This window comes from Rhea pennata, chromosome 19 (genome assembly GCF_028389875.1).
Source record: "Rhea pennata isolate bPtePen1 chromosome 19, bPtePen1.pri, whole genome shotgun sequence".
In the NCBI taxonomy this organism is placed as follows: Eukaryota; Metazoa; Chordata; class Aves; order Rheiformes; family Rheidae; genus Rhea; species Rhea pennata.
Window position 1 is genome coordinate 13,251,826 of NC_084681.1, and position 501,149 is coordinate 13,752,974.

At 39.0% G+C, this 501,149-nt stretch overlaps 11 protein-coding genes, 3 long non-coding RNA genes and 4 other non-coding genes across 36 annotated transcripts; 10 read left to right on the plus strand and 8 right to left on the minus strand.

Moving 5' to 3' along the window:
- Positions 1-2,196: 2,196 nt before the first annotated feature.
- METRNL (meteorin like, glial cell differentiation regulator) lies at positions 2,197-26,319 on the minus strand. Its single transcript, XM_062591639.1, has 4 exons — positions 26,021-26,319; positions 20,118-20,506; positions 3,886-3,945; positions 2,197-3,164 (listed from the first exon to the last, which is right to left on the minus strand). Exons 1-4 carry the CDS (start codon positions 26,146-26,148, stop codon positions 2,848-2,850), a joined length of 894 nt encoding a protein of 297 aa, XP_062447623.1. The 5' UTR covers positions 26,149-26,319; the 3' UTR covers positions 2,197-2,847.
- Positions 26,320-26,532: 213 nt separating this feature from the next.
- On the plus strand, positions 26,533-37,100 carry LOC134148988 (uncharacterized). The gene is made up of 2 exons (XR_009960325.1): positions 26,533-26,724; positions 35,481-37,100. It is a non-coding gene; the product is annotated as an uncharacterized LOC134148988 (long non-coding RNA).
- A 5,230-nt stretch (positions 37,101-42,330) lies between these two features.
- On the plus strand, positions 42,331-172,213 carry B3GNTL1 (UDP-GlcNAc:betaGal beta-1,3-N-acetylglucosaminyltransferase like 1). Of its 4 annotated transcripts, none has more exons than XM_062592074.1 (11): positions 42,331-42,385; positions 51,251-51,315; positions 62,062-62,127; positions 77,300-77,395; positions 134,775-134,870; positions 143,241-143,365; positions 153,890-154,025; positions 162,869-162,937; positions 164,744-164,818; positions 170,283-170,371; positions 171,877-172,213. In XM_062592074.1, the coding sequence occupies exons 2-10, from the start codon at positions 51,277-51,279 to the stop codon at positions 170,361-170,363; spliced, it is 783 nt and encodes a 260-aa protein (XP_062448058.1). In that variant the 5' UTR covers positions 42,331-42,385; positions 51,251-51,276; the 3' UTR covers positions 170,364-170,371; positions 171,877-172,213. The 4 variants fall into 4 exon arrangements, with proteins under 4 accessions (XP_062448058.1, XP_062448055.1, XP_062448056.1 ...); XM_062592071.1 differs by lacking the exons at positions 42,331-42,385; positions 162,869-162,937 and adding exons at positions 46,499-46,611; positions 46,721-46,820; XM_062592072.1 differs by lacking the exon at positions 42,331-42,385 and adding an exon at positions 46,565-46,611.
- Positions 171,598-301,252, minus strand: TBCD (tubulin folding cofactor D). Of its 2 annotated transcripts, XM_062592069.1 has the most exons (40): positions 301,187-301,252; positions 300,662-300,891; positions 296,350-296,400; positions 296,046-296,143; positions 295,050-295,151; positions 293,095-293,241; positions 292,217-292,272; positions 288,307-288,439; positions 278,100-278,145; positions 275,443-275,575; positions 274,192-274,331; positions 273,276-273,336; positions 271,294-271,368; positions 267,989-268,083; positions 242,769-242,925; positions 234,506-234,563; positions 229,364-229,393; positions 226,833-226,918; positions 222,811-222,891; positions 221,735-221,808; positions 220,868-220,985; positions 219,437-219,497; positions 217,816-217,838; positions 211,159-211,190; positions 208,927-208,989; positions 208,417-208,493; positions 205,946-206,027; positions 202,756-202,874; positions 202,218-202,309; positions 201,338-201,478; positions 196,547-196,630; positions 195,187-195,345; positions 194,545-194,683; positions 187,168-187,289; positions 186,203-186,280; positions 181,308-181,397; positions 180,211-180,298; positions 177,134-177,243; positions 173,867-173,951; positions 171,598-172,015 (listed from the first exon to the last, which is right to left on the minus strand). In XM_062592069.1, the coding sequence occupies exons 2-40, from the start codon at positions 300,864-300,866 to the stop codon at positions 172,004-172,006; spliced, it is 3,603 nt and encodes a 1,200-aa protein (XP_062448053.1). In that variant the 5' UTR covers positions 300,867-300,891; positions 301,187-301,252; the 3' UTR covers positions 171,598-172,003. The 2 variants fall into 2 exon arrangements, with proteins under 2 accessions (XP_062448053.1, XP_062448054.1); XM_062592070.1 differs by lacking the exon at positions 201,338-201,478.
- On the plus strand, positions 262,284-264,853 carry ZNF750 (zinc finger protein 750). The gene is made up of 2 exons (XM_062591864.1): positions 262,284-263,710; positions 264,130-264,853. Exons 1-2 carry the CDS (start codon positions 262,284-262,286, stop codon positions 264,851-264,853), a joined length of 2,151 nt encoding a protein of 716 aa, XP_062447848.1.
- A 297-nt stretch (positions 301,253-301,549) lies between the features above and the next one.
- FN3K (fructosamine 3 kinase) lies at positions 301,550-309,416 on the minus strand. The gene is made up of 6 exons (XM_062591572.1): positions 309,057-309,416; positions 307,839-307,990; positions 306,424-306,515; positions 305,138-305,220; positions 304,208-304,330; positions 301,550-303,545 (listed from the first exon to the last, which is right to left on the minus strand). Exons 1-6 carry the CDS (start codon positions 309,195-309,197, stop codon positions 303,207-303,209), a joined length of 930 nt encoding a protein of 309 aa, XP_062447556.1. The 5' UTR covers positions 309,198-309,416; the 3' UTR covers positions 301,550-303,206.
- Positions 309,417-314,181: 4,765 nt separating this feature from the next.
- FN3KRP (fructosamine 3 kinase related protein) lies at positions 314,182-322,244 on the minus strand. The gene is made up of 6 exons (XM_062591532.1): positions 322,055-322,244; positions 319,785-319,936; positions 318,024-318,115; positions 317,441-317,523; positions 316,931-317,053; positions 314,182-316,100 (listed from the first exon to the last, which is right to left on the minus strand). Exons 1-6 carry the CDS (start codon positions 322,193-322,195, stop codon positions 315,762-315,764), a joined length of 930 nt encoding a protein of 309 aa, XP_062447516.1. The 5' UTR covers positions 322,196-322,244; the 3' UTR covers positions 314,182-315,761.
- Positions 322,245-329,692: 7,448 nt separating this feature from the next.
- On the plus strand, positions 329,693-360,787 carry RAB40B (RAB40B, member RAS oncogene family). 2 transcript variants are annotated; one of them, XM_062591402.1, is made up of 7 exons: positions 329,948-330,010; positions 347,856-348,559; positions 355,096-355,156; positions 356,947-357,007; positions 357,865-357,942; positions 358,432-358,654; positions 359,670-360,787. In XM_062591402.1, the coding sequence occupies exons 2-7, from the start codon at positions 348,463-348,465 to the stop codon at positions 359,939-359,941; spliced, it is 792 nt and encodes a 263-aa protein (XP_062447386.1). In that variant the 5' UTR covers positions 329,948-330,010; positions 347,856-348,462; the 3' UTR covers positions 359,942-360,787. The 2 variants fall into 2 exon arrangements, with proteins under 2 accessions (XP_062447385.1, XP_062447386.1); XM_062591401.1 differs by lacking the exon at positions 347,856-348,559 and having other exon boundaries at positions 329,693-330,010.
- On the minus strand, positions 345,117-363,116 carry LOC134148864 (uncharacterized). Of its 2 annotated transcripts, XR_009960294.1 has the most exons (3): positions 362,879-363,116; positions 361,895-362,423; positions 345,117-345,564 (listed from the first exon to the last, which is right to left on the minus strand). It is a non-coding gene; the product is annotated as an uncharacterized LOC134148864 (long non-coding RNA). The 2 variants fall into 2 exon arrangements; XR_009960293.1 differs by having other exon boundaries at positions 361,895-363,116.
- A 114-nt stretch (positions 363,117-363,230) lies between these two features.
- WDR45B (WD repeat domain 45B) lies at positions 363,231-380,486 on the plus strand. Its single transcript, XM_062591575.1, has 10 exons — positions 363,231-363,429; positions 368,033-368,107; positions 371,555-371,656; positions 372,338-372,425; positions 372,901-372,995; positions 374,816-375,006; positions 375,875-375,960; positions 376,873-376,974; positions 377,536-377,657; positions 378,066-380,486. The coding sequence occupies exons 1-10, from the start codon at positions 363,363-363,365 to the stop codon at positions 378,170-378,172; spliced, it is 1,035 nt and encodes a 344-aa protein (XP_062447559.1). The 5' UTR covers positions 363,231-363,362; the 3' UTR covers positions 378,173-380,486.
- Positions 380,487-385,055: 4,569 nt separating this feature from the next.
- Positions 385,056-431,719, minus strand: FOXK2 (forkhead box K2). 3 transcript variants are annotated; one of them, XM_062591574.1, is made up of 9 exons: positions 413,604-413,700; positions 399,423-399,617; positions 396,347-396,494; positions 395,758-395,904; positions 392,607-392,800; positions 391,623-391,798; positions 390,311-390,607; positions 389,828-390,037; positions 385,056-386,574 (listed from the first exon to the last, which is right to left on the minus strand). In XM_062591574.1, the coding sequence occupies exons 1-9, from the start codon at positions 413,672-413,674 to the stop codon at positions 386,378-386,380; spliced, it is 1,635 nt and encodes a 544-aa protein (XP_062447558.1). In that variant the 5' UTR covers positions 413,675-413,700; the 3' UTR covers positions 385,056-386,377. The 3 variants fall into 3 exon arrangements, 2 of the variants coding, with proteins under 2 accessions (XP_062447558.1, XP_062447557.1); XR_009960305.1 differs by lacking the exons at positions 385,056-386,574; positions 413,604-413,700 and adding exons at positions 387,794-388,961; positions 431,273-431,719 and having other exon boundaries at positions 389,197-390,037; XM_062591573.1 differs by lacking the exons at positions 385,056-386,574; positions 413,604-413,700 and adding an exon at positions 431,273-431,719 and having other exon boundaries at positions 387,794-390,037.
- A 652-nt stretch (positions 431,720-432,371) lies between these two features.
- LOC134149045 (uncharacterized) lies at positions 432,372-436,979 on the plus strand. Its single transcript, XR_009960349.1, has 2 exons — positions 432,372-432,549; positions 435,901-436,979. It is a non-coding gene; the product is annotated as an uncharacterized LOC134149045 (long non-coding RNA).
- Positions 436,980-459,500: 22,521 nt separating this feature from the next.
- Positions 459,501-459,607, minus strand: LOC134149221 (U6 spliceosomal RNA). Its single transcript, XR_009960379.1, has one exon. It is a non-coding gene; the product is annotated as a U6 spliceosomal RNA (small nuclear RNA).
- A 626-nt stretch (positions 459,608-460,233) lies between these two features.
- On the plus strand, positions 460,234-460,305 carry TRNAM-CAU (transfer RNA methionine (anticodon CAU)). The gene has a single exon. It is a non-coding gene; the product is annotated as a tRNA-Met (tRNA).
- A 615-nt stretch (positions 460,306-460,920) lies between these two features.
- Positions 460,921-460,992, plus strand: TRNAQ-CUG (transfer RNA glutamine (anticodon CUG)). Its single transcript has one exon. It is a non-coding gene; the product is annotated as a tRNA-Gln (tRNA).
- A 692-nt stretch (positions 460,993-461,684) lies between these two features.
- Positions 461,685-461,756, plus strand: TRNAQ-UUG (transfer RNA glutamine (anticodon UUG)). Its single transcript has one exon. It is a non-coding gene; the product is annotated as a tRNA-Gln (tRNA).
- A 1,517-nt stretch (positions 461,757-463,273) lies between these two features.
- Positions 463,274-489,109, minus strand: NARF (nuclear prelamin A recognition factor). 8 transcript variants are annotated; one of them, XM_062591732.1, is made up of 12 exons: positions 489,028-489,109; positions 486,953-487,061; positions 483,465-483,545; positions 482,236-482,335; positions 480,341-480,473; positions 478,000-478,134; positions 472,619-472,737; positions 471,578-471,707; positions 470,809-470,881; positions 468,081-468,218; positions 467,562-467,719; positions 463,274-466,921 (listed from the first exon to the last, which is right to left on the minus strand). In XM_062591732.1, exons 3-12 carry the CDS (start codon positions 483,479-483,481, stop codon positions 466,680-466,682), a joined length of 1,245 nt encoding a protein of 414 aa, XP_062447716.1. In that variant the 5' UTR covers positions 483,482-483,545; positions 486,953-487,061; positions 489,028-489,109; the 3' UTR covers positions 463,274-466,679. The 8 variants fall into 8 exon arrangements, with proteins under 8 accessions (XP_062447716.1, XP_062447713.1, XP_062447712.1 ...); XM_062591729.1 differs by having other exon boundaries at positions 482,236-482,379; XM_062591728.1 differs by lacking the exon at positions 486,953-487,061 and adding an exon at positions 484,285-484,384 and having other exon boundaries at positions 482,236-482,379; positions 489,028-489,043.
- Positions 489,110-489,262: 153 nt separating this feature from the next.
- LOC134148889 (cytochrome b-245 chaperone 1) lies at positions 489,263-498,725 on the plus strand. 4 transcript variants are annotated; one of them, XM_062591494.1, is made up of 8 exons: positions 489,334-489,369; positions 490,189-490,308; positions 491,801-491,923; positions 493,132-493,173; positions 494,570-494,643; positions 495,431-495,527; positions 496,423-496,567; positions 497,895-498,725. In XM_062591494.1, exons 2-8 carry the CDS (start codon positions 490,296-490,298, stop codon positions 498,022-498,024), a joined length of 624 nt encoding a protein of 207 aa, XP_062447478.1. In that variant the 5' UTR covers positions 489,334-489,369; positions 490,189-490,295; the 3' UTR covers positions 498,025-498,725. The 4 variants fall into 4 exon arrangements, with proteins under 4 accessions (XP_062447479.1, XP_062447477.1, XP_062447480.1 ...); XM_062591495.1 differs by lacking the exon at positions 490,189-490,308 and having other exon boundaries at positions 489,263-489,369; positions 491,805-491,923; positions 496,423-496,613; positions 497,895-497,957; XM_062591493.1 differs by lacking the exon at positions 490,189-490,308 and having other exon boundaries at positions 489,268-489,369; positions 491,805-491,923.
- The last annotated feature ends 2,424 nt before the right edge of the window (positions 498,726-501,149 follow it).

The following is a 501,149-nucleotide window of genomic DNA, read 5'->3' on the forward strand; positions in this document are numbered from 1 at the left end:
GATTTGCCAGGGATGATGCACATCAGTCAACCTGCAATGCTGCAGCAACCACAGCTCAAGCCAAGGACAAGGCAGGGAGTGGGGGAAGAAAATGTTGCAGAGTGAGATCTTAATGCCACTTCGATTAAAGAACTAGGCTCTGAACCAAGTTATTGCTCATGCAGCTGCTCCCTCCAGAGCTCTGTAATTTCTTTTATGCAAGCACCATTAGCATGATGGACACGCAACAACTACAGAGGGATCTAATACTACAGCTCAGCAGTTTGTTTCAGAGCTGAGGCAGAGCAAAAATAGGCAGTGCAATACTTCCTCGCTTGCCAAGAATTTGCAGTGAGCTCACAGGATGCAGGCAGCTTCTCAAGGGAGAGCGATTCAGCAGCAATGGGGCCAAGACCATGGGAGGTGAGGGAAGGCACAGCCCCACTCCTCCTTCTTAGACAGGCCAACAAGACACTAGAGTAAAGCAATCTATCAATTCAGTGCTCGGCTCCAAGCTTGGTTCAAAGGGTATTAACAAAAGAAAAATTCTACAAACAAGTTAAACGCCCATAAAGATTAAACTACAGCCAAAGCCTGAACTCCAGTGGCAGAGCTGCCCTGGCTGTTTCTGTTTGGCTAGCACTGTCCTCACAAATACTGGCTGAACATTTAATTCAGCCTCCTCCCCTCTCTCCCATGGTGTCACATAGGAAGAGGAGAGTGGGCAGGTTGGAGACAATTCCAGGAACATGTTGTTCTCCCCTCCGCATCCTGCCAACAGTCACTCTGTGCTGGAAAAAGCTTATAAAACAGAACAGCAGAGAGGTTAGATTTGGGGTTTCTGAAATACCCTCTTAGATTTACTCAGGAGTTACCTCAATACTAAATCACAAAATCATTTTTAGTAGCCTACAGCAAGGCTGGGTCAGATCCCCAAACTGGTAGAGAGCCCAGCTGTATAGGGATCCTGTGCAGTGGAAGCAACCCAGCAGGAGACAAGTTGGGGCAGACTGAAGACAAAGAACTAATAAATCCCTCCCACCCGCCCCCAATCTACCAATGCTGACCCATTTCTCTTAAAAGCCAAAGTAGAACAGAGAAAACCTAGAAAGGTGCAGAATAAGACATTATTTTTACGGGAGGTTGCAAGGCAGCCAGGGTCAAAGCGCTGATGGTGTACTTTCCAGGAATCAGATAGACCAGTGCTAAATATTACCAGGTTTAGAGGCTTTTGCACAAGAAGTCATGGTCCTCTGAAGTCTCTTAGGAGCTTCTTAGCACGGGCCAAAAGAAACTCCACTTCTCCAATAGGCCCATAGAAAAAGCCTTGCTGGCAGAAGTCTACATAAACAGCTTCAGAAGAATTTCTGTCTCACACCAGGTCAATATTTTGACAGGACTCTGTTTATTTAACCCCTAATCTCACAGTCCATCTCTGTCCCATCCTATTTAGACCTTCTTGCACCCACACAAGATTGGTCTCCAAGTCACTACAGACCAGCTTCACCAAGAAATACAGAACTGACACCCCCTCCCCAAGCTTCAGAAACAAAAATTACGTAAGGGAGACTTGGGTGATGAGGCTGAAAAAGGTCACTGAGTAGAAAAAAAATTCTTTAAAGAAACAGATGCCCTATGTAAAAGTTGGGGGCAGTGCTATGTGCTGAAGAAGAAACATGAGCAACTGTTCAGAAATCCTGGTAGCACCAGGAAGGTGTAATTGAAGTAATATATTGCAGTTTAGAAGGAATGATGGGACTGAACAAGGTGGGACAGCTCCTGTACCTCCCATGGGACACTGCCTGCAAAAGCCTCCCCTCATTTTTCACACACAGTGGGCTGGGACTGAGCCTGGCCTGCCTCAGGACCCACCAGCAGGTAGGAACATCCACCTCCCACGGAGCTGTTAGCCAGCACAAATAAAAGCTTCAAGCTAAATATGAAGGGGTAGCCTGTTTTTTGGAGCTGTTCTCCAAATAACTCCATAGGCATCTGAGAGGAGAACACTTACAGCCTTGCCCGGACACGTGTCTAAAGATCTCCAAAAATCTTCCCCTTTGAAAAATATTGTGGTTCCCAATGCCTCACAGGAACTCAGTTCCTGCTCGGAGAAGCCACAAAATAAGCAAGCAGCCCAGAAGTGATCTATGGGCACATCTGGACTAGGAGAGATAGGCTTTAAAGAGAAGGCAAAATAAAGATTTTAAACAGCATATGTCAAATCTAGGGACCTTTATTTCTCTGGAATGGAGAGAATTTTCCAGCCTGGACAAAAAACTGCAGGCAGCGATTGTACATTCTTTCAAATAAAAAAAGAACACACACACAAGAGTTTGGATCCATAAATTTCTGTCATAAGAAACAACTTTGAATTGTACACCAAGCTTTTTACAAAGCATCAATGTTCAGATGGTTTACCGTGTTCTATCACATTCTCGGCCATTTATACAGAATACACCATACCAAATGCTACATCAGCTTAAGACATTTTTTAAAAATTAGTATTAAAAAGATACAAAGGCATGTTGGCTTTCATTTGGGTTTTTTTTTTTTACTAAAACATGGGAATTTTCTTTGTTTGTTTTCCTAAGGAAGACACTAAAAAAATATAATAACTTAATTCATAAGGACAAGATTGGTTAAAAATCCAGCCTTGCTTGCTTGGCAGCCTTCTGAGCTCGTACCTCTGTTGCTTCCATTAGTATAACAGCACCGCAGGCTCCAGATGTGTCCTGCAGGGTTTCAGTCTGCACTCCAGACCTGTCCGTGCTTTCAGTTACCATTTTTGTTCAGAGTGTTCAGCAAGGCCAGGAAAAGGAAATATTCCTGGCCAAATGCTGAAAGTGATCCTCAGCCAAACAGGGGGCTTCAATCTGGGCCAATTTCGCATGGGTTTAGCCCTTTGTCTTTTGCCTCTTTATACATCCTTTGGAAGTCTTTAAAACGAGGGGCACAGCCTAACCTGGCTTCCCCAAAGTGCATGCGTCCTGTGAAGAGGAAATCTCCATCTCCTGGTCTCACCCCACACTCCAACAGGGTCTTTATTTGTCCTCGCCAGTTCCCACTTTCCCCTGTGAGCTGAAAGACTTTGCTCTTCTGCCTGTAAAGTTTGTTCACACCAACGTGTATTATGGATTCTTGCTCTTCTTCCTCATTGGTCACATCTCGAATAGAGCCTCTGATAACTGGAAATGGAGAAAGGACGTAAGAAAGGGTTACCCAAAACCATGCTGGAAGGGCTGGGTCCAAACTCAGCCCTACGTAACCAGGAAGCTTGAAGGGGAAGAGACATCCCTTCAACAGCCCCTCCTCTGGTCCCTGGTAATTTCTAGGCGTAGGCTGTTATTTGCAGCCTCCAGCACGAACCCAGCAATCTGTGCTCACATATTAAAATTAAACTCCAAAATAACTGCATCAGAAAACAGCACCACAGAGAGTGATAATAATGATACATGCTTAGAGTACGTCTCTGACAACGTACTTTCTGTTCTGCAGCCGTTATCAAGACCAGCTAGTATTAATTTCCCCTTCAAAAAGGGAAGTACAGAGAACTATTTGAACTTTTGATCTTTTGTCAACAGTCCATTTTAAGGCAGCAAGTAAAGGCCTCTCCTAGATGCCCCCAAGAAGTCTTTGACCTCCTGCTTCCATCATGGTTGCTGGGTCATTTGTTGTCCACCCCAGGGAAGTGCCAGCTGAGCACACAGTATTGAGGTCCTTCACGCTCTGTCCCATAAAGCAGTTCTCTTCCCTATCCCATGCACACATCCTCTTTAGGCAGCATTTACTGCTGGTGGAATTTGCCAAGCGTAAGTAGGCATCTAACACTGTTTATAGAGATTTGGCAGCAAGGCCACAGGCAAGAGAGGCAACATTTGGGGGTAGGGGGAAAGAGAAACAACTCACCAAAATCACTAGTGCAGACAGCCAAGAGGACTTCTGTGTCACTGCATGGTCGGCAGGGGGCTGCAAAGAAAGGGTCAGTTAGCAAGGGACCAGATTAACATGGTTAAAAAAGTAGCTTACATTTAAATTGACCAAAGACATGAATAATACCACAAGCAGCTGACATTAACCCCAGCCCCTGAGAGATTTTTGTAATTAAGTAGGAACACGGCTGTCTTCGGTGCTCCTGCTGGGATATTTTATACAGCAAACACCCCCAACGTTCACCATGCGTAATGCAAAATATGTCTGGATACGGGGCACACTCGCAGTGCAATATGCTGTAAAGTCAAAGCCCTCAAAAAAGCTTTGAAGATCTGTGTGCCTTTTAAACTCTGGCGGCAGAGATTCTTTCTTTACAATTTCTATTAAGCGTTGCTGGGCTGTTTCGCAAGCCCTCGAGTCTATCGCTACATCAAAGATCCAGGAGGTTACAGAGTGGGGAGGTGAGGTGAGGGGGACGGAAACCAGCCCATGTGTTTGAGGGCGTCAAGGCAAAGCGGAAATTCGAGCCTGTATCTGTTAGAGCTCAAGCAGTACAAAGACCATTTCCTGTACTGCTGGAAACACTTGGATATCTGCACTAATCTAATCAATGCAAGAATGTGGCTCTCTTTGTACTCAGCCAGCTCCTTCAGAGGAGAAGGTACTGTAGTTGCAGTACAGATGTTTCTATAATACCCTATTGAGTTCAGGAATTTGCTTACTATCAGGGTCTGCTCTGCCCGGTGATGCTAATTAAGTCTGTCCACTGGAGGCTGGAGGCTCAGCGCCCACTTCTTTCCCTGGAAGCTGCGCTCGCCCATCAGTCAGAAAAATGAAAACCTAGCAAGCATGCTATTCTGCTTGGATGAACACCGCCGCCGGCTCTTACAGCAAAGCCGAGCTCAGGCTGGAGACAAGGCTAAGCATTAGAGCTGCAGCTTATTTGATCAGACTGTCCGTGATAAACCCAAAATTGAAGTTATCCCCAGTCCTGCCAGCTCAAAAAATAAATATTCTTTTTAATCTTAACATCTGAAAATACTTAATTACCAGATTCCCAAATAGCCACACCCTTCTTCCTCTTACCCCCAACCGCTTCCCAGAGAAGTTTATCCATTGCACTAAGGAGCACATTTAAACTAGTCTAAACAAAGCTGAGCTGGTTCCTGCGACATTCGGCTATCAGCCTTCCCCTGTTAGACAGCACAAGCCATTCCTTAGCATGAGACACCGCGAATCTCTTCTGTTTTCTAAGGTGCCAGAAAGGCAGTGATCCAGAAGGAAGGATTATTGAACCAAATCCCACCAGATTTGCTCCAGTCAGATGGAGCAGTGTAACACGCTGTTTAATAGGATTAAAGAGAATGCAAAACGCACATTTCTGGGCAGAGGCACTTGAAGGAATAATTCAAGAAGTCTAAAAAGCTCTAGGAGAAGAGATGAGGACCAGACAAAATAGTTTTGCTAAAGCATCTGATCAGCTGGGCATTTCTCTTTAGCCAAGCCTGAATGCCTCTACGGCCTTTAGGAATAAGTCATCCTTCACTGCGCTTCTTTCTCCTCTATACCATTTCACCTCTGTTTTGGGGGAAAACTGGGAAACCATATAATATCATGAGAAATACAGAGCCAGCCAAAGCCAGAACATAACTGGAGTACTACAAGAAAATCAGTCTAAAAATCTGTTAATTTTTAGATGCAAGAAATGGGGATTAGTAACTGCAACAAATATGCAAGCTTCCTCTAACAGAGAAAGCTATATTAGCTACATGATATCCTACTGGGAATCGTTTCGCCCATGACACTCATCAAATTCATCCAGGACATATTCCCACCCTTCCCTCTGATCACCTCAGGACCCGAGTTAGATCAGCTAAAGGATGAGATTGGAGGTAACCTACATATCTACAGGAGCTCCACTCAGTTTTCATGTGGACAGCCCAAAAGTTAAGCACAATTGTTGGACGGCAATGAAATCCATAATCCTAGACCCTGAATTTCACATATTTTGTTCTGCAAAAATCTGGTAATAAAAAGGCATCCTGGCCTTTTTAAGTCTGAGTAAAAACAATTTTGGCTTGGACTAGGCATCTCTGTAGTTCTTCCAACCCAATCAGAAAACTGCAAAACGGCATGACTAAGCCATTTCTGTTCTCAGAAGGAGTGCAATACAAGCACCAGTGTCCAAGATGAAAAACAAAATAATTCAAGTGGTTCCTTCATTTTAAACAGGCTAACGCTATAATACATCAAATGAACAAACGTCCATAGGCACATGGAATCAAACCATTTTAATTGCGGACTCTGGACAAAATCCTACATCCTTTTTTAAATGCAAAAGGAAATTAAAGGTGCTCAGTATTGCTCACTTTAGATCATTACTTAAGATCTCCTTCGGATCCATGCTGACTCACAGCAGTGTTGTGGCATGCAAGCTTATTTAGCAAGCCTTTGACACCCATCACACGGCAACACCAGCCGTAGGAAGAGCAGAAACCCTCTTGTGTGGAACAACTCCCACATCTGCCTTCTCAGAGGATCAAATATATCTGGCAAGTAGCAAAAACAGGGTAAGTGAGCCCAGATGAAGAGCAGCTTGTGAAAGATTGCTGCCAAAGTAAATGGACCATTAAAAAAGCAAATGGCAATTACTCACTCCACCTGAAGCTTCGTTCCTACACAGTCTCATAAAAGAAACAAAATCCAAAGGAGTAGTCAATGCCCACGCTTTGTTCTAAATTACAGCCATAAACAAATCTGGCTGTTTATGCCACAAGTAAGTAATTGAGCAGTTCAGCACTAATTCACTCTGGAGATTGGGAGGCAGATGTTTTCTCCATCAGAAAGCCAAAATGACATGCACTCCAACTATGAAATGGAGACCATCCTTACTCATACCAAAGTTGCAAGAAACCCGTTTCGCACACGCATGGACGGCTAGGAAGCCCATTTTCAGAGGAAACGTGCACAGTTACTGAATGAGTCCGCCTCACTGGCGGGAGGGCACCAGGCGCCCCGCTCGTTGGCGATGTCTCGAGGGTTGTCTGGGCTCTCCTGTCCAACAGCAAGGCACACAGCTCGCGCCAACAATGTCAACGTCAGCTGCTCTAATTCCTTTAAACTCGATAAGCCAATGAGCCTTAATTCATAGAGCAGCAGGGGAGGGGAAAGAAAAAAAAAGAAAGAGAAAGGAGACTTTTTATTGAAGCCCTCTAAAGCCCAGATGCCTACAACTCAACTACACGGCTCGTGGCATAATGTCTGCATTGTGAACCTTGGCTGCCGACCCTCCTGGGAATGACTTTGATGGATTTTGACAGTATCCTGACCTGAAGTAACCTGAGGCAGCTCCCTCCTGTCACCCCCCCACAACCCAGGGCCTCTCTTTCCACCTCCCTGCAGAGGGAGATGTAATTACATCATTCCTCACAAGCTAGCAGTCATGTCCCAGCTGCTTTGAGCGATTTGCCCTCTGAACCTGATGTTACTGAGGAGGACACGGCGATACTAACAATAGACTGCACTTGTTGGCCAACAGCTTTGTGCACCCCGTTGCTGGTCCCCTCCGCAGGGAGGCAGAAACGTGCAGGAGAAGCAAGGGACATGTGCTGAGGAACCATCAAGGGGAAACAGAAGCTGCCATGAGTTCCAGGAGGTCCCCAACTTGGCCACCAAGAAGGAGTATCCAATATTCTTCCAGTATCAGAGATGGATTAAGTGCAATTTCAACGCTGCAATTTAGCACAACGCTCCTCACCACATAGAGAGCGGTAGGTAGGTGTACATATACCTCAGTGCACACACAAACACAGCTCCAGTGCTTTCTACTCTGGTGTGCTGCACTTTCTATGCAACCCTTCTGCCTTCTGGAAGCTGGAGAGGGCAGCTATTTGTAAGGCTGAAGTCATGGTTTAAGAGGACAGTTCCCTGCAGGACACATTAAAAACCACCACGCTAGCTCTGACTGTAGACATCATAGAAACCAGTCAAATGGGCCTGATCCTCCTCTGCCTTCCCCTGAAACATTTGTGTTTCTGCAGGTTTTACACAACTCCAATGAGCTACACAAGGGTCCAGCTTACCTCACCCCAGAACCAACTTGCAACATCTGGGTAAGAAAAATCCCCAGTCTGTCCTGCATTTTGCTCAACATGCTCCCCATAGCTATGAAGAGGACTAGATGAATCGGGATGTGTGAGTCCTTACTCACCATATCAAGGCTCCATTTACTGAGACAAAACAACCTTCTCCCTCTGCCTTACAGCTCTGGGTAGGCTGTGCTGAATTTATAACATCACCGCTCTGAGAGCAGAGACAAGAAGAGAGACACCCTTGAAGCAGAAGTGAAAATGTTTAACACAAAGTAATTGCAGAAAACCACTTTACCGAGGAATACCCTTTGGTTTTATTAAGAAGCTTGCGTGCATATGTGCGGTGTGGTAGAAGTGCAGATAGCGGGGGAGTGCACCTTACGGCTGGTTTATTTGTGCTTCTAGCTTCCTGTAGCTTCCTGTCACCCACACGTTATTATTTCTGAATAATTCTTTGAAGAGCAATCAGACATCTTCAGTATTGAAAGTTACTCGTGAGGCCCAAGTAGGGTTGGAGCATTTTCTGTTAGTCACAGGTTTTAATCAGTCGTTTAAAATGACTAGCCCTTCCTTGTCAGCAGCTCAGGAGAAGACATTCGAATGGGTACTTGTCCCAGAGCAGTCAATATTGCAACACCTCAAGCTGTACCAACGTGGGGACACAATAGACCTCAGTTTCCAGGATAAAAGCTTCTGGCCTGACGTCAGCATTAGTTCATATGGGGGAGGGGGGGAAAAAAAGAGAGAGAGAGAGAGAGAGAGAGAGAAAGCCAAAAACAAACAAACAGAACAGAAAAATAAACAATAAAAAAAGCCATTTGAATTCTTGTTAGCAGGTCTGTAATTACAACCGTACTGGAAAGGGCATCACAGGATGAGTCTCCTTCCTGGAAATGCAAAGCATTGACTTCCGAGAGCAGCTTATAAAAAGAGAGATGTGGTTTCTCCAATGATTGTGCATTTCTCAGTCCTTTTTCTTCCCTTCCCTTTTTTTTATTTTTTTTTTAGTCCTAAGTAGAAACTCAATTGATTACTGGTTACTGAATCATGATCTAGCTAGGGGACATGGGGACATGGATTTACGGACAATTATATGAGCAAGAAAAAAAAAAAAAAAAAAACTTGCCCTTATCTTGCTTCCACTAATTAAGTAGTGGAATAAACTCTTGTTATTGTTTCACATTGAGTTTGCCCAGGCCTCCTTTTTAAAGGAGGTGACACTTCTGCCATGAAACTAACCTCTTACAGCTCATAACCTAAACAAAAACCTGCTACTTTGCCATGAGGGTGAGCAAGAACTTGACAACCATTCTGGTTTACTAGGCTTTAGCTATTCATCCTTATTCTAGATACACTTTCAACTCTTCTCACTTCTTCAGAGCTCTTCCTGAGGAAGCCAAAAAAATTCAGCCTTAAAACATGCACAGCCCCCACAATGAAATGCACAGCCCCCCACCCCCCATTGAAACACCACCTAAAACTACATCAAGGCATCTGCATGCCAATGCATCTCAAGTTTAAAATGAATATATTAGCTGTGAGCTTATGTCAACGAAGCTGCATGCAGAACACCTGTGTTTAACATAATACCTGCAGCCACGCAAATGGGGAAAACATGGCCAGATGAAACAGAGCATCTCCACAGCTGGGGTGGAAGTTAATGACACCTAGTCACAACACACAGAGGAGCTCTCTCATCGCTCTTTTGTTTTACAAGGTTTTCCTGTCTTTGGATGGGATAGGATTACATGGCTTTCTGCAAACACTGCAGTTTTCCTAGCATGTCAGTAGGAAAACGCCAAGTTAGAAAGCAAACCCAGCGGTGCAGCTAGTGCTGTTCCTAAGCCCTTGGCTCAATAACCCTCAGACACGGCTTCAGAGGGAGCATGCATCTTAGACCAATCTGAGATTAATGCTGGGAATAACATACTGACATAGTTTAGTGCTCTTCTGAAGGCAGAAGAATTCATCCTCATCTTTGCTAGAAAGTTAACCCGAGCCCCTGCGCTGGTTGAAAAGAGGCAGCTGCGAACAATCTGATCGCAAACAAGGATACAAAACTCAAGACTCCCTCCTTCTATAGCCAAAAGACACCCAATATTTGGTGCAGGACAAGATAGTGATTCAACAGTGGTACCAAAATCAGGATGCTGCAGCGGAGACTCTCCCTGCCTATTTACTTGACACAAGGATACTAGTGATCCGATATCTATCGAAAAGGAAGCATCACTTCCAATTCTTTGTCTTAACTCATTTTTAACGTTCACTTCAACTTGCACATATACAAATTTTCAGAAGTGATTTGGAAAATACAGACTATCCAGCCAATAACAATATAAACCTGCAAATAAGTTTAATGAAATGCAGACTTTTATACGCTGTGGCATGGACTGTGCCAAGAGAATAGAGTTAATACCACTTCCTTCCTGCAACTGAAAGAATAAAAAAATATATGCTGTAAGCCTCACCATTAGAGATGTGATGACCTTTGCATTCTGAGAAACATTAAAACAAGAGACCATAAACCAGAAATTTATCTTTTCACAGAAACTTCTTCCAAGACAGTATTAAAGTCCTAAGTACCAAAGACGACTGTTTATGTGAACAGTTTGAGGAAAAGATTCGGTACTAGGCAAGCTCCATTTGCAACAGCTTTCAAAATGAAACTTGGCTGAGCAGCTCTGGAGCCCGTAAGGATCTGCTGGGGTTGTAGAGTCGATGCCTTTTTGCTGTTCCAAGACGCAGCCCCCATTCTAACAAACGAGCTGGAAGGTCAGCTAGCAACACAAACAGCTATTTGTTTAAAAGGAAAAAGCAGAGGAGCTTTTATTCAAGTGGCATTAGACAGTACGATAGCACACCTCCAGGCCCATGCAGAATTTGTGCCAAGCCAGGAAAAATCCTGAAAAGCATCTTATCTTTGAGCCACCTGTTAGTCAGCCATGCTCAGGAACGCTTCTTGCTCCGTTAGGAAAAAATAAAGTCCCTTTTCAAACACCTTGTCCCTTCCCTTCCGTGCCTCCCACAGGCTCGGCCAGTCGCGGGTGCTCTGCCCCTCTCTTCTGGGCTGCGCTTGGAGAGCGGCAGCAGGCTGTGGGCTCCCACGGCAAACCACAGCCCAGGCCTTGCTGAGGTGGGCAGCAACGTAAGGGTGAGGAGTCCCGTGCCAACCACCATCAGAGCTGCTGCGTTTAGCCGGTAAAACGCCGCTCCTGCAAAAATGCTCCCTTGCAGCAAGCCTGCCACGGATCATGCCCAAAAGGCCTACTGAGCAGGCCAGACTCTCAGCTAAGCTCCTTCTGCATGGATTGCGCCAGAAAAGGGAGAGCTTAGCAAGCAAAAAGAGCCTCTCTGCAAGCACATATTCCCATACACCAATAAAAAAAAATGTTTATCCCACACAGGACGCCTCTCTCCTTCCTCCAACTTACTGTTGCCTCTGCACAAGATTAATGTGCTCAAGCAGATGCCAGACAGGGGGCATTTATTGCTTGCCTCATCCCCGGCTAAAATTCACTCGGAAAAGATTTCTTTCTTGTCGTAAGGAAGACATCATGGAGGGTGATAAAGTAATAGAGAAGGTTTTGCTACGCAGCTAATACAGCGCTCAGCTGAGCTGGTATGCAATGTCAGCAGGGCAGAAAATGGAAAAGGAGCTGGGTTGGACCCCTGCGTGCTGGGGAAGTCGTGCAGTCCGGCTGGCTCCAGCCCCAGCATTTCCCTGTGCGCCTGCTGCCGCCACAGCACGGGGCTGGAGCTGGCCCCGACGGCCAGGCTGGCAAGACACCGTGCGGAGACCCTTCCTCCCTCCCTCCTCACTGCCACCTCCTCAGCCCGTCCGCACGGCCCATGACGGAGCTGACGCGCTAGAATTAAGTAACTAGTGGCAGGTTAAAGTTAAACCCTCAAGAGCAGAGTAGCGAAAGATCAGAGATTAAGTGAGTCTTAAACAAAACAAACCAAAAGCAGCGCATTTGCACGTGCATCCACACAGGCCCTTCTCCTTTCTGCCTCTAGAAATCAAATTACTCTGGGGATGTGGGAGACCTCTGAAGGAACAAGGGCAGTCTTCATTTATTTAAACCATTTTTATACGATCAACCACCTCTTGAAGAGGCTTGTGGAAAGGCTAAATCTAACCCAGTGAGCTATTCGATGCATTTTTTTTTTTGCCTTAACCTTCTCACCGGTGTAAAGCTACCAAGAACAGAGGTTCATGCTGTACAAACGGAAGCGACGCTGGAGGTGTTAAGGCAATGGCAAACCACGTGTGTATCCCTGCATTAATGACCGTTACCGAGTTTCCTGGCAGCACAGCTTTGCTCCAGAAAGGGCAAAGACAACTGTATTTCTGCCCCTCACTGCAGAGTTGATGCCAGTTGCAGAGAAGTCAACGTGGGGCAGGAAGATACCCCAAAAAAGCCCAATTCAGAGAAACCACAAAACAAAGCAGAACAAATCCTTGAACAACTTAGAATCAGCAACTGATTGGATCAGAGCTGCGTGCAGCCTTTTTTTGACCCAGTATTAAGCATCCCAACATCAGATGTAACGGATCACTGAACAGCAGCCTCAAATCCAGCGTGCCCTCCCAAGCACCTGTGCAACATTACAGCATGCCTCTTCTGGCTTCAATAACAGATTAAGGCTAGAGAGATCTGCTGCACATCAAGACCTAACACAGGACAGCTCTGGCCCACACTTCAGTAGGTTTCTTATCCCTCTTGGAAGGGGGGGGGGGGAGAAAGGGGGCAAGAGGACGAATGCCATCCCCCGCCTCCCCCCCCCCCAGCCCCTTCTTTAATTCTAGGCTCAGGAATGAGCAAACTGAACAGTTTTGCCGCGTAAGCACAGAGCATTACTAAAGCCTGCCAAGTAACTCAGCTGGATCGCAGATCTGCTGGTGGGACCATCTTCCGCTCTACAAAAAGGTCAGCGCAAAGCAGAACCCAGCTGCCGGGACAATACACCTGACTGCTTACAGCCTTCGACTGCCCACTGAGTTGAGAAATAAGCTAACAGCTTTCGTGGCCAGTCTAGCAAAAATAAGCTATTTTCTTACACCCTCTCCGCTGCAGCTGTGTATTTATCCTTATGGCTCCATTGTCACCTCGTCCACTCTCTGCAAAACTGGACTATCGGCCCCGCGGCAGCAGAGGACCACCAGGGCGAGAGGGACAGCCATCCAACTCATTCTGGGGGGAGAAAAGAGAGATTTATCTAGTGCATCCTGCTCCATTTCATTCTTTTTAGCAGATGGCTTCTCCGTTCAACATTTTTGACCCAACTGAGCCTCCTATTCCTGAAAACGTCACCCCCACTCAATTTAAGAACATGTATGAAGGGCACATGTGTAACCAGTGCATGCAAAGTGCACAGTGAAATCATTTCAACCCAGGCAGAAACCCCAAAAGCTCTGTTTTCAAAATTCCTCCCCCCCCCTCATTCAATCATTTGCTGCAAATCTGGGTCCACTTTGGGCACAGGAATAACAAGAAATGGTTCCTAGAGCCTCAAAATGAATCCCACTCCACAGCCTACTACAGTAGCCAGCTCCATCAATTATATGCTGGCCCATGACACCCAGTTCAATGATATCCCTCAAAAACCAGCTGCTTAAAATGTGCTTTTTTAAACACATATAGGGTTAGGGCTGTTTATTCATTTGTATGTAGTTTTATAGCATTTTTACATATCAGGAAAAAGAGAAGAAAGTGATGCTAAGAAAACTCTTCCTGCGGAGAGGATGAGCAAACAAAAAACTTTCAGAAAATAAGGTACCCTAGAGCACTAGTGTCAGAATGGTCCCTCATAAGGCCAGTAATTGCAGGTGGTGTATTTTGAGCAACTGCATTAAAAGCTGTTTTCTGGCAAGTTGGTTTAAACCTTGCTGTTGACCTTTAAGGAAAAAAAAAAAAAAAAAAAAAAAAGGGGCAGAAAAATCAACAGCAAACTTTTTAGCTGCACCGGAAAGCCTACCTTACATGCCTCCCAGACAGCATTAACTCCCCCTTGAAGAATAGATCCCATGTGTTGCTTTGCGGCTCGTTAAGCATTTCACAATTGGTTGGAACAGTGCTACATAAATTCTGCCTTTCTGTGCAAATCAAAACAGACCACACTCAGATTTTTTTCCCTCTCTCCCTCATAACATAATTTAATCTCAAGAGGCACGAGAGTTTTATCCAGTGCGGAAAACTGGAAAGGGATATCAACTCAATCATTTTCCTCATATCGTGGAGAGAATACATATCCTGGACAACCATTAAAAGTGCAGAGTTTGCACAAAACACGCAAAGGTGCTCCCCCCCCCCCCCCCAAGCTCTGCAACCACGAAGATCTCAGATGGTTGCAATGACTCAAGCAGAACCTGGCCTAAACATAAAGGTCTCAGAGACTTTCAGTTTAAGTATTTCAAGAGCCTCTTTCCATCACCTCTTGTGCTGACACTGGTGATAAGCTCACAGGGGACCCAACCACAATTTCCATATTGCAAATACCTTGGCAAATAGGAGGTGTGCCAGCCATGATTTCCTGCTCCCTAGGAAAAGCAAAGTTGCTTCAGCAAGAAGAGCAAATAAATACCCCACCACATCTGCTGCTTTGGACTACAAAGATTAGCAGCACATTCAACTCCTGAGCAAAACAAAGCCAAGCTGGACTTCTGGGAGCAACCAAAGGGAAGCATAACATTAAGAGCAAAGGGGCTGGGGTGACACCCCATTCAGAGACAATATCAAACAGAGATAAGAGTGATTGCTGCCCCGCCTCTGCCAAACCCAAACCCCATAAAGGAAGGACCAGCAGTTAGAAGAGGTGCTTCTGAAGAAAGCCATTTGGGGGCAGAAACATTTTTTCTGAAGAAAGCCATTTGGGGGCAGAAACACCGGCACAGCCCACATACTTAGGGGCTTTCTTTCCAATCTGAATTTCCAGTCTGAGCTTTCTCAGGCCAGTGAATTAACAGCATAAAGGAAATAGCTGGATACTGTTTTTAATTAGTTAACTGGATTTTTCCAGTTTTGCTTTATTTTTCAGATAGCCACTTGAGCGCTGTACCTCCTATCTATAAATAGGCTCAGCCAGGTACCCAGCATTAATAAGGAAAACTTAGAAAACAGTTACTAGAACCTGCACTAAGTGATTAGATTCCATCAAGATAAAGGGACATTTTTGTTAAAATTTTACTTCTTTACCGAGCAAGAGCAGGTGGACAAGGAAAGTGCTTTGAATTTAGCTCCTGAGCTCTCACACCCACCTTATAGACATCCACATGAGCATACAATGGGAAAGGCAAACTGTAGAGTTCACACAAAGCTAGATCCACCGCTGAGATTCCACATTCCTTAAACACAGACGTTAGGTAGCAAAATAAAGTGTTTTTTAGGGAGTGGGGTGCAGGATTTACCTTCCTTTCCAAAAACTGAGGTCAGACTTACAGATTTTTGTTTCAGAGTAGTTTAGCAGAAGTTGAAGTTCTGGACAAACAAACCACTCTCAACAGACCTTCATACTTTTCACGGCAATTTAATATGAGCTTGTGAGAGCCGACCCACCCGCTCCCCACTCTGCTGCCAGGACTGGAAGAGCTATAGCAGCAGGTTCCCTAGCTCACGTGGGTCATTGCATGTGGAAAACTTTTAGGAGCTATATGGCCAAACAAACCTCTTGCCAAAACCTCTGCTGATTTGCCAGTATGAGATCCAAGGTATTTTATTCCAGCACAAGCAGAAAAGATTAACATCAACAGAATTCACCAACCTAAACAAGTTCTGCTGCTTCTCGAATAGCCTTTGGCCAAAATGTCACAGTGCCTCAGTTCTTCAGTTGGGCAAACACCAAGGCTTCAGAGCCTTACCAAAAACATGAACTGAAGTTAATGGACCATCAGCATAGATGGGAAATATACAGGGGCTGAATCCAAACCCTAATCTAAAATCAAAAGCACTTTCAGTCCCCCATTGCTTTGGGCAAGCAGAGGAGACCGAACCCATCAAGATGCCTGCATTTCCAAGGTGACCCTTACTGCAGTCAGCTAGCTTGCATAAAACAGAGACAGCTGCGGTAGCCCTCTTGTCTTTGCTGCTGTTCCCAGTTTAAGAAACTGCAACACGCAGCAGCATGCATCCAGCTCCACTGGAGCATCAGGAACCTGCAGCCGCCACCAGCTGCACCCAAATCCGTTGGTCCCGACACGTGGCGCTGGGCAGCATGGGCCTCATTTCACTCACCATGACACTGTGCAAGGTGGTAGAAGACCCCTCTAGCAGGGCAACACATACCTCAGCAAAATGAGATAGATTTAGAATTACCTCTCTCATTAGACACCTGTTTCCCACTATTGAGAAGTACAAATTTCCCCCAAATGGTGGGAGAATAGTAGCCAGCAAAACAATACATTTTGCTCTCAAAACCATTCGGCGCCAAATGTTAATCTGGGTTAAAACATCAGGGCACAACATGTACTTACTACCACTTGGGAAACCTTTAAAAAGGGGTGAGTAATGCTGACTTGGCGCCAAGAAAAGGTTAACCCCCCCCCCAAATTGGAAAATCATAAGCGCGCGCTGTGTCAGTCCACCTTCCGGAGAAGGGGGAAAGGCCTATTCAGAACCTGTGCATGTTTTCCCCTGAATCATTTGCTAGACTCTGATTAAGTGGGAAAGAATGACTGTAAACTAATAAAACTTGAGGTTTTCTAATTAAACCACAGGCACCCCACCAAGCATTGCTGATTTGTTGATGCACCCTGCCATGTCAGGGCTCTGAGGACACAACAGGTCATTAAAGTATTAAACAGATGACTGATACTCTTTAATCAGAGCTGGGGTGCCAGGTTGGGGAGCGCGAGCAAACGCAGGGGCAGAGTGCAATAATTATCACCAGGAAGCAAACGCACTGTTTAGGGAAACTCGAGCAAAATTGGTAGTGATTGCTGGAGCAGTTATTGCACAGGGAAAGGAGTGCACTGAGCCCCACACCTGCGTCTTTCATGATAGACTTCTCCCCTTCACTATAGTCTTAAAAAAAATGCAATGCAATATTTGTGACTTTTAGTCCTTTGATATCAGACGTGCTGCAGCATGAACGAAGCCCTGGAAGCACGCCAGCTTGCTCTGCCCAGTTCTGCCCTGAACTCCAGCAGCATCTCACAGCTTTCTCAGCTCTTCACACATGCGCTCAGACACACTGAGCTCTGTCAAACTGCAAGTAGGAGATGATCAGGCTCACTCTTCTGTTTGCAACAGCCAAAAAAACATAAGCCAAAGTTGCAACCAAAGAACAGAAGTATTCTTGGACCTTACAGAACCTGTAAGGTTCTGTCCAAACAAGACACTTGGAGCACAGAGGAGATGATAACCTACCACATTGTTTTATAAGACAGCACCAAAATTCAACTAGTGTCTGTTACAGCTGAAAATACAGCAGTCATAGAAAAATCCAGTTTTCACCCCCTTTAGGGTCAGCATTTGCTTCTGGCTCGAGGCTCCTCTCCAATGAAGAAGCCACCAGTGATTTCAGTCAATTGATTGTGAACTTCCTGTCCAAATGAACAGCTCAATAAAGGGCATTTATTTGGAGGTTTTGCAGAAAAACTAGAAGCAACTACAGAAGAACAGAGGCCCAGGAACTACAAAGAGCCCCAAATATATTGCTCTCTAGAAGTCTCACAAGGCAGCTATTTGGCAGTTTCCCCAGACATATAGATATTTATAGGAGAATAAAAGTGCTCATTTGACTGAAGAGTGGAAAGAGGCATGTATGGCATTTTCATCACATTTTCACCCCCCTTCTCTGCCCTCCCAGAGTCGGGGGTTCCAAAAACCGGCAACAGAAATAATTTAAAATACAGTAGAGAACCTTAGTAGTTGACTCTGAAGGGTCTGCTGGTGAGCTCCTAAAAAGCTGCTTCTGTCCAAACAAGACACTTGGAGCACAGAGGAGATGATAACCTACTACATTGTTTTATAAGACAGCACCAAAATTCAACTAGTGTCTGTTAAAGCTGAAAATACAGCAGTCACAGAAAAAGTGATTTAATGTGCCTACCAAAGAGGAAGGCTATAATTAGATTCAGTCCTCAGTTTCTTCTGCAAAGTCTCTAAAGAAAACTCCCATCAGCTTTTAAAAATCTCCAAGATTTTATGTGAAATGAAGTGGACTTAGTGAAAACACAGCAGTTTGTGCTGGGCTGTGATCTTCAGTTCGCCAGCAGTGAGCCCTACCGATTAACAGAGCTCAAGAGAAACCACATCGATTTGCAAATTAAAAACAGCACTGATGGGCGTTACTTCTCACATATTATTTTTACCTCTAGGTAAAAGCACATTCAACTTTCAAGAAAAAACTACAGGACTTTTCTTGCTCAGTTTAAGTGACTTGCTCATCACTAGCCTGCCAATGTCTCGCATCTTCACAGCCGATCAAAGAAAGAAGCACTGAATCTGGGAATGTTCTCCAACGACTGATTAAACAATGTATTTAATGGCTTCTGCAGTGGAATTTCACTGCCTAGCTGCCATGTCACACAGTGTCTTTGCCGAAATTATCTTGCTGCAAAAACGGCTCTGCAGCAGGTACACAGCTTCTTCTGCAGTTCTTGTGTTGTTCAGAATCAGAGAAATCCACTTAAAATGCAGAACGCTGGATACTAAGTTACAAGTTGCATACATGGCATGGGCAAAGAAGGCAACTTAAATAGTTGTGTTTATAGATTTTTTGGTTTAAATGGCAAACACGCCACCTATCAGTTATTGGGCTTACTGCATCAGCCCTCAGCCAACTCCGGCCTCACTAAGCTAAGAGGCAAATCAACATCTGAATAAAAATATGCCTCATTTGGATCGGTGTGCCGGCATCCCAATGCTAGCTAGCAGGCGAGCAATGCCTCGAAAATCCCAATGCAGTTTAATAAGCTGTATGACTGCTTATAAAGCAATATCTCATTCAAAGCATCAGTGCCACAGGATCTAGATGGCCAGCACACTGCCTCTCAAGCTCAGCCCAGGCTCAGTTTTACTCTGGGCAAAGTCATTTCTACTGTGCTATGGAGACCCTTTCCCCCTTGCTGTGACACTGCCTTCACTCGATACCATTTCAAAAGACAAGTCTGGCTGCCACCACGGCCTTCTCTCTTAAGATAACTAAACTTTAAAACCTCACTAGTCATCTGGGACATGCTATCCTAGATCTGCTGTTCCTCAGGCCATAGTGAAGACAGGTTTGGGGGATAAAAGCTACCAGCAATCCTTTAGGACAAGAAGCATCCATTGGGTACAGCCCTCTAAAAATGGCCCATTCCTGCCCATCAACTGCCACAAACACTGGTTATTCTTCTCCTCAAACTGTCTAATTGATTAGCATAATTAGATTACACATAGAGCATTTGTGCCCAAAAGGTATTTAGCTTGCTATTTAGCATGCGACTTTCCAGGCTTCTAAGCTCTCTTTCAGCTTATCTGTTCTCCCTTCCTACAAACTCTTAGCTGGTTTAAAAGTCCTCCCTACAAAACTTGCTTTTTATAATAGTTGCAGGAGCAGACAACACCAGTACTATAAAAGCACTGTCGTGGTGTTGAAGAGTTCGGCCATAGCACAGTAACGTGCAGTCAGCAGAGCTGAGGAAGGAACACACCATTTTCCTTGTTAAGAAAAAAAAAGGAAAAAGAAACAATAATTAGGTCAACAAGTAGCTGTACTTGCAGAGGAGGAAAAAAAAACATACAAAAGGAGTCTCTCCTTGTTTAGATGTTTATTATTCAAAACATGCAGCGGGGTCTTAAAAAGTGATTTAAAAAGTAGTTAGAAAACTGTTACAGCAGGGCTTGGGAGCCCAGTTCATGCTGGAGTTCACTGCAGGGTAAAGGCAGTTCCTGCGATCCCCCTTGTAAGGGGAGAACTACTCACAGTGTCGCCCTTAGCAAATCATTTGGAATTCAGCCTATGTTACCAGCATCCAAAAAAAAAAAATCAATTCTTCCGCAATAGCTTGTTTATAAAACATGTCCTTAAAAGCACATGAAATTCAGACCCAACCACTTTCCCACTCACTCACTCTGCCATCTGTTATGGATCCAATACAGTACATGAAAATATGTCCAATATCCTCAAACTCACCAGAAACTGTGTGCAAATCGGATGCTATCCCCTTGTTCATCAGTTCGTACTGGAAGCCTGTGATCTTCCTGCTAATGTCCTGCTGAGGAGTAGCCTCAACAAACAGGCCCCCTTGATCATAGCCATAGCAATAGACTTTATTGGGGCTGCGATCTCCATCTCGGACCAAGAGTTTCAGTTCTCCAGTTTTTTCCAAATAAATATTTGCTCCTGCAGAGTCCTTGAAGGGCTTTATGCAAACAGTCAAATGTTTGTAAGAGGCAGGTGAAGTATTGGGTCGCAGATTGACGATAAGCGCTCCCGTGGGATACATCCACTCGATGGATCCTTCTGAACAGCGGAGGTAGACCTGTTCAACGTCCTTCTTGTGCGACTCATGAGTTAAGCCACTGGGGAAAGAAAGAAAAGAGAAGTTAAAGAATGCCCAAACTATCTAAAAGTGATTGCCATAACCTCAAACCTTCAAAGGCCAGATTAGCAAACACAGAAAAAATATAACATTGAGCATCAGTCCAGTGAGTATGGCAGCGGTCAGAAGTGCTTGTTCTCTTGCAAGACTGCAGTCTTAATATTATGGGACAATTTTAAATTGTCTCCAAAAAGAAAAAAGTTAAACCACTAGTAATTAACTTCAAAATTAAATAGGATATAAGCACATGATCAAAAGCAATTAAATTACTACAGCCTCAGTTGCTGCCCATCAGCTGAGCTGTGGTGAATGACTTGGCACACAGTAAGACATGTATGGTTTGAACTCCCTTCCTGGTGGCTTAAACCAGCATCTTCTCTAGCTTCGCAGATGGGACTCCACCTTTCCCAAGTACTTTGTTCCCCTTCCAAGTCTATATATAATCCCAGTGTTTCTGAAACTGGGAGGGATGCCGAACTCAGCCCATGGACTGGTGCAAACGGGATGCTCTGGACACGGTTCCCAGCCCGACATACTCTTGCTAGGCAGGGTAGGAAGCCCAGCTGGGCAGCCCTGATCTCCAGACTGGGGGGAGCAAGAGAAGACACTGCCCTCCCTAGCCAGAGGTGGGGAAGCACTGAATGGATGTCCCATGTTCTCCTGTCTCTCCCCAATATGAGGTTGAAAGCGAGCTAATAATTTCACTCCCCAGCTCTGATGGGCTAAGAGCAGGCACACAGCGAAAGCAGACACGTGGCCAGTTACTATGGCACTTCTGCAACTGCACAAGCCACCACCTTTCAGGGTCACCTTTGGTCTCATGTCCTCATCCATAAAAGCTGGCATCAGCAAAAAAATAACACCTTGACAGCCATTTCAAGGACTGGTGATCACAGAGATGGGACAGGAGAGCAACACCAAGAAGCCAGGATCAACAGGAAACAAACTGCCATGCCCAAGCCGTACAACTGGTAAAACCCCACAACTACCTTGCCCATAGCCTACACTGAGGACAACTCTAAACACCACTTGCTACATGTCTCTGATGCTGGACCCAACCCGCGGGTTCTTTTACGCAGAACAAACTTAAAGCATTAGTATGACACTGAATGCTGAAAGCACTTAAGTCAAAAGAAGGAGTTGTGGGAAGCCTGGCTTATTGGTTCGGGTATTTAGACCATTAGTCAAAATCTTTTGGTTCTGTCAGAAACCTCTTAGGGGAGTGAAAGCAAATCACTTCACCACCAAGCTTGTTTCTCCTCCTCCTCCTCCTCCTCCTCCTCCAGGCTCGGTGTCCTCTGTTTCAAACCGTGAGCATCTTTTATTCTACACCTGTAGAGCACCACCCAACCTGACACCCTCTCACCCAGCTTACAGGTCTGCTCTGCAGCACTTCAGACATGCTTCACAGCATTCCCATTTAGGCACAGAGGAAGCAAGACAGGGAAAAAAAATCTAAAACGGATTAAGTGACTTGTCTAAGGTTACACAGGAAATCTGTGGCAAAGACAGAACATATTTTAGTGCAGTGCAAGTAATGACATCAAGCTCTGGTTTCTCAGCAGAAACCTCCAAACACACAATTCCCCACCTCAAAGATATATTCAGGTGCTGAACAGGTTTTAAATCCAAGTCAGCATTTAGAAAGTAACAAGAAGCCATGTGCAAGAGAAGAAAAAGAAAACCCAAACCAACATATGGTTTGCATTTACTGTTGATGTGACTCATTATTGTGAGTGTCAGTGTGACCCACTTGATGGAGGTTACACAAGGAAGCTCAGGAAAAAAGAAAAAAGTCATATTTAATAATAATAGTGCCTGCAAACATATGCTTTTGAATAATCTTGAAAGCCACATCAAGAACACAGATGCAGGGAAAAGAGGGACAAGTTTTTGACCTCTAGTCTCTTGGCCTCAAATTCAGTAGTACTTGACACGTTCAGGAAACTTAACTTTCAGCGGGATATTTCAAGTTGACTGTAAATCTACATCTGCTTCACAAAATCAGCTTTCACTGCAGCGCGCACACGATGCCACTCACCAGAAAACGGAGCAGACGTCTGTTTACTTGCAAGTTGCGAGTCAGTTAATATTGAAGTGCGTAAAGCTTATTCCTCTGCAATCGGGGCAAAAACCAACCCATGCCCATCGCTTGGTCCTACTCAGGGCATCCAACTGAGCAGCATGGGCTAGAGGAAAAGCCTTAGCATTCATTTTTTTCAAACATTCACATTGCTAAAACAAAAATAAAAGAAAGAAAACACAGGGCGGACTCTGATACTATCTTCTGACAGCGAGTTAAATCCCACAGGCAAGGAGCAATGCCATTAGACAGACACATCGAACACAAGTACCTGGGCGCATTAAACCTTATAATGAAGGATGACTCAAAAGGTTAGGCAGATTTCAAAATACAGCCTAGCGTTGCTTAAGAGCAACCACCATCATCCAGCAGAACCTGTCACTTCACTTTCTGTCAAAATGAAATCTGTCACCACAACGAAAGGTTGTTTAATGACATGATTAATTCTCGCTAGCTCGTCAGAACACACACTATGTCTACATAATAAGGAAGGTCAAAGCTCGTTTTTTTCTTTTTTGCAATATCATTTGAGTTTTTATATATATATATATATATATATATATATATGGCAAAGAGACAGATCAGCCTTTTTTATGGTTACATTGATGGATGAGCCATCTTTCCAGCCCTCAAATCTGTGCTGTTTATTGGGACTTATATCTCAAACAAGTACTACTTCCTCATTCCAGTCTCTGAGAACATCCTGAATCACCACACCGGGCTCTCACTGTTCTCCGTTTCCAGTTTCAGAAGCAATGATTGGTGTCTCCCTTGGAAAAACTACTGCTATACTTGTGAAGGAAGCTGCTACACTGCAATATGCAACAAGTGCTATTCAAAAAGGAAAAAGACGACGCAGTGGGTGTAGGGAGCAATGGTCCTCTTATCTACCTGAGCTATTATTCCAAATGCTCTGAAAAGCCCTAGAAGCACCTTTCTCTCCTCAGGTCCCCTCAATGAACATGGGAACTTCAGCTCCTAATCTGGGGTATCTAATTAAGGATGACTATCTAGAGAGCAACCAACACCTCCCTGGACTGCTGCAGAGGGCAAGAGCAGTGGATGTGATCAGCCACAACAGAGCTGAATTGCCCTCTGCTACTCTCACAGCAACTTAGGAGACAGGAAGAAAACAGAGAAGGAAAGGAGCACTTTCTCCAAATTATAGTTGGGCAAGCAGAGGGACAACATGATCCATGCAAGATCACAGTCAGCCTACGGCAGATCCAGAGGAGAAGCCATGGGTTCTCACTCCTACAGCCTGTACCAAAAAGGCAAGACCAACATTGTCAGCATCTTGCAGAAGACCTTCTGCTCAAAGCATTGAGAGGTCACTGCAATACAAAAACCTGAAGTTACAGCAAGAGTAATAACCAGACATATACCACAGTGAGGTTTCTGCTTTCTTCTGGACATGCTTTTCTGGAAGTTCTCTCTCAAGCTATTTATTGAGGTGCTGCTCTAGCCTAGTGAGTGTGCTCCAGCTGCAGGTGTCAAGCTGGGCATTTCATCAGCTTCCCCAGAAAGGACGAGTGATACTCATAGGAATTCTAGTGAAGTTCTTCATACCAGTAAGGGATGGGAGTTGGGCATTTCTGCACAAGCTAATGGGGAGAGAAAAAAAAAGTTGATACCCAGAATATTTTACTGGGTTCATTGCGTTTAATATAGACATGTATACAAAGGTGAGAAAGCACCTTCAGGCCTACTATGGGAGCTCACTAGACTCTCAAATCTGCCTGCACGTGGCAACTTAGAACTTATTTGTGGGGGGAAAAAGACTTAAATTTTGGCATCTAATTTCACTGGATTTTCGAGCAGTTAGGATAAAAAATACTACATGACTTCAAAACATTACATTTCACATCAAAATACCTTTTGAACCATGTAGCCACTAATATCCACACTTGAATATTCAATTAGATGGTATTTTGTTGGTACATAGAAGTACCTTTTTTCTTCTTCCTCTTAAGGCCAAAGTCAGCCTGCTTTGCTTTATCCTCTCCCAAAACTCACGTCCACTTGAGCTCCAGAATGAACCACATCACCCAAGCGAAACCACCCAGGCAGAGCAGCGCCCGGCACAAGGCAGCTCTTCCTCTCCTGCGCCTCCGCCAGCATCACCCCGAGCCGCCACTGTCAGCTCGGGCTCAGCAGAGCAGCGGCAGGCAGCTGAGTCCACGCTTGCTTGCGTCACCGGTTCGCCCCAAATTCAGTTACAGGAAGTGATTATTTCACTTTCTTTTTTTTTTTTTTTTTTTTGGTCGAAAATCGTCCCTTTGGTCAGTACTCAAGGCATTGCTTGTGCCAGCCCTGCTCAGGTGACAAGAAGGTCACTGCTTACTCTGAGAAAACAGGACACCAACTAAGAACCCGACCAGACAATATTACAGCACTTTGACAGCTTTGTTTTAACCAAAAACAAAAAAAAGAAACCCACAAGACCATGTAGTAAGGCTCGAGTAGATGCAATGCTTGGGGATGGCATGGCAGGTACCAGTCCAAAGTGCAGCTTTCATGGGGGGGGGGGGGGGTTTGCTCAGAGCTAATGGGCTTGGTCCGTATGAAACGGACTCACCTCCGAGCGGAGTCCCGGGGATTAACCACGCAGGAATCGTCAAGAGTCAGAAAAAGTTCAGAAAAAAGTAAACTCCAAGCATCTGTGTTTCAGGCTGTCACAGATAGGAAATTATTATGCTGAAAGTCAATCCAGCTGTTTCTCCGCTTTGAGTTTTCCCTACTCTAAAATATCCTGCTGTTCCAAGTTAGCCCAACTTCTACGTTAAAGAAATTCAGATTTGACCGGAATGGCGTCAAAAAACGTTGACTCTGGAAGTAATTATTTTTAAGCCAGCAGAAAGCCTGATGCAGTCACGCTTGCTTGTTCGCAGAGCAGCTTCGTCCAACCACGAGCGCTGCAAGCGGCCACAGACCCAAACGCGCACGCTAAGCTTACTGCGAGCAATTAAAGGAGAGATAGCTGGGGCGATAAAACTCTTGAGACCTGGGAGGGAATAAAGCGGGAGCGAAGGCGCTGGGCCAGACCCTGCTCGCAGGCAGCAGCTTCCCCGGCCCCGAGAGGAGGAGGAGGAAGAGGAGGAAGAAGGGGGGTGATAGCGGAGGGCGGTATCCCTGCAGCACAAGCGGTCCCGAAAGGCCAGGGGGTGGGGGGAGAGGCGCCGAAGGGGCTGCGCAGGGGGCAGCGGGCCCGCAGGTGCAGCGGGGCCGCGGGGAAGATGGTCGCGGGCAGAAACTTCGCAGCGCGCCGGCCGACACGGCACCGCCCTCCGCCTCCTCCTCTGGCTCCAGCTCCGGCTCCGCGGCCCCCCGAGCCAAGCCGAGCGGCTGCGGCGCGGGGCCGCCCCGGGCGCGCACCGCACCGCGGCGCTCCGCGGGCTCCTCTCGCCTTACCTCCCCTTCCAGTTGCACAGGTCGCTGGAGTACTGCGCCGCGGCGCCGCCGCCCAGCAGCAGCCGCAGCCCCAGCAGCAGCCGCAGCCCCAGCAACAGCAGCCGCCCGGCGGCCGCGGCGCCCCGCATGGTGCCGCCGCCGCCCCCCGGCGCGCTGCGAGCGCGGTGCAGGCGGCGCGGAGCGATGCGCGGCGCCTCGCCTACATGGTGGGGAGCGGAGCAGGGGCGGAGCGGCTACCCCATGCCCGGCTCCGCGCGGCGCCGCTCCGGCTCGGCTCTGAAGTTCGCAGCAGCTCGCTGCGGGCTCCCAGCTGAGGGGCGGGGAGCGGCCCTGCCTCCCCGAGCCGCCCGCAAAGAGCCGCCTCCTCCCTCCCCCCGCCTACCTCCCTCCCTCCTTCCCTCCCTCTCTCCTTCCTTCCCTCCTTCCCTCCCTCCCGGAGCGCGGCCGGCACTTGCTGCGCGAGCAAAACGCGGCGCCGGCTCGCGAACGGCCGCTGCGCCTGCCCCGGGGTCCCAGTCCCGGCCCTGCCCCGGGGTCCCGGCCCTGCCCCGGGGTCCCGGCCCCGGCCCCGCGCCACCTGCTGCCCTCGGCCCGCGCGTCCCCACGCCGGCAGCAGGGCTGCGCTGCAGAGGCGGCACCGCGGTGCGTGAGCCGCCCGCTGCAGCATCCCCACCAGCGCCAGTGTCCCGTGTGGACGTGGGCAGGTAATTCTGCTGGCATCTTCTCACTGTCTCTGCTTACTAGGAAGTACTTAGAGCTCGATCAGATTTGTAGAACTCTCCCGCACTTAATGAGTAACTCGGGATAACTCCTTGTCTTGTTTAATGTCCTTGTTTAGCACAGACTGACTTTGGATGGTTAACCCTTTGGGGCAGAGACCCTTCTACAAGAGGCAAAGAAATGCTTTCCAGGGTCTGAGAAAACTGCAGGAGGGGAACAAGCCCTAAGAGCAAAGCATCTGGGCCAAGATAAAGCGAGGAAACCTCTAGATGCATGTAAATCCAGCTGCACCCAGACTGCTCTCCGTACACCAGGCGGCACATCCTCCTCTCAAAGCAACAAGCAGCTGGAGGCCGATAGTGCACATCCACAGATAGGAGAGGGGTTAAAATATTTCCAGATCACTGAGTTGCTTAGTCTGCTGCTGTTCTTGCAAGCAGCTGTGGCGCCGCTTTGTGAAGGGCAATGTGTGGCTTTTTCTAGGTGTGATGATGAGCATTAAACATCAGCAGCCTGCCCGCAGGCTGGTGCGTTACCCTCGCCGATACCTTGCAAGGTGCCCCAGTGCTATCTGAGCGGATTCGACAGATAAAGCAGAATATTCGGGTCCCAAGCGCTTCCTGCCTGCTTCTGCACAGAGGATTAAATCCTTAGCCTTGCATCCCCTTCCATTCATGGGTTTAGCTTTTCATTTAGGTTTTGTTTTATAAATTACAGGCACTGTTCTGTTGCTTATGAAGTATTAACCTAATTGCAGTAATTATGACAAATGATGCAATGCATGTAAATATGTAATTAGCATGTGGGGACAACACTGAGCAAAGTGATGACAACATGCAGTAATGCAAAATGCCTTCTTCTCTTGGTCATGGGCAGCGAAAGGGCTTTAAAGCTCAATGCCTTGATTATTTCTTTAGAAGGAGGTTTTGTCAGACTGTTTTGCTTCCTTGCATGCTGCTCTAAAGAAAAGCATACAACCCTCCCACCGTATTGCCCGATTCTTCTGCATGTTTATATGTACAGCCCTCCCTATGCCCCCCAATACGCTTATCTGATTTCCTCTGTCATATTCTGACTCACTGTTTTTGATAAAACAAACAAATGCCCAGGCAGCCGGTCACATCACACTTTGGCACTTTTGAAACTGCCTGAAAATTGGGAACTTTGAAGAAACTGGAACAGAGTGGACTGTCTCGCAATGGTTACCACCTCTGGCTTTCCTTCTTTTAATTCAGACAAGGCAGCAGCATTTCATTCTGGGGGACCCAGGGAAGAATAAACAGCTTTGAAAGCCCCTCCTGCCTCCATGTCTTCATGATGCTGGCATAGTTCTTCATCAGCCCAAAGCTGGTGGGCTTTACAAACGAGCAAAGCCCTGGCTTGAGGCTGCGGGGCCGGGGGCCGTGGCTGCGAGAGGGAGCTAGGCTAAGCCTGCACCAGTGCCAGAGTGAGGGGCAGAAGGAGATAGAGAACCTCTGCAGCGCAGGGGGCTGTTTCTTTGCTCATTTGCATCTCAATCCCCACAACGCTCTTCCGGCTACTCACAGCTATTCCATAGTAGTGCTCTTGGCTGAGATCTGGGAACACGCTCAAAGGGTGAGGCAGCTTTTGGATGCACTGAGCTGTTTTCTGTTTGAGCTGTGAAAAGCAAACATCTTTTCAAGAGAGAACACTCGGAACAGTAATTTTTTGCATTTACCATTCAGAAATGGCAAAACTTCACTGAAATCTGTGAGGAAAATATTGTATCATGTCAAAAGGAAACTAATCCTCTGCAAGGAAGGCTTCACCCTACACAGAAAACAAGTTACTGAGTTACTACACTGGCCTAATGTTGCAGGACTGGAGATAGAGGTTCTGGAATAGCTTCATGCACTCAAACACTCGAACCCCAATAAAGCTCCGTTGCCTTCCTCAAGGAGCAACTCAAAGGATGAGGACCTACACGAACACTTTCTTCTAAAATCGCTTTGAGTATTTGTGTCTCATGGCTATGTACACAGGCACAAAAGGTGGCGATGTTGAAGACTGTGAGAGCAGGGGGCTGCAGAACCCTCTCAAGCAGAGACGAGTAGGTTGCTTCACACTCAAACGTGCAGGTCTGCAGAAAGCAAAATCAAGCGGTGATTAGAGATGGGCTCAAGCTCAGGTCTGGATTTAAGTTTCCCCTCAAAACACGACTGTGTTTAGATCCTAAGTATTAGGGACAAAACTCTCCTGCCAAGTCAGGATCCAAGCCAGAAGCCATCATAATGGCGCTTTCAAATGCAGGGTTTGGGGTTAAGCACATCCCAGATGAATGTGCAAAGCTGGTCGAAACTGTGCGGCGGAGCTCATCCGCTGAAGGTCAGCCTTGCTGTCCCAAAGGGAACATGCCTGGCAGAAAAACTCCTTGCCAGGCTGGCTGCTCATTGCCCAGCTCATGTGTTGGTTTCAACATGTGTCCCGCGTGTGCTGCAGCTCCCAGCCAGCTCCCTCTCAGCTGATTTATTTTCACGCTACCCAGCTTGGAGGGATGAAGGAGGGAGCTTGGAGGAGATGAATAAGGCCCGGTGGTAACAGAGCAGCCCCTGCCCACCACCAGCACAAGGAGTGCAGCCCCTCACTGGCAGATAGGAAGGGAAATCTGAAACTTTAAAGGAGGAGGGGGAAGGAGGAGAAGGAGGGTGTTTTCTGGAAAAGCAAAGCCAGAGCAAAACAGCATGCATGGCAAAGCCAGAGGGAGAGGAGAGTGGCAGAAGGGTGCAAACAAGCCATAGAGATGGTGGTAGAAAACTAATTCAAAAGAGCAATATTAAATAAACAGAATTTACTAGGTATATCCAGTGGGCTGACAGCAGTAAGCAGGAAAAAAAAAAAAGAAAAAAGAAAAAAAAGAACAGGGAGAGGTTCAGTAGCTGAACGGACAGCAGGAAATCTTTGTGGGAAGGGGAACTGCGTTTTTTAATCTTACAAAATTAAAATTAGTAATGAAAATATGCTCATCCACAATTGCACCCTTCTGCTTATTGCTGCTTACTTCTATTAGTACTAATATCTCTGAGCATAGTTCCTATTACTCCTAAATCACTGCTATTCACATCTCGCTTTTCCTGTTCTTTCTTTTTAGAATAAAAACTTTTGGCCTTCAGAATAAAACAGAAAATGACAGGCATTTAAAGGGAAAAGAAAGCAAGCGAATCTTTCCTTGAAAAAGCTACCACCAACTGCGTGCCTGAGATCAGACAGCAGAACGATATGGTTTCGGATGGAAAAGTGTCCATTCGGAGACCGCATTTTCCAGAGCGAGGGCGCCTTCGGGAAGTGTTGAAAGTGGGGGCGGGGGAGCGCGGCGAGCGGCACTGCCCCTCGCCCCCGGACACACAGGCAGCCTTCAGAGACGAGCAGCTCCCCACTGAGCTGGCAGCTCTCGCCGCCAGCACAGTCGAGCTTCCGCCTCTGGATGTTTGCGTTAGGATCCCGAGCAGCTCCCACCCGAATCGATAGATTTGGCTGTAGGCACAGAAGTGAGACTTAGGTGTTTTCAGCCTCTAGTTGTCTGATAAACAGAAAACCTCTGGGAGAAGGGGGAAGAAAATTGTTATTTGGACAAGTTAATTGCAAGAGGGAACACACCAAAATAAGTAAATAAAGACGTGGAGATGCCCAGGCTTGTGATGTGGCCAGACCAGTAGGCGTACCTGAAGTTACACCTATCAGCTCTCAGCCATATGAGGGAATGTGAAAACGGTGATACCACATCTGCCTGCAGTGAAGCTCCTTTACCCTGAATGCATAAGGACAACTAAGGCGAATTAATAGTTTGGCCAGTATATGTGTATTTTATTTTTAAAAGTCCTGCACTCCCAGATGCTGGCAACAAACGACCCTTTCTCCACGTATTGCTGTCTCAGATAAGGAGCAAAACAAGGCACAGGACTAACTCCAGCCTTTGAGCACAAAAGTTAGGAGTGTTGCCCTCCCTTGTGTCCTCCTTTGTCAGTGGAGAGAGGCAAGATGGGTCACTCAGCCCACCTGGATTCCCAAATCCCCTTCTGCGAGGGCCTGACGGAGACTGTACTCGTGGCTCCAGTGCTCTTAAATCAGGCACCTCAGCTAGCTAAGACACATGCAGATCAGAGAAGCCAAATGCTGCATATTCTTGGCCAAAGAGCCTGAGATAAAGTAAGGATTTGAACCTACACTCTGTGGTAGTACCAAAACTGTAGTTTTAGAACCACAGGACCTCCTTTCAAGACTACACAGTTTGGTTTTCATCAGGCCAAGGGTGACAAAATCATGGAAGAAATGGTTCCTGTGCTTCTCTCTCACCATTTCCCCCCGCCCTCCAAAAAACCCTTAAACTGTTACGCCCATGCAGACAGGAATTTGTGTTCTGCTCTTTGCACATCAAACTGAAAAGTAATGAAGAGAATAGTGGCCAGACCCAAGCAGGCTATTGAAAGGATCAAAAAGGTAACACAAAGCACAAAGGATGCCTAAGAAACATAGATTACTCACTGTCCCACGCAGCAACACCGCCTCAGGACCTGGGGACCAGGGCAGAAGATTTAGTGCCTAAGCCTACAGTCTCCTCTGGGTCGCAGGAATTAACTCACGCTTGCATGCCTAAGACTGCATACAGTTGAAGTCAAACAGAAAAGGCCTCAGTATATTGTTGTTTGGGGGACAGTCCTTTGCATTTCATCTGCAAGAATTAGTGTTTTCATTTCACAATAACCTAGGTATTTCAAATGTCTGCCAAAAAGTACTTAGAAACCCAGCATTTAATCTGAGGACTTTTGAAGAGGACCAGTTGTTTATTTCTACCATCTAATGAACATTAATTTCCTGTTTGAGAAAACGTAATTTATGCCACTGGTGAAGCTGATATTTATCTTGATGCATATCCTCTTGGCTGGCTTAGGTTTTTCATTTTCTCCAGTTCCTCTAGCTTGCCTGCACTCTGCAACCTGTGGGCAGGCCATGCAATCAATAATACTTGAAAAGTATTCAGAAGTTTCAGACACACAGGGGAAGAATTTGATAGCAGAGGACACAGGTCCAAATCCATCTGTAGTCACTTCTCGTAACAAAAACAAAGCTGAAAAGAGTATTTGTAACAGTGATCTGAAAACAAGAATATATTTTCCTTTCTGCTTCAGAACTTAGACAAAACTAATGCAACACTACACTAAACAAATCCAGCCCTTGCCAGGATAAACAAACATTTGCAGCATTGTTTGCTACATGCCTGTCATGAAATAAAGACACTGACATGCATTTTAATGTAACTCTGCTACAAATTGTGAAAAAATAATTGTGCGCTGTGTATTTGTTGCTAGGTTACTAGAAAGGAAGAGAATATTTTTTGCAGCCTTGATGAACTAACAAGGTAAATAAGTCAACTTAATCATTTGCAACTTTCACACTTCGATTTGAACAGCCAGTCTTTCAGAGCCCGGATCAGCCTCTGATCTGATGACAAGGATTTTTTAGAGCAAGGTTGGCCAGCTCCTGTGAGCCAGATTTGGCCCATGGAGTAGTTTTGTCTCTTCTCCTCCTCTCCTCACCCTCGACCAGGAACACTTTGCACTGACGAATATATCATGCACATGCTAAGCAATTTGGTGAGGAGGGTGTTGGTAGGGGAGGCAGCTAAACAAATTAAAGGTGCTGCTGGAAGAAGAAAATAATAAACTATGAGGCTGAAAGTATAAGATAGATTGCAGGTGGGATATATAGTCAACAAGAAGGTAAGAAAGTATCAGGGTGCAGGTGAGGAAGAGAAGGATGAAGAGATATCTCGGGTAGGACATTTGCAATGGAAATTATTGTACAGTTATCCTTCCATTCTTGACTGGACCATGAACAGCATGCAAGTTGAAAAATGCCATCCAAGTATGAAATTGGCTGGTCCTGAACTTGAGCAACTCAACCAAGGCAAAAGAAATAACTCTGGGTCTACATCAGTATTACTGATTACATTTACTGATTATTATCAGTAAAATGAAAATTTCACTCTTCCAAGTAGCTGGAGAGCTTACAGATGCAGATAGCTGAGGAAATATCATGCTTTAAGGAAAATCTGTTAAATGGAACAGATATTGTATTATTGTAATTACTAACACGAGTAATTACCCCTTTACTAAACAAGCTATGTTTGCCCAGTGACTCAAATGCACATAAACAGACTTTTTTAAGTTTTGTATGACAAACTTCCCTCTGAATACACTGGAAGTTTTGCTACAGAAAGTGCAACAAAGTTTGCCCTATTCTTACCAACTGAATTTTCATTTCTTCTTAAACTTACTCATTTACCAAATGAGTGACCCTTAGCAAACACTGCAGCATTAACAGACAAAAAATTAAAATATCCATCCGTACATATCCAATCTGAGCACACAGAACTCCAATCAGTGACATTCTGGGAGGTGTACCACTAACTGATTAAAGCAGCTCTAGAAGTGGAATGCCCAAGGATTGTCTAACTAATCCACAAATTCTGAGATTATTGCATATTTGCCTAAGAGAAAACAATGATCAGATCATGAAATAAGATACACTCTGCTCCATAAAGTAGGGTCCTTTGTGCTGTTTGTGGCAGTATTTGCAGGGCAGATGTATCTGAAGGAAGGGCTGAAGGGCCATGCATCCCTTCATCCCTTTCAGCATCACCTAGCAGCAAGAAGATTCCTCTGAAGGGTCTTGAGACTGAGAGAGGAATATTTTTATTTTGCAAAATTTCAAGATGACAGGCAAAACATCTGCTGGAAAAGATTCTGATTGCTTTTGCTTTGGTTCAGAGCTTGTTTTGTCTACAGTGGCTTTATTAGGTCAGATTACATTCTCATTTAGGTGCCTAAAAATCTAACCACAGAAATAGTCCACTGATTAAGTAGGGGACTGAGAACAAAGCAAATTAGGTTCTCTATCAAAGTCTCCACTCAGTTCCTTGCATGACCTTCTGAAAGTCGTTATCTATGTGACGATGCTGTGTTTAGTTGCTGAGGTGACACAAATTTATGTGCTCTACCAATTTACTATTGTGAGAGCAGTGGCAGAGACAAAACAATATGAAAGCTTGAAGGTATGATAACAGGCCTTGTTAAGGCTAAAAGATCTTCATTTGAAATGTCCCAAGGACAATGACAAAGTTAGAAACTTTAAGGAAAACTGACAAGGAACAACTAGCAAATTAGAAAGTATCTTTACTCAGAAACAACATGAAGCCAGAATTAATTTTAATATTTTAGAAGATGCTTTTGTCATCCAAACTTCCTTTCTTTTAATGCTTTGGGGAGAAGTCTTTGGAGCAGTACTTAAGTATCGATTCTGAAGTTTCCTATTTTAATAATTTTAGACAGGAACACTCAAAGCACATAAAAATGGCAGAGAGGGAAAAAAATGATACGTCCGTGTATCTTCTGCTTTCTCAGATAGGACTCTGGCTGAAAATCTGATCAAATTCACTTAGGGGCAAGAAGTCTAGCATAAGATTTGGAAGGAAGAAGAATCTTCCCTCTTGTTGATTGAGATACTTGTGCTCCCACAAAACGCTGGAAGAACTCTCATGTTATATATCAAACTTTCTCACTGTTCTCACTCATGCCGATTAGACTGAATGGGGCTTTATAGGGACCCAGATAATCTTGACAATTATTATGTCTTTCCATGTACAGTCATCAATCTCGTGCTAGTTAACAAGTCCTCTAAGCAGAACTCTGAAGATCTCATTGATCACTTGGATCAAGTGCTTTTAAAAAAAATCCTTGTTTTAGATTGTGAGAATGAGATTACTTTCTCTTGCATTGGAAGATTTCTCTGTCACCAATTTACAGTCATCTTTTTACCCTAAAATGACGAACTATTCCAAGACAGAAAAAAAAAAGCAGAACTAACCGAATGGTTGATTATCTTTATATCTTTATTCTATTTCATTTCACACTTCCCTCACTTCACAGCACTACAACCTTTTTGAATTGCCCTCTGTGATATCCACTCCTTCGCTGTTGACCATTACTCACTTATTCATTGCTTGTTGGATCAGCTGGGCACTCTCACAATGAAGCCTTTGTTATGCTTTCAGACAAGCTGCAAGTCACAATATTGAAGTAGCACAAGGACTGTTTCCTCTGCTGGTATTCTCTTTCCATCATATCTAGGAAGACAGCAGCCTAAATACATGAAAATACACATAAAGTAATTATGACAACAGTTCCTACAACAACTCTCACTTAACTGGCTACGCAATGCTCTTTTTCCTTTAATTGCTGTAACAGTGGAATACCCAGAACTTCAAAGAGTTTTTGCAAGTTAGTCAACTGATAAACAGGAATTTGCCTCTTTGAACAGTGCACCAGAGCTCAGGTTTACTTAATGAATCATTAGATGATGGCTGGCAATACGCAGTTAGCAGGGATCCTAGAACTCTCCCTCCATCCAGTTAATTGGCCCAAACAAAATGGAATGTAGTTTCCTAACTAATAAGCACTGACAGTAATGTAGAGCAACTGTGGGGATGGTGGGAAGATAGAGGAATGCACATACCAATGATCTACAACAGCCTGAAATGTCAGAGTTCAAGTTTACGTGCATAATAACCACAACTGGCACATGAGTTGCTGGCTGAGAACTCAAGATGAGAACATTAGCAAATACAACTTTATACAGTTGGAGGCTTTAAAACAAAATGAAACCTCTTGTATGCCTGTACAGATACCCCAGTATTTAAATATCTCTGTGATTTTTTTTTGTTTAGATTAACAAGTCTCTGTTAATTAAAATTGCTGAGCCTTCTGGACCAGACCTTCAATCAAGGCCATGGCATCAATGGAGCTGAGCACTTCTCCAAACACTGTCTCCATAGGCAGAGTGCTGGACATACAACAAGAAGCAACTTAAGCATGATGTTATTTTTAGTTTATTTCACTTGAAGTCAAAATGCAGATCTCGGCTTCTCAGATGGAGAAATTAAATCTCTCTCTTGCTATAGAAAAAAAAAAGTACCTTATTTGGGAAAGGAAAGTTTAGATGAAGTTGAGTAGTCGGACTGATTATGGAAAGAATAAGAGTATTCAGAAGTAGATGAGCAAGGAGTTTGTCGCAGGGAGGGAGAAGCAAAGTCTTTTGTGTATGGTGGTTTATTGCAGGCTCTAACGGCATCAGGATGATGTTACCAGGGAGCCTCTACACAGTGAAATAATTTACTGTCATCTTTTATATCCTGCTAGCACAATGATGTAGTCTCCATAGACCTACTCCGAAAACCACTTTGTTAGCCAAATTTCAATCTGTAGTGTTATGTCATGTAAGATATCATAATGCTGCAAAAAAGTAATGAAATAATTGCCAGTTATTCACATAAAATTATTGTGAATTGATAATATCTTTCCCTTTCTTTCCTACATGTCTCAATGCTGGCAGCTCCCACAGACCTTAATACTGCATTGGGCATGGCTCCTTCCCAGCTCCTCCGAAGCCAGGGAAAAGCTGCAGAGTTGGGCAGTGCCAAAAGCCTGGGTGCCATCATTCACTGCTCCCTGTGGCAGCCTGCGCTCCCAGTGGGCTCACTGGCCAATGTGAGGATATGTCCCTCGTATTTGTGATACATCACAAATCTGGATCTGAGGGATGATCTCACAGCGGGGCTGGGCATCCCTCCCTCCCTCTATCCCGCAACCCGGGAGCCACGTGCACTGTTGGGTAAGGTAACAACAAGCCATCACAGATAGCCAGATTTGCACAGCTTGTTGGCCAGTTACATTCAGAAGAGAAGGTATATAAAAATGGAATAACAGCTTTTCACCAAAAGAGAACACTTTCCTGTCTCTGTTCTGCTCACATCTGGTCATTTTTCTGCAAGAAATACATCTTTACAGCTCTTTTACAAGACAGAGCCAATACAGCTGTAAGGGAGTAAGCTGCTCACTATACCAGCCTTTTTATTATCAGCAGAATTATAAACTTAAGTGAAGCTGTGAAATCTGTTTTACCGAAGATGCAGGAACCTGAAAGAACTTTGACTTCCACAGCCCAGGAGGAGTTGGAAGAACTGCCACTTATATTTAGCCTTTGCTTGAAAATTGAACAAAATGGGCACGGAATCAGTCACAGTAAACCATATTTAAGCCTCACTTTTCAGTGTAGAGTAGCACTTTAAGAATAATAAAAACGCTACGTCTTTCATAAGGTAGCATAAAGGTTCAAAGAATTTACTGATTTTTTTTTTCAATGAAGATGCATTAAGCAAATATTGCCTTCTTCTCTAGGGCCAGACAATTCTTGCAGTCTTTTCTTCAGAGGCCTTTGGCTAATGTGTCATTCAAAAGGTTATTCACTTCCCTTCCTGTCTGTATGTCATATAAAGATGTGCATTCAATACACCGTCTCATGGATCTCTGTATATTGTACACGTCCCAGTTCTTGTTATGTATACACTCCTTTGCACAAATATGATTTATTTCTTTAAGCACTTTCCCATCTTACAATGTCAGATGCTTCCTGTGCTTGTATACAGAGACATTTAACCTCCCAAAGATACTAAAGTTCAGCAAAATTCTGACTGTAGACTGTACAAAATTACCAATGATCTTTGGGAAATATTTGATTCCACCTACTTTGCTCAGCTCTCTAGCATAATTTTATTTTAGGAGTGTTCCATGCATCAGTCATCAAGAAGATTAAACAGAGGTATGGTTTTGAAAACTGGAGAATCTAAACTGAACTTTCTAAAGGTTTGCTCTTCTTCAAGTAGAAGCTTTGATTCTCAAGGGTCATCACTTGTGGTGCACAGGAACTTGTCAAGATTAGGAAAACAGGATTTCAAGGCTAACTTTTATCTATTTCCACTATCTGAGTGTTGCTATCTTTTGTAAATAACATTTTTTCTCCAAATAACTCACTTATAAAGCTTTGGGGTAAGTACAGAAAACACCATTATTACTTTACTAGGTTTCAGATTGGTTACTTAATAACAAAACCAAACTGCATTAACTCAGGTTGTTATACCCTAATCACTTGCCTATCACTAACCTCTCTAGACTGGCAGATTTCACCAGCTAAAAATAAAGAGCTTTCTTCTATTTTGCAGAAAAAATAAATTAAAAAATTGCACTATATAGAAACATTCCTATTAGAAGAGATTGCCAAGCTACTAAAAAAAAAGGCTAAATTTGCCTAAAATTGATCAGTTATTGAAGCTGTGGACAAAGAAAAAGCTGTGCTGGTCTTGTTCAATTCTGTCAAAGACCTATGCCCCTGCCTTGCCACTGGGCCTTATCTCCTGCCCTGCGAGGAGTTAAAACAACTCCTCTCCTAATACCATAAAAATCCACAAAATCAAAAAGTATACTCAACCACCTAGACTACAGCAGCTAAGAGAAGAGCTCAAGCAGAACAGTAGAAACCTGCACAACATTTCAGTGCAGCCCAGCAGACTGATGAGAGGGCAAGTAATGAAAGCGTGCAAGGACTGGAATGACTGGGGATGGGTCAAGAAGAGTTTGCATATGGAGGTGTGGACCGGTACTGAAATGAATGGGATCTTTCTAGTTCCCCCACAAAGGCATGTAAGTCCAGTACTCCCGTTAACAGAATATTTGTGACATTTGCCAGCTCATACAAACAACCGCAGTCTTCATCAGATTGACTCATTTTTTTTAAAAAAAACATGCAGCAGCAATATCCTTTATAACGATAGCTAATGTTTCAAATACATAAACATGCCAAATAACAGCCCTTCTCTGAAGAGTGAGAGAATTTTCAGTGAGGTCTTTCAAATGCAATATGCCTAAATTATAAGACATTTTCTTTAGAGCAATTAGCCCAGCAACTCCAGGCTAGCATTTGAAGTCTTGAGTACACAGGGAAATTAACCCAAATAGCCCTTACCTACTAGTCCCCACTAGTAATAAAGGCTCTGAAGGCCAAAACAAGGCATTAGTAACAGTTGCACAACTCCCTTAATAGGGTGTCCACATGTAACTAATTGGAAACCAGTAAACAATTCTGGTATTGAAGCACAAAGCAGATAATCTCACTCACACTACTTTAGTCATTTTCTTCTCATGCGTCTGACTGGAATAAAACTGCTAAAATACTGTTTCCCTCATGCAGAAAAATATCTAGGGGTATAATAGATCACAAGCTGATTAGGAGTCAACAGTGTCAAGCCATTGTGAAAAAGGCAAACACTGCACTAAGCTGTGCAAACAGGAGCATGGCTCACAAGACATGTGAAGTAATCCTCCTGCCCCGATCGGCAGCACTGGCGCGGCCCCAGCGGGAAGACGAGGTCCAGCTTTGGGTGTCATTCTCCACAGGAGAAATGAAGTAACCAGAGAGAGTCCAGAAGAGAGCAATGAGAATAAACAGAGGTCACAAACATGACCACTGACAAAACACTGAATGAATCAGATGCTCTTAGCCTAAACCAGAGAGTGTGGGGAAATGTAACGATTTTCAAATCCAGAAAGGGTGGCTGCGAGGAGGAAGGGAGCAGCTCGTGTGCTTTGTGCATGGCGGACAGGGAGCAACAGATTTGGGATGGAGTTCGCAAGCCCTGTCAGGCAAAGAAAGGGTTAACGTAGGCATTAGCAGGAAAGCAGCTGAGAAGGCACACAGCTGCAGGGGATCAAAACACTCAGGAGAGGGTTAGCAGAGGACCCTTGTAAGGAAGGGGCTGGCTGAGCCTCTTAGGGGAGAGATAGAGACTTAAAGGATGTTGGGCTGTCTCCTTTAGTGGTGGAGCTGGTTTGAGAGGCTTGTGACTTCTCCTTTGCAGGTTAATGCCTCCTCATCTTATCTCTACTCATCTGGTGTGTCTGGTTATGAAATAGGTTTTTTTTTTGTTTGTTTGTTTTTTAGGACTTCAAAAAAAGCAGAGGAGCAAACTAAAGTTTTACTTAAAAAAAAAAAAAAAAGAAGAAGAAGAAGAAGAAGAAGAAGCGGAGCAGAACACTTCACAGGTCTTTTCTAAATTGTGGTCAAAGGGCTGAATCAAATAAAGGAGAGGGAAAGGAGGCTAATCTCTGGCTAAGGAAAGCTATTTAAACTCTTACTACTGACAAAAGACTTAAACTGTGGAACTGCGCTATGGGAGCTGAAGACCTTGGCCTGTGAAGGAAAAGATGTATCAAGAAATTTCTGTATGAAAAACTAGTCAACAGGTTCAGGCTCAATAGCTCTAAAACTGGGAGGGAACAGGTGTCAGGGTCCTTTTACCACTGGAGAAAAGATCTTAGCTCACCAAAGATGAAGGGGCATATATCACAGCAAGGAACATCTAGGTTAGGGAATTAGGAATTCTTTCTAAGGGCAAAGATAGCGAGGTATGGGAATAAGTTGTCTGAGGATGTTACAAAGCCTCTGTTGTTAGAGGAAGGCCTTTAAGAACAAGCTAGTAAACACCTGTCAGGAATGTGAAAGTAAAGTTCATCCTGCTTCAGGACTACTAGGGGTACTTTTAAAATCTCACTTTGCCCTCCAGTACTATAAGCAGTAATATTGCACTTCTTTTCTTGCCACTCAACTGTGATGCTTTATGAAAATAACTGTGAACATATTTGGAAGCTCAAAATATTCTTTGAATAGAAGTAGTTTCAAAACTTGCTCTAAGCTGAATATTTTACCTACTTAATGAATGGTCCTTTCAACACGTGCCCTGGAAATACTAGTATTGAAGCTTGTAAATTTGGAGGTAAATGTTAAAAGAAATGTTAAAGAAATATTAAAAGAAAACTCTATAATTGCTCATTCTGTCCTTCCAATAAATCTAAGTTTCTCACACACATCCACAACACCAAAAAATACATCTGTTTTTACTCCCTTGGTCACACTTTGATCCTTTCAGAAAGAAGATTAAGCCCAAGACTACTTGGCCTAAATGATCACAGTTTCTGCCCTAAATGAACAGTCCATTTTTACCTTTCTAAACTTCCAGTGAAATCAGTCGAGATCTGCCTTCACAACTCAGTAGGTCTAAGTCATCTGAACTATAACCAGATTGTGTCATTTTTGAGATGACAGAGTTGAGTGTAAAGAAAAGAAAATAACTTTCCAGATAGTATGATTTTCCACCGAGATCAGGAAGTCTTTTTTTTGGCAGCTAAAGCATCCAGAATTTGCAACTTTTAAGTGCATGGTAAAGATCTTCTGAAGGTTTTTTTTTTTTTTTTAATCAGAAATACAAGCTGAAAACCAGTATGATGAGACATGTCTTAGACACTGTAGTGCTTTTAGCTCTAACAGCTGCTTTGTGTGCTCTGTTTCCTACCACTGCTAAAAATCTTGAAAGCAATTAAAAGTACAAGCAAGATCAAACTATTTGTGCTTGTTTCTAAATGACTTTGTCATTACAGAATTATGAGATCTTTTTCCATTCTCACCCACATAAAAGAAGAATAAGCCCTGAAACAAAGGACTATATTTAAAATACCATTTAGTTGCCCAAGAATAGAGGGAGGCCTGCTAGATTTTCAAAAGCCAGTATTTATAAACTCTCCCAGTGGAAGTTAGAGGCATCGGTTGCACTGAAAATCCCACTACATGCTTTTTGCATGTTTATGGACCTTTACAAGTCTATCCAAAATTCCCCAAAATGAAAATCACATTTTTAATTAAATGTTTGTATTTAATTACCCTCTGTGGCCTGCTGTGGAATAACTTAGAAAACATTTCTGCTGGGTTTGATCGGTTGTCCATTTTCCTTGGGGAAGGAAGCATGGTTTTTCTCCGTAGCATAATGAGGCACTGGTCTCCGAGCAGGACTCTTGTGTGGTACGTGAGTAAAGCAATACTCTCTGTGCTTTCCTAGATAAAGCCAGGCACGCAGGCAATGTCAAAGTGTTAGCAGTCATCGCTGCCACGAAGAGAAATGATCACATTTACTAGTGCTGTTCGCAGAGAGAGTAAACTGAGGGTGGATGGGAGAAGCTGTGCAGATAATCTGGAAGAGCTTCCTCGGGTGAATTACTGCTTGGCTGTCTTCCTCACCTCCTGAACTCTCAGACTGGTGTGCCAACAAACATTTTAAGGTAACTCCACTCTGTTTGCTCCCTGAATTGTCTGGCTGCTTAACGGGCGCTTCAGAGGAGCGGCTTTGCCAAACAGAGATCGCTTTGGGCGAGATTTTCAAAGTTCTGAAGCGGTTGTTGTGCAGGGCCTAATGCTGCGATCACTTTTAGCTGGGGGTAAGCTGTCGCACCATCATAGTTTTTATTAAGTAAGTGATCAGTAACGATTACGAGCAGCAAACGCTACCGCCCTCCTCCAGCCCGCGGGGTTATCTCAAACCCGCGGGAAGCCCTGAACACCCTCCTCCAGCCCGCGGGGAGGCCTGCCGCCCCCGCCCCCCCCCCAGCCCTAGACTGTCGCGCGACGCTGCAGCAGCACTTCCGGCCTCTCTACACTCGCGTCATCTATCGTTGCTCCTCCGGCCGGGGCGGGGCGTTGGGGCTTCCCCGGGCGGGAGCGAGAAGCGCGGGGGGGGGGGGGAACGGCGGGGGGGGGGGGGTCCGGATGCGGCGCCCGTCGCTGAGGAAAAGCGGGGCCCGGCCGCGCCCCTTCGCCGCTCAGGGCGGCCCGGGGCCCTCCCCGGGGGCGGCCGTGGCGGAGGCGCCGAGGGTCCGCGGCCCCGCGGCCGGGCGGCGCCGCGCCGCGCAGGTGGTACGTGTGGGGCCGGCGCTCGGAGCCGCTGCCGTGCGCGCCGAGGAGCCGGGGGGGCCGCGGTTGGGGCGAAGCACAAAGCCCCTGAAGCGGCTGGCGGCCCCCGCTCGCCTCAGGGCGGCGGTCGGGCCGTGCTTGCTCGGAGGAAGGCGGCAGGGCCTGCTCGCGCGGCCGTGCGGGCCCTGCAGGGTGACCCCTGAGCACACGGGGCTTGGCGGAGCGGGAAGAGGCAGTTTTAAAACTTTATTACAGTCATCGACGTTTTTGTTATTCTCTGCAACGATATTTTTTGCTAGATTTTGCTTTTGCAAGAGCAGCATACAGATAAGAGCTGGTTTAGTGGCAGTGGTTTAGTGAGGCAAACGTACTTCTGAATAGCAAAAAAGAAAAAAAAAAATCACTGTGATAAGGGAAAATCATGGTCGTCCCGGCGTCTCAAATCCTAAAGGCAGGTCAATGTTTGTGGCCCGAAAATCTTTCTAGGTTCCCTTAAAGCATCCTTTCAATGAGGTTTCACAGAACTAGTAAGTTATGGCCAACGTTAATGAGCTTTCAAATAACTTAGCGTAATGGTTTTTACAAGAAAACTTCATCTAAAACGTAACAGTTTCTGACTTGTGTAAAAATAGCAGTGTTAAAATGATTTTGGAATTTATTCTTTGCATTCAAATGTGATGGAGGCAGGTAGGAGCCAACTTGAACTGAATTCTACTGAAACTGAAAATAGCATTTCATTTTAGAGTTGTTTACTATATTTTTTGACCTCAAAAGAGGAGAGAAGAGAATTCTTGGATGCAAAATACAAAACATTTAGTTGCACAGTTTATAGCACTTTTTGTTTTTTAACCCAGACTTCATCTCTTGAATCTTGTGATTGATGTATTGTTTTTTCAGTAGCCTAGCTGAGGGAGGAAGAGAATTTTTTTGGTCGAGTGATGCATTTGTAGAAGACAAGAGTGGCTACCTGTTAACTGTTTATCATTCTGTCGTTTTTGTTATGCATCAAATGAATCATTATCTTCAGTTTAATGATGGCAAAACTGCATTACTAAAAGTTCCTAAAATCACTTCAGGTCTCATTTCGGAACTTGTTAAGTTCAGGGGAAAAAGCGTCAGAGTGCTCAAAGCTGTAAAGCAATGGGCAGAGCTGAAAAAGAAATCTCTATCTCCTGGTTCATCGTTTTGTACCTTCGATATTGTACTCCACTTATAGGCCATGAAAATACTCTTCTGTTGGATTTTGTTAAAAAGTCACAACTAATGAGAAGATAAGATTAATTCTATGTCGCTCAGGTGATTCTGTAAGGGCAAAAACTGATTAACTATTTGTAATTTATGTCCATGTGTTGAGTAAGTTACTTTGAAAGAGTGGTATGCGTATTTTTGTAGTACACTGTTAATGTTAGCGGTTGTCAAACATATAAAAGGCTGCTGCAAAGAGAACTAGATCAGTGATCTGTTCAGGGAATGGGAGGCAGTAGTTGGCATAAACAGCAGTGAAAGGACTTTATAATTAGGAAAACTGTATTCCAGTTCTCCCTTGTACCTACTTTTAGAGATTTCCTTAGCAAGATTGGTGCTTCTGTCATTGGAGACTGTGGTTTGTCAGGAATGACATAGATCCTGTCCATTTCTTTTGGCCTAAGACAGGCTTAACTGCAGGTATCAGCTGATTTTTTTCTCTGGTTTTGCACCTGTGAATGAAATTTAGTATCCTGGAGTTTATTTCTCTTTAAATGAACCAAGGAGATTTGAAGTATTCTGAGAGTCACAGAATGGTACAAGCCAATTTACAGCCCTATAGAAAATACCCACTTCAGAGTAAGTGCCAGCTTCAGCTTTTAAGCCAGGCTACAGATGTGGAAATGAACAAGAGAAAAATGAAAGTTTAGCTCTGTGACATTTTTGACTTCTCTCTGGCCTCTGGAAAGGGGGGGGGGGAGATAGATGCAGAAAAACAGCAAACTGAATAAGAATAGTAGAACTTAAAAAAATTGTTTCAGTATACTACATTAGCAGTACTCTGATATTTTACTCATATTCATGTGTGCAGTCATTCTTATGGATTTGTCACCTTTTTCAGGTTTTGCACAGAAATGACACCAGCAATTTGATTCTGCCTTATTTTTGCAGGCATCTAGATCATCATTGTTGTGGTAGTTTTGTGGAGGTAGAACCTGCATGCAGTAATAGGTTTAACAGCATAGTAATATATTATGGATTGTTTACGTAGAGTTCAGAGCACGTTAGCAACATCAGATGGATTGCTTTATCTGTACTGCCATTGAATTACTGCCTTTGCCATTTTAAGTTCAAACTAAAGAGGAAGGTCCTAACAATCTTGATATTTTGCACTTTTGGTCTCACTGTGAAAAAAGGAGTTCTAGTTATGTAGTATTCAAGCTAGTTCGTGACTGCACAGTCAAGTTTTTGCTGAGATTAATTAATTAGAAAAAAAACTCTGCTTTTTCTGGATGTGCAAAATTGCAGCATGTTAATATTACCATTGGAAGAACTCAGGAACCCTTTTCTTTCTGAATAAATGTGTTACACTGATCTGCAGCAACATCTGAAGTCTTATTTTAATTGGTATCTAGATATAAGATATATTAAAATCCTGAATAAATTTGATTTATTGATTCAGAATCTCAGATTTCTGCTTATTTTTTTGAGGTCTCGAGCTAACGTAAGTCAAAGCTCTGTAGTATCGTTTTTGTATGTATTGCTGTTGTGATTTTTTTTTCATTGTATTTGGTGTGATGTTTTTATTTCTCCAAAACAGAGGGCAAAGTGTTGCTTTGTTTAAAATTTTAAAAAGCTTTCCTTCTACTTTTAAATACCCCTTTTGTCTGTTAAAGCATCCTGCCAAAATGAGGAGGTACATTCATTTTAGACTCGTATAGCTTTTTATTTTCCTCTGAAATGCTATTAAGTTTCTTTTTTGTTAATTGTTGTACCATGCATCATACTCCGTAACACCTAAAGAATAGGCACTCCTTAGTGTGCACAGAATATATCTGCTCACTGGTGTATGTATTTGCATGTACATGCCCAGCATATATAAGCCCATGTATGCACTAAATCTTGAATAATTCCATTCCAATGCTCTTCTAGTCTCTTGTTTTCTGATTCTGGCATAGTCACAATAGGACCTGATCCTCTTTAAGCTAGGTGCTTATGGTTACACAGTAGGATAAGGAATTTGGGTTGTTTCTGGGAACTTCTTAAAACGTCTCATGAGACTTTGTACAAGTTACTTAGACTCTTTGCCCCAAGTTCCTCGTCAGTAAGCAATCTTAATAGAGTCTGATTTGAGCTCTTCCTTTACAAACATAGCCAGTGTATTACAGTGGTAATTTCTTAGGACTTGCATACTGTGAATGGAATGTATTTTTTTGTTTTAAGTAGAAAGTGTGTTTTTGAGTTGTTGCCTTTTGAGGGGTTAAGATAATGAGAACACTGATGAGAAACTAAATGGAGAAATCCATCATGTGTGTTTAAAAAAAAAAAAAAAGATAAATTTTCATGTTTTGCATGTATGTTGCTGAAACAATCAAGAGAGGCTAGGATAGGAAAGCCTGTGTTTGAATTTGTGGATGAAGGAACTGTGTCATATGCCATCTTTTAATGTGCTTAATAGCAGTTTTAGATAAAAAGGTTTTTATATGGCTGAAGCACAAGGCTGCAGGTTGCATAGTTAGGTATCTTCAATTTTTAGTAAGGTTAAATAAAAATTGATGCAAAAGATATGTTAATTGCAACCAGAAGTAAAGTGAGGCTTAAGAGATGCTGGAATACTAGAAACAGGTTAATAGTGTTTTAAAAAGGTAACTGGTGTTATAGATGCGTTGTTAGCATTTTTGGTTCAGTAGTCACTTGACTGCATGAAGATCTACCAAACTCCATCTTGCAGAATTCAAAAATTATGAAGTTTGACAGAAAAGAAATTAAAGCATATATTTATAATGAAAATAGAGGTAATTTGCCTACTTTTATCCTTAAGATCTGTTTTCTGTGAAAGTTTGTTTCAGAAGGATTCTGGCACTTCCCTTTTTTCATGAATATTAATAACACCAAATGACATGTTTGTTTGTTTGTTTTTCTTGAAGTCTATCATTCTGCCTGTTCACAACAGTGAATGCTGGTTAGATGAATGCTTGGAGTCAGTTTTGGAGCAAGATTTTAAAGAAACAATGGAGCTATCAGTTTTTAATGATGCAAGTGAGGTATGTTTCAGACCTTATTTTAAATATTATCCAAGTAAATACTGTCTCTGATAAGAACCTTTGTTTTTGGACTGTGTTTGGCTTAGCATTTGTGCCATTATTTTTCCAGGACAGTTCTACTGAAATCATTGAAAAATGGAAGGTCAAGTTAGAAGATGCTGGTATACCAGTTATCATAGGTAGTAATGATTCATGTCATCCTCGAGGAGGTATGTAGCTTAGTAGTGATTTCTTTTTGAGAGTTACACATTTACAGCAGGCATCTTTTGTTTTTTAGTTTGAAAAGTATCTTTGTAGCCAGCTGTATTGCAGTGGAAAAAAAATCACATAGTTTTTCAGAGCTCCATTTAAAAAAAATTATTCCAATTTAGAATTTGGCCCTGTTGTTTTTGGCTCTGTAGTATTTGTTTATACATACAGGGAAGAAGAACTTGGCTTAATATTTGTGCTCTACTCAGCAGAAGAATTTTGTTTAATTATAATATATACAATGTTGTTAATGCTTATAGTCTTGCTGTGAGTTTCTGATATCTGATTTATCTTCAGTAGGTTGGATTTAAAGAAAAAAAAATCCCAAGATTTCTTACGTAAGCATATAAAAAGCAAATGCATATCCCTTGCTATTGTAGAAATAATGAAAGAAGTGACCCCCCCCAAAGCAAAAGTAATATTAAAAGACTATTTTCTTCCTAAATCTTAATCTTGATTTTTAATCAGCTGAACAGTTCCTCCCCTTCCCAAATTATGTTCCTGGGAATAAAGCCCATCATCATAAACAGTGCAATTGAATTAAAGGTCACAGATTTTTTTTGTTGTTTTTCTTTTAATGTCTGTGGGAAAGGAATATTACGGCCATGATGCAGAAAAGTGAAAGATTTTAGGTTTTTTATTGATATTGATTTTATTGATTGCAAAATTCTGTTGGTTTTAAATAGGGTTAAATCTGTGATCCAAGCCAAATATGAAGAAGTGTTTTTAGAGTTTTGTAATCGGCCAGTAAATGACAGAATCAAGCTGAATAACAAAGTATGCTGCTGTGGAATGAAGATACAAATGGTGGGATATGAACTGTAAAACTTCTATGTTTTGAATTTTAAACCTTACTTTCTTTTTGTAAGGTATGGAAGGAAAGCCAGTGCTTGATTTCATTAAAGGGAGAGAGACCTGATGTGAAACAGAACAAAACATGTTTTCAGTACCTCTTTCAAAACCTCTGTTTTGATCTGAATATTAAGGAGTTTTGATGAGTGAGCTAAGACAATAAACTACTGAAGTAGTTCACTGAACGTACATTTTAGTGCCTAATGTAAATACTGATAGGTTTGCAGTGTGATTTCCCCACTGATTTGCATGCTAATGCAAATTATATTTCCCCTTTGAGGGAGATAATGAACAAATCTCATTGGCAGTTTTTGTTTTGATCATTTTGCTTATTTTGTATTTGGGGTTTTTAGCTTGCTAAAATGTAAAGTACAAGTAAAAGTTTGTTGCTTTTTGAAGAAGCTGATGTCAAACAGCATTAAACAGTCAGAAGGTCACATCTATGTTCTGAAGGAGAACAACCCCAGGACAAAGAAAGCAGAACAGTGTGCTTGTATTTTGTATGAAGGCTGTATAAATAATGTTCCTGTCATTCTGGCTTATGTGAAAATGAATAGACAGGTAGGAATTGGTATAAACCTGATTCCAAATTTATATTGTCAATGTACCATTCACTTCATAACAGAAAAGTCAAAGAATAATACCAAAACATTGTCAATTATAATACTTAGGAGAGTTGACTAGTAATCTCTTTATCATCTTCTTATATGTGTTATGTTTTTTATAAAACACTTATCTATGTATTAAGTCTTGTTCCTGCTGCAGAGTTGTATTGATAATGTGTGTAAATCCATTTTTAGTTTGCAAGAACGCACAGGTGCAATGGCTTGGCAATAATATATGATAATACTCTGAAGTCAGTTTACCTTTGCACTCTAGGAAACTGAAACAAATTTCAAGAATTGTGTACTACAGTGAATATCTTGTGCCATTAAAGAGAGATGTCAGATTAATTATCATTTTAACATATATTTATCCATTTTAGTATAGTAGAAACCTGAGAAAGTCATTAAAATATTGGGCAGGAGGAGTGAGTGTTATTTTAAATAATAGTGTAAAATGCATTCTTAAAATGCAAAATAAAAGCTTATTCATGAGGAAGTCACTCCCAGGTCACCATTAAAATGAGGACAATTTTTTCTTCATGGTTGTTACATTTTAGGAGCTGGTTGCTTGAAATACGTCGTATTTGTTTGCTTTCAGTGATTTACTTTCATTATGTAAAGGACTAGTTCCAACTATAAGGAATCCTTCCTGTAAAAGAAGATGCTTTAATACAGAAACAATGTAGTGGTCAGGCTTCACATCTTCAACTATTTACACAAGATTAGGATTTATTTCTGATTCTTCTCTAACATGTAAAAGAAAGAGGGGGGAGACCTAGAAAAAAGAAAGGGTCACTTGCGTAAAGAAAGAAAACCTTTTTCTTTCCAAGAGTGAGGAATGTTAATATCTCAGTGAGGCTTAAGTTTTTACGGTTGTAACCATGGTAACAGGCTCTTTTCACCAAGTAAGCAGGCCTTACAAAACTGAGAGAGCTGGCACAAACATTTGGTTTTCTTTAGTACAGTAATATTTAAGAAAGCTTTTTATTCTTACCAAACATAATTCATTGTGGGGGAACAGTTCTTTAATATCTAGTTTCTACTGAGTGTTATATCTCTCTTTATTAGTGTTTAAAATACATGTGTTTTCCCTTCTACCTCTAAAACACTACTGGTGTAAGAAAAGCTTCAGGAAGTTTTCAGTCTCAATAAGAAGTATTTTCCAACTTCCTGTCATAACGAATATTTAATGCTTCACGCTTTTCCTTAAAATGTTTCATTTGCAAATAAGATCCAAAATATTTCAGAAAGCTCTTACAGTAATTGAATCATCATCTTGTCGTTGCCTTTGACTCTCCTTCACTTCTTTTTCTTCATTATTGGTTTCCTTGAACTTTATTATTCTATATTAAAGATCGTTGCAATATTGGGGTATAATGATGACAGCAATGAAATGTAAATACAGGCTGGTTCACAGCTGATACTGATAGATCTGGAGATCGATTTGATTGATCAAAAGTTACTTCTGTACTTTTTCCTCTTGTTTTAGTAGGGAGCCCTTTGATATTAGGGTTTTGCTTGTTCGGCGTGTCCAGACCTGCTAACTAGCATTAGTTGTTTCCCTCTAAAACTGCTCATGCCAGGATTCAGTTCTACTTTTGTGCTAACCACTGACTTTGCCAGCTCTTTTTTTTTTTTGCTGCCTGTAGGAAGGAGAATGGGACTAACTTATAAAGTTAGTAATACTAAGATTAGATATTCAAACACTTATAATATGTAAATATATTGTAAGATAGTATAACAGAGTCCAAAAAATGCATGATGGAGAAAAGAAGTTAAGGTGACTCAAAGACACCTGCAAGGTGAGGATTAAAATATTCAAAATATACGAGGAAGAGCCTATTATTACTGTTTTGTTGGTAGTTGACGTGAGGATTAAAATATTCGAAATATGTAAGGAAGAGCCTGTATTATAACTCTTCTGTTGGTGGTTGACATAGTGTTCCTTTCAGCTGGTAAGAAATTCGGTCATAAGCCTTTTATTTTATTTGGAACAGCGAGCAAATGACCAAGGAGCATGAGCATTGAACTAAATGAGCCTTTGAGCCCAGTTAAATTTGTTTCCTGAGCAAACTTAAACCTGTACCACATAAAAAGAATAGAGAATTCCAGAAGACTGCTTTTTCAAAGGCAAAATCAGGAAATCCAGGGCTAATACTGTTTAAAATAATCCTGCTTTACTTAATTGTGAGGGTTGTTGCTTTTGCATTCCCAGTTTCCTGGTAAAGAATAATAATAAAAAAAATAGTACTGCTTATCTTCACGTCATGTGGTTTGCATATCAGAGCAATCTTTTGCTAGATTTCCTGATTTGGGTCTATAAATACTTTAGACAAGGCTTAAATGGCACAGATACTGCCAAGTGGGCTTCATATAAGGCTTTTCAGATTAACACTGGATAATGTAGTCTTCCCTTATAATGCTGCCTGTAAGAAGAGTGCAAAGACCAGACTCTTCTAGGGTAGCTCATGTCTACATAAAAAAAGAAGATCCTAGATTAACTGGTTTAGGCTTGTACTTTGCGGATGTGTTTCAGTGGTAGACTAAGCTCGTCTCATTGCTGGTTGCTGCAGTCCCATCCATCATATATAGCCAAGGGCATTCAGCATCTGAGGTTCTGGGTCTGGGACCTAGATAGCTGGACTCTTCAAGATATGCATTAGATAGCATGTTTTGGTGGAAGGGGGCTAGCAAAAGTTCTGCTGAATGGTAGAATTTTGACACATGCAGCTGATGCCCACTCAGAGAGCAATATTGAGATGGACATGCAATTTAAATATTTAAAAGCTTCCCGTTTTCAGATATTGAAAATAATGTATTTTATCTGATACTGATTTTTGTATTTCCTTTCATCTATTCTTGACTGTAGTAAACTTTAAAAAAAATGCAAAGGTGGAAAACGCTACATAATTTTAACTTTATTTTCTTAACAGTTGGATTTGCTAAGAATCAAGCAGTGATGCAGAGCTCAGGAATCTATCTCTGTTTTCTGGATTCTGTAAGTTAATGTTTTGTTTAATTCAGTTTTGTCAATAAAATTCTTTTTTTTTTTTTTTTTTTTTTAATGCAGTGGTTGGTTTGCCTTAAAGTCGGGCAGTATGAACATGTTTGGGTGTTAATCACATGCTGGATCCTCTTTATAGCCCTATAGTTGTCCTCCAACTTGTAGAAAACCCAGCAGAAACTAAGAGATAATCTACTGGCTCTTTGCTAAATAGGAGGTGTCTCAGCTCTCATCTTGCATTTGTTCTGTCCTTTGCAGGATACCTTCTGTGAACTCATTTGGCTCACTATCCAGCAGAAAACTATATGACTTTCTGCGGCTTAGTATGCAGTGACGGTTTTACAAATGTGCATTGCTGATCTACGTAATGGTGGCTAGGAGCAGGCAAGCAGAGCCAGACCTTTAAGGCTCACTGATCTCACATAATTTCAGCTGAAGATTCATTCTTTCCTTTGAGTTGGAACTGAACTGTAGTTTAGAGTAGTATTAGGAGGACTCTGGCTGCTAGAAGTGCAGGTTTTCAGATAAGTAGTATAACTTAATAACACACTTTTTGTGCTCATTAGAAAGTATCACAACATTTTCATGAGTGCGGGAATGCAAATGCTACAGCCTTATAATCCTACAGGTTTTACGTTGGATAATTTTTCCATCCCTAAACTTCATTTGTTGTATTAAGTGGATAGAAGGGGTTTTATGTTTGTATGTTAAATTTTTATGAATTAATCAATGCACTGTTGCAAAATACGCTTAAGTGTTGGTGTATTTCTTTTCACTGATGGCAGTCTGGCAGAGGTTTTTTTGTCTTTCTATTTAACAAATTAAATTTTGCAGGTGATTTTCTTGGACTTTGTTTTTACTAATACAATGTATTACTATATTAGCAACACAGCTTGCTTTTTTAAATGAGTTTTTATATAAATTAGTTCTACTTTCTCATTAACAATTTTTTCTTGCATGTATGCAACATACTTCTTTAAATGTAAGTTTATGGAGGATGAAGCTTTGAAATACTGTATTTGATACATACATACAAGTATGTATATGGATATTCTAAAAACAAAATTTTGAACATTCATTGAACACATGGAACTCTCAGTCACATTACAAATGAATGGGTATTTGGACAGGTTGCTTTCTTGCACACCAGAGAAATGTTTGCTTCATATTCAGCTATAATGCACTGTGTTTAAGTATCCATTTTATAAACAGATTTTTTTGAGAAAGTACGAGCACAAAATTTCCTGTTCTGATTTTGAGCATCACATTACACGGTTTTATTTTAAAACTGTAGGTATTGTAAATTATGACATAAGGTGACAGAAATTGATGGCGATTTTGTTGATATGAATGAACTTAAGATCCAGATCTTCTTGCATTTCTATAGGTAGACACACACCCAGGTATCAGTTTAATTCATATGAACAATTCCATGAATTTGAGTGTCTCTTGTGAGTTAGTGATGCTGTTTACCTATGCCAAATGAGAAAAATTGCAAACTGTAGGTTAGAATAGATCTAAAGTCAGATATTTCAGACTTGGACAGGTAACGTATTGGATGAGGTATTCTAGGCAGTATGTGGGATGAATTATGTGCATATATTTGTTGGCTGAAGTTAGCTGGAGCTCATATATGCATGAGTGAAAAGTGGACATACTGTTCTCTTTTCCCATGGAGCTTCATCTTTCTCAAAGCTGTGTAGAATAATTTGCTGAGGTAAGTTTTGTATTATTGTTTCTTTTCACTCCAGACAGATCTAGTCATTTGTAAATCATTAGCAATAAACTGGAAAATTAGATGAAATTAATTTCTCTTAGAGGTATCTTTTCAAAATTCTTAATTTGTTATTTAATGTCTGATGGTTATACAGTATGTATCTACCTGCTGCAAAGTTTTCTCCTTTTACTCACTAAGAAAATGTCAGGGCAACAGTTTACCGCTCCGTGGGAATCTAGGTGAGGATTTTGGACTTCTTCCACATTATCATTAACATGACTTTATATTTCTTGACATACTTAAGACCTAGTCAAAGTGATTTGGATGAGATTTTTTTGAATTACAGTGTGGATGAGTTTGGAAGAAGCTACCAAGAATTCCTGTTCTGCACATTCTTATTCCTACCACTGAGCTAGATGCTTCAAAATAGAAGTCATTCTGAATGATCCGAAGCCTAAACTTGATATAAAAGAAATATAATATGTTTTGTATTACTAAATAAACTTTCTACTATCTGTTTTTCTTCTACCATTGTTAGCTGAAAACAGATTGGAGGAAATAAAATAAATGTGGAAGCTCCTACAAATCTGAAAATTGCTCACTATTTTAGTAGTTAATAAACTGCTGTATGATAGCTCAAATACAGATGTTGCCAGCTGTGTAACAACTCCGCTTCTATATGCCACTTACCTTCTTAGTTTCAGTCACCAATCCAGTATCAAGCTCTCTAGGAAGGAATGTTGATATCAGCCCTGTGGAATGTGCTGCAGAATTGCCAAGAAATTGACCTTCAGAAGTGCAGTCATCATTGCAGGTTTGCTATAGGTGGATGTGGAGGGAAATGGGGCTGGCTCAGTAGCTCGTATGCCTTTTGTATAGGTGGAGAAATATACTGTTGCTTCTTTTACATTCCTTTCACGTACGCATCTCTGGAAATATTGGCTCCAGAGAGAACTGTTTTGCTTGATGTTCCAGCTGGAGTCAAGCTGCTTGCGTTATGTCTCTCAACACAGATAGGTTTTTGAGGACAACAAATTGGGAATAAACGTGGAAAAAAATATTACAGAGCTCAGAGCTGTCAGAATTTGATCAGCCTATTCTTGTGTATGAAGTGGCAGCTGTTTGACTAATAGCTGTTATGAGTCTTTTTTGCTGTGGCTGTTGTCAACAGACTCCTCCCCTGAGCTACTGAGGCATTTTTCCCACCAGCAAAGCGAACAGAAAATTCAAAGATCCATAACGAATTGTTCATATTTAACATTTGTACCCTCAGAAAATCTTTGTCATAATGACAGTAGAATTCACTAATCTATGCAAAATACGCTTCACCATTACCTTTACTTCAAACTGCCTGCAGATACGACTTTATTTAGCAGTTACATTTTATTATAATGTTAGTTTGTCAGTTCCCTGGAGTAGTTTATTGTCTTTGTTACAGTCGTTTGCACAGTTTCAGCACAACAGAACTCTGATACTAAAAATTCCCTTTTCTGCTTCAAACTGCTGTTTTCATTGACATTCACTCGTATTTACCTATACTTACATCAAAATTACATTTCTCTGAAAATGAGTCTCCTTTCATTTCATTATACTAATCTGTGGAGTTTCCTATTATTTAATATATAATGAATGTATCTCTTGGAGAGTTCCTGACTGTTAAGAAAGAGAAATAAAAATGTGTCCTGTTGTGAGCTACAGTTAGGTGTCTTTAGCCCCATCACATGTACTTGCATAGAGTACTTGACAGACTTGTTTTAGTCCTTTGAAAGGCTGAGTTGGCAATGTATTATACTATTTTTAGGATTCTTAGTTCAAAGAATTGAGACTGAATTCTATTTTCACAGGGTCACTACTTGTTAATAGTCGAAAATGGCATAGGGAAACAGTTGCATTTTATTCACCAAACGTGAGGGCACATCACAGGAATCATCATTTCCATGTTCTGATCAGCAGCTGCTGGCCTGTACTTTCCTGTGTATGAGATTTGCTTGGGTGATTTAAGCTGGAGAATGTAAATTCTCAGTTACTGGGAAATTGCATAAATGTTTTTCTTGAGTTTCAAGATCAAAAACGCTTCATTGAGGGTATTGTCTTTAAAGGTCTTTGGAAGAGGTTGTTAGACCTTAGCTAGCCACACTTGATAGATGGTTTGGGATCTTCAGCCTTCAAGGTTGTTTTCAGTCATGACTGTAGCTGCTTGATTTTTACATTTTCCATATACTTGCTGTTCATGGAAAGATGTATTTCTTGTTAGTTGTCGCTGTAAGTGACTTGGTTTCTAGTAATAAGTTAGTGTTATGAGTATTAATAAGCTTCTGAAATATTTTTCCTTTCTTTCAAGTTAACATCTGCATGGCTTTGGAAAACAAGTAACGATCAGATTTCATAAGCACACCATAAGCACAAAGCTACACACGCCTTCATCGGTTTTTTGGTTAAGTGGGTGTTTGGAATTGACGGTGAGAATGTTGCTCTAGTCTGTTTACTGACTTTGCTGGTTACCACTCTGCAAATTACTTGTTTTCGTAGTCCACACTCGCACACATGTTTAACTTTTTTTTTCTATGGCCCAAATGTGAGAAAGATCCGAGATGATCTCCAGTGATTTCGGAACTGTTAGGTATGAAATAGCATATACCTACATTTGATAAACAAATGCACCAAGGTTGGAACTGGCTTGACAGTAAAAAAAAAAAAAAAAAAAAAAAAAAATCCTGGCCAGTTGAAAGCAATGCCGATATAAAAGATTGCTTAGAAAAATTGTCATTAATTTTGTTTATGAAATGTACTAGTTGTTTGGGACGTAAGATCACCAAACAGTTCCACATACGGGCCTTCATCTTGCACTGCTCAAGAAAAGGTGAAGGTGCTCAATGAAGTGGGCTTTATTGTCTCCTTTCTAAATTTAATTTAGAATTAATTCAGAAATAGAAGCAGAAAAGTGGTGTTTTTGTCTTATAACCTTGCAAGATTATTAGGGTATGTTCTGTTCAGGTGACTTGTCAGCGGGCACTAACGTGCAGTTCTAATGTGTTTGCTAGTGTGGGCCTTCTTAGAAAGCTGTCTGCTGCACAGTTGCCTGTGATCTGTGTATTTGCTTTGGTAGTGCTGTTTCTAGGCCAGTTATGAGATTTTTGGAGGTTCCAGGCCTTTTACCTCCCTGATTCAATGAGCTGTGCTAAATAATAGCAAAGACTTTAACTAGGGTCTGAGCAGGTGTAGGATAAATAAATGTATGTTTGATAGATTGAAAGACTTTGGAGATGCTATGTTGTGTCTCAGTGAGTCAAACATTCCTCCTACTGTTGCCACAGGTTGTATTTTATGTCTAGTAGTTACAATGGAAAGAACGTGCTGTTATTGTCAGGATAGAGTGTGTCAGCTGTTTTTATGAGCAGCCAAATGCAAAGGAATTTACCAAAACAAACAATGCTGTGCTTACTGCTTGGCCTTCAGAAATTGCTTTAACACTGAGCTGTAATACTATACTGCTTTATGTTAACTCGTCCTTGGTGTTAAAAAGGAAATGTGTATTGTACACTAAGTTGTATGTCTTGTATTACTTTTTGAAGTGGAAAAAGAATTAAACTTTTAAGGCAAAATCTTCAAATTGTCAGCCCAGAGCGCAGTAGGGTGCAGACAGATTGGTTGAAGAGGCCGGTGAATGCTTGTCATTTGAATTTACTCAGACTTATTTAAGAAACCCATACCGAAACAACAAGAGCTTTAAATAACATCCTTAGGTGCAGACTAGTGATTTAGTTTTCCTTTTCTTCCATTCCACTAAACATCTGAGTTAAGTGAAACAGAACAAAATTAGCTCAGTATAAATTGTGTGTGTGTTTTTAAAGAACATGGGTTGGAAGAAAAGCAGCCCAACTGATAGCTATATAAGTAGCTTTTCTGATTTGGCAGCATCTTTAAGTGCTGGGGAAGTTGACAGGAGCAAGCCAGCTTTCTGCGGAAGGGCTGTATTTGATACGAAGACAAGTAGGCAAAATGCCTCTCTGACTGAAAGGTGATGGAGATCACGGGCCCCCCACTGGCAGAAGCACATCTGGGCTTGTTTAGAAATCCCCACTGGCTTTTCACGTGAAATAAAGTCCTTTTCATTCTCCCATCTTTCAGCAAATTGTTTCCCTACTCAGAGTGGATACTGGAGAACAGGAAGCATGTTTGTAATCAACAAAACTTCTGTAAATTCTGGGTTATTTTGAGTGCCTAATGTAAAATTCCACTTAAGTTGCTCTTTTTTTTTCTTTTTTTTTTTTGCTGTTTAATTCTTTTTTAGTGTTGTTTGCATTGTATATATGTACATATTTAACTACAGTAAACCCGACTATTACCTGAGATTTTTCTCAATTTCTCTGCTAAGTTTGTTTAATGGGATTACATGGAAATAGATTTACTTACAGATTATTTTTAGTTTAACTATCCTTTTGAAAATACCTACTAAGTGAAGGCATACATTTATCTAACATTTATGAAATCTTGTCTTTTGCCAGTCTTTTAGTGCTGACTGGATAATCTCTCTTCATCCCGTCTGCCTTATATCTGCCAAGGGACAACCTTTAAAGGCTTTCACATTTACAGGGAAAATAGAATTTCAGTGGAAACTTGCATTAAAACTTGATGGTTGATAGATTTTCTTGCTGTACTACTATACTTCTTCTGCAACTTTTTTTTTTAATGTTGATTTAAAGACTAACAGAATGAATTTTAATATTCATGAATACTGGGGTTTTTTGTTTCTTGTTTTTTTTATCTAATTTTATTTAGTGCTAGTCTCTGTATCTTCCCAACTTTCACCATAGAAACAGAGTAAGTTTTACTTTTCTTTTTGATATAGTAGCTAGATTCAAATGTGTGCTTTTTTTTTCCTGGAAAGCATTTGTCTAGTTATTGGGATTGCATTCTTAGTTTTAAACAACAAAAACTCCTCTACTGATTGTAGAAATCAAAGTTTAGCATCACAGTTATTGAATTCTTTATCATAAATACAACATTTTGATAGAAAGTTTGTGACTACGTGAAGTACGCTTAAAACAAAGTAATTGGATAAAGTACATGAACATCTTAGTTGTCTAATAGTTGCTGAAACTCCATTAAGTCTTTTATCTATACAGTGTGTGTTTCGGTGTCTTATTATTGACCTGTGAAATTGAGAACTCATCTTTAAAGTGCTCCTATTCTGTGGTATAATCTTTATGCTTTTACTCATTAGTTTTTAAACACTCACTGATATATAATGCAATAACATTACTTAAGAATATTTCTATATTAATATATTTTCTTTTCCCTTTGCAGTTACCTGCACAATCATCATTAGTATAGATCTACAAAATGTTGAAATTTAGCATTGCAGTTAGCTTTCTTTTATAGTTGCCAGACTGAGTCTAAAAAGCTAAATGGTTGAAGTCACTCAAACGGGATTTCTGTTTTGTCCTAATCTTCATCATTGTTTTGCTTTCGTGTGCCCAGAGAGTATCACAGAACTGAATAGCAGTGCATCACATATGAAAAACAATCAAAAAAAAAAAAAAAAAAAAAAAAAAAGAAAAGAAAAGAAAGAAAAGAAAAGGAAAGAAAGGAAAAGACAAAATGCTTTTTTTTGTTTAACGTTGTTCAGGAAAAGAGTTTTTTTTTTTTTTTTTTTTTTTTGTTTTTTTTTTTTTTTTTTTTTTTTTTAACCTTTTGTGGAAAGTGTCAGCTTTTCCAGCATTAGAGACCAAAAAGTATTGAGAAAAAATGTAATTTGAAGTTCTTGTATTGATAGTGCCCCCTTTTAAGTTAAATAGTGCAGAATATCAATGATCTTGATGATAGCCCCAAACCCTAATCTGTAACCTTATTAGTTTTGCCGATAGGATGAAAATGGCACGTTGTTTTGTTAGGGGGAGCCTGACCTTTGTTGTCAAGTTGTCTTGCTGTAAAAATGTAACATTGACTTATCTGGTAAATAGTATATTTGAATTTGGTCTGAAAGCTTCGTACCCTATATTTAACATTTTGGAATCATATTTTTTATTTTTAATCTTTCTGAGTGTATCATTTTTAAATATATCTCCATTTTGCTGGATTGGAAACACTGGAATCTTTTAGTGCAAGAATGTGTGTTTCATACTGCATAAGATAATAGTAACATTGTTACAAGCATTGGAATTCCTCGCTTTTTGATGGATTTCTCTTTTTTTATTTTTCTTTTTTGGGGAATTTAACAAGAGGACATCTACTGAGAATCCTGTATAATTCTTAAAGGAAGTTAACAAAGCATAGTGAGAACATAATGCCTATAGTGTATATGAAAGTCACATTTCAAAAATTAACTATGTGCTTGGCACACAACGAAAAAATGATTGTAGCTCTTCAGCAGATAAAATGAACAATTAACTGAACAATGGCTTCTGTTTTATTTTTCAGATAGCTTTTTGATTTATCAGTCTTACCTATATTTAATTTTTTATTCTGTTTTTCCTGCAAGGTGTGTTTTTTGTTTGGGAGTAGGATGTTCTGTTTTTTTAAAGTTTTTTATCAGAGTGATAGGATAAATGTTTTCCTAGAACATATGACTGTTACAATACCTGGATTTATGGCCTAATTGATAAGCTGGATTAGATGGTAAACAATATTGTCATACTTTTGAAATAACTTCGAGGTACAGACTTTATTCTCTATGTTATAAAGGTTAAAAAATCAAAAGATTTTTTTCACATTTGCTTTGAAAAATCAGTAACGTTTCTTATGTTTATTACAAAATACACCCTAAATAATAAAAACAGAAGAGTGCTTTTGACAATATATCCTTTACATCTTTTGTAAGTTTGCATGTGGTGAGGACTAGCTTTATTATTTCATTGTTTTATCTTCAACCTTGAATGGTATTAAGTATTTGGATCTACTTCTAAAGCTTTTTTATTTATTCCCCCCCCCTTTTTTTTTTGAAAAAAAGTGTAGTGTCACCCTCAAGGTCATTCAGCTCTTTAAGCACTAAAAGTTGTGAAGAGCTGTTAAAAGAATGGATATGGAGCAGGAATTCTGGGCTCGTTTGAATTAAGCTTGACTGATAAGCTGGAACCATTTGTAAATACTCTGAGAGGAAATACGGCGTATTAGCTTTACCAGTATATAAGAAAGACTGAATTAATGCTGTAAGAGGTATATGATATATGCCATAAGAGATATATGGGACTGAAACGGAAATGAGTATGGAAGAAAACATTGATAGGCTACAAGTAGGGAGAAAATTTGAGCTGAAGTTGAGTATTTGGCTGTATTGACTGTACTCTGCATGTTTTGTTATACAGTCTGTACTTCAGTTTTTATCTTTTTTCCCCCACAAATTCTATTTTTTGTGTTTCTAAAACATGATAGAACTCAAGACTGAAGGCTTTACCTTATCAATGAAAGAAGGTACAGCCAGGCAGCAAAGAACACCTCGCCATATTTCCAGCGTACATGAATGTCATGCCCAAACGCATAAGAAGTTAGTTCCGTGTCCGTGCCAATACTACCATTAGAGTTTTTGTTTGAAGAGTTGGTGGTTATCTTTAGAAATGTAAAATACGTGGATTTCCATAAGAAATATGTTGAGATCACAACACAGTTGTCAGATAGTAGTTTTGGACACTTACAGTTTGAACAGAATTGAGTTAAATCCACTAAAAGTGTAAAGTCTCAAGTGTCATTATCAGTTTTTTTCATGGACTATCTTTACCATGTTATGAGTTCTGCAGGATTAAAGCTTTCTGACCTCTTCATTTTTTTTATACTTGATCTGAATTAGATTGTTTTAGAGTTCTAGAATATCCTTTATTTGATTTATTTTATTTTATTTTTTTAATTGTAGGCAGTTTGTATTTCTGTCACTGATGTGCAGGATGCATTGGACTTGCATTGAGCTTGTAATTTCTTTTGATAAGTGCATGTTTCCTGTAGTACTAGCTCATAAATCATTGAGAAACCAGACCGTTATGTCTCCAATAATAAGAAAGCAGAAGTCTTGTTCTTTTGTATCTTATTACCAGCAATTCTTAGCTTGCTTGTGATTGATATGCCTTGTGAAAAAATAGTAGAACTAGATTTTGTGGTGGGCTTTGAACTCATGTCTTCAAGTATTACCTAAAAATACCCCAGGTAACTTTGAAGTATGGAGTTTAATAGTCTTTGATCTTGAATAAAGTTCAAGAACTTAAAAGATCTTTAAGCAGCTATATTGCTTGCTGAAGATGCTGATGATTCAAGTAATGTACAATAATAATGCAGCCTTTCATCTCCCATTGTCTTTGCTATGGGGTGACAAATAACTGCAAGGTCATTTAATCACCTTTAGCTTTACTCTAAATTTGTGGGCTCTTATCAAGCATGATTGATAGTTTAGTGTACTCTAGCAGGTACTCTAGACTGCTTTACCTTTGTTTCCTTATTCTGTAATTTTATTTACCCATCTATATACAGAAATATTCTCAGTGCCTTTATTTGGTGAGCAAGGTTGTGGGCTTTGAATGAGAATATATCAGAAAGTGAGTATCCCAGATTGCTCATAACAAGAAGGCTTTTAAATGAAGAACTTCTTGAAATGATAATTTTATAATTTCTCACTGTTTTATTGGTATGTATGCCTTCTATATAGTTTTAGTGGCATGCATATATACACTCACTTTCTATTTTTTAAAGAAGGCACAAAAGCTTCCTTAAAGAAGCTTTAGGGGAATAGTTTTCAGTTTATTTTAATCTTTTGAGATTGGAGCAGAATAGCAGTGCAAGTGTATTTTAAAAGCGCTAAGTGTCATTTTTAGCTGCACTCACTCACAGGTTTTGGTGAAGTTAGGTTTTTTTTAAATGTACTACTTTCATCCATTTGGAAGAAACCAAGCAATGATCATAGTGGCTTCAATATTGGCTCCATTTGTATTTTTGACTGCAAGCCAGTAAAATGATGTGAATTTAACAGCATATTCTAATGTGTGTCCAAGTACTGTACTGTGACCTTTTTATGTTCAGTAACAGTGTGCTATTTATTCCAGGATGATGTGATGATGCCACAGCGGGTTAGACTGCAGCATGAAGCTGCCATTCAGCATCCAAACAGTGTGAGTACTTCTTCCTTGTTTGTAATTGTATATTTTTCTTTTATAGAGTGCCGGATATATCTTTAAAAGGATATGAAAATTTCACAGTAGGGCTTGTGGTGGCAAATCAAACCCAGTATATTCTTTTCCTTCATTTTTAAACTTTACACTGAAGAGTAGCTTTGATTGAGCTTCTTTTATTCTGCTTATTTTCTGTTCAGTAAAACAAATCTCATTTTGACAGTGATATTCTTTTTTTCAAATACATATACAAGTTTCTCTATCATATATGACTTAAACTAGAATGTCTTTTTTGTGTAGCCTAATTTGGTGATCTGAAAAGCTACTTAAGGATCGGTTGCAGCTATGATTTTACTGTGGTTAATGTTTAAGAAACTGTAAACAGTAAGGAACACCTGGGTTGTTTTCATTCATATACTAGCTTACAGTTAAGCTGATGTTTCTCCTTATGACTGGATGCAAAAGAAATTGTTATCAGCCAGAATAGCATTCTTTATTCTTATGAAATAAATTATCAGAAGTGTTTTGTGAGGTAATTGTTTTATGAGCTATATGATTTTGATGTTAAATGAATTTCTATGATTAGAGCCATTATCCTTTGAAGATAGGATAATTTGTGTATCCGTTCTTCTAAGCTGAAGATAGTTTTTGTAACAAATTATTCTTGTTTATTTTATTTGTCCAAAATATTGACATAGATTTTTCTTCATGAACTTGAAAACTAAGTTCATGTAACCATCAACAATACTCTACAAGAATGGTCTTAAGGAAATAAATTTCTTAAAAGAAAATGTCAGACATATGGAAGCAGAATGCAAGAGATTTCTGAAAACAAAAGGTCAATTGACTTCCAGCAAGAGATCTGGGAACAAAACAGACAGTTTTAAGATTATCATTCTCTGAGAGTTAAACACCTTTGGAACTCTTTCTCCTGAACACACATACTCCAAATCAGAGATTATTGCTGTCATTTCAACTAAGGAATGTCTCCAAACAACCTGCTGTTTAGTGGCGGGTTGTGTATCTGCTCATCACTATACCTTATTAGCTCCCATGAAATATGATATTCCTTACGGTGTAATTTATGACATTATGGTTTTAGTTGTAACTGAGAGTAATTAACCAAGTTCATGCTATGAACATACATGGAAAGTTGTTTTTGATCTGAAATGAATTAGTTAATGTAATTCCATAGTAAAATGCCAAAAAACTTGAGAAGCAGGTTTATCCAGTAAATTTTGTTTGATGGAAACTAATTTTAAGAGCTATTATATTTCTTTCTTGTTTGACTTCTACTTCTGTGTATTAAGTTTTTCTTTTTAATTAGACTAATTGCAGCTAAACAGTTTGTAGTCTATTTAGAAAACACTTTAACTCTGTTTTGTTTATATTCTGTTCTATTATAGTGCCTAGCAGCATTCAATATGAACTATTTAATGGCAATCAAATAAATCATAGTTAGTTCCTGTATAGACCAAAGGGTGTCTTCATGATGTATTACAAGTAACACAGACTTGTTCTTCCCATGCTCTAACCTATTCTAAAGTTGTGGTCCTACTTTAGTGCGGTGCTACTTCTCTTTTTGCAAAGCTTAACTTAGGCTTGGTGCTTCACTAAATAAAATTAGCTAAAATCAGTCTGATTTAGCATAGAAAGTAAAGAGTTTCCACCTTCAGCTATCTGACATGCATGTGCTGGAAATCTTTAGTTTATGGAAGTGTCACAATTCTTAGAAATTAGTGGAGAGGAAGGCACCATGATTCTCCTTTGATTGTTTTGATGCACCTTCTCACTGAAAATGTAATCCTGTCCAGAGACTGGAGGCCTGAGATATTCAACCTTAAGAAAAATGATAGAGATCTATGTATGCTTCTCATATGGCATAGGTGTAGTACATGTGGGAAAAACCTGTCTTATGCCATCATTTTCTCTCAGCTTTCTGCTGAATCAGAGGATTTCCTTGCCCTTTTTGGGCAGTGATCTTAGTTTTCAATTTTTCTTTAAACTTTTATTGTATTTTTTTTATTTTCTGTTAATTCCTTTTTTTGGCAATTATTTTTATATGAAGTTGTCTATTTATATTTGGAAGAATGATTTTCCCTCTCTGTGTTTTTGAGAACCCTAAGAAGGAAAGAATTAATCTGTGTTTGACTTGCATGGGACATCTTTTCCTATCTAACAGAAATAGAAAATGTTTGTGATGCTTGTGTCTGCTTTCTGGAATAATGTAGTATCTTCCAGAGCTTCAGTTTAAAGGCTTGAAAGGAGGAATGGGAACATCTTCAGCTGTTTCTTATGAACAACTATATCAGCTCTGTCCCTGTTCAGAGAGCCTCAGTAGTTCTGACACAACTTTAGTCACTTTGAGAAAAGGAAAGATGGCCTTCTGACCACAAATGTGCTGTCCAGTATTAGGATGAACTGAGGTTCTTAAGAGAATGATTTCTCTCCTGTGTTCAGAATCATCATGCCTTTCAACTTGCTATTTTTGGAAGACAGCTGTAGAGGTTTGGGTAAGCTTCAGTTTGGTAACTGAAGTTCTGATACGGATTTCGGGCAATATGGTCAACCAGAGTAGGTGAAGAAAAAGCAGAAGCTGGAGAAACGCCTGTGAAGCAGTCAGCTTTTTTGTTTAGTTCCTGAAATTCTAATTTGCAGACTTGGACTTTCCACTGTTTTGCAACTCCACTTGACCTGGATTTAAAGTTTAATATTGACTTATGGTAGTCTCGATGTTCATTTAGAATCTTTCTTCCTAGTCTCAGCTGTGTAAGTTGCTATTGAGAGCAAGATTTGGAGACTAGCAGTCTACTGAGCTCTAATATTGGAGGTTTCAGTTTACTATCATTACTGCTGTCATTACTACTACATTACTCCTACAGATCTCAGACTGGAAAAGTCTCCAGCTTTTTCCACCAAGAGAAATCTTCTCCCAGATCATAACTAGTCTCTGAGGCTGTTCCTCTTTGATATTCTTAAATGCAGAGTGCCTTACCCTGACTTGCAGCCCGGTTACTAAATGGTGGCATCAAAGATACCAGGTTCCTTTAGAATAGTACAACTTTTGGTACCAGCTGTTCTTCAAAGAAAGTGGTGTCTATATTTTTGAAAAGGCGGTAGGCTTCCCCTGCATTCAAATGTTTGAATTAAATTACTATTGTAGCCTTCTAGGTTTATCAGTCTCTTTTCCTCTGTCATGGGCTACTTCATTGTGCTTTTATAAAGAGCAAGAACAAATTTTTCTCTATTCTCTTTAGCTATTCTTGAAGAACTTTAAAGAAAATCTTGAAGGATGGGGCTGTCCTGTCCATAATATTTATAGTGGAGGGTTTGGGATCTGAAAAGACAATTTGCTAATACGTTACAATTTTATTGAATACGGCCTTAGAACCACAGTCATGCTGTCCCGTGGTGAACATACTGTATTATGCCCAAGTCCTGTTGACAGGAATCCTAAAAACAGGACATTCTCAGAGGACACAAGTTTTTGGGACTTAATATTTTCATACCACAATTTGTTAAGCTCCTATGGTGCAGTATAAATATTTGCTTTTAGCAGTTTGACGCCTTAGGGATGTTCTCTCTGTTGGTAATGTAGGTACCAATCCTTTGATGCTAACTGATTAGGGGTATGCACTTACACTGCATACAAGTGTGCCTTCAAATTGCTTATGCTCTTGTTAGATAATAATGACTGTGTTACTGAAAGTTCTCACACTATTTTTTGTTTATCCCTAGAAGCAGCATATATCTGCCATATTTCTGTCTGTCAAGTATCTGCCAGGGTGCTGAATATTTACCTACTACAAGTCATGAATGCTTTATTGGCTGCTCATGAGTGGCAATAGCCAAGATCACATTTCCCTTAATTCTGAAAAAATCAGACCTTAATGTATTATTTTTCTTATACCTGTGTCTCCTGTGTACTTATATCGCCTGGACCATGTCTGACTTTGTATACATACTAGTGTTCTATTGAAGAAGGCTTCTGAGTTTTGGGTAGCCTAGAAGACCTTCCAATATCTTTTCCCAAACTGCACATAACATATATATATATATATATATATAAATATTTGTGTATAATATAAATACATATGCCTGCATGTAGGGATGATGTAGCCTTTCACACCTACATGCCACATTTATTCAGTTGTTTTATTTGAACAGAGGACTACTGTTCAGGAACTCCCAGGGCTTTTTGTTTCAAGGGCAGATAAGGTGGTTAGCTGTATTTGTTTCCATGTTATTTTATTATGGAGTACTTGCATCAGGACCTGCTGTGGGCAGGCTTAGGTGAAATCACTGGATATGGTTTGGATATGCTCCTTGAGAGCTGACACAGCGCTAGAGAGCTTCGCTGAGAAGTGCCTCATCCCTGAAATGCCTAGGTACCCAGCGACTCTTTGCCAAGCCACTGGGCTGTTATGGAGGTTTCCAAGAATGGTGTGGTGCTCAGCAGAGTACTTTTTCAGTTTTTTCTTTTTCCTAAGGATTTCAAGATCTTTCTTCAAGAAATCGGTATAGATGGGAAGAGGACACACTGCTTGGAGTTCACGGCAGTATGAATGTTAATATAGATAGATACTGAAAGGAAGGGTGCTTAAATGAAATGAGAGGCAGTGGGTTGTGAAAGTGAACAGCATACCTGTCTTAAAGATATCCTGAAAAATTTTTGTACTTTGGATGGTCTAGGACTTATTCCACCCAATTGCACCATTTTATTTGCTAGGTGTGAAAAGTGAGGTATTACTGTACTCTTCACCCCCTTGCCCCCCCCACTGTTAAAAACTCTTAAATTTTTATTTTGTGTGTGTGTGTGACCCCACAGTATGACCATGCACATAAATAGCATGTCAGTTCCAGTTTTTAGATCTCATTCTTTCTTTCTGTGGAATTGCTTAGAAAATAACTAAGCTCTTCCTCAGTCTTTCACCTGTTTGCCCCAGCTGAAATCAAAATTTGGGCAAGCGAAATAAAAAAGAACCTTATTTCCTTTGTTTTTCTCTCGCTGAATAAGAGATGCAAATCTTTACTAATGTCAGAGAGAGCACTTTTCTTTTTGTTGTTGAATTACTTGCCTCTCCCTCAAACATATGCTAGAATACTGAGGCATGTGGTGGAACATGGTGTGTTACCATTTTCATTTCTTCAGTGAGAATTTTTAACTGTTTTGCATTTTCAAAGTAAATTTTTGGCTTATGCTATAGCTTGTACTTAGGCCAAGAGTTGTAATACCTAAGGCCATTTTAATCCATTAGTATTTCATTATCTGAATGTGTTAACCAACCAAATAAATTGTACTTGAACATATCTTTGATAGTACATGTGACCTTTAAGTGGCATTGTGTGAAGTAGAATAATGCGTGACACACTGCTAATGCACGGACCTGTTCTTCTGCTTCTGGGAAAGCTGTAAACAAATGCTGTGCAGTTAACAAATAACTCAGACAAATGAACAAATTGGTAAAATAGCTGAGCTTAATCCTTTCTTTAAGGCACAACTCTAGGCCACAGCGTTGTCCTCCCTGCCCTGTTCCTCCACCACCCACCCTCCTCCACCACCCCCCTGCGTTGGGAATAACTGAATAACTGAAAACAAATAACTGAACTTTAGAAATGAAGCTATATGTTTTGTTTTGTTTTTTCATTTGGTCTGGGCACACTTTAACACATACATTTCTTGATATTGAAAGTTATTTTGTAAAATTTCTTCTATTATTACTTTACCCTATGACATTCTACTTGCCTGGAACTGTTGCACATTTTTGTTGCATACTAGAAAGATACAGAAAAAGATTTTCTTCTCATTTACTTTCCTTACCTGTTGGTTATTTAGCACTGTACACCTATTTAGAGGTGGTTAGCTTCTCTGCTGCAGGGACACCCGTTTCGTTCTTTTGTGACTAAAATGATCTGATTCCATTGCTTATGTCAGTTCTTTTAGCTTCCAGCTTACTTATTTGAAACAATAGTTGAAACTGTAAGTAAAGGTTTTTAAGTACCAATAGAAAGAATATAAATTGAGGTCCTCTCTTGCAGGTAGAATTAATACCAAAATTTTCAATGGTATGTGAAGGAGAACTTTAAAGATCAACATTCTGATTAATTGTATGGCTGTCATGATAGTAAGATCTGATTCCCTTTCAAAATTGCCAAAGGATGATGATGATTCAACTATTTTTATATAGTCAAGAGACAGTGTTTTTATATGAGTTAATCCAGGAGAACAGTATTGTAGGAAAGGCTTAAAAAATAATGAGCTTTGTTTTGTTCCAAATGGAAAAAGATTAATAGATGTTCTTATATCATCTGTCAGCAAGCTCCAGATTTTAGATCCAGCTCTTGTCATTAGAGGGAGGGATGTACTTTTAGGTAGTCTAGTCTAGTTTCCACATACACTATCTTATAAATCAGAGCAGTTCTTTAAAGTGGAGTCTGCACTGATTCTTTTGTATACAGAGAGCACTGTACATAAATAACGTGTTCCGAGTGACCCGTTTTGCTGAACAGTTAAGCTGCCACATTCTGAACAAAGGCAGCCAGAGAACTGTGTTTCTCTCCTCCTCACAGGTGTGCATCCACCCATTTAGATAAACTTTGATATGCAGCATCACATACTGTAATTCTGGCTTGCACAGCAGAAACTTGTCAGTGTTGCTTTTTACTGAGCAGCTGTGACATATCAAATTAATGGATTTTTTTGTTCCTGTTATTATAATGAGTTTGGAATTAAGACAGGAGGTTGTTTTATCTGCCTTGTGCCAGGCCAGGCTGCTTCGTGATGAAAGGGAGTATGGAAAGAAGCATAAAAATGGGAAGAAAAAATGAAGAGGGAGGCCACCTTATACATTGGTATAAGTTGACAGTAGCAGTTTGGGAATATTGGCAGTCCTCAACATGTAGTGATTGCTTTCCACATACCAACTGAGTTGGGTCACCCCGAAAGATCTTAAAGCCTTTTGTTTGCTATATCTTCTTCTTAGTCTAATGTCAGAGTACTACTGTAAATACAGATTACTTTTCAGACTACATCCTGTGCCTCATCTTTGTACTTTATCTTCGGAGTGAAAACTGTTACTATGTAGTCTGGTAATTACATTGCACTTAGACATGGGTTTACTTTAACCATCCTCTTAACAAGGTAGCCTTGGTTGTGCAGCTAAAGCTGATAAAATTGAGATGATGTGCATCTCCTATACCTGTGACTTGTACTATAGTCTTTTGCCACCTTGTACTAACTGGAATCGAGAAACTTTAAAACTTGTATGGATTTTCATTTATTCACACCTGCTGCTTTTTTTCTAGCTGGAAAACATGTAAAGAAATTGTTTTAGTGGAATTGAAGGTCTTAAGTAAACTTACCAAGAATCATTGGTGCCCTGATAAACTATTCAGTATATTCGGATCACAGTATAACATGATACAGTGAAAAAATATATGGTATATTAGGGGTATATCTTTGGTCGAGCCAGGGAGGGAAGTTGGATGTCGCAGACAATCTTCCTTCATTTTCCAGTTGTTGCATATAGATTAGCACATTATTCTTTAATAAATGCTTTTGTTTTGTACATGAACTTGATTAAAATCTTCATGGTGTAAATCTTAGATAATTTCTGTTTCTTAGTTTCTTAGTTAATTTGCATCAGCTTTCTCCCTTATTCAGCATGTTTGAGACAGATCAGTGTGTGTTGCCTAGGCATGTCCTGGCAAGCAGTGGTTTTAGAGTTAAACCTTAATATAAGCATTAATTCATATAATAGCTATTGAATAGAAGTGAATTGGGTACAGGTATGACTTGGAGGATAGGTGAGTAGAGGAGGCTGAATTTATTTCCTTAGTCATATTAGTAAGAATTTCTCCCAGTAAATGGGTGAAGCAGAGCTGAGGAGGTGCTGGTCCGTCTTTGGAGAGGTGATTATCCACAGTTGTCAATGATCAAAAGCCTTTTTATTTGTCATCCAGAAGAAAAGTCTCCTGATAAATGTTTTCAGGTAAGTACTATCATCATTAGAATTTTAATATTGCATGCTCACTTCCAGTATACTACATGTCATAAGAAAAACTATTTTCACCAGCCCATGGAAAATATGGCCCTAAATTGAAGGTATCCAGTTGAAATATTATACATACATAAGTACGTACATATATATAAATATAATTTATATTTATAATTTTTTATATTCTTGAAATATATATATATATAAAATGTGTGTGTGGTGTATGACTTCAAATTGTTACTAGAGATTTTTTAATATTGTCTGTAATATTTCAGTAGTCTGCTTACAGCGTGGAGGTTAGTTGTGTAAGGGTTTTGCTCTGAATTGGTAACAGAGTGGAGTAAGTGCAAAAGAAGAAAGTGTGATTCCTCTTCTTTTTATATACTGAAGAATATGAAAATTCTTCCATTGACAATGAGAGTACTATGCTTATAATGGTTTCTTTTAATTAGGTCTTTTCATGTAAATGACCCAGATATGCTGGAATTCAGCTATGTCTTGGCTTTTTCTTAGACAGTTTCTTGTAAGATTTTCTTTAATTTTCTATTTCTGAAAAACTACAGGGGATTTTCAAAGTCACAGTGTCAGTTTGTCTGTTCTACATTTAATCATATATCCCAAATGAGAAACAGCTCAACTTACACCACTTTGTAATTTAATTTGTGTTTAATATGGCTTCCGCATGACAATAACACCATCAAACAATTGCTCTGCTAGTTCAGTTTGTTATCCATGAGTATCTGATTGTCATACAGATATTCAGTATGTTCTGTTTTTAAAAGTATGGCTGAAGTGTGAAGTATATGAAAATCAAGTTCCCTCCTCCTGGTGTGTTAGTTGTTTTGCCATGATATTAACTATTATTAGCTACCAAACATATTATTTGATTAGCTATTATTAGCCCAAACATATTTTGGGGAGCTACAGACACAAGAGAAATCAATTTACTGTTTCAAAACTGGAACTGTGCTAACATCCTGCTCTTCTTGAGTGTTCTGAAGCTTTATGCGAAGGAGTGGTTGTATGAGCATCTTGCCAGGAGACAATGAGTTTACTTGATCTGCATCAAATTGAGATTCCACTCACTTTTAATACAGAGATTGTACTCTTAGGTCATGTTAATTCCAGGATGGCAGGTTCTGGATGAGGGCTTCTCAGACCTGGTACTTTTTCATACCTAAGCTAGTTATCAAAATACTGAGGTTTACTCATTTTTTTCGTTTTTGTTTTACCTTCAGAAAGTACTTGTGAAACTCATTTAATTTGCATTCTGTGATGATTTAATGTGATTTGAATTCTCATACTTCCCTATTTAGACTTGCAGTAGTATCTCTTCAGTGATGCTTACTTGAAGTTAATACCAGCAACACAACATTGTGTTCCTACTTCATGATTTCTTATGTATGACAACATTTTTTTAAAATATGATTGTAGTCTGATGTTTTACTGTGCACATTCTAATTAAAACTCCTTGACTTCCTGTTTTTTATGTAAATTCACTGGAACTAATTCACTTTTGTTTGTTTGTTAATGCACTGAAAATAAACATGGGCAATTAAAAACTATGTACAAACTCTACTTCCTAAGTGTACTTCAAAAGAAATCCTGGCTACTCTCTATCGGTTAATTATTCTTTTTGCTGTAAATTTCTGCTTCACGATTCCAGTAAAACATACTTGGGACGTTGCTGATCCATAATCGTAGTAGTCTGTGTTTGGCTTTGGGTCTGGCCTTTGGAAGTACTGCACCAATATATAAAGCTTTGTTGATCTTTTAGGCAAACATACATACACAAGAACAAATCAAAAGCTTTTATAGAAATTTTTACAACCAAATAATATTTAAATTATACTATAAATGAAAGCCAGATAAATCATGTGAAGCTTCCGAGTTACAAAAGTAGAGAGGTTCAGGTGCCTATACCCAGACATATAATGCCATTTTGACACCTTAAGGTAACTGAGACCATCTAGATAAGACTCGCAGATATGACCAAAGACTGGTCCTTCTACAGTTGTAGCTGAAGGTGAGGCAGAACCATGGGTGCTGAATGCTTATATTTAGCCATCGCCTAAAACTTTAATTATTTGAAGCTATTTGCATGTCAAAAATTTTCTGGTATGGCTTTTCAGAGTATGCATTTGTTGATAGTTAAAATAGAACTAGATTTACTGTTTTATATTCTTGAAATTTCTTACCTATTGCTGTTTCCTGCTACCATCAATTATATATATATTTATTTCTTCAGTGGTCATTATAATTAAGCAAATAACTAAATAAAAAAGTTGTAAGTTGCATTTAGTACACAGTTTACAAAATGGCTGTCTGTCTAGAAAATGAATTACCTCATTTGGTACAGCAGCAGAAAGGATTCTTATGGTTTTCCCTCCCCATGAACAGCCCTAGTGCTTTGCTACCAGCCAGGAAAAAAAGTTTTTATTTCAGTTACTGCTTTTTATACAAGTAATGTTAGTATTGCACTACAGCAGGTTTTCACTTGGAATCTGAAATGTATTGCGTTTGTTGTGTATGTTTGTTATGTAGTTTAATCTAGGTATATGCCAATATATAGCTAGCATTTGTAAAAATAGAAGCAACTTGCCTAATCAGATCAAAATGTTGAAAACATGGATGAACTCAATTTTTACATGGAAACAGGTATTAAAAAAAAAAAAGAAAAGACTGTTCGTAATATTGAGATTTTCTTTTACTTTCTGGAAGTCTGAATGGGTATAAAATAGGTCAAAAGGAATATCATCAAAGGTATTTTAAAACTTATGAAAGAAGCAACAAATAAGGAAATACTCAGTGAAATAAATACAAAAGAGCTCTGTGAGACATGGCGGAAATGGGAACCAGCATGTAGTTGCTTTTGACGCCCCATCTTAAACTCAGGAACTAAAGGAAGCTGTTTGTACTATAAATCTGATTTTGAATGAAAGAAGCTGGTTAAATGTGCAGTGCCTTACAGGCATTGTATCAAAGGCTGAGGTAGAGTTATGCTGTGTTGGTAGTGTTTGTCTTGCACCACGTACATCAAGAATCACACTCATGGGTTAGAGCCTCATTGAGAGATGAGTGGTACAACCAAAGAGCAGAAGAGTTTGGGATTTTTTTGGCTGAGGATCCAGGTATAAATTTGACTGCATAGTAGTAATTTTAAGATCTATGCCTGTAAAACATATATCTTAAGATGTTGCTGAAAGCAGTCTTGAGTGATACTGGCTCAGAAAATGAGATGAAAGCCGGAAGTCTGTGTGCTGTGCAAAGCATTTCTCTGTTGTGTTAGGGTACAGGGAAGTGTGAACATCTCACTTCTTACAAAATGCAAACGTTATTGCGCATTTGTAATTATTGTCCTGCTGTGTTGCAAGATCGGAAAACAGCTGTTCTCAACAGCATGCATTTATATTGTTAAGTGTGTTTTGTTATGGTATCATTATAATTGAAGAACGTAATTAAATGATGTTTTACAATACTATCTTCTGCAGGAGGGAGACGCTTGTTTTTATGTGGCCTTCTCAAGGGTTTGGTACATCTTTAGAAGTCTTACGAAAGGCCACTGTTTTATTTGTTTTTAAAGAAAGGAATTATACTTACTTGGGGTTGGGAGATTTTGTTGGTGGAGGGGGGAATAGAGACAACAATTCAATATGCTTGTGGAAGGATGGGCTTTAGAAATAATGAGAAAACCTGCTGGAAAGAAAAAATATTTGTTTTATGTATAGAGAGTACATTTAAGAAATTTTAGGACAAAGCAAACTGAAAACCACTATTTTGGAGGACGTTTTACTGAAGTTCTGAAGTATATTCATCTTTCTCCCTTTCCTGGGCTCTGTCTTCCTCTGCTTCCATATTTGGGAAAAATACAGGCTTGCTAAATATGTATTATGATGCTTTATTATCTAGATGATGATCCTATTCAGTGGGTCCAGAAGAAGGAATTATGGTTGAAATTATTAACCTCATACTTGTATTAACTTCATTGAAGCATTTCTCAATAATGACCCCTTCTAGAGTTCGTGAAGGAGTCTGTCACGTATTGAAAGAAAAGAGAAGTGAGAAGGTTTGTAGGCATATGGAGTCTTGTAGTTGGAGAATACTTTTGTTTTTCTTAGTTACATTTTGAATAGTTTTCCAGTTTTTCCATCAACCAGATTTTCGACATAAATAAGTAAAGCCTATTACTCTTTGCTGTATTTTCTTAACATTTATTTATTTTTTCTAGCTTAATGCATTTTACTGCTTTTACAGTTGTTCTAAACATTAGATTGAGCTTCGCTATAGGAAACAAAATTACTGCCTAGAGTAATTTATTTTTAGTTGCGTGAAATCTAGTGTTTGTAGGTAAGGCTCTAGATTGTTAGAGCCCTCACTCTCATTTGCTATTATGCATGTCTGTAGATGAAGGAGTTTGGAAAGTCAGTTCCTGGAGATTTTCTGCCAAATTATACTTTAGCCCATTAGTTTCTCTGTTGCAGACTTAGGCCATTGTACTAACAGTAATTGTATGTGTTTACTTGAGTATAGCAGATTTTTTTTCATTACTCTGCTTTTTGTTCGAAAGAGCTCAAAGTATTCTAAGACGTACATTCAGCAAGTACAGAGTCGTCATTACAAGCCAATGCTTAGACAAATAGTGGAGAGAGCTATGGAATTTTTTACATGGCTCTGTATAGAAAGAAAGGGGAATTTTGGCTAAGGATCTAAGCTAATTCTAGAAATTATGAGAAGTAATGCATGATACAGAAAAGAGCTATCAGGATCCCATTTAATAACCATTATTCTATCTGCCTTCATCTCTTCTTGAATACATATAGAGATAATTGATCAAACCCATTTCACTTTCTTTGGAAGAATAAGGAGTTGAGAGGAGAGTTGTTCTTTTACTGAGCACCTGAATTCAACAATTTTTTAGATTGTTAAAACTATTCTACAGCATTTATGAAAATGATTGGACTAGGCAAAAATGAATATAGTAAAAATATGAAACTCCATCCTCTGCTCTCATTTAAATTTCAGGTTGAATAAAAGAGATGAGTGCATTTGCTTACTTGGCTCTAATCGGAAACCCAGTTTTCAGGAAACAAATCTGAGATTCTCCTACGTATCTCTTTGTGAAAGCTATCCAGGATTTTGTGTTTGTTGAGCCTGGGCTAGGATTATTTGAGGAGAGAAACTAAGCTTCTATATCGTGTTGTTATACAGTGCCTCTCAAAAAAAAAAAGTACTTCATGATTTTTCCATTTTCTTGAGTTTCACACATAGTTCTTACAAAGTGTCTAAGGCTAACTTTTAAAGTCCCAAGATGTGCAAGAGAACTTGTCTTGGTTAATGAATAGTAGTAAGAGTTCTGTTAATAGTTCTCTTGACTAAAAATCCTGCCTATAGAAAACAAAATATGTACCTTGGATCAACTATGGTAAAATTTTTGTATCTGTGGATTGTCCATTCTAAAAATACATCTCTGAATGCTTTTAATTGATACTAGGTTTAAAAGAGTTTTGGATTAACATTATGAAAATGTCTCAGTATTCTTTCCTTAATTGTGTTTCAGGAGAAACCTAACACAAAGTTTGAAGTTGTCATAGTAATTCATAGCTGTCATTAAGTAAAATAATAATAATTAAAAAATTAAATCACAGTTCAGAGAAATTATGTTTTATTCCAGTGGGATAAGCCAATCATGATTTCTTGAGGATTTTCTAATGATTGTTGTTTGAAATGTGTTTACTGCATACTCTGAATTGTGTTAAGTGATGATTCATTGTCAGAAGTCCTTCTGCAAGGTTTTTTGAGGGGAAAGGGGGTATTTGTTTTCTATTTGTTTGGGTTTTTTTGTTTTTTTCCCCCCAGTAAGACTGTTGATTGGCTAGATACGTCTCTTGGTGCTGTTTTTGTTCCCTAATCAAAAGTATTCATAACTGGATGTGCTAGAGTTCTGACTCTAGCCTACAGCTTACATCTCTGCAGGGTTTAAAGCTCTGTAAATAGAGCTTTGATAGGGCTCACAGTATACACTGACATTTCTTATGGATGCTTCGTCTGGGAAAAAAAAAAAAAAACAAACAATTCCTACGCTGTCCTTAGAACAGAACTAAGTCTCAGATTAGTATTTTAGTATTTAGAAATGCTAGTACCTACACTTTGGTGTTAATCCTCAGGGGATGAACACAGCTTCAACAGCAACTACATACCAAAATCTGGATAAGAAATAGATGGTGGTTACAGCATGTCAGTAGTGCAGTAGTTGGTATAAACCTCTTCAGGCTACTTTGTGTTCAGAATTGATTATTTCTTGTTGTACCCTGAAGGTTTGCGGTAGACCGCAGACCATCCTGGGTAGCAAGCAGTAGAGATCTGTATAGTCACCCTCCTCCTCAGGGGCCATGAGACTTCTGAATTTTCTTGGTTTCTTCATTGTCAGACCACAGATTTGTTGAGTGGATGATTTGATGTTCACATGAAATGGCATGAATGTGTATCTGTGCATTTACAAATGATAAGAAATGCCTCTACTATTCTGTGTGTTTGTGTATTGGAAACTATTTATTTTGATTGTAGATGTTCAGAATATTAAAATCCATATTTAACTATAAAAATACAGAAGAGTAGAGAAAAAGATGTTGCTCTAATGGCAATATTATATATAGTGAAGTTTTATATCAAAATCCAATGTCTAGATAATTCCACAATATGCATTTAAGGAGATGAATTAGAATACTTTGTTATTTTATATCACTCATAAGTAGCACAATGGTAGACAGGCAATAGCACTATTGGTAAGATTATCTCTCTAAGTTCTAATTTTCTTTTGCCAAAGTCATACTATTTTAGTTGAAATTTTGCATTCTAGAGGTCTGCTTCTGGATGATATTTTTGTAAAATTTCAACCAATATGGTTCAAACTTCTCAAGAATGATGCTATAGAAAAGACTCTTGTCTCTGTTAAGTTTTCTAGGGACCTTAGAACATCTGCAACTCTCTTATGTTTAAGCAGAGTAACTGTGGCATATCTTATTACGACCACAGAAGGGGCCTAGAAAAGAATGTGTAGATAATTTTTTGTTCTTGGGCTTCCAATGCTTTGCATGCTTGTTTTATGATGTTCTTGTTTTGCTGCTGTGAGATTATACAGCAGTTTACAGTATGTGATTTATCTTCTCATGCTTTAGATTATTGGTTGCCAAATCAGAAGAGAGCCGTTGGAGTCCACTGAACGGTATACTCGTTGGATCAACAGTCTAACTGAAGAACAACTTCTTACACAGGTATTCTCATTTCAGCTGTGACCGAAATTGTGGCAGAAAGTTGCACTTTCCATTAAAAATAGTTGATTATTTGCCAAAGTTACCAGATATTTATTTTGTAAAGCTAGTCTTTTCAGTAGGAGAGAAGTTTGCAATGCACATAATAACTATGTAATGATGACCTGACACTGAGAGAGATTCAAGCTTTTGAATTTAGATTCATAGTAAGCCTTGTATTTCTGTCTGCTGTCTGTAGTTAAATGCATACACTTTCATGTTTTAATAATTAAATTGGGGTTTTCTTTTAAAAGATGTATTTAAATACACAAGGAAAATATAGTCTTTCTTGGGAAGGAATTTTCTTCCCATGAGGTTAGGTACTGATTGCTTCCGTATCTGGTTGTCTTACTAGAAATCATTTAAAAATAATTCTTAAAGAATTAAACATGGGGCCCGTTATTCGTGTTTTTAAGAAAGATGCATCTTGTGCAACTGAAGATGACAGTTTTGGCATAAAGAAAGGTTGTTTCATTAGGCAGGCAGCCAGTGCTGAGCTAAAAGAGACTTTGGCAAAAACAAGTTAAACTGTGGAAGAAATGAGTTCAGCTTGAGTAAGAATGTGTGTGCTGAGTATTGCAAGAAATCTAATGCATGGTTAACAGGAAACAACCTAGCATGCATTAAGATGCAAGTACTTGGGGTTAGTTTTTGTGATGTTATGGTAGAAAGACATTTGCTTTTGATTTTCCTGGATTTAAATGGTTGAAAAGATTAACATACTCTTGTTTTTAAGACTTCATTATAAATTGCATTGTGTTCCTCATTATCATAATCCCCAAAGACATACTTACAGGCTCTGGTATGGTAATTGTAACACAAAAAGTACATATCTTCTCTTAAAATCAGCAGTGGTACTATGGTTTTCTATAATTTACCAACTGAAAGTAGTTACAGAAAAACACAGAATATTTGGATTTGCCTTTCAGTTTGGCATTACCAAAGTTTTATAGATTGAAAATAGTAAATTTGTCTGATGACAATATCTGGATACACAGTGATACCACTTTCTTATGTTGCTAAAGAAAAGAGAAGGAAAAACCTGAAGATGTAAAACCTTGTCCTAAATTTCTTGAAGTGCTGCATTTATCTTCAGGTGGCCACTTTGCCAACCTTTAATGAGTTAGAGTATTTCTTCTAATTTCCACTCTAACTTTGAGATTATTTAAGGTCTGGTCAGTTGGGAGGTGCATGCAAAAAGATAACTGATTTTAAGATGGAGCTTTGAGTATTCTGGAAGAGACTATATGATACAGTGCTTCTGACAGTAAGATGTAGATACCAGGACCTGGGAATTCTCATGCATTTGTGTGTGCCTATGAATGTATCTGGAAAGCCTTGATCAAGCAGCATGTGCAGTCCGTTATATTAACACATGATTTAGTTTCACGCATTTTACAACTAGATGAGAAATACTGGGAAAGGAACTGAAAGGTTGCATGATGGAACTTGTGCTACTTTTAGATTTTCTTAACGAGATGAGATTTATACAATCATGCTATGTAGATGTTCCTAATTAGCTTTTGAAGTTGTTACCTATTCTTCACCAAATTTAACGTATGTACAAAAGTTCCTCAAAGACACAAATTTCTGAAACTTTTATGGAAGTGTGAAGCTGGGTAGAAAAGACTATACCAGCTACTACTTACGCTGTTAGGCATGATAGAGTCCACTTTGGACAGAGATCACAGAATGGTTGAGGTTACAAAGGGACTTCTGGAGATCATCTAGTCCAACCCCTCTGCTCAAGCAGGGTCACCTAGAGCATGTTAGACAGGGTTGCATCCAGGTGGGCTTGAATATCTCCAGAGAAGGAGACTCCACAACCTCTCTGGGAGCAAGCTGCTCCAGTGCTCTGTCACTCTCACAGTGAAGAAATTTCCCCTCATATTCAGGCCGAACTTCCTGTGGTTCAGTTTTTGCCCATTGCCTCTTGTCCTTTCACTGGGCACCACTGAAGAATCCAGCCCCATCCTCTTGACACCCTCCCTTCGGGTACTTATACGCATTGATAAGATTCCCCCCCCTCAGTCTTCTCTTCTCCAGGCTAAACAGGCCGAGCTCTTGCAGCCGTTCCTCAGAGGTCAGGTGCTCCAGCCCTCTGATCATCTTCCTAGTCCTACGCTGGACTCTCTGCAGTAGCTCTGTGTCTCTCTTGTAGTGAGGAGCCCAGAGCTGGACACAGTACTCGAGATGAGGCCTCCCCAGGGCTGAATAGAGGAGCAGGATCACCTCGCTCTACCTGCTGGCAACACTCTTCCTAATGTACCCCAGGATACCTTTGGCCTTCCTGACCACAAGGGCCCATTGCAGGCTCATGGTTAACTTGTCCACCAGCACTCCCAGGTCCTTCTCTGCAGAGCTGCTCTCCAGCAGCTCAGCCCCCAGCCTGTACTGGTGCATGCAGTTATTCCTCCCTAGGTGCAGGACCCTGTGCTTGTCCTTGTTGAACCTCAGGAGGTTCCTCTCTGCCCAGCTCTCCAGCCTGTCCAGGTCTCTCTGAATGGCAGCACAGATCTCTGGGGTATCAGCCGCTTGTTTTAGATGAGATCTTAGGTGCCTAGTTGTAAGAAAAGCTTCAGCTGGAACCTATGGTCAGCTGTGACACAGAAGACTTCAGAAAGCTTGGCTTTTCTAATTCTGGTGGTATTTAAAAATAAATAAATACATAAAAATAACTGCCTGATTTTTGGTGCAGTACATATTAGGATATGTCACCTCTCCTTCCTCAATATCCATATTTATCATCATAATTTCAGCTAGGGAGGTAAATTATTTTGCTTTTTCTTGACTTTATATTAAAGTACAGGTAGGAGAAGGTAGTGAGAGGAGAAACCAACCCAGCTGTTACATAATAATCAGGGTATGAGTCTGTAATCTAAAGTTAGACTTGATTTCTCCCTCAGTACATGTTGTATTTTATTCTGGGTGCATGATTGCTAGTTCTTCTCAGTAGATAAGTCCCAAGAAAACTACAGTTCTAGTGATGAGCCTTTTCTAATGGATTTGCAGAATCTCTAGGAGGAGCAATCCTTCAGGGATTTGAGGAAGATTGGCCTTAATTTACAGCATATTGTCTCTAGCAGTTCCCTGTAGGGAAAGAATGATCAGCTTTTTTTAGCTGTCTCTGTAGCTTTCTTTGTAGTCAGTGCCTAGCTTTTTTTTCCATTTACTTTTGTTGCATTTCTGTATCATGCATATTCAAATTCTTTGTGCCATGATTTGAAAAACTGAAGCACAAATTACAAAAGAAAAGTTGTCGAGAACATGTAATTTCCTGTAATAATATTTATGTTTTAAATCAAATAATTTCTTAAAGTATTTGCTTTGCTAGGCAGTGACCAGAATCCAGTTCGAAAGAGATAGGTGGTTGCCAATGTTTTGTTAAGTGGTTGGATGGCTTCATATGCTTCAGTGTGGGCTGTTCATTTTGTATCACTTGAGTCAACAGCAGATTTCTGGATTGAGTGTCCATCCTCTATCCTCATGCTGAGAGGATCATTCAAAATGCTTCCAGCATTTTAACTTTTGCTTTCCCTTAGGGATGGCCTCCTGATGCTTACTCATCCATTAAATGTTTCTGTAAATAATTATACTGTGACATTCCAAAGATACTTTTTGGTATGTGTGAAATTAGAGAATATGTACTTCAGAGAGTCTGTGGGGAATAAGAGAGTACAATGAGACTGTAGTAATGTAAAAACTACCTTTTAAAAATCAATATTAGCTTGCTTAAGGTTATCTGCTGTGTAAGTTCAGAGTGATTAAAACATGCTTTTACAGGTAAACTAATGTAAGCGTTAAAATATGTATATATGGGGGGTTGCTATCTTTTTATTAAATAGTAAAAAAAAAAAAGTCATTTTAACTGTTTAGTTACAGAGCACAATGGCAGAAGGGAAGAAAATGAGCAAACAAATTTACAATTAAAAGAACTGATCGTTTTGATGTTGGAATAAGTGGAAAAAAATTAAAACTAATTTTACTATAGGATATTTGAATCTGAATTGTGCTTGAAATTTGATTGAAGCTTGATCATACAGCACTTTTTGTACACTGGAAATTTTACTGTAACGTTTAAGTAAAAATGTCTGAAGGATTTTAAGGTTGGATTATTATACAAATATTTATGCAAGAATTTTTTAAGGATTGTCTCCTGACTGTAAGTAACATAGTTGAGCTCGTGTCCATGTCTACTGAATCACTATTCAGGTTAGTTTAGGCTCATGGACAGCTTGTGCAGTATTATATTCAGCCTGCAGTATAATTCCATGTGGCCTGCTGTTTTTTCCTCCCTGCCAAAGACAAGAAACTTTTCTGCTTTCATATGGCTGTTCACTTGGAAAAGTGGACTGTGAGCTTAGAGTGATGCGTGAGGACAGCCTTGCAAGTAGGACTGGGCTCTGTGGTTGGTGAGGTTGGACTGTCCTAGTTAGAAAAATCTGACTAAACAGAATATTATGATTTCTTAAGTCTGTTGCACGCTGAGATGTGTTTATGTTGCTTCCTGATACATAGTGTACTTTGCAGATTATCTCAGGACTCTTTATGTTGGATAGATCTTGAAATTTTCACAGGTGATTTGTAGTTCTTATCAATATTTTCTCTGGATTATTGGGTAGAAGAGTAATGTTTAACATACTAGAAATCCATACTATTCAGTTTTCTATGCTTACAGATACCTGTTAAATTTAGCTGATAGGTTTAAAAGCTGTTCTTCTCTACTTAAAAGTCTTTCTATATTCCTCTATATATTGTACAAGACTTTTAATTAAAATACTAGACAAAAGTTTATATGACAAATCAGCATCTACTACGGGTATTCAGTTTGGAAACTGATTCAGCCTTTTGTTTGAGTGGATCAAGTAGCTTATTTTAAAGGCAAGAAGGACTATGTATCATGAGCTTTTTCTGATGATGTGACCAGACCTTTTCCATATATTCAATATAGTCAGTATTGCATTGTCTTAATGCATCCAAATAGGCAGCTCCTCTACCGTTTCTGAGGATAGAGGGCAGCCAGGGTCGGTTGAGGTTACCTAAAATAGTCATACAGCTTGCTCTTACCTGTCTGCCCCTGGGAAAAAGAGTCTGAGGGAGCAAACTGCATGGGTTAGTGTGCTTGCCATTTTCTCTGGTGTGTGTGTGTGTATGTGCTGTGTGATATATGTGCAGTAAGCCCAGAGTAGTAGGGAAGGAGCTGAGAAACACTACAGCTGAATGCAAGTTGACACACGGAATCACAGAATGATTGAGGTTAGAAAGGACCTCTGGAGATCATCTAATTCAACCTCCCCTGCTCAGGCAAGGTCAGCTAGTGGATATTGCACAGGATCATGTCCAGGTGGGTTTTGAGCATCTCCAGAGATGGAGACTCCATAACCGGTGCTCTGTTGCTCTCACATTAAAGAAATTTCCCCTCATATTCAGATGGAACTTCTTGTGTTTCTGTTTGTGCCCGTAGCTTTTTCTCCTGTTGCTAGGCGCCACCGAAAGTAGTCTGGCCCCATCCTCTTGACACCCTCCCTTGAAGGTGTTTGTAGACTAAGATAAGATCACTCTTCAGTCTTCTCTTCTCAAGGCTAAACAGGCCCAGCTCTCACAGCTGTTCCTCAGAGGGCAGGTGCTTCCAGCCCTCTGATCATCTTTGTAGTCCTATGCTGGACTCTCTCCAGTAGCTCCATATCTCTGTTGTACTGAGGAGCCCAGAACTGGACACAGTACTCAAGATGTGGCCTCCCCAGGGCTGAGCAGAAGGGGAGGATCGCCTCCCTCAACCTGCTGGCAACACTCTTCCTAATGTACCCCAGGATACCTTTGGCCTTCCTGACCACAAGGGCCCATTGCGGGCTCATGGTTAACTTGTCCATCAGCACTCCCAGGTCCTTCTCTGCAGAGCTGCTCTCCAGCAGCTCAGCCCCCAGCCTGTACTGGTGCATGCAGTTATTCCTCCCTAGGTGCAGGACCCTGTGCTTGCCCTTGTTGAAACTCAGGAGGTTCCTCTCTGCCCAGCTCTCCAGCCTGTCCTGGTCTCTCTGAATGGCAGCACAGCCCTCAGATGTATCAGCCGCTCCTCCCAGCTTGTTGTAATCAGCAAACTTGCTCTGTCCCTTAGTCCAGGTCATTGATGAAGAAGTTGAACAGGATGAGACCCAGTACTGAGCCCTGGGGGACTGCACTAGCCACAGGCCTCCAACTGGACTCTACGCCACTGATGACAACCCTCTGAGCTCTGCCATTCAGCCTGTTCTCAATCCACCTCACTGTCCACCCATCTAACCCACACTTCCTGAGCTTGCCTATGAGCCTTGTATGGGAGACAGTGTGAAAAGCCTTGCTGAAGTCAAGGTACACAACGTCCACTGCTCTTCCCTCATCTACCCAGCCAGTCATTCCATCATGGAAGGCTATCAGATTGGTTAAACAAGATTTCCCCTTGGTGAATCCATGCTGACTACTCAGGATTAGCTTCTTTTCCTCCAGATGCCTGGAGATGACATCCAGAATGAGCTGTTGCATCACCTTTCTAGGGGTGGAGGTGAGGCTGACCAGTCTATAGTTTCCTAGGTCATCCTTCTTGCCCTTTTTGAAGACTAGAGTGATACTGGCTTCTTCCAGTTCTCAGGCACCTCTCCAGTTCTCCAGGACCTTTCAAAGGTGATGGAGAGTGGCCTACGAACAATATCCACCAGCTCCCTCAGTACCCGAGGGTGCATTCCATCAGGACCCATGGATTTCTGGGTGTCAGATTTGCCTAAGTGATCTCTAACCTGATCCTCCTTGACCAAGGGATAGTCTTCATTTCTCCAGATTTTCTCTCATGTCTCTAGGGTCTGGAATTCCTGAGGGCTGGCCTTAGCTAAGACTGAAGCAAAAAAGGCATTCAATAGCTCTTCCTGCTCTGTATCTTTTGTCACCAGGGCACCCACTCCATTCAGCAGCAGGCCCACATCTTCCCTAGTCGTCCTTTTGCTGCTGATGTATTTTAAGAAGCCCTTCTTGTTGTACTTGACATCCCTTGCCAGATAAAATTCCAAGAGGGCCTTAGCCTTCCTGATTGCATCCCTGCATACACTGACAGCATTCCTATATTCCTTTCAAACAGTTTGTCCTCTTTTCCACAATCTGTATATTTCCTTCTTCTGTTAGAGTTTTGCCAGGAGCTCCTTGCTCATCCATGCAGGCCTCCTGCCCCCTTTGCTTGACTTCTTACTCATTGGGCTGCACCACTTTTGAGCTTGGAGGAAGTGATGCTTGAAGATGAACTAATAACTCCCTTAGACCCCTCCCCTTCCTTCTAGGATGCTAACCCATGGGATTCCTTCAAATAGGTCCCTGAAGAGGCCAAAGTTTGTTCTCCTGAAGTCCAGGGTTGTGATCCTACTTCTTACCTCTGAGGATCGTGAACTTCACCATCTCATGGTCACTGCAGCCAAAGTTGCCCTCAGCCTTCACATCTTCAACAAGTCCTTCTTTGCTTGTTAGTAAAAAGTCCAGCAGCACACCTCTTCTTGTTGGCTCTTCCACCACCTGTGTCAAAAAATTATCATTAGTGCTCTGTAGGAGCCTCCTGGACTGTTTGTTCCTAGCTGTGTTGTCTTTCCAGTAGATACCAGGGTGGTTGAAGTCTCTCATGAGAACTAGGGCCTGTGAACACAAGGTTACTTCCTGCTGTCTGTCTGAAGGGCCTCATCGACAACATCTTCCTGATCAGGTGGTCTGTAGTAAACACCCACAACAGTGTTACCCATGTTAGCCTGCCCTTTAATCCCTCCTCATAAGGTCTCAACTTTCTCTTCATCCAGCCCTAGGCAGAGCTTGATACATTCTAGTTGCTCTCTCACATAAAGAGCAACTCCACCACCTTGCCTTCCTGGCCTGTCTTTTCTAGCCATCCATGATGTCGTTCCAGTCATGCAAGGTATCCCACCGTGTCTCTGACCAATGCACTTGGTCTGCAGCATGCTCCCAGAGAGCCCAGAGAAAGCTGGGAGGAGTAGGCTCCAGGCAACGTGAATTTTCCAGGCAAGCCACAGACCAAGTGTCTAGAGCATCTATTTTAACTAGCTGCAGTTGAGAATATTCTGACTGTACAAATACCAGAGGTTGATTGTCAGTACTTTTATAACCAGAAGTGAAATAATTGAGGTGGCAATATGAAAGTGGATGTGTAAGTACTTGCAATGCATGATGTCCTGTTACATTAGTAAAGGCTGAAGCTAGATGGAGAATAAGTCTTTCTTACTTGAGAATGAATATAACATGAAAAGGCTGATTGATTTTTTTTTCTCCCTTCCTCTCCCAACTTCTTTGATCTTTGCCACTAATAATAGCGTACTTGTATTTGTTGTCTTTTTATCAGAAGCTATCTCAATGCTTTATAGGGCTTTTTTTGGTCACTGTTTCTTCTTCCTTCACTACAATATCTAAAAACTTTGTAGTAAATAATGAAGTCCTGTTGTTTGTCTGCTAAGGAGATACAAGCAAAGTGACAAACTAATTAAAAGAAATGGATTCTATTAAGCTGGATGGGAATAACCGTAGAAGAAGAAGAAGAAGAAGAAGAAGAAGAAAAGGCTTCTTCATTTTGTGGGGAGTTTTACACCACCTTCCAGAGCAGAACGAAATAAAATGGCACAAGATAGTTGATGTTTATATTTACTTTTGAAAATGCATGTCAAAGGAGTTCAGAATTCTAGAAAACTTAATGGAAAGTGGCTTACCCACATCTGTAAAGTCAAAGCATAATTAGAACTTCCTAATGAGGCTTTCTGTAAAAACATCAAGGGTCAAATATTCTTGGACTTTAAGAAACAGGTTTCCATTAGCTCAAAATGCATACAGGGTTTGCTTTGTCTTTTCACAATTTTGCATAAACTTAGAGGTTCATAGAGGAAAGAGTATTAAAAAGCTTAGATTTTTTTTTTCATATCTTGTTTGATGATTTGTATGCTAAAACAAGGCTCAAAGGTGGTTCTTAATATGTGGTAGTATTTAAATGCAATAGGAACATTGTAATGTAACATAAAGACAACTTGGAATAGAGTTAAGTTTGGTTTCATTCCAAGAATGAAATAGTCCTGATTAGTTCCTTAAGAATACTATCTAACAGCATGGTGGATACTTATATGGCAGAAAAAATATAGTATGCATCTGTTGGAAATTCGAATTAAGCAAGTGCAAATTGGTTTATCTCTACTCAAATGTATAGAGCTATGATTCGTTCCAGCTGTTGATCTTTCCTTATATGTTAAGTATTTGATCATACCACTATGAAATGCAAGGTGTATGCATCTAAAAAAGCATTTTTCATAGGACATTTGGTATAAGAGATGGACAAGTAATGCTAAATGTAAAGGCAAATAGTCAAGGATTCAGTTTTCAGAAATGCGTAACTTTTTTCCCAAACTATTGTTGGTGTCTGTCTTTTCAGTATTTCTTAAAATTACTTTGAAAAACAATGCAACCAGTTAAATATTATGAGGACTTAGTTTTTAACTTATTTCTGGATACAGGGACATGGACAGAGCTAAGTAATATCTCCCAGTTTCTGAAATATTAAAATATTTTTTTCTAAATGCCCCATTTAGCCTTGTTTGATCTTTCATAGTTATCTTAAGTTACCTGAAAAATAAACAGCCTTTAAATGTCACTTTGGGCTCTTACCTTATTGCCTTTTGTAGCTTAAAGAATTATTGAATTAAAGGAACTTTACTTTGGTCTAACAAATGAGGAACAAACATAGTTTTGGTCTTAACCAGAAAGGTGAAATATTAAATTGGCTGTAACTCCCCTTCCAACCCCCTCCCCGAAGAGAGAAAAAAAAAAAAATCCAACTCATTTAATGATGTTTAGTTTTCAGTCAGTTCTCCATATATGAGAGCATAGGGCAGATACACCCATAACTTCCTGTAATTTTCTTTCTTTGTGAGTTTGAAAATTAAAATGCTGATGCCACAAAAATAGAAATATTTTTACTGTGGCTTTTAGTGTAATAAAAATTGTTGATTTTTTTAAGCATATTTTCACTTCAAGGCAGCTCTCTATTATAGCCTTATATATAGGAAAAATGTTACTTTGTGTTGCAGCCAGACACTGAACACTTCTTTACATTTTAAAACTCGTATATAAGCATGTGAGTTAAGTGCCCCTTACTTATTATTGAAAAATAACTTGCTTGTTCAGTTTCAGCTTTTAAAGATGAAAGTACTGGACTGGATATTCAGAAGAGCTCAATAGTTTCTGGAGTAGTTGAAGTGGCTTGCTGTGCGAGTGTGAAAGCATCAATTTCCCATATTGGTCAAAAGGCCAGTTTACTCTATTAAAATTGATGTTTTGTTTCTTACTGTTCTTTATACTGGCCTCACTCTGCCAGGTTTAATGTTTGTCTCTACAGTAGTTCTTGCTTTTTTGATTTTTTGACTAGTTAAGGAAGCTAAATTTTAAAATATTTACATGTATGTTTTCCTTTCTTAAGTGTATGTGTTGTACTGTTATGTAAGCAGGCGTTTTCTTTCTGTGTTGTAAAGAAAGCAGATTCTGGTCCAATCTATCAACTCTTGAGCATAAGAATCCAGTTTTAATAATTTTCTCAATTCCTAGATTATTTTGTTAGTGCCAGTGCGGCAAGTATGGACCCAAACTGGGACACAGGATTTTTATTATCTATTTGTACAGCCTTGGCCAAAGGGATGGTGATTAGAAGTTCTTGAGCTGAAGTTATGCAAATATTAAAAACTAATAGCTAGCTTTGCAGAGGGCTAGCATTGATCATTTTAGTTGTGAACAATGTGCTCTTTTTCATATGGGATAGATATTTATCTATTTATTTATTGCAATTACATGATCTTGAGGATGACTAGCATGTATCTAGTTCCTCTAGAAGTAGAGCTTGTGTATGCAGCTCACATTTTGAGAACTAGAATGATCACATGCAGAGGAGGTGGAGTAGGCATGTGCTTTGTGGTTAGCAGAAGGATAGTCAAGCCGTGGCCCGAACGGAAATCTGAGCAGTTGCAATGCATGGGGTGTATAACAAGGAAGGAAATGGCCTTGCATCTGGTTTCTAGTGTAACTGTTGGTCCTTTGCCACCTCTCTGGATGAGTTGGTTTCTGTGATGTGGGCGGATTTAACCTTTTGCATCATACACAATGACTGCTTCCCCAGCACAGAAAAAGGGAGAGGGGAGAAATGTAAGCTGTAAGTCTTACAGCCTTTGTTTTAAAAACATAATGCCTTATTGAAATTGTAAATTCTGATGTTGGTAAGCAAAGAACCACATCTTAGTAACTGCTACAAATTATAATTATTTGCAGAGTTACCCAACTTGAAAAAGCAAATATTACCAGATATTTTTATTAGACAAATCTGAAGTATTTTGCATGAATTCACATGCCTTTATGCTCTTGAACCTTCCTAGAGAAGATGCTTAGTATACCCATCAATATAAAGGATAAGTGATCAGAATTTTTTGTACAATACAAACTTTATTATTTCCATGGCTGTAATTTCTCAGCACACCAGTGGTACTCTATTTAATTTGCATTTTAATTTGCATAATTCTTTGAGTACCTGTAGTAGTGTTATATTGAAATGTATAGTAATGAACATATTATGGTTGAAATTATGAATATTTTATAAATCACTAAACTCAAGATAAGCCCTTGCTGTTCAAGTAATTGTTAAAATCTTACATAAACTTTTCTTTTTTTTTTTTTAATTTGTGTGACTTTGGAGGTTTTTTTCTGCCATTAAAGATGGAGTTAAGTATGCTGTCTATAATCTAGCCTATTTTATTTGTTAGCTTACAAAAATTGTTCTGGAATATATGTATCCAATTGGGGATTTGATATTAGAATAATGTTATTAATAAAAGCCCTTATGTGGGTTCACATTACAAGCGATTTGTATCAACAGCTACATCTTTTGTAAGTTACATCTTAGGTACTTATGATGTGACTGAAATAGTATCTTTTTTACAGATATAGGTACGTATTTCCTGGAGAGTTGCAGTGCTGTGATTATACTAAACTATGGATAACAAAAGTTCTATAGTGCAGGCGTTGTTATGCGGAAGTCTTGTGCCTTCTGTGGCCTGTTGGATTGATACTTCAGTAGGGTGAGCTTTTGGGGGAGATCTTTTTAAAATTTTTGTTGTTGTTTCCTTTGTACTCATAATTTATAAGATACTAAGACAAAATAATGTGACTGGTGGGAATTCAGATTCTAAACAGAGCATGGCAACTATCAAAATGCACTCTTTTTCATCTGAATAAAGACTGTTGCACAAAACCTCCTTCCATGGCCCTTTAGTGCAGTCTTCTGTGGGTTTGCATGATGCGTTGCTCTCCTGATTTTTGCTTTATTGCATTTCCTTCTATATTCTGTCATCTCGTATTCCTTTTAAGCACATTTGGAGCAAAATTATAAATTCTCTAGTGCAAAAGCCATCTTTGTTCTATATGTTAATAGTAGGTAGTAAAATGGGGTCCACGTTTGTGTTTGATATTGTGTAATAGTGATATCCATCATTTTCACATCTTAATTTACTAGATGAGCAGTGGGAAATATCCTAGTTAATTTAAAAACTAACTTTTTTACATCCTACTTGAATTTTACTCTGAGCTTATATGCCAGACACTTTAATTTCTCAGAGACTCATCTCTCTGACTCTCATTCTGGGGGCTTTTGGAACTGTTTGGCCAAGTTTCATCCTATTTGTTTTCTGGCCCTTTTCACTGTTTTCCACTGCAGAGTTTTGGAATTGGTTGTCATGGCTGTGACAACATTCAACAGCTTTCACTTTTCCTTGTTGGTTCTCAGTTTCATCTCATCTCTCAAAGGGTTGCATCTTTCCCTGATGCTTCACAAAAGAGCCACAAGTTCACCACATGCTGAATTGCCCATTCATTTTGCAAGGAGCAAATTACTTAGTAGCTTCTAATAAAGAACTCTTAGATGTAGCCACCCATGAGTGAAGTTGCAGATTTAATTATTATCTCCATATTCAGGAAAAAAACAGTACTGTATCTATGACCTTATCACATTTCCTTAGGTATGTCAGAGTTTCTGGAAAATGAAGTAAATTGATTATTGGGTTGGCAATTACATTTAAACAGAACTAGGCATTTTAGAAAGAAACTAGATTGCAAATTTCTCCATGCAGAAGATGGATCTCTGCTGAACTTAAACGTTTTCATACACTTTGACATACTTCATTTAGTATGCTTCCAAGCCAGAAAAGTAATATTGAACCCAGGCTAGCAAGAAACAGACTTACTGCAGCAGCATTTACCTCTGGGAAATCACAGAGGGGAAATTTTTATCTTTTTATAATAGAAACAAGAGCAGTTGGTAAATAAGCCGTTACAGTGGACCTGAATACAGTGCACACTTCAGCAAAACACTGAAAGGGCCCTGTTTAATCTTAAGCCTTCCATTGTTGTCTTGTGAGCTTCCTGGGCCATGTCACATTATGTTGCAGACCTGGAAACCCATGTCAGAGAATTATACTGGCGAGTACTCACTCCCCTTGTGATTTATTCTTTAATTATTTCTGTCTGCTCTTTTGCTTCTACTAATCATGAAGAGCAGCACTACCAGTGAATATTCTAGACAGCCAAATGGCAATACATCCATGGATCTCCATTTTTTTTCTACACTTGTTTTACTTTTTATTCAGACGTGGTGCTAATTTCCAATTGTAGTGTGGCCGAGTCCCTGTAGGTTTATCCACATCTTTCCTCATGGCACTCTTTTATGCAATAGAAACCATGAGAGTCAAACATTCGACCTTTGTACAGCACATGACGACTTGCTTGGAAACAGAAGGAAAGGTTGAGAGTTTTCAAGTGGCAGTCCTGGTAGGCTGCCTTCAAATGTACTTTTTTCTTTAACTAAAACTCAAGTAGTATTGAATGTTGGTATTTCTGCATCCTCACCCTTCAGGAGTAAGATGTTCGAGCTGAGCTTTGTTGTAGCTGATATGAATCAATTAGGCAACTGGAGGAACTGCAGCTACCTCTTGCCTACTCTGGAGCCCACCGCAGCGGACTGTTCCTCCTTCGTACTTACAGTATTTGAAAACAATGTATGTGCTCAGCTGGCGACATTTTTCCAGCCACCTGATTTTTAAACACCGGCAGCCAACAAGACAGCTTTCCCAACCTGAATTCCATTTTAATGCCATCTTTCAGAAGAATGTGAATCTTAACCCGTGGGCAAAACAGGCTCTCTCTTAATGTCAGTGTCAGATTACACATATGTTTTCTTAAAAGAAAAAAAAAAAAGGCTTTGGAGTCAGTAGGAGAGAGATTTTTTTTGTGTGTGTCATAAAATTATTCATAGCTCTGCAGAGCAGATGTGGACAATTACAAAGAGAACAGAGGCCGGTCTGTGGGCAGCCAGCAAGCTCCATTTCACGTGGGTAGATCAAGGCTCAAGGCAACAACTATTTCCTGTCAGCACGCTGGGCATCAGTGATAGCAGTTTTTGTGGGCCATAGCCCAGTTAAATTATACAAAGTCACTTTTGTGAAGCCTTGGTTCTGTTTCTTGGCTGAAAAGTAATGGTGCTGCAAGGTTCAGTATTCCATTTTATAAGGTCTGTAACTACTGAAACAAAATTGGGAGTTAAAAACTTATACTTTATGCAGTTTATGTTTCTTTGTATGATATTTGCCTTGTTATTTTAGAAAGCGTGGAAGAGCTGGAGAAGCTCTTCAGAAAGAGCTGACCTATTCATTTGGTGTATTAAAATTGCCAGTGTGTCACTTCAGATTTTAACTTGAACCATATTTAAAGCACAATCCCCCGCTGCCTCCTCAAAAATTTTTTTAATGTATTTTCATGCAACAACTTAGTGATAGCTATTTCCTGCAAATTAAAAATGGTAATTTGATATCTTTGTGCATTCAGAGCAGTTTAAAAATTCTCAAGATTTCAGGTAATCTGGTGCATCTCCTCTGTTGTAGTGCTCCTTGGCATGCTGGTATAAAGAAGCATTTCCCAGTAATTAGAAGAATTTTAACTGTCTCCATTTTTTTTCTCAGACTGAGTGGAGTTATTGAAGGAGTGATGATGATAGTATGTCTAATGACTTCCCACTTAGCCTCTTTTGGTAGAGCTGAATAAGTAAGGGTGTCAGTGAGAAAAGTTAACAAAATTTCTTGTGCAAATGAATCAGTTTGATTTTTCAAGTTTAACAAGTATGAGTAGTGATGGAGACCATGGGCAGAGGAAAATGAACAGAAATGTGGCTTAGTGGATGGAAAGCAGAGGGCTCGTGTGGACCCAATGGGTATTCAGGGTCAGAAAGATGGTTTCTACAGCTGGAAACCAAAGCAATGTTCTGATGTTCTACTATATTTTAAATTAGTTTTTGTCTTGGCTTTTATAACAAAGTCCTTGCTGTGGAATGTGAGAGCAAGAATATCAGTTTGTAATCACCAGATCTGTCACCTTGCAGGTTTGTACAATAGAGGATGTTACTGAGCGTAAGTGAGAGCTTTGATAAAATGACAAATGCAAAATATAAAAATATTTCTCAAATAGTTGAAACAATATTTGTAGTAAATAGGGGTTTTTTTCATTGTTCAGAATCAAAAGAGATCATATATTTTGTATCCCACAGACACACATTGTGGTCTTCAGTGAGAAACGAGTGCCCGTGATAAAGATCTGCCATGTTCTGTGTGATGCATAAACCCTACGTGGCTTGGGCTTTTTTTCGTCAGCTGGGTAACGTGAATAATTTTAGAATAAAGAGGAAGGAAGAAATTACATGCCTCAATAGCAAGCGTGTTTTCCTTTGCGCTTTAGTTTCAAGTTCCGTATTAGAGATAGGTGACATCCAAAGTCTCCTTTCATAGTAGGATACCAGATGCAAGCACCTGTGTTCTAGACGCAGAACAGGATTTACTTTTCCTTCTACTGGAAGTGATAGTGTGGCTTGAGTCTCGATGGCAAACCACTGCTGTTGTAACAGTGCTAATTGGATAGGAATAAAACATAAACAGTGTTACTATATATAAATTTTTACTATAAAAGTGCAACTGCTACGTGAGTGGAAGGGCTGTACAGCGATGTGACTACAGTTGGGTCACATACCAGTGAGCAAGAACCTCACCGATCTGTACTAAGATAATAATGTTCTCAACCGTCCTACTTTTATAAGGTTATGTATGAGTAATGACAGTTTTCTCTAACTCCGCTCTATAGATACAAAGATGTTTGTGCAAGACTATGTGATTAGAACATGTCAGGTGGAGGTATTTACCCATAAATATTCTGAAAACTGTCTATTGTTCCATATGGTAATGCGTAGATGACTAAATGTTAGGCCAGATCGTATAATGTAATATCTGAAAGAAGCATAAATGCTGCAGTGAGTAAAGAAATGAAGGCAAAATTTAGCCCTGGTATTTGCCTACAAAGTCCATGTTTGTTGAACATGTTAGCTTTTACTTTTTGTTACAGCATGCTGTGAAACTACAATATCACCTCTTCAGTCTAGATTAATTTCTGAGTTGCTCCATTTAGAATATTATGCTGACTAACTATTAATTGGAAGGGAGTGTAGTAGGAAGTCTGTATGGGGAAGTAGAGGGAGTTGTTTTTTGCTTTTCTATTAGGAGAAGAAAGCAAACTAATGGAGACTTAAAAATAGGGTCTAAGATTCTCCTTTTTTTTTTTTTCCTTCCTTAATTCAGGCTACTGAATTTTTGTAATTGCTAGTAATTTTTTAACTTCCATTTTAAACAATTTTGAGTGTCCCATTTAGCTGAGGCCGGCTTTTTTTGAATTACATTATTGCGATTTGGATTCTCAGGTTAGTAGATTAAATACCGTATTTTTTCCTCCATCTCAGGAGCTGTTGCAGTTAGTAAACTAAGTTATAATATTGATGCCTATATTTCATAATACAGACTGTGCATTTCCTTGCATTAAAAGCTCTGAATGAAGGTGAACTGTTTTATAGTTACTTAGCATTATTTGTGCTAGCCCAGAAGTTAACATAAAGATTCCAAAAATGAACATTTGGTGTATAGTGGTGGTGGTTGTCACACTTCCTAGAAATTAAATAATAGAACTGTTAAGGGTCTGGGGCAGTTGGTTATTGGTTTAAGTGATTAGGTTTAAAGTTTTTAGGAAGAGGAAAAGAATTTGTTTTTCTGTGGCTTCCCCCCCCCCCTTTTTTTTTAATGTTGGCTAAAGGATGCAGATTTATGGTCAAGTAAGAACCTTTCCAAAGTTAAAAGTGAAGCTAAAATTTTCATTTTGTTTTGTAGGAGGCAGACTGATGCTCAGTCTTTGATACTGGACTTTTCATTGTTGTTCGTAGAATTTTTGATGAATAGCCTAAAGTGCAATATTTTCTCCATGGTTTTTACCATTTACCAAGGGGTTCTAAAAATTCCTTGGTAAAAAGTAACACATATAATAAATTCTGTGGAGAAATAATCTTCTTTTTAAAACCATTATGCAATTCTGCTCGTGTTTCACATATTCTGAAGGTTGTTTGAATTTCCATTCAGTATTTGAGATATCTGTTTAATTGTTCTTTGATTTTTTTTTTTTTTTTTTAGGGAGTTGGATAGTTGTAAAAATTCTGTCACCAACATCAGTAAACCAAATGTTTCTTGGTAATATTTTACTGTCTGTTTATGGTGATAATGAAAAGAATAGTTTGTCTTCTACATGCCCTTTTATAACTTCAGCCACACCTTTTTTTCAAGGCAAAAAGACATTTGTATGTTGTATATGTGAAAATTCAAAGACTGCTTCACTACCTATGCATTATTATGTGCAAGTGACTGAAAAAGAAAGATAACCTATCTACCTACTGCAAGAATAGACTCTTACTCAGGTGTAGTTTCGGTATTTATCTTTTAAAACTTATTTTCACTCTGCCTGTCTGAATTTGAGATATTTTCATCAAGGAATTATGCCACCGGTCCTTCAATAAACTATAACTGTTATCAGCTGAAAAAATCAGAATACTGACAAGACTATGTTACAGGTAAGAACTTGAGCTTTTAAAAAAGAGTTGTACAGAAAAGTCTGAAAACATAAAGGAAAAAAAATTTTTTGATGTTATTTTGTCTTCCTATAGCCCTAAAGGCATGAATTGCCTCATTCATCTTAGTGTAGAAGGGTTTTGTGGGGGGCAGTCGTTAAACTACTTGGAGATACTCTTCCAGCGCTGCTGAAAGCAGTGGAATAGCCCTGGGCCTTTAACTGTAGCTGTGACTATGCCTAAGAATTGCCTTAACCATCTCTTTTGAACAAATGTGTATTTCTGCTATATGACATTAAATACATACTTTTATTTCAGGAATTTAGAAATGATGAGAGCTCTGGATTACATACGTATGTCCAGATACAGCCTATGTTCACGCAGTACCATCTTGTTGTAGTCTTCTTACTTAGGTGTAACATGAACTGTTTCATCCTTGGGTTTCCTTTGACCAGACGTTTACATTCATTTTAAAATATTGCAGTTATCAAAAATGTTTGCTCTTAATAATGATTTCAGGTATTATTACAGGGCTAGTACATATTAATTTCAAGTACAGTCTAGATACGTGCTCATATTATCTAAAAAAAACCAAACACAATTTTTTCCTCTTAAAAGAGAAAAGTAAATACCACTTTTGTACCTTGTTTCTGTAATTTATCTCAAGATCTGCTACCTGCACTGTCCTGCTTCCCTTCCTGCTTTAACAGATTTGAATCTTCCAAATCCAGTACTTTAAGCAGGTATGTGCAGATTTTTAGGGAAATTTGTATGTCCACAGCTGCTAGGAAATAAGAGAGTGTGCCTCTGAAGGATAGGCAATTGCCAAATAAGCCTACCAAACTGAGATGTAGAAAAAATAGGATTTTCAAGCAGTCTAGCGGTTTATCAGAGAGGAGAAAAAAGCAAGTTAGCTGGAGTACTTTGCACAGCTGTTTCAAGTGAAATATTTTATCCGTGGAATACTATATAATAATTTTGTGCCAAAAGTAATACATAAACATTTTTTTATTTTGAATTAGTGGCACACACAAAATTGGTTTCATATGGTCAAAAGCTTCTGCAGTTCGAAACAAAATAACCAAAACCTTGTCTCACTGAGCATTTGCAAAATCTTGCAGCTAAGTAGCAAATACATTTTCCAAATCGTGCAGTAAACATGAGGCTTCTCAGATCATAAATCAGAAGTACTGGCACTTTGCAGTCTTTCTAATTCCATGTAATATTTTTTTTTCCTGAAGATGTAGGTGGTGATCTTAGATTGAAGATAGAAAGACGATGATAGTAGATTTTTCTTTTCACAAATTAACTAGTGGTATTAAATGAAAATGTATTTTCTTGGGCATTGGTAAGCGCATGCCTGTAGATTTCTGGTTCTGGACTTTCATGGACAGAAATGCGTGAAGGACGCTCAGTACCACATAAAATGCTGGTACGCCGATGGGCTGGATGCTTGTAGTCCAGTTAATGTGTCTGGGGAAATCTTATTACAAAAAGAGAATGAGTTCACTAGGTAGAAGTGTGGCAGATGCCAAACAGCTGTGAATCATCTGTATTCTGTTATGGAAGAAGTGAGAACCTTTAAGCCTGAACTGAAGGAAGATTATTATTAATTTTTTTTTTCGTTAGCACAAAACTTATTTTTTAACCCTTTCCCTCCACTCCTAGTTGCATTTGTTTAGCTTGTTACCCCTACGTCAGAAATAATATAAGCGGCTTAAGTAATATGCATTGCTCGTGCAGATACAGTGCCGCTGTTATTTTTAGACCTTTGCTATCCCAGAGGTGTCCTGTTATTATTCAGGTCCTTTCATTTTCTTGATCAAGAAGCCCCTGTTGCTGCCCCTTTTTTCCAATATTTGCCATCCATTCTATCTGTTGTTTTTCCTCCTGTAGCAGCTGATTGTTTAGTATCCCCTTGATTCATCCAGTCTTACTCTGCTGTCTGTGCTCCATCAATAAAGGCATAATTTGGAGTATAGTTAAACGATAAAATGCCTCTTTCTCCTTAGCCTTTCATTATTTTTCGTTATTTTTATATAAAGGGTGCTTTATACCTAAGGATTTCTACCTCTCTTGTCAGACTTAAATGGCTTTCCCTCTCTCATCCCGATAGCTTTTTTTTATGCAGTTGCAAGGTCTAGCAATCTTTTTGCTGAACTCAGCATGTTGTTCCAAATCTAATGCACAAGTGCTCTCCACAGACACACAGGGCTTTCTTAGATGCTTGCTGTGAAACCCTCAGAGCGTATCACAATTTAATAGAATGGTTTCCTATGTCCAGTGGATGGCAAAGACTACTAGATGCCAGGAACAGGATAAGAAATGCTGTGCACATTTTTTTTTTTTTTTCCCCCAGAGAATCAGTGGAAAGGAAAAGCTTGGGAAGTTATTAAGCACTGTAAATTTGACTGTTGTCTTGAGAAATATGGAAGAAAAGAATCTTCCTCAGGTGATTAAAAAGGAGTTCAAGAAAGGTAAATTGTCTGCAAAAGACCGAGAGAAGACAACATTAATAATACAGGTTTATCTGCCTTGACAACTGAAATTGCCAAATCTCTTCCAACAGTTTGGAGTTGATTTTTCTCTAGGTTATTAGAACTTGGTGATATAGCACAAGAGCTGTATTAATACTGTTAAAATGTTATGTAATAAATGGCAGTTCTCCGGACAAAAATGTCAATTGTTACTGGAACAAAATAACGAACTGTGGAACTGTTTCTAGATTATCCTCTTCCTTAGCAAGTCTGACATTAAAACTGCTGTTCTGTCTTTTGTGAATTGAAGCATGAAGATTTAGCGAGTGTGTTTGGGCATGAGCTTCTTGGGTATTTGCATCAAAGAGGCTCCTGCATAAAAGACTTGCTGGCTTATGATTGCTACTCCAGTTTGTGGATGAACGCAGCTTTGGAATTTTGTATATGCAACATAGCAATTAACTTACTGACTTTGAACAAAGGATTTTTATATAAATGTATGTATTTATTTATTTATAAAATACATTTGTTTATAGACATCCAAGCCAATGTTTTGTGAGGTTCTGTGTATGTGAAAGTTTATAAACAATGATGGTTAGTGTTTTGCCTGGTTCTTAGGGTTTTCTTCCTTTAAGTCACAAATTAGCGTTCTCTCTCTCCTCATTGCAGAATCAATCTTTGCCTCATGCTGTCATGGAAGAACTGATTTTTTTTTCTTCTTCTTTTCTTTTAAAACATATATTTTTATTAGGCAGTATATTTACACAAGATGCTTGAAGATTAAAGATTTTATTATGTGGTTTAATTAAACTAGGAGCCAACAGTTTTAGGTTTTATTTGACGTTTTCCTTGCTGACATGGCAGTTTCAGCAATGTGGTTGTGTTTTAGGGAACGCTGTGTTACTGCTTGCTAATTTATTTTTGATTTTAAACAAGTTGTAACATCTTTAAACATCTAAAAAGTAGCATGCTTTCTTGAATGTTTTAAATCTGTTATAGGGCTGCATATAAAGGATTTCTTTGGGGGTTTTGTATATCAGAATGGGAGAAAATACATACTGCTACAGTGATACAACAATTCTGTTTGTTATTTGACGGAACTTTAGAGAAAAAAACTCCACAATTTAAGATGGCTGTAGTATGACAGCAGCTAAAAGTGTCTGTTTCCTGATGATATAATAAAATAATCAAAGCATCACCTTTTGGCTTATGCAGTACGATAGTCTTTAAAAACCTGCAAGTCTAGTATCATTATTGTCCAAGTAGACAGAGAAAAACACCTCAAGGAAGCCTTGAGGTTGTACTGCAAAAAAAGTACATATTGCATAAGTAAATTAATGAAGGAGTCCAACAAATTCAACCTACAGGTGAAAACAGAAGTATTTCTAAAATATTACTATTTCTAGAAACGGCCAAGTAGCCTCCTGACTTTTGTGAGGAAATTTCACTGTACTATTCCCCTTCACCTGCTGATGTTTTTTCAGCCATACTTGGTCAGAGTCCATACTTTACAGCTGTTTTAAAATGTTTTTCACTAAGATACTTCTGAACCTTATTTGAACCGATACTTTTTTTCTCTTGGAGTGGAGTTCTGGTTTCATTGAAATAGATGTTCCTATTTCCACAGACTCTGGGGCACCATGATTTTACTTCTGGCCTTCTCATAGTAGACGTCATCATCACCTGCATTGAGAGGTTATAATTCGGCTTTTTTTAGAGACAGAGGGGAAAAAAAGAAGGTGCTTGTGCCTTATATGGGGCCAAGATACATTCTGCTGATTGCTTGTGGTCTTTAGAGACTCGCACACAGTTCAGAGTATTTCTGGGTCAATGGTTTCTCTATTTTGACAGTGGAGGTGGATAGACATACGCTCCGCTGCTTTTATATTGTGTTTCCTTCCGTCTCTTAAAAGCCTTTGAGAGGGAAGAGAGATGTTTGGGCAGAAGGCTGCAACTTTTGTGTAGAGTTAACATAGTTAGGGGACTATAATAATGGCAACTTGTGAAAATGGAAATGAAAACAATGTTTCTGAAATAACACAGTGTGTATTTCCAGAAGAATTAAGCGAGACCGTGTAGAAGATGAGGTCACCACGGGTGAATTTGTTTCTGCCTTTTTGTCTGTGGGCTTTTTGGTCACATCTATTATCTTTAAACAAAAATGGCAAAAGTAGAACATGTTTCTATTTCTCTGCCTCTTCCCCATCAGGAAACATCCATGAATTTTGATTTGTACTGTGCATGTTGCGTCTTTGAAGTTTGATTTAAAGTGTATAATTTCTAGGCATTTTGTGTAGGCTTTTTTTTGGGGGGAGGGGGTGAGATAGATCAGTTATCACTGCATCACAAGAGGCCTCTAACATGCTCCGATCTCTCCTCAGTGACCCCCTGCATATTCTTTCCCCCATTTCTGGCTTTTGATTTCTGATTTCTGCCCTCCTTCCTCATACAAGACATAAAGAAGATGGAGAAATGTCCGATTCATTTGCTAATAACTTTGATCCTGTTCAGGTGTCTTAGTTTTTGAAAGGCACACAGAATTTCTAATTTTAAGAAACTTTAATGCAAGAAAGAGACTTAAAATTGAGGGAAAATATGACCAGAACTTAAGTGTATAAAAAGCAAAGCAAATTTGTCAGATAGAATTCAAGAATGCAGTATCTGATGAAAAAATAGCTACTATGAACTAAGACTGCCAGTCACTGAAAGAAATTCTTTTGTAGAAGAACAAGAACCTGGGGCAATACAAAGGAAAAACAGAACTCAAAGTACAGGCATAGTAAAAGAAAAACTGAATTTCCAACAAGTTGGTGAACGCCAACAAACACAAAATTTTGGAGGATGTTGTAAACAGCTTTTTTACCAATAGAAAGATATGCCTCATGACCAAAAATAAAATTTGGACAGGCAAATGTGCTCCAAGGAAACTTCACTCTGTATGGTGAAGGGTGGCACATGTAATTTACGAAGCCCTCCTATAATTTCATATGAAAAATGATAAATGGATTCTGATTTATTATTTATAGAAAGAATGGTATTGCAGAAGGTATAAAATCTTGTTCATAGAAGTGGTTACAGTGGTTATACATTTCCGATCTCTAAAAATGACAGCATATCGCTATTTGATTGTTATGAGTTGAAATGTTTTCAGTGGTATGTTTTAATTCATGATACTTCTAATATCTGTCATATAATATTCTTGTGAAACTGAAAGGACTAAATAATGCTTAAAGGAACACTAAAGTTAAATCAGACCTCTACTGGGTATTACTAAATTACAACATGGTGAAGAACTTGGAAACTGAGACTCTTACCTCCAGAAATGCTGTTTAATGAAAAAGGAGAAAAAAATTTTTTGAGTCAGACCACCTGTCATTGGGTAACGGTAAAAAAAATATGAAAATTTGATATTGGGAATTCTTGAAAAGGTATGAAAAACTCACGCAGGGCTTATATTTCTACGTTCAGAAAAGATTACAAGTTAAAATCCATGCAGCCACATTATGGGGTGAATATGTAATGGCAAAGCATAACACAAGAGAAGACGTGAATTTATATCAGGTGAATACATACACATACATGTGTTTGTGAATACATACACACGCAAACTCGCACATATGTATGTATGTATATGATAGCACCTGAGCTTTAGACAATACAACTATGTCATCATTCCTGGGTGGAAAGTATCAACAAAATGGGATGAATTTTGGATAAGATTACTCAAAACAGGTGAGCAAGAGTTCCAGTTTCACTTTAGAGTGAATAATAACCTGGAATTCCGTAACAGTTTGAATTGCAAAATGCCTGTTTTCTATTGCAGATCAGAATAGGATAATACGCCTAGTGATTGGAGAAGATAAAAATATTGTGGTTCTCAGCATTTTTTTTTTACCTTACATTATTGATTTAAGTTATGACCATCAGCAGGTCACTTAATGTTTCCAGATACTCAGCTCTCATACAGATCATGATTCCTGCTTTTGTGTGTGTGTGTGTATTTGTGTGTGTGTATGGGTATTTATAGAAATACCAGTTCAACAGCTTAAGTGTGTCTAGTGGTTTTGTTTAAGTAATGACGGTATTACTACTTCTGTCACTATAATGTGTTGTTTGTAATTTGATCTGATAGCAGCAAATGACTTTTCTTTTGGAAGCAAATGTGAGTTATTGTGGAATCCATGAAATTCTTCTTTCAGTTCCCTTAAAGGTTTTCAGAAGCTTGTTTTCATCTTAAGGTATTTAGAACAAATTAGCATAATTCTGTAGTTGTAAGACTGTAAAGTCTGACATGCAGTTTCATTGAACCTTTTGCCTTCCATGTACAGAACCTTTCTTAGGCATGCATAGTTGGAAATATCTATTGTTGGTATAGGAATGTTTTTCCATTTGGAACTGATATATGCTAAGAGAAAAACAGAGGCCTTTGAACATAATCTATCTGTGGTTTTATCAAACTTCTGTTAAAGAAAGCCTTTTCCTAAAAAAAAAAAAAAAAAGAAAAAGAAAAAAGAGTATTTAAAAAGAAAATGGATCTTACTCATATTCCCATGTTGAAGTTAGGATTACCGACTAGTGACAAGTGAAATCTAGTGCTGATAATTTGCTGTTAAATCTTTTTTTATAATAAGTATCCATGCTAGCAATCCTGGACATGATGAAAGAAATGCCTTGTTTAGGCTTCGCACCCAATATTGTAGCAACAAAATGTACAAAACTGCTTTTAGGTACTTGTATCAAAATCCTATTCTAGTTTCAATCACTACTCAAACTTACAGTAAGTTTATCGGTGCGTGCTAAGAGCTTTATATAACGATGACATCTTCCATTGGATTCTCATGTGTGTTGTCTCAGTTTTCCTCCTAGGCAGACAGATGAATAGGAATTTAACTACATAGGAAAACCTACCGACAGAATCCTTTTTCCTGCTGTCCTTAGAAAAATCTAAGAAAACAAGGATTGCTCCCAGTTTTGATGATCCGCCTGAGCTCTATTCCTCCATCTCATGATTCTGCAGATCCACATATGTTCCATGCAAGTCTGTGTTTTTCCAGGTTTCCTTCATGTCAAGCATACTCGCCCAGAGCTTTTGAATGACACCGTTGGAAGACACAGGCCCTCTCTTTGCAGTCAAGCTCACTCCAAGATTTCTCAGTGTGTAGTACCTATCAGCTTGATGCTTTGGCAGCTGTCCTTTCTCCCTTGAATGTTTTCTGCTCTTTTTAGTAACAGTGTTTCTTGCTACTTTGAGATACCAGAGCTGCATTTGACTTAACACTTAATTTAAGAAATATTCTAAACTCATTTTCTTACAGATCATTCCATTCTTTATCAGACATAATCTAGCTAGGGAAAAGGCAAGTCTTGGGATTCTTGACATTAAATGGCCAAAATTCAGAAAAAGTGAACTAGGACAACTAGAATGCACTTTCAGTTAAAAAGTGCCTGTAGATGCTGGCAGAAAAATTGCCCAAAAGCTCAGGATTCTCCATTACTCTTTCTCGCAAGAAAGTGGCCTAAAGGCACATGCACATCTTCCTTATTATACTCTGGGTTATTTACCTGCTGAATTCAATTTAATTAAACTCAATTAAACTCAGTTTAAACCAATCTTGTCCAGATAATTAAAGGGTTTTAGAAGCTAGAAAGTTTGCAAGCTTGCAAGTCTGGAAATATTAAAGTAAATATCATCACCATCAACTTAATGCCCCTTACAGTGCCATTTAAAGTTGCAGAGCCTGTAGCTGCTCCAAGCTTTGAACCAGATTGTGGTGGTCTTCTGCAGACTATACAGTCACTATCCAAATAGGCTGAAGAGCACTGTAGTGTAGTTGTCCAAGGACATGATTACAGCAGTAGGTGTGGAGGACCTACATTGCTCCTCTGTGCCCAAGGAAGACACCGCAGTGGGATAATCTGTGCCTGTTATGATGGCCAGGGCCTGTGTGATGATGATAAAGGGCTTTGACTGTGAAGAACTCTGTTATATTATTAAAAATATGAATAATATATGTTAACATAATCATTAAATTATTTTGATTCTCTCTGCTCTGAGATTGGAGTTACATATGTGGTTGAAGTGAGCCAAAAAAGAGGCCTTGGTTAATATCAATTAGAAGGGATTTGCAGAGATTTAATTTGGGTTTGAAAAAAATGTAATTTCAGGAGTAAATAAAAGGGCAATGCCAAATGAACAAGGCAGGGTTCAGTATGAAATTTTGGTAAGCCTACGTTGTTTCGGTGAGGTTATATGGTAGCAGTAACTTTATCACCACAGCATACATGATGTGGAAAATGTTATCTAATGTTTCAGAGCCTTAAAAACAAAAGAGTGAGTTTTGAATGAAATCTCGTAGTGTACTGATTCCTCAACTACTTACTTGCAAATGTTGCTGGAATACTAATAAATTCCTTCACAAGTCATCTTTAGATGAGATGAAAGGAGGAAACAAAGAGGAAGGATTGATTTTGTATTGTCTAGTATCAACCAGAGATGATAGGGCTATGATTTGTATGTGAAATGAGTTCTCAAGGGTCTGTACTACAGGGTCCTTTGCAGAGCTTGGTATATTTATGTTGTTTTATTTCTATTTTGGTGAGAAAAATATTTAAACATAAATGAAATTATATCCTTTCCTGTAAGGATTTTTTTTTCTGGTTTTGAAACAAAAAGGGATGGTGAAATTTGCCATGTTGAGGGTAGGAGAGTATTTGGTCACATGATTAAAAGTATATGATCAAGTTACTTGGTCTCTAGAAATAAATGCTTTTTATGAACATCATCAATTAAAAGGTAATCTGAATTAATCATATGCTAAAGAGAACCTTTTTTTCTTCAATTTGGCTATTGTATAATTGAGAATGTTGTTCTCAGGAGGTGGGATCCTACCCTTTAGCAGGACAAGGAAAGAATAGTGCTTACAATGGGATAGTTATATAAATATTCACCATGCATCTTTTTATTCTTTTTATTTGGCTTTCTTTTGACAGATCTGGCTTTTCAGTGTCAAAGAAGCGTTAACAAATGTCAGCTATGTTCCATTGTATGGCTGATTTATATTTCACATCATGGCCAAAGGAAAGAGTGAATTGAAACCAGAATCCAGTGCCACCTAGACTTTGGATGTGGTTCTCAGATTGGGGATCTGTGTTGTGGAGGAAAAAAAAGGAATCTTGCAATAAATTAAAAAACACACTCTATAATTCACTAGCTATTGTGTGATTATACAGAAGCTGGCTGGACACTTCTAGTGGGGAAAAAAACAACAAGAAATTTCCTTGTGAGATCTTTCCAAATGTTTCTTTTCAGCTGCTGCTGTGACAATAAATAAACACAAGACAATAAAAACAAGGGTAAAATGATGGGCCCTAGATCCCTTAATTAAAAGATTTGTATAACCAGGTAAGCCTGGTCAGATGAGAAGGGTCATTTAAAAAGTGAGCCTCTTTTAGTAGAAGTGCTGTATAATGTATACAGTTTTGGAAATAATGAAATGTAATCACTTACTGAGAAATATATGTGATAAATCTTCAGAAAATAGTAAGCTACTGTACATAGGAAGAGTACAGTCTGTGCTTTCAGGACATTTCCCAAGATAAATTTACCTCATGAATAAGGCCTTTAGTCCTTACTTGTTGAAAGGAGTCTAAAAGAGAAGGCACATAGGTTTTTCCAAGTTGAAGACTACACCAGGGAGTTCATTATTATGCAAGAACATAAGATCAGCTGCTCGAAGGGTTGGTACTTGTGTCAGCATTTTGCATATAGTAATGTTTATTCTTAATTCTGCCAGCTACATAAACTCAAAGCAAATCTAAAATGTGGAGTATTTTAAGACCGCGGGGAAATGGTTCTCTTAGGAGTTTAGGTAAACTGGATGGTCAGCCTTATTTTTACAGCTTTTCAGAAAAAGAATAAAACAAAGCAACCTAGATAAATTCAGTTATCAGCAGCAGATGTTGGACAACTTTTGATAATAGCAGTAATTATGAAACAGATTAAGATTTCATTTCTGATATTGACAACCTAACAGTTACTGTCCAATATACAGTGCATCAGGATATGTGTGTAAGAGTTTCATTTGAAGATCTTCTGTTCTTTACTTTCTGACAGAAAACAGGTGCAGTCAGTTGAAAAATGGTTACGTGACTTATATAAAGAAAAAAAAGTCCATGACTATAAGGCTTTCTTGACTTTGAACAGAAGTGACTGAATTTAACCATATTTTAATTTCGTACACTGTAAAGTAGCTGGTATTTCACTACTTTTGGCTCCAAGAGAAAAGGGAAGAACACATGTGATTTGTGAGTAAAATACTTCTTTGTGTAATTGGGAAATAATAGAAGATGTTTTCAGCTCATTGTCAAAACCCCTGTCTGGCATAAACTTTTAAAAAATATTCATTGTTTTTAATTGAAAACCCTTATTATTCTCATCTTAAAACTGTGAACGGTGGTTTTATTCTTGGAGCCACCAGCTGCTGCTTATTTTTCTAATTATTACTTGTGTTACAAATAGCCAGTCAAGAGAGATACGGACTGTATTCTTTAGCTTCTCTGTTCTCTGTCCACTAGTAAATTTAGGTGCTGTATGGATTCACAGATTTTACCACCTTTGTGAGCTTAGCTTAACTGGATTGATTTTAATGATTTTATCAACAGAAATGGGAAACTACACTCTCAATCCTGATACAAAAGTGTATAGCTTAAATCCATACAGGACATATTTGTAATGATATCCAAAAACAGCGGGAATTAAATTCAAGGAAGATTCTTGATAATGATTGACAACTTCTTGTTATACAATCAGTATTGTCAAGTCTGGTTCACTGATTTCCAAGAACACTGGGATAAACAAGGCTTTTGTGATACCGTGTTGATTTAATGGAGTTCATGGAATGAAACAGGCACGTATCCACCGATGAAGAGCATAGTAAGGTTTCTGTGCATCTTTCTCTATTTGGGCTGAAGTGTTTGCATCATTTGCCTGAATTTAGAGACAAAGAACCTGAATAAGCAGCATCTTACATAAGGCAATATGGCTTACTCATTTTCATAGGTATTAGGATAGATACTTCAAGCCCTTGAATAGTATGTGGAAAGTCACCTTTGTACCATTACGTTAAATACAATGTATAGGTTTATAGAAGAAACCTCATAGCTACATTTTTCAAAGTTTTATTGTGTTAGATTTCCAGTACTAAGTATCTGAAATTTTTGAGAACTTGCTTGTTTTCAGGAGAAATGAAAATTGTGAAGCGATTTACAGTGAAAGCAAAAATGATATTAGAAGGAAGACCCTTGCTTTGTCTGGTTGGTTGACGTTATCTGTGGGATTAAAAATATAGTATAATCGGTCTGAGCTGGGCTTGACTATTATATAATTGCCAGAAAAGCCCTACTGTTTACTTTAAATAATCAGTATCCAGCTGTACTTGGAAATTTGAAGTCAGAAGTGTGTGATCAGCAAGTCTTGTGCTGTTTTTAGCTGGTCCAAATGCAACTTCGATGTACAGGCTTTTTTCACGCTATAAATCGGGATTTTAGTGAGAACTGTCCTTACTGTGGAAGCTGTCTTCTCAGAAGTTGTGGCTTCCTGAAAGCACGTAATATTTAATGTCATCAGAAAATAGGTGGCTATTCCCCATGTATAAATAACATTGCTGTGCCTCCATGGGAGAGGGCAGGAGCCTGGCAGTTGCTGACCAACTTAGTTTGGGATAAACCAGTGCAGAACCTCAGCCGAAGGGTTTGCTAAGCTGGTCTAGGAACTCATTAGCACCCAAAAGCCCTGCTGCCAGGAGGGAAGTCCCTCCAGCACCTTTTGGCCTGGTTAGCAAGCTGAAATGACTTGCTGAGGGGATCGGACAAAGAGCGAAGCTGAAGCAAGGGAAATAATGGGGGATGTGTGGCCAGGAGGGAAAGAGCAGCAGACCCTCTTCATAACCACAGTGGCGAGCGATTAAGTCAGTCCAGCAGGTTTTGCAGAGCTTTGTGTCCAAGGTGCAGCAGAGCAGATCTCCTGGCTCCCTGCCACCAAAAAGCTCAGCTGAGCTCCATCCTTTCTCCTTCTCTCACTCCTGTTTTTTCCTCTCATTTGTCCTTTTTTGCCAGGTTAGCAAGCTGAGTGAGCCAAAAACCAACCCTGAGAAGGGGATGGATATTTGAGGCTAGGGGAGGGGGTCTGGGCATGGGGAAAACAAGGGAAAATCTTCCCCTTTTAGCAGCTGATGAGCTCAGTTGAACTCATGGTGCAGCATTCCCAGTCAGAAGGGAGGCTGGAACTAATCTGACAAAAGCTACTGATTTATCCAAATTTGGCTCCCCTTTTTCGTGATGACTAATCAGACGGTCTTAGCACCTCTTCACTGCCTTAATACTCTCATGTCGTCAGTCCAGTCACTCTTATCCTCTAACATGGTTTTCACTAGAATTTACACTTGCACTAAATGTACCTCTAGGAACAGGATATATAAGCCAAGTTTGTTTGGATAATTCTGCTTGATTATTGCAGTTGATATTCAGTTTTGTTTAAACGTACTGCTTCAAGCAAAAAAATGACTAAGAAAATTAAATGTTTGATTCATAGACTTATGAGTATATGAAAGTTTTGCTTTTTTAGTGTTGGATTATTGATGTGAGAGTGGAGTAACTGAGTGAAGGGGTAATAAAGCATAAATGGTAGCTATGTGTATGAGCTCATGTCCAGTCTTAGGTGGTGTCCTTGGGATTTTTTTTTTTTTTTTTTTTCATCCTGTGACTGACTTTCAGAATAAATGCTGTTAGGGTGTTAAAGTACAGTATTTAGAAATTGTGTTTGTTATTTTTCTCAATTAAACAATTGTCATGATTCAGAAGACACTAAATTTAGTCTGTAATTAACATCCAGTACCAGAACTACAACTTCTTCTTGGTTTTGTGGCTGTCTGGCATGCCATCTTTCTGCCTTTTGTTAAGATGTCAATACAGTAAAAGCTAAGAAGTCTCTTCCAGAAAATTTGTGAAAGATTTTTCAAGCCTTATAAAACAGAGTACTTGTCCTATATGATTTTGGGTTTACAAACCTGAATAGTGTCCTCTGAAAGGTATCTCCACTCTGATGGTTGGGTAAAAGGATTTTGTAAAATGTAGTAAAAGAATTGCAGTTTGGCTCCTGAGCAGCCCTTTCTCAGTGACTCTAGGAGGTTTCTACCCATCCACCGAAAATACAGGTTTGTAAATTTGATACTAAATCTACCAAGCTAACAAAAAGTATGACCATGACTTGCAGCCAGGTTGCAAAAATTCAAAAAGGATATGCAGACAAATGTTTGCCTTTTTTTTTTTTTTTTTTTTTTTTATGAGCTGGTATTATCTTGATCTTAGCTGTAACCCAGAATTCTGATCATCTTTTACTAGAAAGCGTGAAGAAAACACCTCTAAAATGATACCTCTTTATTAATTGGTAGCAAAGGTTGCTGATGATACAGAGGAAGTATATATTTTCTTACAGAACACAAACAATCTCCACCTTACAAAATTATTGTTAGATGTCACATGTGGTCATTTTATTGGTTTATTCACAGATCATACAAATGCATTTTTTAATGCATTTTTTTTTAACTTTAGTTTCATAGAATCATAGAGTGGTAAGGTTGGAAGGGACCTCTGGAGATCATCTAGTCCAACCCCCAGCATAGTCCCATACAGGGATTGAACCCACAACCTTGGCATTAGCAGCACCATGCTCTGACCAACTGAGCTAAACCTGTTTCAACCTATTCTCTTTATTTTCTGCCAGTTTCTAACCCTCATGCATATCTGGCACTGGAGAACTAAGCTGCTGTTTGTTAGAAATCAGTAATAAGATCTGGAAATTGTAGCAATTGCTGTGATTTTTTTTTTTCCTTTGAAAAACAAATCACAGTTCAACTTAAGGTTTGTTAGGGAGGATAGAACAGTATGTGCACTGTGCTGTGCTTGCTGAAACAAAATTGCCTGATTTTGAGAAGCTACTTAGGGAACTTGTGGAGTTAATTTGAAGTAAGTATTTTGAAAAATGAAGAGAAAATGTGTCATGCAATGTAAAGTAGTCTTATCTAATAGAATGCACTATCAGAAAATAGAAGTTGGGGACCAAACTGTAGTGAATGGAAACGATCCATCTTGCTTTCCTAGTGTATGGAATTTTAATTTGCTTGTTTGAAAAGCGTAACAAGGGTTATAAAAGCATACATTTAAAAGCACTTTAAAGACACCAAGGCATCTAAGGAATGTGAGACACCTGTAGATGCTGAATAATACTAATTGGTATTTGCGAAGACTTTATGAAGTCCATACAAAAGATAAGATCTTGAGTAGCTTAAGCCTTTATTTACAATTCAGTACTGACAAGTAGTTGCTGAAGGTTTCCTGCTCCCTTCAATCTCTCCCCTTTAAATACTGAATTGCACAACTGGATGGAAATATATCAATCAATTATATGTTGCTCTAAGTTTAAAAGGCACTAACAAAGGTTGGGCATATGCACTAAAATTCAGTTAGAAGAATGCATCTAACTTTATTGGAGCTGTTCAAAAATTGAAAATGAATTAATTCTCTACTTGTATCCTGGGAAGTACCAAGCCCAGAGTAAGATAAAACATAAAAACTGGCTGTAGGAAATGTGATTTTTGCATCTGGCACATTGGGGATCTTTGTGTGCTACGTGAACATTCAGCATTTGAGTTGAAAAATGAGGATAGGATGTATTTATGAGTAGTACTAGGAAAACAAGCATTCATAATGTTCTCGTTTGGCTGGGATAGTGTAAAAGTTAGAAAAGACATAGCAAAGTTATGCAGTATCAGAGGTGAAATAATGTTATTAAAGCCCTGAGTCAAATATTGACAAGGATGAATTTCAGCTAACCTCATCTCTTGTAGAAGCTATAAACATTCACACTGTGTGTTTTCTCTTGAGCCCTCGTTATTGGTAAACAGCCTTTCTTTTTGTAGTATGTTGGTCATGCTGCTGACAGTATGCGAAACAGTGCCTTTTCCTTGTGTGTGTGTGAGATGTGTGTTTAGGACAGAAGTCAAAGATGCATGTGCCGATACGAGCTTCTTGTTTGCTGTCTTTCCAACAGCAATAAATCCTTCTTCTGGTTACTTTGTACTGACAGCAGAATGTCAAAATTGTCTGCCATGTTTCTTCCACTACAGAAACCTTGCGTTGCTCTAGTAAATTTTTCTCCGTGATTTTTATATGTGTCAGCTCTTGTTACTTCTGTGCTTTTTGCTGCGCAGGATTCAAAACCAGGTCTTAAGAACCTGGCTTTTCGACATTCGACTGTGCTGCCTGTGCTTCATTCCCATGAGAAGGAAGATAGCTCCTAGCTTGCTGTCCGTAAAACGTTGCAGTTGTTGATATGACATAGCTAGTCTGGGTTGTTAACATGAATGCTGGAATGAATGACTATGTTAGCTTTCACTGGCCAGTTTAGGAAAGTTCTGTATGGGTTTCAAAATAGTAATTCATCTTGTAATACCCTTGAGTCATCTTTGACAGTTTGTTGTTTAAATCCTTTCGTCTGGGGAATTTGTCCTTACATGAGTTTTCCTGCAAACTTTTTTTCCTTGCTGGATGGCTGTGGCTGCTTTAACATCATTACAGCTCACAATGCTTCATTCAGTAATCCCTGTATTTAAAAGGTTAATAACTTCCTGAAAATGCGTTACTCTGCTTTATGCATCAGATTTTTAACCTGAGCGAACTTTTTCAATTTAATACTGGGTAAGACAGTGGAGCCAAATCTGTTTTTCTTCCACTAAACTGTGACAGAAAAATGGAGAGGATACTTTCTCATCCTCCAGGGCTCCCTTTTTTGGGAATGTAGAGAAAATAAAGGGTAGATTAAGGCAAGATCCATCAGTGCAGACCCTGATCGGGTGAGAAATCTGAGGATTTGCTGTTGGGGAATGTGGCAACTGCCATAGGAGTCAAGGAAAGAAAATGACTTTGAGAGTCAGTGATGGCTGTTACGGGCTACCTGAGATTGATTTAGGCTGTCTCTCCTGGTAACCAGGGCTCATGCTGCTTCCTGCTGATTCAACAGGCGCAAAAATGCTACTAACGTTTCTGTAGCAAGTTCGGAGAGCTGTCAGATGGAAACATGTTGCATTTTCAGCTGGTAACGTTGTGTGTAATTGCTTAGATGCACCAAAAATGCGCTCTACTGAGAAACACAGCTGAGCAGATGAGCGCGCTGTGCAATCCAATTGAATTGAGCTGTGCTTTTGGTTGGCTCAGGCAGGCCTTAGATGCAGACAAAGAGTGGCCTCATGCAGGCACCCCCTTATTATTTCAAATAGTTTATCCAAATTTTCAGGTGGATGAAGCTGATTATTTGTTGTTGACAGAAGGACTGCATAGGGAACTTGTCCTAACAAGCAGTAATTGTGTGATTAGGAGAGTTTAATGAAGTAAAGGAATTAGAACTCATTCATTGTATTTGGTTTGTTGACAGTTAATGTCATCCTCATTGAATGAAATCTATCAGTAACACTTATTTTTTCAAGCTATTTGGAAGTGCTGATATTCTGAAGCTTTGTTGTTTGCATCTAAGACCAAAGTTAAGATCTTTAACAGTCAGAATATAGTCTTCAAAAAACTGGGAAGCTAGTAGCATTAATTTTTGTTTCAACAATTAATCAAGGATTTTTTAATTCTATTTTTCGTATGATGTGCTCTGTATTCAATTAGAATAAGTTAAATTTAAAAGTGACAAAGACTTGCTTGTAATTTTTGCTTAGGTGTGGTATTAAGATCAAATGCCTAATGTTTCCTGGCCTAATGTTGTAGTTCATGTTACTGTGGAATTTCCTCCAGAATTATTAATTGACTTAAAAGTGTATGGGAAGGAAAACGTCTGTATGAACATTTTTCTTGGGTATTACTTTGAAACAGGAAGGATGATAAACAACTGAATTGATGTATAATTTTCCTGAGAGATGAAGAGGGTTTCTAGGATGCTGTAGAGAGATCAAGCAGGTGAAAAAAGCCTCAAAGTACTGACAGCATTTGCTGATAGTATATTGGGTACTTAGTAAGAGAGGTTCTACTTGCAGAGAGAGGAGGTACAAGATCCGGGCTCTGGAAATGGCTTAACTATTCCTATTGATTTCTTCAGAAGAGTTCATTCTTTGTAGCAGAAGCTCTTCCAATGAAAGCAGTAAAACAGGTGCAAGTAGAGGGTGAATCAGATACACAAATCTTTCACTTTTTTTTTTTTAACTAGAAATAAAACTCATGTGTTGTTAGTTCTCCATCATTTGGATTGTTTTGCTGCTGAGAGCTGTTTTCCATTAGCAGCTCTCTGTGTGCACATTCAGATTGAGGTGTACCAGATCCAAGCACAGAGATGCACAGAAATATTTGGCCAAAGCAGTAAAGGCGCAAGGAACAGTAGTAGAACAAGCCGCCATGGTGTTTCCCATGCCTTAAATCCTTCTGGACCCCTCAGCTGATGTAGTGGAGTTTCTTTTTTCTTTCCTTTGGGTTTTGAATATGCATAGATTCAGTGTAATTGTATTCAACATATAGTTATACTAAAATGCTGTGATTTGTATATGCCTCAATTCTTTTTTTATTAGTTTAGAACATAACATTAAGCTTTGTGAAGAAAAGCTGTGATAATGGCTTTCTTTTATGTGAGGGTTTTGCGTGGGATAGTAAGTAAACCATGTGAATGCCGGGCTGCATTCCTCTTTCTCTTCTTACAAATCGTATTTGAAGCAGGGCTATTCAACAGTATCTATTTTGAGCTGAGATTTCTGAAGAAGTGTATTTCTTGCATGTTTGCTGAGTGGAATTTCCAGAACTCATGTTCATAGGTATATAACAAATGCAGTTCATTTTATTCATGCGTTACTTTTCTGTCTCTTCAGAGGGAATGTTGGCAGAGCCCCAGAAATCTGCTGTATGGGAAAGGAGCAATACAGGTTTCTAGACAAAGGCAAATTGGTAATATGTAGTATTTCTCTCCCAAATAAAAAAGTTTCTACGAGAAGAATTGAGTTTACTTGAAGCTCAAAGCTGCTACAATAAGTATTCTAGGTTTCATGGCGGGGGGGGGGGAAGTAAAAATTTGCTAAGGTATGGATGTAAGCAATACAGATGTGGTTAGTACTCTCTCATCTTTACAATTTTTAGCTATGTGAAACCATTCTTCCCACATTGACAAATAGTTTTCTTCTGATCCAGATAGTATAAAACAACTTTGCAAAAATTGAGTATTTTCATTTTGAGAAGGAATGATTTTTGTTGTAGAATGAAACTTAATTTACAATATAAATACATGATGAATCAGACATTGTAATACAGATGACTTGATGTCCTTGTACGCTTTCTGAAGTTTGGAATTGATTACTGGTTCATAAAAGTTCTTACTTAAAAGGGGAGGGGAGGGACAGGGCTGCAGAAAAATTCCCACAGCTCAAAAATATTTCTAAAGCTCCATAACAAAGCGACTTTAACTCTCCATATAAAGCTTTCTCTAAGCAACTTGGTAGGTCTGGCATAAATATCAACTTTGAACACGATTTTCATTTCTAATCTCTTTTCCTGTCTCAATACGGAATTATGTTCAGAGCTTTCGGATCATGCTTGCAGCAGTGTGACACAGGGAAGCTGCCAAAGTCTACAGCCTACAATCATAACTCTCTGGATTGATTACTGAGGTGAGGCATTCTTCTGACCAGCATGGAGTTGTGTAGGAACCATTTATTTCACAGTTTTGTAGTGAAGGTAAAACATTTACCTTATTTCTTGAAGTGATACTGCGTTTTAAAGATAGAGTATGTGTTTCAAGCTGACAGGCCACAGTGGAAAAAATAAGTTCTGCTCTTAGTCTTAAGTGTTCTAAGTCTCTTTTTTGGCCTTACTCTCATATCATAAACTTCTGTGATGGGATTGGAAAAGCATGGAGATGAATACAGATGCAGAAAATGGAAATCAGATTTTTGGAACCATGATGTACATGCTTTTATTATGGAATTTTGATCTTCTTTTTCTGTTACCAGTCTATTCATTGAATGTTTATTATAAAATCAACAAATAAGCACCTGTCTAAAGGTCAGTAATATTGCTCATGAATAAAAATAATTACTCATGGACACCACATTGTTAAAATTTAAAAATTTAGTGGTGCCACCAAAGAATAAAATTGCAACAGTTCTCTCTTAGGCATACAGGTGTATTCATACACAAAGTCATGTGACTTTGTGTATGTCCTGAGTCCTCCAAATCAGGAACTCTGAAAATGTAGTATGTGTCCTCTGTGGTGTTAATCTGCATGTGGACTTTTTTTCTTCTGCGGAAAGACTCTTTGGCTCAGTTACATGTGAGTATGTTTTGAGTTCAAGGCTCTTGTTACAGAAGATCTTCATGTCACAGGGAACTGTGTTTAGGAGCACAAAATGCTTCATGCACAGCTGGTCTATATGGAATAATTGACAGTTCTATAGGCCAATTGTTACATTACCGTTTCCTGGAAGAGACAGATTTAGTTCACCAGCTTAATCCTCAAACATGTGGTCTGTATTCGAATATGAAATGAGGCGTAACTGTGAACAAGCTTTATGTTTGGTTGGATTTATTTTATTTTATGCCGAATATGTGTTCCATGGTAGAGTATCCCCTGGGTTCTCTTAGTAAGTTGCTACTGTGACCCTCTCTGTCAGATCAGTATCATCAGTCCCTCTTAATATGTTATATACTGGACTGAACCTTAATGTTTGAAGGGATTTGATTGAGAGGCAATGTTTATGAAAAACACTTTTTGGCTGTTTTCATTACTCATACATTGTTTCTGCTTTCTGTGAATCTGGTCTCAGTTCTGGAAATTAAATATATTAGAAACTTCTATGCAATACACTCTTCTGGAAGGCTATCTCCAGTCCATCATTTTTTTTCTGTGTCTAGTTTAGTGATCATGGAACCGCAGAGTAGCTGGGGTTGGAAAAGACTTCTGGAGATATCTGGTCCAAGTCCACTGCTCAGATAGGGTCAGCTAAAGCAGGTTACCCAGGACCACACACAGTCAGGTTTTGAATATCTCCAAGGATGGAGACTCCATGAGCTCTCTAGCCAACCTGTTTTGGTGTTCAACCACCCTTACAGTAAAGAAGTGTTTTCTTATGCTCAAGCAGAATTTCTGGTGGAATTTCAGGTTGTGCCTGTTGCCTCTTGTCCTGTCACTGGGCACCACTGAGCAGTCTGGCCACATTCCCTGTATACATTGGTAATATCACAGAATGGGTAAGGTTGGAAGGGACCTCTGGAGATCATCTAGTCCAACCCTCAGCAGGGTCACCTGGAGCATGTTAGATGGGATTGCATCCAGGTGGGCTTTGAATATCTCCAGAGAAGGAGACTCCACAACCTCTCTGGGCAACCTCTTCCAGCGCTCTGTCACTCTCACAGTGAAGAAATTCCCCCTCACGTTCATGTGGATCTTCCTGTGGTTCAGTTTGTGCCCGTTGCTTCTTGTCCTTTTGCTGGGCACTACTGAGAAGAATCCAGCCTCATCTAAGTACCCTAGACACCCTCCCTTCAGGTACTTATCCACATTGATGAGATTCCCCCCTCAGGCTTCTCTTCTCCAGGCTAAACAGGCCCAGCACTCAGAGCCGTTCTTCAGAGGGCACATGCTCCAGCCCTCTGATCATCTTCCTAGCCCTACACTGGACTCTCTGCAGTAGCTCCATGTCTCTCTTGTCCCGGGGAGCCCAGAACTGGACGCAGTACTCGAGATGAGGCCTCCCCAAGGCTGAGGAGAGGGGCAGCATCGCCTCCCTCAACCTGCTGGCAACATTCTTCCTAATGCACCCCAGGATACCTTTGGCCTTCCTGGCCACAAGGGCCCATTGGTGGCTCATAGTCAACTTGTCCACCAGCACTCCCAGGTCCTTCTCTGCAGAGCTGCTCTCCAGCAGGTCAGCCCCCAGCCTGTACTGGTGCATGGAGTTATTTCTGCCTAGGTGCAGGACCCTGCACTTGCCCTTGTTGAACCTCAGGAGGTTCCTCTCTGCCCAGCTTTCCAACCTGTCCCGGTCTCTGAATGGCAGCACAGCCCTCAGGTGAATCAGCCGCTCCTCCCAGCTTGGTATCATCAGCAAACTTGCTGAGGAGGTACTCTGTCCCTTCATCCATGTCGCTGATGAAGAAGTTGAACATTCCCTGAAGGCATCTCTTCTCCAGGCTGGACAGTCCCACATCTCAGCCTCTCCTCGTATGAGGGAGGCTCCAGTCCCTTAAATCATCTTTGTGGCGCTTTGCTAGACTCACTTCCAGTGCATCCACATCTGTCTCATACTGAGAAGCCTAGATTTGGACTTCTTTCTAATATTTGGTTTATTTGCTCAGCCCTTCTGCATGTGCAGCTGCTTCACAAATCTGACCGACTGGTTTGCTTAGACCTCAACCAACTAGAGGTTGCTAGACCTCAGAGCTCATTCAGATATGCTCAAATAGATATATTTGCATTTGACTTTAACCTTGTCTGTTGTTTCTTGAGCTAAGCAGAAGGCTTACAACAGCACAGTAAAACTGGATCTGATACTGATGTAATTACAAATATGCTCCTTTTCTGATATGACTTTATGGTGATTTTTGTTATTTGTGGAAATAATGATCACATATTACTACAAATAGGTGGTAAGAAATCTACTGACAAATAAGGGTGGTAAGAAGGAAAAAGAATAAGGAAGGGGAAACATGAGAAGAACTTTGTGTGCAGGGAAAAGATAGCAGAAGATGGGAAAATAGATGGGGAGTTAGAGGAGAACTATTGAATGAGGCAGAAGAAAGACAAGACAAATACCAGAAAATGTAGGAAAAAGAATTGTATGGAAATTTGTTGGACTGGAGAAGAAAGTGAAATTAGTAGGGAAGAGTAGGAAGGGGAAAGGGGCAAATCTAAAATGACATATTCAAAAGAGCAATACGCAAGCAAAGCATGTATGAAAGGAAGAAGAATCACGAAGAAAGAAAGGATAGCAAAAAGATGAGTAGGGAAAAGTAAGGATGTAGAAAAATATTGCTGGAAGAGAGGGAATGAGTTCTGAATTTATTAGCTTCACCTCAACTGATACTTCAGACTGTCGGTGTGGATGTTCATGGTTAAGGCCCTTTGCTCTCCTCACAGATGCACTATAGCATGTCACAGCACCAGAAGATTGCTTTTGGGCCTTCCATCAGCCCCTGCTGGCAACCTCCTGCTGCTGCTCATCCCCTTTCCAAACAAGTGTGTGTGCTCTCTCCTGTCCTGCTCCTTAACTTTGGGGGAACTCTCTCCCTATAAATATCCCCAACAGTGGCTTATGATCACTTTTTACTGCTTCCTGAACTACTCTCTTTTGCCAGGCTTGAACCATTGCCTATCCCAAATAAGCATAATTTGTAGTGTTACTTCTTTGTGTCTTGAATGTCATTTGCATTCCATTATATATATATATATGTATGTGTACACATATGTATCTACATATTACAAACAAAGTGATTATTATGAAAGGAAGCACTGAAAGGTAACGATGATGCTTCCATTTGTCATAGGAACTATGTCAAAATACTTCTAATTTTATGATATAAATGGCTAACAGTTGCCCAAAAGATAAATTCAGTTCTTCAGCATTTATGCAAACAAAATATTCTAAAGAAATACTGTTACTAAGCTACTAGGGCAATGCTGTAGATGTGAAAGTGCAGATTAATGAACACAGTAAATATAATCTGAATTAGGCCCATCACAATTCTTCCAATGCTGACTCAGTTATTCAGAACTGTTTGGGTCAAAACTGTGTTTTCCAGTTAATAACATTTTTCTGCTTTGCTCACTAGCTCTTCAAAACTTACATAATGAAGAATTTTCAGAAAGAAAAAGTAAATGTTAATGGCAAGGAATTTTTTTTTTTTTTTTTTTAAGAAATAGTTGAAATGATTCTCTTCTTGCTCCATGTAGCATATAAAAATCTCTAAAAGATTTTATGGAATATTCTGATAGCCTTACAGATCAACAAAGGGTGAGAAAAACTTATGAAAATGAGTTTACATTTACCTGTTTGATGTAGGGTGATTTAGGGAGCTCATCAGTAAAACTGTGTAGATTAAAATCAAATCCACATGCTTTGGTCTGTAAAAGCAGACATACATAAAATAAATTGGTGTATCATGTTACTTTTGTTTTTCTTTAAGATGACTGCATGTGGATTTAAAGCAACTGCAGAGTTATGAGAAGTTCTGGGACATGTTGAAAGGTATTAGCCTTATACCCACCAGCATCTCTTTCGAGCCGAGAGGACTGACAGTGTATGGGGCCTTGTGAACAGTTTCTGTTAGGGGAGAGACCGATGAAAGAAGCAGGTATTTGTTGTCATAGTCCAGGATTTTTCTACAAGCGCTTGTAATTGCTATCTGCAGCTTTTGGGTTCTGCCAAAGGTACTTCTGCAGAGTTGTTTTATTTCCACTACCCTCCCCTCTCCGTTTCTCTCCTTTCCTCCCTCCTATTGCTTCACTCACTAATTCCATACTGAAACTTTAAAATATAGTTCGTATTTTTGGTGAATACAGGTCAGCTATTACAGTTTTTGACCTGAGAGATTTCACCAGTCTGCATTTGAAAAGTATCCGGGCATTTTTAATGTGGAACATCTGCATTGAAGGGTGACAGCATATCTAGAGGCAGTGCTGTGTTTTAATCTTCCTTTATCTCAAATCTTTCTTCCGTAATTCAGATTGCGATCATTCTTTTTTTTCCAGAGGTCATTGATATTCTACCTTTTCAAAAAAAAAAAAAAAAAAAAAAAAAAAAAAAAAAGTGCATTCTGTGTTCTAGTGACACTCCCTGATTAGGAGATTGGTTTAACAGTTTCTCCCTTAATTTTAAGACTAAGAAAGGAATGCCCAAGAGTGACATAAATTGTCTATAGCTCTAAGAACCTTTTAAGTAAAGAATTTTCTCCTTACAGGAATGAAACTTGTGATCTGTCATCAGATCTTTAGTTATTTGAGATTTAAACACCACATCCTGCCTTTCTCTGAATGCAGGGGAAACTATTTTCTTCTTTTAACTGAAGTTTAAATTTAACCTGGCTTTTGATTTTTAATTCCATGTTTAAATGCCTGATGTTTTTGCTCATGTCTTATCAACTACTAACAAAGCAACTTTGATTATTGGCAAATATTTGGAATCATGTTTGTTGTTATCTTGTTTAGGAAAAGCAACAATGCATAAGCAATATGCTATAGAAATCTCATACTTTGTTGAAAGTGAATAAAGTAGGGGCCTACATAGTTGCATGTAATATATTTCTATCTGTTTCCATTATTAGTTTAAATTTGCAGGGTTCATTTGCAGTCTGAGCTCTCAGTTAGGAGCAATGCAGTGTGGACTGCGTTGGCTGAAGCTAGTTGGGAAACTTCGTGCTCAGTAAGCGCTTCACATGTACTGCATAGAAGTTCATGCATCTTGCATGAGAAACAGCCTTGCTTTCACGTTTTTGTCGATGAAGTGGTTTATTTTAACTAAAAAAAAAAAAAAGAAAGAAAGAAAAAATTAAAACATAAAGGACATTCCTGAAAAGATTACAGTTTTTAATATGGAATGAATTTTGGATTTGAACTTCTGTTGCTAAATATTGATGCTTAAAATTGTTGTATTTGCTAAGCAGCTGCAGCGCTAAGAATTATTTCTGGTCACATCTGGCTAATGAGAAATTATGTTTAATTGGAAAATACCGACTATTTGCCTTAGAACAGGTCCACGTTAAAAAAAAAATTGTTTAGAATTATTTAAAGTATGAGACTATTGTGATAGCAGGTGATGTTAGTGAAACATTAAGATTCTGTCAATGTTATGTATAGCTTGCTTTAAACAAACAGAACGTTGAACCAGTCCTTTTTTTTTTTTTTTTCCCCATGAAAGAAATAAAATGCATGGAATATACTTTAAAAACAAACTGTTGCATTAGTATTCATCATGGAAAAAGCCTCACTGAAGATTTAGAAAGTTGCCGCCCTATGAAAACAACATCTGTTAGAAGGCAGTAACCTGAGAGGAGCCTGATTCTGTGTATCTGTTCTTTCCTGGTACTTCTGATTCAGGATATTTATGTTAGTACAATAAGCAAAAGTTTATCTGAGATGTGTTTTTAGTAAATGATTACTGAAGCTAGACTAATTTGCAGTTTTTGTAACGTGTCATCATTAGGAAGTACGTGTGGTTTGTAGACAGAAAGCATGGTGTCTTTAGCAAGCTGATCTGAAGCACTGATAGCTATCCTTGTAATGTTTTGGGTAACCAGAAAGACAAAATAACCCCTCAAGTTACATGTCTTTTTTTTTTTTTTTTTTTTGAAAATAAAAACTTGTTAACTGACTCTGTGACATTATAGCTTGCATTAGTATACTTTTGCCAAAAACCCTTGGATCATAAATATGCTGTTGTGCTTGAGCTACAGTGAATGTTATCAAAAGATACAATTAACTTTCTGAAATTCGACAAGATTTGAATCATTTATTGTAGCAGTGATCTGAAATGTGTTTTCATTTACTTATTTAAATTCCTGTGATGAGATAAATAACAGAACCAAGCAGCACTCATTGCTTTAGCAGAAATGAGATAATTCAGTCTGATAGTTGTAGAGCATGCATGTGACATTATTTTGATAGATAAATAAATTTTAAAAAATTAAACAGAATGCAAGAACCTGACCAGCTGGGACAGCCTTAGTAGTTTCGAGTTTTGTTTCATTTGTTTTTTTCCCCTTGAAGACCTTGTTATTTTCCTAGACTTTTCCTTAAAATGACAGCTTATTTGTTTTGTGTTCCCTAAAGTAAAACTGAAAGACGTGCCCTTCCTTCACTTAAAGTTGCAAGCCTGAAAAGGAGTACTTGAACGTGATCTGAAAGGCAAACTACCGCCTGCTGCCATCGCTGCCGGGTTGCTGTGGAGGGAGGCATTTGAGAGGCGGTGGGGTAGGGCCAGTGGGTGCCCGCTGAGTTATCAGGGCAAATACAAAGGGCAGCAACCTGCGGGAATTCTGTTGCACTGACAGCTTAGTGCTTGGAAGCTTTCAGACTTGGAAGTAGAAGATAAAAAAAAAAAAAATCTAAAGTAACATGATAAGATTGAGTGAAACTTGTCCAAATGTCTTCTGGTGGCGATCAGAAGAAAGTAGTGCCACCTCTTTTGTGATGTTTGTGTGTGAAATGGAGGGTTCCTTAACTGCAGCCAAGCTTTAAAATACTTGCACTTTCTTAAACTCAGGTGTACTCTCGATGTCCAAATAACCTGTCGTTTGGACAGGCCACTCTAGAAGGCGTCATGAATCAGAGAAGATGCCTTTATTGCTGGGCACATTGATGCATCCTTCTGAACGCAGGTGAAGGTCTGAACAGCCAGGAATTCGCTGTGCTGACTCATGGATCCAGCTGGTAGTTGGGTGTCCATGCGTGGCATGGTGCTTACTGAAACTAGTGTACTTCCTCTCTCGGAGAGAGCTTATATCTGCTTGCAAAGGATCTTGCAGACATGTCAGCAGTGTATTATGGCTCAGGCAGTATAAACACTACACGCAGTTATACTCCTGCTGCCGTAATTCTGCTGAAGTCCACGAAGATAGTCTGTATTTTCACTGATATAAGTGAAAACAGAAACATCTTCCATTTTAAATCACTGTACAGCAACTTGGTGTAATTTTTTAACTTTATGTTTTGCAGATACTGTGTAGAAACCTGGTTTATATCTTTTCTGAGTGACAGATTTTATAAACATAGTCTCATTGCATAGAATGAAACATGTGAGAAGTTCCCCTTGGAAATGAAGGGAAGAAGTTATTAGAAACAACCTAATTCAAAATTAAAGGGCCTCAAGTGTCATACTTGCTTCAACACTAAAAAGCTGCCATACCCAGCACAAGGAAGCAGCTGAAGTATGTGCATGGCTTAAAATAAGTGTGCTTCACTGATTTCCTCTGGTACTTCTATTAAATGAAGATTTTTCTCAGTGGGTTTTCCTTGTCCTACATGACGATCTTACAGCGCAAACAGCAGCACCATACATTACAGTACATACCCACAGTACTATATTCTCTACTTCTCCTTAAAATGAAGGTTTCTCATGTTGCAGTGAAGTAGGAGAATGGATGGGAATTTTGCCTGAACAGCTCGTCTTTTCCACAAGCTTTGAAGTGGGCTTTCCTACATGGTGCCACAGTGACCCGCTTTGGAGCTAGCACAGGCCGCCTTGCACAGTTCCGGCATCGCTGGCATTTTTCACAAGGTGTTGGCTGAAGTATGCCAGAATAACCAAGTCCTGAAGCTATTATACCTCATTAGTTTTATGGTCTTTTTGTAAGTATTTGAAGGGTTGGGTTTGGTTTGTTTGTTTGTTTTTTGTAAGGGGAAGAACATGTTTATTATAGTGGATCTGAGTGCACGGCTAAAACGCTTCAGCTGGTTTTGGCCCGTCACAATTTGCAGTTGTACCTGGGATTTAAAATTAGCAAAGACAACTTGTTGCCAGTAGAGAAGATGCAAGTTAACCTTGTAACGTAAAGGTAGCTTTTACAGATGAATTGGCATTGAAAAGCCTTTTTTTTCCTCTCTCTTTCCTTAATCAAATGGCCTTTTTCTCCTTCCAAACTTGAATCAAACTCTCCAGTGGATTTTGCTAGGGCAAAAATAACATGTGTATGTGTGAAAAATTGCTGTTCATAGCTGTCCCAAGCTAGCTAAATATTTAAACATATGCAGCTGCCCAAGTATATGCTGCTAAAGCAATGGTTTCCTGAATGAGGATTTAACAGATTATTCCTGAGGTTACGCTATTTTTGGAACTCCAGACTCTGTTATTGCAATACAGAAGTCCTTCTGGTCCTATAATGTATTTTTATATAGGATTCCCCTGTGGAGCAGTGCTGTTTGAAAAGGCAACAATCCCCACTTCCAAAAGGCAGTTACAGTGCTCGTGTTCAGCAATGTTAAACCAAACGTGGGAGCCCAGTGCCTGAAGTGTTGGATTAGATGAGCTCCTTATGCAGTGCAGCAGTGGCTGTAGGTGTTTCTGAAATGGATTCAGAACATTACGTTGTTAAATTGAAGTTCAATTTTTCATAGATTTTCAGTGGATGCCTGTATTCAAAATAGTAGTTAGAAATCATACTTAGTGCAGCAAATATGAAAAAGGGAATATTTCATTAAATTATAATTACGTATTGAGTTAGTGATTGTGTTTATTATTAAATCAGATAAAACCCTAATGGTTGATCTGATTAATGATGTCATTGTCTTTATGTTTTTGTTATGCTGGCATCGTGCTTGAACTTCAGAGTTACAGCTCTCTGTCCCTGTTCAGTGCAGCAAGACTAGTTGGCTTAGTTCATAACCCCGAAAGCTGCATTCAGGTCAGCGAAGAGATTGCCATTCCCTATACAGGTGTCTGAAGTTCCTTTACTGTAGGAAGGGCTGGACCAACCTTCGTAGTAATTTGCATCAGCCGCTATTAGGGGAAAAAATAATAATAGAAAACTTTGCATAATGTTCCTCCTGAATTGCTGTGTTTTGGAAAAAAGTATCTAAAATGTTGTCTAAATTTAACAAAGTAGTCATAAGGAAATTAAGATTTTATTACATAATTTAACACTGCAGATTCCTAAAATAGGTTGTCATTGTGCTTTTATTTTACATTTTTTTTGAGCATTTGTCATTTGGAAATTTGAAACTTCATTTAAATATTAACCATTTTTAGCAGAATGCTTGCGCCAAGCTTTGATGTTGTGGTCTGTGACACAAAGGTGTTTATGTTGAGTGATCCATGAAACTTTCAAAGATGCTGATCCCACGAACTACTTAGTCTATCCTTCTCAGCTGGTGCTGCAACTCTATGTGATTTTTTAGTATAGCTAAAACTTCTACTCTGTTTTCAAAATTAAAATTACATGGTTAAGAATAATTCTAGCATACATTTCCTCTGCTGATTTTCAGCTTTTTGGCAGCTGAAAAATCAGTTTCAGTGAGCTTTCTTTAGATAGTTATTAATACTTTTTCTTTGTATTTTCTTTGAAATTTAAATTATTACACCTTTTGTTTGCTTCCATGTTTGTACAACACTGTAAGATTTACCCACGGTATATGTTGAGTGCCAGTAGTAGGTATTTACTTCCTTTTGTGAAGTGTATGTATTTCTGCAGGACAGGATAAGACAGCGGTCTTGAAGAATGAAAAAAATCTTTCATGTGTGTAGCAGAATAGACTTCCTCTTAATTCTTTGAACTTTTTTAGCTGTACTTAACGTATTATCCAGTTTCACGTAGCATATTGTAGCAGTTTTTTAGAGGTGGCTTCTTACTCATTCATTTACTTAATTTGAGGATAAGTATTGTAGTCTAATTCCCTGAATGTATGGAGACGTGAGGTTAGGCAGAGATTTGGCCTGTTTAAAGCTAGGGGCCTGCCAAAACCAGTTATTGTAAAAGCCTCATCTGCCCGTGGGCTCCATCGTACTCATTAGAGAGGGCAGCAGATGAGATGAACCTTAGATGAGATGAGCAGCAACACAAAGGTGATTCCCTGTTACCAGGAGGACCCGTATTGATTGGGCTACTGGCCTAGAAATCTCCGATCTAGATGGGACGATTTTGGGCCCTAACGCTGGCTGAGTTGCTTCCTCAACTGTAATGGTCCAGTTGGAGCACAGGTCCCGTACAGCTAATCCTCACCAGCCCCTAGCAGGAAGATCTTAAGTTTTTCATGACCTTCCTCCTTATCATTGAATTCTTGAGACTTTTAAAATATTTTAACATGCTGGATTGATTGTCTGCCTGATGGAGTAGTGACTAATTCAAACCAGTGATCGGGAATGACACGTTCAAGACCAAACTTAAAGCCAGAATAAATGTCGGTGGTATTGCATACTTAGAGCCCAGGCTCGGAGAGGTGAGACTATCTACAGACTGCCTCACACTCTGGGAGTTTTGGTGGTAGACTAAGCAAATACTCTCTTTGGTTGAAGAGTCACAAATAAAAGGAAATGTTGATCAAATTGTTGGCCAGGAGGCAGCAGAAGGACCTACAGAAGCAAATCCCACATATAAACCCATCAACAAGTTATTAGGGAGGCTGAAGCAAGAGCATATGGAAAGGAGGGAAAAGCTCTGTACTGCTCTCAGCTCTGTTTTTTCTCAGACTTTTACAAATTAATGAGTACTTAATATTTATTTCTGTGTGTTCTCAGAATTGCTTGAGGCCTTTCAAGTTTTGTCTTCTCCACTGTGGAAAAACAAACTGGTGTAATGGATCGCTGAGTTCTGGACACACATTAGGTCCCTTTTATTATCAAAAATGTGCATGTACATAAAAACTTTTGCTGAGGTACTGATTTTTTTCCCCCCAGTGAGGATACATCATTACAAGAATGAGTTCTGTGGAGTAAAAAATTTGAAGTAATCTGCAGAACATTATTATTTGGCCATTTTTATAAAACAGAGCTCTAAGGATTTTCTTTTTTTTTCATTCACCGAATAAAATCTGTTATATGACATTTTTTTTGCACTAACAGTGAAATTTATTTTTCTAAAATAATTAAATACCAGATTTTCAGTCTTTTCTTTCGTTCTCCTATTCACAGTTTTGAAGTGCCCTCGTGGGGCACAGGAATGCACTCAGTGCTTTGATAGGCTCCAAAGACTTGTGATATGATGAGAAGACATGAGAGAAAGATTTAGAGTAAAGTTGGCTTTGATATCGTAAAGAAAACATTCTACTGTTGTGGTTGCTAATCAAATACTTTGAATTTGTACTCTAAAATCTTCCTTTTTTTTCGTAATATATTCTAACTGTTAAGCACTTAAACCAAAGGAAATACTATGTGTATTGAAATAAATAGAACTCAGTTTACATAAATATTTAATATTTCTTCTATGGATCTTTTGCATGTATATTACCACACAACTGGACTTTTCAAATTTGGAAGCGATCTCTTTAGCTATATTTCTCTGCTTGTTTAGAAGATGTCTGTATTACATTTGTTCAACTGAGCTTCCTGTCTCCCCCCACTCCCAAGGTGCATGCAACTTTTATAACACTAAAATTCATTTAAAAGGGAGAAGCAGTGAGCATTAGTATCTGGGATTTATCATGCTTTTGGATAAACTTGACTACAGTGTCTCAAAAATATTTAAACTTTATAATGTTTCCTTCTCAGAATAGCTGTATTACAGAGTTCACTGAAGTTGAAATTTGCCAGGGGATTTGCTCATATATCAGTTGATTATTAATTTTGGATGATAGTGTGTAGGCAAGTTGCATGTGTTACTTTTGAATATGATTTCTGCTTTGTTTGTCGTTCTTTTCATAATGTGAAATTATAGATTTGACAAAGAGATACAATTGTACTCAAAGAATTTTTTTGGTCTCTATTCTAACGTTTTATTTAATAATCACAACTTTGCTACAATAAAGCTGTGAATATTTTTATTGTTGTATATTCATTACATTTGTAAAGCTATTTGTGTCTTGTCAACTTATCATCCTTATGTATGATTAAACAAAATGATAAAATGACACAACTATCTCCAAAATTAGTCATACAGTTTTTTTGCTTATAGCCCTTTGCAGGGCTGGCATGGTTATCTATTGCTGTATATATTGTTACATATCAATTAATATTTAATAAGCTACAAGTATAGCTGATTTTTTATGAACAGTAAATTAATTATTATTTATGAACAGCAATCTAGTTGCTTTGTAATCATTTTCTGAGCACTAAAGATCTCAAAACTTTTTGTAAGGGTAGAGTTGTCCTTGTAATCCCCAGAGCTGGCATGTCTGTCATTCCAAATGGGACATTTGCATCCGCTTTTGTTTTTCAGAAATCCTTGAGGTGAAAATTTCTGTATAAATATAAACTTCGTTGTAGTAACTTAGAATTTCTACTTCCATTATATATTTTCTAATTTGGAGACTGTCTCAAAATGTAAAAGATCTAGTCTTCATTTTGCAAAAATACTTAATGGCATGATCAGCTCTTTAAAAAGAAAAAGTCAAGTAGAAACAGCACTTTCGAGATGTATTACGTGAGCATTCATCATAGTAGTATTTTTACAATTTCTGATTTGTTCTAATCATGATTTACTATTTACTAATAAGATTTTAAGCAGATTATCTTCTTTCTTTCATGGTAAAAACTCAGCATAAACAGGAAGCCTTTTAAAATTAAAGTAGGCAACGTCTTGATATGGAACGCTTCATTTTACTGGATGGAGTAATTCTTCCATTGTAAGTACTTGACTCTTTAAATACTGGAAACTCTCCAAGAATTAGAGACTTGTAAAGGTATGGATGTTGCAAGACCACTTTCAGCAGCTTACAGACAAGAAAAAAGATGCATGACGTGCCAGAATCATACAGGGTATTCTCTGAGCCTGTATCTATTCTTTTGATTTCAGCAGTAGGTTAATTCATCATCGTTAGATGATAAAAGGGCTAGAAGAATGGCATTTGCTCTTGGGTTTTGTCGGGAGCATTCAACTAAGAAAGAGATATTCAGTGGTATAGTCAGCTCTCAATTATCCAGTGCAATGGGGTTGGCACGGGCTAGCTCACAAAAAACAAAGACACAGCTAATTCAGAATGTATGTATTAGACTATAAAACCGTACTTAATATATTTACCTTTGGAAGATTTGTAAGCAGATTTCTTCTCAGCTGCAGATTGAAAGGCGGGGAGGGGGAAGGAAAAAAAAATGGTGGGTGAAACATAGCCTAGTATAAGAAGTCTTTACCCTGCCTGACAGTCCTTGTGGCACTGTTGTAGCCTGAGGTGTTGGGAGGAAGTGAGGACATGTTAACACGCAATCTAGATAATACATCCACAAAAGAAATAAGTCTGCTATACTATATTCCTCCAGCTGACTCATTTCAGAAGGTGAGTTCATATCCCACACTGTAGAGGCCCACTATCACATTTTTGTATCTGTATAGGGAATTTTATTTGAAGAGAATTTTACCATCCAGTATAATAATCAAATCACCACAAAAAGGACCATCATAATTTTCATAAAGCGAATAACCTGATTTAAAGCACTAAGAATGTAATAAGCTATGAGAGACAAGGAAGTTTGTTAAACCAATTTAGACAAGTTGAGCATTTCCCTCCCAGGGCTCCTGCCCTCCCAGCTTCTCCCCTTTACATCGCGAGAACTGGAAGTGTGGGTGTGTAGGAGGAGTGGGGAACAGGGATTTATATAAGTAATTCACGCAACATGTTCCTCAAGATTTAGATATGCTTTAAAAAGTGTTAAAATATACCCTAAATGTTGTAGTGATCATTATTTCGTACTAATTTGCACATTAATAAAAGCAGCTATCAGCATTGTATCATACATTCCTGTCTTGGTTAACCTTACAGACTTTAAAGAAAGTAGTCCATGTATAAAAACAAGTAAATCCATCTTTTGCTTCAAAGTGTTATTATTTGGCTGATCGACCAAGGTTTGAGTCACTTTGAATGTAGACTCTTGTTTGGTGCGTTTTTTTTTTAATATTAGTGTGTATTCCTGGCACTTCATAAGTCAGCAATGACAGTAATACTTTGCTGCATAAGTATTCTATGCTAAAGTGTTTGATGGCTGCATCTTTGAATAGGCTTGAGACATTTTATATAAAATTCAAAAAAAAAAAAAAAAAAAAACGGCAGTCATACAGCTTGTACACAGCATTGTTTGTTTGGTTCATATTTATGTGGAAGATCGACCAAAGAGAGATTGTTTTATTTTATATAACCGATTTTTTGAAAATACTGTCTTTTAATTTGAACTAGAATAAGTTTTTAAATGTTGGAACCTCCTTAGAGGTTTAAGAAAAAAATCCCTGCAGTGCAGGCCTCAACAGCTAAATCCAGAAACGGCAACTACTTGCATAATCTAGGTAGTTGTTATAGAAAACAACCAAAGTAGGTCTCTTCACGCAATCATTTTATTTAGTGGCAGAAATATTAGATAGAGAAACAGATACAGCAAGTGAGAAGGCAGCATCTTGCAGCTGCTCGCATTAGTTCTGTTCTTGTACAGAGCGCGCGCATTTCTTGCAAACTGTGAAACATTTCAGCTTTCATTAAGACTTCAAATCCTGAAGAAGTTACAGGGAGCTGTGGGTTGTAATTTTCCAGCAGAACTGGAATACTTTCTCAGAGGTGCTGAATGCTCTTTGCTTTCACTGGTTTTAGCAATTACCAGGATGCCTGAATTTAATATTTTTGTTATATTAATTTTGTTGCCGACTGTAGTTTGGGATTGTGAAGGATAGGTAATGCTGATTTTTAATCAAGCCTGTATCAGAATTACTGGTTATGTTGTAAGCTTTCAGTATGGAAGGCTATGACAGGTTTTATCTCTAAAGTGCACTTTTTACTATGCCAGGTCTTGGCTTCTTTAAGGATTTTCAGCTAGTATTAAAGAGTGCAATGATTAGGCAATTATTTATATAGGCATAGGAAAGGTTTAAACAGTTCAGTATAATATAAATTAACTCAATATAATCCATACCAGATTGAGTGTTTAGGTTCCTTAAAGCTTAGTAAAATGTGTTGTAACTCTCATTTTGAAATCTCATTTGCCTAATAATTTTTTTGAAGTAGGATAAGAAATCCCTGCTTCTGTTCTCTGCCTCCACGTCTCTTCTGTCGCATGCATACACACCCTGATCTTGGGTGTCAAACCTACTCTTTGGGAATGAGTAACTCACTGCTAAATTAATGCACTAGCCTCTTAGCACATCATTTTATCTACATCAGGAGCATTGATCCTTTGGTCATAGTCTGGATACAACTGACACGTGATGCTTGTTTATTTGTTTCCTTTTTCACCTTCTAACTGGATAACTTGAAGTTGTGTGTTAGTGTATGATCCAGAGTATTAAAAAGCTTTATTCATCCTCACGAAGGAGATTGTTTCCAATCCTGTGTGCACCTGTGTGCATATAGTTACCATAAATACTCCAGCGTAGTGTGTTTTGGAGAATTAACTTGGTACTTTGGAGAGCAGTCTGGGGCCTAGGTTAAATATGGTGCTCTTGCAAGCTGCCTAGTTTCCTCTCTATGTTCTGCATGACAAAATATGTCGAGGTTATCTCGCATATGCATGTATTCTTTTGGCACATTGCTGTTAGATTTGGGGTTTTTCGTTCAGGAAATAGAACTTTGCTTGAATGGTCTCTGTAAACACCCAATGCCTGCCGTTCTCCTGGAATTTCAGTTTCTTATTGGATGCTGGTGTGATGTGAAGTGAACAACGGTGAGGACAAGAATCCTGTGTGCTTGTTTATGGCTTTGAAACAAAGCGAATGAAAACTGCTTTTTCAACTCCTTTTATTTCTTAGATTTCTTTCCCTGAGATTCTTTATAAAACTTGAATGTAATTTGATAGCCAAACAGTTAGCAAGACCAAAATCAGTTCCAATTACTTGCTGCTTGAGCCTTGGAGCAAAACCAGATGACAGAAAAATTCTAAATAATTTAACAAATATGTTGCTGAAATAGCAGCCTGGGTGCGTCACCTGGAAGCTGATGAAGATGAATCCCAATATAATTATGATAAGATGCTGTGTTCTTTAGGAATTCTAAATCGGGACATATTTATACCTCATCTGTCAGCTCATCTATTTTTTTTTCCCCTGACAAGTTGTTTTCATTTCTCTAGACTATATTTAGATAATCCTTACAGCTTATAGTGTAGTGTAAGTAACAACAGATTTACCTATAGTTGAGGATTAATCTTCCAAGACAGCTGTATGTGAAGAAATCCATATTGCTTTCCAGTATAATGAATTAAGTCCCCAGTAGATCTCATACAGGTGTACAGGATTTGCTAGTAATTAGTGAAAGAAGAGGACCAAAGAAGGTTCTGAGATGATACAAAACATTTCATGGACAGAGCTGGGGAATGTTTACAAGAAAACTTAACACAGCGGTTATAGAGCAGCATCATAAATTGTACTCGATTTTTAGATTTCTGAGGCCAGCATGTCTTGTTCCAACCCGCACAGTCTAAAACCTTTGTAGCTAAAATCTCAAGTGGCAATGTCGCAAAGCGACAGGTTTTTATCAGTGCCTTCTAATCTTTTCCACCATTTTTTAATACTTTGGGAAGTGTGCATGACAACAGAGTAAGGAGGAAAAAAAAAAAAATCCAGAGGAGACCTTCCCATCTGACTAAGCTGACATCTAGAATTTCCCAAATGCAGAAGGTTGTGGTTGTTTTCCTTGTACTGAAGCTGAAATTGCTTTCAAAAGTTTGGCAGATGCTGCAGTGTTTCGATATACTGGTTGGGAGTTTAATGTTTTTTCTGAGCCAGCTCTCCTCCCGTCACTGTACGCATTCACAGGCAGAGGGTGCAGTTTTGTATTTCGGCTGGACTGATTAACTGTGGCCATGACCGAAAAGGGAGGTCTTGTTTTCTTCTCCAGAACGTTTTCCTTCCCCTCTCCAGTATGTCAGCAGTATTGCTAGTTTGACCCCACAGTGAACCTCTTCAGAGAATGAAGGCTATGGAAAGCTAGCTAAAAAAAAAAAAGCAGTGTTTTCCTACTGGCTTAGTGCTCTGCTCCAGCTGCCCGGGGGGTCAGGTGAGTGCTGGTGCCGCTGGCAGTGACAGCGGTGCGTAGCCGGAGCAGAATGGGTGAGGGAGATGTTAAATTAATTCAGGCATCCTGCAAAAATAGAATTGAGCATATATTTTCTCCTATCAATTTAAAGATTACGTGCGGATTATCTGTATAGCTGCTGAAGAGAACGGGCTTGCTCTCCTGTCTCTTTGGTGCCCGGTTTTCCTCCTTGCTCCTCTGTGTTAGTGCACTCCCTGATCCACGTACACCACAGTGACACCTGCTAGTGTCACTGTGATGTTCGTGTGGTTAGTGGGATCAGGGAGCATACCCGGCTGAAAACGAAGCTAGCAAAATAACTAAAATCTTGGCTGGCCCCACAGCTTCACTAACACTGTTTCACCATAGCAAGGGACAAGGTAGGATGAGTTTGCCTTTTGCAGCAGCAGCGCAGGTTTAGATCTGCTTAAACTTATTTTGACATTAGGCTGCAAATGTTCAGACATTCCTGTGAAGAAAGGTTTTTTACCATTTCTTTGGCTCTCAGCTGGTGTACTGCTCCAGGTTCAAGGACTACTTTGAAGGGTAAGAACGAGAAATCATATGTAGCAACTCCTCCATCTCACCATCAATGAGTGTGTGTGATTATCTTCTCCGAAATGATCAGAGCTGTAGAGCAGCTTTTGATTTAGGAAAGCCATCTGTATGTGCAGTGTGTCATGGGCAATTGCCCTTATAATTAATCAGTGTGGCACTAATAACCATGTACTGACTAGTCATGTCTACTCTGATTTTCTGGGATTGTTTTGAGTCTTTCAGCTCCACTGATTTTAGGGAGGAGTTCTTAACAGTTAGCCAGAGTATCCCTGTTAGGAACAAACCATTAATGTGTTAAACCATATAGTTATTAGGTGGTGGGTATTACTCTGACTCAATAGGATTGCCTAACATGTAAGCATCTAAGCAAATCACCCTAGGCTCCCCTTTTGACAGTGGAAATCTATCATTGTGCCCCGGGAGTCCAGAACGCAGCGCATTTCACCCAAAAGCGGGTGCCTGCCTTTGGTCAGATGGTTCATGCTGTGAAAAAACTGGGACTAGATCATCTATGGGCTTTTGGTTAGACTTCTGCACTAAGTGCCTGTGGAGAACTGGGTGCATAAAATCTGGCTTCTAAATCTCTTTTTCTCCATGGAAATGGAAGCATCCAGACAGGACAAGAATTTGAGGAAATCCATCTCAGGTTGAAATCAGGAAGAGGACAGTTATTTAGCACCTTTAGCACTTTTTCTTCTTCCTTTCTTTCTTCTCACTGTGTAAATCGAGCTGTACTTTGTCGCCTGCAGAGTTTTTGGAGCACAGTACAGGACGCTGCCTTAACTTTGCCAGACAAGTTCAGTCTATTGTTCGGCTGGATGCTTCATCTTGTCATAGAAGAAAGGATCATTTTTACTTTCCGTAATCCAGATTCTGGTTTATTTCATAGCTGTGTTCACGACAGGTTTGTTTAAAGTTGCAAAGACTGATCTGTATAGTTCTTGGCTGTCACTGTTCAAGAGGAGGAAATTAATAGCCACTCCCTTTTCATTCCCTAAAGCATTTTCTTTCCGACAACCTTTTAAGGTAGGTACCGCTGAGGTAGCAAAACCATAGTGCTCTAGTAATGTTTAAAACCAAATTGTATTATGCTTGTGCAAGTTTGATATTTTAATTGTCTTTATCAGAAATAAAAGTTCAGTGGAAGTGCCTACTTAACATATTTATAAGGGATAAAAAAATGCCAAATCACTGTGCAATTCTAGAGTTAAGTTTAAGAACTTTGTTTAAGATTTTTTCAATTTTTTCCCTTCACTCTCAATGTTGGCATTTTTAACAGAACTACCATTTCCAGTATATTTATCAAAACTGGAAATACAGTTCCAAGTACCCCATGTTTGTTTGTAACTGATGATAGAACAGAGCATCATGGAATCCGAAGCAGGAAATACATGGATTGATCTTTGTGGCTGTGACCCCTCAGAGATGCTAGTATACACCACACTTCAAGTGTTAAGCACATGTTGCATTTTAAGCGAGTGAATATTTCAGTGGAGCTTTTCTGTGCTGAAGGTTAAATATAAGTAGGTGTTTGCAGGTTTTTAGGTGAATGTGTAAGATCTACCTTGTTTCACAGTAGATGCTGTTTTTGACATTGTATTAATTAGCCTTTTTCCCCCACCACCACCTCTTTCCTAGGTGTTTACCTCACATGGCCCAACTGTCATCATGCCAACCTGGTTCTGTTCCCGGGAATGGTTTTATCACGTGGGCAAATTTGATGAGGGTGGAAAGGTGAGTGCTGTGGATGAATATGCAGACCAGGAACCATCTGGTCTCACTTCCAGGGAATTTGTTGCATCTACTATATTTCCTGTTGACTAACAGCCTCTGAAAGCCTGAAAACTATTTTAAGAAACACTGGGCAAAGGAATATAGGTCAAAATGAGGTCCAGTAAATCTAGGCTGTCAAGTATACATCATTCTTGATTTCACTTTTGTGGAAAGCAGTACTTAATCAAATGCAGGTGGTTAGATGCAACACTGATGGCTTAAGGACACAACCAAAATGGGATTTGCAAGGAAATCTGACACACACAGTTAGATGTGTCAGCATACCTGGAAAAATAAAACAAGATTTCAGAAACTCAAGCTCTTCCTCAGGCCTGAAATAGAAGCAGCAGATATGAAAGCTAAATAAAAGTCAGGATGAAGTGTTTGTAGTATTGTGGATCATCTCTGAAAGATAAGGCAGATTTTTCTACCTGGGTGCTTCATCTTGAAAGATGAAAAAAGATTTATATCCATATCCTGAAGGAAGAAGGGAGAAGGGAACATTACAATGTGCCATAAGACTACTATCACTATATCTGTGTTTTCCTGTATCAAGTTGTGAATGCTAGTTCTCAAGCTTGTCTTTGGAAGATGCTAAGTAAGGTTGAGGTGGATTGAGAACTGGCTGAAAGACAGAGCTCAGAGGATTGTGATCATGTCTAGTTGGAGGCCTGTAGCTAGTGCAGTTCCCCAGGGCTGAGTACTGGGTCCAGTCTTGTTCGCCTTACTCATCAGTGACCTGGATGAAGGGACAGAGTGCCTCATCAGCAAGTTTGCTGATGATACCAAGCTGGGATGAGTGGCTGGTACACCAGAAGGCTGTGCTGCCATTGAGAGAGACCTGGACAGGCTGGAGAAGACTGAGAGGGGATCTCATCAATGTGGATAAGTACCTGAAGGGAGGGTGTCAAGGGGATGGGGACAAACTCTTTTCAGCTGTCCCATGCGACAGGACAAGAGGCAACGGGCTCAAACTGAACCACAGGAAGTTCCGTCTGAACGTGAGGAGGAATTTCTTCACTGTGAGAGTGACAGAGCACTGGAGCAGGTTGCCCAGAGAGGTTGCAGAGTCCCCTTCTCTGGAGATATTCAAAGCCCGCCTGGATGCAACCCTGTCTAGCATGCTCTAGGTGACCCTGCTTGAGCAGTGGGGTTGGACTAGATGATTTCCAGAGGCCCCTTCCAACCTTACTGGCTCTGTAATTCCCTCGAGGATGAGGACTGAGAGGTTACAAATTAAATGACTTTTTTCTGAGAAGTGTTCCTCCGCTGATAGCTAAGTCGTTTTTTGTTGTTGTTTTTGTAGATTGTGTGTATGTGTTCATTTTGGTTGCTTTAGGGTCATCTGCATGTTTATCATGAGAATATGTGGATCACTGCATAAATTATATTGGGATATGGGTGGGCAGGTTTCAGGTGATATTTAGTACAGTAGTAGTGGAAACATGTTAGCCAATTTTATCATTCTAATTTAGAGTCATTTGGGTCCATTCAGTGTGTTTTGGACTTCAGGGGGTTTGCTTGTAAGGATGTTAGTGAAATTTTAGAGCTAGCTTAGGTCATTCTGGTTTTTTTTGGGGGGGTGGAGGGAAGGAGAGCCTTCATTTAACAATACTGTAAAAAAAATATTCTGCTAGGGCTATTTCTTATTTTATTGTGTAAGCTACAGCATATTATTATTATTATTTTTATAGTCTCTAAAAGAGGCCCTGTTATGCTACACAGTGTATGTATGTATATATATATATACATATGTGGGAGTGGATGTCAGTATATGAGGATATACAGATATATTCTCCAAGCTGCCAAAAAAAATTATAATTTAAAGAGACGATGAACAGAGAACAGCAGAAGTGTTCAGAGTGGTGAAAACATTAGGCTTTAATAGATTTGCTTTTAATTACACAGTGAGTGAGTGGCAGACCTGGGAATGGAGCCTGGCTCCATTGCAGTCTACATTTGTTGATCTGCACTCTTTGTTTCTTCTTTTAATTATTGTTCCTTATCATTGTATTTTCATTCTCTGAAGAATGTTTGATGTAATTTCTTGAACATCATTGGTGATTTCAAGAACAAAAAATTAAAATATAGTAAGAGCAATAGAACAGCAAATCTAATGATAAAGTTAAGTTAAACAGACTATTTCTCTGCAAAAAGAAATCAAGAAATTACAGACAATTTCTCTGCTCTTTTTGCTTTTCTTTCCACTTCTCTCTTTTTTGTTGTTATTATAATTAGGTAGGAACTGTGCCACTTGATGTGAAGGTGTAATACACTAACAATCTTAATGATTTTAAGTAACAATGCATGATACATCCTTCTAATCTTGTTAAGTATGCTGCCTTGGCTGACACAGAGGACCTTCAACAAAAATACCATGCTAACAGGGCAAGAGATCTGAATGAAGCAATGACTATAAGCAGTGAGGTCTAACCTTTATCCTGCGTGAGTCTAGCATCAGGTCCTATATCTTTTAGCATTTGGTGCTGTAAAGTATTTAGTACTGGTCTAATTCTTTTCCACTCGAAAAGAATTAATTTGAGGCAAAGAAGGATTTTCTCTGTGCATCAGTAGAGCAGTTAAAAATTAGCACTGAGCCCTCCCGAGGATCTTATGCATGTGTGTGCGTGTGCTGACCTGACCTGTGATCCAGCTATGTTAATCTGATCGCTTCCCTCTCCTTTTTTTGAGTTAGTGTTTTACAGTGCAACCTGTAAGTGTCATATTGCTGCCAGTAAACACAGAAAAATGTCCAGATTTCAGTGTTTTCCATTTGCTAAACTGTTTCCATGCCAAAAAGCTGCATTTCTCATTTGGAATTAAATCTGAACACCTGTTCTTCATATTTCAGTGCTTAGAACAAATGGAGAGAGTTCTTCCATGGAAGGAATGCAATTTGATGTTTTAAATTAATAGTATGGGTGGACTGATAGAATATAAATATATAACCACTGATGTAGTTATCTTTTTTATTAGAGATAGATATGCATGTATCTGTCTGTCCATCCAGGCTTTATTTTTTAAATAATTTACAAAATGTTTTTACAAACAAAATTCCTTCTGGTCAAAATCTGCAATCACTGGAAATTTATTCCCTGTGTGTTTTCAGTGTGGCAATATCCAAACAGAATTCTGAATAGCTTCCTCAGAAATGGTTTCTAAGAACCTTGACAAGTATGTTTTTTTGTGCTACCTAAATAAAATGATAGTGGTGCTATTAATGCAACCGCTGATATATGATGGTCATAATGAGAGCCCAAGTTTGAAATATTTTCAGCATGAAACTTCATGTTATCAAGCAAAGCCAAAGGGATCCCCAATGTTAAAAATAAATAAATAAATAAAGCAGAAGTTCTTGAAAGCAGTTGATTTTAGCAAATTCTTTCTTCATGGTGTGCAGAGACTGAGATAATCTAATAGAAAGGATCACTTCCCCCCCCCCCCCAATATCCACTGTTAGGAGGAGGGTCACATGAGCCATATTTCTGACTTAATTTTTCAGGAAACTCAAGGGAAATAATCTTCCTGAAAGTTACCCAAACCATACAAAGAGTGCAGTACTTCATTACTGAAAGAAGCCGTGAGACTTTCCTGAATCCTTCAGAACTCACATTATTGCCATGATTTTTTTTTTGCTCCTATACTTTTTGGCATCTTCTGATAGCTAGCAGTGTTGATGAAAAGTCATAACTGTGTTCAGAAGCATCTCATAAAGCTGCACCGAGAAAGAACTTACAGGCCCTTGTGCAATAAGAAGAGCAGATTTCCAAGCTGTGTGAACCATTAACGTTGGTGACTTATAAAGCCATGCACAGTGCTAGACAACGGTATCTGTTAGGAGCTATGCCGATTATTACTACCTGCAGTTGAGAGTGCGCTTCTGTGTCCACATCAACATTTGTAGATAGCTGTCCTCCTGCGTTTCTACCAAAATTTATTCTTCTGGACTCCAACTTTCACCTGTCCAAACGCAGATCTCTGGGAAGACGTACTACTTGTTTCTTTAGCCACCTCGTACGTTTGTTCTAGTCACGGGCACTAAACTAAAATAATCCAGTTTATTGCTTTACGTAAACGCTTTAAGAAACCTAGGAAACAGTAAGAACAGTATGAACGAGCGTTATTAGCCTGCCGCCCCCACTCCATGCAAATGCAGCAAACTGCAGAGTCACAGCTTGATCCAAGCCGTAGTATTCTTGACGTCAAGACAATAACGCACCATTCTTGTTTTTCTCTCTTGTGTTTTTACCAAAACTTCGTCTCCTATTTCCAAGGTAAAGCATGTAGAAAACTTTCTTTCTTTCTTTTTTTTTAAAACAGAGCACCTCACCCCTGCCTTTAACCTTCCTTTTAAGTGTATGCAGACTAAAAATGGCACGTCTGACTTAAAGCTCTAACCTAATCTAAGTGTGTAAACAGGGGGGAATTATTTGCATTGAACCTCAGATAGAACAAACAGCATATGATAAGCCACTGACCTTTCTGAATACAAACTGCACTTCAGAGCAAAGTGGCTAGAACTCGGTTATGATCTATTTTTGTGACAAAAGGTCACAGAAAGCGTGAAGGTGATGTCAAGGTGTGCTTTGGTGAAGAGGAGATGGCAGCACGTACTATACTGCTCCAAGAGAACTTTGGAGTCTTTCAGAGACTAACTAATGCATTTTTCCGTTTTTCTCTGCCAAAGCACACAAATGTCATTCCCTCCAGAAAGGCAGACAGTTACAATAAGGCCTGGAAGGTAAAAGGCTAAGTAGAAATTTGGATTTTTGGAACGTGAATTAAAATACTGTCAGTCTGTCAAATAACCTATCAAGGTGCTCTAGGGAAAAATCTGGATAAAACACAGGCACTGGTATTTTTGGCTTGGTATAGTTGCAGCTGAACAGAGATCAGTATTTGATCTAAAAAGGAAAGAAAGTGGTGGAACCAAAGATAAATGACTTTTTTAAAGTTATTTGAAAACTCGCCTCATCTCCCACATCTAGTGATTATTTTTTTTGCTAGTGTATTATTAGATACCATTTAGAATTTACTATATCCCCCCCTTTGAATGAAAGAAATTTTGTAGAGATTTTCTAAACATTGAAGTAAATTTAACATTGATATAGGCATCATGTTCTATAATCAAACCAAAATGATTTACAGATATGATTTGGATATGGACTTTCAGATCAGCACAGGAGAGAGACCTAAAGAGAATCTTGGATTTTTCTGAAGACGAGCTTCAGGACTTTTGTCATCCTGCAGTTCTGCAGTAGTTGATTGTCCTGGGTCTACAACACTGTCTTCCACCACATGTTGCCTGTTACAGGAACTGAGCAACAGCACAGCATGGAGGGCAACTCTTTTATTAAAAGTCTTCCAAAAATTGCCATCAGTATCCTCACCGTCCATATTCTCATTCTGCTTTAGGTAAGCGTGTAAGGTGGGCATGAGGTACTAATTACCAATGCTGAAGCTGCAAAAATTGTAACTGAAATTGCTTGTTGCAGTGGTAGCTGGCTTGCAGCTTGCCAAATATGTATGTTGAGAACTGCAGTACCTATAATGAGAAGCACTGCTTTGTGCATAGTGATCTGCTAGGAGTGGGAAACCTCCCTAGCAGTAAGGAGGTGGCACAAAAGACTTGTCAAATATTTAGAGCTCAGTCTCTGAACAAGGAACGTGCTTAGTTGAAGCTAGGTTGTTTGACATCCCATGGTTTATGCAGAACCATCTCCTCATCCATACAGCCAAGCATCAGCACAGTCAAATGATACGTGCCCAAAACACTGGATTTAGAAGCAATAAGCTGAAGTGACCTATTAATTTGAATATAGTGCAAGCTGCTTAGGACAGGGCAGATGCCAATTACATTTTTCCCTGGGAGTTGTCATCTGCAGCTGATCAGCATAACCCATGCTAGTGAGGCAGGATGATGAGTTTATCCAGTAGGGCATAGCCTGTAGTGCAGTGGAGCACAGAGCTGGGTTTTGCCTATGACGTGGGAAAACCTTTATGTAGAACAGTAACATGTATACTGTGCAACTTAAGTAATTTTCAGCCTGAATAAATATAATTATGTGGTGGCCTATTGACTGAATTACTGGATTATTAATTGATATTTTTAGCTGTAGCTGTTAATTTTCCAAAAATACTTCCAAGTACCCTGTCGTGGTTAAGCAGCTTCCCCCCTGAAAGTTCAGTTGTTCAGCAAACATTTCTGGTGTTCAAAATGCCATCTGGATCCAATAAGAAGAAACTCTTGTATTGCAACAACCTTACACGCTCGGGAGCCATAGGAAGTCCCATCCCTGCAGGATCTATAACACAGTCAACATCTTTCCTCCCCTGAAAAATGTGCAGCAGTGCTGCTGCTTTGAAATGCGAGAAGGCACTGCTGAGCAATACAAGGCACCTGCTCGTTCCTGTGGGGAGCGGACTTGTTGCAGAAATGCATCTGCCAGTTAAAGCGAAGCAAAGAAGCGCTGCAGAACCCAGCAGCAGCCTGAAAGATTCTTTCACTTCTGTAGTAACTCTCTTTTTTTTTTACCACACCTTTTAATGATCCTGATGAGTAATGTAAATGCAGGTCTGAAATAAAATGAGCTGCGAGTAGGTATGTGATCTAATGATATCTGTGAATCAAAATATGTCTACTGCAGTAAGCTGATACATGCCATAAATTCGTGCCCAGCCTAATAGTCTAGTGTGTGACTGGAAAATAGTCTTACGGTTTAAACTTTACTGTTGACTCTCAGTCTTTCCATTGAAATTGAGAATAAGGAAAGAGTAAAAATGGCTGCATGATAAATGGAAAGAATTTGAGTTTACATGCTTTTCTTTTGCTTTCCTGCTGATTGTGGCTGCTGTCTTTTCCTGCAACCTCCCACAAATTCCTTTTGTGATTATCAAAGTAGGTTCTTCTAAAGCATGAATTTTACAAAGTTGTGTAGAAGTGTTCTTCTGCATCTGAGCTCTTGAACTAGAAACCAGACAAATAACTACAAAGAAAAACATTAATTACAGATGAGCTGCCCTTGCCAAGCAATCAGATAAGAATCTGTCTTACTTCAGAATTTGGGAGTGTGGTCAAATTCAGTGACTTAAGTCAATCTATTGTGAAGTCTGGAGATGCAAAGTACAGAGCTTGGTTTGATTCTGGTTCCTATGTTCAATTGAGTGCTTTTAAGTGCTTTCCAGGTTCAAAGCTTTTTTTTGTCTCTTCCACCCCTGCTCCTGCCCCACTGCTCAGTCCACACTGTGTCCGAGATGAACACTAAGTGTGATGGGTGGGGATGAAAAACAGACCCTGAACTGTACTGATGTTGTAACTAAAAGGCCAGAAGAAACCACAGAACAATTTTGTGTCCCACACTTTAATTAGAGAATCTTCTTTTCTTAATTATAGAAAAAACCCAAAAGCTGTAGTAATGGGGAAAAACTTTGAGTAATTTCTTTTTTTTTTTTTTTTTTTTAATTTAGCTTGCACTTTCATTATTTCTCTATGTCAAAACAGAATACCTACAGATGAGGTGGAGGTTTATGCCCCTGTTCACATTTGTGTATGTGATAATTGCCTACAGAACTAAATACATTTCTGTGACTTGCCCTTCTTTTATTTTTCTTTCTCGAGCGTATATAATTATAATGTTATCATATTACCTTTCAGCTTTTTATTGATGCTACACTTAAATATTTTAGCTGGCACACCTGACTTCTTACATCAAAGATTTTTAGCCTGGTAAAGTCTTACGACTTTTTAAACAGGGGATTCAAGGAAAGAAGAATCCATATTCAAGCATTTGAAAATTGAATGTTCTAGCCACATTTTAATTTTTCAAGTAGTTGGACCATTGCAAAATGTAAATAGGTGCTGCTTTTCACTTTCAGTGTAGGACAGTATCTTTAGAAGTGGATTTATACTGTGATAATGTATGACATGTAATTGAATACTATATGCCATATGATTGCCCTTTTGGCACTGCATCTCTGGCAAGATGACTCTATGACTTAGATTGGAAATGTTCGTATATGCTCGTGAGATTTTTAATGTTTCCTGGGGCTTACCATTAGGAAGAGCGTTGCATAGAAATAAGTGGCAAGATAAAAAAAAGTTTTATTTGCAGACCTTGAACCATTCTAAGGCTTTTTATTAAGGTTCATACTCTTATTTTAGGGCCTGTTGGGTAAGTTCATGGCATGACATACAAAGAATTTGAATAAAATGATGTTAAACCTTATTCAGTTTGTCGAAAAGTAATTCAGATTGCAGGTTAAATCAGATGCTATCTGTTGAACTATGAATGGTGATCGCTTCTTGGTTTGAAATATCTGCTTCTCTTCCAGGGCGTTCCAGAAGATTTGCTGTTCTTTTATAAGCATATCGAAAAGGGCGGTGAAGTCTTTCGAGTTGACTGTTGCCTCCTGCTGTACCGTTACCATCCCCAGGCTGCAACTCATTCTGTACTAGAGTAAGCTGCATATTTTTGTAGTGCATAAAAATTAGCTTCACCTTGGATGATTGGCAGCAAAGATGAGATGCTTAATCTCTTTTCAGACATCAGGCAGTAGAATTCCTAGTTATGTTTTATTGTATTAAAAAAAAAAAGAAAAAAATACCGAAAAATAAGCATATCATGTGCTGGTAGTAACCTATTTTGATGATGGAAAGTTAGCTTTCTGGAGTTTTTTTTCCCCTGTAATCTACTTTTGAGGAACATACTGTAATGGATGAATTTGTCTTGCCTGTATGCTCAGAGCCTTGCGGGATATACTAAGCACAGAACTGATGTGGTGAGAGGTATTTCCCTCCTGATCAAACCAAAATCGCATGCCAGGTCACCATCCAAAGTGCTCCACTTGCAACGTGGATGCAAGGTCCTCCAGCCATTAGCTCACTATCCATGCGTGGTGGGATGCCCAGGGCTGACAAATGGCACAAATGTCTTTACCAGTAAGGCATCAAGTGGATGTACAATTATGGAGCTGTAACATACCACATTGTTTGGTTTTTGCAACTATTCTTGAAATAATTTCATGATAGGTATTGTAAAAGGATGCTGAGCATGGTGAAAGCAAGCAGCAGAGCAGTAACTTCTTCAGCACTTTGAAGGCAGTTCTACAGCATGTCTAAAATATACCCAGTGGTGAAATTTTGCTGGGGTATTTGCATTACAAGGTTTTTAATATATGAGGTTTTACTTCACGTATTTTCTTGCCATGTGGATCACAATATAAGGAAATATATTTATTAATTTTAAAGTTTAGTTTCAAAAAGAGCAATCTTTTTTAGTTTTTAAAAAGTAAACACTCTTTTGTAATACTGACAAGTCTACTTTAGAAAAATTAATAAAAACTAAACCTCTCATCTGATAATTTGCCACACTTATATGTTTTATTTGCCTATTTTGAAAGGTTTAAATCATTTAAATCAGATAAGTTTGAAAAGTACCTGTGGATGATTAGGAGTAATTATCTGAGACGCTTCTGCGTGAGTCATTGCCTACTGCTTTTACAGTGCTGTTTTATCCTAAAATAAAGTGTTGTTAAATCACTAAAAAGTGATTCCTCTGCTTGTCTTAGCCATCAAAGATGCTTTTCCTGATCACAAATCTTGCAAGCTTAGCCTAAGTCATAACAATAAAACTGGTTATTTCTCTTCCTGTGTGTTATTACTGAAGAGTTCTGTAAGTCGTACTGCACCAGAATCACAGTGGTAACAAAGTAAACCATTTTTTTTTATTAATTAACAAGATAAATACACTTTTCAATCAGTCCTGCTTGTATGGCTCTTGAGAAGTGATTAGTAAAACTAATCATATTTTTATGGGCAAATTTTAGTTATAAATTATATTACTGTGTTACTGTAAATATTGTAGTATACTAGCTATGCATCATTCTCATGGTTAAAGTCACTATAGATCTTTATTACTTATATATATATATACACGTAGAGTATATATGTGTATATATATATGTCTACATACATAAAGTCATTCAACTTTGGAACATTCATCCAAAGCAAAGAGAAGATACTCTTTGGATTTTGTAAACAAATAGGAGGTAAATTATTTTCCTTTTATTGGTATTTAAACGCAAATTCTTGTTCCTATTTTTGTGCATGAGTGTTCTGGCACTTGGTTGCAAACTTTTCAGCCAGGCATCATGGGATGCTAGAAGGCTTGGAAGATTGCTGCTTGTATCTGTGGGAAAACATTTTATTCTTGGAAATGAGTTTGTTCTGAATTTACTGCAAGCTGTTGCTTATTCAGCTCTCCAAGGTCGTGGGGCTCAAGCACCCTGAATTGTAACACACTGTGAGAATGTGGAAATACTGTAAACTGTTTCAGATGTGCGGTTTGCGTGTCCAAATTGGCGCCTGTCTGGTCTCGTTGTAAGAAGTCAGGCTAGCCGTTCTTCCTGTTGGCTTTCTGTCGGTGGTGCTGTTTTGTGTGAACTTGCAAGTGCACAGTTGTGCAATCGCGCTCGGTGTTGGCTTGATCCCCTGTTTGTTGCCCAGGTCGTAAAGGCCTGGCCGTCGTTTGTCCCGACCGACCTCAGGCTGCTGGGTTGTGGAAAGAGCAAAGGGAGGTTAATGGACAACGGTGCAAGTTTAAAACTGAAATTAAGGAAGCTGTCCAGGTTTGTCTCCTGGTCACCCCGGCTTATCTGATGTGTGTTCTGCCTTTTCTAGACACCTTTTTTATGGTGTGTTTTGTTTAGGCAGTTTTCCGTGGCATTTTGACAATGGCCTATGTTGTCTTTGAATTCTCTCGGTTAGCCTAGACCTAGCTCTGGCAGCGGTAACCTGCCAGGTTAGTATCTTGGCTGAAAGCAAGATGATGCTTATAAGAAAGTTAGGTTGTTTTTTTACAGTTCCTGCCCAATTTCAGTCTTTAAAAAGTGAAATAAGTTTTCAATAAGCTGAATAATAGGACTTGATGATTGAGGCTTGATTTCGCATTTTCAGACATGCTGAAATATGTATAGATGTATATATGTATATATAAATATAAATATTTGGCAAGCCATGTGGAGTTCTTTGGTGATATAGAATTGTAAACTTTTTTTTTTGTTTGTTTGTTTGCTAGATTAGTATCCTTCTGGAACAAATACAGAGAGGCAAAAGCATCTGTGAAACAGGAAACAAAAACTTATTTGCCTCCTCCCATACCCTGGAGGCATCAGACTACGTTATTAAATGTTTGGAGCATGTGACAGCATCTGAATGAAGTACAGTCTATATTTAGATTTCAGCAGGGGCATACAGATAAATAAATGTTCTCAGTGTAATTTTATATAAAGTCTACAATGGATACATGCTAAATGTGAATGAGCAATACAGGTTTTTAGAAACTTCTCTCCAGTATGGGATTTGCAACACAAAATCCCCCACCTTGCATCTCTTGGATCTAATCATTTTCCCTCACGTTAGTTTGTATCCGATGGCTGTGTGCGCTTTGTGCTACAAAGCTACGTTACGCTGATCTGATACAATATCAGAGCTGACTTTATAGTGAGAAATACTGTAGTAAGAAAGTTCAGTGTATAATAAAAACATTGTAAAATTCCTAGATTTTTATCTTGCCAAAGGGAGAGAAAAGGGACTGTGTATAAAACAATGTGCTGCACTGTGAGATGAAAGTCAGCGTGGTACAAGATGAGCAATATAAAGTTGTATTTGTCTTTGTGTACTGTTGCTCATGAAGGCAGGCAGCTGGTGTAGATTGCCAGTCTTTGTAACAGTTTACAAACCTTTGCTCAAGAGAAATTTCATATATGCAAAAAATAAGGATTTTTTTTTAGTTCCTCTGAGATTCAGGCAATTCTCTCTTATGCGGAAAATGTGAAGCATACTTAAATAGTTTACAGTAATTTCATATGCTGTGTATCCAGAATGAAAATAATATCATAAGAGCTTGTTTTGCTGAAATAACCAAAATTACATAATCTATTACAACCATCTGGTTTCAGGCACTAGGAGCTTCCAGCGCTCTCTAAGCAAAGAGGACCAGGCATTTACTGTGAGCAGCACATGGGGTCGTTTCAGAGGTAGTGGGAGCCCTGGGTCTCCTGTCACTGCAGAGCGCAGGAATGCCTGCTTCATTTCCTGCAAAGCCACGTTCATCCAAAAACAAAGCAGCAGAGAGAAATAGCGTGACGTATTGCCCTACAGCTGAAACAGAGAGGAGGTCGCCTGCGTTTCTATCTTCTGTGCCTGCTTTTGGCACTTCAATTAAACGTAGGAACTAATGACCTCATTAGATTCTTGAAAAGCAAATGGCGTTAACATTGATAGTCTCTATCTGTCTTAATAAACCTTTCATGAAAAATAGGGCACGATGCAAACCATGCCTCGGTTAATGACCCACGACCTGAGGATGAACTCGGACATTAATAGAACCTATTAACAGTGTAGATGTAATAACTCAGTGGGACGATATAGTCTAGCAATTAATAAGTTCACATGAAGTTCAGCAGAACAACTCCCGCAAAAAAGAAAACATTCAGTTTATTCCCCAGTATGATCAAGGTTCAAATGAGAACCTTGAGTTCTGAAGCTCCTGTGGCTCTTAAGGACCCTGGATTCTGCCCGCAAAACTCACTATAAAAAAAAATCCTGTTCTTTCAGTGATTTAATAAGTTCTCTATTTGGCCATCTCTGGATTCCCAACCTGATGGTCTTCACTTACAATATAAAACTCAATTAGGAAAGGGCAGATCTACAGCTTTACACCGTTACTGTGGACGATAATCAGTGGCTACAGTTTCAGGTCTGTGTATCATGCTGGGCTTGTGTTTTCACGTTTCCCAAGCCCTTGCTGTACCTCTGTCCTTGCGCTGCTCATCCGCTTGGGCAGCCTTATGGGGGCAAAGGGAGTTGAGCAGCATGGAGACGTTTAACAGCGCTCCACCAGTAAATCACATAGCTTTCATTGCCACACTAGCTTTCATTTTCGAAATGGGAGCGGAGCAGATGTTTCTTGACGCCTGTGTTCATTCCGGAGGTCAGCGCGCACTTTAACAGAGGTCCCTTGTTGGGTTGCTAGGGTGGATGGTACGGTCATAACTGCTCGGGCCGGAGGCGCAGCAGCTTTCTGTAGCTGTTTTCACCTGCTGCGCGAGTACTCCTGCAGAAGTTTGGCTCCTCTTCTCCCTCCCAGGCTCTGCACAACAGATGAGTACTGAGGGCCCGTGGCAAGAGAGAGCTTAGGGAGATTCTGAAAGGCTTGGGAATGATTTTCCAAAGAGAAAAATGTATGCTTCAAATACTTCTTTCAGAAAGCTCGAAAGCGAACAAGGAAACGAAAGGCATGGGAAAACGGTGTGCTTCAAGAATTTGGCTCGAGGAGTTTCAGGAGGGCAGGTATCAACTTCCACAGTCAGAATTTGTATCCCGGCTTCTGGCAGAGGAAAAAATCTCGTTAACTAAATACAGGCTAGGAAAGGATACAGAAGGCTACTGAGAAAGTGCAGCTTTAATCCTTTCTGACATGGCTAGGAAAAAGCAGGCCTGATATGGGATAAGGCAGGGTATTAATGCCTTCTAGTTGTTGCTCATGGCTAGGAATATGAAATCACGTGAAATCCGAAAATAACTGTGAAAAACTTTTGGGAGAAGTGCCATGTACAACCTCAAGGTTATTTCGGGTGCTTTCTTTAATCATCCTTTGCACGTTGCTACAGTTGGCATCTGCTGCACCTGCACGGGCTCCTGAAGGATGGGGAAATGGCATTCCCTTATCCCTCAAGGCAGGAATCCGGCTTATCTGCTCTGGAAGGATCCAAAAATGGGGCAAATTAGGTGAACGGGAAGCCTGAAGGGGATAACTGAAATTCTCTCTTTTGACACACTGTAAACTACCCTTGGCTTCAACATGCAAGAGATATATGTGTAGAGCAAGTTTTCACAGTGATCGAGCCTGCAGTTGTCACTCCAATTAAAGCTCCGTCTCCGGGACCTTCCTGTTAGAAGAGCTTCAAGGTTGCACCTCAAGACCTCAGCGTGTCTGATATACCTTAAAATTTTTATACCAATGGGCACACAGAATCTGGAGAGGTGATTTTAAGATTGTTTTTTGCTTAGGATTATAGCAGACATGATTCAATCATGTATTTGAAGAATTTCATGTAATTGGTGATTTAAGCAATGAATCAAAAGTGCTGCGCGTGTCGGCTTCATTTGCAGAACCTAAAATACAGCTTCCTTGTCTTGCTGCCTGATTTTGTTTGTGTATTGAAGGCAGCTTAATTAAAGTTGCATGGGGGGTGTAATTTGATGTTGCTTAATTTTCAGTACTCAGTTTACAGTCTGAATGATCAGTTGATGGTTTTTGTTTCATTACGGGGGGGGGGGGGGGGGGGGGGGAGAGGTTGGCCTGCATGTGTGCATGTATCTTGTAATCCAGCATATGCAGTTTTTAATAACTCACCTTCATGAGAGTTTTTTTTTGCTTTTTTTATAATCTTATTTTTCTGTACTCAAAATTAAGCTGCATAATGCAGTTTTCTACAGTATTAAACTGGACAGATAAGTAATATACAGGTTGCTTTATGATCATTTTTTCAATCTTTTGCAGTTTTATGTATTCTGTTTTGCTTCAGAAATGGAAAATAATTGATAGGTGAATATCACATCATTGCACAACTTATTTGTAGTCTGTGAAGACTTTGAAGCATAACAATTAGTTTCTAGTTTTGAGATATATGTGATTTGCTTATGTCAGAGGTTGTGGGTTATTTAAAATATCGTCACTGCGTCATAACTGCCGATTTTCTGGGCAGTCATCACAGCCTTGTAATTTCGATTCAACTTAAAAAAAAAAAAAAGAAAGAAAGAAAAAAGAACAATGGTTTATTTTGGATTATAACTGTTATTCCTTACTAACTTGAGGGTGATATGACAAGAGCTAGTGCACAGAGACATCTAATTTTAGGCTTCTTCCCAACATCCTTGCTGTTGCTCCTGCTGCTGACTGCAGAGCCTTGGCAAATCAGTCAGCAGGCCTCTCCTGGACCTGAGCTCCTAGTTAAAATTCAAAAATATTTTAAGGGATTTTTTTTTTCTTTTTCTTGACTTGTAGCCACACAGTGTTTAGAAAGATGAGTGTCGTGCTGGGTTTTTTGCTGATCATTGCTCTACTGCTAATCACCCTGTGAACCCGGCTCACCTCTGCATTAGCTCCATTTCCAGGTTTCACTACAGCTACACATTAGTTAACGATTCTTTTTATGCCTTATAATTTTGCCTGATTCTTCCTTAGCTTTCTTGGCTTTGTAGAGTCAAGAAGAAAAGAAACTTGACTGTGTCATTCAAGTTAACAGAACAGATTTTGGAGTCCTCGGAAGTACCTGTGGAATATAATACAGCGTTGTTCTTCTAAAGTCACATTTCAAAGTAAAATGAGTTTTAAAAACTTTCCATAGAATCATAGAATCGGTCAGGTTGGAAGGGACCTCTGGAAATCATCTAGTCCAACTTCCCTGCTCAGGCAGGGTCACCTAGAGCATGTTGGACAGGGTTGCATCCAGGTAGGCTTTGAATATCTCCAGAGAAGGAGACTCCACAACCTCTCTGGGCAACCTGCTCCAGTGCTCTGTCACTCTCACAGTGAAGAAATTCCCCCTCACGTTCAGACGGAACTTCCTGTGATTCAATTTCTGCCCATTGCCTCTTGTCCTGTCGCATGGGACAGCTGAAAAGAGTTTGTCCCCATCCCCTTGACACCCTCCCTTCAGGTACTTATCCACATTGATGAGATCCCCCCCTCAGGCTTCTCTTCTCCAGGCTAAACAGGCCCAGCACTCACAGCCATTCCTCATAGGGCAGATGCTCCAGCCCTCTGATCATCCTCATAGCTCTACGCTGGACTCTTTCCAGTAGCTCCATGTCTCTCTTGTCCTGAGGAGCCCAGAGCTGGACACAGTACTCGAGATGAGGCCTCCCCAAGGCTGAGGAGAGGGGCAGGATCATCTCCCTCAACCTGCTGACAACACTCTTCCTAATGCACCTCAGGATGCCATTGGCCTTCCTGGCCACAAGGGCCCATTGCTGGCTCATGGTAAACTTGTCATCCACCAGCACTCCCAGGTCCTTCTCTGCAGAGCTGAGAAGCTCTGCAGAGCTCCAGCATGTCAGCCCCAGCTTGTACTGGTGCATGGTGTTATTTCTGCCTAGGTGCAGGACCCTGCACTTGCCCTTGTTGAACCTCAGGAGGTTCCTCTCTGCCCAGCTCTCCAACCTGTCCCGGTCTCTCTGAATGGCAGCACAGCCCTCAGGTATATCAGCCGCTCCTCCCAGCTTGGTATCATCAGCAAACTTGCTGAGGAGGTCCTCGGCCCATTCATCCTGTTGAACAAGACTGGACCCAGTACTGAGCCCTGGGGGACTGCACTAGCCACAGGCCTCCAAATGGACCCTGCGTCACTGATGATGACCCTCTGAGCTCTGCCTTTCAGCCAGTTCTCAATCCACCTCACTGTCCACTTGTCTAACCCACACTTCCTGAGCTTATCTAGGAGGATTTTATGGGAGACAGTGTCCAAAGCCTTGCTGAAATCAAGGTACACAACGTCCACTGCTCTTCCCTCATCTACCCAGCCAGTCATCCATTTATGTGTAAAGTACTAATCTTCCTTTTTAGAAGCCAGTAGAAGCTCTAAAATTCCCAGGAACATAATCCTAGAAAAATACTTGACCTTCATATTTCCTTCCTTTACCTTTCCTTCTGGGAATGTAGTGTGCTGTAGTGAACAGGGAGAGAGGCAAGCATCAAAGGACACCAGCAGCAGCTAAAGCTTTGCAGCAGAATTGCAGTTTGTGGTTTCATTAGAAAAGATCTGCAGTCAAATCCGAGGGTCTTTTCCATTAGTTGAAGTGCTGGTGTACAGTCTTCAAAACACTGCTTAAGCTTTATAAGGCGTAGCTATTCTTCTTGGGTGCCTTTATTTGTCTGTGAAGTTCTTTCCAAGTTATCACACCCCAATCAGTGATGAAGTACTAAGCAGCCATGTAAGGATCGGGCTGTGCTCAAAAATCTCATGCTAAAGTGAAGTGGGCTCTCTGGAGCTGTTAATCGTGTCAAGAATCCATACGTTTCAGTGCTGTGATGGCTTAATATTTTTCAAACCGTAACTCAGGTCTATGAAGGAACAGCACAAATAACACAAATTTCCTTGCATTAAGATTTATAAAAGTTTTTTAACAGAACAGTTCCTATTCGTGACTACCTTCCCACCTGTTGTTGATGGGCACTTGATCTGCATAATATCAAGGAAACTTGAAAACATTTTGATTTTTTTTCTATAAAATGACAAGCCACACTTGGAGAGGAGAAGGCCGGCACCTAGCCACATGGGCAACTGAGGCTGGCACCACTGTGGCTGTCCTAAGGCGACCTTGCTGACTAAGGGACCCTGATTTGAAGCAGAAGAAATGACATACATACCACGTAACATTCGAAGAGTAACATTCGTACCCACTTAATATAGTCAGAAAACTGTGGAGCTTAAAGCTGAATTGTGAAGAACATATAGTGGTAAGAAAAATAGCTGCTTCCCAAGATGTAGAAAACCATAGGCAGCTTTAGGATCTGACAAGAAAATAACTTTTTTTTTCCCCCATTAATAACTTTGAACTGAATTCAGAGAATGAACAGACATTCATAAAAGCATAATCCAATCATGAGGGATTTTTTGTGATACATCTTGGATCATAAGATGTATTACAGTTTATCGAATAATTGGTAACGAATGTTATGAGAGATACTGCTTTCTGCTGTGATGAAGCACATGGAAAAACCTGTCTGAAGGAATGTTTTCAGATATGGCAGAAAATTGTCTCTCTCTCAGAATTTCACGCAAACTAAATTGAATTTTCAACTCAAGATATCTTGTTCGAGAGATGTAGGTTAGGGAGGTTAGTCAGTCAATCCATAAAGAGAGGAAATCATTTCATTGTATCTAGAAAATTGTTTATTCTTAACTATGAGAGAGGTTCCTGGTTAATGACTCTTGTATGAATTTTGAACATTAAATACATATTTTTAACAGCAGGCAATTGCAAGTACTGCATTAGATGGTGGGACTAACTATTTTAAAAATATATGTTCTTGATCATGATAGGAAATGTGCACAAAAGAGGACAAATGTTGAAAGTGTCAAAGAGAATTAATTCAGCCAACTGGGATGAATGGCCCATGAACAAAATGTTTTTCTTGAAGTTGTCTTCTCTTTCCGAGCACACACTTTGAACTTGTTGATAATCCAAAGTCTTCAGCGTTCAACGATGTTGGGTGTCCCCCTGATGCTGGTTCCAAAGCCACATGGGTCATCATTTAGTATTAGTGTAACAGTTGTTTACCTCCGTGGCTTGCTTAACCTGTGCTGTGAAACCTATTTCAAATGTGAAGATATAAAGGTATAATTGGACACAGACCAGAAAGAGCCAACTTGCTCTTTTTTAAAGCACATTTCAAGTCATTTTATCAAGCATACAGCTTTTTTTCACAAAATAATAATTGTTCCAGCTCCTGAATAATACTTTGAAGACTTCAAAATTAAAGTAGTCCTTAATTTTGATCCACGTATATGCATGTGCAGGCACAAGTGTTGAGTCGTGTATAGGTGCTGGCTGTTTCAGTGTTGTATAATTTTGGAGTTTAGTGATGATGGACTTGCTGCAGACGTGAGCTGGACACCATGATGTAAACTGCCTTTCATTCCAGCATTGGGCCGTATGCCTGGGGAGGTCAGAGTACTTGGGTTTAGGAGCTAGCTTGCCAGGATGTACCACGAGGCAACCGAGCAGGTCGCGTGCTGGCTGCAGATAGGTGTGAAGAGAGTCTTTAGTGGGCAGCTGGAATCATCAGTGTTGAACATATTGATGTGATTTTTCTGTAAAGTTTCTTGAAAATAACAGTTCAACTACAACTTTGAATCTGTCCAACGATTTTTGTTTGAGGGGGTCAAACTCCATCGTGTTTGTAATTGTCCAGGGGAACCATCTGGAACCACCGGGTCAGCTTTCTTCAAGACCAAGTCCTCAGCTACTGGACATCGTTCACCATCTGGAACGCTGGCAAACAGGGCAAGAAACTCTACAGAAGCTTGTCGCCAGCTAATCAAAAAAAGGTGAGCTATTAAGAGTGGATAAAGTTGATATAGAAGTGCTTTCTCTCCCCTCTGCCTCATTGCTTCTTGTTGCATGGCATAGTCAAGTTCTTGTATGATATGGTATGCCCACAGAGGTGTTAGATGAAGGTAAATCTAAATTGGGAATATTCTGAATATTTTGCCTAATGATTTCCTTTGTTTTTTATACTAAGCTGCCTTCTCTATGAATGAGTCACACGTATGCAGTATTTGCCCGAATCCTAAGAGGATACTGGAGGGTCCTTCTAGGATGCCCAGCAGCATGGTCCTTAGGCTGAGGAGTTGCATTATAAATCCCTATTGAAAAGCTTGAGCCTTTTTTTAAAAAAGGGGGGAGGGGAGGTGAAGGAGAAGAGGCAAGGAGAGATTATTGTACATAGATATCGAATTCAATGTACAATTAATTTATTTGAAAATGTGGAAGTTAGGTTTGGCAAAGACGGCTTTTTCTCAAGAGAGGTTTGTCTGAGAGTTTAAATAACCTCATGTTTATAGCGTATTCTTTCATGTAATAACTTTTTGTTAGATAAAGGCTTTAGGGCTAATTTCAGATGGCTGTTTCTTATAAACAGTCACGTAACATTTGTTTTATTACCGAGTGTTTTTTCTCTTCAGAAGAAGTATGGGTGGGAAGACAGAATGACAAATACACATATACATGAACCTAATTAACGTAGCGGCCCTCAGACCACACGCGTGTACAAAGAAGTGAAGCATGTAAACTGATAGCGGAGACCACTGAACGGAAACGGCGGCCGCTCACGTGGGAAGCGAGCGACACCAGTACCGCTGCTCGCCGCTGCGGTGCTGCACAAGAGGGAGGGCGGTGTGCCTCCGGTGAGCACCCACGCTCACGGCAGGCAGAGCGGGCTGTCGCGCGTGCCGAGGGGCGTTCTCTGGAAACGTTCTTTTCCGTCAGTGTTTTGCAGAAATCTTTGTGAAGTCCCCTAAGTTGCCAGTGTCCAGTGCGCTCTGCTGTCTGTGCAGCTGTGAGGGGTAGGAGACCGGTTGCCAGCGGAAGGGCTGCAGGCTGTCTGCTACCACTCTGTAGGGGTCTCCACAGCCAGCACAATAATCTGACAGTGCCACTGCAGAGAGGATAAAAAGGGCAAGAGAAAAAAAAATAGTGGCTTTTATGCTATTTTGTGACTGAAGAACTCCAGTTTACCTCTGCTTCAGTAAGGAACAACCTTAATTCCCAGCTTCACCGACTGTGCGGTTCCAATTAACTGGGATCTTGACGTTCTTTCCAGCTGACCTCTGCATAACGTTTGCTTTGGCAGTGTTGCAGGCTGTGATATTATTTTGCTTCTGTCAAGGTTATAATTATACGTATTCCAGCATGCTTTAGATTGATATTGAAATATTGCGTTGAACATTAACCCATTAAATGCTGAATACTGTACCAGGGGCATTGAGCAAGTGTATGTGACAAAGATAGTTGTGTCTGCCAAGTATCTGCTCTGGCATGGTTCCTTTTGCCAGTGCTGTGTAGAAAGCAATTGCTAAAATGCAGCTGCAGCGTGGTTCTTGGTGTCTTACGTACCGTAACACACCTTCATCCATTTAAAAGTTTAGCATCTTAGCCAAAGTATTCAGAGGCTTTCTCAATAACCAGCAATCATCAACAGCTTTGGAAAGTGACTTCTGTCATGCTAAGAGAGATTAGAGGCCGAACTTTTCTAGATAGCTAATTTCAGAAGAAATTAGGGTTGTTTGTAGATGTTGAGAAGTTTTGTCTAGTTCAGCAGTTTAGGATTGCCATCATACCTTCCTGGCCCTTCTGAAAGCACAATCCCTAAGTGCAAAGCCTGAGTGACTTCGGGATGTCTGCTAGCAAGGCAGCGGCCAAAGGCTGTCGAAATAATTAAAACATCTCAAGTCTTCCAAGTGCTAATCAAAGGATTATGTTGCAGGCGTTTGAGGAAATCAATTCATGGAATTTGCAGTAGGTTATTATGGCAGGTTTTTCTTTTTTCTTTCCTCTAAAACAGGCTAGTTAAACTCAGCGTTACACCTTTCCTCAAAAATCCTTCAGGTATTCTGTGACTATTTTCAGCTCTTGCCAAGGACATAAATCCCATATGAGCAAAGGTTGTAAATACTTGTTGCCTCATCTTTTCCAGCCCTGAAGAACAATAAAATACTATTCCTGCCTCATCCTTAAAAAGACTATCTTAACCAAATTTACACCTTCAGATATTTTGCTAATTACCAGAATGCTGGAGAATGGGTGGTGTTTTAAATCTACAAATAATCTTGTGCTGCCAGTGGAGGCCCTGGGGTATGAATGCATCAGTTCTGTAATAGCTTTAAAAAAATACCTTTAAAATAGCTTTAAAATAACTTTACAAAATAATTCCACCAGCGTCTTCAGACCAAATGCATTGTATTGTGCTGATACAATTACCATTTTGTTCTCTGAAGACCCAGCGGCATTAAACAGTGTGGTCTTAAAAAGTTTAATACACTTTTAAATGCAAGTAGGATTGTTAAAAGAAGCTGTATGACTTAAAAGCCTAAATTTCGTTTCAGTCCACTTGATATTTTAAGTTGGTTTAGACTCTTGAAAAATGTCACCTTTGCTCTGCGTCAGTGCTGCTGCCTCCTCTTGATGAGCTTTGAGCTCTGCTGGGAAGTCAGGAGCCTGGTTTCTGCCGCAGAGTGGAGTTGCTGAATCGACACTGGGTAACCTGGAGACGGTATGGGGGACACACTCCCCAAACACAGAATAAAACCTGTAAAAAATGAAAATGATACATACCAACTTGTATTATTTGGAATTATGGAGAAACCTAAGTTCTACTAAACTTTCTACAGGAGAATTAATTAGTTTGAACTGCCAAGCTTAGAGAACGTAAGAGAATATCTCGTTCAAAAATGCATGTTTCTGGTATTTTTACATACCTGACAAACAGAGCAGTTACATTTCTTATACTGACTAGGCTGTTGCAGGATATTTCAAAAATATAAATAAGTTACATGCTTAAAAACATGGTTTCTTAGAAAACAAAATTTTGGCAGTTCCAGGAAGCAGCAGTCTTTGTTCACATTCACTAACAAATTATTATTTTAGTATGTTTGGAAAACAGTCCGAATTTGAATTATGGCTGTATTAAAAGAGAAAAGGACACCTAAGTAATGTGCTCTCTCTTCCCACAGACATCTGCATGGTGAAGAAAAAAAATAACGCTTTGTCTCCCGAGAATTCAGGCAAAACTCCAAGGCTCAGTATTTTTGCTAAACAGGGAAAAAATTATTCAACTACTATATATTTTTTCTTTTATGAATTAATTACCACAGGATCTCAGTATTCTTAGGGAAATTCTCTTTCCTGGCTGTCCACTTCTTGATTCACATAGTTGACAGTGGTTCAGTATTAGCATTTCTGCAAGAGTGAAGCCAGACAGACCTTGTTTTGTTTAAAACACATCCGTCTTGTCTATAATTTGCAGCTGAAGATGGAAACCAAATGTTTTTGGGATGCTGCATATGCCTAGAGGGTTTCTGAGCTGTCTTGTCTGCTCTTTTATTCTGCATCAAACTTTAGCTAAAAGGAGAACTTCAGCATTAATGTTCCAGTGTCATTTCCGAGAGCTGAAAATAGTGCTCAAGTAGCTTAACAGAAAAGGAGGGGAAAAGGACAAAATAAGCATCAGCCACATAATTAGTGGCATGGAAACAGTGCTGGTACACATCCAGCCCAGGAGGTTTCTGTATGGCCCCCCTATACACCAGGGACAAATTTACAAGCTGCAAGGAAGTGTTTTGTACCTCCCTTTTTCCTAGCTCATTAACCATTTACAAGCATCAATATTGTCTCCTATTCATTCCTCTTCACCTTTTTTCTGCTTTATCCAGAGCTGCATCACTAAAGCATGGACTTCATCTGTGATCCTTCAGCTGGCTCGCAAGAGCAAGAAATGTTTCATTTTTGTAGCATTTTAAATACTCTTAAAATATGTGACAGGCAACAATATGTGGGGGCAAGCAAAAGCAGAGAAACCCAAAGAAAGAGAAGAATATTACAGCCACCTTTCCGTGGAGAAAAAGATAGGACGCAGGTGCAGAGGCAACGTAGGAGAGAGCTCAGAGAACAGAAAGAGGGAGATGGAAGTTCAAAGCTTCAGTTAAAATTCCAGTGTAAAGCATCCTAAAGTAAAGCCTCTCTGTTTTGCCAGTTTTCATTTTGAACTGTAGAAAATACTTAAGTACAGCAGCGAAATCTCTCCGGAGCTGCAAGAGGCACTTTTTGGATCTTCTCTTCTGTCAGCACTGATTGCGAGGCGTGCATGCTTGAAAAATTCTTGGTGTAACTGATTTAGTTGTCTGTCCTAGAGAAATGAGTGTGTTGCAGGTAGTTCCCACACTGCTTTGCATAAAGGCAGTCGCATGTTGTGTTTAATAAGGGAATTTTGTATATGCAGTATTCTGAGGCTATTTTTATGTGCTGCCTATATGGGATTCTGGCATTAAGATTTTTCTTGAGCACCGTTACAGGTACATGTCAAGGAGGAAGCTCACGCTGCCTTTAGCGGGGTAGAGCATTAAAACTGCTCCGTGAAATGCATGCTTGCAATTTAGAGATACCTGGAGCTGCTGTGGTGGCTGTAGTGCCGCTCAGGAGGAAGGAGAGCAGCACGCTGATGCCGAAGAGCTCTCAGCTCCTGCTGGAGAGCGGGTCTGCGTATTGGTTTCGTCACTGCGCTTGCAGCGTGCTGGAAGGCATTTGTGCCCCTGCTCGTGCTTTGTGCTCTCTGGCGTTATCCGTAGCTATCTGAACTTGCATTATAACGCTTTTAATTGCTTGCTTTCAACAGGAAAGGCTAAAATTGATTTAACTTTTGCAGAGGTGTGTATTAACGTACTTTCCAGGCTTTAAACCAGTTCGAACGAAAGAATTGTGAAGGACTGCGTGAGCATAAGCATAAGATCTCCATTCAGCATGCTATAGTAGGGAAGATCCTCTTATATAGGATTTTGTGGAGTTGGCCAGCTTGGAGATCATCTTCCTTACTTTTATGTAATCAGGAAGGAGAGGAGACAGTGTGCAAGTTGTCTTGTATCGAAAGGATTTTTCTTTTTTTCCTTTTTTCTCTTTTTCTTCTCACGTGCTCTGCGAAGGTGTTTACTCTCTGCGCTGCAGAACTTGCCGCTCATGTCCTCCCACCTGGGGCGAAGAGGGGATGTCCCCGCCATCCACTGCCACTGGGCCTCCCCGCGTCTCCTAGGCGGTCATTAAAGCGCATCGCTGGTGAAAGTAAGATGAGCAAATAAGGTACCGGGAAGCTCATTCACCAGAAGCGGATGTTTTTAGGCTGCTGAAAGCTCCCAGTTCTCCCGCTGGAAAAACTGAGCGGAAGGGAGGTGCAGCCAGGCAGCAAGCCCGTCAAGTGCGACACAAACTGTTAGTTTTCATATAATAACTAAGTAACTGCAGCTGCGCTCCAGGCTGACTCTCGGTTGTTCCTTCGGTTGTGCATTTATTTGAGGTAGGGTGAATCTCCTGCCCATTAACCTCCTCTTAACGCGTGGAGGTCTGATGTACCAAATCTGAGAGTGGCGGAGAAGTGCTTTTATCTGCCCCCAAAGCATCTTCCCCACCAGAGTTTTCTTCTCTTTTTGAGTAAATATCTTATCTCTTGAGCTGTATAAGCTTTCTCTTATGAGGGAGGGAACTATTTCTTCTTTTCTCCATTTATTCCTTACACTGTTGCTTATGTATGTTGCAGTCCATCTTTGTAACAGTTGCATGTACTAACTGTATAGCTTGTATAGAGCCGATATCTAGCCATCTCTTCCAATTGTTAGCTGAGATAAATTTCAGTCTTTTTTTGAGGGGAGGGATTGTACAGGTTTTCATACAAGTGAGGTTCAAAACAAAAATATTTAGTCATTTATATATTTCTTTAAAACTGAAGCATGATCTGTGGCCTCAGGCTACAGTGATGTTATATTGTTAATTGCTGTGTGAGGCAGCAGAAAGCAAAATAGTAAGATTTATAATGTATTTTGCATAGCATTCAATGTGTTTTCTGGGTAAAGAAAAAGCTTGAGAATCCCATATAGATTTATAGCACATAAGCTGCTTCCTAGGAGACACTAGTTTATGTGTGGCTAGATGGTCTTCAGAAAAGATTCAAGATAGGAGCCCATTAATGCAGGAAAATAAATAGATAACTCTGGGTTAAGCCTAATATTTTAAAGTAAATAGCTCATTTAAGCTTGATGCCTTGAATTCTCCTGACCGGATAAACAACTGTGTGCAAGCCCTGTACTTAGTCTCCAGACACACATTTCCTTTAATTGGAAAATAAATAGTGTGTGGCAGAAAAATAGTTGACTTATGTTTTGGCCACCCACATGGTGCATAGTCTGGCAGCAAAATCACCCATTCAAGTCCGACCTGTTCTGTGACATTGTAGATATCAGATTTAAGCTGGCTGAGTCTGTTGAAGATTATACATGCAAATACCTGAGCAGTAACTCAAAAACTGGTCAAGAGTCAGATCCACCTCCCAAGAGGATTTTGTCATGGACTTACCAGTCGATCTTGAGGCGTTTTTGCACACTGCTGCTGCTCCCAGCAACTTCATGGGCTGGTTAATTTGAGGTCGGGCGGTTTGTATGTCGAAGACGCTAGGTGTAATTTCCTACGCATAATGGCATGAGTTATGGTGTAGGACACGAGAAGGTAACATGATTACTGCTAACCCAACGCTGCGGGACTGCTACTGGGGCCTCCAACACCATTCGCGTTGAGAAGAAATCCATAATCAAGGTCTGATGTCAGCTTAATTACAACATGCTGAAGTTGAAGGTGAACAGAGTGTGATGGTTTCCAGCATGGACCATACAGCTGGACCATCCATTCCTAGCATTGAAGTGTAGCTGGAATTTCCCTTCACCTTATGTGAAAAGTTAAAAAAAACAAAACAAAACAAAACAAAAAACTACTCCAGGTATGAGCAGCTGAAAAAATAGCATGAATTACTGGAAGAAAAGTCAATGTTTTGGACTTTTTTATTGCCCAGACTCTTTTCTGTTGCCAGTAAAGAGCTGCTTTTAGAGCTGCTGAATTTTGTTTTATACTTATCCCAGCTTCTAGGACAGTGAGACGTTAGTGGCCGAGCTGAAGTCTTGCAGGACATTGGCAAATTTTAAAGGTGGTTAACACAGAATGAGAAGTATAACTAAAGCAGCTAAGCAGCGTGTCCTTCCACAGCAGCTTTCGCTTGCTGGCCTTCATATATATATGTATATGTATGTGTGTATATATATATATATCATATATATGTATGTATGTATATGAACATATATGTGTGCATAAAGACATAGAAGTAAGATGAGTACAGGAAATTCTGAACTGTAGTCTGATGTGCTCAGCGCTTGCTCCAGTGGAAATGGAGAATGCTTCACTGGCTAGTGGGAACATCTCCAAAGTATTTTTGATCTAGAGATGTCTTTTATATTGCAAGGGAATGAAGCTCAATCTGGCCATTGCCTGAAACCATAGGGAACTTGGTTCTGCTGTCTTCGGCTTTGGGCTGTGAAGATGGCACCGTGTTTGAGAACAAAGTACCAAAAAAGAACTCACAAGTTCTCTGGTGAGACACCAACCTGCTCGTGTCATTGGCCTCCTCAGCTCGGAGTGAGGTCACTTTAGGTAAAAGAAAATCATCGTCTTAATCAAAGGAGGGAAAAGTGAGAGCAATGTTTGTACATCCAGAAAATAAGCCAGGCTTTTGCAGCCTTATGTAACTTAAGAAATTAATAAACAGCTGTCTGGCTTTTCAGATTTTCTCAATATTAAGTGTTTTAATCAATTTTTAATGCAATAATTGAAAGAGAGGAAAGCTGCTTTCCAGCCTTCCCCAGAATGATTGATTTCTGCCAGACTTTAACTACCTTAACTGTTCTGCTTCAGTGCAAGAGTTCTGTGGGGATAACATGAATAGAGCGAATGGAAATCAGGGGAAAACATACCTAAATTTATTTTTAAAGGTCTTCTGAAATGTTAGTGGCAACCTAATGGTTCAAAAATAAAGCCACCATATATTTTGGATTACAGTCATATTTATGAGGAATGCAAATAAACATCTCAGATATTTGGCAGCTGGGGCTTTAAGTAAAGCTTGCATATCTACAATAAGAATAAGCAAAAAAAAATGTGTTTAAGCAAAAAAAATGTGTTTAAACATCACATCTGCAGAGCTTTTCAGTTAAACTCCAAAAGTGTGCATGCCGTTACGGATGTTTACAAATACGTAGCGCTCATTCAAATTTATTGAATTCTACTGCTCCAGAGGTGAAAATGGGAATTCCCAAATTTGGCCTGATGAGATCTAGGTGTGAGGCTGGTGTTACTGGAGCGTCTTTAGCAATGTTGCAGTATTGCTGTACTGAGGTATTTGCTGGTATATGATATGCTCGGGGTGGGCAGAAAGAGGAGGGTTTGTATCACCAAATCTTGGGTATGAAACCGAACAGTCACAGTCACGTGGCTGGTCTCCACAGGCTGTTTTTAATGTACCCATCATCTCACTGAGGATGAAGTCAAAGGTCTCATAGGTGTCTTCTCTTCCACCATCAGTAACCTTAGATCACCGTAGTATGCTCATGGCCAACTACAGAAATTGCGCATCTCATTAAGATTTACACAGAAAGGATTTAATGTATTTTTAAGCTCCATAGGGGGACCCAGTTGCGTTGCCCTGGTTCTGTGTTCATGCCTGTAAGATTATTTACAGAAATACAATGCAGGTGGAGGATCTGCTGGTAGCAAGGAATGGTACAGAAGTGTTCTGCTTTTGTTTTGCCAGGTAACTGCATTTTGTGATGTTGATGAAAAGAAAATAATGAAAGGATTTTACACTTACGAAGAATCTGAGGTTAGTTTTAACTACTGCTGCATTTGTTACTGTGATCTGAAACTGTTGTAGGATGCTCGAACCTCCTCAGATAGCCAACAAAAGAAAATACCACCGATTTTAAATACTGTATAGCAGCTAATGCCAGTAAGGAGGCCATGTCAGGATATCAGATAGCTGGGGACTCGGACTGGAACATGAACCGCGGAGCCAGAGTTTGTCCCAGCGCGGCTCAAGGTGGTGAGACCACCAGCTCAGCTGGGTAGCAAGAGAAAAGCTTGTCTTGAGTACTGCTCCTTCAGCATGAAGTGTTATTTTTTAGGAACAAAGAGAGATTCTCCTCTTCCATGGATGTGTCTTTAACCCCAAGATAAAGAACATTGTGGTTAGAGAAGGGCTTACGGAACCAAAAATGTTGCCCTAATGAAGAAAAAATAGAAGGAAGAAGGGGGAGTTTTGTGATGTGGTATTTTCAAAGCCAGTAAATTGTACTAATAAAAAGCACATCGGCAGCAAACCTTTCTGAAAGAGAGGTCGCTTCCAGGTCTAAGCAGAAAGACAAGAGCACATCTTACTGACTGGAGTCAGTCTAGAAAGACAAAAAATGTATATTCTGAAAGGATTCTGCTGATGGGGTCAAACTTGGCCTTCACTGACAGTTTTTCTTTTAAGTGGAAGTAGAATTTGGCTCATGTTGCACTAAAAGTTACATGTCTGGTTAAAAGAAAGCAAGTGTCAGCGATTAACTGTAACCTATCTGTATACTTATAATCGCACTGTATCTGAGTAAGACTTTAATTGATAGGTTCCTCTGGAGCCTAAAAATTGTAGGCAGCAGCATTTCATTCCCTGAAGAATGAAAGCTGATATTTAGGTGGCAATAAACAAACCATAGAGGCCAAAAGAAAAGAAAGGGAGGAAAAAAAACCCAGCTTTTTGCAGTATGAATTTCATGGGAGCAATTAGCTCAGGATGTGGAGTAGAGTTTCATCCAGCCTCAGTCCCTTCGAAGCCGGTGCAAAGCCAGTCCTCGGCCTGCCCAGGCTTTGGGGCAGTGCTGGAGGGTGCAGCTTGCCTGGAGGGCTCGTGGCAGTGCTGCTGCAGCCTCCTTTGCGCTGGCACTGCCATCTCATGGCTAAAGGATGCCCTGATTGAGTTAGCTGAGCTGGCAGAAAAGTAGCCCTCAAAATAACAAGTTTTCCACCAAGTTAGCTTGTGAATCCAGTTACCCGGAGGTTGCATGGTCCTCATATCTGCCCGCAGGAGGGCTGCACGGGGTATGCAGGCAGAGGAGCAGCCCCTGCTCAGATGCAGCTTGCGATTAGACTGGGGCACTTGCAAAATTGGGTCCTCTCCTGGGAAGCTAGTGAGTGCTCTCTGCTGCATGAAAGCACTTGGAAGTTGAGAATTTTTAGCTGGCACCTTGAGGACTCGCTACCTACCACCGCTGCGGTGGTGTTACTAGCGTAATTGGTACAGGACAGCTTAACCTTGCAATCGGATCAGGGAAAAGGGGGAGTTGCTTGGGGAGAGGGCTAGAAGCTGGGGACAGGATGAAGCAGGGCAGGAGAGGAGTGAATGCTCCTCCCGTGTGGTGCAGTGTGCAACTTCATCCAGAGAAACACCACTGCGTTGAAAGCTTACGGTAAGAAACTAACTGGCTGTTGAAAAGATGGGGAAAATTATGAGTATTTGAACAGAGGAGCTATTTAATATGAGATCTTAAAATCAGGGTTTTCCCACTTTATGTTTAATAGCTCCTTGAAGAAAGCTCACAAGTAACCCTGTATGCCCCTTTTAACCAAATTTCACTCTTATTTCCTGCAGGAGAGGCCCAAACCAAAAATTCCTATATGTCACTTCCGAGAGGCAACTCCACCTTTCATTATCTGCGTGAAGCTGGTGAGTACAGAGTTAGCGAGACATGCAAAATCAGTATTTGCTCCATGTGAATTTGTATTTACTGTAAATAGCTTTTCGCAGAAGCTTTTAATATGGAATGGCCTTCCTATCAAATTGATTGTGCAGAATATTTGAGAGATTTAAAACCATATTAAGAAATATAAGTGACATTAAGAATAGCAAAAGCTATAGCTTTTGGAGTTTGGATATGTTTTACCTTCTCATCCAGCAACATTATATGTACAAATGAGGCTATTCTTTGCCATATGTAGGGTTGGAATATTTTAGGAACATAAAAGGCTTCATTTTTTTAAACCAGACATTTTGCAGCTCTTCCGTCTTTGCCCGACTGCAGTGATTCTCATTTGACCAGGTTGAATTGACTTAGTGACATAACGCAGAGGTGATAACCAGCAGCTGTTATATTTGAAATAAAAAAGTGCAATGGAACTAGATGAAACACAAGCTTTAAAACACATAGCAAACACATAAACACTAAGTCTCTAAAAGTAACCAAAATCTGTAGCTGCATGTATGTTCTAAAGCTGCTTTATATCTGTTCCAAGATTGATTGGCTGAATCTCATCTCACACAGTCCCTTCTTAAAACTTCGCACTCCCAACTTTACGATCAACTCTGAGATTGTAACTTAGAGCTGTGAAGCCAGTCTGAAAGTACCGTAGGGCATTACCACATAGTGTTGTTCAATAAACTGTTGGATAAGCTTGGAATATTACAACTAATTTAATTTTTCATACTCCATGTAATGGTGGGTGGAAGTCCCTCGACAAAACAGCTGTGCAACCTGTTATAAAAGCACATGAAATTTCTGAAGCCCTTACAGTGAGACTATTACGCAGCATCTTATCTGAAAACCTGTGATTTCAGGTTTTTCCATGGAGTGTATTCCACTTGCTGATCACATAACACAGCAGACCATATCTTTTAAGGAAAAGGCTCTAGTTTTTGGATACACAGTATGACCTACTTGAATTAGTTGCAGACTTTGTGAAATTGCTTCTAAAACCTGTCTGTGAAGCAGCTCGCTTTTTAGGAGAACTCAAGAATGCCAGTAGCCGTTTGTGTCATGCCACATCTCTCGAAGCTGTAGGCAGGTGATGCCTTTGCCTTCTCACTTTGTGATTCAATTAATTCAATTGTATAGTTGGCTGCTGTTGTTGCTCTAAGAATTGATAGCAAAAATAGCCTAGTGCAGTAAGAAAAAAAACAATGCCCTTGGCTTTCCAGCACTATTACAGACTGGGAAAGCAAAATAGTGGCTGGATGGACAAAGACGCTACTGAGAACAAACTTGCGTAATATCCCAGTCCATTTTGGAGCTTGTCTTTCTGCAGATTTTAAATATATTTAATAACCTGAACCTCACAAGATAACTCTTGTGCAATTATTTTAATGTTACGGACACAGAGGATGATGTTGTTGGAAGGACGAAGAAATCTATAACAAAACAAAGAACTGGAATCAAATTGTTGTTAGTTATGCCTGAACACCCTCTTACTAATCATGGAAAAAATAAGAAAGAACTGGAAACACAGATACTGTATCTGTACGAAAATGTAGGAAGTGTTTAAAACCCAGTAGAGAGCGAGAAGGGATCAGATCTGCTGAATCCCTCTCCAGAACTGGTCTGCCGGACCCTTTTTTCTTCCCTATCACTACGTTTTGCAGCTGATCGTCAGGGAGAGCTTTTCGCAACCTCTTTGAGCCACGGCCACCCTCGCTGTGTTTTATTACTGTTTGTTAGAAGCCTTGGTGGAGGCTGTCAGAAGCTGTGAAATTCATTTCTTTTTACTTGCAGGGTGGTGGCTGGACTGAAATAGCCACACTTCTCACTAGCAATTTTGTCATGGAAAGTGGTCTTCTACCAAAACAAAACAAACTCGTCTAAGTGTCTGTGGTTTGAAATGTTCAGGTATCCTGTCTGCAGCGGATCTCTAACTTTAGGCCTGGCTGCTAAAGGAAATGGTTTCTAAATGGACTGAGAAGAGCAGAGAGTTGAACTTGCAGTCATCTGTGCTGATGCTGTGCAGGCCAAGTGTAACGCCGGGGTTAGGCTTGGCTGTGTTTATAGACTGTTTGGCTTTGCCTTGCTTTCTGTGCAGGCCACATTGGAAAGAAGAGCTGAATAGCAAAACTTCCCAGCTTTTATTTAATCACCTTTCCCCTCCCAACACACTTTGTAAGTAGGAGCATAAGAAAAGGTAGGATAAGAGGATAAATATATATATTTTTTATTTAATTCAGTTGTAATATCTGTATGATGTCCTCTTTTGTGATAGCTCTTTCCTTGTCTGTGATGCTGTTCACCTAGATTTATCAAATGAAACCGCAAAAAATGTTGCTGTTATGAGTCCAAGTCCATGTTACTGCATCTGAGACAGGAAATTCTTCTGGAGGCAGAAAAAAAATGGACATTATCCTTGTGCATGCCATGTGCAGGTGGAGAAAAAAATTCCTATGTTTGAGAGGCTACAAGTGACTTGCCTTTTCAAACTATTAAGGGCAAGTTATTTTTACCCATTTTACCCAAGTTGCTGTTTCCAGTCATGGAGCCACAAGCAAAGAGAAAGGAAACCCTAAGTGTCAGGACAGCGTTTCTTGTGCAGTTAGTTACCAGTGCAACAAATACGACCCTGCTGAATGTGCCCCCTTGGATCTGGTTACATGTTATGTGAAGTTGTGGTGAGGCAGAATTAGCTGCAGAGCTGCTTAGCTAATTTCTTAAACAAAAGTCATTAGCAAGTTCCTAAACACCCTGGACAGCCAAATCCAACATCATCATACTAATATAACTTCAACGACATCCTTCATTGGTCTGATATGCATTTTAAGCCTCTTAAGCATAGCTAATCTTCAAAAATACAGATTAAAAACTGCATGCATTTATTAAAGGGATTGTTTGCAAGCTTTTTCCCATGCATTGTCTTCCTTTCTGGCTTTGGAATTACTTTGTCACCGTATTAAAAAAAAAATGTTTAAAAAAAAAAAAAAGTTATCCTATTTGGTCTTTGCTCAGCTTGTAAGCAGCTTTTTTTTTTTTTTTTTTTTTTTTTTTTTTTTAAAAAAGGGCCATAGCTGAACTTCTGCTGTGAGGAAGGAGCATGAGTGCGCGCGTGTGCATGTGTTACAGTTTTTACTGAGAGACTAAAATCGTGGCTTTAGCTTATCGAAACTGTCTTGCAGCCTACAGGCTCACGTCGTCTAAGGGGGCTGCAGTGTGCATTTTCCTCTCGTTTTATTGGGGCAAAAGCAAACGACTTACTTACTTACTTAGAAATCACTTCTTGTGCCCTGTCTTGGCACAGATTGCAAGCGCTTGAAATGAAAGGGATTTTCTACGTTCTGTCTCAGTAATTAAACTGGTTTGATTGTACAAAGGTCAGTAAATCTACTGTTAGCCCACTTGTTGTAAAGTGCTGCCTTGTTCTGTCACCTCGCTCGTCTGTTCTGGGAATGAAAGATTTGTTTTTAACTAGCCAGCGTAATTCAGCCTCTGGGCTCTCTGTTTGTTTTGGTTTGGTTCTTAACCCCTCTTTAGAGCTACGCGCTCAGTAGTGGCGATGCGCTCGGCCTGTACGGTGGAGCAGACTGCCCTGCCGAGGTGAGCGGCAAGTTTTGTGGATGGAGCAATGAGTTTGTGATCTTAACCGAATTGCAAAATCAGGACCCACTTCTTCAAAGTACTAAATACTGTCAAGTATCCTTGAATTCAAGAAGTCTTCTTTTAAAAAAAAAAAAAAAACAAACCCACAGCATCTTTCACAATTGGCGGCCTGATCACTCACATAAGCGGGGGCTTTGCTTATCTTTGGTAATCAGTCATCTACATTTGAGTGCCATGGGAGCTTTCCTGCCCTTTTCCAAATTATTCGTTGGTTATTATTGTATTGGCCTCAGGATCAGTAAATATCAGAGCTCAAATACTAATCCTAGGCCTCATAGTGATGCTTTTTGTTGGCGTTCTGGATCTGGCTGTTGTCATGGGGTTTGTTTGTTTTTTGGGGAGTTTTTTGGCCTTGCCAGGGAAGACGGAAGAACATAGGTGAGAGTGGCACAGGAGAAAGGGATTAGCCTGTGGTCTCGAGGCAATGGCTGTGGTCAACAGTTCCTTTCGCATATAAATTCAAGCAGGAGAAAAAAGAGGCAGCTTGGGGCGGGGGGCGGTGACAGGCTGGTTTGTTCTGCAATTTGAGTAACTTGTTTTCTGAGAGCCACTGCTTCGTGAGCGGAGAGTAATGAAGCTGCGTTTCCCCCCATGCAGTGGAGATCCGGATCGTGGGTCTGATCCTGCTGCTGCATCCAAACACAGCACAGGACAAGTACTGAGGTGGCCTTGTTCTCTGCCAGGAAACACCCAAATACTGCGAGCACGGTTACAAGCAGTTCAGGTTATGGGATGAGCGGGATGCGCACAGTCCTCCGTGTGAGACACGAACCTGAGTTTGTGCACTCTGGTTTATTAAAGATCCCATAGAACTTTCTTAATCCAGTTATTCCAGCCAAAACGTAACACTCCACCTTCTTTAATTCCACAGCTTTCGTGTGGCTCTGTTTTTGCCATGTCTTGTCCCAAATATTTACAGGACTGTTGTGCATTGCTAAAACTTCAATGCAGCTGCCCAGTTCCAACCAAAAGAGCACTCGGGCATCTTTTTCTTTCACTCATCTCTTCTAGCATTGCGAGGGTTAATTGAAGATCAGTAGAATTAAAGAGTCCAGGCAGAACAAAGTAGAAATGCTCCGAAATGCTGAAGTTGGCATGTTTTCTTAATGACATCACGGGTGTGTCACTGCCTTCAAAGATTGCTTGTGTCGCGGACCTGCCACGGTCCCGTCACGACAACGTAAATAAGGCTGGAAAGGAAACGCCTTTAATGCGGCATGATACGCTGGTGGCTTGATGAAGGGTCTGTTTCCTCAGCCAAGCTGATCGTTGCACAGAATCCACAGAAATTGCTATTTTCCTAAAAGCCCAGGTGTGCGCTTGAGAAAACGACCCACCCCGCTGCTGCGTACTGGCGTATTTGCAGCGCTGCTCTCAGGAGATGGCTGCAGCACCGCCGCAGGCGGCCTTCAGTCCAAAAGCCTGAAAAGGGGCCGCGGTCGAGGGCCAGCAGAGCAGTTTTACCAGCATGATGAGCCAGACACTGAGAAAACAAGACTTAGGAGCTCAGAAAAATAAATTATGGTGCGATTTTTCAGAGTTTTCTGAACTAATTTGAAATGAACTTGCTAAACATTTTAATTTGAAAAGTAATTTCTCAAAATACACTTGAATTTTGGATGGAAATATTGCTGAGCTTTCTTTTATTTACATTTAGCGCTGCAAATAGGACTTTTTTTTGTGAAGAGGCAAATTAGTGGAACCTGCTAATGACCTGAAAGGAGTTTGTCTGCTTGATCTAATGCTCTTCTCTCTCTCCAATACCCCCCCCCCCCATAGGATTTGACAGGTGGAGCATTTGAAGAAAACTTAAAAACTCTGAACTTGAAGGAAGGGCTGGATTATTACCACTTCAGCTAGAAACTGAGGTAGGGCAATGACCATGAAGCTACATGTTACCGTGTGTCTGTGTGTCTGTGTCAGATGACCAAAGTATTCAGAGGTTTGGACATCTTTTAGTAATTTGTGCTTCACTAAATTAATCTTTGTTCTGATTAACCCCTTTCTAAAAGGGAGGACTTGTTACACCACTGCTAATGATATTTGCCCTCAGTAACATTACGTGACTCGTTTACTAAATTCAACTCAGTTTGTTTGTTAGGTTGTATTTCTGATTTACATAACTACCAAATATAGTCCTTCAGATCCAGGAGGCCTGTTACTACCAGGAAGCATTAAAAACACATCAAGCAAGGCCTGAAGCCAGTGGAAGTGTAAAGAGATGTGACCCGAGTGCTATTTTTCCCTTTATGTGCATAATTTTACACTGATCTACACTGAATTTCATTTCCCAGGCCAGGCTGCAAGACAAGAAAGGTTGAATAATGTAAGTTAGTTAAGTGTATAGTCTCTTGAAAAGAAAAAAGAATCTCAGCAGTAGGACAGGTTATAGTTTTGGAAATGAACATCTACATTAGAAGGCTGTAGGTGACCCTGCTTGAGCAGGTGGGTTGGACTAGATGATCTCCAGAGGTCCCTTCCAACCTTACCGATTCTGTAATCCTGTGATTGTGTGAAGACAACTGCAGGCTGTAGCATTCAGCAGCCCAGCTGCCTCACAGAAACTGGTTCATTTATAGCTCTTCCATCTGATTTTTCCCTTTCTTTCAAATGTACGTATACACAACTGTATGTATACGTATGTACAACTGCTGTTCTTTATGGAATGCTTGGAGAGTGAGATTAAATTAAACCATCAAGTAACAAGGTATAATTACAGTATCGTCTCACCTGCACGTTTGTCCTAAGCTATGAGCACTACAGCTATAGCCATTTTCTTTTATACTCCAAAAGGAATGACCTAAATTCCTAGCAGTTGCTTAAAGAGCTGCTTCATCACCCCTGTAGTCTTCAAAGGGGGAAAAAATGAAGCTTGAGTCTCTAAAGCTAGTTTACCACACAGACATTTGCTTAAATGGGTTGCATAAAGAGCTATTATGAGAGGCTTTGACTTCTGATGAATTGAAGCCTGGATATTTTTATCTGACCTAAGAATGACAGATTTAGGCAGAGAGATGCTTCATCTTCAGGAAGATTTCATAATCACTAAGTGTTGCCACTTTTACCTCTGGAAAAAATGATTCTTTTAAGAGGATAAGGAAGCATGTCAGGTTTAATACTTTATGTGTATACAGCAATGGTGCTACATTTAGGCACGCGCAGGTTGAATGGCTCCATTCAGAGCTGTAGAAGTGAAAATCATTGACATCAAAAAAGCAGGTCAGTTGTGCCAGAAGTATGAAGACAAACTGCCATCTTGTGGCTACAGATAACGAATTTAAAAACAAAAACATAATGAATCTTTGTTGCCTTCCTTTGGCCTATCTGCACAACATTCTAAAACATATTTTCTGCCTCCTTTTTTGTTGAACAGTGCATATCGCAGCTCCTGCTGACAATCCAGTTTGTCAAGATGCCGCTGCGCAAACTCTTTCAGTTCTTGATGGCACCTGAACCAAGAGCTTCCGTGCACAAAGCAACAGCCAGTCCCAGCAACTTTATTACGCTGAACTCTACAAAAGAGAAAGAAAAAAAGAAGTGGTCACGGGGAGTAGAGAATATCACTATTTAACAATATTACAATCATGTAATAAAATGAACTGAATGGAGATGAAAATGTAAAAATATGAAGTTATGTTTACAGTCTTTATGACCCCTCCCCTTTGTTTTTCCTACTCTTGAATAAATTCTATTTGTGCAAGTTTTTTAAAGGAATTTTGTAAGTGTTGATTTCAGCCGAAACGAATGTTATTTACCTTTTCATAATGTTAGGCTTGGCCCTCTCTAAACTGTTGTTTCTCCTCTGTTCTCAGGCTATGTGAGCTCGTGAAAAAAAGTAGAGTGCTGTGCACTCTTGTATGAGCCCGAAGTGGCTGCTACTAGGGGTGTCTGCTGCTGGCTCAGCCAGCCATGAAAAAAAGTCCTTCAAGTTTAGTGAGTATCACTCGCCAGAGTGAACTCCAGCAGGTCTCAGGGCAGGTGAAGGCTTACTCTCTCCTTAAATATTTTAGTTACTATTTGCTTATGCTGAGAGAGGAGGAGAAGGTCAAGTACCAACTTCGGCCACATAAGTTCTCAGATTTCACACTGTATTATTTGTAACAACTCCATCTGAAATACCTGTACGTCTATTAGGGTATATTATATACACACACCCTAATATATATAACTTTTCTAATTTTCTTTTCTTGTCAGTCTTTTCTCAGCCTCTATTTCAGCATTAAGGCGAAAGGAGTTTTTGAGATCAGTGAGTTGTTAATCTTGTAACATCTTCATTTTGAACATCACATTTCTATTTATTAGTTGTCTAAAAAAAACTAGCCGTAAAATTAAGTTTTATTAATTTGAATAGGAATGCTTAGGTCAATTTTTACTCTAAATGAGAATGCTTTGTATGGGTGAGAGGTTAAGATCCGTATTTTTTAGAATTACAAAAGTGTTGGTCATAGGGTTTTTTTTTAATTGAACTAAAACCAGAAAACTGGAAAGGACCCTGTAAGAATTGGGAAGACAGGTAAAGAAACTGCTATGAGGACAACAGATTGTCTTTGATGATTATTCAGTGATTCCTTAAATACTATATTTTTTTTATAGCCATGACAACTCAAAACATAGGATTTACTTACATTAGGAAACATCTTTAGTGTAAAGGATTATCAGAATATTAATATAAAAGAGGAAGAACTGGCCAACCTTAGAGACTGATGTGATGTAATACCAAAGAGAGCTAGTTCATACGTACTAAGTGCTCAAGAGATGAATGGGGCAAAATCTATTTATTTTCCTTCAGTGTTATTTATCTTGCTTACTGAGCATTCCCATCTTTGAATAGAGGGGAAGGGAACCTCTCACAGACTGAGGAATTCTTACCAAAGCAGAAAATTCTGTGTATTTTTAAAGAAAAAATAATATAGATGATGGGCAATTCTTAAATACTTGCATTAAAAGAAAAAAAGGATCAATTTATGGATATATTGCCTTTCTTCTCAAGTGTAGTAGCTTTTAGAATATATTTTTGCTCTTAGGTAGTGTTAGGTGGTGTCTGCTCAAAAAGGCAGACAAATGGTTATTGAAACATCTGTGTTATATTATTTGATTCTTGCATTTTGTCTGAGTAAGATGTCACACCACAAGTCTGGAATGTTTTCAAGAAAAAAGACTGGAAAGGCTTAAGAGCATAGTCTTCAGCAATTCCATATATCCTGTAGTTAGCTTTGTGGACATTTCTCTAGGTACACATTTATATTTTCATGAACCAGTGAAGAACAGCATCTGTTGTGCAGAAGTATATAGTGCATTTGGTGGAACAACTGAGCATTACAATGTTTCTTTAAAAAATTCAGGAGCACAATCCCATAGTTTACCTTGGATACTAGTTGTGGTCTGGGCACTTTCAGGAGATCACAGAGACAGTTGCGTTTCTCTCTTACTAGCATTAATTCAGCTTCCCTGCACGAGGAGGTATTTTCCAGTTAATTCAAAAATAACAACTTGAAGTTGGCCACATACATACAAAGGTATGTGTCTATACTTCCATGTACATTTCAAACCATTAAAGTTTTTGTTGTGACAAATTTTAAGAATATCGTAACATTTTTGCAACATGTTAAACCAGATAAACCATGAATACACAGCAGGTCTCCCAGAAGTGACAGTGACTAATAAAATAACACTATATTTTTAGATCTTTGTATTCTAAAAACTGACACATTTTCATACATACCTTTTGAGTAGAAGTTTACTAATTTACTCTTTGAACTTACAGCTCCTTTTTTGCTTTAGAAAAGATCACATCAAGAACTTAAATGTCAGTAGATCTGGAGAACATTCTACTATCTAGAGAAGCTTTATGCTGAATTTTTTTAAAAAAAAATCCAGACTTAAATCTTATGAGTCTTTTTGAAAGCTGCTGAAATAGCGTTATGTTGTTGAGATAACTTCCTCAACAACTGTCAATGACAGTTGGATACAAAAAATTCAAAAAAGGCAAAAATCCAATCACAAGAGCATTCTTCCACATGCTGCAAATATCTACCACTAACTGAAATGCTGTGCTCTCTCCCACACTGCTAATTCAGTAATCTTGGGTTTGGAGGTTTGTTTTTTTTTTTTTTTCCAATAACAACTGTAAATAGGTTCTTGCACATAAACTGATTCCAAAACTACAGAGAAAAAGTATAAAGTGCAAGGTAATTACAAATAACCTTTCCTTTTTAAACACATGAGACAAATTGTCAGGTTTAATACTGGAAACTTTCCTTTGGCTAAACAAATGTTATTATTTATAGTGTAATTTGTTTACATTCTAAATTGCACAATCGTATGATAAACTCTCTGTAGTTCCAAAATGCAGAAGGTTTCAAATATGTGTATCCCAGTAATTGTCATCTGCCCCAAATATTTAAATTTCATTTGGCTTCCTGATGGTAATGCTTATTTTAATTCAGAATGTACTATGATTGTTGTAGCACTGAGCGCGCTTGGGAATTGTAAGAGGCTCTCTCTCATACTCAGCAATGACTTCAAAAAATCTTCTTTTGTAAACGGTTGAAGTCTCCCAAGATAAAACAATTAAGCTTTAAGTAAACTGGCCCTTATCTTTAATCTCAGCGCACTGGACACGCTGCAACTGGCAACTTAGAGCAAGCCCTGGATGAAGAGGGAATGAAACAGGCAGCTAATCACAGCTTTAAAAGGACAAGGTGAAAACATAGTATTTATATTATTTTTCTATAGTGTTTTCTTTATGAGTAGACCTGTACTACCACTGCTTTTTCTGTAGCGATTTGGTGTTTTCCACTTTTTACTTGGTGTATTGCCGGTACCCTTTTTTTGGTGACAGTAGTAATCTAATACTGCTCCATTTTTTCGGTTATCGGTCTGTAATTAGGTTTATTTCTGAATGCTTATGTAGAACAGTAGGAAATGTCTCCTTCAGAATTATGAAAAAAATCCATTTTAAGATAGCAGAGCAAATTCTAACTTTTCAGTAAGCTTGCTGTTAACTCATATTTAATGAGCAAATACTGACTAATACTAAACACAATACTAAAACATCAATTTGTAGTTGAGCAAGTAGTTTTAACCACAATCAGAAGAGTTTTTAATAACCATTCTCCAAATCTGAGATGGTTATTCTACTTTTGTACTGTAAGATGAAGAAAAACAAGAGCAGCCACCCCTTACAATAACAAAACTTATTTTCTTTTCTCAAATGTAAAGTTATTTAAGCTCATGACCAGAAATCAACTAGAAATTAAATAAGACTTAAATAATGTGAGCACACAGCAGTCCAAAAATATGTAAAGTATCATCATAAAGGTATACTTGTTCTATGAAATTTCAATGAACAACAAAAAGCCATTTAAGATAACTATTAAATAGCACTAATATATTTTTTACTGTATCTGTCTATCCTTAAACTCCTACTGAAGCATTAAATTTGGCTTTGGTCTGAGGCAAGGTGTTGGGCTAGCGGAACCACAACCCAGTACATCCTTATGCAATAATGAAGAAAGTTTTAAAAGGCAGCCAAACTAATAAACTAATTGGTATCTTAAACCTCTTAGTGCTTCAAATATCTCAGGCATGCAGACTTTTATAAACATTTCCAGGTAATTAAAGTACGCAATGCTAAAATCTGTGGAAAACAACAAAACTACTGCCAAAAGTCTGGTGAGTAGTCCCTTCTCCTGTCACTTGACAGTTCTATTTAATTACTTTCTTTGATGCAAAAAGTCTGCTCTAAAATAAACAAATAAAGAATTATTCCCGTTCTGACTGCTAGTGAACTTCAAAGCTGCTGCCAGAATGAGTTCCTACTGCCTCAACAGGCGCTTCGCTGCCTCGCTGATCTATATCCCGCTGGACTGCGATCGACACTCGAGCGTTGCTTTGAGAGGTGAAGAAACAGCGCAAATCTGACACACAGCTGAAGTACATCCAAAGTACATTAACACAGTAATAGTCGTGAAGAACGGGAATGTTTCCTCCTGCCCTTAGAAGAAGCTAAAGCTAGAGATAACTAAGTTTTACAAAAATAAAAATTATAATTATTAAGATAAAAGTGGTTGTTTAATTGATACAGTTGTAGGCTCAGGAAATGTCTAAACTGTTCCAAACCATAACATTTATCTGAATACAAAGATTGTAGCATTTTTGAGCCATTACTTTTCAGAGGAAATTTGAGCTGTTCTGCTAATTCTGTTGTCTTCCAGCTTGCAGAGATCCTTCCTTTTTCCAGAACCCTGCCAGTGCTCATAAATGCCAAGAAAGTGTCTGTGTGGTTGAAGTTTGTCTGTTTGCACAGCTCAGTCCCTGTGTTTCATGGAGAATTTCCAAGATCTCCTCCCTTTTTATGTTGTTAGAAAAATAGGGGTATTTTACTTTATTCAGTGGTGTTTTTGTAGCTTCATACCACTTTTAGTGGGACAAAAAAATACACAGTTCTTGAGAACAGAAGGGTTCTTTTCAGCAATGCCTTCTTGGCCTCTACGTAATAAATAACTAAAACTAAGGTAGCATTCCTTACAATTTCCTTGCCATCATTTTTCCAAGCTACAGACCTTTTACTTAACGTCAGTAGTATAAAAATTATTTGAACTCCCGTTACTATTTGACAACACACTCACCAGTTGGTATCGCTGAGTATGGTCATAACCTCATCCATAATGGCAGGATCAACTATGTCACTGTAGGTTATCAACATTTCGTAAACTTGACTGGATGTCGTTTTCCTTATCTGCAAGGAAGAGGCAGAGGAAGTTTTACTGAAGTATTGGGAGTCCTGTACGGAAGAGCCCAGTGCTGTTAGTGGTTCCTCATACTGATACCATCATTTTACAGAGGAGACGCTGCTCAGCCCTCCTGCAGACTATTCTTACCACTGCGCTACAATACTACCACTTACTTACTTACAATAACTTAAGATATCCTTCAGTAGATCTGTAATTTTATTTACACTGAAATAATCATACTTTCTTCTAACATGCTCTCTGACTGAGTCACTATTGTAGCGACAGTACGAATACAATCAGAGCACCGGTAAAGACTAAGCATCACTGTTTGACTCTCAGTGCTCAATATGTACAAGCAGACTAGATGAAACCCTATTAAGTTACCTGCTTGCAAATTTAAAATCATCTCTGAATATGAACTAGTATTTGTCAAAGTTTTTTTTTATCGTTGGATAATAGTCATTGTACATGTACTAGTCATAGTACATGTTACCTTGCAGCTACTTTTCTGCCTTTACAACAAAGTTTGTACTTCTTACTCAGGAAGCAAAACCACTAAATTATATAATTATTGTCTATAAAAATACATGACTGTGCATTCTTCATGTGGAGAATTGGGCATTATTAATTTAAAACATTAATATTTTAATTTGAAGCTCAGTCGAAAAACACAAAAACCGCACTTGAATCAAGATGAATCTCAAATACACTGAAAACAAAACCCGTTAAAAGTTTATCAAAATAAGTAGTGAACAAAAATAGTGATTTTTGTTACTAGGAATAATATTAGTTACTCTACTTACAGTATTATTCATTGTTATTAAACAGAGTTGGAGACCAAAAATGCTTTATGAATTCCTGCTTAGCATGAAGAAAGTAGCTAAAAAGGTACTTTAAGAAAGTTGTTGTGATCCTGGAGAGAATATGAGAGTGAAACTACTGTCATCTTCATGCAACTTTAAGCAACGCAGCTGAAGTTCTACTGCGGGATAAAGCACTGCTAATGTCTTTCCCTGGCTGTGTTAAGGCTATCTAAACGACAAGCAGTATTACAGTATTACCAATTTGCTTCTCCAACCCACTCTGCATAAAAGAGAGCTGCAGGCCTAGCCTTACAGTCTCTAGAAACAGAAAGAGTATAGATGAAATTTAATGCATCATGGCTTATAAAAAAAATAAAAAAAGAAAAAAGAAAAAAGAAATAGTTATGGCTTCAGAAGTGTGAGCCTGTGCTACTTGTAGGCACTTTCATTTACATTTGCATTGGCATCAGACTGCGGAAGAAGGGGATGAGGGTAAGAAAAGCACCTTTTTCAAAACATTTGCTTTTCAGATCTGTCCCTCACAACAAATGAATTAAAATGTTTGAGAATAGCGTAACAGGAGGAGCATTCCTTTTCTCAAAATGATTCACTGGGGCAACATCTGGCTCTAACTTTGGGTGCTGTAGGCCTACAAAAGAGAGAAGTACTCCCACTCTGGAGAGTGGAGGCATCAGCAAAACTTAAAATGTGTTGGGAGATGGACAATGATGTGAATAAAATTAGTTTTCTGGACCCGGTGTCCAGAAGCAGTTAACTTGCAAGTATTTTTCCCTAGTGACGTTGGTGCGTGTACAGAGAAAGCAAACTAGGCTCGTTTCTGAAGTATAATGCATAAAAAGATACTAAATGGAAGACAGCAAAATTACAACAAAAACAAATTCTCATCTCAGTTTTTCAAGAAAGTCTGATGATAACCAAAGGAAGATAAAGAAATCAGAAGGTTATCTCTGGAGTAGTAGTGACATTGTTAACTTGACTCATCTCTAAAAAACAATATATATCTATCGTGTGAAACACCAATAAAGCATAAAATTGAAATAAAAGCTGCAGTTTTTAAACTGTACTATCTTTTGCGCTTCCTGCAAAATACTCTTCGTGTAGTTAGTAAACACAACATGAAAATGTTTGGACCCAAAATCGTTAAGTCTCAAACCTTGCTGAGTAGCATAAGATTTTAACCTTAATTCAAAAGCTGTTAGCACTAACAATATTGATCTGTACTGGCCAGAGACACAACCAGGCTATCCCATGTCTTATCAAAACGCTCACTGGCTTTTCATAACACACCCGTGCTGTTACTTCTGACTGCCTTTGCTTTCTCCTACACCATTGACTACATAGGCCCAGAGCAGAGCAGATGACAGTGCCCACGTATTCAGCAGGGCGTCCACGGCCCTTCCAAGATGAGCTCCTTGTACGGGGCACAAAGGCCACACTTGCTCGGCACATTCGGCCACCGAAGCAGATGTCAAACTGCACTCCCAGTTTTTGGAAGGCAGCTAGTTTTTTTACAGTCAACACAATCTTTACAAAGATTTTTTGTCTCTTGAAAATCTTGCCAAGTGAACACAAATTTTACAGAATTGCAAAATTGCTATTCTAAATAGCTGTTTCTCTTATACATTTATGGTCAGCAGTCATGACTTAGTTGTAGTGCCTTGTTTCAGCTACATGAAAAAGGTAAACTTGTGATAAACTTCTCTGACAAACTGGACAAATACATTTTTCACAAACCAGAACTACTTGTGTATTGCTACTATCAGACAGTAATTTATCTAATGGGAGCCTTCAAGCCCTAAGTGGTGCACAGATCCTCACTGAGCTGAATGTTGTATAAAAGAAACAGATTATTTACCTAAATAATTTCTAATTATAAACAGCAGGGAAAGAAGGTGTAAGAACAATATGCAGAACAGCCAGGTATTTTCTCAGTATGCAGCAACCTGTTTCAGGTGGCAGCCTGGCAAGTAGACAATTTCAAGTGGCCAATCCTTAAGAAAAAAAACCAAACCACTATTGTATACAATAATATGTGATAAAAAGAATGCTATTTTAATATACTTCGAATTATTTTTTCATTTTAGAGGATTTTAAATAATACATTTTGGTAATCCAGCAAGTCTGCTAGGCAATATATCCAATACTTACTAAAGGAAAGGGATGGCAAAGAAGGAGAAACAACTGAAATAAAACTTTCTCTCTCATGTCTCCTTGAAACTGAATCAGGCCACAAAACCTAGGAAGAAACAAGAAGACACAGGTCTTAAGTGCTTTTTGGTCATAACTGCGTAAGTACACTTTGAGGCTCAAAATAATAAAAAAAAAAAAAATACAATAAAAGGCTGGGGGGGGGTGAGCGCTTTACTGCCCCCAGGAAGTCTCAGTTTATATTTTAAGTGCTGTGGGAAAGCAAACACTGACGCAAGCACAGTGCAATCTTTAAGGGTTATTCAAGTATACTGAGATGCCACACATCTGTGCCAAATACAAATATAGTGTTAAAACTACTGACAGGCAGCACCAAGGGCTATGAGCTGAAAATCACATGTGAAGCAAGTTGACATACAGACAAAGGCATAGTGTAGGCTTTTATGTGATGCAGTTAAGACTGAAGGGCAGATCAGAAATGTGAGATAGCCTTCATTTTAGGCTTTCTTGAACTCAAACTATTGCCAAAAAAAGAAAGGAGGTTTAAGCCACAAGAGTTATACCTGAATATTTTTGCCTTCTACATACAGCACTTTCTGCCTATGAACCGTCATTCAGATTTCTGTCTCTTATTCCCATCCAGTATTATATTTCCATACATTTCTGTTTTGATTTCTCTGCTTTCTGAACTGAAAGTTTTTCCCTAAAGCCACTGGCTTTTCCCTAAAGCCAGTGCTTTCAGCTCTTTCTACTGCACATGTAAGAGCTAATCAATTCTATATATTCTTTGGGGGCACCAGTTGAGTCAAGCTCTCCAGAAGCAAACCGCGAATGACACTGTGCATCACTGAGAATGCCAACAACACTACAGAAGTAATTAAAACTTCATGAAAGCTTTCACAAGATTTCACCCCCTCACCACCCAGAAGAAGTGCATAAGGCTCACACAACCTTATATTACATGTATTTTTATGTACTTTCCACTTGTATTTCACATCACAAGGACCTAGCTGTTTTATCTGGGCTGTACCAATATTAAATTTGCTTCACTCCTTACAAGCAGATGCAAGATTACTCTATTTATTTTATCAACTCACACTCCGATGCTGGAGCGAAGTTTCCGTATGTCTTTGGATTTTTTGATTTCTTCTTTACAAAGCATAAATAACTTCATTGGAAATGGATGGCTGAAAAAGAGAAAGGGGGGGGGGGAAAGAAAGAAAGATTTCAGCAGACTTTCAAACACAGTTAACGATTATAGAAGCTGCCAGATTCTCATTCAAAACAGGAACGACGCAACCCAGAGCAGTACCAAGCCTTCTCCCTCCCCTCCCCTCCGGCACACGCTGCTTCAGCCAGGCCTTGGTTCCCTATGGTTTTCAACCAAACTTCATATAAATGAAGATGGATGTTGCTCTTTAAACGCGTTACTGTCTCACAGCCCTGATTCTTTTAGTGATTCCAGACAACATAATTAAACCCAGGGCTTATGGTGCTGGTAAGTGTACGAGTCATGAAGCCATCTTTAGATACATTTATCCTTCCCCATCCAAGTCTGGGAAACGTGAGTCTTGCAGCTCTTTCCCAGACACTCATACAAACAAAAGTATTGTTAATATAGTCCAAGGATCAAGGATCCATTAAAGAGAACTAAAGAGAAAATATTACTTTTATTTCAGTACCAATTATTTAATCTTTTACTCAATACACATGAAGTAGGCAATCTGAAGTGCCATAGATGCAAATGAAACTATTCCATATTTGTTTAGTAAGCAGTTACTTCCACACTGCATATTTTAGAACCTCACTGAATTGTGTATGTAAAGCAGAACATAAAAAAAATCCTAACATTTATTTTCTGCTACGATTCAAAAAAATGCCGCACAGTGTAATCTGTTGAAAAACAAAACATTTAAAACAAGAAATTAAGATGTTTATAGGAGGAACAAGATGCTTTGTTCAGTTAATGCACCTTGTTACATATTTTTTCAGACAGCAGTTAGGGTTTTTTTTAATTACTTAAAAAAAAAAAAAAACTCTTAGCAAAATACTAGCTTGGTTAAGACACTGAACAATGAACCACGGATCCATCAAGCTAATGAATGTTGTCTGCTGCTCTCCAGGCATTGCCCAGAAAAAACACAAGACGAGTGAAATCACCAACTTTTCACGGTCAATATCGAGGCTTTATAAGAAAATTTTCAGAGCTGACAGAGGCTTTCAGGACCGAAGGGCCATGGTAGAGCACCTCCATCCGATGCTGCAGGAGCAGAGTCCTCACCTCTGTTGCCTGCAGCCCCATCAGCAGGGTCTCCACATTTGGAGGAGCAGGACCCAGGTGGGAAGCGGGCACTTGTTACCCAAAGCTATTTTGTAGACACTTAATTACAATACCTGCAATGCGTGCCAGGCTTTCAGCACAGCGCAACAGTGATATGGTGACTTAAGTAAGACTTTAAATTGGTCGAGTGGTACAGCCAAAGTACAGCAACAAAGAGGCCAACTGCAGCAAGAGCATCTGGAGCAAATTCTGTGCATGGAACCTTACGTGCAGCATTTTGTGTTTAAACCAGCCCCACTTTCCTTTCTGTCATTTGCCAATTGCATGTTTGCAGTAACTAAAGCTAACCTACGTGTAATCTCGACCAGCTCAAATAGCCTAGCCTCTCTAAAGGAAATTGAGAAAATTCCTTCCCCTGCGTGGGCACGATGCCAGCGGAAACAGCATCAGTGGCTAGGGAAAAGGGATCAGGCGAAAGGCTTGCCCTTATTTAAATTGGACACACGTGTTGCTGCAGAAGGGTTTCCCTCCGTCCCCCTGCCTCCTGCCGGCTCTTTAACCCAAACTGCATTTCGACACGATCAACCCTGACATCACCTGGGGTGGTCCTGAAATCAGAAGACAGCTGTCGTGGTGCTCTTTAACATGATGGGGAATGAAGGACTCACGCTGGAACTACTTAAAAGAATCAGCAGAAGCATGCAGTGCGTAGAAATGATTAGTGTGAGACCAGTAGGTACACACACATAGTTTAGGACACTTTATATAACTTTCAGAAAACTCTTAGACCTGTACAACGCAGGAACGCTTCTGCTGAATATCTGACATATACAGACCCAAGAAGAGAAACACCACTCGTGCTCGCAACAACGCGCGTTATATCCTGAATTATCATTCAAAGGCGATTCTGTTCATGTGTACGTGGCACCGCTATTAGGCCAGTCTTGGTGCACTTTCTCAGCAAGTAGCAATGTATCTAAGCTCCGGGTGGACTCAGCGTCCGCAGGGATTATCCACTCCTGCAAGGCGGACCTACAGCTTCAGCAGCGTGACTCCTACACCCGAGCGAGCCATGAGCAGAAAGGCAACGACTGGCAGCCTGTTTTGCCAGTGCCTTCGGTTCGCCCTCCCTTAGTCTCCCTGCCCGCTGTACCTCTACGAATCGGGTGCTGCCAGGTAGCAGCCAGCTCAGCACCAGTGGGAAATGGCAAGCTCAGCAGAGCCCTTGCAGGAGAAATCAACCAAGCACCGTGAACTAGTGTCACTTTGAGCACGAGCGAGCAAGGGAGGCAAGACCTCCAACAGTCCTCTTGCCCTCCTGTACGCAGACTGCCACACACCTGACTCTGAGGGTTGCCCAAGCACTGACATTCATCTGCAGAACTGTGCAAGAAATAGAAAGGCGTTCAAAACTTGGCTTTAGGAGCTACAGCACTGAAGAGGCAGGAAAATGCCCCACCAATTACACGGCGGTGGGGCAGGGGTGACCCCCGGTGGCAATCTGCATTAACTAACCCCCAGCTCTCAACAAGCATCAGACTCATGCAGTCAAGAGCCATTAATCCTGGTTAAATTAACCTTTTTAGGATATTATCTGCTCTGGATAACTGGTGTTTTATTAGAAAAAGAAGTCCAGTATAGTGCACAATATCCATTTTAAACTTCAAAATTCCTTTGCAAGTATTATTTTTTATAACGTTAACAGTTAACTATAAGCAACGGGCATAGGCATAGTAGCAGTGTTGGAAATGCTGCAGCCCAAGTTCCCTTTCTAAAATGCCATGTAGCACAATACATAAAAATAAAAAGAGGGAGAGAGAAGAAATGGGAGCCAAACACCTTAAGGAATGCTAGCACTTCATTCCCAGCTTCTTGGAAAAAGCTTTTCATTTGCTATATGACAAAAACTGAACTGCAGAAAGGAAGCAACAGGAAATTTGTTCACCAGCAGTAAGACTGTCTATTTTCTGAAGCACCCATCCACCCATCCTGCTTATTACAGGCGCACTTTACAGAAATGTAGCTGTAACTGCAAGCACGTACGGCTTCCTCATGCTCCAAAGCAAAGTGCCACAATTTTCTGGGCCATTCCACATTGTGTTTCTACGTTTTTAAGGCACAGTTCTTCGAAAAGGGAGGAAACGATCCCACTCAAGAAACCAGGCCCAAAAGTCACACGCGCCCCATTCCTCTAAGCAAAAACATATAGACGTCACCCAGCCGTGCAGTCTAGCAGCTCTCTCAGCCAGGATCAGTTTTTGACCATCTCTTAGCTACACCCAAAACAAGAAAACGCAAGTTTTGCGCTAAGCATATTCCTGGGCTCACCCATGCAGATGCTGCGCTGCGTTCGGCTGGGCAGCACGGAGGCTCCTGCAGCGTGGCAAACCCAGCGGTCCGGGTACACTCGGCCCTGAGGGACTTCAAAATCTTTACTACTCTGCTCACCTTTACAGAATAGAACAATTTTCCCTCCATCCACAATTTTACATTATGCCTTTTTTGATAAAACATTACCATGGCACTGCAGGACTGTGCTTGAGTCTCACTTAGGGAGCAAATGGGTCTGCAGTAACGCTCCCGCATGCCTTCTGTTCAGTCACCCATGATGTGGGAGACACAGACTCCACCCGGGATTTGCATCCATCCTCTCTCAAATTCTCCAGCAGTAACACTGGAGCCTATGTCCTGGATCACAGCCACAAGTACCAAAAAAAGTCACACTCGTTCTATTGATTAGTATTTAATAACTAATTTTAAAATCCCATTCAAAAAGGGACTGCCAAGGTTGATCTAGGAGAGATTATCTAAATACACACTTGACAGCAAGAGTAGAATCGGTTAAAACTTTTAGACTGATAAAAAATGTTGCAAATGCACCTGCTGTGAGCAATTTTAGAATTAACAGATTCCAAATCCGCTATCTCTGCCGGCAGAATACATGCTGTACAGTTCTGCGAATATTTGTACATGTGCCAAGATGCTGCTTGTGAGACTTTATGGAACACACTTTCAGCTTACTGAAATTAAATCATTCTCTTCTGAAACATCTGCAAAAAAGCACTATTTCACACTGGAATATTTTATTTACATCTATTCATTCCTGAACTAAATGCTTTCCAGAATAAGGAACTTGGAAAAGCTGAGACATGTCTTTTTTATTATTCTTAATAGAATCTTAACTAACTTCTTTGGAGATAATTCACATTAACAAAAGCAGTAAGATTTTGGAACCAGTAGCTTACAGGCATACATTTTGCAGTGTTACAACAGGATACTGCCATTGAAAAAGGCTCACAGTACAATAAAGAATATACTCAAAAGGTACATATTTAGGAAGCTAATAGTAGACAACAGCTAAACAGATCTGAACACGGCCCAAGTCCACCAGGTGAAACATATGAGTTGAATTTAACTCATTTACTAGTCCTTAAGCCATGAACCAATAACCAACTACTACACTGAGATGAGAGTCAAAAGATTTTGTCAAGACATTTTCAAGGCTACCGGGTCCAGAATTTATCTTGGCTGTCCCACTGAATTGTTGCAACTTCAGGAAAATTAAAACAAAATTTTATATCCACATGCACAAATACTTACCATAGAATCTTTTGCACCCGCTTCTATAGCAATATTCAGCAGCACTCAGTGTAAGATTTAAGAGGCCTGTTGCACATTGGAAAATAAACAAATCAACTTCCAGCAACTTACTTCCCCCGTGTGGTAAAGATATCAAAACAGCCATTGGCCAGCATTTGGTCCAGCATCGTCAGGAGAGGTACAGACACCCTGACGAAAGCAAACAATTGAACAACGTAAATAAGCTTTTAGCATATATGTATACATTATTTTTAATTGGATGCAACAAAAGAAACTTCCTTTCTACCTACATATATTTAGATCAGAGCTCTAATTTACACAGAGGAGGGTTGCTCGTAACTTCTGTGCATTGGCTAAATCACCCTAGTTGGCTGAGAGGGGGACATACAGTTACAGCCAAAAGGAAAAAACCTAATTAACAGCATCCTGGTTTAAACTTGTAGCGTCCTGAAAACACAGTTAAAAGTGGTAGAAAATATGAATTTATTTTCTAAAATCTGAGCAACATATTCCACTAAATTCATCAGAAGTCGCAAAACCTCATTGCAGATAATTACCAAATGAGCTAACACACAAAGTGGCAGCTGTTTTCTACTTCAAAGGCTGAGTCAAAGGACAAAGTTTATATAAATAAAATTGAAATTCTGTTAACAGTTTCTTCTTCCCCCTGAGATATATTTTCTATTTTATGCATGTTTGATAAGCGAGGCTTAGAGAAATTATGCAAAATGAGTCACCTTTAAAGAAGGACATTCAAAGGAGAATTAGACATGAAGCATCTATGAAGAAGCATTATCTAAATTAAATGCAGACTGGACAACACTGAGAAGTGTCCAGTAATAGGTAAAGACTCAGTACTGGTGCTTATCACATTGTGTCCAATGTTAAGCTATAGTAAATAGGAAATATTCTACCAGTTTCTACCATCGTTCCTTTTTTATTCAAAACCCTTTATTAAAGCAAGGGTGCATGCTTCAGGCATACTTTGGCTTGGCATATCAAGAAAGACCTGTTGCATATATCTAACTTTAAATTGTCCCTCTATTAAAGAAACAAAAGCAAAACAAAAATATTACCGGTCATTCCGCAAGTTGTCCTCAAAGACCTTCAGTAAGGTCTCACAAAAACTCTCCATAGCACTGGAATCGCTCTGGATTTTCTTCATATAGTCAAAAAGGCTCTGGGCAGAGTATCTGAGCTGCAACAGAAGGAAGCCAGATGAAGGCACAGGCAGGGCACCCGGCAGAGCTCCCATGCACACAAACACCCCCAAACCACACTCAGGTACACTCGTCCCACGCTGCCTGAGCTGCACACCGTCACTAGGCAAAGATACGCTTCCAACGGCAGCTGAGTGTACACAATCGGTATCAACATTTGACAGGAAAATTGCTATTTTACTTTCCACTTCAAAGTGTTTTTTTCAAGGAGATTTTTTTTTCCCAAGTTTTGCCACTGTAGCAAAAAAAAAGACCGCATTAAAAATTCATTACGTTCTTTCTTTCAAAATAAAACAACCTCAAACCTCTATTAGCATTCTGCTTTGCTTTAAATAATAACATTGTTATGGCTGTGATAGTTAAAAAGTATAAAAGAAGTTCAAGCTGTAATATTTCTTTAAAAAGCTGATATAATTGCACAATGCAAGCAAGACTCAGGCTGAAAGTTAGAAATGCCTCAGCAATAATGACTCTTGGTTTAACATTATTATGTTAGTCAGCTACTTTAAGAAAGATGTCCGAAGCAGCTTTAGCGCCCATGTTCCAGCTGCAGCTGGAAGCAGCCCATTTGGGCCAAGTTAGCTGATGCATAGCCCCAACAGCAGCCTTCCGCACTGCTGCTGCCCTGGTTTTCCAGAAGCATGTGAGGTGCAGATGGGGCAAATAAATTTTTAAGCATCAGCTTCTTTTAGTGCTGGTTGCAAGTGTCTAGTAATTTCCTGTAAAGTCAGGAGAGGGTCGTAAGCAATAAGTAAGCCGACGCCGTTAGTGGAGGCTTTCTTTTTGAAGTTCACAGGTGGCATTTTAACAGCTCAGTCAAAGATGCAATCAATCCCCTCTGAATTCCCTTTTAACATAAATGAAAGCTTAGATTGGTAAAACAAGTCTCACAAATGTCTTCCTCAAAGAAAATACAGAGGAATCTCAGCTTTAATATTTTGCCTAATATAAACTTTGTATCAGCAGCGTTTATGGGTGCAATGAGCAACGAGCACATTAGCCTTCAATCAAGACATAAAATTAGTTTTCAAAAGCTTTAGCCTACTTGCAAATACCACTTCACAGTAATTCATTCTACGTGGTTAAGTAGCATGGTATGTTATCTTAACAGTTTGTTCTATACTGAAACATACTGGGCAAAGCAGGAGCAAAAACTTCTTTTAACAGTCCAGCAGTTTAAATAAATTGTTTGGATATTCTTCATTTCAAAACAATAGTCAAGCCTTAGTAAAATCCATTTGAACATTTGTATATGCCAGCTGTGCTAGAATGAAATACTGATTTGAAGTAAGTGTGGTTCTTTCACGTGCCAAAAGTAATTTGGATGTCTCTGTATGCTGAACATGACCTGTATCCTTACACTTAAAGGTCTTCATAAGAGATATGATTAAAAGAATGAGAGATCAAGTATTTAATGCTTACTTATGCTTAATTATTTTATACTATCTTTTAAAATAACATTTGCATTTAAGATCATTACAAATAACAAAGAAATATTTTGTCTTAATACCAGCACAGATCAATTATAAACAGAAGATTACACCCACATCAAATCTCAGGAAAAGCCTTTAAAATGTTTATGTTATACATCTTTCTGTCCCATTTCTCCCGACTTTTACACTCATTTGCAGTTCTCATACCATTTTCTGAAGAAGGTTTAATTCCTCCATGCTTTTCCTGCAGATTCAAGTGATTAAAAAGGCAAAAACAGGCAGAAAAGGAACAGGCGCGCATATGTCTCATTCTACACACAGGATATACTCCAAAGCAAGCTGTGCAAAAGCAGACGAAGTAGCAAGATAATGGGAAAAAATACATAACAAAGAGAACATTTCCTCATTAGCAAGTAACAAGACTAGATTGAAGTAACCTAGTGATGTGAATCTTACTGGGCTTCATACCATAAAAATCTGGAGCTTTATCATAAGATTGGGCACGAAAAGAGAATGTGTGAAAATCTCTTACCGCTGTGCTACTGTCTCCCAACTCCTAGCTCATCTATCAATAAAAATTGCAGCAATTAGAGCTTTCTAGTAATACTGATGGCATGTGGGGCAAAAGTGTTGTAAAAAAAAATCAAATAATCTTTATGACTGTAAGATAAAGAATCTTCTGTGCCCTACGATACATACGGGATTCCACTTTGCTTCTTCTACTTGGAGAAGCAGAAGTAGTCTTATGAACTTTAAAAAACAGCCTTACCCAAGAAAGTAGCCAAACTGGAAGACTGTACCAGAGAACAGTGTCATTTATTGAGGTGGACCCACATAGTTGCTCTGCAGATTTAAAACCAGGACATTTTTCGAACAGCCAGCACAGACCCTATGAACGTTACAGGAACAAACTCTAACACAACAAGATAACACAGGATAAACAGGTTAAATCCATGCTACTTCTTCAGGTGAACACTCCATTTTCTCCCAAATAATGTATGAGGATAGTATCCAAGCTACAACCTTCAACCACTCACGAGTATTTGCAGAGAAGAACATTTCCAAATTTTTCTCCATCTATGCAAGAACACAGAATTCACACTTTATCAAATGTGTGACATTTACCTTTCCCTGGGGCTGCATGAGGACTGAGAAAGGAAATTAGGAGGTTAATGGGTTGGAACTCAGACAGCTTTGGATAAGAATTTGAGAGGAGGCCGTAGAATGACCTTGGTCTTATTGAACAGTTAAAATGGAGTTTGTCAAGGCCTGAATCACTTAAGTTGATAGTAGGTATTCAGTGACAGGCAATATACGGTATAGGGAACAGCATTCAAAGGGACCATGAATCTGATGACAAAATTATAAAATCCTAAGGATTGAACCTCCTGAATCAGGAGAAAAACATGAATGAGACCCTTAAGAAGTGCAGCAAGGAGTGATTGCAATTATATCTCCAGATGGGTGCATAGTATATAAATAAGGTGTCTAAACAAACCTTCATAAAATTAATTCCTAGTCAATGTTGTAAAAGCTGAAGTACAATACTGCTATAATACATTCAGATACAAGTCTCCAGGTAAGCATTGGTACTGATATGCCCAAAAGAAAATTAGTTTAGGCATCCGATTTGGAACACGAGCATTCAAAACTTCTGCTACCTGTAAGCTTTAAAGATGTTCAGTCCACACAGAGACTCCAAATCTTGCTTTGCAATACTATTTTGCTCAGACTTGATAAAAAAAAATGAGCGAGGCAAGACGGGAAAGGAAGAGACTGTATTGGAGATGGTCAGTAGATCAATGTAGCCTGATGGTCATCAGTCTTGCATCTAAGCAGAGTCTCCTCAGAGCCCTTGGTATCTTAAGGACCAATGGAAACATGCATCAACTCCAGAATGCAAAGAAGGAAATGAACATTTGCCAAGAAGCAAAAAGCAAGGATCTGAAGAGAAGGAACAGAAGCTCTGCTACTCTGTGGGAATAATCATTTGCTGACCTGGAAAGTCACACTACCAAAGTTTAGCGATATCTATACTCTAAATTGGAGAAAGTCCACAGGGCTGGGTTTCCATCATTGCAAGGCCCAGAATAGGAAAGAGCTCTTAATTAAGTCAGTCACCTTCCGAAGTGATCTGATTGAAATCAAGGAAGTTCTGAGAAATAACCAGATGAAATAAATAGACTGTTACTAGAGTAGTGTTCAGAGAAGCCTGCAGACACTGCCAGCGTCCCTTCTCTCTGACATGGACAGTGCAAAGGGACTGACCCACTCCACCCTTCGTGCCCCAAGCTGCAGGATTCACACAGACATCGTTGCTCAAAAACACTCCAGCCTTCAGCACCTACTGCACCATAAACAGAAGTCCAATGAGTAACTATCGGAAAAAGTCTAAACAAAATGAGTGTTTTTACATACAGATAATTACTAAGGGTCCCAGTTTTCACAGAAGGCATTTCAACAGAGAAAAACCTACTCGCAAAACTGCAACATTCAAATAATGTGCAGGAAAAAAAGCACATTAAGGTTATGCTACGCTCAATAAAGAACACTGGTTTTGAATCATTTCAAATCCTGACAAATTTACAGCACTGGAGTGGCAGCAGGCTATCTTCCCAATAACTTTAAAAATTGCATATAGTTTAAGTTTTAGCACAAGTGAAACCACGTTGTCTCTGTTCTACTCACAACACTCCTTTTAAGGTCAAATCTTTGGAGGCCTGTAACTCTAGGTTTCAAGTCAGTGATATTTTATGTAAAGTAGGAATATAGTTTACATTACTTCTTTTTTAAAGAAGGATGCCAAAAATTATTCTCACATGTATTTTGCTTACAAACTTGTCAACTGAGATGGTGGGCTTGTTCCTTCAAACCAAATATGCATTAATTTGCATACAGTTAGTCACAGGAACTGGATGTTGTAGAACTTTATATTCTTTTAATTTTTCACATTATCTACAAAAGCTCAAACGTTTTGATTTATAAGAATTAGTGCAACTGTTCAAAAATCGGGACTTTCTCCAAGCAGTACAGAAAGTCACAAGAGTATCTGGCAAATGGTAAGTCAGTTTTGAGGAAGGTAAAGCGTAATTTATGTATCATCCATTTTGCACCTAGATGATGTATGCCATAGACAGGCTTTAATTTTTGTCATGTGATTAACACATGCATTGGACACATCTGGAACTGGCTACTACAAATTGTTACAGTTCTTTGGCTTATCATTCTGGAATGATTTTATAGGCCTGGACAAGCCATTAATTTTCAAAATAGGAGGTTTTCTAAGATTGTACTTAAAATTTCTATAACATTTTAAATGTAATTTTCTCTCTTGATGGAGGGGGAGGAAGATCACAGGACATCCTGTGATTTAACAAAATTTTAATTGTAATCCAGTTGAACAATTGTGAAATTATACTGAATAATTTGCTTGAACCTACAGGGCTTGTGTACTACAAAAAGAACCACTTTATAGTCTTGATTTCTGAATACTGAGAGGATTTTTTTTTTAATGCAGCTGTAAAAAATGTGCATCACTACAGACCGGTTTTATCATTAGAAGATTTTTTTATACAAAGAAAGTCCCCTTTGAACCAAAGGAATGTTGCAGAATGCCAAATCCCGAAGTGAATGACATCTTCTGTTTTTCCAAGATTACTTGCAATGCTCAAGCTCGGATTCATTCAGCAGCCAATCTGCCACCAAAATGTTTCCGAGACACTCCACACAGCTCATTTCTGCAAATCTCTTTAAAAAGCAAAACAAAGGAATATTTTTGCTAAATATAGTGCTGAAGAATTTTAACTATGGAAGAAAAGCCATCACCACAGAATTACAATATAGCCTTTCTCCTGCGGATGCCCCTAGATGATTTAAAGACAAACCAACATCTGCACTCAGATCCTCTTGCAGTACATGAGAATCTTCTAACTTCTACTTGTATGTAGACTTAAGTGGACACAGTTTTTAAGAGATAAAGAGAAGAAAGGAAAGATCAGAAAATATACAGTTTTTACTGCAAGAAGACATTTGAACCATCTTTTTCCTTTACCCAAGTCTTAAAAATATGCTTCTTTCATACAGACTTAATAGGAAGGGTTCTTAAAATTTTCAAATAGTATTTTAAATCAGTCCCTGCAGATTCAGCAAAGCATGCTACAGGCTTTGTTAGAATAGTTTAAAACATAAATCATTATAATGAGACATCAATTCTAATTTAAATATCACATTTTAAACATTAAATTTAATTTGTCACATACGGTATAATCCCAAGTGTAAGAACCCATACTATGAGCCTCTCTTGCACTTCTATTTGGCTCAAAAGAGAATTAGGTCACTTTCTTTTTAAAGCCAAATCCCTTGAGAATATTTTAAGTGGAATAAGCTTTTAGCATTAAAGAAAAATGCAGGGTCGCAAAAAGTTAACATTTCAAAATCATACTTTGAAAACAATGCAGAAGGTTTTCCTTAAATACGCTGGCAGAAGGTAACAAGGCAAGGGAGCTAGAAGCAACTGAACTGTTCACACTTTTCAAAACCAAGGACAACCAACACTTTAACAAATTGATATGAAAATGCTGAAGAAGACTTTTTCTGTGACATCAGTTAGCCGTCAGAGTGTCTGTTCCTCCACAACTTTCCTCCCCTTTCATGCTTATGAGGATAACTTGCTTTGGGGGAGCTGTTTGACTAAAACTTGAATTTCATCTGCACGCCTGCTATTAAAAAAAAAAAAGCCTGCAAGAATTGCATCATCTATACAACATTTACTGTCACAAAGCAATATGTTTTCAAACACTTAAAATGTTTTTTGCTATACCACTACTTGTCAATTTAGAAACATTAATTGGGGAAAACAAGTCCCCAAATTGATTTAAATATATGAGATTGCATAGAAGCCAAATCCACAGCAACACGAAATCAAAAGGCATGTGGAACTATTTCGGATCACAGGTGCAGAACCTATGGCACCAAACCCAAGAAGGCATTTGGACATATTCTGAACAGCAGACAGTAAGACTGAAAATGGGAGACAAACTCTGAATGATTTACCTCCTTCCTTCTGCGATTTGTTATAGCTCCAAAAAAGCTGTATTTCCTACCACATTTCCACCAGCATTCTTAATCTTAATTAGAGACAGAAATCCTAACTAGAAACACCCTTAAACACTCTTGGGGTGCTGACTTATCTTTCAGACCATCATATTCTGTTACAGGACCTTAGCAATCTGAAAATTTAAGTGACAGTCCAGAATATTCTGTTACTCGTCTGATATTTCTCTGCAGTATCGTATCAAACTATGTCCTTATCCCAGTTGTTTTCATACATAATACATCTTTGGCTACATCAAATTAACAAAATTCTTAGAAGCCAAACATCTTGAAATCAAGAATTCTAAAAATAACAAGACAAGCTGAAAAAGAAGGATAAGTTAAACTAAATAAAGCCTCAAAGATATTGAGCAGCAGAACAGACTACCACAAACAGTGACAAAGAAACTGTACATGTACAGAAGAATGAAATAAAGATTGCAAAGCTCAAAACATTCAGACAACTGAATGGTAGTTTTTTGTAATGTAACTTTTGACACTTCTTAGCTACTTTTTAAAGAAGTCATATCAGTAGCTCTCAATTAGAACAAAATCAGAAATTTCAAATCGTACTGTTAACATGTGTTTAACAAGAAAGAAATAACAATTTGGATCTGTTGGGAAAAAAAGAAAAGTAAGTATTTAGTCAAGAATTTTAACAGGTAAGTGCACTCTCCTACCAAACAGGAAAGGCGCTCTGCTTTCTTACCGTTGTTTCTGTTAATCCACCAACAGACACTGTGAGACCCAAAAGCACATGGTACTGGTATGCTGGCAAACCCAAAAGCTGGGTTATTCGAGGAAAAGCTTCTGATGAGGCATTCCAGTTTAGGGTCTCTGATTCTGACCTGGAGGAAAGAGGAGATGAAAAAATTCTAAGTGTGTGTGCCTGCATACCTCTCCGGAGAGCCCTAGGACAGCTCCTGATCCGAAGCAGCCTATCAGTGAATAAAGTCTCTAAATTACCTAAACATCAAATTCATCAGTGCTCTTTAAGCTTTAAGAGGAAAATGCAAATCAAAACTTCAGCCATTGCCAGTAAAGTAAAGTAGTCTTTAAGTCCCTATCCTTAATCAGGCCAATCATCTCTACGCTGAAACAACAAGTTCTCCATCCAGTAGTCCAGGCCTAGCTGTCTCTCACCCACAGCTGGTCAATAGCTGATGCAATAGCTGATTTACTGGACTCCCATGAAATTCAAGCTCTCACATTTCGAGAAGAAAATGAGATTATAAACTAGACATTTCATAAAGTTTCCTCAACAAGTATGGCTGAAATTGGCCAATGGGGCCAACTCAGAGAAAGATTTTTTTGTTTTCACTAGTTTAGGATATCTTCTTTAACAGATTACCTTGGGAATATCCTCTCTAGCTCTTCTCGATGAGGTATGTGTGGAACTGGTGGATGGTCAAAATGTAAGAGAGTAAGGAACACAGATCCTGCATGAGCTCGAAATTTATCAATTTTTTCTGCTGCTTGTTGGGCCAACCAGCACATAATCTGTCTGCAGCTATGAAGAAGAAACAAGGCATCACATAATATAATAAATAGAATACATACTTAAATTTAAATTTTTGGAATGATAAAACTACCAGAAATATCCTGCTATGAAACTATCCTATGGTTTAACTCTTTCTAATGCATGTGCACATAATATAAGGCATCAACATGGTGACAGTATCTTTAGGATTTTGACTTCCATAGGTCCAACAAAAAAAGTCATGACATTAATATTACATAGTATTTGACATGCACTTGCCACCTTTCATCAGAAAAGATATAAAAGTTCTTAATAGATTGGATAAACTACTATATTTAAGATGGATATACTGCAGGACCTTGAGAAAAGCATATTTTCAAATAGAAAACTGTGCACATACCAGTGGCAAAGATCCATCCCAAATGAGTCAGTCCTCCACCTTTTGCCAGTTTTTCAACCATTCCTTGTTTTGCTCACTCTCATATCTAAATTCTCAGTTGTAAAATACCTGTTCAACAAGGCGCTTTAAACAGATCCTTCTGACAGGGCAAGTAATAATAGCAGTAATTGTTAGAATTCCTTCAGTTAGAGCAAGATCCAGAATAATCAGCAAATGTGATCCTCTGTCTTTTGATCCAGTCAGTAGGAATCCTGTTCTAAGTCTCACTTGACTAGTCTATCTCTGCAAGAGCCCACCAGGAACAAGCCCCTGGACAACAGGCCCCTGGGCAAGAAGTGACTTCCTACTGACACCAGTATTTTCCTTCCAAGTGTCTCATTCAAGAACGATCATTCATTCATTCGTATTTAGCAGAAAGGTTGTTTAACAACCCCACAAAATAAGACAGAAATGAATACAAACATCCCTTTCCACATTTTATCGCATTCCAAGTTATTGATGCAATGCTTCGAAGGAGTGAGCAGGTTTGCTTTCTATTTAAGCAAACAGTACTGGAAAGCTCCAAGGAGGAGGGAAGTATGGACCAAATCTCACAGAAGCCCTGTGTTAGAAAGGTGAGACTGCCACCTACTTTCTCTCAATCAGTAACATTAGTCTCTCTAAGAAACAGATGCAACATTCTCAGCATCTCTGTGGGGGTAAGTTTGATGCATTTCTGTCAAAAACTCTATCATACCCAATTAAGGATTAAGTATACAGCATGTAAGAAACGCTTTCTTGTACAGACTGGCATGCAATTACAAGAGATGAAGCGCAAAAACAGTAACGTACATGTTGGCATTAATTAACTCTGCTTCTTCCTGAACCAGCAAAAGGGTCACCTCCATTAAACTTGTCATAGCAGCTTCACGTACCCTGTCAAAGCAGACGTACAGTGTCAGAGTAGTGACATCAGTATGTATGTGAGTAAATGTATCAGGACTCAGGTTAAACAGGCACTGGTAAAAAATTCAAACAAAGTGCAGAACCCTGCAAGCACTGAACATTGAAAGCACCTAGGTGCTTTATCTGCCTCAAACCATCTTCTGAAAAGTCTAACCTACATTTTGACATTAAGATATTTAAGCATTGTTAAAAATGGCATATTCTTGTAAATTTTCAAGCTTAATACTTGCAACATTATAAAATTTGTGATTTAAAATGGTTTAAATCCATACACTAAATAATATCTAAGTCAGAGTTTTATGAAAAAGATTTAGCTGAAGTAACACTACTGTTGTGCTTGCAGCGCATCTTAACTATACCATGAAGATTTTCAGCCTTTGAAATGTCTAAAAGAAATGAAGATGAAGAGTGTAATTTCAATTTGAAAAATAAAGTCAATACACATGTTTTAAACCAAAAGCCTTGTCAATGTACGAGTTGCCAAAAAAAAGCTGCTTTTTAACACATGGGCAATACTATGGCAGATCCTCAGTTGGTTACATGGCTCCATAGAAGATTTGTACCAACATATTCATTAGAATAGTCACTTATAAAAAATCATGCTTTCTCAGTAATAATTAAAAATCTTACCAAAATATTTAAATAGGTACACCTGTCTACTGTGAAAAGATAATACTGCTGTTTCTGTACAATTTCCAAAATAAACTGAATCCAATTGTCTATGCAATCTAAAACTAGGTGGAACATTTATTAAAATGGTAAAAAAGTCAAATTACATCATTTTTCCTAAGTAGTTCAATACAAGTTTCAGTCTTTCATAAATGATATTTTTCTACTTCTACATACAGTATCTGCCTATTAGATATTCATGTCTAACACCTGTAGATAGATTGGACAAGTCCCAGCAAATAATCTGTCATAAGAAATGTGAAGTTTGCATACAGAAAGTAAAGTTGGTTAAATTTTCCCACAATTCCATTAGAGAAAGGCAAAAATCACACACCAGAGGAAAGATCTCTCCAGAGAAATGGCAATTCTCCCCATATCTTTCCATCTCAGTCAATGGTTTGAAAGACACAGAATGAGAAAGCATTCATATTTCAGAGGCCACAGAAGTACTTAGCAGCCAACAGTTTGCTCTGAGAAAAGCTGCCCCTTCCTCCTTTAATTTACATGTTTTGGGACTGTTGATTTTGGCTGGCACTACCAAAGCAGCCTTAAAAGAATTTAGTGTTCAAAGCACATTTGGATTTTAATGGCTGTTAGGAATTTCATTTCCTTGGGATTTCTTAGATAAACGTTCTCTTCTGTAGAGTTTCATTTTGTTTCTAAATTAAGAAATATACAGAAGGATGAAAAACAGGTATGGGGAACATAAGTGAAGACTATTAACATGAGGAAGTTACCGTGAATAACTAGTCTATACTTCACCAAGTTCTTCCTTATCTACTTCAGTATCTAACCCAATTTTGGAGGCAAAGCTTAGTACCTTTCTTTTTTCTGACTCACCACCCTACGTGATTGCTCTTATGTCTCCTTTAACTATACTTGTGTCACACTTGCGTTACTACTTGAGACTCGTTCACTGCACTCCTGCTTCTTTGAAGGTGGAGGAAGGAGGAGAGGGGAGGCCAAGTATCTTCTTCCCTTGCCCTTGCTAGAACGAGCTGTTCATGACCCTTTCCTAGAGTTTGCCTGCTTGTTTTTCCTTCCAGGCTTTGAGGAATCAGACACACCTATTTTTCTCTGGTTTCTTGCCCTGTATTATTTCCCTCCTCCCTAACATTTCTTTTGTGTTTCCACCTCCACTGTGTACCTCACTTCCCACACAGCTGTGCTGTCGGATGACAAATTTGACAACGGCTACTGCAGGCGGAGTAGCAGGGTATCATTAAAAAAAAAGAACAAAAAATACAAATACGCAAAAATTAACTTGGTTGGAAAGAGTATCTTAGATTATTTTCCCTGTGCACTTTCCCAACACGTTCATAAACACTGCAGCAAAGTACCTAACAAATCACCTACTAGTCACTTGAACTGGTAAGGATAAGTAAGTGAAAGTCAAAGGCCAGGAGGACAGAATTCTGAAACACTGAAATAACCAGAAACTTGAGCCTAAATGTGAGGTTCCCAAACTCGCACCCTGCATACTTGGCATCGTGTGTTATAACTGGATTTGCACAGAGATCAGCATGCTACGCATGGCTGCAGAAGCTGAATGGAGCAATTGCTTCAGAACCGGATTGTTTTGCTTGCAGCAGGGAGGAGGAAGCAAGTGACAGACTGCTTTGGCCACAAGGAAAAAAAAAAAAAAAAAAAAAAGGAAAAAAAAAAAGCAAGAAGAGGCAAGGCACAGCTAACTTCTTGTCTATCATAGCTTCCCAAGTCAGCTGTTACCATGCAACCATCATCTGTAAGCTCTCCCAGCCTCGCTGTGGCCTCAGCAAACCTCATTTGGAGCCTTTGCTTCAGTATTCCTCTGTCCCCCTCCTCACCTGATGAGTCTCAGCTGCAAGCTACAACACAGTAGCTGCCACCCAACACTATTAAAAGGAAATGTTTCATGTTCGGAGTTGAAAACAGCAGATCATGCCTGAAAATTTTTCCCAGAATGATACTTCATACGCTTTAAAGGACAAGGTTGAAATTGCACACCAAAGCTCTCCAGCTGTTCGGAAAGAGCTTCTTCAATCAACTGGGAAAATAAGGAAATCTTTCCAACCAATGAAATAATTCCGTAACAGTATTTTTCAGCCCTCCCTTTCCTGCCTGGAATGTAATACATACATGACCAGACATTATTTCTAAATAATCAACAGGTGGTTAATTTACAATCCTGCATATGCATCTCCAAACCCTTAGATGCTTCATATAGCTGCCACACAGGCATGTGTTTCTGCACTAGCTTTAATCTGGCTAATGGAGACACTAGCCAAAATGTGATGGCTTAGATTTGAGTACAGAAGGAGCCTAAGCTCACCATAATGTAGTCTTACATCGCAGTCCCTGCCGCCGCATCTTTGCCGCTATTATTTACTGCCCGCACAAAGTACAGCGACACTATTTGAGCACTGCTTCCCCGTGACGCAGCCATCTAATTGCTACAGATTCCAGTTTCGCAGATGTGCTAGAAACCACTACTCCCATGCTGAGCTTGTCTTTTGGAGGTCTAGTGTTTACTCAGAAAAAAGAAAATGGAACATCAGAGAAACAGAGTTCATACATCAACTACGTATCACCACACCATCACTACTCCATACAAATAGGACTCACGATACTGCTAAAGAAGGTTGATACCACACATACGTAGAACCATCTCTACAAGCAACACATATTCACTTATTATCAAATTAAAATGAAGGATTAAGACAATAAAATTAAGAAGATTTTGTCAAAAAAAATGCATTTTACTCATAATCAGCTTCCAATAAGTAATAGATAAAGAAAAATTAGGTCATCACATTCATTTATTTCATATATAGCTTCTCTATTCAAATATTATCATTCTGATCCTTCTACATAGTAGCAAAGGCCTTCAATACTGGAAATCAGCAGATGTCAGATTTATTCCTGAATTCTGTTAATTTATTATTAATGAATATTACTTTAGGCCAGGCATACTTGTGCTCATAAATACATGCAGAAATGCAATCTGACAACAGAGCTTGCCTGTTTGCTTAGTATGCCCTCATCCTCCAAGATCCGCAATTTACCCAGTTTTCTCACCCAGTAACTACCTTCTGGCATTCTGCTGGATGAAGTGAATAACGTGAAACCTTCATGGCTGTTCTGCCTACCACCTTCAAAGATGGCGGGAATTTCCAATCAGTAAGTGATGTTACATCTCCAATTACAGCTTCCTTTGAAATTAAACACAAACTCAAAGGAGGACAAAGGCCTTTAGAGTGCCTTGGTCATCAATTCAGAGATTGCATTTCCAGTTCCATGTTACTGAAAGAATACAGGACGTTCTGATTAATGTAGTCTTCTATATAGGGAATCGTCTTTATATTTTAAGGAAATTGTGAATATTGAAGCGCATTGCAAAACTATGATTGCTACATACTTGTAATAATCTTGTATCTGTTACTCTAGATGTAGTAATAATAGATATATTTCTACAGACTCATAATTTACTTACTATTGCAATACAATAACTGAAATCATTGAACCCAAAAACTCACAAAAGAGTCAATAAAGTTACTGTACAATTTTTAAAACATTCATCTGTCTCAGTTAAAGAGCAGTCACTAGCAAATTATGCAAGTGCTCCCTCTCCTGGCAAAACAAAAAGAACATATAAGAGCTCAGTAAGTAGGAACAAACTTATTATTTCAAAGAAACTAGAAGTAATGGTTTAAATCACTATACTTTTCATGACTAGATTTATTCCTGATATTCATTAGGAGAAAAGAATGATATCCACCCATCAGAATAAGGCTGAACTTTATTGTAAAACATGATAGACCACATCTTTCTTCTAAGGCAAGGCACAAATTCTTGTCAGCTTTTCCCTTCCCTTTCCACTCCTCTCCCGCCAGCTATGTTCAGTCCTGCAAAAGCCTGGAGTCATCTATTCATTTCTAACAGTGTTTGAAAAGAGATCAGTTTTTCATTAGACATCAAAAATAGGAGCTAAACTTAGCACAACTTAGCTCCAATTGCAAGGCATCTTACCATCCTCCAACATCTCCTCGGCTGTCTGTGGTATAGTCAGTCACACCACTAAGTAGTGTAGCATAAATCTGATTAACATTATCTTTGCAGACATATTCTTCCTGGGATCCCTCTCCCTTCACACCTACAGTCTGGCAAACCCTTTAGAAAGAGAAATTGGAGAGGGGAGAGAAAAGATAATGCTAACAAGGAGAGACTAAGATCATAACTTTTTTTTTGTTGTTGTTTAACAAACTTTATCGGGCATATAGTATTCTAAAAGTCTAAAAGTCTACAGTATCTGCCATAAAGTGTACAGCATATTCCAGAGACTACTGCATTACATTATCCAGATTTCTTATCCGTGTTCCATCTGTAAAGAAACACTGTCAAGGCTTGAAATGAATATGAATTTCATATTAACCATCTTCTTGTTGTGAGACAATGTTAAAACGGGAAGGAATGACTTTTCTGCATTATAACAATTTAAGAGCATAGATACTATTATACTCTTAACAGTAACTGCATTGTGGCATGGCAATACTGAAAATATTCCTGTATAATTTTTTAAACAAGTTCAACCTTCTCATCAGATTAGGAAAGTAAAAAAAAAAAAGTATATTCATCCTCCTTCATATATGCTTAACTGAGCTCATGAGAAAGGAGAACTTTCAAACATACTCTAGGTGTTCATTTAACTGTTAAAAGAAAAATAATGCTCAGAACCAAACACATATTGAATAATGGAGATGCACACAGTCCTGCACTAAAACCGTGTAGGTCATACTGTGACTGCCTTTAGGAAGCATGCTCCCAGCTCACACTATAAAGCAGCAAGAATACTAGAAAATATCTAGAGAAAGAATTAAAAATCAGACAAAAATAAAGATGACAGACATACTTTGCAATTGCTATTAGGGCATCTCTTCTGGCTTCTGCAAAGCTCGTGTCTGCGTGGGAAATTACAGTAACCTTTTTCAAACCTTCCAAAACCTGAAAAAATACAAAAATTGGATATTTAAAACTAATATAACATTTACGATAAATTCCTGCTAAATTTAGGTACAGTATAAAAATACGATGAAACACATATGAGAACCAAGCAGTCAAACAGTGGTCGTTTCCTCACCCTCACCTGTCAATATGCCTCACTTTTTCTCTTGAACAAAGCTTCCATACCGAGGGGAACATCTACACACTGTTGTTATTCAATCTCTGGCTTTTCCAAAAAGATTACTAAAGTAAAACTCAATTTTAATTATCTGAATCTACAATGCGCTAAACTCATGATGATCTTCTGGAGTTACTGTACATCACAATCCAAAACCCCTTCACAAAGAACTTTAGTTATGGTCATTATTATTTGTTTGATTATGATCTTAGGTTTCATTCAAAATACCTGATACCCTCTTCTCATTACAATGATCGTATTTTCTCACCTGTTGGAGCCTGCCCTTTAGCAGAAATCTTGGAAGGGACCCAAGAGCTAGTGAAAAGCCACAACGAATCATTTGGTCTGTGTTTTGAAGTTCTGAAATATACTGTGTCACCAGCTTATCTAGAAAAAACACAGTTGCAGATTGAAAAGCAGCCACCACATCATTATTACATAATTCGCTAACCAAAAAGAAAAAAATACACAAACAGAAAAGCTACAGAATGTTATGATTCATTAAGCTAAAATACAGAATGCCTGAAATACCAATCATTGAGAAAAGAATAAAAAACGTAAAATACTCCTGGTTCCATAAATGAATTCTCATTTTCTCAGTGCAAGCTTGGATTTTTAGATAGACTAACCCTAGTCTATCAGAGAAAGAAAATACAAAATTCTCAGCCTTAAAAATGCTATCATTTTTAAAAGACCAAACAGTAAGTCTAAGCATTAATTTCAGTGCAAACACAGGCAAACAAATGCTCTCATGTTTGCAGGTCACCAGGTCCTATAATGAGACAAGTTAGGAGAGAAACGCCTCTGGATTTGTGAGGGTCAGTTATTCAACCTGTTTCTTCCCCCTCAAAAATCTTAATTAGACTGAGGATTTACATACAGAGACATGCACACACACACACACACACAAATCATACCTAAGCAATGAGATCAGTTCATGTTACTTTTTATAGAGAGACAAGTATAAAGTTGTGCTTTTTACAGAAGGCAGTTCAAAAAGTACTATTCTTTATATAAACATTATATACTATTTCTGAGCGTCTATCGTACGCTCAGATCCTCTGAATTGCTACATGACAAAACAGGGACAATGGCTCTAGGAACAGCAGCACAGGCGAAAGGAACACGAAGCAACTGAACTGTACAAGTAGAAAAAAAGAGGATCAAGGATGGGCCAACGCAATATTAAGAACAAAATGAGGTTGAATTAAAAAAAATTAAGAGTCGGGAATCTTTTTATCTCCGTATTTCTACTGCCTTTTGTTCAAACTAAGAGGAATACTATGAAATACTAAGAGGAAAGAAGCTTTGTGTGTCAAAAGTATATTCCTTACTTTATCACACACTTAACAGATGATTCTTCATTTACCAGATTTTTCAGCTACTGTACTAAAACCTTAAATGCACAGAAATCCAGAGAAACTTGTAATAACTAAGATAACTGCAGTAAACACAACTCCAGAGCAAAAAAGGAAAAGGTTATCTTAATAACTAGCTTTACTAAATATGCACTTTTTAATCCTTAAAAGGAACAAAGGAATCAGAGAGACTATGAAGGTTACGTAATTGTGCCACTGCTTACTGTCATCTAAGATTTACACAATTAAGTAATATTTGCTAGAGGAAGAAAGATTAGTTACTGTAAGAAACTACACTTTAACCATAATTCATTACTTTCTTTTTTTTTTAATCCCTATGCAATCAACAGGCCTCAACTAGTTCCTCAGACATCAGAGAACTAGTATCTTGTCCAGAGTTTAGCAATACCTTCATACAACCACATCTGTTATTTAGAAACTTCCAAACCACTGGAGCGCAAGATAGAGTCTTGAGGCCACGGAAAGATGCAGCACTTGCTCAGACAGTAAGACCGCTGCAGTGTTTCCATAATTGATGGAAGCTTAAGATTGAAATTTCAGAAAAATGTCAGAAATTTGAGACGTGATAGTGAGTAAACAAGCAGTTCAAATGATAACCGCTTATTAATTACGCTACCTGGGGTAATGCAAATGTTTCCTGTAGCCTATGAAGCCTACAGTATTAATTCAACACAATCAGAAAGAATATTAGAAGAAAGTCATCAAAAGTCAAAGTGGAAGAAAGAAGAACAGAGGCAAACGAAGTGATTTGACAGAACTGCAGCCCAATGTGGACATATTCAGAATTCTGAATCATTAAATTATTTTTGTTTTGTGTTTTCATTTTGATGTACCAGAATATTTTATCAAAAACTTGGGGTGTTTAAGATTTGTTTTGATTGTGTTAGATTATGATTAACTGTGTTTTTCTAAATAAGTCAGTTAAAATTGAGAGGACTATGGCACCTGTATGTTCACTGAATCTCTTGTGCAATATAAATTTCACACATACGTGCACACATCAGTCATAATGGGGATGTTTTTCAGTGGTAGATTTCAAACCTATAACATATAAATTTTATTGGTCATGAAATATAGGGCTTTTACTGGTGCAGAGACCAAAATACTCCTTTTTTTTTTTCTTTTAAAAGGTGTTGGTATTTATGGTGGAATTTTTATTTGGAAGAGGCTTTAGAAAATTAAAAAGCCAAATAAAGCTGACTAGAGATTTTTAGAACAGAAAATTATCCAATTCATTATTACACTATCCAAATCATATCAGTAAATCTCATGAAAAAAAGTTGCCTGTATATTTATGTCCCTAGACCATCATGGTTGTATGGCTACAGTCTAATTCCTTCCATCACAAGTCAGGTGAAAAGTTAACCTGTAATCCAAGATAAAGCTAGGCCTCATACGCATCTAAAGGAGTCAGCATCAAAACAGACGCATCTATCTAGCTCATGTTACTGCAATATATCCTCTCTACCTCTTGGTTTTGACACCTGGCCGAGTCTTCTGCTCCACTCCTCATTTATAGAAGCTTGAAATGTCATGCTTACATACAATATGTCCCATTAATCTTTCAACTCCCTACTGTTGGTCTTCTTTCTTTGACTTTATTAGACATTAAGCAATATAAGAACTTAAATATTTTTCATCTTAAAATATTTAATTTACGTAATCCTGTAATCTGTCTCTGATGGATACTATACAATCTGGTAACTGAAAGAAAGGAAAGTACAAGAAAGCCAGTATAAAACAGATGTTAATTCATCTGCCCCTAAATTTAACTCTACTCTTTTAACACTGATGTAAATCCAGTTGATGAGTCTTCATACCTAAATTTACATGAACTCTCTGTATCCTTGCTATCTTTCAGATATCCCTCACCTGTCAATCTTCAGGTCAATCATGATCTCTGGCATACAGATCTACAGTCTCTTTAAACATTGCATGAAAGTCTCTCACTTCATTAAAATTTAGAATTTACCACCAGCACATTTGCTTTGTTCAGTGATATCCGTGTTTCTCTCGTCCCCATTCTATCCCCCATACTGCAGGTTAGGTCCAGCCCATGACTCAAACATGAATCATTACCTTGTAGAGCTGGATCAGCTTCTCCCTGCTCATTGATGTAATATTCATTACACAGTGCAGCCAGCGCAGAGACTGCAGAATCCTAAAAGAAAGGCAAAACTATGAACTTGGCATATTTTCTGAGATCATACTTCATGGCAACTGTGCTCAGAGTTGGGAACAACAAAAAGGTTAAGAAAAAAAAGAGGGTTTTCTTAACCATTCTCTTCATCAGTTTTTTCCTAATACTGATTTAAGAAAGGTTGAACAGAAAGCCTACCTAAGAAAAAAACAGATTCTACTCTTATTCTTTAAAAAGTACAAATAACCAAATTAATATTTAAGGCACTACTAATAACTTATCAGCTGTACTCTCAGTTTAACTGAAAGATGTCCAGGATGACATTGGATTATGAAATACAGAAGTCATTATTTCATCTTCAGTATACTGATAACAGTTACAAAACAAAAAATAAATTGCATTTTTCCAGCAAGCTATGTAAAACAAACACAGAAGAAATGCATGGACTGAAAGTTATGAACAAAACCCCAAAACATCCAGCATCACAGTACTAGTGTCTCAGTCCTGATCAGTTTAGAGAAGAATCAACGGCTGTCTGATATTCCTGAACCTCCTAATCTTTAGACTGGTTTCTGTCACCAGTCTAGAGCATAAAATAATACCATCTATTTTGGGAAGCATGTAACAAGTTTTCTGATAAAACTAATGATTGAATTATACTTTTCAGCTGATAATATAATGCTGACCAGACCTATAATAAGCTTGAAAGCACACAAAAAAAACCCTATGCCCTGTTCACTCCACACGAACAACGACACTTCTTAATCCTCATGTTCTTAGGGCACAAGAAATCTTAACTGATAACACAGGAGTCTGGTTCAGTATCTTAATTCTGCCCTCAAAGAGTTCTCAGACTACTTGTTCTCTATGCAAAATCAGAGACTTGAAAGAAAATCAGTATTCATTTAAATAACATTCTATCTACCATGGGCATTGTAGTAGCAAAACATATGGAATTATCTAAACGCTGTAGATTCTTCACTAAAGAGAATGGTTTTCACCTTAAATACATGAAGCTTTATTATATGAAAAGAGTTTACGCTATGTCTGAAAAACAGGCCTTTTCAATGCCTCAAGCACTGCCTTTAAAACTCTCTCTCTCTAAAATAGATATGAATCAAGCGAGAATTGACATTTACTAAACATATCTTGCTTATTAATGTTATCCAAACAGGTCAAAGTTCTCTAAAGTCTATAATTAATTTTCCTAAGCTACGTTTAGAAGTTCCAGCTATAAGAAATACAAACTCTTTGGACAAATCTCTAATAATCATGGATATTTCCAAGCATTCAAATTTCAACTTTTAAGTGTTCCTCAGTACTTTGGATACATTCTTGTCTTCTCCATCTCTGAAGGAAAGTTTTAAGAGATGAGCTACCAGATACTTACAATGGCTTTTTATCTTATGCTAAGAAGCAAACAAAATACAGCATATTATATTCAAATGGTCTCTGTGAGAGCTATAAGCTCTAACAGGGCAGGCAAAAATCATCTTTCTAGCTTGGGACAGACTTCAAGAGTGCAGAATCACACTTACATGGTATTACTCAGGAAAACTAAGGCAAATAACTGGAGCTGTTGAGACCATGCACATAAATAACATGGGAAAGTATTCATAAGCGGATTTAATATTCCAAATTACAGTAGCTTGAGATCACAGTAAAAGGATTAAGCATTTGCCACAGATTTCAATGGAAAGATATTTAAGCACGCTGTCATTGTAACTCTGATTCACACCAATTTTCTCACTGTTGCAGAGTAAACACACCTGCAATACATCAGGCCTGAGGGTATCATCCAGAGATTTTTTTTTAATTCTTCTCACAAAAATTCTCTTAAACCACTTAAACATACAAAATCAACATACTTTATACACGTTACAAATACCTATACAATATTACACTCGACTTCCTTAATAATAATAATAAATAAAATAATAATAAAATAAAATAATAATAAAAATAATAAAAATTATTGGAATTACAGTAGTATATCAGGCAAGCCAAAATTACAGACCAAAATACAAGAAAAATATCATATCAATATAACCATATGGGAGAGAGTGAGTGGTTTTCAGCTTCAAGCAACCATTGGCATTTACCACTGCCAGTCCCTTGCCAGAGCCAGTGACTGTCAGTTACTGTGTCCAAATACACGTACAAACATTACCTTGATGATATAAAATGTTTAAGTATTATACAAAAAGATCCATTTGAATTTTGGAAGATTCAAGGTTTTTAAAAAAGGGAAAATTAGAAAAAGAAAAAAAATCCTTCTTACCACTCTAAGCATTCAAAAATTAGACTCCATAGGAAAAAAAAAAAAACTATCAACAGAAACCAAAAATATCTCTAATTCTGTATACTCTGTATTTAATATGATTACATATAGAAGGAAGAAGTACTGTACCTTTATGTGCTGTCGTACAGTGCTTGAAATGAGAGGGAGACTTCTAAGACTGTCATTTATTAACCACTGCCAGCCACCTGAAATAGTGAGGAATAGGCTTGGTTTTATCTTTATTACTTTCTAAGCTTTGTCATTCTCTCTTTTATTTTACAATGATGAGCAGTAACACATATTTACCTATTTCCTTTTTTTCCTCAAAACAAAATCATGAATCTCAACCAGCACAGCTAATATGCTTCTATTTATACAGCACCTGTCCGAAAACACTGAGTCTGGCAATGCTGAAAACTTCACAGGATAAAAAACCCCCCAGCAGTTTAATAAGCTACTACAAAACAAATCTTCAAATAACATTACGATCTGCTTCAGTATTTGCGCATCTTTTTGACAGCTGTCAGACTATCCAACCTTGTTAACCTTTACTGTTTCTTTGAAAAACATAATTAGTTAATATTTTATCTTAATAAATAACTATTAAGATAATGGAAGGTTATTTAAAATATTACATACCGATTATTGGATCTCCTCTAAATGGCATTTTTGATAGTGACAGCTTTTCAATTAAAACGCAGACTGTAAGAAAATAAATTTGATAACTGGATAAATACAGAAAATGACAAGTTGCAGCAATTTTGAAGACAGATACATCAAACAATATTAGTATTAGTTTGAAACCAAAGAAAACGTTGCAAATAGAAGTCCAAAAAAAGTGAAAGAAGAAATTAAAACACAATTACACTTGTAATTCTTATATCCAAAAAAGCTACCTGGCTGTAACTGTTCTCTGACACGAACTAGTCCCATCATTCATGCAAACCCTTTGGTCGGTGGTATTTTTCCCCCCCAGAAAGGTGCACATGTACCCAGTGGTCATGCTTCTGTCCCTACACTAGTCTGTAAAAGGTGACGGTTTACAATCTCTGATACTGCAGCTTAGCCAATGTCAATGCTACAGCTACTAAGAAACTACTGCGGTATTTGGAAGATTTTCCTACTTCTTATCAGCATTTCTTGGACCTTCAAGGAGTGCCATCTGTTCACTGCACACAGTCAAGAGCTATGTAACTAGATGCAGCTTTATTTCATTTGATGCTCAGAAAATGTCTTTATTATTTTAAACTTACAATTTATAAATGAGTTCTAAGCTTATAAAGCACTTTCAGAATAGTTTTTTTGGAAGTGTTTCAAGGTTGTTTGGGGGAATAGATCTTAACATAATAAACACTGCAAACTTTCCCTATATTCTTCTATTCAATCTTGATTGAATGCTCTGATCAAATGAAAACTTAGCGTGGAGGGAATACGCTCTCTTTCACTTACTCATGACCAGTTCAAACAAAACACACACACACATCCTCGCTTTTTGATGGCTTCGCTGTTTGAGAAGGAAGTCGGAAGGGAGAGGCAGAGGACAGAACAAGCTACTCCACAACGCCATCTTTCTGTTTTCCTCTCCTCCCACAGCCTAATCTCCAAATCCTTCTCCAGGCTCTGTACACAGTTCCTTTTCTTCTTCATTTACAGTCAACTTACTGGCCTCCAAACCTACTCTTGAATTCAGTCCTCGCTATGGTAATGTCACACAGTCAAGCTCCCTGTGCTCCAGTGCAATCACAGTGCAATAGTCTATGCCAGCCTCTTCATTCTGGTATTTCTTCACAGATGGTTAAGTACAACGTGACTAAAAACAAGTTTCTTAGGTTTCCTCCTTAGTTCCTTACGCTCCTTGTATGCTCTGTTGTGGTTGGGAACATTACCTTCATTAGACATGCACGCAATTTGTGGAACCTACTCAGTTCTTCTCTTACTCTGCCTACACACCTGTAACATGCTGTCATTTTTACTTCTCCAGTACTATGAAGCATTCAGCTGCTTAACAGCTAAAAAAGGAATGTGCAGTTGCCATTGCCTATTATTTCTGCCTACATTCCCATTTCACGTGTTTGTAAACTCGTTCAAAGATGGCAGACTCCTCCTTGCCAGCTCCCATGTGCCATTTGATCACCTTGTCATCTTGGTACTGAAATTCCTCTGCCCTCTAAGTTTGGATGACTTGCTTCACATCTGCAAAGTCAGTATCTAGCACCTCTTTCACTCCATGCTCAGCACTTCCTTTATTGAACCCGCAAGCAGGAAGCTAAAGTCATCATCATTTCCTTATTCAGCCAGCCTACATACTTCTCCTTTTGATTCCCTTTTCCTTCTTGTAGTGCTTCTCTTTGTAATGATCTTCTAAAACCAGATGAACAACCCATCATCCTTTTGGTCATGCATCCCCCTCCACAAACAATTACCACTGATTACATGGCCTTAATTATTCAACTTGTGCATATGTGCATAAGGATAAAATCACTATTTATATGATCAGGTCTGTCTTAGCAGATAGATTGTATCTCTTCTGGAGAGGAACTAGAGTAAATCAATGAAGAAGGCCAATTCAACTCTAATGAAAGCTCATTCTGAGCACTAAATGAAGGAAAGAACATGTGACATAAAAAACAAGAACTATTTGCAAATGCTAACGCAAGCTAGGTAGATTGCAACTGAGCTGGCAACCAACATCCTAGCATTCCTGACTTTTGTGTAGCTTTCAAACTTTGTATTCTTTTAATTACTGTGCATATACTCTATTCATGCATTCAATACAATGTATTCAAAACAAACTAAAAAAAAAAAAGCAAACAGAGCAATTCATTACGGCAGGCAGCTTTGTTGCTTTCATACCACAGTTGTGCTACTCACCTGCTGGTCTCATTAGTTCTCCACCTAAACCCCTGCAAAGCAGAAACAGAGCTTTCAGAGAATAAGCTACCACATGCAATCCGAGTGGATTGCCTACTGGGGAAAAAGACCTAAACATTTTAAAATTAAAGCAGACCACAGAAGATAGTCAATGCCTTTGGTTTTATATTTGACCAATGCTAAAATACTTACCCTTAAATCAACTTTTCTATTGACTTTAGCAAGACCTTTCCAGTCCTTTAACTTTCTTCTTCCAAAGAATGCAGACACAATCTTTCTAATATTTATGTGAAAAATAAAAGACCATCAAGTCCATTCTTGCTTTCATTTGTCCTGCTTTAGAAGCACCCCAGATGCAATGTCTTAAAAAAATCTTCATGACTGTGATGTTTAACGGAAACTTTGCTTACCAGGTCTCATTTTCACAAATGAGAACTGGTTTATTTTTCTGGTGAAGCTCCCCAACCTTGTCCTTTTACCTTCTCCTCTCTTGTTAGGAGAGGATGATGAATACCACCTGAGGATATTTGGTATTCATCAGCACAAGGAAAGGAGTGAAAAGTGCCAACACATCAGAACAGGGACAAAAACAAGTGGCTTAAGATGGTAAAGACCTTCCTGAAATGAATGTGCATTACACAGAAACAATCTCAACAGCTCCAGCCCAGAATCCTCTTTGAATACAGAGCTGGCGCCACAGAGCATTAGGAGGAAGCAGCTTGAACTGGGCAGGACACAGGGAGAAGGACCTTGGAAATTACAGGGCCTGTTTGCCTTCCTTATCCTCTCATGTCTCTGGGCAGAGAGAGGTCTTCTTAGCAATGTCCACCGGTGCTGGGGACATCACCAGGGTGCACTGAGTGCTGCTTGGGGTGTTCTGCTCAATGTCACCCTCCACTGGCATTAATTTTCCCACTTCTGAACCTTTGACCCCTGTCCTTCCTTTGGGTATTTCCTCCCTTACTCCTGTCTCCCTTCACTTCTGCTGGAACATTTCCTCCCTAAGGTGTGCCAAACCCTGATTCACCTGTTTGTATGGCCAGGTTCTGGCAGAAACTCCCAGCTACAAGGAGGAACAACAAAGGCTTTTTTGTTTATATGCTTGGGGCTTTTTAAACCTTTCCTTCTCTCCTTCCCCACAGTCAAATTAGTAGTTGCGCTCACAGGGTGAAGTTAGCAAACCTCACAACTCTGAGAACTTGGTTCTCCAATTTATCCTTTTGCATGAGCTTCAAAAGCCTAAACATTTTAAACAAGCTTTTCCTTCCATACAAGTAGGTGCCTCCTCTTACACACACTGGGTTTTTGGCTTCCCAAGGTTTTCACTATTAACACAGATGTCAGCTCCCCTATATTCTGCCATGGATCAGCAGCTCCTCTAACTGGGAAACTTTAGCTTTTGACAGTCACTGTATTAAGCTGTGCAATAATTGACATCCACAGTTTCTCGTCATAAGTAGTAAGCACAGATTCCACATCCTTGTGCTGATAAGCAATTCGTATCATCTGCCTCACCTTCCTGCCAGCTTGCCTGCTCTCCAGTTTCTAAAAATTTAAATTAGAAAACAAAGAAGTGATGCAAGAAGTCGAGACAGTGGCAAAAATAGACAAGTCATGTGGCAAGGCTTGCTTCCTCCTCAACATTTCTTTCATTTTGTCCTCACCCATTTCTTGCCTTTCCTCTGTTGTCTTATTGTAAATGAGTTTAAAATAATGATCTCACGAATCTATTTGGTGTCCAGACTCTGCTGATGCAAGGGCTCAGATATGGACTTCTGTTCAAACTACAAAGCCAGAACTGAGTCATAAAGGCTTCTCTTCTCCACTGCTTCACGCTGCCAATAAGGAAGTCAGGCCACTTAAAGCTACTCTTATGTTAATAATTTGACAGCTATCCCCTCCTTTGGCAGTACATCAACTCAAATTAATTTCAGAGTTTAGAGCTGCTCTCCAGACTGTTGTCCCAGTGCAAGAATGAAGACTGGTGACAGTGGTTTGCACAGTAAGATTTCTACATAATGCTAAAAGTGTAATAAGCCTTTCTTTCAACGCACTGTGATACTGTGTATTCTTACTCTACAAACCTTTTCAGGTTAGCTCTTGCCTAGGTATCACAGTATGTTTGTTGATATAACTCAATTTTTTCCCCTTTCTGCAGCGCATACATATTTCAATTGTAAGAACTGAAAATTGTATCATAGCTCTTGATCTTTCCTCAGTCTATGTTTAGTTTCTCAAACACGATGCACGTCTTTCTATCAACTTCATCTCGCTCTGCTGTATTTCTCTAAATTAAAAGATACGGATCTACCTAATTCAGAGATTCTGAATTTTGCTGTACAGTCAGAATTCTCACTTTTTTCTTCCAAAGACATATCCACAGGTTACATCACATTCTCAGATGTACCTATTTCAAAGGTTAATTATTAATTCAATCTGCAAATCGACTGATGCAGTGCCCAGGTTCCAGTAGCTCCTAGCTCTCCTCTCTGTGTGCACTTCTGCAGCAATGCTCTCTTCTCTTAGCAGCTTCTTAGGATGAGTTACTCTTATTTGTGGAAGATACAATTAGCATACATAAACCACTGCAGAACAGATCGATTACAATGGCAGAACTAAGAATATGAGCATCGATTTTGAAATTATGTAAGCCTGAATTAGAAGCAGCTACAGCGCTGTCTTCAGTTCATGTAAGAGTTCAAGGTACTTTCATAGTTTTTTTGTTTGGTTGGTATTTTTATTTCAATTCTGATTTTTGGAAGATGTGCAGAGTTCATCTTTAAGATTATAAAAATTACATCCATTGAAGCAGTTTAAAATTGAATAACATCCATGTTTTCACAAACATCTGAATAGCGAAGTTAAAACTACTGGAATATCTAAAAAGATTCAATGGCATATATTCACCTTCAAGAAAACTAAGAACACTGGCTGAAGAAGTTATCATCTCCATATGCACAGTAACCAAATAGTTTCCATGGGAACTTTTGACCCACATTGAATCGGACTATCTTAAAGGGCTGGTTTATACACCAGAAGGCTTTGTAGTACCAAGTACAAAATGGCTTAATCGCGAGGGACACAGAGGTAGCCAAAGATACTTTTGAGCAAAGACAGAAAAAGCTGTGGATTTAATAAAGCTGTTAGGGTCATTCCTTAAAGATGCAGAGAACAAACAATGCTAAGCGGACAAGGAGCTATTATTCACAGCCACAGTTCACATGCAGGCCTTGCACATTTTTTATTATATTTTACCAAGAGAAGACTACAAGTAAATTGTGGGTCCTATGGAGGTAAGTGACTCAATAGTGACTTCAATAGCAACAGAATTTCACCTTAAAGATCTTTCAGGTACATGAAAATATACCACAAAGCATTACTTTGGAATAAAGCTGAGCGATGCCTCATTCACAAAACTGTAGTACAGGCTTCATAGTAATCTCTTTATAAATCATCTTCCTTCCCCAACCCAAAAGATTTCAGTACTCTGTTCAAAGTACCTTTAAAGTTGCTATAAATATAAAATACAGCACCACCATCCAAATGTCAGTTAAAAAAAAAAAGACAAAAAAACACAAAACTGACAGCTGTATGATATTCAGAGCAAATTCTTTAGAACATATTTCAGCAGAGATCACCAGTGTTACTGGATGCAAATACTAATTTTCATTTGGAAAAACCATGAAGATGGACTTGTTGCAAGGCTGGAATTATTAGCTGATCAAGTTTACAGGCCTAAAAAATTCTCTTACCTAGGGGACTGCCAGGAAACACATTTGCCCTGAAACCATTAAGATTTGTTGCAACCTTAAAGGTCTTTGAAATGAGACAAGCTTACTCTTTGCCTAGTACCTACACAGGCTGCCTTACTCTTTTGGAAAAGTTGAAACTCAGAAGACGACAGTCCAATTTAAATTAGCTACTGTACTACAAATATAAAATTGCTCTTCACATAGCTGACCATGTATTACATGCAGCCAGTCTCTCCATACATTACAAGAATGAGATTTGAGCAAAACACTATCTTAAATGTATTACAGAAATATAACTACTACAAAAAAAAAAAACAAAAACAAAAAAAACAAAAACAAAAAAAACCAGATACCAACTGCACTGCTTTAGTGGAAGCACAGCATAAATCAGGCTGACCACTGTCACTGTGTTCAAATCAGCCTGATTTCTTATCCCAAGTAAGACAGCTCATGGCAACAGATGCCACATATGTTTTGTCTTAAGTTTTTATATGTAAAAGGAATGTTTAAAGTAGATAAAAAATAGCTCAATTTTTATAATTCCGTAAAATTCTACAGAAAGAATAATGGCCAAATACTCTGTGCAAGTGGCACAGCTTCACTGACTTACAATTAGTGACCAGTTAATATAGAAAATCAGGCCCTCATTACAACATTTAGCTACAAGTGCACATGCAAATGGTTCAGCAAACCAACTCCTCAAGACAAACTAGTTGTCCAGCATGTCAGAATCAGAACTAATGAAAGGAAGTACATGTTGGATGTGCCTGGACTTGCATGCTCCTTTTCTCAGCACCCAGAAGACAGAAAACTACTAACTTTTTTTAAAAACTGTTAATATAGTAGAGGACAGGAGTCTCTATGATTAGCATAGACAAATTTGATTGCTGGAAATATACCCAAAACTGAGAGACTGCAACTCAACACTTTGACTGCATACTGCCTAAAGGATAATTCACATCCGTCACTCAAAATAAGGTTAAAGATAGATGAACGGGAGCTGCTACACAAAGCAAGATAGTTAAATGAAGGTCTCCACTAAAGCATTACGGATTTTCCCTTTTGATTTTATACACTTAGTTATTTAAAGGAATCCTAAGAGTTTCGCAACTAAGAAGTTCACAGCTTAAAAACTATAAATTAAGATTTCTAAAAAAAAAAGAAAAATCACAGAATTTTTCTACTTTACTTCCACTTCCCTTTCTAGAGGCCAAGCAATTTACGAAAAGAGCTTGATCAACATATTAAAATCCATTTGCTTCAGAAAAAAGATAGCTATTTTGTTGCCAGAAGTGAAAGCAAAATATCTAATAAACCTTTGAGATACATGGCCAGAAGCCTTTTTATTTCAGTAGTTAGAAACAAAAATAGAACACACAGATTTTCAACACTCCTATAAGATTTTGTTAGACTGAAAATTCCCGGTAGCAATTTCTCAAATGGAAATCTTTGGAATATTATGTGCAGTAATTACTCATCATGAAACAAGTTTGGCTTGTTTCACTAAGTGCTTGCCCAGCAATACTCAAATTGTAGGCTTGTTTTTATAACCTAGTTTATTTTTCCTGTCCAATTTTAAAGTATTTATGCATATCAACATTTTAAAATAATGATTAGACACCTCTGTCTCAGCGTAAGTATTAAATACCACTGAATCAGTTTTGCTTGGAGTTGAAGTTGAAGTCTTATCTAGGACGAAAACAATTCTGTAGGCATCTTATAAATACCATTAAGTGCAAGAAGTGCACATTACAACAAAAACAAATTACACCCCAGCTCCACCCTGACATTAAAGAATTTATGGGAGCCAAGGCAGCCACCCACAAAGACACTAATATACAATATCAGCATTAAAGCCATGTATCAGTAGAAGCTAACTTTCAAACTGAAGTTCTGTATCAGCAGGTACAATTCCTGAAAACCCTGGAATTTTTTTCAAAAGGCTTCAGGATACAAAAACTCACATAAAAATTTTTGAAGAATAATTAAAAATTAACAAAACACTCTAAGATTGTACTGCTAGGCAATGTGCAAAGAAGTCAACCAGATAACTACCTAAAAGCCCTAACAGTTGGTCAATTAGAGAAAAAACACTCATGCACATACATAGTCGTTTAGGAATACAAGTCATTAATTATGCTTTGATTTCCTTAAATTTAGGAACAAACCCTGCAGTCACATACCAGTTTTAATTCACATTTACTGAACAGTTACTCAAGGCAAGCTCCCTTTATTTCCTGGAAGCTTCAATAAACAGAAAATGAATAACAACTCAGGAAAAGCTCATTTACATTTTCTTTGGCTGTAGAATTGAAAAACTGTACTGAACTACTTGTAATACTTCTGGCCTAATCATTACAAAGGATGAAGAAAGTAATTATATCATTTAGCTAGAAGCTCTTTTTTTCTTTTTTTTTTTTCTTTTTTCTTTTCTCTCTCTCTCTCTCTTTTTAATTTTTGGACCCACTAACTTATTACAGATCATTTCTTTAGACCAATCTGAACCATACAACTACTACAGTACAAGTGAATAATGGAAAAGAAATCCATGGCGTGTTACTCAAGTTATGGATTAGCCAGTATATTCTATTTCAAATTTATTCCTTTCTTTAACTGTTTCTATCACAATAATGAGATCAGTATTTATCATTTTCTTATTAATCTAACGTGCCTGTTAGTCCCACTCTCTAAACGCCACAACCACTCTCAGACAACATCAGTTTCTGCACTAGATGGGCAAAGCCAAAGGAACGCATGTGCTTCCACTGTGATGGTCTGTGCAAGACTGGAAGTCTATGGTAGGCTTAACTAATATGTACAAAGAACTCCCCAGATGCCTACTGTTTTCATTACTTCTACCAGATTCTTTCCATTTGGAAAGGAATTTTTGAGTCCGTTTCCTTACCTGTACAACTGACGACCGCAAAGCTGTAAAAACAAAACAAAACAAAACACGAAAAACTAAAATTAGTCTTTTTTTTTTTTTTTAAGTATTTTCATTTTCCTCCTCAGATGCAATGTTTATATACTGTGTGCTATTCAGCAAACAGGATTATTTTAAAAATAGTAAAATTTCTCAAAGGAGAAAACTTTTTAAATAGTACACTGTTCTGTTAATCAATTAGTTCCAATAAAATATAAAAACTCTATATATCCATTTGGATTTTATCCTCAAAGCACACTATAAAACACATTCATAATGCAGTCATTTTCTTTATTCTAAAGCCTAACTGTTCCTGCATGTACACTAGAAGCTAGTTCTGCTTTTTAAAATACATTTGCTTTCCCTAGTTGACCTTCTTTAAAAGATAATAAACTGCATGAATTGAGAACTGAAAAAAAAAACACTGTTCGCTACAGACTAAATGGAAAAAACATCAACAAAAGTTCAAATGTGACTGAACAACACTACCTCATTACGGTATACCATCTTTAAAATCACAGATTATAGAAATTCACTATAGTAAACACTGCAAAAAGATTTTCTTTAAAAAAGAGTTTACATCAAAACTTTGCAAATTAAATAGAAAATAGCAGAAACTGGACGGGATCATAAGAAATTAGAGTAACTGTAACAGTACAGATACTGCTGATCAAGCTTTTGGACTTTACAACATAAAGAAATTTAAACAAGGATAAAGACGCTTTTTCAACTTGTAGCAGCAGCTTTTACCTGCGCAGAGAATTAAGCAAGAACATACACACTTTCAAACACAGTGGGTGAACGGAGAAGCATTAGCTAAACAGAAATGGGTTTGAGGGACCACAGGTACTACATAAAATGAGTAAGAGTCTCAACACGGAAGTAAAATCTATTCAATATGGTGAAGAAACAGGAGCCAGAACAAAAAGGAAATAAATAAATGAATAAAACATAGGATGACTTGATTAGAATGACAAGTCAGGCAAAATAATCTCTATAGAAGCATTTCAAATTGCTAAGAGCAAGACAAGACTCCATTTCTCCTGCCTAGAGAGAAAGAGAATGCATTAATTGAAAGACACAGTATCAAATTAAAGCTCTATAAACAGGTAAATTATGGATGCAAGGATTTAGCAATGAGATCACACTAAAAGAAGAAAAAAAGAGTAGAAAGACAGAGGGTGAAGGGACTCCACAGGAGCTCTTTCTTGAACCTGGTCACTTTAAGATAATAACCACACATCTATCTGCAAGGCCAATACATGCTTATGTATGTGCAGAAAGGAAGAAGAAAAAGAAGGGACAACCAAAAATAATTAAAAAAACATGCAATACTTCAGAGGTGTAAGAGACAGCATCAGAGACAGTGGCTTAGCTAAGAAGCTGCAGAACAGAAAAGGCACAAATACAAACCTAGAGTGGAGTAAGACCCATGGTCAAGGACATGTATCAGACATTCTGCTGCAGTGTGCGAACAAATCCGTATTTGTAAGACTGTCTACCTTTTGGGGCGGTGGGAAGGAGGACGGTGGGAAATAACAACGCTACTTTTTTAAAAATACAGCATACCAAGCTACATAATACATTTACACTTGATACAAACCTCTTGATGGATTTGCTTAAGTCCCTTCAGTGATTTGTCATTGAAATAGTGTGTAATAGATCTGTAAAGGTATGCAAAATTTGTTAGACCAGTTTCCTAATAACTTTCTACACTTCCTACAGATAGTTTTTCTCCATTAATTTATTGTACTTTCAAACAGAAAAATAGCTATTTGACTCCAGATTATTCTCAATAGAAATATGCAATATTTAATTTTTAAAAGTTCAGAAAACATAACACCAACAAGTTTTCTCCATAGTATCTAGCAAAAAGAAAAACACAAATTCTTTTGATAGACACTGCTGGTAAATACATTTCCTATTTCTGATTAATGAAAGACATAAAAATCAGTATGTGCATGTGATATTTATTATTTGAATTCACCTCCATACTTTCAACTTGCATGAGAAATGACAAAACTAAATTTGATGTGACCATTTCAGATTTTTTTGAGCAACTGCATTAGAATGTTCTCCAAAGTAAAACAAAACAAGGCTACTCAAGAAGTAGCCTTCCAAGTTTTAGAAGAAAAACGACCCTGTTAAGTTTGATTTTTTAAAAATTGATTTGTTTAGTGCGTGTATATAAACAATACATATATCTGTATGTGCGTAGCTATATATGTACGTATGTAAATATACAGAGAGAATCCTGCTGAACTTTTTTTTTTTTTAACTGTCAGTGAAGGTTGCACTCTAGGATCTCACTTTCCACTGCCTTGCCCCTAAACAGCTACTCACCTCTATGCATATCAGGCCAGTATGGAATTCTACTGCTAATTTAACCTTCAAATTCTAATTTAGTAATAAGGATTTTCAACTATTTTTCACAGATGTAAGGATCACTCACAAGGAGCAAGGGGCAAACAACTCATTTCTTTAACTGGAACATAAACAAAGATACTTCTAAATAATTTTGTCAATCACTCTGCATACATCACCCAAATGTAATACCTACATACATATATACACACATATACATATATATACACACACATACACATCTATATATACAGGAACACACCCATATATACATTTGTGTGTATATGTATTTATACACACAAATATACATGCGTATAGATCTCTGGATCAGAATTCAACAGTATTAAATGCATCAGTCCAACCTCACAAGCTACACAAGGAACTGTTCCTCCTAGATTGATTGAGAAAGACTGTTCCCTCCCCAGAAAGACAGCATACTATTTGGGGCTTGAGTATGGCAGCAAATGACCTCACTTTCCTGATGACTCAAATTGAGACCTGAAGCATGCAATATTACCAAGTAAAATTGGAAATGTTGGCACTGCTGATCAAAACCAAACAAAAATTCAATGGAAAAGAAGTTCAGTAAGATGGAGATTATATTAAGGAAGCTTTCAATAGATCACACATGGAAGGAAAATATATAGTTGAGATAATCTTGCATTTATACCTGTTATTCTCTTCTGCTAGTTTACACAATGCATGGGCGATCTCAGCACAGGCAAGAATTGCCCCATGGCGTGTGTGCAGATCAGTGCCCACTGATAAAGGTAGCAGCCTTGGCAAAACTGGAAGAGATTAAACATATTTATTTTTTAAACAAACCATACTGACAGATCACACTTCTAAACGTAAACATGCCTGCCTAAAAACAAGAGAAAACCATTTTTAGAAAGTCAGCTTTCTCAATGTTACCTTAGAGGGATGTACAGCAGTAATATATCCACATCATCATCTGAAAACGCAGTTTTAAAAATACAAGCAAATCCTGTCAAAACATACTAAATCAAAGCAAGATTTTTTTTTGTTCTCACAAATAGTTCTCTGTTTGGAGTAAACAAAATAGCAGGCTTGCTAGCAGCTTGCTAATAGTGCTAATAGGATCTAAATTTATATTAGGAAACATTTGACTATCCACAGAACAGTCAAAAAGGAATTCTTCTGAAGATGTCAGACTGGACAAGACAAACAGGTCCCCACCATTACCACATCAATGTCACATCAACCAAAGCCAGGAATCTGAGGGCTAGCATCACTGAATTGTTGCAACAGAATGACGCCCATTTATTCTTATCACAGTCGGTAGGACCTAGTGTAGCAAGTTAACTATCAGTCCTCAGAGAAATACACGTGGTGCTATGTTTATCACATTGCACAAAATATGAACACTGATAAAACTACCGATCTTGCTGCGTTGTTAGGTTGTGGGGGAGTCAATCATGGCGCACGTTTATGTCTTCTTTCTTAAAACACCTTCATAACCTAAGTTAGAATTCTTGATATGGCATGCTATGCAGAACATGTATTTGTCACCTACCCACATTCGCCATGTATTCAGGAGCCTGCGGAGTAAGGTTATGCAGAGCCTTAGTTGAAAGTTCTCGAATAACACTGAAAATGTAAAAGACATTTTTCGATTTTTCTGTTTAATAAATTTAGAATTATAGTAGAACAAATGTATTAAAAATATAACATCAGGAAAGGACTATCGTCCACAATGAGAATAAAGACCCCAGTATTATGAAAGAATACAGCATTCTCTGCCCATCCTGCCTCTCTCCCTCAAAAAAAAGCCAACAAAACCAAACAGGAGACCAAAGAGCCTATGCTTAGCTTTTGGCTATATGAATAGAACTTATTGCTGAAAGAGACAAAAAAAAAAAAAAAAAAAAAAAAAAAAAGTGTGGATGGTAGAACCTGAGGGCTCATTCTATGCATTGGCAGGGCCACTACAGTAAACTACTAACAGTTTGCATCATGAGAAATAATATCAGCATTGATATAATCTTGCTTGTATTAGATATGCACATTTTAATCTTCATGAGCACTGAATATGAGTAAGCTCTATCTCTGTGCATGAAATCTACTTTAATTATGATAATTATATGGTGATGATGTTTACACCTCGCATACACTATGTTGTATATAAATGTGTTTTTTTTAATCTCTTAACAGATTAATAAAGGTCATCGCAAAAAGACAAAATTCACAAACATGTTTTAAGTAACAATATGTTAGGAGAAATGGATGGCATCAATTCCTACTTATCCAGTTTCCTTCATAATAAATACTATTCCTTTTCTAATATACTAACAATTCATTTTAAAGTGTTATCTTTTGTGGAAAACAATCATCCCAATTTTAAGAAAATTATTCCATATACAGTATGGAATCATTCTAAAATTACATGAGTTAGTGTCTAAGAACAATGTATCAAGTAGTGTTCATCTAGCTGCTATGCCTGAATTAACACCTTTAGTTGCTACAGTGACAGAAATACATTATAGCAAATGTATTTTTAAGTAAAATTTACCAAAAAAATAAATCTAGGAAAGCATTACATGCAAACAGTCTATTCCTAGATATTGATGTAATTAGACTACACCAACTTACCTATCCCAGTGGTTAATCTTCATATTAACTAAATGGTCAATCATTGGTTGCGTATACTCAGGAAAACCAGCAATATACACACTGAAAAAGAAGCATTCATGTGTATGCGTGTATAATACATATGGAAAGAGAGAAAGAGAATGAAAGAGAGAACAGGACCAACATCTCTGTGCATTTTAACACAAGCCACTCTTCTCCTTTTTAAAGTAACAAAAATATACCTTCTAGGAAATGAGATGTACCTGACTGTCATAACGCAAGAGAAAATGTTTTACATTTACTGTTGAAAATTTAAATCACCTTTCTAAAACACTTTCAGATTCTCTGTAAAAATTACTACATATACATATATATTGACAATAAAAGCAAAAGTATTTTAAATCATGAATTCCTATTATTAAATTCTAGAAAAATGTGGAAGGGTATATTCACATACATATTTTAGATTGGAGAAGTATGTTAATACCGTAATTCACAGTACACAGAAAAAGTAAATTACAGATGTGTGCCTCATCTTTCTCAATATGATGTTCCAAAATTAAATAGGGGTTTTCAATTTGTTCTTTTGAAAAATCAAATACTTACAAAAAGTCTATTACGATAAAAATACTAAAGCTACCAAGTCAAGCCCTCAGAAGTGAGAGAACACCAGAAGTAACTGGCTAGACAACCTGCATCATTACCTAACTTCACAGCCACAAGACTGCTCTCCAGTCTTCAGAAGTATCAACTACTGAAAGCTAAGGTCAACAAAAGTCAAATGCTAACCAATTGTTAGACCGTGTTTACATCAAAACGACATGCACAAAAGAAGGAAACTAGGGACACGCACATTACCTTAATTTCACCTTTTCATATCTTTTCAGTGATTAAATTTGCAGCCATAATAATGTTCCAATAATATATGTGTATGTAATTAGAAATGAAACAAAGACAAAACTCAAATACTGCTGCATGCTAACATCTTAATATCTACGTAATTCATCAGAACCGTAGGAACTCCTAAATCTACAGCACAGACCTCAGTCACTAGAGCCAGCAGCAGAGCTGCTAGAGCACCATTAGCTGCTCTGAGCCCTAGAGGGTTTTTACTTATTGTTGCTGCCAGCACAGTAATGCTAAAATCCATTAATCTTGGTTCCAGTCCCAGGACTGGAGAACTTACATACATTAACGCACACACTTTTCTCTGCCTGTGTTCGAGTTCCTCTCCTCTCCCTGGTTGCTCCGTGGGTCTTACTTTTAGTAGTCATCTTTCTTCCAAATCATTTTAATCTGAACCTCCTTGCCCAGCCAATTTAAAATGATCTCTTCATCCATGTGTCTAGTCCAATGCACTTTCTGTTTTAGTTTATAGCTATCTTTAACTATAGACCTATTCTTTCAACTCCTCCTGGGTGTTTCATACAAGTCTAGCCTTCCTGATAACGCTCCTGATAGGATTTTTGTCCCTCACCCTGTTTAGATTAAGAACCTTTTTCCTTAACCCTACTTGTATCCAACCCAGGAGTTCTGACAAGTCTCTTTTTTCTCAGTTCATACAAAATAGGTTTCTTCTACTTTCATCCTCAGAAATAGGTTGAGATGTTTGAGCTGAATTTTCCAAAGCGTGTCCAGCAAAATGTTTCAAAAGGACAGCCAGCATGGAAAGCTTCCATCAAAATATTTACTTTTGGAAGGATATAACCTACGGATAACATGATATTACAATGAGAACAAGTAGAAAACTATTTCTAACAAAACTTAATAATATAATTTTGGATTATAGCAATACCTAGATCACTTCTTTTGTGTGCATATGTGTGCACACATGCATAAGTGCATGTATGCATATATATATATATATATATGTAAAGTGCCTCTTTAAAGGAGCATGTCATCATTCATTAACCAACAAAATATTCAAGTGTAGAAACTGATACGTTTATTGGAATCTACTAGTACATACTTTCACACTTGCACAGCTTCCACTCATGCAGTGGCTTTATGCTGGCACACCAAGTGTCCCAGAGTTGTTTGATTTGGATGGGGGTAAAGGACAAAGAGTGTTAAAGGTTCCAGATCTGGAATACAAACCCCATGTAGCTTTTTCCAGCTACATAACCGATTATAGTACCTTAAGGCATATCTATCACAACAGTCCATTCTTCCTTCCACATCATAATGATGCATGTCTTCTGGGCAGCTACATACAAGCTTATGCACTTCTGCTTTGATGTTACTCAGACAAAAATAAGGAAATAATTACGTATTGACCCAAACAATTATACTGTGTTGGAGAAGATTCTAAAAGTAACATAACAAGTGGGATGACTACTACATTACAAAGAAGAGTTTGATTAACAACACTGAATATGGTTTCAAGGAATCACACTATTCAACAAATAAAACTGATAAAGAATTCACAAATTAAAATTGATGTTTTTTTCTTAGTTTACATTATTCTTTCTTAGATAAGTAACATTCCCACATGAACTCTGGAAATGACAACAAAAGGAGTTAACAAATGAAAGCAAGAATTTGATTTAAAAAAAGAATTCAAAAATTCAGTTCTCAAAAAGGAGAATATACTTAACCTCCAAACCAAAATTAAAGAACAGAAAATAAAAGCCATTTGTGTCAATTTGAATATTTTCAATTTTCTATTAGTATAAACAGCAGAGTTTCAAAAATTCCCTTGAAGCTATACCAATCTAAAAGAGCAGCAAACATCAAGCCATTATGTTTGCCCATTTCTGCTCAGCAGGCAGGAGCCCTGGTGAAGAGCGGGGGAGGAAGGTGTGGATCATGGAAGGAAAGGCAGTAGGTGGAACGTGAAGATAAGCAGCACAGTCTGAAAGCACTATGCACAAAAGGGACATTATGGAGGTGGACTGACTTAAAAAAAAAAAAAAAAAAAAAAAGGAATACACAGCTGTAGTGAAAACTCTCTCAGAAGATTGTTTGTGGAAAGTTATAAAGCTGGTAAGGGAGTACAGACCCTATACCTGCTTGCTATTTCTATCCTCCCAAGAATCTAATCTCTTTGAATCTTTATAACCTTTTGGGTTCCAAAAGCAACATGCAACCCCACAGGGCAGTTCATCTCACCTATCTTAAAATGGGCTGAATCACCTTCTGTAGGTGCCTGTCTCTTTGCACTGACTACTGAGAGAAGCTAGACAACTAGGCTAGACTGTGTACCTAAAACAGAAGGCTGAGGTCTGAATCCAGCCCTCAGTCTTCTTCATCTTCTCAAGAGGAAGTGCAATCTGACACTCATTTTAATCAGCTGATGCACCCAGAATGTCTCCAAGTTCCCTCTCCTTCAGCGTTATTGCATTTTCAGCTGGTTGACCAGAACAGAACACAGTATGATTCCAAGGTACAGCACTGAGCCATAATAGCACACCAGTTTCAGTATTTTCCATTAAATTCTTTGAAGAGTCCACAGTGCAATGACTGGTTTTTAGTTTAGTTTATTTTTTTCCCCCAAAAAAAGACATATTACTCCATATTGTGGTCACATTTTCATTGAGCTATCTATGAAAAATAAAAGGACTCAGGTTAAGGGTCTATGCTCAGGCAAAAAATTCAAGAGCATATTCAACTTGTACAAAGTATTCCTTTAACTGAGCATTAATTCATATTTTACCCACGTAAGAGTCGATCTGCCATCATAACACCCTTGCCTTTCTGCTATGTCCCTTAAAAATCCCTTAATCTTCTCTAAGCTTGACAAGCGCAGACAGTTCTGCACTACCCAGAAATACCGTCTCTTTCTCGCTCTCTCCAGTTTCACTACGTATATTAATCATCAGACCACAAACACAAGTTTGAAAAACACCACCACCACATTTCACCATGTCTTACCCATAATTAGTAGTTTGATGCAGAAATCTACCTTTCATTTATTCAAAACCAAGAACAATAAACATAAGTTTATTGTTAGCATAAATTCAGTAAGGTGAAACAATCAGACAAATTCTGTATAAGTAAAAGAGGACCTTCAAGTTTACAAAAAGTAATGCTTGGGAACTCACCTTATAGTAAGGTAACAATTAGCTCTGTTACCCACAGCAAAATAATCCGCTGCAGTTAGGATGTCTATGCCATGGGGAAAAGTGCCCTACAAACATAAGGGGGTTGGGAGGGGGAAGAAAAGAAAATATTATAAAACACACAAAAAATATTTTCAGAATAAGCAGTATTATTGAAAATAATCATCTATACTGTCTAAACTCATTAAAATATTCTTTAATTTCTAATTTATAGTAAAATCACCTGTTGAAAAAATACATAGAGTATGGGATATATAAACAGCAAAGTATCTGACTTGACTTATGAGTCAATGATAAGAAATCAAAGTAAACAACAGTAGACAATAAACTGCACAATTTATTTTAATATATTCAAGTCATATCCAAATATGCTTTTGAAGAACGCATGATTATATATGTACACCAAAAAAACTATTCTGTGATTCAGTGTGAACTCTAGCTACTAGATGGACCTTAATATACTACTTGCCTGTAAATGTGCCAGCTTGCTCTCTCACTGTAGGTCATACTAGCACAGTGCATGTCCTTGAGACAGTAAAATTCCTGAAACTACGTTCAGGAATACAGATTTCATGGCCAATGGGAGACAAAATTTCACTGTGTCTACTCTGCCAAAGCACTTAAAACTCACTCTATAAAATTTTGTCTCATTAGAAGTGCATTTATCATGATTTACACTAAAAAAATCCTGTGCATTTTTCAACAAGGCTTTCATTTGCCTAGAGTTTAAGCTACAATAGCTTATTTTTCTGTGCCCATAAAAGCAAGCTCTCAGATTCAGGACATGGTGAATCGCAAAGGTGAAGCAGACAGGCATCAGGAAGCAGGTGAGTTTTTTCTCCACCTACTTAACATCAGCAGATGAGAATATCTATTGCAACACATTATATCCAGGTAATAAACTACACAGGGTGTATCTATCAATCAAGTAACCGTGCTTCCTAGGCAGTAAGCAATGGTTCAGCAAGTAACACTGTATTTCTACAGGAACCAAGTCAAAGACAGACACTGTACTTCGTGCCATGATTACTACACAATTGCGCCATTTCACTGCAAAGTCCTCCTTCACGTGACAACATACATGCTAAAATTGTGTGTTCTATCAGCTTTAACAAATTTGAATCATGAGCTGAAGCAGAATCAATAAGGAAACTTTCCAGCTTTAAGCTAACCTAGAACTGAACTCCTCTGACTGACCTATAAAAAACTCTACAAAACTTCTGCTAAACGAAAGCATATGCAAATCTACAGCACCCAGGAGCCCTATTTCACCCGGACCTGAAGTGACAGCAAGGAGGTTACTTCATTCAGTACTTCATAACGTGGCATCAGTGTGAAATGCTTTGAGATGACTAACTTCCCTCGAGCAGTAACTATAAACTCAGGGAAGAATCAACCCAGCTTCTACTTATCACAGCCCTAGTTGGGTCAGGTCACCATAAATACTTACTCTCTTCCTCTTAGTCTTCTTGCATCCTTTCCTTGGCTATTAATCTAATTCTATCTAGAAATAGGCACACTAGTTTAAGACACACTATGCCATAGCTCTAAGGGAATAAAATCCCAGCTCATAAATTGGAGAACTTCAGGAATTGTATCAGGGAAAGCCAGACACAGCATCTTGCGCCTTAAAGCTTTGTTAAGCCTTACGAAGACCCCTTAAAGAATTGCTATTGAAGACGTAACATTTGTTTGTACCATTAAGTTAACTCCACATGGCTTGCTTTGCCACAAGAATTCATAAACTGAACCATTTTCCCCATGTTTTTCTGTTTCATGTTGCACAGTCAGCTTGCTTAATCTAGATGAGAAACCAGGAAAAGAAATCCTTTGAAATCAAAGTCTTCACCCTATCTGTTCATTCCACAAGGTTGCAAGTCAAAGTCATATAGGAAATACAAGCCTTTTAACTGCTTAACTGTTCCCAAGCTACATAGGAACCAAGCACATTACTTCCCATTCAAACATCTTGGGCATCTCCAGAATTAAGAGATTTCTCAAAAAGATTTAGCAGGTAGTACTGTGATACAGGAGATAAAGTCCAAACATGTTGATGGCTCTTGAGCCTAGTTCACTGTTATATGACCAAACCACAGCAAGGATTGTACAGCACTCTTACACTGTTCAACCTCTCTCCACCAAAAACAAGAAAGTCAATGAAGCAAAAGAATAAGCAAAAACTGCATTTTCCTATCTTTATCAGCACTGTAATTTATAATGATGGCTGCTACACATGCTGATTTTGCTTTTGGGGATGACTTAACCTTACCAGAAAGCTCACCTTCCTCCAAAACTGGAGCACTAATGTCAAACTCACATCTCAGAAAACTATACCACAAGAATCTATTTCCAGATATCGAAAATAAATATCCTGTGACAGAGGTCTTCAAGATTTGTATATCCTTTTATTCCATTCCTCTGAAGCCAGAGCGTCTAATATTGATTGTAGGTATTGCACGTTTACAGTAATCTACAAACCACTAATGAACAAGGCTTCAGGAAAGTTACCCTACCTGTCTCCCGACATTCTCCTGGAAGGCAGCCTGAAGAACAGAGAACAAACATACCAAAATGAGTCAGGTTTGCTTTTTGATAAACACCAGATGATGAATTCAACACACACAACAATATAAATGACCCATGGCTTCTCTTTTTAAAATAAAGTAAGCTTTGTTAGTAGAACAAGCCCACAGGGCTTTTTTGTTTCTGCTTCTCTACATTCTAGCGCTCTTAAAGCTCTATGGTGCATGGCAGCAGTTTAAGAACGCAAGTTTGTGAAGCTTGTCACACCCACAAGAGTGTGCTTTTGAGCAGCAACATGGGGCTTCACATTAGCAATGAAAGTCAATACCTGTAGACAACAGAAATTGGGACAGCTTACTTCATCCAGCTACTTCAAGAAAATTTGCTTATGGTAGACGAAGCTTGAATCTTTGTGGATCAAGTCTTCAGACAAGCAATACTGAGAACCAAATACTTACTTGAAAGATACAGAAGTGAAAATATGTTGAAATATTGAAGTTGTAAAACCTGAAGACAAAATTACTGTATGTTTCTTATGTCTTAGATTAAGTAAATCACAAAATCCTGCCAAATGCAACAAACAAGGCCATAAGGTTAACCTCTCCACTTACATGATATGCAGGGTAAAATTGACTCCCTCATTCTCAAGTCCCTACTAGTCCTTGGAATTGCTCTCTCAGAAAAGGATTTTTTTTTCTCGAAGTGTATACAAACATAAATAAATATTAATAAAAAACTCTGTATTTTATTTGCTTTCAGAGAGAAGAGATCATAATTATCTGGTTACTTCCCTTATGTAATGTCCCTGTATATACACAGCCAAGTGTCCAGGAACAGACAGCATTTGCCAACTGATGTTTAAAATATTGGGGGGGGGCAAGTCCCAAACTTAAAAGAAAATGCCACAGGAACTTTGACAGGCAGCACTTCTGCATTCAATACTGAAATACAATCCACCTGTAAAAACAGTCAGGTAGGTTAGCTCAACCAAGATCCCACGATCTGCATATGGAGCAAGCACTCCCAGCACACAGCTGAAGCAAGGCGAAGCCGGAGGCTCGGCGTGCATTTCCGAGCTTGCGTCCATTCAGGTTAACGACTGCCATTCCTGGGGACTTGCCCGGGCTAGTTGAGCTCCTGCGAGCAGTGCATCCCTTGCAGGACACCCAGCAAAGGCTCAGGCACCCCCTCGGCAGCTCTGGGTGCCCACTCTGAGCGGCGTCCTGATGCAGCTACCTAGGCTCCCCCAGGCCACCTAGCCTTCGGTCACCCGCGGTGGAGCTGCTCCTTGGCAGTGCAGAAACACCCTGGAGCAACGTGAAACGCAGCCTTCCAGAACAGCAACGGGCACTGCAGCAGGAATTGCAGGGGGGTTTTTCCCCACTCCTTGCCTCTCTGTCGACATTTGGCAGAGCACCCTTACGTGCCACTCTGCCTCCTTTCAGTCCTTCCTGCACAGATGTAGCTTTAGGTCTCCTTTTACGTTACTTAGACCCTTCTGCTCAGCACAAAAGGGTTTCGGCAAGGATGACGCTCTCAATTCTCATATCCAAGGGATTTAAAAAAGATTAATCACTGCATTTCTTTAAAATGCATTCTCCTCAGAGAAGTGCCTTACTGATAAAAAGCAACACACAGCCAATTCTGGTTTAATCAGAAATTTTTGATATCCAAGCAATATAATTCAGGTTTCAAATCAGCCAAAGTTTTGTTCTACTTATCATGTATTTGTAGACCCAGGCCTGAAATATTCTGTGGCAATATCATTAATCAGTCTTTACTGTACACCTCTTTCCAGGGGGCAATAGACTCCTCTGAAGCAAAACAGCTGCCGTACACAGAACTTTCACATAGTATGTTTCTTTTAATGTAGCAATTTTACATTTTTAATGTAGGAAAGTCTTCCTTAATGTAGGATTTTTTTAAGGGTAGGTAGGTGCAGAAAATTTGTATGAATCACCACAAACTTCTTCAAGCTTCAGCATTGTTGGTGCCTATTTGTGACAATCAGGTTTCACCAAATTATGAGAAATGTTACAATGACAGACAAATTAAACAAAAAGAAAAAAAGTCCTCAAAGGAATGTAAAAACTGAAGCCTACAGTGTTTAGAGCTACATTTGAAAAACGTCACCAGTGATTTAGGAAGGCTTCCTAGACACTGCACATTCCACTGCCCTGACAATTAAAACACGTTAATTGTTCTGGGAGAATGGCATCTCATCTCCATTTCAACAGCAAAATTGCCAGATAAAAAAAAATGTGATATTGTACATTATTTTTCCTGGGTGTGAAGGAGTACCTTGTACAGAAAAAGTTACAAGGAAAAAAAAAAAAAACAATAGTATTTTGTATAAAGTTTCTTGAGAGAAAATAAGATCTAAATATGAAAAGAATTAAGTATACTGTTCATCCAAGTGAGAAGCCAATTTTCCATAGCTCATTTAATGCTGACAGAATTCCCTCCTTGTTCCTTTAATATTTTTTATTGTTTCACAATTCTTATTATAATACTTAAAAAAAAATTAATCACTGAAAATGTCACTAACAATTTCAATCATATCTTCCTATTACAACTAGAACTGCAAATTTCTACAGGATCCTATTATTTCAAGTATGTAATAGTAATTTTTCATTTTTCATATCACCCCCATTCTAGAGATGGAAGAAATCAGATGTAAAGATCTAAGTTAAAGATGCAATGATATCAGGGCCAAGATAACCAACTAGCCTTCTGAACGAATATTATACTCTAATCTGAATACTTCGCTGTTCCTACAAAAAGCTAAAAAAATACTAGACTATTCTCCAAGTGAATCAAAGAGAAGAAAGCCTCCTCTCTTTAACCTGTCAGACCACAGTGAAGCCCAAACCAAGGTCGCTTATCCATGTGATTATCCTTTGTAATGATTATTCAATTCATGGAAGAGTTGCAAAAGTAGGCTGAGAATGTTTTTAGAGCTTCAAATGAACAGTGTTGGTTTATTCTCCCTGACCTCAGGGTTCAGAATATCTCTCTGTGTACCTGTTCTATTGGTACTATACTATGACATACTGTAATAGATGGAAAAATCTAATAAAATATGTTGTTTGTTTAAACATATATTTAACTGTAGTAATGATTGGGAATAATTACGACTAAATACGAATTACGACTAATTACGAATAAAATACGACTATACGTGGTAAACATAAAATATTTCTTTGCCTGCCTTCCTAAAATAGGAAATAAAGGTTTTAGTATATTAATAATGATCCATTAAAAAACAAACAAAACAGCTGTTTTGAATTTTTTACCAGTCCTAAATAGAATTGCTAATGAATTGACTGGAGTTAATGAAATTGCAGAACACTTGATAGCATATATAAAGTGAGAAGAAAATAATGCACTACATTTTGTACTAATTTGAAATATGGAAGCACAATCTACACTAAGTGCACTGCATTAGTAAATATATCTGTTTTAGTATTATATTTCACAGTCAAACTATCAGTTTATGTTAAAACATAAAATCATAATAAAGATTACAAAGTACAAGTAGAACATCACTAGAAGTAAGCAGTAGTCTTTCAGTGGCAATCACATTAAAAATAATATTTTTCTTGATCCACATTATCACTGATTCCTAGGACAATTTCTACAATTACCTTATCAAATAAACAATTCAGTTTTGACCAGTTATACTCGCTTATCATTTGTACAGTTTTCAAGAAAGCAAAGGTCCATTTATTTTCATCTAAGAACATCACTCAACTAACGTGACTTAAATTAGCCAAGAACTGAAAATTCTATAGTTTCCAAACTGTAGGTGCTTTAGTTTGAAGGGAACAGCATTGCTGTTATTCATTAGTTGTACATCATGCAAAGAACATCTTATATCAGTACTCAGCGATCTACAGCATCTTAGCTTCCACGCTTTGGTTTTAACCTATTTAGACAAAGCAATCTGCAACATGGTTACACAAGTAACTGACTCACCTCCCTAGCAATTACACCACAGCTTCATTAAACAGCTTAAACTCTAAGCAGAGGTGTGGCTAAAAGAAATAGAGATGCTGTCCAGGTTTCCCTGAGAAATCTTCCTTACCTTTAAATGTATTAGCTTTCAAAACTTCAATCAAAACATAAGATCCCGAACTGTTACTTTTTTTTTTTTTTTCAGGCATTCAGAGGGATGTTTGTTCTTAGAAATAGGGACACACAGCTCTCTTGACAAGTACTGCTTGGTCTTGTGTTTGATTAATATAAATAGCTATTAACAGAGTTAAAGATGTTTTTTAATTTGCATGAGATAACTTATTTTATCTGTTGAAAAAACACGTAACTTGCCTCTTGCCTTTTATTTATTCATATTTTTTAATAAAAAGCAAGTGCATTCTATCAAAGCCGTGCAGGAATTACAACACACTGACTTCTAGCCTCAAAGGTAAGATGTCCATCCTTTCTTGCTCTCAACTTCGACAACCTCTCCTTCATAAATGCCCTTCTCTTAACAACAATCCAGGGTTCTTTTTAATTTTCAGCAGCATAGACAAATTCTGCACAACGGCTCCACAGAACATACTTTTGGTGCGTCGGTCCTATTAACAAGACAGCAGTATCTGCATAATGGGTGTATCACTTTCTTTAAAATAATAAATAAATAACAATCCCTGTCCTACGGAAGACGTTCCATAAAATAACTGAAGACATTTGAAAGATGAGGATTACCCTAGACTGCTTCAATTAACTTTCTGCAATTATAGAACAGTTGATGAATAACTAAAAAAATATTAATTTCAAAAAACTTATCACTCTGGTACCTTTTTTAAGATCTAGTCTGTTTATTAGCTATGATCATTTTGTGTTTTATACTGTCACTACAAACTGCTAAATAGCTCTTTCTTAGATACTTTATCTTGTCCAATATGACAACAATAGAGCAGACTGTGAACTGTGGCCACGAATCAAGATGTGGATCTGGGAAGTATATTATTCAAATCTACTTTCATATCATACCTCTAAGGATTTTTAAAAACTTGCTTTTGCTCACAGGACAATATTTTGCTTATATACTGTAAATTTAGTCATCTGACACTACAAATTATTAAATTAAAATAAAAATAACATGAGTTTAGAATGTGACAACTTACAGAGGCAGCTCTTCTGCAGTTAACATCACGATCAAACACTGCAGCGATAACCAGTGCGCTGAGAAGAGAAAAAAGAGAGTAAGTTATGAAAACAGAAGAAATGTGCAACGACATCATTTCACTGTTTAGACCTCTAAGCTCAACACTCAGGATTTCAGTATTTCCTTCAAAGAGTTTATTATTTATAAACTTTCATTTGCAAGTCTAAACCAAATTTGGGTTGAAATACTGCACACTTGCTCCTTTCTCTCATTTGCCATGGACTTTCCACAGCAAACACAGACAACTGCTGTCCTACTGTAGCAAAGCTAATTTAAGAGTATACAAGTACATTTAACTGCATAACAAGGTTTTATATTCTAAACATTGCAGAGTTCTAAATCTTCGACAAAACCCGTATCTCTATATATGAGATCCAAACAGCATGATTTAAATCAAAACTTGGAAATACAGTTTCTCAGTAGCCAGACTCACAGCAAGTCTTACACAGACCTTAGCAAAACTAGAAGTTAAGCAATGAGAAATATCAGCTATCTGTACAAGAATGCTCATATCCTGTAAGTAACAAAAAATCAGAAAACAATATGTAAATCTCGCTAAAAAAGTGGCAGTTCAAGAGGAACTGCAGAGAAGTTTGTTAAAAGGTGACATGGAGATCCCAAGGCACGATTATCCAAAAATATTTCGTTGCATGTGAAGTTGGATAACCTGCAAGTTCAGCTCCTTTTTACCTCAACAGAACATGTTTTTAAAATGCACCACACAACTGAAGAGAAAGAATATATCCCAGGACACAAATTCTACAGCTCTAGAAATCTACCTCCAGCATTCAATTAACTTCAGTGACAAATAAACGTCACTTCAGGAGAATCATTTAAGCAGAAAATTATTCCTTTCAAACCTCGAAACTCTTCATTACGTTACTTATTGACTCCAGGCAAAACAGAAAATAAATACTGACTGAAAAGTAAATCCGAGATAGCTTTGCTTTAGCATAAAGATATTAATTGCACTGACTATATCAAACCTCCCTGGACAATAGCAATTAGTTTCCTGCAGTGCAGAAGACCGTGCTGTTAAAATTCACCGAAATGCACAATCAATATCTCCTCTGTAACTGCAGTTTATTCCCATCTCAGGAAATCAAGAGGCAGAAAGTAAGACTGAAACGGAAAAACGAAAACCCACCAATTTAATATTTTAACAAACAGGTAAAAACTGCTCTAAAGGCAGTTAATGCTTTCCTAGTGTTACCTGCACAAGCAACTTCTATCCTTGCCATATACTACGTAATTATAAGACAGAGGAAGGTAAGGCATACGATAGTGACTGCAAGAGCAAATATTTAGGAAGGAACATATAGGAAGCAGCTTACATCGCTGTTTCACAACCTGTGCCGGGACAGAAAAAGTGTGTCTTGTTACCTCAGTGCAACCCCCCCATCTTTAATATATTGTGCCTCAACATAAGCACTGGGGCATTTCTGCTTTTTCTGCCCTTAATGGTAGAATTTCTACTTAAAGGAAGACCTGCAAAACAATTTCTAAAAAAAAAAAAAAAAAAAAAAAAAAAATCATGTATCATGTATCCTGATATACAGGTAACTTCTCTAATCTTCTGCTTTAAAAGGTTGTATATGCCTTTTCCAATTGCAAATGTTAAAGGGCTGTCACCAGAAAAGCAGGTCTGCTCTTTCCGCTTCCTATTCAGGCTTAAACTTTGGTTAATTTAATAAAACACATAACAGCTTCAGGTTGTTGTGCACAGCAAGAGCTCCTGGATGATGCTTGAGCTTTTAATCAAATTGTACTTTCCCATCTTTTGTCCTTCTGCAAGACAGAGCTATGTAGGTAAAATCAGCAAAACAACATACTGTCTAGGTGATATCACCCAAGTTACACAGCGCTTCAGCTCAGTGCTATGCTAAAAAACAAGAAAAAGTAAAAAGGAATTTTGTTGTCTCCCCACACCCCATTATATTCTTAAATCAAACTATGGCCATAGTTTTATGCTAAGCCTTTTCATAAAAGCATTTTCAACTTATCAATCTACATTAATTTTTTTTCCCCCCTCAAGTTAATTTAATCTTTTTAAAAGCTGGCACGGAGGGCCCCAAGGCACAGACCAGCGCGGAGAGCAGTCTGCCTAAGACAGGACACATCCGAGGTGCTTTCATCTGCTGACTTCTGCAGGGCAATGCTCCACCAGGATTTCCTAACGCGAAGGAATCATTTGCGTCAAACCACACGGGATTTTTTTTTTTTTCTCCCTGTAAGACGTGCCATGACGTGCTGACAGCACAGCACAGCTCTCGCCCCCGGGGCGCCTCAGAGCAGCTCTGCTCGGGGCAAACGCTGAAAGGGACATTCGAAAAGGAGCCACCACGCGAGGGGGCCACAAGCCGCTCCTGCCACCTCTCCAGTCCCGTGGCCCTGGAAGCCAACCGCAGAGGCCCCAAGAGCGGCGGTCGCCCTCCCCTTCTAAGAAGGCCAACCTGAACCTCGCCGCCTGCTCAGAGCCGATCCTTCTCGGCTCAAGGACGCCAGCCGCAGGCGGCCAGCAGCTTCGCCTGTCACTGACCTCCGAGAACTGACTGCCACGATTTCACCCGTACCAGCCCAAAGGTGTGGGAAGGAGAAAATTAAGTCTCAGACCTGCTGCCAACTTGGCACAGCCCCAAAGTTTCCTTCCTGAGTCCCAAAGAAGGGCAGAGGCTGGCTGCCTGCAGGAGGGAAGCTCCCAGCCCCGTGGCAAGGGAAGGCCTCACGGCTGCAGGGCAGCCAGAGGGTTTGGTCTCCCCTGGCGCTCAGACAGGCGAGCCAAGACGCGGGGCCAAGGAAAAGATGCGGCACTGCTGCAGTCTCCCAGCTTTAGCCAAGAGCCACGCAGACATCGGGGTGCTGGGGACCAGAAGCGCTCTTCTCAGGGTTTCACCATGGCACGAGATGTAGCTCAGAGCGACGCTTCGGGCTGCCCCCGGTCCCACAGGACGCTTGTCCCCTGGTGCAAGCCACGGCCTTTCCGCTTCGTAACCCGAGGCAGCACCTTCGGCAGGGCGGGCAAAGCTGCCCGCTGCCATCCCGCGCCCCAGTCGCGCAGCGCTCGCCGGCGCGGCGGCCCCAGAGGTGTGCGCGGCCTCCTGTATCGATTACCTGCCCCGGCAAACAGCGCGCAGAACAAAACTGCCCCTTCCCACTGGTTTCTTATAATTAAGGTGGCAAGCGACAATTTAATCACGCTAATTGCCTAATAGAGCAGAAGTATGTTTTCCTTTTTGTTTGCTGTTTAGGTTTTAAACCAAGCATCTCCGCTTCTCTTTTGGCGCTTGCCGCACTGGCAGATAAATTTCTGCACCCAAGGGAACGGAAATCAAGCTTTCCATATTTTCAAGGTATTAAATTACATTTAACTTTCCCCACAGGTAAGCTTAAACAGAGCACGTGCACATGGAGAGCGGGAGAGAACAAATCCCTGTCAAGTAGCGTTATGAAAATATGCCTGAGTGGGAACTTCAGCACACACAAAGAGTTCAGGCCATAGCAAGGCTACACTACAACGAAAGCCATGTTTCCCCCTCTTTGCCAGGAATTTCCTCCTTGTAGTCCTGTAGTTTGAAACACAACAGGGAATGTTTTAGAAACTAGTTTAACAGGACCTCAAAAAATATTTACGTTGCCTGCCCACAGAAGGAGATCGCCCCACTGTCACATGCTGAGAGTGCATGATGGTTTTACTCCCCTTTTTGGCAGTGGGTTAGAAAGAGCTGGTTCTCCCAATTACTGTACAAGTCCATATAGCTTTGCAGGCGTGATATGGAAGAGGGAAAAAACAAAAAACACCCCCCCACACACACAATCAAAATACCCCGCTGTTTTAATCTGTAACCGCCGCAGCACAATCTGAAGCGGTTGTGGGGCAGGACTCGGTTTTTACCACACTTCTGCAATGTTCTATATGCTAGGGAGCTTCCTGGACAAGATCCACCACTGTGCGCCAAAAGTGGTGGCACAAAGGAGATCATTATTTAACTATACACCCACTCAACAGCTTTTAGTTACCACGAGGTCTCCAGGGCGCTTACTCTACCATCATCACCACCTTGCCCTTCGAGTCCTTGCACTTATGAAGCAACCTGGTGCTTACGCTCCCCGGGTTCAGCAATATCCGAGCTCCTCCTGCCAGCTAAACAGCTCCGTTAAAGGTGGTGAAGGATAAACCATTTCCAAGTCCTAACACCAGGGCAACAAGTACAGCTGAGGATCTCAATCACTCACTGCTTTTTTTTTTTTTTTTTTTTTTTTTTTTTTTTTAAGAGATAGTAGCTTTCCTTTGAGGTGAACAGTTTACAATTTCTCCTTGCATGAATTCTAATAGTTCGTATTCTTGTACAGACAGATGTTTCTGGTGTGCAATTCAGCTGACAGTGAGCATCCTGCGCTTTGTTTCAAGATGCTGAGTTCTGCATTTTTTTTTTCTTAAGGCAGCAACAATTTGCTTGCGGCTAGAAGTATGACTCTTCTTTAAGTAAAACAGTGACACACCTAAGGCTAGATTAAAAAAAAAAAAAAGCTGTATGTAATTATCAGCTTGCTGACACACTAGGTGAAACTGTGTGTCATACTGTATTTGAATAGTTTCCCCCCCGCCATTTCTCTCTACAAGAGCTGTTTATATTCAGAGAAGTTATGGCCAACGTAAGAATTTAAGTAGAGCCTTACTGCAGCATTGATTCTAGCTACAACATTGTGTAGCTTTGCTAGAAAATTGAGTATATACATAGCAGAACACCTTACAACTAAGTATGTGGAATTCTCAGCTTCCTCCCCACCTCATGTTTCTCCCCTCTCCACCTACTTATTCCAGATTAGTGAAGTTGGCATAGCTGGCATAACCGCAGTGTGAACTGGTATTACTACTATAGGTGGAAGATATCAACTATTTGCATCTGGTATTTTCCTAAAAAGAGAAGTGGAATTCATTTCCAAACAACTGAAAGCTGAAAGTCAGGAGCTTTTTCGGAAATGCAGACATAACTGTCCACGAATTCTAATAGCTTCATGACATTCAAACAAAGTACAACAGATCAGATAAAATCAAAATGGTAAGCTTACATCTAATATACAAAGAGTGACATTATTTTGCAGCACAGAATGAAAAAAGAATGGGTAAGAGAAATATATTGCACAAAGCATCACAAACAGAAGAAAAATTCTGATAAAAAGATGCCTTACAAGCTCAGACTTCAAGCATTTTTTTTAGGTTTCACTTAAGGAACAAGCTTGTTAGCCCTGAAAAGAAACCTCAAAGCTGTTTATTTAAAGTCAGAGGACGGAAGCAGCAGATTTACTCTCATGAGGCTACTGACCAAATCTACAAAAAATATCAGTTTTGAACCAGACCTTAAGCATTTGTATGGCTACTCTCATCTTGAAGACATGCTGGCAGCATGAGTACAAATCAATTCATGCCAGTTTAAAGATTGTACACAACTCAGCCCAGTTGGCAACAGCCTGTTGGAAACACTTGGTATCATTCTGGTCATGGGTGTCACTGTCCTCATTGCTACCATTACCCATACTGGTCAGATTAAAAATAGCCCAGGAATACAACCCAGGATGCAATCACACTTTAGTTCTACCATTCAAGCACATCTTTAGGTACCTTTATCTTGAAAAGTTCATAGTATACACGATTCACAATGAACTCAGCTAGAAGACAACTTAAATGCAGCTCTTCAAATTAAAATATTTCCTTAAAAACTTACTATGGGAAATATTGCCATCCATGGCATGCTTAACTTAAGCAGGTCCTTTCTGCAGTACCACATTCTCTTTCTGGAAGCCATTCAGGAGCACTGGATGGTCTCATCTTCTAACATACCTTGTTGTTATGAGACAGCTCTCCTTTAGTTTCTTGTGAATGAAACATGATCAGAACAACATGAAACCGCCTTATCAGAGACACAAGGCTAAGATGTCTTTTTTGTCTTCTCAGTTTGAATAAAGAAAAGACATGAAAACTAAACAGATAAATAAATAAATAAATAAAAGGTTGGCCTCAAGAAATTTGACAGTGGATTCTTAGACAGAAAGATTTTATCAAAGTCCCATCCGTCCATCCCGCTCAAAAAATAGCCCTGCAGCAGGTGCCTCACACATATGAGATACTGTCATGCGACCCTACATGCGACCCCCTTTCCAGCACTGGAAAGTGAGGCTACGAGGACAGAGAGCAGCAAAGACCAGGAAGTGCAGAATGCACTGGGCTCAAGGAATAAAAATGGGCATGCAGGGATTACAGACCGTCTCAAAGAACTTTAAAATGAGATTTTAAAGAAGAAAGAACTAGTCATATTTTCTGTGTGTACCTGCTGAGCTAAATAAGTAATCCTATCTTTCTTTGCTAGACAGTTCCTTCCCCCCTCCCCCCGCCTCCTTTAAAAGATACTGCTAAACGCCTGTGGATCAAAAAACCTCCAGTGGAGACAAGAGTTGCTGCCATCAGTGGGTGTACTAAAAGCCTGCCAACAAACTGTTAGAAGTTACCTCTTTGTATTTACAGAGCTGCTAAAGACACTGTGAAGTATCAGCAAGTGTGCAGCCAACAAAAGCCTAAATGCCAAAGAGAGAATCCCATAAGGCTGGTAAATAGAAGAAAAAGAAAGGATTTAAAAAAAAAAAATGTAGCTGCAGAAGCAGCCCTAGTCTAATGGAAAAGAGGTAGCTGCAGAAAAAGCCCCAGTATAAGAGAAAAGCTGCACCAAGTGCTAGTCCATCATCACAATCTGACCGATATTGATTTGGACATCTTTTGAAAGTTTGACTTCCGTAAGCCTTTTGAAGCAGACATTACTGATTGAAAAAGTGGTACTTGCATACCTGCCCTTTCAGCTGTAGGTATGGTTTAACACAGTGGTACTCTAAGAAAACAAAATGAATCAAAAATGAAAAAGTTTATCTCTTTTTTTAATCTTTAACTAACTCCCTCTGCTAATTACAATAAAATCTGTTTACTTTTCAAAAGTGACATTACTAAGAATTCAAGAGCACAGCACAAAGCTCAGTTCTTAACACTTTTAGAAATACAAAGTGATTTTATTTTTAAAATGTAACTGAATGTAATGATACATAAAGAGCCCATTATAAAATTTTTACTTTTTCCAGTTTCAATTAAACAAGAATAAAATTTCCTCCAGAGGAAGCCTGTATTTCAATCAGCTCATTTAGCAAATTTTCAGACATGAACTAAAACTTATGAACTAAGACTGGTTTAAAGAGTCTGGTTTAAGAAACCTGTATAATTAGCTCTTACACAACTCAAAAGAATTGGGTATAGGAATCTTTGAATCAGAACACTTGGAAAGGAAAATTAAGAGATTGCACATAAAAAGCAGTAGGCTCTGAAATGGCTCTTTTGAGAAGAGCTGATGTCCAGCTTAGTCTTTTAGACCTAACCTGCTCAACCGTGCCATCTGTTCAAGCACCAAAATTCCCAGTGTGCATCTGAAAACGTAAGAAGTGCCTTGCTCCTTAAGCATTCTCTTCTCCTACTATTTCCAACTCAGGATGGCTCCATAAAGCAGCTGCCAGGTTTAGAGCAGTTTGTTATTTTCTCCTCTACTGCACTAAGCAGCCAAATCTTAACTTCCTGAATCTATACCACAGAGTTGATCAGGTGGCAAGCAAATGAAAGAGGACCCCTCCAACAAGAAACTCACTGATTTCTCTGAATCCTTTTACTGTGGATTTCTTTAGATTTCTCTTTGGTTTTGCTGTGACAGATAAAGAGAAGGAAGTGAAGTCACCACACATGAGAAGGAAGTATTTAGATACATTTCAATCCAAAAAGGTTAACCACATCGTAGTGCAACAAGAAAATTTAGAATTCAACAATTACATGGAAAGACAATTTGACTATTGTACTCGCCTCCTCACCCCGCCAGCATATTCAACTCTTTCTGACTCCAAAGATAATCAGCATATCTGGTAATTTTTAATAATATCCTTTGAATGATGTCATTTCAGAGAAACCAAAATTTCTGTTCCATTGAGAACAACATTCAGAGCTGAACTAATTTCATCCTCACTATATGGGACACAGAAGCTACTTCTTAAGTGTACCCCTAAATGGATGCATCACTGTTGGCCAATATCTAATTTTAAATGTTTTAAAGATAGAGCCTTAGAATATTAATTATTAGTCTAGCTCCTTTCTACTTTTGAACAGATTTTTAAAATGAACTGTAAGTAGCTCAGCAACTTACCTTGAAATCTGATTAATAAATGGTATCAGTTCTGACGGATCATAAGCACGAGCAAAGGCCCAGCACACGTAGCATGCTGCATCTCTCACATTGGAACCCACACTGCATGCCCCTCTTTTTTCATCATACGTTAATGCTTTCAAAATGACGGGAATGACTGTGAAATAAAAAGGGGCAGAAAAGCAACAATTAGAAGCATACAGCAAACCGAAAGGTATAAGGACATTTAGTACTCATTAGAGAAAACGCACAGTGTGAGGTATGTGCGTTTTAAGAAGGAAAAGAGGGCATAACTCAATACTCACTAGCTGAAATCTTGAATGAGGAAGAAGGGATTTGGATTTTTGCATTGTATTTTGATTCTTTGACAGTAATAGATTTTTTTGTTTATTCTCTTCATGTATAATTAAATGAGGATTGAAGCAAGGGGGCTACGTAAGCACATCTTAATTTAGCAGAATACTGTTCAGAAAAGCTAGGAATTATATCAGAAGGTTACTACAGTGATAACATCTTGAAGTTCTTTAGTCTTGACACACCGCTAAAGACAAAATGCAAGAAAGGCGTGAGAAGTTTTAAGGGTTTGTTTCATTTTCCCCTCTCAACTGAATGGGGCATTGATTAGCTGACCTCAAGCTTGACAGAGAATGGATTTAGCAACAGTCTTGCACTTCGGAACTTTACTTAGAAGACCTAAAGTATCTTCTCTGTATTTTTAACATAAGTTTAAAAAGAAATTATATAAGGAATATGGATACCAAGCCCTCTTCACTCACAACTACACTGTGTTTTATCTATCTATTCCCATTTGCCTGCAGAAGGACTTGTCTAAGCAAAGTTACTAAATATCTAAAATTTGCATTTTGAAGCTCCTCTTACGAAACAGATCATTTTTGGCCCACTAGACTTCAAGCGTATCTTAATTTATTTAAGGAAGGCTTATATAACTCATTCCTTATTGGTACATGTTCACAAATCAAAGCAATTTTAAAGTACAATTTAAGTAGTACTGGACCATAAATACTGCAGCTTACTGAAACAGCAGCAGCTGTCATTACACAAAAATATTTCTTAAGAAATAGTCTTGTAACTAGCATAAAATAAAGTATTAGAATTCATCTCTAAGCATTTATCACACCACAAGTCCTAACACGGCCAATACTTCTTAATTAACAACAGCTGTGAATCAAACAACACCAAACCTGAAAAGGACTTGAGTGAGTACAGTCTTGCAAACCCTTGAAGCACAGCCACACGTTCAACATGATTCTTATGTTAAGAAAGTGAGCTGCTATAGTCATATCACCTAAAGCTGTTATTTTGAGCAACTTCAATGCTGTGTTTTAAGTCTGAACCTATCAGCACTGCCAAAATTGTGCAGATCATAGAGACAGAACGTGCATGAAACTGTAATATAACCTAGAAATGCAAACAGGTGAATGAGTTTACTCTCATTTCTGCTTAGACATCCAAAACAATTGCAAAGACTACAAGATTTAATGCAAGAGCAGAAGCCTTTGATACAGAAAAAGAGTTTACCAAAAAAAAAAAAAACTTTCAACATCTCACTTTCCTATCAACTGTCATACTGAATTCACCAACATACCAATTTTTGTCAAACAGTGAGAAAATAAGAGATATTTTCAATTTAAACAGCAATATGGAATCACGTACTGTTCTTCATAATATACTTATGATGCATTTAAATTGACTGTAAACCCCAGATCTGCGAGTGCTGTCTCCTGAGGCCTGGAAGAGAGACCCAAGACAAAAGCAACCAAGAGCCATCCGCGGAAGCTGCCTTTTCTTTCTCTGTTAGGTTTATCCTGGATTGTAGGGGCAGAGAGACGCACTAAAACACAGGACAACATTTAATGGAAACTAGACTTCAGCAACAGGTTTTTTTATTTATTCTTTTTAGTAGGAACAGATCAAATGACAAACTGAGCATGACTTCTTTCATGATAAGCAAGTATTTTCTATTTTTATTATCACAAATTATTAAAGATATACATGATGACTCCACTCAGTTACAGGAACTGGGGAAAAAAAAGTCAGCAGAAGAAATAAACTCTGTTTCTGAATGGAAATACTATATTGTGTATTCCTGAAAATATGCTTAGCCTATTTCCCCTTACTGACTTAGAGAATCATCCTCAACTGACACTGGCAGGATGTCTCTAGTAACATATGCATATGCAACATCTAAACTCAGAGCTTCATTCTGTGACAAGAGCGGCTTTAACTGTGCTCATGAAGCAAATCACAACCCAAAACTCTGCTGATACTTGAATGGCATACCCTGAAGCACGACAGCAACAGACTCGTACTGAGGAAGACGGAGCAAGCAAAGGAGTAAAACAGGAGTAAAGGCTAACAAAAAGCATATATCTGTCATTACAATGAAGTGACCAAAAAAAGGTCAAGAAAGCAAGTAGATAAAAATGTCAGCTTTAGTACTTATGTCCCCGTGAAAAATGGAGAAGTTGAACAGTTTTCCACAAGTAAGAGATCCAAAAACTTAAAGAAGAATTCTCCTGCACAGCTCTAGCAATACACTGCCACAGTTTAACAAATACCGCATGTAAAGCTCCCTGGAGGGCTTCCTTTTGGCATCTGCAAACCCAGAAATGTAATTTGAATACAACTCTCTCTAGATGGCATATCTTTAATAAATGAATAACGCCTGCAGAAACAGCCTCTACAAAAAGCAAATAGTCTCTCAAAAATGTCTCCTTACTGCATCAAATTTATCAAACACATCTTTTTTCCCTTAGAAAATACTTGTCAAAAGATGAGCCCATTGAAGAACTGTATTTCTTCAGCAACTGTGACTTGCTAAAGACACATACTTGGATGAAGGGAATAATCACTAAATAATTAAAATGCAATGTTCAGTTCAGTCCTTGTATGACTGCTACCTTAAAGAAAACAAAATATGCTTCATACATGGAGAAGTGTTAAACTGCCATTTAAATTACTTTAAACCCACTAAAGAAAAGAAAGCAGTAATCAGAGCAATAGGCAAGATGCAGCTCTCTGCATCACAGGCACTACATGGAAAGAAAAATACAACTCCCGTTTGGGAACAATGATATAGCAAAGATGGATGGGTATTTTGGCACCTTCCAGTTCTGAAAGAAACTGCAATAAAAATCTTCAAAAATGTCGACCAGCTTGTTTTGAAAAATGCTACATCAACTGATGGAAAAAAAAAAAAAAAAAAAAAAAAAAAAAAGGAGTTAGCTGGTTCTACAGGAACACTAAAACAGCCGCCAAAGGCAATTTTGCAAAGCTGCTGCAGATTTCCTTCAGTGCAATGTGATTACTCCAGCTACTTGAGACAGCTGTAAGCATGCTCTCATCCCTCTGCATGCTGAACAAAAACAGGGTGGGAGGGGGAAATGCACAGAAATATCTGTAGAAATGCCTGCAGAAATCATGTGCGTAAGCAGCCTGTCACATTTTAATTGTCTGTACAAAAGGAAAAACAGGTGGGTTTTAATTTAGGGTAGTAATTTCCCAAATGGTAGCACCAACAGCAGCTGGCACAGGACTTACCAGGGTGAGTCTCTAAGACACAGATGATGCTGCCAGGGATCTTGTAACAGAAAATTATGGAAATGTAAATTACTGATCATGGGGTGATTGGTTAAAGTTTTCGTGCCATCAGTGGTAGAATACTTGCCGGTAAATCATGGACTACGGGAAATGCTATATAAAGACTGCTGATAAATATTTCCGTTTGGGAAAAAAAAAAAAAGTGTGGGGGGGAATTCACCACCAGCATTATATTTCCTGCTGGCATTTAAGAGTTATAACAACAAAAGAAATCCTACCAAAAATTTCAGTTCTCACTTTATTCTTTACCCTAAATTTCTTCAAAGATGACCCAGGTTTCTTCTGTTCTAGCTTCCTGCAGTGATGCAGGAGCATGTCTGAAGTCAAGAAGGAGTAATACAGGCAAAATATCTGCAGTGTCTAACCTCCTGTAATTGAAGTATCTTAAAAAGACCTTCCTAACCCATAGCTCGATAGAGGCTCTTTACATTACCACATACATACAACTTTCTGTCTTCAGTCTAAACACAAAACACAGAGTTAAATTTTATTTAACCTTTTCCTCAGATCTAAACTGTTCAGGTTCATACTCTTCCAGAGTTGTGTTTTATACACAAAGTAGCAATGAAGTTCAAGGCCTTGCAGTCAGTCTCTGCATTTTATATCTGTAACATAATTTCTACTCAACACAACAACCAATTCCCCAGTAGTCAGTGCAGTCAGAGTGTTGTACTGTGCTGGTCTACACTGTTTTTCAGATGTAAAATGATGTCTAATTCATACCCCAAATCAATTCCTCCAAAGAAAAAAACACAAGTGGGAAAAAAAAAAAAAAAGAAAGAAAAGAAAAGAAAGCAAAAATCATTTGGAAGGGTAGAGACGAGCCCTTTTTATTTTGGAGATTAGAAATATGCCATTTCCTCCTTGAAACAGAGGGAGAGTAGATGACAAGAAGGGCTGAAGCGTCACTTCATTTTAAAAGTTACCATTTCTGCCAAGAGTTCTACATTAAAAGTTTGCCCTTAAAACAGACAATAAGCAGCATCCACTCCCAGCCCAATTCTGAAATCAATATCCACCTGTTGAGCTCTATGAACATTCAAGAGACTACAGTCACCTTTACCTGTAGCCTAGAGGTATTAATAAGCACCTGCTGCACTCCACCCTGCCTTACCTAACAGCATAACTGCAGGTTGCAACACGGCCCTGCGCTCCAGCCTCGAGAAAAGGCAGAGGCAACGTCGGCCTCCAGAGCTTTGCAAACAAGAGATCTGCTCTCACCTCGGTGACAGGTTGCACAGCCGTTTGGCTTTTCTAAACCCGGATTTCAAACCCTCCCACGGCCTTTCAGTTGCAGGTGATCAGCACAAGCGACACTGATAAAACTGATGAAGCACGCGGTAGCCTTAACTAAATGAGAAATGCTTCATACTAGTCTTAAAAAAAAAACATGGTTTTATGAACATACCGTACACAAACCTAGCCTACAACACATGCATGAGAAGTCATGTGTTACTTCATATTGCTGTGTATTTTTTATTTATTGCAATGTTTATCACAAAAAACATACAAATACAGTAATTAAACAAACAAACAACAAAAAGCCTGTTTCTTTGCCTTAGGTCTTGTCTGCATGAGAAAATTGCAAAATTCCATGTTAACTCTATTTCATTTAAAATAGATTTATTCAGTGGATCTCAAGTTAATTAAAAATTGTTCTACATTTATTTTAAGACTAAAGTATGCCACTCCTAGAACAAGTCAGAATTGTCTTTTAGGTAAGTCTCGGATTTTGCTATGAACTGTTTGAGAAGCTTTCTTAATACAATTAAATAGTGGTTGGTTACCATTACTGAAGTATTGTGCACAATGCCACTAAAAGGATATCTAGCAACATTACAGTTATTAGGGAATTATGGAGCTTAATCACAATTCTAAGCATAAATACCAAGAACGAGTTTTGAAAAATAATTTTATTTTTTTAAATTGTTCTTGAATAAAACTAACTCATTGCAGAAGTGTCCTTTGCTGGGTTCATCCTCTTTGTGAGCCACAGGCATAAGAAAATAGGTAGACAGGCATATCTACAATAAGCAAACTTCCCGTGTTTTTAATAGCCTACCTCTCACTATCATTCCTATGCCCAAAAAAGAACTCTCTTCGCATTGCGAAGAGTTTCAGATTTGAGACCATATGTTTTTATACTGCACTCCATCCTCTTTTAGAAAAAGAGGTAGGCTCTAACTGTAGCTTCATTCAGGCTCTTATACCAGTATTTAATATATCAACACAGATGCAAACATAGATAATTCTAGATTAGGCCGATTATCAGGAATAAATATTTGTTTACAGCTCTGCCAAACATTTACGATTTGCTCTCGTGTTTTCTAAACAAGCTGTCTACTTCAGAACGTACTCTCAAAAGAGTATTTCATCCACAACAATAATTACAGCCACGAGGAAAAGAAAACGCGTGTAGTGCTTTGTCTGTTGGAAAACATTCCAGAGTGCTTCTCTGAAACGCTCTGCTCTTGCATCCGGTGGGGTAAGCGTCTGAGCATGGTCCACAGGCGGTCTCTCATTCCTGCACCCGGGCTTGACCTAGTTAGGAGTTTGCAAGGCAGGAAGGGAAGAGTATCGCAATTCATACGTGCTCAGAAGCTCTGCTAGAATTTAACAGCTGAAGCCTCCTCAGCTGCCTCTGAAGCTGCCCTAAGCTTGTCACGTTTAACACTGATCCACGTATACAAGGCTGCATATATGCATACCCACAGACCCAACAAGCATTTTGAAACCCGTGACTAGGAAGGACTGTGTCTGTCTGGTTGCAATCTCAGTTCAGTCTCTCACTACTTAATGAATCAAGAGAGTCTTTAATTACATGATCACGTGATATTTTTTTCCATGGACCTATCTCAGCCAGCACACAGGAAAGACCTGCTCCAGCAATGAATCACAGCTGGGCAGCAAAGGAGATGGCTGTCTGCCTTGCTGTTGAGGGTGGAAAATACGTGATGCAAAGCCTGGCTGTTGGGCAGGGTGAGAAGGGGTTGCTGGTGAAGCCGGATGTTGCCCTAACAAACTGCAATTCTAACTATCTCTCTGCCAAAGACTTACTGTTTGATACCAATCACATTACTTAAACACACCATTTAAACAGCTGGATGTGAGCTTTCATTCCCCAGGTATCTGCTTCAGTGAACTAATGGCAGGCTTGCAGAAGTGCTACAGCACTGAAGCTAGGGTCAGTTTTGGAGGATGGCAAGAGGCCAACAAGGAAGCCAACTAAGAGCTGTATTTTGGCAAGGCAATCTTAACCTCATTATGTAATGCAGCCATCAAAATTCAGTATCATCAAGCACCCCTACCTGACTGCACTAAAAAGGCTAGAGCTGACCGAAGACGTGATTGATGTACCTCCCCTTTCATGCTGAAATAGAGTGCTAAACAATGTTAGGGATTAACCTACCCACTCATGCCAAAGGCAATATGAGCACTGAACAGAGGCCTTCGTACAGCTAACAGAGCTCTTCCTTTAAATTAAGCAGTAGTAAACTGCAGTTTAAGGACATGAAGAAACAGGCTTATGAAGGAATCCTACTATGCAAATACATGACTTATTCTGAAGGATTATAAAAATTTTGTAAATTTCTAACAGTAGGTGTCAGGGAAGAAAAATCACCAAAGAAACTCCAACCTTAGGCTAAGGTTGTGCAATAACAGGATAAACCTTACAGCGAAAAAACTAGAAGCAATTTATTGCCATTTATTCTCTGCTAAGTATTTATATCACTTCCCAGTTGCACCAGCAGTGAAGTAGGGGAAGCTTCGGCTCATTTCTTCTTGCTTAGCCCTGCTGGCTAGTAAAAAAATATTTCTATGCTACTTATAACGTTTCCTTGCTAATCTGAAAACTAACATGACAAAATATGCATTGTGAATTTAAAAAAAATATATATTATTTTCAAGACCATATATTATTTTTTAAAGTTCACCTGGGAGTTAGAGAAAAGAAATTCTTCTATAACCAGCCTTTCAGGTTTGGGTGTTCTCCATTTTCTAAGAGTCTTTTCCATTTCTTCCTGTATCTATGATGAAAAGTACCTGGAGACTTGCCAAAAGCCTCACAATTAACTACCATAATAAAATACACTAACATATTTCAGAAGCCTAACTTCTTATTGCATCTTCCAAAAACCCAGGCAGCTGCAAATCAGTATCAAGCTACTTATTCTGGAATACAAAAACACAAAAAAAAAAATCATGAAAAACAGAGTTTGCAAACAAGTTTATAGAATGGATTTCTGTAAGACTATTTAAACTTCAGTCTGCCTCTCACCCTATCTTGCCCTCCCTTCTCCATTCTGCTCTTATTATCTTGGTTCAGTCACATCAAATACACACCATTAAAATAAAGCGGAGTTAAAAGCACAAGTGAGAACAGAATCATGTAATAGGAACTGTCAAGCAAACATCATTGGTACTATCAGATCTACCTCCAATTTATGCTCTATCATGTAAACATGAAACAGCTCTGTACTTACAAAAGACCATCTATAAGTTAACAACAGATGTTTAGAAAGATCAATCTTTTTATGTATCAAAATTCAGTGGTTTCTCAAACCACAAGGGTGCTCTTCCCAGAATACCCTTGAAACCAGAACCGGCAGGAGGGCTGAGGGAATAGTTTAAACTTGTCTTCTACAGTTTTCAGAAGTAAGCCTGGGCCTTTCCAAGCTTTCTAGATGCCAACAAAGATCACATTCATATTCAGATTAATATTATAGTCAACAGAGAAGTTCATAAAGTAATTTTTCAGAGGTCTATTTTTATTCTTCAAACCTAAAACAGATTACCAAATGTCAAACGCAAAGCTACCCCCTAGTACTTCAAATAATCATGTGTAATTTGTGAACCAGTCTAGAAACTGCCATCACTGCTCAGTCAAATGTTCCCCTTTAGCTTTCCAGAAGGTTGCTGACTCATGTAAATCTCTCCAAACTCAACCACAAGAGACAAAAAGTACAAGACCATGGGACAAATTTTTTAAATACAGAAGAAATGTCAACTGAAACAACCAGTCTGTTTCCTATCTAAACAAAGTGCTTACTATTCAACAGGAACAATATACAAGTATTTCCCTAAGTCAGGATCTTGGATACGTGTAGCGATGTGTCCTACCTCTTTGTCTGCAAGGCAAAAAGCAAACACCCCACGGATGCACAAAGACCTTCCGAACTACTTTCCCATCCAAGTCAAGAAAAAGTGTGAATGAATAAGGTTTTAACCCACTCTTACAGACATGCTCAGGAAATTGATGAAGTCTCATGGAGCTCCTTCTCTTAGGAGCACTGCATCAACAGAAATAAAAGCTGGCCCTCTCCAAATCAGAGCAAGACAGAGGAGTTTGATAAAGTATCCCAAAAGCAGAACTTCTGCAATTCTTAAGTGACTGATTTTCACATTGAATCCCAAGACATCATAACCTAACAAGCCCATCACCTGATGTCTCAAATTTAACACAGCTCCCTCACTAACGGTATCCTTTGATAGCAGCCTTCAAATGCTCCCTTTCTTCTTTACACTCTTTCGTTTCTCTCTTTATTCTGAAGGTAACTTATAAACAAAAGAAAGAAAGCTGTTTCCTCAAAAGTCGAGTTTTTTTCCCCACCCTATTTATTATCCACTTAGTGTTCCCAGTTATTAATATTCTGAAGATAGGAAATCAAATCCAAGATCTGGATCACCCACATCAACCCACCAGTGTTAGGCTTCTGAGTTATCCACATTTTATTTGTATATCTCTTCAACATCATTGCCTTCAATTCAAAATTTGCTTTCCTTTTTGGCACAGTTAAATAAGGAATGGAGGACCGCTTCAATCCATTCACTGCAAATGAGTAAGGGAATATAAGCATATAGGCGGATCAAGAATAACATCTTCCTGGCTGGAATCCCACCAAAGAAAGCACCAATCCATTGAAAGTTTAACCAGGCACTTCTTCTAAACTACTTCCCTTCCTCTTCTTACTCCAGAGATGCAAATGCTTCCAATCTTACTTTAAGCATAAATATATTGCGTATTTTTATAGCAAAACCAGGATCAACCACATAATGTACAACAATCAAAAAAAAAGTTATCTTTGACCATGAAACATTATATTACTATATATGAATACTATATTACTCTGACATGCTACGAACATCTAGGAAGTTTCATGTTCCTATATATGTTGTTTCCTATATAGAAAGTTTCTCCTATGCATGACACACCTTATTAGCTAGAAAGTTTATATTGTGCTGTCATCAGGAGAAATTTTAATAATGTCCTTTCACAAGCAAACCAGAAATTCAAGTAAATTAGGATTCTCTTGTTTGTTTAGTATTTATCCCCACCCAATTAAATAAAAAACCCTATAAATAACAGTCTGAAGCCTACAAAACCACAAATATAGCACAAGACAAAAGATGTACTGAAACCACACTAAAATACAAGTTTTTGGCCCTGACATATGCTGCGCAGTAAGCAATGTTTCTTTTAAGAGTGCTGCAATTCTAAACGTAGAAATTCACAGAAATTCTTCATTGGTAGTTCCTCAGATCCTAAGCTTTTAAACAACTTCTAGACATTTTGCTTAGCAGAATGTTTTCCCTACATGTAATTTTAGCGGCATAATTCATATTAAATACAATCAAAACTTTACAGCTGCAAGGTAACCCATAACTTGGTTCAAGAACTGCAGCATTTGAAATCCTTCTTTCAGGAATAGAACAAAATACCAGATTTCACTTGCTGCCTTACATTCCTTGCTTTAAAAAATGTATTTAAGTATGTATTTTAACATATATTAATCATATAAATCTTTACAAAATAAATTTGACATATTTTAAAGAATAACTGAAAGCCAAAATCATGTCTTGAGTCAAGGAATATTCATTATGAATCAGATTGTTCTCTTCTTCACAACCCTGGCATCACAGCAGCACCTAGTCACTGATAACTCAAGTAAAATGTGAGGGACTACTCTTTCATATATTAGAACTGGACATGGCATAATTCAGATCCATACTATTGGATTCTATAAGAAAAGCTTTGTATAACATAGGCGATAGAACCATCTCAATCTCTGGCGTAAGTTTTGAAAACAAAGTAAAAATGAACACATACTGCATGAAAATCATTTTAATAAAATAAATTTTAAAAGTGAATATATAAGCTGAACATCAAGCAGAAATTCAATAAAGACATATTTATCTGTTGGAATGACTAGTAATGAAAAGAATGATTATTAAAAACCCTTTCTCATAAGCAGTTTATAGTTTTGCCTACAGTCTCAATTTCTGATGTTACCTACTTCCCCCAAGATGTTTCACTGCCCAAGGGAGAGGATGGGCACCAGAAGGAAGATCATTCCTAGTTCCAGGCCAAACACTAACAACACAGGCCACAATAAATATCTAAAAATACAATCTACAGTTGCTATTAACTACTGAACTTTTATTCTTTTCCCAAAGAAATAATTTGCGCTAGTAATCATGAACAAGTGGCTCACAAACATCAGCAAGGTAATCTGCCCAGACATATCTCCAAAGTCAGGGACTGGAATCATTATGAAAAACAAAGGCACTTTCAAAGGTGTTATTTGAAAAGTATTAAGACTGATAACTATTCATATGGGATAGAAGAAAATAGTTAAGAGAATATTGTACAAGAATCACATAATGTTTTGGGGCATAGCACGAGTTATACCAATTGTATTCAAATCATCTGCTCTGTTCTGCAACTGGTAAAGAATAGCCTAATGCAAACATGCTAACACAGAGTAAAATTCGTCAACAACTTAAGTTCAAGTTATCAGAGAAGAAGGAAAATCAGACTTCCTTGAACTATTAGCTCAAATAGAGCTATGTCATCTACATACGGAACCAAGGTGACAAAGACAGAAGTGCCAGTCATGCAGTTTAAAGACACTTCTATAAATCCAAGCTCTAAGCTTCACTAGCTGCAAGCCTGCCAGTGTCCACCTCTGTGAATTTATTCCTATTTATCTTTGATCATACCTCTCTTCTGTAATAACTAGCTCATGAATTTGTAAGATGTCTCTAGAAAGACCTGGAAATACTCTTGATGACTGACAATCAATGGACACCCTCTGAATGCCTGTATCAGAGTCCCGACGGAGATGAGGAAAGGTCAAAACAAGAACCAGTCCACTGGCCGGGTCATACTTGGCTTTTGTGCAGAAAGTTAATAATTACCTGACAAATGGAGTGGTGGATAACTGACCAGAGCAATGCTAGGCACCACTTCATACATCTTGGGAACTGAACTGTGAGGTGCAAGATGAAAATAAAAATCAGATAAAGCAGTTTTATCAAGAACAGGTTAAGTTCCTCCTGTGCCTATGTATTGTTTCTGCTACTGACATTTTGTTTTCTCTTTAAAACCAATGACGAGCCTAAGAATTTAAACAAAAATATAAAGAGGGAGTTTAATAGCATTTTAAAAATTGCAGTCTTATGCTACAGTAATAAAATCTGTGACATTCAACTACATTTACTTGATAATATTGGGAGACTGAATTTTAAGTAGTTTAGAAGAAAGCAGTATATTCTATACAAGAAGAAGCTATAAAACTACAACTACTGCCCTCCAGAGATATAAAATAATCACAATAAAAAAGGAACTTGGGGGGGGGAAATATCAATAGCACAAGTGTTATGATGGCAATCCTGGTGTTCTCCTCCAATAAGCTGATTGTTGTGCTCAAGTAAGCTAAAACAGGTGTTACCAACAGGTGACTGGGACCAGTTTATCTAATACTCATGCAAAATGCAAGCATAATTGGTTAACAAAATTAGGTGATGAAATACTATCACTGCAATCGGGATTTATTACTTCTAGGAGCACACACAAACAGGAGCTATCATGTTCCTTTTATGGGGTCCACTGAGGAATCTTTTCTCCCAGAAGTGGCTTTTCAACACCATCCAAGTGCCAATAAACCCCCCATTTCCCTTGCTTTTTCTTTTTGCAGTTTCACTTTGTTCAGCAGCTGATTTCTGCTGACCTGCCTAACAATTGCAATTTCCAGGGAGTAGCTAAATTTATAAAGTTGATTCCATCTTTTACCTGGATCGAGGCAGCGGGGAGACATCCCATATCTCCTTCACACAACAGATGATGGGAGGGGAGGGAGGGATCAAAATTTTTGAATAGGGTCTGCCTCTTACCCCAATTCAGTCATCTATATTAAAAGTGTCCTTCAAGAGCTTCCTCTAGGTGTCAGAAATTGCAATGCTTTTTCAAAACAAATATGTGATTTGACCCTATTCAAGGAAATCTTACTTCTGCTTCTTAAAAACTATCATACCCACCACAGACAGAAAAAGAAACCTGATGGTACTTTCCCTGTGCTACAGAAAACGTAAAATGATCCACATTTGTAGAAGAAAAAAAGAGGACAGTTATGCAGGTTGATATACAAACAAACCTGTTAACATGAAAGAAAAGTTCTTTTCTGGCAGGTGAGGACTACTGATAAAGCAAAGGACTTCTCTCAGGTCTTTTCAGACTGACATTACAAGAACTTTCTCTGCAGCTCAAATCTTCCCAATATACTACTTGATATTTCTTCAAAACTTTGTATAACTAAATGGAAGAATAAGGGACTACAAATATCCTCATTATTACAGCCAAAGCCGAAAGACTGGCAAACCACTAGCAGTAATATGACATCTTTTTACACTGTTAAGCTGCGTTACAGAAAAATGAAAACAAAACAAGACCTGTCTTTTTACCTTAAAGTTAGTGATTGCTTTTATTAAGAATAATTTCTGATAAAGATACACTGGCATAGCAAAGGAAAGGATGGTGATCTGCATCCACAGATAGGAAAGTAGATGTCCGTAACTCATTCCATCAAGCCATATTAAAATGATTTTTAAGACACTACTTTAGAAACTAATTTTGAAAGAACTTTTACCCACTGCCCAAATAGGCTTTATAGTGTCAAATTTCCTTAATTATCATTCAAGAAATTGCTGAAACTTTCACATACGGAAGTATGGTGAATTTTCTACTTTGAAAAGTAACAGTCTCCAACTGTAGCAGCTATAGAGGAGTGTGGGAGACAAGGGAAGGCTATCCTGTTCAACAGGCTGAATTTAATAGTTTTTAATGTCTCAGTAACATTAGAAATAGTAGTTAAAAAAACAGTTTTTAAATACAGTATCAAGAATTTATTTTAGAAGCAGCTAGAACTATCAAAAGATTCTCCCTTTAAAGCACCGGTATGCAAGAGGTTATTCTTTCACTTAACAGCTTTGAGATGTCATTAAATAACTGGTAAATACACTAATGTATTTGCCATTTATGAACTCTAACTAAAAGCAAGTGCTAGCACTAATCGATGGATGATCATTCAACTTTCTCCTTTCACCACGCAGGTTTACAGCTCCCGAGTAAACATATAGACATGATAATCAGATCCTTGCTGAGGGGACTCCTTCCCATTTACAGGATCTGTGCATTTGACTGTTTATTATAGGCAAGCTTTGGCAGGTTCCTGCACCAAGCAAGCTTGGAGTTAGTTCAGTCCCGCCTTTAGAGCGGAGATTCATGAAGGACAAGAAAATTTAAATAAAAGTTGTGGGGGGGGTCACAAGGATACGAAAGGTACAAAAGCATTCAAGCAAAAAAATAGCTATTTAAAAACACCAAATGGTTATTTTTAAGCTTTACTACCCCCTGCATACAGTTGGTTCTGCTGTTCCCAAGTCATTTTTACTGCAGTTACACTTGTGAAGAGCTCAGTGCATCACCCAAGCCATTCCGGACCCTGCTCTGCAGATGACTACTCAGAGCGACAGGCATGGCCGCTCAGAGCCAAACTCGGTCGTTGGAGGGTGCAGAAGTGGCAAGCGCTCCCTTCGACAGCTCAGGAGCTGAGGTAATGCCGAATGAAAGCCGAAAGCCGGGGACGCAAACAAATGAATTGTAGCTTCAGGCTGGAGTAATATCAGGTGCATCTCTACACCCCGCGGGCTCAACTCCTACACTTCTTAAGTCCCTCCCCCTGAAACAGCCTCCTGCAGTTTCACTTAGCCAGCCAGCCAAGAACAGGTACTTCTCTCCCAGCAGTGACAGCTCCAGCTCACCACCGCCGGGCGCGCCGGAGCTTTCTGACATCTATGCATCTGGTAAGCACCTTTCTGGGCTTTTTCTTTTCTTTTCTTCTCCTTTTTTTTTTTTTTTTTTAAGGGAAATGTTCAAACAAACCGTGCTCACGTTACCACGGGAAAAGGCAGGCGGAGGCGTTCGTTTTGCAGCTGCCGTTTTGCAGAAGCCCCGGTTGCTCCTAGCAGGTGCACTTAGGGCACAGCTTAAGACTTCAGCAGAAAGTTTTGACGGGAGAAGGAGGTATTTTAGTCTGTGAGAAGAAAGTGACTTGTGCAGCTCTTTCCAATAATTAACTCTGGTTGGTAAAAAGCATTTAAGCCCCTCTTTTCATGCAGAAAACTTAATGTATTATGTAGAAATACGGCAAAACCTGTAAGACATCAGATGCTGCTCAAAATTGCTATGTTTTCTCTGCCAACTATTCTTTATATAATTGTACCAGGTTAATCCGAAACTTTGTATGAAAATAAGGCATTCAACCGCAGTTTTGATTTATTAGTTTTCCAGCTTCTGGGAAAATAGTATAGCAAATTGAATTGTTTTGATTTTTCCACGCTCTAGTCAGTCCAAGCATAATACAATTTGGAGTTTTTCACCTAATATTAGCAAGGATTTTCATGTCTTACTCGCTCTGCCTAACTTCTTTAATTGGCGGTGCTGCACTTCCCCACGCCCGCACGCGGGCTCGCAGCCTGGCACACACACTCTCCTCGTTGCTCTGCACCTTGGATACGCATGCACGCTCCTTTGCCATCACCGCCAACCCACCGCTTGCGCCCCAGTTTCCTCCTAATTAACAAACAGGGGCGTTAAAAATCTATCTTTCAGCTTAAAGGACCTGGAAGTTTAAAGGGAGTGGTAGTTAATCAGGAGAAAATCTCAGCTAGAATGGAACTCACAAATCTCGTTCTTGCAACACACTAGGTAGGTGACAATGGCATGTCCTTGAGTTATGCAATAACGCCACATCACAATATTTTAATTATAGCGTGTCCTTCAAAATGTTCCACCCCAGTGAGTACTCCTGGTCAGAGAGATCAACATCACCGAAAGGATCCTGCAATAATAATGAAGTGTGCATGACAAACTGTTACGGAGGTTGCTATAGCAGTATCCGAAAAAGAAATATAATTACTACTCCTGCTCTTAATAAAGGACATTTTGAAATTTCCCCTTTGATCAGCTGAACACCTTAAATAATTTAGACTACTTAAAAACAAAGAAACGACAAGCATACACACATATACAAGTGTGCGTGTATATATATGTGTGTGTGTGTGTGTGTGTGTACACAAACATATACTTTTATTTATATATATATATATATATTTACACACACACACACAACATTAAACAATATTCTTATTTTGTGGACTTAACAGATTATAAAAGCCAGGAGATAACAATAACATGTACTTTTAAAAATGGAATGAAGAAAACTTGCAACTAGCTGAATCTCAAGCTGGAATGGGCTATCGTCGAGACAACTAAGGATGTATACCATTGACAAGAAACATATTCGCAACTAAGTACCTCAAGTTTAACCAATACTGTCTGAAAATCTGGTTTTAGTGAAAATAGAAATAAACAAACTAGTCCAGCTCAAAATTAGCAAGACAAATTTAGAATAATATATAACTACTTTAACTTCTAAAATCAGGTATCCAGGAAATAATTTTCTTTTTTTTTTCTTTTCTTTTTTTAATTACCTGAAAATTATGAGCCTGCTAGTGAAGATTTTTTTCCCCTTTTTAAAAGGATATCACAAGTTTTTGTATTCAAATTTAAAGAAAAAGCAACGCTTATTTTGACTTTTTCTTTGTAATATTAAATTTTAATTTCTTTAGTACAAAATATACATTGTACAATTATAACTGATTTTTCTATAGAGTTTCAAGAGGTTGCACTTATTTTAAACCATTAATGTTTATGCTTATGTGCAAATAGTTTTTTTTAATTATGAAATATGCATCTCTGCCAGATACTCCAGCGCTTTACTTGAGAAGGGAAATTATCCTTTTTGACTGGATTGAGAAATATTTTTCTAACTGCATTTTTAAGCCATAAGAAAAAAAGGGATTAAATAATAAAAGAGAGAAATAGAACATTCAGCTGGTTGACACTAGCCTAAGTTCACTGCGGGGGAAACACCCTTCAAAACCAGCGGCTCGGGCTCCTTCTCGCAAGTAAGGACAGCAGCTTCTGGGAGCACCGCTGCATATAGGCTGAGCATGCACCAAAACAAATGAAAAGAAAGAAAGGAAAAAAACAACACTCTTGTAACTCTCTCCTATTATAGACATTGCAAAAACGCTGTCAATGCACTAGATTTCTAACATTAAAACTGCAACAATGCATTTTATCGTATTGAGAAACAGGAATAACCTGAATCAAAGTGAAATACCAAGTACAAATTTGGGGGGAGAGCATGGTAAACAGGACACACAGGAATTTGTATTATTAAGCAAAGGAAAGCTAGCAGAACAAGAAAATCTAATTAACATCTCTTTATTATAAAGTGCTGCACCTGAATGCTAATTCGGACTGTTATCGTAAATGGCTAAACTAAGAATGCAATGGAGTTTTGACAACAATATCTTTTTTCAAGAATAGTTAGTACAAGTACTTCCAAGAAGATGCAAAGAACAACAGGAACAAACTGACTTGACCAAGTCCATTACAGACTGTCCATGTTAGTTATACATCATTAGTCAAAAATAATTGCAGCAAACTTACTTAAGGCAAAAACAAGGACCAGCTACCTATCTGGATGTCCCCTTCTATGCCTCAGATACTCTTCTTCATTTCCTTTGATGCAAAACTATTATTCTTGCTCTTTCACAGAAATTCTATCATTTAAAAATTTTTTTTATTTACTGAACTATAATTTTAATCAGACTCCAATTACAAGGTTTTAACATGCTGCTGCATATTTTAAGTAATCTTATATCACTGTTATATTATCAGTTTCCAACTCAAACCATTTAAAAAAATAGTTTTGCTAAAAGCTGAGAAATATAAAGCTACTCGTCTACATAATGTTTCTAGTTGTTTAGCCTGTTGTATGTTTAATCATTCATTAATTTTAAGAAAAAGCGTGTTAGTCTTTTCTATTCATAGGAGCTTTGCATTTTTCAAGGTGTCTTCATGATTACTATTTTAACAAAATTAATATTTCTATGACATCAGAAACTATATGTAATATATTTTGCTAGAATCACTGTACCTGATAAAACAAGCAGCAATTCTGTAGCTTTCCCTTCAGCTTTCAAAATGTGTGGCGTGTCATTTTCTATTAAATAAAAATCTCTAATTTAAGAAATGCAAAACATCTCTACTTCAACCAAAATCTCACAGCAGGTAATTACCAGCAATTCTTTTCACAAACTTGATATTTTAATACTCCTGATTCAAACTTCTATGCAAAAAGCATTTTAAAAAGAAAACGAGCTATACTAGTCACTCGTACAATTAGTATTCCTGCAGTTTCGGGTAACACAATAGATACAGTACGTGGTTTTGCAAGAGTCATCATTTTGATAATGATGCTTATAGTTCATGATGAAATCATCAGTTTTTAGATCTCTGCCATAACACATCCTATAAAATCATGAGAACTTGACTCCGAGAGTTTCTCACGCCTTCAGAATCAGCGAACATAATGGAACAAGCTGCTACAAGCCCTCCTGACTTATCTACTGAGCAAATCATTAGGCTGTATAAAGTATCCGCAACCTCCGTTTTTCTGAAGACAGATAGATCATTCCTCTATAAATCAATTGTTGTCAGATACTTCTAACCTGAATTAATACACTCGCATGTAGGTGCTAACTCTGTGCAGCATGTAAAATGCCACACAGCAGAAGAATGCTAAATGTGTTTATCAAGGAGAAGACTGTATTAGTCAGATATTGCAGGACTCATTTCTCTTAATTGAATTAGGAAGAGGAAGAAAATTGGTGTGGTTTTAACCTTCGAGAGATTGGCCACTTTTGAGGTATCCATTGAGATTAGGCTGTTAGGAAACACCACACCAGTTAAAAGGCGGGGGGGAAGGTTGGTCAGTCTCTGGAAGAGCCAAGTCAGCTCCCCTAGTGCAACCAATTCACTCCACCCTCATTTCACCAAGCAGGAAATTCCCTCCTCTCTTTTCCCAACCGGCCGGACAGGCTTGCCCCATATCCAGCTGCTGCCAAGACCTGCCTCCTCTCATCTTACCCACCTTCACTTCTCTCTCAACAGCTCCACCTAGACTTCTACTTTCATCTTCTGATTGAACGTTCCCTCAGTTTTCAGAGAAAACTCCTTGAAGCCCTATCACATTTGCAGGTGATTGGCGCTGCTGAATATTAGCCGATTTCTGTGAATATATGTAGGTGCTGAAAGATGAAGAAGTTAAATGCATGTCTATCTCAAATCAGGCATCTAGTATTTCTATTATAAAAAAGAAAAAAAAATAATTAAAAAATATCAAATGAAGGGGAATACAACTGAAAGATTGTATTAGTTTTTATTTATTTCCAGTGTTCCAGTACAGCTAATTTTAACCTTTTTGTTACAGTTCCTGTGCTACCAGTTGCAGAAGTGTTGTCTTCCGGTACCCCCTACTCTCCTGAGACAGCACAGGAGCTGGCATCCTCTTTTCACCTGGGAAAAAGGATTCTAGAAACCTGAAAAACTGGAAACCTCAAGTGGCTAAAACTGAGGAAAGCTAATTGCAAGAAAGTTTTTATATAGAATCGTTATATTTAATCATTTAAAGCAGAAAAAAAATGAGTCTCCTCAAAGAACGTAAGCCAAAGAAACCTCATTACATCCCAAGACCGCCAGGAAAGCCATTTAAATATAAGTGCTTTCAGTGTCCCTTCACTTGCAATGAGAAATCTCACCTTTTTAACCATATGAAGTATGGTCTGTGCAAAAACTCAATTACTTTAGTATCAGAACAGGATCGCATTATCAAGTGTCCAAAGACCAGTTCCTTGGAGTCCAAGCAGATCAATCAGCTAGAATCTACAGTCAAACCAACTTCTTCTAAATCCATCACAAACGGACTGTCAAATCTTGATTCAAAGCCTCAACATCCTTTTGCAAAAGAAGATGCCAAGGAAAATGCTGAGTTACAAAACCAGGCAACAAACACATCGATTCAAGGACAAAAACCTGCAATTCAGAAGGAATTAACTCTTGCCAGTACTGCAACAGAAAGTGCCATCAGCATGCAGCCCCTTTTGGACAGCATTGTAAGGCCCTCAGCTTTTGTTCCTGTAGGAGAACACAGGGATAGTAAAGGCCCAGAAGCAAATGAGGTATCTGAAATTATATCCCTCTCTAACAAAAGTTCACCTTTTCCCATTAAATCTGCATTTCATGCACCAAATCACCCATGGAAAGCAGGTTCTCCTTTTCTCCCAGAGTTTCCACATAAAGTTGCTCCCACAAAAGGTTTTGCTTCCATTTCACCTTATATGCAACCAATGATTCCAGAGTACTCTCCCCATTTTTATGAGCATAGGCTGGCTATCTATGCACCTTATTTGCTTCCAAGTAATTCAGAGTGTGAAAGCTCTGCTCTATCTGTCTATGGCACACAAGATCAAAGACACTTCCTTCCCCATGCTGGACCACTTCCAAAACCAATAAATCCATCAGCATATGAACACTATCGATTGTTCCAACAGTATCACTCCACTCCTCCAATACCATATGGATTTTGTAGGCCAACAGACCCTCCATTTTACAGATTTTCACATGTAGCTGGTATCAGCAGAGATCAAAGTTCTCATCTAATGGAAGAAACTAGCTTGCTCTATCCTGCTTCTTTAAGTCCATCCCAACAATATCCTCTAAGCTCACATAAAAAACAAACAGATTATGAAAAAGAAATGACATTGTTGAATGCGAAAAGTCACTCCAAAGATGACCAAAACGAAAGAGAGAATGCAAAAATGAGCCCTCTTGCAGGAAGTGCGGCAACAGGCTCCCCTGGTAGACCTAGCCCGACCAACTTTACCCAGACAAGCCATGCTTGTGAAGGTTTATTTGACCTCTCTAACAAGTCGTCTTCCACATTGCTTGGCAAATATGATCAACCAGAAGAAAATTTCACAGCTTTCAGACCTGTGAGAAAAAGCACCAATCAACCAACTCTACTTCAAAGTGCACAGACTCAGCAAGATAGAGGAGATTCACCTACCAGGTAAAATAATAATAAAATCACTTCACAAGTTCTTGTCCAATTTACTAAGGAAACAAAGATAACAAATGTACATCTCACGTAATGGCTGTAAAATACATTTAAATTCACTGCATTGAGAAAAGTTATCCTATGTGATATGTCTATGTAAAATAGAGTACAACTCAATCACCATAGTGGACCACTCATTCTCCTTAGGTGTGTGACACATCTCTAACATCATTACTATGCATGTATCTGCATACTTCAGCAAATTACCTGTATCAGAGTGATACGCATGGCGAAAGGGGCTTGGGGGAGGGAAGGAGAAACAACATTATCAGACTTCTAGCCAGAATTCTTTATTTTCTTCTGTCTACTTCTTCAGCCCCAACTGATTAGAGTAATTGATAGTAAATTCTTTTTCTCTCCATTTCTTTCAGCGTTAATGTCACTGATGAAGATTCATATGTACCAAACGAATGCTGTAACAATGAGGGTTCGCGGTCCAATACTGAAGACGACGCAGGGGTAGCACCCCTTAATCTTTCAAAGAAGTCTGACACAAACACAGGGCCTGTTCATGAGCATGCATACAAAAACACTTCCAAAGCAGAAAGCCAAAACTTTCTAGAATTGCAAGACATGCCTCTGAATCTCTCAGTAAAAGACTCCTGTAACACAGGAAGCCTGAAAACTGCATTCCACAGTCCAGCTCATGACAACGGTGCTGCTACTTCTCCAAAACCCGAAAATGAAAATGCTGCTGCAGCAGACACGTGTAACCCCCAAAACCCTATTAGCAGTGCCAGTGACAAATCTTCCTTCACAGTGCACCATAATGAAGCTCAAGACTTGAGAATAATTGACAGTTGTGATGAACAGAAGCAAACAGCAGCAGTAGCTCTCTGCCAGCTAGCTGCATACAGTCCTAGCAAAGTCAGAGCGGGCAATGAAGGGCAGAGTCCTCAGGACTGTAAGGCTTCATGTGCAGAAGCTACTCTTAATTCTTCTGATACTCATGTTACTCAGAGCAATCACAAAGTAAAAGGACAAAAAAGGACAAATCAGAAAGAATCAACAAAATCGCAGCAAGGCACTAAAAGAGTAAGGCCAAATGACTGTAGCAGAGTCTTCACTTTAAGGAAGAGAACAAGAGTATCATAATAGTTCACTTTCCAATGAGTTTCTAGTCACAAAGTTAGTTACCAGTTACATCAGAAAATGTCGACATTCCATCTCTTATTAGGTTTGGTCCATGAGAAGATATATTCAACTACTAACATGTATATAGAAAATGTTCATAATTTTATATTAATATTTTTAAGTAATTGAACTTCCCGTGCATAAGCTCAGATTTTGATGAGTTAAATTTTGCATTCATTACTAAAGCCAAAGTTCACAAAATGAATCTTCAAGGTTTTTTGCAATTGTGTTATTGTAAAATAACGTTTACGCGTTCTTTTCTTACAAGATGTTTAAGCTCTAGAAACAATGATGTTCAATAGCATATTGTCATAGTAGTTTTCAGGTTTAATTTCATTTAATATGGTTTTTTTCCTTGAAAAACTATTTTTATTTCACTGTTCAGTAGTTTAATAAGCTTAATATTAAACCTAGCTACTTAAATTTACTGTTAACTGTTTGGCATATGAATGCACTTCGCCATTATGCCACAATGCAAAACAGATTAAATTTTGCCACTCAGAGGCAGACACCAGTTTAAACAAAACTTTGTAAAAGCAAGTTTTTCTTACATTAGCTAAGAACAAGATTCAATTTAAACCAAAATAAGCCTTCCAAGCTGAAGTAGAACTAGCCATATCAATCTGCACCAATTAAAAAAAAAAAAAAAGGTTTATGTTTACGTTTACCTGAACCACCATGAAAATAATGTTGAAAATTTCAAAATCTAAATGATTTAGGTGCCTAATCCTCTGAAGCTAGACACTGGGCAAACTTGAAACTCCAAGCCTAAAAGGATATTTATATAATAATTTATTTCAGCTGAAGAAAACTCTCCTGGTGAAGGTTTTATTCCAGTAAGCATGTATCACTAATTATCAGTTTCAGTGTACTTCTATATATGTCCTAAAACTATTTTCTGCTTCTACAACTGTGTAAATAAACTTGTAATTTTTCAAATAAATCTGTGACCTGTACTTAAAATATATGGGAAGTCATTAATGAACACAAATACATTCACTACCCTATGTGTCATTTTAAAGAGGAAAATAGTAAAGAAATTGCTAGCTAAAAGCTCAGTTCACAAGTAGAATTTGAAACGGTGTACCAATCAACTCTGAAAACGAAGTTCACGAAGCAGAGGAATTAATCTGTACATGAGATCCATATGAAAAACCCCAGGAATGCCCTCTGCCATAAAACTGCTGAACAGGCAAATTTCATAAAATGTTTAACCAAAATAAAACTGTTTGTTGCCTAAATGTCTTGCTTAAACTGGCACAGTGTGCACTCTCAGTCTCAGAAACAAGAGTAACAGCATCGATCTTCACTCTATCATAGAGAAAAGGTTTTCACAGATTGTCAGAAGACAAAAATATGAATCTGAGATTGAACAAAGGGAACATGGTAACAAAAAGTTATCTCAAATACAGATATTCCAGCACGGCAGCAAGAAAGTATGAGGTATCATGATACATCAGTCTGCGATGAAAGGAACATCTATCTATTTAGGCCAACTTTAAGGCTTTCAGCTTAAGGACAAATGTTACTGAATTCACAATTTCTGAACATGAAATTATAGAGTCTAGTGTTGCTGTTGTTCCTGTTTTTACCTATGTTAAGCTATTTGTATCACTAATCTCCTAAAGCAGAAAGTTGCACAGTTCCTTTTATCCATAATTTTCAAAAATCTCATATATCTCTTTTCTTGTTAATTTTAATTTAATAGAATAAACTTGAGCACTTGTGGTTTTCATACAATTATAGATTTTATTTTTCACTTCCTCTATACAAATCCTGTTCATACAATATGCTCTAAAGGTGAAGTCTACCTCATCAACATGCCTTAAAATTGTTAAAAACTGGGCTGAAGGGAACATTAAAAGTCAACTATTCAAGCTACTTTCCATACCTATGATTAGCTCCACTGTCAGGCAGCTAACTCCATGTCCATAAACAAATTATTCCAGAGCTTCAATTTATTTAGAATAAGAAATTCTATCTTGTAACATCTGTCTAACTACTGTCTTGTTGCATCTTATACCCTTTATCTGTAGTCTTGTTCTAGTAACAGAAGACAATTGTCATAAGGAAAAGTTTTCCTTTAAGGGAAGATAATAAAGTCAGCTTTCTCTTCTTTCAACCACAAAACCTTATTTCTTTCAGTCTGTTGTCTAAAACAGAGTAGCATGAGTCATAATTTTAGTATCAAGTAGGATGGAAGGATTACCACACTCTGTTTATGACTTCTTTTTCACCATCACGTTCTACTGAGATAAATGAAATGGATTGATTCATGTGGGTGACCCACATGAACTCTTAAATCTGTTCCTAAGTAACGGCTGCCTAGACAGTCACTCCCCTTATCTTGAATTGTGTAGTCACTTGCTCCCAGCTAGCAACAGCACTTAGCATTGGCCTAATTTCTTAGATCACTTTGTAAGGACAATTGGAACATAATTCTGCCTTGCAAAGTACAGCACAGTCCATCTTAACGTCACTGTGTTAGCTTCTCTTCCAAGTATCAGAACTCCTTTCTTTGTCTTTCTCCAAGTCAGTATAATCAACTCTGGGTTTCTGCAACAAAGAAACAAGCCCTTCTGTCCTGTTATTAATTTCTTTCCATCCTGATACCTCACAAACCTATGAATGACTTAGAGTTCACTATATAAATTACTTCAAACTAGCCTCTAAAATTTATTCAGAAACAAATAGCATAAACTACTAGGTTTAAAGTGAAAGTTAGTCATGAATTATTTAATATATTCTATGTAGATGAGGACACTGACACAATATAGTAACATATAGAACTATTTTGTACTGCTGCACAAAGAAACAGGGGAGGGCAGAGGAAAAAAAAAAAAAACCCGAAGAAACTAATTTCATTTCGGAAAGCAAAATTTATTAAGTATAAAAAGGACACACCCAAGACAATGCTTTTGACATTAAGTACCTTAAATATCCCCATAGGCATATTTTTTCCTCTAGAATTCAATACTATAGTCATTATTCAGCCCTCTCACATCAGCAAATTCCAGTCTATTGCCATATGTTAAATCCTTAATATTATAAAACGTTAATTCATAAACTTACTAACATTCAACAACAATAACTCACCATCTGGAATTCGGGAAGGGAGTAACAATCCTCTTCTGCCTAATTCAGCCAGGGCCAGGCATCCACCATGCCATGCATTGTCCGTTTCCTGGAAACTAATTTTAGAATAAAAATAAGTTTGGTTAAGACTGTCATTTTTCATAGTGAATTCCTAACATTTTGAAAGATGCATAATCCAAATCAGCACACATTTATCATGTCACCACTTCTGTCAGACTTTAAAATACAGGCATGACTGGTTGAACCTGTTTTCTCTCTCATTTTTTGCAACATTAATATTGCTACAAAAATGATCAAATAAGCAATGATTCAAAAAACTCTCTCATTACAGAAGAGTGCACTACAAGAAAATCACCCAGAAAAAAGAGAATAACCTTCTAGTACACTAGCAAAAGATGCAAATTTACAGAACATTCCCAAATAATGAATGAATTTAATGTCAAACAGTCCTGAATGAGTTAAAGATGTACAAGGGAGATTTTACAGTAAGAAAATTATCTAAGTTTGTGCATTTCCAATTAGTAGTGGTGTCTGCATGCCTTTTTTTTTAAAAAAAAAAGAACAAAAAAAAAAGGAAACAAAAGAGTGACTTGTAGTGAGCACAGCAAAAATTAACCAGAAACAGTACACATTTTTGGAGGAATGGCAGATGAAAGAGAGAAAAGGGGACGCATGACTATACACACAAAAAGTTCATTTTGTATTAAACTAGCAAAAGGAATCTAAGAATAAAACATCAAACAACCAAACTAGGTCACACCTAAGGTTCCCCTTTCTCAGTATCCTGTTCCTGACATGGACCAACGGCAGATGCTTAGCAAAGACGAAGCATAAAGGATCGGATCCTTCCCTTCGCAGCCTCTTCCCAGCTTCAGCAATCAACAGTTGAGGGATTTCCCAAGCCAGAGGTTAGAGGCAAAATGTCATGTTTAATAACCACTGCCTGGACTCTCTTCCATTAACTTGTATAATCCCTTTTTGAACTCCCTTTACACTTTTGCCTTCCATAACATCCTGTGGCAATGACTTCCACAGTTTAATTACAATGGTGTGAAAGCATACTTCCTGATCCTTTCTGCTTCTCATATTAGAAGAGCAAATAGTAAACAATTCTTTGCTGTCCTCTCTTTTTTTCATGTTTGTTATTTTACACATCTCCATTATATCATTCAATTTTTTTCTTTCCAACTAGAAGAATCCTCATTAGTGAAATCACTGCTCTTACAAAAGATATTCAGTGCTTATCATCATCCTGTCACACCTCTGCACTTTCACTAGTTTTAGTGCATCTTTTCTGCAATGAAGCAGCTCAACCACTCACAGCATTCACGTGGGAACATCTGAGAATTACACATTAACACAATAAGCATTTCAGTTTCAGGACTGATTCTCTCCCTAATAATATCTAATGCTACATTTACCTGCTTTTTTTTCTGACAGCCATGGAGAGCTGGACTGACATTTTCACAGAACGATCAATAGTGACTTCAAGATCTTTTTCCTGAGCAGTAATAGCCGCTTTATAGTTAGCTGCATTTTCCTCCAAGTGATTTACTTTGCACTCAATGGACATTTTACTTCTTACATCACTTATAGCCTACTTACTTAACTTAGACTTACATGACATTCTCTTTTCAGTCACCCTTAGCTTTCACTGTATTAGCTAACTTTAGATCATCTAATTTCCTCACCCCATTGTTCACCTTTATTCCTGGATCATTTATGACCATCTTGAATAGCGTAAGCCTCATACAGATCTCTGTGGGACCATGTCGACAACCTCTCTGCATGCCAAAAAATGATCGCTTATTCATTCCCTGTTTCCTTGTAGTCTTTCTACTTATTAAAAATCATGAGTGACTGACTTATTTTTATTTTGTTCATCAGATACTTAGTGCAAAAAACACAGAAGATAATCCCTCTGTCCTTGTCTACATTTGCTCCCAGGTGTTTCTGACGAAAGAAGGTCACTAAATTATTAGTTGGATTACTCATCCCCATGACTTGAAAAACAAGGAAAGAAAACACAGGGAGTACAGGCCTTTGAAGTTCCAGGGATAATTGAGACCAGCAGTGCCTCTAAAATTAATGACAGCAGCACAGTGGAAGTATCAAGGCTAAGTAGATACTTTCATGGCAAGTTTTTAAGACTTCATAGTTTCTTTTTTTAATGTCTTATCCTTTGAGTTGATATTTTTAATTTGTACTCTCAACCACGAGAACATTTTTGAAAACTGAAGTACATTTGAGTGGCAAACTGAATACTGCCAATATTTTTTGCAAATTAAGAAATTATGCTTTTGTTTATTAGCTTAATCAAAAATCAGATGTTTCTTCGCAAGCTAGGGATGGTTTAGATCTTAAAGTTCAACTCCTTAACAAGAACTCGATGACTAACTTGATGTAAAATAAGCATACTGTACTTTTTTAATACTTTACTCCTTTACATGCTCTACATGGGTGCAGAAGCAACACATTCAACAATGCATGCCAAAAAAACATCCTAGCAACTATACCTGCTCAGACCAAAGATTCAGCTAGCCCAAAAACCTCTCTCTGACATAGGCCAACAGCAGGTGCCTATGGTATAATTCAAGAACAAGGCAAGCATACAGCACTGCTCTCCAAAACACTTCCAATCTCCAGCAATTTGTGGACAAATTCACAGAACAGAAACCATTTTTGAGCATGCATATACTCTTAGCATCCGTAACATCCTGTGGCAAGGACTTTTTATAGTTTAACCATGCGCTGTGTGAATAACCTACCACCTTACTTAAGTTTGTTTCTTATAAAATCCAGATGGCAATAATCTCCATGCCATTCATGATTTCATAAACTTCTGTTACTCCTCTGATTCATCACTCTTCCCAGCTGTTTCAGTCTCCCCTCACGTAAGGACTGTTTCTTATGTCTGATGATCCTCAGCACCTTTTTGAATATCATTTCCAGTTCTACTATGCTTTCGAAAATGAAGGTGTCAGAACTGCACACAAAATTCAAGCCATAAGCACAGTAAGAATTTTAAAGCAGCAAGTTGATGAGTACATTTTTTTTTTTTTTTTTTTTTTTGCAAGATTCATGTTTGGTCCTTCTGCATTATTTTAGAATGGGGCAAAATGAAGGATTAGGAATAGTTTCTTCAATGAACACCCTTAGCATATCCACATCTTCGAAGATTCTGAAATCTGCCAGGAGGCCAAAAAAATTTACCAAATTTCAGACCTGTCTTCCTAACTGTGGTCTTCTTATTCCAGAAGCAAACATGTTACAGATGCATGTAAAATTTGAAGTAAGATTTTTACCTAAAACAGTCCAACAGAGACCCGACCACATCATCTGCTAATTCTTTTGGAAGTCTTCCAGTTACTCTACCAATTCTACAAAAGTTAAAAAAATAAATAAATAAAAACAAATAGTGATTAGTATTGTATTTCATGAATAAGTCAAATAAAAAACTTAGTTACTGGAAATTTACAATAAGAGGGCTGAATTCGAGATAATAATGCACTTAATAATCTTAACACCACTACCCTAAAACACCAATCCCAAACTGGAGCAAAAGCTACACAACAGCAAACTTAACATAGAAATAAAAATTTTAAAGGAGAAGAGACAAAATATTTCAAAGAAATGCTACCTGACACCTTTCAGTTCAAGTCTTATCCAGAATGTTTATTCCCAAATGTAACTGAAATTTTCCTAAAGACTACCCTAAAGCCAGTGTCACTCCAGTCTTCAAAAAGGGCAAGAAGGAGGACCCAGGCAACTATAGGCTGGTCAGCCTCACCTCCATCCCTGCAAAGGTGATGGAACAGCTCATTCTGGATGTCATCTCCAAGCACATGGAGGAAAAGAAGGTGACCAGGAGCAGCCAGCATGGATTCACCAAGGGGAAATCCTGCTTAACCAATCTGATAGCCTTCTACGATGGAATGACTGGCTGGGTAGATGAGGGCAGAGCAGTGGACGTTGTGTACCTTGACTTCAGCAAGGCTTTGGACACTGTCTCCCACAACATCCTCCTAGATAAGCTCAGGAAGTGTGGGTTAGACAAGTGGACAGTGAGGTGGATTGAGAACTGGCTGAAAGGCAGAAACCGCTCAGAGGGTTGTCATAAGTGGTTTGGAGTCCAGTTGGAGGCCTGTGGCTAGTGGCATCCCCCAGGGCTCAGTACCGCAATCCCATCCTGTTCAACTTTTTCATCAATGACCTGGACTAAGGGACAGAGGACCTCCTCAGCAAGGTTGCTGATGATACCAAGCTGGGAGGAGCGGCTGATGCACCTGAGGGCTGTGCTGCCATTCAGAGAGACCGGGACAGGCTGGAGAGCTGGGCGGAGAAGAACCTCCTGAAGTTCGACAAGGGCAAGTGCAGAGTCCTGCACCTAGGCAGAAATAACTCCATGCACCAGTACAGGCTGGGGGCTGACCTGCTGGAGAGCAGCTCTGCAGAGAAGGACCTGGGAGTGCTGGTGGATGACAAATTGACCAGGAGCCAGCAATGGGCCCTTTTGGCCAGGAAGGCCAATGGCATCCTGGGGTACATTAGGAAGAGTGTTGCCAGCAGGTCGAGGGAGATGATCCTGCCCCTCTCCTCAGCCCTGGGGAGGCCTCATCTCAAGTACTGCGTCCAGCTCCGGGCTTTCCAGGACAAGAGAGACATGGAGCTACTGCAGAGAGTGCAGCGTAGGGCTACGAAGATGATCAGAGGGCTGGAGCATCTGCCCTGTGAGGAATAGCTGCGAGAGCTGGGCCTGTTTAGCCTGGAGAAGAGAAGACTAAGGGGGGATCTCATCAATGTGGATAAGTACCTGAAGGGAGGGTGTCAGGGGGACAAACTCTTTTCAGCTGTCCCATTGACAGGACAAGAAGCAACGGTCAAAAACTGAACCACAGGAAGTTCCGCCTGAACATGAGGGGGAGTTTCTTCACTGTGAGAGTGACAGAGCACTGGGACAGGTTGCCCAGAGAGGTTGTAGAGTCTCCTTCTCAAGTCTCCTTCAAGGCCCACCTGGATGTAACCCTGTCTAACATGCTCTAGGTGATTCTGCTTGAGCAGGGGAGTTGGACTAGATCTCCAGAGGTCCCTTCCAACCTTACTGATTCTATGATTCATATACACCCAGGCAATCACGGCTCAATACCATCAGCTGTGCTGAAGCCATTTGAAATAACTGCAAATATTGAGAAGACACATAATTCATCAATCAGGGCATACATCAGACTGTTATTCTAACTTATTTGTTTTAGTTTATTAGTTTTAGAGTAACCACAAAAGAACCTACCCTTTCGCTGCAGACCATCTGACAATAGTGTCTTTGTCTTTCAGTCCAACCAACAATTGCTCTGCAGATAATGTAATTTAAACAAAACAGATTACTCTCATTTCTGTAACAGAAAGACTTCTTAAAATGTCCAAAGTTCACTTCCCTCTTAATATAAGTGCCTCCTAGTTTAAACAACATGCATATTCAGATTTCTTATATTTGTAACACAAGTATGTTTTGAAATCAAAGAAACAATAGAGACATTAAAATTGTTTTCTAAAGGAGGCACTGATTTGATATTTTAAATACCATGGGAGATTCAACATGGAGCATGGTGATTTTTTCTGTTGTTCAATAGATTACTCCGTTATAAAAGTTTTCTGATATAATTTATATCTATTTATTTACAGCATATCCACCAGTAAGCCAGCAGAGGATCTGCTGTACAACTGCATACTAGTAGAAAATGCTATTCCTTTGATACAACTTAAATTTTCAACTTTTTTTTCAACTTTTCCAAAGCTTTTTCAAATCATTTTCAACTAATGCTTTAGCTTTCATGTAATACAATTTATTTCATTGTTCATTACTTTCAATTCATCTTTCCATATGCCAAAGGCTCAAGAGATTTATTTCCTGTTACTGGACAAAATTGGTCACATGTATTTCAATAACTCCAACCCTTCCCCCCCCCCCCCAAACCAAAGAAACCGTTATGGAGCATTACATTTTTTCTTGACGTGCTGAAATGCAAAACATTTGACAGAATACAGTAACTAATTTTAACCAGTTGCATATATTCCAATTCTAGAGTCTTTTAAATTCTTCACACTAGTGCAGATCATTATGATTTTCTGAACATTAAGCAGGTTATTTTCCAATGTATATTTAGTTAGTACACACTACAATAATTTCTGTCTAATTTTAAACACACCTACAACATTTTCAATCTCTGTTGGAATATCATATTCCTCTTCATCATCAGCTTCAACAGCAACAGTTGTCTTTTGATTCTGCACAACTGAACCCTGAGCTTGCAAACTGGCAGCCAGAGACCGACAGCCACGCTGGTATCTGCACAAGAAACAGGCACAGTTAATTTATTGTTCTGATTTAAGTTTCATCTGAAATAGGTGTACGCTGCCATAAAGCCTTCTTGACAACCTACTGCAGCCACAACATACACCTTTCCAGTTACTTAGTAATTGTTGCATAGAAAGGGGAAGGCATTCCATTCTCCTTCCTCCTGACCGAGTTGTCTCTTTGCCAGGAGACCGAGGTGGTTGCTGTGCAAAACTGTTTAATACTTTTCATCATCTCTCTCTCCTTCCTGTTTCAATATAACCCCCTTTTCCACTGCTGACAGTAAAAGGCAAAATTCTCACCTCCCAAAAGCCCTCCAAGAATGAAAAAAATATATATACTAAAAATTGTTTTAAAAATGTTAAAGCTAGTTCAGTATTTCTACACAAGTGTACTCAGATATTTAGCTTGTGCTGTAGATATATTCTTACAAAAGACATACTTTACATGCTAAACTGACTTTTGCCATTGGGCAAGGTACATTCTCCACCTCAAAAGAATTTGCTATGCCTAAGGACATTCTCAAAAGTTGGAAAAAGAAATACAATAAAAAATAGTCACCAATGGAGCCTGCAATTTTAAAATATCAGTGCGAGAAATCTGAAGAAGAGTTTTCCCTGTGGCAATAAGTAAAACCAGACACCAGAACCTGACTAATATGCAAAACTAAAGTGGGATTGCAAACCACTTTTCCCCTGTGAACCTTCTATCGAATCAGAGTAGAACAATGTAATGGGAAAGTATGTTCACTCTTACAGAATTTAACTGAATCAATTTCAGTAACAAAGGTCACCATCTTCCCATCTTAACCAAGTTATATGTTATATAGGGACAGGCTTCTGCTTGTATAATGTGCAACATAAAATGTCAAGAGACTTGGCTTGTCACATTATTGGTTTACCATACCAAAATTTAAAAGAAAATACAGGAAACTAAATACAACAGAACTCTCCTCTTTCCCCAAGAATTCAAATGAAGGAGGGGCCAGAGGGGTGGTAGTCAAAGGGATAGCGCTAAAGTTTTAAAACTTTTTTTTTAATGCTTTGGATTATTTTTTCTTTTTTTTTTTCTGTTTTTAATTCTGTTTCAGCCTTAAACTAACCTCCATTTTGCTACTTTCGGTTTCACAAACGTCAGTCCAAGTCGTTGAACAAGTTTCATCCCTAGCTTGCGAAGAACCATCTGATTACTTTCTGACAGCTTGCAGTTATCCAGACACTCAAGTACAGTAGCAGCTGTAAAAGAAAATAAACAACTTATCTTTGGTAATCTAACAGCTTGGAGAGTCAGCAAACCTAATTCAGTTACTCTGCAGCCGCTCTCTGTATACTGCACAGATGTCCACTTTCCTCATTTATAATTTTCAGGCAGCTCCAACACAACTCCTCTGACCACAAAGTTTTATGAGGATGAATGTCCATTAACATTTAGAGTGAGAAATACTGTGTATGTGTAAACAATCAGCAAGAAAACCTTTCACTTGAAAACACCAAAGGCAACAAAATTATTTTTCAGCACAGTAGAAAATATGGACTAACGGAGAGGCTTGGATTAAAGAGTATAAAATTGCAGAATTCAATGTTTTCACAAGGAACACATTCCTGCTATAAATAAAATAGCCTGTTTATATTTGCAGCCTGAAGCAATTACTGACTATTTCAAAGAATGAGCCTAAGGTTGATCAGCAGTGAATATGGATGAGCAGTTCAGGCTCTGAAAGAACTATCATTCTTACTATAAGCAATGCAATTATGAGATTATAATAGCAAAAAAAGTTTTGTAACCTCTCATTTTAGTCTCATATCAGAACTTTCAAATATATCATGAAATGAAAGATTTAACAGTCATTTTGAAGTCTAAGAAATAACAGGGCATGTGACTTTAAAATCTTCCCAACTTAAAAAGAATAAAAAGAAAAAAATCTGACGATTAGACCTGACATATTGAGAGATTTAAAAAATAAACATAAATAGCCAAAAAAAATAAAGCCAGCAATGATTATTTCAATATCTTCCAGTACTTGGATTTTTTTTTTTTTTTTTTTTGTAATGGTTAATGCTAGAGACTAATGCTTTAAAAGGATGAGACTGCAGAAACAATAATATTTAGTGATAGAAAAATTTTAAGAATATTTAAATATAAACCTCTTCCAAATCCTGCCAGCTCCTGAATCACTAGAATACATATAGTCCCATGCAAATGGTTTCAGGATTAGTGCTTATTTTTTCCTCTAGTTCTATAATGCAAAAGATGGCTTTACAAACAGGATCTTCTTTTGACGTTCTTCTATTTTTTTCCCCATTTGATCCTCAGAACTATCATAAACTTGTAATAATTAACCATCTTTGGTATTTTTTGTCTCCCCCATTTTCTCTTTCTCATCAGTTTCCATTTTAACATTTGCTTCTAAGTGGCGAGGATTCTGTCCTTTCTGTAATAAACTCATTCACAATATGCCTGTGACTCTCTCACGTTACCAGATTTGTAACTGCTTAGTAGTCTTTGTAGATGCCACAGACCAAGACATCTAATTTTACCAACAGGGTTAATGTCATTAGCCAAAATTTCTGCCTTTTGTATCAATTAAAACAATATCTTGTTGTACAGATGCGACCTTTTAAATTATAGTTTTGTATTTCACTACGTTTTATCTAGTCTGTTTATAATTCTAGGTATTTGCCATATTGTTACTGCTCTTTAAATTTCCACCCTGCTCCCTGCTATGCCTATGCAATGACATTTCTCAATATCTTCTATTTGTTTGGGATCAGCCTGTATAGTACATCTGTCATTCTTTTCTGTTTGTCTTCACTGTCTTATCTCCACCTTCACCTGTACCTCAGGCATTTTGTAAGACAGCACTGGCATGTCACACTGAGGAACTGGAAGAATTACACCCTTCCCAACTCTAGAGCTACAGAGTTTCTTCTCTTAAATCAAAGCAATTCCCTAACTATCTCCTTCAGGCGTTTTTTTCTAAGTCAATTCATAATCATTCCAAAGTGAGTTTATATCATTGCTTGATTCCTATAAATAACATAAATCACACTTCTAGTGCTTTGGTAAAAACTGACAGAGTCTTTCGTATCGTTCTGTACAGACCATCACTCTTCCTTACCTCTCTTTATGGCTATCAAAGGCTATAAAAAATAAACTGGTATTTTGTTCTCCCAATCATATTCTAAGATTCATCACAAGATGAGCATAATTCCACTGCCCTTTCCAGAAACCTGTATGTCCTCTTTTCAGGTGCCAGTCTATCCCTAATTGTATGCATCATAATCTCTTTCCACTGTAAGTTTTTTCTCATTCCAAGAGTACCATTCAAGTATCATTCCAGCTGGGTCCTGTACATAGCAGGTTCTTTAAACTTGGGATTTCCTAACTCCTCAACTCAAGGGATTTCCTAACTCAAGTTAAAACTTGAAGGTTTTTTGCAAACTCTTTGCGAACAGCAGTAGTAAGTATAACACCAGAATATGTTTATTGAGTTTCTTTAAAATATTTGTCACATCTTATAGTTTTTATGTTCTGTGTTCAGCCCTTGTATTACGGTAGTGATCAACTTGTCAAATCTTTAATAGTCTGATGAGATGTTCCAATACAATATTCCTCAGTTGCGCCCTCTGCTCCCTTAACTTTGTCATCTCTTCTTCTTTTTATTTTTTCTTATTTTCCATGTTTTATAACTTTCCTATTGATTTCACCGTTTATGTCACCTTTGCTTTAAAAACAAAAATCAGGATTTCAGAGACTTACCATATGGTAAACAATCTTCTCTTTTGCCATGTTTAAATAACTGTGCCTACAAACAAAACAAGGAAAAGGAATGTGATGCTATATAAATTCTAAAGCACAACATACACCAAGCATATGGTTCTAAAATACTTTCTTATGTTCCTGCAATAATATGTAGCATTCATAAACTTATACTGCATAAAAGGAAGACAGTGTCAGGGTGTAGTCCTGCTTCCTTGTAAGTTGATAGAAGCCAAGGCTACTCAGCCCAGCTCTTCCCTCCCTTCTACACAATCATGCAGTCAGTCAACTCAGGGAGCTGAGTTAACCAAAAATCAAACACTCAAGAGAAAAAGCGAAAAAAAAAAAAAAAATCCACTAGTTTTCAGCCAGCTCAGCTCCCTGAAACATCCAGCTCAGTGCCTGATCACACAAGCTAAATGCAGGTGCAACCATAGCAGCCATTATCTCAAGCAGTTTGTGTTGCTTCGAACTTCTAAAAAGTGAAGGAGAATTTGTGGAACATGAATAAAGGCAGATGAATTGGGAGAACTCTATATCCTTGTGACCTTCTGGACAAGCCTGACATCCACAAATCCATGGGCGCAGATGGGATGCACCCAGGGTACTGAGGGAGCTGGCGGATGTTGTTGCCAGGCCGCTCCATCATCTTTGAAAAGTCATGGAACACTGGAGAGGTGCCTGAGGACTGGAAGAAAGCCAGTGTCACTCCAGTCTTCAAAAAGGGCAAGAAGGAGGACCCAGGCAACTATAGGCTGGTCAGCCTCACCTCCATCCCTGCAAAGGTGATGGAACAGCTCATTCTGGATGTCATCTCCAAGCACATGGAGGAAAAGAAGGTGACCAGGAGCGGCCAGCATGGATTCACCAAGGGGAAATCCTGCTTAACCAATCTGATAACCTTCTACGATGGAATGACTGGCTGGGTAGATGAGGGCAGAGCAGTGGACGTTGTATACCTTGACTTCAGCAAGGCTTTGGACACTGTCTCCCACAACATCCTCCTAGATAAGCTCAGGAAGTGTGGGTTAGACAAGTGGACAGTGAGGTGGATTGAGAACTGGCTGAAAGGCAGAAACCGCTCAGAGGGTTGTCATAAGTGGTTTGGAGTCCAGTTGGAGGCCTGTGGCTAGTGGCATCCCCCAGGGCTCAGTACCGCAATCCCATCCTGTTCAACTTTTTCATCAATGACCTGGACTAAGGGACAGAGGACCTCCTCAGCAAGGTTGCTGATGATACCAAGCTGGGAGGAGCGGCTGATGCACCTGAGGGCTGTGCTGCCATTCAGAGAGACCGGGACAGGCTGGAGAGCTGGGCGGAGAAGAACCTCCTGAAGTTCGACAAGGGCAAGTGCAGAGTCCTGCACCTAGGCAGAAATAACTCCATGCACCAGTACAGGCTGGGGGCTGACCTGCTGGAGAGCAGCTCTGCAGAGAAGGACCTGGAAGTGCTGGTGGATGACAAATTGACCAGGAGCCAGCAATGGGCCCTTTTGGCCAGGAAGGCCAATGGCATCCTGGGGTACATTAGGAAGAGTGTTGCCAGCAGGTCGAGGGAGATGATCCTGCCCCTCTCCTCAGCCCTGGGGAGGCCTCATCTCAAGTACTGCGTCCAGCTCCGGGCTTTCCAGGACAAGAGAGACATGGAGCTACTGCAGAGAGTGCAGCGTAGGGCTACGAAGATGATCAGAGGGCTGGAGCATCTGCCCTGTGAGGAATAGCTGCGAGAGCTGGGCCTGTTTAGCCTGGAGAAGAGAAGACCGAGGGGGGGGGGATCTCATCAATGTGGATAAGTACCTGAAGGGAGGGTGTCAGGGGGACAAACTCTTTTCAGCTGTCCCATGTGACAGGACAAGAAGCAACGGTCAAAAACTGAACCACAGGAAGTTCCGCCTGAACATGAGGGGGAGTTTCTTCACTGTGATAGTGACAGGGCACTGGGACAGGTTGCCCAGAGAGGTTGTGGAGTCTCTTTCTCTGCAGATATTCAAAGCCTGCTGGATGCAACCCTGTCTAACATGCTCTAGGTGATCCTGCTTGAGCAGGGAGGTTGCACTAGATGATCTCCAGAGGTCCCTTCCGACCTTACTGACTCTATGATGCTGAATGGCTCTAGAAACTGAGTCAGCCTTCCTCATAGTTTAGACAGATGCACGCAGAACACATGAGCACTCACTGCTGAGAAGCAAGACACTTGGACACACACGAACGAGCTTTGTTATAAGTAGCAATCAAACTTGCAACACAGGCTACACAGCCTATAAGTATTTTACCCTCTTTTTCTAACAGCTTTTGAAAATTCCATGTTAAGCTGGATAAAACTAGCCTACTTGGGTACTAAGAGTAGCAAAACAGTGCTAAATATGGCTACATGCACCTGCAGTGACAGCAATGACTGAAGCCTAGACACATTTCAAGTTACATTATTCAGTGCAAGCTACAGAGTCCTCCAGGACTGCAAGCCCACTACAACTACACCTCCATCAGGCATATTTTAATTCCTGTGCCAAGGGATTGAAAGAAGAGTTCAAGCATTTAATCCCGCACAGGGCTTCCATAATAATTTTTATAATTTCAGTTAAAAATCCCAGTAAGATGAAGCCTCAGTACTCCAGTAAGATGGACTATTAATATCAGACAAAAACACATTATATAGTTAAAGTTGCCTCACTTCTCTTAGCATGCATCAAAATTACTGTGTTCAGTTACTTATTTTTCCTTTAACTTTGTCATTCATGAGAAGAAAATCTTCCTCAGTAAGCTTGCCTAGGATTTAAACAAGAACTACACCTTACCTTAAAAATATGTTCTTTCTCACAAGTACCAACTACACATACGCCTCCTATACTGCAGGTGTGGTTAAAAGCAACAAAGGCAATAAAAACACCTTTAGGCTATGTACCTATTTTATTTTATTTTGTTACTGAATTGCATTTTAGGAGGCTAAATTAGCACTTCTGCTAGCTGCACTACAAGCTGGATAGTGGAATTTGGTGATAGATATTGAATTATTTAAGATTTTTAACACTTTCTATCAGTAACTAAGGCAGACTTTGAAAAACTACATTTACAAAGCAGAAATGCTACAGAACTACTTCAGGTCTCTAAAAACAGTTAGTAGAAATAAGTACCAACACAAAAAGTATAAATACACCATAGCTTTTATCAAGATACTGTGTCAGTAAAGATACTAAATTCCCCCCCCCCTTCCTCAATACAATGGAAAACTCTGCTTGTACTAAAATAGCCCAACAAAGAAAAGCAAGGCTAAAAATCTGCACGTTAGGCATAACTGACAGATCTAGAGCGCCTCTGAAGTTTTTTAGCTTTGTAATGAAATGTGCTTAAGCTCGTTTCTTTGTCACTTTGTAGTCACGTTCTGCTTTAAAGACCTCTCAGATGGCTTCTTCACAAGGTTAGGAAGCTTGCAGCGGGTGCCAAGAGATACCACAGCATTTCAGCAGCACCTTGTCTTCACAACTACTCCTCCTCTCTGTATAATGATGCAAGTAAGAGCAAACATTGTTCTCAAGGTGTGCGCAGTCCACCTCAGAATTATCAGGATTATGTTCAAGCATAGTCAAACAAAACACAGTACAATTTCTCAAGTGTTCATAAGGCAGAAGCAGCTTTTTAATGCAGCTCTGGGAACATTCCTCGAGTAATGCATTTAGGGGCCTACTCACACATTTATCTTCTCAACAGACTGCCTGGGAGCTCCTGCAAAGAAGGAATACAATCCTGAAAACATCTAAGCATTCATTTAGTGTTTTGTAGTTCCCCAGTTCTGGCATCTTCCTACAGTTTCTCCATTTGCCTTTAGTTTTCCCATCCTCAAGGCAAACTTTAGTTTTGACTCCTCTGGGAAAGCACAACTAGGAGGTGTCACCTCCTAAACCAGATGTGGGAAGAAATTCCCTAACACACCTACAGGAAATGAAGAAAAGAAGTCTTTAAGTATTTTTTAAATATTTTTAGACATTTTAGAAAGGCTTTTCCAAAGAAAAATAGGAAAGCAAACTCCATCACCCACTGATTAATTTAGAAGAGTGAAGCTGGCAGATTCCCTTCCACATGTTTCTCTGTCTTATTTTCTGAATTAAGAAAAAAAAAAAAAAGTGAAATGTACTTTTTTTTCCCCCTACAAGAGTTTTACTACATAAACTGTCTTCATACCTGATTTTCAATAGAGACCAACCACTCAAACAAGAGATCAATTATTTCTAATGTATTTTTGGATGCTAAAATCATCACAGCAATGTAACACAATTAAGATTACATTGAAAAAAAAAAATGAGTTGCTTATTTCCTTAGAAAACAAAGCAGGTTAGAAAAGATCACTGCAAACTGTAAGCCTGTTTCTACTGACACACTGCAGTTGTTGAGTAAGAAGAGACTAACCGATTCTAAAAACTCTGACAACTTTCAGAAGACAACTTTGAAGGCCTACATAAGACAATCTCTAGTAAAGATATTACATAACTTGAGAGGTCAAGATAGATAGAATGCTATATTTAATTAAGAATATACTTTCTGTATCTGTCTATACGAGCTTTTCTCCATAGAAAAAATATAAAATATATGAATGTTTCAAATATCCAAAAGTTACAGCTATACAAATTACAGTAATTCACTCCTTTATTTGACAAGTTTAGTACATGATTCAGACGTACTCCCTTACTCCTGAACATGGATTAAGGGATTTTATTCTAACAATGCAAGTTTTTAAGGGAAGTGCAAATCAACTGAAGAACACTGTAGTAAATGTGTTATTAATTAATAGCTAAACATAAAAGATTGGCAGCTAATATTTAAATGTTTTTGTTCAATGAAATATCTTCAACCTACTGATTTTGGAATAAACACAGCTGAAAATAGAGAACATCTTAAAGGAAAAATGTTGTGTTCACAACCACTGAGGTACAAGGGAGGTCAAACATCATCTACCAGTTTATCAGTGTCTCGTAAGTGATATACTAGGTATTTCTTCATCTCAGATGAAGGTTTAATAGCCACTATTAACAAAAAAAGAAAAATACTTATAGAAGTAAGCGGGTAATAAGCAAACTGAAAACTACTCTTTAGAGTAGCAAGAAATCCAGCTTTTATGATCTTCTGCTTTTTTAGTGTAGAAATGTCAAGCCTTGTTGACTTTACTGCAAGTCAAAGCAGCACGCAAAAATGTTCACCATCCCTAATTACCAAGCTTTTGAGTTTACTAGATGTATTTTCCAAGGGAACTAAAAGGAACATTTTAACTGATGTTGGCCTCCAAAAACAAGTCAGGTATTTTCTCCTGGCACTCATGCATGTCAGGTAAAGCTACTGTCTGAGAAAAAATCCTGCAATCCTGTAGCACACAGAGGTTATTCTAAAAATCAAGGTGCACATGTGCATCACTACAAATGAAGAGAAAACAAAAAATAAAAGGAAAAAAAGGATAAATCAGCATTAGATTATTTATGATTAAGTTTAAACTTCCTGCCTCGAAGGAAGAAAAACATCTGAGGTACATAATTTCAGAAAAATCTGATACAAACAAAATAATTAATTAAGCTTGGTTTGCCTCCTGTATAGACATTTTAGTGTCAGCAACTACTAAGATTGAAAGTAAGGAGTCTGTCTAGTGGAGTATCCAAGCAATCAAGTTATGCCTTGGTCTTTCCACTCTAACGAGGACACACAGCACACAGCAACTTACCCAACCTGTTGAAAAGTATGTAACTCCCTCTCTTATAAATAATTATGCCACCTACAAATTAGAGAAAATCAGCAGTGTGCAAGCAATGACGACTGTCAAGTCTAGTTTTGCTTTAGAAATAGCATGGTGCGAGGAAAACAAAACCTAGTTTCTTAGTAATCATAGAAGAAATGCACCACACCTTCCAATTGTCGACACAACCCACTTTAAGCCCGACCTTAATGAGCTGCATCAATCAGGAACATCTTTGGGACATGCTCCCCAAGCTATACGAATCACCATCACAGGCAGCCTGACTCTTTGGTAGCAAGTCTGTCTTCCTGCCGAGCAGGAGACACAAGTCTGAACCCCTACCCTCTGGTTGGAACCAGTCGAGTCAAGGAAAGGGGAGGATAAATCCAGCCTCTATGGGAAGAGAGGAGAACAGTATCTTTCATTACTCTGGAGCACCCCCTAGTAGTCACAAAGCCATCCAGGCCCAGCAAAAGCTGCCAACATTCCCGCCTGCAGGCTAGACATGGAAATGTAAGCAAGGTGAGCAAGGACGTGCAGGCGGAACAACAAACTCACCTGAAAGCAGCAGAAGATGTTTAATGCGCTGTATGTGCAACTAATGGCAAAACAGAGTAGTTAAGGCTCCTTGTTCTTATTAAATATTCAACACAAATTGGACTCCTAAAGATTGTGCTATTTGTCAAGCTATTGATAACATGACGGTGGACGTGAAAATTAAACCGACATACTTCAAGTACAGTGGCATAAGAAGTTAAATTTTCATTTGATCTTCAGTATTAACTGACTGAAATCCTGAGAAGTTTGCACTAGCTCAGGGAGAGCTAACAGAATAGCTCCTGTCCATCTTAACAGGAGGCCTGCTGAAATGCACCAGCTTGAAACGTTTCAAAGAAAAGAAATCAGCAGCCTGAGACAGTGCTATATCCCGGGAAAAGAAAGTACCAGGCTAATGATAACTGAAGCTCTGAACCTTGAAATAACCAGGGCAGGTTTTGGTGAGAAGGAAAAAACTTGCAAGGACGAGACAAAAGGTAAAGTCAGATAACTCATTCAGAAAGAGAGAAGATAGTGTTACCAGAAAAAAGGCACTGCCCCAGCCCTCTTTAGCAGTTAGAGAAAAAAACTGCTTTCTTCTCCTTACATCTGCACTGCTTTTTGTACAACCTTTATCACCAAACCATTAAGCGATAGCATCTTTTTTAAAAAATAACACCAATGGACAGTCCTAGCATCAATAATTCTTTGAGAATGCCAAAAAGACAGAGACTTGGGAAGCACTTGATTTGGAAACAGTCTGTTTCTGCGCCCCTGGGTCTGAAGGAACAGCGTTGGAGAGTTCTTTCTTCCCTGGAGCAAAATTCACATAAGTACACAGCTATTGCTAAATAATCTCTGCATTAGAGACAGCTCAGGGAAATGCCCTGTTCTTAAGGCTCTCGAGTTTCATCAGATCACTGTGCAGGGCGTTTTATTTTTTTAATTATTACTCACACTTGTATACTGAATCACTTATAAAACAAATAAGGTTTAATAAGTTTCAATGCCCCAGGCTACCCCAACATGATGACATCTCTGTCACGCAAGAACTGGGAGTGCTGCACCCTGCAGCAATAACTAAAAAGCTGCTTGATATAATGGCAGGTTTAAAAGCAAACCTCCAGACCAAGAGAATTTAAAATGCAGATTCTTGGAACAGGCTAGATGTTTCCTTCCCGTAAACAAATCTTATAAAAGAAAAAAAGTTAGCAATTTCTTAGTAATCAAGCATTTGCAGCCTTCTAATTACAAACTATCCAAGTGCATAAGTAAATTTAAGTTAATGCTACAATTTCAGTTTCAAAAAAGGAAAAAGCAGTTTGAAAAAGTGAATTTGAAATGCTGCAAGCGAAGATTCCTGCTGGTGCACACCTGTTGTGCAATGATACAATACTGACGACAGGTGTAAAGAAAGAAAAAAAAAAGAAAGAAAAAAGCATCAGCGGAATTAAAATGTGTAATGCAGGCCGCATGTTTCAACAAGAATCACAAAACAGTACTACTTGCTCTACACATGCTGCGTTAGATTAAACAGTAGCATACCTAATCACTGAGACTTCAGGCCACGAAGAGGCAGATCAAAGCGTGGCAATGTAGAACTGCTCGCTGCATACCTAACTTGCAGTTTCAGTTCATTGAAATGCAAGAGTTTTGTGCCATTTTACAACAGTTTTGCCATTCCAGTCTCACAGTGAGCGATTTCCTACCTGCAGACTTCAAATATTATATCATAATCCTACTGAAACCCACTCTAGCAGGGGTAGCCCCAAACTGATCCAATGAGGAGAGGGGAAGTCTTTTTTCCCCCTCCCCCCTACTCAAAACAGTATTACACCCCCAAAACCTGCCCTGCTCTACCGACCAGGTACTAAAAAACGGTTGTGTGCCCCCCGCATTCAGAGGGAAATGCCCAGGTAGGACTACAGCTTTACTCTTAAAATGAAAAATTATTGGAGGGATTAGAGAGCTTGTTGACACCAGTTTTAGTCGTCCCTGACGAGGATGCCTTCTAATTTACAGATTTAGCAATGATTTACTTAGTTTCTCCATGGACTGTTAGATTCCTATATGTTTAAGGGAAAAGGTTTCCTTATTGTAAATATTGCTTTTATTTTTGGTTAATACTTCTGGTTTAACAACATGCTACTGTTAAAAGCATTTTATGAAATTCTTCTTATTAAAACTCTTGAAGTAAGTATTTCCTACTCCACTTAAGCATGGCTATGTACACACATACCTGCATACGTATTTTTCCAAAAGCCTCTATTTCCTAATAATATAATTTGTGCTTGCATTGTACTAAGTAAAATTAAAAATTCAAGACTAATGCAAGAACAGGCTTTAAAAATTCAGCCTGCTCATCCCTACCAACTGGAACAGGAGATACGAGCACTAGGACACAAGTGAAACTGGTCTGATAAATAACTTCTCCTATCTGACAAGGGGTGAAGGGGGAAGAAAAAAAATCATACTAATGCAAGAAGGCAAGCTTCTGCTTCCAGGTATATTGTATCACATTCTAGTTTCGATTCTACTTGTTAAGTACTCACCTGTTTCGCTTAGTATGCACTAATGAACAGGTGGATAGAGCCAAAGTCAAAGGAATTATGACAAAACACTAATGTATTATACATCCTACAGGTCTCATCATGCACCTAGAATGGCAAACAGTCTCCTTTCCAGATCTAACAATAAAATGATGAAACATCATTCTGTCTTTTGAAACATACTGCAATGCATACAAATAATGCTTCCTCTTGCTTGAACAGCAGGTTCTAAGTTATTCTAAATATAGATCATTTCTTCTATCTTCTGATTTGGAAGAGCTGCTGAACAAAAATACACTCAAACACACACACTTATCCCAGAACTTTGCTTTGGTGTTTAGTAACATACTGCATAGAAATCCTCATAGCAATTATTTAAAAAGAGCTACAGATTCATACAAATTACAGAAACTCACACAAATGCCAGCAAATCCTTAAACCTGTAAGGCTGTAAAAGAGCATGCTATCTGACAGCACTTGCACTACGTTGAGTTTGGTCAACAACAAAAACAACAAGAAGAAACAACTCCCCTCCTTCTCCCCCACTCACGTACACCCCCATTACTCTGCCCCAAAATATTCGGACAGTAAAATCAAAACCGAAGGCAGAACTGTTATTGAAGTACATCAAAATGTACACAGACCCTTTTAAGGGCAACAAACTACAAACACAGACTAAGCTTTTATAAAAATGTATTTTTGGAATGTAGGAGTGTGATCATATTACTATATGATCATGTAGTTCATGTATTAAAGATTTTTTCCTATGCATAGTATATTAATTTTAAAACACAAACTAAGGATTTAGCTCTTGAATCATGAACACTTTTGGTGAAGAGCATTAAACAAAGCACTTGTTCAGATTAGCAAGGAAAAACACAGAAAACAGTAAGTTTTTTCAGCCTACTCAAAGCCACTGTGTAAGTTTAGTATGTCTGGGAACAAATGTTTTAGGTGGAAAAGAATGACATCGCTCACATTTTGACTATTTGTTCTGCTAAGTCAAGGATGGACCACTACAGTATGAAAAGCCCAGCCTTTACCATTTGTACAGTTCCAATTAAGTTTTCAAAGGTTTTGTACAAAGCCAGAAAAAAAAAATGAACTATGAAATGACTACTATGTATATAATTAGATATTGAAAGTTTATTTTGAGAGTTGTTTATCAATATATATACTGATAATTTCATTTGTTGATGACAAGCGTGCTTTAAGACAAAATACATATCTGGAGGTTACATCTTCATAAGCGTTTTAGAGGAAATTCAAGCTTTATATTACCTTATTATTTTTTCATAACAAGGAGCCTCTCAATGCATTTGCTATTAAAGGGCTACTATAGCAATATCCTATGGAAAAAATTACCATAAATACAATCACCTATCTTTTAAAGAAAAAATAGTATTTACCAGGGCCTGGAGCATGCCATTCACAACAACGGTCCCCTCCATGGTCTGAAAGGAGGATTTAGATAACATTGAAAGTGTCCAGTCCAGGAAAACTGGCATCCTTTTTTGCCTGACATCAGGGCGGGTAATAAATCTGTCACACACACAAAAAAAAACAGAACACTGCATTTACTAACTTTATAATTCTCAGTGAAAATCTAATTTTTCCTGCTATCTAAACTGGTTGCACCTCCCAAAGGCAATTCTCTAGCAGACATTTTCCTGAACCACTGTGATTGGGAACATCTCAAACATTAGCTGTTTAGCCCTTCTGTTTGTGAGCAAGGCTCTGACCCAAAATCTGACTTACAAATATACCAACCTGTTGAGAAATCTTTAGGATTCTAGTTATTGTATTTGTAAAGCAACAAACTTTACAAAGTTCCTATATAAAATTACTTTCATTAGAATTAGTGAAAAGCTGAAATGAATACAATAATTCAACAGGAACAGCTATTCTGCAAATCTGAAAATTTGCTCAAATAAACAGCAGATCCATACTGCACATGTATCAGACAAATCTGTTTCCAAGGCTGTAAAGAGCAATCATCCAAGCATCTGTAAAGAGCAGGGTTTTTTTTTCAGATTTTTTTCCACTTATAATTTATCACACATGATGGGTCAGGAGACACATTTTTATCCATTCTACAGAGGACCAAAAAGGTTCACGATGGTTATGCTACCTCCCTAAATGTATAAATTCAGTCATCACCAGTGTCAGCCAAGCTATAGTTAGGGCACTCACTTTAGGCATCTAATTCATTCTTTGCACCTAAAAATTATGTCCAGCAGAGGGATTTAGACTAAACTAAAAAATTTTGATCTCAGTATAATTAAAAAAAACAAGAAGGTATACGTCAAAGCCCACAAAACACAATCTACAGCACTTAAAAGTAGGATATGCAGAGAGTCCGCATCTGATTAGCCTGTGCACCTACTGATTGAATAGTGAACTACACTAAGAGCTAAGTAATAGGGAATATTAAATACAGAGAAAGCAGGAAATATTGAATAAACGTGCGATCACTGATTCAAAGACGATGATTTCTTCTGCTCAGCAACAGAACAATGCGGGAGGAGGGACTGGTTAAGGGGTGCTTTTTTTTTTTTTTTTTTTCCTGTAAGAGACAGCAAGTGCAAAGCCTTCTTTTGCACAATAGCCTAGCAGTAACAGAAGCAGCCTGCAAAGCAGGTGAGCTGGTTCCTAGATCCCTTCTCAAGCTGGAAGAGTTTAAATCTTCATCTCCCAGAGGAGGTGCCCTAGCCTTCAGACTAGGAGCAAGATAGAGACGAGCCTAACCTGCTCCTACTGCAGGCAGGTCACTAAGCAGTCAGAAGAGAGAATTCACGGAATAAACTCCAGTTCCTTTGCCTTATGAAATGGGAATGACTTGGAAAAAGGAAAATCTTGAATCTTGATGTTTCTGAATTTTACTCCCAAATTCATAGACTCCTTAGAGCAGGAACTAGAACCTTGCCAGACTTTCCCTTTGTCTTCTCTTTCTCTCTCTCCCCAGAGTTTCCTGCTCAATGGGCTACAGTTAGAATTCTGCATCTTCTCTCTCTATGGGAACTAGGACTTTGGCATTCAAATCCGTATCAACTCTACATCCTGCTTATCAGGGAATTTTTCTGGGATACAAGAGCAGTGGATTCAAGCGCACTCAGGCCAAAGGCCTAGGTCTAGCACCCAGCGAAGTGTTTTAAGCATTAGGCTACTTTGAAAATGGTGTTTTCATAACTAAATAACTAAATCTAAACTAAATCCCAGTTTTGCTCATATTATAGTTTTAAACACCTTGATCCAGCTAGTACCAGAAGATATTCTTAATATTTCTTAATGTATTCGATCACCTTATTTATTATGAGTCTATATTATTAATAAAAAACTAATTCAGCAAATAAAGTGGAGAAGGGAATGCAAGATAACTGATAACAACGTGTCTGCACAGTATTCTACATGGGGATTCAAGGCACTTACGAAATCGTCCTCAAATCCAGTTTTGAGCACTGCATTAACACAAAATTTTGCTGAATGCTGTAATCAATCACATTACTATATATGCGTTTCCAGAAGTAACCTATTTTACAGATACCTTGGAGTGTAAATGAAGTACAAATTCAATTAGCCTAAGGTGGCGAAAGAATTTTTTTGAATTACTGTCATCTTTACTTGAGAAGAATTCAGGGTAGTCACCAAAAACAGGAAATTCTTCAAGATGTTTGGTATGTTTTGTGATTTGCAGGTTTGGGGGGAAGCAAAGAGGAGAAAGGGCACATTCAAGCACATGTCTGCCCAAGAATAACTCGCTGTATCACACTTTCTCCTGACATCCTATGCTGCTGTCACCCTGTGATAAGACAGGTTACAAGTGATGATAACACAAAACAAGGCAGGTAACCGATGCTGATACTCTGGATTCCATTACCAACTCCTTCATTAATTTTCCACGTGACACTGTTACTCCAAAACCAAGTTTTTGTTTTGTCATCAGATTCACAGCTTTAGCATTATACTTGATACATACAAATTTCTAAAGCATTTTGGGTCATGTAACAAAAGTTCAAAGTAAATTTAAAGTTAGTACACAGGCAGTTATTTCCCCAAAAGATGGTTAGGATCTTCCCTACTAAAAAAGTTGTATCTGACAACAATTTTGATACAGTTAAGCCTATAATTTTGTGCCTCTTTCAACCTAAACACATGTTCTATTATTCAGACTAGCTACCTACATCCACTCTCAGCATTTAATCTTTTTTTCATCCTACAGAGTCTCTGCTCCTACAGCTACACTGGCAAAACTTTGCTAGCAGAGCCCCCTAGTGTAGATACAGTATATGCTAGTATAGATATGGGACATGCTAGCATAAAGATTTGGGGGGGGGGGGGTTTAAAAAAATAATAATAAAAAAAGGAAATCACAAACTGATTTGATTGAAGATCTTTTCTGATAATTATGTTGGAATAAGATATGTATACTACCACGCTTTAGCTCCTTTATCATTTACTTTTGTATGAATCACAAATGAAAAAAATACATCCCTTAGAAAAATTATACACTGTACTAAGTCATAGTTTGTGATCACTATGAGATGCAATGCCTGGTCCTCTACTGCTTTACAACTCATTTTCTCATTTATGCAAAAGGCATAAGCTAACAAATTGTCATGGTAATAGTTTAATATGTAATCTATTCCTATAGAATAGGAATTCCTGTATTTTCCAAAACACATTAATTCCAATCTGCAGTAAAATGTTAGCAGAGGAGAGAAGACATACAGAAGTTGGTTATTTCAAAATTGTAACAACTCTAGCAACATAATTACTGAAATGATGGAAAAAAAAAAAAAAAAACTCAGAACAACTGCACCTCTGCTGCAGGGAAATTGCTTGGTTCCTGAACACACAACTGAATAACTTTAGAGAAGCTGTCATGTCTCCATCTTTGGCAATATTCAAAAGCAATCTGGACACAGTCCTGGGCAACATGCTCTAGGTGTCACTGCTTGAGCAAAAGGGTTGGACTAGATGATCTCCACAATGTCCCTTCCAAACTCAACTATGCATCGACATCGATCTGTGATCTTTTTTAAGTCCCTAGAAACCAGAGAAAGCACTCTGAACAGTATTCTGATGGCAGTAAAGAACTGCAAGTATCACTTGCAATAGATATTTGTTTCGTTGGTAATCTAAGAAGAAACATTTCCAACAATAAGTATGCTATTTGCAAGTTTAGCATCTCATATACAATTGTCAAACTTTCAGTCCTCCCAATGCCATCATTAGTAATACTGTCAGACTGAAAAATGGCAGGAGAAAAGAGAGACGGTGTTTTTTCCTTTCTTGCCAAGAAGCACAAAAGAGACTTACTTTGAAACCAGTACAGCAGCTGCATCTCGAGCCTTATCACTGACAACCAAGTAACACTGAAAGTAAAAGAAAACTAACTGTGAAAGAGTTCACACATTTAGATTTAATAATGCAACTACAGAACAACTTTGTACATAAAGCACTTACAAACATTATACTGAGCCTAAAACAGTAAGAAAATAAATATTCTATTTAACAAACCATATCCCAGACAACAGTCTCCCTTCTAGTGTCTTTCAAAGCCGGTTTATATTTACTGAAACCTTAAATTACAGTGGTACTTTTGCTATCACATGTCTGCAAGTGATAAGTCACTGAGAGCTGCTACTGTCGGAACCAGAAGTGGTTGAGGTATGTGTGTTGTGGGATGTTTATTTTTAATCTTAAAGGGATTACAAGTTAGCCATTTCTGTTTATGCTCACTGAAAGTTTAGTATCTTCATTGAAAATTTTTCATGCAGTCATAGCTTCTCAGAGATATGCTATTCATTCTGATCAAATGGTAATTTCCTCCATAAATCATCAAATTTGGCTTTCAGGAAAACAAGCTAGTATTTTCAAATTTTAGAAGCTTATATAGTAAAAGCTTATACAGTAAAAAGCATACATCCATACCATATAGTCATAAGATAAAATAGTTTATTACTTTAGGAAAAAAAAAGGAACAGTGTCCTGGGACATTAAAGGACCAAAAAACATATTGAAGATTCTAAAACTACAGAGAAATTTTGTACAGATTAGATACAGACAATTTTGCCTTAAATAATATTTGAAAAAAATCAGAATTCACTATATATTGAAAGATCAAACCTAAAAAAAAAAGAAAGAAAATACAGGTTTGAATGTATTGCAAGATCTGTAAGATTTATTATACTTACTTTTGCTATATTAAGTATGCGATCCATTGTTGGCATTCGAGCATGCCCTTCTTCAGAAAGAGTATTTCCATCAAAACGGGCCAGATCAAAAGGAATCAAGCATATCATGGAGAGCCATAACAAAAGCATATAACGAGTCTCCCAAGTCTGGAAAAGAACGGTAAAATAAAACATGCACTCCACGTCCTAGAACATATTCTAACAAAATGGTCTGGAGCACAGACTAGCCACTAGCTCCAAGGAGTTTTTAAACCAAGAAGAAAAAACTCTAAACCTCAATGTTCTGAAACACCAAAGGAGATAGAAGTACAAGAAATCCCAAACAGGCATACTGTAACAAAGTTAAAGGGCCCTCCCCTCCGAACCTGTAATCTAGAGATGTTTATTTCTTTCTGAAAGCAAAGCTGCATGTGGCTATTTTCCTGTTTCCTCCTTCCCTCAGCATCAGCATCTCAAACAAGCAAAAAACAACTATAGATTAATAGGAAAAGTCACTCCCTATCTGTAGATAGGGAAAGGAGAGGAAGAGAAAGAACATTTATATTCCCGAAGCATGACAAAAGAAAAAGACTTAGAAATACATTGGTTTTTTTCATCTCTTACTACTTTCATGAACTTATTAAAGCAAATTTAGCTACAATAAAAAGAGACAGACAGAGCGACAGACAGACAGAGCGACATAAAAGAAGCAACTTTTACGGAGCTTCTAAGGTAAACCTTCACCATAAAAGCTAATGCATCTTAAATCTATGTTCTGAGTGCATAAAAAGAATACTTATCTGTGAATAGTTGTTAGAGAAAAAGATGACCTTAGTTTTGCGGAAATTGCTCTTTAAGAACCAAAAGCTGTACAAACACATCAACAACAAATGGCAAAGTACTCAGAAGCAATAAAGCATATTAATAACTGTTTTGAATTTAGAGTAGAGAATTTATTTCTGAGATTTTTAAATAATTTAATTTTGCTCCTTAGAATAGATGATCAATATAAATAGAGGCTTAATAAGCCTCTGGGAATTTTCATTTTTTCTAATATTAAGAGTATGAAATATGATACCTCACTCCACGCCTAAAAATACTTTGCTTAAATATTTTTCCAATCATAATTCTTGCTCTGAACACTCTCACCCAAATGAAACTTAAATCAGAAAGGTAGCTAATGAAATGGTGTTGCACTGTTTTTGAAATTACAGACAGGTGGTAGGAAAATGTAAAATTCTACGTTATTTCTCCATACCCAAGTATACATTACAAAAGGCAAAAATTCATGCCAAATCTATTCAATTTTCCCCATCTTCACCTCCCTCCTTTCAGAAGGAAAGGAAAAAAGAAAAAGCCCCTCATATCTGAAGATAGATACTGGAGTGGAGGGGACAAATTTGGAAACTGAAGAAAGAAAAGAAATCATCATTTCCTACACACGTTTACTCCTCAAAACAGATCTCATATCAAATATCAGTGTTTTCAAAAGCTTGTCTTTCTAATATCAAAAAATAGGAATAAAGACCTCAAAACTAAAGTGCTCCTCTTCCTGTGATCTTACTTTCATGACTTCAAGCTAAATTAACATGACCAATTAATGATCTGCACAGCAGGAAGACAACTTTTCAGTTGCACCTTCTAGAAGTTCATTATCTTTCACTGTCTTTCCTTTTACTGTTGTTTATACTAATTTTACTTTTACTTACTTTTACTGTTTATACTTATTTCTTCTCTCACAGGAGTGGTTAAGTTTTACTGGCACCTCAACTTCTTTGTTTCTAAGCTGTAGAACACATCCAATAAAGGAAAAATACAAGGCCTCTCCCTCAATAACACAGTATTTCTTTTCTGACACAGTGACTTCAATATTAAAACTATTCAGTTAACACTTTTTTTTTTTTTTTTTTTTGCAAAATTTTGCAGAATTAAGAGTTAAACAGAAGAGTTAAACAGAAAGCATGGCAAGCTCTCACCTCGCAGTCTTTTGGATTCTGGTCTACAAGCATATCCAAAACAGGCTGTAGATCACCTACTTCATGAGGAAACAGCGGGAGGAAAGGTTTGTACCCTCTCACCTACAAAAGAAACAGTTTCACAATTTAGTAAGGCATCTGCCATCTTCAAGTATTGAAGAAAAAGAAAAGAGCCTTTAAGAACCACAAGAATACGAATTCATTTCTTAAGTACTTCAGAGTTTGGGGGTTTTTACACACCTACTAAGAATAAGAACAAAAGGAAGGATAATTCTTTAACTTTAAAACAAACTCCTAAGAACTGGCTCAAGAGATGATCAGTTCCTGCTCAGTGCATATTTACATTTCCTTTTGACACAGACTGCTGAAAATCTTCACTGAACCACTATATAATTGTACAGTCCATCTAAATTTTCATCGTAATTTCCTTTTCTTTTTAATGTCATTTTATCATCCAGTATCCCCATGTCTGCAACGATTTTTTTCAGATCTTGCTCTTTGCTACTCTAGATTATTAAATATCATCAGCTAATTGTATCACCACTCTGTCCTCCCCTTTTTACCTATCACTTAGAAATATAATCAAATAACACAGCTCCCAGCAAAGACAGCTATGGCAGCCCACTGATACCTATCTATTTTCCAACCTTTTAGCCAGTTTAAAACAAATTGCTTTAATATCATAGAAGCTTATTTTCTTTAACAGTATTGGACAGCAGGTCTTACAGAATGCCCTTTCAAAATTCAATCTGCTCCAATAACCAAGACATTTTCATGACCCCAGAAAAGTGTTGACTCTCTAAAGATGTGGGTGAACACATTAAAAAAAAAGGAAACAAACAAACAAAACTTAACTGTATTTTGTTTCATTGCAGTACTCAAAAATACTTTTTTAATATATTAAAAAAGTAAAACATTTAAATTATTTAAACAACAAATAAAATATAGAAAACTCACATACTTTCAATTACAGAATATTAAATTCCATTTTTTTACCTTTGTAATGATGTAAAGAAACTTAAAAGCCAGGTGAACTAGCAGGGGAGGAGATCCACTGTCCCGTATTACATCTAACAATGAATTCATCATCCACTCTAATGAAGGGAGAGGGAAAAAAAAGTGAAACTACATGTAGTAGCTCTGAATTTCTCATATTTTTAATAAAGAGGGAGGTAACAGTCATATATGTAATACTAACTACAACAAATTTGCAATGCAAGCATGGATTTTCTAGCTTAACAGATATTCAAGTACATACACACACACACAAAAAAAAATTTTTTTAAGATGACATTTCTACCTAAGTGTCGGTCCAGCAAGTGAGGTTGCTCCTGGTACTTGTCCATTATAACTGAAAAGGAAAAGATATCTGTGAAAAGCTATTCAAATGAGAGGCCATTAACAGCATTAATTGCAATATACCTCTGATTCCAGACAATTTTAGAGTAAGATTTCAATATCCTGGAGCTAAATGTAGTGTAAATTACACCTGTAAATGAGGTCAAGAAGTAGGAAGACTACAGAGAAGTTACTATAACCATATAGTCTGTCCACTTCTAAAACACAAACATTTACCTATACTGCATCATAAATTCCCTTCCTGAAGTCTCTCCCACTACTATCGACAAACTTCATAGCTAGATAAAACAAGCAAGCACTCAGCTTGTTGCTCTCATTCCCTGTGGAACTCCTTGTGGCTCTCCTTTCCCAAGAGCAACTTCTCAGCACACCATTTCTGATGGAACTCGGCAAGTGGAGGACAGCATTAAACCAGAACAGACTGCAGCTGCTGCAGGTAAAGCAGGTTTACACTGCACTCCTACCCAGGCAGCCTCAGAAACCTGCTTTACACCTTCCTGCCTCGCTGTTCACATCTTCTCCCTGCACATCCCATATTCCACTTACTTCTATGCACTGTTCTACTGGTTGCCACATCAAGTTACTAACTCTTCAAAAAATACACACACAACAGTACCGAAACATCAAGAAGTGCAGTAGCATAAAGAGACTTTCTCAATCCTGGGGTTAATATAGCCAGGAGAGAATTCTCCCTGGATACACGGGGTTCCATCACAAGGATATCTTCCTTCCTATGCTTAGAACATATTTAAGGGTCTGCACTGATGAAACAGGATATAGGAGCTGTGATATTTTTTTCTCTTTGTTTTAAGCTTCCTGGGCACAGAAGAGAAAAATACAGCATCACTTTGCATCGGAATGTGCTTATCACAGTTCTCAGAGCTGGAATAATTTCTTTTGAATTTTGAAAATATTCAGCAAAGAATAAATGTTCCTGACATAATTAAACAGCTCTGTCATTAACCACCTGGAAAAATACAAACTGTAGCTACTACAAAACCCCTAAATCTTGTGTTCCTCAAAAATTTTCATATTTCTTGCTTCATCTTGCTATCAGCAATACATTTTCTTTCTTTAGGCAAAACAGTCTGTTATGTGCATTTTAATATTGAAAATACTAAGAACAGGTTGCCATAATTTGTAGAAACAGAAGTATTTCCATTTACATCTGAAAACAATGCAAAGCAGCTACAAAAATGAAAGTTAGTTTTCAGAAGAGGTTATAAAACAATGTAATATTGCACTGATGATTACCTGGATCCTTGTAGATATTTGGTCAGAAAATGTCTTTTTTACCTAAAACTAAAGTATATCATTAACCCTTCATTTTCCCGTATTTGTTTCTCCCAACAATTTTGCTCTCTAATCCTTTTACCCTTCTCCTCTTGGTCATATCAATGGTTAGATTTAAAATGTAATAAAAGTTCAACAGAGCTATGCTTGACCACTGGATGACAATGCCAAGACACTAGCCAGTCCAACACTAACTCCTACAATTCTGTTGGGATACCAAAGAGTTGTTTATTATCAGATGAGCCTGAGTTTCTAATTAACACTAATTTCCCATTGGAATTAATGACATCTTAAACTGCACACAAACAATGGAACTAGCAAATGCAAGAAGAGCCACCAACACTCACAGCAATAGCTTACAATCAGAAATGGAATTTAACTGCAATTCCTTATCCTGCTAAATTGGTTTCCCATAGAACAGTCTAGCAAGGTAAAATAAAAGCCCAAATTGAAATGTTGACTGAAGAGAAATAAACTAAATAGAAGTTTTTTTTTGCAATAATAACGTTATAAAAGATCATCCTAAATTTTCCTACAAAACTATATGAGTAGATTAAAAAGTTGAACACCACACATTTTTGTGAATGCTCGAAGATCTGTGTTAAAATCTCCCATAACTGGTCATCACTGAATAATCTGCACATAGATTAAACTACTCCCTAACCTTCAACATTATATCAATATACTCAGTTAATCTGTTAGCATATTTGGGACATCCCTCTTTTGCTCATGAAGCATCAAATAATGCCTTATGACACTAAATCTTAGATACTGAACAATATGTACTGTGCCTATCAAAGTATATTTTTATATATAAATATTTTATTTATCTATTTACTATGCAATGACATGTTCTTCTGATCAGGGTTACAATGCCATACCCTTCCCCACCAATTTTCAAAGGAAATGCTCCCAGGAAGTACAAAAGTTAGTATTTCAGTGGATAGCCAAGCAATTTTTCTCATTAATGTGATAGAGGACAGATGCACACAGGTAGATCAGAAATACAAACAATGTAAATACCCAGAGACAGTATATATGACACAAAGAACTGTGAGGCACAGCAGGATTATCAACTCCAGAAGCAGATAACTTTTCAGAGATTGACATTTTTCAGAACGTCTTTAGCTATACCATGAAATTCTGCCTTTTCACCTATCATACCAAACAATCAACATAAATACGAGTGTTCTTGTCACTTCTTTCTGAGCAGTTACATGTTTACCATTAACTTCCTTGGATGACTCATGATTTGTTAAATCAACCAAGGATGCACAACAGATTAATAACAGTCACAAGTCAGTGGAGCACAATGTTAAATAATCAGCAACACAACTCCAAAACCATGGACACAAAAGTGACAGTGGGAGAGCTATCATAACTGCCACAATATACTGATCAGATGCTTCTATTGTAACATTTACATTGCTGGCTGCCTCTTTTCCTCACACCTACAAATAATTTAGAATCTAACGGTGTGTATGATTATAACTTTTGTACCTTTTTTCCTTGAAAAGGGCAGGAGAAACAGAATTAGCTTAACACTGGATCACAGGCAGCATAAGTAACAACTTTTCGTACTGGCTTCCTTATTCCAGTATTCTGTCCATGAACTGTTCTACATCTTGAGCCAATTGAACTACAGAGTCCATTTCCTGCCATAATTTTTAATTCTACTGAATAACTTCTCCAAGGCCAGATTTCTAAATGTGGCGTATTTTGGTTTATTGTTGCCTACCCAGCTTCTTTTGGGTGAAAACAGACACTATAGCAGTATTTTCTTTTTGATAGCAAGTTTCTGTAACTTCACAATTTTTGCAACAGTATTTGCAAAATGCTAATCCATTCAAAATAATTTGTTTTGTAAAAACACAAAACTCTGAATTAGCTATTGCAAATTATCTGGCCAGGATATCGTATCCATTCCACAGTTGAGCAGTCTAACAGGCTAACTACCTAGGACACTTACATGAACATGATAACACTACCAGTTATTCAGCCGAGGTCTAGGGCTTGCACAGTTTTCATTATATGGCACAGAACTAGGGCTACTAAGTCAGATCTGAGTTGCCTCCACTCAGAAATAACTGGGCAGTCCTTACGCAGTCAGCTGACTTTTTCACTTGTGTTAATCTACCTTTTATATTTTCTGTGAAACGTAAAATTCAAAATATGAAATAACAATCTGAAACAAAAAATACCTATTTCTAGTAAGTAGTTAGATATTAAAACAATTTTTGATAAAGACATACAAATAACAACTAAACAAAACCTACCCTTTTCCTCCTCTATTCACACCATTTTAACACTTGCCATACCAAAATATGCCCTTTATAGTATTTTTACTGACCTGCATGTGTCTCAGATAGTTTGGTCCCCTCTCACAACTGCAGCTTTTGGCAGCTGATAAATGTCTTGTTTGGTTCCAGCAACCATTACACATAGCCCTGCCTCTGTGACAGCTCCTAAATCCGGCTATCGGATCACTGAACAAACTGCTTGGTTCTCAGAAACACTGTATGGCTATATTTACAGTCAAAATCCAAGCAAGCTGCAGATTACAAACTATTATTGAAAATAAGACGGCAGGCCTCCTGCCTGCCAAACTATTTGCCTGCAATCTGCACACACTGCTGAAAATTTTTAACAGAATTACTGCCTGCCCTTGCACAGGAAGCAGGTGGCTAAGCAAGGTTCAAAATTCAGATTTCTTAAACCCAAGGCATGGGTTTTATCTACTGAGTCAGAACAGAATATATATCTAAAAGACAAAATGAGTTTAATATGTATTTATATATATATATTTTTATATATATATATATATGTATATATGTATATGTATGTATATATATATATGTTAGTAAAGTCTAAACGTTGTTTCCTGTTTGGAACTAACGCTCGGCCCTTTTCTCTATTAGCGTCACTTCAGCAAGGTCCCCCCCCTTGGATGCTGTACTTACCTACGAATTTTTCAATCGTCATCTCGCGAGTCACCAGGTCCGCAAACACCGCCCGGAGGCTTCCGATGAGCGCCCTGACTTCCTGGCTCTCCGTGAAGCTCTCCAGAATGTTTCCCCGGGCGATGACATCCGCCTCCAGGCTCTTGCTCTCCTCCTGCTCGGAGCCATCGCCCTCGCCCTCGCCCGGCGTCTCGCCCAGCGCCATGCCCGAGGCGGCCCGTCAGCGCTCCCTGGCAGCAGCACGGCGGAAAGGCGGCGGCGGTCACGGGAGCGCCGGGCGAGGCCGGGCCACCCCCTCCCCGCCGCCGCTCCCTCTGCGGCCACCGCCCCGGGCCCGGCGCCGCCCGCCGCCGCCATGCAGCCCGCCGCAGCCCGGCCCGGCCCTCCCCCGCCCTCCTGCACGGCCGGCGGCTCCTGAGGGGGCGGCGGGGGCGGGGGGAAACGCCGGGGCGGCCCCGGGGCCCGCGCGCCACCCCCCCCCCCCCCATTCGCCCCCCGTTCGCCGCCAGCTCCCGCGCGCATTACCCCGGCAACCGCCGCCGCGCTCCCCGCGCTGGCCCGCGCGGAGCCACCCTCTACGGGGTGCTGCACGGGCCGAAAGGCTGCAGAGACGGCTGCGCGCGGCTCCGCCCCCGGCAGCGCAGCGGGCGGGAGCCTGAGGGGAAGCGCGGCCCCGGCCCCGGCGGCGGCGGCGCCCTCCCTCGCCGGGCTCCTCCTTCAGCCCCGCACCATCACCCAGTGCTTCCCATTCCCTCCATTGATTATAAAGGCAGTTCGGGGAGACGGGTAATATCCAGCACCTCCGGCCATGCCCAAGTGTCTGTCTTCAGGCTCAAATTCTTTAACGCAAACCACAATCGCGAGATGCAGAGACACTCAATATCTAGCTTTTGCAAGGCAAGTATTTTATTTGACAAGGAAAAGATCTTACGTTCACATGTGTTTTTGTTAACATTAATAAATACTAGTTCTCGTGCACTTTGCAGTTTTCCCAGGCCTGGATCTTCCAGCTATCAGCTACAATTTCAGCTGAATTCTAACATCACCCATTCCACTTTTCCCTATTATAAATGTATCAAGTGTTAGAAACAGTGTGACAAATTCACCTCATCGTAGCCCAAATTCAAGTAAGTAAAAAGTTTAAACTATTCGTATTATGTTTACGTAGAATAAATTCAAATTACTTAATGTTCTAAAATCCAACTTTAAGCTTTAAAAGAAATCTTTTAGCATAGTAAACATAAGAAAAAATATTGTTTCAGTGTCTGCTATATTCTACAGAATAACGTTATTTTCAAGATACTATTTATCATAGCAGTACCATGTAAAGCTGAAAAATGATCTAAACATATTTGAGCATTTTGAATATAACTTTTTAGGTATCAGGCATTACAACATCCAAAGCTTAAAGACATAGATTCAGTTTGTCTAATTTGGATTTTCCAATTCACATAAGCCTTCGTGGGATTGCACTTTTATTTACTTTCTTTACCCCTCCTTCCTTCCATTAAAAAGGGTTGACTTGTTAACATATTCTTGCTAATATTCTATGCCAGTATATTTGTTGCATGCTTTTCCTCCCCAAATTCTCATTGCCTATTTTTTCTGTAAAAATAAAGCAAATAGGAATACTGAAAAATATTTTTAAACCATCCATTTTTACACTGTTCCTTCAATAAGCAAGCAGTGATGGAACAGACTACTTTTGCCCAACATAAATTATTTTCTAGAACTGAAAAAAATCAAGTCCAAATCAGCATTGCAGCAATAATAGATGCTTTCTTATCATCAAATAGCTAAGTCTCCCTCCTGATACATTTTTACAGTTATTTAAATATACATCACTATCATAGCATAACATACTAACATGTCTTACTATAGCTAAAAAGAAAATCCTGTCAAATTAAATACCAAAAATACAAGAAATGCTATTATACATGCTCGCAAAGTGCAGTCTAAAGGGCCCAATCTACTCTTCTTCAGATAAAGTGAAGGTTTTAATTTCTAGATTCATAGAATCTGAATTAAATTTTGGATCAGAACTCTTACAAGGGGAAGGAAAGAAAACACAGAAACATAAATGGGAAAAGGGATGGAAGCAGACAGAAGAGAAAAGAAAAACCCAACAAAAAAAAAAAAAAAAAAAAAAAGGAGAGGTAAGGAACCAGTGATTACTTCAGCACCACAATCCCAGTAGCTCTCAATAATGAACTGGTGGTAGAACAGCAGAAGTGACAAGATGCACAAGAGCATGGAAATGCAGCAACTGACAAGCAGGACAGTCTACACACAGTAATGTTAGCCTGACTGTCATGCTACTTTTGCAGCCTAGTGAAGTTTTCACAAACCATGTAGTCCTTTTCTTCAGTGTAGTACGAATCTGTGGTAGTAAACTAGTATATAGAGTTAATTAACACAATCACTCCTAACATTTAGTGAGGCTCTAAAGGTACATCTGCCATGTGTTTCATCATCAACATTAATTTCTAGATTGTGTTACTTCTGATAAGCAGGGACTATGTCAGAATTTCTCAAATGTTTTTGTTTACTTTAAAAGCTTTCTCATTACATTTAGGGTAGAGCCCCTATACCCTGTCCCAAAATGGTTCCAGTGGTTTATATAATTAAAGAGCTGATACAATTTGTTTCGTTTCTCAAATCCTGGAGCTTTGGGTATTTTACTGTGATAGGCAGAGAAAAAAGAGCTGCTAAACCCACCAAACATTCCAGCAATCGCCAGTTCAAATTCTGAATGGCCATAAAAGGAAGCAGGGTCAAAGACAATTGGCCCGGAGTCATCCTCAGCCACATTTCCTGCCCACAGGTCCCCATGCAGGAGAGCAGGAACAATTTCTATGTCACAGAACATTTCAGGAATCTTTAGCTGAAAGAGCATGAAGAAACACATAACAGTTCATGAGCCTTGAACAACATATTAAATAAGCAGAGTACTATAGAGTATAAGAGAAAAATGATCAAATACTGCCTCTTTTCAGTCCTCATGGAGCGCTTTTGAAGTGATGGCTACAAGTGTAAACCTAAACTACAAGTCGGTAAAGAATATTCTTACTTATTCTTGACAGTGTTTAACAAATCATTTATTTCACACCCTACTATCAACATCTAGTATTAATGTATTGTTTCATACATGGACACTATGGGCTGTCACAAGAAATATAAAATAAGTTTCATTTAAAAGAAATGGTTGAGTGGCAAAGATGATCACAACACCCTCTGGTTCTTCCTGAGCTACTATCATGGAGACATTCAGTTTTTATGGAACTTAATTCTTAGACACAACTTCCTATTCTATCATTATTAGCTATATTCTAAGAAATAAATTTCAGTGCTTAGAGATTTATTTTTAATATGCATTAAAAAAACTGAAAGAGCAACATGAATTCTTTTCAACTGACTGACATTAGACCAGCAGTGAAGTTATTCCTGTTCGCCCAAAGCCATGTAAATTTGCTATAAAACATTTAAAATTCCACTAGTGTATATTTTCTAACTTCACAAATAACAAATTTACAGTATGGTTTGTACCTTTAGCTGTGACCACAGTTCTCTTGCTTCTCTGTCTCCATAATCCTTTTCAATCAAATCCAATTGAGCCTGAAGTCGGTGACATACAAAGAAAGAAGGCCAATCATTCTGCCATTCATTCACCTTAAAAATATGATATAGAAGTTTATTATAAACAATTTTAATGTAAGCATAGTCAGTATTAGCAATGTTAATATGGCCTGAACAATGTTACTAGAAATTTGGTTGATTGTTCACTTGGGAGTGGTATCTTCTTCCATGCTGGAATGGGGCTGTCTTTAACATGAGATGTAAGTTAAGGTTCTGGCTATTTTCATTCATTCAGTTTTCTTAACAGTATATTTTAAAGGGAAACTCTCTAGTAAGCCTATTTCAGTTCTTCCATATATATTCCAAAATCTTTCTGGAAATTTAAGAAAACAGTTCATTTTTATTAGGTAATGCATTCCTAATTTGGTCAAAAGCTGTACTCAGCAAAGAGTTTCAGATATTGAAAGTTCATTTAGTTAAATAGTTGAATGAAATTCTGCCATATGCAAAGTCAAAAATGGCTGGTTTATCCCTGAGAGTCTATTCCAATGTTTTATATGAGGTTTTATATACTGAGGCCTTCTAAAAAACAATGAATTTTGCCATGAGACTTATGTAGTAGAGGCTTAGAGGAAACAAAAACAGAGACATGGCTTATGAAGGAATAATTATTTTGTTAAGTATCACCAAGCTGAAGAATCACCACATAATTTTAACTTCTTGTCCAAACCACTGCACTTGCATGCCACTGAATGGCCATCACAGTCATTTCACCACTAGATCAAAATGAAGCACAGAAAACAAAGTGATCATAAAGCTGAACGCAATAAAACAAGCTTTTGTGTACAGAATTTACAAAACTGTATGAGTACCTACTAACTTCACAGATATGGAACATACCTGGGGTATATAGCCACAGCAGGTGGCTGTATGGAATCCAAACTTATCCACATACTGAGACTCAGACTGGCCTGCACCTTTACCTAAGAAATGAAATAAACATAGCAAGTTTAAAGATCATTACACAGAAAAGTGTGCAAATGTAGAATTAAATTTATCCAATAAGCCTAACAAATAATTTTAAATATGGATATTTGGATATTTCTAAGTAACACTTATTTCATAGTCACAGTCCTCTCTAAAAATAGTAAGAGCTATCTTAACCTCAAATATATTGGACAGAGAGGCACAATTAGTGACTTATTTGGATAACTGAGTTACACATTCAGGAACAGAGTCTAGCTCTCCAATTTGTAAGACACTGTTCTGTAACTGTCTTGTAAGACACTGGAACATGTTACCACTAAACATGGCTTATTTTTGATTCATGAATTATTTGCGACTTGCCAGTAATCTGGCTTTCTCTCAAAAATAATAGAATGTAATATGTATATCACTACAAGTCAAATTCTATCCATTCCTGGAGTCATGGGAAACATGCAGAAACAAAATTGGGCATCAGATTTTAATACTAACCATTCTATAAGAAATGGAATTCCTTATATGGTTTCCCATTTTGTTCTTTTTTGTTTTAATCCACTTTCCAAAGAATGATGGAAGGTACTTCCATTGATGTCAGTGAAAAATGAATCATACCTTTACAATGATGAATTATTATTGCCTTCAAGAAGCAACAATTATTATATATTATTTTATATATTTTAGTTCAAAAATCCCCAATATATTTAAAGGGGAATTTCATTGTGAATTTACTAAGTGGTACGTATTTTGTAGTAAGTTAATCAGTTGAATTAACAGGGGAAAAAAGTAAAAAAGAGAATGTCTGTAACATCAAAAGATTGATAGGCTGAGAGTTTTACCTAATACTGAAGGAGACATCTAGCCCAAATCTTTAGTTTGGTTTAAGAAATGTTGAAAGCTATAAATATCAGCTATTAGCATTATTTCCTACTAAATTCCAGTATCAGCATATTTTTATATAACAAAGCATGTACAAAATGAAGATTTAAAAATATATTCACTGAGTATTGTATTAAAAGGATAGAATTTGTTTTATGTATTTAATAGCAATTACAGTTACTCTGTATATTGTGTACTTTTGAGAAGTTTGGCATAGGGACAGTAGGCATCTTATGAGACACATCATTAAAATTATAATGCAATAATGTGTCACAGCCAAATTAATTATTTCATTTATGTTTGAGTACATGGTATCTATACTCTACCAATTGTGTGTTCCTCCTTTCTCAGTTTCTCTCCAAGCTTCTGGTTATAAAGATGAAGTTCAGCTATCTGCTCTCCAAGCTTTGAAGAATATCTGCAAGTTCAAAAAAACAAACCAAAAAAAAAATTAGATAGATTAATGAAACATTGCGGAAAAAAATCTTAATTCAGCATGAACAAGTACAGGGTTCTACATTTGCCAGGAATATTCAGCTGCACGAATATATAATAGGGAGCAAATGGCTAGACAGCAACTCCATAGAAATGGTTTATAACAGATAATAAAATGAACATTAGTCAATAATATGCTCTTGCAAAAAGAGCATACATAACACAAGGTTGTATAAATAGGAGCACAGTGTGAAATCTATTAAGTAATCCTTCTGGTCCACTCTACATTAATAAGGAGAAAACAAAACGTAGTATCTAATTTTGAGCCTCACAGCTCATGATCAGTTGGACAGAAATAAGAAGGAGTCTAAAAAGAAGCCATGAGAAAAATTTTAATTAACTGAGGTTGCTTAACCTAGAAAAAAGACTGAAGAAAAAGTTTCTGTGCAGAGATACCTAACAGCAGCTGCGAGAGAGGCAACAATTTCTTCTTAGTGTCTAGAATGAGTAGAAAAGAAATCATGGGTTTAAAATTGCAACAAAGATGATTCACGTTAGACTTTAGAAAACCTTTCTTAATCTTAGGAATAGTAAACAACTGTCATGGACTGTTAGCAGAGGCTGTGCAATTGCCATTATTTTCACAATAAGCTGTCAAACAACTGCCAGAGCCACATAGGCATCACTACATTCCCTTAGAGCAGGGGAACGAAGGTGATCACTCTTGAAAGCCTAATTACTTTTTCAGCTTTGTTTACTGAGGAAACAATACTTATACAGTCATACTATCTATCTGTTTATTTCTATGGAAAATTTTAATCTCATGTCTATGCTCTAGTGCCTTTGAGCTTTTTGGCTGGCTTCAACTGTATTTGATATGGGACCAGAGATCTCAAAAACATAAGTAGTGTGTAAATTTAATAAAAACTGATAAGCTGGGAAAAAGAAACCCAAATTAATAATCTCATGGGAGGAAGACAGGCAAAACTGAGCCATTTTCCCTTTCACTTCAGTAACATCTGACTGATCAGCACATGTGAACTGGTCTGCCAACCATCACATACAGCTCCGGACTAGCCAGAGTGTGCCATTTCTATGGCAGACAGGTCAGAGAAGAGCAAAATAGGGGGAGGGAGTGTACACATATATTTATGTATATGTATTTTAATTGAGATCTCGACAAATTCAAACTCTATTGGTAAGAGAACAGAGATGTTCTTTTCAGGAATCTCTCTGAGCAGACATATAAGAAAATACACTGAAAAAAATGCAGTAGAAAGAAAAACAGAGAAAAGCGCAGACATACTTGTTGAGATGCTTCATCTTTAGATATTCCATGACAAACATCGCTCCTCCTCCAGGAAGGTCAATCACTTTAATAGGCTGAGGCACTCTCACAGTATTGGTTTTCTGAATAGCTTCCAAACTTGCCATTTCCCCTTCAAACATCTTTCTAGCCTGTTAAGGAATAAGAACATCCTATGGACACTTGCAAAAAATACATTGAGAAATAGTCTTGTTTTCAAATGTAACAGTTAACTCCTCCTGATAAAAGAATATAGCTGCAGTGAGGTTTCAGTCTTTGCTTAGTCCTCCCTCTCCTTAGGGAGACTTGTTTGATCACCTCAGCTGGATTTTAATCTTTCTTTTCCCCAAATTCATAGTAGGATAGAAAAAAATTTACCTTCAATTCCCATTATTTATCAAACTACTGAGATGTAACAGTTTTCTCTGAGGATAATACCATGAGGATAATACAGATGATCATTACTAAATGAAGTAAAAGATTGCATCCTTAAACTGGTTCTTTCTTTCCATAAAGGTCAACGGCCACCAGATGGAGTTTACAGTACAAACATTAAACCTGTACTCTGTACTTCTAATATAAAGATGCTGTTCTTCATAGCAGCTTTGGGTTGTTTTAGATATTGATAAGCAATTTCTAATGCACTGGGTTACAAAAGACAATTTATTATGCATTTATTTAGTAATAGAAAAGCCAAGAGCTCAGCCTGAAAAATTGCGATAATCTTACTACTAGAAACTCAGAAAACAATGGGGAAGCTTGAAAAACATGTAGCTTTCAAGAAATGCACGAGTTTCAGCATTGGCACCCTTTGTTTTCTTCCTCTTTCTCCTTTCCCTCCTACTATTCTATCCTCCTACTCGAAATATGAAGAAGAATGCAGTAAATGCAAATTGAGCTTTAGGCTTTTCCAAACTATAAGTACTACAAAAACAACTGTGCACTTGGTCTTTTTTTTTTCTTCTATACAGCAATGCTAGTTCCTGTTGTTGAGGGTTACCATACTGCATTACACTACATGCAGCATTAACCAAACCCATTTACTAGCTGATGTAAAATATACTACAGCTTTCAAAAGAAAATTGAAAGAAAAGCTTAAGTAATTCAGAGCTTGAAAATACTCAAATTCCATCATTTACAAACAACTGCTAAGTTCAAAAAGAGATATTGCTCTCTATATACAATAATATTAGTAGTTAAATATCTGCTAGCATTAACCTGAGACTTATGGTTGATCTTAATAAATACTCGTCCACTGTCTGTTTCATAGGCTTGGCCTTGGCTGATGTATCCTCCTCCCGAGCTTCCAAATGCCTTCAGAATGGAAGTTTTCAATTCTGTTTTCAGTATCTTTTCCATGGCAATTTCCAGGCTGTTGTAGCTCTCTCCTGCTAAATCCACTGCAAAACAAGATTAAAGGTCTGGGTCCTTCTCTCACTGTCACTCTGCTATGAGGTAGAAAGGGCCACCCACCAAATCAAAAAATAGCAGCTAAAACAAAAAGCAAATCCAGAGATAATGTTTAGAAATGCTTTGGTTTTGCATGGGCTTTTATAGCTTTAGACGAAAAATAAAAGTCTTTAGCAAATATTTGCTAGAATAAGATTGAGAGGTGTGGCCTGGGGTCCTTTTTCAACTATGCTGAGAGCTGCTGGTATTTGTAGTTTGGACCCGTTCTTCTATTTTAAGCTCTGCGTTCACATTGGTAGAAGAAGTCATTTTTAAACAAAGCCACTAGAGGGAGTCTAAAGGCAATAATACAAATGGTGCACATTTATTGCATTAGTCATTACTGAGATAGTAAAATAAAACGTTGCAGTCCATCGAATGCATTTTAATCATGCCGCTGACTGTGTATCAGTCAACAGAAATAGGAGAAAAGTACTGTTTTCCCCCCTGCTCATAACCATTTTGTGTGGATTAGAGACCTGTTGTGGTCAATGAGATCTTTAGAACTCTTCCTGCCTCAGGATGTAACCTTGCCTCTAGTAGATTAGTGAAAAGGTTTTTATTGCCTGAAACTGCCCTCAAGTCAGCAAGACAGTAAGGTGTTCATGGCTGGGCATTATCAAGTGAAAATTCATGGTAACAAAAACAGGAAGGTGATAAGTAAATTTAGAGTTCTATTTCTGTGTGCTTCTCCTGGTCTAATATGCAATCTTTAGGAAGTCCTTTCACTTTTTTCCTTCACATAGAAAAAGGTTCCCTTGGATACTGCTGGATTTAATGACTTTGTACTGACCAAGCATACTGATACACTCAGGTATAAAGTACAACATGTTATAATCCTGATCCTATTTTGTTAAAAAATACTATCTGTATAAAGATAACATATTTGGTTCCATGAATAAAGCTGGGTCCTAGTGTATCATAACCTGTGCAGAAGACTGGAGGTCTTGTTCCCACGTGGAGCAGAAATGTCATCCATCTCTCCAGTGACTTTCTGGATTCTGTGCCATTACTTGACTCGCACTTTCATGCATTTCTCTCACTTTCCTATATCGTTAGCTTATAATGCCAAAACCAAGCAGCTTATATGAATCAAAGGACTGAATGATTACAAATCCTGGCTTCATTTAGGTAGGCTCCTCACTACATTCCCAAATGTTTCTAGTCAAACATTGACTGGAATAAATTGGTATAGTACAGGTGATTTCTTAAACAAGTGATTTCTCAAAACATAGACAGCTTCTTAGAGTACACAGAGGAACTGGAATATAGCTGACCTCAAAGGGACAAGTTCCCCTAAGGAGGAACCTTTCTAACATGCAGATATATTTGAGCAGGACACTGTTTACAGAGTAAGAGCACAAGCCATCAAAGCGAAGTTCAACAAATGCAACCTGGAATCACAAACACTGATTCAAACACTGAGGAATACACAAGAATAGCGAGAAGCCACTTTTCAGGTTACCTTGGTTGGTGCATGTAAAGTAACCAGTGACTGTTTTTGCAACCCTTCTACGAAGAACAGCTGTAATTATCGTAGCAATCCAGTGTTGCTGACACACTAAGTGTAAAATATATCATTCACAAAATAAAGCCATAGAAGATGGTGTTAGGGAAAGGTGGATAGTCAACACTTGTCATAGGAGCCATAAGTAGCCAGTCCATACACCATCATGGAGCATCTGTGCCCAGAAAGGGGGCCATAGCTGCCAAAAAAAATGACAACACCCATATCAAAGAAAGCTTAAAAGCATAAGAGCTCAGCATGTAGGTTGAAGCACAGTAAACCAGGGTACATGAACCCAAAACAACTTGATCACAACTGTGATCTTGGACTGTTTGGGGCATTCAGATCACATGATTCTGATTTATAGTAAGTGTAAATGCCAAACAATTTGAGTTTCAGGAGGTGTCCTGAATAGCACTGCTGTTGTATCAATGGTCTCCAACTGCTGGAGGGAGGGGACCCTACAAATACACTACTTGGGAAAAGGAATGCCGTTATGGCAATAAAACAGACACTAAGGGCACTTAATTCTGCTTAATGAAAAGTGCCGTAATTCATTCTTCTATTTACTTGTGAAGGACAAAGGACAAAGACACAAGGAGAGAGGACCTTCATCCAGTTTTACTGCTGAACTGGAAATTTCTACATCCAGTAAGCCATGGACTTCTCTCCTATGATTTCCAGTGAGGATGCCAATAGTTACCAACTCCAATTTCCTTGAGCATCCTGGCATTTTGTTTGTAGTTAAATCAGAAACAGGACTGTATTAATTCAAGTATATTGTATCACTTATTGATTAGCCAAGAGATAGCAAAAGACTTGATTTACTTCCATTTTGGATCAATATTGAACTAGCTAACTATAGGTGAAAGGCCTAATTTCCTAACATTTTGCTTCTCATTGCTTCCAGTCAAGCAGCTTCAAACATCCTGTGTTCAAACACTAGAAATACAATTCAGAAGAGTCCTAAATAGGCTTTAAGTAATAGAAATGCTTAAAAAAGCTCACTAGTACATAAATGAAATCTTGCAACAAAAACAATTCAGCACCATGGCCAGATCACCAAATAAAAATATTAATTGCTTAGTAATGAAATGTGAGAAGATGGCAAGGAATTATAAAAGACTATTTATGTGAGTATTGTTGGGCTCTTTGACTGAGACCCAGTTTCATGATTACGCTTGTAGTGGACTTCTTTATTTTCCTGGCTCTTTTTTCTTGTTCTGCTCACAACTGCTTCTATCATCTGTTACAATATTATCTTACAAAGAAAAAAAAAAAAAAAAAAAAAAAGCATTCTGATTCTGCTGTTGTTAATAGTTACCAGAATACATAAGTGTACTTTCTCCTTAAGTCTTTTGTCACAAACAGTATCTACAAGACAAGCTAATTAAATTACCACTTCCCACTCTTTTTTATTTCTGCTATTAACAGGCTAGTACCAGTTAAAATCACCAGATCTGTTTTGAAAAAACAGTGAAGATGAAAAACAGGAAGAAAACAAACTAGATATTAATATTCGTATCTTCAGGCAGTTGTTGCAGTTGCAATGAGGGCAACAGTCTACAAGAATTAAAACAATAAATCACACTGATACATAGGGTATATATGAACTAAAAGCACACACTATTTCAGCAAACAGGTGGGCTCCATGCAGAGCTGAAGGAATGACATTTCTATTTCTTTTGGCTGAAGTTTTTCAAATGTGCATAGCACTGACTTAACTATACTTCAGTTTTCAGCAGGCATAGTCTGAAGCTAATGCTGTTTTAAAATTCCATCTTTAGACAAAAAGGGTAAAATATCACTGAAAAATACTATGAAACTATCTACACCATAGGACTTTTGTTTTCACTTCCCATAGATGTTTGTCCAAGTCATTAAAAGACTTCACATTGCAGATACATGAAGACACTGACAAGGTGTCTCAGTCTGATATACTAAACCTTCATACATATATATAAACAGATACTATAAAATTCTCCTCCCAGTCATGCTCTGCACATTGCATCATTTCACTTTTCATTTGCATATTGAAATAAAAACCTTTAACAGTAGAAGGATAAATTCTGGAAGCCTAAAAAAATGGTGTTGGTCAGACCTGGCAAGTCTTGATAATACTTGTTTGTTTTGATTAACTATGTTAAAACAAGGATAATCAAGTATGCTGATAACAGCTGTGGGGTTTTTTTTTTCCTCCTAACACTAAACATGCACACAGAAAGTAGACTATTGGCATTAAAATAGTAAAATATATATATATATTACTATGTGTATGTGTGTGTGTATATATATATATATATATATACACACATAGACAGGCATGTGAGAGCTTGGTATTTCCCCCCCCTTAGTTGTCTGTTTCCATCTGTTGTCCCATCTCATTACTCTGAATATGTAAGGCATGTGCAGAGCACAGAATGCAATAAAGGAGTTAACAAGAAGAATCAGGAGTGTGGTGCAGAATTAGATGTTATAGAAGAAAACATTACCTTACAGAACTGCAGCAATTTCTTCATAAGAATCAGCCAGGAGTTTGCCTTCAGAAGATCTTATCCTATCCTCTTCTCCGTTGTCCAATTCAATTGTTATTTATGAGAACTCAAAACCAAAGGATCCATGATACAGTAAAGTTGGCCATTTGTATTCTTTACTTGCTTTCCATTTTTAATTGTAGCACAACATGGCTTAAAACAATGAGCCTAATGTCCCTAAAATTAAAGCCCTAAATACAGCTGTTCCTATTTTTATAACCTGCATACAACACAATCACAAAAATATTTTGATTCTTGTCTGTTGGGAAAAGGTGAGCTCTGAAGACTTACCATTTATCAGTCAACAATTAATAGAAAAATCCACCTTCATTTCACTTTTCATCTTCTGATAATAAGTGTATATAATAATTAGTGCATTTTAGTACACTAAAGACATCAATTTATTGAAGATTTGTAAACAAAATAACTTTATTAAATAACTTCTAACTTTATTATAAGGGCATATGGATATGAACAATAGAGGAACCTATCCAAATCGACTGCTCACCACAGCATTTCTTCTATCAGTTACACTAAGCAATGTTAAGTTTGGGTGAATGTGATAGGACAAGGACATAACATCTCATCTACAATATCCTAATAGCTGGTATCATACATAAAGTTTGAAAGGACAGAGAGGATCTCAAATGATATTGAAATTGAACAGCATGTTGTATATTTTCTTCAGTGACACACTGCTCCAGATTAAAAACTATGACCAAGTTCCCACCAACACCTTTGCTAACCATGACTATCTAATGAACTAGGTATCTTTAACAGGCTGAGGCAAGTAGCTTCTTATTAATGAAAGCGAGCTGAAAGGTTTTAATTCAGAAAACACAGACAACAATAATCAACTGGGAAACTTTTTATTTAAGCAACAAGTAAAAGCTATTCTGTGGAGCAAAGCTTTAGAATTTTTTGTAGCCAAAAGTTAAACAGCCAGTTAAAAGACTAATAGAGTTACGGGTAGAAAGTTTTATCAAGTGACAGTCTTCTCTAGAATTGCTAACAATTCTTCCAAATAACTGCAAAACTAGCAACTAAAAAAACCTCAGTAATACGCCAATATTCATGGGGGGGGGACATTCTCAAACATTTAAAATTCATGTTAGAAATCATGCATCTCTCTCACCTACCTGGCACACTTGCACTGAAATACCATTACCAGTCTATACCAAAAACAAGAGAGTTACAGTTTTAGTAGTATTGTCTTGCAAGGATAAGAAATAGTTAGTCTGCAACTTTGTGCTTGAAATCTTTTAAGTATTTCTATGACCTGGGTGGAGAGTGGCTGTTCTGTTAGCTACATTTTAACCTCCTTTGGTTTCATGTTTCTTATCCCAAGAGCTAGAAAATGCACTTCCTGGGGATCTAAGAAAAATAAATCAGCTTATAGCATCTGTACTCTGAATTATAGAAAATTTATGTGAAGCCCATACCATGATCTGATGGCATTATCCTGTGAACAACAATGGCAGTCAAAAAGTGCATCTTTTGCTCATATTAGTGAGTAAGTACATCTTCACAGGATGTATGCATGCAGAGTGTCTTACCTGAAAGTCTGCATCCTATTGGACAAAAACATAATCCAGAAAAGAAAATGGGGCTAGCTCTGGTGAAAACAAAATTGCTCCTGATGGAAGTCAGCTGACGGACAAATACAGAGCAGCCTACAACAATGCCATGAAGCACCAAAATACATATGCCCGGAACAATTTACAAGCATTCTCACACTGCTTTGTAACAGAACAGGAAGCAGTCTCCATCTCATAAAACCTCATTAACAAAATGTAATGTCCAAATCACTTTTTATAGATCCTCTTACAAAATTTTCTTGTTGACTTTCAGAATATTTTGTTAACATTGTTTTCATGCACAGAACTGCAAAGGAAGAGACCAGAATGATTCTGAGCAATCCATCAAGAACAAGGGGAAAAAACAGGAAACTATGAGCAACTTGTTTAGCCATCTGCTCAATAACTCAGAAAGACAATCTTCCATTTCACAAACACTTCTCCATTGGTGGTTTTCATTAGAGTGGGAATGCAAATCCTTAGCTAGTATTTCTCTACTCTGAAGCACAATTGGTCCCTAACAGAGAGCTTCTTTCAAATTATTTACCCTTGACTTGATTTGAATCAACTTACCTAATCTCAAGTGTACAATGCCTTCTTGACACCAATGGATGTTTTATGTAACTGAATAAACCCTTTGTTTGGATATTTCCCTCTTTAAAAATTATCTCCAACTATCCTAAAAAGGGATGAATACACCATGCTTGGTATTCAGCAGGATTCATTGATTCTAGATCTTTAGCTATGCAACAAGGTCAAGAGTTTAGTAACTATCTTAAAATTACACGCCTGTAGTTGCATCACCAAGCATAGAATTTTTTAAGCAATATGGGAAGTATTCTGCTTAAGCAGAAAGTCATTTTACCAGGTTTCTCATAATGTTTAGGGAAGATCCTCTATACCCTGTACCAAAATGGTTCCAATGATTCATGTAGTGAAAGAGCTGATAAAGCTTTAAGCGTTTTTCAAACCCTGGAGCTTTAGGAATTTTACTGTGATAAGCAGAGTAAAAAGAACTACTAAAGCCACCGAACATCCCAGCTATTGCAAGTTCATACTCTGAATGGCCGTAGAAAGAAGCGGGATCGAAGATAATTGGACCAGAATCATCCTCAGCCACATTTCCTCCCCAGAGATCCCCGTGCAGGAGAGCTGGAACAATTTCTGTATCACAGAACAAGCTGGGTATCTTCAGCTGCAGAAGGGGGGAAATGAGGTATACCAGTAACACAATTTAAAGTGAGTGACTATAGCATTTTATCCATGTACATGCAAAGGTTACAGAGCATTAATTCAAATTCTTAAAAGCCAGTTAACAAAAAAATGCAATTTGAAACAGTATAAGACTTGATCAATAGAGATGCTGAGATGATCTACTTTAACATAACTAGTCATCCAGTCATTGCCCATCCCATTGCCAAGCCTAATGTGCGGAAATTACGCAATTAGAGATTCCATCTTGTACTAACCAACTATGTTTTATATTTTTTCCTCAATAGCAGTAAGTTCCACTGCTCTTTGTCATTAAAAAATGAAAATATAAAAATGCATTCAGTGCTGCAATATTAATCAGTTTTAAAAATAAAAGTAATAAAAATTGGAAATCCCTTATCAACCTTGAAGTGATTCCTATGAAGTAGTAACCAAACAGGTAAGGCTGCAGTCACTTAGTTAGAGGCAAATATTACCCGAACAGATGATACGAAGGACACTATTTTTAATAAATTCTTCTCATCATGCACACATTCTAGGGAGTAAGAAATGTGAACTTGATCCAGTATTTCCCATGTAGGAAAGCAAAGTGCTATTTGGCATTCATTCACTTTGGAGTATTAGCATAGGTGGTGTAGCAAAAATCAGTATACCTTAGAATAAAAGGTGTTTTAAACCCTGAAAGTTGGAGTCTCTTATCAAAGAACCTGCAGTATACCAACAAAAAGACAGAAATTCTGTTTTAATGAAAGAAATGTTAAACAATTGATACCCAGCTATCACTATAATGAGAAGTGAGTGAAATTCTCCTACCTGAAGCTTTGCCCAAAGTTCTCTTGCCTCCCTGTCTCCCGAATTCTTTTCAATCATGTCCATCTGGGGCTGGATTCTTTGTCTGGCAAAGAAAGTCACCCAGTCATTCTGCCAGTCATTCACCTGAAGGAACAGGATCACAGAGTAGATATTAGTTCTATACCACACAAAAGAAAGATTTTCTTCTTTTCCAAATAAAACTTAGGAGGATAATACAACCTTTGTATTGATAGTATCCAGGACAGTAAATGTTTCTATCTTTTAATGGAAAGATACCTTAAAAAATTAAGTTAGGGAAAAACTAGTATTCTCAGTAACAAAAACAGGAAAGAAGATATATACGGATACCCAGCACAGCCGTGTCCTTAGCAGGCTGAACAATACTTTTTGTTGTTATAACTCCATAGAAATAAATGAATTTGCATTATGGAATATTTTGGCCCTTTGTGTCACTCAAAGCAAAGTAACATAATCCTAAAACTTTAATCAGTCTGATGAAGTACAACCTACCTGTGGAAGATAGCCACAGCAGGTAACTGTATGAAAACCAAATTGATCCACAAACTGGACTTCCATTTGCCCTTGACCTTTACCTTTCAAATCAAAGACAAAAATCCAACACTAAAAACAAGATTCTACATATCTGCAATGCAAATGGACCTTAAAAATTATGGAATGGAATACTTTCTTTTTTTTTGCTAATAAAAGAACTGCACCTCAGTGTTCTTTTTATTACAGAACTTGTTGCTGCTGTTTTGTAATTTTAAAACTTGATATAAAGTTACATTATAATTTTCTGAGGTACCACATTCTGAGGTAGTATACCTCCTCTTTTATCAGATCCTTGCAGAAATATTAGCTCAGGATCCCAAGAGTCCCAAATCAAACAAACAGTTTACATACAGGGATCCAAACTGAACAAACAAAAGCAAATAAGACAACCCTCTGCCTAGGTCTTTCCTCCAAATCTATTTTCATGACATCTCCACTGGAATAAGACAAACTTATTCTGAAATAACAAAAGCTATTTGAACTGACTGCTTTGCAGGCTATTATTAACTAAGTTAAATTTGCAAACAGCTGTGTACTGTACCAACTGTGCTCTCCTCTTTCTTCAGCTTCTCTCCAAGCTGCTGGTTGTGAAGGTGGAGATCAGCCAGTTGTGTTCCAAGCTTTCCTGAATGTCTAAGAAACAAAAGTATTCTTAGCAACACCAATAGGTGAATGAATCCAGTTCTTGATACACAAGGAATTACTTGGACACATTTATCAAGCATGCGAAAGAAGTTCCACATCTGTAACAAGGTAAATTTTCAAGCCATTAAGGTCAGAGACACCTCTTCTTCCTGTAAAGACTATGTATTAGCAGAGAACAAAGTGTTCTTACAGAGCTACTTCTGAAAACACTAATTCAAAGTGACAGCAAACAGCGATGCTAAATTCAAAAGCAATGAGACACTAGTGATTCTAATTTCTGTGTGATACTCATTCTATACGAACTTTCAGCAAGATATCTGTAAGAAAACAACGTGCAGTACATAATGCACTTTTCCTTGACAAACTGACTTGATGAGACAGAGCCAAGCAGGATTTATCCTTTTCTTTCTCTCTCTCTTCTCCCCCTCTCCCTAGAAACTTCCATTAACCTTTTAGCTACCTCAGTTTCTAGCTTTCTACAGTCTCCCCTCTCTAAATGTCAGGTGCCTAGAAGATGGAAGAGAAAACACATTTGCACTTACTCTCTGCCAGAACAAAGTCACAAAGTTCCTGTTACTTCTCCAGCAGCTTCCTATCTCCAAAGACAGTTGAAATTTACCCCCTCACATTTTAAGAGCTTATACACTTCTTGTACTTGATCTCATGTCCAGCTCTTCTCAAAATCACTAACTCAGATGGCCCTCATTTATTTCTTTATAATAAAAGATAACTTTCTATACAGTTCAGAAAAGTCTTGCAATAATTACAAGTAACTCTTGCAGCCAGCAGCTTCCCATGTACACTCCTTTTCCTGTCTCTGACCTTTAATATCTTTCTCTGCCCTAAAGGCACTGGGATATAAGGCAAAGTTATTTCTTCATTTTGCTTCTGTTAACCATAGATCCATAGAACCATAGATAACCAAGATCATAGCCATCCCCTGAAATTTGTATGTCAAGGGTTGCATTTGCACACTTTTCCTTTCAATCAGCACAAATACAACAGGATTTCTGCCCTTTCTCCTGGATTTCAGTGAGAGCTCTTCATGAGTCACAGACTCTGCAAGTGGGCAGGATAAGGAATAGATCTTTAAGCCAGTTGCTGAAGTCCTGAGATTGGGATGAAAAATTGGACATGCCCACCTCCATAATGAAATTGGGGAGAAGTCTTCATCACATTTAATCTTCCCAAGAATTTGCCACAGAGAAGGGAAAAATAGGCCAAATGTTTTAAACTATCAAAATCAACATGAGAATTATTAAAAATATTAAAAACAGAATGTATTCTCTTTGGAAAGTGCCTCTGCATGCTTATGCCAAGAAATATTAAGAAATGGTTCTTGCACCAAACCAAAATGGTTTGGTCAAGCAGGTCAGCAGGTCATTTTCCAGTCCCAATTCTCAAGAACCTTACTGTGAAAATCAGTAATTCCTCACCACAAAAAAAGAAAAAAAAATCCCTCAATGTAAGACTTATTTGCTAGGTGAAGTATTGGGATGTATTTTATACAGTTCTCTGCTGTGTAACTTCCCAAATCTATTCTGATTTGCTTAAAAGAATACATCAAAATTGATTTTCATTTTGAAAATTAGTGATTTAATTGCCCTAACAGTCAAACTTTCTTGCTGAAGTAAGCAATGATAATACTGTTTTTTACCTGTTTAAGCCTCTCATTTCCAAATGCTCCATCACAAACAGAGTAGTGCCTTCAGAGAGGTCCACAACTTTGATGGGTTTAGGCACTTTTATTGTCTGCGTTTTCAAGATGGCTTCCAAACTTGCCATTTCTCCCTCAAACATTCGTCTAGCCTGCCAAATATTAAAGGAAAGCATCAGTCTCTATGAACAGTAGCAACAGTTAAACAAGCTCCCTTACAAAACCAATCAAGGCTGTAAATTTTAAACAAAAAAGTAGGAGCAAGTGAGTTACAGTATGTATGAGATATAGGTAGATCCACACCTCCAGACTTGACAGCCACTTCTGAATTACAGGAATCTCACTTCATAAACTTACTATATAGAAATGACTTAGTTTCTAACATTCTCTGTATTCATAGAAATAACTCAGAGAATCTGCTTACAATACAAAGAGTGCAAACTGCATGTATATAAAATGTAGGCAATAATTTTATTAATGGATTATGTAGCAAATGACTAGGAAGATAAGCACAATGATGTATAATCCAGTTAAAAGATGGATGGTACCGGTCTTCGTGTTCTTCATGTCTTTCCTAACAGAAATTGCTTAGTAACACAGCAAAACTAACTGCTGCCAATCTTCAAGACAGCCCAATATGCAGTCCACAGAATGATATTCTCTGGCCTACTTCCTTTGCCTCACCTGAGAAAAAGAATATCAGTGATAGTAACCAAATGCCCCTTACTGCACTCACACACAGAAGCCTTTAGAACCCAAGCTACTACCAAAGGCATTCACTTTGAGGACATGCTGAATTTAGGATCTATTTCTGCAGCTGTTATTCATGTTGAACAAAATCTGTTCTCTGAGTTGCTCCATTAACCTCAGTGGCACGAGTCATATGAAAAAACACTACCCAAGAAGACTGAGAAGAGGTGGCAGAGGAGGGCATGTGGGAAATCTAAAATATCTGCTAAAAGCAAAAGCAAGAAAATACAGCCATCAAAATAGAAATAAAGTACCACTATTTTAGCACTAATATAGTTAAAGAACTATTTGCAATTAACATTGGATTAACACAGGATTCCTATAGTCTATAGGAGATCAAGAATAAATAACTGCTGAATTACTGAGATATGTGATACCTTTGTTCGGAGGAAATCAGTAAATATTCCTCATACTAGGTTAAAGTCAGTTGTTAACTTTAGTTTAAAAAAAAATGTGTTTTCTAAAGAAAATGCTGATACATATCCACTGCTGCACACACAGCACAGTATTATAATACAGTCTAGAAAAGTTTGCTTTAATCAGCATTCAGAATCCACAAGCACAGGCAAAAGCATAGAAAACTAAATGACTGCTGAATAGAAGAGCTATCCAGATCTTTTTTCTAAGTTCCATCTTGTATCTAGCTGGACTGTATACCCAAACACACACTTTTAAAAGGCTTAAGCAAAATTGTTACGTTGCTACCAATTTAAACTATTTTCAGCCTAATGTAAAGCAGAATAACATTTCAGGACTTGTGTTATCATCTCAGCGCACTTTATTTTCCATCTAGGTCCCTGATATGATCAGAAAGTACAGTTGCACACATCCTTTTAAAAACATTCCTTTGCTACTAAAGGTGTATACGAGTTCTGCCCTTTCTCCTTCCAGTGATACCATTCCCTTGACAGACACCAGTATTAACTGCTTTCAAAGTAAATTCCACCTGAGCTCTCCTTTTGTCAACAGGGATGCCATACTTTTTTTTGTATTTTGCATTTTATTTATCTCTATCAACTGCACTTATTTGTAGCAGTTATCTGCTATCAGTAGCTGGCATCCCACACTGAAAGAACAAGGCAAAAAATCTTAGTTATGGAAAATACCATTTATTGAGAAAAGCTAGTTATATGCCAGAAATCGCCGGGTCTGTTAAAACGAGAAAAGATGCAGCTCATCAGTGGATAAGTTTACATCTCCCGCTTGCACCAGAGCCCTTCCCAAGGCAGGTGGCCTGGTACAGGCGTGTCACTGCGGACCTCCCCGGGGAGCTAACACCGAGAGCGATGCCACCGGGCGCCAGAATCGCCGCTCCCAGCCCAGGATGGAGAGATGCGCCCGCAGCAGCGCCCGCCACGCGTTCCCGGGCGGAAGCCGCCCCACAACGGCCGCCCCTCCCGGCGGCGGCAGCCGCAGCGTCAGCGCCCCAGGGCGGTCGGCAGGCCCCGCCGCCGCCCGGCTCCCCAGCGCGGCGCCCACGGCCCCTGCGCGCCCGCCACCACACGGCCCCTGCCCCCCACCTCCGGCCTGGAGTTGCTCTTCACATACACGCGGCCGCGGTCCGTGTCGTAACTCTGGCCCTGGCTGATGCAGCCGCCCCCCGAGTGCCCCGCAGGCCGCAGCACGGATGTGCCCAGCTCCCGCCTCAGCGCGTCCTCCATGCCGCCTGCGGGATCAGCGCGACGCCACCGCCGCCACTGCGCCTGCGAGTGGGGGGGAGGGGCACTGCGCCTGCGCGGGGCGGGGAGAGGCGGGGCACGGCTCCAGCCTGGGGCGGGGTGGGGGCACTACGCCTGCGCGGCGGGCGGGGGCGGTGAAATGGCGGCTGAGGCGGAGAGAGCGAGGTTAGCTAGGGTCAGGAGTCTGCCGTGGGGGGAGCTGGTGGCAGAAAGCGGCCGAGGGCTTGGCTGTATGGCCGGGGCGCGGGAGGAGTCGCTGCTCTTCGCCTGCGCGAGGGCGAAGCGGGAAATTCCTCTCTGGAGCCGCAGAGCGGGGGGCGCAGAGGCCGTGGCGCTGCTTCGAGGCGGCGAGCGTGGAGCCGCTGCGGCCCTGACCGAGGTGTAGAGGCCTCCCTGGCCCTCTAGGGCAGGGCAGGATGCTGAATATTGCTCGTAAAAGCCGTGCTTCTCTTGGAGCATGTTTTGGTCTACGGAGAGACTGTAAATACTTCTTTGTTTTTCCCCTCTGGAGGAGTGTGGTGAATTATTTCCAACTGTAAATGCAGAGGATGCACATGTCAGAATGAGAGAATGCTGCAGTAGGACAATATCTCTAACAATGGGCAGTAATTTTAAAGTATTGCGACTGAGTGGGCTTTCTGGCCATAGTGAAGGTACATGCTCAAATTCATTCTGTTCCTCAACAGTAATGAGAGCAAACTGCTATTACTGAACAGTGGCCCTGAAGTGAATTGCTGCAATTTCTTCCTATTAAAACTCTCTTATTCAGTAGGTAACTCGTTTATTGTTATTTGTAATTCTTAAAATACGTTTTTTCAAGTGTAGGAGCTGGAAGAGTGCCTTCTCATCATTTATTCATCTCTAGTATTTCCTTAAATGTGTGTAGTGATCTTCTTCTCACTGGTTACAATCACAAAATTCATCTTGATTTATGACTACTTTTATTTTTCTAGGGAAAGTATTTCATTATTCTTGATTAGATTTCTATTCGCTACACTGATGTGTTTTGATTTTTTTTCCTCTTCTTAGCAGTTCAGACACCTATGAATATATGTCTGTTGCTGTACTGTAGTTTAGACAGAGAGCAATTACGATTAATTTTGAGTTGTTCATGTGCATTTTCAAATTTTAAAATGGATTTGGTTTTGGAAATTTTATTTTTTTCAGGTTTAGTGTAGGAGGATTAGAGCTCAAAGTCCTCTGATAGTGCCTATTCAGTAGCAAAATAGCAAGTGGTAAAAAAGGGCTTTTTGTTTTTTGGTTTTTTTTCTGCAAAAGTCTCTGAGCTTTTCTTTTTTAAGGGTTCCCAAACTTTTTTTTTTTTTTGTAATCTTGAAACTTTGCCAACTTTTGCATTTGACAGGAGTTTTAGATATACAAGAGCCCAGATAGATTTATCATGAATATTTTTGCTAGAATTGTATGTTTTTGGCTATTTTTGCAGTACTTGTGCCAGTCATCCATATGTTTGACTCAAGTCCAAAAGTTAGACTCCTGAGATGTACTGCAGCATCATTGTGTTTGTATGCAATATGTTTACTTTTTTAGAAAACACTTGATGAATGATCATACTGTCAGGAGTAATGAACTGCACATTTTGTGCACAAGAAATTTGACATCTCAAAAATGCCAGATTTATTGCATATACTCAGACTACTTGTATAACAGGTATGTGACAGAACCAGTGTTTTTTTGGAAGCATACACTGATTTCCTAGACTGATAGATGACAGCTTCATGTTGGACTTTCTGTCCACTCCATGTATATTGTAAGCGTATTAAGTCTTTTCTTCTGGAAGGTTGATTAGATGATATATGTTATTTTGCATGAGATTTTGTGTAGCAGAGCAAGTTCACTTAAGTGAACCTTGAGTGTTGGCTGTACAGCAAGTTACCATTACTGATGTGTCAGTGATTGTTTAAAGCCCAGGAAGCTGTGGCTTAATTGGAACCAAGGATAAATTAGTACCACAAGTGCATGGGAAGAGAAATTAGAAATTTTTTGTACGCTGAAATCTGTTTTCTGCCACATAGTAGCCCTCCTGCCTCTTCTCATAAAATTACTGTTAAGCTAGTCTTTTGCAAAAGTTAGATTCAGCAGTCTGTAGTGACTGGTGAGGAATGATTGTGATTAAGCAGAAGGAATCTTAATTCTACTGGAGCTTAGGAATCAGCAGCAGGTGCTATGGAAAAAGATGCTGTGAGTTATCTTTGCACTTCTTATTCAGAGAGTAAAGGAGTAACAACCATTCTGAGGTCAACAAGATTCACTTTCTCATTCTGTAGTTCTTAAGGAACTATGAGATTAGGAAAGATTCAAATCTCAGTTTTTATTAAATGAGACTTCCACAATTCTCTGAAAAATCCTAGGGTTTTTTTTTCCCTTTTGTTTTTGACAAAGCAATTGAAAATGAATTAAAACTTAAGTTAGAATAGATTTAGTGGAGTTAAAATAGAATGAAATGTGTGCTTTGGTCTTCAAATACAAAGCTGTAATAGAATATACTGTCAGTAAAGAAGTTTGTCAGACTGTACTAAAGAACAGCATAGTGAATGCTCTGGGAGTAGAGACCAATTGCTCTTAATTTCCTAGAATTTAATTGGATTGCACTTTGGTTGCATCCGATCAGCTAGGATGTAACAGAAATTTGGCCAAAATTGTAATGTCATGCTCATTAATTACATGGTGGACGTAATCCAAAGGAGGAGCTGGCAGCTTGCTTTGTAAATTGGAGGTTAATTGTTCAGAAGGAAACTCAGCAGGACCGACAAGACACTGCATTCCTAAATATGCTCCAGGGCATCTGTTTGCAGGAGGCATGGGCTCCCAAATCCTCCATATGTTGGAACTTGGTGAGAACCAGGATTTGGGAGCTGCTGCCAAATAGATTTTCTTTTCGGTGTGCTGTGAGTACTAGCTCCAAGCCGTTAGTAATCCTGCTGCTTGCCATCTTTGGCCTCTGTGCTGTAAATTACTGCTCTCCATTTGAAATAAACTATTGAGTCATGCCCAAATGCACTTCCAGAGGATTATTAAAAAAAAAAAAAAAAAAAAAAAAAAAAAAAAAAAGCATAGTCATATGCTGAAGTTGTTTGTGCAGTGCAGGTCTTGCCTGCTGATATGAAGGCAGCGTATACTACAAAAGGCTGCAGAGTGAGTGCACTCTGGCAGAGTGGGTTGATTTTGCAATAATCATTTCTTCCCCATCTCCGTTCCTTTCCTCCATGTATCATTTGTTCCTATTTGTGTATTTTAAAAAATGTTTGCAATATGCTTTTGGGACCATCCCCTTCCCTCTGTGCTGATGGGGTTCACCAAGCATGCGGCTTGCCTGCAGCATCCACATTGGTTGACTTCTTGTTTAAAATAGTGTTTCTTTCTGTGGAGGAGCCAACTTGCATGCTGGGCTGCAAATTATTTGGTGAGTCATCAGTTGATACACACCTCCTGAATAAAAAAGCACTGCAGCTGCTAATTTCTGTTTACTGCTTGACAGTATGTACAAGAAAAGAAAATGTAATTGGTATGTGCAGCCTTTTATGGTTTGGTTTATATACATAAATGGCAAATGTGCATTAGGGCTTTTCAGGCTCCCAGCTTCTATTTGTGTGAACATCTGACAAATGTGCTGTGGACTCCTTTCCCCCTGTATCCTTGGATAGGCTTAGAGGGTGGTTCAGGAAGGATGTAGGATTTCCATTACAGAAGAAGATGATTTATAAGACAGTCATGGAGACTTGTTGTTACTGCTTGTTTTTCTCTTAAACATAACTCATCCTAAGGGAGAGAAATGTGTTTTTTAAAAAATCCTTCACATCAGCTGTGTGAGCAGATAGTTCTGTCATCAAAACAACAGAGGCAGGCCTTAAGAGCAGAGTTTAGCCATTTGTCTGATGATGCAAAGACATTGAGATCAGTCATTGATGTCTGTTTACTTGCAGAGTTTATGCCTTTGTGGATTAGTTTTTCACTGTAAACTTATTGATTCCAGGGGCAGAATTTGGAGCAGAATCTAAATGAAAGTGAAACCGAAGTCTGAGGACCTGTTCTACCTAATTTGGTAGAGAAAGAAATCAGATTTTTTTTTTCCGGGGGTGTTTGGGCTTTGTCTACCTCTCTTTTAGATACAAAGTATACAATATTACTGCTGGATTTCTTCAGCATAAAGCTCTGGGAAGATGCTCATTTTAATAATGAGAAGAAAATGTTAGTTGCGAGGGATTAAAAAAAAGTGTTTTTCCAATAAATATAGTTGCCACTTTGGATGCAACAATTTGAGAGATTTTTTTAATCCTGATGAAGAAATTGTTGTTTTATTTATGTATGTATTTATTTTTCAACACTGAGTTATGTTTAGCTTAGTTCTGTTTGGTACAGTAAAAGAATAATATGTATATCATTATTTCTTAGTCTTTAAAAAACAAGTACTTTCAGCCTGCCTCTCACAGGGATATCTTAACACTTGGAAGTGGGTTAGCAAATTAATATTCTGTGATTATTCAGACAGGTAATGGGTTAAAGATTTGTGGGTGTATTCTAGCTCACTAGTTCCTATATAAAGTATAACTGTGAACTGCCCTCAGAATAAACCGGGGCTTGGCACAGATTTGTATTCTAAACATGATTACACATAATTGTCAGATAAATGGAAATATTCAGGAAAATAGAAACATTCCAGAGTTCCAGTACTCTACAGCATCAAAACAGACATCTCAAAAAGCATTATTTCTACATTTTTTTTAACAGTTGACAAGCAAGTAGCTCTTCAGATTAACAACAACCACCCCTTCTAATTATGAAGTTTGTTGTTATGAAAGTGCTTGGGTTTTTTTCCTCTCTTCCTTGGTGAACTATTGGAAAAATCAAATAAATACAGTTTCAGTAAAGCAAGATACAATGATTAGTTTGTACTTCATTTTTCTGGTGACAGCTCAAAGTACTCAGCTGAAATTTGTGGTTTAAATCCTGTGACACTCTTTTGCATTATATAGCTTATAGCAAATAGCTTTGATAAAATTGGAAAGCTGAGGTATAAAGAATTTGAGTAAGTTGCCCAGTTTCATAGGGGAAGTCTGTGTTAGAATCGGGTTAGAGCGCTGGTTTCCTGATGCCTGGGGCTGCACTACCACTTCTATGGTAAAAGTATGAATGACTTCTATAGCTGCATCAGCTTATCTACAATTAAAAATTGAAATACAAGCTCTGACAGATGAAGCATCTGGAAGAAAAGCAGGCTTCCCCCCCCCCCCCCCCCCGTGTGTGTGTAGCAGTTCAAGCAGTATTCTGTTGCATGCTAACTTCTACAGTAAAGCACTGGAGCCCATGAAACTGTACTTTATTGCTGCAAATTTATCTTCTCAACCTCCAAGAGGACTTTGGTTCCCTAAAGTAGCAACTAGATTATAAGGAGGTGTAACTATTGGATGCATGAGTGTTCTAGAAAGCAAATTGCCTCTCTGAAACTGTGTGTGTGGTATTTTGGTGTCTGTAGGGGAACACTACAGGATATTTTGTATGTATTCTTCAGGTTGCGCTATGTTAAAAATACCAAGGAATGATGCAGCAGTATTCATGAGCTTACTGCTTTATTTGCAATCCCGAAATAGGCGTGTTAAGACTTTTTTTTTTTTTTCCTGAGAGATCAGTAGACCAGTATTGCATCATACCCATACAAATAACTTTATTAGTCAATGACTTGTTTTTCTTTTATTTTGAGTAGAAATGTAACACATAGGTGTAGATTCTATTTTAATTTAGAGTTTACATTTGGCTGCAGATAATCCAGAGTAAGCTCTGTGTATGTGATGATTCTTCTGACTTGTTCTGACTCTTTATGCTTTGGCGAAGTGGAGTGGATTTTTTTTTCCAATAAAACAACAGCATAAAGACCTTTCATGAAGCTGTAATTTTGTGTGTACTGATGCTTTGTGCATACAACTCTATTTTGATTGTTTCTTTCTGCCTGTCTTTTTGAAAACTTGCTTTGCACCAATTTGACTATTGCTATTTGGGAATTACTGAGGGTTAACAAGATCTAACTCAAGAAAATTTTTAAATTATATTTGCCAAGAGATAGGCCACAAGGTCATAAAAGGCTTAGCACAGAGTTTGGGCAGTGAAGGTCTGCATTATGGTAAGTTTTTTGTTTATTTATTAGATTTTTCTGTAAACTGTTGTTCAGCTGCTTGTGGTTTTGTTTTTCTACTGGCCTAACACCTGGGTTTGGATGTGATGCACTGATGCAGCTCGTTCCAGAAACTCGCTGCATTTATTTTACTGTTAATAGCATGTGAAGGGTGAGCACTTACTCCAAAGATGACCCCTCTCCTCCAGCTCCCTGTGTGCTGCTTTTAATATGTGCTTTGCAGTATTGTCAAGGAAGGCAATAGGCTTTTGTTCTCATGTGCATGTGTTACGAGGCTGGATTGCAGGACTTGGAGGAAAGCTCAGGCTGGCTGGTGCTCCATTCCAGTCTCATCCTCGTGGATTTCTTCGTGAATATTTGAATGAGGATGGGGAGAGGGCAAGGCAAGCTATCACTGAAGTAGATCTGAGGGTGAAAGTACGTGTCTCTTCAGGCTGGAAATATAAAAGGAAGACTAAAGTCTGCAGAATGAATGACTTCCAAGGCCTTGTGCCTTGTGAGGGGCACTGTGGTACCTTGGGGGGAGGGGGAGGATGCAAGTGCAAAGTGAGAAATGACTGTGGTCCCTAACCTGCCACTACTTCACAGAGCTTTCCACCACCATTACACTGCCGCTATACTCGAGTCCCAAACTCGGGCGTTTATTTGCATGCATGCTCGGTAGTTACTGCAAACCTGTGGGCGAGTGGCCAGCTCTACTGCGGGCGGCAGCACTGCAATTGCCGCCAGTCCCCGCTGGAGGGTGGACTGGGGCTCGAACGTGCGGCCTCCCGGCTCTGTCAGCGAGCCCCAGCGCTACCCACGCGACTGCCGCGTAAACACGCTGCGGGTAAACAGGTCGCTTCCCGCGGGGAGGCGAGACTAAATGTGATTGACGAACGAGGGAGCCAATGGCGAGCTTGGAGCCACCTAGCAACTGAGCCGCCGTGTCCCGCTGGGAACATGAGGAGGGGGGCGGTCGAGGTCTGCCCCCCTCCAATGGAAGCTGGGGGACGGGGCTAGTTCGTTTTTGGTACACCAATAAGAGGAAATGGTGGGAGAGCAGCCCCCCTCGAAGCTTGTAGGGGCGGGGGTAGTGCCTCGGGGCACCAATAAAGGTTGGAGAGGGCGGGAGCGCCAGCTAGCCGGCCAATAGCAGGGCGAGAGGGCGGGGCTCGACGCCTGTCACAGCACCGTGGCCGGAGGCAGGCTGCGCGCTGCTCGGTCGGCTGAGGGCAGCGCGAGGCGGCGGCGACGGGCGGCGCTGACTGAGCCCCCGCTGCCCCCTCCGCCGCCTCCCCGGGCCGCGCCGCGCCGCGCCGCGCCGAGCCGAGCCGAGCCGAGCCGAGCCGTCCCCGGGGCGGGGGGGGGGGGGTCGGACCCCCTGACCGGGGGCGCCGCTCGCTGCGTGGCGGCATGACGCGCGCTGCCGCCCTTCGCCGCTGACACGGCGGGATCCCGCGCCGGGCATGCCGCTGCCTGCCCCCGCCGGGCCCGGGCATGGGCGGCGGGAGCTGAGCCCGCGGCGAGGATGAGCCGCCTGGGAAGCCCGGTGAAAGCCTACGATTTCCTGCTGAAGTTCCTGCTGGTGGGCGACAGCGACGTAGGCAAGGGCGAGATCCTGGCCAGCCTGCAGGACGGCGCCGCCGAGTCGCCCTACGGCTACCACATGGGTGAGGGAGGCGCGGGAAGAGCCGCCTCCGCCGCTTGCCGCGCGGCGCCCCGGGCGCCGGCGAAGCGGGGCCAGCGGGCGGCGGGCGGTAGCTCGCGTTGAGGGCACCTGCGCCCCGTTTGGGTCTCGAGTGCTGCGCTGGTGGCGTCGTCTCACGGACGGGTTTCCTGCATGCAGACGTTTCTCTCAAACGTGTTGCTTAAGGAATTATCGTCTCGCTAAGCAAGCAGTTAGCTGTTGTTGTCAGTAAGCGAAGAGAAAAACTAATAGAACATCTTTTTTTCTACTAAAGGATCTTTGTTAAACAGCGAAGGTATATCCTGTGAAATGGCTTTCACTGGAATAGTAGAAAAGAAGAATTTCTCTCTTTCTCTCTTTTCCTTAATTCTCATATTTTTCATATCGAAGGGTGGCCCTTTAAGATCAAGGTTCGTATTTGTAGCCTGTTCTTTCACTAACACCTTTTAAAGGGCAGGACCGACAAGCTGCGTCCGTGGCAGATACCTTCTGTCTCCAAGATGCAGGGCTGGGAACGTTGCAGGCCAGCTTAAAACTCGGCTAGCAGCTTGGGGAAAGGGGGATTTCTATAATCCTTTTCCCCCTTCCCCCCCTTTTTTTTACTCCCTCCATGTCATTTTCCTAGAATACAACCTCTTGCACTTTATTTTGTGCAGATTTATAATGCAGCCTATTGAAAGGCAAGTTATCCTGTAAAGTTACATGTTTCTTTAAATTATTGGCAGTAAAAGTGTCTAGTTAGTTCACTGGAAGGCTTTACAGTGGCTTAGGCTCTGTACAGATTCAAGGCAAAAAACTCACGAGGGGAGTATTCTTTGTATGAACTCTTATGAGTCAGACAGTATCATGAAGGTATCGATGTGTTTTTTAGGATGTTTGCTTAATAGTTTTGCTGAATTATTCCTTGGGATGTAGCAGCCTATTTACTCTTCCTGCTGGGCCATCATGAAGTGGGAGAAAAGGGAAGGAAGGCTTGGGGAGAGTGTGCCTAGTCTGGCTCTGTTCTGCATGCACAGCATGGTTTATAAATTCTTACGTCGAAAGAACACTTTAGTCTCCAATGTGTCTTGACGTAACTGAGTGAGAATGTTAGAGCAGCTCCCAGGCTCATCAGTCGTACTTCAGACACTTGCATGTAAACCTTGTGATGCTTGTGTATTGCTCTTAAATGTTGTTTAAGTTGTGTGGCTAACACTGTGTCTGTTAATAGATTTCTTGACAGCAAAGAAATAGAAAGGTTCTTTTGGAACTTCTTTTGCAAGAATGTAACATACAGCTTGGAAATTCTTTATCACTATGAGTAACTAAACTAAAATGTACAGAGTAGTAAAAAAAAATTACAAAGTAGTAAGTAAACTGTGCAATGCAAAGCTCATTGTTTCACAGAGAGTGAAGGGAGTTGTTAACCATGAGAAGATGAGCATGTTCCACGCGAGGGTTATAAAGAAATGTGTTAAAAGAGAAAGACAGTCCTGAAGACCTCAAGCTACAAAGCCTTGAACTTGCAGTTAACTGACTGCATATGCCCTGCTGAGCTGCTTTGACAGACTATCTGATACTCCTCTGCCCATAGCCTCTCAGCATCTTCCACATCATTTGAATGTGGCTGCATAGGATGCAGTTGTGGGGAGTCTGTGCAAGCTTGTGTGAAAATCAGGAAGTGCAGGGAGAGGGATAGAACTAAACATCTTGTTGGTTTAATGACTCACTTTCTGATTTAATTTGACAGCTTGGTAGACACTACTTTTTTTGACTTCTGTCACTATCATAATGCCAATTAGGTCTCTGAATAGGGAAAAGAAAAGATAGTGGTGTGATAGATACAGTCAAAATGTGCCACATGTATGAGCTTTGAAGTGACAAAACTTTGTTGCAGAGCTTGATGAATGGGAATGCTTTGGGGAACTCGGTGAAAGAGAGGACATGACAGGAAAGGAGATGAGAGCATCTGAGAAGAGAGAGGCAGACTTCTGAAGAGCCTTGAAAATGAGAACAAACAAGTTAACATGGTGAAGCAAGGAAATTCTGACAGTTACTTGTTTAAATTAGTATGTGTAAGAGAGACAGAATTTGACACCTATACCAACAGGAAGGAGACTAATTCTAGCTGCTGACATTAAGTAGATTGAAGGTGGGAATACGAGTGGTGAGAAGGTTGGAAAGAATGCGCTGCAAAGGGTGGTCATAATGATGGAAAGATGAGGCCTTTGATAAGGGCTGTAGATGTTCGGAGAGAAAAGGTTATTGTTACCAATTCTGTGGATAGAATGGAAAGATGATCCTAAAGTTACAGGGCTGGGTTTCCGGAAGGGCAGCAGTGTCACTAGAGTTGAGGAAGAAGAGTTAGAATTCAGCTTTGGTAGTGTTAGCATTCCTTCCTGTGCTAAACAACAGGAGGCAGCAGGAAGAGGCTCTGTCAGTGCCTTGAAAAGGGACAGAGCATTTGTAGAGGAAATATAGGGAAGGTTGAGGTATTTGTCTCCTTTAAGAAGGAGAATCTAAACAAACCCCATAGAATATGGAGAGACAGAAGAAAGGCTGAGTGAGGACAGACTCATCAGCAAATATATCAAGGGCTTTGTTTGTTTGTTCGTTATCTTCAGCAGGGTCAAAGATAGTTGAGAAGGTAAAGAGGATGAACATAAAGCAAAACCTGAAGTTGACTAGAACAGGTTTTTAAAAAGAAAAAAAAACATCTGAAGGCCTTGTGTATAGCAGTATTACTGTCTCATCTCAAGTGTATGGACTCAAGTTTTAGTTGTGTAAATCACAAATTAATTTTTCACAGGCACTTTTTTTTAACTTATCAGAAATCATTTTGCCATCTCATTCCTGGGAAACTACTGCAAGGATGTATCTTACTTTTTATTTATTTATTTATTTATTTATTTATTTTAATGGGTACACAATAATGCTATAGAATCTGGGAGGTAGGCAGGAAAGCCAGCATCATGTGATCAGTTGAGACCCAACAAGCTACCACTGGTCCACAAGTCATGGTATGAAAGTATTTGGTATAATTCAGCTCTTAAGAAACAGCACAGTCTCTTGATCTCTGAATCTTCTTAATGGCTCTGGTTTGGAAAGAAGAAAGGAAGAAGCTTTAATAAAGCAGTAAAGCAAGGTCTGACTTGGAAGATCCATGTCTTCCCTCATGAGGTGGGTACATGTGAGTGTAATCTATAATTTAGGAAGTGCTTGTCCTGGAGATGGGCAAGTAGGCAGTAAGGTTAGTTGCTTGGGAAACCTGCCTTTATAGGTTTCGTACATCTTCTTTAAAACTGGAATTGCAGTAAGTGAGACAAACTTGGTCTCATCTAGTAAGAACTACACAAAGCTGATCTTAGAGAGAGCAAGTAGAACTTTGCTTCTAAGCATTGTTAAATTATCTATCTGAAAAAATTCAGAGGAAATTATTGCTTCTAGGCTAGAACATAAAACTCTAGATGTGCTGTCACTGAGTAGAAAAATATTTTGATGTTTTGCATTAGTAGATTTTTTTTTTCTATTCACCTGTATTTCACTACTGCTTTTGTACTGGAATAGAGAAAATTGTGCTTGCAATGTGACTGCCTAATGCAGAGACTCAAAGGAATGATTGCTCAAACCTGTGTACTCTTACTCCTTTCCTTGCAGGAACATCATATTTTAAACTAACAAATTGTCTTTAGTCCTTTCTCACTTGGCTTTTTTGTTAATCCCCTTAAATTCATATCACAGTTGTTTGTCTTCCATAATTTCTATATGTCCTTAGATTGAGAACATCTTTGAGTACGGACTGTCTTATCTGAATATTTGATTAGATCCTGGTGTGTAAGAATCGGTGGCTTTTATAAACCGTTGATTTGATCACTGAGCAGTTAAAGCATGGATGTCCCAACCTCAAACAGGCCTTAATGGAGAGAACCAGATTATTCTTATACTTTGGGAGCATTTAAACTGGGATAGTTGTCCACTGTTTGCATCTCAGCAGACAGACTGGACTAAGGTTATAGTTCGTGTTGGCTCTCACCAATCACTTGCAAATTTGTAATAGATGAAAGCCATTTTGTAGCGTAAAGCTGGTCATAGAGGAAGGAAAGGGCTCTAGCTAAAATAAGGAACCAAAAGGCAGTATTATTAACATCAAAAATGAAGAGGCTCAGATTTGTGAGCGGAGCTGTGGGTGCCTTCCCCATGCCAAGACTAGATGAATACAGAACTAAGGGAAAGAAGTCTTCCCTCCCAAATCTGCTTTAAAAAATACAGTTTTGTGAAGACAGATCAGAGAAACTTTAAAAATGTTCCTTGACTGAAAGGAAGGGGGAATAAAGTTTTATTTTCTACTAGTATAATGATAAGTATAATTGCTGACTTGTCCCTGACTTGCTCTGAATCCATTACATTATTGTAAACACATCATTATCTAAAGATTGAAATAGAAACTAATGGCAACACCACTGCATTTCTGTTTCTTTGCATGTATTACCAACTTTGGGAACAACCTTTAGACCATTCTGTAGCAGAAGAGTCATTCCAAGGGGGTGAGCATCAGTGCGGGTGGATATATAAACATCTTTTGAGGTTAATTATACTTGCCTATAAGGTAGACTGGGCTTTATCTTGCAGCACAAGGAAAGCAAAAATTGGACACTGTTAGCTGTTGTGAAGTAACTTTTCTAAAGTGTTGAATAGACAGGGATTTTTTTTCCCCTTAAATTTTATTAAAATTCAATTTGTATGCACATTGACCTCAGCTAAAAAGGATTTAAACTTCTTTCTTGTGTAAGAAAGGGCAGATAAGGTTTGATTTCATACGTTGAGTTTAAGCCCCTAGAAGACACATAGTGTCTAATCTTGTCACTGCAGGCTTCTGTTGCATTAGTGGAGAGAAATAAGCACCTCAAATAGAGCACGTAACCTATTTTTGGATGAGACTGTAAAGCAGTAATGGATCCTGCCCCAAGTATGTTACGATTACCCCTTCAGTGTGTTATCTCACTGGAGCTGTGCTTGCTGCTAAAAGGCTTTATTAATTTTAAATTGTATTATACAGTGAGAAGAAAGTTCAGTAAACAGAACTAACTATTTGCTCAGTATTTGCTCTTTCCTTTCTGGTGTTTTTAAGGGAAAAGTGGAAAGGGTGGCTCCTTTTCTACCACCTGTAACTGCTTTTTTGTCTCCTCCAGCTGATAGCACTGGAGGGCTGCAATTCTGCTTAATAAGCAGTTAACTATGAGAGATCCATGTTAACTGAGAAACCTGCAGCTTGTGCCGGCCTAAGGGAATCCCAAGCTGAGCTAATTCCCTTTGTTCTTGTCTTAATTCTCATAGATACTTTCCAGTCTTAAAATATAAGCATGCTTATAATCTAATTCAGATTGGTTTTGTCCTTGAGTTTCATTCGTGTGCACCCATCCTTCCCTGGCCCCCCTCGCGTTTTGAAGTTTAGAGGCTTGAGTTAACTCTTCTGTTAATTTGTCATGCTGAGAGCTGTCTTCCTCCTGAGACCAGTGCATCAAGTTTTCTTCCCTGATACATGGCAATGTACTTGACACAGCTTTTCTTTTTTTCTTTCCAAATTCTTCTTAAACAATATGGTAAAGGGTACTCTAGCTGATTCTCAGATCAATCAGTGTTGTTGGTTTATTTATACTTGTTAGCTGCTCTTGCATATCTATTGAAACAGTATTCACCTTGCTTGAGCAATAGTAATCTGAGGCTTGCTTAGCAGGGTTTATGTTTCTTCCAGCCTTTCATAAAATTATTTTTTCTGTTGCTTTATTACACATCATCTGCTTAGCCAGCTTTCTTTGGCTTAATATAACTCAACTCAGGTGTTGTGGCACTTGTTCTTTTATCTATGACATGGATGATACTGTCTTATAACTTCATCATGTTGTTCAGAAGTTGCTTTACAGTGAGTCTTGGAAACCTAATTAAGCACTAGGCTTAGATTCACTTTTTTCCTGGCTCTTTCCACACCCCACCGTTTCAAGGGATTTTTTTTTAATGGAGAAAAATCCGTTTTCTCTATTTCTCCAAACTGAGCAGTCAAACCCAGCCAGACCAGGTATTTGTCTAACTCGTTCTTTATCAATAGCTGGCCTCCTTGTTTCTTAGCAAGGCCAATTTAAGAACAAATGACCAAACAACCCCCATGATTATTGGTCAAGTATATTACTGCGTTGTACAGTCTCAAAAGGAAGAAACTTTAAAATCTTAACACCATGCAGATGGTTTTCATGCTGCTGGCTAAAACCCACCTGCACACGCTTGTCTGAATTTGGTATTTGCTATTGCTGCAAGTAGCACTCTACGTTACTGCAGCCAAAGGGACTATAGCAAGAGTCTTTCTCATCTTTCTCACGCACATTCAGTAGCTCTGTATACTGTCTGTCTCGGTTTCCCTTGGGCTACTCTCCCCCCTACATGTATGTACACACACTTTTTCCACAGGTGTGAGGGAGTGGGAAAGTTACTGTTAAAACAAAATTACCACGAGATTCCGAGACAGGTGTGCAACATGAAAGGAAAAGCTCAGGTTGTTTTGAGAAGTGGTTGGACTTTAAGAGAATCAAGTCCTTTTAAACTGTTTTGACCTAGACCTAACCAATTTTTTTTTTTCTGTCTTGGGTTTAAGTTTTATCCAATATGTTGATTAAATTATGTTTACATATTGCTGTAAATTCGTTTTGTTCTGAGAGCTAAATGAGAATAGAAAATGAGATTAGAAATAGAAATTGTCTAATTTTTAAAAAATTTGTGTTATATTTATTCAGCTATTCCTTTTTTTTTGCTTAATGTGAAAATGTAAACTATGAAAAACTAAGCCAGTATTTACACAAAATATTAACAGTATTGGCTGGCGTGTGTTATGCCAGTTTTATTTAAGGATCATCACAAACGTAACACAGCAAACAAGTTTGCTTTGAGTTTGCTATGCTGTTTTTCATCAGTATCTAGATCTGTTGATACAGTGAAACATAGCTGTATAAATAACTATTCCTTTCTTTTAAATTTTCATCTACTGTAATATAGAAGTATAAACTATGTAAGTTGATTTAAGTTGTCAAATACTCCAGTTAGAGCTGCAGTTTCATCAGGTTAGTGAAGCTGTTGCCTGTTCTGTTAGCGTTACTACTTTTCTTTCAGATAATCCTTAGACATGATTGCATATTCTGCATGTAACAAGAGATCAAACACTGACTTACTAACATATAGCATACGTTTAGTGTCCAGCCTTCTTGAAAGGTAAAATAAAATAATCTGATGATATTGAGTATAACCTAGTACTTACCCAGGGCAAAGTCAAGAAAAATACTGATATTCACAATAGCTACTTAGGTGTCTAAAGTGTCACTCAAATCAGTGGGAAATTAGAAAGCTAATTACCGGGAAGTTAGGATATTCTCTTAGCTGCCACAAGCTACTGTAAAGATGTGAACAATGCTAGTTTCTGGACTTTTAAATTCCCTCCATTCCTGGGCAGAAATGAGAACCTATTTCAGCTGGGTGGGATAAGAAGAAAAGAGAAAGTATCATCAGTAACAAGCCATGACAAAGTATGTTGAGGAGCAGCTGCCTTGAGTCTTTAATACAGCGCATACCTGCTCTTGGTATGATTACATTCTTGTTTGATATGGTAAGTAGACTGTTAATCTGTTTGCATATTGGTGAGAGGAATACACTTGCTGTGTTCAGTTGAGACTTGCTGGATCTTACTGGCAATTCTTTACAGGAGGTGTATTTTTCAAACCCTGAAGGATGCTCACTTCCAGGGAGGTGAAACACTTACCAGTTCATAAAACGCGCATATAGGCTGAACCAAATCTCTGAAATATGCCCAAGGCAAGATGAGAATCCTACATAGGACAAGAAAAGTAAGGCTTCTTCAACTGTGGAAGGATAAATAGGACCTAGCAATGAAAACACTCTTATGTACTTACAGAAACACTTTTGCCAAGTCAAAATTTGTGACTGTTGCAGAAATATATAAATAGCTGTTTATAGAAGGGCTCTTACTCTGAAGTTATCTTGAATTTCAGAATGTTGTGAATATTGTATTTCCAAGTAGGAACTGATAGATTAATATTCAGAGGTGGAGTGAGTGCAATGAAAAATTCTGGGATGGGTAATAACTGCGTATGATTTAAAAGGTATTTTATTTTTAAGTGAAGAGCATACAAAGTGTTCTCTTGAGTCCCTTTAGCCTAGCATTATGTAGCGTCTTTGTTACTGTTGTTAGTAGCCAGGCTTGCCCATTCTTCCTCTCTGAAGTCTGTTCCCCTCAGGTGCCTTCCTATTTTCCTAATCCAATATTTAGGGAGGGAAGAAAATCTTTTTCTTGCGTTTACAGAGAACTTGTTTTTTTTAAATGGAATTTAGAGTTCTTCACAACTATTTCTTCTATGAAAATGGGTAATCTGAGTGGGTTTTTTAGTTAAAAAAATTATACTTAGTCAGGAAAAAGGCATAGAAAGTTATATATTAAAAAAAAATCGTATGTTAAAATAAGTGGGATTCTGTGACTGAAACATTCAATACTGATTAGTGTAAGACCATCTCTGGACTGTCATGAACACAGTAAAGAGTGTAGCAGTAAGATAAGATGTTGAATCAAAATAGCCAAAGTTTCTCCCTAGTAAATTATTTTTGTGTCTCCGTGTTCATATAGCATAAACTCCAGTGCCATAAATACCTGCTTTAACTGAGCTTGTTTCTTAAAAAAAAAAAAAAAATCCATATTCTTCAAGCGTGCTTCAGTACACATAACTGTGTGGAGAGAAATGTATTTTATAAACATTGTTTACCTTGGGTCAGGAGAAGGTAATATGTTTAAAAAGTCCCATTTATTCTTAATGCATGGCCAGTTAAACTGCTCCATGTGTTTGGAGATGTAGAGGAGGTTGAACATGCGACTTTTGCAGGTGAGCTGCACTCCAGCAGTGGTACGTTTGCCTCAGATGAGTTGCAGCTATCTTTCACACGTTCAAATGCAGCCTGATCACTTGTGCTTGATTGCCATAATAATTTGTTTACCGCATGATGTGTTCCAGGCTTATGATTCAGACTTTACCTCTTTATTTTCCTGGGTTTGTTATGTATGTTCAGCACCTCTTGGTAGTTAGTGACTCACTGTTACGCTCCTGCCGTTGCTCTCGCTGCTTCTCCGAGTTGAGACTGCATGCAGAGCCATGCCTCCACAATAACATGTTAATATAACTCCTGTGCCCTTATACTTTATTTGCAAGATCATATTATGCAGTGCCTTAAAATGAGATATTTAAGTACTTGAAATATGAAACTGCTGTCTGGAAAACGCAGAGGAGACCCAGCAGGTCTGGCAGCCGTTTTAATACTCTAGGCTGAGGAAAGGAGTGTCACGTAGCTGATATATTCAGTGGAATAACTGAGTATAAGGAGAGTCTTGTGAAGTGGCTATCTTTACATGGATATCTGGATACAAGCCCTTTCTTTTCTTTTTTAGGAAGATAGTGCTACCTCCTATGCACAGCACATGATCTTAATCAGTCAGGACTCTATTCTCCTAATCTTTGTGTATGTTTTCTTCAGTAGAGATGCCAAATGCAGTTTGCAGACACCACTACCTTGGCTTTTCAAATCGTCCCTGAACTGGTAGTTTGTAGTTTAATTGAATGCACATTCAGGGGAGAAAAATCTTTTTTTTTTTTTTAATTCATAACCTATAAACTTTTAAATTGATTTCCTTTCCAGTTCAGACCAGAAACACAGTTCCTTTCAGGATGATGTTAGTCTTAGAGCAAGAAGATTCTAGAGCCCAAGAACACATGTGGTATAGTAATATTTCCCTTAAACTTTCATCTTTGTCTCCAAACAGGAGTTTAATCTAGTAGTGTTTGAGAAGTATAGTTTTATAGATTCACTCTCCTGTTTCAATCTACGTTGCGTTTGTCGTCAACATCTGTCAGGCAGACTAGGTCAGTGCAGAAGACTGCATGGAAAGTAATTCCATAGTTTGAGTGAAGAAAAGTCTGCTGTTCTAACAACTTAAATGAAATTTAGTTGCATAGTAACAAGTCACCTCTCTGGAGAAGAGAAGGCTTTGAGGGTACCTAATAGCAGCCTTCCAATACCTATGAGGAGCTCATCAAGGGTCGGAGCCAGGCGGTTCACAGTAGTGTGTCACGGGATGATGAGCAGCAAGAGGCAAAGGTTGAAACAAGAAAAGTTCAGAGTGACTATAAGGAAAACCTTTTTTAACTATGGCATGAGGACTGCCGTGGAACATGTTGCCCAGGGATATGTGCAGTCTCCATCCATGCAGGTTTTCAGGACCGGACTGGATAAAGCCCTGAGTAACCTCGGTTGACCTCACAGCTGATCCTGCTCTGAGCAGGAGGTTGGACTAAGTGACTTCCTCAGGTCCCTCCAGCCTTTTTTTCTGTGATTCTGTTCAACTGAAATAAATAAATAAATAAATAAATATATATATATATATGTATGTATATTTTTTTTTTACTTGTGTAGAAAACTGAAGGCAACTAAATGATGAATGGGACAAGACATTTCTATAACTAATGTATAGTCTGTCTTTCTCCTTTAAATCTAGAAGAGAGGTATGTTTCTTTTATAGTGAGAAGTTTTTGCTCCTTTAAGGGCAGTACAGGTGGCAGAAAAAAAACATTTAGGCTGTTTTCCTCAGTCTGGGCCCTCTTTGCTCTCTATGGATCTGATAGTAGATGTTGCTATTCAGGCATTTATCTGTTTGAAAGGGTAGTTTGATTTTTGTTTGAAAATTCTTTCCAGGCTTTCGTGTGTTGTCAGCCTTTTTCTGTAACTGAAGTTACAGAAAAGTAAGAAGTTGAGGTAGATTTGCTTTCTCATTCTAGCACTATTCAGTTATCTGTTAATGTTGAATTCCTGCTCATAGAATCTGTTAATACCTGTCAGTAATGAAAAAACACCAAGCTTTCTGCCACTCCATTACATTTCAGTTCTTACTGTCCAATGTGGGATCTGACTTGTACAGTAATTGTTTGTCACCAAAGACCTGGTGTGGATGGATACTTGTGGATGTCGTGAATGATATATAGGGTGTTAAAATAGACTGCCTTTCTCAAATTACCGTAGAAGTCAAAGGTAGTGCAATGATAACCATATACACTTTTTTTCCTTCTAATTTCTAAAGGTTCTTGTCATTCTCTAAAGGAATGAACTCAAGCTGTAATCAGATATGTCTTGATGACATCAATGTTTTGTTCCAAGTTAGAAAAGCAGTATTGGTGCTGTTGACACACAGTATAGAAAGGATATAGCCGTAGGGTTTAGTATGTAGGTATAGTGTGGTATGTCGGTAAATACAAGGTATATGGCTTTGTTTAAAGTATCTCTCTTTACTGTGTAGCCTGTTCAGGCTGTGGACTTTAGGGTCGTCTTAAGTGGCACAGCTTCTAGTTGGAGGCCTGTGGCTAGTGGCATCCCCCAGGGCTCAGTACTGGGTCCCATCCTGTTCAACTTCTTCATCAATGACCTGGACTAAGGGACAGAGTGCATCCTCAGCAAGTTGCTGATGCTACCAAGCTGGGAGGAGCGGCTGATACACCTGAGGGCTGTGCTGCTATCCAGAGAGACCTGGACAGGCTGGAGAGCTGGGCAGAGAGGAACCTCCTGAGGTTCAACAAGGGCAAGTGCAGGGTCCTCCACCTAGGCAGAAATAACTCCATGCACCAATACAAGCTGGGGGCTGAGCTGCTGGAGAGCAGCTCTGCAGAGAAGGACCTGGGAGTGCTGGTGGATAACAAGTTGACTCTAAGCCAGCAATGTGCTCTTGTGGCCAGGAAGGCCTATGGCATCCTGGGGTGCATTAGGAAGAGTGTTGTCAGCAGGTTGAGGGAGATGATTCTGTCCCTCTCCTCAGCCATGGGGAGGCCTCATCTCGAGTACTGCATCCAGTTCTGGGCTCCTCAGTACAAGAGAGACATGGAGCTACTGCAGAGAGTCCAGCATAGGGCTACGAAGATGATCGGAGGGCTGGAGCATCTGCCCTGTGAGGAATGGCTCCGAGAGCTGGGCCTGTTCAGCCTGGAGAAGACTGAGGGGGGATCTCATCAGTGTGGGTAAGTACCTGAAGGGAGGGTGTCAGGGGGATGGGGCCAAACTCTTTCCAGTTATCCCATGCAATGGGACAAGCAGCAAAGGGCACGAACCGAACCACAGGAAGCTCTGCCTGAACGTGAGGGGGAATTTCTTCACTGTGAGAGTGACAGGGCACTGGACCAGGTTGCCTGGAAAGGTTGTGGAGTCTCCTTCTCTGGAGATATTCAAAGCCTGCCTGGATGCAACCCTGTCTAGCATGCTCTAGGTGACCCTGCTTGAGCAGGGGGGTTGGACTGGATGATCTCCAGAGGTCCCTTCCAACCTGATTCTGTGACTATAACCTTAGAGGCAAATTGCTGCAAGGAGTGCACTAAATACTCTTGGTCTCTGCTGACTTGTGAACCGTTTAGTACTGATATGCTTGTTTATAGGTCGTGAGGAAGACTCAAATAGTGTATTACTCCCGCTAGTTCATATTGCTGTGTGTATAGCCATTCCCTACAGTGTGGTGCTTCCTGTATGTGTCATTTCTACCCATGTTGTCCCCAAGGGAAAACTCATACCTTCTTGTGCTCTACTGTTACCCACCGGTAGCTTCTTTAAGCCATAGGCTAAGACCTGCAGACTGAATTTTGATTTCAGTGTAGATTCAGTGCAGATACTCAACTTTGACATTGACATTTATAGAATATATAGTTGTCTACCTTGTAACAAACTTGTTTTGTGGGAAACAGAGGCTTATCACAGTAATTTTTCAACAAGGGTATGAATTTTGCTGTCTAGTTTCTTTAAAGCAAGATGATTGCACCTGCTAGTTCTAACTTTGATCTTCAGTTTATCATAGCAACAGAATTTTGTTACTGTTTGCCTTAAAGAATTATTTTTTGAAGTCTTCCTCCTCCCCCCCCACCCCCACCCCCGCCCTTGAACATTCAGTGCTTCTTTGCACTGGCAGTGGGAATTACCTTCTTTTACTCTACCTGTACTTTGGATCCTCTCTTTTTCTTTTGAAACTTATTGCTTGGGGGCAAATACTGCTGTGATCTCTGGGAGTGCTGATGGCATCCAGGTGTAGATTTGGGATGGAGGAGGGAAGGGGAACCTTGGTTATATCTTGTTCTATATCCTACGTATTATTTAGAATTTCTTAACATATAAGGATATGCTTATGAAACAGAATATTGATCTTTTTTTCAGTCATAATATCCTGATCTACTTAACAGATAATGTTCTTCTAATCTTTAGAAGCATTTGTTTGAGACTTGATTTGAAGCATGGTGAAGTTACTGGAGAGGTTTGCAGTGGTTCTCAGTGAGCTGTTAGTTAGACCAGTAACTCAGAATAATGATTGCTTGATGTTCTTGTAATTCTTCTCATGCCAAGTATTTTTGAACTGGTTTGCTGCTAATGAAGTGTCAAGACATAAAAGGTCATTGTTCTCCTTTGGATTATGTTGTAAAATGTGAAATATTGCATTTGCATTTAATACAGTAGTTTTGACACTATTCCTCCTTCTAGATTCTGGCCATATTTCAAACGTAGTGTTTAAGACTTGAGTAAAGGCAGGCTCTGAGTGACTGCTTCCCCCTCCTTTCCTGGTTTGTAGAATTTGTAAAGAGTATGTATCCTGCCTTCTGGTCTCTTCCTCATACACCAGAACGATTGGTCCCAACTTTTAAACTTAATGATAAACTGTTACACCAGAAGAAGATATCTATGAGCACTGGGAATTTTGGACACTCCTCTATTAATTTTTTTTTCCTCCTGTTCTGATGGTTGGTTATCTAAGCCCGGCCAAGCCTCTCTGCACTGGATCGTTTTCCCTGGATATGCATGCAGAGCACCTCACCATATGCTGTTGCTTGAGCTGACATTTGTGTGGGAATGCAGGAGTATATCATAAAGGTGAAACAAGATACAGTTTTTGAAGCTGTATTTAATTGTCAGAAGATTAAGGGGACTAGTTAACAGTGTGCCTGACACATGCTGGGAGACTTCTCTGGTGTACTAAGCAACTCTTACTTATAAGAATTGATAAATGGTAGTAGTGAGAAGATGATATAATGGAGGGTTTTGTTTGTTTTTTAGATGATAATGCAGGTTAATTTCTAAACCATGATTACCAGTGCTAAGTTATGATCATCTTTACTTGGATATTAAATGGACTAAATGTTGAGGGCGACTTTGTTATAAAATGCAAATCTTAATTGGAAAAGAGCTATTTTAAAATACTGTTGCTATTTTAGAAATAACAATGACTGTAACTGGGAATTTCCTGCTTTTTTGTTTTGGTTTTTTTTGTGCTGAGTTATTACCTCTGCAGAGAGTTTGGAAAGAGGGGAAATTGTAAAGCTAAAAGCACTCATGCTAATTGTCTTCTGCCAAGAGTGTGTTGCTTGTCCCAATGGAGGAGAGTGAACGATCAACAAACTGTAAGCTGAAATTTTCAACTTTACGTAAGGAAAATAAAGAACTTTGGCTGCCAGTGAATAACAATCTTATCTCAGCTCCATCTTCAATACTGTCTAGCAGACCAACTCAGTTGTTTGGTAAAAGTTATGTTGAGCCAAGGTCCCCAGATCATATTTTGGGGCTTGTAGAGGCATGATGCTAGGGAATTTTTGTGTTCTGATTGACAGCCTGACATGCGTGAAAGATAATTTAGAGACAAAGAACCTGAAATCAGTTTGATTATTTTAAATTGGCCTAGAAGAAAACTGTTTTATAACAAAAGCATAACAAAATAGGATAAAACCAATTAGATGCATCTATTCCTTTTTGCTATATGGAATTCCTAGTGATGCTGTAATGCTTACCTTTTTCCAAGTGTGTTTGCAGTCTGTGCCTTATTTAACCTTTTTCTGTACAAATTCCTTTTGGGCAGGAATAAATTTTGGTAGTTTGTGTACCTGACAAACTGTGGTTTTGGTTAAATGGTTATTTTTGGCAGAAAAGCTTTAGTGTCTCATGCATTTAAAGCCATTATCAATAGTTGCTAGTTGCATTCAAATAATCTGTTTCTGCTTAGGTTTTTTCCTTACCAAATATTTAATATTGTTCTAACTTGTGACAGTTTGAACTAAGTGGAAGATGGGGCTTGACTGGCTGGAGCGATAGTATCAGGGTGATGGCTTCAGCACGTGGGCCGGCACTATTCTCTTGGGGGTGCCCTGGTCCAGTCTCTTCTTGGGTGTCATGTCCCTGTTTTATTTCTGACTCCAGCCTTACTGATTTTATCAGGTCTCCGACTACTTTGTTGATTCTCATTCTTTTCTCCAGCTAGTAACAACTATTCCCAGTCTATTCGGTAGTTCTGCAGGCCTTGTCTTTTCAGATGAATTTTCCAGACAGAAGAGAGTGGAGTGTCTTCGACAAGCAGCTGGATCAAGGTGCAGGAGAATACAGATCTTTTCAGGCACTAGAGGTGTTTTGTGATCCTGACCGCTGCAGCCTCCCTTTTTGCTTATTCCTTTGCGTCTATGGAAGAAAGAAGAGTCAATTATGAGCTTTCTGGGATTCATACAATAATCTCTTTTCACTTCTTTCAAAGTTATGAATAAAGTGTGCTGAAATACAGGAAGAACTTCTTTCCTGATAATGCTAATAATAACAGTCTCTTTTCCGGACATGCTACTATTTATATACAATAACATGTTTATATATAGTAGCTTTCATCTGAGGATGTTAGCTGAAATTTGTAGTAAACATTTTAGTTAAAAAGTTTACTGTATGCCTTCAATATCCTTTTCTTTTGGAGGAGTGGAAGAAAGGAAAATTAAAACTGAAGCTTGGAGTTGCTGCTGTGTTCTGAACTAGGAAATGGGGACCCTTCTCTCCCTTCTTGTAAAGTACATTTCTAAGGTCTTATAGATTTTTAAAAAGGCAATTTCATTATTCACTAGGAAATAGTAAGAGAGAAAAGAATGAATAAGGCCTCAGGACCTTTACTTCCTTCCTTCTTAAAATGAATAGAAATGAATCATGCATTTATTTTGGTTAAAAGTTGATTTATTAGCTGATGACAGATAGTGTTTTATTCTTTCCAAACAGTTGTTTTTTTTTTTTTCTTCTGTGCTTAGTTTTTGCTTATCCATCTTAGCAGCAATACTGCAAACTAAGGCACAATTTAGAAAGAAAAGTCATGTACTTCAAACGGATTGTTTGCATGTTCCTTTTTGCAAGAGTGAATTTACCATGCACAGTTCTGGCTTGTTTAACTACTAATGCTGAGAGTAAGAGGACAGCGAACAAAAACATACGCAGGTATTGATTTTGTAAATGAACAGTCTAGTTAGGGGGATTTTTGGCTTAAATAAGGTTTGGAGTGGTTCAGTTGTTAATTTTGTTTTCAAATTAATATTGGAGGTATGCCATGAGGTTGCAACGCATTTCTTGCTTCCCATACCATTTGATCTGGTTCTGCAGGTGGCAGTCTGGATTAAAGCTAACTGAAAGTGCTCTGAAATCTTCAGATTTTAACCTGACTCACTAAAAAAATGTACCTATGAAGAGCTTCTGTGTACCTAATGTACATTCATTTTTTTAATGATAGATCTTTTGTAAATTTAATTCCTTTAAACAGTTGTAAATTTAATTCCTTTAAACTTCAAACAGTTTATTCCTTTTAACAGGATAGACTGTGATATTGGTGTATGCCTATGACCATAAACGAAACTAAACAAGAAGTCTGGCTTTCTGATATAAATCTTTCTCCTAAATGGGAAAATTGTCATGTCCTTGAAATGAGTGAATTATGCAGAAGACTCCTTAATTGTAGTTTATGACTTGGTTAATGAGTTGAAGAATACAGTCTAGATGTAAAAATTTAGAATGCCTCTATTTCAATCTGAATAGGCAATCTCTGCTTTTCAAGCAGATGGCTTTTACTGCAGTAATTAAGTATGGTGGAAAAGACTGGAATTTGGAAAACGATTACTTTGAAAAGGCAAGCAGAAGGCAAATACTGCTGACATGTAACCTGACCTTTGTGCTGATAAACTAAAAGATTTTGTCCAATTTTATTGCAGAGAGTTCACTGCAGAATGATGCTCTGAAACATTAGGCTTAGTTTTTAAAGTTTAATTAGATTTTGAATCAAAAGCATGTTGTAGGTCCATTTTCTTGGGAGTTGGGAAGCATGTCACTTGTCAAATATATTTGAAACAGTTGCAAAGACATTCTTAGGAGAAATGTTAGACTGTAATTTTAATGTGTATGTGAAAACCCAGAAATCTTAGGAAGCTTGCAATGGGAAATTACGTGACTGCTGAATTCTCATCATGCCTGTTATTTATAGACACTTAATATCTAATTATTGACCAAGAAACACACAGTGAGAAAGAGACATTAATACCTTTTTGAGACAACTATTACTAAATGATTCATATGGACAAACCAATGGAGAGAATTGCTGGAGAAGGTGCTTAACCCACTGAAATCCCTGAAGTTGGTCAGGTTGTGGGGACGGGGATGTGCAGCCCAGGGGATGGTGGGTTGGTTTGGTTTTTGGTTTGGAGGTTTATTTTTCTTAACCTTTTGAGGTTGTTTGGTTCCATTTTAATTAAGTTTGAAAATGGCTAATCTGCTAACCGTTTATCTGTAAGGAACACCACACTTTAAAGGAAGAATCAAGACACGCAAGAGGTAGAATCAATGTAACTACAGTATTTATAAATGAAAATGTAAGGGTATACCCAGTGCGAAGATGAAAAATCCTGTGTTCTATACTTTCTCATATACACAAAGTTGTTTTTTTGTTTTTCTTTTAGGGTGATACTAAGACAAATGTGCCATTGAGTGACATCTTTCCCTGATGATAGACCAGAGCTCTAAGGAATCCAATCTTAAAGTCACAACTCTTTCTTTTTTCCTGCTACTCTCCTATAACTTATCTCAAGTCAAACACAGATCTAAAGCAAATGCAGAACAAGGTCTAAACCATTAACATCTAGTTTCTGTGGGAAAATTCTTGGGGTTAAGTCTGGGTTTTATTCTCTCTCTGTCATATTATCAAAATGTGACCAGTGGTCTCTCTGTAGCCCATTGCATACAAACTTTATTCAAACAAGTGTTTTGCACTCATGCAAAGCTAAGAGACCGATGGCGACACTGTAAATCCTTGAATCTCAAGTTATTAAACTGGGGAGAAATGAGTTTTGGTGTAAATAATGTTGCCTTTGGAGCACAACATGAGCAACTTAAATGTTTGAGGAGACCTTAAAGAGACCCATCTGAGAAAGACAACTATGATGCACTACTACAAGCATAAAGCAAAAATAGAAATTCACAGGAAACCTTAAAATAATCAGTGTTGACAGAAATGTGGTATGGTCAGTGAAGCATAGGCGATAGTACGGTAATGGCCACAAAGCCTCCATGCGGAGAAGATGCCTTCCTGTTTACTGCGGTTGGTATCAAACAGCTGGATCCTTCTGGACTCTTATTAAATTTCTGGCAGCCGTTATATCTAAAGGTAAGCCCTCTCTGTTAATTTTGTGTTTGTAAAGAAAAACATTTATTAAAAAAGCAATTATATTTAAGAAGTCCCACCCTTCAATAAGGGGTGCGGCTTGTTTGAGGTTTTTTAATTTCAGTTTGTGGCTTTAGGTAAATAATTCTGATTAAAAAACATCCATTTGAAAGGATTAAGACGCACTGGGAGGTTTTGCTGGTTCACTTGCATGTTTCCATTCCTGCCGGCTTAGATGGTTTAAATAGGAAATCTCTCCCTTTTATAAGCCAAAAGGATAGGTCTAAGATGAAGTAATTATACAGATCTTTATGATAGATATTTCTACTTTGAGAGCTAGTTGCCTGAATTTGTACAGGCTTGCATGATAGTATTTGATCTGGTGTGAGGTTGTTCTTTAAAGAACACCATTCTGAAACTACTTCAATGAAAAACTAAACTTTCTTCTTAGTCCTTGATTAATGAAACATGACTGTGCCTCACGCTTAATCTTTAATGGCATCCTAAAAGGGGGCTTTTTTTTTTCTTTTTTTTTTTTTAAGACAGGCGGGTAATCACAATCACCGTACCTCAGCTATTCAGTTCAGAACATGTAGCAGATCTGTAATGAAGGAATTTTCATAGCAATTATCTTGATAAAAGCAGGCTTTGCAATGGTTTCTGTATACATTTTTCCATTTCTTAGAAAACCCTGATTGTCCAACTTAAGAGGAGGAGCAGTTAAACAGGTCTGAAATAATCAGTGGTGGTTGGTTTGCTCCGCCACCATCCCCAAACAAAACAGAACAGAAGCTTAGCAATTCATAAACACATGCTTGCTTGAAAATTATTCATTGGGCAATGGAAAAATAGCTGTATTTAATAGTTGGTAAAATCCAGAGTCCCTTCAAGAATGTTCCACACAAAGATTAAACATAGAATTTATTTTTTAAAAAGTCATAGCAGAGAAACTAATCTAGATTGCAATCTGAAAGGATCATAGGTTTAAAATTAGGTCCCTCTGTGAAATTCACCTTCACTTCACTCCTTTTCTTTACTAAGACTTTTTCATATTTTATGCATGAGTCTGGAGTCTCCCAATGCAGGATAATGAAAGTTGCAGCATAGCATTGAAACATTTTCAGAGATTGACCCAGAACTGTGATGATTCTGCAAGTCTGTGGTTTTAACCTCCTCCTGCCCCTTGAGCAGGCAAACAAAACCTCCAGAATTGCTTAGTGTAACGGGGTGATGTTGCAATTTAAAAGACTTATTTTCCTGTGTCATGATAAATATGACTGATTCTGTAGAAAGTACGATCCAGAATTCTTCTGTTGTTGTTGTGTAATAGGAAGCAGAAAGAACGAAATAATTGTCTTGATATCAGCTGAATTCTTGGAGTTAGCAGCCTCTTTCTTCTCTTTCCTTCATAGAAATGCATTTCAGTTGTGTGTCCAAACAAAGCCATTGTGTCTTGCTAAATGAGTGAATAATGTTCTGGAAGGATATTTGACTTCTGCAACAGCACAATCCACATCTGTTGGTCTCATTGTTATGGTTTCTGTGCTGTTCCTGTTATGGCAAAACTCTCTTTATTTTGGTTTCTAATCAGTGGCAAATGCTAATTGCAGAGATGTTCCAGTTCAGTTCTCAACTGCTTTTATCTGTATAACAGCTGAAGAGCAACGTTTCTGAACCCATTTATTTTTCAAAAATCTTTTGAGAAACCCGTAAGATGCTCTCCTAAACAGCAGCTGGCAGTAGTATATTTTCAGATTTGCCTTATACATGTCACATGAGGGAAAAAGATGGCATATTTTGCATTACGTGTGCAGCTAAACATGAGAGTCTTGCGGTAGTTTATGGTCCATGGCACAGAGCGCTGCGCCTGGTTTACTCAGCTGCGTCTCTTCTAGCTGTGCCGTACTAATTTTCTATGCTTGGTGCGTCTTTAAACAGAACGATGGATGTCAGTTCCCTGCGTGGGATGTGTCAGCATTTGCTGAATGTGGTTGTGCCTCTTCATTAACCGTAGATAAACTAGTGGAGGTATTTCACCCTGCGGGCAATACCAGTAGCAGCACAAGGGTGCAGGAATGAGTCTTATAGTGTTACACAGTGTTTGTTCTGCATGTTTTATGTCTTCAAGAATTTCAAAAATGATGAAACTTGTTCTTCCAGCGCCCAATGATTTTGATTGTTTGGTGTCCTGAGGCTTTATTTGCAAGTTTGATTTTTTTTTTCTCCTTCTTTCCCCAGTTGTAGTTCCTAGATTTGACTGTTTCCTCATTCTGCTGGAGGACTGATGCACTTCTTTAGCCAAGAAATGAAAATGTCTTCCAAAAACTGTGCTAACTTTTTTCTTTCCAACTTTCCAAATGTGCAAATGATAAGAGTTGAATTATGGGTGGGAAACATCTCAATTCACTGCAGAAGTGTATGAGCTGAAAGCTTGAAGTGCCCAGGATCACTGTAGCTGGCTATTCAGCTCAGTGCCACTGTGGGAACCGCAGAGCTGGTGTGACATAGACCCAATCTCCCGTTCGAGTTGGAACCGTGAGAAGAACTCGGCTCCTTCTCTCCGCTGCCAGGCTAGAAAGAACTGTGTCGGGAGATTTTGTTTTCCTAATACACTACTATTTGATGGTAGGACATATTCTTTAGCTTGTAAAGCTGGGAGTAGCAAACCTGTATGCTGGTGAGAATCAAGTGAAGGATTCTGAGGGCAAGCAGTAGAAATGAAGTGGCAGCTTTGAAATGAATTTCCTAATAGCGTGCAGCCTGTTACCTATGTCGGTGCCTCTATCTTCCTGCTGACTCATCTAGTTTTCACAGGGCAGCAGAGCTGCTCCTCTGAGCTCACTTTCTACAATTACTCCAGTTATTGCTAACTTCTTCCTTACCAGGACCTTGGTAACAGAAGCAATTCCTCCTGGCCTCTCATTCCTAATAAATGTCCTTTGCTCTCAAACTGCCTGTACTTGTTTCTTTAGAGCTTCTGCAAGATGACTGAAAGCCCCTCTGTTTCTGGCTTTCAGACTGGGCAGGTGTTTAGCAGCAGCTATTGCTGTTGGGAATGACATAATCTGTAAAACAAGTCAAAGCAATTAATGGATAAAAATATATATTAATAATACTACTATGCAACTAGCCTTCTAAATATTTTCTTTAGATCTTTGACCTTATAAAGCTAAGAGATACTTTAATAGTATCAGAAAATACAGTATAGAAATAAACCCAGCTCATTAATACAGCTATGAAAGTTTTTGAATACAAAATACCTATGAGCTACCTAATCCATAAAATGTAAGCTTTAACATGCAAGAAAGTTAGTGAAGTGGGGTTATTTATAGTGGAGATAAAGAAGTTGGTTCGCTCTATTGCTTCGATATCAGTGGTAGAATATGTATCGTTCAGAAAGGTATTGATGCTATTCTATATAGTAAACAGCATTCAGACTCTCATAATTTTTTTTGTTTGTTTTAGAGGAGAAATTAGTAACATATGAATTGCCTTGAGCCTGAAGTTGTGGGGACAGCTGTCTTGAGTAATGGTGCACTGATGTCTGGGCAAGAAATTATTCTGACCTGTACCTAGGGTAGCTCTTCCACGGGCAGGGCATCCATCCACACTTCGTTTCAGAACAGCATCTTGCGATTAGTGAATTCAAGATTTTGGTTGTATTTATAAAGCAAACCCAAACCTTGTTTGCCTCGAATAATCTTTTTCAAGTTCACTAGACAAACTATATTTGCGCAGTTCGGCATGGTGCAAATTTGGGGAGAAATGCCTGCCAAAAGAAGCAACTTTTTGCTTTGTGTATCTCTTCAGGGAAAGCTGACTTAGTTGATAACTGTTATCTTGCAGTAACTTCTGTTTTGTATTTAGATGCCTGTTTATTCCAGACCTTACAAACTCCTTTCCTTTTGGAAAAGGGGACACATATAAGGCTTCGTTTTTGTGCATCTGCATATCACGCAAGAGGGTTTTAAATCTCTATTTTGTTGACAAAGATAGGGGTAACATACATATGATAACTGTTTCTGGGACCTTTTTGAGGCGCCTGCTTGCAGTGTTTAGCAGCACTATACTTGAAGGACCAACAGGAAGTCTGCTTTGGGTGTGCTAGTTCACCTGCAGTTGTGCAGGTTGGAAAATAAATGTATCAAATGCTGTAAAAATTAAAAATTAAAGAAACTGCCTAAATCTGATCATTATGTTTTATGGTTTTTATGATTTTAATATTTTAGTGTATTTTATTTTAGGGATAAAAGGAAAACTATGGCTTAATATCAACTTGATGACAAAGCAGTTCAGCTCAAAGAAAGGTTTCTGCTTTGCAGAAACCTATCTATCTGCTGGTAGATATCTTTGCTGGCTGCAAGCACAGCTCTGGAGGGCTTTTCATTCGTTGCTCATGTGCAGCACTGTGCTGTAATATTCCTTTAGGAGAGAGTGGCGTAAGCTGTGACTACAATCTGTTTCTAATTGATGTGGCTTTTTTACTCTTCCGTACTTCTTTTTACCCCTCAAATACCCACCTTTCTTATTGGCAAGCATTCGACATGCACCTATGTAAACATGTTAAAACATGGTGTGGCGTCATGGCTGATGTTGCGGAGAGGGTGTAGGCTAAACTACTCGCAGTTTGGCCTTGCTCTGTAAGCTGGTCACGGTTTCTCTGTCCTTGAAGAACAGACATGTGATGGGAAGACTGTCCTAGAAGAAAACCACAGAGCATCTCTAGGCACTCAAAAGGGTGGGCACACAATACTGGTTGGGATGTGTTGTGGCAATGTTAGGAAACAGCCTGGGGAAACCTGTGGATGAAGTGAGCTGTGCAGCTCCCTGTGTTTGGATGTGTGAGGGTCAGGGTATCTGGAGCCAGGCAGGAGAGCTTGTGCTCACCACCTTATACCTAAAAATTGGCAAGGCTGGTGCAAGGTCGCAGGCTCCTGACCGTGGTAGAGATGTTTTATTTCTTTTTGAGACCTGGTGTTTCCACTTGTTTATCAGTTTGTTCCAGCCTGTCTACCTACCAACACCTGTGTGCCGTATCTCTGCTCCTCTGCAGTGATTTATAGCTGTCTGCAGTTCAGGAGCAAGCAGTTAACAGGCTCATCTGCACCACTGTCATCCCTCTTCCTTTGATAAGACTTCAGCCAATCCTTAAGTAGTAATTAAGGTACTCTTTCTCGTGCATTTGTTTTTCTGTGGCAGTGTATTTCTTTTGACACTCTTTTGACTTGCTTATACGCAGGAATAAAACACGTCTGTTTTTCAAGGTATGAGTCTAGCTACATTTCAGTATGTGTTCGGAGCTAGTTTCCATGCTCTTTAACCTGCATTTGCAAGGCTGTATGAATAAATGTTCAGTTCAGGAAATGACTTAACTATGACAAAGCCAAGAAAACGTGGCAAAACACATTTACCAGTAGAACTGTTGCTTGGCTACAGAGTAATGCATATTTTTCAATAACATTTAATAAAATAAAAGCCTCTCTTTTAATATTTAGAATTATGAACATTGCGGATACAGTACTGAAGCCTAGTGTTTCAAGCCATTGACCCCCAGCATAGTGGTAAATGTTTTCAGGGGTCAACTGCAGCTACCGAACTGCAGCATCTAATTAGTTTTACCTAGGCTGACCCATCCATTTCACTCAAGAAAACAGTAAAGCTAAACTTGAGCTTATTTTTATGTAGTTAAATTTCTTCCTGAGGCATCTCAGGTCACCAATAAAGAACTAAGCACAGAAATTTATTTGTGAAGAGTATAAAATGGTATTAGTGACATACAATAGAGATATGAGCTCAGCAAAGAAATATATTAGCATGTTATGTAGTTCACATATTAACAGGCTAAATTATACACACATATATGTATAATAGGTATAAACACAACTACATGCATCCATTAAATGATGCAGTACTTTTTCAGCTCATCTAAAAGAGGCGCTGTAGCTCAACAACAAGTCCTGAGCTTGTTACAGGAAGGAGCAAGTTGGATTTTTTGCCTATATTTTGTGGGCTGCTAAGTGAACAGATCTTATGGTCAGAGAAGATAGTTTTCAATGGTAATGGAAAAAGCTAGGAACAGAAAGGCCAACCACTTCTTGTGCCATCTGCTGCTTTTATACTGGAGAGGGACAAGTATGTCTGATGCAAGAGCTGCATATGGGTCTGAGCTGCTAGGTTAGGAAGAAATAATAGAGGCAATGTAACTGTGGAGCAGAGGAAAAGAATGGCATTTAGTTTGCAGCCTATATGTGAGAGAAGAGGGGAAAACATAGTTCTAGCTTCCCTTGCTGAAAGGATATCATCTATCAAGCTGAAGGGAACCTGAGAAATCTGTTACTGAATGGATCACGCTTCAGTAATATGAAAGGGGTCTTTGTAATTTTATCTGAACAAGCTATACTTATCTATGTGCATCTGACAGACTACTGATGAAAAAATATTATTTTTAATGGCCAGCTTCTTTGAAATCTGTAACTGCCTGTGCATATGCTGTACACCTGGAAGCAGATCTAAGATTTGCGCAATTGTCTTTCCCCCAGGTATTGACTATAAGACTACAACTATACTTCTGGATGGCCGACGAATCAAGCTACAGCTCTGGTAAGTGTGTGTTTCATCTTTCCTCATAATTTATATTTCAGAGACACAAAGGATGAAGCTCTTCAGGGCAGGAATCCTCCCTTGTGCCTCAGAAATATTTCGCTAAATGAGGAAGAATGATCCAGGTAGCTAGGACTTTAGGCAAGTCACTTGCTTTCCCTTCACCTCCATTTGGCATCCATTTCATGTAAAATGGGGAACCCTAGAGTTTCTTATGAGATGTATAATAAATGCTGAATGAAGGCACAAAAGATTACAAGTTACTTTGCTATAGGGTAACAAGGACCATGAAATTACCTTAAAAAACATACAGTAATTGTATAGCAACAGATCTCAATTTATTAGTAATGGTGGTCAGGCTGACTAAAATGGCACAATCTTAAAAATTAAGTTCAAAAAAGCAGCATTGTTACTCACGATGGTTAAAAAGTTGATATTTGATTTGATTCTAGCAAAAAACATGCAGAGAACAATTAAGCATTTTGCAGCAAAGTGATATAACCTGAAAGATGCAATAATGTTGTTGCATCTTAAATGGATTGGTTTTTGTCTTCCCTAAACTCATGGCACAAAAGAGGGAGAAGCAAGGTCAGGACAGGACAGGAAGGAGAGGGAATGTGTTTTGGGGAACCATAATCCAGATGAGTCAGAGGGGCAGGTTCTAGGAACAAACAGCATGCAGATATGGTAGAGAACTGGAGGTGAGCATGAATTGTTACTGGGATTATACCTTTATACCTCTTTTCACCCCTAAAAATGGCAGTGGACTGTCTGTTTCAGCCTTTGGCTTTAACATTCATTCTCGTGTCCATTTATGATTGGAACATCTTTAAATACTGGAATTAAATGCTTATGTGTTGCCAGGGCTAAGTTATTTTAAATTTATTCTTCATTGCTTGCTTTTGCTTTTATGATGTTCAAAATATTGGTTCAAAAGTTAAAATGCAATGATAGATAATAGTACTTTGCCATATGGTACCTTGATTACTTGATATTTTGTTCAACTTTTTTCTTCTTCTGGCTTCTGCTTTATATAGCTTAATAAAAATACCACATAAAGCTTATCTGAGAAGCAGCCAGGAAGGAGAGGTTTTAATGCTTTTTGGGAAGGGAAAGGATGTTTTTTCTTAGAAAAACAGATTGAAAATGTTTCTACAGTTGACCATATACGGAAATAAGTGCCTTGCTTTTGAAGATCTGTCATCTATCTCAAATAGTCTATGGAAGTTTGTTTCTTGTTGCATTTTTCATTATAATTTTGTTTCTGAACATTATATGTAATGATTCTTTTGTGCACTCTTTTCTAAAAATCTGTTCTATCTATGCCTCTGTAAGGATGGCTTCATCATACTAGACTCATGATAAACTTTTATTGCTGTAATCAAGAATTCATTGTTTTTCCTTTCCTTTCCTTGGTGATAGTTGTTGTTTCCTTCCACTTCTCTGCTGTGAAAACAGAATTTTTCTTTGAGCTGAACTAAATGCAAAGTATAGTGGCATATATATACTTGACTAACAGCCTTTATTTTCCAAGGGCAATCACAAGAGTAGAGTTTGAAGTTCTTGTTCTGTTATCCAGAGAAACCTGAGAAAGGCAGAGGGAAGAGCAGAATGCCAGTGTGCGGGGAGGGAACTGCTGAGAGCAAGAGGAGCCACACTTTAGTGGCAACTACGGTGTGACTAAGTGAAGAAGTGACACAGATGAATAGAGATGGGTTGATCAAGCTGAATTCTTAACATAGGCGGACACCTACTTCTTTTAAAATATATATATAATTTATTTTATTTAGGGATGCATCAGGGCAAGGGAGATTCTGCACCATATTTCGGTCTTATTCAAGAGGTGCTCAGGTAAGCAAAGCACAGCTTTCTCAGTGATGAGTAATTGATGAGTAATGGTGGTTGGATGAATGAAAACAGCAGTCTATCGTGATGGCTTCTATAGTTTACTGTATTATAGTTACAGGTTCTATAATGTTCTGAAGATAACATATGCAAAATGCTAAAAAACAAGAGGAAGGATTCTCTTTTAGGGGGAGAGGGAATTAATGAGATTGAAGTTGAATCATGGTGAAATACAATTGTATATATTCTTGTGCCTTCTTGTCGGTTACCTCAGTAACTTAAGTCTGTTATCTTTGGTCAAGCAAAGGAAATATATGCTAATTCTGAGTTTTAAAATCTTGTGTGCCAAGTAAGATAAATTGACAACATAATGCTGTCAAGGCTAATTGGAAAAATATAAATCTAGCCTAAAATGCAACAAAGTGTAATGGCTTGTAATGAGGTGACCTGAGGGGAGGAAAAAAAAAAGCAGACAGACATACAAAAGTCACACATTAAAGTACTGTTATAACTCATGGCAGTTTTGATGAGTTGCTCCTGTTATATCCCAGGATTGTGCAGAGCTACAGAATGTGACCAAAAACTTGTATTTGCTATGACATGTGATATATATGTAATCAACCAAACCTGCCAACTCTAAAAACAAGTATTTCTCAATGTGTTAGGCCCCAAAATGAAATTGGGGGTTCTACGCCTTACCCATTCTGTAATCTGTACTGGGAGACAGGTCTTAGTTTGACAGGATGATGAGTTTCTACACCATTGAGAAGTTGCTCAGTATCTTACAGGATTATTTTGGAAATGGAGAATTTACAGGTATTATTCTGTTTTATGCCTCTGTTAAACTTTTTTTTTTAATACAGGGTGTAATACTAGTTTATGACATTACAAATCGTTGGTCATTTGATGGAATCGATCGATGGATAAAAGAAATAGACGAGGTAAGGTACACTCCCAGAGCATCACTAGTCTATACCAGATTACTAAGACTGACTGCTTACAGTATTTTCTAATGTTTCTCCTGGCATTTTCAGGCAGTGCTTACTACAGAGTTATCCAAGATGCCAAGCTTACAATTTTGTTTCTATGTTTATGCTTTTAGAAAGCTGGAAACATACCAGCTGGAGTGTCTGGTTTCTAAAGGTGTTGACAGAAAGCATATGGAGGGCAAAAATTTCAAGTTGCAGTCCCACTCTTGGTATAGATCTGCTACATCATCTGTGCAAGTCACTTTACTGTAAGGAAGGGATGTTTTTAAATCAGAGAATCGTTGAATAATTTAAGCTAGAAGAGACCTCTAGACATCATCTGGTCTGACCTCCCACGCAGTCTTTAAATCTTGAAAAAGCTTTTGTTTGTTTTAATTGAGGGAAGTGCGAGCCAGACTGTTAATCCTTTTTTTCTTGCTGTTGTTGCTTCTTTTTGCTCAGCATGCTCCTGGTGTACCAAAAATCCTGGTTGGAAATCGCCTTCACTTAGCCTTCAAACGCCAAGTGTCTACTGAACAAGCACAAGCCTATGCTGAGAGGATGGGCATGACTTTTTTCGAAGTCAGCCCACTTTGTAATTTCAATATTACAGAGTCCTTTACTGAGCTTGCAAGAATAGTATTGATGAGACATGGAATGGACAGGCTCTGGAGGCCAAACAAGGGTAAGCAAAGTACAATATACAATTACTTGTGCTACTATCTGCTAGCAGTGTTAAAAATACTAAGAATCCTGAAGACAAAAGTGAAGAATGGGAGATAGTGAAATAAAGATTTTCAAATGCTTAATTTTAAAATATAAGCCGCAGGTGTCTGGTAACTTTATCAGCTTAGTCTTTGGTTAAATGGTGTGCTGTTGGTTTTTCAAGGTGAAAAGAACTTGAAAAGACTAGGGTCTGCTTTAGCTTTTAGGAAACAAGACAACAGTATAGCATACAAAATGGCGCAGAGAAAGTGATAGAAAACTGCTTTCTAGGGTTGTGAGACAAGATGGATAGAAGTACAGGTTAAATGAAACTGAAAGCAAATTCAAAACCAAAAGAAATTTTTTCTACATAGGATAAAGTGTCTTGGGGAACTCATTGCCAGGTATGGCTGAGGCCCAGATTTTAGCAGCACAGAAAAGGCTAGACAGCTATATGCCTGTGTGCGCCTTTATTGTTTTTTGGTTTGTTTCTGTTTTAAAATAAAACATTTTTGCTTCATTTATTATGGCCATGGTAGTCTAAGGATATAATACAATACTGAAAATGTTTAAATTTAGTCCTGGCTGAGGCTTATGCTTCATGAATGTAAAATAATTTCCAGAGCTTTTATTACTTGGCTGATTTTGATGCAAAAAACATGCGCGGGGGGGGGGGGATGGGACTCTTAACTCCTGTTTAGCTTGCTTTCTAAACAGAAAATATACAAATGCAGGAACAGTTTTATCCCTGCATGTAGAGAATAATAATAAAAAAATCCTAAAGCTTAATTCTGACTCACATAGGTATTCCAACACAAATAGGAAACTGAAGCACAGATTTTTTTTGGCTCATATATAATGTGGGAAAGGGTGCAGGAGGAGAAATGAGAAGTCTTCCTAAAAGAAGAAAGTACATGCAGAATATTGGGTATGCTACCACCATGTGGCTGACAAAAGCACGCTATTATAATGCAAGTTTTATGTCTGTTTTTAAGTACTGAGTCTGCAAGACCTTTGTTGCCGTGCCATAGTTTCCTGTACCCCTGTGCATCTTGTTGACAAGCTCCCTCTCCCTGTTGCCTTAAGAAGCCATCTCAAATCTTTCTCTGTGGCCAATGGCCTTAATGCCAGGATGATGCATGGTCGCTCATATTCCCTCACATCCAACAACATCAGTAAAAGGAACAGCTTAAAGAAAGCTAAAATTATCCGTCCACTACAGAGCCCACCAAAAAACTGTACAAGAAACAGCTGTAAAATTTCCTAAACCCTCTGTGGGAAAAGGAACCTGGATGGAATGCCCTCATGTGGAGTGTTGAACACAAGGACTCTTTGTTTAATAGTTGAGCATATTCTATGTGTGTATCACATTGCATAGACAAAAATAAGAAAAATCTTATTTTAGAGCTTGCTCACTAAAGTAATGCTGCTTTGGAATGAATGATGTGTTAAGTGCAACTGAAAGGATGTGACATCTTCCTGTTGGGTTTTCATACTGTATTTTAGTTTTTGATGTGCATGATGCCATTGTTTTTACTAGTAGATGTGTTTTTATATAGGAAATAATTATAATTATTTTGCTGTCTTAATTACATGAAATCTGGACAGTGACTTGTGTATACAAAAACCTCTGTATTTGCAAACTTTAAAAATACAAGAAAGAGTGGTTGGTTTGTATATTCAGGCAGAGGTTTTTAAATGCAGTGTATTGTATACATTGTAAATTCCACAAATACTGTGACAAATTCTAGTAATACTGCAATTGTGTATTTGGACTTTTTGTAAAGCTTCCCTGATAACCTTGAAGCACTAATTTAACTAAGCTAAAAATGTGTATATAACTGTTATGCACACACACAACAAGGTTTTGTCCCATTCGTGTATGAAATAGATTTGATAAAGCTTTTGGTATGTTATTTAATACTTTGAGGGATTAATTTGTGGTTTATATACTTATTTTTCTGTAAAAAATTCTACGTTTTTATACCACGCTACAGGAAAGTTCTAGGAAGAAAAGCCAAAGACACTGTGGTAAAACGAACATGACTTAAAGAGTTGCTTTGTAAGCAAGAACACTATTTAAAAAAATAAATAAATGTTTCTGGAAAAGAAATTCTGTTATTCTTTCTTTAACTGGGAAGGTTGTCTTTATCTTCCTTTAGAAGAATTTTGAAGAACAATATTCCTGAAGTTGACACCAAGAACATGCAGCCATCCTGCTTATAAATCACCTCATTCTTTGGTTACAAGATCTATCTTCGAGGTTGTTAACTGAAATATGAAGAATAATATATGTCAAGTCTTCCTTCTATTTATGAAAGAACAGAGAGACTTATTCTCCTGAAAAACAGCAAGTCACTGCATCACTTGATCCCAGCTTTTTCTAGGTGTCTTTGTTAGTATGAGATAACATCAAGTTCAACTTCTACATTATTCCTCCTGAATCAGCACAGATCTCCATAGCATCTGTATGCTAGTAGGGAAAATCCTAGGCCAGTAAAATGCCAAAGTGCACGCTACCAAAAAGTGCAAAACGAAAAAAAAGGAAAAACAGAATAAGTCTTCTCATTATTTAAAGACTGAATGGCCAAAAGAATTGCAATGGAAAAAAATTTTTTGATCGTGCCCAGTCATTTCTGTATATTCTCTATTTGGATGGGTAATTAGAAAGTACTGAAAACAACACAATTAATTTGGACTTATTCCATTTTAAACTGTGTATTTCAACTTGTTATGGAAGAAGTTTAGATATTTATAGTAGACTACTATTGCTCTAAGACTTTTGTTACACAGAAATGCTAAAATGCATGTGGCTTTTGTTTAAGTAATGTTTTTGCAATAAGGGAAGAGAAGTGGCTTTCAGTATTGTTACTGACTACATAGAAATCTTGTGGCTAACTTTATATAGCTAAGCATCTTACATGTAACATTACAATCTTCATGTTGCAGATAAGGGGAAGCTAGATGAATTGCAACTTGGCATGTGAAAATTATTAAATCTAAAATCAGTATTCACTGCCTAATGATGCATAATAAATGTATTCATAGATGGTATTCTTTCATTCCACTTTTCCATAGGATTTTTCATTATTTGCAGTAAAAGCCACAAGTATTCAGAAACTCCAGGTTTGCAAGTGAAACACTCAAGTGTAACTTGTTTATCTTCTGGAACTGAAACAAATCTGCTGATCTGATACTTCAATAATCAAGGCTTCCTTACCTTCTTGGTCTGACCATGCTATTTCTATGGAGCTGGTAATTCGTAGGTAGGGTGGAGGATTTCTGTTGCTCACACCACTGTGGTGACGAGCAGGCTCCACCTGCTGGTCTGAGTTACATGTGCTGTAGAAATTGCATCTCCACAAGTATGTTCATAGCAGCCTACGTCTATGAAAGCTGAAGGAGATGTCCGTGGTGGGGAAGCACTGTGATCATGTTTGATTGCAGCCTGTGCGGGGGACGGAGCCATGTGCATCTGCATCTGGTCTCGATTAAGCCTCTTCTAAATTATAATCTTGGCTTCTTCGTTCACCAGGCCATTACGTTGTTTCCTTCTTTTATGCCACCTTCTCATTTGGTGTGGCAGCATGCACACAACCTGTGGCACACAGGCTTACATGGAGTGGCTGTAATAAAGATGTGAGACCTCTTGTTGGGTGTTCTTCCTGCCAGCCAGTGTGAAGACAAGGGAAGGAGGGGGCTGGAAGAGCACTCCTGGCCACGGCAATCCCAAATGTAGCAAGTAAAGCCTGAGGGAGATGGAGAAAATATCAAAAAATAGCTGCTGGAGGAGACAAAAGCTCACGGAGGGGTCATGTGATTTTTGGTCCCTGTAGCCCAGTGCCTGCTCTAGCCTTGGGCCCAGGGTCACTCCCTGCAAACCTAGGAGCTTCGGTGATCTCCAGCTGGAGGATGTTGAATAGGTCCAAGGGGAGGAGAAAAGCGTGTTGCAAATCTGAAAACGCAACTTCAAGCCATTGGCAGGGAGGGTACCAAGCAGGAGTAAGAAGTAAATGCGTGGAAAGGAGAGTGGGGTCCTTCCCAACCTGGAACAGCACTCCCGGACGCCCTGCAACCATGTGGGCTTCCGTGAAATCCTGCACCACTGTGGGGCTGAAGGGGCTGCCGCAGGCCCTCCGGTCCACCCCCTCGCTCGAAATTGGGCTTGGTGCTGTGTTCAGATCAGGCTTTGGCTCTTGAATACCTCTGAGGTTGTTCCGTAAGGAGTCTGGCTGGGCTGCTACTTCAGTGCTCGACTGCCATGCTGGAGGGGTTTGGGTCAAGTTGGGCCACTCGTATTTCAGCTTCCCCAGGTGTATTATCCCCTCGGGCGCTGGGAGGCTCCACCCATCCTCACTGGCGGCCCTGAAGCGCCCCAGACTCGGCGGCAGACGCCTCAGGGGCAGGGTAAGCCCCTTCCTCCTGCTCCTGCTCCTCCTGCTCCTGCTCCTCCTGCTCCTCCTCCTCCTCCTCCTCCTCCTGGGCCGCGGCTCGATCGTTCGGCGCTCCTCGGCCTGCTGGGTGGATGAGCTCTGTGCTCGGCGGCGCGGCCTGGCTGGGTCGGAAGCAGCCACCGGCCTGTCCGGCTCGGCTCGGCTCGGCTCGGGCGGGCTCCCGCGGCGGGGCTGAGGCGGGCGGGCGCCGCCATGGTTTAAAGGGCCGCGGGCAGACGCGAGCGTGCAGGAGCCATGAACCTCCTGCCGGCCAACCCGCACGGCAACGGGCTGCTCTACGCCGGCTTCAACCAGGACCACGGTGAGGTGGCGGGGCCTGGCAGGGGCGGGGGGCGCGAGCCGCGCCAACGGCCGCAACGGCCGCGGGGGGGCTGTCCCGGGCCGGGCCAGGCGAGGCCGGGGCCGCGCGCTGGCGGCTGCCTGTCGCCCCTCCGCTGCCGTGCCGTCGCTGATGGGATCCGCGGGGGGAGGGAAGGGGTCCGCTGGCCGAGGCGCAGAGCGCCCGCAGAGGCCCCGGCTGTCGGGCCCATCCCGCGCGCCTGGGGAGCGCGGAGCCTGGCGCGGCGCTTGGCGGAGAGCAAGGGGGAGCGGTGACCGCAGCGGCCTCAGGCCGCGCTGAAAGCGGAGCTTGGAAAAACCGGCTGCCTGGTGCAGCGTGAGGTACGCCCGAGAGCCGGCGCTTGCGGGGAGGGCCCTTTGCGGCTTCGCTACTGAAGAAAAGTAATTTGCAACTGTCTCAGTAGGTGCTTTGCATTTAAAACTGGTGATGTAACACTTATTTTTCTGGCTGATTTGCATTTTTCAATGACGAGTGAGACTGCTAATCACACTGGCAGACAAGTACATAGTACTAAGCCCTGGACAACTGAAAATCTTCAGAATTGTGTTCTGGGCTGGGGTGGGTTTTTTTTCTCTCTCCCCCCGCTTTGTGAGAGAGGGGGAGGCAACTCTGAGAGCGGTTGCACATATCTGTCTTTTGCACTATAAATACAGCACTAGTCTTGTGAATAAGTGTCATTTTGTGGAAGAGGCATAGAGGGTCATCGTTTTGTAACGCCCTTTTGTCTTGCCAAATAATACTCTTGCCTAAGGCCGTCTTGCAAATCGTGTCACTGCAGATGATTGTAGTTCGTTTACCTGTTGCTGACAAACCACGGTAACCTTAAAGTTGTGCATAAGCATGAATTATTCTGTGATTCTGCTCTAGCATCTCTAATGGTGTTTTGTCAGCAGTAAATCAAACTGTTAACGAAGTGGGCTTCTTGCTAGCTCTGCTCAAGCTATTCCTTTGACTTAAAACCAGTGTGATTGATGGCTTCCTTCGGCAACTCTGTTTGCACTTGTTTGCCTCCTTTGTTCACCGCAGAGATGACGAACAGATTTGCAAGAATATGTTTCATTTGAAATCTTCAAGTGTCTGTAATGAAACTGTAGTACTTGATACCAGCCCTGGTTGTAAAGGGAACTGTGTAAGAACATAGAATTTTCTTCTCCTGCAAAACTGCCTTAAGAACCTCATTTTAGCATGTAAAGCTTGCTGTTTATTGCAAAGAGTTCCTCAACTTCCATGGCAGAAAACGTAAATTCAGTGCTTTTGTTGAAGTGTTGCATCCAAAGTACATTAAGGAATTAGTTTCTTGGGAATCTGTACGTTCTCTGAGCTGAGGAGCTTACTTCTGTAGTTACTAAAGTCCTATCCCAAGTAGCCTCGTGAACCAACAGCAAAAACCTTGAACAAAAAAAAAGCATGTTTGGTTTCTGTTCTCACTCCCTTGGAGCTTTTACTGGTTAGGAGTGGTGAATTTCGGACTGTAGTTAGTAGGTTACTTTAATATGGATTTGGCCCTTTTCAAAGTGTTCAAGATAAGGTAATTGCTTAGTTTCTTGAAGAAGAGTAGAAGAGGAAAAGCTCATTTCTTCCATGTTTCTACTACCAGAAATAGAAATACAAGTCACTTGAGTGCTGAAGCTTAGTAGTGTGGGTGTCTGCTGGTATTGTCACAATAACCTAATTTCTCAGTAATTTAAGGCTAGCCAATCCCATGATGATATGGCCATGGGAGGAATGACCTAATAGGTCTTTTCCAGTCTTAATTTCCATGACTGACAAGTGATAAAGCTAGCATCTGCAGTTTTTCTGGAATGTACTTCCCTTATTCTTGTTTCAGTAATATATTTTTATGCTGGGTACCCTTGCTGCTTCTGTAAAAATAATGGCCCGTATTGCAAAATGTTCTCAACTGTTTTAAAACAGAATACTCTGATTTTAAGTTCTCAATTTCAAATTGATGTGCTCCTGATTTCAGGCGCTCTTCTGATGCTTTCAGAGAGACTTAAAAGCAGAAGGTGCTTTACTGAAATGAATAGGCAAAACATAATGATAAATTATCATGCTAGAACACAGATGTGTAAATCAATAAGAAGTTTCTCTTTTGTCATTGCTGTACTCTGTAGCTGGTTTGAGAAATTAGATGTAGATGTGTTTTGGTGTTGAGGCACTTTGCTTATCCACTTGATCTCATTTAATGGGCAGAAATGCTTAGATATGCCCCCCCCCCCAAGATCACAGTGTTAACAGGACTCTGTGCTCCTTCATGCGGCTTTAGACAAAATTTGCTGCTGCAAGATAGCTGAGCATGTGAAGAACTGCTCTAGCTGTAGTAACTGGCTTGGACATCACTGTTGCCATTTCCAGATCTTTAGGCCTTAAAGCCTGAAAGTTTCCTTCATGTCAAACATGGCCCCTTCAGTTTGTGGCATACTGTAGGGTAGGCATTAGTTTAATGTCCCCACTGGTAAAGGCTGGGATCAGTCTCTTGCAAAAGAGTGCACTCCGAAACTCTTTCCATAACTGAGGATCGAAAGGGTGGCAGTAATCTTTCTGTGCGTTTTTCTTCTCATTCAGCTCGGGACTTGCCACACTAAAAGCTTGGTGTCGCTGTTAACAGCAATGGACTGTAATGGGGAATGTCACCATTACTCTCATTTCCTCAGTTTTGGTGTAGTGTCTACACTTACAAATATTAGATTTTTTTTTTCCCAAGAAATGTAAAACAGTCCACATCTTAGCCATGTTAGCCCTGTAGCAAAGCTCTAGTGGTGCTCCAGAAAATGTCCGCGTTTGAGGGCATTATGGAAGCGCTCTGTTTAGATTTGTCATGAGCTGCTGGTATTAACACAAGTAAAATTTTATAGCACCTTTTTAGTATAGAACAGTTTTAGTATCCCTTTCTCTCTTCTGGAAGTGTGTTACTCTGTTGTAAAACTGGCACTTGAAAATAATTTATATGCTCATAACTTGCTACAAAGTATTGGAGGAGGAGAAGTTGTGCTTGTAAAAAAATGTATGTATGTGTTTTGTGTGTGTGCAACCCCCTACCCCTCCCTGGCTTCGGGCATGATGTTTGGATTAACTGTTGTGCCCGCGAGTCTGCTGTTAATGTGTTAGAGGTTTACTTTGCTTCCTGTTAACATTGAAGGGTGTGGGCACAGGTCTTGCAGTAAATTTTCCTTTGTGTGTGTGTGTAAGATGAGTGAACAGGAACCTTAAGGATACTTCCAGATATACACCCATGCTGGCAAGATACTGTAGGGTAAAGCAGAGCATGATGTGGTGCAATGAGCAGTTAAGTGGTCCTACTTCAAAAGACGCTTTCTTGAAGAATTGAAAAAGAATCTCAAATTGGCCATTTTTTCCTCCCTCTCTTCTTCTCCTTTGAAATTGTGGAGTTTTTAATAATCCAAATCAATACCATCTAGTTTATTACATGTTTTTTGCTACTGTATCAGAATACTGATTCCACAGTGCGCAACAGCTTTCCTATATAACAGCTACTGTTGTGATGAGCGAGGAGAAAGATGTCACCAATCCTGTTATTTCTTTTGACATCTTAAATTGCATCAAGATACAAGCAGTGAAAGAGAAGTGTTGAATGTTGTTCAGTTCCTCTTTAGTGACTGTATACGTTTGTTTTTTTTTTTTTTTTAATGTGCTTTTATTAAACTGGTAGGATGCAAACAGCACAGAAATGCTTAGCTACCAGTTCTTGGGGACTCACCTGCATCTTTCTTTCTTGGTGTTACAAATTTAAACACAGATAGCTGTCAAACCCTTCTGGTTTGAGCCTTCTTGCCAGGTTGTAGGAACAATCGTAGCTCTGAGCGAACGATTTGAACACTTTGTGTCAGGAGCAAAGTCCTTCGCTCCTCCACTCCATGATATTTGCATATCTAGTTTGGGGAAAGGATGCATTTAGACACAACTCCTCAGATTTTATTTGGGATTTGTAAATGGTTGCAGTCACTGCGATGAGTAAGAATAACACCAGACTCATTTGAATAACTTTGTGTTCCCATGGCTCAGAGAACTTAGACTGGAGTTTTGGTCAGCTGCATATAAATTGTGTAGCAACTCATGTTCTGTTGTAGGTCTCTAGCAACAGCAGCTGCTTCTGACTTGTAATTGCTCTCACTTCAAACTGGCATTTCTTTATGTTAGTAGCTGTATTCAGTAATTAGTGAACTTTGCTTTGTAAAGATTGTGGGACCATACAAGCTGAAATGTAGGCTTCCTTCTCGCTAATACTGGGTGACACAGAGTACAGGTGGAGTGGGAATCATTCTCCCTTCCTTCCACTGTTTCCTCACCTGTCTGAAAAGGATACTAGTATCTTTCAACTCAAGAGGTGAGCATAGAGGACAACTTCCCCAAGCAGTTCTCACTAGGAAACACTAACAAAACCCGCAAGTGTTCTTCAGATTAAATTTAACAGTGGAGTTGGTAAGTAATGCTTTCTTAACACTCTTAGCTCTTGACTGCCTCTTAAAATTACTATTATATATATGAATATATATATATATATTTACATACGTGTGTGTGTGTTTATGTATGTCTTTTACTGCAGGTTGCTTTGCATGTGGAATGGAAAATGGATTCAGAGTTTATAATGCAGATCCACTCAAAGAAAAAGAGAAACAAGGTAAAATGTTTTTTTATTATGCTAATTCTGTGTTGGAAGCTCAGTCTCCGCTTCTTTTTTCAGTAAGATTATTGCTTAAAAAAAAAAAAAAAAAAAGCTTTCCAGTTATGGAAGTTTATGCTGGTCCTAAAAGGAGTATCATTTATGTTAATTTGCATAAAGGTGGCAGATTATGAAGATGTTGCACCCTTTTGTGGAGGCTAAATTGCCTTAGCTGTTGCTACAGAAATGTTTATAGTCCTGAATAAGAGAGAGAGCTGTCTGGTTATTCACAGATGAGAGAGAAGTTACTTGCTGCAGCAATGTGATCTGCCATCAAGAGAAGTTGTACTATGCTTGTGCTTGTTATCTGGAGGAGCTTGTACAATTTCTGCTGCCTTCCCGGAGATCTGAACAAATGTTTCTTGCAGTTGCTCAGTGTGTTGCTTGCGAGAGCACCTTGAGTTCAGACCTCTTACAGTCTAAACTACATATCCTTTATGATACGCTTACAGAATTTGGAAGGTTCTTAAGGTTGTAAACCTATGACCATTTCTTAAGAGAAATGGTTAGTTGAGAGTAACCTTAACAGTTAACATAGGTGGGGTGGATTGTTTTTCTTTCTTTTCCTTTTTTTTTCTTTTTTTTTTTTCCTTTTTAAATGGGACAGCAAGCAGAACCAAGTCAAAATAAAGGAAAATGAAATCTAGTCATGTGGCTCTAATCTTAAATATAGAAGGAAGGCTGCCATGCTAAACAAGTTTCCCAGCATCCCAGCACTTTCAGCCTGTCTTTAGCAATATAACCTGTGGTGATGAACTAGAAAGGAGACTTGAAAGAGGCAAAAGCTATTTAAACTAGCAACTCCTGTGAAACCAGGTGTGCTTTCACTTTCTAGTGCTATACAAGATTTCAGACACCTTTCAGGTGGTCAGTTTGACAGATCATTTTCTGCTCTTAATAGTAAGTCTTTGTGTGAGGAACAAGTCTTGGAGCTGTAATCGGTGATAGTCTGCTAAAAGGATTAGAGTCCTGTTGAAGTTCTTGTCAGACCTCTTCCTTACAGTGTCTCTGGACATGTTTCCAGGGCTCTAGAATGCTATAAGAGTGAATAATGAAGAGTTTCTTGTGAGTCAGACTATGCAGGGTGTGTAAATATACACAGAAGACAAAATTTCTTTGTGCACTTGAATCTACCTGTCAGCTTAGCAGAGATGGTCACAGATGGATCTTGTCTATTTGTTTGACTTCTGCAATGTGGTATTGAACCAAGTCTTAATCGTTATACCCTGGCTTGTATCTCCTGTACCCAAGATTCTCCTGAGGTCTCCCATCCAAGCATCTCCAGAGCCAGAACTGCTAAAATAATGAGTAAGGTGTTTATTCTAATGTAGATTCACAATATTCAGAACATGTGTGTTCTTCAAGTGTTTCAGGTTATCCCTCTTACATATTTTGTGCCTTTTTATCTTGGTCATAATACCTCTTCATAATGATTTTTTATAAAAAAAGAAAAGAAAAAGACTTGAGAATGTGGGCAAGTTGGTTCTGGTTTTTTTGCAAGGCAGAGGGAGTACTTGCATCTCTGGAATACTTAAGATGATTGTAAAATCTAAATTAGAATTAAAAGCTGACAAAATTATTTAAGACTTAAGTAGTGTTTGATTTAATTGCACATGAGTAGCCATTGTTAAATCCTCCGGCTGGAGTCCTAGCTAAAAACTGCAAACACATGTGCTTTCTGTAATAGGTTGATGTTTATGATGATACAGATGAGACACCATCGTACTCTATTTTAAGTATGCTTAAATGTGTAGCTTTAAAGAGTTCTTACCTCTACAATCTTACTCTTTTTTTTTTCTTTTTTGAGTGAGAGAATTTCTTATAAGCAATGAGGAAAAAAAGTTGGGGAAGATCTGATGGAGAAAGGGATAGCGGCCAAATACAATTGTTTGGGAACGTAATGCAGCAGTCAAAAGTGGTGTTGAAGAAACCACAAGGACTTGTATGAAATCCAAGGCTCTACTCCTCCAATATGAGTGTCTTTCCAGTCCTTTCTCTTCAGCATTATATGGTCAGGTCCAAACATCAGTTCCTCATCCAGGAAGTTTGTAGTGCTTGTTAATGTGTAACTAAGTCTCTCTTCCTCTTATCCTTGATGCATATGTCTAAATCTTTCTGTTGTTGTACTTCTCCCCACCTCCTCAGATGTTTTTGCTATTCTTTCCCGTCCCTATTCCTGGCAGTAGATCTCTTTTGTTTCCTTATAAAATTTCTTTGAAATAATTTACTAGTTTCCCTTGTCTTTCCTGCTGGAACCTGCCAGTGTGTGGAGGTATTGAACAATTTCTTGAAGGAGAGATTGTCTTTTACCCAGATCATGTACCTTGAAGGCCACAGTTGTTGCCTGTCATCCTCCCACTTCAGTTCCCTCTCCTGAGTGGAATGCCAAGCTTCCCTCGAAGTTATATAAACAAAAACAGAACACCCAGCCAGATGTCACCAAGTAGAATTATTTTATTGTAAAATCCTCTGATCAATACTTCGTCCTTCCATTTGCACCATAGCCTAGCATCTTATCTTACTCCCTCTGCAGCTGAAATTCTTCAGCCAAACAGAACACAACAGAAGAAACACAACCCTTTGCCTTGCACTATAATTGAGAAATTTTCTGCACCAGCTGGTCTGTTCACTACATCCCCTGCATCATGTAAAGCTCGAGTGGAGGTTCTCTGGAGCTGGACCATATCTCTTTTTCTAGCAGCTGTGGGTATTCTCCAGAGAATAGAAGTAGAGATTCTGTTACACCTGTGTGCATTTTGCATTCTTTTGTCAAATACACTAAATCCACACAGACAAATCCCCTCGCAAAGAAAAGAAAAAGGGTCATGACTGATGAATAACATTGGTGTTTTTCCAATTGCACGGCATTGTGTGTGAGGGGAGTCAGTTGGGGAAAGAATTTGAATTAACCTGTTAGTCTTTAAAATGTATCTATAAAACCACTGTATAATAGAAATGAACAAGCTTCTGTGATGATATTGGCTGGCTTCTTTGCATGCAATATGTCTTTATAATCTTGCTGTGTTTTTTTTTTTCCTACATATTTTCATTTGTGTATAAGTAAGGCCTGTCCCAACTTTGCCACAACTGCAGCAGTCATCCCCATTGTTATGAAGAACAAAGCAACTTTGAGAATCATGATCTTAAAAAAAAAAAAAAAAAAAAAAATCTTTAGTCATGTGATGTTGGTGCAACAAAGATTTCCATGGTCTGTCCCTCCAGCTCTTAAGAGTCAGTGTCAGTGAGAAAAAGAGTCAGCCAGTGTAGAAAAGGGGTCTTTCTTCACTCTTCTTCTGAGAGAGGTCCTGGACATACTTAAACTTTTTTTTGTTAACACTTGAATAAAAAATCAAAGGCATCTTAACTGTTTGTGGCGCTTTTAAATAAAACACATTTGTCTTCCAGAATTTCTAGAAGGTGGTGTTGGCCATGTCGAAATGTTGTTCCGTTGCAACTACTTAGCACTAGTAGGTGGAGGAAAAAAGCCGAAGTACCCACCCAACAAAGGTACAGTCTTGAGTCTCAAGGAAGAGCTCTTGTAAGTGTGTGTCTTACTGTTCTTTGTCAAACTGTCAAAAGAACTTCCAAAGCAAATGCCTTGAGCTGGGGCCTGGTACTGGGCCTGGTGTTCTGAAGTTGGATGGAAGGATGTTGCAGCACGTCTAAGTAAATGTGGGGAAACAAGTAACACTACTTCCATCACATTATTAACAGGCAGTTATCTGCAATGACCAGTCTCAGAGACCCAAAACCATCCCCAGTGAAATCTGTACTTTTCACAGTCAGCTTTGCAAAGAGACTTGGCAACTTGAGGGAGAATAAAACGTCCCTGGTGGGCAGGCTTTTCAGGAAAATTCATTACTCTTTTTTTTTTGGCTGCTGCTTTATTTCTTCAATAGCCAGTCCTTAGAGCAACAGAAAAAGCTGATTGTCCTTATAAATGTATATTTTTATATAATCATAATTTCTGTTTAGAGTTTACCAGCTTCTGCGTGAAAGAGTTGTAGCAGGAAATAATGGATTGATTAAATAGTAGCTAAATACCTTTTGGTTAGTAGAATATCAGTCTGTAATCATTTAGGTATTGGATGCACCTCTTAATTAGTCTACCCAGAAACTAGAAATTGTTATAATGGAGATACTGTAGATTTGTCTTGATGATATAATGCAAACTCTGTCCTGTTCTAGTAATGATCTGGGATGACCTGAAAAAGAAGACTGTCATTGAGATAGAATTTTCTACAGAAGTCAAAGCAGTTAAACTGCGAAGAGATAGGTAGGTACAACAAACTTGTTCCAAACACATGACTTTGTTTGCTGTGTGCACTGTTCTTACGCACTTCCAGCTATTTGCAGAAAGAAAAAGATTCTATTTGAACACTTAGATTTAATTGCTGATGTTCTTTATCTAAAACAGGCTTTTGTGGTAAGTGTTAAGTGTGAACAGATCACAGTTTGAGTATACTGGTATCTAAAACCTTGATGAAAAGCCTGTAAGACTTTTTATGACTGTCTAATAAGGAGAAATGCTCTCATGTGGCTATTGCAGACAGTGTTCTTCTGTGTATGGAGTGCTTTTCAGGCTCATAGTTACCTGGGTTTTTTTGCAAAGCTGGAAGCCTGTAGAGCAAAAAAGAAAAAAAGCCAGAAAATCTGTTTAAAGCCTTTGCAGAGTTGAGTTAAGACATATATCTCTGTTTTACCTCACTCCTGACTGCAAAGTTATAGGAACTTCTCTTTGTGTATTTCAGAATTGTTGTAGTTCTGGACTCAATGATTAAAGTTTTCACATTCACACACAATCCCCACCAGCTGCATGTCTTTGAAACCTGCTACAACCCTAAAGGTTAGTTGTATGGGTGGTGGTGGTGGGGAGGTATTGAAACACTTTTATTTTCCTCTTTTCATGCTATTTATGTTCAGATTGCTGAATCTGTTTTGTTTAGTAAGGCATAGAATACATGCATGTAATTTAATTTCTGTAAGAGCCATACACCTTCTGTAAAAAGCCTGTAAACCTAGTGTATTTTGTGTTGCAAGCTGAATTATCAAGGCAAACCCTTTTAAAGTGCATCATTCCTCCCTTTTTCTATTCTGATAGTATTGTTCATAGAACTGTTCTCTACCAGGACAAAAAGAGCCTAATTAGCAAACGGGTGTTGTTTTTTTAAAATAGCAAGGTATGGTTTTGTCTTTTGTTGAAACAAGCATAACCTGAAATATCAAAGATAACTAAAGATAGCATATCCTGAGCAAAGGTGAGCATTAGTACCACGGGCTGAATACATGCAGTTCAGTGATGCCAGCAATATCCAGGTGGGCATGGGAGAGGTAGCATTTGGCTTTGATCTGAGGAAACAGTTGACTGTAATAGGTTTGCTTGTTGAAAGAGAGGGGAACTTTCTGGCAGAAGATCCTTGAGAATGGAGAGATGATAAGCATAATCCCAGGTCAGCTGCACTCTTAAGACAAGTCGTGTAAATGAAGGTCTAAAACTAGAGGTGACTGTGTGAGTATCTGCATCCAGGCATATCCGAGGCCTTGTTACCAAGAAGATCTGGGTCTCAGAGTATGTGGCTACAAGGGAAAGTTGAGGGAGTTGGGCTTGCTTAGAAGAGACTTGAAGGGCTATCTGTTAGCTGGCAGCCTACAGCTGCTTGAAGGACAGTTTCAAAAATGACGGAGCCAAAGTCTTTTTGGTAGTACCAGACAGTATGACAAGGCGCCTTGACCATGCATGGTATCTTGAGAGGATCAGCTTGGACATCAGGAAGATGGATTTTTTTTTTTTTTCCACTAGGAGGTTCATGCAGCACTGGACCTGGAATTGCCATCTTTGGAGGTTTTCAAGACTGTTAAACCATGGCTGCTGAGATGCATTGCTGGCAGCAGTCCCTGTTTGAGCGGGAGGTTGGACTGAATAACCAACCTTCCAACCACCACTCATGTGACTGTGAAAAGCCCCCAGAAACTAAAACAAAATCTAACCCTTTACATGCTTAACACTTCAAATCCAGATGAGCTTTCACTTGCTCCAAATACATGATTTAGACTATAGTAGAGGTGTACCTTTCAGGGAGGAAGAGGGGAAACAAACCTGGAACTGCTGGCCACACTATCTGCAGTACAACCTAGCTGCAGGATAGCAGCCAGGTGCTACAGCAGAGTTGAAATTTGTCAGTTCTTTCTTGTGACAATCACACTTTGTTCTGCAAGCTGCGGACAGGGGTTGCAGGAATCTACTCAGCATGAGCAGAATGCTTGGGAGAGATGTGGTGATTCACATTAAATAGTTTGAAAAAGATGAGAAGAAAAAAGTTTAGAGAAGAAAGAAACAAAATGCAAGTGCCACAAGAACCATGTTCAAACATGAACCAAGTTTTACAAACTTGGGAAACCAAGATGTCACTCACTATAAACTCTTTACCCTTCTAGAGCAGCTGAGGAACTTTATTATTTTTATTTATCTTTTTATTTATGGATGGTTTGCACTTTGGGATACTGCAACAGCTCTTAAAATTAATTTTGATTAACATGTATTCTTATTTGTTTTGAAATTATTGAAAGATACTTTAGAATTTCATGCTTGAGAATTCTTTTAGTTTATGGAAACTAACTACACAGTTGTCCTTATTCTCATCTTATTTATTTACTTATTTATTTTAGGTCTCTGTGTCCTTTGTCCAAATAGTAATAATTCTCTCCTTGCATTTCCTGGAACACATACTGGGCATGTGCAGATAGTAGATCTGGCTAATACAGAAAAGCCTCCTGTAGACATACCAGCTCATGAAGGTGTCTTGAGCTGTATAGCTTTAAACCTGCAGGGAACAAGAATTGCAACAGCATCAGAAAAAGTAAGTATAATATCCTCTTACCTCTGGTTTACTATGTATTCTACTGTAACAGATACTTTTAAAATAGGCAGCCACATCCCTTTTGTAGGGATAGCACAGAACTAATTAACTGGAAAATTTGTTGAAATATGCATGCTGTCTGTCTTCATCTTTACTGCTTCTTTGGGCTACCCAAAGAGCAGTCCATATGCAGTACCTGAGGAGGCAGGGCAGGGTGTATGTTTTAGCTGGTTTTAGCTGTGACTCCTCTTCAGGGATGCGTGAATGACATCTGGCCTAAGGATTCACGTATCTCATTTAGCTGACTTGCTGCCTCGTGGTTTGTTCCCATCTTGAATCAAGAACTGGGTTTATTCACTACAAGTAGCAATTCTTAATTGCCTCTTATTATAGTCTTTCAGTAAATACCATTTAGTGAATTAAGCAGATATCTATGCTCTATTCTTTCACCTTTGTTACAGTTTATGCTTAAACTAACTTTAAAATCACTAGTTTAAAATCTCTAAATTCTTAAAATTTCTGAAATGTTTAAATTCCTCCAAAAAGGTCTGTCATACTAGAGGACATGAGTTTTGCTCTGCCTCTAATTTCTGTTACAAACTGGGGAGGAGTGTGTACGTGTGTACTGTTTCCACTTTTCCCATGTGTACATCGCAGGTAACTGCAGAGAGTGTAAGAAATTAAATAATTCTTGGACTATTTACCAAACTTCTCTCAAATCTGCTGAGATTAAAAACTAACTCCAATATATCATGTTTCTAGGACTATGCTTGTCAGGTAAAAAGTTTTGGGATGGTGTTCACGGATGCAAACACAGCTGTCCAAACAGTCTTCTCTTTCCTAATATAATGCTCGATTTCTTCTTAAGGGGACCCTCATAAGAATATTTGATACTTCATCAGGGCATTTAATCCAGGAGCTACGAAGAGGATCACAGGCAGCCAATATATACTGGTATGTTTAATTGCTTGTTTTAGTATTGTTGTGCTTAATGGCCTTATTAAACACCTAAGTGTCCCCTTCAAAAAGCAAAGGAGGGTTAGGCTGCTACAGGCTCAAAGCAGAACTCTGCACAGTCGGAGTTCTTAGGATCACACTGGGTGCAGGGATGCTGCTGCTTCAGCGGTGGGAAGGGCAAAAGCAGTAGCTGACAGCTGTACGGAACCAGGCCCAGGTGATACAGGGGCTGGGACAGAATGCCAGTTTGGAGAGATCTATTTTCTCTCTTCATAGGCTAAGCTTTAGATGGGTAGATACTTGGACTTCAGCCTGAAATACGGGGAAGGCAACAATGCAATTCTCTCCACACTGCCCAGAGAAACCAGGGTAAGTGCTTGGGGCAAGAAGATTGTGAAAGTGGAGCTTTATTTTAACACACTGCTGCTCTACATGATAGATCCAAATGCAGAAGTATGACTAATCCACTGCTTGTAGCAGACTTCCAGGAGTGGGGAAACTTGCATTCTTCTATTTAGCACCATGCTCTGGGTAGGAGCATAGTGCATTTTTATCTAATACCTGTCAGGACCTCTGAGCAGAAATCATACCTTTTCCTTCTGCAGAAATGGTAGGATGGGGACACAAATAGCAAACAGTGTTTGTCCCAGGAGAGCCTGTTGCTTGGTTTTTAGGGCCCTTCTGTTCTGAATGTGCACACTCACCCTTGAAGGAGCAGAGGGTGTTAATACCTGTGAACAAACACTGAATTGGAGGTGCTCTATCTCAGCTGGGCAGGAGATGAGCTATCAACACCTTACCTGCCAAGGTGGCTGCTGTTTGAGGCAGTTGCAGAAGTAGAATTGTAAGCTGTATGGGGAATCTGCTGTGTTTCAGCAGAAATACTACAACTGTCTGTATTCTCTACAGCATTAACTTCAATCAGGATGCTTCCCTAATCTGTGTATCCAGTGACCACGGCACAGTACATATTTTTGCTGCAGAAGACCCCAAAAGAAATAAACAATCAAGGTAGGGTTTTGGCTGTTCTGAAGCCTGTATGGAGAAGATACTGTTGATTGATTACACACACAAAGTGTTAGTCTTGTCACTCACTGGCTCTTTATGCAATAGCAACAACTAATACCTAGGCTACCTGAACTGATAAAAGTAATCATCTGCTATGTTGCTTGAATGTAGTGCAGATTTAAGACTGTTTAGCAACTGTCAAGTTTCTGTTGAACTTTCTGGAGTTACAGGATTTTTCCAGCAGAAGGTTAGTGATCTCCACCCTGATGCCTGAGGTCTGTGCTGTTAGCATGCACATACTTGTGGCCAATTTGCATACAGCAATCTACTAAAAAATTGAGCCTTTTTGTAGTCCCTTAAAAATGCAAGAAATTAGAAAGACAGTTCTGTGATTTCCCTCCCCTAAAATTGTGGTTATTGATGCTTAGCTCAAGAAAATAAAAAGCTACTCAATATTAGCAGTTAGTGCGAGGCCTGTGACTTGTTCAAACATGCCAACAGTTCTAAATTAACTTTAGTCAGTATCTTACTGAGCTGTTACACATTTCTTTTTTTTCCTTTCAGTTTGGCCTCTGCCAGCTTTCTCCCCAAATACTTCAGTTCCAAATGGAGCTTTTCCAAATTTCAGGTTCCCTCAGGCTCTCCGTGCATTTGTGCCTTTGGAACAGAGCCAAATGCTGTAATAGGTAAGTCATAGAGGCTTTCCCACGTTCTGTCTGGAAAAGCAGGTTTTGAGCTATGCTTGCTTTGAGCTGGAGGGAATGCTCAAGTAAGACAAGGTCGCATACCTGTGTCAGCCATGAATACAAGCTATCGCTGCTGAACAGTGTGGGGGAGTAAGCATAAGCCATACAGAGGTGGGAGGAACACAAGGCAGCCTGCCTGTAGCGCTAGCCTGTCTGATTGCTGCCTGTCTGTGCTAACTAGCAGACAATGCAGGATGACTGCTTTTTATCTCAGACACTCCTAGTTCTTCCAGAACACCTCCGTGTGTGTTTTATTGGCTGGAGGTCAGCTGAAGTTGTAGCTGGAGTAACAGAGAGAACAATGCCTCTTAAACAGCTGAACTTAAAATGATTTTGTTTTTGTTTCAGCAATATGTGCAGATGGCAGCTACTACAAGTTCTTATTCAACCAAAAAGGGGAATGCTCGAGGGATGTCTATGCTCAGTTTCTAGAAATGACTGATGACAAGCTTTGACTGAGTTGAGGGAGTGCATGGGTCACAGTACAGCCTTGGCTATTCTGCATCTTTGGAAGGACAGTGTATGAATGTCCAATACTGATCAAGAAGTTTAGCAGACCTCACTGAGAAGCCTGGCCCAACGTGATCAGAACAAGCTCTGAAGTAGCGGACTACATATGTTTATTCTCATTTCTGCAAGCATTCACCATTAAAATCTCTTTGGGTTACTGCCATCAACTCAAGTTTTCAAGACATAGCTTTTAAGAAGCTTGTGCCTATTGGGTTTCTCTTAATTGAAACTGTGAAATGAGTTAGGTTAAACATGAGTGCCTGCCACACTGAAAGATCTGCAGGGGGCTGTACATAGGTCAGGACTAGCCTTAGAAAAGGGATATGAAAACAGAAGATTTTAGGCATTGCTTCACTTCCACTCAGCTGCTGAGACAGGGAGGAACATACAAAGTGTAGTCATCTAAATCCAACTGCCTGGCCAGAAACAGGAGTACTGCCCCCCCCCCCCCCCCAACACATCCTCGTGTAACAGAGGAGACGAGATGACAAGCATACAGCCATAGAAAACTAGCGTGAGCCCTGCTTGTCCTCTGATCTGCTGTGCAGGGTTCAGTGGTGGCAGTCCTGGGTCTGCAGCTTTGCTGCTTGTATGCACACACTGATGCTGGTTAAGCTGAACGATGAGGTGAAGTTGAATGATCAGCACTAATTGTCAATGGTGCCAAACTGTATATAATAGATGAAGGCACATTTAGGCACTTGTGGCCCTAACTAACCACTACTCAGTGTATGAAGTAAGCACACAGGATACTTTTGGAAAATGAGACTTCTGTATTGGGAAAAAAAAAGGGTGATCCCTTCTGTAATGAAACAGCCTTTTCAGGTTTAAAAGCCACCCTCGGTACTGGTGTGACAGCTGTAGCGACTGCTTCAAAAAATTGCTGTGCTTCAACTGGAAGACTTGACTGGGCACTTACTTACTTACCCAGCCAGCACAGTACATGAACCAAGTGGCATGAAATATACTCTTCTGCAATGACTTTAAACTTGCAAACTTTTTTTTTTTCTTTGAAATGTTGCATTCAAAGTAGTGTTGGTCTAGGAGCAGTTAGGTTAGACTAAACTGACTGACTTGTGAACTTCTTTTCTGAAAATGGTTTTATGGCAATTATTAGTATTTGCTGCTGGAATAAGGCACAAGATACTAAACTAGAAACTGAAATAGCCACAAGCTCTCCATTAATAGCACTAAATACCTGGGGGGGGGGGGGGGTTCATGCTCTTCTGAAACTTAATTTCACAGATGCTTCAAATCTGACATCCCAGTTAGCTCTAAGATGGTTTAGCTGCAAATTCTCTAAATTTGTCAAGTTTCTTTTAGTGTCACATAACATACTAAGGACTAACTTCTGCGCAGATTTTGATGTCAAGTTTGCATGTTGCTTTTATGTGTACTTAATCACAGAAATTGTTTTGCACACTTATTTGTAATATGTTATTTCTTTTAAATAAAAGTGACTAATTTTGCTGTATTCACTTAAGCAGTAGCTTATAGACAGGATCACAAACAAAATTCCTATTTCTGTCGGTTTTTAGAAATAGCTATGTCCCTGTGTAAATAGTGGTAGCTGCTGAAAGTAGGAAGCTGATTCCTGCTAACAGGGGCATGTTAATATAGGACATGAAGTGAACAAATTACTGCTTGGAATATACACTCTATTAGCACCAAAAAGGAGAATTTCAGCCAGTCAGCTATGCATATTGAATTTGTCCTGATACTACTATCTCGCTGTGGTTCAACGCTATTTACTACACCATTTACAACAGCAGCTGTGCAGTTTTTGGAACAGCTGTATTAGTAGGAAAACTGCAGTCTCACAGTAGAAGCATGTATGCAGGAAGGTGTTACAAACGAGTTCCTGAGGACAATTTGTAGTTCGTTGCTACAAGAAAGTCTGGTACAGAACTGCAAACTGTTTATGATCCAAGTCAGCTGCACTCACTTTAAATACCAAAGCACCTGTTTTAACTAAAACATCAAACCTTTTGCACATTGCTTTGAAGGTTTTGTATTTCTTAATCTGCTGCAGCACCAGCCTCATCTGCTTCCACTAAAGCTACCACGTAGTTTATCAGAGAGTTTGAATGTTTTTCTTACTTGAGAAAAGCTATTCTGAATTTGCAAAGTGGCCCCTGAACACCTGTTCTAGTGTGATGATAAGCATGAGAGTAGCACTAATCACACCCCCAAATATTTGTTATACTAAGGCATTGCCACATCCTTAACACATACCTAAATATAGTTATCTCAAATTTCTTCTTGTTGTACTAGTTGCAAGTCATTATCTTTAAGTATGTAAGCTATTTTACAGGAAACAGGTTGAAATTTAGTTGAAAGAATGAGTCTTCCCACCTGCTGTAGGCTCCAAGCTGCTCTGACAGTACTTCTTCAAGATCCTTTGCTGTACTACTGCATCATGCAGGTAATGGTAACCAAAATTTATATTAAGTAGGCTAATGGATAAACATACCTCTACAACCAAATGTAGCAGTACTTTTTAATTAGTCGCTTTTGAGAAAAATACACAGTACTTTAAGCAGTAGTAGTTAATCAATTTAGCCACAATGTTGATTTATGATACTACATGCTTGACGTTTCCAGTCACACTATGAAGCCTGGAACTAAGGTGGGCAACAGTAATAGTCACTCACTTTTTCGGCTGTATCCAACACACACTTGTCCTCAGCAGGCAGTTAAAGAATCACTTTCTTCCAGGGGGAGGGATTACTTACTTACTTAACAGAAGGCAAGTCTTAAAAACTGCCTTTCAAACTGAACCATGCTCTGTATGAAACCAGAGGAAGATGGAGCAAAGCAGGCTCTTAGAAATCTGTCTATGTTACAGGCCAGGAGAGGATTAAGTAGATCTTAAAATGTGAAGTTGTTAGCTTAAGATGAGTATTATAGAGCAGAGGTGCCACAGCACTAATTCCTTTAAGGACAGGTGTCTTAGCTAGGAGCACTCAGCCTGGGGAGATTGGCAGTTAAGAGAGCCCCTGACTCGAAGCAGGGCATGTCAGGGGTGCAGACTGCAACTATGCGAAAGTTACAAACTTTAGATTTAAAATGCAAAGTTATGACTGTTTATGAAGTCACAGAAGTACATTTTCACCAGCTATTCATTTTTAAACCTAGGGATTAACAACTCTCTCTTGGTAATAACCAAACACTTCCTTTCTCCCTACATTGTTCTCTCTTTGCATAATACCTGGACCACTGTTTAAAATCCTGAAAGTAAAAGACTAGCCAGTGTAACAAATTCAATTGTAATTCCAGGTATTTGCCAGCAGGCAGCAAGAGTCACAGACTAGTGTATCTCTTTAAAAACCTTTAGGTATTCACACTGAAGTAGAAAATAGAAGACTAATTAGTAAAGTTAGAGAATGCTGGACAGAAGACTAGTTTGTGTATGTGTGTGTGTGTGCACACGCACACTATGAAGCCTGGAACTAAGGTGGGCAACAGTAATAGTCACTCACTTTTTCGGCTGTATCCAACACACACTTGTCCTCAGCAGGCAGTTAAAGAATCACTTTCTTCCAGGGGGAGGGATTACTTACTTACTTAACAGAAGGCAAGTCTTAAAAACTGCCTTTCAAACTGAACCATGCTCTGTATGAAACCAGAGGAAGATGGAGCACATGTGTGTGCACATGTGTGTGTGTATTTTTATATATAATAAATCCAGAAGAACTTTGGTGGTCACAGCTGACCTGCATACAAAGGCTGTGGAATAAAGCATGTTGCTATAGAATTGGGTGGGTTTTAGAAAGAGCCTCGTTACAGAATCACACACTCATCAATCTACTACTTTCTTATGAAGCCGTTCCAACGCTCCAGCCTTACTGTGACTTTCTTCCCCTCCCTCCCAAAGCTTCTATTTGTTTTAGAACACCAGTGATTCTGTTCATTCTCATTTATGAGAGATCCTACAGAATTTCACACAATAGCCCCTTTCTTTTTGTCCAAGGAATAGGTTAGGCTCTTTCAGCTTCAAGTAGTCTGGCCCTTTACAATAGTTCGTGGCCTTCCTTTGACTTCTCCCCAAAACTTTCTTAAAAGTATTGACATGAAAACCAGCTACAGCATCCTAGTAGGTTTTTCTAGTGCTTTACACAAAAGCATTTCCGCAGTTCTGAGGAGAGGCAAAAAAAGAATTCAACTCATGTTTAAAGAGGGGATCAGAGACCAATAGTCAAAAAAAAAAAAAAAACTGTAAGTATCAACACATTTAAGGGATACAGCTAAACAAATCTAGCAAAAGCTTTAGTAAATGAAGACCTCATCATTAAGTACTATAAAGTGCCCAGATTCTAATTAAGAATGCTAAACTACTATAGTCAGGACAAGTGTATAGAAAAGGGTCATTCAGGTTAGCAGAGAGAAAAACAACTCAGTTTAAGTGCTATATATACGTAGAATCACAACTCAACATGTATTAATGATTAACCACCAGTCAAAATTAAGCTTTTGAGGAAATTAAGTAAAGCTATGAAACAAATCTGATTAGAGATCCTTAAGTTCTGCTTTCTGATTCAAAGTAATTATAAAACCCAACAGTAAAAAAAAAAAATCTGCACTGTTACCACCATTAAAAGCAGAATCTTCCCAGTTTAGCCTCCTGCACAGTAATCTCTACTGCCAAAGTGCTTTTGCAGGTATCTTTGGGATTCACATGACATAGGTATTCTACCTAAATCAGTAAAATCAAAAATTGCATAGTGAAGAGCTGCTGTCATTATGGCAAATGGGCTGCAACAAGCTGTGCAGAGGCTCAGAACTGAGGCAACTCCCCCTATCAGAAAGGACGAGTCTTCTCCGCTCCATCCGCGGCTCTCTCACCGCGTCAGGAGCGGCAAGCCGATCCCGAGGGCCAGGATCCTGCGCTGCCTCCTTCCCCAGACAGGAATTTGTCCCAGTGGCGACCCAGGCACCGCCACATGGAGCTGCGTTAGAAACGCAGCTCGCGCAAGGACAGGGAGAGTCACCTCGTGCAAGGGCAGAGCACACAGGAGGTGATAAACCTGCTATTACTAGAAGCAAGTGCATGATGAGATCTTCTGTCATTAGACTCCCAAGTCTTTTACATACATTAAAAAAAAAAAAAAAGAACAAACAAAACCCCCCAGCAGCTGAGCAGCTGAAGCAGTGAAAGTCAGACCAACTTCCTGAGTCTCTTAAATATATATTAAAAAAAAAGAAGCAATAAAAATTAAGAAAAGTAGCTGGGGTAGATTTTAGGATGAGGCCCCTAAATCCTGATTAGAACAGTTTGTGTTGTTTGCTTACATCCAAAGTCAAAGATTACACAAAAGCTGACTTTAACAGAAATAGCAAAGTCAGTCTGGAAGGAGCATGTAAGGAATACCAGGCATCACAGGACACAAAAGGCAACTGGTCACCTTTTATCAGTCCGAAAGAGAGGTCAAATCTCTGTGTATGACTCACTGGATGAAACTGTATGTTTGTGAAAGATTGTGTTGGCTGGCCAAAAGGATCAGAACTTAAAACCAATCCACAAAGGTTATGGGCATCACTTTGGAAACAGCAGCGTGATAGAGATCTCTGTCAGCCTTTGCTGCTCTGCAGTGATCATCCCTGGGTTAATAGTGGGAAGCATGTAAATATATAAACAAACCAAATAAGGGTTTGTTTGAACAGCCCAGCAACATGCAGGAGAGGGGAGTGGGAAGGCCTGTGCCACGTTAGTCAGAAAGACCAGCGACAATCACGCTGGAGCGTTCTTCAGTACCTAAGCACAGGTTATTTTTAGGTAAGAACGTAAGCGCTCTCTTATATTCCACAGCTCTTTCCGATACGTCTCAATGAAGGCACATTCTTGTGCCAAATTCCACAGGCACCAAAAGGTGCAAAACGGCCCGTTACAGAATCAATGCCTGGACCAGATCCTCTCCTCCTGCGCCCGGGGGGATGCACCTTGCCTGCCCTTCCCCAGCAGCCACCGTCACTTGAGTTGTTTGGGTCTGGTATCGGCTCCTTTGGCACCGTCAACATAAATTGAATTAAAATCACCCCCCAAAATACATAAGTATTTCAAAGACACTTGTTGAGTAATTTCAACTTAGTTAATTTGCTGAATAAAATTTAATTTTATTTAAAAAAATCTTATACACTATTATTCACCTAGCCCTAGTTGTGAACAGATTCTCACTTCTGAAAATAAACCACATTCTAGTCAACTCATTCAACACCAAATTAAATTACTAGTACTGGATTTTGTCTCTTAAAAAAAAAAAAAAAAAAAAAAAAAGTATGTTAAAACATTACTTTTTAATTTTTAAAACCTCTAAAGAAAATCTTGCAGTTTTACAGAAATGTTTCCTTCCAGGTTATGATTTTTTAAATGCCTGTTATAAATTCAGCTTGTGTAGAGTTTTTTTCATAATTTTTTAATATGTATTATCTGCAGAGACATTGTAACAGCTCCATTTTGTGGCTTAACACAAAACGTAATACAGATTTCTTGTATTTGGTCTTTAGGTAAATAGTTCCCGAAAGCTGCCTGAATAAACCACTCCAAACTGTTCAGTCCATCATGAAAAATACAGTTTTTCCTTTTGTAGTGAAAAAGGAAATATAAATAATGCATCATTATTACAGAAAATGACAAAAATCAGAATTCAAAATTAAGCCAACTATCTAGGTTTCACTCACCTTACTGCATGAAGAAATAAGACGTTATGTGAATTAAAGACTGAACAGCAGCCTTGTGTTTAATTTTGAAATGTAAAGTGGAATCTATTACCACATTGAAAGTGAGAAATTACCAATACATTTTAAAATGTTCAACTGCAGAACACACACTTAAAAAAAATTTTTTTTTATTATAATAATATGGTAGCCACTGTTAGAAAACCACAACAGCTACTCTCAATGGAGACCCCAAAAGGTCTGTGTATGACACCAAAAGTGTTACGGAGAAACTGGTCAGATTAATTTCTACTGATGGGTGCTTAAGCTTAAAAATATCGAATATATCTCTGACAAGATAATTTTACTCTCTTTTTAAAAGGACTTGTGATAAAGAATTTTATCTTTTCTAAATGAAGAACAGTCTGTTATCTTAAACATACACAATATTAAGCGAGACTCTTGTTTTACTTTAGACTGGAAAAATATGCCAGGGACAGTCAAAGTCAACACAAAGTAACAAACAGCGAAAGGTAGCAGAAAGAGAAACAGATAAGTGCAGCTCTGGTCAAATTCATAGCAGTTCTTTACGTCAGTTAACGGCTCATTTACATTGTAATTTCTAATCAGTTACATGCAAGCCCAAAGAAGCATTTGATCACTACACATGGTAATAAAATTTGATTAAATTTATCAGGCAACTGCTAAAATATGAAAATTTGCAGATGTAATAAAGTAGCTTTATCTGAACTTTAACAGGACAGACAAAAGTAAATCATTCCATTGGTTAAAAAAAACCCTACATTCAGTTTTTTTACCAAACAAAATTTCACATGAAAAGTATTGTGTGATTCCAAAGTTTCCGGAGTAGAAATGGAGTGATTTGAAATGTCAAAGACCTCATTATTTTGCAAAGAAATGAAAATACACCTCAAAAATTTCTAATTCCACATGTGAACAACAAAATACTGCATATCTACCAACAACTGCATCGGGTAGGTCGTTATATGAAAGGCTAGCTGCCAAGATGTAGGAAATGGCTCCTTGCCTCTGTTCCCTTTAAGGAATATACAATCGTTTGAAACCAGTTCACACTAAGCGCTTATCATGCTGCCGTTACACTGAGATACTCAGTCCTTAAAATAATCTGATAAAAGATTTTTTTAAAGCTGCAGCCCTCCCCAACACTGTATTTCTCAGTGTACACAGTTCAGTAGGGGGCAGGGAGGAGCGGGGGTCACAGCCTCTGGAACAAGATGGTTTGCAGTTTGACTTTAAATTACCAAGTTTTAAGGCCACCTGTGTTGTTTTTTTTGTTTGTTTGTTTGTTTGTTTTTTCAGTGCTGAAAGTTGAAGTCTGATCACAGGGCCCCTTTCCCCACTGTGTGAGAACATGTTCCAACATTTTAGGTGTTATATTTAAGTGTCTCCTTTTGGCACCACGGAGTTTTTTTTAATTAAAAAAAAAGAAAGAAAAACAAAACTCCTCTAAGGTTCTAGTTCTGGCTGCTTTTATCACTCACTGCCACAGACGGGGTGTCCACGTTAACAGCTATGACTATGCTTTCTCCATCTTCCGTTTTGATGCGTTTGAGTTCCTGCTGTTCTGACTGGTCTCCGTTCTGGCGCTTTGTTGGAAGAGATGCCGATGCAGATGCATGGGTTGCTAACATATGCAAAGGACTTGCAGCAGCTGTAAAAAGGGGAGAAAAAAAAATTCAGCACCCGAATCCCTGTCAGAACACGATAGCGAAGGCAAACTTGCACTGCTATTAAAATGCTGAATTGCTTGCTTTGTACTGCTGTAGGGTAGCAGCAATCCCAACTGAGGTTCAGATCCAATTCTCTAATCTTTGTACAAACCTGGAAGACCTTGTACCCAAATCACTCAACATTCGCACAGATAGGGACAAAGATGGGAAAGGAAAAATATCTCCATTTTGTCAATGGGGAGCTGAGACGGAAAAAGATTAAATAACTTAAAGCCAATCTACACAGTAATTTCTAACAGAATTAGGAAGTGCGCTCATAGTCCCCTTTAAGTAATATCTGGTCGTGTGTGTGGATTCCTGTTAGATGCATTATTTGGCCTGGCAGGAAGGCACCAAGTCATGCTATACATCCCTGGCCATACATTATTAAATAAAAGCTATGCAGTTCACACAGCCATGAGATGAAGACAACTCAAGCATCCATTTCTCTTACAGAGATGATGCATGTAGCGCAACAATGTAAGGAAAAGCAGTGTTTTAACTAGAACTGTTAAGAAACAGCCTATTTAATCTGCTTCAAATGCAAAACTGAACTACGTTAGACCAACAGAAGTGTACTGCGCTCACACCACGCTCTATCAGATTTCAGTCTAACCCCACAGAAGAGGTAAGGTAACGCAGCAGTCAACACTAAGGGGGAGTACAGTCCTTTCTGCCTCCTGAGACATCCAAAGGCTCTTCCTCTCTCTGTGGTAGTCTGCTTCTCAGTACTGGCCCTAGCTTTAATAAATAGACTATCCACCTTTTTGCAAGTAATGGGAAATACGTATTTGTTGCATTTCATGAAGTTTTATCTGAACAAGAAACCCACTGCTCTCTTACATACAAGCTCCCTTCTCAGCATCGCAGTTTTGCCAAGACAATCGTAGAATCCATGCTAGCGCAGCTTAAACACGAGATGCCCAAGGAAGTCTGATTTGCTAAACCTGTTGAATTTCTTCTTGGTAGGCTACAGGAGAGAATGCCTGGAACATCACCACTGTGTGTAACCAAACTCTCTTGTACCCAATATTTACCAACAGGACAAACACATCCCAAAATGTTTAGCTAATACAGAAAGCTGCACTGCAGCTGTAAACTAATTTGCTCTTCTATTTCTAAACAGTCATTCCCCTATTAGAAAGGGAATAGTCATGGAAAAAGTTACTTCTGAATAAAATAAGCTACTGCAGGTTTATTGTTGTTTAAATAAAAACATGCTAAAAGAACAAGTAATACTGAGTGCAGGGTCCCACAAGGGACCACCATCTACTTGTTGCTGCTTTGTTTCTACATTACATTTCTATATTAGTTATCCTTACACAAAGCAGTATATTCTATGGATCAACCTTTCATCCTCAAACACTGCTGCAGTATGCACTGCGGGGTCTGGTCAGCAGAGCAAGCCTTGCTGGCTGCCACGCAGAAGTGCTAGAGCAAGTAACAGAAGAAACAATGATGTTTGAAATCTACACTGAAAGCCAGAATAAAGCATATCTGCTTATATAATTTTATTCTGCAATACAAGACTTGAATTTTCTCTGGGTTTCACTGTTTTCCAGTAGACTGACAGATAACAAAAATCCCTGGCAAACTGTGTTGCTGAGGGTCAGCCCTGAAAGCACCTTCCAGCTACCAGCATAAAATGTTACAAGAGCAGGAGCTTGGATCTCTCAGCTTTCAGACAGCACAAAGCTGCTTTCCCCAAACACAGTTATATGCACATGTACAAAATGTGCATGCATGTAAACACCGATGTGTGTGCGCGTGAGCACAGATTTATACAAACACACATACAAATTGGTGCATTTTTGTAGGCCTAGTTCCCACTTTAGATGTTTCGCTTAAGAATTACCTGCTTTCTTGCTGCTTTAGGAATTACTGCGGCACAGAGACCAAGAATGGGAATGCACGCAGGATGCAAACATCTCACAAGATATTCAAGCCCAGGAACCTCAGCGTGAAACCCCCCACGACTGCAAGTGCCCCAGCACACACGCTGGGATAGTCAGAAGCACTAGAATTGTATTTCTCCACACAGAGTCCGATTTCTTAAAAAAGCCTAACAGCTGTTAGGCTTTCCTAATGAGGGAAACACATCGATGTCCATCCAGTTTTTTGAGTCAACAACAAAGAAAAATAATGCATTTTTTTTAAACAAAGAAAAATAATGCATGGTTTACTTTTAAAATATAATTTTTGGTGTATTTCACATGATTCAGTTCCCAATTCATACATCACCTTCTGACAAGGAAAGCACTTATGAAATCTGATGCCAACTGATTTTGCTTTACTGAAGCTGGAAATGAAGTGGAAGCAGAACAATGACCTGTAAGTACCAAACTTCAGTAGGAAAAAACAATGTTATAGATGGAAAAACAGCAAAAAGGAAACAAAGCAACATCATTTGCTCCATCAGTAAGACTTTAAAGCAGAAATATACCTAATAAATTGACTTAATAGCCTAAAACTATGCCCACAAACCTCTTTTATGAGGAAGAAAGTTACTGCAGTATCAGATAACATTACCTCAAAGTGAAACTGTTGAAACAAATTATATTCACCTGCAAACCAGAACTAAGTGCATCTGTGCAAGTTGTGCTGGAGTCTGTACTGCCACCCACTCAGACTGCCGAGTCTCAGGAGGGAAAGACGGTGTTCAGACAGACAAGAACCATCTCAAAATCTCACAGAACGCCCATCAATTTTAGCATCTTGCTTTGCTACAGTTTCAGTAAAAACAGTGGAAATAAAACACCAGCCCCAATAGCCAGCCCACAAGCCAAGTTCCGTCTTGCTTTCCTTTTGGCCAGTTCTTGACCAAATCATCTGGGGAGCAGTTGCCATTTTAACTGCGCTGTTTCACAACTAATTCTTTTAAAACTTGTTTTTATTCTGGGTTTACTGAGAAGGGAGGATGCGTTGTCATCACTAAGTGCATACCTATAATGACCCCAAAGAGAATAAACAACTGTTCGGGTAATCCACAATGAAAACAAATATGAGTTCTTACCAAGAGGGAGGAAATGAGCTCTTATAAGGTTGTGATCCTTTTTTTTTTTTTTTTTTTTTTGGTACAACTCAGATAGTTTAACTAAAAAAGACCCAGAATAGAATTCAAAAGCATTCAGTACTGCCCACTTGGGGAAGTTTTAACACTTACAAAGCAAGAGAACGTTTTGATACAATACGCACCAGCGTTGCCTTGTCCTTGTATCGCAGTGGTGATAGGTACTATGTGCGTTCCATTCTGCGTTACAGTTTTTATTGGTAGCTGGTGTTGACCTAGAGGTGCCTGTTGCACTATAGTAACTGTCTGTAAGGGTGTGGGCTGAGATGTCTGAATGATACGGCTAGCAGCTCCTATTGCAGCATGACTAATAGCAGGTATAGGCTCCACTTTAACTGAAAAAACAGAAGATAAAACACTGTTCAAAAAAGAAAGTGTTAAAAACCAAAAACCACTTGATTTTAATCAAATCAGATCTTCAATGAAACAAGTATTCTGCCTTATTACTAGCCTCAACATATCTGAGAATTTATGATGCAAAAACCTTAGAAACTACCCAGAATCTTCAGTTTAGTCAAGCATTTCAACTGTTCATCTTGAAGCACCTTTTGAACACTAATCCTTGGGTATACAGAGCAACCGAAACAGCACACCCCACATGCTCTCACCTTTTACTTCCTTGTGGTCTCCATTCTCTTGAGGTTCTACCTTGGGCTGGGTTACCATTGCAGCTTGCGTGACTACCGCCTGTCCAGCTACAGTGTAAGTGTTTGCTGGTGCTAATCCAGTCACGTTTGTGACAGACACAGCTGGTATCTGGTGAACAACATGAACTGTCTGAACTACAGGCTGCTGGGATGTTGTCGTCGTCACAGGAGTTGCAACAGTGTAGGTGACGGGTTTGATAGTTTGTGGTAGCTGCCGTTGTACAGTAATTAAAACTGGTTGGCTAGATAGAGGTGATCCTATCAAGAAAATGATTAAGATTAGACTACCAATTCAAATGATTTCTGTGAAGATAGTCATTCTTTCAAGCTTAACACTAAAGCCTCAGAGGATTAACAACCTCCTTGACTAATGCCTCAATGGCCCCAAAGATAAAGCTGGACAATAAAGATTAGGATGCACAGCTATTCACTGCCACATTTTTACAATAAATGCTGTATTAGCACAGTAACACCTGTATGCCACTGCCCCCCTGCAAAACTCCTTTTCGCAGATGAAAACTAAGGTGTGCTTCAGGTGTTTGGTGGAGCCTGGATGCATGGAGCATGCCATGGTCCACCTTGCGGCTTCCAAGGCCAGGAAAGCCTGGTCATCACCACTGCTGACCCTGTTTATCTTTGCTGCAGAAAACTCTGGAAATCGAGATGGTCCCTACAATTCTTTGGGGAATATCACCAGAAAATGGATGGGAAAAAAAAAAAAAAAGAAACAGCTAAAGCGAGCAAACAAAGAATTCCCTTTCCCATTAGCCCCTCTTCCCCACTTAGGAAAATTCTTCTCATACAGATTCATTCTTTCCCCCTTCAGCCTTTCAATTCTTTTCATTCCCATACAGATTCATTCTTTCCCCCTTTAGCCTTTCAATTCTTTTCATTCCCAGCTTGGAAAGGATGAAACAATACATACTCCTGTTAAACAAGACATTTGCTTACTCCTGTAACACATGCCCTAATGTTAATTTGTTTTTTCTAAACCCAAAAGAGTCCATTTCCAAAGGAAGTGACAACCGTTACAAGACCACACAGTCCTACCCAGGACAGAAGTACAGTCTCTGCTTTGTAGCAAACACGTAGATAATAAAACCTGCATGTCCGCAGACACTATTTACTGGGCATGGTTCCGTGTTTCTCAATGTTTTGTGCTAAATGTTAAGTATTTACAGGCGTTTTGGTGTACGCATGAAGTCTTGGTACCTTCACCATATTAGCCCTCTCCCACCTCCAACCCTTGAATGCTTCTTCCGGGACTTCTCACCTGGGGCACTCTGTGCAAATCGTGCTTCTTGTATGACTGCTAGTTTTGGCTGGATAGCACTAGGCTCAGGCTCCATTGGGACTGGAGATCCTTCCCTGGACAGGCTCTCAGGGGTCTGGACTCCACTGGAGTGTGCGGACAACACTCCTGAGTGATTAGGAGAGGCTGGGGCACTTCTGCATTTGAAAAGAAAAGCAGCAGCTGATACGTGTTAACTCCCGCACTGTGAAAGAAGAGTGACCTTGCTCTAAAGCGCCCGTCCCACGCGCTGCCCGCAGGGGGGCACCTTTGCCTTCTGGCAAGTGCAGCTGTACTCATCGATACAATTTCTGTTGCCCAAGAACCGAGTTTAAAAGCAAACTTCAGCTCCAGTTAACGGGATGGATGCTTTCTTGGGGAGACTGTCTAAGCAATCTGTGAAACATTACAAACGTTTCTTCTGGTGGGGAAGAATGATGAGCAAATCGCAGCCTAAAGGGCAAGTCAAAAACAAATCTGCACCAGCAGGAAGGCTATAACTCTACATGGTGAACAATTAAAGCCTATGTTATTTCCCCATCGCAAATACCGCTTAAACATTATCAAGCAAAATACATACTTGTCATTTCTAAGTTTAATAAAGAGGTAGCTGATATTTGGTAACATTCTTTGAAAACTGTTTTAAAATGCAGTAGATGGCAGTTAGAAACTAAAATAATTAATTCTGGGGGGAAAGAAAAAAAGAAAGGTAGAGCAAGCCTTGCTTACGTTAACATTTGGACAATTACTTATGCAAATTGAGTCAGTTCATTAACACAAAACTCAAGCAATAAAAACAAGCCTAGCGTATGGGGCAGCCTCCTTGTTAATCATACAGAATTCAAATACCAAGCCTGGACGAAATTACACGACTAAACTTGCAACTGTACCCAAAACTATCAAGTCTGTATCAGCCTGGAGATTAAACAACAGCCATAGTCTTTGTGTTCATCTGTTTTTCCTTACCTAGAAGAGAGTGGTCCCAGAGGGGTTCTAAAGCAAGGTACTCCCCTAGGCCGCCTTTTCCTAAAAGCCTGCTCTATTAATTTGCTTTCAGAGGCAGGGTCTATCCTCCAGAATGAGCCTTTGCCTGGTTCTTCCTGGGAACGCGGTACTTTGATGAAATAACGATTCAGAGAGAGATTGTGACGTATTGAATTCTATGGAACATAAAAAAATATGTAGAATTCATATAACTTTTTCAAGTCAGAATGTGGCCTACCACAGCAGTTTGTGCCGTAGGAGACTCGGGGTTCAGCTCTTTTCATTCCTTAATGCAACAGGGCTCGAGCACTACAAAGGCAGTGCCATAAACCCCAAGAAAAGCCTCTTGCATTTTTCCAGTCTTTCCCAGCAATTAAACAACAGTATGCTAACACGGTAGTAACAGGAGTCCCGTTTAATTCTCTAGCGAGAAACATGGTGATTGCAACAATCTGTTAGAACACTACCCATATTTGAGCATAAAGCAGTGTAAAAACTGAAGAATTAGCAGTCCTTGTAATACCACCCTTCCCCAGGTGTCAAAGAAAACGTCAGATCGTTCCGAGAGGACTACTAAAAGACAGCATATTCTGATTGCAACTTTGCACAATAATCCTCTGTTACAGCTCCATAATACATGAAGAAAAGGTGAAATTACAGGAGTTCCAAATGCAGCTGGACTGTCAGGATTCACCCACGGTCCAGCCTGTCTCAAAGACACTGAGGATTTAGTGCGTCTAGAAAAACAATATATGGCAGCAGGTCCTAATACAGCTCTTCAGTGAGACCTTCCTACTCTGCTCTAGCTTGCGCTTCACTTTATCCTCGTTTTGCTGTAACACACAAAACTCTTTGGCAGAGATGCAGAAAACCACCAGCACTCTAAAGCAAGTTGCTGTACCTATGCTTGGCTTTGTGCACATCCTTTTTTTCCAAATGCATAAATCCAAAATCTTTCTGAGTGTTATCACTGAACCAGAAGAAAGTAAGTTTAAGTATATACATTGAAATTGCTGGTGAGGAGGGAGGGGAAGAGAAGTAGAGAAAAAGCTTTATATTAACAGAAAGTCTTCAAAAATAGCAAAAGCAAAACATGATTCCTTTTTACAAGGCCAGTTTTTTAAACATCCGAGTTCATGACCTTGATGGCAAGTTTGGAAAACTTAAAAGCAATGATAACCATGTATGGTTTCCTAAATGCAAACTGATGAAACCAGAAATGATTTTCCCTGCCAAAAAGCAAAACAGAACTAGAAAGATGCCAAGAACATGTTTATGAATTGTATTTATTCCTCCATATGCTAGAATAAAAGCGTAAATGCAAAAGCGCCTGCTCAAATAAGTCCACCAAGAGGAGTCACATCCTCTACAAAATCAGACTTTTGCATAACAAAGGATATAAACACCTCAGTACTACTTAGGGAGGTACAGGATTTGGGTACTGTGTATATATTCATACTGTATGCTTTGAATAATGCACATATGTAGTCTCAAGTACTATTTAAAGCATCAATCGTGTAAGTTACCCTAACTGTAATCTAATACCTGATCCCTAGAAGCTAGCACAGCTAGTGAGGCCTGTTAGCAGTGAAGCACTACTTTGTATGACCAGTGAGTGAACAGCATCTGATTTTCACCTTTGCAATTGCTTTTACGAATAGATGCTAATTATTCCGGGACATAATGTGTACCTGTGTCTACCACCTAAATATCTAACCCTGATCTAAGGATCAATTTGTGAACTATGTGTTAAACCATGTGCATATATTTGGTTACATGATGCTTATGTAAAGGAGCATTATACGTGCAGATATTTAAGATATTTCACGACAGTAAACAAAAAGCACACAAACATTTTGAAAACTTGTTCCTACTGATAAAAGAGATCTGTTGGTATGACCGCAGCCAGGTTTCTGCATTGCTTGCATGTGAAAGGGGGAAGGGGGCAATTCAGACTACTAGCCACTTCCTAAATACTAGAGCCAGGTCCCTAAACTAGCTAAATCATTGGCAAAAACTTAATAAAAGTGACCTTCCCAGCCAACCTTGGAATGGTTGTAAGAGTGATTCAACTTTCATATAGGCCCTAAGACAAATAAGTGCGCGATTAATATTGAAGATCTCCTCCTCTACCAAGGAGGCCTATATTCTTTGGTCTTCTACTCGTATAGAGAGCAGAGCACTAACACTTCCTCCCTCTTCCCCTCCCCCCAGGCTCTCCAGATTTTACTTCCCTGAAAATAACTTCAGGGCATGCCTCTGCTGTGGAGCCTGACTGTACCGAGCAGCAACCCAGTGAAACTGATACATCATGATGGACAGTGCAGTCTGAACGCCGCGAAAAGCAGCCAGGCCTGCTGCTAACTGCCCTCTCCTGTCCTTTGCGGAGCCTAAAAACAGCAGCAAAGGCACTGAGCCTTTAACACGCGCCCGGAAAGAGTGTGCCAGACTGATTCGCGCTCAGTTAGTCATCCCAGCAAACACTGAAGTTGGTCTCTTTCAAAATAAAAAGAAAGCAGAAATTAATGTTTTCCAGAATTTGAGGTTTGGTCCAACTCAGCAGAAAAATGAGCAAGTTCACAAATAGCCAACGTTGCGCACTCAGAAAAAGGGCACTTAAAGAGCACAAGGTAACAAGGGTAACAAATGCTCGCTCCTTCTCTGAACTGCATTGTCAAGACCACCATTTTCAAATAAATTGGAACTTGTAACATTTTATATCTTAAATTTTACCTCAAGATGAGAATACACATATGCACGCAGTTGTAACTCACAGAACACAACTACATTCCTAGACAGAATATATGTATTCAAATCCACAGTACTAGTTGTGCTTTTCTTCCACAAAAGTCTGCCTGTATCCCTGCTAGAGGTTTAGAGAACATCATTTTATGAATAAAGGAATGTTTCAGGTACAGAATAATTTAAATTCTCTACTCTGTTGGAGATCTTATAATCAGGAAAAAAAAACACACAAATGTTAATGACACACTCATATGACAATTTATATTTAAGAGGGGCTGCTAGGCTAAAACACAAAATAAACTTGTGTGTTTCACATATTGTCAACGACCCTTTATAGCCACCAGCATTACTAACAACTAAAAAAAAACATGCTAGATATCAAATTTACCTGCCAGCCTTTGTCTGCTGTCCTGTAGTACGGATAATTTTTAGTTATGTGCGTATAAATTCCATTTAGTGTAAGCTGCTTATCAGGTGCCATTGTAATTGCTTGTACTATTAACTGTGCATAGGAGTAAGGTGGCTTAGAGTCATCCTATACAAGGGGGGGAAAAAAAAAGTCTGCATCAATAAACTTCAAAGATATACACACCCTTTTGTACATTAAAGTTACAAAACCAGTTAATTTGGCACTATGGACACTCAAAATCTTGAAACAGATGAAGTGGCTGATAAAATTTAGCTCTTCTGATTAGCAGAATGCAAGATAATCATAACATCTGCAGAAACAAACATTAAAGAATGTTAATTTTCAAATCTCTATAAACAACTGTATTACTACAAATGAATACAGACCATGCCCAAAAGGGGGAAAATAGCAAAAGAAATGCCGCATCTAATCACAGAACCCTCTATCTTATTTTTAAAGTCTTTGATGCCAAACAATGCCTTCGTGCAGACAGTTTGACAAACAAAATTCCAAGGTATTACATCCGCTTTAGATTTTATTTAGGATTTTGATTCCAAACGACATTTACCTTTGGGCTATCTCCACCCGATGCTTCCTTGTCGTTTTCTGACTGTGAATTGTCAGCCATTAAATGTAGGTCAGATGGTATTACACGACTCATTTTGTACCCTGAAGAGCCTGCACCACGGGGGCTAGACGGGCAGGAATTTGCAGCACTGTAGAGCATAAAAAGAAGATCCTACTATTTTGTTATACAGTATATCACCACATTATATGTAATCAAAAAGTTCTTTTTTGTGGAAAAGCCCACTACTAGAGCTTCTGGACTGCAGTTAAGTATCTGTCACCATTTCTATTATAAATCCCATTTTCAAAGCAATTCTAACTCATCCACAGGAATTAAAATCACTAGAGGAAGAAACCTGTCAAATGAGACTCGGACATTCCTCCTCGAAGGGAAAAGGACTAACTGATCTACTAGGTTGCATTGCATTTGTACAGAATTTGCCAACAGGAAAGTCCATTTTAACTACTTAAGCCACCACAAATTTTAAGATACTCAATTAAAACAAGAAACAGATCTTGCATGAAATTTCGCCATATGCTTAGATTCAGCCTGCTCAAGAAAGATAATCTATCCTTGGGTGTGTTTGCATGTTTGAGAAAAAGTAACATTATAAGACGTGAGAAAAAGTTTTCCTATTTAAATATAAAACTACACAATTTCAAGCACTTGCATGTGTGTGCATATACAGACACATACATTTGTAACTATAAAAATCAGACATACCTATAAACACGACGCATTAGCATTGACTCATCTAATTTTACCCAATATTAAGTCAACAGAGTAGATACTGGGATACATGGTTACACAGTAAAAGTTACTCCCAAACAAGCAAAAGCTGTGGATTATGATACCTGGTGTTTTGCAACCCATTACATAAAAACAAAGCTAAAATTACATTAAGTTCAGACTGCAACATTTTTCTAATAGTTGCCGCCCTGCCTTCTAGAGTCCACACGACCTACAGCTGAACAAAGATGGCTTTCTTCTACAGTTTCCATTTTGTCAACAGGAAAGGGGCAGTCAGTGCCTGAGGTCTGCCCCCTTGTCCAAAAAGCTTTGGCAGTTCTCTGTAAGGACCTGCATCTCTCAGCAATTTATAATGTAACCAGCTTCAACTCCTTCTTCAGCAATCCCTCCCCCCCCCCAAAAAAAAATGAAAGCAGTGAAGCCTGCTGTGCCCTCTGATCTTTATCTCTGGAGACAATCTTTCAATCACTTGCACTTATGGTTTAAAAAGTCAGTAGATATTAAAATAAAGCTAGAGAATGTTACTCTGCTTTATATAATAAAGCTTTAAGAAATTTAAATCTGCCAAATTTTGCTTGCTCCCTGGCCTGGATATGTTCTTGCAAAGTTAAAGAGTGTGAGTGTGTGTGTGTATTTTTATATAATTTTCATTGTTGGGGTTTTTTATATATATATATATATATACATAAATATATATATATATATACATAAATATATATATAAAAGCACACACACATATATTTATGTGTGTATACACACATATAATAAAAACATAAAACAACAACAGAAAACCCACCCTGAACTCAAGTTTCACATCACCAGAAATACCACACCCATGATTTCTTACTAATGATATACCATACAAGAAACATTCGCTTTCTGAAGTGTTGCATGGAAGAATCCTTGATTAGCGCCAAAACTGTGTATTTTTTTTTTAATATAGGTCACCGCTCTTCTATGTTTTCACATATCAACTGACAACATCCTACTGAGCTCACTTTAGCATATATTGACAAAGCGACACATACGGTGTAATAAAAGCAAGTTTACAAGTCTTCTGCAAAACAGGATGATTTGAAGAGAAACTGTCAAGCTTTGCTCTCAAAATAGATTCAAAACTGTCATCTTTTTTTTTCTTTTTGTAATAAACTATGGCTCAACAGGTGCATGAAAGCCCTGAAGAGAATTACAAAATTCATAGTGAGGCAAAGACTGTGGTGATATACATGATATTATCTGAAACACTATGAGCTGCTCTGTCATTTCTTGGGCAAAATATGTTTCCCCTGAATTTAAGTAAGAAAGCAAACCTGTTATACAGACAAGGCTAGATCTCTTTTCTATTTCCACCGTTTATGTAGATCTCATTAAACAGTATTGAGATCAAGACCTTGACAACCATGAAGAAAGTCAATTATCCTTATATTCAAATTTCATTAAAAAAAAATACATTAAAAAAGAACCCAAGCATATGATCAGTGTTTCACTCAAGTGAAGATACAGGATGTGAGAGAGAGGAACAAAACTTTTAAAAGTCTGTATGTAGTTTTTGAAACATAACTTTCAGTGCCTTTACATAAAATTTTAAAAAAATTTCAGTCAAATAGTTTCTGAGTTTATGAGTTGTGAGAACAGCTAGCTTATGTTTAAGTGATTTTGATCCCCCCAAAAGAAAGGCAGATGACAGCTTCAATTACAACATAAACCAGGATAGCAAGTCACAAACCCAAATTAACTTCCCCTGCAAAAGTTTTCCCTATACTGAACTTCTTGTATTACATTTAATAATTTTCAATAAAACTTCCATTTACTTCCAGCAATGACTAATCAATAACAAATCCCTTTTGGTGTAAGAGATCGTTTTGTTTTCCATTGTAATGACTAATAATTGCTAATAATAATATTGGTTTCTGTTGATGAACTTAAGGATACAGTGGATATCAAAATACTTCAAAACAGTACAATTTATATTTACCTCATTCAAAGTATTCCCATAAGCATTAAAAAGTGGGGGTTTTTTTGTTTTGTTTTTTTTTTTTTTTTAAGACTTTCTAAAGTATCTGGAATTCAAGAAAAATTTACCTTCCTTTGAAGTTCTAGGAGTCAGAATCCTGAGCAAACAGGATTTGTTACACTTTTAACAAATTCAATCTGAATATTAAAGGTTGTTCACGTAACTATCTCACTAGGTAGAAGACCAGTAATTTTCTCCAAGGGTGGTTCCTCTGAGCTCCAACTTAAATGTTGATATATGAGCAAAACACTTGAAATTGATTCATTCTGTAGTCAGATGTTGCGCTGTACCCAACAGGCAGCGCTGAAATACCTGATCGTTCCTGTGGGAGAAGGGAGAGGGCTGATCAGGTGAGCCATGTTGTCTGGAATGTTTATTGTTAAGGGTGAGATCTGGGGTTGCACAGGCTTCACCGGTGACGCTGGAGCCTCCTGTTTCTCTCTCTTCTCATTGGACAGAGCTGTGAACGTTATCTTGATGTTTGTGCTGGGAAACCTGAAAGTACAGCTGAAAAAAAAAAAAAAGGAATATATATAAATGACTTGTTTACCGAAAGCAGCCATTTCTGCATGACTTGCACACGTCACCTAGCCTCCTTTAAAAATAAAAAGCTCTGGTATCTTAGGTAATCAGCTGCACAGACCTGCATTTTACATATCATACAGAAAAATTGATATGACCAAAGATCTCCAAATAAGTGATTTTAAAATTTGGAACAGAAATATAAACCAACTTGTACTTATTTGAAACAAGTGTAGTTTATACTTCATGCACCGTCTCAAAATTCCCTGCGGTTCATCCTGGTCTTGCAACTATCCCTAAAAGATGACACAAGGTCATTGCTTAGTAACAAAGAACAGCTTTTGCAAACGAACTAGTGTACCCCAGTATCAAAATTAATCAGAAACATAATTGTCTGCAGTTCTGAGGCCTACACAGTATCACATACTGGTCTAACTAAAAGGATTCCCCCTCCCCTTCTCTTTTTGTCCCTTCTTAAAATATTCATTTAGTTAAACACTTATCAGTCCTAATTATTAGCATTTACAGGGTATATTGCTGTTGTAGTACTGCATTCGGATATATTCTAGTTTTAACAGTCAGCATCCAATAAAATGCCTGTCTTTATAAATAACCAGTTTCTACACTTCCCCCATTAAATTTAAAGATTGATGATAATCTGAATATTAAGTAAGTAATGTGCAGATTTTTTTTTTTAAGTTTGCAACATAGAATTAATGCACCTTCAAACATTTCCCTTTTCCCATCATTGTATACAAGCATTTAGAAGTCAACCTAATTATACAGAACAGGCTATTTATACCGTCTCAGTAAATAGCTTGAGCAAAGGAACTTAACTTTCTCTCAACAAAAGCATCTATAAAAATACAGTTCAGGTAACTTTACTACCTCCTCTTTCTTAATTAAGCTGCTAGACTCCACTGGTACTAAACCCACAGTTACATTTACATGCCTCTTCCACATGATGAGCAAAGCCTTGCCAATGGCATGCTACCTAGAGCCAAATCTTGGAAAATATTGTTAAAAGTGATTCTTTCAGGCAGATCTAGTTTTATAAAGCAAGACAACAATGGCACTCTGGAACAGGGACAAGAATAAATTTAGCTGTAAGCGCGAGATATGCGGTGTAAACAAAAGTGATCACTGCTCTGAATTAATATATTTTAAGTGAGGCAAGAATCGGAAGGAACACGCAACTGTAGAGTAGCCCTAAAAACATGAAGACTCTTGCATTTTTTTTTCCTTCTTAAAATTAAGCTAAGTGTGTTTTTTAAACACGCAATTGTGGCAGCCTGTGGTTTGCGCTGTGTTTCTTGCCAGGCACACATACTGCACATTTTGGTGATTATTATTTTTTTTTTTCCTACAAGCTCAAGATGGAGAAAAAAGAAAAAGCAGCAGCCATGACCTTCCCTTCCGCTCTCAGTCTTCCTTCTCAGTACAGACTACGTCCGAATTTAACAGGCGACCTATTTCTGAGACACGCTCAAAGCACTAAATTAGGAACAGAATCCACGCCAGAAAACAGCACATGCACTTCAGCAGGAAAGTTAAATAGACCAATTTCTGAGTGTTTTTAATCTTCAGCAACAGCTCACTTCATTCCTTCCCCCTTGTAGGAAGTATTTTTTTTCTCTATATTGCTCCAGCAACGAATGAAAGAGGTCTCAGCCATCTTGCTAATAAAAAGCAAGTGTCTTCTCAATGTTTGAGGTTATCACCCATAACAACAACACTGCTCCTGAAGCACATGCAAAGGCGAGGGTAGCCAAAGACTTCTTTTTTTGCAGAAAGTCTAATCACAAAAAGCACATACAAATCCCTGTGAGGAACTGAGCGGTAACACTCATCTGATGGAGATGAGCTTAGGTTTCAGGACACTCTGCTCTACGTATTGTATGACACTATTCCAAACCTGCAAATTCAACTTCATACCTTCCACACAAAACTTACTGCAACTTAAGAGCAATGCAGAAAAAGCCTGATAAAACTTTAGCCTCACCGGCAAAGGAGCGTCTATGTCTTGCCTAGCCTGCAGGGTCCTACGACAGGCACGTGGTGAGCTTCCCGCCTTCAACATGAGGACCAGAACTATAAAAGCACAGAAAATGTGTATGCTACAAGTACACCAATATCCTTCTGTATAGGTATGTATAATAACTGAGAAAAAAAAAAAAAAAAAAGCCAGGCAATACTGTTAGTTTATGTGGTTTCATGGACTGAGCTTGAAAAGAGGGAGCTGTTGGAAGGCACGTTATCCTTACAGAGCACTGTCTGGTCAGAACATGCAAACACCCCAATTTCCACATTGCTGAAAGACTGCATCCATCAAGGGATTCGAGGGGTGGGGTGGGGGAAATGAACCAACAGATTTGCTGAATGAATTGCACCAATACAAACCTATTACACAATTTCCACAAATCAAACTGAGGAACACGTTTGAGTTTGATCATCATCAAGCGGCGCTGGGCACATTCGTTAACTGCTTAGAGTCATACAATGAGCTACACAAAAAGCAGAGGCCTGCTCACACCGTCAACCTACGGCAGCCTGAGACTGACTTTATTCACCGTTGAAAGTGCTTGCAATAGTGTTATGATGAACGACCACAGGACAGCTGCAATAGCTGCACACATCCATACAACTCATTTTCAAAAAAAAAAAAAAAAAAAAGATAGCGAAATCCGTGACTCCACACCTCCTCTGCTCAACCAAAAAGACAGCATTCAAGATAAGAAACCAAACAGAACCCCCAAGACTGAGCAAACAGATTTCTAAGAGAGGTTTACAGAACATCTGGATGCAGAGTTGCATGATGAAAAGCGCGTCTGTTGGGCATCAAAGTGATGAAAACACATAGTACTATTAAACTGATATACCAACATCGTTTTAGGCATTTTGGGAACAAATACTCACAGCACCACTAATTAAATTATTTCGTATGTTTATTATGAAGAGTACTTCTGTGTTTTCTACAGAGCGTGAAAAAAAGGAGGACAAACAGCGTACAAGCTAAGAAACTGCAGCAGAAGTGACAATTAAAATGCAACTCAAGATCCTACTTTTTCTTTCACAGAAGTTAATTCTGGGTTAACTACTGGAAAAGATGAGAGGGGAAAAACAGACAAGAAGCATCAATAATTTCAAGCTATTCCCAAGAAACATGAACTATTGCTATCTCTCTGGAGACCTGCCTGCCTACGCACTACTACCACTTAAAGAAAAGAGTAGCAGTTCTGCGAAAGGCACATTATCCTTACAGAGCACCGTCTGGTCAGAACGTGCGAATGCCCCGATTTCCATTTATTATTTTTGTAATAATTTTTGCAATTTTGTAAGGTGCCAGGTAACAATCCTGTGGGAAAATGTGCAAAATCTGGTTGCATTTGTCACACTGATATTTCTAATATTTGCTGTCTTTCCTTCTAGCAGTTCTGTCTGTACTGCAGGGGAAAGTTAACTACACACCTGCAATTCTGCTAGATGAAAGTATCAACTGACTGAAAACCAGGAATTCAGTCCTCTCTCAATCTGAGGAGCAAAAACATGAAAATAACAAATCCGTTCCCTCCACCCAAGCCTCACTACGAAAGCCAGTGCTTCAGTATCCCTTGAATTATTCCATTTTAACTGTTCTTCAAAAACTATGACAGAAGACTGGACACAAGTTGCCCTCTGACATTTCTCAAATCAGAACCTCCATATTTTAGATTGAAATAGGTTTGAGGGGTTCGATACTGAGACGTCCCTAAGTCACGGCAGACGCAACTCTGCAGTTCGGGTCTTTTCACAGGACATTTCAGCACCAGTAACTCCACAGATTCCCCCATGTTTCAAACCAGCCCAAAAGCATAACAAGATAACAGCTTTGAAACTTCTCTAGGTTTACTGAAAGCCTGGGAACGCTTCGGCTTTTCACATTAAAAAGATAGCGCAAAAGAACCACCACGTCGGACTTTTGGAGGTTGTTTTCTTGTCAACTTTTGGCTTCAAATACCTTGAATGCAAGCGTTCATCTCAAATAGAAATTAAGGTTACTAACAACACCTGTACCATGAGACAGCCTTTTTCCAACTTTGGTTTTCTTTGACAGCATAGCAGACAACCATGATGCTAATCACACCCCCTTCTCCAACTCTATTTGATTAGTGACCTAAGAAATCACAGAAATCACTGTACCTAAAGATATGGCCTCCCTCCCATGGAAACGGGCCTTCCATAACTACTCCAAATTTTTATATTTACATATAAATTTATTTATTTATTTATTTATAATATTTTATAGATGGCTTTCATCCCTTCTTTTAATTTCTCTTTCCTGCTTAATTCTTGTTTAGGACTTGGGTATCCTCTGCAAATTGCTACAGGTACCTGGGTCTCCTATCCCAGGTCCCCATGGAGCAATGGCAGGGATCCCAGCTCTGCAAGCTGAGAAACTTCAGACAGATTTGTAAATAAGTAAGGACTAAAAGATGACTCCTTATAAAAACAGTTATAAATACTCTGGAGAAAAAACTCAGGAAAAAAAAAACTACAATTACATGTAAATTATTTAGTGTTTGTATAGTCTATGTATTGTGCTATTACAGGCTGAGGAAAGGGGTGTCTTAGAAGAGCTGCTTCCCCTCACAGATCAAAATGACAATCACAAAAATACTATGAAACGGGTGAGAAGAGATGCAACCCCACCCTCTTGGAGATAGCTGAAAGCAGCAGCTTCTGTTACCTTGGAGCAGAGCAGTGATTCCCTCACAAAGGTGAAAGTGGCTCCTGCGCTCGGCCTACTCTTTGCTGCAGGAAACGTAGTTGCACTGTCTAGCTTGAGCAGCTTCCGAACTGTACACCAAAAGGTTTCTGATTATTCAACACTAAGAATACGCATACTAAATTATTCACTTCCACACTTTATTTCAAAGACTTTGGCTTGGGTTTAATTGAGCTGTAAGTCAATACTGCAATATGTTTCCAGAAGAGGATCATCATCTTTAGACCTAAACTGCATCAACGAAAATGACATCTATTACAAAGATGAATTAAATTGCCTCACAGCAGAATCAAAATTTTAAGATAATCTTTATTATTATTACCTCACTGTTAAAAAAAAAAAAAAAAAAAAAAAAAAAAAAAAAAAGGAAAGGAAAGGAAAAAAAAGAAAAAAGAAAAAAAAAAAAGGAGTTTCATACTAACACTGAAGGTAGATTTATAACACTATTCAAAGAGCCACAATATCGAGTAGCCTCTGGTAAACTCTCAGCATTAAATGATTACTAATAAAATATAAGTTATTTGAAAAATATCTATGCAGATTTTTATAGTAAGCATTGCCTTGAGTCTTGAACAGAAATAACTGTTCAGAGATCACTTTACAAAGTCTTTTCTCAGAATTACCAATTTAAAAAAAGTCTTTCTGTAGAAAGCTATCCATAATTCAACCATAAGAAAAATGCTAAGACTACAGAAAAATTTATAATGGATACTCTGAAAATAGGAGATGCAGGATATTACAATAGTAATCACATGAACTGTTTTCTTCTTTTCCTAAGTAGAGAACTTTCTTGATGGGCACTTTAAGATAGCTGCTTTTCCATCTACACGAGGTACAGGCATATGTGCCAGCTGGAAGTTTTAGCTTTAGGAATTGTTACACGTTACATTTATAAAGCTTTCTACATGGTTGGTAATGGGTGGTAGCAGTACATATTTTTTCCCATCGATTCTTAGGAAAAAAGAAAAATCAAAATAAACATACTTCCAGAATTTAAACTAGAAGAACAGAAAGCTCAACTCCTCTACTACCTTTTAAAAAGGAAGTTTTTAAGGCTTTCAATGTGAGAAACTGCCCCAGCAGGGAGGCAGCATTGCTTCCTACAAGTACCTGCACCCACACGCTATTAGAACGGAGTCATCCTCCTCCCTGCCTCTACTGTTTTAAACCAAGTCTTGACTTTGCTAGTTTGCCACAAATTTACAGTCAATTAAGTTTGGCTATTACTACTCAGGATGTTTCTAAAGTTATTCTCAAAGCAACCGCCCTTTAAAAAGGGGCAGTGACTCCTGACCTCAGGCCTGTTTCCCTTCGTTCTCGGCATCCCTCGCTACCAATTTCTGTTGGCTACGGATGGACAGCTGCGAAACACGTCCTCTGTAATCACCTCATCCTCCAAGAGCGCAAGGAGGGAAGGCAAAAACGATAACAACAAAAAACAGATTTTTAAACTAGCAGGCAAACTAGCACTTAGTTTTATTTTTACAATTTTTACGGAGTAAAAGGTCGGAAGCATGAGTGACTCTCTTGCAAGAGATCTGTTAGACATTTCCCCACTCATGTTTCAGCAAGTGCGTAAGAAGGTTGTAGAGCTGCTGGTAGTCATTACAGGAACGGTGCTAACCCATGTGCAGAAGGATCTGGAACGAGCTTGTCAGTGCCAAAAGACGATCTGATGCCGTGAGATTACGGACGGTGATGAGAATATGCCCGAGCTCCAAACATCAAATACAGACCAAGTAATAAACACATGCTCTGGTTTGAAATGGGTGTTTAATTCTTCTTTCACACTCAAAGAGGTAAAATTACCAGAAGCAATGGACACTTAACCCCACGTTACCAGTTTCTCTCAGAAAGGACGTTTAAAAGTCAAGACCAAAAAAGACATGTGCTTAAACTGTGCAACTACAACACATTTTACTGCAAAAGCAATTGATTCTATTAACAATTTAATGTCACTCCCACCCCCTCCCCCATACTATTACACTACAGAATAAGCATTAACAAAAGCGCTATGCTAAATTTTCAAAGGTTCTTGCTCTAGCTGTCAGTCACTTAATCTTCTTTAACTACCAAACCTAGAAATATTGGTATTGATCAGAAAGCAAAAAAAGCTAGAGTACTGCAAATGGGCTCTAGTTAATTAGAAATACATATATCAAAATCATGAATTCCCACTGCACTCTGCTCTTTTCTTACAGGGTAAAATATTTAAAACAGCAAGATTGTGGGGGGGGGGGGGGGAAGAGAAAGTAAAGAAATTCAATACAGTAGCCCTGCACAGGCTGCAGGAACTGAGAAAGAAATTGGCCTGCAGGCAAGAATGTAGGCAGCAGTTACTGTAGAAACCAAGCTCTTCGTTGCTTTTCTCTAAGCAAAAGAAAGACACAAAAGAGCTGGAAAACAGCGATCGATGGGAAGCAGCTTATAAAGCTGCTTGTCACATCTGCTGCAGGAAAACCAGACACTAATTCATTAAAACTGCTCATGTAATGCCTCTGGAATTCGAGGCTCCCCAGCCTGTGAATACAAAAGAAACTCCGCCTATGGAAACCCTGCATTTTCGGGTATTTAGCATCTCCATACACAAAAGCAGTGTGCACAGTCAGGTTGTGTGGTCTCTATCCTGAAGTTTCCTTCTGAACTGGAAAAACAAATTAAGTTTGGCCCAAAACCTAAGGGGTCCTCTCTCTCCGCCAAATTTGAAATGGCCATTGCAAGTCCCAATAGAGCATACATAACTCTATAACACAATAGTTTCCTGTTAAAAAAAAAAAAAAAAAAGAGAGAGAGAGAAAGAAAGAAAAAGAAACAAAACACTTGCAATAGGAAAGTTTTTTTAAAAAAAGGAATGAACAGAATCATTAATTCTTCCTTCCAAATAACTACAGTTAACAGCAGTTTCCCATTACTAAATACGCAAGTTCAAAATTTCACCAGGACAGCAATGATCACTCAAAACCTCTTTTCATATAGTATGAGATCCACAGCCGCGGCTGAGCTGAAGCAGACCAACTAGAGCCACTGTACCGCTCATTACCAGGTCATCCAGGAGGTGCCTGGCATCACCCCTGCCAGCTGAGGGGAACTTGCGGGCGGGTAAAAGGCCATCTGGAAGCAGCTGGATTATAATGGGAATATTCATTGCTAAATACAAGCTATGGGCAAAGCAGACAAAAGTGCTCAAACGCAGGCAGTACTTGGCATTTTGCTGTTCCTTAGGGTTACGGCAGCAGGGGGAAGCATGGTGACCGAGCGCTGTCACAACGCGTTTCAACGCGAGCGGAATCACAGAAAAGCGCCTGCGACTCGCACGGGAGCTGCTGCAGGAACCAAAGGTGAGACCCGGGCTCCGCTGCGCCATCTTGCCAAAGCTCCCCTGTCGTCACAGCTACTCATGGAGGCAAGGCTGAGCGGAAAAGCCTTTATTCCTGAATCAAGGAAGCAAAGTTTACTTTAGACGTGCTTTTCAACCTAGAATGCTGCTTCCAAGAGCAAAGTAGTCTGTTATCTCACCTAGAAAACCATGACTAACACAGGCCATTGAGAAATGAGAAACCTGCTTTCTACCAACTCCTATTTTGAGTAGACAGCTCAGTTAAATCTCCCCCTTAAGTCCACCTGCATGGTCAAAGAACAGAACAGACTTTTTTTCAGACTCTTCTCCAAAAGCCATGGGCATTAACTACATTTTTCAATCACCTGCCTAACGATGCCTGATGTCCTAAAGCAATCTAGCACTTGCTTCGCTTTGGTGATAGTGCCGGGCTAGTTATTTTAAGTAATATTTCTGAGACGAGTCTTTCAACCAACTGTATGCTGCCGGACATTTGGATCTGCTTCCGTTGTTTTTTCTGCTTGCTAATTTCTAAAACTGCTGTAGCGAGGGTGCAGAAAGCCCCTTAGGAATTTCACAGGGGGAGACTGCTCTGCAGTAGAGACAACCTTGCATTCCTCCATCATTTGGGTGGACGCTCAAGGGCCACTCAAGGCTACAGAGTGGCTGAAGCCTACAAAGCAAAGATAAGCTAATTAGACTAATTGACGCTGTCTTTGGTGAATACAGCTCCAGAAGCACGCCTAAGCTATCCTTCTAAGACCACACCAAGCTCTCAAATCAGAGGATATTTTAAGGGGGCAGCAGGAAATCACAGATGGATAAAAACTAATAAAAAATAACAGACATACTTTAACAAGACCGATATTCACAAGCATGGAAATCTGTCCGCAAATTCAAAGAAAACAAACATTATGCTAAACACAAAACTCTTTGTAGAATGTGTGTGTTAACTACCGCCACTGTACAGATAAGGCAACTCAGGCAACACCAACACAGAGAAGCCAAGAGTAATCATAACAAATGTGAAGCATGAGATTAATTTCTCCGAGTATAAACCTGAATGTGCAATAGTCATCTATCTGTATAGCGAATGGAAAACAGCATTCACTACAAGGGCAAAAATCTCAATGAAGGGAGAAGTCTAAAACGGCCTGGAGAAATCATGGTAAGCGATGCTATTCTTCACTGAACTGGAAGAGAGTCTAGGTGTAGTCTTCCACATCATGCACACCTCACTTAGGGAAGATGAAGCCCATTCTGAGTAACACCTACTAAAGGAAGGAAAAATGTAAGTTGAGAAGCACAACTACAAATTAGGAGCTCTCTGGACCAGTAGCTTGAGCTCCAGGGTTTCATGAGATACAGTGATGCAGCAGCTCACCACTGCCAAGCGATGCCTCCCCCACCACTTCTGTGCCCAGCAATGGACTTCCCTGCTTGCCCTGTGCCTGCCACCAGCACCCCTGGTAACTCCAGGGAAGAGATTTATTTACTAATCCAGCAGAAAACTACCTGAGCCAAAACCTAAATGTTTCCTAATATTTTAGAGAGTTTTTGTCAGCTCATAGTCTAACTCCTCTCTAAAAAGGTAAAGCTGTCATTACAGCTTCATTTCAAGGCTGCACTGTACTTCCTACCTAAAAACATAGCGTTCTATTATAAAACTGTTCTGACCACTCTCTTTGAAAAGTTGGAACTACCTAAAATAGAAAATAAGCCTCCAGAAGCTAATAGTCAAAAAGAAGCAAAAAACTCAATCTGTAAGCAAGAATACATGCTTAACCCTTTTCCTCAGAATTTAAGTTTTTCTAACTTCCTCAGGAAAGTAGGTACAGCAGATAAGCATTAATCCCTTCTGGTAATAGTAAGTCAAGCATTCCCTGCAAAAATATTCCTTCTGCTCTAAAACGTACATGTGCTAGAAACTACACTAGGAATCAAACTTGTCTGCATAATGATAATGATCTATCATCTTTCAGTCTGTAACTAATGCATTTGCACGTTCCCATGTACAGCGCTTCCAAGGTCTCATCCATAATCAAATAAATGCATTGCTCTACAGTTCTGTAACATCTTTCATTAGGAAACCCCAAAGTACCGAGCAGCACAACGCATCAGATATAGGGTTCTTTGCAGCCCTACAGCACACCGAAGTTGAGAGCTAGCAGCATTCACATAGAAACAATATATGTAAAAAAAAAAAAAAAAAAAAGTCTGGAAAACTGGCAAAAAGAGATCCAATAGCCCTGAAAAACAGGGAGAAGGGAAGCAGGGAAACAGGAGAGAAAACTTTTTTTTTCTTTTTTTTTTAAACCACAGCCATAACTAAACAATTTCAAAAGGCAAGGCATAGTTCTTGATAAAAAGTGCTAGGAGAGAACACTGTAATTTCATCATCCCCCCCCCCCCACACACACACACATCCTCCACCACTGAAGTATTATCCCCATTTTTAAAAACAGATTAAACAGATTTGTGCCTTGGCCAAGTCATTTTGGCAAGCATGCAGCAGAGTTGGGAACGGAACATATTTTCCCTTAACATTCAATCTTTGTTTAAAGCACCGGATCACCCCTTCTTTTAGGCATCCTTCTACAGTCACTTTAAGAGGCAGAACCAGGTGAAAGCCTCTCACTTCATCAGTAAATTTGAGATGATTTCTTTAACAAGGCTGGAGTTTGTTGCACAGGAGCAGCTGTTTTCGGAGCAACAACAAAAGTAGCTGAAAAGCCTACACTGCAAACAGCAAAACATGCACACAAAAATTATCTTAAGCAATCTTTCACATCCTCCCAAACAGAGCTACAGGAATTTGCATTTCACGAGCACTTTACCACTATAGAATGAAAACGTGACAACAAAGCTGCATGTTGGAGGCATACATTCTAATTAAAATCTCTACAAATACACAGACTGAAGAACTTGAAGGTGTTAATTTATACAGACCTCTCTTCCTATACATCTATTAAGAGCAGGATTTTTTTTATTACTAAACAGAAAAATTCAAACAGCATTCCTATTCATTTAAAAGTAAACAAAAATAAAGCTGAAAAAAATGCTGAAACTTTGTATCCTAATCACTGAAGCTTAGGATAGGGGATGGGGAGGGGAAAGGCTGAAAACTTATATCCTAAGCATTGATAAAATATCTGGGCAATAGAAAAAGGACTAAATTGCTTTCCTTTAAATGAGGCAAAATACTTCCTAAGATGATGAATAGCTGTCAAGTTATTAAGACTTATTTGCCCATGAGCAGAAAAAGCTGCGGAAGTTCCGGTGACACATCGAAGGATATTCTGTGGGAGGGTAATGACAAAACACATGTAGTTTGGTCATGTAAGTCAAACCCAATCCAGGGTTCCCCAATACTAAAACAGCCATAATTTAAGAGTAGTTTCTTCTGGTTTAACTTCAAAATTCCATGATTTCCTTTTTTTTCTTCATTCTGTGACTTAGTTTTTCTTGACCCTTAAATTCCCTAAAAATAGAAGATCAGAAAGGGAGAAAGGCGGGGAGAGAATGTCCGGCCACATAACTCGCTGTTTCAGTATACAAAAGTGGAAGGCAGTGGGGAGTGAAGATGAATGCCAATATAACCATTCAAAATGCTAATACAGCTCCTCAAATCACTCCATGCAATAGTCAAAAAAAGCTAATGCAGAATGTTTTCCTCTGTTGAAGATTCATTTCTGCACTCTCTCAGAGCCTATCGGAAGAGGTAGTACCTACCTGCACATGTATCTCCATTTCTTAATCTAAAATACCAAAGACACCCACCATTTTCAATCTCTGTGCTTTAAACTCTGGCTCCTCTTCGAGGTATGGTAGAGCCAAGCAACTTTGCAGACAGTAAGATCTTGCAGAACAGAAACCAATGACAAGTCCAGTGTTCTCTGCCTCTTGTACAGCCAAACTGATATAGGTATTTAAGTTTATGTAATGTTCCAAAATGCTGAAAAAAGCAAGCTACAGCAATCAACTGCAAAGAGATCCTTGCACAGCTACACAGAAGAACAGGTGGCTTAGCAGCTCCAACAATTTAACTTCTCTCAACGAGCAGAAATTTACAGAGCTGTTCTATATATATATATTAAGCAGCATTTCTTACTGTCACCCCCTCAAAAGAAAAGTGAAGTTTGCTCAGTCAAGCTTCCCCAGCTTATCAGCTGGGCATCGTTCTTCCCTGAACATGACTGTCAGAACAGTCATGTAAAAAAAAATCCTTCCAATCACCATTTAATACAGACTTTTTAATCTGATTTTATCCCCCCACCTGCTGGACATTTCCTGTTTTGGAAGACCTTGACATTTGCTGCTACTACATAATTTCTGCCATGCACAAATAGTTGTAGCTGTAAACATACATACTTTCTGGCACAACAGGAACTGAAATTTTGAAAATAGGATTGTGTATTTGAGAACAATTTCCTCAGTCACGTGATCTCTTCAAAATTCCCCTGCAGAACCCACTACACTTCAAAGCAGAATAAAATGCAAATATTTAAGCAATTTCCACACATACAATACTGTTTAAAAGAACTGCAAACACTAATTTTGACAGTACTTAAATTACCATTGAAAACTAACCTATGTTTAAAAGATTTAGATTTTCAGAGATATACAATGTTGAAATGTTAACCCCTAGCTACAGAAAAGCATCTGGTTTCACAATTTCCATATATATAAGACTTCATTCAATAATAACAAAAAAAAAAAAAAACTTTTTCCAGAAAATATGTATTTTTAATCCATACATTAGTATTGGAAATGCCAGGAAAAAAAAATGTATTTACCACAACATTTAAGGTCAGCCCTAAATTACAGAATCACAGAATGGCTGAGGTTGGAAGGGACCTCTAGAGATCAACTAGTCCAAACCTCCCTGCTCAAGCAAGGTCACCTAGAGCACATTGCACAGGATCACATCCAGGCAGTTCGAAATTAAAATATCTAAAACACGGAAATAGTGACAAACACTAGTTTATATTTGGATCCCACTGTCCTCATTTTGAACTCATATAGCAAAAATTATTTATACAAAACAATCTTAGAAATATCTGGACAAATAAAAGACTAAGTATTTTGACTTTTAAATTCTATAAGAATCAAAGTAAAAATTGAGAAGATAGAAATACGAAGATCTCAAAGACATTTTGAAAACTGTAGATGGCATGTGCACACCCTTGTCCTGTTCCATAATAACACGCACACTTCTCCACTTTACAGAGTACAAAGCCAAGAGAGCTAAAAAGACAACAGATACCTTACAAAATTAAAAACAATGTACATAAAACTACTGTTTTTAAGATCCTTCCCCCCAAAAAATGAAAGAATCATTTCTTCCCCATGTACTACAAGTATAATGTTAACTTTAAGATATAAATTTATTCATCATGGTTTTCAGAAAGAGTCAAGAAGTTTCACTGGATATTTTTAAACTATTATTCTCCTAATCATCATCAAGAATCACATTCTGAAGATCTTAAGAGCACTAATTAGTTCAGTTCTAAAATTGTATCTTACAAACAGTTTTGCTCCCTCCTGAGAAAACAACCATCAGTTTATATAAATTGATACAAGAATTGGTGACTTTTCCCTAAGAACTGTAAAGGCAATGAGACAGGACACCATCACCTGATGCAGAAAGCCTGAAATGCAACCTGAAACTCAAACTTTTTGTCATTGTTCAAAAACCAAAGTACAGAGTCTCCCAGAGACCAGCAGAAACCCATGATCACATATCTTTGGGGGAAGCTGCTGCAAAGAGACTGAAAGAGCTATTCTGTGCTGAAGTGCAAAATGCGGACCTTCTGTCATAGCAACATTTTGGAAACTATTAAAAATAGTGCAAACACAGTTTCATTACTTTTGTTCTTGGAATGCGGGCCCACAGTAGACACTTCTCTTCCTTCTTCTGCAAAGGTGCCTTGATGTCATCTTCAAACAGACCTTTCATACAGACTTCTGCTTCTTGCAGGAGTAGGATCTAAAAAACTCCTTGTTCTTTTGCCTGTGGAGTAGGAGGAAAAGAGGCCAGGGTCTTTTTGACTCAGCTGTGGGGCTTAGGCCCCTCAATGAGCTGGTTCAATTCACTAATGCAGCATCAACTAACTCAGCAAAACACAATTTTAAGAAGGAAAGAGCATTCTCTGAAGCTAGTGAGGAGACCTGTCTCATTAAGGCACCTACTGGGCAGCAGGGGAAGGCCCTGGTCCTGGGGCCAGGACCAAAAACCAGAAAGAGAATGAGCAAGACCACCTTTCAACAGTGGAGAACCTTTAGATCAGCTCAAATGTTCATCAAACTGCAATGTAAGATGGTGTGAAAACACTTTATCAGCCTTATAAATTTCTTCCCATCTGGTAAACCAAAAAAGTGCACTTCTGCCTGGAGATCCGACAGAAGACTAATCCTGAGCCTCTTTCACTCCCTCTCCTTCAAGGGATTGATTTTCAGGCACACCAGTGAACTAATCTGATTGCAGCACACAGGCTGAATGCTAGAGCCAACACAAGAGACAGCAGAGCATGGTTCTTTCAGCTGTAACTCCCAATTAATTGGTTTTAACTGACCCTGAAAACCAAAGGGTTAGTTACAGTTTATCTTCATTGACTGAATCTTACATACAGGTATTCTTAAACCTCAGAAATGGAACTACTCTTCTTATTTTTATAAAGCTATACTATAATATAAATCTGGTGTGAAGATAAAAAAAATCCCTATTAAAATAGGAACAACAGGAAAGATTATTTGAATTACTGCAGATGTAATAAATGCTTGAGAAATAAGTTTTGCCAAGGTACTTAACCTCAGAAACAAAAGCTTTCCATAGCAGCATACCCCATAGCTCAATGCATTACTTCAGCAGAAAGCTGTATTAAAGAAATAATCTATAGCAAGAAGCATACTATGATCAGACATGTTGGCTATAGCACACAGAAGTAATCAGAGCGGATTCATTCTGAAAAGCTCACCAAGTCAAATGCATTTTGCGTGCCAGGCCTGACCCTATTAAGGAGGTAATACTCCCTGAAATGTTATAAAATGGACAGCAAAGATGCATTATATTTTTATGTACATTTAGGCTTTATTTATTGTTGCTCCCCAGACTGCCAACTCAGGCCGGCGTTCACTCAGGCTTCTTTTGCGAGAACCCATGGCACAAAGTTTACGCAACTAAAGGTTCACAAAAATCCGTCAACTTGAGCCACAAACAAAAATTACTTTAAGGATCAGAAAAGGCCTACAGACTATACACTTAACATAATTATTTAAATAAAGATAATAAAGGATGAAGAAAAAAAATCCAATTTCACTGATATTAAACACAACGGTAAAAAAAATGTTACACAGAGAATGGGTAGCACACCTAACTAATGCATACAGACAAATCTCAACAGATTAAATATAAGGTCATTTTATCTCTTGATTTCAAGTTGAAAATAATCAGACTGGTCTCCACACTTTCAGCTAGCACAGGAGATTACAAGGACTGCATCCTGAATAAACTAGCATGAAACATTAAGAGCCATCCTCAAAAGTTTTAGAAATACAGAACAAATAGCAACAGTAGAAAAGAAAGTAAAAGAAATACAAAAGGCTCATTGGTTGACACCATCAGGGTAGAAAAAAAACACTCAAAAATAATCAGCTTTGAACACAAACTAAGTAATTCACGGGCTAGGCTAAGCGGGGGGGCATCTGCCAATCATACGTTCAGCGTATGTTACTGGCACCATTCACCAGTACATTCCCTGTTGCAATAGCTTAAACATTTCAACTTGAAATACGCTGCCTTCAGGGACAACATGATCTGGGCAGCCCTGACGAAACACACACCGCTCAAAATGAATACACGCTAATTTTGGTGTGCAGGTTATTTCTCCGCACTCTGAACAATGCTTTGCTTGGCACCGACTCATTTAAAGTGCTTGTATTAAGTATAACTAGAGATAGCACGTGGCAACTTTTAAAACCAGCAGACTCAGTTTATGTAAGATTGAATAAAATGGCTAGTGCAGTATCGGTGATTCTCAGAGGCAACTGTCTCTTGGATCCACGCTACGGACCGTATGTCCATGCACTCATGCTTCAGAACAGCCGCATCTTTTGATGCTGTGCAATTTTCTCATGTGCTCACAGCCCCAAACACAGCCTCACGCAGCATGACATAACCCACCGCCTGGATGGTTATTAAATGCAACAGTGCGGCTTCAAGATTCCAAAATCCAGAAGATAAGCATTCCGAGCTCAACCCCGCAACTTCAAATAACTACTTGAACAGCCAGCTCTTCCTCCCCACTCTACACAGTCATTTCAATCTCGGCAAAGGCCACCAAGAAAGGTGCTGTTGGTGCTGACACACAGACGTGCCAGCACCGCTGAAGAAATGGTCACCACCTCACTACTGCATGGTAATTTTTGGCCACATCAACACTTTCTGCATTCAGACCAGTGGCTATGATTAGATCTATATACTTCCTTTTAAATACCCATCCTTTAGCATTTGGATTTTACATGCCCTAGAGGGATTTCTCTTTCCTTCATATTTTTATATTAAATCATTACCTGTACAAGTCAAATCCTGTCTCCACTCAGAACACCTTCAGGAGAGTTATTCTAGTGACTTACAAGATGGTGTGAACCATCACAATACGCGTATCTAAGGACCTTCCACATTTAAAAATAAGTCTCCCACACTCAGTGAAAAACTTGATCAGCCCAGCTTCTTGCTCGCACTGTTCAGACACTGTCAGCATGTCCTCCGTCCAGCAGTTTTCTTTCCACAGAACGTTCCTATAAAAAAAAACACAGCGTAGTCATAGATGTTCTCGTCTTTAAATCTCTTGTGGAAAGTGTGAGCAAGCAGCTACTACAAAGACTAAACAGTCAGTAGAACAAAAGTGCATTAGCGTAACACCTCCAGTAGCCAACACTTCCTTAATCAGAGCCCAGGGATCTCCCAAGCTGAAACACAATGTCACTGCAACAGGCTCCCAACTCCCCTGATAATTACCTACACATATCTGGAAGTCATTAACCCTAAACTACTCAGACTTCAAGTTAAGAAATCTAACTGGAAGAACAAGAAAATTATCTAATCCTACTCCTATCGAATGTTCTTTAAAAGACAAAAACCTGTAGACACAATCAATACTTGGGAAATAAAGTGGATGAACTGGTAAAGGTGTTTCTATACAAAAGATAAGGAATCAGAGTAAATATGATGAAATAAATTTTCTCCCAAATCTTCTGCCTTCTCACCACCACCACCCCGCCAACAGAAAGTAACCAGGGCAGCTAATTTCTACATTACCCTCTCCCATGTTCATTTCCACAACTGCAGCTTTTTCCTAAATTTTAAAAACCTTTAGAAAATAACAACTACAGTTCTTGCACTTAATTCTGATTAAATACCAAATCTAATTCTGCTGAGACAACTTTTCTCAGTCTCCTCTCCCTGGTATAACAGAATAATGGTATTATTTCGCCACATGGTCAAAAAAACCCCACACTCTTGCATTACTGCTACTTTGTATTCTAATTAACTACACTTTTAAGATGATGTTCAATTATTTTATGACACCTTTCTCAGCTACAATACAGCTAACACAAAGACCATGCAAACCAGCTTGCTGATACAAATATGACTAATATTTTCTTCAGTTATTACTAAGCCAGAGGAACTTCAAAACACTAACCCCAAACTTAAAACCTGTATTAGAAGCCTATTTTATTTTATCCTTCCAATTGAGAGATGAGTTACTTCCATTCACGTGCTTTTTCTGTTGTTGTGCTTTTTGCATGGTTTGTATCCATAGTAAATAAAAAGAGAATTCTGGATGCCTCTTTCCTTAAAAGCCTTAAAAACACTCATTTGGGTGATAGCCCTAGATAACAGTGAATAAGCTCACTGAAGAATCTTGCATACTTACTAGCCCACAGCAGACCAAACTTATTTATAGCTAAGCAGCTAGCTGGGGTTTGTGATCTCTTCCAGGCTCAACAATCTTCCAACCTCAGAATAACCACACCGTAAAACAAGCGGGGCTATTTCCCTACTGACAGAAAAGTAAACATTTGTGTACTAGGGTGTGCTTGCAGATGGACTGCTCTGGCTGCCTGTACTGCAGCAGCCAGGAAAAAGCTAATCACAACAGGCCAAAATTCAGGAAGAAAATTTAAAATTCTGAAAGGAATCCACCATCAAGGTTTAACTTACATCTTTAAAATACCAAGTCAGGTGGGAGCATCTGAATTCTTCTCCCAGCTGAGGATGAGTTTTCCTATTTCATCTTTCAGGAAGTTCCTCTTAATTCTTAATTACTGCTACATTTTTCCACCTAGAACAGCTAATATCCCCTATTAACCTTATCAAGATGCAATGAAGCAAAACTACTAAGCCACAGACTAAGCTTCAAACCAGAAAACGATTACAAGAAAGAAAAAAACCCCGCTAATGCTGGGGTTCTGATGGAATCTGATTTATAATTCAAAAATAAAAGTTTTGTTACAGAAAGCCTGGACATTCAAAGAGTGGAATGATCAAGCAAACAAAACAAGCAAAAAGGAAATACTCCTAGAAAGACCCATTTTGTTGCCTGCTTGCTGCTTAGTATTATTGCTCCATCTCACCCCACTCCTCTGCTTCCCCGCGTAGGGAAGCTCACACAGCTCGAGCACTTCACAAGAGCAGCTCAGGTTGCTGCGAGTGTTCATGTGCACTCAAACCGCAGCGCTCCTCAGAGGCCAGTGGTCCTTTGGAGGGAAGGAAAAAAAAAAAAAAAAAAGAAAAAAAAAAGAGGCTCACAGCTGGTCAAAACCTAAGTGAAGAAGCAGGCGAGAAATCAGACAGCTTTGTATCGCTTGCTGTAGGAAGTTATTTTGTCTTGCCCAGGGTTCACAAGGCATGTAAGCACTCTTACCCGGTTCTGGAATTTGCTGATAACACAGACTGGTCGCATTTCTCAGCTTTATGGACAGAGCAATGCCAGGAAAAGGTTTTAAAAACACAGGCTTGAATTTCATTTCAAGAGGATAAACAACTGAAGTTCTACTGTGGTTTTTACCTATTGCATCTCTTTCCTGTGTTGCTAAATGTGCCTGTCACTTGATCATTTCAACTGACACACACGCTGTGGTTTGCAGGTCCAAAATGTTTGTAGCTATTATCAATATCTGGAAACCCAAATGAATAATATTAAAATCAACCACAAACTGTGAAGCCCACCCCAAACTCCAAATTCATTTCTGCATTCATTTCACAACACTCATAGCAAAGGGCAATCACTTTGACATTCATATTTCAGCTAAGTGGTGCAGCTACAAACCTGCTGCTGGGCAAAAGGCAGCATAGCTGCTGATGGTATCACTGAAGTCAAACCCCTATGAGGATGGATTTCGTCATTCTGTGAGAACCTTATTGCCCAATCTAGTCATCTTCATGAAGTTACTTAAGAATAGATTGCAAACTCTTCAAAGCAATGCTTCCATATTGTTTGAGCAGTGTAATAGATCACCATTTGGCTTGTAGCCCCTAAACACTACTAAAAAATTAATTTATTTGGTAAAATGAAAAGGTAGACAGGACCATCAAATTCCTCCACCTGAGGAAAGAATACCCTAACACAGATCTCCCCTCAACACACACACTAAAAGGAGCTCCAACTGGCAATTATCCCAAGACAAGAGTAGATCAAGTGATGATCACGTATGATGGATCAAGCAGAATATCAACTAGGAAATTTATCTGCACCTAACCCAGCTGCACCCAGAATATTCACACCATGTAAGGAAATGAAATAAGTCGCTTCCTTTAACATGTCCTTTGCTCACTACCTGATTTAACACTTACATCTGCACAGGTTCCAAAAGGCTTTTGATAGATGATAATTTATGCAATTCATTCCCACTAACTATTGTCAGCATCCAACTGCTGAATATTGGACTGGGAATGAAAGACATCTTTTGCTATGATCTGATCCTCCTCTACTTTTTTTTTTTTTTCTTAAAATGTTTCACCTCACCCCCTCTGAAGGCAGTCTCAGAGTGATAGTGAGAAGACAGTCAGATCAGAATAGGGAGCACTTTCAAGTCTACTACCTAGGTAGCCTTGGAAAGCTCAATTGACTAATTGACTTGGCTACTAATAAATTTATCTTAACTTGCCATACAGATAGAAAGTCTGCTTTGCAGGGTAAGGGTTTTCTGGAAAAAACAAATGGGGCCATATACCTCCACTATAAACTTAATGGTCAATTTTCCCTAGAGCTTGTCATTTCTAGAATCTACACGATGCTTAAACCACCAACTGGAATAACGACCTCTGGGGTAAAGTCTACCTTCAAGCAGGAGACATGAGGATTTAGCATGTGGAACACCATACACTAGAGCTGTACTAGACACCACGTATTACAGCTGCGAGGCCGCCCACAGGGAAAGAACCTGTGCCCTTTCTTCTCTTATGATTTTCTCTCTGTTTTCAAATTCATGAAGAGATTCAAGGAAAAGGGCAAGAAAGTATACATTAACCAAAAGGTAGAAAACGACTCACAGACTTTAGGGAGAAGAAAAGAGAAGCCACTACATTTCAAGTGAATCTCTGAAATTAACACTCACTTTTTTTTTTGTTTAACTTCAAACAAATATAATAGCATATCCTATCATCAAAAAGCACTCTCTCCCAACAACTTTCAGGATTTAAATGCTTCATTTTTTTTTATATTACACTGCAAATGCTTTTTTAAATACACCTAAATTTACCCTTTTTTTTCTCTACTATTCCTGTTTTGGATTTTTTTTCCTTTCCATTTTTACTTCACAGAGTAGAACAGGTCTTGTAACTGCAACTACTTAGTGTAGGATTCCACGAGACACAGCAAGCCAACCCAGCTGTTACTGAAAGTCTGTGCAGGCCCACCACATACCTCATGCCAGCTCCTGTACTTGTCAGACCTCTGCAGAAGCCACTTGAATGCAACAGAAAATCATCCAAAGCACGCGCACAACACACACACACACACACACACACACACACACACACACAAAAAAAAAAAGAAAAAGCAGACACATGAGGGACTTTCAAGTGGCCGGTGGAACATCTGATGAGCTTCAAAGCCAGCAGGACCTGCAGTTGGGAGCGCTGCAGAGAGCAAGGCCCTCCCCTTCCCTGGTCCTCTGTACAGTAAAACGCTAGATTGGCTCCAGTGCTCATGAAAGCACCGCCTCTGCTCCTCTAATGTGAGATCCCAGATTCTGCTGAATCACATTTCTCTGAGTTAACCAGCAAAGTTAAAGCTTCTTTACTTTCTGTAAAGATGATAACTATATCACCTTTCAGCCTCAGCTCTTAAACTTGAGGACTTCAACCTTTTCCAATCTTGTTTCAAGCCTCCTAGAAAATCCTCCCACTTTTCATTGTATAACAGCTCCAAACCCCACCAATTTCCTCTCCATTTCCTAAAGCAAAAGCACTGGCCTATGTCCTCATCTCTTATGCAGGAACTGAATTCTCCTCTCTCATTTTTCTAACCTGTGCACAGACTGATGCTAAAATCATCCTCTTTACCAATCTTCTTACACTATTTTTCCGCTTGCTTAAATTACCAGCTTGTTCTGGTTCAAATTTGAACTCATCCTCTCACACAGATTTTTGCATGAGTAAACTCACCCTCCTCATGTCTAAGCTTTACTCCTTTTATTCTTATTTTATTCCTTTAAGTCCTTGTCTCCTCTCGCTGCTATCCAGGCCTTCTTCACCCAACTCAGAAAACTGGGAGACAGAAATATCTCCTAAGGAGGGAAACTCTTTTCTTAAAGAGCCAGTTTCTATCATTCACACTTTCCAACTGCTTCCTTGTGCACTTACACTGTAATCAACAAGCCTGTTTGTGCAACTAATTTAAGGTATACAACCTGTGTGTGCATGTCTTATCTACTCAGATTACATTTAGCTAGAATACTCCAAATGTGTCCATATCACAATAAAAAAAAAAGGTAAGTCAAAATTTTCATGTATATGTTTATATAGTATTTATGTAAGTCACAGATAGACATAAGTCTTTAGTGTCCTTAACTTCATTCTCAGTCGTAAGAAAACCCTAGTGCTTGATCTCCATAAATAAGACTATTGCCTTATACTTGGTACAACAATGTATCACATAATGATGTCCACAGTGGTAAGATACTAACATTACAGGTATGTGCTGCTTTTTTTTTTTTTTTTTTTTTTTTTGATGAAACTGATGTTTCAGGAGAAGTTAAACTAATTTTCTGCATCTGTGACGGTCTGAATACTTAAACTTTTCTAAAATCTCAGCACTTTATATTAATTACACTGTTTCCAGACACAAATAAGCTCACCTTTTAACATAACCAAGACATTTTGAAAAGCAAATTGAAATATTTTGTGCATAAAAGTGAACTAAAGTTTAAAGCAGCATGCAGACCTTCGTTCCTACGTTTCTGATTTCTTTGTCACTTTAAAGGCAAAGTAGGAAAAGGTTAGGTAAATTATTTGCTCTCACACATCACGGCATCAGTAAGAATCAGACTTTAAGAGCGACAGGCTAGTTTATCCGTACCATCTCTAAACCAAAACCACACATCTTAATTTCCTTAAGTGATTTAGAAAAATTTGAATGTGATTTCAGTATAAGGTGTAATCACTTTTTCTATTAGATGTTGGCCTGACTTCTTATCAACATAAAAGCTAGCAGGCTGTTACCTCATGAGCCTCTCAGACTTACTTGAAGAACAAGAATTTTTGGAGAAAATGTGAAAATTCTCTCTGAAACTGTACTGCATACTTCAATAAAAGACTAAGAAGATAATGAAGAAGCATCAAATTATTTGAGTGCAAGAATACTACAAGGCAAGTGCAAATAAACAAACATCTGACTAGATGTCAGATGTTTTGGAAGTAATTTTAATTAAAAACCAAGCCAATACTAACTCCTTGTTAAAACACACATAAAAAAATAAAAGGCTTGCTGTTACCCAATGGGACATAAGTAAACAACAACCTGCAGCAGAAGTAAAGCCTGAACAGTTAGGAAGCTTCACTTACTCATCATTTATAGCCCTAGGCCACTGAAATTCATCCCACTGTACCTATACTGAGCCCAATAGCCAGGTCTGACTACACCATGGCACATTTTGCATCCGAAGCATGTCTTCCAGTAAAGGTATCTTCTGGAAATTTTATCCTTTTAGAAAAGGTCAAGAGATGGAGAAATGGAGATTCCACCATTCCTATTAGTCTGCTGTTCCAACACTGCTAAAAATCCATGTTTAGCTCCAACCATGAGACTTCTGTTTACAGCCTTTGGGTTTCTAATGTCTGTTTTTGTTCCATTAGCAAACCTTTTAGAACTCTCTAATTCTTCCCCATAGAAGCATATATACACCAATCAAACCATCCTGCACTTCTTTTGGATAAGCCAAACACATCAAACTCCTAAAGTCTTTCACTGTATGGTATTTCCTTCAGTCTCCCCCCCCCCATAATTAACCCCCTAAAACCTTGCAGTTTTACAAGATTCTTCAGTATGAAATTTGAATCCAGAACCACATGGAATTCCAGCATCGATCTCCTCTGATATTGTTTCCCTATTTCCACATACAAACACCGTATTACTCTGCTTTGTCACATCATCTCAGTATAAGCATGTAAGGATTTCTCTTTGGTCATGACACACTCAACTACTACTTTTCAGAAGTTCCTACTCTTTAGATCTGGCCTGTGTATCTTTCTTGAGGTGAATTCTTTTTCTTCTTTCCTTCCCCCCTCCCCCCCCGTTTTTTTTTCATTGATTGAAATTAACAAGCGAGTCCATTTTCTTGTTGTCATTATTATTCGTGACTTATTTATAATTAATAATATCACCTATAAATATTTATCAGCAATTGCTTTTACTTTGGATAGCCAATGGAAGTATCAAGTAGCGATTAAGTAGTTTCCTCATGATTTAGCTGTAAGCTTTACATGAGGCTAACCAGCTTGTATGGTCCCAAAACTCTGGTATTTGAAATACAGATAATACTTTTTTCCTATATGAAGCAGTAGTTACCCGAAACATTTTACAGACTACACTTTTCCACCCAAGGAGATATTCAGAAGTCAACTGGACAAGCCCCTGAGCAACCTGATCTAATGTTGAAGCCACCTCTGCTCTGAGCAGGGGTTTGGACAGAGCTCTGTTCCATAATTCTTAATGTACACTCTTTAATTAACACTGAATTAAAATTAATTCTAGGCAATTTCATATCAATTTTGCTACATTTCATACAGCTTCAATGTATGAAGGCTTTTTTATTTTCCAGCTCTGACTCTACAAATGTTCAACAGCATACGCATCCTTGTTCACGTGAGCTGTCTTGCTGAAGTCAACACTAACGTTTACAGTTAGGCACGGACATAACTGTTTGTTAATCTGTTCATGTTTTTCAATTTCTTTGGTGCACATGGACAAACAAAAAGGTGTTATGTTCACATAAACATTCATTAAGACATTTCTAGTGCTGAAAATTCTACTCCCACTCAACTCCAGAGCGTACTTGATGCTTTTTTTAAAAAAAGTTTAAGATTCACATTATTGGTAAGAAAGGACAGCTCAGTAGCACATTCAGTAGCTGCAGCACAATAACGCAAACAAATATGAAGAAACTTAAAGGCTCCAATCACTTATAGACCTTCTGTACCACAATGGAAAATGACGTATTACAAGATTACAGATCTGCAGCAGCCCTTCAAAGAGCCTACTACAGCCTCACTCTTCAATGATGCAATAACAGTAACAAAAACTTACTTGAAGAAATATAATGTTTATTTTCTACGACATCCAGTGTGGAATAGCTGCAGGGAAAAAAAATAAATAAATAAAAAGGCTCCTCCCCTCCAACTGCTTTATCTAGGTCAAAAAACTCCTTAAAGGCAGGAAGTCGCAGAAAATAAATGTCACTACACATCAACTTTTTATCATGAAAACATGTAAGGCAGTAGATAAAACCACCTTCCCAATAATTCAGTATTAAGTTCCATGGAAGACATTAGCTTATTTGTGAACTCAAGTCTGTTTTGAAAACCCATTATAGGTTGCAAAATAGATGACCTTACACTACTACATGACAAATATGTAATTTTTTCAAAATTATACTTGATGTTTTCAGTAGTTTATACAATTTTACATAATGGAGTACAGATAAGAGTTCTTGAAGCCATTGCTAGAATTACTGAAAAAAATACAATAAATCATCTCACTTAAAAGTTTGACTATATGAAAAAATGAAACACTTTGTGCATTAGAATTACATATGCCCCAAAACAAACAGCAGTAGCAGAATTCCTCCACAGCAGGCTTATTCTCTAAAACACATCTACTACCCTCGTGATGCACTAGCATTTTAATTACTTTGTTTACATGTGATCCGGAAATCAGGCACGTTTATTTTGAAAAGGGTAAAAGACTAATTTATATTCCTTATACTTACCTGACAGCAAAAGCAAGAGAATACAAAAGTTGATGCCTCCTACTCTAAAACAACGCATTTTAAAACCGAAGACCAGTACGATATTTTGATTTAATTAACACAAAGACTTTGATTTAATTTACATTATCTCTTACCTTATTAAGATAACTGAAGGTGGAAATTACAAAAGCCATTTTCAAATACATATTCATAGAACAGGTAGTTCTGATATTTACCTGGTACCTTTATAGCAAAACGACACTGATCTTGTGTCTATCATAGAACTGGAGCTTAACAAAATTACAAAGAAGCCACTGTTTCTGAAGATGATTTCCTGGTTTCTAATAATTCACATAACTATACAGAGAATGTTACTCCTATAGTTAACTAAAGATGTATAAAAACTCTTAAGATTACTAAAAAATGGACACAACTTCCTTACCCAATTCTTCATATCAAAAATAGAAAATAAGGCAGAAGCTTCACAAAAACTGTAAACCAAACCAAACATAAAACTATTTGAGCTCTACCTCAACTACCTGATTGGTGTCTGATGATTTGCAACACTATTCCAGTATTTAAAAAAAAAGATAACCTGCATTTAATTTAGAGTGAAGTATGAAAGAACACAATGAGAGAAACAACTGTTACACAAATTATGACTACAGAAACTTCACGCTCATCTCTGTATTTTCATTTCAAATAACATGTGCTCTATCATTCTTCTTCTATGTTCCTTTTCAACCAGATCTGCTTCTAATGAGAACACTATGGCTTATGTTTGTGAATCCTACTTTAAAGTAGCCAGAAAGTACCTATAAACATAGCTCAATTAACATCGTAAGTCATTATGCCATGGGACACAGCATCTACTAAAGAAAGTAAATACAGGTTTCTGGAGTCCAATTCACAAATCATAGCCAAGTCCAACGTTTCTTAACATTATGCTTAGAAGTACTTTGCAAGTAATTCATAGTTTTAATACCATCAGTATGGAACTCTAGCATACTTCCCTAAACATGTATCAACCATAAGGCCTCAAAAACATTTCAGCCAGCTGTCTTCCTTACAAGCAACTGTATCTATCAAAAGTGTTGTCAAGAAAGGGAAAAAGCAGGTGTCAATCCAGTTTGAGGAATTTAATCTATCCTTACAACTGTATTCCTTGAAAAAGTGTTTTGTTTGATTTATTGAAGTACCTAGCACTCAGATTCATAAACAAAAAAATCTTTAATATCAACCAAACTCCAGAGAAGCCAACCAAGCTTAAGCCAACAGAAATTTAAATAACATTCTTCCTAAACCAACAGATAATACCACCTAACCAGATGCTATGTTCCATTTACCTCAGCTTCAAAGTCAAATCTGAAGTGTTCCTAGAGCAAAATTTTCATTGAACATGCATGCAACTACATCTCTAATTCATACAGTAACCTCATCTTTGCACATAGTTTACCTAACTGCAAAGAGACAACAGAAAAAGTGCACTGATATATTAGAGGTCCCTTACAATCTCTTGCAATATTTCCCGCTCAGGTGATTCTGAACACAATCATCTTATCCAAAGAGTTTACTTAGTAAAACTTGATCCTTGTTCAGAATCTACTGCTTTTAATCAGTGGGAAAACTTCTACTGTACAAAGACAGTAACCCTACTTTGTAGGCATAACCTACAAGACCAAATTGAAAAGATTAATTCAGTCCTCTGGATACACTAAGACGACAGACACTGGTATACAAATAAAAATATTTTTTGTTTTTAGCCACCAAATTTGATAGAAGATGTTAAGCTAAAGTGAGACATACTCAGTGTGGTCTACCATAAGAGCTCCTACACTTGGTAAATGTAGTGAAGTCTGTAAAATGAATGACGGAATGGGACAATTACTCACTGTTTCTTGCTATAAAACAGCTAAACGGCATCAAATGAAATTACCAGGTGTCAAGTTCAAAAATCCTATCAAAAGGAGGTACTTTTTTCCCAACGTGGGCTCTAATTAAGTTGCAGAACTCAATGACCAAGGACGTTGTGGAGGCCAGAAGTTTATACAGGTTCAGAAAAGTGACAAAAATATAAATAAATAAGAAGGGAGGGGAGAGAGAAACACAAACAACATTACATTGTTATGAACACAAGAATAAATCAATGCTGGGATCCAAAACAATAAATAAAGGAAGTACACCTATTTGCCTTGTCCATTCTTATGCTTGTCCCTACGCATGTGCCACTGACAACCCTTTAAGATAGGTAAGGTTGGATATGTCTTTGTTCTAACTCAGCAGTGCTGTTCTTGGGCTAACACTATCTTGTTAACAATTCACAAATCCACTTTTACAAAACCAAAGCCAAAAGTAAACTTGAATATACAAAACACATGGTTTTGTCAAAATACACAAGACATGGCTTGGAACAATCAAACACAAAATGTCAGGATCTTCACGAATTCATATCCTGAAGTACTTCTGATCTACAGACTGTAAAATGAACAAAAAAGGAGAAAAAAAGGAAAGAAAAAAAAAGAAAAAAGAACTTCTTCTGAACAAAGTTGCACCCAAAAGTCAGTCTGCTTTTTTCAGCTGTATCAGTTAATAACAGTCTGGAAATCCTGCCTCTCCAAACACTGTATACAAGAGTGCTGTCACTAGCTGCTGCCATACCCAGCATAAAAGATACTTTTCAAACCAAGGATCTCAAAAAGTTAAAAGTTGTTATTTACTATCCTAACAATGCTTTTATTAAAGTTGGCGGAAATTCGACAAGCTTCAAGTGAAAACAGTTTTAAAAGATGAACTTACAAACAGCAGCACTGATAGTCTACAATCTTAAAGATAGTTGTAATAGGCTTTAACTGAGCTCCTTGCTTTTGTATGTATTTAACAGGAGGTTCTAAAAGTGTTTTAATCTCATGCTTCTGAGTTATGACATTAACAGGAGAGCTACTTACTGGACATGAACAACAACAAAAAAAATGCTGTCATCATCCCCCCCCAGCTCCATTTTGTTCATCTAACAAGATGACAGCTGGTTTGTACATACACAAGTACGTATGTGAGTCTGTCAAGAATTAGAAAAACAAAAACAAACTTCCCACAGATATTACCTCCTGCTTGATAACTTACATATTTGAATTGTGAGTGAGGCTTCCAGGGAAGCATTAATTAAGATAATTGTTCTGATCGCTATTTTTAACAGTAATTAAGTATTTCATAGCATTGATATTTGTAGACAGATGTTTTATTATAGGAATAAGCATACCCTAACATTAATAATTTAGTTTCCCCAGATGTTAAAAATATGTGTTTTGCAGGAGACTGCAAAGTTGTATTTCTGTTTTTCCCTCCCAGAAACAGGAAGTTCATTAACATTATTAATGCAATCATGTTTCAATACTGTGTTGAAATCAAAAAATCCAAAGAGACTGGAATTGCCTACAGTTATCAGGGACAATCAAATAAGATATTTTAAGTCTACAACAATATTTTACTTGGAGTCATTTGCAATTCTCTTTTAAGTAGAAAAGCCAGAGATCAACCCTCTATTCTTGATTTTCAAGATCACTTAGGAACACACGCAAGGAATAGGCCATCGCAGTGTTTTTTTTAAACCTCTCCTGTCGCTAAAAAAAAATATTTCAAATGATTGTGTAGTCATATGCAAAGCATATTACTGGCAACATAGTAGGATTAAACAACAACAAAAATAGATCTAGCGATTACTTGAGCTGGAGGTTTGTAAACATCAGTCTTGAACTCACACCAAAACTGCCTTCCTTCCAACTGCATTTCAACAGTTAATTAAATATTTACCTTACACTGAAGTAACTAAGTTTGATTCTTAAAATCCAGATCATCTCCAGAGTAACTAGTTAAATCTACAATGAAACTCAAGAACATGGCTACAAACAATATTAGTCATCAGTAATGACTTGGTATAAGCAGATAATGCCTGCTTTGAATTTGCCTGAAGACTCCTGTGTTAAACACATATACATCAACAACAAAAAAAACCCAAACTTTACAAATACTGAAACTACTATTTCCCTATACAACTCTAGTCAGGCTTTTCTCTCATAAACAGATTTTACATTTTTTAAACACATAATTTTTAGAAAAGCTGTAAAACCGTATTCGAACACAAACTGATCTTAATCACCAGTCTAACTATGACCCTATCGATTTTGTGCATCCTTCAAGATAAAACTCATCCCTGTGTCTGGTGCCTAAAGAAATCCTGGCTCACACAACATACACACTGCTCTGTCATTTCTAGCAAGGACCGCAGGTATGCCACCTCTTATTTACAAAGCTTGACAGAAGATCACCCCTGCATTTTGTAACCAACAGATAACTACTTTTAAGCAGTTTCCAGATCTTGAAACTAAAGGGATACTAGCATGTAGTTTAAGAAATGGTGTAAGCATTGAACACAGTTAAGTTTCAAGCAAATGCTGGTTTCCGTAAGCACCACCTACACTTATGAAATCTTAGCTACACAGAAGATCTGTATTATTGTTCATTAAAAAAAAAAGTGACACACAACAAATCCTTCAGAATTTGACAATACTGATGGAACTGAAATAAATGGCAAGTCACTGATTACCTAGAGAGCATGAAGAAACAGTACTTTTCTCCCTGAGGACTTAAGCATTTAACAAATTGCTACTAAGTACTCAAACTAATTCTAGACTGTTTGCAAATCAAGACATACGACAATGACTTGCTTACAGCTAGTGCATTATACCAAACTCTGTTTATAGAGACAGCAGTCGATCTATGTTTTATTAGAGTGTTAGGCTGAAATATAAATTAACCATCTGCCCAATGATTATTAATATTAAAAAGCAGAAAGCAAAAATAGAAGTTACAGTTAAAGGTCAAACAAGTCATCCAACTGTATTCATGGTTATACAACTCATACAACATACTGGCACTGTAACCCTTTTCAGAATGAGCTTTTCCTAGAAAGCAGAAAGGTAAGACAATTTGACTTTTACACAGGAACCAATTCAAGAAAGTATCGCTAAAGATACCAAAGGGGAAAAATACACCATCAGTATCTTAAACAAAGTTTAAAAAGGCATTAAGACTGTGTCACTAATAGCATGGATTTTGTAAAGGTAGCACACTCATGACATTTTTTCTCCACAGCTCTTGCAGGAATAAAGAGGAGGATTGTGTATATAATTTTCAGTATCAGACTTGGAGCATAATTTGATTTTTTTTTCATACTTCTTACTGCAGATATCTAAAATCATTCCAAACCAAAACACTTTCACTTTTCCTGCCTGAATCTTCTCAAAACAGATTATGTATTTACACTTCAGCAGATCCTTAAATGTAGTAGGCCTCACATACTCCCCTTGCAAAATATTTTGCAAAGAGACCTAGTATTTTCTCATGGTAAAAGAATATAAAGGAATTAGAGAACCCTTAATGCATTTATCATCGCATAAGGAAGGCGTGTATTAAAACACTAACAAAAGTATTTCGTATGGATGATTCAGTTTGACCATAAAGATGAATGTTACAATTTTGCCAAGACGCAGAAACTATCACTCAAGAAAAAAAAAATGTATCAAAGGGCAATCGCACTGCCAAAACAGCCCCCCTGCATTAGGAAAACGCACAAAGGGTGTTTCAAGACGTACTCAGCCCTGAGCCTAAATTCAAAAATGCCAGATATGCGGTTAGGCACTTGACGGTTTCCTTCGGAGCACGTAAACAATACTCAAGGGTGTATCCAACGCTGCTAGCTAATGACAATACCTCCGAGCGCCGGCGGATCTGCTCCCAAAGCCGCGGCGGGTGCTGACGGCTACGCGCAAGGCCTGCGGCAGCCGGAGGGTCGCGGCCGCCAGCCCCGCGCTGCCCACCTGCCCCGCGAAGGACACGGCCGAGGGCAGCGGGCCTAGCGGCCGGCTCCACCGCCTGTCAGGCAGCACGGGCCGGGCCAGCCCAACGGCGACGGGGGCAGCCGGCGCCGCCCCCGGCGCTGCTCCCTCGGGGCAGCCCGGAGCGGGGAGGCCCCGGCCGCAGCCCGGCGGGCCCGGCCTCCGCTTTACTCACACTCGGGGCAGCTGCAGCGGCGGCGCCCCCCGCCGCTGGAACACGCCGTCCACGAAGACGCCGTTCTTGCCAAGGCAGCGCAGGTAGAAGTCGCCGCCGCCGCCGCTGGCAGCGGCGGGGTCGCCCTGAGGCGGCGGCAGCCCGTCCGCGCCGGCCGGCGGCGGCGGCGGGGGGGCGGCGGTGAAGATCTCCAGGTGGCGCCGGGAGATGAAGCTGGAGTGGCCCATGCTCACGTCCACCGAGCCCTGCGACGAGTTGCGGCCGATGGTCACCGAGCGCTTCTTCATGAGGTACTCGAACTCCCGGCCCTCCAGCCGGGCCACGGCCGCCGCCGCCGCCGCCGCCATCTTAGCGAGCGAGCGAGCGAGCGAGCGAGCGAGGGAGGGACGGAGGGAGGGAGCGGGCCGCCCTCCGCTGCGCCCCGCCGCCCGCACCGGCCCCGCAGCCGCAGCCGCCGCCAGACACTAAGCAGGGACGGGGCCGCCGCGCAGCCGAACGTGACGCAGGCCGCCGCTCGCTGATGGACGGCGGCGCCGGGCCAATGAGCGGCCCGCACGCCCATGGGGCTATGGCGGCGCGGCCAATGGCGAGCGGCGCCCGGGCCAGCGCCGCTCAGCACGTTCGGCTGTCGCGGCCCGAGAGCACGGGAAAGGCCCGTAAAACACGGAGCAGATCCGCGGGACCGGAGCGACCCCTGTCGCGGCCCCCGCCCCCCAACCCCCGGGCCCAGCCGCGGCCCGCTGGGCGCCGCGCCGCGCCTGCCGTCTGCCCCGCGGCGGCGGCCGGGCGGCACCAGCGCCCGCCGCGCCGCGCTGGGCCCCGCTCCCTGACACCACGGTCATGTTTTTCACGCGAGGGATCACGCACCACACATGCCTGCTGCTAGCGGCGCTCTCGGAAACGGCGCTTCCCTTCAGTAAGCACAGAAAAATACGAAAACACGGGAAAAAAAAATAAAATTATTATATATGTGTGTACACACACACACCAAAAATTAAATTAAAAGAAAACACAAGTGCTTTATGACACATTTACACCACCTGAAAACTACTTTGTCTGTTGTCTCCTGGGTGTGCAGGCTTTCCCAAATTTAGCTTCAGAATAATGCCAGGAAAGAGATGCTCAATACACCGTAGGTATATGGCGGCCTTTCCCAAAAACTGCATTAAAACTAAAGGCAACTTCACACCTTGGAAATGGAGTCAGTTTGTAACATCCACGTAATGTACAAATTCAACATGAAGCACACCAAGCACTAAGTTAACAACTTTTCTCAGGTAAGTCAGTCTGTATATTCTGCATACACCTCACTCAACTTAGTCCTAGTTCTCTTATATGAAGTAGGGCATTAAAAAAAAAAAAAAAAAAAAAAAAGAAAGAAAGTGAACAACCTGACCTGACAGCAGGAGAAAACCAAACAAGACATCAAATTGCTGTAACAGTGTCTTGGATTCCTCTGAGAGCCACATTAGGCTGAGAGAGTCACCAATAAAAGTATGAAAAACAAATCAGGAATCCACAGCACCACTTTTGACTTTAAAATATGACGGGCTACCAAGACAGGCGTTAATTGTACTCAATTATTCAAAAGTAATATCTGCATTGGAAACGATTTACCTGATCAAAACCCTTCAGAAATGTTAGCATGTTCCTTTCTAACGGCAACAAAGAACAGACACACTGCTAGAATAGAGAAGTAAACAATTATGAAATACATCTGCCATAAATGGTGAAGAAATTTAGGTCTGTATACAAAGTGTAAATGCTGCAAACACTTCACTGTAACAGCCCAAATAATCTTCAGTTTTTGTTTAACAATAGGAAGTCTTTACAGTACTAAAGTTAGTTATCATTTATAGACATGTAACTATTTTGCTTGGTGACACACTGTAGGCACTGAAAATAGTCTTTAAAAACATATTTATGCTCCTGTCAAAAGTAACCGGTTTGATAACAAACATCTAGCACTGAATTTGAGGTTCAAAGTAGCCTTTTTGCACGTTTCAGTCCACAGATCTTTAATTATAGGAATATGCATATGCTTTGGAGCAGAAAATAGTGCATGCTATATGTGAAGTTACAGCAACCTATATTTTTGGGATTATATCAGCATATATAAGCTGCTACAATATAGTTCCACACTGATAGGTCCATTTATCCTCCCATATATACACATTATATAAAGTGAAATATAGCAATAGTTTAGAGATTTGGTTTCTCATAAAGAAAATTTTAGTTAAATCTTGCCCACACTTTGATATTTAGAATCAGTCTCTCTTCCACACCAATATATGTTTGGCACAGAAAACATGGAGCTTTAGAAAGCCAGTTATGACTCCCCGATTCTCAACTTTTTTTCCATCCCTTAGCTCTGGTATGAACTACAACAATATAGTGCCTGCTCTGCTAAGAACTGGTTAGGGATCCAGAGGTATGTCAGCCCAGAATTACCAATGGACTCCCAACATACTCCAACACCTCCAGAGAGAGAAAAAACAGGCAGAATGGGACCACAGCAAGGTGAATTCCTACCCTATTCCTACTGGCAATATCCAATACTAAATTCACAAAGCTGGACTTCCTTCTTTTCATAATGGAACAGTGTAGAGAAAACAATTATTTAAGTAGAATGCCAATACTTACATTTAGTAATACATACTAAAATTATTTTTGAAGTGTCTTATGATCAGTATGCTACCCTGTAAAAAGTAACAAAACACTAGCAGAAAGTCTGTTTGGTTTTGTATTACCAACACTGTAGAGTAAAAAAACAAATTCAGTTGTCAGAAGTGATATTTTAAGCGATAAGATCTTTCCACCAATGTTTTTCTACATTTGTGTAGATTTAGTCCCTTTCTTTGGCACCATATGACATTACACAGTTACAGGTCATTACAGCCTGCCTATTTGTAGTACTGTTTTTGGTTACAAAATATAGGAAACAGAGCAGCTGGACACAGGGGAAACTATTTGTCCTACATAAAATTCAACAGCACTAGGCTGGGTCGCTGGGTGGCCCAGAAATCCACTGCTTGAACACAACCTGCTCCCTGATGTTGGAGCTGCACAGCAGATGCAAACTGCTCCTCATATTTTCTCCCCACCAGTTTGAGGGTAACCAAAAGTGATCATTTATTTGTCTACTTTATGTCTATGTGCTATATGTATATATACACTATATGTGATCTAAACTATATGTCTTATGTGCTATTCAGCACAGAAACAGGACTAAAAGTTACTGACCGCAATTTAGTCTTCTGAGGTGCTGAGCAGCTGCAGCTCTCACGGAAGCTAAACAGTGTTTTAAAGCACAGTACATTGCACTTCTCCACTTCTGGCCCCTTTTGCTACATAGCCAAACATCATCCAATCTACACCAAATTATGCAGCACTACCAGTTCACATTGTAATACTTACAAAGCAGCAGACCTTATCTTCATCATTTTACAACTGTGAAACAATCTGACTGAAGTTTATATAAAACTTTGTAAGTTTTATATAAGGTCTAAGGTCTAATCCATTAATATTTTAATTAACCACATTTGCCTTAAATCACCACTTATTTTTCAGATTTTTTTTTTAAGCCTGTGTTAGAGCAACACAAGGATATTTATTTAGTCTTGCCTGGGGCTAATAAACAGCAGGCTGTCACATAACTGAAAGAAATAATCTTAAAGCATGAAAGACAACATCAGCTTTTTTAAGCAATGTAGGTGCCCTATAGCAGCGGTTATGAAGTAGAGAAGCACTCTTCTGAAGATGCACATTTTCACCGATCCAATATTACTACAGGAACTTGATCAATAACTTGTGGATTAAGTGGTCCTAATTGCTTGCTTTGACACAACCAATATTAAACAGCTTCTAAAAGCCATTTGGGGCTATCCATAATCTTTTTATTATATCAAGAGTCACACGGTTCCAGTGAGATTTGGGTTTTGTTAAAAAGCCAAAGAAACTGATTCACAGTATTGCTTTTCAGTAGCATTCACATGCAACTTAACAAGGCCAAAGACCAAAAATATCAAAACCCCACAAAACTGAACAAAGAAAGCTTTCCCATAATGAGATATCCTCCTCCCTGCCACCCACTTGACAACACATACAGTTTTTCTATTTACTACATAAGCCCACCGTGAGTCTTAAGTTTTTCTTCAGTACATAGCTGTATGTCATATACATGTATTTGTGTAAACTTGATAACCATGTTGCAACTCTTTACATGCTTTAACTTAAGAATGTGTTAAAACTTTGTACAACTTACACTGCAATCTTGGTATTTTCTTACAAATGGATTATGATCAAAAGGTTGGAAAGCCGCAAGCAGTTACTGCAAAACATACAGAATACACAATAAATACATGAAAATACAGAACGATGGCATGAAACTCCCTCATTAGAGTCAATTCTTGAAGTGACTGAAAATAGTAGAAAGCCAGAAGTTTCACCTCAAAATAGTTATTGTATAGCTATTTTTAAAAAAGTCTTTCTGAGCTTGTTATTTAGACAGAAAAGCCTGGGAAGGGTGACAGGTTTGGGGAATGGGAAGGGGGGAGGGTGGCGGTATAGAAAAAAGGGGCTATTTAACCGCGACCCCGTAACGAGTATCGCGTTTCTCCGTTTGTTAGACGACTGTTGGACTCGGCGGAAGAGGAAAGCGGCGCTGCCACTACACAAGGGAGAGATGCCCAGCTCCTGGCCGCCGCCGCGGCGAGGGCCACGCGAGCTCACCGCCGGCGCCCACGGCCCCTCGGCCGGCAGGTGACGGCCCGCCTGAGAGGAAACCCGCTCTGCGCGCGCCCGCTACCCGGCATGCCCCGCGGCCGCCCGCTCGGCGGGTGACGCGTGTTTGTAAACACGGAGGCGCCGCCCCCAGCGCCCTGTGAGGGAAAAGGCGCGAGGCGGAGCGGTAGGGCGGCGGCGCCGCGCCTCCTCCTTCCCGCGCGTCTGGTAACGGCTGCCGCTGGAGCGCATTTGTCTGTCTGTCTATCTATCTAAGAGGGGGGCTTTAAAAGCCGTGTCTGGTGCGGCACCGTCACCGAAACGCTGCTGGGAACCGAGCCGACGGCCGAAACTACAGCGAGGTTAAACAAAGGGCAGTTGAGTAACCAAAAACGCAGCGCACAGCCCTTGTTTTGCTTCACGTAGCAACGGACGGTGGAAGTTTAGACAAATGCACGTTTAAAATTGAAAACTGATGTTTTTTCCCTCCACCCTCAGGATATCAACTGTATTCATAAGGCAGCTCTAAATCCCAATACCACAAAAGGATTTTTTAAAAGGCCACAGGAACAACACTGAATTTTATCTGGAATTGCTAAACCTGAATACTCTGCATTTCAACCATGACAAACATACAATTTTTGCCAAAAGAATTGGTAATTAAGGGCTCTTCTACTTCATGGTTAAGATTTTAACACTTCAGGGAAAATTGCAACAATAATTCAAAAGCTTTTTTTTAACCCATTCCTAAACAATGTTACTAATCCTACCAGCCTTCAAAATAATCAGAGAAACAACCTTATCAGCTGCAACATTTACTGTATTTAATGTTGATCACTACAACTACTGCTGTTACAACAATACAGCATAATTCTACTGTGATTTTTCTGAAATATAATATGCCATCTTTCACCACTGGATGTTCTTCCTTTCTCTTTGCTTGCTCTGGTGTAAATAAACAGTTAAAAGTACCTGCTTAAACAAACTTGAGCCTGAAATAATTACTTCTCCATTTCTGCCATCAAAACAAGTTACTTCTGTGATTTTATTTTTTTTTTAAAGTCTTTGAGGGTTAAGATGCTCTCTAATATTTTCTATGCACCCGCAGCTGTTAAAGCTTGAATAAAATGACAAAATTGGCCATCAGAATGAGGACCAGCTGGCACCTCTGCAACACGAGAATCATCGAGCCTTTTCACCATGACAGAGGTTTTTTACTCTCCCTCAGCTTTGAAATTAATTATTTTCCAGCTTCCTTCCAGCACTCCTATGTCTCATGAACTAAGCCCAAAAACTGAGGCAGATGAAGCTGCCTGAGTCCATCTTATCTGGAACAGGTACCTTTAGGCATCTGACGGAGGTAACTGCAGCAGCACTACTCTAATACATGACAGGTGCAAGTCCCACCAAAACAGTAACACAACTTGTGGTTTGGATGGCAGAATAAGGCAGAAGGGTGCAAAGGGAAAGCTTAAGATAAAGTGATTTACATTGGTTAAAACCTGATAGGAATTGCAGAAATTTGAATAAGCTACATAAAACAGATAGCCAGAGGCAAATTAAAGCTAATACCAAATGTAAAGCAATCAACACCAAGAAGAAGAACATAAATTAAAAAATTCTTTCCATGATACAACGTCCTAATTTAGCTCTGTCATTTCAGAAGGAGAGAACTGAAGCTTTTATGAAAAGCAGAGGCTTTTAAGATCAATGCCATTCCCTAAACTAACAGAAAGCCACAAAGAACAGAACAAGAAAGAAAAAAAAAAAGAAAAAAGAAAAAAAAACCAAGGGAGAGATAAACTGTATTTGGGTCTGTCTTCTCTAAAATACTTTCAGTCACAAAGGATAATTTCAGAACTAAGCAAGGTTCAGAGAAGAGGGACTGAGATGACCAGGTTTGAAAGAACTCTTACACCAAGGCTGAGAAATTGCAATTGTTTCCAGCAGAGAAGAGATAAACATTACTGAAAAAAAAGTAAAACAAGCAGAAAGCACAGTGGAAACAATCTCATCCTCCATAACCAGATAGTATATTAAAAGATAGAAACCAGCTTAAGACATGCATTCAAAGCACACAACTGTGAATGAAAGATTCTATACGGGATATTATCATAGCAGTAGTATTTTTCATATTCATATTAAATGTGTAGCTTTTAAATTTCAGTAGCTAAAGTGTGAAAAACTTAAAATAGCAGATTTTCCTCTGCTTCCTACTAGCATACCTACAATACCAGAACCACCTATTTTCTCTATTTATACAACACACAACAAGAATTGGTCTTGCCAGTGATTGTATCTCCAAGTACTACAGACACAAGATGGAGCTGCTTTTGAACCTCTTGTTTCTGAATACAGAAACAAGATATTGGAGTACAAAAGTCTTGGGTCTGCTCCAGGATATTTTATGTTCCTAATATTAAAGCAGTTTACACCTAATCTTCAAAATATATATCAAAGGATTTGAAGATTTGATAGAAGAGAGAGCAAAATCTGCACTGTTAACTTCTTTTGGGGAGGGGAGCAGTTGAAACAGTTTCTTCTTGGAAACTCTCTTCTCTGTAGGCAACTAAACATACACAAGCCAGATCTACAGAAATCTACATGTGGCAGGAGTAACTGATTATTTTTGCCCGAATTGTATGACGAAAATAAAACCAGAAGACTACATAAATGATGTGAACAACAATAGCACTGTAAAATCATTCAGAAAAATGCAAACAAATGCCAGGCTGGACGGATTACATTTGAGTCTCCTACAAGTAATCCGGGTGTTCAACCAGACTAAAAAAGGGGAGGAGGGAACTACAAAAATTTCTAGCATGCAGGAGTCTTTTTGAGATTCAGAGACATTCTAACACGTCTAGTAATACATAAAGAATTAGCAGGGACTCGTCTGTGATTACTACTTTCTTCTTTTTTCCCTCCTAATTAAAATAGATTGTCAGTTTATTAATACTGAAATACTTTGGAGAAAACATGAAACAGAAATGCAACCCAATTTACATCCACTAGAAAGAGAAAAGAATGCTGAGGCAGAAAGATCTCACTATTGCTTCTACATTTTTACCCAAGTCATATATCATAACCATTCTAAAAGTCAGTCCCTTGGGGAAAAAAACAGGACAAACCAAACATGATGAAAATGGTTCCTTTGCATAGATATGCAAAATACCAACACACTGCTACTGAAATTTCAAGCTTGGGGACAGAAAACAAAAGGCTCCAGGTTTCAGATCAATATCACCAGTCAGAAGGACTACTCTGCAAGGTGGTGTGGTAGTAAACAACCAGCAATGGTGTGATCAGAAAGCCAATGACCCCAAGACAGTAATTCCTGACGGATATCTGACAGGCAGAGGAATAAATCTCTCTTACCTTTGAGGATTCAAGAAATTTTTCAAAGCTCATTTCCTACTCTACCTCCATTTGTTTATGTTGTTAATTGAATTTGTCTGTGGTTAACTTTAGTTGGCATTGTTCTATTTGCATTTAATTTTTGAAAAAGGAAGGATGCAACAGACTGTGCTCAAATCAGCAAATAAACAAGTCGCATCATGACTAGGATCAGAAGCAAAGCCCAGTTTCTTACAGCACAGTTGCGTGATGTTTATTATCCAGCACTTTGCAAGGCTGCCCCATTGCTGATAGGAATTGCCTGTTTGGAACATGACAAAGCTGAACGGAACAAGAATGTGAAACAATTTACTCCTGATTTTTACAGTTGCTTCATTGACTTGTTGTTTAATAACTGAGCAAGACATAAACATGCTTCAAGTAAAAATGCACATATTACTCAGAAAACCAATAGAAGGAAAAGGAATCTCACTGTAAAGCATGGAAAAAAAATGAAACAGCAGCTGTTTTATGTATATAATGTATGTATATATTACAGAAATATATTAAAAAGCTTTCTGATGGTCAACTATAGCAGTGAAGAAAAACAGTAACATGAATCAGATGAATCACCTATATAGCACAGCATGTAGCTGTATTTGTCAGAGCCAGAAGTTCTTCAAGCAACCTGAGTTTTACTGAGCACAAAAGTTTTGCAGTTTACTACTGAAAATACAGGATGCTAATATAGTAACCATGAAACCCAGATATGGTCAAGTTAAAAAAAAAAAAAAAAAGGAGAGAGAGAGAGAGAGAGAAAAGAAAAAGCCCAACTATCTAACTCCTAAGAAAAAAAATAAAAGCAAACAATGAACAGAAGTAGCAAGTGCTGAAATATCAGTAAGCTGTCGTTAAATACACCTATTTCCCTCTCTTCCAAAGGCACAAACTTAAAATTTAAATAAATTAACTTTCACGCGTCAACGTTAACTTTTCAGATTCAAAATATTCTTGCAAAATGTGCCTCCCCATGGGAATATTAATTTTGGAACATGCAGGCCTCTAAATAAAACCACTATAGAAAGTCCTACACTGCAGACTCCTTTAATTTCCTTGTGGTGGGCCAGCACCGATAGATTACCTGAAAAGTTCAGCTAGTATGAAGTCAACAACTCAACAGTTTAATCAGTGTGTTGTCAGGCTCCATGGATTACTTTTTTCTAATCAGCCTCAAATGACTATTGCTTGTACAAGGTTTGGAGGTGGTAGTATGAATTTAGTTTGTGTTAGTAGGTCACAACACACTACCTCAGAAACCTTTCAAGTTTCTTACTCTTTTTTATAGCCTCTGTATGACTAAAGAATGTTTTGGTAATGTCACAAGATTTCTATATTCTCATTCTTCCATTCCTATTCTATTTTGATTAAACAAAAAAAGCAAAGGCAGATAAGAGCAAGCTTCCTGTAATTAACAGCGGTAAAACAATCTTCAGTTACTTCTATAGATACCATTTTCCTTCCACAGCTTTTCAACTTTTTCTGAAAATTAGACATCTCTGATTCTTTTCATCTTTAGTATCAACAGGCTTAAAAATGTAAATATGCTCAAAATCTCACCTCAGTATTTTCTTCCCTTCGTATGAAAAGGCTGAATGCCTATTATTACTAAGATAGGAGTCACAATACTTCCCCTGAGCCAGCGTTTTTAATAAGCAAAACGAGAGAGAGGAAGAATAAAACATACCACAATCACAGACTGCACTGCATTTTGAAACTCTCATTTGCCAAATTACACAACAACAAGGATCTAATACCAAAAATCAGCAATCGAAATAAGTGAATTTAAAAACTCACAACATCTACTAAGTATCCTCACCACTCCTCCCAAACCTCAGCATTTTTAGGAAGAGACGAGGCAAAGCAGGGAAACAGAGAAAATAAATTTTCTTAAAAGTTACATTCCCAAAGCTCATCATTATTAAGTTAAATGCTTAATATCCCATTTCTAATGCTCAGCTGGTTTTTAATTTGTCACTGAAGGTGGATATTATTTGCCTAAGGTACCAGAATAATTTGACAGAACAGTCTAAGTAACTGGATCAACTTTTTCCTGATGTTTTTATGAATGACTACACGATTAAAAGATACTTCATAGTAAAGATAAATATTTGCCAACACAGTTCAATATTGAGCTTTCAACAGTAGTGTCATTTTCTGTTCCTGCCTCCAGCTCCCATCCCTACAGCACCTCCCACTGTGCCAGCAAATGTTTGCATGACTAAGTGACAAACCAGATTCAAGAAATGACAAGAATGAAGGGGGGGGGGACCGACACACCACCGTTTTGGGGGTGGGTTTTTCCCAGCCAGATGAGTTCCCCTATCCAATTCACCATCTGGACTCACAGACTGTTGTGCTGTCAGAGGGAGAGGCCAAGGCAAGACCAGAATAAATGCCCAGGAGCAGTGGGGAGCAGAGCAGCTGTGCATGCGGTGCCATTGAAACGTGAGCCAGGGCCCTCCAGTTACAAACACACACCAATCTCCCCATTCAATAGCTGTGTTCCAACTACCCTGAACAGACCAGACACTACGGCTTTGGCAAGCTTATCCTAAAATAGACCAGCACCATATTCTTACGTGGAGGTTTGAATCTAACTCATCACTCTTGAAATTATTACGTAATTATTCATATTCCAGGGCCAGACAAAGAACATACATGCCTATTTAGGACTAAGTTAGCTATAACGAGACATCAGGTCCATGAATTGCAGGAACAGTTATGTTTTCTACACGTGCATTTTCACATACATGATACTACTTCCACAGTTGCCTTGAGTTATCATGTATCAAAAATCACAAGCAATAGGCAAACTCTTAAGCTGTGTTTGGATCTATGTTTGTCCCTGCTCATAGTTGCCAGACAACACCAGCATACCGAATCATGAGTTTTAGGATGTTAAAGACAAGAAACATTTTCCTCTGTGAGAACCACCTACTGCAACCTGTATTTTCAACTGCATTTCTGGGAAAGAAAATGAAAGACAATCATTGAGATATACTAAATACAGCACAATCTCAATTATCCACACGTAGTTTTATCTAATTTGGGATTAAACACAGCACCAGAGACATCAAGGCTGCTCTGTAAAGAATCAGTTTAAGTCATCCAAGACTGACAGCTGAAGCACAGGATAAACACAACGATACTATACTCAAAGACAGCTTGAGTTTATCCTATGATGGAATTTTTAAAACTACAATACTGTTTATAGCATTGGAGGGGGTTTTTTTTGTTGTTGTTGTTGGGTTTTTTTGCCACTAAAGATACCACCTGTTTCAGTGTTACAGTCTTCACTTCTAAAACTTATTTTGAAAAACAGATAATTTCAAGAACTACTTTGAAATGGTTCTTTAAATAAAGCTCATAAACACACGTAAAGTTGCTCTGTCAGAATGTCTTCCAGTATGTGCAGCAAGCTGGACCATCCAAGAAGCACTGTATAAGATAGTGAAGAAATCTGCAAAACAAACCATGAAGAGGAAAAAAAAAAAAAAAAAAAAAAGACTTTTCCAAGTGGTTTAAACACCATTCAACATTGGTTCTTTCCTTTGCCTTTCCTTCTTTTGCATTTTCTTCCTCCTCTACTTTACCTTGGAAGACCAGAAATGACTTAGGGGTGATCCTGTCTGCTCAAGCGCATATGGATTAGTTGGTGATACATGACACAGGTAGAAAACCTACTGCCTATGATTTCATTTCATAGGCCTATAAGAGGAAATATATGCCTATATATCAAATTAGCATAGAAAAGATAAGTCTTAATGTTGATGCATATGTTAAGCTGGACCTGCCAAAGGCTTTTTAAGAAAACTGCATGCATCTTTCATTGCAGAAGAGCTTTTCTACTCTGGATTAGGTCCAGACTAAGTTTAGCTAACCACTCAAGCTGGCAAGACTCCTCCCACTTAAGAGTTCATATATATTCTAATGCCTTTCTTCTACCAGGGTGGAGAGAAAAAGCAGAGAAAAATAAAATAAATAAAATAAAGGCACAGTATCTGTTCTTGAAAAACAATGACATCTTTAGCTGTCTTAAAAATGTCCAAAAGGATCCTCTTTTTCTGGCAAAAGATACATACATATATGCCGTTTTTCATTTAACATGGTTAAAATGCAAAGAACTAATGTAACTAGATTCAAGCTTGAAAAGTTAAATAACATCATCTCACTATACTCAATACCCTGATTTTCAATGTCTGCATCTAATGCATGTTCAGAGCACATTCACCTAAGTTTTCTTACTAATCTTACTACTTTATTACTAAATACCATGCTTAAGAGTGATAATATAAGAAACAAAAGTTGGCACAGTATTTGTGGTCATCCGAGTTCAGATCACATCCTCTTAAAGCTGGAGAAAATAAGGTCCTTTCTGTATATCTTAAGCATTCTCTCCGTGCACACAGACTTTGTTTGCCACAAGTAAGAGGTATTAAAAGCAGTAATTGGCTGCACTCGTACAATTTAGGTGTCCGAATATATTCATTTAATGTTAAAAGTATTCTCGTACTGTCAGGTCACACAGCTTAGTAAGTATAAATCAGGGCTTTTACTGCAATAATAGTAAAAAAGGCATAGAAAAAGGAACGTAGTAATGCAAGATGAACCTCACATTCTGGATCTTATGTTCTATACAGCAATTTAACATTTCAAAGCGCTAGAAAATATTTGGAGATTTTCAAAACTCCACTAGACAAGGCCCTGAATAACTTGATTCAACCTTTAAGTTAATTAGCCCTGCTTTGAGCAGGGGTTTGGATGAGATGACCTTCAGAGGACCCTTCCAACCTAAGTTAGCTTACAATTTGATAAAATAAGTTGGAAAGTGGGAGTGGTTTTGGGCGCACACGCACACATAAACTTATCCTCTTTCTCTCTAGACACGACACTAGCCAGAGTGTCTGGATAAAACCACAGAGTACTGCACATGACGCAAGATTACAGACATCTAACTAAATATTAGACTAAGCATTCCTGCACAAATAGTTAGCTACCTAAAATACAGATGTATTTTACTATTCTATTTTATCAAAACACAAAAGAACTACAGAATGAAGTACAGCTTTATGAAATAAATGAAGTGGCAGATGTGCAAGACTCTTCAGACTCATCAGTTACAGCTTATCTTAGAAGTGTCCAATTCACCTCAACTCCTTTACCTGAGGGACAACCCTCATTCCCCAGCTTTGACTCCAGCAGTAGCGAGGAGTCTCTGTGGAATTGTAAGGATGAAACAGCAATCGCCTCTGCCGAGACATCGGAAAAGAGAGGATGCAAGCTTGTCCAGAGGCAAGTAACCACTCAAACCACAAACAAAAAGTTCAGATTCACCATTCCTCTCTAACTCATATTCTTCATTTATACATCTCAGGCTGAAACTCCACAAACCATTCTTTGACGCCTCTTCCCTTCTGCTGTCCGCTGACCAGTATTTTCAGCGGTGACTCATGAACATGTGCTTAACATGACACATTGCTGAAAGTCTTTTGAGGTGTCCTGATTTAGAAACCCAAAAGACATGTCATTAATAGCACAAAGAGAACTTGGGAAAAAAAATCACCACAATTATGACAGTATTACATAGTCAATGGTTTTTAGACAAGTGATCATGCCTTATAAAAATTGTACATGGAATTTATTCCTGTTTTACTACAGAAGAAGAGAAGTTTGGAGAGAGGGAGAAGCAACTTGCATAAAAACATCTGCTAAGCCTGAGGAACTCAGAATAAAACTAAGTTCCTGCATCTCCATTTTAAAATTTTTATTTATAAATAAAGTATATTTTATATTTAAGAGAGACCTGGAGCTACTGGAGAAAGTCCATCATTGGGCTACAAGGATGATCAGAGGGCTGGAGCACCTGCCCTCTGAGGAACAGTTGCGAGAGCTGGGCCTGTTTAGCCTGGGGAAGAGAAGACTGAGAGGGGATCTCATCAATGTGGATAAGTACCTGAAGGGAGGGTGTCAAGGGGATGGGGCCAAACCCTTTCCAGTTGTCCCATGTGACAGGACAAGAGGCAGTGGGCACAAATGGAACCACAGGAAGATCTGCCTGAATATGAGGAGGAATTTCTTCTCTGTGAGAGTGACAGAACACTGGAACAGGTTGCCCAGAGAGGTTGTGAAGTCTCCTTCTCTGGAGATCTTCAAAGCCCACCTGGATGCAACCCTGTCTAGCATGCTCTAGGTGACCCTGCTTGAGCAGGGGGGTTGGACTAGATGATCTCCAGAGGTCCCTTCCAACCTTACCAGCTCTATGATTCTATGATACCTGAACAATATGTCTAGATGTAGGGCTCTGCTTCCACCTGGACTTTTGGCTATATGATCAAGCCTTACAAACAGGCATTTAGAGTAAAAAAGAGCTGAAGAATTGCAAACAGTCATTCTAAACAGTAAGAAAATAAAGCCTTTAAATGCCATTATTTTCCACAGAGGAAATCTACTCTACAGTCTCTCTTACCTCAGTTCTACCCTCTTCCTCTCTCTATCCAACTGGTACCTGAGGCTACAAAATTGCTTAATTCTCAGTTTAAAAAAAGCTGCAAATTCCTTTTTAAAACAACTTTTTCTCAAGTTTGACAGTTATTACCCATAAAAGTAAATGGCAAAACAGGAACAGATCACCTTTCTGAACAAAATATTTAAAGTCTTCATGTAATACTAACAGTTATTCAGCTACAGGTACAATCATCATTATAGTGTTTTCTTAAAAAAACAAAAAAAAACAAAACAACAAAAAAAAAACACCACACTTCTTGGCAAGGTAAATAACAGAAAGGAACAAAGCTTTCTAGTTTATTAATTATGAAAACTGGTGTGATGCAAGTTAAATTTTTAAGTTAACGGTTCAAAGTTCCAACAAAAGATCTGTTCTTATTTGGATGTAAGCTTCCTAGTTTACGTGAGCTTAAATACCACTAAAATACATTTCAAATGTCTCCTAACAGATTTTCATTTCAAAACAGATACACAAACTAAAGGAAACCAGTTGGGACATTAAAGACTTTCTCATTTTTATGAAACTCAGGTAAGAAATCTATGCTCACTATTGCTAAGAACTTAACTACTTTGCTTACAGCAATTCATGTATGTATATATTCTTAATATATCATTGGAATGATAGAGTAAATCTTTATAGATTTTAGTTCTTACATTCAAACATATTCCAGCTCATCAATTCCTACAGACTCATGGCTACAGGAAAATTTACTATGCCATTTTATCTTTGACAAGAGCATAGCCATTGCCATATTCTTAGCAGAAGTAAGAATCTCTTTCAGAATCATTACCATTCATTCTCCTGCAAATTTACTGTGAAATACTAATGCTAATATTCTGTACTATAGAAGAGAGATATTCAAAAGCGTTTTTAAATATAATAGGGCAAAATATATCATCCACGCATATTTTAAAATTCCTTTTGTAACTTTTTATAAAGTCTACTTTTCTCTTGTCTTCAAACTGAACTACTTAACTAAGTAAGATTTGAGGGAAAATACACTTGTATTATATGAATCATGCTATATTCTAGTTCTATGCATCAGAATAACCTTTCTGACAGTAACTTCAACTAGTGACTGCACTTCAAAACGTCATGCATTTTCAATATTAGACTACTTCCACAAGAATAAGTGGTTGAATAATATCAATTATCTTGACTGTGCATTTATAAAGGCATGAGAACTGGACAGAGTAGGCTGACAAGATGGTGCTAAAATGCGACAGGGGAAAAGTGCTCCTTACTGAAATTTCTCTATTGCAGCTGCATGTTCTTCTGCTGATCTTGTAATTTGGTGGAAAACACAACCGATTATACAGAAGGCTGAACCTCTTCCCTTTCCACTGAGATGACATTGACAGTATGACATTTGAGAGAGATGAAATAACCACATCACTGAGAACTGCTATCACTAGTCATACTATTTTCAGTAGGCTAAATTGAGTCACATAGACAAATGACTATTTGGTTGTCAAGGAAAAATCTGAAAGATATAGAGCAAAGGGAGTGCATAGAAGACTACAGGAAGCAATATTTTCATTTCGATAAAGTTTCAACAAATGAGCCTCTGCTCTGCACAGTATCTGGCATAAGTTATACAGTTAATAAGGTAAAACTGAATATTTAATAATGCAAAGATAGCAAAAAAAGTATTTTAAGAGCACAGGTTTGTTATAGCAGTTGAAATAACTCCCTAAAGAAAGGACTGAGTGTAACAACATAGTTCGGGGAATTACTGTATAGAGAAAGTCTGTTCTAAGTCAGTGGGAAAACCCAATTGACTTGAACAGTGTAAGATGAAGACCTAAACACTTATGTGTGGTGAAAAGAAGAAAGAAAAGAATTAGAAGGCTGGGAGTTTCTGACATACACTGAACACAATCAGGTATTTCACAAATTCTCAGTTAAAAACTTTCCAAGGTTACTCATTTCTAGTAACTACAAATCAAGTTCACAATTACAGACACTTAACATTCTATCCAATTTCAGTTACTAGAAGTACTCCATATTTATTTCATCTTTGTAAGAGAGACAATAAAATTAAGAAGCATTATATAAGAAACATAGTAAAAAGCATCACTGAAAGCTTTCAGAGCATTAAAAGCCTAAGCAAGAGATCAAGTTATTCAGGAACTATGGTACCTGATCTTGAATATTCAGTTTTTAGAAGCTTCCAACCTTACCCATTCTGTGATTCTGTGAAATTACACAGTGCACTATGCAGTCTGCTGGTTTTATCAGTCATTTACCGTACACTAACAACCTCCACAAATACCCTCTAATGCATAGAATACATTAAATTTGATCCAGAAGAGAGTCCAAAGAAAAACATTAAGAAACATGTTTAATGCAACTGTCACTAGACTGTTATTTCCATCTTAACCTTTTACTTTCAGTTCTAAATAAAATCTCAAGAACATTTTTTTTTGCTTAATACAAACTACAGAAAGTAAATCATCATTCTAATAACATTGAAAAGTACCTATTAGCATTATGCCTTACTGTTTCTCATTGCCATTTAAGAGAACTATTTATAGACACTCGCAATGAAATAATCCACTCCACACACTTTATTAGAATAACATAATAAAGCTTTACTTAATTAAGTTTAATTTGCTGTTCAACAAGTAACATGGAATTTCATACTACAACTTACAGTAATTCTTTTTAGTTCATAATACCCTCTCAGAAAAATCAAAAGGGAACCAAAAACACCCCAGCACTGTTATGCAAGTGCTTGATTTTCTTCTTGATGGTCATCCTGAAAAGTAACACAACAACAATAATTACAATATGACATTCAAATATCTAAATATCAAATGTTTTCATCATTTCAAAAAGTTATGACAAGTACTTTACTCTTAATTTTCTTTCCAGTTTTGAAATAATCAAAAATTATAACCAGTCAATTTGTGCTATTGTATATACATTATCAAAAGATAGTATGTTGGTTTGATTGGATGTTTTGCCACGTACATCATTCACTACAGCAAAATACAAAACAATATTTAGCATTACAATAAAGTTGCTATTCAATCTAGCGCAATGTGTTTTAGACAAACCACTTAAATTTTCTGTAAGGAAAAGCACTGTTACCCATACTCAAGTTACATTAGTAAAATAATCACATATTGTGAGAGTGTGTAGTTTTTTAATTTAAAAATCAAACTATGAACACTGAAGACCAAAACAATACATGTAGAATCTTGTAGTTCAATTAAGAATTGTTTTATTGTATTTTTGCTATGCTTAAAGGGTCTAAATATAGGTTAAACAAACAGTTTTGGGAAAACTAGATACTCAAAAATCAAATTTTCAGTAGAGTATATGAAGCTGTCCTCGTTAAGCAGATTAAGTGTGTGTGTGTGTGGAGGTTCTTATAATTGAAGCGTTACTTTCCTGCTTGCTAAGAAACTCCACACCCTTTTCCATCACTCAGCTGTACACACATCGGTGCCATGGCAACTCTTCAGCATAACAGCTTACTGGACATTTCCCAAGGTTGTTTATTTTGTTTCTAAGTTATGGAATTACACATTACAACTGCCTCGTCTGGACAGTAACCATCCAGCTTTTCAGATGACAGACTACTTGAAGAGAAGTTCTGCAACACAGCCTATCTTGCAAGGTCCCATGAATGCCAAAAAAGCTACCTAGAAACAATCATTATAAAAGGAGATGCCACTACCATTTCAGGAGACACAGGAACTGGAGCTGAAGCCTACCTTCAAAGTAGTAACTGATGGGTTGAGAAGTCCCTAATAACTGACACCAATTCATCTTGCAGTCTTCAGGCTTTCTCAAGACAAGAATCCAGTTGCTCTGGCATTTAGGAGTATTTATTTTGTATCTGCATTCTTTGTGTACACAGTTCTCGTTTAATTTTTAAATGAATGAAGGCAAAAAGATGGATTCTATAATCAAATCCTAGACAAGCCAGCTGTATCAGGAAACTCTCTCATTAATAATCCAGAATCTATTATTTCTGGATAAAGGTGGTTTTGAATGTTTAGTGCTCAAACACTGGCACTTCAAAAGGAAAAGAAACCCAAATGCCTCGAGCTTCCACAAAGCAACTAAGTACTTTGATTTATCATTCTTCTATCTTATGAGTTAAATATCAAATGTTACAGAAAAGGGGTAAGTTATCATCTGCTTTGAGAGTCTTGCACCTGTTACACATACACAAGGAAAATTATTTGAAGATAGCTTTGGTTAATATTACAAATTTTAATATAAGAAAGTAAATCACAGAAGAAACATTAGAGAACTAATTCAGGAACCTGAGGTGCATGGTTCAGTCACACTTCTCTTCGGTTGTGCCTTGCTAATAATGCTTTAAAGCAGATTTCTGTATATTCTCTTCCTGTGTTATTCTAACATTCCAACTCTTCACAATAGCCAAAACTCAAGAAATTATACCATTTTAGCTGTCTGGAATTTTTAAATTCTAGTGTCCCTGCTACTTGATTCCCTCACTCTTTCTCCATCATTTTATGCTCTCCAACAACAGCAGCCTCTGAAAGCTAAATGCCGCATCAGGCAAGACTCTACAGAACACAACAGAAACCAAATGTTAAAGCTACTGAAAAAGCAGATGAGTTAAGTGTTCTTGCTCCATTATCTTTGCTATTTCCAGTTCCTCAAAAGTTTGTTTAGCCAACCTAGTTGACTAGATCATAAAAAGCCTATAATACAACAGCTGATTTACAATTATTAATCCAGAATTGTAATCAAGCACCTACAACAAGAGCTTGTTACATTAACAATACTGAAAATTGCTCTTTTCCTGACTCTTATGTATCTGCACAAAATAAAAAACAGTCCATAAGCCCAAAGACAATAATAACAATAGGAAAACATGACAGCCAAACATCTGGAAAGCGGGAACTACTTGCCTTCGTATCCACCCTTCAATAAGAAAGTGCAGTCCTACACCTCCAAAACAAGAAAAAATAACCACTGTTCCTTTGAGAGGACAAATCAATGTTTCCTAAGATAACTAAGATTCCTGCCATCCATCTAAATAACACTGAGTCAGTAATTAAGTTCAGTTATATTTTGGAGACCTAGTTTCAACTACCAGCATGACATTATTGGGCAAATTGTTTGACTACTGTATCATTTTCTCACAGCAGAAATCCCCTAATAACGTCATCACTCTACCTCACTGGTGCATTATGACTGAAAAACAAAATTAAAAACATTACTGATCTTGTGTGTTTCAGTGCCTGAACACCGCATAAATTCTTTTGCTCATAGAGAGACTACACAACTATTATTAACATCAACATTCTTAAGGAGTTTCAATGTCTTAAAACACCCTTTCCATTAAAAAAAGCTCACATTTTTTGATTTCTTTGTTCTTAGAGAGCTGCCATTTCTGAGCTTTACACAATTACCACTACATATAAACCTGTCTGCCCATCATTTTACACACAGAGAGTGACATAGTATCTTCAGACATAGATGATGAGACTGTAGCAAAGTATCATATAACTTACCTTTTAGGCTAAAAGAAAGTTTTTCTCATATCAAATCACTTTTCCCAATATTTCCCACACTGCAGAAGGCTGAAATAATCAATTAAAAACAAACCTCTCTCACCTGTATCAAATCAGTCCCAGGAAGTTAATTATTGCTGCAGTCCAAACTAAAATTATATTCCCAGAAAAAAAAAAAAAAAAAAAAAAGCTACTTCGAGGAACGCACTTGAATATGTCGGCTTCATGAGCACTTGTATTTATTTTCTCATGACCTAGCTTCCAAGGATTCTTCTGAGCCACAGAATTCTTTCAGAACCCCAACATGTTCACCCACTAAAATCAAAAGTGAGAAAAATTAGGAAAGTTGCAAGAAAACACAATGGAAAACGAGACTCAGACAAACACATGACATGCATTACATACTTCACCATATTAGCGAGGGGTTTGGACACACCATGCAATGCCAATGCAATGTCCTAGGTTCTCAGTGTCCCCCTGCACATATTAAAAGATACATTCTTTTAAAAGGTCAGATAACTAAGACATGGACCAAATTATAAGTATTCAGTAACACTGTTGTGGGTAATTGAAACCTAAGTAAAGAGTAATGGACAAGCATACCTATTTGAGAATCCTTTGATCTCAACTGTGAGTGCCTCAGTTACTGATGATACTGTAGCAAAAGATATCAGCAGTCGACTGATGCTGTGGTTGCCTCGTTGAGCATGGCACTATTTTTAGATAGGTTAACAGGTCACTTTGCATATAATATCACCCAAATAGTCAACAATGACACATTTTTAGAAAAGTTAAAGCATGTACAACAATAACACTTGCCTGGAGAGTGTATTACTGCAATAATATAGTCACTTACGAAAGCGAATGCTAAAATACATGTGGAGTACCATGTACTTGCCCCACTAACGAGTCTTATATACAATTAAGCAATGCAGTTGCTGAACAAGCAAGCTTGCTGTACGTACTCTAATAAACTTCTAACTTTTCCATAGTATTTCTCATATTCTTGCTTCACAAGGACTGGACCAATCATTATATACCAAGATGTTTTTAAATAAGGAATCAGAACATGAATGACATGAGTTTCTAATAAGCAAAATTAAAAGTGATAATAAAATGAATGCAAAGTATTTTCATATGTAAAACATACAAAAGATAACACAGTATCACTAACGTGTCATCTGTCTCTGCTGACAAGCAGTCGTTCAGCATCTCTCTCTCTTCTTTCACGGTTACAATTCTCACATCTTCAGGTCCCGAACAAGCAGACCGGTTGTCTAGAAGGTCATCATTGTCATACCTGAAGATACAACCCAAATTGCTAACTGAAAGAGTTTTCTGGGAAAGTTTTGCTTTTATTGTGAAATACTAAGTATGTGTTCAACAGCATAAACAACAAAACAAGCAGATAAGGTGTTCTGAGGGGATACCCAAAGTCTCTCATTTTAATCTAATGAGCTGCATGCTTCTTATATGACTTCCATTATTTCCTTAAATATCAGTTACCACCTTTTAAGCACTAGCAAGAAAAAGATTTCACATGCACGATTCATATATAAATACACTACTAACATTCCACCAGCTGCTATTAAAGAAATGCTGTCTGACAGAGATCTTTCTTCTTTCACAGTAATTCTTCTCACACCCTCAGGCAGGGAACAGACTGGAGCTTTTGCCAACGGGTCACAGCTGTCATATCTAGGAAGAAAACACATAACTGACATTAATTTAATGTCAAAAATTACTCGCTTCATATTAGTAAATGGAACAGTCTGGTGGCAGTCTACTTACAAGTCCAGTAAAAATCCTGCTACTTCTGCATCATTTCTGAAATCAAGTTTTTCCTTAAGCGTCAACCATCGGTCAATATGATTTCCTACATAAATCCTTGTTTTTCCCCTTCTTCTATCAAGGCTTTGCTTCCTCTTTTTCTTTTCCAGAAAGGACAGCACTGCGGGTCTTCCGCATCTTTTTGTTGGTAGCGACATCGTACGCCTAGAAATTAAAAATTTGTTTTTACCCAACTGGAGCTCACAGAAAAGATTACACCTCGGTCTTCTGAATCATCACGGCCAGAACTGATTGCCAAGCACAGTAAACGTTTTACTTCCAGACGCTGAAGAACCTAAAACGCTCCAAGGGAGCCCAGGTTGCAGAGCAGGCGGCATCACCCGGAAACGGCCGGCCGCGACCGCGGCCTGGCCGCTGGGCTCGCCGCCGGGACGAGGCGCTGAGGGAGAGGAGGGGGCGGCCGCGGCCCCGGCCCCGGCCCCGGCCCCGGCCCGCAAGGGACACTCACCACCCGCCGCCGCCGCGCCGACAGAGCGGAAACAGGGGTCACGTGACCGAGCCGCGGCGCGCGCTAATGACGCGCGCTCACGTGCGGGCGCGCCGCCGCCGCCGCGTTCAGCCTGTGGCCGTGCGGGAGCCTCGGAGCTGCTGCGCATCCTGCGCGCAAGCGGCCCGGGCACACGGCACCTCCCTTGGTACGTGGTACCGCAAGATCTGTTCTGCACGGGCTGATTGTAAAAGAAACCGAGAAGCAAGGTCAAGTAGCAGCTCTAAGGAAGCTAATTAATGTCTTTTTTCGAGTTAAAATATGCAGTTAACTGTGCATCTCATCTACTCAAAGTAAGATTTAAGCAGGTTGAGGAAAGATGACACCTGCAAGTCAGTAAAGCTGAAAGGGAGCAGATAAACTGGTGGTTAACAGTGGATTCTCATGTCCGGTTTTTAATAAAACTAAGTTGTCTGGGCAGAAAGGATTCATGCACCTTTCATATTCTAAAGAAATACAGTTATACCTCTTAAACCTGGCATCAAACACACTGAGAAATATGTGCAAGAAACTGTAACAGGGTGCATTTGACTTTCTTAGAGCTTCGGAGGGCTTCTGTTTACATGCACTAGTCTAAGCACATTTTTAAATACATGACTAAACATGCAGACTAAATTAACTAGTAATGTTTAACTATAAATAACTATATATAAATATATCTAAGCAGAGAGAGGAACAATCATACCTACCAAAACGATCTCTACTGTCAGCTTTGATAGAATCACAGTGATAAGCCACCCAAGTGAGATCAAGAACTAGTGGATCACTCTGGGCTGATGTTACAAACATTAATTTGCCTTTGCTGCATTAGATGAGTAACATGACCAAAACAAAATATTTTGGTTTTGTCCAACATTACTTCAAAACAGAGAACTAGAACTGAAAAAAAAAAGCCATTATATCTTTTATCATATATGAGGACTGTTTGTCAGGTCATTTTCATGCCACACTTCAGTATGAGTTAATAGAAAGATTTTAGAAATTATTCTAGCATAATTACAGGTTCTCAAAATAGCACAAAGCCTTTATGAGGTGCATATGTAGAAATAAGCCCTTTTGTAGAAATCTTACCCTTTTCATATGAAATGATATAGGAGAGTTCCTCCTCTTTCACTATTATTTATGTAAAACACATTTGGTGATGATGATCCCAAGTAAATATGGTTGCTTAATAGAAATATTTTATACTTATTTCTTCCAAGTGCTTTCACAAATACACTTACTGTATTTGTGAAATTTGTATCTGTATAAATATATTCACCTACAAAACAGAATGAACTGTGTGAACCTTCAAAAATTGTGTGCTGCTAAGCTCCTGCTTATTTTGAAATGACAAAGCTGCAGGAAGGAGGAAGGGGGTACTAACAGTTTTCACCTCTACTGTCATTTTTGAAACAAAAACAAATACATAGTGACTGACCTTTTATGCAAACTTAGTATGTTAAGCAAGCTTCTGTGGTTATGCAAGCTTATATATTAAAAATAGCATTTAAAAATAGAACTGAGTATCTGTATTAACAGTAATGACTTAAACAGATATGAAAAATCTTAAAGCTTTTAAGAAGTTAATTATCTTGCCACACTTGTGGTTTTTTTTCTGTTCCTTCCATTAAGGACATTCAACAGAACATGCTAGCCAGTTTTAATTTGTCATGCTCTAGTACAGTTTCTGGCTGTGTGACAGACAAAGGAAGGGAATGCTTTTAATTCTAACAATATTTACATTAATACTGATTTTACCACTTGAATGTCCATGTCAGTAAGCTTTATATTTTGCCCCTGAACTGTTTCACACAAGCCCTTTAATAAACATACTTTCCTAGTACAATGAAGTCTATGTTACAAAACAGCAGCAGCTGCCACTTACGAATGAAATTTCAAAGTTGGTACTACAGCATCTGCAAAGGTTAAGGTTCATTTTCCTCCACAACGATGCAGGGAAATCTAACTGAGGGCACCAGGTGCAGCGTAGTGCGACTTCCTGAACCACAACTGCAGTCATGCAGGCAAGAATTTCAGAGGAGTATATAGTCCATAGTAGTCTGTGGTATTGTCACTACATTACTTCAACTATTTCTCTCCAATTACCATTAACTTCTCACTGAGTTTCTTGGCTACACTATCACCTTTCTGCCAGTAAATATTCTACATGGTCTCATGTTTTTCCAGCACAAAGCATCTTGTCTTTGAGCTTGTGTATATTTAGTTTCCAAATACAAAGCACAGAAACACAGTGATAACGTACTTAAATTTACGAACCTACTGTTTCCTGGAGCATATAATTTTCAATATAAAATACTTGACTATGTTGCTATAGAAATAATCAGTAAACCCAGCAATATGTATAAATACCTTATTTATTTCATGTCTTATATACATTTGAGAGGCAGGATTGAGAAAATGCTCCCTGCAAATGCTTGTGCAAACCTGGACAGGCTGGAGAACTGGGCAGAGAGGAACCACCTGAGGTTCAACAAGGGCAAGTACAGAGTCCTCCACCTAGGCAGAAATAACTCCATGCACCAGTACATGCTCGGGGCTGAGCTGCTGGAGAGCAGCTCTGCAGAGAAGGACCTGGGAGTGCTGGTGGATGACAAGTTGACCATGAGCCAGCAATGGGCCCTTGTGGCCTCGAAGGCCAGTGGGATCCTGGGGTGCATTAGGAAGAGTGTTGCCAGCAGGTTGAGGGAGATGATCCTGCCCCTCTCCTCAGCCCTGGGGAGGCCTCATCTCGAGTACTGCGTCCAGTTCTGGGTTCCCCAGGACAAGAGAGACATGGAGCTACTGCAGAGAGTGCAGCGTAGGGCTACGAAGATGATCAGAGGGCTGGAGCATCTGCCCTATGAGGAACGACTGCAAGAGCTGGGCCTGTTTAGCCTGGGGAAGAGAAGACTAAGGGGGGATCTCATCAATGTGGATAAGTACCTGAAGGGAGGGTGTCAAGGGGATGGGGCCAAACTTTTTCCAGTTGTCCCATGTGACAGGACAAGAGGCAACGGCCACAAACGGAACCACAAGAAGTTCCGCCTGAATATGAGGAGGAATTTCTTCACTGTGAGAGCGACAGAGCACTGGAGCAGGTTGCCCAGCGAGTTTGTGGAGTCTCCTTCTCTGGAGATCTTCAAAGCCTGCCTGGATACAACCCTGTTTAACCTGCTCTAGGTGACCCTGCTTGAGCAGGGGGGTTGGACTGGATGATCTCCAGAGGTCCCTTCCAACCTTACCAATTCCATGATTCTGTGATCTTCAGGATAATAACTTTCAGTCTTTATCTAAGTAATAACTCATACTTAAAAAGAATTAAAATAGTTTCTATATTAACAAGGAACTAAACTATGCTGTGCAGCACCTAACTTGCAATAAAGTTGTATGCAAAAACATGAAGTAACATTTTTTTTTCACATGTTGTAAGGAACAGTCAAATCAGCAGAGTAATCAAAGCAATAACATAGCTCATTTCCCTTTCACTAGAGAAAAACAGCATCGCCAACTATACATCTGCTTAATAATGTTTCCTATTTTTACTTCCTCCTTCTCACCATCTGCTTCTGTTCTGCTTTTTCTTCCAAAAAAGCATCCACCTCTTTTAGCCTCATTTGCCCCATCCTAGAATTCAGAGTGAACAGAAACAAAACTCCCAATGCCAAAGCCAAAACAGTGCTACTTCATAAGGTCTTCTAAAAAATGAACCTCACTTTTCTTACAGTGATTTTAGATCTTTACAACAAACAGACCCTATAGATTCTACATTTTGCTACACACATGGACTTTACAAAGGAAGTTGATTTTTTTGGCCATCAGTAACTTTGGATTTTGCTTCTGCCTTCAGCACTGCCATGAATGGCTGAGTGCATTTAGCTGAAACATCTCCCTTCCCTTCTGTAGTTGCTACTGAATCCCAGAAGAGTGAGACACTGTCACGCAGGAGGGTGAATCACAGAACATGCAACTATCACAGCTACTTTTTCAGCAACAGAAATAAGCACTCCCAGTCATATCTGACAAAGAAGTCACCTAAACAATGTTAAACAGATTGGTGTTTCCCTAGGAGCACTCACAGCAACAGAGTTCCTCAAGAGCCACTTAGCAATGTCAGCAGCGGGGCTCCTTGCAGCCTGTCACCCTCTCTTGGATGCTGTGGTTGACCAGCAGCTGTGTTGATTCCTTGAAACAGGAAACTCCGAAGCAGCTCAGATAGCAACCTGCTAAGAACCACTAATGAGAGTAGCCACTAATTAGGAGAACCCTGGCTTGGGGGGAGGGGGGTGCGGCACGTGTGGGCCTAACAAACCTTCTCATTCACCCCAACCACCATCAGAGCATCTGATCCACAAACAGAAAATACAAGCATACCATATATGTACATGTGTGTAGGTATGTATGTTGTGTGTATATATATATATGAGTGTGTATATATACACATTTATGTGTGTGTGTGTATATATATATAAACCAGTCTTAACTAGGTGAAAAACTACTATTCATTGCACTAACACAATATTGTCACTTTTTAAATACTGACATAATGCTAATTTCAGTGATGGAGTAGAATCCCACTTAGTTCAAGTCTACTGATTGTCATCAAAATATGAGAAAAAAATTACAGCAGCAAATAAAATTTTTTTTTGTCATAACGCTTCGCTAGATAACCATCCCTAAATGTAACTTCATTGCCACTCCAGCTGAAAACTCTCTTAAACATAGCGCAGTGGTTGAGCTTGGTGAAAACGATCTGTGCGACGATCAGCTCACGCCGGGGAAGAAGAGCTTCCCAAGGCCGGCGGAGGGACAAGGACCCTGCCGCAGGCCGGAGGGCCGCAGTCGCCGCCGCCCTCGAGCCGGCGCCCAGCGAGACGGCGGCGGCGGTATCGCTCCCTCACAACCCTCCGCGCGGTGGCTTCGCGCACGCCCACGCGCCCCGCCCCACCCCGCGCGCCGCCGGGTGACTGTCCGCGCCCCGCTCGTGACACACGGCGCGCACTGATGACGCGCCAAAGCCGGTCTTCCCCCGCCTGACAGGGCTGGGGCGGTGGCGCCTCGCCTCTTCCCTGAGGCGAGCTGAAAAAGACGGTCGATTTCGTACAGCAAACGTGCTGGGGTGCCGGGCGAAGCAGGCGTACAAAGCCGAGGGGGGAGAGTGACCCGCCAGTCTCCTCGCTGACTGCATGGGCCAGGGCACGGCTGAGGGTGGCTGTGGGTTGCGTCGAGAGGAGCGGGAAGCAGAGCACATCCCTCGTGTAAATGCAGTCCGTGCCGGGATGGGGACAGCTTACTCGGAGCCAGCACCCCTTCTGTGGGGTATCTGGAGAAAAAGGCGCTGAGGAGGGCAGGTGTGGGAAACAAAACTCGAAAAGATAAAAAAAACAAGTGCAACAACCCGTGACAACAGTAGAACATGAGGCAAGCCCTTGGAGGGCCAAAAAGCTCACAAAAGACTTACTTGTTTTGGGAATAATTTCTTAGCAACAGCCATGATAAATTTTATAAGTATTAGTACAGTTTTAGTGGATGTGCCAAAGGGAGCTTCTGGACCAAGCCTCTGTATATAGCTTCAGTCTGCAGGGTCTCAGCAAGCCCAGCCCAGAGGGACAGGCTGCCAGGAGAGCCAGGTAAGACATCTTCACAGAGGCTGCTCAGGCCTTCAGCCTTGCCAGGCACTGGAGACTGTGGGAGGAGCTGGCAGCCACGCTGAGCTTCATCCCTGCTGCCCAGGCAGAGGAGTTAAGGGGTGGCTGCTGAGACTGGTGGCATGAAGGGGAGAAAAAAAATATGGAACGCTTCACGAATTTGCGTGTCATCCTTGCGCAGGGGCCATGCTAATCTTCTCTGTATCGTTCCAATTTTAGTATATGTGCTGCCGAAGCGAGCACGAAACTAGTGCTTTCTTAACTGCCTTTTATAGCTCGGCATTTTTATTTTTTTTCGAGTAGGGTGAGCGCGCCGTTCCGCGAAGTAGAAGCAGTGCGTTTGAGCAGACCGTGTACGTGCTTTTCGGGGGCAGAGCCGGCCCCAGATCCGCACGTGGGGCAGCAGGTGGGCGCAAAGCCCGCAGAGGAGCCCCCTTCGTATGCAAATATTCGCAAAGCACTCTGGGGGCAGTGCCGACGTCGTTTTTATGCCTGGATATAAAATATATAGCTGATTTCATACCTACTACCTGGATATATACTAATCTACTATGTATACACTAATGTGCTGATATGTTAGCACATATATTATATGTACTAATATGTACTATGTACATACTAATATGTATATATCATATGTACTAATATGCTACTAATTTAAATAATGGGATTTCAAGTGTCCTTATGATACAAATCGGCGATAAAAGGGGGGAAAAGCTGATATTTGTAGGGAAAGAGGAGGGGAAAGTGGGGCGGGCGGTGTTTCCCTCCGCGCCGGCGAAGGCACCTCGGCGCCTGGAGGCCGCTAGCGGGAGACCGCGCGCTGGGGCCGCTTCTAGGGGCGGGCGGGAAGACTTGTTTTCGGCAGCAGCAGAGTGGCGCAGCGGAAGCGTGCTGGGCCCATAACCCAGAGGTCGATGGATCGAAACCATCCTCTGCTATGGCGGCCTTCCATTTTCGCGGAGGCAGCAGGCAGCGTATCCCCCCCATTTGGGTTCAGCTTGGCTTCCAGCAGGTGGCAATTCAATCAGCCGTAAAAACGGTCTTGGTGCGTTTTTAATATTTTTTTCGTCTCACTTGTGTAAAAGAAAAGTAGTTACCTCTCCACAGGACAGTTAATACCTACGGGAAAAAAACTGAAAAAAAACCAAAATAACAGTCGAGACAATGTTAGCTTTGTTTTCGCAAGTAAAGTAGGCGAACACTCAGACCGAGACGCGTGAGGGCAAACAAGGAGTACACAAATGCGAAGTCAGGCAGTGCCTACGGTATTAAAAGTCTATTTTCAAGCTTAAAAATGTTCTTGAAAACGTTGGCAGCAGGATCTGAGAACGGGCTTAGAGCTCTCGTTTAAGTTGCCTCTAAGTGTACAGTGTTGTAGTATGTCGTGATACGTGAGCGTAGAATCATCTTGGAGAATGAACGCGTGCAGAGCATGTGAAGTATGTGAAGAAAGAGCAGAGAGAATGGAGCTATGAACCTACAAACATAAGGAATTGGGTTTTTTTCCCTTTAAGATTCGGTGAGTAAGCGCTGTCGGAGAAAACTGTGCAAGAGGTTCCATGGTGTAATGGTTAGCACTCTGGACTCTGAATCCAGCGATCCGAGTTCAAATCTCGGTGGAACCTGCTACTTTTCCCCCCAAAAGTACTTTTTTTCCTGGCTATTAACATAGAAAATGAATTTAGGAGAAGCTCTGTGTTTTTCATCGGCTTTTTGAATGCCACTGAAATGCGATGCTACCTGAAAATGATATTTAAAGGAGAGAAATAAGAAAAACACACTGCGAAACTTTTCTGGTGGTTTTTTTTCTGTGTTTTTGATTTATTTTATTGTAACTATGGTCGTAGATTCTTACATGAGTTATGTGAAAAACTTCAGACGTACTGTAGTATATGGAAATTTTAGTATTTATATTTATTTCCACACTATGAGCAATTTATGTGAAAACACAACTCTAAGTTATGCATTAACAAAGTGCAAAGTAGTTACGCAAAATATAGTTACGGTTCATGCACATTGTTTGTATTAGGATTAGTTTGATATATCAGAAAGAAGGAAGCATTTTTTCCTATTTATTTATTTATTTATGCTGTCTGACTTTGTATCGTTATGGAAAAGGTGTATTTTAGTAATCATTACACTAAACAGAAAACAAATACTGCAGTATGAACTAAAGACAGGCAGAGGAATAATTAGGTACATTACTTTTCTAGTGGTAATTTAGAATTCAAAGGAAAAGGAACAATCCAAATCTTATAATTTAATTTCCTTTTAATGCATTTATCATGGAGCAGCCGAAAATCAAATGCCACCAGACGGTTCTATGGTGTAATGGTTAGCACTCTGGACTTTGAATCCAGCGATCCGAGTTCAAATCTCGGTAGAACCTCCAGCAGGCTGTGTGTTTTTCTGTTTCCTCGTGGTTGTTCCCAACTCGTGGAATAGTTTCCCAGCTTACTGCTTGATAAAGCCAGCTTATAAAAGCTAGACAAAAGCGTACACAGTAGCTGGCACGAAGTTTTTGCAAGGACGAGATGGCTAGCAAGTCTTTGTGCTGCGCACAGCCAGCCTCGTAGAACGTCCAGGACTGCAGGACTCAACAAGACTATCAGGAAAAAACCCCAGGAACTGAATGCCAAAGGATTTCACTTGACATGAACTCTATCAGGCTATTCCTAATTTTAATAATGTCAGTGATTCAAAACATATACACCTAAGAAAAAGCCCAAATTTAGCTAATTAAATAGAATAGCTTAAGAACTATTCTTAAACAAGCCTTTAAATTCTGTACTACATGTTCTATGTATTTTGTTTGGAGCAGTGTTTTGGGATAAGTGTTTATTTGCACATAGAACATTCTGGTTTTCAATAGGTAAGCATGCAGAATTTGGACATTGTTTCAGGTGCACTCAACTATTTGCTTGGACAGCATGGTCAGCAATGCAGCAACTACAGAGCGGGTATAACCCACTGATGGAGCTCGCACTCTGCCCCATTAGAGTGAGTAATACCTCCACTTTGCTTGTACAAGACTGGACCACATCCTCATTGACTTTTCATTTTAATGGTAGCTAAGGACAACATAACCTCTTGCCACCCCTCCTCAGAACCTGTCCCCACTTCACTGTTAGTCCTCTGTTTACACAGGGAGGGAGAATCTCTGTCTTGCCCAGCAGACAGATCAGCTCTCCTTTTCCTGTGGCCAGATAACATCCCTGCTATCCTTAAAAAATGCACATGATTTCTGAGTTGAGTCATTGCTTTATGGAATCTAGGCATCTAAACTAGTCAAAGGGTATTTATGAAAATGCATGCTAAATCCTTGACTGATTGAAAAAACTGCCCCCCTCTTCCATTTTAGGGTAATTTTCATCCTTTCTTTCAACTCTTCCACAACCAAAAGCAAATCACTGCTTCACATTTGGTTATGGCTTGGGAAGGTCCTTCTCAAGTTTTAGACCTACAAAAAACTTAGTATTAGATTTTAGAGCACAACTTCAAAGTGGATTCTGCTGTGATGCGATTAAACACCTCTCCTCGTCCTTGTCTACAAGTGCTAAATTAATTACTGCATGTATTAAACTTCAGTATGACTAGTCAGCTAACACAGGCTGGCTTCAGTCAGCAAGACCCATCCTCCCAGATAAGGGCACTCTAAAACCACTAGATGCCTGTCTGCCTGCAAAGATTTGACGTGTTATTTTACAACTACGATCCAGAAAGTTTTTCCTTCTATATAGCAAGGTTTCAAGCATAGCTGTAATCTAGAATACTGATACAGTATTACCACCACAGACTATTTAAAAGCATTCACGCTAAATTCATCAGATGAGTACACTTGATTCTAACATACCTGCTTAAGAATTGAGGCAAGCTTCTATGTGGAATGAGACAAACACTATGGAATTCAGTATCAAGATTGATTTATTAGGACAATTCATGGTCATGCTCCATTTGATTACAAAGCACCAAATTTTATCTAAATTTACATTATTCAAATATAACCAATTTAAGACAGCTGCATACAGATACATCCATCATTTTAAGTGATATTATAGCTCACGTCCATCTTCGTAAACTCTACCGGACAAACAAATACAAGGTGCAGTGGCTGACACAAACTTATTGTGCAAGATGTGGCAAAAGTACTTTGCAATGCCTATCCCTTGTGGCAGCAGTCTGGGAATGACCCAAGGTATCTGCCACTTGATATGCTGCAGTCAGGAATACCCCAACACAATTTCCAAATTACAATTTAGCATTTTAAGTCATTCTCCCCTACTCACTCTCTTCAATTTAGTCTTTTCTAAAAGTAGATCTAGAGACAGATTGTCTCAGCACAACATTCAACTGAGAAGTAAAGCACTATGGCTGTGACCACCCTAGGAACATCACTTGTTGCTGATAAGCTATCAGCAATGAAAATCATCAGTTGCTGAAAAATCTTATAAAAACTGAACAATGCTGTAGTTTCAGTGTGGCTAGAAACATATATTATCAACAATGATAAACTTCCTGAATGAAGATTTAAAAGCCAGAATCAAGTCAAGGCAAGTCCTTCATTATATGTGAAGCTGCAACAAGGTTTTCCACTTTTTATCTTAAAAACAAGCAGTGAAGGAAAGCAGAGAGGGAAGACTCTTAAGGAGAACAAGGTTTTTCAAAACTAGCTGTTTACAGAAGAGGGTTTTAAAAGCTTAAAAATCAGTTTTACTCCGAAGAGTCTTACAAAACAGAGAAGCTGACCAAGTCTTAATCACCCTAAGTCGCTAGTTATAATACATACATTCCACATACCCACTAAAAGCTGTTCAGTTAGATGCCTTCCTTGTCCTTAAAAGAATATTGTGGCAGGCAAATATTCTAACACATTTTTACACTGCTACTTCCTCAATAGATTAAAATGTTCAGTAAATGAAGCATTAGTGGATTCAACTGAAAAAAATAATAAAAAAAATCATTTTATGCTTTGAGCCACCAACTTTCCCTTGTAGATAGAGTTCAGCATAGTATTGTAGATATATTTATTTCACCTATTGTCCCATTCCTGTGGTCTTCCATCAGTACGGGAAGTGAGGCTCTTCAGTGCAAAAGGCAAGCACAATGGCAAGAAAGAGCATGTGCAGCCAGTGCCAGCTACAGAAGACAAGTATTTTTAAAGCCGTTCAGGGGTAGAGTACCTCTTTTGTAGCTCAGTAAAGTAACATCTCACCAGAAAAGCAAACTGAACTTTTGTACCATTTTATCCAGTATATGCACATAAAAAATAAGCATACTTTATAAAGAACTGAAGCAATAATTTAAACATGCTATCAAGCTAATAACCATATATACACAGAAATATATGCCTATTCAAGCATAGAACAGGACTTTATTACAAGATAATTCTATTGAAATTTTTGAGGAAATTTGGGGGAATTTGAGGGAAACAGACAAAACAAATGAGATCAAAGGAGTTACATGCTGCTTCTGAAAGTAGTCTGTTCAGAAATTCATTGACCACCACTGTCCTTCTTTAGCAGATACTTATTATGGTTTCACCTATTTAGGTCTTCCCAGGATTTCTGGACTCTCTTCCTGTACAGAGGTAGATTTCTGTAGATTTTTTGATATTGCACCATTTAAGTATAATGTTTTTATTAAAACAAGAAACATAACTTATAAAGGCTAATTTATGGGTATAATTTCACTGTCTTCATTCAGGTAGTTAGAGTAGTCAAACTCATGCACTTGAATGAGAACATCCCTCAAAGTGAAATGTTTTATTTTTTAACTGAAGGTAGTTTATTTCAAAGCTGCAACTCTTAACAGCTTCACATTGATCTATTTCTTGGCATCATAGTAATGCACTTAAATCTTTCCCTACCCTCTTGAGCCTCTGTTGTTTAAGCCAGTGCCAGAACTTGCATTGCTTTTGCTGATGCCTTAACCCTATCCACTGAATGCGAGTTAGATGCTGATTTCAAACATACACAGGCTCACGTAGTATTAGATCTTGCACATACAAGCAGTTACACCATTAAGAGTTTTATACAAAGATGCATTCAAACACTTCTGGAAATGATTAAGAAAAGCCCATCTGCACTTTCAGCCTGGAAAAGGAAGCTGAAACCTTCCTAGTTTCTAAACAGCTGTTCATCAACAATAAATTTGATATTACACAGAAAATCTGAAGTTAACAGTAACTTGATTTTCATCCATTCTTGAACACTGCTCTGACAAGCAGCCTCAAAAACTAGTGCACCAAAATTCGTAACTCCCATGTGTAGTAACTTTGATGAGCTCACAAGCATTGCCTAATACTTTTTTAGTATTTTTAGTTACCCATGACATTATATTTCCCTAAGTCTTTTAATATGGAGATAAATTTAAGTTTTGAATACAACATGGTATTCTGTGAACCCAAAACATGCAAGGATGGAAGTGCTGCAATTCTGGCTGAGGCTGAATCTACCAAAGCTGTTGTATGTATGCCCAGGCTCACCTAGCAGTGAATGCTGTACTTTCATAAAGAAGTCTGACAAAGTAGACAGCCTCATTCTTCCTAGCTGTAAGTTTATAAGAAAATTGAAGGGGGAGTGGAAGGGGGCCTTCCTTTTGTACCAACCTATTTGCACTGTTTTTAATTAAGAATTGCATTTTAACCACTATGCATTATTTTCCAAAGTTCAGTTTATGTGAAGCATCCTGTTCCTTACAATATGTTGCATCAGTAGGGAATGGTGCCACTGGTTTGTAACTAAGCCATTTTTACTAAAACAAGGATACAGAAGGCATAAATTAATTCATTACATTTCCCCATATATGTACTTGTCACTAGAAGATCTTTTTTGTTAACAAGGCAAGTAAGTCCCAGGTTACTATACAACAACTGCAACAACATCAGAATTCATGATGACTGTTCTCCCATGACGAAAGGGATAGCGTACCTAGGAATAAGATGATCTTGCCTTCTTGAGGCAGCCTGTTTCCAAGTGAAAGGAGTCCTCAATCTAGAGTAGCTTCACCAAGAATTACACTCCTTGCACCTGGCAGAAAGCACTTAGGTACCTTGCAAGATGGTGATTTTGAACAGAGAAATCCACTGTACACAGGAGATTACACACAATAAGAGTTAGCAGACAATGGCAGGAATCAGGGCTTTCAGAGATTTTTCATTTTGTTTTTTTTTTTAAAAAAGCAATGGTTCATCACAAATAACTAGGGAAAGCATCTCATTCATTCACTCAGCTAGTGCATAGCATCTGCAATTGCATAGAATGTTTCCAGTGCTGAATCTGTAACTAACCTAAGCAAGTCTTCTGCAAGTTTGTTACCATTTGATATCCAGATTGTTTCCTGTTTGATTTACTGCACTGTATTTGGTGTGCAAAGTTTCCTGCACCTTCTTGGAGTCCATACCTTCCAACCAGTCCTGGTATATCTTTTGTACGTGCATGTTGGTTTCTGGAAGCTTAACAGGTATTGCAGCATACACTTCTTCCATGTGGTTAAGCAGCGCTTTATCCGGCTTTCCATCTTCAGTTTGGGCCTGACCCTTTCCATTTAAGCACCCTAAAGAACAACAAAAAAGCCCACAACAGTGAGGAGTATTTGCTATGATCAGAAAAACTTTACTAACTTGGGAAATGTTTTAATAGTGCTCTAAAAAGAAAAAAGGCAAAAAAGAAAAAAAAAAAAAAAAAAAAGAAAAAAAAACAAAGACTTTGTTTTTTTTCTTTTTTCTTTTACAATAACTAGCATCCCTCCCCGATTTTTATTTACTTAAAACAACTTCAGCATCAACAACAGCATCTTAATGTAAACGAGCTTTCTATAGAAACTTTTTGCTTTGCCTTGGTTTTATGATCTTGACTGCATCTCAGGTCTCTCTCTCTCTCTCTCTCTCTTTTTTTTTCCCCGATAGCTAACATTTCAGAGTCATTCCTCTCAAGTTTGAAATAATCAAAAAGACCATGCTGTGACATATCTGTAGGTCAGCAAAGAGCAAATAATACTGTGTTTAATTTCAGAAAACTCAATCATGTTTCAGTCAATCCTATACAGGTAATTGATATTCAAGACCACTAAGCAGTAAGCATCTTAGATTATTAAAATAAGAGGGAATCAAATTATGCACCTGCCAGTAAGACAACCTTCCTCTGAGATTCAAAGTGCGCATGTAGGAGGGCTACGGATCCACTATCGTTCTTACCTCCTGGGCAGGCAAGGACCTCTACAAAATGGTACGAAAACTTTCCCTTTTTCAACTTCAGAACGATATTCTGGATATTTCTAAAGCCGTAAGCTGCTGCAAAACGCAGCAGTGTCTCACCATCTTTTTCAAGGGTAACTTCTTGAAAGTCCTTGTTCCTGCAAAGATATACAGAGAAGATTTAAACCCTCTGTATTACCAAAAGGGAGTTTGTATTCAGATGCTTGTAAGGTAATAAAAAAGGAGGACAATAAGGGACTGATGTGAAGTGTTCTAGTTTCTAAACCATAATAGAAGTTGCGTGGAATTTTAAAGATAGAAGTATATTTCACTTCAAAGGCAGATATATTATTAAGAAAATGAAAGCCAGAAACAGCCAGTTCACAAGTAATGAACCTACATGTTTAAAATACATAAAGGCCTATCAGTGGCTGAATCAAGTTAGTAGTAACTGCATTGAAGTTCACTGTAACTCCAACTATCCCATTCTACATGAGAGTGTACAGAATTTCGACTTACTTTAACGCTTTGTAGGTGATTTCTTTGACATCTATGCCAAAAAGCTCCTTTGCAGCATGTTTAAAAATGTGCTCCAGGTAACCATCAGATGTCTTCCCATCATGCCTTACTATTTCTCCCTCCTTTATTTCACCAAACCTTAGAAAACAACAGAAAGAAAGATGATCAACTCAAAAATTTAATTCCTTTAAGTAAGTAGAATTTATTGTTCCCCTTCTCTCCCTCCAAAAAGAAGTGTTTTATGGCAGTGAGTGGGGAATAATAACAATTTTATTTGTTAGACCCTAGAAAATATAAATTCTTTAGGGTAGCAGCACAGTGGTAGGGGAAAAAAAGAAAACAAGAAAAGGATGTAGAACTTTACATGAAACCTCAAGCAATTTAAAAGAATGCATACCCAGTACTGCCTAAAGATCTGGTTAACAGCCATTGATTGCTCAGGAGACATTTTTGGGAAAAAAAAAAAACAAATATCAGCATGAAAAATAGTTAAAAAAATTCACCTTATCATGGAACATTTTTAAGTAGAGAAGATCTGTAAGTACTTCAGAAGTAACAAGTCTTTGTTCATGTAAGCAGTTCTCCTGCTGTGAGCACTACTGCTAGAAGACAAGTATTCAAGTAGGAATTTGTAACTCAGCAATGGGCCACATTATGCCTTCCCCATTAAAAACAGGGCACTAAGGGGCACAAGTGGCTGTAGTATAAGCTGTACTGCATTACGTGCTGGTGAAAACCAAAGACTGCAACTCTACAAGCTCACATTCCTTTGAGCAAGAGAGAAATCGCTAGGGGTGACTAGTATGGCTAGTTTCAGGAAGAGTTTTTCTTCTTCAGATTAATGAACAGGTATATAAAAGCATCTCTAGTGATAATCTAATTTACCTTCCTCCCGCAACACCCAACTATGACCTCTCCTGATGTATATACTGCTTGTTCGTGCCTGAGCATGGCATTCAACCAGGAAACCAAAGCAATAACTACTGCTGAAAACACTTTACTAAAAATACGGAAGTTGTAGTAATGACAGTTTAATCACTAAAGAACTGCAGTTCACTAATCTGGTATGTTTATCCCCTCTAAACCACAGCACTATGCTTACTTAAGAATTATTGCAACTTTTTTTTTTCCGTATAACATTGGACAATTTTGCTTCATGATACTGCCTCCTAATTTTAGCCAACTGCTAGTTGTTAACATTCTCTAGATGTAAAAACTAACTCAAGTGCAAGTTCCTTTGTTCATACTACTTTTCTAATATTAAAAATCACAAGTACTTCACCGCAAATTGCTGCCATGGTATAACTTACTTTAAGAAGAGGAGTTTAAGTTACACTTACTCCTCTGAAAATCTACTTTGAGGACCTAAGAATAACAAAATTTAATGTCAATCAGGTTTCATAGCTTGAGCCAAATTATCAGAATAGTCCTTTTTAAAAGTATCTTATTCTCCAGTATAAACCCATCCAATAAAACGTGTACGTTCTGAATGAGAGTTTGCTCTTCAATTGGATAGGCTGATTTAAAAGTAAATGATTACCTCTATATGACTATGTCTGCAAGAACTTTATATAGGCAATTTTCCATCAATGTAGCAGTTTCTGGTAGAAGTAATGGTAGGAGCTATGCTATACACAGAGTAAATGTTACTGTAACACACTGAAACTGTTACCACTGTATCACATCTCCCCAGTCTAGACAAGGTCTGTAGGACGCTAACTGAAAGTTAAAAGGATCTTAAATAATTTTCTTTTATTTTGTGCAAGAAAGGATGTTTACAGCTCTACTACTAACTACCACTCTGTAAAGAGTAACATCTGTCACACTTGCAACAAGATCAGTAAGCTGGAGGTAACCTGCCTTTGTAACTAAGATAACATGCATGCTGCTTTCTGAGGTAGTCGTGCAGTGAGAAAACAAAATGTAATTAATGCTTTACACAATTTTTGTCTATAAGACTTCACCCTAAAGCGTGCTTTCATTTTATCTAATCTTGAAAAACTGAGCTACTCTGTTTATGATAAAATTGACATAGTGTTTTCCAAAAGATACTATTTATGTTAATTCTGCATGGATGTATCACAAAAAAGTGCAAGTTTACTGTCAGGGTGCTGGTCTGAGAGGGAAGCACAGACCAGATGGTCAACCCCATGGTGACATCCTGGCACATCCTTGTGCGAGGCCAGACAGTAAGAGGGGGGCAGATGAGATTGTTCAACTTGATAAATGCTCAAGCATAGAAAAGCTTGAGAAGAATGGGGTCAAACACCTTACACAGTCACACTTACTAGCAACTCACGAACTTGGTATCGTCAAATCTAGTATTTGAACCTAGTATTTCTGCAATAAAACTATAAATAAAAAGCTACATATCTTCAAAAATCATTTATCTTAAAAAAAAAATTTGCTGATGTTTCAAATAACCTGTTTTAATCCATATAGTAGTAACTGTTTCACATAACCTTTATTTTTAGCAATATGCATCTAAAATATATATATATATATAAAATATAAAATACACACATTTATATACACACACACATTTTTTTTGCTACTATATAGAGGGAAAGACTTCAGTATATTCAGGCTCTGATGCAGGCTTTTTCTTTTTTCTTTCCTTCAAGAGGAAAAACATGCCTTTGAGAAATTTGACATTTATGTTGAATTTGCTCAAGGGTTTGTCATTTGTCATCAAAATAACAAAGCAATCCACAGCAAAACTACTTACAAACTATCTACAGCTACTTCAGTCACATCCTTCATAGACACATTTTTCTGTTCCATTATTTGGACAATTTCACCTGTAGAAAAATGTATGACATTTTACTTTCAACACATAGCAAAATGCACATGCTGTGTCTCCATTTAAGAGATCAATATTCTAACACCTACACGTGCTTACAACTGCATTCTTCCATTTTTATTAGTGTTGGTTCCCTACAGTAACCAAGAAGCCTAGCATTTCCAGTACTGAAGAAAAGGGCCTTCAGCTTCCTCTAAATAACAGTATCCTTAGCCTTTCCATGGCATAAAACTTGGAAAAAGTTTCTATACCACAGGGAAGAAAGGAGGATATATTGTTTGGATATTAGACCTAGAGATAAGAGCCACACCAAAAAGCCACTGGTGTCATTCATTTGGAAAGTTAAGAATAATTCCAGTGGAGATTAATCAGTGAGCACAAATGAGCAAGACAAAGATTGCTCTTGCCAGCCTCTTGAGAAAGGGAGAGCTATGTAAATCTGTATTACAAATAGCCAAATCTTGGTTTTGGATGAGTACCAACTCAAAATACGTTTCTTGCTTGCTCTCACCTGATACAATACCTCTATCAGAAGCACAAGAAAGAGTATTTCTTTTTAAAGCAGGAAGAAAAAAAGGCCAGCTTTATCCTTCAGCTAAAACGTGCTTGAAAAACACCGAGTCCAGGATAAAGGCTATTCTAAAAATACAGATTCATGTATGGCTTTATTAATAAAGTTTAAAGAAGTTTTGACCTGATGTTAGAACACAATCGACTTCTTGAGAATTATACAAGGCAGTGTAGAAATCTTCCCGCAAGGCTTCCAATTTTTTGTCATAACAAGGCGCCACAATTACATGGAAAATTTTATCAGGAGACAAGTTCTGTGGGACACACAAAAAAGACGATCATGGACCTCCATGAAGAACAAAGACAACTTCAAGGATGACAGGGATGAAAAATACCACTATAAGTGTTATAAAGGTAATACTAATGTAATAAATAACCCCTGCTGATAAATTGGAAGACTACAGCCCACAGATGAAGCCATTTGCCAATAGTTATAAAGCATCAGCAACAATCATCCAAAGTCAAGAGTCTTCTGATTGAAACTTGTACTTATTTCTTCACATCACATTTTGGGCAGCTTTTATTGCATTCATTTTTCAAGTCAGTCAGAAGGATGTCAAGAGTTCAGAACTCTATTTTCCAGCTCTGTCACTCTACTTTCATCCACAGCAAGTCCATCAACATTTCTGTATGCAAGTGGAGAAAGTGACACTTTCCTATATAATCTGGATGCAGTGAAATTAAAGTCTAATGTTTAAAAAAAATGGCAACTTTTTCAATGTGCCCAATGGAGAAGAGAGAAGAAAGTTCACTTTCTAGGATGAAATGTTCTTTCTTGATACAGGAAAACAGGATAATTTCTACATTTTCTTCTGCTTCCTGTTTTGGCTGTGGTATAGAACTCCACATGCAGCATTTAACAAGAAATCTCTTTAACCATCCTGGATGTAATATTACACATAAATATCTAAACCCATATTGCACTGGGAGCACAAGGATTGCTGCTAGGTTACAGCACGTTGCATAAAATGGGGTTCTTTGTACTTTTTCTGCATCATGGTACTTGCATAAGAACAGAGCACAAATCATTCCTCAAGTAAAGGACAAACAGTTCAGAAAGATGCTTCATCTTTTGGTAGTACAGTAAGACGTATATTTCAGTATTAAAACCTATTAACCCATCTTTCTAGAAAAATATAAAGGGAAATAGAGCAAAATTAGTTACCTGTTGCCTGGCAAAATAGCCTTTCACCAGGGAGCCCATGATCTGCTGTGGAGACTTTGCAGTGCAAATGTGAGAGGTCACAAGATTGGTAAGTACCCTTTCAGCATAACGGATCCAACCTAGAATGACAGCAAATCAATGTCATGAAGTGGAATTTAAATGTGGCAAGCTGACAACAGTTACAGCAAAGCTCTTCTTAAAAACAAAAAGAACTTCACAGTAGGTAGGATGTTTCTGCAAGCCATTATATACGCAAATAGAAACAACATCTCTGCTTTGAAAATGCAGTCTGTGTAGACTGGAAACCCCATCCTAAGAACTGTATGGAACCTCAAGACTCTATTAACAATAGTCTACCAACTGGCTATGGATAATCCAGTGTGTCATTAATTCTAGACTACAGACCACTGAAGGAACAATCTATTATATCCTTTCTAATGCACACATTTAGAACCCCAGCCAAAAAAAAATAAGTCAACATTCTAGACCATGTCCCTTGGATTAACAAATACTACAGCAAGTGCACTCTGTTCAGCTGCTTAACTGCAACCTTTTGCGTCCTGAGATTTAATATCCATGTACCAAGCTTGCCTTCTCTGGAAGGGAAGAATGAAATGAAGCATTATCTAAAATGGAGGTGGATTATGCCTGGAGGGGAAAAAAAAACAAAAAGCAAAAAACAAACAAAAAACCCCACAAAAATGCAAAACACAAAAAAACCCCAAAACCAAACAAACAAAAAACAAAAAAACCCAAAAAACAAGAACCAACAAAAAACAAAAAAAAACCCAAAACCCCAAAACAAACCAAAAACCAAACAAAAACAACACCCCCCCCCAAAAAAAAATAGGCTCCTTTTACTGTTGTCAGCATAGCCAAACCCCATTTAGAAACACCCTCTCACACACACAGTCATCCACTCAAATCTCTTTATATTCAACATTCAGTCTTAGGTATTTAAGACCCCTTCTCCATTTTACAAAACTCCTTTGGTAGTTTGACTATTAAATTTATCCTCGCATCATCCTCACTATCTAGAGAAGCTCTAATATTCCCCATTTTCTAGAACAGAACTAATTAATGAGCAGATTAAGGTATTTGGGATGTGTATCTCTTTCTTAGGCACTGTAACCCTCACTGAAAACAAGAGTCCAGCATCTTTCACTGCAAGGACTTAAGGTCAGAACTCTTTCTGCTTCACCTACATGAACTCAGAACCAGGTAGCTAAATGGTGCGGTAGTGTTAGGCCCAGCCCTCTAGGGAATTTTGCTGCTTCTAGTGCTAAGGAGGAGTTAAGAGCATCTCAGTTATCTTTTATCTTCAATCAGACCAGTGTTTAAATAAGAAAAAACTGCTACAAGGTACATGCTACCCAGGAAAGGTAGTACCTGTAGGTTAACAGTTAAACTTTAAGAGATTATCAGTTTTTTATAAATATGTTCAATCCAAAACACAGGCATGAAGGCCAATGACAGCACGAAACTGGAATCCAAGTGGTATTCGGATGGTTTGTCTGGATGGAAGAGAAATGTTTTTCTGGAGTTTAGCATAATAATCCTTTACTGATGAAAATGGAAAGGTATAAATGTCAGGAAAACATGAAGATCCTCCATCCATTTAATACTCCCAATTCAAGCATATACTCTGAGATTAAGAGATACTTGTCCACATGAAAAAGTTCATCCAAGATGTACATGATCTTGCACAAGCATTCATTTATATTCTAGAAAAAGCTACAGATTATAGATTGGAATATCAGGGTTTGGCTGAATTGCTGGTTTTTGAATAGAAGTTTGCTTAATGTTCAGCATCAACCAGCAGTATTATGTCTAAGGTATTATCTACAAAGGATTTAAAATTTTTGGTGTTTGGTATAAAGGCTAGGTTAGCATATCCTGCACGATGTGCATACCATCATACTCCTTAAAGGGCTTTAGTCTCATAGGCTGTCAAAATAGAACAATTGCTGCTTCAAACAAAACAAGGACAGTTTTCCTTAATTAAAAAGGCATTCTGCCTCTGGTCACTTTGGCAATATTTCTGAACCTTCTTTCTTTAAACTGCAACTATGATTACCATTGATCACCACAGCACTAACTACGTGGCTCAGTCTTCGAGGCTGAATGTTTTGAATATTGTAGTCACAAACTAGAAAGAAATTTCACTAAATCCCCCCAAACTGCTGCCACATATTGCCTGAAGTAACTTCTTAAATTGTTTCTTTCCTTTTAATTAGAAAGGACAGATGTCCTGTAGTTCCAGCTCCACAGTGACCATTACTCATTGTTTAATTATACAAGTAGCCTTGGTGAATGAGCAATACAACACTTTTATCTGCACTTCACATATGCACTAGCCGTTTCTGCCTACTCATCAACAGGGCTGAATTCCACTGCCACCGTTACAGGAAGCCTAAGATACTGAGTTCTTACATCAACAACTGTACCCATACAGACTTGCACCTTTCATAAATTCACTCAGATTCTTGGCCATTTGCTGCTTCGCATTAGGGTCGAAGAAAACAATTATCTACAAATCACTGTGTAAGTTCTTACAGATATACTTCAAAACAGGTATTATTTTTAGTGGTTTATTGCAAACAGGTCATGTACAGACCTATGCATCACTATGAAGTGAAAAAAAAAAAAAAGTAGAAAAGCATTTACTACTCTGTAACTACACTCCTGTAAGAGGAGGTAAATCTGATTTACCGGGAATCCCCAATAGTTATGCTCTTCCCATCTCTGTAAGCCTGTTGCATTTAACTTTTAGGATTTACCAGAGGTTGACAATGCTTTAAAAACACTGGCAGGTTCTTAGAGCAAGTGCTCCATGTCAGTTACCAATCTGGTAAATGAAGGAAGAGAAGTAATTATTTCTGAAGTATTACACACAAAATCAGTAGCTGCCATGTTGTATTTTGAGGAGGAAATAAGAGCAAGAAGTTTTTCACTTTCCTTTTTTTCCTTTTTTCTTCTTTTTAAGAGAACAACAGAAAAAGCAAAAACAATTAAGACAGACAATAAAATGCCCTTTTATCTTGCTCTGGGGCTATGCCCTTTCACTCAGCATAGATTTTATAGACACAGACCACTACTACAGAGGTCAATATTTCCATCTGTGGAAAGCTGCACCCAAAGATAAATAAGAGTAAAGCAGTTACGCTTCAGCTTACATTGACCTTGCATCCACAAAGCAATATAAAAAACAATTTTGTGATAAATACACCCAATAAATAACATTTCTGGGAAAAATTTGTGTAATCAACAGAAATGGAGAGAAGAGAACAAGGAACAGAAAATGGACTCCGAAGTCAGGAAAAAAAATTACTTTAAGGATGACCAATCATTAAATTTTTCTATACTTGCTACCAATGGAAATGAAGCATCATTCCACTTTCAGGATGGTGTTGCTGCGGTATTTCAGTTCAGTTTTCCAACAGTGGAAAATACCCGAGCCTCTCCTCAGATCCATACCACAGCAGACAGCTAGCACCACGACTAGCATGAGAAACAGGAACAAACAATACCCGAGCCTCTCCTCAGATCCATACCACAGCAGACAGCTAGCACCACGACTAGCATGAGAAACAGGAACAAACAAGGCCAGAAAGCTCTCCGCTACCTGTTTTTAAATAATTCCAATAAAATGTGCAGACAGAAACAGCTGTTTCTAGGTGCAGAACATTAAAATGATTCCAAAAAAAGTTCGAAAAGAATTCCTCGGGTTCTGAATTTTAAGCAAACTATGTACAACAAGACAAAGCTGAGTAATAGCGGGTTGTTTCAACTTCACAGGTTACGTGCAAAGAAATGGGAGCAGTGAACAGCATGTCTGCTTCTGAAGATGGGAGATAACACTAACAGAAAAGCCTAGAAACATTTTCCTCCTGATACATACATACAATTCCTAAAGCATAACCCAGATACTTTCACTAAAGAATACAGAGAACAAACAAACTAAAAATATAATTATCAGCCACTAAATTTTAAACTTTACATCAAGACAATAGCAGATTCTGGAGACTACTGAACACATACTCTAATTCACTCCAACTGTAACATTTCTTTAAAATAATATAATCCACTTCAGTTATTTCAAAGTTAGAGAGAAGTATTTTTGTATTTTTCTTACAAAACCTCTTCAAAAGCACCACAGCAGACATATGTATTAGGGTGGGGCTGGAGAAGGGAGAATTAGACAAAGGAATGACTTTTGCCCCCTTACTTCTATTTGTATTTTTAAGACAGTGACTCAAATCATAGTATGCTAATAAACGCAAGTAGTAAACAATCAGGACAGAGAAAGACTGGGATGTACTACATCATTTATGATAAATGCAGATTCTGTTCTTCATAGAACATATCCCAGGTGCAAAATCATCAGAGCAGTATGACATTTTAAGCTGGAATTATTTTGCAAGTTTTAGATATTGTCTCTCACAGTCAGTAAGACTGTTACTCTACTTTCCCCTAGATGCAAGTGACAAGATAGCAAATTCAAAACTTTGCATAAGATAAACATAGTTACAGTTTAATCAATTAGCAAAGGTATTCTTTCTTTAAAGGTTATTTTCAATAAGGGAACAGTATGTTAAACTTTGTGGTCTGAGCATAAAATCAGCAGCTACTGACTCCAATTTGATTTTAGTTTTATCAAACTCCTCCTAAAGCCTTACACAAAGCACTAGAAACTTCAGCATACCTGTACCTCAGCTTTACTATCCAGACACTTATATAAATTCATGTTTCACATGCTTCTTCTACAGAAGCGATGTGAAATACAACTGGCTACTAGTTTCCAGGTACAAGCAAGGCCACAGGAAACTGCTTGTTCAGGTTCCTTTTACTAGCAGAAGCTGTGGACTATCAGGAAGGATCATTTTCACAAAGAGCAACAACAGACTTCATACACCATACCTTTCTCAGAGCTCAACAGGAGACAACTGTAAGTTGAAGATAGGGAACTTACAGGAACTTCTGTATCTGCCTGCCCAGGAGCCGTACTGAATCAGCACGTACCTTATCCAACATGATCACACCCATTCTTGCCTACATGGTTCATGTTTATGGCTGTGCCAGCTTACTTGCATATGGAAAACCTGCTGATGATGACGCGTGGTAACAAACTCTGCCCTCCCAACAGCTCAAAAAAAAAAAAACCCAGGACAAAGTAACACTGCATCAAAACTCACCAAGGACAACCAGCACAATTGGTAACATACACCATGTACTGCAAGATTCGGTGTATTTCAAAAGCAAAGCCAAAGAGCTGCAAGTTCGATAAGGTTCCCAAACAAAACCACTCTATTCTTAGTTCCTTGGTGATTCCAATGAGACTAGGTTGAAGTGCAGGAAGGTTTGAGAAACCAAATTCTCACCAGGGCAAGCAGAGGCAAACATTGGTAAGGCATGCTCCTCCCGGTTCCTCTGTTGATACCGCTGCACAAATTCCCTCTGACTCTCCAGGATACTGAAATCGGCAGCTATAGTGGTGTCAAATACATAATGCACCCCTATGAAACAAAGTGGTAAGCAAAAGTGAATTACTAGAACCTTTTTTTTTTTTTCTTTATCTCACAGGTTTTTTTCCCCAAGTCCCAGGTCTATAGAAAAACTTACAAGATCAGTGGACATCTTTTTACCTTCTACAAATTTTCACAAATAGCAGTCAAAAATAAAAGTCATACATTGAAAAAGACCATCTTGTTTATGATCTGAATTTAAAAGAAGAACTTGTTAATGCTGACTAGCAACATTTCAAATGGCTGCCTGCTTCCTTATGAAAAGCTTCTCACTGAGTATACATTTGCTTTTTGTTTGCTTGTTTAATTGAGGGGTATCTCAAGATAGCAGGGCTATAGTCTTGAGAAAGTGAGCATTCTTTTGAAGACACGCTGAAGTCACATTTTTTATTCAAAAAGTTACATATCCACCAATAGGTTTATCTTCCTCTGCTGAAGTTGCCTGTGAAGGTACGTAAGTGTATCACCAACACAGTAAAGAGCTTTCATCTATTTATTTTTCGTGTTTATGTACTCCTTATACACCTACGTGATGCTGAAAAAGCAGCAAAGGAAGCAAGGATAATTAAGTCTTCTAAGAAAAACTGTGGCCCACCAGAACTTAGTACTCCTTTCTGATGAAGAAAATATACTGGATACAGAGGTACATAAAAACATATTGTAAGGAAGATCACAGTTTTCAGGTTTATTATAGTCCTTCCTTCCTCAAGTATGTTAAAAAAAAAAAAACCACAAAACAAAAACCCACTGAACTAAAGGAAACAGGCAAACTGTAAAGTGAACAAAGAATTCCATAGAGCGTACACTATAAAGAACGAAGGAAACACAACTTTAACATAAAATAGGCAGATATAGCGCATTTCTTGTGAGTCATTTCAAATTCCAGAGAAAAACAGAATTAAGAATCTTCCAGAGATGTAAAAGGTCAAAAGATCAGTAGCCATTTACAGTAACAATCCCCCTTCTCCTCAGTTACAAAATAAGGGTATATCTTATTGAAACTCAAACCAAACTCTTTCATCTCTCACTAGCAAGTTTTACCCACGAAAAAAGTCAAAAAAAAGAAAAAGAAAAATTAAAGGATTTGCTTGTTCAGTTATGGAAAAACATATTAAAAAAGTAATATGTTTCCTCTTCCCCCCCCCAAATAAATTACTCATAAATTAGGTTTCCTTTTCTGTTTGTTCAGAAAGTCACATGTTGCAGTCATATGAGGCTATGTACTGCCACACTGTTCACCACAAATTTTAGTTTGTCCTAGGTACATCTTCCTCTCTTGGAACACTACAGAAATTAACTGACAAAACACCTTGCACATTTTCTTTCTTTCCATCTACTAACGCATGCAGAGGAAGCCAACTCCAGATCTGGAGAGGCTGGTTGATTTGCAGCCATTTCCTACCCCAGCAAAATGACCTCTTATGGTTGCAGACCTCTCTGAATTCCATTACCAGGTATCTAACAGAAAAGCAGTAAGCCCTCCTTCTTCAGCATACCAATCTCTTCACTAGCAAGGCTCACACAGCAACAAGGCATAATGGCACTCAAAGGCCTTTTCATATTCCTTTCATAATATGTGAATGGTTTTAAATTCTACCTGTTCATAAAAGTCACCTTTCAAGAATAAGCCCTAAGATGTCTCACTTCTAAAATTCTATTACTTAATCTAAAATTCTACTTCTTAAATGGAAAAGAAAATTTGGGTACCTGAGACATCTACTGTCTGATGGAAGCTAGTCTGCTGTAAGCAGCACAGATCATGTGCTTTGAATTAAATCAAGTAAGAAATGTTACTGTGTTTTACTTTTTCTAGATACTCTTAAAATAAAGCTGATAACCCAGTCTTTTAGAACAGAATTAAAATGTCTGGAGAGACGTGTGAAGTTTCTAGAGCCTGCAGAAGCAAGGGTGGGTGGGGGGACCCAAAAGAACTCTGAAGGATACCTAAGACAGCTCCATAATGTCCTATTCTATTACTCCTATCATTACCAATCATTATGGTAATGCCTCAAATCCATTTCTGAAACTTGCGACAGTATGTCACTAACATCACAGAGCATGTATTTCAAATTGAACTCTAAACCAGATTGTGTAATGGCATTTTATGACTCCCTAACAATCTTAATTCTGCTAGGGAAGCAAAAAACTGAGGTAACCTCCCCTTTCCACTCCACCATCATAACCAGCTCAAACTTACCGAGACTTTTGAGGAAACCACAGAGTCTCCTGGCTGCATCATTCACAGAGAGACTGAATTTAGCAGCAAAATAAGGCAATGACTGAGGGCATACAGACACTGCCAACACTTTGTGTTTTGAGGTATCACATTTCTGGTAAACAAAACAAAAACACAGTAAACAAGGTTTGTACAACAAGTTAGTTCTCTATTCTCCCTCCTTCTTCCGGTCCTGAAAGCTATTCCTCAGTATCCTACGCTTCAGTGGGCCACATCAGGAAAACCCCTATGAAACAATTACTATGCTTCCTAAGGACAGACCAGGATGTTCTTCTGATCCTGATAAAGTTGTCCCCTACAGACATCGCTTTTGTATGATAGAGAGAAACCCCATCCCTTCCAGGACAAGCCTGTGTCTGGCCAGTTAAGGGCATAAGGGAAAAACAGAGACATAGAGCCGCTACAAAGCTTTGATTCCTAACAGAATCTAATATCCCCAAATATGAAAAAGCAGTATGTTTAATACTAAAAAACTTTAAAACTAATGTTTACAAGAGCGTGTGCATCTGAAGTTACAAATCCAGCTATGCAAAACTACAGATTTGCTTCTCTGTTACAGGTTCCTCTGTGATTCTCCTCCTGGAGAAGCTAAGGAAAACCAGCAAAATAAAACCCCTGAACAAATCAACACATAGCACTATGTTTTGTTAGCACTGAAGAACCATTTGAAAATATCTTAAGTAACATACAATTGTAAAGTGCTGGTGACTGCAGCATACCAATCTTGTGTTTTGGCTGGTTAATATTATTAACTCTATAATATTAGAGTTTCTTGCCTGCAGTGGTGGAATCCCTCAAAGACAAACTGGGACATATACTACAGACAAGTCTTGCTCTAGAAATGTTAAAGACCATAGTTTGTACTTAAGACACCCTAAACACTACACAATGGCCCTGAAGTAGAGGTCCTCACTGAATGGCAAGGTACCTTCCTTGCTCACTGCCCTACTTAGGACCTCCTGAACTTCTGCTCAGGGAACCCAGCTGCCTCCCATTTGTGGGCTTTTGACTCTCTCTGGATAAGATTCCGCATGACCTGATATTTTTTCCTTATTAGTCTCCAATTGCTATTTCTTTTTGTCTTGTACATCATCATGTTGTACAGAGAGTTAAACCAGTTTTATGAAAAATGAATCACTAGGTATGTGAGGAATACACTTATTCCTGATAGGTATATATTAAGAAAAAGACAGCATCTTCTCTGACGCAGTTGACAGCATCAACTCTGAAGCAGTTTTCCCCTACCAATTAAGGGCACAGAACTCTGGAATGGAAGCAAAATAACTAAATCAATATCAAGACCTAAGATTTGGGCACTGTTAAGTATTAACTACCTTTCAGGGAATCTAGATCTCAGCAGACAATGTAGGACAGCAACATATTTATCTGTTTTGCATGAGAATCTTGGCCAACAACTTATATTTCAAATACAGACTGCTCAAATATGTATTAGAAACAAATCTTTCAAAAATTAGCCTTTCGTAACTTCGTATTACGTGCACACATTGCCATCAAAAACACCCAAAACTATCCCAGTAACTGGGATATGCATATTTATAAACACTGAACCACAACTACTTATTACAGTAATGAGGTAGTTGTGCTTTGTAAAAACTTTACTTCTGTAGGTGCAGTAACTTTCTTCTGGTGTTTAGTTTCAGTGCTGTTATCTTGCCTCTCTCCTGCAGAATTATTTTAAGTACTTCATTGTTTATTGTCTATACTCTTCACTTCTTCTTTATATAAAGTATATCCTGACAAATTTTCACGTTATCTGCCTTAGGAAACGAAGCTGCTTAGTCATTCTGTGATTTCCTCCTCCCCACAGAAAACACGCACTATTTCTGTCAGTTTACCTTATTAAGGTTAAGTATGCGAAAGAGCTCCTTCTGATTCTGCTGGAAAACTCTGACTCCTTCTTCTGATGTCATACAATTGTCACAAGCTAGGCAGTCGCTAAGAAGTATTTTAGCGTTAGCCAAAGTATAAAAATCATTTTTCTGAAGGGGGAAAAAAGTGCATATATACACATATGTAAACAAATAAACATTTAACAATAATCAACCAGTTTTCAGGATCTCTGTAATGACATAGCTGAAGAGCAGGCATGCTCTATTTCGTTTAAAATAAGACAATACATGATGCCCGAATAACATGTAAGATTATTTATAAATAATCAAAATAACCTGTTCCATCCTTCTCCATGGTTCTGCTCCTATTTTTACTGTGAAACTGCAAAACCATAAGATCTAAACTTAGCCCTTAAGTCCACATTTTAGTTATCTGATTTGCACTGAATTTCAGGACTGACAGTCCCCATCAATCTACCAAGCAATTGAGAAACCTTTCATTTGAATTATTAAGGCTCTTTAATAGCAACACAAGAGCTGGAGCAACTAGCTTGTTCTTTTTTCCCCCCACGCAAGTACTAGCAATGTTTGCAATCAGAAGCTTTTTTTTTTTTTTTTGATCTTTGTTCACACAGCAAGACAGCTTTGATAAGAGTAACTCCAATAGGTACATATATAGCTTAGAATTGACCATTTACTATAATATCAAGAGTTCTATAATCCTGGCTAAAATACTGCTGGCAGATCATTTGTGGAGAGAAGGGATACTTGGACACAAGTGCAAGATAGCCAGACTACTTAACTAATAACCCCTTCCCAAGGCTGCAGTTACAGATCACATACCGTTCTTTGACGGATAAGTTTGTCTCACATAGAAATGAAAACACATTTTGTGCATTTTAACTGTTGAGCACCACTCTTTTCCCCTTACAAGCCCTGTCTTAATTATTTGAGGCAAGATTTACAGTTTTTTTGAAACTCACTTCAGACAAACAAGCCTTAAACTTCTGTTTAGTGGTTGCATACTAAGGGGGGGTTATTCCATTGTTTTGAAAGGTTCTTGATTCTCATATTATGAGATATGCAAAAGTGATCATAATTTTCTACCACTGCTTGTTGACTAGTGCGCTTTATGCTCAGTACGCTTGAAAACTCTCAGTAATGCCATCCCTTTGGGGCATGTCACAAAGAACAAAAACAAGAGTATATATTTGAATTTTCACAAGGATTGTTACCTCTTCAAATTCAGCATTTGAAGTCAAAGTATTAACAGATGTATTCTGCATATCATCATTTTTCTGTTTTTTACTGCATTCCTGAAACAAAAAAAATCCACATATTAAGCAAAACGTTAGCTTTCAATAAAATGCATCTTTGCTGTTCATATCATTTTAAAAATTATGTAGTTTTTAAAACTGATTTTGACAAGCAAATGCGCAATGCTATGTTACCAAAGCGCATTTGCCACAGTGAAAACAATTCCTCAGAAATTCACTTGCTTCAGAGTTCTGAGTATTCCCCCCTGCCTAGGGGGAGTAAACAAAAAACAGGACAAGTCCCACCGTATACATCGCAACCACAGTACTACGTGCTCATTCGCCGCAAGGTGAAACACCCGTGAACACTTAACAGTTTTTTTTTTTTTTTTTTTTTTTTTTTTTTGGGGGGGGGGGGGGGGGAAGGACACGCGTCCATGGCGTGCTACCAAAACGCGTCCGCAGAGAACAAAACGCAGCCGGCAAGCAGCGCCCGGCCACCCGCCGTCAGTTCGGCCCGTGACCTTAAAGCCAACGCCAAACTCCTGCCTCAGGGCAGCGCAAGGGCCAACGCGGGCCCGCAGCCGCCGGGTGGCGGAGGGCGGCGCAGACTCGCCGCGCGGCCCCCAACGGTCCGTGTCGTCCCCCTCCCCCCAAACGGTCCCTAACGGCTGCGCCGCGCGGCCCCCTACGGCTCCCTCTCTCCCACCTCCGCACGGCGCGCGCGCCCTGAGGCAACGTCCGCGGGCGCCCAGCTGAGGGGTCCCGGCGCCGCCGCCGCGCCCGGAGCCGCCCTCACCTTTTTGGTACAGTTCTCGCACTTCATTTGCGAGCCCGCCGGCACCGTCCGGCCCGCGCGCGGCTGCCCAGCGGTGCTCCCCTCCGCGGCGGCTGCAGGGCTACAGCAGAGGGGGGAGGGGGGGAACATGCAGGTAAGCCGAGGCCGCCCTCGTGTAGCCCCCGCCGCCCTTCGTCGCCGCGCCCGCCTCCCGCCCCTCTCGGCGCCCCCGACGGGCAGGCAGTCCCCGGCACCGCCCCGCAGCCAATGCAGCCCCCGGGGCGGCCCCGCCGCGCCCCTCACGTGCTCCGCAGTTTACTACGGCTTAAGTCAGCCAACAAACGCCTGCCGGCGGCCCGGGCGCCCCTGCCCTGGGCCCCCACTGCTGCCTTTTCCTCGCCATCGCCACGCTCGCACCTGCAGCCTCGCTCGGAGAGGCAGCGGCTTTGAGAGCGCGTACGTTGAGCAAAAAGGCGTTAGGCTTTTTCGGCTTCGTGCAACAGTCGTGGAAGAGATAAAGGATAAAACCACTCAGCCATTAAAAAAAAAGGCTGAGATGCGCAAGGGAAAGCCGGCTCCTCGCAGTGATGCGCACGCAGCAAAGTCTCCTCTGAAAGGCAGAGACGAGACCGCTCCGCAAGGCGGCCCGCCTCCCCGGCGGAGCACTGCTCCTCCGCACTGCGCCGCCCTGCCCCAGCGCCAGGCAGGGCACAGGCCCTGCCGCCACCCACCCCGGCCGCAACCCCCAGCCAGCCTCCCTCTCCCGGGCTCCGGCTGGTAACAGCCACGGCTCCACCGCGGCAAAGCCCGTTCCACGCCGCGAGCTCAGCGGCCCGAAACAAGCGACGGCGCCGGGCTGGGGAGCCTGCAGCCCCCTCCCCCCCCGCTGGACAGGTGGCCCCAGCTGCAGCTCCCTAGCACCCTAAAACGAAAATAGAAAAAAAAAATAAAGGGGGGGGGGCGCTGGGAGGAGCAGAAGCGGGCACCGTACCTTGCTGCTCGCTACACCAGCGATAAACCGCGTCTCCGGCGGACACGAAGCGAATCGGCGCGGCAGCCGGAGGCGGGCGGCGCGCAGCACCAGGCGTGCCGCAGCGGCGAGCGGGGCGCTCCCGCACCTCGCCGGCTGCTCGCGGCACGTTCCCGGCGCAGCCCGCCGCCTCCCCGCCCCCCGCGCGCCGGGGCCCATTGTGGACCTGAGCGCCGTCACGTAGCCGCCGCCGGCGGCAGCGGCGGCGGCAACGCCCCCGCCCGCGCCCGCGCCCCCCTGCGGCAGCGCTCCCCGCGCGCGCTCGGCACGTGACCGCGGAGGCGCGCGGGGAGGCAGCGCCCGGGTGCGGGGCCCCCGACCTGGCGGCTCCCAAGGTCACAGGGCGATTGGCGTTCACCGGCGCCTTCTCCCAGCCGCTAGCCACTTCCTTGGATATATGCACACGTTTATATATAATATAACATATATGATTTTTTACTCCTGCACAGTTATATCAGACAAATTTCTATATTTTCTGATTTTCTTTATCTTTTTTGTTGCAGAATAACGGTTTTGAAGTTACTTAACTCACAAATCATCAGCAACATTTTATTTAGCCCACCTGCTATGACCTCCCATTTCTGTAACAAAATACAACTCTCACTAAGGCTGTTACCATACAGACATCAAGAAGTCCCATCCATAACAAAGTTATTAAACGTGCACATCACCCTTCCAAAACCTCTCGGGCCCTCAGATCATCAATCTGCATGTTTGCATTTATGTGAAAACACTTGTCTTTCTAAATATCAAGTTGTAATATTTAAGCACAAAGGTTCAATTCCCATTTTGCACACACTTTTAAACTCTTTACCCTAAGAGATGTGTATAAGCATACATCTACATCTGTAGAGAGAAGTTTTTCAGCTATAAAATGGCTTTTTGAGGAAATAAAACCACTAAACTTCCAAAGAGTATGCTATTTTCAATTTAAAATGCAATTTCCCTTTATCAAGCACACTGGGTAAATCTCCTCCTGTTACAGGTTAGGTCTAGATACTTAAATCCACAGGCAAAAATATTTGTTAGGCATAACTGATAATGCTGTACAAAAATGAGACAGTCATGACTACACAAGTTCGTAATGCAAAAACATAACTCTCGAAATGCTTGTTTCACTGCAACTGTTACAACATTTATTATCCAAACTTGATACAGTGATTCTTCAAAAGATATTAAAGTTTTAGATAGTTTTATCTCTCTGCACAGATCATTTCAAAATTCTTTATTTTCCAACTTATTTCTTTACAGTCAGTGCAAAACAGGTAACGACATAAAATATTAATCATTGAAATACCTGAAAACATCTTAAGTACACTCAGCCACTCCCCTGGCTTTGGAATACATGAACTACGTTAATTTCAGAATTTAAGAATTCAAGCAATAGAAAAAGGAGGAGCAATAACTTGTATGGACTGGAGGGCATGCAAGGAATTAATGTTTTCAATGCATGTGATAAAATTATACCTGTGTAATCATTAGATAATTAGATGCCCCTTTTATTTTATTGCCAAGAGTAGCTTCTGCTTTCCATTATCTCTTTATGACACATTTCCACAGAGCATCTGTTACCAGTTACCATCATCACAGTGCCTAACAACCTAAGAAAAGAAAGCACCACCAGTCCTAATCCATGCCTGGGGAGGTAACAGTACGTACCTTTACTGCACTGCAAGGCACTTCTGAAGAAGCTCACTGTTTGTAGCACTTCATGGTGTTATTTTGCTTTAATGGCCTCTGTTGCTGTATTTAACACTTATACCTGTACCTAAAACATTCGTACCAAGAGTGAAATAGAAAACTAAGTATTTCTCTACAAAAAAAAAGAAAAAAGCACTACATGCTGTAACCACTTTTAAGAAGCTTTAAAGGTTATGCTTCAGTCCTGCAAAGATTATAAACTGTAAATGCCTCAAGTCACTGATGGCAGATGCCACTCAACAGCTGTCAGAATTAGCCGATAAATCTTAGTAACAAACTAGAAAACATATTCCATTAAATCAGTACTCTACAGGCTTTCTACACAATGTTCCCAGAAAGATCAGTGGGGCACCACGCACAGATCAACGGGATGGTCTCATTTATAACTGGGACCCTAAAGCCAGCTCAGTCCTGGCTCAATACACAGCACATTGTGTTGTTTAAAATCAGTTGTGACTGCTTAAAAGCAAACACACTACAATTTGTACCCAGGCATCTTAATAGGATTACACACTTATTGTACTGCTTAATTCCTAAGTTTAAGAGGAGATCTTGGGAAATCAGAAAGGAGCTAGAAGCGAGTTTTTAAAAAATGGCCTGAAATTAGAAGACAGGAATAGAAATACAAGTTTGATAAAACTATTGTAAAATAAAGGAGAATTCTGTTATATATGTATGCATGCTCTTGGTTTTGGATCAATGACTTGAAAGCCGTAAGTATATTTACTATATAATGCATTACAACAAAGATCTATTTTTATATTATTGAGAAAGAAATCTACAAATAATTACATTTTCAGTATATTTCTTCTGGCAATCTTTTTCTGCAGCAACACATTTTGGAATTTGTGCTGTACTTTCAGTCCACATTCAGGCTTTTAAAATGTGTTTCTTCCTGCCTTTTTGCAATGGTAGGGATAACAACACTTACTTATTTCAAAGTAGCATAGTAAAATCAGAGATTATTGTGGAAAAATAATTTCTAACTTCATAATTAAAGTCATACCAGGTATCATGTTGTGGCCTTTGCAGAACTGAAGCAGCACATGGTTGCTAATATTCCTGGCAGATAGTGATTTAACTATAAAACAGATGCTCACTTGCATGCTACCTGGTGTATATCGAATGCAGGGAACAGACAAGTCTATACACAGTCAACCTTCTCTGTCTTGTATGGTTCATAGTAGTTCAAGCATTTGGTTTCCAGAAAAACTTGTTTATAAAACCTGAGTGACCACAGCTTATAGAAAAACTAATTTATTCTCAGAAGACTCAGAAAGTCAGCTGCTTATTTGGGTTCATAACAAACGTACTTATTACTTCTATCTTTCATCAAAACCTAGCAGGTGATACTTCGTGACTGACAAGCATGTGAGTTCAGCCTTGAAGTTCCTTGTAGGCAACACAAACACTGCAGGTCAGCTTGTGTTTTCTGCAACCTTCAGGCAATTAATTCCCTAATGTGGGGGCCAAGCTTCTCTCTATCCTTAAAAGTTTGCTCTGGGCTCATAGGGAAAGCACTGCCTCCTCAAAAACTCCGTTACTGCTGGCCACCAGCGATGCTCAGAACAGCTGAACAAACTTTTACTGTTTAATGGCCTCAAGCAGACATTTGGGAGTATCTGGGCTCTCTTTATGAAAAGAAAAAAGAACAAAAAACACACAAACAGAGCACGTCATCCAGGAAGGCCCACGCTCCTGAACAACAGAGACAACCAGCTATCTTTCATAGATAAAGTGATGCATTGGCTTACATAAAGGGAATTCAAGAAGTTAAGCTAGAGGACAAGAATCTGCACTTTACCCATTTTCTCTCCAATCTTACACAAGCAGACACCCTAAAGGATTAAACAGAAATAATTTTCACATGTTAGAAGTGTTTAACTGAGCTAGGAGGAATACACTGGATTTTTCCAAGTGTAACCTACTATCCACAGCAGGAAGGACACTCAACAGTCTGCCAGATTTGGAAACCCTTCTCCCAAACAACAGATTTTCCAAGCCCAAGCCTTCAACCACACGGGTTCTCCTACCCCTTCTTCACGAAGCTAAAACCATGCAACCGAAAGCGGTATCAATGCTCCTGTTGGGGAAGAAAGACGCCCCAGCTCAGCCGCCATCTTGGGCGAGGCTCTTCCCTTCCCGCTGACAAACTAAGGCAGAGCACTTGCCGCCCGTGGGGAGGGAAGGGCTGTTTTGGTCTTTGTTTGCCCTCACTCAAAATGGCCGCAGGCGCGCGCGCGTCTCGATGGCGCGCGCTGGCAGCCTGTTTGGTGCTGCTCTATGGTTCGGGGCGGCGGGGCCCCAGGAAGTGGCCGAGCCAGAGCCTCCCATTCAAAGCGCTTCCCGCGCGGGTGCCGCCGCGCGGCGGGCAGGTAGTGCGGTCGCGGCGGGGCAGGGGCCGAGGCAGGGCGGCCGCGGCGCCTTTCGCGGGGCTCTGGCGGGGGAGCGGCTGCGGCGGGGCTGGTCCGGCCTGCCCCGTCCCGCCGCGCGCGCGGCTTTTCTCCGCGGGCTCTCCCTTTCCGGATAGGGTGTCCGGTGCCCTGCGGTGGTGTAGCAGCCACCCCACGGGCCTCTCTGAGCCGGAGGGGGCACATCTGGGGCGAGGGGTAATGAAGGCGCAGCGCGATGTGGGGGCCCGCTTGGGGCGTGTTTGCTCTGAAGCCTTTGGGATGTCTTCATGAGACAGCTTTTGTCAGCTTGCTGTCGTCCGGCAGTTTGGAGGAAGCACATAAGCATTTATTTTGGCTCTGAAGATCCCTTTTATGCCAAACCCAACAAATCGGGGTGCTAATGCTGCTTGTAAAGCAAAAATGTATCTTCCCTTATAACCTTAAGATCGTCCTAGTGCAACTTTTGTGTTCACGTTTCTAAAGGCAAGCTTAATTTAGTATGCATAACTTTACAAAGCTACTTCCGTGCTTTTTTTATTCTCGAGACACTGGTCTTGCGTGTAACTGGGGGGGGGAGGAATGCCATTGACTTGCAAAACTAAGCTGACATTGGCATTTATGCTACCAAACTTCACCAAATGAATGCTGTGGAGGGAAAGACGTTAAACTTCACATTAATGGGTTAAACTTGTACAAAAATAAATTACATTGTACATTTTAAGTAGAGCATGTCCTTTCTGAGAGAAGGCCAGGTTTCTACAGCAACCTTGATGCATTAGCTGCCTTGTTGATGCTTTCTAGGCTGTTATTGTCTGGGTGTACAAAGCCTCCTCCTGGGTGTATTGAGAGCATCTCGCACCGGTCATTTGAAAATCAACATTTGTTTCTTGACATCCGGAGGGGACAGCATGTGTCTTGTGTGTAAGGGGCTTTCCCTCGTTCTGTTTTGTAATCTCTTGGTTGTGCTTCTAAAAGATACTGAAATCAAAGTTGTATGTAATCTTGGTTTAAATTAAAACTTTAGGCTAAATCTGTTCTATTAAATGAAAAAAAAAATCCCCTGGAGTTTTGTATCTAAACTAGCTAGTCTGGGCAGAGTTGTGGAAGTGTTGTGTAGTACCTAAGAACAGCAAGATGAGTAAAGGACTGAAAACTGCATGCTTTTGCTCTGCTGGAACCAGGCTGCGCCTGGACCTGCTCTAAGTGTTTTTTTTTTTTTTTTGGCTATTTAATCCCTGTTGAACGTTGACATTCTTTTGGAAGCCTGTAATTTAGGTGGATGGTACCTACTTAATGCTGAGCTTCCGCTTAATGATTCTGCAGGCAGAGAAGTTGTCTACTTAATGGTTAAATTACATTTGTGGCTTGGGGGGGTGAATGTTTTTATTATTATTATTATTATCATTATTAAGTACCAATTCATTAATAATGACAAATATCTTTACTGATTTGTTGAAAGAGAAGAAAGCAGTAAGCAACCTGTCATTTTTCTGGTGATAATTAATTTTGAAAAGATCGGCTGGGTCCTCATATGCTGACTGCTATGCCTTTACTACAAATCACTTTTTATGCTTGTGCTGATATTAGCAGGATGGAATTGGTTTTTGTACTGGAGCCCACAATCATGCAAAAATTCAGACAGTTTTATGCTGTAAATACTTGCTAGAAATGCTGCATGTTTTCAGCTAGTGCCCTTTTTAATCTTTAATCAGATTTTTTGATCAGTTACTTTCTGTCTTGGTTGAAGGACATGCTCTTGCTGGGGAGCATCATGTATACTTGTTGCTGGAAAATCTTGTTTTTATTCTGGAGCTGGCTTGAAAAATGAGAGTGCCATATATGGCTCCACTTGACACTTGTACCTCACTGTGTGTAGAGGAACCTGGTGTCTGTACTGTAGAAGGCTTCAGAGTCCTGCTTCAGCTGCCAGGTTGGTCCATTATGGCTACCATTGCTATCAGCAGAATAAGTGATACGTCAAAGAACTTCCATTATTCTTGCTTTTTTTTTTTTTTTTTTTTTTTTTTTTTTTTTTTTTTTAAGAGTTGCTAATTTGTGCAGCCCTAATGTTATTCCAGGTTCTTGTTTTCCACACTTGCTTCTGAAATCTTTCCAGAGGGTGCTGCTTATGGTAGGAAGAGATTGACTCTTACTTTCCAAAATGAGAAGTTTCTTCGAGAGTTTAGATTCCTGTTGTTTTGTTTTGCAGATTTCCACATGGCTGGTTTCTTTGTACTTTTTCTTAAGTATACATTTTTTTTCCCTGTGAGAAAAAGACATACAGTGGACAGTTTTATAGCCTAGATTAAGACTTGTTAAGAAGTCATGACAAACGCTAGGAAAGGAGAGAGCTGTAGTCAGCAATAATTTTAAATTCCTATTCCTCTTTTATTTATTTGTTTTCTTTGTCCAGCAAGATTGAGTCTGGCCTGTTGGGAGCTTCCTCTGAAGATGTACATGTTGGTTGAAAACCGCACAAGTTTCCTCCTCCATCTGAAGAGGTCACCTGGCATCCGATCTTGGTCTCTCTTTTTTGGTAAGACCATGATTATTCCTCAGTTTATTTCAGTGCTTGTTTTAAGGGAAGTGGCCCCAGAATAAGTTCCTGAAAGAGCCTTTAACAAGAGATAGATATGCCTTTCAGGCAGTTTCCTGTAAGGAAGGGAAATAATCATGACTTGAATTTTTTTCTTAACATAGCCCCCGAGTGAGTCTGAACTCTCCTCCCCAGTGTGGTAATTTCAGCTGGAGGACTGATAATTTTTCAGTCTGATTTGTAGAACCTCAGAGGCTCACCAATTGGGGTTTCTTTGGGACTCTTGAAAGATGACCAAGAAAAGATAGTTAAGTATATGCCATATAGCAGTATGCATACGTGAAATTTCCAGAGATTCATACTTGCATTGGAAAACCTCTAGGCTTTCAGAAACTGAAAAATCTTGAAAGCCACTGCCCTGAAGCAGTGCTGGAGACAGATCTATCACATGGCTGACAATGAACTTTTAAGAGTGCTGTGAAATAGGATATGTGAAATAGGAAGTCAGACAGGATGTTCTGAATGGTGTGCATATGCATAAAAAAGAACTGGGGTGATATTTATTAGGACCAGCCTGAGAGAGCCGGTAGGAGAAATATTGCATATCCTGCTTTCCAGTGGCTTAGATGGCACTGCAATAACATTGGAAGCAGTGTTTTCATTGCTTTCAGTGACGTAGCCTTATCAAGCTTTCATTGATGGGACAGGTTCTTTACAGTAGCAGGGTTGCTCTGGGGCATGAGGCCCTCTTCCACGTCTTCCTCCTGAGTGTGAGAAAGCAGTTGGCAGCTTCTGACACAGCTTTATTGCAGCAATCTCCTTTTGGTTCCACAGAGCACTTTCAGGGGAGAATAATCTTGGTAGTCTTTGTTACCATGCTTGAAGGTGTGTGAGGCTTGAGAGGAAGTATGGTGTAACGGTTATTGAAGGGAGAGGAGTTACTGTAAAATTCTGTTCCTTGTTCTGTCACTACCTTCTATTTCTGACCTTTGTACTCTGTTTCTTTATCTGTGGAATGAGAGCTTCTTATATGAAAGACGCAGACAGTTTTCTCTGAAGTCAGTGTGATTAATGTGCAATCGAATTTGTTCCATCTCTTTTTAAAAACTAATGGACTTAACTTGTGAATATTCATATGCGTTTCATTAAGGAATTTGGGATGGCTTGAGTTGCCTGTTTGTATCCTAATTTTCTCCCTTTGATTCTAGGAATAGCTTCCATAGGATTGGCTGCTGCTTATTATAGTGCAGGTAATGGCCTATCATTTTTTGAGTAATTGCTTATTTCCTATTGGGATATTTTTCATGTGATGTTTACTTCTCTATGTAGCCTCTGTCTGGCATTACATAGCCTCTATGAAAATACCTGCCACACTTTGTGGCATGAATATTAGAATTTAGTAACAAATGTTGCCTGTCTTACCCATGCTTTAATTCTCTAGTCCTTATTCAGCTTCCCTTTCAATCTGCAAGAGTATTTTTAGTACTGATACTCAGCACTCTGTGGCATTTTGCACTTTCAGTGTGTTTATGTAAATGTGATTAGCTGGTCCTCACAGCTCTCTGGGGAAGACATGTAAAGATTTCATTATGGTGACTGATTAATTTGCCTTTGATGGAATTGCTCTATTTCTCTCGGAAGTGTTAAATCATCACTGGCAAAAATTACTCATAGAAACACCTTTAAAGAGCAGATAGCTGCTAAAAAAATTACTCGTAGAAATACCTTTAAAGAGCAGATAGCTGCTACTGCTCCCCTCTCCCAAAATTGAGCAGCTTGCACTAAATGACAACTATCCTTCCCCCTCATTTGATGCAATCTGTTTTGCAGGCCATCTTGCAGTTCTCTTGCTGCATCCTGTTGTGCCTAAAATTTTAAAGTTTAATACTGTGTAAGGTTATACTACCATCTTAATCAATATATTTTTATTTTAAGAGCAAAGTCCAGTGAAAGCTACTTGAAACATGAGCTGTATCAGCCAACATGATTTTTTGTTGTTTTTTAGGGCATTGCAGCAAAGTTGTCTCAAACAGTGCTGAGCACTATTCTGCTCTGCCTTTACTAGAAGCCTGAGTAAGCAAATTGCTTTTTACTGTCTTCTGTGCCATTCATTAAGATAGGCTGCTCTATGTAAACATTTCCAGGATGTAAAATACAAATGTTTGTTTGTCTGGAGGATTGAATGCTTCCTTTTATGGAGAAACATTTTTGTTTCAATGACTTGCTTTCCATTGCCCCTCACCCTTGTCCTCTGCAGCCCATATGTGTGGTGGTTGGTGGCAGGCTGAGAGAATGTTTTGCAGATGCCTTTTAAGATGCCTTTTCTTTTAGGGAAGAAAAACAGATGTTTAATGGTATTTCAACCTTGCCAGTAATACACATGCTTATAATTGTACATGATTTAGAGCCCACTGTGGATGGAGTCTGAAAAATAAATAAAAAAAATGTCCTTTTTTTAAAAGCTGGAAAAGCACAGTAAAATAGCTTACATTACAATTAAAGGCAAAAATGTTGCATCAGAGAAACTATTTTTTTTCCTTTTGTTGCCTTCAGAAGGAGTGTGTAGCTTTTGAAAATAACTTCTTGAATATCAAAGAAGGAAAAAGAACAACCCAAACTCTAAACTTGTGTGTTTGCATTGTTCAGACAGCTTGGCATGGAAGCTCTTCTATATGGCTGGATGTCTCTTTATGGCAGCACAGAATCTGGAGCAGTGGGAGGTAAGACGCTGAACTCAGGAAATGACGTTGTGCTAGTTTAGAAACAGTTGTCAGAGTTCAGCTGCTACAACATGCTTCTCGCATTTGCTGCTGCTACTGCTGATGGCAGAAGAACCATCACATAGGGTAGCTCCCCCTTCCAGGCTATTCAGCCCCTTTCCACTGGGAAAAGAGTGGTGTTTGTGAAGCTGGTTTATAATCTGGTGGATGTTTATCTGTTGGGAGTTAGACTGAGAACAGTAACCCACTATATAGGCTTCTCACTTTATTGGCCTGCGTCGTTATTAAAATAAGCAACCCACACATGAGACTTCCTGTTTTCACTGACTCTCCTAAGGGATATTTTAGATTTTGTGTAAGCCTGGCTCATACACTCCAATACTGGAATCTTGGAGGGGATGGTAACTGTCACTGTGTTAACAAAAGGTATCACTGGAAATTAGTTTCGCTGTATGCTTATGCTGTAGGCCAAAAGCATATGCCAAAAGTGAAAGTTACAGGAAGGTTAGTGTTCAGATCTTATTCCACGCAATTTTTATTGCATAAAGAATGTAATTAACTTGCTTCTGGAAATAACAAAGGAGATATGGTAAAGCCTGTGTTAAAGCCAACAACAGCAAGATTAACTTTTATGGTCCAATAACAGGGGAGGAATGTCTTTGACTGAAATGGTTGATTAATTTTTATGAAGATTATTTTCATGTATTATTGATTTTCTTTTGTCCTTTGAAGTATAGAGTTTATGGTGTTTAAGAAACTCCTGATTTTATTTTCTTAAATCTTACAGGAAGCTATATTTGATAAGAACAAGGGAACCATCTGTCTAAAAACTTTCAATCTTTACAAAAAAATACTGACCCTCTCAAGAGGAGGCAATGAACAAGGTGAGAAAGAAAAATACTAGAAGCCATGTGTGTCAGGCAAACAGAAGAAATGCTTACATGCCCGTTTGATAAGCTGTTCTGGAGCTCTGCACTCAAATCAGTCACACCTATTTTCATCTGTTTCACTCCCAGGCAGCAGATGGCATCATCTGCCTCTCAAGACTAGAATGCCTTTTCAGTTTAGGGTACTGGATGCATCATGTTAATTTTATTTATTTATTATTCTCTCTCCTTTTTTCTTTTTTTAATCCAAGATAACCAGATTTACAAGCTGTTTGTCTTCCATAGTAGTCCATGTCATCCCTTAGGGATGCTAATACTCATGGTAACATTTCCTTGGCTAGCCTGCTTTGTGAGTGAGACTGGTGAAAAACTGAGACTTGGATACAGGGCTTGACTTCTAATCTAGTAATTCTTTGCAGCAGGTAAATTATGTACAGTGTCTGCTTGCATAGGATGTCTGTCTTGTAGTACTGATGACAGTGTGTGTGGGGACTAAATAGATTTAAATTTCTCACCTATTCTAACTATTTATCTGCACAAGTAGGTAAACAGCTGTTAAATTTAGATTGAACAAGTATTGAAAAATGTCACGCTTCATATCAGAGCATCTGTTGACCAACTATTGGTCTCCAGTTTCTGTGAAGTAGTGTACCTTGTTTGCTAGGGCAGACTATACCAGCTGGTATGTGCTACTTTCCCTCCTTGTTTGTCGTGCCAGAATTGATCAGCAGTTGTTTGCCATTGCAAGATTGCCCCTGTTGTACGGGATCAGAGCAGTAGTTCTGAAGCTATTCAGGGAAGTGGAGCATAGGTGTTCAGTCACTAGCAGTAGCAGTGCCGAGAATTTACTGAAATGCTAATGGTGTCTTCTGTTCTTCCTGTCTATTTACAGTTGTGGCTCTGCTGCATGAGATCCGAGATGTGAACGTGGAAGAGGAGACTGTCCGTTATTTTGGGAAGGGTTACCTGGTTGTGCTACGATTTGTCACTGGATTTTCACACCCACTGACTCAGAGTGCAGTGCTGGGCTGTAGAAGGTGCTGTGTGGACTTTTTTTCTTTTTTTTTTATTGTAATATATAAGGTAGGAAATATCAATCATATGAGTCAGTAATTGCTAACTATTGGGAGAATCATCTTAGCTCCATTTCTGTACTTACTGATATAACTCCTTGTGTTACTCCATTTATTTTTTTTAACCTTTCATGATTTGAATCAGACACTTATGAATATCACTATCTTCATCAGGAGACTGATTATATTTAGAGATCTAAGATTCCTTTAATTCAGCATTTTTATGTCCAATTCGGTCAAAATGGTTCTTATTTTTGCTATGTATATTATTGACTTTTTGAGTTGCATATTAGAGATATAATAACTAGCTTTTCCTAAAGGCAGACTGAGTAAAAAAGTGAAAATATGAAATGAAAATATGCTGAGAACTCTGGGTGTACCAACATTGGACACTACCTCAGCTACTTGGACATAATGGAAGATTTCAGAGCATCTGAGCAAAGCTAGATCTTAAATGAGAGAAGACCTCAGTAGAGCAGGAAGTATTTGAAAATCCAGTAGTAATAGCACCCCTTGCTTTAATTATATCTGGACAGTGGTTGAGGTCTCTTTTTCGATCTAGATGCACTGGTGAAAGATGTGACTACCTTAAGCCAGTAGTTGCCACCTTTCTATTGAAAGTTACCACACCAATTAGGCTGCAAACTAAGGTGCTCTTGCTGAACTGAGCAGTTAGCCAAAGATATTCTATTTAATAGAATATCCAAATGACTGAGGATGTTTTCCCTGAAACAGACTGAGGTGTGTTCATGTAAGCAGCCCTAAAAGGGAGGATATGCTCCAGAAGAGAAAGTAGTGACAAGCTGCAGGGGAGAGGGATTGTCATCAGTTGAATCTTCTGCCAGGAGAGCTGATCAGAGCTTATTTCTCTGCACTGATGTTCCCAGAAATTGCTGCTCTGACTGCTTTGAATTTGGAGCTGTCAGAACCACGTGGGCTGTAGCCAGTTTCACTGGCTCAGCTGTGCAGTGGCAGAGAGGGTTGGTTCCATTCTATTTTACAAACACTATAATTATCAGTTAACTATTTTTCTAAGTACTGATGATAAAAGCAGCAGGTCATACGAAGAACTTTGCAGCAGGGACTGTTAGAAAAGGATTCCAACTTGTTTTGAAATTGAGGTAATTACTTGGCTTGACGTACCTTTACAAGTACAGTGCTTTCAATAATTCATGCCATGTTTTGACTAGCCCTTCAAACAAGTGTATTCTCAAGGAATATAGTGTGTCTGTTCTTGTCTTGTCAGTACCACAACTCCACTAATTCTTACATTGTTTGTTCCTTTCCACAGTGATGTGGAAGCAGTTGCCAAACTCATCACTAGTTTTCTGGAACTGGACAGAGTAGAGAGCCAACATGATCTCTCTCAGAGCAGCGAAACAGAGGCTAGTGATGCTGATGAACCAGAGGTTAAATGCTAATAGTCATCATGAGCTGAAGAAAGCAGAGGCCTTTGAATGTATGGAAAATATACTGTTCGTTCTCCAGGAGATCCCTTGTCATCTTGAGCTGGGCGTTTCTCTACGTGTGCGTTTACAGTGGGAGGAATCTGTCTTGAGGCACCTCTTAGCGTTCCAATTCCCACACCCCCCTCCATTACAAATATGGCCTTTGTAGCATCCAAAGCAAATTCTGTTTTGTTTCTTCAGCTTGGTACCTGGATGTGGACAGTGCTGACTTGAATTTTGTCAGCTCATCTAGGAATAACTGTTTAGTAATGAATTGTTTTGAAGTCATTTATTGCTTCCACATCAATGAGGTGGAGATAAGCATGTAAACTTCCAGTTATCACAGACACTGCTGCAGGTACATTATATGAAATGTAGAGGAGCTAAATTTGTAACTTATAACACAGTGTTCTTTTTCTTTGAAATAATATAAGTGACTGAATATATTACTAACTTGATTTTAAGTGGTTTAGTGTACGCAGTAAGGTAATGCAGGATAATGGCATTCTGTTATATTCTTTACTACTGACTTGCTATTAGACCGTTCGCAATCAAAGTTTGAAAGTAATTGTCTAGAACTTTAAATATCAGGTTGGTCAATTTGTTATTTGTTTCTCCTGCGCTTGCCAAAGAGTCATAAATAATAAATGAAAAATGAACATGTGGATCACCCAGCAGCTTTGACATGTTCTGTTTTAATCCTCTTTTGCTTAACTTCTAGGCATAGGCAACCCCTAAATGGAATAGCCTAATTCTGGACTTCAACATTGATGATCTTAACAGTCTATTTAGAAAGAGGGGTGAGGAAAAAGCAAGTTTTATTTTAGGTAGGAAAGATGCATCCAACAACATGGCAGCCTCAATTTGTTTAGTATTCCCTGTTTTAGATGATACTGACGTGCTGAATAAAAACTTAAATTTTGCTAAGATAGCTGGGATAGTTCCAGTGTCAGACTTGTGCCCAGGTAGTACTCCAGATCTGTGTAGCATCCTCCATTCTGCCCCATGGTTTTTACAAATGGTTAAAAAATAATATGAATTTTCCAAGATAAATATTTTTAAAGAAGTAAAGCTTCCTCTGTTAGTCAAGAGGTGTTGTCTAGAACTAGAACTTTACGCTTACATCAACATGTTATTAGTATGGGGGGGGAGTTGTGAAGGGCTGAAAGATCCTTCGACATGCTAAAACTGCTTGCATTAAAGTTCACCTAGTAGTGTTAACGAATTGTGTGGTGTGAAGACCTGAATTAGAAAATAAGTATACAGTTTGATCTAGGAGATCTGAAAGGAGTACAGGGTAACTAGGTGATCTGCTTTCAGACCTGCTCAGCAGTAATTGTCTGCTGGCAGCTGTTTCTTCTGAGCTGACAGGAACCTTTATTCCTGTTTCAAAGCACTCTACCTCAAAAGTGAAATCTGTGAAATGATTTCAATAGAAGCTAGATCCTGTAAAATTTACATTCCAGCCCTAACTGAAACTAAGCACGTGCTTATCTGACCAAAAAACAGGTTGCACTAAGATTTCACTTTCAGCCATTTAGACCTAGTATGGGATCAGCTGTGAGACAAACATGTTCCTACTGTTGGTAGCCTGAAATGGTGAACTGTAACACAAAGATAACTGTCCATGCAGCTGACTGCAGCACAGAAGCAGGTGTATTATTCTGTATTATTCTTAGAGAAGATATTTGTAACTGTGGCAGGCATCAAAGTAGGTATCTGCTAATAGATATGCTTGTGAAGTCCTCTGAATTGGTTGGCTAATTCCATGGCTTTTGGTCTCTGCCCTGCATCAGCTAGAATTGGGAAACTGCCATGTACTAGTATGGGAAAAATTAGGTTGCAGGTAGCTAACTAAATCTTGCTTTTAAAGCACAGCTGTAAAATAAGAATAATCATCAAACTTTTTTTTTTTTTTTTTTTTTTTTTTTTTTTTTAAAGACACTGCACTGGATGCAACACTGTGGAGAGATCTTCAAATCTGCTCTAATACACAGAGTAGATAAAACTGTTTCTAGGGAGAGAATGAGATTGGGAGAACTGGTTTTCTTCCCTCTGAAGTGTGTTCTGAGGTATTCTGGAACTGTAAAAATTAAGGTGTTTGGTGTTTGTTTAATGGCATAATGTGAATATAAAGAACTAACCTGCAGAAGCTTCCTTCTTTGTAGCAAGTATATTTGAAGGAAGGACATAGTATGGCTATACATGGTACTTAGAAATTATGAGCCCACAGATTTGACCAGAAGTCAATAAAGTACAGATAAAACTACTTGCATTCAATCTTGGCTATACTGGGCTGCTTTTGTATTTCCATGAGAGCTAATACCACATGGAAGATAAAAACCACGTTGTAGTTTTCCCATTTAAAAAAGATCAGTTAATAAAGGCATTTCTATTGATCTAACCCTACATTGCATTATCCTCCTCTGTTTCTGTTGAGCTTTTTTTTGTGCATCTAACTTGCTGTACATTCTTGATATATTTAGTAGTGTACATACTTCTGATGCATCATGTGATCATAAAAAGACTAAAACAGAAATGTAAATAAGACTCAACAAGAAAGTGGAATGACCTAGGGTAAGATGTAACAGTCTGAAATACATTCTGTGGAATAAGTTAATTGATATCCAAGGATAGGGTCAGCTCCTCAAAGATACTGTATAGTGTCTCTCACTCCCTCAATGCATACCAAATTTTCTACCGATAATGAGTAGTCAGTGATGTATGCTGGAATGCACTGTGTTTAAAACATTTTCCTATCAAGTCTCAGCCTTGCAGTGAGAACAGCTGGTGTAATCTTCTCTTGTACTATTCCCATTTTCCATTTGGTGGCTGGCTCTTTGTTACCACAATAATTAGAATTATTTTACATGAGAACCTGAGTTCTATAGAATGAGCTAATATGAAAGGGACTGAATACCCTGAGTTCTTAGAATGAGCTAATATGAAAGGGACTGAATACATTCCTGAAATGCTCTGGGTTCTGCCTGCAGGCTTTCTGGTGGACACTACTGGCTTGATATGTACAACTGGGACCTCAATATATAGTGACCCTGACCTATAGCGTAGGTAAAGTACTTCATATAACTCAGCACTTG

Excerpts from the sequence above, each read along its gene's own strand:
- METRNL (XM_062591639.1), bottom strand. The coding sequence starts at position 26,148 with ATGCGGGGCGCCGCGGCCGCCGGGCGGCTGCTGTTGCTGGGGCTGCGG. Across the intron at positions 20,507-26,020 it reads CTGTGCAACTGGAAGGGGAG|TGGCTTAACTCATGAGTCGC; the intron begins GTAAGGCGAGAG and ends TTCTTTCCCCAG. Across the intron at positions 3,946-20,117 it reads CGATTTGCACACAGTTTCTG|CCCCCTGCCGACCATGCAGT; the intron begins GTGAGTTTGAGG and ends CTTTCTTTGCAG.
- B3GNTL1 (XM_062592071.1), top strand. The coding sequence starts at position 46,579 with ATGGAGCTATCAGTTTTTAATGATGCAAGTGAG. Across the intron at positions 62,128-77,299 it reads CCATTCAGCATCCAAACAGT|ATTATTGGTTGCCAAATCAG; the intron begins GTGAGTACTTCT and ends CTCATGCTTTAG. Across the intron at positions 134,871-143,240 it reads AATTTGATGAGGGTGGAAAG|GGCGTTCCAGAAGATTTGCT; the intron begins GTGAGTGCTGTG and ends CTTCTCTTCCAG.
- ZNF750 (XM_062591864.1), top strand. The coding sequence starts at position 262,284 with ATGAGTCTCCTCAAAGAACGTAAGCCAAAGAAACCTCATTACATCCCA. Across the intron at positions 263,711-264,129 it reads AGAGGAGATTCACCTACCAG|CGTTAATGTCACTGATGAAG; the intron begins GTAAAATAATAA and ends CATTTCTTTCAG.
- TBCD (XM_062592069.1), bottom strand. The coding sequence starts at position 300,866 with ATGGCGCTGGGCGAGACGCCGGGCGAGGGCGAGGGCGATGGCTCCGAG. Across the intron at positions 219,498-220,867 it reads CTAGCAGAAGAGAATAACAG|ATCTATTACACACTATTTCA; the intron begins GTATAAATGCAA and ends ATACCTTTACAG. Across the intron at positions 195,346-196,546 it reads GAGTTAATTAATGCCAACAT|CTGCAGACAGATTATGTGCT; the intron begins GTACGTTACTGT and ends TCTTCTTCATAG.
- FN3K (XM_062591572.1), bottom strand. The coding sequence starts at position 309,197 with ATGGAAAAGATACTGAAAACAGAATTGAAAACTTCCATTCTGAAGGCA. Across the intron at positions 305,221-306,423 it reads AAAGGAGGAACACACAATTG|GTAAAGGTGCAGGCCAGTCT; the intron begins GTAGAGTATAGA and ends TTCATTTCTTAG. Across the intron at positions 304,331-305,137 it reads GCTGTGGCTATATACCCCAG|GTGAATGAATGGCAGAATGA; the intron begins GTATGTTCCATA and ends CATATTTTTAAG.
- FN3KRP (XM_062591532.1), bottom strand. The coding sequence starts at position 322,195 with ATGGAGGACGCGCTGAGGCGGGAGCTGGGCACATCCGTGCTGCGGCCT. Across the intron at positions 318,116-319,784 it reads GAAATGAGAGGCTTAAACAG|ACATTCAGGAAAGCTTGGAA; the intron begins GTAAAAAACAGT and ends TTTGTTTCTTAG. Across the intron at positions 316,101-316,930 it reads AACTTTGGGCAAAGCTTCAG|CTGAAGATACCCAGCTTGTT; the intron begins GTAGGAGAATTT and ends CCCCTTCTGCAG.
- RAB40B (XM_062591401.1), top strand. The coding sequence starts at position 329,869 with ATGAGCCGCCTGGGAAGCCCGGTGAAAGCCTACGATTTCCTGCTGAAG. Across the intron at positions 355,157-356,946 it reads CGAATCAAGCTACAGCTCTG|GGATGCATCAGGGCAAGGGA; the intron begins GTAAGTGTGTGT and ends TATTTTATTTAG. Across the intron at positions 357,008-357,864 it reads CTTATTCAAGAGGTGCTCAG|GGTGTAATACTAGTTTATGA; the intron begins GTAAGCAAAGCA and ends TTTTTAATACAG.
- WDR45B (XM_062591575.1), top strand. The coding sequence starts at position 363,363 with ATGAACCTCCTGCCGGCCAACCCGCACGGCAACGGGCTGCTCTACGCC. Across the intron at positions 371,657-372,337 it reads GAAGTACCCACCCAACAAAG|TAATGATCTGGGATGACCTG; the intron begins GTACAGTCTTGA and ends GTCCTGTTCTAG. Across the intron at positions 375,961-376,872 it reads CAGGCAGCCAATATATACTG|CATTAACTTCAATCAGGATG; the intron begins GTATGTTTAATT and ends TATTCTCTACAG.
- FOXK2 (XM_062591573.1), bottom strand. The coding sequence starts at position 431,619 with ATGGCGGCGGCGGCGGCGGCGGCCGTGGCCCGGCTGGAGGGCCGGGAG. Across the intron at positions 390,608-391,622 it reads ATTTGCACAGAGTGCCCCAG|GATCACCTCTATCTAGCCAA; the intron begins GTGAGAAGTCCC and ends TTTTCTTGATAG. Across the intron at positions 390,038-390,310 it reads AGACCACAAGGAAGTAAAAG|TTAAAGTGGAGCCTATACCT; the intron begins GTGAGAGCATGT and ends CTGTTTTTTCAG.
- NARF (XM_062591725.1), bottom strand. The coding sequence starts at position 484,413 with ATGTTCCCCCCCTCCCCCCTCTGCTGTAGCCCTGCAGCCGCCGCGGAG. Across the intron at positions 467,720-468,080 it reads ATCACCTACAAAGCGTTAAA|GAACAAGGACTTTCAAGAAG; the intron begins GTAAGTCGAAAT and ends ATATCTTTGCAG. Across the intron at positions 466,922-467,561 it reads GGTCCTTGCCTGCCCAGGAG|GGTGCTTAAATGGAAAGGGT; the intron begins GTAAGAACGATA and ends GTTGTTCTTTAG.
- LOC134148889 (XM_062591493.1), top strand. The coding sequence starts at position 489,278 with ATGGTTCGGGGCGGCGGGGCCCCAGGAAGTGGCCGAGCCAGAGCCTCC. Across the intron at positions 491,924-493,131 it reads ATCTTGGTCTCTCTTTTTTG|GAATAGCTTCCATAGGATTG; the intron begins GTAAGACCATGA and ends CTTTGATTCTAG. Across the intron at positions 495,528-496,422 it reads AAGAGGAGGCAATGAACAAG|TTGTGGCTCTGCTGCATGAG; the intron begins GTGAGAAAGAAA and ends GTCTATTTACAG.